Raw genomic sequence first — 576,716 nt, 5'->3', positions numbered from 1 at the left:
AAAGGAGCTGCTTTGGCAAGGGTTATGTTCCCCTCCACAAGTCAGGCCTCATCTAATGACCGGACCATATAGGCTTACAAAGACCTAGCTCTTGCCTCAACTTGAGATGGTTTGGAACACCTCTGGGGGTGTATTCTAGATCTAAGGCTCCCTGTTTTATCAGCTGAAGCCTCTGGTTGTGCCTGCATCTCAGTCACATTCTCCTTCTGTCCAATCCTCCTTCCTTCACTCCTTTATAGGTGTTTTTGTGATGCATCCTCCCTGCTAACCCTCCCACACAGGAATCTCAATCTCAGAGGCCATTTCCTTGGGGACACGGCATTGGAGAGCAGTATTTTGTGGTATTTTCACAATTGCTTGATTTGTTAATGTAAAATTAACAGTAATCTTTAAGAAGTGGATTTTAAATACAAAAATATGGAGACATAACTGGCTAAACCAATTCCCAAAGTAATGCAAACAGACTCTTATAACAAAACATAGATTTTATTGTATTACTTTTGGTTTTGGTTTCTGTTGTAAAAGCAAAGAGCCACAAGGTAGCTTTGATTTCCACCAGCCAATTTCTTATGAAGTAGAGAGTTTCTTTTGAGATGTAATTCTTCTGTGTTTTTTTTTTCTAATTTAGATTTTACCCCCAAATGCTAGCTATATAAAATGATATTAGCACAATAGAAGCAAGGAGAAAAGAAAACAAACCAAACTTTTGTTTATTTCTAAATACCCTATAGGAAGTTGTAAAAAGATTCATGCATAACAATAGAATGTAAATTTAGGTAATGATTTGGATCTTCTCCAATTGCAGCCTCAGCCTTGAAAACAACAGATTTCCTCAGAAATTCATTGTAGCTCAAACATAAAATTCTTGTTACACCATCGCTAATTGACATTGCACAAGCATATGTAACGAGTTTTCCAATAAAGAAATAAATACCTTTTGTGAACAGGGAGAAAAAAAGGCCAATATGGGAGAATATTTTCGTTAAATGAATCAAGATAGGGATTTGGATGTTTTAAGTCTTTTCATTTATACTTGCATTTATATCACTGATCCGTAAAAATTCCAAATGAAAAAGTGGCAGCACTCTGTGACAGAGGCATACTAGAGTAATTATGGGGAAAAAAATCCAAAAACCCTGAGGTCCCCATATTTAATTAGTATAAAAGCATTAGCCTTGCAAATTCACATAGTTTCCTTTCTTCTTTTGTTTTTGACTATGGGGAAAATAATAACTAACATATAATATAGATACAGGATAAGTTCAAAAGCACCACTTCCTTAGCTTATGTGATTCACTCAAATTGTTCTTTTAAACAATTTCTTGAAAATCTCCTAGTTTCTAGAAAAGATTTCAGATGGCTTAAAGATACGAAAGCAAGAAAAATAAGAGGGAAGGTAAGTAGAAATAAATCTGAACAAAGAACAAAAACAAAATGAGAGATGAGAAGCTAAACTGAGGTCCATGATTAGGGTAGCACACAATAACATGCTAATACCAAGCACCAAGCAGTAAATTTACTAGAGGACTGTAAATTGGGCTGAAACTTACTAGCAGCCAGCAAATAAGAGTGAATGATGATAGGAATTAGACTGACAATCTTTACAATGAGTAAAGAACCCAGTAGATTAAAGTAAGCACAATGATCTTTGTTGTTGATATCTGAAAGATATATCTCCTGAATCGTTCCAAAGATGCCACTATATTAGTTTAAAAAATCTTTAATTACATTTTGTATGAAAATTGTTGAAGAAGCAAAAGTTTCCCAAGGCTGTTTCCATAATGTCCTTCCATTTAAGCCAGTGAAACAGGGTTGAAAAGCAAGTCAGCAAGTAAGATTTAAATAAAGTTTACCCCAGATACGTACAATCTACTATCATTGAAGACTGCCAAGTTCTGTTCAAAAAAATGTTTGGTGAATGCTTGTACTTTAGCTCAGTATTAGCTGCATCTAAAACAATAGTCTGCAATGAAGCAAATATCCTGTCCAATACTTTGAGCTGAGAATAAAAAGAACAAAGTGAGAAATAATTATTACCTATTTCTCATGTTTTCATGCAAAGGAGCTTCTATTAGAGCAATGGTTCCCAAACTTTCTTTCTTTCTTTCTTTTTTTTTTTTTGAGACAGGGTTTCGTTCTGTTGCCTAGGATGAAGTGCAGTGGCACTATCTCAGCTCAGCGCAGCCACAACCTCCTGGGCTGCAGTGATCCTCCTACCTTAGCCTGCTGAGTAGCTGAGACTACAGGCGTGTACAACCATATTCTGCTAATTTTTCTATGTTTTTGTAGAGATGGGGTTTTGTCATGTTTCCCAGGCTGGTCTCAAACTCCTGTGTTCAAGCCATCCTCCTTCTTTGACCTCTCAAGGTGTTGGGATTACAGGCATGAGCCACTGTGCCCAGACTCAAACTTTATCACAGGACATCTTTACACTTTTACATGTTTCTGAGGACAACAAAGAGCTTTTGTTTATATGAGTTATATCTACTGTATAAGGAGCTGAGAAATTTTAAAAATGTTTACCTATTTTGATGGTTAATATTGAATGTCAACTTGATTGGACTGATGGATGCAAAGTACTGTTCTTGGGTGTGTCTGTGAGGGTGTTGCCAAAAGAGAGTAACATTTGAGTCAGTGGACTGGGAGAGGCAGACCCCCCTCAATCTGGGTGGACACCAAGTAGTCAACTGCCCCATTGAGGTTAGGATAAAAGCAGGCAGAGTAATGCTGAAAGCCTTGACTGGCTAAGTCTCTGGCCTCCATCTTTCTCCCATGTTGGATGCTTCCTGCTCCCAAACATCGGACTCCATGTTCTTCAGCTTTTGGACTCTTGGACTTACACCAGTGATTTCCCAGGGGGCTCTCCAGCCTTCAGCCACAGACTGAAGGCTGCACTATTGGCTTCCCTACTTTTGAGGTTTGGGTCCTCGGCCTGGCTTCCTGGCTCCTCAGCTTGCAGACAGCCTAGTGTGGGATTTCATGTTGTAATCCTGTGAGCTGATTCTCCTAATAAACTGCCCCTCATATATACGTCTATCCTATTAGTTCTGTCCCTTTAGAGAGCCCTAATACACCTATTAATTCATTTAAAGTAAAAATAATATACTTATTACATGCTATCATAAATATCATTTATGAAAAATATTCTGATTATATGTTACTATAAATGATATCATTTTATGAAAAATAACTATGTTGTTCTTACAAAAATTAGCAAAATGAGATGCCCTATTGTAATTTCCACAAATCTCTTTCATGTTTGACTTAATAAAAGACAGCAGGATCTTCAAATGTTTCTCCTTCACTGGGATGTACTGTATTGTTTTGATTGAAGTACAGAATGAGGATCCAGACTCATACAGGTAAGTGGTCAGAAAAAAGAGGGCCTCGCAGAGCCCAAAAATGTTTCTGGGGAGGCTGCAGGGATCCTCCACCCACACCTTCAGAACAACTCTTTTAAAGTAACTCTTGTAGTCTGTGTATTTCCATTCATTCCCTTCCAGGGGAATCATAAATTTCCTAATAGATGACTTGAAGAAGAAAATGGACTGTTCTTCATGACACAAATGTTATGTGGCAAGAACCCTCAGGAGAGATTTGTGATTGACCAGTGCAACCTCTGAGTGGGTGAATAAGTCTGCCTAATTTTAGTGTACTATGATCCATTTTCACATTTTCTATTGAGAATTTTCTAATAAGAATTTATCAGGAAAAGACAAAAATTAAAATATTTATCTCCATCTGCCCAACTGCTGTGCCTATCTCTCAACTGGTTTTGAACACAAGAGGAGAAGATATGAACATTATTTATTGACCCCCCTTAATTGCCCGCAAATGGAAGGCCATATGCTGGGCCAACCAAAACCATATTGCTTTGAAAATACAATGTCAGATACAGCAAGGAATTAAAGATTTTCTCATGGAGATGTTGAGTAACATTTTAATTTTAAGTAATATGTATAAATATGTGTGTCAATTATCTCAATTATAAATAAATAAAAATTTTAAAAAACTATAAAGAAGGCATATGCCCAAATAATCTTGAATAGTCTAGATTTATAAACTTATAGAATTGCTAATGAAAGGAGCATCTGTTCTTAAAGTACATAATTTTTTCTACAAATATTTTGCACCTAGGTAGAGTATTAGCTCAGAATGAGAACTACAAAGGAACAAATCCATTAATCCAACTTTGTTTTATATTATGCTTGTTAAACACCAAACATTATTCTACTGACATACTAAAGATAAATAAAATGAAAATAAGTTGTTGAAAATACTGTGAAAAGGACCCCAGCAAAAATGCTTGCTATTTTGAGCCTTCAAGACATTCAAAATGAAATGCTAAGAAAAAATGTTTATGAGCCAGGTGTGATGGCTCAAGCCTGTCATCCCAGCAATTTGGGAACTCAAGGCAGGCAGATCCCCTGAGGTCAGGAGTTCAAGACCAGCCTGGACAAAATGGTGAAACCCCATCTCTACGAAAAAAAAAAAATTAGCTGGGCAGGGTGGTGCATACCTGTAATCCCAGCTACTCGGAAGGTGAGGCACAAGAATCACTTGAACCCAGGAAGGGGAGGTTTCAGTGAGCCAAGATCACGCCACTGGAGCAAGACTGTCTCAAAAAAAAAAAAAAAAAAAAAAGAGCGAGAGAGAAGAAAAAAAAGAAAAAAGTTTATGTACAATTGGTGTGTTTTTGAATACTGAGGAAACCACAAAACATTTATCTCTGTCAAAAGATGGCATTTTATTGACATGACTCAAAATTAATGATAAAATCACATTGAATTATCATCTAAACTTACTCTAAGTGCTAATTAATTCATATTAAAAATCAGCCCCTTTTCTCACTTAACACTATGTTACAGCTTGAGGTTTCTCAACTCATGTAAATATAATTTCTTACCTAAGAAGTGTGGTAGCAAAATACATTCAATTAGACCACAAGACTCTTTAAAAAAGGAATTGCGTCATGTAAGTAAATATGGAGATTTTCAAATTCAAGTCAGTGTTTTGAATATTTAACATATTTTCTGCTTGAATGAATAAATGAATGCTCCTTTAATGTATGCTTTCTTGTTATCTACGTCATTATTTACAGCTTTTTCTAAGAACCCTCTGCAGTTAACATACTTCCTAAATTATCATGAATAGTTCTAATCCCATTATCTTCACTATTAATCATAATTGTCAGTCAGATTTCCTTGCTTTTTGATTAGGACCAGCATTAAATTGAGGTAAGTGTGGCATACAATTCAGGTGCAAAATATAAGGGGATGCCAATAAATTTAGTAATCAATATAAATGCCATTTTAATGTAATATTTTAGAATACACAAAAATGCATGATGAGCAAAATATCGAAAATTTAAATTAAGATAGGCTGTTGCTTGTTTTACCATTCTGTCTTATTGTGCAACAAAAACAGTCATCTACCAAGTAACCAGTATTTCCCAGGTTCCTGTTACCAGGGTGGGCAATGGTGTGTAAATAGACTGGGCAAGAGGGAGCTCTATATGTAGTCATTATTTTTTGTTGTAAAGCTTCTATTTTAACACTTGGTTCACAATACAGAAGGATATTTTGATGAGAGTATCCGGGTGTTCAGGTTTGCTTTTCCCTCAGTCCAATAAGCCTCCTCTGTGCACTGATAGACATCACAACTAAATGCATTCTTTCCTCATAACAAGGAAAAATACATTTCCTTTCATTGTTTTGAAAGATTACTCTGGCTATTCCTGTGTTCCTTGAGAGCAAAATCACTTTCTCTCTCTCCCCTTCTCCCACAGCCCAACTTCTTTTAAGTTGTTTTTACTTACTTTCTCCTTTTCCTCATTTCACACTTACTCTTCAACTTACTCTTCACTTTCATACCCATTACTCCCTGAGAAAGCCATGTACTAATGTCCTGAGTAAGAATCATATTGCTAAATCCAGTGGGCTTTTCAGACTTCATTTTGTTCAGCATCATTCAAAGTTGTGGACCACTATATCCTTCCAGAAACAATGTTTGTGGCAGCTCCTGTGACACTGTATCCTCCTTGCTTCCTTTCTACTTTTCTGGTTGCATCTTGTGTCCTTTGCCGGTTCTTCCTTTTCTACTTACCATGAAATGTTGGCATTTGTGATGTCATACATCTGCTGACATTTCCATTCCATCATCATTATTTGACAATTTTATCTATGTCTGTAAATTCATAGGTTCCTGTATACTCATGACATTGGTATGTACAGATCTCAGACTCAGGTTCAATTGCTTCTTCTGTGTATCCATTTGCATATCTCAAAATCATTTCACTCTCAATTTGTCCAAGAATAAACACAACTTTCTCCCCATCTTTGATCCATTTCTACTTAGTAACACACATTATAAATTAAGGAGCCTTCCTTTACACATCCCTTTCTTCCCCTATCACCACAACTGTCTCTTCCAAATCCACATTTGTGCAACTCTGAGGCTGCCTTTCTAATCACATCTGAAACATCAAATCAATTCTAGACTACACAATAAGGCCGCCTAGTCTCCTTGATCCACTCTTGTTCCCCTTTATTCAGTATCTCACTAAAGCTGGAGCTCTTTAAAGAAAAATATATTTCCCTTCTTTGTTTTGAAAGATTATTCTGGCTGTCATGTGGAAGATGTACTAGAAGGAGAAGATATTGGAGGCAAGAAGACCAATTAAGAGAATTCTGCAATAATTAAAGCAAGATACGATAAAAGCCTAGGAAAACTAAAAGATACAGATTCCAGCTATTTTTAATAAATAGAAGTTATAGCACATGGAGACTGACTGTAAGACATTAAGGAAGAATGAATAAAGAAGCTCAGCCTTGGAAACTTAAGTATCTTGCATATAATCATACAATTTGAGAATTGTAGAGTCATCTTCTGAGCTCAGGTGTGACAGATTCCACAGAAGAGCACTTTTAACACTACTTGAATTTTTACACATAAGTATGTGACAGTTAGTTTCTCTTAAAAATCTCTTCTTCAATCCTACATCCTTTTTCTGTTGTGGATTATCTATCAATTTAACCTCTAAGTCAGAGAGAGTCTTCCTCCTAACAGCTGTTGAATCTTCACCCACTTCTTCCAGTTGCCAATATGTTAACTCAGTTGATCATTATTTTCCATGTACCTACAGTTTCTCTCCCTTATTTTATTTCCCATGTTGCTGTCAAAACATATTTGTTATTAACTCCACCAATTGAGATCCTTTAATGCCACAAACCTTTTAAAATTGCATGCTAGGATTTATAAAACTTTCCATAATATGAACTTCTTTGTCTCCCCTCATTTTCCTCCTAAAACTTTCCAGTACTCCAATCCTTTTCTTTTAGGTTCATACTTTTGCAATAGATATTTTGCTCTTCTTGCCTAAAATATCCTTGCTACCTAATCTTCTGATGGCAAACTTCCACTCACTATTCAAATCTCATTTCTGTGTACCTCCTTCAGGAAGTCTTTCTGAAAAATCCCCCTCTGAACTAAGTACTCCCTCCAAATGCCTCTGTAGCACCCTATAAAATATATTTTTAATAAGATACTGTCATTTTTGTCTGCCTTCTACATTAATTTGAGCACTTTGACATCAGAAACTAATATTATATAATGAGGAAATATATAGCCTGGTAATGAACAGAGTAGGTTCTGGATTCAGACACCCTGAATTTAAATCCCCACCCTGATATTTTTAGCTGTGCATTTCTTTTATTATCTGAAAAAAGCCTGGTAATAGTAGTATCTACCTCAAAAGCATTTTGTGGAGATTAATATAAATAAAATATATAAAATTAGTACAGTGTTCAGCATATAATTGTGTTCAATAAAGTTTTGTGGAATAAGTGAACATATATATATATACATATTTTATTCCTCATATAGACAAGCTATTCTGTAACTTCATAAACATTATGAAGATTTTGCATAAATATTTTATTTTATCTATTAAGGTTTTCAGAGACAGGATCTTGCTCTGTGACCCAGGCTGGAGTGCAGTGACGCGATCATAGCTCACTGCAACCTTGAACTCCTAGGCTCAAGGATCCTACCATCTCAGCCTCCCAAGTAGCTGGGACTACAGGTGTATGCCAACACACACAGCTGTTTTTTTAAAATTTTTTGTAGAGACAGGGTCTCACTATGTTTCCCAGGCTGGTCTCGAATGCCTGGCTTCAGGTCCTCTGCCTACTTCAGCCTCCCAAAGCACTCGGATTACAGGTGTGAGCCACCATGCCCATCCTATTTCATTTTAAATGAATACAGGAGTGCATAACATAATAACTTTTCTGATATATGTTTGATTATGTCTGTCATATATTCAGTTAATGTTAAATCTCAAATGAGAACATTTCTAGATAAAAAACTGATCCACTGCATGACACTATTTCCAGGAATATGTTAGAGAAAAGTGGTTACTATCTCCATTGTGATACACAGAATTATAAACTATAATGATTAAGACTATAATCATAATCTTGAATCTTGTACACTTTTTTCTCATTTTTATCATTAGTCTTTTCAGTTCTTTGAATTACTTTGCATGTCTAGGATGCCAAGGATTTTTTTTTTTTTTTTTTAGTGTATCACTGCTGTACTTCTTCTCATTTCTATATTAAGTGGTATAGTCCTCTTAAAAGCCACTTGAAACTCACTCCTCCTTCAAAAAGCATTAAGGCTACAAGATATAATGTGAAAGTTAATCTGAAATTAATTAGACCTGGTTTATTAAAGTCCAATAAGCAAAAGGGATGTTGATCCCTGGTAAAGGGGAATGTACTGAGTTGTTTTGTAACTGTGGGTCTGAGGCAAGTTATACTCCAGCCCCACTGGCCTTCTTATTGTCCTTAAACTCACTGATACGGTTTGGCTGTGTCCCCACCCAAATCTCATCTTGAATTGTAGTTAGTTCTCATAATCCCCATGTGTCATGGAAGGGGCCAGGTGGAGATAATTGAATCACGGGGGCAATTTGCCTCATCCTGTTCTTGTGATAGTGAGTTCTCATGAGATCTGATGGTTTTATAAGGGGCTTTCCCCTTCACTGGGGACTCATTTCTCTCTCCTGCTGCCATGTAAAGAAGGATGTGTTTGCTTCCCTTTTGGCCATTTTTGTTAAGTTTCCTGAGGCCTCTGCAGCCCTGCAGAACTGTGAGTCAATTAAACCTCTTTCCTTTATAAATTCCCAATCTCAGGCAGTTCTTTTTTTTTTTTTTTTTTTTTTTTTTGAGACGGAGTCTCGCTCTGTGGCCCAGGCGGGAGTGCAGTGGCGCAATCTCGGCTCACTGCAAGCTCCGCCTCCCGGGTTCACGCCATTCTCCTGCCTCAGCCTCCCGAGTAGCTGGGACTACAGGCGCCCGCCATCACGCCCGGCTAATTTTTTTGTATTTTTAGTAGAGACGGGGTTTCACCGTGTTAGCCAGGATGGTCTCGATCTCCTGACCTCGTGATCCGCCCGCCTCGGCCTCCCAAAGTGCTGGGATTACAAGCGTGAGCCACCGCGCCCCGCCCTCAGGCAGTTCTTTATAGCAGCATGGGAATGCACTAATACACTTACCGAATTTAAGACCATGGTCTGGGCATTTCTGAGGTCCTACCAGAAGTCTACTGAATTAGCTACACACACATCCCAATCACTGTCTATACCATTGTTTTATTTTCTTGTTCATGTAGCACTTACTATATCTGAAATTATCTTATTTGTGTGTCTGCACCCCCACCCAGAAGTGTAAACTTATTATTGTCAAATCTTAAAATACACATACGCTTCCCCTTTCCTGCTTTAGCTACTCAGTTCTATGTGTATATATAGGGGCAAATGGTAACAACCCAAGGAAGCTCTACCATGCTAAATTCTGTGTGGGTAGAAGACCTGGGAATGTGAGAAAGGGAGAAGAAAGCACTAATGTTCTTCCCTAAGTACTGTAGCAATACAATTGTCATAAAAATAGAATAAAATGAAGTTAAAAGTGCACAAAGAAGAAAGAAGAAATTTCAGGGGGCAAGGCCCTCTCATTCAATTGACTTTGTGCCTCATATTCCTATAATCCTGGTGCACTAAATCTGAGTCACTTTGCCAAGAGTCAAGGAAATCTTTGTATCCTACACTCTAGTAGCACTAAGACCTCTCTCACCTACTGAGAACCAGTGGGCAGCTTGGCCAAGGGAAATCCTTTTTTAAGGCAGCCACAGTAGGACCTGGTATGACTTCCACTGCCACCACATAAACCAAGCAGGTCAAAGTAAAACTCTCAAGTCTTCATATTGCCACCACAGCCCACAAAAGTGGACCAGAACCTCTATGTTTAACCTAGTGTGACTGCTGCTACCCATACAAGATTTAAGTAAGACTCGGAGTCTTATACCATAATACACAAAATGCCTAGGAGGCAATTAAAAATCACTTGTAATAGTAAGAAGAAGAAAAATCACAACTTTAGAAAATAAAATCAATGGAAACAAACACTGAGATGGATCAAATGTTGCAATTATTTGACAAAAATTTTAAAGCCATCATCATAATATGCTTCAATAATTAATTACAAATTCTTTTAAAATAAATGAAAAAATAGAAAATCTCAGCAAAGAAAAAGAATTCATAAAAATAATGAAGTGGAGACTGTATAACTGAAAATAATGATAATAGAAATTAAATAAAAATATCTAACTGATGTACTTGATAGTAGGGTGGAGATAATACAGTGTAAAATTAATGAAATCAAGGAAAAATCAATAGAATTTACCTAAAATGATCAAGTAAGTGAAAATAGAAAATATATGAACAGAACTTGTGGAACAATAACAAAAGTCCTAATATTCATACATTGATATCCAAAAGAAAAAAAAATGAAGATTAAAAAATATCTGAAGAAATTATGCCTAAAATTTCCAAATTTGGTGAAATACATAAATCTAAAAAACTGAGTGAATTGCAAATAGAAAAAATTCAAACAAATTCATGCTAGTACAGATAATAATTAAACCTCTGAAAATTAAAAATAAAGAAAAAATCTTGAATGGAGCCAACTTGAAACAACCCATTATGTATGGGGAACACCAGCTTGAATTAACATCTTGAGTTAATATCTCATCTGAAGCCATTAAGGCCAGAAGTAAATTGCACAATGTGTTGAAGTGCTAAAAGAAAAGAACTATCATTTATGAATTCTAAATCTGGTAAAACTATCTTCCTAAAATGAAAGTGAAATAAAGACATTTTCAGAAAACAGAAAACTAATAATTTTTTGTTAGTCATTCTACCCTTAAAAAATGACTATGAAATGTTCTTTGAACAGAAAAAAATGAAAAGAGAAGAAATTTTGAGCATCAGAAAGAAAAAGAAACAAGAAACAAGAAAGAGGGAGAAATATGAGTACATACAATAGAATATCCTTCTCATTAATTTCAGAAACAATATTTCATAATTAAAACAAATATTATTGATATTTAAAAGTGAGTAAAGCAATCACAATGGAAGTAAGGTTCCCACGTTTCAGTTGAAGTGGAAAATATCAATACCAATAAATTGTGAAAAGTCAGACTTGAATATTGTAATATCCAGAACAACCACTCAAAATCTATACAAAGTAATTTAAAAATGCTGTAACTAAATCAAGTTGGAATTCTAAAAAATACTTAAGCAACAAAAAGGCAAGAAAAGGGAGCCACAGGAAAAAGAGTAAGAAACAAAAGGAAGACAATAAAATGTCAGAATTAAGATCTAACATATCAACAATTACTTTAAATATAAACGGGCTAATTTTACCAATCACAAGACCGAGTTTGGCAGTGTGGATTTAAACAACAACAATAGCAACACGATTCAACTATTGGCTATTTTTTTTACCAAAAAAAAATCACTTTAAATTCAAAAGACAGGTAGATTGAAAGAAAAAGGATGGAAAAATATACCATGCAGTCATAACAAAAAGGAAGTTTGGCTATATTGATATCTGATATAGTAGACTTCTAAGCAAAGAATATTACTAGACAAAAAAGGGATATATTTAATAATAAAAGAATCAATCTACAAGAAATACATAATAGTCTGAAATGTGTATGTTCCAAAGAACAGAGCCTCAAAATGCATGAAGCAAAAACTGATAGAACTTAAAGGAGAAACAGACAAGTCCACAATTATAGTTAGACACTTCTACATTGCCCTTTCAGCAACTAATTGAACTAATAGAATATCAGCTAAGATATAGAAGATATGAATAATACAATTAATTAACAGAATCTAATTCAAATATATTGAATTCAAATATATAGCTTCACTGAACAACATCAGAATAAGCATTGTTTTCAAATACCCAAGAAACATTCATCAAAATATATTGTATTCTGAGTCGTAAAATAAACATAAGTGAATTTAAACACTGAAATTCTAAAGAACATGTTCCCTTACCATAGGAGAATAAAGGAGAAATCAGAAAGACAGTAGGACATCTCCAAAGACTTGAAAGTTAACACACTTAAATAATCCATGGATTGAAAAGGAACTCTCAAAGGAAATTATAAAGTACACAGACACAAATGAAAATGAAAATACAACATATTAAAATATGAAGAATGCAGCTAAAATAGTTCTAAGAGGGAAACATAGCACAGAACGTCTACATTAGAAATGATCAAGTGACTCACATAAATAATCTAGGTTCCTACCTTTAGCAATTGGAAAAAGAAGAGCAAAATAAAACCAAAGCTAGCAGGAGAAAAGAAACAATAAAGATAAGCCCAGAAACCATTGATACTAAAACTAGCAAAACCCATTGAAAAACAACAAAATAAAAAGCTGGTTCTTAAAAAATAAACAAAATTGATAAACTTTTAGCAAGTCTGGCAAAAATTTAAACAGAAAGAAGAAACAAATCATCGGTATCAGGAAAGGGATAGAGGATACCACTGCAGATCCTGCAAACAATAAAAGGCTAGGGCAACATGACAATTTTAGACTCATAAGTTAGATAATTTAGAAGAAATGTATCTGGCCAGGCATGGTGGCTCACACCTGTAATCCTAGCATTTTGGGAGGGCATGGTGGGTGGATAATTGAGTCAAGAGGTTTAAGACCAGGCTGTGCAAGATGGCAAGACACTCTCCCTACAAAAAATTTAAAAAATTAGCTGGTGTGGTGACGTTCACCTGTAGTCCCAGCTACTGGGGAGGCTGAGGTGGATCACCTGAGCCTAGAGGCAGAGGTTGCACTGAGCCAAGATTGCCCCAGTGCACTCCAATTTGGGCGATACAGCAAGACCCTGTCTTAAAAAATTTTTTTTAATGTTAAAAAAAGAAATCCATAATTTACTTGACAATTAGAAACTACCAAAACTCAACAAAATAAAATTAACAATCTGAATAATAATTAAGAAATTGAATTCATAATTTAAAAGCTCCTGAAAAAGAAATTGGCAAGTACAGCTATTCTCAATGGATAATTCTATAAAATATTTAAAGAAGAATCAACACCAGTTCTCCACACTCTCCTCTAGAAGAAGAGGAGGATGGAATACCTTCCCCCTTAATTTATGAGGCCAATATTACCCTGATGCCAAATCCAGACAAAGATATTGTCCCCCAAAATAAAACTAACGATCATAGATAAATACCTCTTATAAATTTAGATGCAAAATCTTAAGCAAAATATATTAGCAAAATGAATTCAACAATGAATAAAACATATTATACACCAAGTGGAATTTATTCTAGCTATGCAAGACTAGCTTGACATTTGAAAATTGATTAATGTAATCTACCATGTCAATACACTAAAAATAAAAAATAGTATAATAGTATCAATTAGCACACACACAAAAAAGCATTTAACAAAATTCAATACCCATTCATAATGAAAAAAAAAAAAACAAAAAACAACTTCTCACTCCTTTAGGAAGGGGAGAAATTCTTCAACCTGAAAAAGAACATTTAACAAAATCTCACAGCTCACATCATATTTAATGATGAAAGACTGAATGAATGATAGCCCTTTAAGATCAGAAACAAGTCAAGGATGTCCACTCTCATCACTGTTATTCAACATAGCACTTGTTATGAGTTGAATTGTGTCTGCCTAAAATTCATGTGTTTGAAGCCCTAGTTCCTAGTACTTTAGAATGTGACTGTGTTTTGAGACAGGGTGTTCAAAGAGGTAATTAAGTAACAACGAGGCTGTCAGGGCAGGCCCTAACCTAATTTGACTGATGGTCCTTATACAAAGAGAAAATTTGGACACACAGACACCAGGATTGTGCACACACACAAGAAAGACCATGTGAGAACACGGTAAGGAGGCAGCCATTGGCAAGACAAAGAAGCCTCAGAAAACACCAAACCTGCCACTACCTTGATCTTGAACTTCAAGCCTCCAGAACTGTCATAAAATAAAATTATATTGTTTAAGACACTCGGTCTATGATATTTGTTATGAAGTTCCAGCAAACTGAACAGTACTGGAAGTTCTAGTCCTATCAATATGGCAAGATCAAAACAAAACAATAAAAGGGCATATAGATCAAAATGGAAGAAATAAAATTGTTTCTATTTGGAGATTACATGACTGCTAAGCAGAACATTTTTAGAAATATCAATTTTTAAAAAGAGTACTCTCAGAACTAATAAAGAAGTTCAGCAAGGTAAAAAGATATAAGATGAATGCATAAAAATCAAGTACATTTCTATGTATTAACAATGACAATGCAGAAACCAAAATTAAAAGTAAAACACCATTTATAATAGCTTCACATAAAATGAAATACTTAGATATCTACTTGTCAAAATATATACAAGATGTTTATTCTGAAAATTACAAAATTACAATAAAAATATTTAAATAAATGGAGAGACATACCATATTCATGGATTAGAAGATTCAAGGTATTACATATATATCAATATCAATTCTTCACAAATTAACCTATGGGTTTAATTCAATCCCTATAAAAACCCAGTGAGATTTGTGGAGACACAGACAAGCTTAATTTAAAATTTTAATGAAAATGCACAAGGCCTAGAATAGCTAAAACTCTCTTTATAAAAAATAATCAAGTGGGAGGAATGATTCAATGAAATATTATGACTTACTGTATAGTTGTAGTAATAAAGAGTAGGTGGTATAGGTGGAGAGATAGACATATGGATTAATGAAACAAGATAGAGAGCCCAGAAATAGAGTCACATAAATATGCACAATTGATTTTTTGCAAAGGTGCAAAATCAGTTCAATCCAGAAAAGATAGCCTTTTCAACAAATAATGCTGGAGTAATTGAATATCCCTAGGCAAGAAAAAAGATATTTGATCTAGACCTCACTCTCACACAAAAATTAATTCAAACTTAATTAATGAACTCAAATGTATAACATAAAGCTATAAAACTTTTAGAAAAGTAAGGTAGGAGAAAATAATATTCAGGATCTAGAGTTACACAAATAATTATTATAATTGATGCCAAAATGCAGAATCCATAAGAGAAGAATTGAGAAATTGAACCCATCAAAACGTAAAATTTTTGTTATGTGTAAGGTCAGGTGAAGAGGAGGAAAAGATAAGCTCCAGACTGAGAGAAAATATTTTCAAAATGCATATCTGAAAAAGGGCTAGAATCTAAAATATAAAGACTTCTCAAAACTCAACATTAAAAAAAACAAGCAGTTAGAAAATAAGCAAGAACATGAAGAGACATTTCACCTAACAGGATATACAAATAACAAGTACATTAAGAGATATTCTCCTCCACTCACCGTTAGGGAGATGCAAATTAAAACCACAATGAGATATCACTACACATATATCAGACAGACTAAAATAAAAAACAGCAACAAAACCAAATGCTGGATACAAAAAACTGGATCATTTCCACATTGTTGATGGGAATGTAAGGTAGTGCACCAAATCTGGAAAAGTATGGTAGTTTAATAAAAGTATGCAATTATAATATGACCAGGTATTGGGCTCTTGTGCTCTTCTTCTTGGTAATAAAAACTTATATTTATAAGAAAATCCGGTATGCTAATATTCCTAGAAGCTTCATTCAAAATAGGCAAAAACTGGAAACAGATCTCAGTGGGTGAATGGTTACACATATATACTAAGCAATAATGTTGAATGAACTCTTGATACACACAACTTTGATGAATCTCCAGGAAATCATGCCAAGTAAAAAAATTCAATTCCCAAAGTTAGCACGCTGTATGATTCCATCTATGTAACATTTTTGAGATGACATTTTAGAAATGAAGAACCATTTACTAGCTACCAGGGGTTAGGGATAGTTATAAAAGAACAATACACGGAAACCTTGTGATGGAACTATTCTGTGTCTTAACTCTGGTGGTGGATGCATGAATCTGTACATCACAAAATTGTATAGAACTGAATACACACACACACACAACCACAAATGAGTGTAACAAGTAAAACTTCCAATTCTGGACAAGATTGATGAATTATACCAATGTCAATATCCTGGTGTGCTGTTGTACTATAGTTTTGCAAGATGTTACAATATGGGGAAACTGCATTTGACTACAATGATCTGAATAAAAATCTAAATTTTTTTTTCTCAAAAAAAAAAAAAGAAGGCCAGGAGTGGTGGCTCAGGCCTGTAATCCCAGCACTTTGGGAGGCCGAGGTGGGCGGATCCTGAGGTCAGGAAATTGAGACCATCACGAGGTCAGGAGATCGAGACCATCCTGGCTAACACGGTGAAACCCCATCTCTACTAAAAATACAAAAAAATTAGCCAAGCATGGTGGCGGGTGCCTGTAGTCCCAGCTACTTGGGAGGCTGAGGCAGGAGAATGGCGTGAACCTGGGAGGCGGAGCTTGCAGTCAGCCCAGATCGCGCCACTGCACTCCAGCCTGGGCGACAGCTAGAGACTCTGTCTCAAAAAAAAAAAGAAAAAAGAAAACATATTATCTGAAGGAATCCTTGGATACCTTTTTGCCTTAATGTGCAAGAAAATCTTTACAATGTAAGTGTTGATTTTGAAGACAAGTGAAGAGTAAGAAGGCTGTTCCTCATTAATGTCTCTAACTCTTCCTTTTTCTAGATGCCCCATGTTGTCTTCTGGTCTTCTATCTTCCTGATTGATTCTTTTTTCTCAAACTCTTCTGTGATATCACCTTTTTTCTCTTCCTGTAGATTCAGATGGTCTTTAAGACTTCATATTCAGATTCTGTGCACCCACAGTCATTCTCTATACTGTCTCCCATAGCTTAAAGTTTCCAAAATGTATGTCTCCAGGCCTGAATCCTCTCCAGATCCCCGGATTTTCAGCTCTAGCTGCCTTCCTGACATGGCCATTTGGATATCCAATCGTCTTCCTCTCATGATAGTCAACCTTCTTCCCTAAACCTGCTCCTCGTCAAGTGTTTCCAACTTATGGAATTGCATCATTAATCTCAGTCCAAAAGTACCATCTTTGACTTATACTTTTCTCTCTTTTACATTTCTCTCACTTATTTAAGCAATGAATCCTTTTGACTCAACTTTCAAAATGTATTCTACACCAGACTAATTTTTGCTGACTTCCTGTCTTAATCAACTTCAATTGCTCTAACAAAATACCATAGAATGGGTGAATTAACCACTTTTATTTCTCACAGTTCTGGAGGCTGAAAAGTCCAAGATCAAGGTGCCAGCACATTTGGTGCCTGGTTAGGGTCCTTTTCCTGGATGGCAGATGACCATCTTCTGGCTGTATCCTAATATGGCAGGGACTGGGGAGACAGAGGCAGGAATAAAGAGAGAGAGAGGGAGAGAGAGAGAGAAGCACACTCTGGTCTCGCCCTCTTCTTATAAGGACGCCAATTCCATCATAAGTTCCTCAGGACCTCATCTAAACGGAATTACCTCTCAAAAGCCCTGCCTCCCAAATGCCATTACCTTGGGGTTTAGGGTTTCAACATATGGGGGGACACTAACAAAACACTCCCCTACTACTAACCTACTCTGAACCATCTTCATCCCTCCCTGGTCTCACTATGAATCATCTGACTGGTCCCTTATATTCCACTCTTGCTCCTCTAGAGCTTCTGTCAACAGCCAGCGTAATGGTTGGCTTTAAAATGTAAGTCAGATTATGCCACTCCAACTGCTTAAAACCCTCCAGTGATATCTGTCACATATAGAATGAAATCAGACTCCACATCATGGTCAGAATGATTCTATTTACATGATTATCAATATTGGATGCATACATTATATGTGGAGCTGACGCCAAGGACTGTTATAGCACTGGAAGAACCATGTACAAGAAATCCCTCTGTTTTGGGCAAACTGGGACAGTTGGTAACCATAGGGCAGGCCACACCCCAGACCAAATAAATCAGAATCTGTTGGTGTCCAATTCAGGTGTAAATATACATATATTTAAAAATCTCCAGTTGATTATAATGTGCTGCCAAATTTCAGAACCATTGCTTCAAAACAGTGGCCTACAAACTACAGCTCAAAGGACCAAATCATGTCTGTCTTCCGGTTTCAGAGTTTATCTAAAATATATGCACCCCAATTTGTTTATGTGTAGTTTATGACTGTTTTCTAGTTACTGAGGCAAAATTGAGCTGTTGCCCACAAAGCTAAAGTATTTGCTATCTGGCTCTTAACAGGATAAGTTTGCTCTAAATGATCTAGCCATTGGCTAGTTCCCCAACTTATGTGATTAAGTAATTTTCCACACAGACCTCTCTTGACCACCATGCATAAAATAAAATAAAATCTTTCCAAATGCATGCTCTGCGTTATTTTTTATTAGCAACTAAATTTAAATTATAGTTTTATTAAATTTGTTTTTCTCTATCTCCCCCACTAGAATGTAAACTCTGAGGATAGCCTATTTCTTTTTGCTTTTTAAAAATTGATGTATCATAGTTGTATATATTTTGGGGGTATATGTGATATTCTAATAAATGTGTAATGTGTAATGATCAAATAAGGGTATTTGGGATTGGGATATCCATCATCTCAAATATTTATCTTTTCTTTGTATTGAAAATATTACAATTCTTCTCTGCTAGCTATTTTGAAATATACAATAAATTATTTTTAACTATAATTTCTCTACTGTTCTATTAAACACAGGAATTTATGTTCACTGTTGTCTCTCCAGTTCCTAGTACAAACATTGGTACCTTTCAGATGTTATATGGACAAGTATTATACAAATGAATGAATGTCTCTATACTTATGAAAATGGCTTTGCATGAACATGGCTTCCTTTCCTTATCTGTCTGGGAAACACGTTCCTTCCTTTAATAATCTACTGACATAGGGTGTCATCTGTGACCTTTCTCTGACTCACATTTTTGTCCTAACCCCTCCATTCCTGTTCTCATCTCGTACGTGTGCATGTACCAATTTTCCCTCCTAGATCCACTAGCATTTTTGTCTTGGATGATCAATGAGCTCCTTATATGTAAATTGTCAAGGCTTTCATATGCTTATTCCTTCACATATTTGTATTCCACTTAGCTATTCCAGTAACTGCCACATTTTTGACACTACTACAATGTTTGAGAAAGAAAGGAAGGAGGTATGTTGGATGGAAGGAAGAAGAGAAAGAAGAAAAGAAAAGGAAAAACGGAAAGGTATAGCTATGATATAACCTTTATTTTTCTAAGACTCCTAATATTTTCTATTATAATAAAATAATAAAAATTTTTGTTATTGTTCTGTCCATCTTCACAATATGTGTGTTTCCTCTCTTAACTTTTAGATTTCAATATTTCTTTCTGTTATATCAATTGATTCAAGGATGTTACTTAAAAGAGTCGACTTGCATAGCTTAGGAATGTGGGCTCTAGATCTATTAATACTTTGATTCCTATCTTGGTCATTTGCTGGCTACCTGACTTTGACCAAGCAACAACATTCTGAGCCTCAATTTCTTCATCAATAAAACAAAACTCATAAAGTTGCTGTCAGGATCAAATGTAATTATATCTAGTACATAGTATTCCTTAAATAAATGTCAACTATAATTGCTATTATTCATGATTAACTCATAACTTGTCAGAGTAAGAGATAATTCTACATGGAACTTATTTCTTAGATTTTTTTCTCTGCCAATGGCATTCAAATAAAAGGATAAGAGTAAGATTCAAGCTAAACTTGTTTTGTACCGGAAATAAAAAATTAAACAAGCATTTTAATGTTTTCTGAATCTATGTTTTTCCAAAATATTTACTTAGAAAATAATTTGTTCTGCTAGATTTTGCTATTAGTTGCATCGTGGCACTAATCTTTCTGGCTCTTTCATTTTTAAAGCTCATTTTTATTATTCTTTCAGCTCATACATTTCTTATCATCCATAAAATTTTCTGTTTCAAAACAGTGCAAAAATTTTACTTAGTCATTACTGAATTAGGCTCCAAAATGCAAAAGAAACCCAAGATTAATTTTACTGCTTATGGAAAAGTATTACTTTTGAAAGGATCTGGTGGTTAAATAAGTATCAGATTCTATCCTCCATATGTCAGAAAAAAATATTTTATACCTCTTCCTCTATCCCCACAACCAGTCTTGATAAATTTTCTTGATTCTCCCAGAAAAAAAAAGTGTACACAATTTTTTTGTTGGTGAACATAACTGACCAGAAAAATCACACTGCTCATGCCCTGAGCTGTTTCCATAGCTATTTAATAAGATGACTCTGGCAAACAATGAAAATCCTGTTTCACAGTCATCACTGGAGTTTATGTACACACCCATCTTGTGTCTCAGCTGGGTCTCTAAGAACCTGTGAAAAAGCCACAAAGAATATTTACAATTCTATCAATTAACATCTGACCTATATATTTTGGCTACCTTATTTTAAAATTAATTGTCATTCTTTTTTTTCAGCTTCTTTTTCTCCACAAGACAGTTATTGATCTCAATTTACTTTTTTTGTTTTTGTTTTATGTCTCTCCCTATTAGGAATATAAGTACCAGAAAGGCAGGAAATTTTTATGTTTTGTCCATTGCAGTTTCCTCGAAATCTAGAATAATGCCTGGTACATAGTAGGCACTTCACATATTTTTGTAAATTGAGTAAGTAATTTGTTGTTGTTGTTGTTGTTGAGATGGAGTTTCAATCTTGTTGCCCAGGCTGGAGTGCAATGGTACGATCTTGGCTCTCCGCCTCCAGGGTTCAAGTGATTCTACTGCCTCAGTAGCTGGAATTACAGGCATGCGTCACCATGCCGGCTAATTTTGTATTTTTGGTAGAGATGGGGTTTCACCATGTTGGTCAGGCTGGTCTAGAACTCCGGACCTCAGGTGATCCGCCCACCTCAGCCTCCCAAAATGCTGGGATTACAGGCGTGAGCCACCATGCCCAGCCGACATTACCTTACTTTAAATGCTATAAACTTAAATACTGTTTTTATCTTTAAAAACTAGATGTATAATTCACTTAGATATTGCTTCTGTATAAAAACAACGAAAAAAACACTGATTATATATTCTTTTCAGCTGATTGGCCATCTATGATATTTTGCCAGTAGAACCTTGGATATTAAAAAGACAACTTAAAAAATACGCACACACACACACGCACGCACACACACACACACACACACACACACACACATCTATCTATCTATCAAGTTTCTTGACCTAAGGGAGTCCATATGAATGGTAATATAAGCAATAGCTGATACATATTTATGATATTAAAATTAAAATACATAGCTTTTAAAATTTATAGTAGTATGATATTGATTTCCCATCTTAAATGTGTGTGTATATATATATATATCATAATGATACTGTTAGTTCTTATATTCTTTTTTTATTACCAATTTTTGAAATGAATACATGTGGAAAGTGTTCCTGAAAATAACCAACAATAGAAAGAATACATTTAAACACTTCGTGGAACAACAATGAAAAACCTTGTTAGTCATCTATTTTACAGCCAAGAAGAACACAAGTTGAAAACAGTTCAAAGACAGAATTTACAGATAATGCTGACTCCCCTGAGAGTTTATAAGAACAGGAAAGCTCTTCCTATTTGTGTGGCATTATATCAATATTTAGTATAATTTAGTGTGACACAAATACAGATCTTCATATTTTCCCTTTCTGAAAAGCTTCTATATTGTTTAAATATCATGTTGAACTAGACTGTAGAACTCTCTAAATTGGCTAAGTGGTTCTACAATAGTGCAACTGAATCTAGGCTGCCAAGCAAGTGCCAACTCAGCATGATTTCTGAATAGTTGGTAAATGAAGCTTCAACATTCTGGGGTTTTAAATGAAAGCACTCTCTTAACAGAAATTATCTCAGAATTACATGTCTGTTACAATAACAATTTTAGAAAAAAATACTTTCATATTGAAAGAGAAAAAAACAAATATTGATTAATTGATGAAAAGGTAATAATTGGTTGTTTTCAGTAAATGTAACATTCGCTATGTTACCTGCTACGGGAAATATAGAAGAAGAATATACTAAAAGCAGATACCATAGATCCCCTTTCCTTAATGGTATTTTAAAAAATAAACAAGACATGGCGAGACCAAATGGCATTGCCAGGAAAGACAAGGCTAAATCGCATCATTCTTGTTCTCTTGTGGTGTCAGGTTCTTTCAGGGGAAGCTCTAAGATTTCTCCTATCTAGAAAGGAAGGGATCTGATCAATTCACTCACAGTAAGAATTTCTCTCTGATAATTTTTATTTTTAAAACTAGGAGAAATGATTAAATCATGACAATGAATCTCTAGTGATAAAAGCCCTAGAACTCAGGAACTCAGGAGTAGAGGGTGTGTCTGACCTACGTGCTTTAGTAGCTCCAACCATCACTCTTTCCTAGCCATCAGTGGCTAGCTGTGGAGAGGGCGTTATCATGGACAGGGAGAACCAGAAGCAGAACTTCTGCTATCACAACTTTACATATGGAAGTCCCAGGAGGGGAAAAATGTAACTGTCTGAATCATGACAGAAAATAAAATATAATTTATAAATACACAGCGAATGGTGAAATACGCAATAGAACTGTCTTTTCTGAAAGTGTAAACATGCAGATCTTTCATCTAGAGAGAAACCCAGAAAACGAGGATCAACTATCAACATCTTCTCCTGAAGGGAATCCTCTACTGTCACATCAGTGTATGCCTTTCCAACCATGATACCTCTACATGGCCTCTCTGTGTGTATCTCTGTGCATGGCATCCCAGGTGTGGGATAAATTGCGTGCAATTTATTTAAATGTTACTATTCATGATTTGAATCCACAGATGACACCCGATTAAGTGCCTTCTTGGTGCAAATGGGGAAGGTCAGTTATTTATGTCCAATACTCCATGCCCAGCAAAGCTTAAGGGACTGAATTAGTTTGATAAACAAGTATATATTTCAGGCAATGTGCTAGGAAATCCAAAGATGAATATGATAGGATTACTGTGTTGTTTGACATTCTCAAATTCTTTCTGAGGATAGACACAACAGGAAAAACAATATGAAACAGATACTAAGAAAGATTTACTAAACATATATTTATTGAAAAAAATATTAATTTGCTTAGAGAAGTCAGGAATACTTAACAGAGGAGGTGATTTTGAAAACTCTTACAGGAAAAATGTAACTATTTAATGCATACTATATTTTTGTAGTAATTTGGATGTTGCTTGTTTTCAGCATTCTATGAAAGTCTTCTTCCTTCCAACTACATTATTTATACTCAAGAAGGATATCATTTTTCTTTTGAAACTGTCTCAATTGCTAACATACTTGGCATTTTCCAATTGAACACTTGGAGTTTCTATTTCTGTGACTAGTAGAAGGCCTGTGATATGTACTCATTTGTGATTTTGATGAGGCACAACTTTGAATCATAGCTTTGTAAGATTGGTGTGTGGGAATGAGTCATGTAGCTGATGCGTGATTCTGTTGACCTCTCGCTTTCCACAGCCAGACATGGATCTGTTGCTCTGTATTATTTCTTTAATCAGCAATAACTCTTGTGCCATGAAAACAAATTGACAACTTTAGATACACTAATCATATAATGAGGTACTTAATAGAGCATGTTCTATTTTAGTAGTGAAATTAACATTCATAACTTTATAATTTCTATCCTATATTTATTTAGTGACTTACATATTGGAAGTCATTCCTTAACACATTTAGTTATATTTGACTTTTTTATAGGGAATTGTATCTATTAAAATATCATTAGCAAATTTGAGGAGTCACAATAGTCTGTTATTTTCTCAGACAATGTCAAGTGACTTCCCAAACCATAAGGGCTCAATGTATTCTTGCTAAATGGGCACGATAAAAGCAGAAACCTTTTCATGTTAATTATTTCTTTTTAAAGAATCTTCATAATTTAAATAATTGCAATAATGAATATAGATTGTACGTGTATAAACAACTGAAAATTTTTTTAAAAAGCTAAATGGCAAACTACTTATAATAATGACAAATTGCTCATTTGGGGGTTTTAATTTTTATATGTCAGTGAGGACCAATATGTAAAATGTCTCATAGACTTTGGCGCTTAATAACTATCTAGCATATTCCTTCATTAATGATAAGACAATGATAGAACTATCAAAGGTAAAGTACTTATTACATAAGCACTGAAAAGAGTTTCTATTTGCAATTATTTCACTGTTACAATTCAAAGGATTTTGAATCTTTGTACCCATTTTGAGTTATAAAAATGTACTACTATTATGCATGTTGCTATAATTTAATTTTATAAAAATGTTTAATATAAGTAAAAAGACACGATATTTTGTTCTAATATCTTAATTTTCTTCTTAAATATGGCCAAAATTATTATGCTGCTTGGATATATGCACATAGAGTCACAAGCAGAGAGTAAACAGATATCCTCAAACGAAGGCTCCATAAATTTTCCCTGGCAGGACACTTTGAAGGGTGGCTATTTTTACTAGTGTCCTGGTCTTTTAATGTCAAGGAATATACTGCAGAGTGAAAAACTGTTAGATGCATGTAATTGTTATTGTCAATTTAAATTTAAAATTCCAAATAACATGAAAATTCTAGTCTTAAAGATTTATTGAAGTTATTTTCATTAGCTATGTCCACTAGAGTCATAAGCCAGCAGTTCCCCTGGTTTGCCTACTGCCACTAAGTGCTTTTCTTTCTCTGTCAGAAACACTTTCTGTGTATATGCATATATGTGTACACATTTGTGTGTGTGTATATATATATATATATATATATATATTAGAGATGGAGTCTCACTATGTTGCCCAGCCTTGGCTCAAACTCTTGGACTCAAGCAATCCTCCTACCTTAGCCTTCCAAGTAACTGGGGCTACAGGCCCATGCCATAATGCTCAGCTTATTTTTCCATAGTAGACTTTTATAGGATTGGGATGAGCTGGAGGCTGCTTTTGTTCGTGTTTTCTTGGCTTTTAAAAAATGTGGACACCAACTTCAATTCTTCCTAGTTTATGCACACACACACACGCAAAATGTCAACTTGTGACCATTTCTTCATGGGTAAGGTTACTTCTGTAGGCGTTTGTTAGATAATAGTTTTATGTATTCTAACATGCTTCCTTCCTCTCTATTTTGCTAATCATATGAAAAGTTAATTTCCTAACCCTCTGAAACTGTGCAATGCTACACTTCCCTTTACTTTTTCCTAATCTTTAAAAGGACTACTGTAATCAGACTGAAAATTCCTTTTAACATATAAACACTAACTCCATAGGTTTTTCAATAGTGAAAGGAAAAAAGAATAAAGTACCTGCTTCTGCCAGTCTCCAAATACATAAATAAAATAATATATTCCACATTTTACATGTGAAAATATATATTTAATTTATGGAAAGGGCAGGTATAGGTAAGAGATGGGTGAGTCCACTCTTAAGGCTCTTAAGTATAACATGCAATTTGAGCAAACATTGTTTTATCTCCCAGTTGGCCAGGTAACAAGGGATATGAATTGTACATTCAAGTCCATAATGACCATGAGTTCTAATGGCCCCTAGATTTAGAATCAGAAAAAAATACCTGAGTTCCACTTCTGCCTTTTGATGGTTATGTAACATTGGCATTACTTGACTTCTTTGAACCTCCATTTTTGGTACAATACATCGGGAATAAAAATATTTCAGATCAGCAGTGTACTGTAGCATCATTTGTTTAAGAGGATGCCTCTTTGAATTTGATTTCTGGCTGTGCCCTACACTATGTGATGTTGGGCAAATTATAACACTGCATTGTTCTATGCCTTGATTTGATCATCCACAAAACAAAGATAATAACAGTAACCTACTCCTTAGTATTATTGTAAGGATTGAGTGAGTTAGTGTATGTAGAATACTGTCTGTTACACAGTAAATTCTCGATAAACGTACTATCTTTATTTTTGATATTATTTTTATTTGGAAGGCTCTTGTAAAAATTAATCAAAAACAGATAATATTCTGTAAGCAGAAAACATCACACAAAGTAGTAGTACACAGCAAAGGAATTTTGACATAGCTGTTCTACGTCTATTTTTAAGAATTTTGTTATTGGGCTTCTTTATAACACTTCAATATCACACACTAATCCCTTAGCAACTTGTTACATTCTGCATTTAATTTTTGCTTAGCCCCAAAGTGTTAAAACAGCTTTTCAAAGCACTAACTTTCTGATTTTGGCACAATTTATCAAAACTTATTATTAATTCACAAAAGTTGGCATCTGACCATGAACTTCTTCAGAAATAATTACAAAGCAAGAGCATTCAGCTGCCTCAAAATTAAATTCAGCTTTCTTTCTAAGGGGGGAGGATTTTAAAATAAAATGCTTTTATCTTTAAATTGATTTGGAGACATTATAAATTCTGTTTTTTAAGAATCAATCAAACATAATCTATACACAGAAATTCCAACAAACAGGAATAAGCTTTTTAAAAATTACCATGTTGGTCACTGCAAAAAAAGAACCTCCACAGAATTAGATATGCCCCTGCACAATATTATAGGTTTAAATATACAACTCATATTCCAGAGCTATTATTATGGTCTCAAAGTCTGAGACTGAAACTGAAAGATGCACTTCAGCTGCAAATATGTAGCAATTATCATGAAATGAACTTCATTCCACATTCTTGCTAATCACCATGGTAACCTACATTCAATGGATTCTTTCTGGGAAATATTCCAGACTTGATCAGACATTTTTAGTTTAGAAGTTTAGAATATTTTTACTTACTTGGTTGCTTATATTGTTGTTTTTAGCAATATCTAATGACATTATAAAAAGAGTGTTCTAGAATATTGAACTAGTTTGAAAATTCCAACCAAGGAGCATATAATAATAACGTTCTTAGGTTCAAAAGGCATGAAGAATAATTGACTAATTACATTTACTAATAATATTTCATAAATATGTTAATGAACCCGTGAGCTTATAACATATAAACTATAATATAAATGATCTAAATTCAATATTTGACTACCAAAAATATATATAATCAAATAAATGTATATACTTCATTTATGTACCTTCAATTTTTAATATTAAATGTATTGGATATGAGATTGAAACCTATCCACCAAATGATACTAACAACAATTTGTCACTTAGCCATTGCAAATAAAAATGTCAATTTTGTCAATTAAGTGTTTTGAGAAATGTGTTGTCTTAGGATAAACATCAGAAGGTTGATGAGTTTTAGTACTAATAAATATCATTTTCTCAGGCCTATTTATATGGCTTGGGAGATAACTTACACATCAGAATCAGAGAACAAGGACATCTGCTAGCTCCTTAAGGAGATGGTCACCAAGTCTGGCCATGCTGGCAGGGTCACTGGGAGAGAATTCACAATGAACAGCTTGCTTTTGGATTGAAAGAAAACCAGGATAAAGTAACATTGAGATTGATGACCAGGTATCTAAAACATACAGCTATAAGCCCCAGGGAGCAAGAAGTATGTCCCCCAAGTGGTATATCCGTGGCACAGACACTTACCCTGGAGATAAATTGAAGTAGGCATCCTTTTTCCTACCACAATTGTTGGTATTTCCTAAAAATGTTCCTGCTCAAGTTCTGAGGCCTTTTGCCGGAACCCTAGAACTTGGAATTTAATAAATAACATATCAAGAGAGTTTTATAACCTGAGTTTTGTAAGTAACTCAGAGGGGGAGACAATGGTATTTTTTGGGCCTAAATCTACATAAATGGAATTTGATTAGAAGATTATAGGTACACAGACACACACACACAGACACACACACACACACACACACACACACACAGAGACAGAAAATCTAGACATGGACTTTAGACTTGACACAAAAATTATTCAAAATTGATCATGGACCTAGATGTAAAATGGGAAATTATAAAAGTTTTTGAAGGAGGCATAAGGAAAATCTACATTCCCTTGTATTTAGTAATAAGTTTTTAAACGTACCACCAAATGAATGCATGATCTATGAATGAATAATTGATATACTGGACTTCACTAAAACTTCTACTTTGTAAAAGACACTGTTAAAGAGATAAAAATATAAGCTAAGGACAGGGAAAAATATTAAACACATAGGTAATAAAAGACATGTATCCAAAATATACAAATGATTCTTAAAATTGATTAATAAGAAAACAAATAAATTATAAAATGGGTAAAATATCTGAGCAGATACCTCATCAAAGATGTTATACAGATAACACTTAAGTATATGAATAGATGCTCAACCTCATTTGTCTTTAAGGAATTGCTAATTAAAACTTTGAGTTACCATGACGCAATGATCAGAATGACTAAACTTCAATATATACAAATAAATAAACAAACCAAAACAAAAAATGCTGACAATACCAGTTGCTGGTGAAGATATAGAGCAATAAAAACTCTCATTCAGTGTTGGTGGGGATGTATAGCCACTTTGGAAGACAACGACAATTTCAAACTGTCAAAAATAAACACAATCTTACTCTAAGATCCAGAAGTGAGTTCCTAAGTATTTACTCAAATGACTTTAAAACTTATGTTCACATAAAAACCTGCATATGAATACTTACATTAGCTTTATTTGTAATTGCCCAAAATCAAAAACAATCAAGATATTCTTTAAAAAGTAAATGGATAAACTATGGTACATCCATATAATAAGACATTATTCAGAACATAGGAGAAAGAAAGAAAAAGAAATAAGTTATTAAACCACAAAACACGTGGATGAATCTTAAATGCATATTGCTAAGTGAAGAGAGCCAGTGTGAAAAGCTGCATACTGTTTAAGTACAGTTGTATAACATTCAGGAAAAGCCAAAACTATAGAGATGATAAACATAAATGGCTGCCAGGGGTACAACAGGGAATAGGGTATGGTTAAAAATTGAAGCAACATAATTTTGAGGCAGTCAAACTATTCTGTATGATACTGTAAAGGAGAGGGCAAGATATTAGGTTGGTGCAAAAGTAACTGCGGTTTTTGCCATTGAACATAATGGCAAAAAACTCAATAACTTTTGCACTTACCTAATATAAGACCTGCAGTCTCAGAATATACAGACCTTTAAAGCATAAAAAGTAAACATTTATGTATCAAAATATTTAAAAAGTCATTTAGGAAGTTGAAGGATCTCAAAATGAAATACACAACGTGAAAAAAATAATCTAACTATATTACAGATGTATAAAACAATCTCATTGAAGGGACTGGGGGAGGAAAAAGTTGACCTAAGTAACTTTGGAAGGGAGTGGAGTCTATGAGGCTAAAGGCAAAGAGAGCTCTACATAAAACTACACTCTACTTGATAAAGTTGTTTCCCATGGGTGTATGGGTTAACAATTCTGAAACCATTACATATACTGTACATACAGAGGAATTGGACAATTGAGTAAATGAACAGTAGATGGTGAGAACCAGGTTTCTCACTGTTAGAGTGGAATGATACAGATAAGCAAGGGAGAAGGCTGAAATGATCCATCTGGTAATCAATTAGAGTTGGAGATATCAAAATGAACTTATTAGCTTAATATAGATAGATATTGTTGCTTATATATTTATAAACATATGTACATATTTATGGCTAAGTATATATGTATACAGATTATAACATATTAATATGTCTCATTGCTCTGTCACCTGAGAAAGCCTAGAAGCAATGACACCCCAGTAGCAATGAGCAAACCTGGTACCTGTATCTTGTTTCTAACACCATCCTCCAATTTAGAAAAGTAACTCTTTGCAGAGTTGGCTGGTTCTAGGATGGGACACAAAATATACAAGATGTCTGGAGCATCTTCTGGTGCTAGAAAGTAAGGAAGTGCTTGGAAAAATCCCTACATTGGTGGGGGTATATTCAAAACACACAGAAGTCAACTGAAAGACTTCCCAATGGCCATAGCTGGAAAATTTTAGCAACAAAATAAAGTAGTATTGGATTGCCTTAGCTCAGGCTGCTATAACAAAATGTCATAAACTGGATGGCTTATAAACAACATAAATTTATTTCTTAAAGTTCTGGAGGCTGGGAAGTCCAAGATAAAGGTGCCAATAGATTTTTCTAAATTTTTTTATACTGAGATTTTCTTATTCGGAAGTAGGATCATTGGAGTCATTCTTCTTCTTTTTCTTTTTTTTAATCTTCTCTCTCATTTTTCATCTCTTTATCTTTTTGCTATATTTGCTGCAACAATGCCGCAACTTCATCTTTCAATGTTTTTATTTAGTTTTTGTTTATTTCTGTTATTATAATCTTAATGTCCAGGCATATTTTTCTTTTTTTCTCTGAATGTGCCTCTTTTGTAGCATGCTCTTTTGTCACTGAGGCAATATCTCTTATTATCCCTGAACAGTCTTTGTTTCCTACAAGGTGTTTGTCTTAGTCTGTTTGGGCTGCTGTAACAAAATACTGTAAACTGGGTAGCTTACAAACAATGGAAATTTATTGCTCACAGTTCTGAAGGTTAGGAAGTCAAGATCAAGGCACTGGCTGATTTGGTGTCTGGTAAGGACCTGCTTCCTTGTTTGTGGATGACTGTCATCATGCTGTGTCCTCACATGGCAGAACTACTGACTGAGGGAGTCTTCTGGGATCTCTTGTATAAGGTCATTAATCCCATTTCATGAATGGGCAGAGCCCTCATGACCTAATCACCTCCAAAAGGCTCTAACTCCTTATTTTAATTACATTGTGGGATTTCAGTATATACATTTGGGAAGGACACAAACATTTACTCTATAGCATGGATTATAACCCAAAGTGTGAAATAAATATCTATGAGTGTATAATGATTTTAATTAATTAATAGAGGAGAATAGACAAATCTCCCCTGGATAATAATTCCAAATAATTTGTGTAGATGTGCTACTTTTAAGGAGGTAGAACATAACCCACTCTTTAAGGTGTGAGCTGTGCATAGTGACTTTCTTCTAAAGGGAGAAAAAAAGGAGTAAATCAATGGTGGAGAAACCTGACAAACTGTACCTCAGCCAGCTATCAAGTTTAACTTCAACAGTGATTAAGTCATGTTGATAATAAGACTCCTTGATATAAAATGATGATAATGGCATTTGACCTCTGTGGTCTTCCTCCTAAAAACCCACAACCACGTTCTAATCACAAGAAAAACATCAGGTAAATACCAACTGGAGGACCTTCTACAAGATCCCTGACCAGTAATCCATAAGACTACCAAAAATCATCAAGTTAAAAGTAGAAAAGTCTAAGAAATTGTTACAACCAAAAAACAGCCTAAAAGACATGATGACTAATGTAATGGGGTATTTTGGATGGAATACTGAAACAGAAAAAGGACATTAGGGTAAGGCTGAAGAACTCTTAATAAAGTCTGAAGTTGAGCTGGTGATAACATATCAATTCTGGTTTATAATTATGACAAATGGACCAGGCGCAGTGGATCGTGCCTGTAATCCCAGCACTTTGGGAGGTCAAGGCAGGTGAATCACTTGTGGTCAGGAGTTTGAGACCAGCCTGGCCAACATGGCGAAACTCTGTCTCTACTAAAAGTATAAAAATTAGCTGGGCATGGTGGTGCGCGCCTAAAATTCCAGATGCTTGGGGGGGCAAAGGCATGAGAATCGTTTGAACCTGGGAGGCGGAGGTTGCAGTGAGCCGAGATCGTGCCACTGCACTGCAGCCTGGGTGACAGAGTGAACTTTGCCTCAAAAAAAAAAAAATTATGACCTAGGAATTATATTAATGTAAGATGATAGGAAAAATTGGGTGCAGCATATACGGGAACTCCTTATACATCTTTAAAACAATTCTGTAAATATAATTTCTAAAATAAAAGGTTATTTAAAAGTTTATTAGATTTTTCACACGGGTAATTTTTTCCAGTTTTCTTTTTTCCCCCTGCATGAAACCACCATATATTACCAATAAAATTATGCGTTCCATCTCTATCTGATCTCCATTCCTCTCTGCTAGAGGTAATTATTACCTTCCTTTAAAAATTAATCATAAAATTAGGTTTACACATATTTCTAGCTGCATAAAATATATTTTGTCCAGTTGCGCTTGTTCTTAGGCCTTATGAACATGAATAATCTCTTCACTCATCTGGGAAGTGCTTTTTCTTGTCAACATTGTTTCTAAGACACATTGTTTCTGTCCTACAAGTGAGACCCTTCCCTCCTCAGTCTGTAAGTTAAACATTCAGAAGGAATACAAACCGTGTGACTCATTTCAAATATATATTATGTCCCCTTTCAGCTATGTATTGTTCTTGTTTATCGTGGTGGCTCATATGGCTTTCAAAATGTAAAAATTCATATATTCCTATGAATTTCAATATTCCTACATACACTTTTTTTATGTGTATATTTTCTTTGTTATTGTGACTCTCCCCTCATCAAGATGTATAATCAATTTTTAACATTAATTTTGTTTATTTGTAAATAAATAAATCCCTGTGCATTCAAAAATATTTCTGAAAAAGTGCCTGGGGGGTGTGCGTGTGTGTGTGTGTGTGTGTGTGTGTGTATCTGTTAGGGGTTGGGAAGTTGACTTACATGTGTATGTAAAAGAGAGGATGTAAAACTGCTTTGTTAAACCTTAGGTGAAATAGGTGAGGATTTTTGGCTAATGGAGGCTTCCTTCATAAACATTTCTGTTTTTTTTTTCTGTATAAATGTAAGGGGTACAAGTGTGGTTTTGTTACGTGGATATTTTGCATAGTGGTGAAGTCTGGGCTTTTAGTGTAACCATTATTGTGCCTATCAAGTAATTTCTCATCCCTGATCTCTCTCCCCCATCCCACCTTTTGGAGTCTCCAATCTCTATTATTCCACTCTGTATGTCCACGTTTACAAGTTGCTTAGCTTCCACTTGTAAATGGGAACATGTGGTATTTGACTTTCTTAACTGAGTTGCTTCCTTAAGACAAGGTTATCCAGTTCCAACCAGGTTGCTGCAAAAGATTTTATTCTTTTTCCATGGCTAAATAGTATTTCATTGTATAGATATACTACATTTTCTTTATCCAGTCATCCACTGATAGACATTTAGGTTGATTATCCATCTTTGCTATTGTGAATAGTGTTGTGATAAACATGAGTGCAGTTATCTTTTCTATATAATAATTTATTTTCCTTTAAGTAGATACCTAGCACTGAGATACCTAGATTGAACTGTAGTTCTATAAGAAATATCCATACTATTTTCCACAGACGTTGTACTAATTTATATTCCCACCAACAGTGTATAATTGTTCCCTTTTCTCCACATCCTTGCCAACATCTGTTAATTTTGGACTTTTTAATAATAGCCATTCTGACTATTGTAAGATGATATCTCATTATGATTATAATTTGTATTTATCTGATAATTAGTGATGTTGAGCCTTTTTTATATGCTTGTTGGTCATTTGTGTGTCTTCTTTTGAAAAATATCTATTCATGTCCTCTGCCTACTTTTTAATGGTGTTATTTGTTATTGTTGTTGTTTTTTATTGTCTGTGTTCCTTGAAAATTCTGGACATCAGTCCCCTATTGTATGCATAGCTTGCAAATGTTTTCTCCCATTCTGCAGGTTGTTCACTCTGTTGATGACTTCTTTTGCTGTACAGAGCTTTTTAGTGTAATTAAGTCCCATTTGTCTATTTTTTTGTTGACTGTGCTTTTGAGGTCTTAGTCATTAATTATTTGCCTAGAACAATATTGAGATTAATTTTCTCTAGGTTTTCTTCTAGTACTTTTATAGTTTCAGGGCTCACATTTAAGTTTTTAGTCCATCTTGAACTGACTTTTGTATATGGTGAGAGATAGGGGTTCAGTTGCATTCTTGTGTATATGGCAATCCAATTTTCCCAGCACAATTTATTGAAAAGGGTGTTCTTTTGCAGGTGTAAGTTTTCGTCAACTTTGTCAAAGATCAATTGGCTGTAGATATGTGGCTTTATTTTTGGGTTGACATTACTTTGTAAGGCTGATATTCATTCACCTTATGACTAGAAATTCCACATCCAGGTATATGCTGTAGGAAACACTTGCTAATATGCATCAGGGTTTGTATTAGTCTGTTCTCACATTGTTAATAAAGACATACCTGAGACTGAGTAATTTATAAAGGAAAGAGGTTTAATTTACTCACAGTTCCACATGGCTGGGGAGGCCTTACAATCATGGTGGAAAGAGAAGATGGAGCAAAGCCACATCTTACATGGCGGCAGGCAAGAGAGCTTGTGCAGGGGAAATCCCATTTATAAAACCGTCAGATCTCATGAGACTTATTCACTATCATGAGAACAGCTTGGGAAAGACCTTCTCCCATGATTCAATTACCTCCCATGATAGGTGGGAATTATGGGAACCACAATTCAAGATGTGATTTGGGTGGGGACACAGCCAAGCCTTATCATGGTCCATGCACAAGAATATTGACACAAACACAATTAAAACAAATTTTTTTTTTAATTTTTGAGACCTAGTCTCACTCTGTCACCCAGGCTGGAATTCAGTGGCACAGTCTCGGCTCACCGCAACCTCTGCCTCCTGGGTTCAAGTGATTCTCCTGCCTCAGCCTCCTGAGTCACTGGGAGTACAGGCATGCACCACCATGACTAGCTAATTTTTTGTATTTTTAGTAGAGATGGTGTTTCACTATGTTGGCCAGGCTGGTCTTGAACTCCTGACCTCAGGTGATCTGCCCGCCTCGGCCACCCAGAGTGCTATGATTATAGGCATGAGCCACCACACCGGACCACAAACACAATTTGTAATATTCATTTAAGAACTAGTAACTAGGGTTATATCCGTTTAAGATAAACAAGTAATATCTATTTACAAACAGAGTTCTTAAATAACAAAAATAATATTTCATCTAAATACTCATTAAATTTTATTTTCATTGTTGAATAATATTTCATTGTGGGACTAAACCTAATGTTATTTAAACTAGTATAATATATGTAGGCATTACATCTAGTTTGTCGACATTATAATTTGTGCTTCTCTGAACATTCTTGTCCATGAACTCTGATGCATGTGAGCAAGTGTTTCCCATGGCACATATCTAGACGTAGAATTTCTGGTTATTAGGTGAATGAATATCAATCTTACAAAGTAATGTTAACTTGTTTCCCACAGTGGTTGTTTAAACTCACTCGTTTACTAGCCATGTCACTATTGATCCATACCTTCTAAAGTAGTTGATATTGTCAAAGTTTCTATTTATTGCTGGTAAAAATTAAACTGAAGCATGATACAATTTTAAAGCATTTATGTGAGCAAATGGCAATTCATGAATCAGTGCAGCTGCAAACCAGAAGTGTTTGGGAGGCTTCACTAAGGAAACACAAGGGAAGGCTTTCATAGGGCAAATGTGGAATTAAAGTAAAGAAAATATTGGATGAGTTACAGTTATACACTTGTTTCACTTGGTCTATCCTGCTGTAAGTTCCTAGTTATACAACTATAAGTTAGTAGCTTCTGATTTGTTAATCTTGTTTCATTTTTCTTTCATATAGGCATTCATCAGTAATAGCTCAAGTTTCACTTACGTTTGCAAATTAAGCAAGGTTAAGGTCAATTATGAGGCCTAACTGGCTTTGTTTGCTCAGCGACTCTTCGGGCCTGGTTTCCATTTTAATCCACTTTAACATTGTTTATGTACTAGGTTTAAAAAGGTATCTTGGTATGATATTAATCTGCATTTACCTGATCACTAGGGCAGTTGAACCTCACTCCGTGTTTATTGACCACATATGTTTTCATTATCTGAAATGCCTTTATATCTTTTGTACATATTTATATTAGATTGTCTCTTATTTGTAGAAGTTCCTTAAATAATTAATAAACACTGGTTGACTTATAGGTGTTCCAGATATTTTTTGGCCAGTTTATGGCTTTGCTTTTTTCATTTTTAATGGTATCTATTTATTTAAATGTTAAAAGATAAAAATTCTCAATTTTAATGTGATCCAACTGGGTATTTTTTTCTTATGGTAATCACTTTTTTCACAATGTCAAAGTCAGAAATATTTTATTTTTTTATAAAAAATTAAAAGTCTTGTAATTACCTTTGAATCAAAAATTTATCTTGGATTGGTAGTGTTCTATGGTGCAAGTTAGAGATCTGATTTTTCTTCCTTCTTCTTCCTTCCTTCCTTTTTTTTCTTCCCTTCCCACCTTCCCCTTCTCCCTCCATCCCTCCCTCCCTCCCTTCCTTCCTCCCTCCCTCCCTTCCTTCCTTCTTTCCTTCCTTTCTTCTTTCCTTTTCTTACTCCCTCTCTTTCTTCCTTTTTCCTTCTTTTCTTTTCTTTTTGGATTATTGTTGTTTTAGCATATGATTGTCTGTTATTTCTTCATTGATACATAATGCTATATTTGTCATACGTTGTTGTTTCTAATTTGCATTAGTGTTTCTGGGCTTTCTACTCATCTTACTATTTTCTCTAACTCTGTGCAATTATCACAATTTTAAATTATTAAAGACTCATAATTAGCCCTGACAGGGGCATCTGAAGGGCAATACCTTCCCTCCAAAATACCACTGCCATTTTTCATTTTAAGAGTCATGGCTATTCTTAGCTCTTTGCTCTCACATATAAAATTCACAATTATTTTGTTAAGCTTTATGAAAATGGGATATTGAGTCAAATTTATTTGAATCTAGAGATAAAATCTGTGGAATATTGACATCATCACAATATTGATTCTTCTAATCTATAAATATAGGATACATCTCCATTTATGTACATTTCTTCAGATTTTTAAACAGTTTTATAAGTTTATTTAACAAGCTCTTCCATATTTTGTTAAATACAATAATGTAACAGATTTCTTATAGTTTTTGAGGCTATTGTCAACATTGTCTTTTAAAAAATTACATTTTATGTTTACTGCTGATTTAAACAAATGCAATTTTTTGGTGTATTGATTTTATAGACTAAAAGTCTTCTTTCCTCCACTCTCTCAATCAAAATGTTAAATTGATATTTAACATTATCAATTGCAATGCAGGCATACTACTGGGGACTTTAAAGAATGCAAAGATAAGACACATAAACTGACAGGAAATTTATAACATATTTAGAAACAATCTAACCCGGATTTGGAATGTTTTGTTATTTTCATAATTCGCCATTATCCAAAGTCACTACTGAAAAATCATATTTATTTACATATTATTTTGCCTTATTATTACATGATTTAATCTGTTAGTCCTATTTGTGAACTTTTCTGAGTAAAGTCACCTTGTATTTTTTTAAACCTAGACTTTATTAGAAGAATAATAGAATATAAGCACTTGTTAGGCTATTAAGACACTATCAATGGATTAAGAAAATGCCACTGACCCAAGAAAAGATGAGAGGTCCTTGAGTTATTTGTACAGTTATGGGTATTGGTTTTAGCTGAGCCATTCCCATACCAAATATCTGCTAGGCTCTTTTTAAATCACTCATACTTTTATAATTGCAACAAGGCTGCCTGGGTTGAAGGCTGTGCTTTAGAATTATTGCTAATAACAGTAGGCCAAACATGAGCCCATGATGTGACCTCATAAAATTACTTCTATATGTTTAAACAGTTTTAGATTTGACTTTTCTCATTATAGTATATTAATTAAGTGCAGAAGATTTTGATTAGAGTTTTGCTCTGATTTCATCTTTGTAACTTCCTACTGGTTTTAAACTAACATTCTTGCAGCTGCATAACTACTTTCTTATGGTCGTTATGTTTGAAGGTTAACTACTTGGCAGGATATAAAATCCTTGATTCATATTTTCTTTTTTCTTTTCTTTTCTTTTCTTTTTTTTGAGGTAGAGTCTTGCTCTGTTGCCCAGGGTGGAGTTCAGTAGCACAGTCTCGGCTTACAACCTCCGCCTCCTAGGTTCAAGCAATTCTCCTGCCTCAGCCTCCCAAGTAGCTGGGATTACAGGCAGCCACCACCACTCCCAGCTTTTTTGTATTTTTAGTAGAGACAGGGTTTCACCATGTTGGCCAGCCCATTCTGGAACTCTTGACCTCAGGTGATCCACCCTCTTTGGCCTCTCAAAGTGCTGGGATCACAGGTGTGAGCCACCATGCCTGGCCGATTCATATTTTCTTCCCTTCGAGTATCACAAATATGTTGCACCAACTTGCCAGCCGTGTGATAAACCTTAGAAGTGGAAGCTCCAGTCCTGTTAAAATTTCAGATGACTGCAGTACTAGGTAACATCTTGAATTGCAACCTGATGAGAGACCTGGACCAGAGCCACCTAATGAAGCCACACCTGAATTCCTGAGCCATAGATATAATATGAGATAATAAACCTTTGTTTATTTAAGTCACTACATTTTGGGATAATATGTTACCAATAGCAAGTTTTCTAGGAAAAGACCATACCAGCAAGAGGGAGCATTTTCCACAAAGGTCTTGAGGCAAAAGCATGCACAATTTTTCTAGAAACAGCAAGGAAATCAGTATTGTTGAAGTAGAGTGGGCCATGAGGTTAGAGAGATGACTACACAGGTCTTATAGGCTATGGCCATAATTTTGGCCCTAATTTTAATGAGATGGGAAGCCTCTGGAGGATCTGGGACATGATTTCATTTGTGTCATTTTATTTATGACACTGGTCGCTTTGTGGATAATAGACTATAGAACAGACTACAGTGGGGGAATGATGGAAAGTGTGACACTAAAAACAGTAGACTTGTTTCTTGACTTTTCTTGTCCCTAGTTATATCTGAGTTTTAATTCCACAATTTGCTTTTGGATTACATAAAGTAACTTTTATTCTTATTTTTTTCTTAAGTTAGTTTGAGTTAGTTTGGGTTTGTAACTATGCAATCAAACAATCAATCATGAATGAAGTGTAATAAATTTCTGTTTATTTAAATAGATCATTAAAAAAGTTAAATGGCCTGCACAGTGGCTGATGCCTGTAATCCCAGAATTTTAGGAAGCCGAGGCGGACGGATCACTTGAGGCCAGGAATTCTTGAGTAGCCAGGCCCAGCATGGCAAAACCCCATCTCTACTAAAAATACAAAAATTAGCCTGGGTGGTGGCGGGTGCCTATAATCCCAGATACTTGGGAGGCCGAGGCAGGAGAATCGCTTGAACCTGGGAGGTGGAGGTTGCAGTGAGCCAAGATCGTGCCATTGCACTCCAGCCTGGGCGACAAGAGCGAAACTGTATCTCGAAATAATAAATAAGATAAAAGAAAAGTTAAATTTAATTTTGGGAAGAGATTAAGTGATAATCTCCAAAAGAGGCAATGTAGACGCTGGGGTCCACAAATACCAATTAACGTTTGGATTGGCAATGAATGCATAGAATACATATTTTGCTTTTAAGTTTTGGTGACACATATTTTAAAATGCGATTTTTCTTTTTGGAGTGCTATCATACACGTTGACATCAATTCTACTGGTTGATGTTTACATTGTTGGCTTTTATGGGTTTGACTTCCTTTTTTGTTTGATTTGAAACTCAATTTCATATAAATATTCTTTTTTTTTTCTTGAGACGGAGTCTCGCTCTGTCACCCAGGCTGGAGTGCAGTGGCGCGATCTCCGCTCACTGCAAGCTCCGCCTCCCGGGTTCACGCCATTCTCCTGCCTCAGCCTCTTGAGTAGCTGGGACTACAGGCGCTCGCCACCTCGCCCGGCTAATTTTTTGTATTTTTAGTAGAGATGGGGTTTCACCGTGTTAGCCAGGATGGTCTCGATCTCCTGACCTAGTGATCCGCACTCCTCGGCCTACCAAAGTGCTGAGATTACAGGCGTGAGCCATGGCGCCCGGCTTATATAAATAATTCTTAATTTGATTGATCAAACCACAGCATAATATTATTTTAATAAGTCAACTATGTAGACTACTATTCTTTCTAAAGAATAACTGACAATTAATGGGTGGTGAGGATTAAAATCTATTGTCACTTAAAATATTAACAGATCTAAATTTTTTTTTTTTTTTTTGAGACGGAGTCTCGCTCTGTCGCCCAGGCTGGAGTGCAGTGGTGCCATCTGGGCTCACTGCAAGCTCCGCCTCCCGGGTTCATGCCATTCTCCTGCCTCAGCCTCCCGAGTAGCTGGGACTACAGGCGCCCGCCACCACGCCTGGCTAATTCTTTTTAATTATTATTTTTACGAGAGGCGGGGTTTCACCTTGTTAGCCAGGATGGTCTCGATCTCCTGACCTCATGATCGGCCCACCTCAGCCTCCCAAAGTGTTGGGATTACAGGCGTGAGCCACCGCGCCCGGCCCTAACAGGTTTAAAATTTTAAGAAGAAATATACATTTTGTTTGCATATAAGTATTGATGTGTTGGTCAATATATGTGCTTAACCTGCCTATTAATTTTTCTACCATCTCTCTACATTTATTATGTGCATAAAATCTTTGACTTTTTAGTAATGTTATTAATGTAGAGTGTTTAAAATACCCTCCTGTACCTTGCTGGCATTTACTTTATGTTCACTTGCATTTACTGATGCTAAAATATTTTAGTAGACGATTCAGCAATCACAAATCTGCAAAGGTCAGAGAAAGCACAAAGAATTTTTCAATGGGATTGAACTCTCACATGTCACAGGGAGAAATTTGAATTATACAACTGTTTGCATTAAGATGGGTGTCTTTAGGATTATTATATTTGTGCCACAGGAAACTGTGTGAGACTATATATATGTGTATGTATGTGTATGCATATATATACACACACGTGTATATATGTGTATGTATATATATACATACACATATATGTCTCTCTTTATATATATGTGTACATATATGTATGATTCCACACACACTATATATGTAATATTTATATATATTTATAAAATGACATTTTAAGAAAGAAAGAAAAAAATCTTTACCCATGAAGAAGGACAGAGGAACTTACTTTTTTTTAAAATAGTGAGTTCTCTTCTTTATAATTTTTGTTGAAATATATTTTAATGAGTATCAAGGATAAAATAGCTAAAGAAAAGAATGAGATAATCAGGCAGGGTTTAATGTGGGAAACAAAAACTACTCTAGATATTTCAGCAAGATATTACTAACACAGGAGTTTAAATACTTTGCAAAATTGTTGAATGGGGTAAATCAGCAGTTTCCAGGCAGGGTTCTTGGAATGACTCTAATAATAATATAAAGCTGACAAACTAAGGGAACTATCATGTTTGATGTCACTACCCAAGTTGTACCAGTCTAGGTCTAAAGTTTTGGTCGCTTTGACACAGTCTGAACACAGGGAAATTAGAGCATGGGCACACAAAGGTGCAAACCAGGTATCAGAGCATATTCCTGAAAATGAATACTGGAACCTATTACAGAGAAACCATGACCTTCCACACTAGTGGTGACAGCCCAGAATCACAGGATTGCCTCTGCCTCATTTCCACTTTCCCATTTTTGTGGAAGTACATTAAATTAGTGAAATGAGCTACTTGAAAGTGCAGAAAATGTTAAGTTTTAGCTTTCCAACCTCTTCACGTACAAGGTGGATGAAATACAGGCTTAGTAAGCCAATGTAAGTATCAACCCCTGAGATTAAAACAATATTTTATTAATAGGACAAAATGCAAAAAAACACCAAAATACATCCTCAAAGTTATTTTAAATAAAGTCGAGCCAAAAACTGCAGAATGTAATTCTGACATACAGTAACTTAACTGGCATATAATAGAAGGTTAACACACATTTCTGGAATAATTTAATTCATTTATAAGTTATTAGAGAAATGAGGAGCAAAATGTCATAGATAAAAGGATAGCTCATTTTTAACATTCAATTTTAATATTTTGGTGATTTTAGAAAACTCTTATGGTTCTTGAAGTAGAGGGTAAGAAATATTTTTAAAGTTTTAAGACAATAGATGCTAAAGAAATAATTTCAAATGGAAATACAAAAATTTAATGTCAAAATGACATTACAAAACTAAAGCAGAAATTTTGGTCAACATGCTTTCATCATAGATGTATTTTTCCCAAGATATTAAGGAAATGGAGAATGGTTGACAATAAAATTGAGAGAAATCTAAGGATGTATAAAAAATAAAAATAAAACTGATAATTTCTCTGTGATTTTGTTATATTTTCTTACAGTTGTTCTTTTCCACAAGCATTTTTTTACTTTGAAATATCTTGTATTATAGCTTTGCATCCTGCATTTTCACATCGCAAAATGTTTAAGCATTTTTATAGTATTAATATTACACAAAATCAACAATACAGTAGCTGCATAGTAATTCTATTATGTACAAAATATAATTTATTTTGCTATTACTCTTGTCAACCTAAATAACAAGTAAAGAGGGGAGACTGTCTAAAAGAAAATGATATTTACTTGAGAATAAGCATTAGAATGGGACTATACAAGCCATAGTAAATTATGTGTGTATTTAAGAAGGTGAAGGAAGACAAAGATTTTTAAAGAAAAATGAGGAGGACTACATATTGTTTTGAGATAATAATTCTTGGCTTCAAGGATCAATAACAAGGGTGGTACCTGTTCAAGGTTGGACAGGATGTTGCTGGGCAGATGTCCTCTTCAACATATTTTGTGTGTGTGTGTGTGTGTAAGGTTGTGATGGCCTTTGTTGAGCAGAGTCTTTTGTAATAGCTCTCATCAGGAGTTTGTACATGAGAACCCTTTCTTCATGACCATCTCCAGCACCATTTTTCAATATTTTAACATGATTCTGTTTTGATTCTGACAATTTGCACACTCTTTTGACATCTATTTAGGTTTGTTGCAATTTTTTACCATTATAAAAATTCTCTCACAGTTTAATAAACTTTAATTTTATCTAAATCTGCAATTAGTGTAATATCTTTACAAATTCCCTTTCAAAGATTTCTTCCTAATATTTTTAAAGACTATGCTTTGTAAAACTTCATACCAAAACCAGACAAGGACACAACAACAACAACAAAAAGCAAGTCCAGGCATGGTGGCTCATGCCTGTAATCCCAATAATTTGGAGGCTGAGGTGGAGGGAGCACCTGAGGCCACGAATTTGAGACCAGACTGGGCCATACAGCAAGACCCCATCTCTGCAAAAACGGTTTTTAAACATTAATCAGGCGTGGTGTTGTGCACCTGTAGTCCCAGCTACTCAGGAGGCTGAGGCAGGTGGATTGCTTGAGCCCAGAAGGTTGAGACTGCAGGGAATCAAGATCATAGCACTGCACTCCAGCCTAGGTGATAGAGCAAAACTCTGTGAAAGACAGACAGACAGACAGACAGACAGAAAGAAAGAAAGAAAGAGCGAGAGAGAAAGAAAGAAGGAAAGAAAGAAAGAGAAAGAAAGAAAGAAAGAAAGAAAGAAAGAAAGAAAGAGGAAGGAAGGAAGGAAGGCAGAGAGGCAGAAAGGCGGGTGATATGTTAAAAGGATCACTAACCACGATCAAGTGGAATTCATCCCAGCAATGCAAGGATGGTTCAACATATACAAATCAATAAACAAATGTGATACAATTACATTAACAGAATCAAGAACAAAAGCCACATGATTTTTCAAGAGACCTCTTAATATTTTAATTAAAAAGTCAACAAAATTAAACATGCCTTTATGATAAGAACTCTCAACAAACTGGGCATAGAAGGAACATACCTCAAAACAAGAAAGGCCACAAACCTCCAGTTAACATCATACTGCATAGAGAAAAAATTGAAAGCCAGATTTCTCTAAGATCTGGAACAAGACAAAGATGTCCACTTTTATCATTTTGTTCATCATAATACTGGAAGTTTTAGCCAGAACAATTAGGCAAGAGAAAGAAGTAAATGGCATCCAAATTGGGAAGGAAGACGTCACATTTTCCTTGTTTGCAGACATGATGCTATATTTAGAAAAACACAAAGACTACCAAAAACCAGAACGGATGAACAAATTCAGTAAATTTGCAGGATACAAAATCAACATATAAAAATCAATAACAGCATTTATAAATGCAAACAGTGAACAAACTGGAAAAGGAATCAAGAAAGCAATCCCATTTACAATAACTGCAAAAATATGTAACATACCTAGCAGTAAATTCAACAGCAGAGGTGAAAGATCTCTACATGTAACACTATAAAATACTGATGAAAGAAATTGAAGAGGACACAAGTAAATGGAAAGATATGCTCACAGATTGGAATAATTAATATTGTTAGAATGTCAATACCATCTAAAGCAATCTACAAATTCAATGCAATCCATATCAAAATAACAATGATATTCTTCACAGAAATAGAAAAAAAAAAACCCTAAAATCTGTATAGAGCCACAGATGACCCCGAATACATAAAACAATACTGAGCAAAAAGAACAAATCTGGAGGCATCACACTAGCTGACTTCAAAATATGCTACAAAGCCATAGTAAACAAAGAGCATGATACTTTCATAAAAACAGACACATGGATCAATTGAATAGAATAAAGAATTCAGAAATGAAAATATGCATTTATAGCCAACTAATTTTCAACAAAGGTGCCAAGATCACACATTGAAGAAAGGACAATCTCTTTAATAAATGATGCTGGAAAATCTGGATAAGTATATGTAGATGAATGAAGCTACAACTGTATCTCTTTCCATATAAAAAATCAAATCAAAATGGATTAAAGACTTAAATCTAAAACTTACAATGTGTTGATCAGATCATCAATATCCCATATCACTAAAAGCTATTTATTTAAATTTGTCATAAGAAAGGAAAAAAATGGAATGTAAAGAGATATGCTGATCCAAGGTCCAAAGTAAAAGAAGTCAGAGATGTTATATTTTGGAACCTGAATATAAAATATATATATTTGAAGACTTGTTAAAGTGTTTTATGAAAACGAGAATACATTTTTCTAGGAGAAGTAGAACTGATATGGGATTATTGGTAGATAGTTTAAAACATTGATTCTACAGACAAATGCTAAATTCAGTCTTTGATTTTGACTTATGTAGAACTAAATTTCTTATATCAGGTAGTGACTTCAAACTTTCAAATGGTAAATTTACTCTCATTTTTCCTTTGTACTAACATATGGAAATTATTACCTTTTGTAATAATATTATATCTTTCACATATATTTTGGAAATGTGAAAAAAGCTAGCATTTATGAATGTGTGTAGGGGATGTTATAATGGCATTTGCATCTGCTCAGTTTTTCAAGATTAAATATGACTTTATATGGTTCTATATTTAAGTAGAAACCACATAATCATAACCCCTTGAATAATAATTTAAGATTGAAGATTTACAAACAGCTTTTCAATCATTACTCTCTTAATCTTTACAACTTGCTCTGAGGGCTTAATGTGGTAACTGTTAGCATTTCTGATTTATAGATGGAGAAAATGAAATAGGCAGGTGAGATTATTTATTTGTAATGGATATTGACTGAGCTGGGAATGAAGCCAGAACTCTTGCTCATTCTCCAGACCTGTAGCTTGGTTATGGAATCTAATTATTCATTATTTTAATTGAGTTACAATAACATAGCAAATTATCTGACACCTGACATTCTGTTAATTGGAACCACACATCTAAAGTTCTGTAGTCAATGAAGTTAACAATAGCATCTTTAACATAGTTTAAATCGAGGGCTTTATGAATCTAAACTAAATCCATTAATGTAAAACACTAAATGGTAATAATGCCATTATGCATATTTTACTTTATTATAATGGAAATTTGATAATCTTAGAATGCTTTATGGAAAAAATCTATCAAATTCATCTTTTCATTATATAGAATACTATGATCCATAGATACCACAAATCTATGTTGAATAATAGCTAGCTAGCTGTACTTGTGTTTTACTTAACATGCAACTTTAATTGTGATATAATATAAAAACCAAGTAATGGAAAGCTGTTATATGGGGTCTATAAGAGAACACCAGACATAGTGATATTTATCAGGGTATAGCATAGAACAAATATTGGGTATTGGCCAGTAGACAAGGCCTCTTGTGTCTAAAAAGCAGATAAAGACTTGCAGTATGGAGTAAAACAAAACTGATTCAAAATATAGATTGCAATCAGTCTTTGGAGGAACAGACAGCAAAACCCGTCTCTACAAAAAATATAAAAATTAGCCAGGCATGATGGTGCATGTCTGTAGTCCCAGCTACTTGGGAGGCTGAGGTGGGAGGATGGCTTGAGCCCGGGAGGCAGAGGTTGCAGTGAGCTGAGATTGTGCCACTGCACTTCAGCCTGGGCACAAGAGCCAGAACCTGTCTCAAAAAAAAAAAAAAATGAATTCATAAAATTCTAGATTTACAGATTTTCTATATATTTATTAGCATATTTATTGAAGATGCATGGGAAAGATCGAGCATTTCTCTTTGTAAGAAATACACATGTGAGAACCAAAGAAATTGCGAACCAAAGAAATTGTGATGATCTCTGAGCTGTATTTGGACACCAGGAGAGGTTGCTCTGATAAGATTTCTCAACAGCATTCTGAATACAATGAAGGTATCCATATTACTTTTACAGTAGTTTGTTTCTATGATTGTAGTTCACTTATTTCTTCAGTAATTTTTGTATATATTTGTAGGACTGATATATATGTATTAGAGTTAGTGCCACTGGATATATATATATACACATACATCAAACCCATAAAAAAAGTGCAAAATAAAGGAAATTTCCTTCTTGTTTGCCTACATTTGCCTTTGGTTTCACACTTAGTCTCCTGTGTTGATTTGGTTCCAAAGACTTTCAGGTTGCATTTCCTAAAACTTGGTACAGAGATTCTTCCTCATGCGTTTATTGTGGGAATGCTCTTGGGAGAGAGTGAAGGAAGCAGGATATGGTAGGGGAAGAATAATTTGGTCTTAGGGGTGTCTAGTCTCAACCCACAATGAAATTTGGAGGGAAATGTACAATAGATTTAGTAAACTAGAGGCAAGTGGAACATTCAATTCAGTCTTTGGCGAAGTTCGACTCCAGGGGCCTGGAGAGGAGTAAGGTTAGCTACCCAGTCAGATTGGCATTCATTTAGCTGAGGGAAGTTATTTAGACAGGGGAGTAGGTGGGAGTTATCAGCCAACACTTTAGCTGGGGAATAGGTACTGCTCACCTTAATGAGTATTTGGGCAGACATCAATAGTACCACTACAATCCTCTCCCTGCTCTACTCAGATCCACCTGCTGGTCACATTATGTTCTCTACATCCAGACACAGCTTCTCTAGTATTCTCATTTGTCAAAATTTCTGAGAAAACTGTTAAGAGCAGCATTAAATTACAGTTGCCATAGCTTCAGTTGATTTCAAGATAATAATTAATACTTAATATATCACTCTTCCATTAGATTCTTCCTCCCTTTGGCTAGCTTTTATACTGGTTTATATGTCTTGCCTAGGAGGCTAAATAAGACCCTTACCCATAAGTTGTCTGGTTCCTGGTTACTATGTCCTTTCAAGCCTTAGTAGCTGCATTTCTGCTTTTATAGCTATAACTGTGCATGCAAGTTATCAAGAGCCACCCAACTGATTGCTAAATATATTTCTCCCTGTCCCTATTATGTAGCAGCAGCCCTAAATCCTCATGAAGACCAGAATCAATTACCCCTGCTAGTATGGGAGCTCATTTATCTGCTCATGCTCTAACTGCATGAGGGGTACAAAATGACCAGGCAGCAGACATATTTTTATATCTAGAGGGACTGTAACTATGTATCCTTGCATAATAATACATGCTCTGGGAAACAGAAACTCTAGACTGGCAAAGCCTAAACCTGTGGGGACAGGAAACAAAAATTCCCTAAGTAAGTCTTTAGGAATAAGTGATGATGACCAGGACCACTCCTACATCCCCCTTTGATTACTAAACCCATGTTCTCTACCTATTGTGGATCAACGCCATAAAATGACAATTGGTATAAAATATATACCACATGGGGAGTGGTAGCACCCCATGCTTGTAGGGGATAGCATCTCCAAGCTGGCACCTCAGCTGTATCTATAAGAGGCTATTTCATTGCTCTCTTAGGCTGGTGGTTTCCAACTGTGCATTATGTGGTAGGACTAATTGATTTGATGGTTATATTTCTTTTTTAAGGTGAAGTTGATCCCTTGGTCTGAGGTGATAGTATTATGTAGGATATTAATATGTAGGATATTATATTAGGAGATGAAAACTCTGTGAAACCTTGGTAGTAGTGCTTGCTGAATCACTGTGAGGAAGAAAGGTGAACACATATCCAGAAGGTATATTAATTTTGATCACAAAAAAATGTTGCCCTTTTGAGGGTAGAAGGGGTTCAATGTCATCATTTATCCACCAAATGTCTGATTAGTTTCCTTGTGGGTGGGTACTATACTGGGGACTTAGCATTGGTCTCTCTCTGTTCCTGACAGGTTGGACATATTAACAGGAGGAAAAGTAGATTAGCCTTAGTGAGGGGGAGCCTATGCTGGTGGGCTCGTGCATAGCTTCACTCTCTATCACCATGGCTACTCCATTCATGACCCAAATGCCAAAGCCCTAAGGTGGCTACAGTGACTGGATGTTTAATTCTGTTGGTATAGGGGCTTCTTTCTGGTGTATATTAATGTGTTTTATACAAATATCTCACTTTTGCAGCTACTCCTGCAGCTTCATCCCCATGCCTCTAATCCTTAACTTGATTTTGCAGTTTTACGGAAGGAATTTCCTGAAATTCCTTCCAGGATTTGACTAACTCGGATTAGTCAGAAAAAAAAAATAAAAATAAAAATAAATAAATTACTTGAAAGACACAAACTACCAAAGCTTACTCAAGAAGAAAGGGATAACTCAAATAGTCCTACATTTACTAAATAAGTAAATTTTTTAGTTAGAAAACCTGTCAAAAAAAGCTCTAGGCATAAGTGGCTTCTCTTGTGAATTAGGCCAAATGTTTAAGAGAGAAAACATACCAATTTTACTAAAAACTCTTCCAGAAAATTGAAGAAGAAAGAATACTTTCCAACTTATTCTATGAAGTCAGTATTTCCCTGAGACCAAAACTGGACAAAAATATTACAAAATAAAATTTCAAATTACTGTCATTCAGGGACATAGATAGAAATATTCTAAACAATATTTTAGCAAATATAATTTAACTATGCAGAAAATAAAGTTTATGATCAAGTGTGTTTATCATAGGAATGTGAAGTGTTTAAAATAAAAAAATATCAGTGTAATTTGCTACATTTAAAAACTAAAACGAAACAAAATAAAAGCCCAATAGATAGTGACAATTCATTCCATAAAATCAAACAGTCATTCCAGGGGAAAACCCTCAGCAAACTAAGTGTAGAAGATAAATTCCTCAACCTGTTAAGGAATATTTACAAAAATCTTACAATGAACGTCACACATAATAGTGAAAAACGGAATGCTTACTCTCAAAATCAGAAAGAAAGATGAGGAGTTCCACACTCAACACTTTGGCTCAATATTGTACTAGAAGTAATGGCCAATGCAATTAGTTAAAAAAAGAGAAAGAGAGATAAAAGGCATCTAGTCTGAACAAGAATCTAACAAAAGTCTTTATTTACAAACGACATAATTGAAGCAGGATATTTCCCTGACCTTTCGTGGGACTTGTGACAGGGGTGACTTGTTTACCCAGCCTGCAGTTTTCAATTCCTTGCGGGAGGGAGTACACAAGTGAACGGGGCAGGAGCTGGAGTGTGGGAATTTTGGAAGCAGCCAGCCACTATGGCAGGGGCAAACTCCACTCACCTGCACCTGATGCATTCCACCACTTGCAGGAGGGAGTGTGCAGGTGAGCAGGTGCAGGAGCTGAGGAGAGCACTTTTGGGTGCAAGCAGGAGCAAAACTCCATGCGGACCCACAACCTCTGAAGCCACAGAAGAAGTGTTACAGTGCTCTTTTAGCTCTGCCATTCTGCTGATGACTTAAGTGTTAACTTAAGTGTTAAGTGGGCCTCTGTCTTTTATATTGGCACTTGTGACTTCCAAGCTTTTGTCCGGTGTCCAGGAGAAATAAGGTTGGATGAACAAATTGAAGGATGGTAAATGTGGGGGATTTTATTTCTGATGAAAGTGGCTAATAGCCAGAAGGAGAGCTGACAAGGAGATGGGGTGAGAAGGTAATCTTCTCCTGAATTCCAGCCATCTCCGGCTGGGTTCTTCTCCGAAGTTACACCATCATGCTGGCCCTCTGAGATCAAGCTGCTTCTCTCTGACATCCAGCCATAGTCTCTGATGTCAAGCTACTTCTCCTCTCTCTGCCTGCTGAGTATAGGGTTTTCATAGCCACAGGATGGGGCGGGGTGGGGCCAGGGCCATGGGTAGTTTTGGAAAAAGCAATATTTGGGTGGGAAAACAGGGAATAAGTTCCCATTTCAGGCCATGGTTTCAGGCTTGAGGGTGGGGTTTTGCCAGGGACCCACCGCTGTCTGCCTAGAATTTCTCTACCTCCTGTCCTGATCATAATTGTCTATGTGGAAATCTAATGAATGTGTTAAAATGCTACTAGAATTAGTAAATGAATTTAACAAAATTGTACAATATAGGATCAATATATAAATGTTAAATGTATTTCTACAAACTAGCAATAAAAATTGATAATTAAAATTTATAACACAAGACCATTTGTAATATCATCAAATACATAAAATTCTTAGAAATATTTGAAAAGAAATTTGAAACACCTATTCACTGAAAACCACAAAAAGTTGAGAAAAATTAAAGGGAACCTAAATAAATGGATACATAAACTATATTCATGGATTTGAAGGCTCAATATTACCAACATGTTAATTTCCTTCAATTTAATTTACAGATTCAATGTGTTCCCTACAAAAATATAAGCAGCCTTTTCCAGGGAAATAAATTGACAAGCTGATCCTAAGATTCAGATAGAAATACAAAGAATCTAGACTTGCCAAAATAAATTTGAAAAAAAAAAAATGAGTTACAGGATTTATGATAACTGACTTCAAGACCTGTGCTATGTTTTGAATTTTTTTCCCTTTCAAAACTCATATATTGGAAATTCAATCCCCAATGTGTTATTATTGGGTGGTTGGGCCTTTGGGGGAAATGTTTAGGTCATGAAGGCTCTCCTTTGAAGAAAGGATGAATATCACTTTATAAAATAGGCTTGTGGGAGTGGATTCCCCTTTCCTGCTCTTTTGCCATTTGAGGATACAACATTTCTCCTCCTGGAAGAGGCAGCACAGAGACCAAATCTGCTAGAACCTTGACTTTGGACTTCACAGCCTCCAGAACCATAAGATATTCTGTTACAGCAGCACAAAACAGGCTAGGACAACCTACTGTAAAGCTACAGTATCAAGACAGTGTGAAATTTGCCTAAAGATAGGCAGGTGGGTCAACAAACTGGCTAGAAAGCTTAGAAATAGGTCTATACACCCATAGTCAATTGATATTTGGCAGAAGTACAAAGACAACTCTGTGGAAAAAGAGACAGCTTTTTAACAAATAATGTTAGAACAACTATTCATATGCAAGAAATTGAATATTGATCCACATCTTGCATAATGTACAAAAATTAACTCAAAATGTATCATAGAACTAAATGTAAAACACAATGACATTAATCTTCCAGAAGAAAGCTAATAGAAAATCTTTCTAATTTTGGGTTTGGCAAATACTTCCTAGATACAATATTAAAAGCATGAACCATACAAGAAAATATTTACGAATTAGACTATCAAAATTGAGGACTTCTGATTTTGAAAGACATTGCTAAAAGAATGAAACAAAAAAGCCAGAGACTGAGATAAGTGTTTATAGATTACATATCTGATAAAAGACTTGTAACCAGGGCATATGAAGAACTCTCACAACTAAAATTTAAAAAAATAAAATAAAAGGGCGTATTGTCTAACGTCCACTTTCTAGGCAACTGAACTCCATAAGTTTATAAATTTCTGGTATGGTAATAATTAGCAATCTAGGCAAAATGGGAATATTATGCTAAAAGCCCCATGGATCAGAAATTTAGCTATTTTTCAGATAGTAAATGCCATTAGAACATATACAAGGCTGTCTGTCCAAGGCAAAATTGACTTAAGACCTGATTTCTCAATCTTTTTGTCATTACTACCCATCTACAGAAACTTTTTATACATTTTTTCTAAACGTAACCCATGAAATTTTTATGCCGCAATTTTTATTATCTTGTATACTATTTGTACTTTATACATAAGAAGTAAGATTTTTTTTTGCCCTAAGAATTTATCCCTTCCCCAGTTGAGAATCTGATGGTTTGAATACCTCTGAGGAGATAGTTTCAGACCTCCTGTGAAATCTGTCCTTCCCAGGCCATCCTCTGACCTGCATCCGTTTCTCCTTGCTTCATGTTTCTCAGGAATCTCTTTTTAAAGTCTTACAAAAATTTCTGCAGTTTTTAACACAAATATATAAATCTATGACTATCCCAATAATTACCAGAATGTGAATCATCAATAGAGAGTTGAAATTATCTTTATAATATATGTTAATTATGACCATATCCCCCGTTGATACTCTCTTCCTAGTTTTCAGTCATCAAAAGTGATTTGAACTTCTTTATATGTACCTATTAAAGTGTGTGTATAATTTTTTACACATTTATTTCCTTTTCACCAAGTCATTTTTCAGAGGTATTCTATCAGTGGCAGGCTTCAAATCAGTATTTTGTGTCCTGGGGATTACCAACTGATTTTCAGTTAATTCTATTAGTAAAAACAAAAACCACTTGACTGCATCAGAGGGATTAACATAATGTTTGACATAATATGCAGCTGTTTGGAGTAAGACTTTCAGGTTGTCCGGAGACAACACAGTATAGAGTCTTTCATTGGTTCAGTTCTGACGCCAGTGACTCACTCTTGAGCAACAGAATGTGGTAGATGTAAAACTCTGTGATTCCTAAGGCTATTTCATAAGAAGCCTTGAAGCTTTCACCTGAAATGCTCACACTGGGGAAAGTCAACCTCATGTATAATGTCTGACTATCTTGAGACCATCATGCTATGAGAGAGCCTGAGTTAGCTACGTATAGCTATCCTGCAGAGAGAGACCCCCAGATAGCTCCTATCTATTCTATCCATCCCAGCTAAGGTGCTAGCTACGGTAGTAAAATTTTTTCTTAAGCATGCAGCCCCATCTAGTCTTCAAAAGACACCAGCCTCAGCCACCAATTGATTATAACCACCTACGAGACCCACATTAGAACTTCATAGCTGAGCCCAGTCAGCCCTCAGAACCACTGGAGATAAGCATTGATGTTGAAGTGCCTGTGTTTTGGGGTGGTTTATTATGCAGTAATAGATAACTGAAACACTGGGAGAGATGATAAGTCCTCACTTAGTACTGATAACGGGTATGGTGTTCTGTTAGCTTGATTATACTTCTATCCCACTCACAAATCACTTCATTTTCTTTCCACATTTACTATTGGCCTCCTTGTAATGCAGTATGAATTTGTATTAGCAGCTCTTTTTATCACAATAATGAGCCTTCAGAAAGGATATTTTTGCCGGACCCGGTTATCAGTGACCACTTTCTAATATTCCCATGTCATGTCTGGCTAGATGGGGATGCATGCTGATTGGGCCACCATATATGTTGTTACTCTCAGGCATTTGTAGCATGGGCACAATTTAGGTACATAATAAACGCCCAAAATATTGGGTGTTTCATAAAACTTCAAATGGGCATGTTGTTCTATGGTATATAACTATGTTATTCCTATTTCTCATTCTCCTCAGGGCTCTCTTGGTTCTATTTCTACTTTCCCGAAAGTTATTCAGTCTACATTCACATTTGATATGGTCAGAAGGGAAAAGCTAGCTCTGGCACACGAGGCAGCCAAGAGCAATGTGCTTCTTATAATTCCCAGGCAACTCCTTTAGCAGTGTGCTGCCATCTTGATTAACTGACACACGGTGCGCAGATGCTAAACTGTTCATGAACCCATGCTTTGTGTAATTCACAGGCAATTTAGTTCTCTGGTTATCTGAAAAAGAACCAAGTAGTAAATACAGTCTATAAATAGTAAAATGGTAGCTACAATTAATTAGCAGTTCTAATTGGCTATTGGTCAGTTGAGTCACCAGGGGGCACTGTATTACATCTTTTTCGAAATTATTCAGGTGGAGTCCAAACAAGAGCTAGTAAATAAGCATGAATTTTATTTTTCTTCTCTGCAGAAAACAGATCAGGTGATTTCTCCCAGCATTGGCCATTCATCAAAATATAATCTGACAGAAATGGCTGAGAGTATTATTCTCTTGTTCCAAGATGCTCTTGTGGGAATAATATTATCACTTCCTTTCCTGGAGTTTTGATTCATTTGTGCCTCCTTTCTACTTGCCATAATCTTTATTGCTTCCCGTTATTACCCATTTTATCCTAAACCTTCTTCCCTGGTGGGATAATTTGATTCAACAGTACCACTTACTCAAAAATCAGACTGTAACATCTGCTATGCCAAGGCCTCTTCACGGCACTGTTGAACAAAAGGAGTCATTTCTCAAAAGGTATATCAGATAGGGGCCAAAGACTTTGGCTCCTTCAAGCTTTGCTGAGAATTACTCATATGAGGCAGATTGATTAATAGGAGGAAAGGTATACAAATTAATTTAATGTCTATACACAGAATGATATCTTCAGAATGAAGACACAAAGACACAGGGGAAATGGCCCATTTTAATGCTTAGCTTCAACAAAGTATAGACAGCCATGTAGAAATATGATTGGACAAAAAGATATGCTCTAATGCTAACAGATTGAGTGAGGGAAGCCCAGTGAGGCTTGTCAGTCTAGAATCTTCTTGACCTCTGTGAGCATGCATTCCTTCCTTCCGGGTGTGGGGCAGGACTTCTCTGGAATGGGGGTCTTATGACCCACAGTCAAAAAAGATAGGTCAGATCATCTTTTTATGGCCAAGTTTTACATAGATAGGACAGAGGGAAAGGTAGAGTAATATTTTTAGGTTTTATGACTGGCTTTGGGGTAAAAGAGGTTCTTGTTTCTATGACCCACCTTCTGGAAGAGGGATTCTAGTTTCTATCGCTAGCCTCAGGGAGAATGGGACTGAGAGAGAGGGGAACAGGAGAAGGTCAGGGAAATACTCTTGTTTCTGAGGTGGCTACTGAGGCCTTCATTTTGGGGTATTGCTTTCTGAGCCCCAATGTAATCTCCCTCTGAAGATGTCAAGTCCTTCTTGGGAACTCCAGTGGTCTGAATTTGGATTCTCCCACTGAGATTTAATATAAATTCCTCATGTTGTACCTTTCCCATTAATATATTCTAATACCTTAGGGTCTTCTGGATGTATTGCCCAAGGGCAGGGCTGCTTGTTCTGCAGCCTGGACTTACTGCAGGGACCTTTCCTGCTCTAGGGTAAATTGAAAGCCAACATCTTTTTGTATCATTGGGATATGAGACAGAGCCATCAGAAGTTCAAGACCAGCCTGGTCAAGATGGTGAAACCCTATCTCTACTAAAAACTACAAAAAAATTAGCCGGGTGTGGTGGCAGGCACCTGTAATCCCAGCTACTCAGGAGGCTGAGGCAGAAGAATTGCTTGAACCTGGGCGGCAGAGGTTGCAGTGAGCTGAGATCACACCACTGCACTCCAGCCTGGGTGACAGAGTGAGACTCCATCTCAAAAAAAAAAAAAAAAAAAAAGAATATGTTATCCCCAAAATGCAAAGACACCTGTAGGGTATTGTACTATCTTCTTCATTGCGAGTAAGACAAGATTAAATAACTTAACTGTTACCTTGGATGAGATATACCTGCTTGTTTCTAAACACCAGTCCTTGGAAAGTTTTATTCATATGGTGGACCCCTGAATCTTTATGGGATTTATCTCACTCCCTCTGAAGCATGACTGTCCTACCAAGGCCTCTCATATGCTCCTCTGGCCCAATTAGCATGATGTTATTTATGTACATCATGGATGTGATGGTTTCCGAAATGTTCTGATGATCCAGATCTCTTTATGCTGTCTTTCAACAGAAGCTAGGAGAGTTTACATAGCTATGGGGCAACTATAAACATATAATTTTATTTATTCCATGTTCATGTGAATTATGTATGATCCTCTTTTATAACAGGTAAAGGGAAGAATGCATCTGCCAAATCCAGGGTTGCATGTCACATACTGGAGACCATATTACTTTGCTCCGGTAAGAGCACTCTATCTCTCAAGGTGGCTGAAATCGGCACTACTATACCTGTGAGTTCGTGGTAGTCTACTGTGACTCCGCTGCATCTGTCTGATTTCAGGAGCCAGGCTGGTGAATTAAATTGAGATATGATGAAGATTACTGCCCTTGTACCCTTTAGAACAGGGTTTGGTAAACTTTTTTTGAAAAGGCACATATAACAAATAGTTTAAGCATTTCAGGTTATATTATCTCTATTGCAACAATTCATCTCTGCTGTTGTCATGTGAAAGCAGCTATAACATATAACACGTAAACAGATGGACTCCAGTAAAACTTTACTTACAAAAAACAGATGGTGAGATGGATTTAGCATATGGGTCATAGTTTGCCAACTCTTGTTTTAGATCCTTAAAGGTGGTACTATTTTCCACTATCCACTCAGGATGCAATATTGTTTTTGTCATTCTCTTGGCTTATTCGTATAAAGATGTTTCAGTGTTATCTGCTTAGCCTTCTCCATCTGATAACCCATACCCCTCGGGACAAGGACCTAATGTGAAGTTTCAGCTCACAGCCAAATATATCTATCCAAATTATATATTAGAGACTTGGAAAATAACTAAATGAGTGAGTCTGTCGGCACAGTGATCTATTTGGGACTCAGACTCCTTTTCAATTAATGGCTTTCAGATCTAACAGCTTGTTCAAGGGATCATGACATGTTATTGGGCGCCCTCAGCTTTCTGATCATTCATTCCTGGTTTATTCTGATGATACAAATTAAATAGTTTTTGGTTGCCCGTGTTTCTAGTTTGTCCCTAAAAACATTGTGTTTATTAATTTTCTGCACAACTATTTGCAGGTCAGATCTCGCCTGCTTTTCCTACCTTGCTTTACTGGGAAAATTGGATCCACATTTCCTCTACTGTTTTATTTTTTTATTTTATTTTTTAATACTTTAAGTTTTAGGGTATATGTGCACAACGTGCAGGTTTGTTGCATGTGTATACATGTGCCATGTTAGTTAGTATCCTACCATTGCCTTTATTATTAGAGATACTAGTTCTATAGAGGTTTGCTTCTCCCATTGACAGCCCTGACCTAGGAAAGAGAGCCCACACTGAACTTAGTGATGCTGGTCCTCCTCTAGTCTGGATATTGTTAAAATTTTAGTAAATGGCATATACTCTGGACCTTGCAGTGGAACATAATTATTTGGTGATTCTTCCAGCCTAAGATAGACGACCAACTCCAGCAGGACCATTTCTCTGTGCCCTTTAATCCTTTCCTACGTCATTGCCTCTGCACTTCTGACATCTCAACCTCATTTAGCAAGGGCTATCTCTTTTTCCATAACTCTAGGAACCTTCCTGCTAGGGACTTCTCACCATATCTTATGGGTGTTCTTGCTAGGATGTTGAATTCTGATACTTCAGGAGGTTGCGCCCAAATCAAAAAACTCTCCTTACTCAATCTTGTTTTCCCTCTCCTTTGATCAGTAATTCTCAGAATCTGCTCCATTTATATTCTCTTGGGTTCTTGCTGGTACAGGTTAGGTAGGTCTTTCACCTGGGTTCTGCTGTGACGTAAGCTTTTATTATAAGCCTAGTGTTTAGCAGGGGAGATAAGCGATGATATCAAAAGGAGAGGGGGCTGCACAAGAAGGAAGTGCTTGTTGTGAAGATGGAGGAGTTGGCAACTTCTGCAGGCTCAGACAGTCTGGAGATTAGTGGGTCTGGTCCTCAGTTTTCTATTTTATCTTCCTTGTTCGTACGCTACCAGGAAGGCTCTCTGGCTTTCACATTTGGCTTTCAATTACATGTTAATCACTCTAAGTTTTTTCATGATGTTTTCTGAAAATGTCAATAGAGTGGGCACTATCCATACAAATCCTTTAGTTACAATTTCCCTCACATGTGTCAATACCTGATAAATGTCAACTATGAATTTCTTTACTCAAGTATACAATTCCAATTCACTATTGACAAAAGACTTATCGATTAGATTGCCATCAGTCTACTAATTTGTTCTCCACCTACAATTAGTGATTAGGGCCTAATTACTAACTAGGTTATCACAGATGATTGATGCTCCTGCAAAGCTCCTCTTCTGATATGATCATAGGTAGCATTCTCTGATAAGCAGATTCTGGATGGATTTTACCACTTATTGCATTTATTAGGGAATGTCCTTGGGATCAATATCTATGGAAAGAAGAGGAAGGAAGCAGAATTGGTCATAATGAGAAGTCAAGCTGTGATACAAGACAAGAATACATTTGGCCAACCTCACAGTGACCTGTGCAACTAAACTGGACTGTCAGAATTTACCAAATTGGGCCAAAATGACCAGACATTCATATGCCAGCCTTGATCACTCATTGCTTGTGGGCCTCCCTGGGAAGTGTGACGCTATTACTGAGGCAGCTCTTTATAGCTGAGGCAATTCCTGCAGATAACACTTCAGTAGATGTGTGGCACATCCAGCACAGGAGTCAATCTCCTTTAACATAAACTTATACACCCCTGGGGTTACCCATAAGGGTCTGATATGGTCCACTTGCAAGGTTTGTTTAGACCTTTGTCCTCAGGGACCTCTTCAGTGAACTAAGCAGCCTTTTTTTACCTTGGTTGGGATAGAATCAGAATTCAGACTGCAGAGTGATGGGAATAGCTAAAACCTCAGTGACTTCTATCATCGGCAATGAAGCAACATGTTTATTCACATCAGCCCTGTTGCAAGTTCTTAAATGTACCATTTGTATTTTAACAATGGGCTCTGTTCTTCTCTTTGTTTCTTTTTTTTCTAATTTTTAAAATTTGTTTAACGATGGGGTCTTGCTCTGTCACCCAGGATGCAATGCAATCACAGCTTGCTGCTGCATCAAACTCTGCCTCCCAAGTAGCTGGGACTACAGATGTGTGCCACCAGGCTGGGCTAATTTATTTTTATTTTTGTAAAGATGGAGGTCTCACTATATTGCCCAGGCTGGTCTTGAACTCCTGACTTCAAGCAATCCTCTAGCCTTGGCCTCCCAAACTGTTGAGATTACAGGTGTGAATTACCATACCTGGCCTCTCTGTTTCTATACTGTTTCTCTGATGTTATTCAAGACTTGATAGGTCATTTTAACCTCAGGATTGTCTGATGTCCTTCTACAGTGGGAGCAGTCCTAACAAAACCCAGCTAGCTATGCTCCTTCATAAGGACTATATGAAGAACCTCGATCAGGTTGCTTTTGAATCCAAAACTCCAGCAATTTCCAATGAAGACCAGTATTCAGTTTCTGCCATGTGTTCCAAATGTCATGTGATGTATTTGCAGACACTTTAAAAATCAACTGAGCATTGATGTAAAAGATTTGAGGAATAATGCCTGGGACACAAGCATTTGTAAATTTTTTAACGTATTTTTCTTCTCAGGGTTTCATCCAAGGGGGATTTCTTAATTTAATCTCTGCTAGCTAGCCTACTGTCAGACCCCATGTTGGTCCCAAGACTGCCTTGTTTGTAGGTCAGATGGGACTGTTTAAAAAGGAGTTAAAGGAAATTCATACTCTAGTTTCAGTAATTTCCATATTTAAAGTAGTAATTTCTTGCTGCCCTCCTAGAGTTCTATAGTGCTTGATATTTATTACCAAGGAGGGCTCAAGCAATACCAAGTTTCTCCATCGGTTAAATTGGACCAATGCCCAATTTAAACCTGGTAAACGGCAGACTTTGATATATCTTATTTGATAAGGCATATCTAGCATTCCTATTCTGAATGGAATAAGCAGATCTAAATTTTTCCAAGCCAGGATATATAAAGTAAATCTGGTAGGGCTCTTTTGAGGCATAAGAGTCAAGGATAGATTTGAAGATGCTTTCTTAGCTCCCAAGGGTTGATAATGTGTTATGAATCCTCTAGTAAGAATCCTTTCAATTTCCCGCTTTTTCTTTCCGTTCTTCAACAGCCTTCTAAAAAGCCCACCCAGTTAAGCTGATTTTTGTTCTCTTTTTCCTCTTTCACCCCATGCTTAGTATCACCTTTACTTTGGGTAGGACAAGTCTTCCCATCACTAAGTTCCTTTAGTGAAATCAGGTCTAATAAATCATATTCTGTCATCTGAATAATTTCCTGGCCTCCAAGAACATGCCTATATAAGATATCTGGGACTGGAGAATTTTCTTTCACAGCTAGTATTATAATCAGTTACCAGCATTAAATTAGGTTTCCACTTTTGATCATCATGCAACCAACCTAAGAACACCTGTACTCACATATTCCTGTGCTTTGGAAGGAGTGTTCTATGTCTTAGTCAGGGAAGGAGTGGGTCTATATGGTGTTATATTCTCAAAGTAAGTCTTCCCAACTTTACCCACTGCATCAAGTTAGTTGTCAAACCATCATGATGGGGCTGGTCACAAATGTGTGCAGACCATTGCTTATCTGTGGTAAACCCAAGTAATTTCTTCTATTCAGCAGAATCTAGAATTATTGGTGCGGTCCCCTAGTCATTTATTCTGGGGATCTACGTAACCAAGTTTCATTAGTCTTCTGCAGAACTTCTCCATGAAGTAGCCTAGCTCTTTATTTAATAGACAGCCTACCCTGTGGATGTCCCTGACATCTGGCCATGGCCCTTGACTCCCACTGTAGTCTTTTTTGGTGATCAATGATAATAAGCAAATTACTTTGTAGATGAATATAATATCTAACCAGGTAGCCATAGTAACATGAAAATGCTTTTCGGGTAACTAGGGAAAAAATGGTTTAATTTCTTTCTGTTCCACATTTCTAGTTAACCCTTTAGAGATTTCATTTTCATCAGTGATGCCAGTAGTAGCTTAGAGTTCTCTCTCTAATCCACTTAGCTAATTTCCCTAGGGCTATTTCCACCAATGCCAGTTGGTAAGACTTGTCCCAAGAATCTTCTACAAGGCTCTTGGCCCTTCTTCTCAAGGATTTGTTGGGAGCCATCTTGACCCCAAATTCTCATGAAATGTTTCTTTCCCTTCTATTTTCATAAATATGTCCTGGGTTTGAAAGATAATCTAGACACTGCTACAAATTTTTGCCATACATGTTGAATTGCCAAAGCAGAGATATGAATCAAAAATCTTGGTCAACACCAAAGTTTCTAATATTTTGCAAATTATACAAGCAAGTTACAAGAGCCATGTGGAGAAAATGAGTTACGGACTTGCTGTTCTTTTCTTCTACTAGGCTATTGTTCTGTTCCACCTCAGTCTACTTCCTTTAGGTAGCTCTTGAGATCCAGACCTATGACAAAGTCAGCCTTTCCCCAGATCCTGTACTAGCAGCTGCCCTCACACTCCTCACTGTGTCCTGAGGATTCTCATGTATTTCATGGGGATTGGCTACTTTCCGATTAAGTCGCGCATATAAATTCTCTGTCTGAGGCCACTCTTATTTAGCATTGCTATAGGACCTCAGCATCTATTTTCCTGATTCCTGACTTTGGATCTTGTTCATCAGGATTCATGGCAGAGAAAAGAAATCACTCAATGTTTTCAAGCAGAAAATAATTCAATACCAGAATTAAGGTGCTTGCAAAATTGTGTTAGAGGATAAGTCAGCGGTCAAAAAATGCTACTGCCATCCAGTGATCAGGAAAGTTCTGCTGTAATAGTTACCACCACTACCAACCTCACAGCAGCCTCTCACCTACATTTATTTTCAAAGAAGCTGGGCCCAGCAGATAGAATAGCTGCTGTGTCCTGCTTATTTGCCTGCTCCAATAAAATAATGAAGAATAACTCCTACCCTTTCTATTTTCCAAACTTGAATGAGTACATCTCAATGGTAGGAGCTAATCTCATCCAGACAACTAATCACAAGGGCATCTGGAAATGAGTTTTTAGCCATATTGTCTGCATAAAATATGAAGGGGGTAGAACATTCCATTGAGTGACAGATAGCAATACCTAAAACAAATTTGTTAACTTTCCCAGTTAAAAAAGCTCATCTTACAGTGTCACATTCTGAGTCCACACATCTGAAATAATGAGTTCCTTCTGCCTCCTCTCAGCATTTCCTTGTCATTTCTTTTCAGTAATTCATGGCCTTTAAGAAGTAGCAGCTAGCTATTTATAATTTTAAAAATTAATGATAATAGATTAATATTTTCACTACTGGTGAAAAAATAATTTGCATTATTACCGAGGCCTTCTGGAATCGTTAGCTTAACTTTAACAATGACTCTATTGGGAGTTTCAGGTTCCATGCCAGCTGACATGGGAAACATGTTCATTTAGCGAGATTTTGGAGCCTCTCAGCTTAGGCCACCCATAAAGCTTGCCCTTTTTGCCTCTGTCCCTAGAGCTGGCCCTAATCTATTATAATGCAGTATAAATCAATTTATTTTATGATCATGAAATTATGAGCAATATTTTTCTATTCTGAAAATAACAATGTGCCAAATAAAATAAATTAAAATTTTCAGTATTTCTGGAGGACTAGAGTGGATTATTATTTTTAAGAATGATTATAAAAATATCCATTTCAAAAGTGACAAAAACATTTCAAATACTTTGAAGTCGATCTTCAGGAACCTTTTGTCTTGGCCTTTTCTGTATTTTAGTCGGTATAAACAATCTCAAAATTGCATCCATTCAAAATCCCAAACTGGTAATTGAGAAAATGGCTTAAAATTCCATTTTTGGAATTTGCTATTTATATGCTAAGTTTGAACTATAATGTGGAATCAAAATTCTTTGAACAATGTTCCCAACATTGTATATCTCGTGATAATTACATTCTTGATTCTCTTATTGTTTGTTCCCTTGCTCATTCTTTTATATTTCTTCCCCTGACTCTCTTTACTTGGCTCACTTTTTTATTATAAAGATTTAAGATTTTGACTATTTTTTTCTTCAACATATATTTCATTGTTTAAAGGAAAATTTTCATTGCCCAACTAGTCTATTTTTTTCAGTAAACTAAACATTGCTACAAAGCTGATATTTTTGAGAAGCATAGAGCCTGGACTGTGATTGTACAGAACACCATGGTAGGAACAGTACTCAGAACAAAATATTCAAGACATTGTGACAGAACAAAAGAAGACACCAAAGAAAGAATATAATGTTTTTCTGCCTCTAGGAAAGGAAAATTTGGTGTTCCTACTGACAGTACCGATTTTTCATTGAGATGCATTATTCACTATTTTTTAAAACAAATTCTACATGCTAATGAATGTCAGGTAGTGTAAACCACAGAGGCTATATCATGAACAGTTTTAATCAGCCATAGAAACCAAATACTGTAAAAACACCCCAGATTTGTACAGAAAGTGTCAGGAAGATGAATACCTGTTTGCTTTACTAGATATCAAAATATGAGTAATACCTAGATGCAAATTTAAGGCAAAAAAATGACAATACGTATGTACACCTATTAAGAACTAGTTGAAAAGGGTGCTACTTACTAAGCTACAAGTAATATATTAAAATGACGAGATAATGCACTGTTTTTGTAATTTTCCCTGAAAAAAGAACTAATGCTGTCATTTCAGTACCAATAAGTTTAAATGTTAAGTGGTAATGTTTAAGTTATTTGTGTAAGAAAGGAGCCACTGTGACATGTTTTATGGGCTGAGTTTAAAAGAGGAGCAAAAGAACATAGGGTCAGCTCCAAATGTGTTAAACCCCATCTAATTCATGCCCATGCTTAGTGCTATGCATGGCACAAACTGGTCCCCCATTATTGTGTGTTAAATTAATAACTGATGCTTCAAAAATAGTGTTTAAAATGTATAGCTTATCACTTATCATTGGATAAGATTTGGATAAAGATTCAATATTTATCTGATCCCACCTTTTTCCAAGTTTTCCATTAATCTCTTTTACATGTATTATTTCGTTTGCTTCTTACAACAATCTGAGTGTGCATTGGGAGGAGGAAACAGTTATAGTTCACTCCAAAGTGATTTCATGGCACTAAGATTCAAATCAAAAAGTTGTCAAAAACATATTACAAAAGTAATACTTGTTATTGCATCAGAAACTGTTGCCTCATCTAGCAAGAAGCAATAGATCCTGACTAGAGAGATGCTGTGCCATTAGAAGGGTACCATTGACGTACATGTTATGGCTGCTGCCAGGGCCCTTTGGACTCCTTGTTCCCACAGACCAGCAGGTAAGAAGAGGAGTTGCCATACCAGCATGCAAAATTGATGCTGATCCCTAGGAAGAGGTAGGGTTGCTCTTACACAGTGGCGTCAGGGAAGCATATGTATAGAACCCAGGTGATCCACTGGGCACCTCTTGCTGCTCCCTTGGTCCATCGTAACTGTGAATAAACATGTGCAGCAACCCTAATCTAAGAAGTGTGTGATTGTCAAGAGTTTAACGCCCTTTGAAATGAAGGTTTGGGTCATATCACCATGTAAGCACCATTACCTGCCAATGTGAGAGCCAATGACAAATGAGGGGGGATTTGAAACAAATAGTGGAAGAAGGAGAGATAAGAAACAATGGCAACCCCCAAATGAGCTACAGCAACTGGGACTATATAGGTCATCCTACACCCTCTGCCTTGCCTATTTGCAATTTCTCTTAGAAAGAGAGGCCCATGGGATCGATAGAGGAGTGTGTCTTATATCAGAATAGGGGAGGTGGATGCTGTGGCCATGAGGCTGTACCTCTCAGGTCTCGGACCATGAGGAGCAGAATTCTCTGAGACCCCCAGTTGCTGTGATCGGACATTGTTGCCACATGTTAATTAGTGGATGCCACATTTCCCATAGACTGCTCTCACCAATGAGTGAGTGTGGCAGGGATTTAAAGGCAGGCCAGGTCCTGGGAGAATCATGTCCCTTCTGACAGCAATTTTGTCTTTCCAATGGTCTTGCTGAAGTTTCCTCTGAACTTCAGTGAATCCTGCTTCCTTCCTTTCCTTTCTCCTTCACTCAGGGTCAGATTAAATTGTGATCTGATGGCTCCCCTCCCCTAGCTTGGGTCTCCCAATTTTGTCTCATAGCTTGCTTCAAGAAGGACCCTGACACAGATGCTTACTAGGTGAAACCTGCCTACTTTTTCACTGGGTAGCTTTTTACTTGTGTTGCATAATGAGCTGACAGCACAACAATCTTACCTTACAAGGCTCACAAGCCTCATATCTGTCAGGAGTTAATCACATTTTCAGGCCTGGGGAAGAGACCTTTCCAGTTTTTGCTGTTCCTGCAGATAACTATCGTAAGACTTTGCTCATTTCCTTTGTTCATTTCAATGTGATGTTGGGAGGAAGAAGTAGGTAACAGCATTTGGTGGGGAAAAAAGAGATACAAGTTGAAAATCCCTTACCTGAAATGCTTGGAACGAGAATTGTTTTGGAATTCCAGTTTTTTTGATTTTGGAATATTTGCAGATATGTAATAAAATAACTTGGGGACAGGACCCAAATCTAAATCCAAAACTTGTTTACATTTCATATACATCTAGCCTAAAGGTAATTTTATGTAATATTTTAAGTAATTTTGTGCCTGAAATAAAATTCATGTTAAGTGCTTATGTGAGCAATTTTCCACTTCTGGCATCATGTGGGCACTCAAAAACTTTTGGATTTTGGACCATTTTGGATTTTCACATTAGGGACGCTCAACCTGTACTGACATGTTGAAATCGAACACCCCCCCTTGAAATCTTTAACAGTAGTTCTAGTAATAAGCTAAACATTGCTCAGTTTTAGTTGTCTCCCTTCCTGCCTTCCCATAGACATGTTAATACATACTTCTCTTTTTTTATATTAACTAATATATTTGTCTATTAATCTCAGCATTATTCCTCCCGCAATTTGGAGTCTGCTCCTTCTTTCAAATGCTTCCACTATGTGGAAACACAAGTACTTCTTTCAAATGTTTGTGTTTACTACTTATGTCAATTTCAATGTATGTGTCCCTCCAAAATTTATAGGTTGAACTTAAACCCCATTGCCATAGAAGTAAAGGGTAGGGCCTTCAAGAAGTGATCAAATCATGAGGGAAGAACCCTCATGTATGGGATTACTGCCCTTATGAAAGGGCTGGAGGGAAATAGCAAAGCCCCTTTTCTCTTCTACCTTCTGCTATGTAAAGACACAGCTTTCCTCCCCTCTAGAGGACTCAGCAACAAAAGGCCATCTTGGAAGCAGAGAGACCAGACACTCCATAGACACCGAACCTGCTGGTGCCTCAATCTTGGACTTCTCAGTGTCCAGAATTGCAAAAGTAAGTTTCTATTATTTATGAATTACTCCGTCTCAGGTATTGTGTTATAGTACAAATGGACTAAGACAACCAGTCATTCATTTAACCACGTGGACTGAAAATCAACTCAATTCCAGGCAAAGAATTGGCATGATGATATGAATATAACATGAATTTATCCCCTGGAAAAATTCATGTTATAATCACTTCCAAGTGTATTAAAAATTGTATTAAATCCAAAAGATATTAGAGCTTTTTAATAGCTAGAAGATACTTAAGGGGAATAGATTTGCTCATTCTTAGACACAATTCTTATTCTGCCCTTTATTGTTCACGTTGTGAGTTATACAGGTCCTTCTCTATTTGGACAAGGACTTATAACCAAATAAAAGTGTAGAAAGCTAAAAATTGTGTATATTATGAATAAAAAGTGAAGAAAATTTTTGTCACTGCTACAGAGAGGTTGCTATAGTAAGCATATTTACCCAATCATAACTTTTTTTTTTGTAATCATGGAAAACTGCTTATTGTGAGCACTTATTACCCAATTGAAATGATTTCTTTTAAGGATAGAGTGTGATTGAGTCTTTTCCAACTGGAAGCTTATTATGAAGCATGATTGCATGTCTTAATGCATTATATACAATCAGAAAATATATGTTAATTAAGTAAATTCTGTGCAAGTATGTTTATGAAATGCTGGGTTTAAAAGACCTTGCATTCAAAATTGACAAAGACATACTCGCAGGGCCAAGGTCTAAGAAAGTCTAAAGCCAAAAAAACCCAAAAAAGTAATGACAGTAATGAGTATTTCTGTGGACTGTGGACTACTCTTGCCTTTGCCTTTATTGGCTTTAAACCCAGACTTCATGTTGGAATCTGAGTTTCGCATTAATCTTATGATAACTTCTTTTGCCTACTAATTACTTGGTATCTGAATTCAGTCTGTTTTTCAATTTTATTTTTTTGAGACAAGGTCTCTGTTACCCAGGCTGGAGTGTAGAGGCGCAATCGTGGCTCACTGTAGGTTTAACCTTCTGGGCTCCAGTGATCCTCCTGCCTCAATCTCCTGAGTAGCTGGGACTACCAGCACATGCCACCATGCCCAGCTATTTATTTATATCTTTTGTAGAGATAGAGTCTTGCTATGTTGTCCAGGCTGGTCTTAATCACCTGGGCTCAAGTGATCCTCTGGTCTTGGCCTCCCAAAGTGCTGGGATTACAGGCATGAGCCACCATGCCTGCCCAGTATATTATATTTTATTACGCTACATTTTATTATAACTCCCCTGAGCTCCCAACCTTAATAGGGCCGGGGCTTTTTTCCTTACAAAATTTAAGCATAACAAAGTTTGAATGTAAATTTCTACCAATAAGATACTAAAATTAATATTTACTACACTGGATTTGCCACACACTTGTCTCTCTGTCCATCCAACAATTCACCTTATCTTTGGATTCATTTCAAAGTTATTTACAGATGTAACATCTCAGCATGCATATCATTAACTAAAGTTTAATATTTCTTTATTGCCCTAATTTCTTCTTTTGAGGTAAAATTTACATACAAGGAAATACTCAGATCATAAGTGTTCCATTTCAGGAAAATTTTGACAAATACTTGACCTGCATAACACAAATTCCAACTAGGAAATACTTCTTTCTTCATTAAACATTTAGTAGCTAACAGCTTGTAACTTACAGACACATTGACATGTGACTGCGTTTAGCTAGGGCAAGAAAAACCTTATCAGAAAAGAAACTTGGGCCAGGCGTGGTGGCTCAGGTCTGTAATCCCAGCACTTTGGGAGGCCGAGGTGGGTAAATCACCTAAGGTCGGGAGTTCAAGACCAGCCTGTCCCACATGGTGAAACCCTGTCTCTACTAAAAATACAAAAATTAGCCAGGCATGGTGGTGCATGCCTGTAGGCCCAGCTACCGGGGAGGCTGAGGCAGGAGAATCACTTGAACCTGGGAAGCAGAGATTTCAGTTAGCCTAGATCATGCCATTGCACTCCAGCCTGGGGCACAGAGCCAGACTCCATCTCAAAAAAAAAAAAAAAAAAAAAAGAAACTTGGTTTATAATCAAAATCACCTAATGACATCTTGATGGCTAGGATTAACTATATGTTACTATTTATATTACTATGTACTTTGCCCTTCAACGTGGCAGTCAACTAGTCAACTCCCCTTATCCCAGACTTATCCCTCTTATCCCAGACTATGTGATCAACATTGGCAGAAGCAATCTCATCTTTAATTCCTAACACTTAAAAGGATAGAAACGAATATTTTACCCTTTAATGAATAAACAAAAATTGCATATAGATCTATACAAGATATATGCCCCCAAACGAAAATGTATACAAGCATACTTTGCCTTCCAGATAGATTTAGTTCCTAAAATCAGATCGCAAGAGTTTGGGCCACTATACATATTTCAGAGATTTTAAAGTCTATATGCTCCTTAATTCCAGAATACATATTCTGCCATCCAAATACTTAATTCTTTTTTTTTTTTTTTTTGCCTATTTTGACCTCAAATATAGAACAGAAAATCAAAGACCCATCCAGGGAAGGGTATCTGCATGGTATTAGCTTACAGTGGCTTGCCAGACTAACAACTACATGTAAGAGAATCTGACATGAGTAAATGATCCTATCTTTTCCCATTGAAGGACATCAAGGCTGTTACAGAATAAAAATGCAATTCCAAATTTCTGTGGACTGTGGTTTATTTGACAGAAAAGGATAAAATGATGATAAAAAGAACCGAATCTTGATATGTCTAGGAGTTCCCATGAAAGCTATTCCTTCATCCCAGAAAACGCTTTTCTTGGCACATTCTTAGCAGAAGTATCACTGGGAGTAACATTCCCTGGCAGTCACTTATGGACCTTATTGATTGTTGAGGTCATGTGCACTAACATAATTATTTCATATTTATAGAACCACTTATGTCACAATAACTCAGGTCCTGGATGTGCTCTGTATCTTTGCTACGTTACATCCTCACTCTTGCTCTGGTTTGCACCTGCATCATAGTGCTGTGTCATGTTCCCGGATGACCCATCCACACCTAACTTCTGTCCTGGCAGTAAACTTCTCTCAGCCTCCAAATATTCAGAAACATAAAATAAGATCATGTCAAGAAAAGGAAATAATGGTGAAGGCAGATCTGGGCACTATAAAAGTAAAGATAAAAAACAACCAGGGCCAGGTGCCGTGGCTCACACCTATAATCCCAGCACTTTGGGAGGCCAAGGCAGGTGGATCACCTATGGTCAGGAGTTTGAGACCAGCCTGACCAACATGGTGAAACCCCGTCTCTACTGAAAATACAAAAATTAGCCAGGCATGGTGGCACGCACCTGTAGTCCCAGCTACTTAGGAGGCTGAGACTGGAGAATTGCTTGAACCTGGGAGGCGGAGGTTGCAGTGAGCTGAGATCATGTCACTGCACTCCAGCCTGGGTGACAGAGTGAGACTCCGTTTCAAAAAAAAAAAAAAAAAAAAAAAAAAGAGGCAAAGCAGATTGTCAAAAGTCTAAGTTAACCAAGTCTAACTTAGACCAAGTTAACAAAGCTAGTAAGTCTGGGAGTCTGAGTTACTCAGCAGGCCTAAGGGAACGGACTCCCACAAGGCCTTTTTGGAGCCTGATTTTGATGTCCTGGATTCTGTTTTGGTGCTTATAGTTATCTGTTATTGGTCTTTACTTCCACCTGCTGCGACATCTGCCACTTACACGATCACTAATCTATCATTTACCTTCCTGGACCACTGGCCACCTGCAGATTCTTACTGCCAAGAGTAGCAAGTCCTATTTTACTGATTGACTTCATACATCCTGGTAGTCCAGACCACCTTTTTACAATGCCTCCTTAGTTTTGGTATTTTAATAGTCATCAGCTGTGATGGTTAGTTTTAAGTGTCAATTTGACTGGGTAAGAGATACCAAGATAGCTGGTAAAGCATTATTTCTGGGTATGTCTCTGAGAGTGTTTCTGAAAGAGATTGGTATTTGAATCAGTGGACTGTGTAAGAAAGATCTGCCCAAACCTTATGTTGGTGGGCACCATCTAATCCAATGACTGCCTGGATACAACAAAAAGGCAGAGGAAAGGTGAATTTGCTCTCTCTTCCTGAGTTGGAGTTCCTATCTTCCCCTATACTTGAACATTAGAACTCTCGGTTCTTCAGCCTTTGAACTCCAGGACTTGCACCAATGGTCCCTCAAGTTCCTGGGCCTTCAGCTTCAGATTGAGAGTTATACCATCACCTTCCCTGTTTCTCAGGCCTTCACACTTGGACTGGATTACAGCCATTAAGATAGTTAAGATGTGCTTAAATGGAGCCAATATTGGAGGAAGAGGATGTACTCAAATAAATATGATTGGATTTCACACCAGTGAAGTAAGAGGTGCACTTAAAATTAACCAGTGGATTTTTCCAAGCACAGACAACAGAGGAAAGCCCAAGAAGGAGTATTACACAGGTAGAGGAATTCACAACAAGCTCTTTCCCACACGTATTTACCCTTCTCATTCAATATTGTGATGTATCCAGCAAAAAGATTACATGTGGGAAAATTAAATTATATGGAGTAGTGGTATGTTTCTCCAAAATATGTACTAATTTTTAATTTAGCTTTTAATTATATTTTTAGCTTTATGAAAATTTTTAAAAAGTCAGAAAACAGAACAATAGCATATGCATCATAATTTATAGAGCTCATTTAATATACTTTCATTTTATTACACTTTAAAGTTACAAACACTCTCTCTTCAGAATGTTAGGCTGTGTAATACAGGAAAGGGAGATGGTGGAGACCAGAAAAAATGTTTTGACCTAGGGTAAAGGGGTGTGGATGTGTGTGTGGTGTGCACACACATGCCATTATTTCATTGTATTAAAGAGTGTGATTAATTTAGAATTAAAATTTTGCTCTGGGAAAGTCATTTCAGGTTGACTTGTTTAGAGGAGTTGATTTTTCAGTATTGAGGAGTCGATGTTTGTCCTCAGTATCATATGAGTGAATTTAAAATGAGTCTTCTTACCTTCCTACATAAAGAAAATAAGTTGACTTATCTGAATTTACGGCTTCTCCTAACTGCATTTTTTTTCTAAAAATGAGGTTTTCTTATCTTCCAGAGTTTTTTTGATGTGGATTTTCAGGATTACTTGTACATTTGCTGACATTTTATGTTCAATAAACAACCAATTTAGGTACATCCTTATTGTTGAAACAAAAGATAGCCTCCACATTTGGGTAACATCCTTTCCGCGTGCCCAAACAAAAGTCTCTAAACACTGTTTATTCTGGCAATGCAAACCTTTCCATTTGTCTTCTTTTGTTTTGTTTCTGATTATGCTTAATATAAACCTCCTATGACCTGCCTAAAGCCCTCTGGGGCTCAATACTGTTGACAGTAATTTTTCTTATTATTAATTTTGCTTTTGACATTGGTTAAGTTGCCCCTATCTATTCTGAGCTTCAAGATTATTTCAAACTTTTCATCTGTCTGTCACTTCCCTCTCACTCTTTGCGTAGGCATTCATAAAAATAAAAATATCTCTTGCTACACCTTTTACTCTTTCTCTGGGTCTTACTCAGAAAAGAGGAGTTGCCTCTAATCTCTCCCCCCTTTTTTGTTGGAGTATGAAGCATTTAAATGTTCCTTGTAACTCACCTGTTTCTAATTTGTCTAAAATATTTACCCTCAATTCAACTTAAACTTCACTTATTTTTTAGCAGGTATTGAGGAAGGTCTGTTTGTTTTCATTGATTTCTCTCTTTATAATTACCCAGTTTCAGGTAGTATTCTTTATAGCAGTGTGAGAACAGACTAATAAAAAGTGTTTTTATTTTTTCTGGCGCTAACACGTATGTGATTTGCAAATAGTATTGAGAATCTTCACCCAAATAGGTATGACACTTATTAATTACATCATATTTCCAGTCACTTAAAGAGGGCTAGGTAAGGCAGGGAAAGTGGAGGAGGAAATGAAGCAAAGAAGTTAAATAAGTAGTGTGAGGAGTGGGCTAAGAGACACAGAGAAATTAAAGAGAGAGGAGGAAAGTGTTCCTCAAAGTGATGAAATTACCTAGGGATGCTTGTTACATATGAAGATTCCTGTATGTTGCTAACCAACTGGATCAGAGATTCTGCAGGGGGAAGGGGCAAGTTGGTGCTGGGCACCTCGAATCATTTTTGAGATAATCCTATGCCTCCTGAAGTTTGAGAACAACAACACTGGCCAACAAAAGAATTAACAAGTCTCACTGGAAGTTATCATTCCTTCTCTTTAAACACTTATAGCTTTCAGTTTATACCACTAGGAAACAGTGAACATGGGAAAGGTTTATGAAAGGTGGTTTGCAGTAAAGCATAAATGCTTTGTGTGTAGGTGTGTAGGGGCAGGTGAATGAGTATGCTTGTGGTTGTGCATAGTTCCATATTCTGTAGTATTTCCCATATGTGTAAGATTACAGAATTACCTGGCTTACTTCTTCAAGATTTTCATTTTCAAGTCCCTCAATGGGCTTAAAATGAAGATTTTGATTCAGTAGGTCTGGAGTGGGATTCAGGAATGTGTATGTGTTTGCGTGTGTGTGTGTGTGTGTGTGTGTGTGTTTCCCTACATGTTCCGTAGGTGATTACTATTGTTAAATAAAATTTCTGGGGGATCATTGTTTTGAACCAAGGTTCAGCACTAGCCCTAATAGACCAGAACAAACCCATGCTAAGTGCCACATAATCAAACTGAGCTTCGAAATGGACCAGTTTTCCAAGAAACAGGAAATTGACAGCAGACAGTCAGAAGGGGCCTAGTTTTCCTGAGCCAGCATAAGAAAGTCCCCTCTGTTTTACCCTAAAAGGAAAGTAACTTTGAAACAACCAGTCCTCTTGGTGTTTCCTGTTTCTGCTTTCTTCAGCTATTTTCTGCCTATAAAGCCCATCACCTCCACTCGACTTATCAGATCATCCATTTTCCTTTATAGAATGGGATGTTGCTTTATTCTAGAATCACCAGTATAAGCTGATTAGAACTTTACATTAACTTTGTTGTAATTTTGTCTTTTCACACTGTAGGAAAAATATAGAAGACACTGATCTTGCATGATTTTAGAGAAACTAGGATAATCCTTCCATCAAAAAGCCTGTTTTATTTACAGAAATTATTTTATAAAGGGTCATTTATTCAAAAGTTAGATATAAAGTATAAGTAGCTGATATCAGATTATTTTATGAATGATTTAGTTTAAAGCAAACTAAAATGGCAGAGTACCAACATATAAATAATGCAAAGACATGTTTTACTCTCTTTAGACTTTTGCTATGGCTAAATGCAGCTGAAGTAGCCAGAGTGCTGTTCTGGATGAAGAACTGATTGTGGGCTTTGTATAGTTCGATGGAAAATGTGGACCAGCCAACTTCACTTTCAGGAGGCTGAGCCTGTAATAAGTAGAAAAGTTGACAACCTCCCACTTCTTCAGCTTGAAGATCTAAGGTAGTTCCCTCCCTGGACATCCAACATTCTGCCAAGCTCTCCTCTGCTTCTCTCCCAGCCCCTTAACGTCTTCTAAGAAGGCATCCCTAGGCAGGGGTTTCACTTTCTTAGAGAGTGGTTTCAATTTTTTATCCTGGGGATGAATGCAACTCCTAATAGCTAGTGTTCCAGGTATGAGGAAAGAGAAAGAACCTTGCTTGGCTTACCAGTTATGCTGTGAGTAATGCAGTTCATTAACTGCCCTAATGATTGTGTTTGGAAGCCAGTTATCTTCCATTTGTACACTTACATCTATGAACATCTTTGGAACTGTTCTTAGTCTGAATCTTTCCAGTAGTTTCCTCATGTGCATATTTTAAGCTTATGGGGTTCTCTATTCACGTCAAACCAATGCCATCTATTTTCTACCTTCTAAGAGTTTCTCCCAAATTCCTTGGATGCTGGATCACATACTTAACTGCATTCTGTAATTTTAAAGAATTTGGAGGAGAGAAAGGGCAGATAAAATAAGACCAAAATTGATCAAACATTGTATTAGTAAGAAAAAGGGGGGAACTCTTCTCATTAACTTAAGATGAAGTGGAATCTGTTGAAAGGATAGTAGCAAGCTCTGAGAATTTCTCTAAATCTTGCAGAACCAGCTTTAGAAATCTCCAATGCACCTATGTTCTGGAATCAAGAGTCTGAGAAAATGAAAATCTGATACTTTGAGCTTTGATAATGGCAGGGAGGCAGCCAGACATTTTCAAACTCTTAGTCTATGAGTCACCTTCTAGCTTCACCTGCCCCTCTGCCAACATGGCCCCACTTTCCAGTGATGTACTCATTACCACCTTTAAAAACCCTTGCATATTTAACCTTGCATAGTGTCAACTTGCCAATCTTCAACAGTGAATCACTCTACCTTCTGTTTTGCAGGTTGTATTCCCAGGTTGCTGGACTTTGCTGGATAAACTCTCAAAATTATGCTGACTGAAAATTCATGCTAACATAATTCTGAGTCATAAATTTGTCCATGGTTTTTCCTTGACCTTCCTTTCTTTTTTCTCTTTATTCTTTGTTCCAGATGAGCTGTTGCATAAATGAAGGAGCAGGAAACGTGGAATCAGAAAACCTGATCTTAACTCTTGATTCTGTTTCTTGTAGTTGAAGAAGGGCTTTTCATTTCACTCTGCCCTATTTTTGTCTGTGACATAGGGATAATACTTAAATTAAAGGATGCTTGTGACAATTAAGAGAGGAATATAAAATAAGCTTTGGTCTACATTATGCTCACATATGGTAGCTATGTTATATTCTAAGTGTGAAGCAATCCAAAATCTTTATTCAAAATATTTCCTTGCTGATTTTTTTTCTTCTAAGGAAGTTCATTTCCAAATTTCCTCTCTTTCTGAACATACAATTTGAAATTTCCACTGACACTTCAAACTAAAATGTGTATAACAAGCTGCCTCATTTTCTACCAAAACTTCTCTGACTTAGGGCAATTCTGGTTAATTAAGAGAGATCCTTCAGTATTATATGGCATTGTTCGTTTCATCCCCATCACACATGTAACATCACATTTTAAAACATCTTTCTCTCTAACACATTTTGACCAAGGGCATAATGTTCTGTTCTGCCAGTTTGGTGCTGCTAATGAGAAGCTAGAAAAACATTGTTTCATATACTAATTCACCACCTCAAATATGATAGAATCCCTGGGATAAGAAGAAAAATCTAAGCAATCCAGCTACCTAATCACTTTATTTCCTTTTAATTCCAGTAAATGCCACAATCCAATTTACAAGCCTATTAAATATTGCATTTGCCTAACAAAAATTATTTCCATCTGAAAGCAGATCATATATAATTTTCTTTGGATTTTCCTCATATAGTTAATAGACTACCCCTCTCATATTGGTTCATTTTAATAACTGTATCTCAAGTTATGGGGTCATTATCATTGAGGGTCTCTCTGCTGCCTGGTCCTGTTATCAGTGTGCATTTGCAGAAGACCCTCTCCAGCCCCTTGGTAACCTTGCTTCTGGGTGCAAAATTATATTGTCTGATCCTTTCTTCCTGAAACCCTCTCATTAAAATCAGAAAGAATGCTGTTTATAAACCAACTACAGAAGCAGGATTTGCTTTTTCTGTGTTCACAATTGAGAGGTAAAAATTCTGCTGCAATGTAATGTTTAGACTTCTCTCTTGTGAGAGTGCAGATGGAAGATACAGCTGCTTTTCTCCAAATCAATTTCCTCCCATTGGTCTTCTGTTATCCTTTTTTTCCTGGAGAAATTTCTTGTTTTCTAAGAGTGTACTTTCCCACACAATCTGAATTATTTTTATACAGTCAATTCTTGAGGTTTAATTTGACTCTTCGATGATATCCTAACTTGTCTTAATTTCACCTGAAATTAGTAAGTAACTGTATTATTCAACTTTAAACAGAGAGTCTGAGATTTTCTGGGTATATGTTGGTCATTTGGTAGTAATAAGAATGTGGAATATAATTAGTAATTTATAAAAATAATAGATCTATTTGTCAGAGATTCAGATCTATAAATTTTAAATAAAGGATGCAAATATCTAGTGGCTCTTAATGGGTTAGAAAGACTGTTTTGAGCCAGGCACAATAGTACACTCCTGTAGTCTACTTGGGAGGTTGAGGTAGGAGGATCCCTTAAGGCCAGGAATTCGAGGCTGTAATGTGCCATGATCATGCCTGTGAATAGCCACTGCACTCCACCCTGGGCAGCATGGGAAGACTTCACCTCTTTAAAAACAAGAAAACAAACAAAACAAAACTCCTTTAGATGTTAAGTAACTAAAAATATTTTTATAAGGCTGGGCACAGTGGCTCATGACTGTAATCCCAGCACTTTGGGAGGCCGAGGTGGGTGAATCACGAGAGTTCATGAGTTTGAGACCAGCCTGGGAAATACAGTGAAACCCCATTTCTCCCAAAAATAACAAAAAAAAATTAGCCAGGCATGGTGGTGCACACCTGTGATCCCAGTTACTCAGGAGGCTGAGGTGGGAGTATTGCTTCAATCCAAATCATGCCACTGCATTCCAGCCGGGGCAACAATGAGACTCTGTCTCAAATAAAATGAAAAAAAAAAATTCTATGAAAGAGGATTGACACAATTTTGTCTTTGCATAGGGTTTACTTCAGAAGAATGGCCCAGTAATATAGTCACTGGTTATGTGTCCGTGTATGCTGTAAGTTGAAGTGGAATTTTATAATTTGAATATACATACCTGTATCTGTGTGTGTGTGTGTACTGCCTCAACAGTTTGACAATTTCAAGAGAAAGATACATACACACATGCGACACACACACACACACACACACACACCATATATACATATATATATAATATATGGTGTGTGTGTATATATATCTATAGGCATAAAATAAAAATTTTTTTTAGTTCTACATATATATGTAAAACTATGTGTGTATATGTAAAACTATGTACATATATGCGCATATATGCACATATATGCGCATATATGTACATATATATATAAAACTAAAAAAAAATTTCATTTTATGCTTAGCTTTGCCTGGGTAGATACAGCAAACAGATATGGTTTTTATTGATAAAGAGACAATAAAATATTTTGGGAAAAATTTAATTACCATATAAACATTCCCTTTGTAATCTCTGAAAATAGATTTGACTTACAGGTATGTTTCAATGTGATGTTTCATGCCCCTGTCATAAGCCTTAGTCAAGAATAGGGGTAACTAGTAGGTCAGGGATACAGAAACGTTGGGATCCATCTGATTTGTGTTACAGTTTTTTGTATAATTTTTAAGAGAGTACATACTTTTAAAATTTATCTCCTTACAAGTGACACAAGATTCATTTTAAAAGTAATTATTAGGTTCTAAAATGATGTCTAAGAGTGGAAGAGCCAGTGGCCGGGTGCGGTGGCTCACGCCTGTAATCCTAGCACTTTGGGAGGCCGAGGCGGGTGGATCACGAGGTCAGGAGATCGAGACCATCCTGGCTATCATGGTGAAACCCCGTCTCTACTGAAAATACAAAAAATTAGCCGGGTGTGCTGGCGGGCGCCTGTAGTCCCAGCTACTCGGGAGGCTGAGGTAGGGGAATGGCGTGAACCCGGGAGGCGGATCGCGCCATTGCACTGCAGCCTGGGTGACAGAGCCGAGACTCCGTTTCAAAAAAAAAAAGGGTGGAAGAGCCAGTAAAGCCCAGAGGAGCCTGGCCAGCAATGATGTAATAGTTCTAACCTTGAGAGGTGGCCATTCCCAGGCTCCTGGTACCTGGCTATGAGTAAGTCAAGCTACAAATAGCTATTGTTTTCAGGTGTTGGGGATACAGGACTAAAGCAGACTGGCCCTCTTTCCAAGCAGCTTGACTAGTTGAAGGGGACAGAAGGTGAACCTGAAAATAAATAAGATGATTTCAGGTACAGAGAAGTATTATGAAGAAGATAAAAATAGTAGGGAAAGACACTTTGGGTAGGATGGTTAGAAAAATCCTCTCTGACAAGGTGCCTTTCAACAAAGATCTAAATAATGAGACACGGGCAGTTGCATGACAAGTCTGGGAGAGACTGTTAGAAGTAAGAAGACCAGCAAGTGCAAAAGCCCTCACTCAGGAAACAGAATTTCACAGTTTAGATTTTTATTCTGTAACTGGCAGCCACTGGAGCTTTTACAAGGGTGATTAGGTGATCTAATGTACACTTGAGACAGATCATTCAGGCTGCTGTGTGGCAATACACTCTGGGGTCAAGAATAGACAGGAAGAATAGCTCAGTGGAGCTACTGAAGTCCACAGGATTATACAAAAATAGGACCACAGATGCAATTAACAAAGACAATGAGAAGGTGCAAATTTGGAATATATTTGGAGGAAGAGCTGACAGAACATACTGATGGGTAGAAAATAGAGTGTACAAAAGAAGAATCACAACTAGTCGCCTCACTCCTTCCTCACCTTTTACCCCCAGAAATATTGTTTTGTTAAATATAGAGAGGCAGCTTTTCCCTCCCTTCTCCCCACTTTTCAATTGCTCTCAAACTAGTACCCATGGCCTTTTCTATTACTTTATTTCTGAACATCACAAAACTAAAAAACAAGCAAACAAATTATAATAATTTCCACATTACCATGGCAAAATAGTATTTGTGTTCATCAACATGTTTTCCCTTTGAAAGTCTATTTTGCTTCTCCTCTTCCCCAATGAATGAATAATGAAGCTTGAGGGCAGAGAGTTGCACACTTAGTATCCCCTCTCTACATCAATGTTTCTAATATCAAGAATGGAAACAGGATATTAGATTCCTTTTTCAAGTGAAAGCTAATTGTTGGCTTGAGGGTAAGAAATCTACAAGAGAAATAATAATAGCAATTATTTTTTGAGTACTTGCTTAGTGCCTGGCATTGTTCTTCATATGTTAACAAATTTAACCCAAAAATAATCTTACGTATTTTAGAGATGAGAAACTAAGTCACTGAGAAAATCGCCCAAGGTCACAGAGTTAATACATGGTATAGCTGGTTTCAGTTCCAGGAGGCTGACTTTAGAGGCTGAGCATTTTACCACTAGGAGTATCTGTATATTTCTTATCATCTTGGTGCAGTTTTAAAAATAGCAGAAGAATATCTATGTCTACCTTTCTAATTATGAAGAGAGAAGCAACATAGCCACTTAATCTCTGAGACAAGAGAAAAGAACACAAATGTTCATTGATGTCTGATGATGAATGATAGAGGTAACTACACATGCTGGTCTTTCTATTGTCTCTAAAAATGAATTTATTCTAATTCTCCAGCATAAAAATTCCTCAACAAATATTTTAAAAACAAAAATCTGAATTCTGGATGTAAGAGAAGGCAACACCTGGCGTAATTTTTATATATTATCCCTTTAAAATTTCACAAATCTCCTAATATAAGTATTAATATCCCAGTATTGTGAATGAGATTCAAAAAAAATAATGAGCTTGCCCACGATCACACAGACAATGAAATTTAGAGTTAAAATGATCACTTTTGTGTACATCTAAATCCCCATGCATTTTTCAAAACAATGTTCTGTCATTAGTGAATTTGAGTGGTCAACAGCACATTAGCCCAGTTTTGGAAACCATATTTAAGTGATACTATATTTAATTGAAGTAAAATAACACTTCAACTATGCTTCAAAGCCAATAGAATTTTGATGTAAACATAACTATGAGAATAGGATTATTCCTTTGTTTTGTATTTTCATTTATATTAGCTTTTGTGATAAGAAACTTCTAATGGTTCTTTTAAAACAAACCCATAGTAACATAAAATAAAATAAAAGTATGAAATTATTGTTCTGAAGAGGTAAAACCACAGAAACAATACATTCTACCTTTATTCAAGGTTTGTTACTCAAGAGTTCTAATTTCAAATTTTTTTCACCCACTGCGATGTGTATATTTCTTTCTGGATGACTGGTGTCTTTTTATGTTTCATCCCATCAGTTTGTTCTACAGAACTTCCTTAGGTGGATTTGTGTGTGTGTTTGTATATACGTGTGTGCTTGTGTGTTTTCATTGCAAAGATAGAAACCTTCAGGAATAATAAACTAATAAGCATAAGTTAATCCTACTGAAAATAGAATCTTCCAAGTTCTTAAACAAAATAACTTTAACCCAGAAGAGTGAGTGCTCTGTAGCTAAAAAGGTGGAACAATTGTTCAGTGGTGAAATGTGAGCTGAAATAGAACTAGACAGGAGTAAGTCTACATCAGACAGGAATCTTCAAGGTGTGCTGCTTACTTGGTTAGGCCATTTGGACCATTGGATTCTTAATTTCAATTGGCCAGTTGAATAAGTCTGTCTGATCCAGATGTCTACCTAAATCAGTAGTTTATGAAGATAGCAGAAATAGCAACTAGAAGGAATTAAAGTAACACTACAGGTTGAAAACCTATATATAGTTTCATTTTCTTTTTTTAACTTTTAAGTTCAGGGTTACAAGTGCAGGTTTGTTATATAGGTAAACTTGTGTTATGGGGGTTTGTTGTACAAATTATTTCATCATCCAGGTATTAAGTTTAGTATCCGTTAGTTGTTTTTCCTGATCCTCTCCCTCTTCCCACCCTTCACCCACTGAAAGGCCCCACTGTGAGTTATTTCCCTCTGAGTCCATGTGTTTTCATCATTTAGCTTCTACTTATAAGAGAACATGCAGTATTTGGTTTTCTGTTCCTGTATTGAAAAACTATTTATAGTTTTATATAATTTATCTAAAATGTATATAGTTTTATATAATTTATTTTAAATATTAATTCAATAGGTGACCCCTCTGTTCTAAGTTTAGAATACTCCTAGATTTTCCCAGTTTGGTCCTAATACACGAGAATTTAAACTTTCTCTTCCACCACCCTGATATCTGCCCAATAATTCCTAGAGCATCTGTAAGCATCCTGGGATATGATAGGAATATGACTTCTGGAGGTAGCCCAGCAATTTGACTTGTTTGACCCAGAGAATCAATCAGGTAGTGATCTACTCACACCATAGCAGGGTGAAGTTTTGAGGCTCAGGTGTTGTGATGGTTCTACCCACGTGATGAGCAGTCTGGTCAGACCAGTTGTTCCCTTGCTTTGGGGTCTATGTTGGTTATTTGGGTGCATTCCCAGCCACTTGAATATTGACTCATCACAGAGTTCTTCTAAGCTATGAGATCTGGCACTCTTTGGGCCACAGACTGAATTTTGGATGACTGTCAGAGATGGGGCCAAAGTCTCACAATACTCCAATTTTTTTTTCCTATTGTCTTTACCTGAATATCTTTTGGATTCACACTCACTTCTCTTCCTAGTCTTCTCACAATGCACTGTTCTAGTTTTCTCTGCAAAAACGGATTGTCAATGCATCCTTAGAGAGCTATCTTAAATCATATCATTCCCTCCTATTCTACTCCAACCCCCTAGCCCTGAACCAGCCTCTTCAAGAGCCATTTTTATATCTTGGAGAAGAAAGGGAAAAACCTCCATCAGGCTTTCTGCTTTATATACATGCACTACCAGTTTTAGTAGTTTTATTCTTAACTTCTACTTTACCATCAGAAGGAGGCAGTAAAACATGGGCAAAATTTTTCTAAAGTTTTTTTTTTTTTACAAATGTATGGAAGTAGAACTGATGTACAGGAAACTTAACATATTTAAGGTATATAATTTCATGAGTTTTGACATACATATGCACCTATGAATTCATTACTACAATCAATAAGGGAATATTTTGGCTAAACCCCCACCTGCAATTTTTCTCTACAACAACTATACTTCTGTCACTATAGATAGTTTACATTTTCTAGAGGCTTATGTAAATGTTATCATGCAGTGTGTACTGCTTTTTATCTGGTTACTTTAACTTAACATAATAATTTTGGGATTCATCCACATTGTTACATCTATGAACAGTTATTTCTTTTAGTTTTTAAGCAGTAGTGCATTGAATCAATATATTACAATTTGTTTATCCATATACCTATTGATGGACATTTGAAACACTTCCAGTTTTGGACTATTTCAAATAAAACCACAATGGTCATGGTTATACAAGTCTTTGTATGGAGAATTATTTATATAGGTTTTTTTTTTTAACTTTTTAAGAAACTGAAAAACTGTTTTGCAAAGTGCCTAGGCCACTTTACATTCTGCCCAACAATACGTGAGAGTTCCCGTTTCTTCATATTTTTGCCAGCACTTGGTATGGTCAGTTCTTTTGCCATTGTAATAGTCATGTAATGATATTTTATTGTAGTTTTAATTTGAATTTCTGTGATGACTAATAGTTTTGAAGATGTTTTTATGTGCTTATTGTACATCTTCTGTTGTAAATTCTGTGCTTAGTTTTTTTTGACCATTATTTAGGTTTTTTTTTTGTCATATTATTGAGTTACAAGGGTTCTTTATTCTGCATTCAGGTACTTTGTGTGACATATGTATTATGAATATTTTCTTCCAGTGTGCATTATTTTCTTAATGGTGTCTTTTGAAGAGCAATAGTTTTAAATTTTGATAAAAATTCAATATATTATTATTTTATGGCTTATGCTTTTTTGTTGTTGTTCTAAAAAAATATGTTTTCTTCTAGAAATTTTTTTTCAACTTTAGGTATGATGTGAAGTTGGAGTGATGTTCTTTCTAAATTATACATAGACATATAGTTGATCCAGCACCATTTGTTGAAAAGATATTCCTTTTCCCCATTGAATCACCTGATATTTTGTCATAATATAATTGACCACAGATGTATGAATCTATTTCTGCACTCTATTCTGTTTCATTGCAATATAGCTACCTTTTCACCAGTAGAAAATTATCTTGATTACTCTAGTTTTATATTAAATACCGAATCCAAGACTAGCTAGTCCTTCTATTTCATTCTCCTTTGGACATATATTTTGCACTAGTTTTTTATGTGCCTTAGGTCTGCGTTCCATGTTTTCCTTGCTAGATGGTTGGTACTCCTTGCTAGATGGTGATATACTATAGAGTGGTCATTATTCATAATGGCAGAACTCAAACTATTTCAAACCATATATCGGAGGAGGTTTTTCTCTCTTCTAGTGTGATCTGCATTTGGGGAGTAAACAGTTTTTGTCTTCCTCGGGTACTCTTAAATTGAGCTTTTACAGTAAGAGGTCTTAATCATCCTTGTATTTTTAAAAACATACTTGAAGCTCTTCTGGTTAGGGGTGGTGAGTGTAATAGATAGAGAGGCTTGCTAAGCATTAGAACACCTGGAAAGCCAGATTGGGGTCTTTGCTATCAGAATTCTTAAGAGACTTTGGGAGAAAAAAATGGGCAAAAATGTACAACTAGAGTTGATTTGGAAGCCAAGATCAGAAGCTAAATGTGCCGTCCCAGAAGATGGAAGCAGGATAAGAGAGTCTGAGAACCTAGAAGCAAGATGATCAAGGAGCTGCTGAGGCTGTCTGACTTTGTATTATTTGCTATCGCATCTTCTTTACTGACTTGTAGAGGCAGGACTACCTACAGTAAGCACCAGAAGTGAATTTATCAAAAAGCCAATAACACTTAAGGGTCAGGACCCTCAACTGCATGGACACCTTTCAAAGCTCTAAAGTTGTATTTATTTTGTGTTCTTTTTCTTATAAGTAACCTCTTATAAATAGAGAGAGGATAAACACAGAACCATCCAAAGCAAATACCTGGAATGTTGATCATATAACTGCATTTTACTTGTTTATTTTAGGGTAGTTTATGGAAAGAACAATATATTTAAAGTAGCAAAATAGACAGTAGAGCTTATAATTATTGAGTGTTCAGCCCTGTGTCAGGTACTGCTGTAAACACATCACATACATTTACTGATTTGACCTTCGAACAACTCAGTGAGGTCCATTTGTTATAAGATTCATTTTAGAGATTAAAGAAACCTGCTCACAAGCAGACATTAAATAACTTCCTCAATTTGCATAAGTAGTAAAGAGTGAGGGATCTTGAGAGTGGTGGGGTCCAGATTTGAACTTAGATAGTCTCGTTCCAAAGCCTTGTGCTGCCATCAACCTTTCTATCCCTCTAGAATAAAAGGAAACGGGCCTCATGCTGAGTTTCTCTTTAGATTTACTGGTATCTCTTTTCGTTGACCAATATTTCAATAATTTCTTGATGGAAGTCTATGTATACAAAAATTTAATCAAACTTCAGAAATAAGGTTAATTTGTATACAGAAACAAGTCACATAAATTGGAAAGCTTTAAATCATTTTAACCTATAGATTTCAAGATGAATTTATGACTGTTTGTTATAACAGATACTTATAAGTATCCCAGACTTTGTGAAAGCCTCTACACTTCACAAATCTCACTCTTTCTTTCCTAATAGGTCATATAATCTTACAAGCATATAGGGTATTTACTTTTGGTCTATTTGACAATCAATATTGAAGTTTGAGAATGCAAAATTCCTTAGTGGATTTGAACTGGGCAAGGTGTTTTTATTATACCGCAGCCAGATACATTCTCATACTTTCTTTGCATCAATCTCAAGATGGAGAAATCTTAAAATTTTAATATTTTTACAATTTTAAATATTTTGTGCCAATTTTCTAAGCAAGCATATTTAGGACTATAGCTATTTCCCTTAATGGAACAAAAATGTTGAAGAAGTGCCGTGGACCTCACTGAAATTTATGAATACACAGAGATTCAAGAAGACCTCCTCAGTGGTAGTGCAGTATTTGAATTTTCTCTAAGCATGTCTATAACCATATATTTTTTGTATGTGGAATTGGCCTTGGTTCTTGAATTGAGAATGTAAATTAGCATTTGCTACTATACTCTCTAGGGTTTAGTTCTTTTTGGAAACTATACATCAACAAGAAAGAACGCGAAAATAACCATATCATTATCATTTCTCTTCAAAGTTTTAGATATTTTCAGAAGATCCACTTCTACTCTGAGTTTGAAGATAGTAGAGTGTTATATAGTAGTTAGGAGCATGCACTTTGCCACCTAACAAATTTGGGATGGAATCTGCTTTTACGCATTGTCTATATCTGATGGTGGTCAAATTACATAATTTGTTTTACTTGTTAATAAAACGATGATTAAAAACTATTAATAGGGCCAGATGTGGTGGCTCACACCTGTAATCTCAGCACTTTGGAAGGCCGAGGCAGGTGGATCACCTGAGATCAGAAGTTCAAGACCAGCCTGGCCAGCGAGGGTAAAACCCCTTCCCCACTAAAAATACAAAGATTGGCCAGGCATGGTGGCGGGTGCCTGTAATCTCAGCTACTCGGGAGGCTGAGAGAGGAGAATTGCTTGAACCCTGGAGGCAGAGGTGACAGTGAGCCAAGATTGCGCCACTGAACTCCAGCCTGGGCAACAGAGCGAGATTCCATCTCAAAAACAAAACAAAATCTATTAATAATAATAATAACAATGATGAAATTTACTTATCACTCACTTTATAATTTTTTTTCAATCTAACCACAGCATAGTTACCCACAAATCATTATCCTCACTTTGAAATAAGGAAATTAGGCTCAAAGAGGAAAATAAAAGAAAGAATGAAACTTGCCCAAATTGAGATACTGCGTGGAATAGAGTCAGGATTTGGACTGAGGCTGTCTTACTTTGTATCATTTGCTACAGCATCTTCTTCACTGACTAGTAGAAATAGTACTGTACATATAGTAAGCACCAGAAGTGAATTTACTAAAAAGCTAACAACACTTAAGCGTCAGGACCCTCAACTGCATGGACACCTTTCAAAGCTCTAAAATTGTGTTTGTATTTTTGTGTTTTTTTTTTCTTGCAAATAGCCCCACAAATCATGTGAATTTTAGGGCTCACTAAACCTGGGTCTGCCTCAGATAGGCCGTCAATAAATATCTCCTATTATTGTTAGCACCCATTTACTATTGCTAATTATAATATTTATAGAGTTTGTGCTGAGGTAGCAACTTCCCTGCCACACCATCTCTTCTCTGCTTTGTTAGCTCCATGTAACTTTTGTTGATTTTTTGTTGTTGTTTACCCAATCTTCTCAGTAAGGCTAGCCTAGTTATATGCTAACTTAAACAGAGATATGTATACAAAAGACTTCGTCAAGTATGAATTTTTATTACCACTATGATTAGGCACATACTTTTGAGAAGCGAGGAGACATTCTAGAAAGACAAGCTCTCCAGTTTCTGTTTCCATCTCACCTCTCACTCCCTCTACAGTTTACCATTTGTGATACTCAATAAAATACTAAGTGCTCTATAAATGTAGCATGACCTTGAAATCTATCTTAAGGCAATTATAAAAACATTAAAAATTATTAGCATTATGGCAATAATTATAGGAGAACTAATTACTAATGTACTCCTAGGCTAAATGTGTAACCTATATTATGCTATTAATAATTAGTAAACTTTCTGAGGTTGGAATTTGATCCCTAATTTACAGATAAGAAAAGAAAGTCTTGGAGAGATTAAATGACTTATCCAAGGTTACACAGTAGGTATGGGGCCAAATTTAAAACTCAGATCTGTGACTCCAAAGCCCCTTATTTAACATCCACACTTTCCAACCTTCTTCAGCATTTCTCAGACCACCACCATCTTGATTTAGCTACCTTAAGTATTGGTATAAATAGTAAATTGATTCAGGGGGAGAAAACCTCGAAAAACTAAACTCTTTATGTCTGAAGTGTTCAGAGAAATCATGGTGTTAATTGTATATTCTAAAATTATGCAAATGATCTTTTTAGTTGTGAATTAATCAGTGTTAATCACTTGAAAAATAGCTTTTAGGTTCTTTTTTTTTCTTAGAGATGTGTCAGGGTGGTTGAAATTCTCCTAGTAAGCTTCCTCTTTAAGAATTCAACTTTTTTTCCCCCTGGCAGATGAAGACTACTTGAGTTATTTTGGTGTTGAGCAACAGTCACAGTAGGTGATTAAATTAGAGGCAGGTGTAAAACCCTTAAGTTACCAGGGCTCTGCTCACTGAGGATTACAGATCAGCAGTAATCCTCATGTGACATATGAAAGCCTATCTTTACACATCTGACATGTGAAAGCCTATCTTTTGTGGAGGGAAAAGAGACACTAATGTGACTTGCTATTTAAAAAGAGACATCAATATCAATAAAGAAATAGAATGACTATCAGATGGGGAAGATATGGTTCACCTGCCTATTTGAATTCGGAAGCAACATATTCTCAGCTGTGGTTATCTCAAGTCTACCATCAAGAAAAATACAAGTAGAACAAATGAAGTTGCAATCCCCTTTTCTTATTAGCAAACAGTGAGCCTCATAACTCTACTTTCATTTTAAAAAGAACTTACTCTACTGATGTTAATCAAAATTTCTGAAGATCCTCTGATGATTAATGCTGATTCCAGTTTGTTATTGACCTTGATAATTTTGGAAAAACAACAGAAAATTATCATTGTAACATAAAGAAATGCTCTTTAATCAATTACAAAAGGGTAATTTTTCTCCTGAGTTTCTGGATATCTCTGTTATTATTTATGGTTAGAGATGTATTTCGAATCTATATTTTGCACCAAGAATATATATATATATATATAAATATATATATATATATAAAAATATATATTTCCTCCAAAATAGTATATCAAAGAACCTGAGAGATTTGAGTACTCCAAACTATTTTTTATCGTGAACATTTTAAAAATTTACTGACCTTGGGCATATGGTGGTTTTTGGTACATCTGTGATTTTTCCTCTCAACTTCCAAACACTGCACCAATGCTTTTCTTTTTGTAAAAGAAAAATACATTTATATATGTGTGTGTGTGTGTGTGTGTATTCTTAAGTGTAAATCTTTGTTTACTTTGAAGGTTCATACCTTCTATGGTTCTCAAGTTTACCTTTATTTGGTTTAAAGGCAGATTAAGTGTTAATCAGAAATGGTTTCAGTTTTTTTTTTTCCACTGAGTTTTCTAACTAGGGTATGACTCTTCCTGGAGCTGAGTGAATAGCACTGATGGACCTGCAAATTAAGTTTTATACCCAGAACCTTACAAACTTACAATATAATGGAATTCTCTTTTTCCAGACCGGTCAAAGACTGAAAGATTAATGGCTCTAGGAAGGACTGTGCAAATATGTTTGTTTTTCAGAATAAAATCCTACATAAATGTTTTAAATAATTTATTGGTATATTAATACTTCAGAATATCTTATATCTTGCAGACATGTGTGTCTGAAAAACCCAGTGCATTTAGGTCACAGATAAATACTTGATAAAATATAATTCACATTTATAAGGGAAAAACTAATAAAAAGACTAAAAACAAGTGGCAAAATGCACATTTTCAAGTACTCAAAATAATAGTTACAAATACTGTTTACAAAATCTTGAAATGTTGGCACTGTGTTTCATGGTAACCTTTAGAAAGGAGAATTATACCTTATTGAATATTTTGTCTTATCAAAATACATTGTAAAATAACATTTAATAACATCTGAGTGTGTCTCAATTTAAAACGATGTACACATTACAGAAATTACATATAAATGCCCAATAAATCTTTACTGTCTGAGGCTTGCTGACAAGAGGTTTAGTCAGTAACCTAAGAAATCAAACTTCATCATTTTTAGGGCACATAGAAGAACCATGCCAATGAGGACGGAGATGGGTTCTATATTTTCCCAAAGCTAGTTAGAATAATTTTTTTTTTTGGTAATTCTAAAGGTTTACTGATCATTTAACTTTGTTTCAGATGACTTAAAAAATTATCCTAAAACAAAGAGGAAGAACATGAACTGTTTAAAGTCTTACTTCACCTCTCATTTATTGTTGTCATTTCACTTTTATTATGTATAGATTTAATTCCTGTTTTGTTGACAGCTTATTATAAAAATAAGTGGATACAAGGAATCGAGAAGCTGGGACTGAGAAAATAAGATGGTTTATAACTGCTTTGAAATTACTTAAATATTTGGCAAGATAGAAACAAAAGGAACCCATGAATGGAATCCCTTTGCATGGAGGTATTTACTGAGATTTCCCTGGCCCTTAGCGAATGAGATTTATGTTTCACAAATGGCTCCATTATTAAACCCTCTGACTCCATTCCCATGCCTACACAGAACACCCAGCTAGATTCATTCTCCACCATCCAACAGGCAAAACTCTGCCATGTTTTTTGCTTCCACTAAGAATCTAGTCATACCAAGGAGGAAGAAGTAAACACTAGCCTAATTGTCTTGGAGTTGATTTGCCCAAAACTATCCCAGTTTTAAAATGGAAAATCCTAGGTCCTGAGGGCAAACCAGAATGGTTGGTGTTACTAGAATCTCTCATTGCCTGACCCTAATTTTGGGACAAGGGAAAGAGATTTTCTCAGAGAAGAGGCATATTTCAAGATAGATATTCAGTCACAAGTCAAAGTTCAGCATAGTGACGGAGACTGTAGGTTGAGCACCTGATCATTACCTGTTTTCCTGGGCGCACAGATAGTACATACTTTCCAACCTGTCTTGTGGTTAAATGTAGTCATGTGACCGAGTGCCAATAGAATGTGAATGAAAGTGATGTTACTTCCACAGCTGGATCATAATAACATTCATGTGCCATACTTCTTATTCCTTCCATTCTCTGGCTTGAAAATGAATACAGCCACCTTGATCTGAATGCTGAAGATTGCAGAACCACAGGATCAAAGGAGCATGAGAAGGAAAGCTGTCTTGAAACAAGAAAACTCATACTACATTTGATATGAGTGAGAAATAAATTTCTATTATTTCAAGCTAATAAACTTTTGCATTTTGTCTATATAGCACCTAGTATTACCTTATATAATATACACAGTGATTACAGGAAGATTCTAGACCTAGAAACTCAGAGTTCAAGTCTTAGCTATTCTACTTGCTAAGCAAATATATATGCTTAGCATCCATATGTATGTTCTTAACAAATATCTGTATGTTCTATATATTCTTAGGAAATATCTTAACCCTTCTGAGCCTTAGTTCCCACATCAATAAAGTGGAAATAATGATGGTATCTAATTCACAGCATTGCTGTGAGGATTAAATAATTTATTACATACAAAGCATTTAGAATAGTCTGGCATAAAATAAGTACTATATAAGTGTTATTATTATTTCATATGTTTCTATGGTAATTTTTTTCCTATGTATTTATCCTACAGCACTTTTTTCTCATTGGCCTTAATTTTTTAATGTTATTACATTTTATTTTCTTTGAAAGTTACTTAATGCATAGTTCAAGGCTTTAAGTCTACACATACTACTGCCAGATCCTGCAACTTGCTAGTAATGGTCATTGCTTCTTCACTTTTAAAAAGTGTGTTAAGATATAATTCATATACCATATGATTTAGTCATCTAAAAATGAACACTTCAATGGCTTTTAGATTATTCAGAGTTGTCTGTTGACCACCATAATCTTTTTTTTTTTTTCCTTTTCTGAGAGCTACCTTTAATATTTTAGGAGTTTGTTACAAGTATGACTCTCAATCCTACATTCTCAGGTCTCTGGCACTGAATTCCCTGCTAGGATTCCTATGAATTTTTAGCTCTGAAAAATTGTCCCAGCAGCCAGCTACACTTTGGCTTTTCAGCCCCAAGGGACCACTGTTTTATCAGGTGAAGTGTGACAGAGATCATTATAAGTCCAAAAATCATCATCTGCCACAATGAACTAATTTTCCCCTTCCAGAAAAGACTCTAATTTCTTAAGGAAGTTCATGTCAGTGAAGGATGGATTGAAATCCAAACTCCAGCCTGAAATTTTCTAGTTGATGTACTCACTTCAGAAGTCATACAGTAAACTTTCTTACTTCTCTGAATCACTTAATCTAAAATATTTCATCCGCCAAAGGCTGTAATTCTATAATACTCTCAGAATAATTCCAACAACTTTGTTGACTACTAAGTGGTATTCCAAGGACTATACATTAAACAAAGAGGTGGGTGAACTCTTGATATAGTTCTAAATTGGTTATTTTAATTCCTAATTCTGGTAGTTTTTTCAAAAATCCTTACACCAAGTGTAAGCCAGAGGTAGAACGGTTTCTTCTTGTAGCAGGCTGACGGAGTGCTGAGTCAGGGCACATGGCTTCTTGCTGAATTTAGTCCCTACACATACCTAGGCCATGTGCCATTTCACAGGCACCAACAGCAAAGGGTATGTGAGAGCTCACTTTAAGTTCACCCATTTCATCTTACTTCCTCAGCTCCCCAGTTATCTCCGTCCCTGAGCTTAAATAGACTGACCTGGATCCTGCCTTTTACTGACCTCATCAGAAACTCTGTCTCGAACACATTGTGATTTTAGTGATTTAACTGAATATCTGCAAGATGAGGTAACAGATGGAGTAACTTACAAAGTGTATTGATTCACTCCTCTAGTTGACTTCCAACTTTGCTTTTTCTCTTTATTGTGGCTTGTCTCTTCATCATATTCATAACCATATAAAAGCCCCACTCCTGGTATGGAAACTTCCTTGCTATACATAATATTAGAATTTATCGTCAAGCTTGTGCACTGCAATTAATTCCCAGTAGGGATAACCTTGCAGCCAGAGGGACTTTTCAACTGTCCACACTCTCTACCCACCTCCAGGGAATTCTAAGTGAATAAACTTTTCTCTACAAAATAAATAACCATCAAACATGTTTTCTTAGAAAAGTGAGAGTTTTCAGATATTTTGAATAGACGTTATATATCATAGATATCTAGCAACAGAGAAACAATGAACAAGACACACACAATGTAATGTGATTTAAAAACTTAATAAGTCTTTTGATTTATGTCAAAATACATTGCATGTCAAAAAACCAGTTTCTGGATTGTGTTACTTTTATCACGATGAAAAATGCCATTAGATTTGTCATTGGAAATTAAGTAATGAAATGATTTGACATGTGAAAGAAAATTTTTAAAACAGAAGTTTTTCTTCCAGTTGTCACAACTCATTTAGGTACCAATTGTCTGCAATTACAAATACCTGAATCGAAATGTCAGCAAATGGCTGTCTTTGGTGGGGAAAATATCTCTGAGGTGAATTTAAATATTAACTGCCAGAAAAATGCCATGTTTTTTTTCTTTCATAAGTATTAAACAAATGCACAGACATTGAAGAACTTGGCAGAATTAAAGACCCAAATTCAAAGCATTCTCAAGAACATTCTAAGTCTGATGCTATTCCGAAAGTTTGTTCATTTACCCAAGTATTGCATCACCTGTTCTCCACAAATCTTCCCTACACACTTCTTGAGACACTTGCAATATTTTTGAAAGAATAGAAAAGTTAGAAAAGGAATAATCACTTGTTTGCATTGCTCTGTCTTTGTCAGTATGTCATAGTCTTTATATGTCACAAACAGGCTATTATGTACTTTAATTATCATTTTCTTTTCTTTTTGGAGTAGTTTTTATAGAAGAAAACTACTGAAGTGTTTGAGAATCGTCCTGATAACTCTTAATAAATTATTTTTTAACTTGTGGGTTACAGAGATACCCACAGGATGGACTTTTGAGACTGGTGTACTTGAATTTATTATAATTTTTGTTTAAAACTACAGCTTTATTAAATAAGGATATGGAGATTATTACATACATATGCAAAAAAGATAAACATTCATAAGCCACTTAAAAACAATAAAATTGAAAAAATATGAGATTGCATAATAGAAACAGATTAAGCTAGTTTAAAACTTTTATTATTTTACAATATAAAATAGTTGAATACTTAGACAAAAGTAGTTTGCTGCTATTTTCAAGTGCTCCAAAATGCAAAAATATGTATGGCATTGTTGCATTTGATCATGTTTTGTGGGACTTGTTTTTGGTTGTGGTGTATGAATTAAAAATTCACATTTGGTAGAACAAAAACAATAATCGAGGTGAAGATATGGATAATACCAAGATAAGAATCAAATATGATAATTATAGAAAGAGGTCATAAATATACCATACAGTTTAGCTAAGGGCATGAGCCACTAAACATATAGGTGATATGGTTTGGCTCTGTGTCCCCAACCAAATCTCATCTTGAACTGTACTCCCATAATTCTTACATATTGTGGAAGAGACCCAGTGAAAGATAATTGAATCATGGGGGCAGTTTCTCCCATACTGTTCTCGTGGTAGTGAATTCGTCTCATGAGTTCTGATGGTTTGATAAGGAAAGACCCATTTCACTTGGCTCACATTCTCTTCTCTTGTCAGCCACCATGTAAGATGTGCCTTTCACCTTCTGCCATGATTGTGAGGCCTCCCCAACCATGTGGAACTGTAAGTCCAATAAACCTCTTTCTTTTGTAAATTGCCTAGTCTTTGGTATGTCTTTATCAACAGCATGAAAACAGACTAATACTGGAAATTGGTACTAGTAGAGTGGGGTGCTGCTGAAAAGATACCCAAAAATGTGAAAGTGACTTTGGAACTGGGTAACAGGCAGAGGTTGGAATAGTTTGAACGGCTCAGAAGAAGACAGGAAAATGTGGGAAAGTTTGGAACTTCCTAGAGACTTGTTGAATGGCTTTGACCAAAATGCTGATAGTGATATGAACAATAAGGTCCAGGCTGAGGTCGTCTCAGATGGAGAAGAGGAACTTGGGAACTGAAGCAAAAGTGACTCTTGTTGTGTTTTAGCAAAAAGACTGGAAGCATTTTGTCCCACCCTAGAGATTTGTGGAACTTTGAACTTGAGAGAGATGATATAGGGTATCTAGCAAAAAAAAAAAAATTCTAAGCAGCAAAGCATTTATAAGAGATGACTTGGGTGCTGTTAAAGGCATGGAGTTTTAAAACGGAAATGGAGCATAAAAGTTTGGAAAATTTGCAGCCTAACAATGTGATAGAAAAGAAAATCCCATTTTCTGAGGAGAAATTCAAGCCAGCTGCAGAAATTTGCATAAGTAACGAGGAGCCAAATGTTAATCACCAAGACAATGAGGAAAATGTCTTCAGGGCATGTCAGAGACCTTTGTGGCAGTCCCTCCCATCACAGGCCTGGAGTTTTAGGAGTAAAAAATGGTTTTGTGGGCCATTCCAGGGTACCTCTGCTGTATGCAGTCTAGGGACTTGGTGCTCTGTGTCCCAGCCACTCTAGCCATGACTGTAAGGGGCCAACGTATGGCTTGGGCTGTTGCTTCTGAGGGTGGAAGCCCCAAGCCTTGGCAGCTTCCACATGGTGTTGAGCCTGCCAGTGCACAGAAATCAAGAACTGAGGTTTGGAAACCTCCACCTAGATTTCAGAGGATGAATGGAAATGCCTGGATGTCCAGGCAGAAGTTTGCAGCAGGGGTGGGACTCCCATGGAGAATTTCTGATAGGGGAGTGTGGAAGGGAAAGGTAGGGTTGAAACCCCCAACACAAAGTCCCTACTGGGACACTGCCTAGTGGAGCTGTGAGAAGAGGGCCAGTGTCCTCCAGACCCCAGAATGGTAGATCCACTGACAGCTTGCACTGTGTGCCTGGAAAAGCCACAGATACTCAACAGAAGCCCATGAAAACAGCGAGGAGGGGGGCTATACCCTGCAAAGCCACAGGGGTGGAGCTGCCCAAGGCCGTGGGAGCCCACCTTTTGCATCATCGTGACCTGAATCTGAGACATGGAGTCAAAAGAGATCCTTTTGGAGCTTTAAGGTTTGACTGTCCTGCTGGATTTTGGACTTGCATGGGGCTTGTAGCCCCTTTGTATCAGCCAATTTCTCCTATTTGGAATGGCTGTATGTACCCAATACTTGTACCCCCATTGTATCTAGGAAGTAATTAAACTTGCTTTTGATTTTACTGGCTCATAGGCAGAACGGACTTGCCTTGTCTCAGATGAGACTTTGGACTGTGGACTTTTGAGTTAATGCTGAAATAAGTTAAGACTTTAGGGAACTATTGGGAAGGCATGATTGGTTCTGAAATGTGAGGACATGAGATTTGGGAGGGGTCAGGGGTGGAATGATATGGTTTGGCTCTGTGTCCCCACCCAAATTTCATCTTGAATTGTACTCCCATAATTCCTATATGTTGTGGGAGGGACCCAGTGGGAGATAATTGAATCATGGGAGTGGTTTCTCCCACACTGTTCTCATGGTAGTGAACAAGTTTCATGAGATCTGATGGTTTGATAAGGGAAAACCTGTTCTGCTTGGCTCTCATTCTCTTCTCTTGTCTGCTGCCATGTGAGATGTGACTTTCACCTTCTGCCATGTTTGTGAGGCCTCCCATGCCACATGGAACTGTAAGTCCAATAAACCTCTTTCTTTTGTAAATTGCCCATTCTTTGGTATGTCTATATCAACAGCATGAAAATGGACTAATACAGTAGGTAAAAAAACAGCCCTCAAATATGCCTACACTTGAATCCTCATGTCTGTGAAAATTACCTTTATGGAAAAAGGGATGTTATAGATGTGATTAAATGAAGGATCTTGAGAGGGAAGATTATTCTGTATTAGGTAGGTTGACCAACATAACAAGAGAGGTCATTATAAGAAAGATGCAAGAGGAGTGAGAGTTAGAGATGAAGGCTATATATGATGACAGAAACAGTAGTTAGAACAATGTCCTCTGAAGATGGAGGAAAGGCCACAAGTCAAGGAACGTGGATAGCCACTAGAAGCTGAAAAAAGGCAAGGAAACAATTTTCCCCTCAGACCCTCCAGAAGGAACAAACTCTACCAACATCTTGACTTTAGCCTTATAAAACTGATTTTGGACTTCTGTCCTCTAGAACCTTAAGATAACAAGTTTGTGTTGTTTTAAGCCATCAAGTTTGTAGTAGGTTTCAAAAGACCTGTAGACAACTGGTCCTTTGCATGGCAAACATTGTTTCATTCAATGTTGTTATATTATAATGTTGATGAGGAAAAAATATATATAATATAATGTTGATGAAGAAAAAGTCAATTCCTGGCCAGAGCCACTGTCTGTGTGGAGTTGGCATATTCTCTCCATGTCTGAGGAAATTTCCTCCAGGTATTCCAGTTTCCTCTCATATCACAAAGATGTGCACATTCAGTGAATCTTTGTGTCTATGTGGTCCCAGCCTGAGTGAGTGTGGGTGTGTTCATGAGTGTATCCTGACCCTATCATGAATGGTGTCCTGACCAGGGCTGGTTTCTGCCTTGGCCCCTGAGCTGTTCTGAACTGAAATAATTGAGTAAATAATTATCTTATTTTTTTCTACTAATTTTTCTTACATGTATGTATACTTCACATTTATTTCAATGTTTAATATGAGAAATGTTTTGGTCTTTATTTAGAAGTTTGGTGATGTTTTTGTGACCAGAAATATGCTGCAAGAACTCAACTCTTATTTATATCAATTAGCCTATGGTGAAATTCATTTTGTTACACTTGTGTTCCTTAAAGAAGCACCTTCCAAGAATCTATGGATGCTGTTAAGTGAGAACTTAATTTGTTATAGAAACAAAGAAAAACTAATACAACATATATAGATTATATATATATATATAAATTATATCAGTGAAATCATTAATATGAAGATTTCTACTCTTCTAATCAATTTTTTCCCTCACACAGAAATATCATAGGATGATTGAGTATGCATAAAATTCATATTTCTGCAAGGGATAATATTTAAAAGAGGTAATTAGTGTTGTGATTTAGAAATATATATATGTGCATATATATATGATGACATATATATGTTGACTGAGCAGGTCAGGAAGTGGGTAGGCTATAGAGAAATATTGTCTGTGTAAGTGCTTGTAGAACCTCTGAGAATGCGAACAAGCTAAGTCTTGTAGCTAAAGTGCTCTTTTAGACTTTATGGCTTAGGTGTTAAATAACTGTTATAGGTGTATAAATATTTTCTTTTTATTGTTTTTTTAAAGATGATTGTGTTTGCAATCTATTTCTAAGATTTCTAGCCTGGAAATCTGGGTTAACAATTCTTAAATAAGTTTAGTTCAATTATTATTACTTTTCTAGAGACAGGATCTCAATATGTTGCTCAGACTAGACTCGAACTTCTGGGCTCAAGCTATCCTACTGCCTCAGCCTCGTGAGTAATAGAAATATTTTTATTACTTCCGTGACTTCAAACCAGCCATGACAGCCTAGAAAGTGTCTTGGTTTTAAATGATTCATAATTTGGACTATTTACCAAGCCATAAAAATATGATTATAAAGTGATTATGTCAATCATTGTTTTATGTTATTAAATCTTTATTTAGCATTAAATGTAAAAGCAAGAGGCAAGTGAAAAAGCAAAACTATTTGTATAAATGATTGCAACTAATTTATAAATATGGATAGATTTAAAGACTAAATAGAAAATTTAACAGTAATTTCCTCTGAGGGATGAGATTATCAGTGATCTGCTCTGCTACTTAATTATATATTATTTTCCAAATTATCTAAAATTAGTATATATTTTATAGTCAGAAATTATGAAAAGTAAGGCATTTAATTTAGTGATATTTGTGCTGCATATATATTTTCTTTATAATTAATATTTATATCAGATAGCAGTTAATTACAAAGTTTATATTATTAAACAACTTCATATAATCAAATTTATGGCCACAAACAATTTTAATAGTCCATGTCTAAAGAAACTCGAGGGCTTGGTCATCTGAAAACAAAGCATACAACAAATTTTAATAATTAAAATACATTACATTTCTATGTGGCAGATGCTAAGTCTAAGCATTTCGTATAGCAACTTCTTTAATCCTCAGGACAACCCTGAGCCTATTATTATTCTCATTTAGCAGATGGAGAAATTGAAGGGCAGAGAAATTGGGTGATGTATGGAAAGCTTGTACCTAATAAATGGTCAGGATTCAAACTCAGGCAGTTTAACTCCAGAGTTGTACTTTAATCCCCCTTGTTTCCTAACTCTAAAATTTTTACAAGTACAATTTTAGAGTGAAAATTTAGAAAATCAGTTTTATTGTCTTTAATTATGAATTTTTGGGGTTTATATTTTTGGTGTTTTTGTTTGTATATAAGACATATAAGTATTATTGATGAGTTGGCCTTATTCTTGCCAAGAGTAAATTATATGAACTATTATACACACATACATGCACACATACACGAACACATTATACATTTATCGTACCTGCTTTTACCCACTGGTCATCATTTTATAGCATATGGTCATGCTTACGGAAGTATTCTGCATGTCTGCAAGCACTACCCATTTTGTTGAAAAACTACTTTCACACTGGGATATGTCTCTGGGATAGGCTTAATCATGCTATGCAAATCAGCTTCTTAGCACAAGAATTTAGGATTGGGACTCAGTATACAGGAGAATTTAAAATCTACAAATGTGTCAGGCCATTTGAGGCCATTGTACTTTGACAAACAGATACCATAAATCAGCTGAAGGAGAAAGAAACGAGAGGTAGATGCTCAGAGAGAGCCTGTGAGTAAAGGCTTTCAGGACGCAAATGGGCTGTGGGTTCTACACTTCCATTTCCCAACACTGGCCTCTGATTTCTGCTCTAGATTCTCAGAAAGTGGTTGGAATCCTTGAGATAAATACCTCTTTTTTGAGCTGTGTGGTATTCTTATTGCTTGAATTGAAATAATCCTAGATTGAAACAATTATATTTTGGAGAAGAAATGTTTCTTTCAAAGAACTATGAAAAGAATTTTAAAATAATTTCCTCTTGCCAACAATCTTGAGAAATTCTACATTCTGTTTTAAACTTTTTAAATAAAAAAACTAAATAATCTGTTTAATGACACCCTGGGGGTTTGTCTGTTGACTAGTTCTCAGTAGGGAAAGTAAGAGATACATTTTTTTTAAATAAATTATATCCTTTATACAGATACTGAATAGTATTCTCACCGAGGTTTTGGGGAGGAAGGGGAAAGAATTATAAGTGCTAACGTTGATACTATTTACAAGTGTAATGAACTGCTTTGTGTCATAAGGAAAGTCTAATTTGATGTAAAAAGTATGACTTTTAAAGACTATTTAAAAGGTAACTTTAATACATTTTATTGAACTCTGTATAAACCTCAATATATAGGTAAAACACTTAGGAATCAAAATTGACATGATTTCTTTGCTTTATAATGTTCTCTGTAGTTTTCTTTTCATATCAGCAACGTATGATCATTATAGAAAACTAACAAAATAGTAGAAATTAAATGAAAGTCATTTATATCCTCTTCATAGAGAGATACATATTTTAAATCAGTAATGTATTTTCCATCAGCTTTTGTTTCTATGTGAATGTGTATATTCATTTGAAAAATATTCGCATTGTAGAAATAATTTTAATCATGATTTGACACAATATATTTGTGAATATTCTTTTTTTTTTTTTTTTTTTGAGACAGAGCCTTGTACTGTCACCCAGGCTGGAGTGCAGCAGCACAATCTTGGCTCACAGCAACCTCCATCTCCGGGTTCAAGCAATTCTCATGTCTCAGCCACTCGAATAGCTGTGATTAGAGGTGTGCACTACCATGTCTGGCTAATATGTATATTTTAATTTTTAGTAGAGATGAGATTTCACCATGTTGGCCAGGCTGGTTTTGAACTCCTGGTCTCAAGTGATCCACCTGCCTTGGCCTCCCAAAGTGCTGGGATTACAGGCGTGAGCCACCGTGCCCGGCCTTCTTTTATTCTTATATTATAAGTATTATTTCTAAACAGTAGATATTTTAAAGATTATGTTCTGCAAATGCCACTGATACTGGAATTTATCTAATCTTGAGTGTTAATGTCAGAGGTGTTGGAACCAGAATGATTCCATCTTGAATAGAGGCCAGGTAAAATAAGGCTGAGATCTACTGAGCTGCATTCCCAAGAGGTTAGGCTTTCTTAGTCACAGGATGAAACAGGAGGCCAGAGGAACTGGTATCACAAGACACAGGACATGGAGACCCTGTTGATAAAACAGGATGCAGTAAAGAAGCTGGCCAAAACCAAGATGGCAAGAAAAGTGACGGCTAGTGGTCCTCACTGCTCAGTATATGATAATTATAATGCATTAGCATGCTGAAAGACACTACCACCAGCACCATGACTGTATATAGGTGCCATGGCAACGTCCAGCAGTTACCCTATATGGTCTAAAAGGAAAAAGAACTCTCAGTTCCAGGAAATCCCCGCCCCTTTCCTGGAAAACTCATGAATAATCCACCTCATATTTAGGATATAATCAAGAAATAACCTTGAAAGTAGCCATCCAGCAGCCTCAGAGCTGCTGTGTCTGTGGAGTAGCCATTGTTTTTGTTTTATTGCTTTACTTTCTTAATAAATGTGCTTTCATTTTCCTCTGTGAACTTGCCCAGAATTCTTTCTTGCCTGAGATACAAGAACCCTCTCTTGGGTCTGGATCCAGTCTTCTTTCCTGTAATATTAATGCTGCAATAAACATCAATGTATGTTAAAAATCATCAACAAAAGATGTTTTGTTTTAACTACTTCCACTATAGTTTTGTTTTGTTTTAGGAAGGTTTTGATTTGATAAAAATTGGAAATATGTGTATCAGAATTCTTTGTGTTATATCATCTAATCCTAGCATTAATTTATATCTATTTTAGATCATTATTATGTTGAATATTTTCTTACAAGCCACACCATGCTGAACATATGCAAAATTTGGCATGGGTTTCCATTTCACAAATTTAGTTTAAAGACCTCAATTAGCTTTATTTTCAAATCTAGAATTAGGTAACACTTCATTCTATAAAACAGAATAAGTGTTCCAATGAACTACTGAGCAGAAAGAGTTGGCTTTGTATTATTTTATGATTTGTAACTAAGAGTTATTAGTTCTTTAAAGTTATTTTTCTTATAAGGTGGGGACAGGGAGATAAATTAATAGGAAAGTGACTAAATAGTTAACACCAGGTTACTTCAGGCTACCTCTTTGTGTAAGAATTAAAGCAGGGGAAATCTCATTATCATGCTGATTAAAGATTGAGGCTGGGGCGGTGTCTCATGCCTGTAATCCCAGCACTTTGGGAAGCCAAGGCATGCAGATCACTTGTGGTCAGGAGTTGGAGACCGCCGTGGCCAACATGGAGAAGCCCCATCTCTACTAAAAATACAAGATTTAGTTAGGCAGTGGGCTCCCGTAATCCCAGCTACTTGGGAGTCTGAGACAGGAGAATTGCTTGAACCCGGGAGGCAGAGGTTGCAGTAAGCCAAGATCGTGCCACTGCACTCCAGCCTGGGTGACAGAGCGAGACTCCATCTCAAAAAAAAAAAAAAAAAGATTAAAACTGGATGGTTTGGGAAATTGGATGTTAGTATCTTTCTCAGAAGATCAGATAACAATTTAGATTGGGTTTGGTGACCTGAAACTTTAACACGGGAGACTTCATATTGATTTTTAGCTTGTTCTGTTGGGCCTAGTACAGAAACAGCTCAAAACAATGACCTCGTATAATTTTCATTTGACGCCAGTAAGTTTCAAATGCTGTCATGTGCTACAATTTCCAGGTAGGCTCTAAGAGCTTACTGAATAGAAACCCTAATATTTGCAAAGTAAAAGAATAAGTTAAACCATGTGCTATAATTTAAGTGATTTTTTTGTCAGTATCAGATTCCTTAAAAAGTAGGTTAAAACATATGGCAAATCACACTACAGCTGATCCAGCCAGTTACAATATGTACATGAAACTTTGAGATTGTATATCTATGATATTGTGATTTAGAATAAGAAATATATATTTGGTCTTCATTCCCATTCTTGGCACAGATCTTCCAAAATCCTTGAAATTTCCTAAAGGATAAGATCCATAAAGGTGAAAGGAGGTTCTTTTGCTAATCCTAACAAACGCTTTTCAGCCACACTTGAGTTGTAATGAGATGACTTTTGGAAAGCCCCTAAGGATAGGGGCTGGTTTCCAGGGGAACTAACTATGTGATTAAAGGCTTAGAACTGGCTGGGTGTGGTGGCTCATACCTGTAATCCCAGCACTTTGGGAGGCTGAGGTGGGCAGATCACGAGGTCTAGAGATTGAGACCATCCTGGTCAACATGGTGAAACCCCGTCTCTACTAAAAATACAAAAATTAGCTGGGTGTGGTGGCGTGTGCCTGTAATCCCAGCTACTCGGGAGGCTGAGGCAGGAGAATCGCTTGAACCCAGGAGGCAGATGTTGCAGTGAGCCGAGATTGCACCACTGCACTCCATCCTGGAGAAAGAGCAAGACTCTGTCTCAGACAAAAAAAAAAAAAAGGCTTGGAGTTTTGAGTGGCATCCCTGGCTCTGGGGAGGGAAGAAAAGCTGAAGGTCAAGCAAATCACCAGTGGCTAATGATTTAATCAATCATGCCTATATAATGAAACTTCCATAAAAACCAAAAAGGAAAAAGTTAGGATAGGTTCCGGGTTGGTGAACAACAAGACATGCATTTGTCAGGAGGGTGGTGCACTCAACTCTATGAGGCAGAAACTTCTGCACTTGGTACCCTTCTAAACTGTAGCCTCTATGTAAGTATCTGTATCTGGCTGTTTATTTGTATCCTTTACAATATCCTTGCAATAAATCAGCAATAGTAACCAAACTGTTTTTCTGGGTTCTATGAACCACTCTTGCAAATCATTGAACCTGAGAAGCGGATTGTGGGAACCTCAGACCTGTAGCCACATGGGACAGAAGTTGTGGTAACCTGAGGACTTAATACTTGTGCTTGACTTCTGAAGTGGGAGGCAGTCTTGTAAAACTGAGCTCTTAATCTGTAGGATCTGAGGTTATCTCTAGGTAGATAGTGTCAGAATTGAGTTAAATTGTAGCACACCCAGTTCTTGTTCACTGAGCATTGGGGAACTGCTTGGTGATACGGTTTGGCTGTGTCCCCATCCAAATCTCATCTTGTATTGTAGCTCCCATAATCCCCACATGTCATGGGAGGGACCTAGTGGGAGGAAATTGAATCATGGGGGTGGGTTTTTCCCTGTGCTGTTCTCATGACAGTGAATACGTCTCACAAGATCTGATGGTTTTATAAAGGGCAGTTCCCCTGCACATGCTCTTGCCTGCTGACATGTACGATGTGCCTTTGCTCCTCCTTCACCTTCACCATGATTGTGAGGCCTCCCCAGCCATGTGGAACTGTGTGAGTCCATTAAACCTCTTTTTATTTATAAATTACCCAGTCTTGGGTATTTCTTCATAGCAGTATGAAAATGGGCTAATACACTTGGTATGGGTAAAATCATCCAATGTTTTGGTGGCCAGTGTGAGAATATTGAAAATGGTGTGAGTATAAAAGGAAAAACTGTTTCTTTATTTTTTCCAACCCCATATGATAAAATAAACTTATACTTAGAAAATTAAATTGATTTAGATTTCTAATGCCTAAATATGTCTTATACCTTACCTTTCTTCTTGTGTCTGAGAAAAAAATGATATTATAAAATGTGTTATCATGTACTTACAAACTGAATGTCTTGAATTTAATTGCTATGTAGTTGATTTTGACAGGCTTATTAACTGTCAAAAGGAATGTTGAAGGACAAAGTTGGAAAGAATCTGAGAAATGCCCAACATATCTTTATATTTTAGTTCATTAAATAGTTTTTGATAATAGACTATTAATATGACATTCAAAATTGGGAAAGGATTAATTAGCTAATATTACTGGTAAGTACTACGATCAGGTACTATCATCAGTGATATAATTCATATTGGTTGAAATTAATTAACCAGCATTACTGGTAAGCACTATTAATGGAATTATTTATTGGAAGTACTATACCATTGCCAAACAATGCATTTACTTTTAAACCTGCAACTCAGGTGGAAGTGAATATTGTACTAAAAAAAGAGTTTGAAATGCTTTATTCATACTACCCAAGATGAATTATTGACCATTGGTTGCTCAGGCTGGAGAGAAAGACAGAGCTGTGGCATCACGGTTTCATTCCTGATGGGAAATAAAACAAGTGCCTAGCAATTTATGAGAGAACAGAAAAAAAGGAAAGCTTTTCTTGCACTTCTACTCATAAAGACCCAGTATTTAAAATAAACTGAGTAAAAGACTGTGAACTTAGTAACTGGGCTCAGAGTACAATTATATCCTATTGCAAAGCAGAAGCAGGGTTGGGGTGGGGTCAATGCTAGGGATTCGCTAAGCAAGAGCATCGGACCAAGGTAAAGAAAAGAGACAAAAAGCCCAAATTGAATCAGAAGAGAAAACTCTGATCTGTCTGTCTAAGAACTATTAATATTATCCTGTTATCTCTGAAGAAGAATTTAAGTGTATATCAGAGCTCCATTAAAGAATATTTATAGTGATTTATAGGATTTATATCAACTTATAGATGAATAATTTTATAAAAATTTATATATAGAATCATATTTATGTATATGCATGTAATGCACCCAATGTACACACAGAACTCCATAGTTTCCTTTGCTTATAATAAAAGTGTATTAGTCTGTTCTCACATTGCTAATAAAGACATACTCAAGACTGGGTAATTTATAAGGAAAGAGGTTTAATTGACTCACAGTTCTGAAGGCGTGGGTGGCCTCAGGAAACTTACAGTTATGGCGGAAGGAGAAACAAACAAGTCCTCCTTCACATGGCAGCAGCAAGAATTATGAGAGCTGAGCCAAAGGGAAAAGCCGCTTATAAAATCATTGGATCTCCTGAGAACTCACTCACTATAACAAGAACAGCAGCATGGGGGTAACCGCCCCACAGTTCAATTACCTTCCACCAGGCCCCTCCCACAACACATGGGGATTATGAGAATTTACAATTCAAAATGAGATTTGGGTGGGAAAACAGCCAAACCATATCAAAAAGTAAATTGTATAAAGCCAGAGTTTTATTTCACTCTTTCTTAAGAAATTTTTTATCTTCATAAAAACCTCAAGAAAATATTTTATGCCTCGTTGTATCTGAGAGTTGAACTGCTTTTGCCCACTTTAAAAAGAAAATCAAGATTCTGATGACCAAATAGTAAGTAAAACCTGACAAACTGCATCCCTTAAAGAATGATTGTTATGGATATTTATTCCTTAATCAGGACTGCGAGTTTCATGAGAATGATAGATATTCATTGCTTTTGGTCATTCATTTCTTCTTTCAGTAGCAGCATACCCACTGCATTTTGGGGACTTTTCTCTATTTTATTACGTGTAGTCTGTGCCTTGTTTTCTCCCAGCATGGTTGATACCTGACCAAAACTTGGACAGTTGGCACTTCTGTTCTGTTACTTCAACTCTTGATGAGAGAGACAGAAACATGAAAAAAGGGTGAGAGCTCATTCATTCTAACCACAGCCAGAATTTGGAATTTCCTGAGCCCTGTACCATTAGAGCTACTCTGGTTCCTGCCCTTTTAAAGAGCTTGATCCTTTAGCTGATTTTCTACCCATAGTAAGCAAGCCTAAATAAAGTACATTTCTTTTCTGACCAACTTACCCAGTTTAGTTTCAATTGCTTGCAACCAACTACCTTAAATTATACATTACATAAACTACTTATTTCTCATAATGTGTTTGAGACAAAATTCTAAACATATTTGGAATACTTGTGTTTCATCAACAAAATAAGACATCATTTTTCTCCCATTGCAATATATTGAAGGCAATATATTGAAACCCAGCATAATCAGATTCCTGAGTGCTGAATCTTGGAATAAACACTCTTATCAGCTTCCAATGTATGCAATCTGCTTTCAGTAGCACTGGCATAAAAATGTTAGGGAGTTACTGTTGGGATTAATAGACTTTGCATCACTCCAATGCTAAGCATGTATTCATTGCCTGACCATTAATTAGATAGCCTTCAGGAAATGAAGCATTCTAAGAAGAAAATAGTGACATCACAGAAAAATGGAGAAATAATTAACAAATCCCAAGTTTACAGACATTTAAAAATGTTAAATGTTACTTGCCAATTGACATTTTAGTTCAAGAACACTGGAAGACCATTATGCAAACAGATGTTCTGAGGTGCTATCTTTTTAAAAAGTTACTTACTACATAGGAAGAGGAAGTCTTTCTCAACTCAAATTACTTGTTAAATATTAATAGATGAATTCAAATAATTTTAGTACTACACTTAGTTTCAAGTGCCCCCTTTCTCTCATAAAAGAATGTCCTTACTCATCTGTTATGTTGCTTTCTACCTGTGGTGACTTTAATAATTTGACATTTTTTCCCTGTCTATTCACATTGCAAAGTTATTATATCCAATTCTCTTTTAAAGGGACCTAAGAAATGCAGAATATGATTGTTTGACATTTTGATGGATGTCAGGGGTGCGGGGAGCGGGGAGAGATTTATCTGTTTAGGCAGCACAGGCTTCGCTCACACTGTTTTTTCTGTCATATGATCTATGGACCTAGAAGTGTTTCACCTCTGAAATATCAAATCCAAAATGGAAATTGCTGACTTCAGCCATGTAACATTCCATTTCATTCATTTGTTTAATTCCAGCAGATTTTTTCCCACTTTATCATGACATTTAGTATCTGGCTTCCTCTTCCTTCTTATTCATTCAATCACAACTATCTATTGAATGCCTCCTCTGTACCGAACCAGGTTCTAGGCACCGGGAATAATGTGCTAAATAAGACATACAGGACATTTTCTCAGAGACATTAATATTTTAGAGAGGGAGAAAAACTAAAGAAGCATATTTTAATGTTGGGTAGGAATGAATGATATCAAAAATTTAGCTGAAAAAGAATAAAAAGTGATGGAATATATATGGCTCTTTTAAAAAGAGTGTAATAATTAGCTCTTGACACAATATTGCTGCAAAATAAAGTAACTTCAAAATTTCAGTACAACACACCTATCTGCAGGCTGGCTAAAGTTTGATTTAGGCTGGGCTTCCCTTGACTTGGCTCCATGCTACAGGTTGAGTTCAATTCCTTTCCACCTGTTTCTTCAGCCCATTTAAGTCAGTAGCCACTCATGCATGTTCTTTTCATGGCAAAAGATCAGAATAAGAGGGAAAGACAAATTGGGTAATCACATTTTGAGCCTTGGTTTTGTCAGGTCTGCTAATACCCGATTGGTTAAAGCAAGTCACAGACAGGGCTTGGCCCCAAATCAAGGGTCAGAGAAATACATGCCACCTACATGTGCATAAGGCCATGAAAGGTTGGATTTATATAAAACTAATGCAGAAGAGTGAAGAGTTGTGACCAATTATTCAATCTATCATTTTGAGTGAAAGGGGGAAATTCATTGACATTTAAGATCTGAATAAGGGATTAAAGAAATTATATTAATAACTGAGAACAGAACATACCAGGTAGTGGAAACAACAAGTGTAAAGACTTAAAAGTAGAGACAAGTTAGAGAAATAACAGTTTGTTTGGTACAGTAAACATGGGGTGAATGAAGGAAGAGCAGTCGTGGAAGATAAAGTCAATAGGTGTTTAATGATAAAATTTTAGTAGATCTTTAAATCCATGAAATTTGGATTTTTAAATAAGTACATCGGAAGCCTTTGAAATACTCTGAGCAGGAAATATATGTAATCAAATTTCTGTTTCTAAAAGATCACAGCAGCCGGGCACGGTGGCTCATGCCTGTAATCCTAGCACTTTGGGAAGCTGAGGTGAGTGGACTGCCTGAGCTCAGGAGTTCCAGAAAAGCCTGGGCAACATGGTGAAACCCTATCACTACTAAAATACAAAAAATTAGCTGGGTGTGGCAGCATGCACCTATAGTCCCAGCCACCTGGGAGGCTAAGGCAGGAGAATTGCTTGAACCTGGGAGGCAGAGGTTGCAGTGAGCTGAGATTGTGACACTGCACTCCAGCCTGGGTGACAGAGCAAGACACTGTCTCTATAAAAAACAAACAAACAAACAAAAATCACAAGCAGCTATGTAGAGAAATGACTGTAAGGGGGACAAAAATGAAAGAGAGCAATCACTTAAGAGGTTTTTTGGGCAATACTAGGGAGAGAAAGATCATGACTCATACTAGGATATTAATAGTGGAGGTGGTGAGAAGTAGAATTCTGGATACAGATCCAGGTTATTGGCAAGACCATATTAATATGGGAGGGGGGCAGGGAAGTGCTGGGTAGAGAAGGGTGGGATCCATGGTGAGGGCTCCACCCTCGGGCCTGTGGCCACAGACCTAAGTGAGAATGGGCACTCCTGTTTTCACACCTAAATGGTGCATTTTTCCAAGACCACTCTGGCTTGCCACACCCCTCATCTTGTGCCCATAAAAACCTGTGACCTAGCAGGCGCAGACACAAGCAGATGGATGTTGAGAGGAACAGACCAGCAGACACTGGCAGAACATCAATGACAGAATGATGTGGATGCCAAGGTGAGTTTGACCAGGAATGGGTGGAGGAGAGTCCAGCCTCTGGGTGGCCAGACTCCAGAACAAGACCACTTTCCCACTTCATCTCCCTTCTTGTTCCCCATCCATCTCACTGGGAGCCACCTCCACCACTCAATAAAACCTTGCACTCATCCTCCAAGCCCACGTGTGATCTGATTTTTCCAGTACGCTGGACAAGAACTTGGGATACAGAAAGCCCTCTGCCCTTGTAATAGGAAGAGCGTCCAATTGAGCTAACACGAGCCATCTGCAGACAGCCAAGCTGAAAGAGCACACTGTAACACATGCCCACTTGGGCTTCGGGAGTTGTAAACACTCAGCCCTAGACACCTAAAAGCTGTCCCCATGACCTCTGCACCCACCCATCTGCATGCTTCCCCTAGGGGTTTGAGCAGCGGGCAGCCACACCTCTGTTGCACACCATGTGAGGGGGATAAGGGAACTCTCCCATTTCAATATTATATGATGATGGCTTAGATATAAGAAGTGAGAGAAGGAGAGGAATCAAAGGTGACTGCTAAGTTTTTAGTCAGAATAACTTGGTAATTGGCATGACATTTATTAAGTGGAAACAATTGAAGGAAGAATGGGGTTGGTGGTAAGAATGAAAAATTTGTTTTACATAATTGAAGTGTGAGCTGTTTTTTGGACATCCAAATGGAGATGTTAAGTGGTGGGAGAGTAGGAACAGAAGAGATTGATGTTGAAGCTATCAGAAAATAGATGATATTTAAAGCCTTGAAGTTGGATGAGATCACTTAGGGAATAAGGAAAAAGGCTCAATGATTCAGTGCTAGGTGCTTCCAAAATTATGATTCAGAAAGAGGAGATAGAACAGGAGAGCAAGACCAAGGAGTGGCTTGGAAGGTAGGAGTAAATCGAAGATAAATGGTTGTCAGGAACCCAAGTAAAGAAAAAGTTTCAAGAAAGGAAGTGATCCCCTGTCTCTTCTTGATCTTGCTACTGAGGGTCAAGGAAGATGAAGATTGAGAATTCTTCATTGGTATGTGGCATGATGGAAATTATGAATACTCTTCACAGGTACCATTTCTATGGTGTGTTTGAGACAAAGTCTTATTGGAATCAGTTAAAAAGAGAATGAGAGGAAAATATGTCAGAATATTCAGCTCTTAGGAATTCTACCAGCTGGGCTGTGAACACCTCTTATCTTTATTTCCTGTTCATATTAGATCATATGTTCACAGTTTCAAAACAGCTTAACTCTATTGCTATATTACTTTTTCACTTGAATACCCAACAGCCCCCCAAATCTTGACCAATATAACTACCACCTTTTCATTTCTATAATTGAGCAGTTGAGCACTGCTGAAGGAAATCACAGACTTACTGTGCCTTGAAAAATTCTTATCATCAATACCATCTGTCATTCTCCCTGCATTTTCCTTGTTATTTGTCTCTCCTATTCCACATATACATAATTTACTTGTTCTACATATATTCTTCCTATTATAATCCTCTCATGGGAAGAAGTGTCCCTTCTTATAATTTATCTATCTCAGTCTTATACAATCATTCCTCCTACTTCCTCAGCAATCTTGCTCATTAATTATCTCTTGTTTTTCTTGTAGTTTCATGACCACCCTCCTTATTGGCTCTTTCCCGTCTTCATTTATGCATTCTCCATTACTTTCAATCATAACCTCAATATTTCCTCACCTCTCTGCTCCAATCTTTCATTATTCTCCCACCAGTGGCTACATTTCTTTAAAATGTATCTCCAATCATTATGACCATATCTCGCCTTCCATTTCCTGTTTAGATTTCTGCAATCTGAAACCCACCTTCACCACCACTGCAATAAAAGCTTCTTGTGATTGTAATCAGAAACTTCACTAAATCTCATGGGCATGTTGGAAACCTAATCTAATTTGATTTTTTTCCCCTAGTACTTGACACTGTTGAATTGTTATTCTTACTGAAATGTTCTCTTTTGTTTGTTCTGGTTGCTTTCACACTTAGTTTTTCTCCTATCTTTCTGGCTGCTCTAAGTAAATGTGATAGCTGGTTTCTTTTTATGTGTTACAAATTGGTGTTTCACAGGGTTTCAGCTGAGGTTTTATTTTCTTCTCCCTTTGTGTTCTATTACTGCCTGACCTCATTCACTCCCATGACTTGTCATCTATATCCTGATGATGCACAAATGTATCCTCCTAGGCATGTATTTCCAACAGCCTCCTGGATATTTCCACCTAGCTGCTCCTCTAATAACTTAAGCTCAATAAGAACATCATCTCGTCCACTGAAACCTGAAATCTCCTCCAAAATCATCTATGTCATTGACTGGAGACACCATGCATCTAAATGCCTAATAAGGAAAATTAGATAAAAAAATACACCCTTTATTTATGCCCCCAACTAATTAGCCAAGTCTTGTTGAGTCTATATCATGTCTCAGTCTTTTTATTTATCCAATTCCATTCTTCCCCTGTGGATCTACTCAAGTTTAAGAACACCATCACCTCTCTCTCCTGGATTTCTTTAGCAGCTCTCTAATTCAGTTCCCTGGTTTTAGTCTCAACTTATTTATTTATCTATAATACAAATATGTTAGTGTTACTTTCATTTCACACTTTTCAAAGTCTCTCCTTTTTTTTTCTTTTTTTGAGATGAAGTCTCACTCTTGTTACCCAGGCTGGAGTGCAATGGTGCGATCTTGGCTTACTGCAATCTCTGCCTCCCAGGTTCAAGTGATTCTCCAGCCTCAGCCTCCTGAATGACTGGGATTACAGGCGCCTGCCACCATGCCCAGCTAATTTTTGTATTTTTAGTACAGATGAGGTTTCACCATGTTGGCAAGGCTGGTCTTGAACTCCTGACCTCAGGTGATCCGCCTGCCTCGGCCTCCCAAAGTGCTGGGATTACAGGTGTGAGCCACTGCACCTGGCCTAGTTTTTTTTTTTTTTGGTAGAGTTTAAACCTCTTTGGGTTTTGATTTTTTGAACACCTTTATCCATTCATCTCCCATTCTTCTAGAAACTAGCTATATCCTATTATCCTTGAGCTCTCTGCTCAAATATCACTACTTCCTGGGTATTTCTTCCCTCTCAAATTCTGACTTATTTCCTTTATAGCACTTATATTGAAATGCATATATCTTATACGAATAGTTTCTGTAGTCTGTACATACAAATTAACTTCATATTGACAGTAATGCACATTTTCTGTTTTTGCCCACATCTTGTACCCACGAAACTCTATTGCCCATTCTCCCATGAATATTTCTGAAAATCTTTGAAACAAGTCAGTGCATCAGTCAGCAAATATTTTTTTGAGGACCTATTATGATGCCAGGCAATACTTTAGATTCTAGGAATAGGGAGATGAAAACGTTGGAAGGCCTACAGGATTATAAGACATTCAGTAAACACACAAACACATACATAATTTGAGACTGCAGGTAAATGCTAAAAACAGTCAAACAAGAAACTCTGGCAGATTAACTAAGTTGAGGGGCTGAAGGGGAGAAAGGGGCAAGAAGAGGTCACTGTTTTGGCAATTGTGAATTGACCTGAATGGTGAGAAGACAGCCATGCAATCATCTGCAGGTAGATAATTTCAAGCCAAAGGAACATACTAATGTCTTGACTTGAGATCAAGCTTGGCACAGGCAGAAACGAGGGTCTTGTCATAGCAGCATTAGTTGTAGAGATAAAAAGGAGATCAGAGAGGTATTCAGGGCCATGTCGTGCAAGGCCTTATAGGCATAGCAGGAGATTGGATATTATTCTGGTTGTAGTGGGAAGTCATGGAGAGTTTGAACAGGACAGTGATCTAGTTTGATCACTGGTTCATTTGTTTTGGTGAGATGAGGGGACTCACGTGTTCTCACAAACAAACATCTCCCATATAGTCAATGCATGGGTGATGCACAGGGTCTTTCAGAACCTTAAAAATGAAATAGCTAAAACACAAAGCTTGCAATTTCTGGTTGCCTTTCAAAAATGGACTCTGCTGCATCATTATGTTAATAGACTCCCTGTCTTCTAGGGGCAAACAAGGGTAGTGGCATTGGAAACCTCACTTTGTTTCCCCAGTGTTAGTCTGGTTCTCCTTACTTGTCCATAATCTTTTTAGAGCTACGGTTGTAACTTGTTCACTATTACATCCCCAGGTGCACAGTACCTGAGTAGGACTCAATTACTGTTTGTTGAAGGAAGGAAAATTTATGGAGGTAGAATGGAGAATTTTAATGTTCTCTCTACACAATTATTAACTCTTCATAGGGTCAATTTATATTCCCCAGTGTCCATCATTCATTTCCCTGAAAGAGTGGTGCACAGCTCACTGCAATATTCTGACATTTGGGACAAATAATCAGATCTTCTTGGAACATTTGAGCTTTCATTCCTCTAACCCTGACTGACTAGACGAAAACTCTGTATTGCTTATGTTTACTCAGATCCTTATGCAGAAAACATACAAACAACAACAAACCCTTTATTAAAGTAAACTTGAAGAAGTTCACTTGGATTGAAAAGGCATGTATTTTTTCATTTACATTTGGAAATTCAAATGACAGGATCTAGAGTTCTAGGATAGAGTGGTGATTGACAGTAATGAGCAACAATTCAGAAAAGAGAAACATATTGCAAGAGTCACAAAACCTCTAATGCCCCAAACATTTTCCCTTTTTTAAAAATTGGTCCTTTTTGCATTATCTTTTTTTTTTTTTTTTTTTGTCAGAAGAGTTGTAGCTGCCATTCTAAGTTCAGTTTCTTTTGCATTCATGCTCACTAAAAAACAAAACTGCAAAATACAAGAGCTCTACATTTATGTTCAGATGAAAGGCTGAAATCCCAAACACAGAGAATATTGACAGCTCTGACAGATCCATCTCTGACATTAACAGTCAAAGATGGTTGCATGGAAACACTAACAGTCAAAAATAACTCCTTTTGTTATAAAAAATAATGAGAAGGAGATGAATTGAAAGGCTTTGAGACTCGACTGAGTATCACAAAGATTATTCTAAAGTTTTGGGCCTGACATTTTGTCTACTACTAGTTTTCATTCTAAAATTTTCAAAATGAGCCTCAGAGAAATTTACTTCACAGGTTGCTAATTGAAGCTTAGAAGGGAAAACTGTAACTTTCTCACAATGGCACTTTAAAACATTTAGTTCTAAGTTTTCCTACTGTGATCGATACTCTGGGTCTTACCTTAACTCATTCACCATCTTCCTCAGGGCACTAGAGTTGTATTTCCACTTTTTGGTTTCACTTTCTCAGTTCTGTTACAATCGTTGTCTACAGAGCTTTCCTGAAACAGAATTCTCATTTTTAAAAAGTGATATTTTATGCCACAGTTTGACAAAAAGACAGAAATTAAGAAGGGGAAAAACTTAAAGACAGTTTTTAAGATTCAGGAAATACACTAAGAGTTATATAGTTCTGTGAAACCATCAAGGTAGCTATTTAGGAAAGATTTTAAAAAGCGGTTGTTTAATGGGATTTTTCACCTTCTAGTGAGATATATCGGCAGCCTATAGCAAGCCCTGTTTCTGAAAAGTTCGACTTGTTTGAAGAAAATGGACATTTTCATAGTTTAAGAAGGACTGAAATTCAGCTGAACTCATTTCGTATATCTATAAATAACTGTTTATTGAAATTTACCTTCTCACAAATTCTATTTCGTTTCTACACACAAAACTCTGCCTGAAAAGCGCCTCTCATTAATATGTATTGGAATTATTTAGTTCCCTAATTTTCCCCCCTGTTTCTTTCTGTGTTCTCCAAGCATACTGTTTCACCTTGGGGAAATTAAGAGCCATTCATTTTTGAGCCACCTTTGAAATTTAAGCTGCTTTTTGCATTTTTATCAAACTGATTCTCTGACTTTTTTTTCTGGCCTAAACTGAGCTTATTTTAACAGAAGACAAGAGATTAATGATGTTGTTTGATTAATAACTTGGTATATCCGAAGGTAGGTTAAACTGAGGCTACGTACTCTCTTCCCAGGCCCTCATCCTTATTAAAAAAGCCATCAAATTTTTCATAGTTTTCTATGCTGCTTTTAAAATACACCAATACACTGTGGTATAGTTTTCAAATTAATAGCTATACATTTGTACTTTTTGTTCACCTATATTTTTCAAATATTACCTTTTCTGAACAACTCTTACAGGGGTCCTAGGGCAGCAGGACTTGGAGAACTCTAAGAGATGCTCTTGGCTGCTTGCCATATCTCACACCATGGGAATCAGACTTACTCAAGACAAGAGAGGCTTCATAAAGATTTCCTTCAATTTTTTCTCACCTCCCAACACAATAATCTATTGCAAATATTAGTATATGATTTGGACAGAATGAGAGAAATATTAAAGGAGACTACTGGCTGTTACGACCTGACTGCATTGGGTACTCTTGCAAATGGGTAGGTGGATTGTCGTGCGTAAGAGCATGGTCTCTGGATTCAATGGCTTGGGTCTGCACTGAGGCTTTGCCATGGACCAGCTGGGTGACCTTGAGACACTAACTGCTTTCCTTTGTGCCACAGGTTCTTTATTAGCAAAATGGGGAATAATGAACCCTACCTCATAGGGTTCTCACAAAGATTAAATCAATTAATACATGTAAATCACTTAAAACATGCCTGGTCTATATTAATCCTGTCTTCATATTTGTGCTTTGTTACTGATCCTTTTGAATTTTGTTTATTGTAATATTTTAAAATATTCCATTAAAATATTATTTTGTCTGATTACTGAGTTTTTTGTCTCTCCCTTACATTTTACACCAGAGGTAAGTGTCTTGCTCCTTTCATACTAATCCTTGCCCTATTTCCTATATTATTACAATTACTGGCTTTCTTGATGTTCCTGGTCAAATTTGAAAACAAAAAAGTGTTTTTTTTTTGTTCTGATCATTTCAACTGTAAAATAGATAGGGCATGTAGAAAATAGATTTTAATAAAGGTATACATCTTGAAGTTTTAATACAAAGCAAGTAAATGCACGTGTAACCACCACCTAGATCAAGAAAGAAACATTGCCAGCATCTCATGCACCCTCCCAATAAAGATCCATTTCTCCTTCTGAAAGGTTGACTTGTATCCTAACATTTCTGGTAATTGTTCCCACGACTTATTTGATTGCTGTCTATCTAAGTATGTGTTCTCAAATATTATCTTACCTGGTCTATTTAAAAAAATGATACAAATAGAGAGATGCACATACAATATGTATTCTTTTATGTCTCTTTATTTTATTTAAAATTAGGTTGTGAGATTTACATAAGTTGTTATAGCTGTAGTTCATTTAATTTCCTTGCTGAATAGTAATTCAGTGTATCAATACACCACAACTTATTCATTCTACCATTGATTAATTTTGAATTTGTTTTCAATGTTTGGCTATTATTAGCAATACTACTAGGACCACTCTTGAATAAGTCTCTCGGGCACGTGTGGTATATGTGCTTGCATTTATATTAGGTACGTGCTTGAGAGTGGAATTAGTATTAGTGCTGGTTTTCTGAAAATGTTTTATCAGCTTTTACCTGTTAAACTAATTTTTTAAATTTAATAGTGTATCAGGAAATTACTTTGTATTTTCTATATACATAATCATGTCAACTGTATTTGTGACATTTGGATTTCTTCCTTTCAAATCTTTCGACATATTATTATTTCCTTATTACAATAAGACCATCATCTTCACGACATGTTGGTTAGAAAAGTCTGTTATGTTCCCAGGTTCACAAGGAAAGCTTTTGACATTTAATAATCAGATGAGTTCTTTGCTATAACATTGGTGTAAGGGCCATTTGTCAGATTAAGAAAGGTCCTTAATGTTTTTAAACATGCATACATACATCAAATAATATTTTCTTATATCAAAAAATTTTTGTACATTTGTTGAGATGGTCATATGAGTTTTCTCCCTTATTTGGTTAATATGATAAATTATATTAATGATTTTCTAATGTTAAGCCAAACATATGCCTGGGGTAAACCCAAATTAGACATGGATGCAGCATCTTATTATATATTCTGGGGTAGTTTTCTATTTTTTTTTTTTTTGCTTAGGACTTCTGCATCTATACGTATAAAGAGGCTGGCTGACTTGCAATTTTTTTCTTGTGATTATTATTTCTAGTTTTTTATTGAGGTTATTATGAACTGTTAAAACATATTTTAGAGTAATGATTTGTTATCTAGTCTCTAGAAGATTTTGTGTTAAAACTTGCATTCATTTTTTCTTAAATATTTAGTAGGATTTACAAGTGAAGGTATCTGGGTCTGGAGTTTTTTCTTTGAGAAAATTTAAAATTATGGATTTAAATTTATTTTTTCCAGATATCTATAGTTTCTAGATCTTCTTTTGTTAGCTTTTATAATTTATATTTTTCTAAAGTTTTGTGTACTAGTTTGTTCTTGCATTGTTATAAGAAGTACCTGAGACTGGGTAATTTATAAAGAAAAGAGGTTTAATTGGCTCATGATCCTGTAGGCTATACAAATGTGGTACTAGTGTCTGCTTGGTTTCTGGGGAGACCTCGGGAGGCTTTTACTCATGGCAGAAGGTGAAGTGGAAGCAGGCACATCACAAGGTGAAAGCAGGAGCAAGAGAGAAAAAGTTGGGGGTGGGGTTTGCCACACAATTTTAAATGACCAGATCTCATGAGAACTCACTCAGTATCATGAACACAGCACCAAGGGGATGGTACTCAGCCATTCAAGGGAAATCCACCCCTATGATCTCATCACCTCCCACCAGGCCCCACTTCCAATACTGGGGATAACAATTCAACATGAGACTTGGTGTGGTCATATACGTAAACTGTATTGATTTCTAGTTATCTTTTGCTGTTGCTAACTTAACTGTTTAGTGACCAGATAATATATTCTGTATTGTTTTAGTACTCTGAAATATTTTGAGATTTGTTTTATATATAGTTTCGCATATAATCAATTTTTAATATTATGTCTCATTTTAAAAAGAATGTTTCTTCTGTAGCTTTGAGTAGACTGTAGGGTACATATCCAATTATGGTGTTTATGGTGTTCAAATATTTTATATTGCTGTATCTTTCTGATTCTATTTTGTCCTTTTATTTGATCAGCTAGTGAGAGATGTGTGGGTTTACCTATTTTTCCCATAAAGTTGTTTAGATTGTGGCTTTATATTCTTCAAACTATGTTATTAGGTGCATACAAATTTAATATTGTAGCTTCCGGGTTCATTTTAACTTTTTTCCACTATGAAGTGCCCTTTTTTATTTTTAGCCATGCTTTCTGCCTCAGAGCTGTCTTTGATATTAACATAGTCACATCTGCCTTATTTGGTTAATAGTACAAAGTATAACTTCTTCATCTGTTAACTTTTCATATTTCTGTATCATATTTCAGATGAGGGCTTTATAAAGAGTATATAGTTGAGTTTTGTATTTTTAATTCTGTTTTTATCTTTGAAACAGAGTATTTAGTTATTTTTATGTTTAATGTAATTTAATTTAATGTAATTACCAATATCTTTTAGCTTCGCCATCTTACTCAGCCATTTCTATTTGTCCTTCCTGTTTTGGGTTTTCTCTCCCATCTGGCCTTCTTTTAGATTGAGTTTTTAAATATTTCTTTTCATCTCCTATTAGCTTGGATGATATGCAGTCTTAAGATTCTTGTACTGTTCGCCAGAGAAAACTTCATTCTTCACTTACCAAAGTCTCATACTAATTGTTATTTTCACCCTGATCCTGAACAACTCAAGGAACTTGGAACACTTTAACTATGTCATTGTTTTATGTAATTTAATTATGTTCTATATTTTGAAGGCCACAAGGCATCACTGTTACTGTTTTATATGATCAGTATCACTGAGATATTCTCAAATGTTTACCTTTTTTGTTGCTTCTTAATTCTTTTTCAAAGTGTTCTCTTTATATGCAATTAAACAGTGACTTTTAGAATTTTTTTTCATTATAGGCAGGCTCATGATTAAGTCTTCACATTTTATATTCCTGAAAAGGTCTTAATTTTACCTGCATTTTTTAAAGATATTCATAGTTGGGAATAGAATTCTAAGTTATCAGTTTTCTTTCAGCATTCTAAAGAAGTAATTTTATTTTTGTCTGGCTTACATTTTCCTGCTTAAAAGTCAGTTTTAAATCTAACTGATGCTCCTTCTAAGATAACTTTTCTTGTTTTCTCTTGCAGTATTTACATTTTTTTTTTTGTCCTTGGTGTTCAGTGGTTTTACTGATATGTCTGTGAGAAGTTTTTTTGTATTCATTCTGTACAGTTTCTCATACTTCATGAATCTGTAACTTACTTGATGACCTTCTTCAGTGTTAGAAAGTTATTAGTCATTATATTTTAAAATATCACCTGTCTCCAATTTTATATCTAATACACATTCTCTCGATCAGCTTTGTCTTGCATCCCATCATCTGTATTTTCCAGCTGATTCTCTCAGCTTTAGTCTGGAGATATATATAGTTACTTATCTATGGCAGAGCCTAATCTGCTATTAAAACTATCCAATGAATCCTTTATTTGAGTTATTGACTTTTTCAGTTCTAGGATTCCCTTTAATTCTGTAGTTTTAAAAATTCTCCCTCAAAATTCTCCCTCTTGTCTTTTATCTCCTTGAACACAGTTAAGTATAATTATTTTAAAATCAATATTTGATATCTCCAATATCAGAGGCTTTTAGAGACTTCTTCCACTGTTATTTCTGCTTCTGTGTGTTCATGCTATCTTGCGTCTCTATTGCCTGAGTATTTTTAAACTGTGTCTTTGAACAGTATTTGCAAGCATTTGGTAAAAATAAACTCTGGCATAGAATATTATCTTCCTCCAGAGAGGATTTATATTTTATTATTATTATTGCTTTGGCCAGGTATCTTAGGGAAACAGCTTTTCGAAATTATCCTAATACAATTTCTGGATTAAATATTACGTGAGTTTGAGCTGCCATCCTTGTAGGACCCTATTTTCTTTTCTTTTTTCTTTTTTTTGGTTTGGTAACTTTTTATTGTATATATATTTTTAAGGTGTACAACATGGTATTTTCATGTACTTAGCTTGGTATACATAGTGATTATTAAAGTCAAGTAAATTAACATACCCATCATCTCATATAATTAGCTTTCTTTTTTTTCTTGTGCTAAGACTACCTAACATCTCCTAGCAAATTATCAGTATATTATACAATATTATTAATTGCAGTTCTCATATTGTACATTAGAACTCCAGACTTATGTATCCTATAAAAGTGCAGTTTTATACCCTTGGACCTACAACTACGCATCCCTTCCTACCCTCTGCATTACTGCTGTTTTACTATTTCTCTGTATTCAGTATGTATTTTTTTTTTTAAGATTACACTTGAAAGTGAGACTATGCATTATTTTCTTTCTTCATTCATCTGGCTTATTTTACTTAACATAATGTCTTCTAAGTTCATCCATGTTGTAGCAAATGGCAGGCTCTCCTTCTTTTTAGGGATGAATAATATTTCATTTTATATTTATGTAATATATAACAAATCACACACACATACACACACAACACACCACAAATTTCTTTATCCATTCATTAATCTATTAAGGGGTGCTTAGATTGTTTCTATATCTCTGGAGCCTGTCTGTTTTTGATTCAACTTTACTCCTAGGGTACAACTTTACTCCTAGCCTTTCAGTGAGAGAAGTTCAGAAGTTCCATTCTCTTTTGTGAGGACCTGTACTCCAAATCCTTGTTCTCATGCATGAACACTGTCAAAAGTACCACTCATTGTCTCAACTTTCATCTGTTCCTTCTGAAATAAGAAAGAACCCCACAGGAAGACAAGCTCATAACTTGGGCTTCCTTTGTCACTGGATTACTGCCAATTAATCATTGTTTCACTAGTTCTAAAATACAGGTGTTAAAATATATGTTTTCCTGGTTATCCAAGATTTTCTTGTCTTTGGTGGGAGAATTGGTGCAAATTACCTCATCTGGCATTACTAGAAGTGGAATTACTTTTCCTATATAAACCCATTATGCCAGATAAGCAAAAATATCTACACAGTTTAAAGCCACTGAAACTGAATCCAATTTCTTGAGGCCTTGTTTGTTTAACAGAAAAACTCTAACTTAATTAGGAAAGCCTTTTTACAAACACAAAACCATCCAAAACTATCCAGTCTTAAAGGGTTCAGGCAAATATTGGAAAAGAGATGTCATCTGAAGGTTTTTCTCCAAGTTCAATTTCAGTTCTATTTAAATATTTGTATTGTTACTATTATAACTCATACCAAGGTCATGGAACTATGCTAGTTATAGAGATACAATGTGGCTGTGTGAACAAAATAGACAAAGCTGTTGATCTAAAGAAGTTTAGAGAGACATGATGAAAACATCTAGGACTAAATGAGATAATTGGTAAAAAGTTATTGGTAATTAAATGGATAACTGGTAAAAAAGCACAGTTCTAGGCATATAGTATGTACTCAAACACTGTTTTTATGTATCAGTATACACAGCCATTTCCAAAGAGCTGACAATACCTAGGCCCTTGTGGACCTGTGTCCCTACTGAGTAATTTATGGGAATGAGCAACAATGTGCAAACAGATTAGGCAATGGGAGGGCTCTCTGTAGTCATGTGTTTTGATTGTGAACTTTTATTAACTTTTCTACTTGGTTCAAAATACATGCTATGGTCTGAATGTTTGTGCCTTGCCCAAGTTCATGTGTTGAAATCCTGACCCCTCCAAGGTGATATTGAGGACCTTTGGGAGGTGATTGCGTCATAACATGGCAGAATCCTTCAGAATAGGATTAGTGCCTTATAAAAGCTGCTCCAGAAAGCTGTCTTGCCCCTTCCACCATGTGAAGACATAGTGAGACAAGATTACCTATGAACCAGGAAAGAGGGATCTTGGACTTCTCACACTTGCTCCAGAACTAGGAGAAATAAATTTCTGTTGTTTATAAGCTACCTACTCTATAGCATTTTGTTATAGCAGCCTGGATAGACTAAAACAATATGGGAAGATGTTTTTATAGGTACATAGAGCAGCACATTTTTATTTTGCCTCAAGCTCCAATATGGCTCTGTATAGCACTTACTTGACTGTCTGATGAAAACAGAAATGGAGGAGACATTGATGGGTGCTAACATTTCCAATGAATGAGAGGGTTTGCTGGGACATAGATGGCAGTGACAAGATGGAGTATGTATAGTAAATACATGAATTTTGAAGAAGAGGGAGAAACCTTTCTAAAAAGATAATGAGAAGTAAGACAGACCCCACAAAATATCTCTAGGTGTTAAGGTACAAGATAAAATATTGCTTGCTTGACAGACTGCATGAGAAAAGGTATCCTCAAGGAATGGTCAGTCCTTGATGAAAGTGTAATGGGAAAGAGAACACAAAAATGATGAGACTTTTGTGGAGGACAGACTATGTGACATGGTTTGGCCATGTCCCCACCCAAATCTCATCTTGAATTTTAACTCACATAATCTGCATGTCATGGGAGGGAGCCAGTGGGAGGTAATTAAATCATGTGTGCAGTTTTCTGTGCTGTACTTGTAATAGTGAATAAGTCTCATGAGCTCTGATGGTTTCATAAAGGGCAGTTCTCCTGCACATGCTGCCTTGCCTGCCACCATGTAAGATGTGCCTTTGCTCCTCCTTTGCCTTCCACTATGATTGCGAGGTCTCCCCAGCCATGTAAAACAGTGAGTCTATGAAACCTCTTTTTCTTTATAAATTACTCAGTCTCAGATATGCTTTTATTAGCAATGTGAGAACAAACTAATACACTATGGTTTTAAGATGGTACTGTGGCATCTTTCATGTGTAGTTTTTGAGGAAAGTGAAAACAATTAGTTCTTGCTTCTTTTCAAAGTATGTATGACATTCTGAACCAGGGATAACTACATGTTACTTTTTTTCTTCATTTTTAAAGAGATTATTCTCTCCACCATTGTATATTAAATGACTATAGATTGATTAAATGTATCATTTAACTCTAGGTTCAGGGTTATAAAAATAAAAACATCTAGACCAGATCAAGAGCTTTGTCCATTATCCAGAGATGAATTAACTGATATGACTTTGTGTTTCAGCCCTTTGGTGAGGAGGTTAAATGCGTCCTACTTGTATGTGGGATAGTTGTATTGGAAGGATGGGACATTTCACATATATATGACTGAAAAATGTACACACGATTGTATGTGTGTGTTTTCTCATATATGCAATAAAGAGGGAACATCTGTTTTGTTGGCTTAGTACAGTTGATCCTTGAACAACATGGGTTTGAACTGTGTGGGTCCATGTATATGCGGGCTTTCTTCCACCTCTGTCACCCCTGAGACAGTGAGATCAACCAACCCCTCTTCATCCTTTTCCTCAGCACACTCAACATGAAGACAATGAAGACCTTTTTGATGATCCACTTTCACGTAATAAATAGTAAATATCTTTATGATTTTCTTAGTAACATTTTTTTTTTTTTTGAGATGGAGTCTCACTCTGTTGCCGAGGCTGGAGTGCAGTGGTGTGATCTCGGCTCACTGCAAGCTCCGCCTCCCAGGTTCAAGCAATTCTCCTGCCTCAGCCTCCCAAGTAACTGGGATTACTGGTGTCCACCACCATGCCTGGCTAGTTTTTTTTTGTATTTTTAGTAGAGACAGGGTTTCACCATTTGGCCAGGCTGGTCTTCATCCCCTGACCTTGTGATCCACTCTCCTCGGCCTCCCAAAGCACTGGGATTACAGGTGTGAGCCATCGTGCCTAGCCAATATTTTCTTTTCTCTAGCTTATTTTATTGTAGAATACAGGATATAATACACAGAACAGACAAATTGTGTGCTAATCAACTGTATGTTATCGGGAGGGCTTCTGGTCAACAGTAAGCTATTAGTAGTTGGGTTTTGGGAAGACAAAGTTACATGCAGATTTTCGACTGTATAGGGGTCGGTGCACCTAAACTTCAGGTTGTTCAAGGGTCACTATCTTCTGGCAATAACATCTCCTCCTTGGGCCGCTGCTCTTCCCTCATACCCCTATCCTGGACACTTCTGAGAGGCTGCCAATCATTGCACTGAGCCCACGGGCCATAAGATTTGGTTAGCTTGGGCCTATCAAAGTGTTCCATTCTCCTGGTCAAGATATTGATCAGGAAATGTACATATATTTTAAGCCAGACCATCACTAAGGGCCCATTTTTATAATTTTTATATACAGAGATTTGGAAAAGATAATCATCTCTTTCTTCTGAGATAATAATCTTTATTGATCTGAATGAACCTGGGGCTATCTGTAGTCATGCCCATAACTTGCCCCATCACATGGAAAATGTCTTTAAAAAATGTGAATGGAGCAAATATATAGATAGAAACAGAGCTGAAAAATGGAGAAAGAACTGGTGATATTATTCACATCCTTTATTTCAATGATATGTAAGACCACCCACCTCTTTTTAGGATTCAGAGTAGACCAAAGGGGATTTATATTTATGATAAATGGGATTCTTGTTCAAATCCAGAAAGGCTGGATAAGGGGGTAAGAAACCCAGCAAGGAGTAATGTAAAGATCACTGGGCTGAGATTCTAGTTTAGGCTCTTTAATAATTTATATACATGTGGGTAAATTAACACCTTTCCAAGTGTTAATTCTTTCCCCTGTAAAATGCCAACATTAGCTTTAACTATTTCTAATATCCTTAAAACTGTAAATGTGCATATTCTAAACATCTGTAAACTAATCATACTTTGAAATAAGTGCCACCTGTGAGTAGGTAGAAACTTAATAATTTTTTGATAAGAATATTTTATTTTTTCTTTTAATTTCCTTTGCTTTTAAGCTTTCTGTTAAAAAAAATAGGATGCTGCTAGATTAATCTAGTGGAATGTAAATGCAATCAGTGACTAAATCAAACGTGTCTGTAGTCCACAACATTTCCAAAGCAAAAACAAAATTATAGATCTTTCTAATTTGAACCAGCTGAAATAACTGCTGATTTTTATAGTTGGAATGATATAGTGAATTGTCAGAATTGTCTCTGCAGATTATAATGCTGAGCACGTATGTACGTAAAGACACAGCAGCCCCTACCCTAATTTAGAGGTTTGTGAGGTTTGGCATTGGCTATGCCCCTGTTTGTCCCTTCAGTGAGATCTCAACCTTCTCAATCAGTCCCTCTGACTCCCTTTTCAAGCTCATGGCACTGCGATTCATCATAAGAACCAACAGGTAAGCTGTAGTGGCTGCATGGACTGTGATGTTGGACAGGGTTTCAAGACAGTATCCAGACTCTTGAGAGAGGATGCTACAATAAATAAACAATATCTGTAAAGGGCACAAGCCTGAAAACCAGGGCTTGTATGGCAGGATATGCCATACAGTTGCTAACTTAATTTTGTATTCCAAATGTTATTCCCGTTTTGATTGAAAATAGCTTTCAAATTTAATTTTTAAATTACAGGACAGACTCTTTGATTTGTATACAACAGGCTTCTCTACTGGGTGACACATTTTGGGACAAGGGCGCTTTCTACATTATTCTTCATATCCAACCATCTATTCTACTTACTGACCATCCAGGACAGCATGGATTTATATCCCTAGTGTCGTTCACAACTCTAATTTGTTCCCAGTGTGAAATATCACTCATATTGGTTTGAAATTATATTCTAAACTTAAAGCCCACGATTTCTGTGTGGGATGTAAAGTTGACAAAACACGTACATTTTTCCTAATGCAAATCCTACATGCGTTGACTTTGAGGTAGTCAGGCTGACACTGTTGGGGGCGTGTAAGACAGAAAATAACTCCTGTTAAATAAAAGCATAAGAAGTGAGGAAAGAGAAGCAGATCTGTTTTGTTAAATGGAATTTTTAGAGACAGAGTAAATGGTTCTGGTTTGTTTTGAAGGAGATTAAGAATAAAAATGAAGTATTTAAAATGAGAGTGAATACATGTTAAGAGGTCAAGGAAAGCTGACAATCTGCCAGTTGTGACAACACTTAATAATATTCAAATTAATTGTAATATTGAAAATGAAAAATTCTGACTGCAAATGAATAATGAATAACAAAACCAGACACGGCTCTTAGGTGAAATGTGATTTTCATGAGGATGGGAACATTTAACATTTATACAGCAGTTCATATTCTCAAAGTCATATATCAGTGACAACTGTAAAATACATCTTTAATTTGAATTGATGAAACACTCTGCAGGGGTACGTTCAGGTGGTCGTCCACTCCCCTCTCCAAATAAAATGAGAGAAAGAGAGAAGAGATTTGAATAAAGAAATACTTAAAAACTACTTATAAAAATGGAAGTCATATGCCCTGATATCCAATCATAGAAATGATTTCATTCTTGGTAGGTACGTCTTTGTTCTTCATTCACATGAATATTCATAAGCTGCCACAGCTCTTCATGTATTTAGAAGTACAAGGGTAATCCTCATTCTGAATGCAAAAGGATTGATTTATAAATATGCACTGTAATCCTTAGATACTACTTTAAATAAAGGCCCTTTAGATTATGTATCTTCTCCCAAACTCTCATATCTGTACTGTTCTTCCCATTTCCTTGCCTCGGTTGAACTTTAGCTAAAATTTTCTTGAAGGCCAAACTTTCTAAAGATTTTGTTTCAACCATCTAATGATCTGTTCTCATGCTCAATCTACTATCACAGCTACGGAGAACCCCAAAACAGTGGGGTGGTGGATACTTCATTCCTAGTAACAGGGTTTTAATAGGATGTCACTGCCATCCCACAATTCTACCCACTTACAGTTAAGTATGACCAAGAATCAAATTTTCCGCATGGACTGGAGCAGTAGCAATTCATGTCACTTCCAGGCTTGATTCACATGCCCTTTCTCATGGCCTTTCTTCTGGCTGGAGTGTTAATGTCCAGAGCAATTTGGGAAGTCACATAATTGATTGCAGAAGTGCCAATATCCTGTATCTCTAAATGCCCCTATAGAGAATAGCTGCCCTCGAACCTGGAATACCTCCTTGGACTTCTGTAATGACTGTGAAATACATCTTTAGTTTGAATTGATGCAACATTCTGCAGGGGTACATTCAGGTGGTAGTCCACTCCCCTCTCCAAATAAAATGAGAGAAAGAGAGAAGAGATTTGAATTAAGAAATGCTTAAAAATTACTTTTAAAAATGGAAGTCAAATACCCTGATATCCAATCATAGAAATGGTTTCATTCTTGGTAGATTGAGTGTCAACAGGAGACGGAAGTAAGTTTTATTTTATTTTTGAGGCGTATTTAAAGGTCTTCTTGGTTTTTCCACTTGACTTACCCTAATTAATACAAGTCTGGATTTGTTACTACAAATGTATGGTCTCTAAGCCCAGTGGCCTCTCACTAGCATTGTGCAGCCATTATGGAGCTGCTTCTTGCTTTACCTCTGCAGCTTTTTGAAACTTTCAGAACTCTCTTCAAGGTATCCTTCCATTTTCACCCTTTGTTTCTCAGCAGATTACATTGACTTACAGAGAAAATAATGCCACAAGGCATGAATTCCTTTAATTCTCTCCTTTCACAACTAAAAAATTATCCATGTTTGTGCCAAATCTTACTTCTTTTCTTTTAGATTTATGAAGAATTTTATTTCTCTTTAAAAGTATTCTCCATATGAGCTCTAATTTTACCCTTCCATCTGCTTCAAACTCCTTCTCTATTTCTTATAGTTTCTCTCTCTGATATTATAAATCTCTCCTCCCTCATTCCTGTATTTTTTCCCTTAAAGGATAATCATGATCAAGACTCTTTGATCTTTAAAAATTTAGACCGTATCCTAAATTATCCCTAATTTAGCCTGTATCCCCATCTAATTCTTAATCCATTTCACTTCCCTGCTTTTCAAAAAAGCTTCCTTAAAGTGTATTTTAGTTTCATTCTTCATTGTGTGGTCTCTCATTTGCCCTTCATTCTGCAATTTGACTTCTGTATCTAAGGCTGCGTTGAAGTTGTCTTAAGGAAAGTATGATGACCATTTTATTGCTGTATCCAGTCCTTTTAAAAGGTAAATGTGATCACTTCATGTTCTTGCTTAAAAACACTTTATTGTCATCCTAAATCAGAGTTAAGACCAAACACCTTAGTATGACTTATGAGATACTTTAGTATCCATCCCTTTTTTATTCCCTTATTTCCTTATCTGTAGTTTCCTTACAAGTACCTTGTGACCAAATGTTACTGAACTATTTAAAGTTCATGATGCTTAGGTCTCTCTAATTTTTCCTGAGTTGTTTCCTCTACTTAGAAATTACGTCCTCAATCAACCATGTGTTTAAGTAGCTTCTTACACTTCAAGACTCAACTCCAGTATTTCCTTTCTCTTAAAGTTTTTCCTGGACTGTTACAACTTCTTTTCTGCCCCAAAAATGCATAGAGTTTATTCTAGAATTTAACACACTGCATTATAATGTTTAACTCTCTTACTAGACTATAAACTCCTTGAAGAAAAAAAAAATCCCTGTCTTAATTTTTGTTTCACTAGAACCTAGCCTAGTGCCCAGAGCAAATAGCTAATATAGATTTATTGAAGAAGGGGACTAATAAGTTGCATCATTATTAATAAGTAAGCTCACAAAATTGGTGACTCTTGGAGGTATTTAGTAATGATACACCAGATGCAGCAGATCACATTGTTGATAATGTGAAATAGCAAAATGCCAAGAACAAGATGACATTATAATTTTTTTCAAAATTAGAAATAGAAATATCCATTTAAATTATTTAAAAGAAAAAAATTTGTATCTAAGAATTGGTTATCAGATATTTTATTTTTTATAAGAAAAGCATTTGTGATTTTATAAGAAATAGAAAAAGTATAAATGATAAATTGCTTCTGAACAGCAACCAGGAACACAGACTGAAGGTCATATGTGATCGACTGCAGAATAGAAAGCAGTAATCTGAATTATGGACTCCACAGGGACCAACTACTGCAGGATACTGCAGATCTTCTTAAACAGGATAATGGTAGTGGACAGACGCCAGCTCTTCAGAGAATGGAATCTCTAAGAAGGAAGGGGCAACAAAGGCGATGGCCTTTGTTAACTAAAAACCAGATTGACAGAAAAATTTCTAAGAGAATGTTTGACAATGTCAAATGTGTGTGAGGAAAGAAGCCTGATATTGGAGACTCAGCTACTCATGAGTCAGAGTTAAAGAGAGGAAGGTTTTTAATTGCACTGGAATGCCTTCTGTCATTTGAAACGATCTGGATTACACAGTTTCTAAATAATCAGATGGTAAGCCAAACCTATGGAATGACTTTCAACCTTGATTAAAGAAATGAGCACAGGCCATTTAGAGATAGTAATGAGGGCAGAACGATATTTTCCGTGACACAAATAGAATACAAAACAATTTAAAACGAAGTGAACAACAGTGCTGAGATGAAGTAAGATTAATGAAATAATAGTTCAATAGAGGCTTTGCTTGTGATTCTGAATTCTAAGTTTATTAAATGTAAGCGTCAGAGAAATTTCTAGGTTATTTAATGTTATCTCAAGGTCAAATGAAGGCAAATAGTCTCACATTCACTTCCACTATTCCTAGTTTCTTCCATATTTCTTCATTTCAAGGGTTAAAAAGCCAACATTTATTCTTTACAAATTTAAATTGTGTTTGCCAGTTTTTCTTTACCTACAAAGCTGAAAGTAAACTTCTGTCTATTTTCCCTTGTGAGCTACTTCAACTGAGGCACTAAAACAGTAGCTTATATTTTGTTTGCTCTTAATTATGGAAGTTTTTTGCATCATGATACTCTGCCCTCTCCTTCTCTTTGTTGAAATCATTCCAGTTGGTTATTTTTGTCTCCTATTAAAATGAACCTGAAACCTTAGGTTTATGTGGAAGTTATGGCAATTATTATTTTAAAATCCAAGTAAATAGCTCTTTCTCTCCCAATTGTACATCCTACACATTTATTTGCACTCTGTTTAGACATGCTATATTGTACAAAGTGTGTTTCCATTATTTCCACTTACCACCAATTTGTGGGTAGGTTAGCAAAGTGTATAAGCCACTTGTGTCTGTAAATTAAGAAACAGAAAGCCTTGACAATAAACTCTAAAATTTACTTTCTCTCAAATATCCCCAGTCTCTGAGAAAATAAGTGAGTAATGGTAAATACCAATCTACACCCAACTATGTCTCTTTTTGCACATCATAGAGAAAACAAATCAGCACTGAAAGAGGTAATGCAGTATGGTTTGACTTTTTTTAAAAAATTAATTTTATTTTATTATGGTGGAAACAAATCAACAAAACTTCTCTGATTGCCTCCCAAATATTTTGCCATTTTGAAACTTGGTGTGGATGACAGTATTTTGCTCATAGCTAAATAGAATACATGTCTTATTGAGTGTTTATGATAATAGCAGACACAGGAGCAAGGTTTAAAAATTTCTCTAAGGGAGAATATTTTTATCTACTAACTTGAGTATTTAGAATAACTAGTGAATATTACAAGGGGTAATGATCAGTATAATCAGGTTGGAGATGCCCCTTGACCTAAATGCGACATTAATAGGAGAACAAATTTTCACAGTTTATCATTTACTTATATAGACTAGCTCAGTTATTAATGTCCTAATTTTATAAATATCCCTGTATGCAAAACTATGACAAGTCTACCTGTGCTGATTGTGCAGAAGTGGGATGTGAGAGTTATTCCAGGAGCTATTGCTGAGAAGAGAGAAATATCACTTTTGGGTCCTTTTGAAAGAGCTCAATGAACTGGTAACATCTCTTTAAAAATGAAGACCCTTTAAAAATAAAGAAGGGCAAATGAATCGTTTGTAATGTTTTATTCTTTGAGTTCCCTGAAGAGTAGGTGTACACACTTGTAAGAATGTCAGTTGCTTGGTTTCAGAAAGCTTGGCAGGGTTCCATTTGGAATTCAAAGACATACCTCATGAATGGAGTTTCAGATAAATTGAAAGAGTCCTAATAACTTTTCAAAATGAGAACCATGCCAATTTCTCACTGCCTAATGACATTCATCAACTCATCTCACAGAAAGGTTTGAAAAAGCTATTATCTTCAAAACATGTTTATTGTCTAGAATATGTTTTCTTTTATTTTTCCTTCCAGTATGTTTAACATGAAAATAGTGATTGGGAACTTAAGACTAACATCAATACTAGGAATTTAGTATTTCTTTTCTAGAGTCTTATTTTAACTTTTTATTGAGTAAAACTAGTTTGAAAAGTTGAGTTTTTTCCTGTTCCAGAGCCTAATTTTATTTAGGATCTGACCCATGAAAATTCTTAATGAGTTACATAAGATGTCATTCCTTCAGTTAACTACAATGAAAGATTATGAAAGTAACTGATGAATGGAGATATGAAGTGCTACGTTTTTCAAAACAATTGGAACTGCTGTGGCACTATTGACTGGAGATTCTTTGTGGGGGGCAATGTAAGGAGGGCTTTTCTCTTAGGATACCTCCTTAGACCAACCCAGAGCTCTGGGAAGCTGCTCTTGAGGATTTTGTATCTTTTCATCCCGCTAGTGGGCCTAATTTGCAGTGACCCCCTTTACCTTAAGTCATAGTATCTGCAACAAGGCCTCATTTCTTGGGGAAGATAGCAAACTTGTAGTTAAAAGGCTCTAGGCCCAGTCCTAGATATAGGAATTGAATAAAATCATGAATGTAATCATGTAATCATTTCCTCCTTGTAAATTAAGATTTGTTACTAATTTATGTATTCAGCTGGTAAATGAGCAACTTTCTATTGTGTCAGGAATGGGGGCAGTAGATTAAGACAGAACCACTAACAGGGAGGAGGTCATTGCCTATGGAAATAGCTGTTGCAGCACTCTTCTGAGCCTGAATTTTAAAAATAACAAACATGGCTTTGCTTCATGATCTATGAAGTACCATAGGAATTCGGGAGGTCTGAAAACGAAAAGTATCAAGTTCAAGCTAAAAGATTAAACTACAAGCATTTATTAGGTTGAATATGAGAATAAAATAAAAGTGTAGTCAACCCTTGATTATTCACAGATTGGCTAGAGTTTATGATTATCAATGCCCTTCGATTCTCCTTTTGCTTCCAACTACCAACTATTGAATATTTTTTTGCTCATTAACACCTGTCTAGGAGTGGGAAGGTGAAATGCTAATCAGCCAATTTGGTTAATTGTTAGTGGCTGCTATAATCCTTTTTTTTTTAAGTTGAGATAAGGAAATACTTTACTTAAATATTGGCTGTGGACTACTAAACTTTATGTCACCTTCCCTTCCTTTTTACTGCATGGATAAATGCAGGTATTTAGTTCTTAGTAAGGTAGTAGAGAGAATTAAAAAGATAGTAATTCATCAATCCAATGTTTTTCAAGTATCACACTATAAATTCACATTACATAATTCTTATTGGCCAGTGTTCAGAAAATATTAATCTTCTACAATATGACTACTTTAAAAGAAAGCTTCAAGATTTAATAGTTGCAATTTTAAGTGTAGCCCTATATAAATAACTGCACTTGCTAAGTGGATTTGTATCAACAGGAACATAACTTCTAGAAAATTACTCAAGACTACCCTCCCTTTTGCCTGTGATAGACATTTGGGACCCTCCCCAAACCAAATAAGGGAAAGAAGAATGTTCTGAGCATTAAGAGCACTAAGAATAAATCTGAGCTCTCACGGATAAGATTACTTTCAACTCTTTATTTCATGTTTTCTGACATAGACCCCAGGATCTGTAATTATCTTAGAGAAACTGCGGGGGCTTAGATGGTACTTTGTAGTTCATTTGGTTTTTTTTGTTTGTTTGTTTGTTTTTTGCCTTTCTCTCTTTGGGGCTGAAGAGCTGGTGTGTCTGTGTGTGTGTTCCTCTAGAGTGCCAAAAAAGAAAAAAAAAAGTGCTGAAGAGTCCTAGGGAGATGAGGCTATTTTTGTTTGAAGCTGATACTTCTAGCTGAGCCACAAGTGCTGCTTGGAAAGGGCTTAGGTTGTTTCCAGGGGGAGAACTCTGCAGAGGAGAGGCAAAGTTCAACAGGACAACAAAGAAGCAGCAGAAACAGCCAGGAAAACGAAGAGCCCCCAGGTTTTGACACAGAACCCTCCACCAGAGTTCTCAAATCCCCAAATACTCTGCAAAGTGCAACTTGACGGGAACTTTTCAACTGACTTTTACTTTTGACGACCACCATGACTGAGATCACTGCTGAAGGTATTGCTACCATTTTCCGATAGTATCAAGTAAGGAAAAAAAATATGCAAATCGACAGCCACATTAACTGTCGATGTGTCCATTTAAAATGTTGCTTTAAGGTAATTGCCTTGGTCAATGATTCTATACAGGATCTGAGAAGTGGATTTAGGAGCTGAGAGGCTGCCAGATCTGTATATTGGGGGAGCAAAAAGAGATTTCTCTTAAATTTTGCATGTGGAAACTGTTCTCTGCTATACCAAAGGCCCCACTAGTTAACAGTTGTTACTCACACCTCTATAAATAGCTATGGTCATGTAACATGATGGCCGATATCTTATCCAGCAAAAATTACAAAGTTTTCAAGGATGGAGACCATGATGAACTTAAAATATTACACTAATGCTTACTTAAAATATTACACTAATGCTTACTTAAACTTAAAAAGTAATTTGAAGCATTTCTGCTTTATGATATTTTTAAATGGAGACCTTAAATTTGTTTTTCCTTTCCTACTAGGGTATGTAAAACACACATACATATATATGATTTATATACAATTTAAGACATAAGTGTTCCCATAAAATTTGTATTTATTTGACCATTAATGGAAATTCAGAGATAAAGACTGGAATTCCACAAACTTACTGTGAATCAGTATGATTTTTAAAATAAAGCAATTAAGTGTTAGAATTCTGGTTCTTTTTGTAAATTCATTCTTCATTTTCCTCTAAATGGTAAATTCTATCTTTATGTTACAATAAATATTTTCTGTTTCAATGCTTTACTGAAAGCTACATACTATAATACATATCTTCTATTTGATGGTTGCTAGTTATATATATTTATATTTCATATATACTTCATATATATATGTACGTATTTCTTAGAATGAAGGAAACCTTCAAAACTAAATTACTTTGAATACAGACACAGTCTGGTTCTAGTTGAGGTAAAACTTTTGGAGGTGGATCTAAAATTTGCTTCTGACAGCTGTAAGAAAATCAGACAGGTGGTGCTCTTAACAACTTCCAAGTTAAATGCTGTGCTGGTTTGCTTTGAATAATACAACTGAAAAATAGAATATTTGTTTTTATTTTTGAGGGTAGAAATTAGTATGGACACACAGTAATTTCTGTTGGAGATTTTTAGTCAATATTTATAAGAAGTGCCTTATTTGTACCTTGCACTGAGAAATTCAGTCTGACACCTCGTATTAATAACAATTACTGAGAGATTTCTATGTGTTAGGTATTTTGCTCAGAACGTTATGTGTGTTTACTTATTTAAAACTGACACAATTCAATTAAGTAGGCATTATTATCTCAGTTTGGCAGAAAAAGGAACTGTAACTAAAATGTTATGTGACTTGCTCAAGACCAGCATTACCAACATTTAAACCCAGCCCCTTTAAATCTTGTTTGTGTGTGTGTGTGTGTGTGTGTGTGTGTTTTCTTTTCTGTGAGAGGATATCAGGTTTACTCTTTACCAATTTTAGTTCAGAATTTGCTAACTAAATATAAATAGCATTTTTCCTATTCCTTAGATATTCTGTGTCATGTTGCTTTTAGTTTGCCTTAAAGAAAGCTATGTATAAAAACTTCTTGTTTAGCTCTGCACAAGTTATTAAGATAGCTACGAGCGTCTTAATCTTCTGTTTCTCTACCTCTGTTCAGGGTTTGGGCTCCCAGGTGATTCAGGAGGTCAGTTGACTAAACCATCTTGGGCTTGCTTGTGGATTATGTTTTGTAGAACTTGCATTTGATTCAAAAGACTTTTTACAGGAAAATTCTTGATTATGAAATAGAGCTTTTGTTTCTGCCTTTGCTCTGCGGGGGTTTAAAAGGGCCTTGGAAGACCTTCTGGAGTTACCCATAAAAATAATTACATTAGTAATAAAATTAAAAAGTAGAAATACCATCTAATTCTTGGGTGATGGTCATTTTCCACTTCCGGGCCTTAACAGTTCATAGGATCTATGTTATCTGAACATCAATTATGCATTTTTTTTTGTTTTCTGGAATGATTTATTAATAATATTTCTCAAATGAAAATTAGACTGCCAACTCAAATGAACTCATCTTTTAAGGAAGCACAGTCATTCTTTGATGATATCCAAAGTTTTTTCACACTTTGTTACTACACAGTTTCATGTTATCTTTGCAATTCTCACCTTTTGTGCCCTAGCTACAATTGTCTTCCTCCAGTCTTTTATAAAAGGTATACCTTTGTACAGTGCCTTGGTACAGGCTATTTTCTGAGCCTGAAATAGTCTTATTTTATCTCATCTGCTATATTTTTTTCAACCATTTATTTATTTATTTTATTTTTTTTAGAGCAGAATTTTTCTCTGTCACCCATATTGGAATGCAGTGGCATGATCATAGCTCACTGCAGTCTCAAACTCCTGGGTTCCAGCAATCTTTCTACCTCAGCATCAGAAGTAGTTAGGACTACAGGTGTGCACCACCATGCCTGGCTAATTTTTTTTTTATTATTATTTTTGTAAAGACACGACCTCCTTATGTTGACCAGGCTGTACTTAACTACTGGCCTCAAGCCAAGATTCTCTTGCCTCTGCCTCCCAAAACATTGGGAATACAGGCAAGAACCATCACGCCTGGGGCTTGCAATCACTTTTGGACACATTACTGAAATGTAAGCACTCTATCAGTAGACCTATGCCACCTATCAATCAATTACCTTTTCCATCCATTTATCACGCACACACACAAAACAGTTTGTGGCACTTAAGAATATAAGAGATAACTCATTACCTTAGAAAGCTCTAGTTAACTGTTCTCATCTCAAGTTTTGGGAAGACAAGGCTCATACAGATTATATGACTGTCTCATGGTCATGGGAAATTAGGAGAGATCTGAGGATAAATTTCATGCCTCCCATGGCTCATCCCAGTGCTTATTCAACTACAGTGCATGTCGTGCCTATAACCTCACCTAGTTGCTCACATCAATTTCCACTGCAGGTTCCAAGCTGGCTTACTTCATCCAGTGGAAGAAAGGAAATAATGCTAAATACAGAATTGTGTTTCAGGTACAGAGTAATAGATAAATTAGAAATAGGACAAAGTTGAACTCCAAAGGATTTTAGGGTAATAACACCTTTGATTCTGGCAAAATAAATTAATAAAGATAATTATAACAGCAATGATAACATATTTATTCTGAAGACATAAGATGTCAAGCACTGTATTAAGCTTGATAAATATTCATTTAATCTTCAGGGCCACCAAATGAGAATAAAGGCTAATATTATTGCTGTTTAGAGAATAGGAAGCTGAAGTTGAGAGAGTTTAAAGAATGTGCTAGAATTCACACAACTGTATGTGATATAGCTAGGATTCATACCCATGCCTGACCACAGAGTCATATTGGATATGTCTTCTTACTGTGTGAGACTGTTAGGTTGGTCAATTAGGTTGTTATTGGAGCCTACACTAGGACCATGTTACATTTAGGTAGGTTGAATCAGGCCCAGACTGGATTACACTCAAACAGCACACAGGTTTAGGGCTATAAACAGTCCTTTATCTTCCTTGCAATGTAATGTATCCAAGTTGCTGGGAATCCCATATATAATTAACTTAGTATTTACTAGAACGCTTAGTTCAAGAAAGCTTTTTATTTAAAATGTTAGAAGAGCTTATATCCAACTCTCAACTTATAAACTATTACATAACCTCAGGCTTCAGGAGAAGAATTATTGCACTATGTGTGGAATTCTTTCCTTACCATTAGCCGAATCACGTTTCACTGCTTCTGTAACAATCAAACCTATGAGAAGATTTGATATTCAAAATTTAGAGCAAAAATGGTCATTTATATTCTACACACTGCATTACTCCCATAGAGTCTGCAGCACAAGATTACTCACTATTGCTCTCAAGAAAAAAAAAAAATCAAGAATTCACAGCCAGACTACTTAACAACTAGGCAAACAAGTTATATCATCTAGCATGACAGATGGTGAAATTATGAGGCGATCCAACCTATGTTTCTGCATTTACCTCATCAAAGCAAAGGGCAGCTGCCCTGGCTTAAGCGGGGATGAGCTGGGGGTACAAAGGGATGTAGCACTAGTTTCAAGCCCTGGTCACTTCCAGGAGATGTTCTTGATTTTCCTGATAAAGCAACATACCACATATATTATTTTTAGTCTTATAAGTACATTTTAAAACTGACATTAGAAAGCTAGCCTATTCAAAAGAGGAGTACCACGATGGTGAAAGGCACAGTTAAATGAAAAGATTTGTGCATGGTTTGTTTAAGTAGAAGACTGGATTTTTTCATTATGTAGCACTTGAGGGCAATGCACAGACCCATGGATAAAAGTCTGGAAGTCACAAAAAAGGCACACTATTGGCAAAATACAAGGCAAAACCCAACCAACCATTAAAATGATAGCTAGAACTGACTCTTCTGACTAGAAAGAAAGAAAAGAGAAAGCAAGAAAGGAGGGAAGGAAAAGGAAATACACAGCCTCCAATTTTTAAGAAATAGAGGGATGAGGAATATGCCAAAATCTACACCATAGTAGGCAGTAGGCTCTGGGAACCTCTACAGTACAAACAACCCAGTTACTTCAAATAAGTTCCTGGGAACAAGAACAAGAAAATCTGGAGAACAGATGAAAAGAAATGTAAAAAGTTAGCAACCCATCACAATGTATGGAATGGTTGGATCATGATTCAAACAAACAACCTTAAAAAATTCTGATGAAACAAGTGAAAATTTAATATACTCTGGATGTTAGATAACCTTAATGAATAATTATATTTTTAGTGGGATAACCGTATTGTGGTTGTCTTTTAAAATTACTTATTATTTGGAGATACACATTCAAATATTTATGAAGGAGGTGATGTGATATTTGAAATTTGCTTCTAAATAATATGCCCAAGAAGAAAGTAGTTGGGGTGTGGGTGGGGTAGGATTGGCCATTAGTTGATTATGTTGAGGCTGATAATGGGTACATTAAGTTTCATTATAATATTGTCTACTTTTGGGATTATTTAAGCTTCTTCACAATAAAGAGTTAAGAAAAAAAACAGAGTTGATGTTGTTAGTAGAGTAAATCTTTTAATAAGAATTTAATTTTCATAACATATATGGGTCAGTGAATTCTCTGGTCACCAAATTTATTCGTAAGTGCAAATTACTCTCTAAATTGAACAGTGTCTGTTGTTACTGAAATGAAAACCAAATATGCTCATATTAAGCAGAGTAGTCTGGAAATATACTTATGTTTGTAAAAGCAGACAAGGAAGTAATCATTTTTAATATCTATTATAATATGGGAATCTGGAGGTTAGTTTCATATTATTGGTAACATTAATTAGAGACATTAATTAGAAATAGTTTGTTTTTGAGATAGGTCATGGGAAAACCTGAGAACAATTTGAAAGCCTAAGAAGTCAACATGATGCAAGAAAAAATAGTTCTAAAAAGTGCTATGGCTTGGAACATTGCATTTATTGACAGGGTATTAAGTATGAAGCTTTTGTATGACTATCTCTTTGAAATATCACAAAAACTGTGAAAGGCAGGTATCACATAAACCTGATTAGTCTGACTCTGAAACTTCTTGTTATTCTTTACTGCTCAAGTTCACTTTAGGAAAATAGAAAAAAAAAAAAAAGCAGATTGTGAAAACCAGGAGAGTATAGTTCACTGAAAATCAGAGAGAAAATATAGTGCAGAGCTGGGAGAAAGAAGCATTAAGAAAAGAGAGTGTGATAGAGTAGTAAGTGCATGGAGTTTTACTTAAGTCAGAAATTGGGGTTCAGGCACTATCTCCACTACTCAACCACTCTTGGTCTGGGGAGGATGGGGCCTCAAAAGAAGGGTCATGAACTTGGTTAATTAAAAATAATATGGCCAGAGGAATTTTTAAAAATTTTACAAGATCATGCTATTTGGCAAATTAAGTTTATGTTTTTTAAATTGTTCAAATCATCCATGATACAAAATTTGCAGTGACAATGAGCAGAAAATATAGCTGTGTAGTGTCAGCCCTTGTTAGGTTCCGTTAAGAAGCTTTTTCTTGTAGTTTTTATTATTATTTGTAATAGGAACTATTTTTCTCCCCACCCCATAAGCACATAGTATCCATGAAAATGTTCCGTTTATGAGCTTAAATGTTTCTTATTTTTTTTCCTATTTATTTTTGGTTATCATTATGACTGTAATTTAAAATTCATGCTACTTTTACAATGCAAAAATGAATTGAGGCTATTCAGTTATTATACTAAAGGCTTAGGAATCCATAGAGACTTAAGGCCTCCAATACTGTTGGCATTAATTTTTAATCAGTTAACAATATTTAATATGAGAGAAACATAAAACAGTGCAACTAAGCAATTTTAAAATCATCTACATTGACCTTTGTGTTGAATATATCAATTTGAAAAGAAAATGGTTAAGATTTTCCAGTAAAGCTTTTGGTTTTATAGTTATGCTTAGTTGGAGCTTAAAGATAGTATTAAAACATTATTCTTTTCTTCTTTCAAACAAAAAGAAACCCGTTGGGGACATGTTTAATGTATTTTTAAAAAATACATATTATCTAATGTAACATATTTAAAAAGAACAAAGCAGGGGAAAAATCTTCATCTGGCAACTATGCATTAACATCATACAATAATGTCGACTTTACGGAGTTCAGGCTCCATTTTACTTAAAGTTCTAGGAAGATTTGTCAAGGTTAAGTTTTTGCTGTCTCCAGTTCCCACCTGCCCTGGATAATACGAATGACAGGCTTGGTTTTTTACAGAGAATACTTATTTGATTGTCATGTAAATATATATTACCCCTAGTGAGGGTTATGCAGAGACAGATGAACTTCCTGGTCCAAACAGATAGTAATTTTTATCTTCAAAGGAAACCAAAAAGAGTATCCTTGGCAAATGTGCAATGAATAAAGTCTTGCTCTGCTCTATACAAGTTAATGCTCTCTAAACATCAAACATCTCCACATCTCCATGCCTGAAGTGAAGCTGTCAAAGACACACAGAATTTACAATTGTGAGAGATTCTTTGGTATGTAAATGAGCTGTTTCCTCATAAACTGCAGACTCTATCTCACTTACAATGTACTTTAAATATTACATTTAAATATATGTGGTTTAGATATTTTCTAATTTGTTATCTGTGCCAGAAGCTAGGGCATGTGGTTTTCACCCAAACAAGTTAAAGACATGATATTTTGACCTATAAGAACAAAGATAATTTAAATGGAGCAACCTGTTCTTTATAGGGGAAACTTGGTTTCATTTAGACAGCATGAAGCTGGAACTCATTGTGACAAACCAGTTTTATCTTTGCTACGCATTTGCTGCATCATTCTCCCCTCCCTGACACAGGTTACTGAAGTGTTGAGAAAAACAAAAGAAGGAAAAACTCTTAGTATTTCAAACTTAGTTTTAATATGGTCTAGGGCATTAGTGAGCTCGTGGATGTGAGAGATTCAGTTTCCATTTATACAGACGTTCAAAATACATATTTAGCAAACTTTCCTTGGAAAATTGTCTGTTGCCTTTGAAAATAAAATTATCATGTGATTAGGGGAATTTTCTGTTTGAGGAAGACATTTAATATAATGTCAAGACAAAAATAAGAGATATGAAGTGGCACTTCTCTGACATTCACTGCTGGAGCTATTATTTTTGCCCATGGTTATTCTGATTTAACCTATATATTATTGACTAGGGGAAAAAGCGTACTGTAAAATCTGAAAGTTACTACAGTATAGTAAAATGCCAAGTTTGTGAATTTAAATCTGCAGAAATATTAGGCATTGCATTTAGAAAAAGGCAAGTTACCTCCATCTGAAATATAACAAAATTTTAGATTCTATGGTATTAATTATCATCCTAGATGTAGATTTATGAAGCAGTATGTCATGCCAGAGGTTTGGTTTTATTCAATATTTTAATACCTATTACGTACCAAATTGAATGCCTGACAATGTGGACACAAAAATGAATGATAAAAGGTCCCTGCTACATTGCAAAACAAAAAGAAAAGAGCAAAAAATAACAGTGAGAATAAAGACTGGACAGATTATAAAACATTTGATTCCAATTTGAATTGCAGCCATGTCTCTTTTTATTGCACTTTGCTTTATTGCATGCCACAGATATTGCATTTTTCAAAGAAAATGAATAAAGCTATCACCACCATTTTTCCAACAGCATGCGTTCATTTCCTGTCTCTGTGTCACATTTTGGTAATTCTCACAGTATTTCAAATGTTTTCGTTATTGGTATGTCTGTTTCGGTGATCTGTGACCATTGTTCTTTGATATCAATATTGTAATTGTTTTAGGTCACCACAAGCTGCCCCTATATAAGATGGTGAATTTCATCAATAAATATGTGTGTTCTGACTGCTCCAACAACTAGACATTCCCACTATCTCTCCTTCTCCTCAGGCTTTTCTGTTCCCCGAGACACAACAATATTGAGATTAGGAAAATTAATAACCTACAACAGCCTCTAAGAATTCAAGTGAAAGGAAGAGTTGCATATCTTTACTTTCAATCAAAAGCTGAAAATAATTAAGCTTACTGAGGAAGGCATGCCAAAAGCCAAGATAGGCTGAAAGCTAGGCCTCTTGCACCAAACAGCCAAGTTGTGAATGCAAAGGAAAAGTTCTTGAAGGAAATTAAAAGTGCTACTGAACACATGAATGATAAGAAAGTGAAACAAACTTATTGCTGATGTGGAGAAAGTTTTAGTGGTCTGGATAGAAGATCCAACCAGCCAGAATTCTCTTTCAGCCAAAGCCTAATCCAGACCAAGGCCCTAAATCTCTTCAATTCTGTGAAGATGTGGAGAGGTAAGGAAGCTGCAGAAGAAAAGTTGGAAGCTAGCAGAGGTTGGTTCATGAGGTTTAAGAAAAGAAGCCATCTCCACAACATAAAAGTGCAAGGTGGAAGCAGCAAGGATTGATGTAGAAGCTGCAGCAAGTTATCCAGAAGATCTAGCTAAGATCATTGATGAAGGTGGCTACGCTAAACAACACATTTTCAATGTAGACTAAACAGTCCTCTATTAGAAGAAGATGCCATCCAGGACTTTCAGAGCTAGATAGGAGAAGTCAATGCCTGGCTCCAAAGCTTCAAAGTTTAGGCTGACTCTTGTTAGGGAATAATGCAGCTGGTGACTTCAAGTTGAAGCCAATGCTGGTTTACCATTATGACAATTCCAGGGCTCTAAAGAATTACAATAAATTTACTTTGCCTGTGCTCTATCAATGAGATAATAAAGCCTGCATGACAGCACATCTGTTTACAACATAGTTTACTGAATATTTTAAGCCCACTGTTGAGATTTACTACTCAAAAAAAAAATTCTTCCAAAGTATTTCTGCTTATTGACAATGCACCTGGTCACCCAAGAGCTCTGATGGTGATATACAAAAAGATTAATGTTGTTTTCGTGCCTAACAGAAGATCATTTTTGCAGCTCATGGCTCAAGAAGTAATTTTGATTTTCAAGACATTTTTTAAGAAATACATTTTGTGGGCCAGGCTCGGTGGCTCATGCCTATAATCCCAGCAATTTGGAGGCCAAGGTGGGTGGATCACCTGAGGTCAGGAGTTCAAGACCAGCCTGGCCAATGTGGTGAAACCCTGCCTGTACTAAAAATACAAAAAATCAGCTGGGCGTGGTGGCAGGCACCTGTAATCCCAGTTACTTGGGAGGCTGAGGCAGGAGAATTACTTGAACCCGGGTGGTGGAGGCTGCAGTGAGCCGAGATCGTGCCACTGCACTCCAGCCTGGGGAACAAGAGCAAAACTCTGTCTCAAAAAATAAAATAAAATAAAATAAAATAAAATAATAAAAAATTAAAAAAAACATTTTATAAGGCTATAGGTGACATAGGGAGAAATACCTCTTATGGATCCAAGCAAACTATATTGACAACTTTCTCAAGAATTCACCATTCTAGATGCCATTAAAAAATATAATTTTTACATTACAAATTTTTTTATTTTTATTGTTATTATTATACTTTAAGTTCTAGGGTACATGGGGAATTGAACAATAAAAAATATTTTTGATTCATGGCAGGAGGTCAAAATATCACCATTATGTAAAAAGTTGATTCCAACCCTCATGATGACTTTGAGGGGCTCAAGACATCAGTGGAGGAAGCAACTGCAGATGCAGTGGAAACAGCAAGAGATCTAGAATTAGAAGTGGAAGCTGAAGATGCTGTAATCTCATGATTAAACTTGAATGGATGAAGAGTGACTTTTTTGTTGTTGTTTTTTTTTCTTTTGAGCCAGTGTCTAGTTCGGCATGCACTGGCACAGTCTTGGCTCACTGCAACCTCTGCCTCCTGGGTTCAAGTGATTCTCGTGCCTCACCCACTGAGTAGTGGGATTATAGGTGTGCATCACACTGCCAGGCTAATTTTTGTATGTTTTTGTAGAGACGGGGTTTCACCATGTTGGCCAAGGTGGTCTTGAACTCCTGGTCTCAAGGGATCCACCCACCTTGGCCTCCCAACGTGCTGGGATTACAGGCATGAGCCACCATGCCTGGCCTAGGAGGTGCTTTCTATGAATGAGCAAAGAGAGTGGTTTCTTGAGATGGAAGCTACTCTACTCTTAATGGAGATGCTGTGAACTTTGTTGAAATGACTACAAAGGATTTAGAATATAACATAGAGTAGAAGATAAAGCAATGGCTGGGTTTAAGAGGATTAACTCTGATTTCAAAAGAAATTCTCCTATGGGTAAAATCCTATCAAACAGTGAATGTCACATACTACAGAGACATCTTTCATGAAATGTGGAGTCCATCGATGTGGCCAACTTCACTCTTGTCTTATTTTAAGTAATTGCTTCAGCCACTCCAACCTTTAGCAACCATCACCCTGATCAGTCAGCAGCCATAAATATTAAGGCAAGACCTTCAATTAGCAAAAAGATTATGACTCACTGAAGGCTCACATGATTGTTAGTATTTTTTAGCAATAAAGTATTTTTTATTTTCAATCTTGTTGGCTCAGAGTAGGTGTATATATTTATGGGATGCATGAAATATTTTTATACAGGCATACAATGAGTAATAATCACATCAGGATAAGCGGGGTATCCATGACCTCAAGCATTTATCCTTTCTTTGTGTTAGAAACAGTCCAGTTATACTCTTTTAGTTATTTTTAAATGTACAATGAATTACTGTTGACTGTAGTCACTATTGTGCTATCAAATGCTAGATATTATTCTTTCTAACTATATTTCTGTACCCATTAACCATCCCCACCAACAAAGTATTTTTAAATTAAGGTCTTACACTGCTTTTTAAGACATAATGTTATTGCACATTTAATAGACTAGAATACAGTGCAGACATAACTTTTATATACACTAGGATACAGAAAAAAAAATGTGTGATTTGCTTTCTTGCAATTATTTGCTTTATTGCATGGTATCTCCAAGGTGTGCCTTATGGTGTTTGATGTAAAGAATGTCATATTATTGTTCATAAATCTTATGATTATTTCACTTTGAAACTTGCTGAAAATAATTTAGTATAACTAAAGAATGTCCTATTCTTAACACTGGTAATTCGCAGTGCACATGACATTATTGTGAAGGTGTAATGATTTTTCAAGGAGTAAGGAGATCAAGAGTACATTTGATCAATGCAGAAATGACAAAAAAAAAAAAAAGAGACAGGAAGTAGGTGAGAATTAGTAGTCTGTGGGATGTAGCCCTGGGATGACTGGGATACCAACTTACCTTGCCAAGAAATTGGGTAAAATTCCTGATTTAAATACTAAATTTTCGGTCAGGCACACTGTTGCTATAATACTATAAAAGCTGGATGTTTCATGTTTCTGATTCGTTTTTAACAGTTATTATGTTTCCTAGTTCCCTGTCATCCCATCTGAGTGTTCTCCCATTATTTGAACCTCTATTGCTGATTTCCATCCCCACATACGCTACTTTGAGCTTACTTTGTATGTATAGAGACCATTTCCAGTTCATGAAGAAATAAAAAAAAATACCAACTGTCAGAAAGGTAATCATTAAACGAGTTTCTTCTGGCTTACAAAGAAGAATCAGTTGCTACAGTAAAACCAAATCTGTTGGCAGAGTTGTTCTAAATACTATGAGAACTAGTGGTCAGGCCAGTGGTCTTGTCAAGAGTTGCTGTAAAAGCATGACAGGGTCCATAGACCAAGCCTCTGAAAATGTGAGCAGAAAGTACTTAGGGTAGCAGTAATGACTAGATTAAGGCAATAAGTCAGCAGAATTCTCTAGGGCCTTTGTTCATAGTGACTGAGAGTTATATTAGAAATAATAGTTCTGACAGTTTCCGGAAAATTTTGGCTACCTCTTGAATTAAGTAGACCAGATTTCACTGCTCAGTTTCTGCCCAGTCCCTCAGGATTTGAAGTGTCTTGTTGGTCTGGCTAGAATGATGTGCTATACTATCGTGGTATGGGTCTCTGTTTTTGAGGGACGTGAGCTCTCAATACCCAGGTGCTTTGAGACATAGTATTTTATCTTCTTCCTATCACTCTGTCATTTACCTGTGGATGGAGAGGAATGAAAAGTCTGACCCCCTGAGTGATAAGCATGCACCTAACAAACATCACTTGTATATATTTTTGGTATCTACTTTTGCCAGGTACTGTTTTAATTCTAAGGATGAAATGTAAAATATACAGAAATCTAGTCCTCAAGAAATGATGAGATAATTGTATATGTAACTCTCTGACACTGGGCTGCCAGTTCAAAGTTTCTTGAAAGAAGTATGTATAAAGTTATATACAAAAATTGTGAGATAGGTTTCTTGGTTTCTTGTCAAATTTAAAATAGACAATGTTTACATGTATAAAGCTATTAGGGAATGAATCAATATAAAACAAATAAGCAAATCAACTGATGAGATATTAATATTGGGAAAATCTAAGAAGCTAGGAGAATGGATGGATTTGGTTGGTCAGGGACTGACATAAAGGAGGAGAACTTATGTTAACATTTGAAGAATGTTTCTAAATTAAAGGACAGGAACACAGAAGAAAGAGCAAAGAATTAAGTTTTTAACAACATCCCTAGATCCTAAAAATTCCAGGTTAATTCATTTTAGAAACAAGTATTTGATTTCTTAAACTAAATTAATAAATATGGTGATCTTGGGTTCAGTGAACCAAGCTGAAGGAGACACACTTTATTGGCATTCAGGGTGGAAAAATTTGTTGCAACGATCTTCCCTAAAGATTGCAAAATAATTAGTACCCAGTAGCACCTCTCACCATAATTTTGACTCCATAAACACCCCCAAAATTTTCCTATCAGAGATGATAAACTACACCACAGTTAACAAGAACATAAAGATGAGTATAGATGCTAGTGGTAGCTTCAAAGGAGATGGGATTGAAATCCTCAACTATGAGAAACTCTAAGCTTAGTTATCTTTCAATTTTATATATAAGATTCTTTTTATGTCAATAGAGGGGATTTGGATTGGTGAGAAGGTCATTTTGCTTCTCCAATCAGTTATTTGTTTGCCTCAATTTGCTACTTATAATTCTATAATAGAAAGGGAAAAAAAAAGACAATAACCTCAGGGAAATACAGGGCAAAAAGATTCACAAACTAAATGGAATGACATACTTCCCTCTTGAGAAAAATCAGTGAAAGGTGATGACTTATTTTCTGTGTCCTTGAGCTAACTAATGAGTTGCAAAGTGACAGCATAATTTGAGGAGAGGCACAGGTGGAAGCAGTTCTGATGGGTAAAGTGAAAGAGAGTGCTTTGCAAAATTGCCCGATAGAGTTTTACACAAGCTAAATAGCAAACCTCAAGGTGGATTACATTTCTTTTACTTGAGAGTCACCCAATATTTTGTCATAGTGAACTCTACATGTGCTTAGAGTACCTCCAGTGTTTCTTTAATCCTTTGCAATACTATCATGATGACAAATGTATTTTCAAATCATATAAAAACTTGCTTAAAATTAAGTTGTTAGGTAATACTGAGCTAGAGGCCAAAATGCGCAAGAACTCTATATACAAGTGTAAAAAGAATTAGGACACTGTGGTGATTACTGAATAATGCTGTCCCGCTTAGTTTTCAAGAGAACAGCCGTCTCCTCAGTTCAGTGTTTAAAAACATACTATGAGTCATCATAATTTTTAAAATATTTTTCTTAAAAATTCATTTTAGTAAAATACAGACTCTGAAAGTTTCATAACTCACATATGCGGTTGACTCTTGAACAACACAAGGGTAAGGACACCGACTTACCAGTCGAAAATTCACATATAACTTTGACTCCTCCCAAAACTTTATTAATAGCCTACTGTTGACCAGAGGCTTTACCAAAAACATTGTTGATTAACACATATTTTGTATGTTATATGTGTGTGCGTGTGCCTGTGTGTGTGTGTGTGTGTGTGTGTGTGTCTGTATATATATATAGAGAGAGAGAGATAATTACAATGAAGTAAGCTAGGGAAAGGAAAATGTTTTTTAAGAAAATCATAAAGAAGATAAAATATATTTAGTATCCATTTAGTGGAACTGGATCATCATAAAGACCTTCAATTTCATCATCTTCACATTGAGTAGACTGAGGAGGAGGAAAAAGAGGAAGGATTGGTTTGCTGTCCCAGTGGTGGCAGAAGCAGAAGAGGTTAAGGAGTTGGAAGGGGAGGCCAGAGAGCCAGGCATATGCACTATAACTTTCATTTAAAAAGATTCTCACGTAAGTGGAACTACACAGTTAAAACCCATGTTGTTCAAGAGTCAACTGTCTTTATATATCATTTACTAAGGAGTAATGGAGTTGATATCCACATAACCAACACCCAGATCAGGGAACTATTTCCAGCACATGGGAAGCCCATATTCATCTATCCATACTTTGACTCTCACTTTGGTGTCGCTTCCCAATTAAGGCTCCTCTTTCTTTGAACTTTCCTCTCCAGGGAACCAGCTTTTTTGGTAATGGTTTTCTTTCTTTGCTTTATAGTTTTATGACCTCAACATCGATAAACAACATAGTTATGCTAAGTTTGTTCTTTATATAAATGGAGCACCATGGCATGTATTGTTCTGTGTTTTGCTGCATTAATTCCTCATTTTGTTTATAAGAGTCATCTATGTTGTTGTATGTAGCTAGAGTTTGTTATTTTTCTTTCTGTACAGTGTTTCATTGCATAAAAGTCACTGTTTATCCAATAGATTTTTGTTTCAATTGGGGGAGGCTATGATGAATGATATTTTTATGTTCTTTTTTTAGTTTTAATATCTATTATTCTATTATCAATGTATGTTTATTTCATGGCACTATGTTCTATGGTGAAAAGTTGAATTCAGCATGAAGAAGACACCTTGCTCACTCAAACTGGATTGTTTAAATCTAATTGGAAAATGTGGAGAAAGGGTGACCTTGTGGGTGTCTCCTAGAAACGTCCTGTTTTTTAGAAGAAATTGATCTAGTCTCACAAGATATATAAAATGGATGTTTGGAGGAGCAGAGAGAAAATGAATAGAATCCTAAGGACTTCTCAGAGTTTTGTCTCTGAGATAGTAATCCTCACCGTATAGCAACCCCTTTTTGAGACTGTATGGGCAGCAATGTAAAAATTGACATGTAGAGTGAGGCATTCAACTAATATTGATTGAATGTCATGTCCTCATTGCCAAGCATTTTACTTGGAGCTGGACCAATAGCAGTGGACAAAAAAGGTCCCTATTTTCCTGCTTCTGTCAGAACACTCCATGACTAGAATCTCCATTGTCACTAGGTTCTGCACCTTGCTGTCCTGGGCACTGGTGAGAGCAACTGAGTTTTTGCTTGTTGAGGCTCCTCCTTCTAGGATCCTTGGTACACTTTTATCCAATGGACATCATCTTTAATTTGACTTGCTGGCTTTATTAGAATATTGCTATTGTTAACATTCAGGCAAAACTTAGGTTTCCACTTCTATTCTTCCTGCTTTTAGATGAAGATTGCCCATCTTTAAAAGGTGACAACTTCAGGCAGTTAATTTTGTCCACTTTAGTTTAGTTTGCTAGCTTAAGCTCTCAGAAATTATTCAATATTCAATTTAACGGAAGGAGGTTTTACTGAGGTGGAAAGCCTAACTCTGCCTCAGTGTGTGAGAAAAGAAGGATTAAAAGATAATCTATCTCCATTTATCTATATTGTATTACCTCCAAAAACGAAAAAAAAATTCTATTTGTAAAACTCTGTGAAGAGCATGGGTATACTAGGCATTCTTTCCTGTTTTTTGATTTGGGTCAAAATGTATGAATGCATGTGAGCTATATGGACATAACAACTTTGAGAAAATTCCGAATAAGTTTTATTCTCCCAGATCAGAGTTTGTCAGTGTGTAGTCCCCAGACCAGCAGTGTCAACATCACCTGGGCACTTATTGGAAAGGGACATTACTGGGATACATCTCAGACTTTTGGGATCATAAACTGTAAGAGGAGAGTATGGCCTAGTGATCTGTGTTCTAACAAACCTTTTAGATCATTCTGACACACGTTGAAGTTTTAAAGCCGCAACCCTAGTTAACTACATATAGACTTTAAAAACAAATTCCCTACTAATTCCAATTAATTAGGGATAAAGATCCAAATCAATCATGTAGTATAGTGGCTTAAAACTCACAATAACAGAGGATTCTTTTCATGATAAATTTGTGATCATGCACAAGAAGATTCTTTTCATGGGCAATGGAAATCTGAAGAATGGAGATGGAGGAAAAGAAATCAAAGAGAGAAACTATTTGCCTGGAAGAGAGCAAAAGTGTGTGGAGGTCAAGAGCCCAACATGTGCACACTGAAACTCATGAAATTTTCCCCATAATCAGCTATTTCTCTGGACCTGCAGGGTTCTGTTTTTTTATCTGTATGCACAGTCTCTAAACTTTGGAGTCCTCATTTCTTGTATTCACCTTTTCCTTTTTCTTCTCATTTAAACTTCAGTTATTTTTTAAATTAGAACTCCTGTTCTAATTTAAACTCCTGTTATTTCATATATGGATGTCTGTATGTGACAGATTGTATTTTTCAAAAGTGGCTGCAGCAAGATTTCCCATCTCATGTGTTCTTCTTATACTGTGATCTTGACTCTTCTTCTCTTGAGAGGTGAGGTCTACTTTTCCTCCCGTTAAACACAAACAGACTTGTATAACAGCTTCAACAAAGAACATACAGTGAAAATGACTTCCAAGGTTAGATCATAAAAATACCAGACATATCCAGGTTGCTGGTTTGGGATACCTGCTTTTGAAACTATGCTGTGAAAAAATTAAAGCAGCCTGGAGGCAGGCCCATAATGAAAGAGACCAAGACCTTGACCTGCAAACCCAGCCAAGCTTCCAGCCAACAGCCAGCACCAACTTTCCAGCAATGTGAATGAGTCATCTTGATAATGGATCCTCTAGTCCCCAGTAGAGCCACCACATGTGACAACTGTGGAGCAGAGGCAGGCCATACCTGCTGAACTCTAACCAAATTACAAATTTCTGGGCAAAATAAATGATTACAGTTGTTTTAGGCCACTAAACTTTGGAATCTTTTATTATGCAGCTACAGATAATACATTATATTAGCATTTTTGTAATCTCCTCACTTCTAATGTATCTTGCAATCTTGCACACTAAGTTCATAATACTACATTACCCAATGAATAATGGTAACTTATTTAGTGTACAGTTGTTTCAGCCAAATTCAACATGACGCTAGGCAATTTTATAATTGTTATACTTCTTCAGTTTCATCATTGATTTATTTACACATTTATTCCTTTAGTAAAATATATTTAATAAATGTTGATTATTATAATAAAATGTTTGAGTTACTGGAGAGAAATTCATAAAAAAGAACAAGGAAGAAGAGGAGGAGAGAGGGGAGAAGAAGGAAGAGGATGAGAAAGAGGAGGAGGAGAGAAAAAAGCAGATTCTCAACTAAGGTTGTCACACAACTTGACAATTTTGCAAATGTGAATGGGCATTTTTTAAATTAGAATGCCCAAAAGATACACGGTTGTGAGCCATGGATTTTGAGCAATACTTAATTTCACTGAGCAGGCCTAAACAAACTGTGCATAAGAGAGTGCTCACACAATGTCTACTGATGAAGAGTAGTGAGAATATTGGTTGTGGTATACAGAATAATTGTCCCCCAAAATATTCATGTCCTAATCCCCAGAATCTGTAAATATGTTACCTTACCTGGAAAAGAGAATTTGCAGATGTGGTTTTATTAAGAACCTCGAGCGGGAGAGAGGACCCTGAATTATCTGGGTGGGCCCAATAAAATCACGGAAGTCCTCAAAATTGGAGAACTTTTTCTGTTGGTGGCCAGCGGGAGATGCAATCAGCCAGCACTGGCTTTGAAGATAGAGGAAGAAGCTATGAGCCAAGTTATGTGGCAACCTGTAGAAGGTAGAAAGTACAAGGAGATGGATTCTCTCTAGAGGCCCCAGAAAGGAATGTAGCCCTGAAGACACTTTGATTTTAGCTCCTTGAGACCCATGTTGGACTTCCAAGTACAGAATTGTAAGATAAATTTGTGTTAAATTTGTGGTACTATGTTATGGTGCAGTAGAAAACTAATATACCAGTGTGTATCTGATTACTATAACTCTCTCTTACTCACTGGAAGACAAATTTTTAGAGGGCTCATATAAAATTAGCATAGGAGAATGGCAAATTTATTTTTCCTGGGCCCAGTGCAGTGGCTCATTCTTGTAATCACAGCACTTTGGGAGGCCGAGATGGGCGGATCACCTGAGGTCAGGAGTTTGAGACCAGCCTGGCCAACATGGCGAAACCCATCTCTACTAAAAATACAAAAATTAGCCGGGTGTGTTGGCGGGCACCTGTCATCCCAGCTACTTGGAGGCTGAGGCAGGAGAATCACTAGGACCCGGGAGACAGAGGTTGCAGTGAACCAACATCGCACCACTTCACTCCAGCCTGGGTGACAAGAGCAAAACTCCGTCTCAAAAAACAAACAAACAAATTTATTTTTCATGAAATATTTTTACATAAATCTTTTTAAAAATAAATAGTCTCCCTTTTATATTAGCAATCTGAAACTAAAAAGGAGTTCCTTTATCAAGGTCACAGAGCTCATGATTGTGACAACTAATGATACATTGACGAACAAGATTATTCTTTCTGTAGCAATGACTTTCAAGCCAAGAAATGAAGTTATCTAGCAAGTAACATTTTCCAGCTAATAATCAGCAAAATTAGAGAGGCACTTTATTTTTTTTTCCACTAATATATATTTGAAAACCTTAGGAGAGAGACTGTAGCTTGTGCAATATTTATTTCTTCTTAATATTGCTACATTGAACCTGCTTCCATTCAACTCAACAGGCATTTCTGAAATACAAACTGTGACTTGTTCTATAATCAATGGTGTTTGTATATATATTCAGCCACCTACATGCAATATATAATACATATTATCTGCATTTTAAACTGAACTTTTAAAAACGACCCCTCTGGTTCTTCGACCAGGACACCTTGCCCTACTTTGGAATGGGTATCCTTCACGTTCCTGGGCTGGCACACATCAGGAAGCTATGTACATTTTCAGCTGGATAAGAGCCTATTAATAGAAAGCTGACACTGCTGTGGTTAAAAAAAATCAGGTCAGAGATTAATTTCATGAAACCCATAGTCATGTCAGCTAAATATGATCTGTTTGAGGTAGGTGAAGGATGTGTGATCACTCTGTTGTTCAAACTCAAATAAATATGTCTTTCTTTTATATTTGCACCATGAAATATTTTTTCATTTGTCTAGGAATTCTAATCCTTGCATAAAATCATGCAGATTTTAAACTTCTGAAACAATCTTTGTGCTTAAACATCTTCCAAATAAGACTACTTAGAGAAAAAAAAATGGGGATCAGAATGTGGGATACAAGAAGATATGACAAGGTGATTAACTGAATTTGTTGTAAAAATAAAAGTTAGAAATAGAAATTTGGAATAAGCATAAAGTTAGGTTTGCAGGAAAGCAAGTTGTATCAGTTTGACCTGGAAATACTGGATGTTATTTAAAGGGCAGAATGTAGACATACCTTTGATGAGGAGTATTAAAAGAAAATATTCAGGAAGGAAAACAACAATAACAACAGAGCAAAATTGTAAGTGGTAAGAAATCATACATACATGTTTATACAGCATTTACACAGTATAAATGCATATGAATAAATATGAAGTATACATATATTTGATTTGTGATGTACAGAATAAAATGTAAAATTAAAGATTTTAATAAATATTGAGTTCCTACAACATATCAGACACTGCATGAAGCACTAAAAGAAAACATTTGATTTTTTTTTTTTTGCAAACCTGCTTTATAAATAATGTAAAGTATAACGTATATTATGGATATAATTTTCGTTTTTGAGATGGGGCCTCACTCTGTTATCCAGGCTGGAGTCCAGTGGCATGATCATAGCTCACTGCATCTCAAACTCCTGGGCTCAAGGGATCCTTCCAAGTCGCTGCAAGCACAGGCACATGCCACGACACCCAGCTAATTTTTTTTGTAGAGACAGGATCTTACTGTGTTGCCAAGGCTGGTCTCAAATTCCTAGCCTCAAGTGATCCTCCTGCCTCGGCATACCAAAGTGCTAGGATTATAGGCTTCAGCCACTGCCCCCAGCCTAATTTTTATAGGTCTTTTTTGCTTTATTATATATTTTTAACTGACACATATATATGAGTTACATGTGATATTTCCACACTTACATACAATGTATAATGATCAAATCAGGGTAATTAGCATGTTCATCACATCAAATATTTATCATTTCTTTTTGTTGGGAATATTCAAAATCCATTATTCTAGCTATTAAAAATATGCAAAAAATTGTTGTTAATTATAGTCACTTTACAATGCTGTAGGACAGTAGAACTTATTCCTCCTATCTAGCTGGAGTTTTATATCCATTAACCAACCTTTGGCTATCCTCACATCCCCACACTTTCTAGCCTCTAGTAACCACTATTCTACTCTCTACGTCTATGAGATCAACTTTTATAGCTTCCACATATGAGTGAGAACAAATAATATTTGTCTTTTTGTGTCTAGCCTATCTCACTTGACATAGCTCATCCACGTTGCTGTGAATGACAGGATTTCATTCTTTTTTAGGGACAAATAATATTCCATTGTGTGTGTGTGTGTGTGTGTGTATATACATGTTTTTCAAACGTGAATGGGCATTATATATATACACACACACACATACACACACACATTCCATTATTCATATATACACACACAGACGCATACACCACATTTGCTTTCTTCATTCATCTGTGGATGGATACTTAGGTTGATTACATATCTTGGTTATCATGAATAGTGCCACACTAAACCTGGGAGTGCAGTTATCTCTTCAACATACTGATTTCAATTCGTTTGGATATATACCAAGTAGTAGGATTCCTGGATCAATGGTAGTTATATTTTCAGTTTTTTGAGGAAGCCCCATACTATTTTTCATAATGGCTGCACTAATTTACATTCCCACCAACAGTGTGTGAGAGTTCCCTTCTCCATGTCCTTGCCATTATTTATTATCTTTTGTCTTTTTGATAATAGACATTCTAACTGGAGTGAGATATCTCATTATGGTGTTCATTTACATTTCACTGATGATTCGTGGTGTTGAGTATTTTTTTCATACACCTGTTGGCCATTTGTATGTATCTTTTGAGCGATGTCTATTCAGTTCATTTGCCAGGTTTTTAATCACACTATTTGTTTATTATTTGTTTTTGCTATTGTTTGAGTTTCTTGTATATTCTGGACATTAATATCTTATAAAACAAATAGTTTGCAAATCTTTTATTCTTTTCTGTTGGTTATTTCTTTACTATGTTGATTGTTTCCTTTGCTGTGCAGAATCTTTTTAGTTTGATATAATCCCATTTGTCTATTTTTGCTTTTGTTTCCTGTGCTTTTGTGGTCTTTTCCATAAAATGTTTTCCCAGACCATTGCCTTAAAGGAATTCCCCTAAATTTTCCTGTAGTTTCATGGTTTCAGGCCTTACATTTAAGTCTTTAATCCATTTTGAGTTAATTTTTGCATAAATTTTAATTTAAAATTAAACTTTAATTTAAAATAAATTTAGATTAAAATTTTAAATACACTTACGTTTTTCAAAAATATTTGACCATTCTGCAGTTATAATATTGATATAAATATCTTCAATAAGTGTAATTAAAAATAATTTTCTAAAATTGTATTTTTATATATAATAGTGTAATAGTATAACAGTAGCTTAAAGTCAGTAGCTAGTTTTAATATTTCTATTCTAGAATAACATTGCAAGTATGTTTTATTTTCTAAATTTACATTTTGTATATCTTTGAATTCATATTAAAATGGTCAATTTGAGGGTTTTTTTTGTTTTTTTTTTTTTTGTTTTTTTTTTTAATGAAGCACTTTCCCACGGTAACATTCTTATGTTAATCATATGGTGGGGAGTTTAAAGCAGGAAGTGATTTATACATACCTACAGCCATGCCTCCCAAACCTTAACATGTATATGAATCACTTGAGGATCTTGTCAAAAGGCAGGTTCTGATTTAGTAGTTCTGGGATGGAGCCTGAGAACCTGCATTCCTAACAAGCCCCCCAGGTACTGAGGAGGTGCTGGTCTTAGAGCACAGTTTGAGTAGCAATATCCTAGAGCATCTTAAAGGGTGACTAGAAAATAACTCTGCTTTAGCTTCCAGTCTCTAGGTTTCAACTGAAATGAATAAACCAATGGATATCCTGTGAGAAAGGACCAGAGGAAGAAGATTTTCTTTTATCATTTATCTTTTATGTGACTTTTGAAAGAATGTATATGAGCCTTTTTAAGAAGGAAAGTTCACAATACTGGTTATTTGTGTGCCATCCAACTCATATTCATTGTTATGTGGCATCAAATAGTTTCAATCCTGCCAAATCTAAAAACAATTTTTTCACCTTTCAATGATACTTTTATGATGGCTTTGGAAGGCTTAGATGTTTTAAATGGATATTAATTGTAAGACATTTTATTTTGATGCTTTTTAACACAAATATTATCAATTACTATCAATTTATATTTACTGAATATCATCTGGTGTCTTGTATTAGGTTTGACACTTCTGAACACATTTCTCTCTACAAGGCACTGCAAGCTGTCTCCATGCTTAATTTAAAAAAAAAGTTTCAACTAAGCTCTGAATAATTGAGTTCATTGAGCAGAATAAAATAGTGGATTAATTAATAGTGTTACCTTTAATGGATTAGTGTTGAAAAATATGCTCATCTCTCTTTCTGTTAAGAGTGATAAATTTTTAATTCCTTGTAATAATTAGGAAACATAAAACGTGCAAATATATGCTGAAATGTATTTATTCATTAAACTGATACCAAATCATTACGTTTATTTTAATTGAAATTGGAAATGTTTCCCAGTTTTAATGTAAGTTGGGATTTTGCTCATGGAAAGTTTGGCATTAGCTGACCATTCCCAAATCATGAGTCTGTTTTCTAGGATACTGTTGGCACACAATATGAGCCTCAGATTTGTTCAATGCATAAAATTTCCCAATGCTTTGGTAAGTGAAGGATGATGCAGTCGTCCTTTGTACTTATTTTAGGTCATTAACCAAATGTACTACTTTTCCTTGTTATTTGATACATCTAATTTTATGCTGTATTCAGTTATTGATTTTATTTCTATGATGAGAAAGAAATGTCATGATGATAAGTAGGTGGAATTATAGAAAAATAGAGTTGGAATGAATTGAAGACCACCTCAAGCAGTTTCATATAAGACACAAGTGTTATTCATGTTAAAAAATTATGTGCCTGGAGACTACTTCTAGTCTGTCTACTGTCCCTAGGCAGGAATATGCTTAAACTGTGAGAAAGTCAAAGAAAATTAATATCTACCCTATAGTTAAATATTTCCACGCACTGGTACTCAATATTTTCCTTAGAAAACTACTTGTGCCTAACCATACTTATGTCAAGATGTCTTCATCTTGACGCACAGTGGTGCGTGCCTGTAGTCCCAGCTATTTGGGAGCCTGACGTGGAAGGATCCCTTGAGGCCAGGAGTTCAAAGCTGTGATACATGATGATCAGGCATGTGAACAGCCACTGCACTTAAAAGATGTCCTCTCCTAAATCTCTCCTGTTAAGATTTAACACAAGTGATTCTCCTTACTCAGCCTCCCGAGTAGCTGGGATTACAGGCGCCCGCCACCACCATGCCCAGATAATTTTTTTTTTTGGATTGCTGTTCTTATTTCCTTTTTTTAAAATTTTATTATTATTAAACTTTAAATTTTAGGGTACATGTGCACAACGTGCAGGTTTGTTACATATGTATACATGTGCCATGTTGGTGTGCTGCACCCATTAACTCATCATTTAGCATTAGGTATATCTCCTAATGCTATCCCTCCCCCCTCCCCCCACCCCAGATAACTTTTTTTTTTCTGTATTTTTAGTAGAGACCGGGTTTCACCATGTTGGCCAGGCTGGTCTCGAACTCCTGTGACCTCTCAGGCGATACACCCACCTCAGCCTCCCAAAGTGCTGGGATTACAGGTGTGAGCCATTGCGCCCGGCCCCCTCTTCTATTTTCGAACTTGAAAATGGCAGATCACCACTGTCTTTATAGAGACTCTTTGTTTTGTAGAACACTAATCTTGAACATCGTTCTTAGCTTTTGACTTAAGTTGAAAGGTTTGAACCAAGAAAAACTTTTCTTCATATGCTGTATATTATTTCCAGACTTTTAGTCATATTAACTTCTTATGTGCAAATCTCAATAGTGTATTTTGGGAATGTGTAGATGTGATATTTCAAACTTTATTATCAGATAAAGCAAAGGTTCTGACTGATCCAAAAATCTCCACCAAACTAATTAGATGGAATGCCAGCCTTGATTCTGTGCTTGTGCTTACTGACTAAATATCAGCTCTGTGTATCAAGAATATTTGGTGAAAAAATTGTATGAAGAGTCAGACAATCATAGATCTAAAATCCTGTACTCACAATGTGACTTATCCATGTTTTCTTTCTGAAATGCAGCTTTTTTGATCTATGATAGAACGATTACAATGACAGTTCATATACTATATATATGAAAGTACCAGCACTGTCTTATACATAATAGGACATCATAAATATGAATTTATTTCTTTTATCTTATGTTGATCAAACATTATGGGAGCGCTAAAGAATTATAAATCTACATAGGTGTATGCATGAATCATACATACATAAAATGGATAATACATAAAAATTATTTCATTTTTATTTATTCATAATAGTAAAGATTATAATGTCCCTCTAACTTAAGCAGACTACAGTGTGGGCAACTGTTACATTGTTCTTTTTTGCCCTCTCATATCTTGTGAATATAGCGTAATTTTTGTTCTACTCAATTCAGTTCTCTTGGTTATTCCAAAAGTATTCGCATTTGCATTTATCAGATTTAGAATTTAAAGTAAAACCTTATTTTTATACATTGAGGTTTTACTTTTCAATTTTCATTTGCATACTAATCACATTTTAGTATTTTACAGGAATTATGAAGTTCCTAAGTAAATTACTTCTTTCAGCTCTAAGAATGCTCACAAATGACTAAGGTAAATAGTCTTCTCAGAGTTGATTCAGCTTATTGGGCCCTTGTGTTATTTTTCTATTGTTGTGCTACAGTGTTATCACACTCAGCAGCTTAAAGTAGCAGTCTTGATTATCCCACAGTTTCTCTGTGTCAGGAGTCTGGGTGTGACTTAATTGGGTCTTCTACTTTGGGGCCTCTCAAATCTGTGGCACATTTTTAGGATCTGATCTGCTCTCCTAGATGTATTTAGACTCTAGGAGTCCCACTTTGGTGCTCAAATAAACTTAATGCAGTTTTTTTCTTTTGTTAAATGTTATGAAAAACATGAGGGACCACATTCATTTAACTTTGTTTCCAGAGAGTCCCCATACTTAAAAGAAAAAGAGGAGGCATTTGGTGTCTGGTCTTGCATTAACTTCTACTCATAGTCCAACTGTCGCTGTTTAAAATGAAGGTACATTATAGGCTCTCATAGCATGGATATGTCTCATTTGTAGCATTTGTCACAGATACAATTGTTCATTTATATGATTATTTAATAGATATCTCTGTCACTTACTCTTGGCCCAGTAAAGACAGCGACTATGAAAAAAATTGCTTACCTTTTGTACCCAAGCACCTGGCAGAGTGCTTGGTACATAGAAGGCATTCAGTAAATCATTGCAGAGTGAATGAACACATAGCGACATGGAATGAGAGTCATCAGTAACTCAAAGCTCTTCCTGGGCAACATAAGTGATGTTATCAAGCATCAGGAAGCAATAGAGGCTGCATTGATTTGAAGCTGGGACCTGTTTTAAGGGAAGAAAGAAATTCACAGTGAGAATGGTGCATTACTATGGCTGAGCCATGTTGTTCTTTGGTATATTCATTTTTATCTCTATTTTCTCTAACATTTTTAATACCCTGGCATTTACTGAGGCATCATTAGACATGGCACTTGTGAAACTTCAGTATATTTTGGAGACTCTTAATAGCTATTGCATGCAAGAAATCATTCCGTTCACTTGTGAAGTCAACTGGACAGGTGAAAATTAAAGCTATTTTTGAAATCACTTGTGGTTGTTCCATATAAAATTATTCTCCAGTTGTAACTTTAGTTTATTGAAAAAGCTTATTTCAGGACTTCTAGTATAAATTTACTTCTAATTATTTGGAAAGTTTCTTATATATCATCCATCCACTGAACAATCATATACCGAGTGCCTCCTTTTTTAGCTAGATACAGTAGAAGGAGCTAGGAATAGAGACTGGTAGGGTGGAAAGACAGGAATTTTAATGTAATATATCTATAAACTTTATATGAGAACAATTATGATTCATGCACGCAATATCATGATAGCACATAAGTAGGATACCAGCCCATAGGCTAGGGACAAAAGTGGGAACATTCTCAGGAATAAATTCTATTTAGAGGAGATACGTGAGTGAAGTCTTTAAGAACCAATTCAAGTCAGTTTGGAGAAGAACAAAGAGAGAAGTGATTAATTCCCTAATTTTGTTCCATCTGTGTTTTGCCAACTTATATTTAATTCTCTCATGTAATTAATAAACAAGTGTTTATCAAGCAGTTTGAGATTGGCAAGATGGATTTCTTTTTTTATAAATACACAAATAACATATGCTTGAGTTATAAAAGTAAGAAAGTACAGAAAATAGAAAAAAGATACACTCATCATTATAACTATATTATACTCCTCTAATTTCTTTTCACATGTATGTTATAATTATATATTTTTACAAAAATGGGGTTATGCTGACTAATGTTTTATGATGAGTTCTCTAATAAAAATTTCTTGAATTTTTTCCTATCAGTAAATATAAGTTTTACTCCACATATATATGCATGGATATATTGTATTTCATTATATTGTTTACTTAGCTGATCCTTTTTTGTTGAATACTGCTTCCATTCTTTTTGTTTTTGTTTTTTTGAGATGGAGTCTCCCTCTGTCACCCAGACTGGAGTGCAGTGTCACAACCTCGGCTCACTCCAACCTCCGCCTCCTGGGTTCAAGTGATTCTCCTGCCTCAGACTCTCAAGTAGCTGGGATTACAGGCGCACACCACCATGCCCTGCTAATTTTTGTATTTTTAGTAGAGACGGGGTTTCACCATGTTGGCCAGGCTGGTCATGACCTCCTGACCTCAAGTGATCTGCCTGCCTCGGCTTCCCAAAGTGCTGAGATTACAGGTGTGAGCCACCGAGCCCAGCCTGCTTCCATTTTTTTTTCATGAGTATAAACAATACAGAAATGATCATATTTTTGCTCAGTGATTCATTCCTTTGTAAAACTTTAAAATGCTGATTCAAAGACATATGATTTTAAGCATTTGACATAATGATAAATTTTCCCCAGAAAACGTATCCCAGTTTTAACAACCATATTCAATATGTTAATCTTCATTTCTTCATACCTTTTCCAATACTGTGAATGTACTTTTGAATGTTTTCTGATGATATAAGAAAAAACATATCATTTTTAAAGTTGCATAATGAGATTGAGGTTTACCATTTATTGTTCAATATTGTTTCTTTTGTGAAATGCCTACACATTTCAGGATAAATTTTGCCAAATTCAAATGAGTTATAACCATATATTTGAAATATATAGCCCTTTACTAAGTTGCTTTCAATTCTCACTGATTTAGTCATTTTTTCACTAAGATATTTATGATAAACACAACTCTCGTGAAAATGTTTTAAGAAGGCTAAAGTGAAATTGGCAAGAAGATAACACTTTTGAAGACCGTGCTGGGATCAGGATAGAATTGCAAGTGACTGACAAGTATTTTTTAAATTAAATTATCATAGCTGCCCTAGAAGATAGAGCATATTAATAATGAAACTTAAAGATAAGGAACTTAAAGTACAGAGATACTAAATAATTTACCCAATCAATCAGTTAGTAAGATGTACAGAAAGGAATTGAGCCCATGTTGTCTGAGTTCATATATGATATATGTATATAAGGTTGCCCATTTGAAGTATCACATTTATCTCAGGCTCCTAAGTTCAATATCATTATTTTCACTTGCAGTTAGTAAATTTTGGAGTATAGTTGACACCTTATTGGCACTTCTTCATAGTAAAAGCTATTTTGAAAGTATAAGTCTGGGCTGGGCTTGGAGGCTCATGCCTATAATCCAGGCACTTTGGGAGGCCGAGGTGGAAGAATTGCCTGAGGCCAAGAGTTCAAGACCAGGCTGGGCAACATAAAAGGCCCCATCTCTAATTAAAAAAAAAAAAAAAAAGACTAAAAGAGAAAGCATAAATCTGAATGTGCCATTAATAAAGTTACATGTCTAGAACATAGTAGACTGTGAAGCCATGAAATAGCTTAACAGTAAAGGAAAGAGGCTTTAATATTTTCCTTACAAATGAAAGTATCTTCAGGTTGTAAATCAGAATTTATGAATATGGCAAATAAACATAATCTGCAAGTTGTATAATTTCTATATGGAGAGCATCTGACGATTAAAAACAAAATCTTGCTGCAGCAACACAAATGACATGTTTGTAAATTCAAACACAAGCCATGTGCGGAGAGACTACAACCTTTATCCAAACGCTTGTTTGATACAGCAGAGGGCCATGTGCTGAAAATACAATCTCCACATGTTAAGGCCCAGTAATCTTCTAAATTAATGTAATCTGTATATATAGAGAAAGTATATGATCACAGTTTCTGAATCTCTTTTGAGGTTTCTTCTGAGTTTCTTCATAGGCATATATCAACATTAATAACCTATTTTATTTTTTACCAACAATAGTGAGTTTATGTCCTTCCAGCACAATGCTGCTTTTATAAGTCCCATTGAGTTTAGTCTACGAAGCATATTTACTTTCACATTTCCAAATTAGCAGAATTAAAATGTTAAAGACCATGTACCTCATAATGGAAGCAGAAATTCATTAAGAAATAATTTATGAAAATGAATCAATAAAGTAATCCCTAATTAATACAATAATCCAGTACTGTAATTGAATTCAGTTTCTTTTTGAGAACCACTTGTGACTGTGTCTGAAAGCTTTGCAGTGTTTTCAAATTGTTTTGTAAGAAGAGAACCCTCAAGATTCTTTCAGTGGAGGCAAAGGCAAAAACTCAGGCTTATCAATGTGTGGGGGGACTCCCAGAGGCAACAAGTTCCCAGGGGACCTCAGTATCTAGATTAGTGCTTGCCAACATGTAACATGTGCCACTAATGGTAAAGATGATTGTATATAGTATAAAGATGAGCATTTCTATTTTAATAGTCATACATTTCTTTGAATACTTATTAGAAGCAATATAACTAGCACATCTAACCCATAATTTATAACTGTAGCTAGATGAAGCTATATTTTTTGAAAATTGCTACATAATAAAAGTTTTTAAAATATTGTAGATTTATACATAACAAAGAATATTTGGCTTATGATTAAAAATGGGTTATTAAATAAATACTGCATGGACACATTTATATATCAGGAAGAAAATCAGTGAACCTCTGTTTCTACCATATATGAGTAACTACTGAAAGAATAACATCTTAAATATAAAAATAAAACAATAAAAGTGTTGACTAAACTAGAAAATTATATGTAAAGCCTAATGATGAGGAACTTCCTGAGAATGAAAATTTAAGATATACTTTTTAATAAGATGGACATATTCATATGTCCATCACACACATACACACACAAAATCTATGGTACAACAAATTATGGCATAAAAAAAGCAAATAGGAAACAAAGGGAAAAAAACCATGCTTGTTCAATAGAAGTCTATATTTGGTCAGATGTATTTATGCACTTATATAAAATGTATGTATATGTATGTATGGATTAAATCATTAAAATATTTTTCAGATTATATTAAAAATAATATGAGTGATACTTGATTATGTTAGAAATAATAAAGTTGATACTTAAACTACTGAAAAATCTCCTTACGGTCTTTCTCATTCTACTAAATTATTTAATTTTGTTCTTTATAATTTCATTAAATGTCATTTTTATCTTGCTTGCACTATAAATATATTTAGCAAATTCTTTATTCACAGGAAACTAGGAGATAAACTTCAGTTTGGTAACATTGAATGAGCACACATTTGAAAGGATTGATTTTCCAATAATGATCATTGGCTTGGCTTCCTCTTTCACAGAGATAATGAGGCCAGTCTCTGCCCATGCCACTGAAACTTAAACTTGAAAATTTTACTCAGTGATGCTAACCATCAAAAACAAAATAGGAGGCTTAATAGGCATAAAAGTTAATTAAACTATGGTTATAAATTTTACAAATATTAATTTCTTCAGGAATGCAATCTTTTATTATTAAAAAGCTTTTGTTTTTGTTTTTGAGACAGTCTTGTTTTGTTACCCAGGCTAGAGTACAGTGGCACAATCTCGGCTCACTGTAACCTCCGCCTCCCAGGTTCAAGCAATTCTCCTGCCTCAGTCTCCTGAGTAGCTGGGTTATAAGTCTATACAACCACACTTGGCTAATATTTTTTTTTTTTTTTTGTAGAGAGGGTTTCGCCATATTGCCCAGGCTGGTCTCGAACACTAGGCCTCCCAAAATGCTGGAGTTACAGGCATGAGCCACCACGCCTGGCCCAAAAACATCTTTATTTGTTGTTGGCTGCCATCACTAAACCGTCTTGAATCATATGAATCATCTTACACATCTGATGTGTTATGTCAATTATTTCAGGCTTTCTTCTAAAATATCTGCTTATTTCTCTCCAATATGTTCAGAGGAGTTTTGCCTAGCCCTAGAAAGAGTTAATGTATATTTTATACATATATGTTTATATATATGTGTGTGTTTATATGTATTATATATAAATATATATTTATATATAAATAATTATTTGATGGAAATAATAATTATTAAATAATTATTAAAATATTTATTTTGACAATGTATCATTTAGAATAAAATGAGGATAGAAGGCAACATACCACCTGGCTACTTTGTTACAAGAGTCACAATGATGACAGCTTACCTCTCAAATTAAAATCTTATTTTGTAAACAAATATATCTACATGCATCTAGTCAACAATGATATGCAAATCACATCTGCTTGTGCACACAATGAGATATGTGTGAGTGTTTACGTGTTTGGCATATTTGTCAATAATATAAAATATTAAGAACTAAGAAATGACCATTATTTTTCCCATCTAGGTACTAATCTATTCTAGTGACTATAAATTCATAATTTTCCCCAGCAAACTTACTTGTTTTCCTTGATTTCCCGTAGTGGTGAATGACACCACTGTCTGTTTATTTACCTACTTTCTAGAAATAGAACACTAATAATCAAATCATTGACCTTCCCCACCCTCGATTTATCATATCATTACCCCTCCCAACACAAACACTCTCTAATCATCAAACAATTTAAGTCCTGCAGACACTGTTTCCTGGATATTTTAAAATTCCATCTCTTTCTCTCTATTCTTCGTGTCATTCTGAGAGTTTGGCCTCTTATCACAAAAACCCTAGATTTCTGCAAAATCTTCTAATTTAGCTTCTGAGTCTTACCCCAACTACTGTGCCCAGCTGTTTAAATAAGCTTTCCAAAATACAAATATGATTAAGATCCTTCTGTAATATTTAGCTCTGGCTTGCTGTGTTGTTTGTTATGAAGTCCAGCCTCTTCATTTCAGCACTCGCAGGCATTGTAAATGTATTTTCTGCCTACCTATCTCTTTATCCTTTTCCCTCTCCATTTTGCTACAAGTGTCTTTGCCTCCGGCAATGTGAATAGACCTGCAATGTCATGAATGTAGGCTTCTTTCATTCTTTAAGCTTTTACACATGCTGCCCCTTTCCCTGGCTTAGTTGTCCTCCTCACAGTATGTTCCCACAGCAGCCTGTGCGTGACAGGGTCACACGATTAACAGTGCTGTGATTATGGCTCACTTCTCTGTCTGCCTCAGCAGTCTCTAAGACCCTTGAGGGAAGGATCAGATCTTGTTTTTCTGTGTCCAACACTGTCGCGGTAAGCACTCAATATTCATTTGTCAAATGATAAAAGGGGACAAATTCAGTAGTTGAGTTAGTTGTAGCAATCTTTCGGTAACTCATCTGTTTATTCCAGATAGGTATAATGTTATTCCTTTTGATAAAAATATTAACTCTAATTACATTTTCTAAACAACATATAGGAAAATATCAGTAGGGGTGAGTACATTATTGGAACTGATGCATTTGAGAAAAGTAGATTATTAGATGCATGTGAATTGCTAATTTCAGTTTATGCCCAATGATATCTTCAGAAATGCATGCTGTGAGGTAAAAATTTCTGGAAAGATCTAACTTTTACGAAGTGATTGCAAAGTAGATATCCAAGGGAATTTCCAGTTGTCATTATCAGCAAAGGGTTCAGAATCTATGGAACATGGACAATGGCAGTAAGCAAAGTATAAAGAATCTCAAATCTTTAAAAATTAAGGAGTATAGAGTCTAGGTCCGTCTTTTTCATTATCATAACATGAAACAATGTCTGGAACATAGTAAGTGCTTAGTAAACATCTGATAAATGAATGTATGAAAGAATAAATGCATGAATGTTGGAGGGATAATTGAATAAATAAGTAAATAAATTGATCCCATTTTATAATATTTAGCTATGGTATAAAAACAAAACAAATACCAAAATAAAGTGTCTTGAAAAATCATCACAGACCTCAATACAGAAAAAAAAAGAGTAAAACAGGTATATATGTAAATAAAAGAAGTTTTGAGAGGAAGGGAGATAACTCTGAACATAATTTATAGTACTAAAGTTTCAGTAAAGGATAAGATATGCATTGGGTTTGATTAGAAAGATAAAAATCAAGTGTTGACATTTTTCCTGTGGCCTCTGAGATAAGACTAAGACTAAATCAGCCTGTTCATTTCTAGTTCTAATTGTGTGTCTGTGATCTTAGTTTAGATTATGTGTACACAGAAAAAAGTAAAAATAAATACTATTATGGTTGTGACTGGATTTCAGTAGTTCTTTGATTTATCCATTTGTTATACATTAGTCCTTGGAATAACAAAGGTCTGAGTTCTGAATATCTGAAATTTAAGTGAGAACTAATGTTAGATTAAATAATACATCCAACATTAAAATTCAGTTTAGTGCTGCTGCATAATCTCATAAATCTAAATCACATACTGATTTTTTTTTAAATAACTGTCCTTTGGCTGAAGTAATAGCATGAAGTCGTTGATGTGTATGAATAACACAGTAATTAAGTTGTTTTTACTTTGTTGCTGGTTTGAGATTTTGTCCTGGGCTGTGAGTGCTAGTCCACTGACATATGGAAATAACAAGAGCTTCCTTTTAAAAGGTGCTCTTTCCACCATAAGTGCAGGGAGAGGGAAGTTTATCCTAAGTAGTATGATTTTCATGGAGTTCAGTTTCTCTGTGTTGTCAGCAGTACCCTTCACATGGAAGGAAATACATTGAGATAGGGTAACTCCTGGAGTCAGCTGAGTTGGGGTACCCCTCTTTGCTCTTCAAACTCATTTTTTAGTTTTATTTCAATAATTGTTGGGGTACAGGTGGTTTTTGGTTGCACAGATAAGTTCTTTAGTAGTTGTTTTTGAGATTTTGGTGAACTCATCACCTGAGCAGGGTACACTGTACCCAATATGTAGTCTTTTATCCCTCGTTCCCCCCTACAACCCTTCCCTCTGTGTCCTCAAAGTCCATTGTATCATTCTAATGCCTTTGCATTTTCATAGCTTAGCTCTCACTTATAAGTGAGAACATATGATATTTGGTTTTCCATTCTTGTGTTACTTCACTTAGAATAATGCCCCCAGCTCCATCCAAGTTGCTGGAATGGCCATTACGTGATTCTGTTTTATGGCTGAGTGGTATTCCATGGGGTATGTATGCCACATTTTATCATTTGTTGGTTGATGGGCATTTAGGTTGGTTATATATTTTTATTCAAACTTATTTTTTAAAAAACAGATTCAAATGCAACTTCTCCTCACTAGAATGTAAACGTCATGAGAGCAGGGACTATATTGCCAGTGTTTAGAATGGTGCCTGACATATAGTTACCATTCATTAGGTATTTACAATTATTCTTGATACCTTAGTTCCAGCTAATAGAATTGATAAAGTCTAGCTCTCTGAGTTCTAGTCTTGATACCACCATTTTCCAGTACTTATCACATAATGTTTCTGAGCCTCAGTTTCCTCTTTCTAAAGTGAGAATGAGACTAGCTGCCAACCAACCTCAAGTAGATCAGTTGATATGATGTATGTGAATTGTGTAACAAACTGAAGTGTTGCACAAATGTATTAATATAATATTGTTAACCTAACAAACAAGTAAAAACTTTTGAAGTGGTCTTTTGTTACCTGCCAGCTTAGAGTTCCCCAGTTCATGTAGATCAAAACTGGGATTGCCACAGGTTGCAGAAGGATGCCTGGACAAAGAAGTGAGAATGTGTGCAAATCTGACATGTTCTCTCTGCAAGAAACACTGAGCTCTGGTGTAGCAGCCCTGACTGCTTAGAGGAGGGAACTCCTTTTACCAATTAGCACCAATGGGGCATGTGGAGTAACTGGAGCCATGGCAAAGATCACCATTGATTCTCCATTATATTCGATTTAGTGTTAAAAAATATAGTCCCTGTTATGATGAAACCTGCTATTCAATGTACAGAAAGGGCTGCAACTTTGTCCTTCTTAAATCCTATGGGTATGCATACCACAGGGGTGAACAAAAGGTGTTGATGACAACATATCACTCTGAGTTTCTTTAACCTGTTGTAAGGTAAAGCATTATGCTGTTCATAGAAAGTTGATAAATTTTGGTCCTCAAAAGTCAGACTTGTCAATGCAGGACATTTTGTTACCTACTTAAATTCTATCTCTGCTGTGCATCCAGAAAAATATAAAACTTTAATACTGATATCTTTATTAAAAATGGATATGCATATATTTAATAGTCATCATCACAAAATTGATTATGGTATACTTTAAATAGCCTTTCTTGGCCAGCCTTTTATAATAACACAGATAAATTGTCTACTTTTTCTGGTGAGAGAGTGGGGAAAAAATAAGGAATTAGGTAGATACAACATGTATGTTTTTCCAAGTATTTTCATATTTGCAACTTTTCAGTTATGTTCAGTATTTAACTGATAAGTACATATAAATAATAATTTTTTTGTTTTTAAAACAATTTGCTAACAGCCAAAAGTGCATATAATACTATTCAATAGATGTAATTGTGCTAAACAAAGGCAGAATTCTTTTCTCTAGAGTTTAAATGTGGGAAGCAAAAACTGGACAGTAGAATTATCCCTGTACTTATGAACGTCTCTCAACAATACTTATAGTTATTTGTGATTTTGAATGATGAATGTTCTACTGCCTCTCCAACTGCTGTATAACCAGAGCGGTCAATATTTTTGGACACAAAACTGAATGCACTTCATATCCCCGTGTGTCTCTACCAGAACAAAACTTCAGGGCCCAGAAAAACTGAGAACAGCTACCACTATTTCTGTTCCCTCAGATTATGTCCCCATCCCTTTCCCATAATAAAGCTTCCTGCCCTTTTTTCAGGCCCCCACTGCCAGGACTCCACCCATTTTCTCCATTGTCCACTGCACAGCGCCATCATCATTGTCCGAAGCTAAATCTTTCCCCTTTACACACCCAACCCGGGTTCCATTCTGAGGAGGGCATTCCTCCTTTCTCAGCTCCTACTCCTGGAGATTCTATTGCAGTGGCTAAGATTCAATGGTGTTCTACATGCAGACCCTCTGGGGGCTTAGCTTAAGGGAAGGGAGAGCACTCTGCTTATTCACATTAATAAGTCTTCAGATACCGTGAGGATCTGGTGATACAGGTTCAGATACAAAACATGCTCCTGGAATAAATGCCTGGGAACGGTAACACAAAAGGGCACAAAGGGGTTCATTTCTAATACAGTACACATTTTTGGAGCATCTATTCCATAAAAGGCATCATGTGGCATTCAGTATTCAACTCTGCACACCAATTCAATAACATTTGCTTAGTGCCAGTCATTGTGCTGGGCACCAGAGGTATACAAATGAATATGAGAAGCTTCTAGGAGCTTATGTTCTAATGGGAGATCTGGAAACATAAACAGGCAATTGCAATATAATATGCCAATATGTGCAAAAAGGGTATTCTGGAAACATCCAGGAAGGACATTTATCTCATCTCGGAGGCATATATCCATGGCTTCCTGAAAGAACTGAAGCTTGAGCTGACTAGCACTTGCTCCACACTAGATAAAATGCAAACATATTTAAAAGTGTGAGGATGTCTAGAGTTTTATTTGTGTAACAATTCAGCTGCATAATACTAAAAAGATTTTGGTAGGTTGCATAATATTAAAAAGGTTTTGATACTGAGACCATAACCAACCCTCATACATTCTTTAATCAAAATGGGGAAATACATTTGTGCTCCAAATAACCACCTTACAGAAATCTTTCAGGACATAATGCTTATTTAGAAAAAAAAAATAGCACCAAATTATGAAAGGGATTAACAAAAAAATGGCAATAATGTGCTTTTTTGCAATTGGTAGTGAATGCATTAAAAACAGTATGATTTTTACATGAATGAAAATGCATAGTTTTACCTATTATGCATTCTGAACATTGGTTGAAGAAATAAATTTCTGAATTATTTACATCTCATGGCTTTATTGCAATGGTAGTTATGAATGAGTTTAGCATCAGTTGTGTACTTTGCAATGTAAAGGCTCTTCAAATAAATGAAACTCTAAGCCTCCAGGGCTTATATTCTCAGTTATATAACCCCAATGATCATATCCACGAAAAAGCAGTTTAATCTCAGAATTTTAGAATTTCATGTACAGAGCAAAGAATAAATGGATAGAGCTGAAGTAATTTCCCCTCAGAGAGACATTGTAGAAAGCCATATTTATATGTAAGAATATTTATCATTGTTATCAATTAATAGTTAGGGAGTTTGTCATTAAAGGGAAGAGTTAACAGCTATTGTGCCTGACATATTGCTAAGTACTGCAACTATTTTTTATGATCATCCTATGAGGTAGTTTTAATGATCTGTTTTATAGAGAACACCGAGGTGCAGATGCTAGTACAAAGTTAGGATTCAAACCCAGCACTGTCCCATCCTAGCACTACTTTTATTTCCTGTGCCATATGCCTCTCCTATGCCTGATTCATATTTATGAAATGCTGGCTTAAATTATTACTACCAAATTTAAAAAACATGTAATACTTTTTAAAGTTTTTACTATGTCAGTTACTTTTCTAGATTAAAAGAGCAGAAATTGGCGAACTCTTTTTGTAAAGGGCCTGTTAGTAAATGTTTTAGGTTTTGTGGGCTGTATGGTCTATATCACTCTTGCTCAACTCTGCCACTGTGGGAGGAACGCATAGACAATAGACAAAATGCAATATGAAAATGAATGGGTGTGGCTATGTTCCAATAAACTTGAGTCCTGCAAAGGGAGTAGGTAGCAAGGTAGACAATCAGGTGAATTTATTTCAGATTTAAGATGCAGAATACTCAAATTCATAAGAACTGAGAGATCACTGTGAGTCCCAGGATTCACACAGGTTTTGGGTTTGCTGGAGTATACAACTAGAAGGGATGAGTAATGGGAGCTAGGGTTTCTTAAACGTAGTGTGCAATCTTTGATACTTCATGTTTTTTTTGTAATGTTGAGACTATATACAGGGCCTTAAATATGGAAGTGGAAAATATACATACAATACGATCTGTTATTTTTGCTTCAACCTCACGATAGCGTGTCTATTGCACTTAGGATTTTGCTATAGGGTACATTCCCTTAAGGGCACTTACTGAGTACTGCTATTTACCTTGAATATTACATGCTTTCACTTTCCATTGATCTTGGTCACTGTAGAAGGGAGGGTCAGTCCCTGATTTACATTTGCAGAAAATGACTAGTTTTTAGACAAATGAAGTGATACCTCTAGGGTCCCCAGCAAACTCTTCTTCCAGCACCCAGTTTGCTGCTCCATCCACAACCTTTTGCTGTGGAGCCATGGCATATTCTTAATGCCTTATTAAAATAATCTGATAAGATCTTTTCTAATTATTCTTTATTTTCATAGGAACTAAAGTCATCTTCAAAGGAAAAAATAATACAGGAATACCTTGAAGATACTTCAGATTTAGGTCCAGATCACTGCAATAAAGCCATTATCTCATTAAAACAAATCACACTAATTCTTTGGTATCCCAGTACATATAAAAGTTATATCTACACTATAGAGTAGTCTATTATGTATATAATTACATTATGTCTAAAAATATATACACACTTTAATTTAAAAATACTTTATTTCTAAAAACTGCTAACAAACATCAAAGCCTTCAGCAAGTCATAATCTTTTTGCTGGTAAAGTGTCTTGCCTTGATGTTGATGTCTGCTGACCAATCATGGTGGTGGTTGCTAAAGGTTGGGGTGGCTGTGGCAATTTCTTAACAAAAGACAACAATGAAGTTTGCTGCATCGATGGACTCTGACTTTCAGAAAAGATTTCTCAATAGCCTGCAACATTGTTTGATAGCATTTTACTCACAGGAGAACTTCTTTCAATATTGGAGATAATCCTCTACAACTAGGCCAGTTTTTTAATTTACTAAGTTTATAAAATATTCTAAATCCTTTGTTGTCATTTCAACAGTGTTCACAGCATCTTTACCAGCAGTAGATTCCATTTCAAGAAATCACTTTCTTTGCTCATCCATAAGAAAGCATCTCCTCACCTGTTCAAGTTTAATCATGAGATTGCGGCAGTTCAGTTCCATCTTCAGGCTCCACTTCTAATTCTAGATCTCTTCCTATTTCTATTACATCTGCAGTTGTTTCCTCCACGGAAGTCTTGAACCCCTTAAAGTGATCATGAGGGTTGGAATCAACTGTTAAGGAAATCCTGATAATGTTGATATTTTGACCTCCTACTTTGAATCCCAAATGTTTTTGATGGCATATAGAATGGTGAATCCTCCAGAAGATTGTAAATTTGCTTCATTTAGATCCAAGAAAAGAGTCGCTAGCTATAGCTTTACAAAAACGTATTTCTTAAAAAATAACTCTAGAAATAAAAATTACTCTTTGATCCATGGGCCACAGAAAAGATTTTTGTGTTAGGGGGCATCAAAAACAACATTAATCTCCTTAAACATCTCTATCAGAGCTCTTGAGTGACCAAGTACATTCTCAATAAGCAGAAATATTTTGAAAGAAATATATACATATATTTTTTCTGAGTAATAGGTCTCAACATTGGGCTCGAAATATTCAGTAAACAGACGTGCTGTCATGCAGGATTTGTCATTCCACTGATAGATTAAAAAACTGTTGTTCCACTGATAGAGCATAGACAAGGTAGATTTAGTATAATTCTTCAGAGCCTTGGGTTTGTCAGAATGGTAAATGAGCATTGGATTCAACTTAAAGTCACCAGCTGCATTAGCTCCTAATGATAGAGTTAGCCTGTCCTTTGAAGCTTTGAAGCCAAGCATTGACTTCTCTCTAGGAGTCAATTGATTTATAAAAATCCTAAATGGCATCTTCTTTCAATATAAGGCTGTTTCATCCACATTGAAAGTTTGTTGTTTAGTGTAGCCATTTTCATCCATCATCTTAGCTAGATCTTCTGGACACCTCGCAGCATATATCCTCTACATTAGCATTTGTTGCTTCACCTTGCACTTCTATCTTATGGAGATGGCTTATTTCACTAAATCTCATAAACCAACCTCTGCTACCTTCCAACTTTTCTTCTGCAGCTTCCTTACTTCTCTAAGCCTTCACAGAATTGAAGAGAGTTAGTGCCTTGGTCTGGATTAGGCTTTGGCTGAAGGGAGTGTTTTGGTTGGTTTGATCTATTCAGAACACTTGAATTTTCTTCAGATCAGCATTAAGGCTGTTTTGCTTTTTTATCATTTATGTCCTCACCAGGGTAGCACTTTTTAATTTCTTTCAATAACTTTTCCTTTGCACTCACAACTTAGCTGTTTGGTGCAAAAGGCCTAGCTTTTGGCCTAGCTCAGCTTTGAACATGGCTTCCTCACTAAGCTTAATCATTGTAGCTTTTGATTTAAAAGAAGAGATGTGTAACTCTTCCTCCCATTTGAACATTTAGAGGCCATTGTAGGGTTATTAACTGGCCTAATTTTGATTGTGTCTCAGGGAATAGGGACGTCTGAGGAGAGGGAGAGAGAGTAGAGATGGCCAGTTAATGGAACAGTCAGAACACACACAACATTTATCAATCAAGTTCACCTTCTTGAATGGGTGGGATTCATGGAGCCTGTAAACAATTAATGGGTGCAAACAAATACAACAGTAACGTCAGAAATCACTGATCACAGATCACTGTAACAGATGTAATAATAATGGAGTAGTTTGAAATATTGTGAGAATTACCAAAATGTGACACAGAGGCATGAAGCAAGCACATGCTATGGGAAAAATGATGCCAATGGACTTGCTGGACGCAGGGTTGCTACAACCCTCAATTTGTAAAAGTGCAGGATCTGCAATGTGATAAAGTGAAGCACAATAAAAGGTAGTATGCCTTTACTTGTATGCTTTTAATTTCTCACTTCGATTTCCAAATCTCTTTATGGTAAGTTCACTTAGTAACTAGTCAGTCTTTCATCAGGATCCACTGCAGGGCAAATTGGCTTTGTCCCATTTACCAAGAGCTTGCTTTAGATCGTACAGTCTGAGAAGGATATGACTGCAGAAAGTGTCATATAAAAAATAATAAAATCCTGTTTCATAGGGAACACTACTAGAATGATGAGGTTTGTAAAAGACTTTTATTCAAAAGAACTATGAGAAGTACAAATGAACAATGGAATAAATTAATAAGTGATTTCATTAAAATGTTCTGCTTTACATAATTAAGACTTAGATGTTATAGATTATTCTCAGTTTAAATTTCATGAGAAATAATTTGCAGGACACCAGGAAATGTTGCTATTTTGCTATAACACACATTTTAACATTATTATGAATTCCAAAGACTCAAAAATGTTCATTATTTTCTGTATAAGGAACTGTGAGTCTCAAGATGGCACAACTTAACGCTATTTGCATACCACAGAGGCATATTCTGGGTGGAGCCATGTTCTAGAATTTTTTTTTTTCACTTGCTTGTTTGCTTTTCGTTTCAAATATCAGGCCTTCTTGCTAGAGAATGGGGTTTGATCCTTTCACAACTTAGAATTTCTCAGGATTAATTGATAAATTTAATAAGCTTGATGTTTTAAAACTAAAGTCATGCTACCTAAATAATACTAAAAATATATTAAAATGCATTTTTTTGGCATTTCATACTATAAATTTTCAGTTGTTTATTAATCCTAAAATGATCCCTGTATTTTAGGTTCTGAGGGTAGTGGATTTTGTTGAATAAATTATTGTAGAATCATTTAACAAACATAACCAGAATTTCATTCTGTTTGGTAACATTCATGCTTTGGACATTTTTAAATCATTAGATAAAAATTTTCTTTTTCTGGGATAAGTGAAGAAAGTGGGTTTCCTTTGGAGAAACATTTTATTGTAAATATTTTAATTTAACAATTTTTAAAATGACATGATGTAATTAAATTATATAAAAGCTACAACCTATAGTAGAGCTTTCTCTGAAAGCTCTATCCTTCACAGAATTGAAGAGAGTTAGTGCCTTGGTCTGGATTAGTCTGGATTAGGCATCCACAAATATTGATTTTTGATGAAAGAATAAAATATGTGGTCTTTTACAGTTATAGATTCATAAGGTAAAAATAATAGGGTTATTTGAATGTTAAAATCTTATTTAAAGAATCTAATATTTCAATTTATTGAAAAAATGAATAATTTGGACAAATAGCTGCATTTAATTTCTGGTCAAATTGTAGTTACTCTGAATTCTGACATTATCATTTCATTAAAATATGTTGATGGCATATGCCTCACTGACCTATGGTGTTTGCATGTATGTGCACACATGCATACATCTTTTAAAATATACACTTTTCTACATGCAAATATTTTTTAATCCAGCTAACCTAATTATGACCAGAAGCCATCCCTTGGATGATTTCAGTTTTCAGCTACATCTGGAATTTGAGAAGGAATCAATTTCCTCTACAATTTAATCAAAATTTTATTTTACACAACTCATTAATAGTAATGCCTTAGGTGTACATTTAACTTAAACTTTTAAAAGATAATTTTATTGTATGGTGAGGAGACCATATAACATTTGTCATAGGTTGAATTGTATCTTCCCACAACCTTATGTTGAAGTTCTAATTCCCAGAAACTCAGAGTATGATCTTAATTGGTCATAGTGTCTTTACAGAGGTAATCAAGTTAAAATTAGGTCATTAAGGTGTGATCCAATCCATTATAACTGGTATCCTTATGGAAAGGGGAAATTTGGAGACAGAAACACATAGAGGAAGAATGCCATGTTAACATGAAGCCAGCCATCTACAAGCCAAAGAGAGAAGCTTAAACAGATTCTTCCCTCACAGGCCTCAGAAAGAACCCTATCAATACTTTGATTTCAGACTTCCGCTTCCTCCAGAACTGTGTGGCAACACATTTGTGTTGTGTGTAAGTCACCCAGTTTGTGGTATGTTGTTATGTCAGCCCTAGCAAACTAACATAGCATTTATTTTTTTGCCAAATGACAAGTCAGCTTTCACCCATGGTTAAGTTTTGTTAAGCCCTACTCATAAGATGGCCTCATTTTATTACCGAAGTGCTCTTTGAGCCATTGTGGCTTCTGAAATGATGGAATATTTCTCAGAAAGTCATATATACCTCCAGAAATCTGGCTTGTGTGATGATTTTCAGTTTCACTGGTGCAGAGATGTTATATAAACCTATAGCAATGTAATTGTGATCAATTTTGGGGCTAGCATATTAACTATTGTAGTTTTCTTATGAAAACTGCCTTAGCAAAACTCTTTAATGATCTGGCTCTTTTTATGATTTGTAGAGTATTTGAAAGAAGACATGTTTAATTAGAAGTAACATGGGTAAAATAATTGATGCTATTTTTGAAGAACTTCCTCTAACACTGAACCAATGAGTTTAATATCCAAATTTGAATATATAATGTGTATCCCTGTTGTTATCAGATTAAAAAAGAAAGTGATTTTTATGCAAGAAAAAAATGATTCCTAAACTGTTTTTCATTTTTCTTATTTTTTTCTAAGATAGAAGCAGACAGTGAATGGCAGATATCTTGCAGAGCATAACCCTAGATCAATACTATTCAAGGGAGGCTGCTTAGTAGGTTCCAAAAACATGAGCTCTAAAGCAACCACAATTTTATAAAGCCTATTTTACTGAATCAGCTATGGCTTGCTGACACTAATGCAGTTGTAATGCTTGAATAAGCTTAGTCAAATAAAGCTTATGAAGCTCACTCCACAGAAATTACTGCTTTGAGTGATTTAAATGTCAGAAATATGGGCTTGTCATTTTTTTCCCAGTAAAATCCTATTCAGATAAGCTATTTGAAATGATCCGATAGGGAATTCACTGTTCCTTGTAATACTGACAGTCCCAATGCCTAGAGTCCACCCTGCATTGACCCCAAGGAAAGTGACGTCCTGCCTGTCTCTAGCAGTAATACAAGGTTGAGTCCCCCGACAGTAAATATCAAATTGGTTCTTAGAGGACAAGGGTCTCATTTTTCATTTATTTTTTAACCTCCTTTAGATGCTGAGGATGTAATTTTATCTTGGGAATGCTTAATAAAATGACTGCTCTCCTGCTTAGTAAAAACTGAAATGTTAAGCAGTGTGAAGGGGCCAGATAGAAAAAGTCCATTCATTATTTTATTTATATCTTTGCTTTTAAAAGTCAGTTTCTATCAGCAATGCAATTGCCCAGAGAAAAAGCCTTTTATTAGTTGCCAATGAGTGGCATTTCTTCCTCACAAAAATTTTAAGACCCCCATCTTAGGTCTATTTGGACGAGCAGGATGAGAATGTTGAAGACTAAGCAATACACAGTACTTTGAAAACTCTGATAATGAGTAGACTTCAGAAAATTGGTTCTTTTTAACTCTTCTTTTTCAGTTTCCTTTCATATCAAAGAGGAAAAGAATACTTGTCCCCACTCTCTAGGTGGGTGCAGCTTTATCGGCCTGTTTCTAAAACTGTGTGAGCTTTTTAGAAGAAAGGTGTTGTATAAAGTATTATTTGTGTTTACCTAATTGCTTGCTCTTTTGAAATATGGGCATGAATACCTTAATGTTCTTTTCAGAAGCACATAAAGGAGCTTCAAGCTCATTTAAAAGTCCTTTGAAAGGCACAGGAAGCTGCTGGTTTTTTTCTTCATAGATTAAATGATAAAAACAAAACACATAGGAAACCTTATCTCTCTAAATTTTCAGGCTGCATTTTCTTCTTAAAATACGTGTATTTCCTTCGTGAGATGTGTATACTCAGTCCAGAAAGATAGAGGTTTGGGCAAAACTATCATGATCTGTTCTAAACCTTTTAAATAACTTAATAAAGATTTGGGACTGGACATGGTGGCTCATGCCTATAATCCCAGCACTTTGAGAGGCTGAGACAGGTGGATCATCTGAGGTCAGGAGTTCGAGACCAGCCTGGCCAACATGGTGAAACCCCATCTGTACTAAAAATACAAAAATTAGCTGGGCGTGGTGGGGCATGCCTGTAATCCCAGCTACTCAGGAGGCTGAGGCAGGAGAATTGCTTGAACCCAGGAGGTGGAGGTTGCAGTGAGCCAAGATCGTGCCACTGCACCCCAGCCTGGGCAACAAGAGTGAAATTCCATCTCAAAGAAAAAAAAATATTTGGGTTCAGGTAAAACAAATATAATGATATGTTAATACAATGGTGTCCATATTTAAATATATATTTTTTCTCACAAAATTCTTAAATATTTTACTATATGAGAGAGAAAAATACTCTATGGATTTGTTTTCTACACAATTGTGGTAATAGCATTAATTCTGGAGTCACTAAAGAAAGTGCCAATTTATATTACTGACAAATTTATATTACTGATAATTAAAGATGCATGAAAGTAGACATATTTTATTATAATTTTTTATATCAAAGCGCTTGGGCTACTCAATAAATTCAGTCCTTTCCCTGTTTACTGATTATATATTTTAAAACAGTGGTTTCCATTCTTTTTGGCACCAGAGACCAGTTTTGTGGAAGACAATTTTTCCACAGGCCAGGGCAGGGGACATGGTTTCAGGATGAGTTAAGCACATTATATTTATCGTGCACTTTATTTCTATTATTACTACTATCATTATTATTTTTTTTGAGACAGAGTCTCACTCTTTCGCCCAGGCTGGAGTAGAATGGGCACGGTCTTGGCTCACTGCAACCTCTGCTTCCAGAGTTCAAGCAATTCTCCTGCCTCAGCCTCCCAAGTAGTTGGGACTATAGGCATGTGCCACACACCCGGCTAATTTTTGTATTTTTAGTAGAGACGGGGTTTCACTATGTTGGCCAGGCTGGTCTCAAACTCCTGACCTCATGATCTGCCTGCCTCGGCCTCCCAAAGTGCTGGGATTACAGGTGTGAGCCACAGCGACTGGCCCTGTTTCTATTATTATTACATTGTAATATATAATAAAATAATTATACAACTCACCATAATGTAGAATTGGTAGAAACTCTGAAGTGTGTTCCCTGTAACTGGACAGTCCCACCTGGGGGCGATTGGAGACAGTGACAGATCATCAGGCATTAGATTCTCATAAGGAACCAACAACCTAGATTCCTCCCATGCACAATTCACTATAGGGTTCATGATCCTATGAGAATCTAATGCCGCTGCTGATCTGACAGGAGATGGAGCTCAGGCGGTAATGCAAGCCCTGGAGAGTGGCTGTAAATACAGATAAAGTGTTGCCTGCCCACCCGCTGCTCACCTCCTGCTGTGTGACCTGGTTCCTAATGGGTCCGTGGCCTGGGGGTTGGGGACTCCAGCTGTAACATATCTCTAGTCATATACACATACATATTAAAAATTGTAATTGTTAAATTATCACTACTTTTCCAACAAATGGATGGAAATTTCCTTATAAGTAGAAAATATAGGACTACTATCATTTATATTTAAATATATTTTTAAAAAACAGGTTGCTTCATCACATTTGCCTGAATACTGAAAAAAGTAAAATTTAAAAAAGAAACTTGGGTCTTAGTTCTTGCACTTCCATAAATTTCCTGAAAGTAGCTATTGGCAATATGAGGAATCTACAATTTTCTGCCTACAGTCTTAAGCAGAAGCTTTATATGAAGTATTTATCATTACTAGTGAATACATCTGCATGAACTTATGGTTACCTTGTGTGCCTTTGAAGGAGGGGGACTGTCATACTCTCTTACAGGTAATAAAATAGAATCTACTGTGACACAATAGTGTGATTATGACTCCATGTGGGGTAAAGCAGCAGGAAATGATTAATTCTTAAGGAAGAGCTGATTTCCATGAAAATATCTTTAGGAAAGAGAAAGTAAAAAACGCACATTAGAGTCAACAAATCATGAAAAGCTCATGATTCTGAAGCATTCAGCTTAGTATTTTTTTCCAAATTGAAATGGCATGTCATTACTCAAGGCTTTTCTGTTTCAGTGGGTTTGCAATTCAATGACAATGGGACAATTTAGTAGGAGGAATGCTGGGGCTAGGTAAAGTTTTATTTGTGCAAATTTGGCCCAGGAAGAAAATGTGTCAGCACAAACATAAAATACTAGAAAATTAATTTCCCAAATGAACTGAGTATAGTTCATGGATCTTATGTTTATCTTATTCAAATGATATTTGCTAAGAACCAGAGCCTTGCTACTATATCCGTGAGATTGAACCCACATAATTTGGGAGATTTTCTGCAGATTCTTTCCGCAAACTTCTAATTCACAAAGTTGGGCAAATCCTGGAATGGCTTATCTTACTGCATGAGACTTCCTGGGTTCATGAGAGGAAGATGAATAATTTTTCTACAATGAAACTGATTCAACCTGTCAAATTTATTTTCGTAAAAGGTCTTTTCATGGGTCCTGTTAATTTTTATCCCTAATCTGTCCCACTGTACATAGTGCCCTCTGACATTTTGATTTAGGCTACTTGGGCATGTAGTGGTAATAAGGAATCCTGGCCATGATTTCTGTTATTTTAACATGAAAGATATTTATTCTATTAAAATAGCCAAGCTTATCAAGTTTAACATATACTAATAGTCTTTTACAGCATTTCTTTAAACATTCCCAGAAAAAGATACATGCTATGGACTGGTTTGCATTCAGCCCTGCCCGATAAAACTTTCATGTTGAAATCCTTACCCTTAATGTAATGGTATTTATAGATAGGGGCCTTCAAGAGGTAATTAGTTTAGAATAGCCTTCAGACTCTCAGAAGTAAATGTCTCCTGTTTAAGCACACTAGGGATAGTATTTTGTTATGGCAGCCCAAGCAGACTGAGATCATAAATCATCACACATTTGTAAATTGATGATCAGGATTTTTATTCATTTTGTAAAGTAAAAATAAAACTCTAAATCCCCAACTTACTGAATGGCTCCTTCCTCTCTGCCCAGGGAACTCCAAAGTAAACCTGAAAAACTAGTTCAGGCCATGATGGGAAGGAGGTGTCAGACATGTCTCCTTATATCTCCTTCCCTTTGGAATTCAGGTGCAACTTGCCAGCATTAACATTAAAACAGAGATTTTTAAGAGTTGCGAAACAGACTCTTTGTAGCAATAAGATACCAGATTCCAACTTGACTAGTATAGCATCATGTGACAGATAGCAGACCCTACAAGAAATAAAAATATTGTACCCCAAAATATATTTGACATATTTTGAAATGGCCTTATTAGGCTGTCTCTTGCGGAAAATCTACATTCTGTAGAGAATTTCCCTCCCTTTCCAGATCTTGTCCTGATGCAGGAGAGAGTAACTGAGAGTCTAGCACCTTTTGGGGTCTGATAAGAGACATTTGCCATCTATTCTCTCTGAAGCCTGCTACCTGAAGGCTTCACTTACATAATAAGAAACTTGATCTCCATTGTCAGGCCTCTGAGCCCAAGCTAAGCCATCATATCCCCTGTGACCTGCACGTACACATCCAGATCGACAGTTCCTGCCTTAACTGATAACATTCCACCACAAAAGAAGTGAAAATGGCCTGTTCCTGCCTTAACTGATGACATTGTCTTGTGAAATTCCTTCTCCTGGCTCATCCTGGCTCAAAAGCTCCCCCACTGAGTACCTTGTGACCCCCACTCCTGCCTGCCAGAGAACAACCCCCCCTTTTGCTTTACCTACCCAAATCCTATAAAACAGCTCCACCCCTATCTCCCTTCACTGACTCTCTTTTTGGACTCAGCCCACCTGCACCCAGGTGAAATAAACAGCTTTATTGCTCACACAAAGCCTGTTGGTGGTCTCTTCACACGGACGCACATGAAATTTGGTGCCGCGACTCAGATCAGGGGACCTCCCTTGGGAGATCAATCCCCTGTCCTCCTGTTCTTTGCTCCGTGAGAAAGATCCACTTACGACCTCAGGTCCTCAGACCGACCAGCCCAAGGAACATCTCACCAATTTTAAATCGGGTAAGCAGACTCTTCTTACTCTCTTCTCCAACCTCTCTCACTGTCCCTCAACCACTTTCTCCTTTCCACTCTTCAATCTCTTCCTTCTCTTAATTTCAATTCCTTTCATTTTCTGGTAGAGACAAAGGAGACACGTTTTATCCGTGGACCCAAAACTCTGGCGCCAGTCATGGACTAGGGAAGGCAGCCTTCCCTTGGTGTTTAATCATTGGAGGGACACCTCTCTGATTATTCGTCCAGGTTTCAGAGGTGTCAGACCACGCAGGGACGCCTGCCTTGGTCCTTCATCCTTAGTGGCAAGTCCCGCTTTTCTGGGGAAGGGGCAAGTACCCCAACCCCTTCTCTCTGTGTCTCTACCTCTTTTCCACCTTTCTGGGGGGCAAGAAACCCCCAACCCCTTTTCCTTCACCCTGAGCAGCAAGTCCCGCTTTTCTAGAGGAGGGGCAAGTACCCCAACCTCATATCTCTGTGCCCCCATCCCTTATTTCCGTGCCCCAACCTCTTATATCGCTGTACCCCAATCCATTATTTCTGTGCCCTAACCTCTTATATCTCTGCACCCCAATCCCTTATTTCCATGCCCTGACCTTGTATCTCTGTGCCCCGACCCCTTTCCCGCTTTTCTGGAGGGTAAGAACCCCCAAACCCCTTCCCTCCATGTCTCTACTCTCTCTTTTCTCTGGGTTTGTCTCCTTCACTATGGGCAACCTTCCACCCTCCATTCCTCCTTCTTCTCCCTTAGTCTGTGTTCTTAAGAACTTAAAACCTCTTCAACTCTCATCTAACCTAAAATCTAAGTGTCTTATTTTCTTCTGCAATGCCGCTTGACCCCAATACAAACTCGACAGTAGTTCCAAATAGCCAGAAAACGGCACTTTCAATTTTTCCATCCTTCAAGATCTAAATAATTCTTGTTGTAAAATGGGCAAATGGTCTGAGGTGCCTGACATCCAGGCATTCTTTTACACATCAGTCCCTCTATAGTCTCTGTTCCCAATGCAACTCATCCCAAATCTTCCTCCTTTCCCTCCCACCTGTCCCCTCAGTCCCAACCCCAAGCATCACTGAGTCTTTCTACTCTTCCTTTTCTACAGACACATCTGACCTCTCCCCTCCTCGCCAGGCCGAGCTAGGTCCCAATTCTTCCTCAGCCTCCGGTCCTCCACCCTATAATCCTTTTATCATCTCCCCTCCTCACACCCGGTCCGGCTTACAGTTTCATTCCGTGACTAGCCCTCACCTGCCCAGCAATTTACTCTTAAAAAGGTGGCTGAAGCTAAAGGCATAGTCAAGGTTAATGCTCCTTTTTCTTTATCAGACCTCTCCCAAATCAGTGAGCATTTAGACTCTTTCATCAAATATGAAAAACCCAGCCCAGTTCATGACTCGTTTGGCAGCAACCCTGAGACACTTTACAGCCCTAGACCCTAAAAGGTCAAAAGGCCGTCTTATTCTCAAAATACATTTTATTACCCAATCTGCTCCCGACATTAAATAAAACTCCAAAAATTAAATTCTGGCCCTCAAACCCCACAACAGGATTTAATCAACCTCGCCTTCAAGGTGTACAATAATAGAAAAAAGTTGCAATTCCTTGCCTCCACTGTGAGACAAACCCCAGCCACATCTCCAGCACACAAGAACTTCCAAATGCCTGAACCACAGCGGGCAGGCGTTCCTCCAGAACCTCCTCCCCCAGGAGCTTGCTACAAGTGCCAGAAATCTGGCCACCAGGCCAAGGAATGCCTGCAGCCCAGGATTCCTCCTAAGCCACGTCCCATCTGTACGGAACCCCACTGGAAATCGGACTGTCCAACTCACCCGGCAGCCACTCCCAGAGCCCCTGGAACTCTGGCCCAAGGCTCTCAGACTCCTTCCCAGATCTTCTTGGCTTAGCGGCTGAAGACTGACGCTGCCCAATCGCCTCGGAAGCCCCCTAGACCATCATGGATGCCGAGCTTCGGGTAACTCTAACAGTGAAGGATAAGTCTGTCCCCATCTTAATCAATACCAAGGCTACTCACTCCACATTACCTTCTTTTCAAGGGCCTGTTTCCCTTGCCTCCATAACTGTTGTGGGTATTGATGGCCAGGCTTCTAAACCTCTTAAAAGTCCCCAACTCTGGTGCCAAATTAGACAATACTCTTTTAAGCACTCCTTTTAATTATCCCCACCTGCCCAGTTCCCTATTAGGCCGAGACACTTTAACTAAATTATCTGCTTCCCTGACTATTCCTGGATTACAGCTACATCTCATTGCTGCCCTTCTTCCCAATCCAAAGCCTCCTTTGCGTGCTCCTCTTGTATTCCCCCACCTTAACCCACAAGTATAAGATACCTCTACTCCCTCCTTGGCAACCGATCATGCACCCCTTACCATCTCATTAAAACCTAATCACCCTTACTCCAATCAATGCCAATATCCCATCCCACAGCATGCTTTGAAAGGATTAAAGCCTGTTATCACTTGCCTGCTACAGCATGGCCATTTAAAGCCTATAAACTCTCCTTACAATTCCCCCATTTTACCTGTCCTAAAACCAGACAAGCCTTACAAGTTAGTTCAGGATCTGCGCCTTATCAACCAAATTGTTTTGCCTATCCACCCCGTGGTTCCAAATCCATATACTCTCCTATCCTCAATACCTCCCTCCACAATCCATTATTCTGTTCTGGATCTCAAACATGCTTTCTTTACTATTCCTTTCCACCCTTCATCCCAGCCTCTCTTGGCTTTCACTTGGACTGACCCTGACACCCACTAGGCTCAGCAAATTACCTAGGCTGTACTGCCGCAAGGCTTCACAGACAGCCCCCATTACTTCAGTCAAGCCCAAATTTCATCCTCATCTGTTACCTATCTCGGCATAATCTCATAAAAACACACGTGCGTTCCCTGCTGATCGTGTCCGATTAATCTCCCAAACCTCAATCCCTTACAAAACAACAACTCCTTTCCTTCCTAGGCATGGTTAGTGCGGTCAGAATTCTTACACAAGAGCCAGGACCGCACCCTGTAGCCTTTCTGTCCAAACAACTTGACCTTACTGTTTTAGCCTAGGCATCATGTCTCCGTGCAGCGGCTGCTGCCACCCTAATACTTTTAGAGGCCGTCAAAATCACAAACTATGCTCAACTTACTCTCTACATTTCTCATAACTTCCAAAATCTATTTTCTTCCTCATATCTGACGCATATACTTTCTGCTCCCCGGCTCCTTCAGCTGTACTCACTCTTTGTTAAGTCCCACAATTACCATTGTTCCTGGCCCGGACTTCAATCCAGCCTCCCACATTATTCCTGATACCACACCCGACCTCCATGACTGTATCTGTCTGATCCTCCTGACATTCACCCCATTTCCCCATATTTCCTTCTTTCCTGTTCCTCACCCTGATCACGCTTGATTTATTGATGGCAGTTCCACTAGGCCTAATCGCCACACACCAGCAAAGGCAGGCTATGCTATAGTACAAGCCACTATCCCGCCTCTTTGAACCTCTCATTTCCTTTCCATCGTGGAAATCTATCCTCAAGGAAATAACTTCTCAGTGTTCCATCTACTATTCTACCACTCCTCAGGGATTATTCAGGCCCCCTCCCTTCCCTACACATCAAGCTTGAGGATTTGGCCCCACCCAGGACTGGCAAATTAGCTTTACTCAACATGCCCGGAGTCAGATAACTAAAATACCTGTTAGTCTAGGTAGACACTTTCACTGGATAGGTAGAGTCCTTTCCTACAGGGTCTGAGAAGGCCACCACAGTCATTTTTTCCCTTCTGTCAGACATAATTCCTCAGTTTAGCCTTCCTACCTCAATACAGTCTGATAACAGACAAGCTTTTATTAGTCAAATCAGCCAAGCAGTTTTTCAGGCTCCTAGTATTCAGTGAAACCTTTATATCCCTTACGGTCCTCCATCTTCAGGAAAAGTAGAACAGACTAAAGGTCTTTTAAAAACACACCTCACCAAGCTCAGCCACCAACTTAAAAAGGACTGGATAATACTTTTATGACTTTCCCTTCTCAGAAGTCAGACCTGTCCTCAGAATACTACAAGGTACAGCCCATTTGAGCTCCTGTATAGACGTTCCTTTTTATTAGGCCCCAGTCTCATTCCAGACACCAGAACTTAGACTGTGCCCCCCAAAAACTTGTCATCCCTACTATCTTCTGTCTAGTCATACTCCTATTCACCGTTCTCAACTACTCATACATGCCCTGCTATTGTTTACACTGCCGGTTTACAGTTTCTCCAAGCCATCACAGCTGATATCTCCTGGTGCCATCCCCAAACTGCCACTCTTAACTCTTGAAGTAAATAAATAATCTTTGCTGGCAGGACTATGCTGATCTCCTTAGGCACTCTCTAAGCAGATGTCCTGAGTCATCCCAATTCTTAGACCTTTTATACCTGTTTTTCTCCTTCTCTTATTCCGTTTAGTTTTTCAATTCATACAAAACTGTTATCCAGGCCATCACCAATACTTCTAAATTACAACTATTCCTTCTAACAACCCCACAATATCACCCCTTACCACAAAATCTTCCTTCAGCTTAATCTCTCCCACTCTAGGTTCCCACGCCCCCCCAATCCCACTCAAAGCAGCCCTGAGAAACATCGCCCATTATCTCTCCATACCATCCCCCAAAATTTTTGCTGTCCCAAGACTTTACCACTATTTCATTTTATTTTTCTTATTAATATAAGAAGACAGGAATGTCAGGCCTCTGAGCCCAAGCTAAGCCATCATATCCCGTGACCTGCACGTACACATCCAGATCGCGGGTTCCTGCCTTAACTGATAACATTCCACCATAAAAGAAGTGAAAATGGCCTGTTCCTGCCTTAACTGATGACATTGTTTTGTGAAATTCCTTCTCCTGGCTCATCCTGGCTCAAAAGCGCCCCCACTGAGTACCTGTGCCCCCCACTCCTGCCTGCCAGAGAACAACCCCCCTTTTTCCTTTACCTACCCAAATCCTATAAAACGGCCCCACCCCTATCTCCCTTCACTGACTCTCTTTTTGGACTCAGCCCACCTGCACCCAGGTGAAATAAACAGCTTTATTGCTCACACAAAGCCTGTTTGGTGGTCTCTTCACACGGACGCGCATGAAATCCATAACTCCTTATCTTAACCCAGACACACCTGTCTATTGATTCTGGGTTGTTAGATAATAAACTAACTCTTACTTAACTTTTTCAACCAGCCGTCAATCAGAAAATCTTTGAATCTGCCTATGATCTGCCCCTCAGTTCGAGTGGAAATGCCCCCCATTTCGAGTTGTCTCACTCTTCTGAACTGAACCAATGTATAGGGTACATGTATTGATTATTGGTTTTGCCTGTAACTTTTGTCCCCCTAAAATGTGTAAAATCAAGCTGTAACCCATTCACCTTTGGCATATGTTCTTGGGACCTCTTGAGATGTGCCTTGGGCCTTGGTCACTTATATTTGGCTCAGAATAAATCCATTCATTTATTTTACAGAGTTTGATTCTTTTTGATTGGCTATCTACCCATTTAATCTCTTCAATCTGGTTTTGGAAACCTCTCCCAGATGTTGCCACTTGGAAATTTAAAAGGTTTAATAACATCTGAAATTGTCTCCTTACAAAAAGTTTTCTCTGTTTGATGATTGGCATTATTTACTGAATATATGCTTTCTTTCTGTCATTTTTTTCTAAAACATTAGTCTTTCCTCCACTGTTGTAGCCTTCTTTGGACCAGCAAAACTTTGCAGTTCTTATGAGATTCTCTTGAACAGACATGTTTTTACTTCTACCACTAGCATACCTCTCATCTCAACGTTTTCTCATATCATGAAAATGTTTTCTTTGCTACTTATTTATTTCTTGGATTAGAGGTCACTATATACCGCATAACCTTCTATATGCAGAAATATTGAGGTTATTTAACATGACACTTTTTAAAGCTGATTTCCTGTAGCAACACTTCTAATATTTCTCATATTTAATAACTATTGGGGCCTTAACTGTGCAAAATGTGCTATGCTAAGTGCTATGAAAGGATAGATGACTTGATCCCTACCTAGGGCCTTGTTGAAGAACAAAGATCTATAAAAAAAGTCAGAATAATTTTGTTCACATCACAGTATTCATCAAAAAATGCTATGGTATTACAAGTAAGAAGAGTAGAGTTCAGGTCAAAAGATTAAGGAAATATTGTCAAGGAGTTGACATCTGAGGTAAATCTTGGAAGAGGAGTTAGATTTAAACAGTGGGAATTTAATAAGATTGTTTTAAAAAAATAAATACAGATTCATCAGGAACTTTTGGCCACTTTAAATTAGTAAAATGCAATGGGCTTCACCTGTAATGTCTCAGGAATTCAATATCTCTGGCTTCAAAAAATGAATTCTAGCCAAGTGTGGCAGCTCTTCCTTGTAGTCTCAGATGCCTGGGAGGCTGTTGGGAAAGGATCACTTGAGGCTGGGGTTTGAGACCAGCCTAGGCAATACAGCGAGACCCTGTCTCTAGAAATAATAAAAAATTAAATTAAGAAATGAATTCTAGTTTTCAACCTAAAATAATTAAAAGTATCATAATCTAATAATTTAAAGAGAGTTTCTTCAAGTGCAAACTGTGAGGATGGACCACTTGGAAACACCAACTACAAAGGAATGAAGTCAGTGTTCCAAAGTAGAGAGGTTGAGGCTTTATTTACATAGAGAAGAACTCTAAGCAGTTTTCCAACATTATTTATACAAGGTTGTTGCATAGTTACAGCTATTTGATTGGTGATAGGCAGGGTCTCTTTTTGACAGGGTACATTTAATATATATTTTATAAAGGGTATAATAATCATGGTTTTCTGTCATCTGTTCTAAGCAAACCAGGACAACAAAGAGGAAGTTAATCTATAACAATGTCATTAGAAGGCAAGAGGTTTTCCCTGATGTCATTTAATTCTGTCTAGCCATTGCAGAGAACAAGAAAAATATGCAGGTGAGTTAATCTATAATCTGAGAAGTTGTAACTCTAGGTAACTCAGATCACAGTCCCATCTTTCTCAAGGCTTAAAGTGTTTTTTGGGGGTTCTAAATTTTAAATTTTAGCTTTTAAATTTTACTAGCCTTTAAATTCCAGCTTTTAAATTTTACTGATTTTACATAGTTATGCTCTCATCATTGCTTTTCACCTTTAAATTCAATTTACTGTTTGTAGAAAAAATAGTGTTCTGAATGGTGAGGACCTGCTAAATTGAAAATGTAAAGTCAAAGACCAATAACGAGCTCTGAAATGGACTGAAATGGTCAGTAACAAGTACCCTACTGACCAAAAAAAGCCTGGGACCAGATAGATTCACAGCTGAATTCTATTATTAATTGATATACAAAGAAGAGCTGGTACCATTCCTTCTAAAATTGTGTATTAGTTCCTTTTCATACTGCTATAAAGAACTGCCTGAGACTGTGTAATTTATAAAGGAAAGAGGTTTAATTGACTCACAGTTCAGCATAGCTGGGGAGGCCTCAGGAAAGTTACAATCATGGTGGAAGGTGAAAGGAAAGTAAGGCACCTTCTTTTCAGGGTAGCAAGAAGGAGAAGTGCTGAGTGAGGGAGGGGGCAGAGCCCCTTATAAAACTATCAGGTCTTGTGAGAACTCACTCGTCACAAGAACAGCCTGGGGGAAACTGCCCCCGTGATTCAATTAATTCCACCTGGTCTCTCTCTTGACATGTGGGGATTATAGGGATTACAATTTAAGATGAGATTTGGGTAGGGACATTGAGCCTAACCACATCAGAGGCACTCCTCTCCAACTCATTATATGAGGCCAGCATCATCCTCATACCAAAACTTGGCAGAGGCACAACAACAAAAAAAGAAAATGGCATGCCAATGTTATTGATAAACATTGATGCAAAAATCCTCAACAAAATCTTGCAAACCAAATCCGTCAGCACATCAAAAAGCTAATCGATCACTATCAAGTAGTCTTCATCCCTGTGATGCCAGGTTGGTTCAACATATGCAAATCAATAAATTTGATTCATCAAATAAATGGAACCAAAGATAAAAACCACATGATTATCTCAATAGATGAAGAAAAAGGTTCTGATAAAATTCAACATTCCTTTATGTTAAAAATTCTCAATAAACTAGGTATTGAAGGAACATACCTCAAAATAATAAGAGCCATCTGTGATAAACCCACAGCCAACGTCATACTGATGGGGCAAAATCTGGAAGCATTTCCCTTGAAAACCAGCACAAGAAAATGATGCTCTCTCCTACCACTCTTCTTCAACATAGTATTGGTAATCCTGTCCAGGCAAGAGAAAGAAATAAAGGGCATCCAAATAGGAAGATAGAAAGTCAAACTATTTCTATTTGCAGATGACATGATTCTATATTTAAAAATATCAATAGTCTTGGCCTGAAAGCTCCTTAAGCTGATAAACAACTTCAGCAAAATGTCAGAATACAAAGTAATGTACAAAAATCAGTAGCATTCCTATACACCAACAACAGCCAAGCTGACAGCCAAATCAGGAAGGCAATTACATTCACAATTGCCACACACACGAAAAAACCACCTAGGAGTACATGTAACCAGGGAGGTAAAAGATCTCTACAATGAGAATTACAGAACACTGCTCAAAGGAAACAGAGAAGGCAAAACAAACAGAAAAACATCCCATGCTCACGGATAAAAATAATATCATTAAAATGGCCATACTGCCCAAGGCAATTTATAGATTCAGTGCTGTTTCTATCAAACTACCAGTGACATTCTTCACAGAACTAGAAGAATATTTTAAAATATGTATAAAACCAAAATAAGGGCCCAAATAGCCAAGACAATCCTAAGCAAAAAGGAAAAAGATGGAGGCATTACATTACTCAACTTCAAACCATACTACAGGGCTACAGTGAGCGAAATAGCATGGTACTCATACAAAAACAGTCACATAGACCAATGGAACAGAATATAGGGCACAAAAATAAGGCCCCATACCTACGACCCTCTGATCTTCGACAAAGCTGACAAAAACAAGCAATGGGGAAGTTATATGTAAACTCATGTCACATGACTCCCTACTCAATAAATGATGCTGGGATAACTGGCTAGCCATATGCAGAAGATTGAAACTGGACAACTTCCTTACACCTTATACAAAAATCAACTCAAGATGGATTAAAGACTTAAATGTAAAACCCAAAACTACAAAAAATCTGGAAAACAACCTAGGCAATATCATCCTGGACATAGGAATGGGCAAAGATTTCATGACAAAGATACCAAAAGCAATAGCAACAAAGGTAAAAATTGACAAACAAGATCTAATTAAACTTTAGAGCTTCTGCACGGCAAAGGAAACTATCACCAGAATGAACAGACAACATACAGAATGGAAGAAAATTTTTGCAAACTATGTATCTGACAAAGGTCCAATATCCAGCATCTATAAATAACTTAAATTTACAAGAGGACAACAAACAACTCCATTAAGAAGTGGGCAAAGGACATGAAAAGACACTTTTCAAAAGGAGATATACATGCAGCCAACAAGCACATGAAGAAAGCTCAATATCACTGATCTTTAGAGAAATGCAAATGAAAACTACAATGAGATACTATCTCACACCAGTCAGAATGGCTATCATTAAAAAGTCAAAAAATAACAGATGTGAGGCCGCAAAGAAAAGGGAACACTTATACACTGTTGGTGGAAGTATAAATTTGTTCAACTATTGTGGAAAGCAGTATGGTGATTCCTCAAAGAACTAAAAACAGAACTCATTCAACCCAGCAATCCCATACTGGGTCTATGCTTAGAGAAATAGAAATTATTCTACCTTAAAGACACATGCATGCAAATGTTTTGCAGCATTATCAAATAGCAAAGACATGAAATCAACCTAAATGCCCACCAATGACGGATTAAATAAAGAAAATGTGGTACATATACACCATGGAATACTATGCAGCCATAAAAAGAACAAGATCATGTCTTTTGTGGGAACATGGATGGAGCTGCAGGCTATTATCTTTAGGAAACTAATGCAGGAACAGAAAATGAAATATCGCATGTTCTCACTTATAAGTGGGAACTAAATGATGACAACTCATGAATGCAAAGAAGGGAACAACAGACACTGGGGCCTACTTGAGGGTGGAGGGTGGCAGGAGGGACAGGAGCAGAAAAAAAATAATTGTTGGGTAACGAAGCTTAGTACTGGGGTGATGAAATAACCTGTACAACAAACCCCCGTGAAATGAAATCTGCCTTGACCTTGCAATTTCCAAGCCACTAGAACTGTAAGAAATAAATGTTTCTTGTTGATAGCTACCTAGTTTATAGTATTTTGTCAAAGCAGCCTGAGCAAATGAAGGCACTTGCTGTGATTTGATAGCCTACTTCTCAACAGTGCTAATGTTCCTTCTTATTTTAACTCCTGTAAATTCACTTTCCCCCTACCTTATGAAGTTGGCATTTTCTTTTTTTTTTATTTTATTTTAAGTTTGGCAGTACATGTGCAGGTGAGTTATATGTAAACTGATGTCACATGTCTCCTGACACTTTTCATGAAAGCCCTAAATTGCCACCCACTCCATCCACTGTTCCATTAAGTGAATTTCACTCAATCCACTGTTCCATTAAGTGAATTTCTTTTTCTAGTGGTGGGACTAGAAATGGAACCAGCCCTTGTTTCCCAGACCTCCCTTTCCTGGCAGTAGACCTTCATTGCTATGGTCTGAATGTTTGTGTCTCTCCAAAATACACATTGAAATCCTCATTCCTAAGGTGATGGCATTAGGAGTTGGGGCCACTGGGGAGTGATTAGGGCAGGAAGGTGGAGCCCATGAATGGAATTAGTGACCTTATAAAAGCGGCCTGGGAGAGACTCCTCATCCGTTCCACTCAATGGAAGAGTGAATGGAGTGGGTAGGTAGGAAGGAGTGCCAGATAATGTTAAAATAAATAGATAAATAAAATAAAAATAAAAATAAATTAAAAAAGAAAAACCATACATATGTCAACCTCAGCAGACAGACTAAGTGGCAAAAACACCCTCTGAAATTGCATTATGATAATCATATCCCAAAAACCTGGGAGAAAAGGTGGCAATTTAGGGCATTCATTAAAAGTGTCCAGAGACTAGTTTACATTTTGTAAACACTAGAATTGGTAAAAAACATTTTAAGTTAAATAATGAATTTATTATGTTTGAGCTTTATCTGCCCAAATGTCTTTCCACTTGAATTTCTATGAAGTTCTTATTTACATGCATGTATTTTGGAACACAAACAATATAGCAAGAGTCACTTTTTCATGTGATTGGGAATTATGTTCTTAAAGTAATTTGGGAATAACACATATAATGCCATCAGTAGTATATACTTCCTTTCTCTCATTTGCTCTACACATCTTGAAAGAGAGATACAGTGTAAGAGTACTACACAAACCACATCACAGGGTGAAATGCAAAATCATAATTAATGCTTTTATGTAATGAGAATGCAATGTTTCATTTATACCATTCTAGAATGTAGGTGTCTTCCTTGAGCATCCTGAAAGAGATTGTATTGTCAGCGTCCCACAGGAAAAATAAAGAATAATAATATGGAAGTGCACTTGGCAGTTTCTTCATCTGATCGATAAGGCATCATGAGGTTAAGTGACTTCTATCAGGAGGCTTATGGCTTATTCTTCTGCATATAACCTGACTCTAGAGCCAGTCTTTAGATCCATTATATAAGCAATCCCTCCTTTTACTCTATAGGAAAGAGTCGCATGGCCATTAAGTGAGATCCCTACTTCTTTTGAGGCTGATTCTGTCTGACAATCAAAATTTTGTATGAAATCAAAATGAATAGAATTAAAAAGCAGGCCTGGAAAGTGCTTTACATATCCTAGCTGCTCTGCTCCAATTCTGAGATACCAACTTTCAAGAGGCATAGCCCATGTCAAATTGCTCGGTAATATTTACCTCTCATTTTTTCTGCCATATCAATAACTAGCTCTTGTCATCTTTAAAGTGCTTCTCAAACATTAAATAATCTCAGATCACATACTCTGTTCTTTGCATTTATCTTGACCAGCTGTCAGAGAAGGCAATTTATTCCCTCTCAATTTTATTCCTCTTGGCTCTGTGTGGCTTCTGCAGTAATTTTGAATGGAAATTGAAAGGTACAACTTAATGTGTTTCATAACAAGGGCAACACATAATTTTCTTTAAGAAGGATGACCTTCAGATTACTTTCAAATTGCTTATAGCTTTGGGGTTGTATACTCAGAACATATTTTCAGTATCTTTGAGTCATGATTAATTCTTAAGTGGAAATTTTGAGGGTGTGAAGATTAAAAAAAGGACAATGAAAAACATAACAGTATTAATTTATCATTTTCATCTATTTAAAAATTGTACCATAATTGGATTGGAAGGATCATTAAGTGAATACAAATTTAGAATTCATATTATGTCAGTTGTTTAGAAAACGTAAAATTCATTTTTAACTCAGAGCTTGCATTTCTGAATATTTATACTTTCTCAATTTTTTGATCAAAGAAAGGAAAATGTGTGTATATATATATATATATATATATATATATATATATATGTATATATAAATTCATGTTCTGTTTTAAATGTTTAGCCTTTTTACAATGTGACCAGGATTCAACTCATTCATATCAAATCTCAGTAAAATTACTCCTTGAGTTTCGGTATACAAAGCAGGTATGTGTAATACTGTTTACAGAAATAGTCTCTAATATACAACTCAATACAGTGAATCTGAAGTGCAAAAGCAAATTCTTGTGTTCTCTGCTTAGTGGTAGTAGGAAGGCTTCCAGTGGTTAAAAAACTGCAGATTACAACATATCAACTTTCAGGTGGGCCAGTCCTAAACACTCATAATTGGTTTACTTTGCTGCAAATCATTATTCCAAAGGTTTGATTCACTTGTAGCCCCACTTGGGTCTTAAATTGCATTTCAAAGCACTCCTATCATTCATCCATTTTCAGAACTACCATTAGGAGTGATGTGAATTTGGCACAATAATCAATGAGAAGATATTATATGAGTCCTTTTAAAATTTTCCTTCTTGAGCACCACCTCAAGTGCAGTTTGTGAAATCTGGGTTTTAGAAGTATTTTTTTTATCTTGCTATCATTTTCACTAAGTTAAGTTCAAGAACTTCGGATATGTATTCCACAGTTTTTTTTCCGAAAAGAGATTTGTTGTCACTATTGTTAATTTCTACCTAAAGCCATTTAAACATCTTAATTAAATTATTTTGCTCCGATGTTCCTTATCAGCTTTTGAATTTTTTGAAAATATGGGGCTAAATTTATCACTGTTATCTAAAAAATAACTAAAAAACTAATTTTGTTTGGTTACCACCTGTTAGTATGTGCTCTTGAATGCATTTGATTTTCTTTCCTGATTAGTCATAGAATTTCATGTTATTTATCTCATTTTTGTAAAGAGAAGGATAGTATTATTTTATGACTAAAGAAACCAGAAGAGTAAGACTTTATTAACTAAAGTATTTAATTTTGCTGGCAGTGTTATTTCTTTCTCCAATACTTAAAAATTATCTTATAAACTGCACTTATACTACAAGCATCCTGTGTACATAGCTGTTTGAAGGGTTCAAATATTATTTTTCTAATTTAAGGAATTCAGTTATAGTGATAATGTTTGTACCATGATGAAATAACTCTATTTGCCATAGATCATCTTTTCTAATTTTGCTAATGGGATAAAACAGCCTCTACTTGTACGGATAAATTATACTGTATGTTCCTCTTTGCCTGTATTACAAGCAGTCAATTAATTGATTGGAAAGGATACCAAGGAAGTCAGAGAATCCTTTTTTGAGTCCCTGAAAATATCTTAGCCTAATGTATGTGCTTATTAAATGGAAACAAATGCCTGCATTTATTGAAGAGTTGGTGCTTCCACCTTTGTTTCCGAGGTTAATCCTGCCTTTCTAGCCTTTTCTTAGAGTGATATTTGTAGTTGTAGTGAGAGTCATAGTTGTGCTGGTAGCAATGAAGGTGATGTAATAAATGAAAATAGTGGTGATGATAATAATGATTATGATATAGCTCAGTAGTTGTTGTATTGTCATTTATTAAATGACTACCATGTACCAGGAAATGTGTCAAACAATTTGCATGAGTTATTTCTCCACCATCACACACCTGCAAATTGAGTCTTACCAATCTCATTCATCAGATCTAGATGCTTCTCACTCAGAGATGTAGTGTAATAGCGACCTTCTAGCCATTTGGGTAATGCAGAGAGAAGCCAGGAGTTAATTCCAATCTCTTATCTATGAAGCCCAAAGCATAACTTTTTTGCTTGACTGTTTCCATGGAAAAGCTAGACATACCTGAAAGGAAGAGTTGTGATGGTAGAGCAAGAGACTGATGGAAAGAAGCACTTTAATTCCACCCTGTCTTCAAAGAGCACAAAGGCTAAAATCTTTCAATTATTATTGGACACATTCTAAAAGAAACTACAGCTACTCTTTCCAGTTGGGTAAAACTGACTTTGTGAAAAATGTTAAAGAAATTTGAGAATTTAGATTTTCTTATGTATCCATCACATAGAGATGTTGCAATTTTGAGATAAATAGTAAAATTGAAACAATGTAATCATGTATTTTATATTGAATCAAAGTTTTCTTTCTTGGCATGTAATTCTTAAATTATTATAGACAATATGGTCTGTATTTTAATACACAAAAATGTTTTTTAACTTTGCTTTTGGCAAAAATATTTGGATTGGTAGAGTTTTATTTTCCCTTAAGTATTCAATTACTTACTTCACATCTGTATAATTTGGGATTTAAAGTGCTATGAACATGATTTTAATTTTCTAGTAGGTCTGCAATTGTTCTTAAATGTAACATGAAATAGTTGTTCCAGATGATCTCTCAGTTACTTCTAGATTTAACTTTCTACGAGTCAAGTGTAGCCCAGATAATGAGACATGTTTTCTCTCCATCCAGGAGGCTTTCTAGCCATACAGTAGTATCAATTTTATAGAAGAAGAATGAGTTACACCATTGTTAGATGTACGTTCTGTATATTAAAATAGCATTAAAAGAAAAGGTAAAGAGTCACCAAAAAAAGGCAACATAAAGGTTAAAGTGTTATTATCTTACATATGTGTGTATGTATGCAATTTTAGAAACCACCAAAAGGAGGTTTACAGAAAAATGGAGGAAAAATCCACAAGAAAAGAAATACCAAGGAAAAACGAACATACAAACAGCTCATTTCTAGTAATCAAATATTGCAAATAAAATTCAAATCTTCTCTTATTGCAAAAATTTTAAACATCACTGATAGTATTGTCAAGGATAAGGTAACAAAACTACTGGCATGCACAATTTTTAAAAGATACTAACTTTCAAATACGTGCATGTATTCTCAAAGCTATAAAAGTGATTATGTTATTTGTCCCAGGAATTCTATATTTAGGACTTTCTCCTAAAGAAATAAATAATAATATGTGCTGAGAAAATTTCTGCCCTATCCCAAGGTAGAAAAGTTTTTGATTAAATTACGCACAGCCATAAAATTACATGTCATGAAGCCACTTAAATGGTATTTTGAGAAATACAGAATGGCAATAAAACACACTTCTGATATATTGCCTAGTAAAAAAAAGTAAAAGACAATGTGCTAATGACTTGTCAAAACCAGATAAACCATATTTATATATTTATATGTATGTACAGAAATATACGTGCAAAATATTAACAGTGGTTATTTCTGGGTGGTGAGATTAAAACTATCTGCTTATCTATTTATTTTATTTTTATATTTTTTGAATTTTCTCTCATGAACATGTGGACTCTTAAAATCAGGAATAAAAGAGGTACTGGATATAGTAAGACTTTCTAACATCATTATCTTAGATCTTCTGTGCCCCTACAAACAAACAAACAAACAAACAAACAAACAAAACATGAATGACCTCATTAGATGACCTCACTAGATGGGTCAATTATACAATTAAGTTAAAATATTCAGAAGAAGTTTTATCCATTTGAACCATTTTATCACTTGTGTTGATTCTCCCTCAGAGGACTTAGGAGATGAGAAACACTGATTATATGAGCGCACGAGTTTTAGGGAGAATAGTAAATGCTGAGGAAAAGATAATGTGCTAGTGGGCAGGGAGGCTTTGTCCTGCCACTAAGGAGTTGTGCTGCTCTAGAAAGCAGTATAAACAGGTTCAGCACTCATATAGTCAGTGTTTCTCATCATCAATATTTACCATGAATCTCTAAATTATATTTTCCTTTCTGAATGTTTGATTAGGAAATGCATCTACAACCACAACTGTGATAGACAGCAAAAATGGATCTGTGCCCAAATCCCCCGGAAAAGTGCTGAAGAGGACAGTCACAGAAGACATAGTGACGACGTTCAGCTCCCCTGCAGCCTGGCTTCTGGTCATTGCCCTGATAATCACGTGGTCAGCTGTTGCCATCGTTATGTTTGATTTAGTGGATTACAAAAACTTTTCAGGTAAGTTCCATAAAATTTGGCTTTAAAATTAAAATTAATTCAAATGGAAAGAAACAGTGTCCCCTCCAGTTCCTGCTTGGTTTCTGTTTCATCTTAGTGTGAGGAAGAAACACCCCACAAATGTGCTTGAGGATCACTGAAATCTGTTTCATTCTTCCCTTTTTCCTCCTATTCTCTTTCTTTGTCGGTGGTACTTATTGATTTCCAATGAAATTGATATCCTTATTTGCAAGAGCTGAACAAAGCCTGAATGTTGCAGTTCATAAAGATAATAGTTAAAAAGCTTGGGTGAAGATTTCGTTTGGAACTGGTACTTTATCAAGCATTAATAAGGAATAATTTGTAGGTTTTACACTTGGCAATATAAAACCAAACCAATCAAAACACTTTTGGACAAATGGAAAATATTTTAAAGTATTTTTAAGCCCTGCTGTCATCTGGTCCTAAGTGTCCTTGCCAGACAAACTCTTTGCTTCTGCCACCGGCCATCCTATTTTGAGTTCCTGAAAATAAAGAGAGTTTTTCACAAAATTACATATAATTGTTCATTTTTTGTTCAATGATATTTTACATATTTTAAACTGTATTTATTTATTTTGACATATGACACCCTCTATTGACTGTGAGCTCCCTAAGGAAAGGAATCAGCCAAGTGCTGAGTAAATGTTACATGACTAGATGAGTGAATTTATTCTTATCACTTTTTTACCATAAGCGAAACATTTCATTAATCTTTTAATGTGTTCTCTCATATGTACTCTCCCCTCCCCTTTTTTCTTTCTCCAACAGGAGTAGAATCAGTAGGACCCAGACACTATAAATACTAGTAATTGCATTCTACATATTCAGGGTTCTCCTATTTCTCATTATGGAATTTTACTCATTCAGCAATCAAATGTGTATTCTTTGTGTCAGGAGATGGCTATGCCACAGACCTCAAGAAGAAATACAATATAAAATTATGAAAATAGAACTCTGTTGTTTGGGTTTATTGGCATAAAGGTGTGATATAGTTTGGATATGTGTTCCCTCTAATCTCATGATGAATTATAATCCCCAGTGTTGGACATGGGCCTAGCAGGAGGTGACTGGATCACAGGGATGCATTTTTTAGTGAGTGGTTTGGCACTGTCCCCTTGGTGCTGTCCTCACAATAGTGAGTTCTCATGAGATCTGGTTGTTTAAGTGTGTGGCACCTCCCTGCTCCACTCTCTCCCTCTTCTCTGGCCATGTGACATGCCTGCTCCTCTCTCCTCCTTCTACCATTATTGCAAGCTTCCTGAAGCCCTCCCAGAATCCAAGAAGACACCAGCATCATGATTCCTGTACAACCTGTATAACTGTGAGCCTATTAAACCTATTTTGTTTATAAATTACCCAGTCTTAAGTATTTCTTTATAGCAATGCAAGAGCTTTATAGCAATGCAAGAGCTTAATACAGAAAATTGGCACCAGTAGTGGGGTATTGCTATAAGGATACCAGAAAATGTGGAAGCAACTTGGGAACTGGGTAATGGGCAGAAGTTCAAAGAGTTTGGATTGCTCAGAAGAAGATAGGAAGAGGAAGGAAAGATTGAAACTTCTTAGTGACTGGTTAAATGGTTGAGACCAAAATGCTGATACTGATATGAACAGTGAAGTCCAAGCTGATGAGGTCTCAGATGGAAATGAGGAATGTATTGGAGACTGGATCAAAGGTGATGCATGTTATGCCTTAGCAAAGATCTTGGCTGCATTCTTTTCATGCCCTAGGGATCTGTAGAAGTACGGACCTGAGAGTAATGATGTAGTGTATCTGCTGGAAGAAATATCTAAGCAGTAAAACATTCAAGATGTAGCCTGGCTGCCTCTACCAACCTATTCAAAGATGTGGGAACAAAAAAATGACTTAAAGTGGAACTTATCTTTAAAGGGGATGCAGAGTATAAAAATTTGGAAAATTTGCAGCCTAGCCATGTGACAAAGAAAGAAACAGCTTTTTTGAGAGAGGAATTCAAGCAGGCTGTGGAGAAACCACTTGCTAGAGAAATTTGCGTAACTAAAAAGAAGCTACGTGCTGATAGCCAAGAAAATGGGAAAAAGGTCTTGAAGGCATTTCAGAGACCCTTGCAACAGTCTTTCCCATCATAGGCCCAGATGTCTAGGAGTTAAGAAGGGTTTCCTGGGTCAGGCTCAGGGCCCCACTGCCCTGGCCAGCCTCAGAAGAGTGCTGCCTATATTTTGGCTGCTCTGGGTCCAGCTGTGGCTTAAAAGGCCACAGGTGCAGATCAGGCTCCCACTCCAGAGGGCACAAGCCATAAGCCTTGGTGCCTTTCATGTGATGTTAAGCCTGCAGCCATGCAGAGTGCAAGAGTTAAAGAGGCTTGGCAGCCTCCACCTAGATTTCAGAGAATGTATGGGAAATTCTGGGTGCCCAGGCAGAAGCTTGTTGCAGTGGCAGAGCCCAAACAGAGAACCTCTATTAGGGCAGTGCAGAGGGGAAATGTGTGTTTGGAGGACCCACCCACACAGATTCCTCACTGGGGCATTGCCTAGTGGAGCTGTGGGAAGGAGGCCACTGTCCTCCAGACCCCAAAATGATAGATCCACTGGCAGCTTCCACCCTGCACCTAGAAAAGCTGCAGGCACTCAACAATGTGTGAGAGCAGCCTCCAGGGCTGAACCCTGCAAAACCACAACGGTAGAGCTGCCCAATTCCTTGGGACCCCACCCCTCATATCAGTGTTCCCAGGTTATGGGACACAGAGTGAAAGATTATTTTGGAACCTTAAGATTTAATGACTGCCCTGTGGGGTTTTCAACTTACATGGGGCCTTAGCTCCTTTCCTTTGGCTGATTTCTCCCTTTTGGAACAGTAATGTTTACCCAATGCCTATACCCTCATTGTGTCTTGGAAGTAAATAACTTCTTTTGATTTTACAGGCTCATAGGTGGAAGGAATTTATTTCCAGATGAGACTGTGGACTTTGGACTTTGGAGTTAATGCTAGAATGAGTTAAGGCTTTGGGAGACTATTGGTCGGGGATGATTGTATTTTGCAGTGAGAGAAGAAAATGAGATTTGAGGGGCCAGAGATAAAATTATATAGTTTGGATATGTGTCCCATATAATCTCATGTCAAATTGTAATCCCCAGTGTTCGACGTGGGGCCTCTTGGAAGATTATTGTTTAATAGAGATGGATTTTTGAAGAATGGTTTAGCCAATTCCCTTGGTACTTTCCTCACAATAGTGAATGAGATCTTGTGAGATATGATTTTTTAAGTGTGTGGCACCTCCCCCGCCCCCCACTCTCTCTCTTGCTCCTCCTCTAGCCATCCATCCATGTGACCTGCCTGCTACCCCTTCCCTTCAACTTCCACCATGATTGTAAACACCCTGAAGCCTTACCAGAAGCTGAGTAGATGCCAGCACCATGCTTCTGTACAGACTGCAGAAGTGTGAGCCAAATGAACTTCTTTTCTTTATAAATGACCCAGTCTCAGGTATTTCTTTATAGCAATGCCGGAACAACCTAATACAAGGTGTGATTGAGTTGACTCTGCCAGCATACCATTGGTAGCTGGACTACCAATGAGTTAGATTCTCATCTAACAAGTAGAGAAAAGTCCCGTGATATCAAAGAAAGCAAAAGGGCTATTTATCCAGAGTCATAAATGTCTAATGTAAATAGGCAATACATAGTTTATTGTATAATAGAGGCTTTTAAAATATACACAGTTGTAATGTCTATAATGTAAATTATGACCTAGAGTTTTAAGTAAAAGACACTTGGTTACCTTACTCTACAAAATTTCATTTCCCTTGAGCTTGCATTGACTGAAGTATTTCCCTATCAGATGAAATGCCAGTAACATAGGCATTGCCCATAGAAATTAATTGCAGCTCTCCAATGGAAGCTCTACTGTGAACTATAAGTATGCCTTATTTTAAGTAATCTAATCTAAAAATCTAATTATAGGTAGCTGTGCATTTTATAAAATAAGAACAAATTCCTTTCAATGATAATTTCTGTAGTACACTTGTACATTGTTAACTTTACAAATATTTGATTTATATGCAATTCTTGAAATATGTGTATTATAAAAATGAAAGAACTATATAAATTATGGCTTCAATAACAGTTTCAAAATGTAAATTATACTCACATATTTAATGTTAATTTTGATAGACACAATTCAAACTTTTGCTAGGGATTAGTATTATCATGATGAATCTTTTGTACCATGTGATAATCTTTGAAATATATAATTGTTAGTATTTACAAAACAAGGCTAGTGGTAAAAGAAATAAACTGGAAATGATTTGGAAGGCCAGAAAGTCAGGGCAACTGTCAGTTACTCTCTGGAAGTTTAGAAAAGTAGGTAAATGCCGTGAAGCCATGAAAAGGTTGTTCATAGAGAAATGAAAATCTGTTTTTATAAGCTCATACTGTACTGGATTGAGAAGAATAATTCTCTTCTGGGCAACCTTTACAATTCCCCCTATTTTCAGAATTCTGTCTGATTTATGCATATATTTGCTACTAGTTGGGGACATGCAGAATTGGCTTTTATTTGTGGTTCATTTAGATGATTTGGGTTCGTTATTCAGCTCTATGAACCTACAAGCTAACATGACTAGGAACTTATCTTTTCTTGTCTGTGAAATGGGGATAACATCTTGCTTTCTATTCTGCAAAATTTTTGACTTTGATTCTTCTTATCAAATGAGACAAATTTTAAGGCACCAAATAAACAGACTGGAAAAGATATTTCACCTACACCACACTTCTTACTTAATGTAACATCCAAATAATATTCAAACAATACTATGCCTATCTGTCAATGTTTGACACAATAGCTGAAAGCAACTCTGAATTACATAGAATAAGGGTTTATTATATCGTTTATGAATTCATGGTAGCTGATTAATCTATGTAAGGCTGTTGCAATGCATCTGGTGTTGAGTGGAAAGTAGTCAGGGTGGAAATTGGGAAGGGAAGATGGATAGAATGGGAGGGACTTGGGACAAACTGAAACTGACAAGAACAAAGTGGAAGACTTGTTTGTCTCTCACCACCACAAATTACAATTATGCGGATGAGCTGCAGGATAAATTGACGCCTTTCCCCCACGGAACTGCACGCGCACCTGGCCAGGATTTGGAGACGCTGAAGAAGCCAGCCCAGTGTGCGCTGGAGATGTGGCGGCTGTTGCCACACAACAAGGGCAGCTAGACTCTCTGGGATCATGAGCGTGAGCTGCAAAAGCACCTGCCCTACACCAACCTTCAGACAATAAATAATGGCTTCATTATTGCCACATTCGTGCCTTCCAAAACTTGCAAAAATGTCTTGTTTCCAACTGTTACCTGAAAACATACATATAAGGGATTTCTGGGAAGACAGTTCCAGCTTAGTGCTTTGACAGTGTGCAAAGTCTTCATATAGGACAACAATATCATCTAACAGCTGAAACAGGATACTTGTGAGAGTGAAATGGGGAGCAATTAAGATTTACCTCAGGACATCAGACACAAACCAAGGTGTATGATCGCTCTGTTATCCACATTGACTTTAGTTCTCTCCTCAAAGAAGAATGATTTTGGAAACCCTAAGTGGGGGATGGGAGGACAGAGAAACGTTGCTCTCTTAGTAATTGAGGCTAGAGGCTTAGAAAGGCTGCCGGAGATCTTCCCTTCAAGCTTCTGCAGACTCAGCCAGAAAGACCTCCCTCTCAGAAAATGAAGGGGTGCCTTGATTATGTATTCTGATCTTTTGGGGCCAGAATTTGTAGGCTTTGGTTGAAATTTCTTACAAATTTCTTTTGCTTTATTTATGAAGTGACAACTTTCTCGCTAAACAATCAGAAGTGCAAACAAATAGGATTTATAAAGAAATGACTACAAACTAAGGCATTAGTGGATGTTGATGATTTTCTTCTAGGTCAGAATGTACAGCAATAGAATGTGGTAACTCTTTTCCTTCCTAAGAACAAGGATCATCATTCATTAGCATCCTCATCCATTAGAGGAAAACATCATTACATGGTTGTACCAGCGTGTCTCAAAGCACACTTGGTAATTTTTGCAAGCATTCCACAAAATATACTTATTTCAAACCAATTTTGTAAGAATTAAATACAATAATCTATGTAAAACCTACATGCCTGGCACATAGGAGGGACTCATTAAATGTAACTTGAATTTGAATCTTATTACCAGGAAGTAAGATCTGTAATCTGAGAAGAGAGCCAGCAAAGACATAATAGTAGGAAGCATCAATTTCTTATGAAAAGTCTTGCAGACATCTCCTGATGTGCCTTTTAAATAGATTTTCTAATGAGGTGTGCCATTTATCTGCTGCTCTTGGAAATTAATTTTCCTGACTTTTTTTCTTTTCTTGGCGCTTAGCCCAGTTAAGCAGGTGCACGGTTTGTCAGGCTATGAATTTAGCAGAGTAAAATCATTTAGGGAAGGCCCAAAGTCAGTCAGAAAGTACAAATTTAACATTTAATTTTACACTCATATACACACACACACACGAATATGTTATTACTTTTTAGGAAACATGGAAGACTGAAACACTAAATGCAACATTTAGGACTCTATCAACTCTCATGTGTACTGAGTTTTCAAGGAGCACATTTTGTGTGTTTCTTACTCTGATTCAAGTCTTATCTCAAATTCCATATTTTCTGCTCACTACCCCAGGCCTATTTGGTCCTCTTGGTCATTACACCTAAAAAGATGCATTTTACTACCCAACTTCAGTCTGTCTATGAGTACCTGAAGGAAGCAAAGAGTTCTATAATTCAATATTTCCCAGACTCTAATAAAAAGTGTATCAATTCTTCATGAAATGAGGAAAAAGATAAAGAAAAAAAGTATTCATTTTTAAGAAGTGTTCTTAATTCTTAGATTATATTGTTCCTACATTTTTAGTCTTAAAATTCTCTTTTGAAATTGTGGTAAAACCGGATATTGTTTTTATTGTTGTTTTAATAAAGGCAAGAGCCTGAGGTGGGAGAATCACTTGAGCCCAGCAGGCGGATGTTGTACTGAGTTGAGCTTGCGCCACTGCACTCCAGCCTGGGTGACAGAGTGAGACCCTATCTTAAAAACAAAAACAAAAACAAAAACAAACAAAAAAGTAAAGCTTCCAAAACTAAACCTCAACTTCATTAAACAAATATGTATTAAATAATTAGTCAGAATATGTTAATTGCTGTATTATCTCTTCTCCACTAATCTGTTAAATTTATAATATGGTGATCCAAGTAAATCATCCAACTGGAGTAGTATAATATTTTGACTTTTATGCCACCAGAAAATTATTTCTGTTGAATCGTAGCTTGGAAACAAATTTATGGAAATCTATAAACCTACAAAAAACCATGTGTTCCCATTTCTTATTATACGCATAGATTCAAATCTTGTTTATATTTAACATGGGCTTTTTTTAAGAAGAGAAAAGCAAATTCAATAGTCACACCTTTTATACATATTTATTAATAAAAGTACAATATGATGCCCTAATTTTCATCTGGATACTTGACAGGGATAAAAGAAGCCAGAAGTAGTTTTTTATTTTGCTTTGAAATATAAAGTGCCCGTTATTTGACATAGGTCTAGCTCCAGTTAGCTGGAAGTATTCCAGGTTTAAACATCTGTCGCACAATTTTGCTGGTAAAGAATTGGTTGATTAGGGTCATATTGAGTAAGAGAGGTGAAATATACATCTATTTGCATTCAGTAATGTTCCTTTTGCCTCAAGAAGTAATAGTTGAGTATCAGTAAACTTAGTTTTACATTGCCATAAACAATTATATACTGAAATAACCACATAATTGTAAGTAGGGATGTTTGTGTTTAATTTCATTAGGTCCCACACAAGTGCACATTTCTAAACTACTGAAGTAAGTTAATAGTAAAGATGAGTGTGGAAAAATTTCAGTTGAGAAAGTTTTTTAAAGCAGAGGGAAAATGCCCATGCCTCAGATATTGAAAAGCAAGGATTGGAGCTACAATATGACTATTCAAATGTAGATTAGCAAAGTGACAGTCATTTCCTTCTGCAGTCAATAAAACAATTAGCTCACCAAAAGTGCTTTTAAATCAGGATCCTAGTTTTTCCTTTGGTTTAAAAGCATCTAAATATCCAACAATACTTGCAGATGCAAGTATTTTATTTTTTCAAAATTGCAAATCAAATGGATTTTATCTTTTAGAATCCAATGTACTTCAGGAGTTTTGCATCCTACCCTTTATTTTATTTTATTTTTTGCATGTGTCTCACTCTCTTAGTCTCTTTTGGCTGATATAACAAAATACCATAAACTGGATAGCTTATAAACAGACATTATTTCTCACAATTCTGGAGGCTGGGAAATTCCAGATCAAGTTGCCAGCAGTTTTGGTATCTGTGAGAACCTACTCTGTAGCTCATAGGCTTCTTGCTGTGTTCTCACATCATGGAAGGGGTGAACTCTCTTAGGCCTCTTTTATAAGGGCACTAATTCTGTTTGTGAGGGCTCTGCCCTCAGGACCTAATTGCCTCCAAAGGCCACAACTCCAAATACTATCTTTCACATTTTACTCATGTCCATGTGAAGAGACCACCAAACATGCTTTGTGTGAGCAACAAGGCTGTTTATTTCACCTGGGTGCAGGCGGGCTGAGTCTGAAAAGAGAGTCAGCGAAGGGAGATAGGGATGCGGCCATTTTATAAGATTCGGGTAGGTAAAGGAAAATTACAGTCAAAGGGGGGTTATTCTCTGGCGGGCAGGGGCAGGGGTCACGAGGTGCTCAGTGGGGGAGCTTTTGAGCCAGGATGAGCCAGGAGAAGGAATTTCACAAGGTAATGTCATCAGTTAAGGCAGGGACCGGACATTTTCACTTCTTTTGTGGTGGAATGTCATCAGTTAAGGCAGGAACTGGCTATCTGGATGTGTACATGCAGGTCACAGGGGATATGATGGCTTAGCTTGGGCTCAGAGGTCTGACATTCCTGTCTTCTTATATTAATAAGAAAAATAACATAGTGGTAAAGTGTTGGGGCGACGAAAATTTTTTGGGGGGTGGTATGGAAAGATAATGAGCGATGTTTCACAGGGCTGCTTCGAGAGGGATTGGGGCGGCATGGGAACCTAGAGTGGGAGAGATTAAGCTGAAGGAAGATCCTGTGGTAAGGGGTGATATTGTGGGGTTGTTAGAAGAAACATTTGTCATATAGAATTATTGGTGATGGCCTGGATACGGTTTTGTATGAATTGAAAAACTAAATGGAATAAGAGAAGGAGAAAAACAGGTATTAAAGGACTGAAAATTGGGAGGACCCAGGACATCCAATTAGAGAGTGCTCAAGGGGGTTGAGCATAATTACTTGCTTGGTTGGTGAGCTTTTAGGCTCTATCCAAGTTTTTGGGGTGCAGTTCAAGTTGGGCTGGTGTCTGGAATGAGACTGGGGCCTAATAAAAAGGAGTGTCCATGCAGGAGCTCAAATGGGCTGTACCCTGTAGCATTCCGAGGACAGACCCGCCTGAATGCTGAGAAGGGCAAGTGGTAAAAGTATTGTCCAGTCCTTTTTAAGTTGGTGGCTGAGCTTGGTGAGGTGTGTTTTTAAAAGACCATTAGTCCGTTCTACCATTCCTGAAGATTGAGGATTGTAAGGTATATAAATGTTTCACTGAATACCAAGAGCCTGAAAAACTGCTTGGGTGATTTGGCTAATAAAGACCAGTCCACTATCGGACTGTATAGATATGGGAAGGCCAAACCGAGGAATTATGTCTCACAGAAGGGAAGAAATGACCACAGTGGCCTTCTCAGACCCTGTGGGAAAGGCCTCTACCCATCCAGTGAAAGTGTCTACCTAGACCAAGAGTTATTTTAGTTTTCTGACTCGGGGCATGTGAGTAAAGTCAATTTGCCAGTCCTGGGCAGGGGCAAATCCCTGAGCTTGATGTGTAGGAAAGGGAGGAGGCCTGAACAATCCCTGAGGAGTAGTAGAATAGCAGATGGAACACTGAGAAGTTATTTCCTTGAGGATAGATTTCCACGATGGAAAGGAAATGAGAGGTTCTAAAAGGCGGACTAGTGGCTTGTAACCTACATGGAAGAGGTTATGAAATGATGACAGAATAGAATGGGCCTGTGAGGCTGGAAGGGGATATTTTCTTTGGTCCAAGAACCATTTGCCTTGTGTGGGAAGAGATTGATAGATGGAAGTTTCAGTGAGGGAGTGGGTGAGAGTGGCCAGATGAGAAGGAGAAAATCTGCACGAGGGATAGAAGTTGGAATGCTAGCTGCTTTTTTAATTACCTTATCAGCATAAGCATTGTCCTGAGCGATGGGATCTGAGCCCTTTTGATGGCTGCTTTTTTAGCTACCTTATCAGGATAAGCGTTGTCCTGAGTGATGGGATCTGATGCCTTTTGATGGCCTTTGCAGTGAATGACTCCAGCTTCCTTTGGAAGTAAAGTGGCTTTGAGAAGCATTTTTATTAAAGAGGCATTAATGATGGAGGACCCTTGCATAGTGAGGAAATTTCTTTCACCTATAAAACAGCTTGGTGGTGCAGGATATGGAAGGCATATTTAGAGTCAGTATAAATATTGATGTGTAGCCCCTTTGTAAGAGTGAGGGCCCGAGTTAAGGCAATGAGTTTGGCTTGCTGAGAGGTAGTGGAGGGGGCAGAAAGTATATGCGTCCGGTGTGAGAAAGAAAATAGATTTTGGAAGTTATGAGAACTGTAGAGAGTGAGTTGAGCATAGTTTGTGATTTTGAGGGTCTCTAAAAGTATTTAAGCAGCGGCAGCCGCCGCACGCAGACATAAGGGCTAGGCTAAAACAGTAAGGTCAAGTTGTTTGGACAGAAAGGCTACAGGGTGCAGTCCTGGCTCTTGTGTAAGAATTCTGACTAGACTGAAGTCATGGGGTCTGTCTGTGAAGCCTTGTGGCAGTACAGCCCAGGTAATTCGCTGAGCCTGATGGGTGTCAGGGTCAGTCTAAGGGAAAGCAGAGAGGCTGGGATGAAGGGTGCAAAGGAATAGTAAAGAAAGCATGTTTGAGATCCAGAACAGAATAATGGATTGTGGAGGGAGGTATTGAGGATAGGAGAGTATATGGGTTTGGAACCACAGGGTGGATAGGCAAAACAATTTGGTTGATAAGGCGCAGATCCTGAACTAACTTGTAAGGCTTGTCTGGTTTTAGGACAGGTAAAACGGGGGAATTGTAAGGAGAGTTTATAGGCTTTAAAAGCCATGCTGTAGCAGGCGAGAGATAACAGGCTTTAATCCTTTCAAAGCATGCTGTGGGATGGGATATTGGCATTGATTGGGGTAAGGGTGATTAGGTTTTAATGAGATGGTAAGGGGTGCATGATCGGTTGCCAAGGAGGGAGTAGAGGTATCTTATTCTTGTGGGTTAAGTGGGGGGAATACAAGAGGAGCACGCAAAGGAGGCTTTGGATTGGGAAGAAGGGCAGCAATGAGATGTAGCTGTAATCCAGGAATAGTCAGGGAAGCAGATAATTTAGTTAAAGTGTCTCGGCCTAATAGGGAACTGGGCAGGTGGGGATAATTAAAAGGAGTGCTTAAAAGAGTATTGTCTAATTTGGCACCAGAGCTGGGGAGTTTTAAGAGGTTTAGAAGCCTGGCCATCAATACCCACAACAGTTATGGAGGCAAGGGAAACAGGCCCTTGAAAAGAAGGTAATGTGGAGTGGGTGGCTTTCATTTTGATTAAGAAGGGGACAGACTCACCCTCCACTGTGAGAGTTACCCAAAGCATCTGTGATGGTCCAGGAGCCTTTTGAGGTGATCGGGCAGTGTCAGTCTTCAGCCGCTAAGCCAAGAAGATCTGGGAAGGAGTCAGTCAGAGAGCCTTGGGCCAGAGTTCCAGGGGCTCTGGGAGTGGCTGCCGGGTGAGTCCGATTTCCAGTGGGGTCCTGCACAGATGGCACACTGCTTAGGAGGAATCCTGGGCTATGGGCATTTGTTGGCCCAGTGGCCGGATTTCCGGCACTTGTGGCAAGGTCCTGGGGGAGGAGGTTCTGGAGGAATCCCTGGCAGCTGCAGTTCAGGCGTTTGGAGTTCTTGTGTGCTGGAGATGTGGCTGGGGTTTGTCTCACAGTGGAGGCAAGGAATTGCAACTCAGAAATACATTGCTACTTGGCTGCCTCTACTCTATCATTGTACACCTTGAAGGTGAGGTTAATTAAGTCCTGTTGTGGGGTTTGAGGGCTGGAATTTAATTTTTGGAGTCTTATTTAATGTCGGGAGCAGATTGGGTAATAAAATGTATATTGAGAATAAGATGGCCTTTTGACATTTTAGGGTATAGGGCTGTAAAGCATCTCAAGGTTGCTGCCAAACAAGCCATGAACTGGGCTGGGTTTTTCATATTTGATGAAAAAGAGTGTAAATGCTGACTGATTTGGGATAAAGAAAAAGGAGCATTAACCTTGACTATGCTTTTAGCTCCAGCCACCTTTTTAAGAGGAAATTGCTGGGCAGGTGGGGGAGGGCTAGTCACAGAATGCAACTGTAAGCCGGACCGGGTGTGAGGAGGGGAGGTGATAAAAGGATTATAGGGTGCGGGAGTGGAGGCTGAGGAAGAATTGAGACCTAGCTCAGCCTGGCGATGAGCAGCCTGGGGAGGAGGGGAGAGGTCATTGGGTCTGTAGAAAAGGAAGATTGGAAAGAGGAAAGACTCAGTGATGCTTGGGGTTGGGACTGAGGGGACAGGCGGGAGGGAAAGAAGGAAGTTTGGGACAAGCTGCATTGGGAACAGAGACTAGGGAGGGACCGATGTGTAAAAGAATGCCTGGACGTCAGGCACCTCAGACCGTTTGCCCATTTTAGGACAAGAATTTTTTAGGTCTTGTAGGGTGGAAAAGTCGAAAGTGCTGTTTTCTGGCTATTTGGAACCACTGTCCAGTTTGTATTGGGGTCAAGTGGCAGTACAGAAGAAAATAAGGCATTTAGATTTTAGGTCAGGTGTGAGTTGAAGAGGTCTTTGAGAACACAGGCTAAGGGAGAAGAGGGAGGAATGGAGGGTGGAAGGTTGTCCATAGTGAAGGAGCTAAGTCCAGAGAAAAGAGAGGGTAGAGACATGGAGAGAAGGGGTGGGGGGGGTGCTTGCCCCCCAGGAAAGTGGAGAAGGGGTAGAGACATGGAGGGAAGGGGTTGGAGGTGCTTGCCCCCCAGAAAAGCGGTGCTTGCTGCTAAGGGTGAAGGACCAAGACAGGCGTTCCCACGTGGTCACACACCTCTGAAACGTGGGTGAATAATCAGGCAGTTGTCCCCGCGTGATTAAACACCAAGGGAAGACTGTTTTCCCGAGTCCGTGACCGGCTCCGGAGTTTTGGGTTCATGGATAAAATGCGTCTCCTTTGTCTCTACCAGAAAAGGAAAGGAACTGAAATTAAGAGAAGGGAGAGATTGAAGTGTGGCGCCAAGATTGAAAGGAGAAAGAGGTTGAAGGATAGTGAGAGAGGTTGGAGAAGAGAGTAGAAAGAGGCTGCTTACCCGATTTAAAATTGGTGAGGTGTTCCTTGGGCTGGTTAGTCTGAGGACCAGAGGTTGCAGGTGGATCTTTGTCACAGAGCAAAGAGTAGGAGGACAGAAGATTGATCTCCCAAGGGAGGTCCCCCGATCCGAGTCACGGCACCAAATTTCACATTTCACTCATGTCTGTGTGAAGAGACCACCAAACAGGCTTTGAGTGAGCAACAAGGCTGTTTATTTCACCTGGGTGCAGGCGGGCTGAGTCTGAAAAGAGAGTCAGTGAAGGGAGATGGGGTGCGGCCGTTTTATAAGATTTGGGTAGGTAAAGGAAAATTACAGTCAAAGGGGGGTTATTCTCTGGCGGGCAGGGGTGGGGGGGTCACAAGGTGCTCAGTGGGGGAGCTTTTGAGCTAGGATGAGCCAGGAGAAGGAATTTCACAAGGTAATGTCATCAGTTAAGGCAGGGACCGGCCACTTTCACTTCTTTTGTGGTGGAATGTCATCAGTTAAGGTGGGAACTGGCCATCTGGATGTGTACATGCAGGTCACAGGGGATATGATGGCTTAGCTTGGCTCAGAGGCCTGACACTATCGCTTTGGGATTTGGATGTCAACATATGAATTTTGTGAGGGCGTAGACATTTAGACCATAGAACTCTCTAGAGGAGAGGGACAGACTGGTCATTTTAGTCTAATATTGGTATTATCCAGAAGTCATAAGGAGAGAGAGTGAGTGAGATTTAGAGACAGTGAGAGAGAAAAGAAGAAGAAGAGGAAGAGGAAGAAGAAGAAGAGGAAGAGGAATAGGAGGAAGAGGAAGAAGAAGGAGGAGGAGGAAGAAGAGAAAGAGGAGGAAATAGAGAAAGAGAGACTGAACAGGAAAAAAGAACAGGAAAAAATTATATTGCAATTAGAATTTTTGTAAAATCAATCCTCCAAGTGAAGTTAATATTAGAAGCACCATGGGAATTTTATTAACCCAACTTTTAATGTCATCATGCTTTGAGGAGTGTTCATTGAGCTAAAGATAAGAGACTCCAGAAAATTTCAACCTATGTATATGGTCTCTATGTTAAAAATCTCATTGAATGAAAATCTATTCAGACACTTAGTTTTGAAGTTAAATCACTTATATAATTTTGATTTATTGTTCAAGTGATTGTATACAACTATTTAAATGTTCTATTTTTAAAATAGAACATTTATTCCTAAGTATGGCAATAGCAAAGTATTCACTCATTTGTAAAGTAAGGCATTTAAATATATGAAAATGTGGTTTCCTCATACTCTTCTCTTTACAAAAGCATCTGAAAGGTGCTCTATAGAAGCATCTCATGATTTATTTTACAATCTGATTACTCAGTCTGAAATCTAATTATTCAATATTTGTATATCCTGCTAAAGTGTTAAATAAAAATTTATTTTATCCTACATATTTAGTTTCAAGAAAATTTTACAGCATAGCTTTTATTCCACATTTCTGTCCATGTGAGGATCCTTGAAATACTCTTTTATACTGTAAACAAAATTATCAAATGCAAAGATTATAGCACAGTAGCTGGATTCAATTTTCATTGGCCTCCACCTCTGCATTTCATTATTATTTTTACCTTTGTTCCTCTCAAATTGCTATCAGTTAGTCAGTTCTTCCCCAATTATTATTTTAGCATAAATAATTTTAAAGGATCAATATAAGTGAATATAAAAAGAGGATCTCAAAAAATGAGCCTCTCTTAAAATGCTTCTGTGTGGAAAATCTATTTTTGGAACATGGTTTTAGGACTATAAATTATTACTATTTTGGTTACAACAAAAGTGGCTTATCAGATGCCAAAATATCAAGTGTTGCTTCTGGAACTGAAGCAATATATACAAATATAGCCATCCTTCCTGCATTTTTCAAGAAAAAATAATAAGAAAATATGTAATTCCAGTACTATACATTTAGAAACGTCCACTGGCAGGATATAAACTCATCTTAGGGGTTAAATACAGAGGAATAAAGGTGTTGCAATAAACATTTTTTGAATGCTTGACTTCCTTGGATGTTTTACTTATGTCTCTAATTTTGTCTTTACTTTCAATTTGAAATAAAACAGAAAATAAGAACGCAATAAATTCATGGGAGAAAAAAAGGCATTTGGCTCTAAGAGGTTGAAATCTCTTCCACCGTGATGACAAAATTAAAAACGGCAGTTCTAACATCAGTGAAGTCAACCAAACATACCCAGGACAAGTGGCCCAACTTATGAGAAACTGTTTGGACTTAAAAAGCTTTAAAGTATAATGTCTTCAGTAAACATCAGGTCAATGAAGACACCAAATTTCACTGTGAATGTATAAGCACATATTTTTGTTTATTCGTAAACACCTGTGCCTAGTATTGTTGATGCTGAAAACTCCAGGACCCAAAGTCTCAGAAGACTATTAAATTCACTGTGCAAGCTTCTTGTTTCCAATGGATTCTGCTTAGAAATAAATTAAATTAGCATTTCTACCCTATAACCTTAAGAAATATTTGACTATTAACAAATAATGCCAGACCTTGAGCCCAAACTGTTTCATAAGTCTTTGTATTCTCTCAGCTACATTTCTGAGTCTAAGAAACCTATTGACTTAGTGGAAAGAGCATTGTTTTATGCATATACTGACCCACCACTTCAGATTTTAAAAACATTTTTGTTTTGTTTTTCCTATCTGTTTTTTCTTTCTTCCCAACTTAGGCGGTGGGATGGGAATGAGGAAACACATCTGAAGTTTCATTTGGCATTGGGAAAGTTCTAAAGAAATTTGTTTACCTTCAAGACAAAGACTAAGTAATTTCACAGTAATTTAAGCAAAAATTGACATGTAACTCAGGGCATATTAAATGACACATAATTTGCTAAAATTTTTCTTAACTTGATAAAATTTTCACCAACAGAAGCAAAAATATTCATATACATATTTACAGAAAGGGAGAAAAACTGGTCACTTAAAATTATTTCTTTAGGTCTAGAAAATTATCTCTATGTATTTTGAAATAACTTTCCTCACATACCAAAATTAGAACCACCTAGATATCAATTATATATTACACTTAGAATATTGTACATAATCAGTGCTCAATAATTGTTGTAAAAGAGAAATCTCTGCTTTGCTTAGCCAAGCTCATATTGAGTACTACCATACAGAAGGTACATACAGCAACATATACCAAGTTTAATTGTTCCTGGTTTGGGTAGCATTCATGACATTAAAAAAAAACCTTTACCTCAATTTAGTTCCAAATATTTGGATCTGAATATTTTCTGGGAGGTCAGGGGCAAACATTAGTTGTTTCATGAGTTCCAATGAAAACAGTCTTTGGATTTCATGGACCTTACCAAGGTTCGCTATGAGGGCGTGGTGACTAAGTGATCTCATGCTAATATTTATAGCAGCCTGCATTTATGGAGCATTGTATGTTTGAGGTAAATGGTCATGAAAATTAAACTGATAATTATCTAACATTTATTAAACCATATTATCTGCCCTCTATGCTGATATGGTTTGATAGTGTCCCCACCCAAATATCATCTTGAATTAGAGCTCCCATGATTCCCACATGTTGTGGGAGGGCCCCAGTGGGAGATAATTGAATCAATGGGGACAGTTTCTCGCATACTGTTCTTGTGGTAGTGAATAAGTCTCCTGAGATCTGATGGTTTTATAAGGGGTTTCCCTTTTCACTTGGCTCTCATTTTCTTTTGCTGGCCACCATGTAAGACATGCCTTTCACCTTCCATCATGATTGTGAGGCTTCTTCAGCAAAGTGGAACTGTGAATCCATTATACCTCTTTTTCTTTATAAATTACCCAGTCTCAGGTGTGTCTTTATCAGCAGTATGGAAACGGACTAATACACATGCTTTACACCAAAAAGTTTACGTACACTGTGCTTGAGTGAACACCAGTAAGTGTCGTCTGGTGCAGGCAGAGTCATGGGCAGAAGGGCAGAAGATTCCTGGGACCCCTGTTTTCTTGCCTTCCTGTGGAGTGGATCAGACAGATGCAGATGGGCAAATCTAGAGACTCCACCTCTTAGTTGTTCTTTCCTTGGAAGGAAAGCATAAGGGTAGCATTAAGGTTGGGGTTAATCATTTGGGTTTGAGCGCTATGCAGTCAGAGTTTAGGTGCTAAGTGCATCAGGGAATGCTGGAAACACCAGTTGTGTAGCACTTGAAGAGTTTGGGAGAAACTGAGATCATACACAGGCCTCCTGTTGAGGGGAGGGGAAGCTATTAGTTCTGGCTAGCAAGCTGAAAAGAACATTTTGGTCATTCAACAGACAATCTTGCTTATTTCTTCACGTTGATGTTTACTAATTAGCAGGCATCGTACCATTTGATTTGTCTATATTATCTCATGTATTACGCATAAGATCCTTATGCAGTCTTATTGTCATTTTATGGTTCAGCAAATGGAAGCACAGAGTACTTTATCCTTTTTCCCACTAACTGAATATGTTCTAAATTGGAGTACAGAGAGTTTGAATAGAGGAATAACAGGCACTGGAAAGTTGAGGTCTTGATTTGGAATAGTGACTTTGGGAAAGCAAGGCATTGATAAATTTTATAGACATGGCAAAAGTTAATCTTCTCAATATCATAGAGCTAATAGGTTGGGGAAGTACCAGGACTAGAGAAAAGTGAGTTAAGTACCATGGGTGCAAAATTGGAGTCCTCCAAAACACTCAAAAATTGAAACAAATAATATTTTCAGGCAGAGTTTAAATTTTCAAAATTAATGCAAAAATATATGATGAAGAAAATATCAACATTTTAAACAAAGGCAGAATGATTATTACTGTTTCTCCTTTTGTTTCAATATAGTTGGCACAGCGCTGGGTAGGAAGCTTGAACTTGAATGCTATCAGTCTGAACTCAGAACCCAAGCTTGTAACCATTGTGTGCCAATGTTTCTCAGGATATGAAAAATAAAGAAGGGTCAAATATTACCTACACACTCTAAGACTGATGGCCAAAGATAACAGTGAAACTATGGTCTTGATTTTTTAGAAGGGAAGCAGAGAAAATGATTATTTTTCTTGTATAGTCCCATTTAGAAACTTAAGTACACGCATAGTTTAGCTTCAAAACCAGAGGACAAATAAAAATCTTACTTAAACTTTTCTTGGCCTCTCTTGTCTCTCTTGGCACTCTTTCATCAGTGCCAAGAATCCAATTACTGACCACAAGTAACCTAAAGCAGTTTTCCCGGCATTCAGTGGTATATTTTTCTGGAAGAAACCTTGGATACAATTAAGAATGACTTGAACACTGAGAAACATTTCTTATCTCATATAACAGAAGTGCTGAAGGTAGAGTGATTTCAACATTGGATACTTCAAGGCCTTAGCAATGTCATCGTGGACTCATTTTTTTTTCCAGTTTTAATCCTTGCCTTTCTCAGAGAGCCAGCTACTGTTCTCATGGTTACAAGATGACTGAAGCAGCTGCAAGCTTTTTTATTCCCATGCAGTAAAGTCTTTGTTCTTCCTTTTAAGAGCAAGAAAACCCCTTCTAAAATCTCCCCACCCAAAACGAGACCTTAGAATCAATTGTGAATTTATGTTTTTTGTTTGACAGCATATAGCACAATAGTTAAGAATCTTGTTTTGATGGCCTAAAATGGGTGTAAAACGTGGCTCCATCACTTACTATGTAACCTGAGGCATCTTATTTAAATTATCTGTGCCTTAGTTTTCCTATGTTTTTAAAAAAGGTATAAAATAATATACCTATGTCATTGGGTTATTGAGAAGAAAATGTGAATTAATACCTGTAAAGTTTTTATAATGGTGTCTGACTGTTATTTTTAAGATGATTCTCACAGTCATGTATATAATTAAACTTAGGGAAACATGAAAGCTAAGAAAATACAATTACCTAAGTATCTTCTTAAAAAAAGACATCAATAAAAGTTTTAGTTTGCGTTGAATAATATTTTTTCCATTGATATGATCTGGATTTGGATGTGAGGTCTGAAAGACAGAATAAGAATCAACTTCAGGACTACTGTCTTATTTAAGTGTGTGTGTGTGTGTGTGTGTGTGTGTGTGTGTGTGTATTTAGGTTTTGGAAGAAGTGGTCCACATGGCTGAAAATCAGAAAATCAGAAGCTGATCTCAAGCTAGCAATGATAACTTCATAAAAATAGCCTGCTTTGGCAATTTTAGAACCAGGCAATATATATATATATATATATCTGCAAAATACATACAGTGCATTTAAGCATAAGGATAATTAAACTGATCCCAATTTTGTTGGATTTTATTGTTAAGCTCTTCAGTTAACACTTAGAAAGAAGGGAAATGGAGAAATAGTCTCAATCTATTCTCATCATAAAAATCTCATTTGCAGATTTTTCCATTAGGTATAAAATATACCACTGCTAAAAATGCCTTTAATGGTGCCAGAACAATCCAGTTCCTTACATATGATTCTTTTAAAATCCTCAATTGCAATTATAAAATTCCATTTCATTTCCTTTGTCTAAGGTTTAATCTCACCATTCAAACGGCCATTTCTTGCTCACATGAAACTCTCTGGAGTGTAGTAAAATGGGGTGCAAAGAGTGAAAGTACATTATCAATGAATCATGGAGACAGGCTTCCCAGAAAGCAGCATTTTATTCCTGGGGTCACTGAATGGTCTGTGTGCTCCACGAATCCCTCAGAATGGAATATAAAATTAAAAATTTCCCCAGAAATCCTCTCGTTCATATAATTTTTCCGCTCTCTATGAGATCTTCCCATCAGTATAAACCATGGGATATTCTTCCTATTTGAACAATGGTAAAAACAGAAAAACTCACTATGATCCTAGTTCCTCTTCTAGTATTACTCAATCTCTGTCATATGCATAAAAATATACTCACTGCCTCCAAATTTTTCTATTTTGTCTTGAATGCACTCCACTGAAATTGCTCTTTGAAGGTCATGAGTGACATCCTCGTCATCCAATCCAAAGGTCCATTCTCAGTCTTCAACTTTCTTGACCTATCCATAGCATTTTCCAGTTGATCACTCTGTCCTCCTCAAAAACAATGTATTAACCTGATATCTGGTGCATTACACTTTCTTGGTTCCTTCTCCCTCTCTCTTTCTTGCTCACTCCTGCTCTGCCTGTCACTCTCTCTGTCATCTCCCCTCTGAATCCATTGTTGGCTCCTCCCTATCTCTCTGACTTATCTCCCTGACATTTGTTAAAGTGTCTCTGGGTCAACTTCCTTGGTGATCTCACTCATTGTTATGGCTTTGATACCTTCTGTCTTCCGTTGGATTCTGAAGTTTCTGTTTTCAGTTAGAGCTTCTCTTTTGTAAATCATGTTGCATTACACAAATGTCTACATCTTGATGTAAGTATCTAATAGGCAACCCAAATTTTGAAAGTCTAAAACTCAGCTACTTTTCTACTCCCAACCCCACCCACACCCAGCAAGAATCTTGTTTCTCTCCAGTCCTCCCCCAGCTCAGAGCATTTCCTTCCTTCATTCTAGTTTCTCACACCAAAAACTTAGAAGTTATCCTGGAATTCTGTCTTTCTCTCACATCACAGCCACACTGGAAGCTTCTACTATTAATTCTGTCATTGAAATACATTCAGAATCTGATTGCATCTCACCACACACACTGTTACCACCCTGATAGAAATCATGATCATCTTTCTCTTGGATGATTTCAGTTGGCTTCATACTCATCTCCCTGTTCCCAGCCTGGCACCCTTTCAAACTTCAACACAGTAAAGGAAGTCAAATCACTTCATCTTTCTGCTCAAATCTTCCAATGACTTACTATGTTAGTCACAGTAAAAGCCTAATTAGATGTACTTAACCTTTAGGTAGTATAATACATTGATATAATTCTCATCTCTTAAATATATCAAAGAGAGAAAAATCTCTGAAAAGCTAAAATAGTTTTTAAAATTAAGGAAAACACAGCTCTAAAATTTAATTACAGCTTGATAAAAAATCAGATGCAATTTATACCATATTTCTAGATAGATCACCTCTGTAATCACATCCTAAAGGCTATGCTTGCCTCTTCAGAGCAGTTTTCATATGATTGGAAGAATAAAATTTTGGAAATCCCTAATATATTTGTTTGCATTTTTTTATGATTCAATCTTTCATTTAGCAAACATTTTATATCTCCTAGGACATAGAAAAGGGAAGACTTATAGATTCTATCCATTGAAGTTACTAGCAGTTCAAATACTTTTTTATTTCATGTACAGGGATGACTAAGATAAATCCAACCTATTCCAACTAGAGCTTGATATGATCACTAACTTGACTATTCCAGATTCTTCCTGTGGTATCACAAATTAGAATAAATGGGCCTATCAGTCTTAATTTAGCCACAACTACCTTAGTCAACTTGCAGAACTTGTTATTTGTCTGAAAACTTACAGAGTCATCTTTTCTATAATGCTGTCCCATACAATATGTGCTGAAATTATTTCTTCCATTCCTGAACATCCATAACATAGGGTTTATTTGCACTCTGGGTAACATAAATACACATTATTTTAATTCATTCCTAATTTTTTTTCCAGTGCTAACTCTTATTTGGATTATAAACTTCCCAAGGGCATTTTCTTTCTTGGCATGCATGCATATTATAGCAAGATGAAGTTTCTATTTCTGCGCAAAAAATTGTAGCCAGGAGATATTTAGAATGTTGAAATTGACATATTCTTTTTGTCAAAACAACAAATCAGTAAAAACAGCTTTTCTTAAGTTATTTGGAAATGATCACAAACTTTTTCTTTTTTTTTTTTTTTAATTACTTTTAGCAAGCTCTATTGCCAAGATTGGCTCAGATCCTTTAAAACTGGTACGTGATGCTATGGAGGAAACCACGGACTGGATCTATGGCTTCTTTTCTTTGTTATCTGACATCATCTCATCTGAAGATGAAGAAGATGATGATGGTGACGAAGATACTGATAAAGGTACAAAGAACATAGAGATATATCTAACTGCTAGGAGCAACATTAAATATGTATTATAGTGGCTTGCCTCAGTTTAAATTCAAATGAGCACTTGGGTCAAGCTAAACCAAAATGAATACACTTCTGACTGCTAAAAGCATATCAACAGGCTGCCAAACACAGTAAATTGTTCTTTATTTAATTTTCATCTTATAGCTTATCTACCATTATGGCAAAGATGTCAAAATTAAATGTTAATATTAATGTAGCATTACAGCAAAGGGAGTCTCATTATGCTCTGCTATAAAACCACAATACAAACTCACATTTATATGCTTCTTTGGAAAAAATAGTTATTTTTCAAGTTTATCTCTAGGAAGATTAAAATAAAAACAGTAAAACTAAAAATACATATAAGTGTTTTATACACATATGTCATATTTATAGTCAAATAGCAGAAAGCAATCTTACTAAAAGTACAATCAAAAGAGTAAATTTATTGGACCAAATGGTGGTGTAGAATAGAAGGACACATTCTAAATGTCCTAACAATTATGCAACTAACCTATGTGCTCTCTCATATATATTAATGAATAAAAGGAAATAGCCATCTCAAACCACATAAAAGCTGCCATTGAATGAGTATGAAAAGAACAAAGCACTGTGATTCCATCTATTAGATAACACTTTTTAGGGTCAGTCTTAGTCATCAGAAATCATGTATTCAGCCTTGACTACCAGGAAAGCTTTTATTATTAGAGTATTTTTATAACTTTTCCTGAAATTATATTTGTTTTGGCCCCAGTAAGAGTTCAACATGAACAATAGAGAGTTGAAATTAATATGATATATAACCTATAATGTATAATTTGGATCACTGCCACAATTTTATTGAATTCATAAAAATGAAACAATCTTATATAAATGTATATAAACAAACTTTATACTTAAAAACTGGAATTTGGGAAGCAAAGTAATGTAAAGACTATGATTGTTAAAACTAATAGATTTTTTTAAATAAACAAAAGGGGAAAATAATGATGTCATATTATTCTATGCTAAAATATTTTCTAACTTTGTTTTTCTTTTAATCTTGGTCTAGGAGAAATAGATGAGCCTCCCTTGAGAAAAAAAGGTTAGTTGTTTTCACCTTTGATAATAATTATTTTTCTCTTATGGTAATATTGGTTTTCAGCATGGTTCAAATATATTTTACTTATTTTAATATAAAGGTTTTGTTTAATAATTAGGTCAAGATTTATAGTCAGAAAAAAAATACTCAATTTCTTTTCCAATGAAGGTGATCTCACTACTTTTCTGTTGATTATTTTTTAAATGCCTTATTCAGTAGATTTGTATGGATTCATTTATACACAGACCAATATGAGCTGGAATTTGAGGAATGAGGGGAGAATTCTGTAGCCTTAGAAATGGCCCAGAAAATGACACCCATGATTTATTCTCACCATGGTCAGATTTATTGATTTTAAATGTTTATTCTTATTCTTTTCCTTTTATTTTTTTTGCCATCATTATTTTGCATGTTAGGTGATGACTATGGGCCAGGACAACAAGACGGTGAGGGACATAACAGCCTAGGAGGCAAAGGCATATCCAGTTGGTATGTGTGATGTGTCACTGTCATGGAGTGGAGTTACCTGGATGTGCCTGGATGTGCTGTAGAGGAATTACTTGCAGGAATAGATAAGGTGACTGAGTGAAGTGGTCACAACCTGAATGATAAGAACGATAAACCTAGGACAAAGGAGGACAGCAATGGGGCAGGAATTTCAGAAGACAGAGATTTTGACAGGAAGGGGTAGGAACTGCATCTGGAAGGGGCACTGGGGAGCAGGTAGTACCATCTTGAGGTACATTTGTTGTGAGAAAACAGCCAACATTCAAGCCAGACTTAAAACAATTGCAGTGTTTTAGTTACTGCTACACATGGGCAGGCTGTTGAGGGTTTACCCAGGAAGATAACCCTGGCTTCTGTTGCTCTCTCCTAATACCTACTGTGGATTCAAACAATGGGATCCAAACTTACAGTTTCAGCCTTCCCTGAGAAAATGATGACTACCCCACACTATCTGGGGTAAAATCCACTTAGTGTATGTTAAATTAGAAACTTTGGATTTGTAACTTACACAGCAAAAAAGAGCTAAGCCAGTCAAACTCAACTATGGCAAAGGCATCCAGAAATGAAAGTGTTTATAAAGCTCTGTGAGGAGAAAGGAAGGGTTTATACACCTGCAAATCCAGAATGAGAACTCAAGTACTCAAGACAGACTTCAGCCATCAAATCCAGGTTTAGAGATTCTAGATTTGTCTATAAACTTCAAGAGATTTATAGCTGATTTCCCATAGAGAGTGAACATAGTCAAGCTTTAAGTGAGTTATTAGTCATTATCTGGAAATAACAGCTTATGCACGTTTATTTTCATTGGAAATGGAAGAAGGGAAAACAGATAAATAATGTTTGCTCATTTATACTTATAAACTGAATTCCATAAGACTATTATAAAGCCATGTTTTTCATAAATTGATATTTACTATTTAATAAAAAATCTTTTCTTTTGATTTAAATTTTTCTTTGAAATTATTTTAAAATTAAGCTTCATATAGTAATTAGTATAAACTGCAAATTCATACAAAGCTGTTTTACTATTGTTTCTTAAATTATTTCCTTGATTCAGCAAATCAAATTTTTGCCAGAAAAACTATTAAATAGTTGTTTAGGGTACTTTTAAAAAATGTTAGAAATGTTTATTAGTCAAAAATAGTCTAAGGGATATATGTCCTTCAACACATGTGCACTAATGTCCTTAAAGATTACATACTCAGAATTAGGAGAATTGACTTTAAATCACCTGAATATATTTTCTTAATAGTATTATTCACACAGTTACATGAAAAAAATTGACATTTAAGTAAAAATCTCAGATGCTCTATCTTGGGTACAGAGGCTATGTAATAATAAACCTTAGTTGAAAGTGAATTCAAGAAGATCTATTTCATTGTAATTATTATTTTTTATGTGTAAGCTTTTCTTTCATGGAAGTATAGAGGCAATGAGAGCTTTAAAGCAGTAGGTAATATTTTATAAAACATTTATAATACATATTCTACATTTTAAGTATACTTTTAACATTATTATTGGGGAGAAATTCTATAAATTATTCTTGTCTTATAAGTTATTTTACTCATGTTTACATTTACAAATGTTGGTTTAAGAAGGAATTTGGGGGCAATGTAGAATGATAGTCTTTTAAAACATTTGATTTTTACACATCTAAATGACTCTTCATTAATACCCTTCTCAATTCATATATATTCAATAATATTTAGTCATTTTTTATTGCCTAAATTATCAGGCTGTAGCATTTTTTTATTCAACTGCCCTATATCTACCTAAAACATTTTATTTGAATACACTTAGTTTTATTTGTTGAGTTACTGCTATTCTTAACAAAATAAAAATTCAGCCAGTTTGTTATTTATGGTTGAAGTTTGCAGTTTTTAATTTGGTATGGAATAATGGTGTAGTCGACTAATCTCAGGGTTGCAGTATTGATTATTAAACAGATTATTAATATGGATGAAATATTTGATTCTGCTAGCCTGTGGAATCTGTTGTTATATATAAATATAGCTTCAGGGTATTACATGTAGTACCTAGTGTCTTTATATTCTTCATGCATATTTTTCAACTTGTCAAAATTTTAAAATACTAAGTTCTATTACTAAACACTTCATGATGAGACCCCAAGGCACTGAATCTTTAGAAAATACTATATTTTATTACATAGTTGTCTAAAAATTATAAGTATGAAAACCAAATACTGTTATAAATCACATTTTCGGAAAAAATTATTTGTTGTGTATAGTGGTATACTTTGCACATCTGGAAGTGTGCTTTTAAGCAATATTTTTCACACCAGGGTATACATCATGGATCTGTTAGCACCTCACTTTCTAAGGGGTATAAAACTGCAGAGAGATTTAAAGGAATTGAATGTCATTTGAATGTTTTCCTAAAATTGATCTGCTTGAGAGCATGCCCGGTTTATAACCGTACTATTTCCACTTCAAATATAAATAAATCTGTTGTTGGTTCTTTGTGGTATTCAACGTTACTTGGAAGGAGACAAAAAAATTAAGTAACATTGCCCCAATAAGACTGTGTGTGTGTGTGTGTGTGTGTGTGTGTGTGTGTGTGTGTGTGTGTATGTACAGATGTGCATAAGGCTTCTCAATACTTGTATCTTTAAAAGTAAAATATAGGGTTAGATTTATTGATGAACGCTGTCTCATTCTAACTGTAAAATACATTAATCCACAGATAGGTGATTTTAAAGCTCCATTCATTCGATGGCATTCTAAAAAAAATTCATTTTTCAGGTTTAATAATAACTTATGAAGATTTGCAATATATTAACCTTTAGATTCTTAGATTCTTATAGTCTAAAGGTTAATATATTACAGGATGTGAAATCACAGAATATGGAGGAAATTTAAAATTTTCAATATGTACACTTTTTTCCTTAGAGAATCATAATGTAGCTCTTGGGTAAAATTTTCGTGAGAGAGGTGGAATGAAAATATGAATTCAAAGAGAAAAGAGAAAGATGAAAACCTTCCAAATGTTAAGAAATAATTTTTTGATAAATATTTTAAGTTGATAATGACATCTAAAAATATTATAGTGTTTGGAGTCCATCAACTCAGTTTTTAAAAGGGATATGGCAACTTTATTTTTAAATGTCAACATTTACAATAATCTATAAATTATATCACTTGTAATCCTTCAACTTATGATGAAAAATTTTAGAACTTGTAGGAAGGGATGCAGAGTTTTGCAAAATTTCTAAGAAATATAAAAGGGAAAAAATTGAGCATGATTGTAATAGAAAATAAACATTTTGCTTTCTGGGTAACTCCTAGGTTTCTGAGTGAGAGCAAAGCACAGAGGTCTAAGATTCACGACGGTACAATGTATATCCTTAGCTAATCACTAATACAGAATTCGGACATGTTTTATGCCTTCTGGGATTAAACTCAATCAACAAATGTATTTTTTTCAATTAATCTTTTTCAAGTGTTTTCTATGAGCCAAGCAATGAGCTGGTGGAAGAGAACATGTACTATTTGCTTACCACATTCCCAAAGACTAATGATGAACATTTATTAAATAAAATAGTAAATGACAGTAATGGAGTTTTGATGTGGTATTGCTAGCATCAGGATCAATGCAACATGTTATTTTATAGCTTACGTAATTGCAAAGGTGTAAAAGATCACCTTACTTAGTAAAATGTCCTGCAAATACCACAGTTAAAAATTTAATGAATACATGATCAAATAAGGCAGTAAATAAGCTAGAATAGTTGGGGCATTGTATATTTGATAAAGAAGAGGGTAAATCTTTATATGATGTTATTAATAAATTGAACTGAAAGCATATGAAAATGTGAATAATAGTAATGATATCTATTTTTTAGAAATATAAATTTTAATTCCCTTAATTATTCATAAAGACCCAAAGTTAAAGTTAAAACCAGGGCCAGACGCAGTGACAGACAGACAGACACACACACACACACACACACACACACGCAAACATGCACACACTCAGAGAGAAAGAAAAAGGGAGGGAGAGAAAGAGAGAGAGCGAAAACCCAAAAGTCTTAAAGCAAAGTTAAAAAATATATGTTTTTTTCAGCATAGGTATCTTAGTGTTTTTCTCTATTTATGTTCAAAGATAAAATACTGGTTTATGACTGGTTTATTTTACTAATAAAATACTGGTATTAACACTTTTAAGTGCAACTTAACAGATACACCTATCTCTATCTCCTTTTTACAGTTTATTCTCACTTAAACCTCCATCTATAATATATCTGTATATAAGAATAATAATTACAGCATTTATATCCTTTGGAATATGTAATTTTAGAAGATAATAATAGGCTCCTAACAAGGAATTAGGTTTTGTAATGTCTTTTCCTGACATCTAGCTTTAAAGTTAAGAAAGAATAATCGTAGTCATTCAGAGTTATGCATATTTAGTTTTTTGGACAGGAGAAACTGATCTTTAATTTTAGGACCATGGTGGCCTTATGGGCTATAGGTTTATCTCTTGCCTTAGAGGAAAACACCAGAAGCCAATCTACATTATGTTTAATTTCCTTTCTTGCTAACTACTTTCTCTTTGAAATAAGAAATTGTCCTTAAGGATAAGCTAGACCCAATATAGAGGATGATGTTCTATGAGATTGTACTTGATGCATGTCAATGGCAGAGGAAGAGATTCCTCACTTACAGCAAAACAAATTACAATTCCCCCTATAGTCGCATGTTTAAATTTCCCTAAAGCTCTGCAAGTTGAAAAGAGCTGCCTGGTAAATTTTAACTCAGTTCTTTCGTTGTGTATTTTTCTTACTTTATTACAATCCACAATAGCTCTTGCAGTCTGAGCGAATGAGAAAGAGCCAGAAAATTTAAGCATCATAAATATTCAAGACTTTAGGATTAGGCCATTCAGAAGGTTGTATCATGTCATCGGGAGTAAGATGGATAGACGTATGTGTGTGTCAGAGCTTTCATTGCATCCATCTTTGCCAGCAGATTCAGTGGTTTACACCAGGCTGAACATTAAGTGTCTGAAAAATACGGTGCATGAAAAAAGGAAGGAGAATGGAAAGATGACTAAACTTGTTAAAATTCATAGCCTCAGAATATTGGTTACTAGGTAGCCCTAGTAACATTGTTAAGTATACATTTATCTTTGGATGTCTCCTCTAAATAAATCTAGATCAAAGCTCATCTCCATAACTGCACCATCGCATATCGCTCTCAGGCTGCATGAGGAGCTTAGAGCTTTATCTTCTACCTGTCTTTCCCAAGCATGGAGCAGACCTGTGATGGGGGTGAGAGGGGGACAAAGCCCAGAGAGAATAGACAGTAGGTATGGAGGTTGGCTCAAAATGAAAAAGGCTGAGGAGGGCGAGATCAAAGGAGATTTAGGATCCAGTCACTTCTCCAGGTAGTTGCTAAGAAGTAAACTCTGAGCCCACTGACTCAGGCAGCTGTAGTACTTCGTGCTACTAAAAGAGCTCATCTTTGTCAAGGCACGCAAAGTGACCCAGGATGAAACAAATAATGGTGGGTCAAACCAGAGCCTGAATTAATAGGCCAAGGAAAGCAAGAGATCAGGTTTTGGTGCCAACATCAGAAGGAATTAAAAGAGTCTCTGAGGCAACTCAACTCAGGCCCAACCATTTTATGTAGTTCTTCTGGAGCAAGAATAATTTCATTGGTGTTATATTTCTACCTGTACCTAAGATGAGTAATAGAGAAAAGGATGTGAGGGGGAAGCTGCTAGGTCTAATGTATTTCAGAATCTTCTCTCTGCAGTTCTGTATGTTTCCTGTTTCAAATTCAAGAGAAACTAATGTGCTAGTTGACTGCAGATGGCTTAAAGTTTTACCTATTTTAAATTATAGATTTTCATTTAGAAAGGGTCTGTTGAAAAATAAAATAAACAACAACAAAAAAAGCATAACAGAAAGCTTACCAATGGTTCTCAACTTTGTGTGTCAGATTCAAGTGATGTCTTAATTAGAACTCTTTTGCTCATGAGAGACCAAAATCCAACTCACATTGGCGGTGGCTCATGCCTGTAATCCTAGCACTTTGGGAGGCCGAGGCGGGCAGATCACGAGGTCAGGAAATGGAGGCCATCCTGGCTAACAAGGTGAAACACCGTCTTCACCAAAAATACAAAAAATTAGCCAGGCGTCGTGGCGGGCGCTTGTAGTCCCAGCTACTCGGAGGCTGAGGCGGGAGAATGGCGTGAAGCCAGGAGGCGGAGCCTGCGGTGAGCCCAGGTGGCGCCACTGCACTCCAGTCTGGGTGACAGAGCGAGACTCAAACAAACAAACAAGCAAACAAAAAAACACTTTTTCTGTTCAAGTGATTAAAAGGCATAAATAGAGTTGGCTTCTGAAATGACTTGATATAGTTTTTTTTTTTTAATCATGTTATTAGTAAATCCTCTTTCTTCACTTCTGGAACCTGCTTTCCTTCCTCTGTTTCATTTGTTTCAGTCTCAGGCAGGCTTTTCTCTCCTAGCAGCTAGTATGGGACCAGAAAGTTGAGGCCAAAATTATCTTACCTTAGCAACTCAGTAGAAGAGCCTGTTCTCTTCCTCAATGCCTCTGCGAAAGCATCTGGTTCACTCCCATTAATCTGGATTTAGTAGCATATCCCTGTTGGAGCCAATCAGTTGGACAGAGAGAAGAAATATGCACTTTATCAAGGCCTATGAAATGGGCCCCCGCCCTTGGAAATGAAGGGTGGGTTAGCATGGGGAAAAAAGTGGTTCCCAAAATTAAGAGGAATATTATCAGGAATACTGGATTCTAGCAGGAATGCCACAAATGTCTACATCATCTAATTTTTGTTTCTAATTCAGAATTCTAGATTACCTCCCATCTCCGATTTGCTAAATAACAATCTGTAGGGGTCAAGCCTTAAATAGTTGAATTTGTAACATCTCCACAATGGTATTCTAACTCACAATCAGAGTGAGAGCCATTGCAACCCAAAAGAGTAATGCTATAAATAGGGAATTTTATGCATCCTGAGGCCAGTGAGTTAGACAGTCAAAGATAAATGAATAACTGCATAATTTGTTTACACACAATGGCTAATGTATATAAATCTACTGTTAACAAAATCCCAAAACATGAATGATAGGATGCAAACTAAGTTAATATATATATCACTGTCGCATTGACCTAAGCCATTGGAATAACTATTGATAGTTGATGCTCATCATCTGAACATATCAAAATTTTAAACATGACAGATAAGCTTGAATGAATGCAACAAGGAGGTATTGGTATTGTTTCCCTTTCTGCTGTTAACCAGCTATGGTCAAGTCACTTCAGTGGCTCTCAGTTCTCACACCTGTAAAACAAAACTGCCAGATTTACTGATGTCCAGGTCTTTTCTAGCTATGATATTTTACGATTCTATGATTAAACTGTGATGCCATACATTGATAATTTTATCAAGAGTTTCATCTGGACTAGAGCTTTGAAATTCAAAGCATGGCCCATGGACCAGCAATGTTAGCATCATATGGGACCTATTTAGAAATGCAGAATCTAGGCTCCATCTAGACATAATGAATTAAAATCTGCCTTTTAAGATCCCTAATGACTCTTATGCACATTAAAATTTGAGAAACATTGATCAAGACAGTAGTTTCACTTTGGACTGTGGTTCTGAAATTACCTGAGAGTTTATTTAAATTGTAGATCTCTAAAAATTTCCTTGTCATGAGAGACAAATTAATAACATTTGAGTAGTAGCTCAGGAATATGTTTTAAAATCTCCCCAGATAATTCTCATGTACAGACACATCAGTCTTATCTAGCACATCATCAAATATGAAACACGCTAACACAGCCAAAATCTTACTCAAATCTCCAAATCTGCAAACTTCACCATTGATAATCTATAAAAGGTATTATTTGCAATCATTTGTACTTCTGTCTGGTTTATGTACACATGGGAAATGATATCTCATTTATAGATGGAGAAAATAAAATTCGAAGAGAAAAAATGAATTAACCTGAGATAACAAATTTAATGGCAAAAATGAGATTAGGTAGATATCATCTTAGTATATTTATTTTGAAAATTTTTAAGGATCATTAGTATACAGTGTTGAATCTATTATTTTTTCTGGAAAAAGTTCAGCTTATCTTACCAAGTAATCAAACACGATAAAATAAAGATCCAAAATAATTTACATTTATGGGCTTCAACATCTCTGAAAGAAACTGTTCTTAATATCTTCTTATCACTGTATCTGGAGTGGTTGCCCATTAAGTCATACACATACTAGGTGCTTCAAGGGGGAGAGAGTATTCCTTTTTATAGTCTTCATTAATGGTGAGTAGTACGCTTTCCCCAGAAATATTTGTTTACCAATCAAACATAAAAAGTTTTAGAAAATCAAAGAATATACAGATATTTACGGATAATCTGGAATATTTATCTAAAATATTAATAATTCAGCAAACAGCTGTGTTTGGCATTATTTAATTAGCCACTAAATAGATAACAAGATTTGCTTGTTCATCTGTTACAATTAATCTGTTGTGCTCTAATAACAATTGGCAGATTCTTATAAAGATTCTATGTTTAAGTGAATAAATAATTTGTTTTTTTAATATTAAAATGGGAAATAATGTAAGAAGGCATTTTATTTTATCTGGTGCTTGTGAGGTATCTAGAGAAAACATAATGAGAGGCATTCTTTGAAATACACAACCCTTATAATAATTTAATAAAGAGAATTGTCATCTTAAAAGAATCAGGATGATTGCCTTGATGACAGAGATTATTCTTTTAACTTCCTGAATCTGCCATTTGAAAATCTTCAATTGATAACATTTTGAATTTATTAACAGTTTGCCATATTAATAGAGAAAAATTGCATGCTTTAAACTGGCCATGTAAGTCTTAGACAAAATTACAAACTATCTGTCTACTCAACAGCAAGCTTTGGTATGATCATAAGTAGATAAAAACGATCATAAGCAAAACACATGTAATATAACAAAACAATTTAGAAATACGTCACTACAAAATCAGCTCATTCACAGGAATCACTGATACAATCTATTTTCACTGATTTTTGTTCCATTGGTTGCTGCTACTACCAGCCTTCTCATTTTGAATGCCTGTGGCCTTTCTTCCCAGTTACATATGGAAGTTGAGCTCAGAGAGTCTGGGGAAAATGTATTGGCCTGATGATTACCATTGGCACTGTGGTAGACATAGACCTTATGTAAACATTTTGACAGAATTAAACGGCCTCATGAGGAGGAAGAAAAACTAATGAAGTGAATCTTCACTTGGAGTTTGGTGAAGTTTTAGAGATTACACCCTTTGAGTAATTGTATGTTCCTATGGGACATTCAGCACACGTCATGAGAACAAGAAAATTCTCCATTATACTTGAAAACTCTAACTTGGACTACCAAGAGGATCATTAAAATCTATCCTTGTCCTCTCAAATGTCCAGCATAAATATATTTAGTAAATGGCTAAATTTTGTAATTTCTGCATGTAGAATACCATAAATATAGAGACAAGTGTTATAAGACAAAATAGAATGTAGATTATCCTACCCTAATCATTAATAAGGAATGCTAGAGAAATGTAATAATATTAAATCTGCAGAACAAAGGGAATAGAAATTTAAAGTTCCTTCCTTTAAGCTCGGTTTTAAATCTTGCTCTCAATTTTTTTCTGTTGAAATAGTTATATTTTATTAACATTTTATTATAGGCATAATATACTTACTTATAGTTTATCTAGTTTTTGTATGAGCATCTATAAATTTTGAAATAAAGCAATGTTAAAAACATGCTTAATGTCCTTAATATAATTACAATTTAGCTTTTCAGTGCTCTAGAAAAAACAGTACATGAAAAAATTTCTGAAATATAAAAAACTTTCAATTGTTGCAGTTGTTTTTCTGTTTTCTCTTTTATTGTTCTATTTATTTTGAGACAGGGTCTTACTCTGCTGCCCAGGCGGAAATGCAGTGTCACCATCATGGCTCACTGCAGCCTCAACCTCCTGGGCTCAAGGGATCCTCCTGTCTCAGCCTCCCAAGTAGCTGGACTACAGTTGTGCACCACCACACCCAGCTCATTTTTATTTATTTATTTATTTATTTATTTATTTATTTATTTATTTATTGTAGAGATGGAGTTTCACCCTGTTGCCCAGGTTGGTCTTGAATTCCTGGATTCAAGCAATCTGCCCAACTCAGCTTTCCAAATTGCTGGAATTACAGGTGTGAGATACTGCACCTGGCCAATCGTTGCAGTTTATAAGTACCTTTGGCATATCTTATTTCCATAAGTAGTAAAATCTTGCAACTTTCCCTTGTATTTCTAACAGAAATTTAAAATATTTAGAAATAAAATATTTTTTCAAATTTTCAAGTATAATCATTTTAGTAGTTAAATAGTATTTTGAAAGTTGTATCATAAAAAACAAGTAAAATATGATCCATCACCACCTTCTAAAATATGCAAGAATTGATAACTCATAATCATGGTTGAATATTTTTTCAAGTAGTATGCATTTCTCAAGTGGCTAGTATATTCCAGTCATCATGTTAGGCATTGAAAATTTAATGTGGAACAAAATAGACATAATTCTTGCCCTCATCAAATTTAGTTATTTAGTGAGAGAGACAAATAATAATAATAGATGGCATTCACATGATGCTTACTTGACACAAATGATGCTCTAAATGTTTTACATTTTAACATATTTTAATCCCCATATAATCCTATCTGGTAGACACTACTGTTAATCTTATTTTATGGATGAGGAAATGAAGTTCACACAGCTAGTAAGTATGGAAATCAGATTTGAATTGAGCAGATTGACTCCCGTGTTAATTATCTTCAACATTAAGCTGTATTTTAATGGATGTCAGAGATGCACATATTTTTGTATAGATCTTTTAATAGTTTTATCTATGTCTACATTTTCCTATCAAAATGCATGATATTTTAATTATATTAGTATACTATAGATTTATAACATCTTTCATATGAGGATTATTAAAATAATTAAAATAATTCTTTACAGATCATCGGAATCCTGAAATAAAGAATAATCTAAAAATGTGACTAGTTTTTATTTATTCTCAACACCATAATAAATTATTATAACTCCTCCTCTGTTTGGCATTGTACTTTGGAAAAACAGTCTGTGTGAGGAAGATATATTTCATTGCTATCGCCATTGAATGATAAACCATGAAAGTCAGAGTTTAAATTCTCTGAGTTCCTTAATGAAAGAAAGTTGTAAATGCATTTAAAGCCCAGTATGATAATGTTTTCTTTGGATTTCAAAAGCTTTTAGTCTTGGAGTGAGAGATGAATAGCGATAAGGATCTAAGAGGAGATACTACTTTTTCCTCCCTTATCTTCACTCATACCTCCCTACCAGCCACCAGAAAAGTGTTAGGGGAAAGTCAGGAGTAGTAAAAGAAGTAGAAATACACTTCCTACATTCTTTGAAATTAATTTGCCCTTCTCTTAAATCCTTCAGTGCCCTTGAAACCATTACTGACACCGGCAACTTTAGTGGAGTGCTAATTCTTTCTTATTAGGCAAAGCTACCAGTGACTCAGTAGAATAAAGGGATTTCCCTTTGTTGCCTCCTAACACATTAAGATAATTGTAACTTTTTTTCCGTGTCTTTTTCCCTTCTTCCCTTCTCAAAATTCAAATAGAAACTCATACCTTTAAGAATTTATGGGCAGACTCACACGTGGATTAAGATACTTTGACCTCTGTGCTTTCTAAGACACAAAACAATTTTTAAGATTTACCGGTTACAAATATGGCTTATGATTCCAACTAGCATCTGGTGCTGAGACTTAACACCTTTTCAGAGACATTGGACATCCACCTAATTGCAAAGGACATATATGTGGAGGTAAATAATGACTGCCTTGCCTTTCTTCTAAGTCTCTTGTATCCAGGTTTGGTTCAGGTTTAAGTAAAGTGATCCTCAAAAGGTGTCATGATGTTTAAGTAAAATTTTATGCTATTATACATTATTTCATGTTATATTAAGTGGAGACATTCACCTATCTTTGCAAATTATTAAATAACCAGAAGCTAGTATTAACATAATATAGAAAACTTAATTTTATTTGAAGATTGTTGGACAATAAATTTCTACCTTTAATGACTCGAATCTTTTAAATTTGATTTTGCAATTTATACAAATATAGCCTTAGCTGGAAAGAGCAATCAAAGGTAACAAATCAGGCATTGCCTCCCTATGAGAAAAATACCTTTCCAAAGTCTAAATTAGTAACATGTTACTGAATTGGACAGGAGCTTGAATAGCATCATTTCCTGGCTAAAGTGTAAGGAGACAGAACTGGCACGCCATGTGGAGGCTTTACTGGATTCTCCTGACAACAGATATCAACAGTCAGTGACACCAGTGATGGAATCCAGTCCCCAAAGAGAACGCAAAGTTGCAATAAAACATGCAAAGAAACATTTAATTTCTCCTTAAGTCTGAATCATCAGAAATAATTTTTTGTCTTCCTGAGCAAATAAATGTAGGTGTGTGTATGTCTTTACTAGTTCTGCTGTGTTTTGCCATGCTTGCCTCTGTAGAAATATTAATATTTCAGTTAAAAATAGTTGATAATGTACCTGTAAAACAAAAATCTGCCTATGTAAGTTTGTATACTTTATTGTGAGCTCTAGAGACTTTACTGTGTGTGTATCTTTTTAAAAATGGTTGACCTCTGCTTGCAAAACAACTGCCTGCATCTGCCCACAGCAGTGAGGTTGTCTTAGTTTGTTCTAAGGCTGAAGTGCAGAATCAGGAAAATAAAAAATGAGGCTTTCCCTGTGAGACTGATCTAAGTTGTAGAACTGGGTTGCATCTACTCTGCTTACCATAGAGTAAAAAATAACTGCTCTGAAATAAATTGCCATTTTTTAGTCTAATTTTCCTTTATTTATTTTTATTTTTGCTTAAGTAAAACTTATTATGAAGCATATCCAACATGCAAGTACTTACCTTTCACTTTAGAGTTACCTCCCTTTCATGTATTTGGGAAAGGGAGATAATACATTTACCCTAGCATTTCCCTTCTCCTGAGTGGTGGTCTTGACCCTAGTCTTTGAGATTTGTCTTTATTTCTTTTTTTCAGGATGGTCCCTTGCTCATTTCAGTTACTGCTACTACCTAGCACTCATTTCCTTTGTCAGGATATGTCTGAGTACACAAGAGCTAAGAGGAGCAAGGTAGCTCCTGCTAGTACTTCTTTCATCTGTTTTCTGATGTGCAAACTTACACCTACCTTGCAGGAAACCCTACTATGATCAACAAGGACCGTCTTTCTAGTCCCCAAAACCACCACAACTCTGTCCAGTCTTTTCTGCAAAATCTAAGTTAGAGTAGGAGGCTCTGACAGGATTTTTTCAGGCAAGATGGCCTTCAGCACTGGATTCTATGGAAGAGTCTAACCCACGTCTTATTCTCCCGTGTGAGCTCCAGAATCCCTTCTTTATTCTTTTGAATGGTCAGCTGGTATCTGTGGAAGACATACATGTATATATACACACATATGCACACACCCCTACCTCTAAAAAAAATATTATTCTAAATGACAATTTTAAGGCCTCCCCATTACATGGTGAATGTAGCATTCCATGCAATTTTTCAATTTTAAAAATTTCATGCCATCTCTATATTCCAATTAATACCTACTAGGAGTAAGGAATGATCTCTTAAAGGCAACTCCCTTAGTACGTCCAAAGACCAGTCTAAATCTTTGATATTTTACTTGCTTTATGGACCTGAATTAAACAAATCACCAATCTTCTTCACAGCATCTGTTGGCTTGGAGACGAGGGAGCAAGCAAAACAGTATTGACAGGAGAGAATATCAAGTTTGTTTTTTCAGTTCATTTGAAATCAGTTTGTCTCTGTGGATGACCTAAAGTTTTGTAAAGGTCCTTTGCTCCCCCTGGGATTAGACGTGCCTTAGACCTGTCTAGTAGTAATATAATAGGAGTCACATATGTAATTTAAGATTTTCTAGTAGCCACATTTAAAATAGTAAAAAGAAAAATATAAAACTAATTTTAATCATATATCTTATTGAATTCAATGTATCAGTCAGGGATTAAACAGAGAAGTAGAACCAGTAGAAGATTATGGAGATACTTTTATACTTTTAAAAAATTATTACAAGGAATTGGATTATGCGATTGTGGGAACTGGCCAGGCATTTTTGAACCCATATGACAGGAAGTCAGGAAGGGAGGATCACAGGCAAGTTGAGCCTAGAAGCTGTCAACCAAAGTTGTCATTCACAGGCAGAATTTCTCCTTTTGCCCTGGGCAATCTCAGGCCTGTTTTTAAGGCTTTCCAAAGAAATCAGAGAAGCCCATCCAAATTATACAAAATCTGCAAAATCATCTTACTTAAAGTCAACTAATTAGTGATTTTAATTACATCTGCAATATACCTGCAAGCGACTCTAGGTTAGTATTCGATAAAATAACTTGGGATAATAGCCTAGCCAAACTGAGCCAATAATAAAACTATCACACCCAATATGACCAAAATATCATTTCAAAATGTAATTCATATAAAAATTATTAATGAGGTATTTTACTTATATTTTATTCTAAGTTTTTGTAATCTAGTGTATATTTTATACTTACAGCACATCTCAATTTGGATTAACCATATATCATGTCCTTAATATGCACAAATGTCTAGTGGCTACTGCATTGGATAGTATAGGTCTAGACAGTGATAGTGATTACTCTGGTTATCATGTAAGTTTAGAGCAGTGGTTCTCAACTAGGATTCATTTTGCCCTGTAGGAGACATTTGGCAAAGTCTCTGGACATGTTTCATTGTCAAGATTGGGAGGTGGATATGGGGGCTACTGGCATCTAAAAGGTAGAGGCTAGGAATGCTGCTGAATATCCTAAAATGCACAAAATAGCCCCTCCCCAAAATAATGCTTCACCCAATTCAGAATGTCAAAAGTGCTAATGTAAGAAACCCTGCTGTAGAGTAAAATTTGGAGACTAGAGAAGAAATAAACAAAATGGTGAGAGAGACAGGAAGATGGGCATTTCCTATGTCATTTGGAGATATTTCCTTACATTTTGGAGAATTGTTTTCAGGGACAAGAATGAGTGCCTTACCTGTTCATATCTTCATCACCATATTCAAAGTCACAGTTGAGATAAGAGTAGATTAGTGACCCTGTAAATAGTAAGATAACTGATTAATGAGAAAAATTAGGAAGAAAACCTTCACAATGGTGGTTACCTCCTTAACAGGTGAATGAAAGCTAGTAGCTGTCTTTTCTGAAGATATTTAGGGTGTTGCCATGGTTGATCTTAATTTAGTAGACTTTTGGAAAAACTACAAAAATGCAAATGCAGATTTACAAATGGAGAATTTAAAATGTGTACAGTAATTAACACCATCTCAGACCATCTGTGGAATAAAGTTGTGATAAATAAATAAGTAAACCTCATTAGCATTTTTCTAAGAAAAAACACTATATTTAAGATTAAGTCACTTTTCAAAGGTAGCAATCATATTTGTAAACTCTAATCTCAAATTCACTTCTATCCAAATTAACTGTAAATTCAGAATTAACTCCATTTTCTTAGCCTTGGTAATGTATGTATACTGAAGCTAGCAGAAAATTGAATATATTTGCTAAAACCTGATGTTTAGAAAAAAAGTACAACTAACTTATTCTATGAAATGTGTCATATCTGCTTGCAGTAATTATTGGTTAAATGTAATGCCAAATGCTGATTATAAACATAGCTTAGAGTCAATACTTCTGAAATATATTTCCTATTAGATAGTTGTTACAGTTCATTTCACAAATTCTTAATTTAATATGTAAAAACTAAATCTTCCTAAATCTAAATGACATTCTTATTAAGGATTCTTAATTTGTATTGAGAGTAATTGAAATAAAAATAATTATAGTTTGTGACCAATTTTAGCACTGAAAATGGTGACAACATAGCTCTGTCTATTAAATGTTTAAGCTTTTCCAAATAACTCTAATTTTGAGATAACTCCAATTTTTCCCTTATTTCAATAAATAAGTGATTTGTTTAGCAATATGTTACAAAGACTCTTTTAGACTCCAATAAACTTGTTAGTAACTGTATAATAATTTAAACTTTGTGGTAGGTTTATAAAGTTTAGGTCATAGCTATGGCTTAAATTTTATACATTTTCAGAGTTTTAAAATTATAAATTCTATTTTTTCTTAGAAATACACAAAGATAAGACTGAAAAACAAGAGAAACCTGAAAGGAAAATACAAACTAAAGGTAAACATTTCATTTTATGTTTATTCTTCATTTAGATATACATTTTTGTGTATTCATATGCGAGAAAAAATTTCATGTTTAGTGTTTTTGTAACATTTTTGATATTAAATAACTAAATTTACTCCTCAGTTAATTTCAGTTATAAATGTATATCAGTTAATTTCAGTTATAAATGTATAAATAACATAAATAATATTTAATAGATGGAATCAAAGTAACTTCAAAATGTGTAATAATTTTTAAATTATTTACAATTACTAAGAGAGTAGCTCAAATACATATTGATTTACTGAGGAAATAATTTTTTTTCTTTTAAGAAGTTAGTGTAACAAGTCAGAGTTTATTTTTTTTTAACCTGAATTCCTTCTGTCATGCAATATCTTTACAATCTTTGGTGTAGAAATGCAGAGTCATTATATGACCTCATGGCAGAGGTCATGTAAGAAAGCCCCACGGCTCTCCTGCACAGCCTCAAGAGGTAGATGGACAGTGACAGCATGATGATTAATATCACTTTCAGCTGAACTGAATCCAGTAATGGCAATCTTGCAGCAGAAGCAAATTAAGAAAGGCCAGCATTGTCTTGCTTATCTTATAAGAATAACTTTTCTGTGGGTGACAGAGATAGTCATAAAACTTTAAAGAAACTAATAGGAAGCAAGACATTCAAAAATATATTCTTCTAAGCGTGCCCAGGTTTTCCCAATGGTCAGTTTCACATGATTTTGAATGAGCCAGGGCAAAAATAAAGATCTCATAATAACTATATTTGTATAATGCAGACAGAAAATGAGATAATTTATTTCTGAGATAAAAATGGAATTTTATCCAGTATTTACTATGTCATAAACCAGCTAATGCAAAATTATCTGTAGTAAATACCACAGTTGCAGCTAGTAAATTTTCAAATAATAAAAGTATCAATTAAATTATACTAGCACGTGAATTTATATTAATACAATGCCATGTTGTTGCTGTTGTTTTTAAAATATACTTCATGTGCTTTCTTTTTGGGAAGGGCTCAAATCATTCTACAGATATTATGTCTTTAATCCTAATGTTTGAATTCATTCTAGATTGGTCAGCCAATTCTTCAACAATCAGAACATTGAAGCTCACTCAGTTGAAACCTATTTATATTTGTACTTAGGAAACTAATGTCTCCTTACTGTTCTCTTTCCTTTTTTCGGTTCTTAATTCCTTTGATCACAGAAGTTGGACACAGCTCTTGAGTACGGATTGACTAAGCGAACCATGACTGAACTGGCTCTGTGTTTCTATCTGCTGAAGGTTAAACAGAAACTCAACTGGTTCCACACCATTTGGGTCCCTGCTGTTTTTTTCTTGCAGACTGTGCTATTAATTTAATAACAGTGCTGCTGGAGTGGCGGTAGTAATGTAGATGGCACCATTTGCATTTTGGACCTGGCTATATTAGAATTCTGATGTCAAAGACCGAGCAGTGGGCTGTAGAGTAGGTTTATTAAACTAGCAAGTCTTCCATAATTAAGACAGTGAATTTGGCTGAAGTCTAAAATAAATTTCTCAAAGACTGAGCTGGAGATTATCAACCTGAATATATTTCTTGAGTAGACCAAATATGTTTTGTAAAAGTAACTATTTCTTAAGAAAGTGAAAGTAGAGCTTCAGTTGCTCCACACTGAGCTGGAAATCAGAGAGAGCTTATGTTTTCCACAGTTTTTCTGTGTGAATATGAACAAAAGATTTCACTTTATTGCTTAGTTTCCCGTCTGTAAATGGGGTAGACTAATGCCTGCTCTTTATTCTCAAATAGTTCAGTGAAAATAAATGTTTTGCTTTACAACTGCTCTTGTATGTGGATAAATACTGTTTTCTGTATGCCATGTTCCATGTCAGTTATGGTTGTATGTGATGGATAGTTAGGAATTTAAGTTATTATCAAAGCATTTTGAACCCTTAGAAGAAAAGATACAGTATTTGAAAGGTAGTAGTAGTCTGTGATGATTATAAATGAGTCAATAAATATCTGAGACCAAAAAGATTCATTATGCTCAAGCTGGTGTGTTTTGTGGGATGACAAAAGATATTCGTTATGGTGGAAGCTAGATCACATTCTATTTCTCTATAGTTTTTTTCCCCTTCAAGGGACAATATGATATTCTGAAAGGTTTTAGAAGCATGGAACTCATCGGGAGAGCCTTGGGAGTCTACACCTATATAATTGACCCATCAAGAAGGATGCAAAAAAAAAATCACACAGAATATGTAATCCCACAGGATATATATTTCTAAAACAATTCTATATTAATATTCTAACTAATTGATTTTATAGTGTCAAATAATGAGTTTCAATTCTGACTCTTTTTCTTAAGAAATTAGATACTTTTATAGGCAACCACATTAAATAATTTTACTTTATCATATCAAGCTAACTTTTATTTCTACTTTGTCCCTCTGTTTATTTTGTTCGATATTTTCCTCAGGGAAGAATGCAGCAGTTTATGGAGCTAAAGAATATGCCTTTTAAATGATAACCAGGCAATGAATACTTATTATGTTTTTAGGACACAAGCTCTGACATGTTAGTTAAGGTTTACCTTAAACTAAGTTAACCTTGGATTTTTTCCCATAAAAGAGGTAGAAATTTATTTTATTTTATAAATATAATCAGAATACTGTATGTGACCTTGTATTGGTCACATACAGTACCTCATAAAAGAGGTAGAAATTTATTTTATTTTATAAATATAATCAGAATACTGTATGTGACCTTGTTCTGAATTTATATAGTAATATAGCGGAACATTACATTTGCTTAGAAAAAACTTCCAACCATAATTTAACATTTTTTGGGTTACCACATATCATTAACTAAATTGTGACTCATATAAATGGCCCCTGGGGAACAGGCAGAATGAGTTAACCACAATGGAGTAGTTTTGAGTACCAAGCAGAGTGCTCTAGTACAAGTTACCTCCAAGAACGCTGATTCCACATTAGGGTGATGGTTTCAAATTAAAGTTTTTATAGGTCAAAATGATCTTGCGGAATATAATCATATTTAAAACTATATCCAACAATGGATACCCATGGTCCACATGTTGAATGATAAGAAATGTTAACCAGTCTTCTCTAGCAGTCAACAGTCTGAGTTTCCTTTGTAATCATAAATAACTCTGCCCACAGATGTTTTAAATAAAAAGATATATACAGACTAACTTCAAAGAATTAAAGAGAATGTTATTTGTCATAAATAAAAGGTCCAAGTCATGATTATTAAAGAACATTTCCTTTACCCGTGGTAAATACTCAGATATTCTAATTAATAAATAAACTAAAGCATGGTGTGTGATTTTCATAAAGGGTGATGTTACCATAACCTTTTTCTACTTTTAGAAAGGTCTTTAATTAAATTATCTGGGTTAGAATCCAAATTTGGTAACTTCTGGCTATGTGTCCTTGGGCAAGATAATTAATCTTTCTTTGCCTTTATTTCATCATCTGTAAAATGGGGATAATAGAGTTGTCATAAGAATTAAATAATTATGAAATGTACTTGTAAAATTCTTAAAATAATTATTGACTAATTTTAAACAGTAACTATCAGTTAATTAATTAATCATCTTAACCACCTCTAACTGGATGAGAGTCCCTTACAGTTTTCTTATCTGAATTCCTTTTTTCTCTATCTTTAGTATCATTTGATATCTGTCTCATCATAGGCTGAACAAATATAAGATGTGTCATCCCAAGTTCCTGTAACAACCCTAAACTACTTTTACTGCCTTGTCAGTTCTATATTTGTGTTTCCCTTCTTAAAAATTTAATATTGTATGAGTGTTTATCTACTATGGATGAAATACTGTATATAATTTTTTATGTCTAATATTTCACTTAATCTTCATAGAACAATCTAACACAGTAGATATAATTCCATTTAAACTAAGAATACGTAGGTTTACCTGGATTCAATCATTGTGTCAAGTTTAGTAATTTGTAGAGCCACATTTTTGCCTGTTATCTCTAACGTAAGAACATGTGGCTTTTCCAGTATATCCTATATCCAATTTTCTTTCTTCTTTTTGTTCTTTGGTGCCTGCTGAGTCTGTAGCACCAGAATTTGCTCATAGCCATAGGATCTAGAATTTGTCTCTGAAACCCTGTGGTTAGAACCTTGCTTCCTGCTGGTTGACCTCACTGATCTGCTTGCATTTGTACATATCTATCAGTTCCTAGATACCATCTCTGTTCTCTTCCCATCAGTCTGTGTGCCACGTAGCCTGATGTGGGCTTACCTAATTCTAATAGCTTACCTGTATAGTAGACACCATATAAAGATGCATAGACTGTATGCATCTTTAAATCCCCTTTCTACTATTTTCAGTCTTAACACAACTGAGAAATGAGATGTGGCAGTACTTATCTTGGTAGATGTGTCAGATGGCTTGTCATAGGTGTACTAGTTTTCTGTGGCTGCTGTAACAAATTACCACAAACTGGGCCCACCTGAATAATCCAAGATAATCTCACCATCTCAAGATCCTTGACTTAATCACATTGCAAAGTCCATATATATATGTAACATTCGCAGATTCCAGAGACTAGGATATAGTTATACTTTAGAGGGCCATTATTTGGCCTATTCCACTGTCTTTTCAATAAATAAACTTCAAATCACCAGATCTAATTACTTAAACAGCATCGTGGAGTCAAAGGATTACTTAAAGGCCCCATTTAGAAAGAAGTCTTGACAAGCATGCATGCCAGTCAGTCAGAGTTTAGAGGGACTGATAATTAAATATAAAAATACAAGTTTTTTTTAAAAAACTTTTAGATTCAAGGGATACATGTGCATGTTTGTTACTTGGGTATGTTTCATAATGATGGGGATTGAGCTCTTCTAGTGTGTCCATCACCCAAATATTCAACATAATACTCAATAGGTAATTTTTCAAGCCTCAGTTCCCATTCCAATCTCCCCATTTTTTGAGATCCCTAGTGTCTGTTATTTCCGTCTTTATGTCTATGTGTAGCAATTGTAAGTGAGAACATGCAATATTTGATTTTCTATTTCTGAGTTAGTTCACTTAGGATAATGGCCTCCCGCTCTATCCATGTTGCTGCAGAGGACATAATTCCATTCTTTTTTATGACTGAATAGTATTCCATGGTGTATATATACCACATTTTCTTTACCCAATCAGCCACTGATGGACACTTATGTTTGGTTCCATGACTTTGCCACTGCGAATAGTGCTGTGATGAACATGTGAGTGCAGGTGTCTTTTTTATATAATGATTTTTTTTCATTTGAGCAGATACCTCATAGTGGCATTGCTGGGTCAAATGGTAGTTTTATTTTTACTTCTTTAAGATATCCCCATACTGTTTTCCATAGAGGTCGAATGAATTTACATCTCCATTAACAGTGTATAAGTGTTCTCTATTTTATGCATCCATGACATCTGTTGTTTTTGACTTTTTAATAGTAACCATTCTGAATGATGTAAGATGATATCTCAATGTGGTTGTGAGTTGCATTTCTCTGATGGTTACTGATGTTAAGCAATTTTTCATGTTTGTGAATAGAAAGATAAAAGTATTTAAAGATAGAAACCACAAAATGGCAAATATTACCAAGTTTACAGTTCATGGTAGAAAAATAGCAGCATTATCACAAAGACTTTTGTATATCTTCAGGTATCAGCATAGCAAAAGTAAGATGTAAAGTTACTATGCTTATGGAACTCAGGTTTATGAACATTTCTGAAATTTCAAAATTTCATTATTTGAGAGATCAGAACAAATCAGAATAACTACTATTTTTGCTTTTTCCTTAGGCAGCAAGATGAGTTCTTTTGTTTTTTGGTGGTATTAAAATTTTGTTTTGTTTTTGTTTTGCTTTTCTTACTATATGTGAAGAGCTTAGTCACCTTGACAATAGGACACAGTTTGTGTATGGCCAATGTAGTGCCATCATTCCCTTAAGATATAAATTCCTCATTAAAAATGCATCTTTAATGTGCACATATCTTAAATAAAATCTTAAGAATGTCATGAATATCCTGAGTATTTTCTTAATTGGATAATCCCTTAGCATTCTATTTAAGCCATCAACTAATTTAGGAGCCCAAGTGGTTAATTAATTTTGATATTTGAAAAGGCTGAAAGTATAGAATATAAAGTCTCTGAGCCTTCTTATAAAATTCCCACCTGACTTTACACAGGTAACTAACAGACTTCTTTCATCTAATGTATTCAAGCCCATATTAACATCTATTGCAGAAAATGTCTGCACCTGTCTGTATTCTTTGTCCTAATGACTGACATCACTGTCCACCCAAATTATTCATGCTAAACATCTAGAAGCCATTGTTGCCAGGGGTGGTACTCAACCCTGACTGCACTTTAGATCACCAGGATAGCTTTTAAATATGTATCTATGTGCGTACTCCAGCCTGGAGCCATTAATGTTTGAGAAGTAATGCCAGGGTTTGGGCCTAGCTGCCCTAATGATTCAAATGAGTAGCCAGGGTTAGAATCACTGTCTGTTGAACTCATGGCTTAGAGTTCAAATATATCCCACAGTGGTTTCTTTTGACGAGCCAGTGTTTTAGATAATGAGTAACTGGATGCCTTTAAGTGGGGCCTGCACCCTCTGTTTACGACAGTCTCCACCACTCCCTCTTTCACCACTGGGGTACCTGTTAATTTACCTGTCTCATCTATGAAGGCATTTGAATTTTAGTTCCTGCCATAGACTTCTTGTTCTCTTTCAACACCAAAGCTTGTCCCTGCCATAGACCTTTTTGTCTCTTTCAGCAGTAGAGCTCAACCCTACTTAGCTCCTCCGTACTATAATTTAGTCTACTTTCTCTCTTCTCCAACTGCTATCTTCTCCACAATCATCTCTCAATTAAATTGTGACAGTCACTTCTTAACTGATTTCCCAGCATTAACCCCTCAGGTCCATGCTAATCCAGTCACTTACGGGCTTAAATCCATTTGTTGGTGCCCCAGTGCTAAGAGATAAAAGTGACATTTTCCAACCTGGCATATGATCACTGCTACCCCTACAGCGTTCCAGCTTCGTAGTTTATCATGTCTTCCCTGTTCTGCTACCTCCTTACCAAGCTTTCTCACAGATACAGCCTCCTCCTCCCTGCCACCCTTAGCACTCCAGACCCCACTGATGCCCCCTGTACTGCAGGCAGGCTGAGCTGTTGAGTAGTCCCTGAACAGGCATTGTCACTGTCTCATAACTGTGCACTTTTTTTGTATGCTCTCTTCTCTCCAGCCATCAAGCCCTTCCTGTGTAGTCCCTTGGCAAAAGCCTGCTTATTTCTTTGATTCTCATACGGAGTGTCAGTTCCTTTAAGAAGTCCCCACTGCTGTTCTTCACTGGGGGCATTTAAGCACTTTGTCCATGCTGTTCCACCCCAGCTTTTGCTCTTCCAAGCACTTTGACAACATATTTTAATTGTGGGTATATGTCGATCTAACTAACTGAGGGAGGGAACTATGTTTGTCTTCATGTATGTTCTAGGGCAGCCTTGCCACTCCCTTTTATGATTCTGTTTTGTTATCCATGAACAAAGGGATATGGGCTCATAGTCTTCTCAGGTTTTCACCAGCTCTGAATTTGTATGCTTATATCAAATTAAAAATCATTCTAACATCTAACAGTACCCAACACACTCAATAAATACTGAAATAACGATTTAATTTGTGAACGAAGTATTCTTCTGTTTTGTTAATCTCTACTGGATTCCTACAGACAACTTTGCATTTGACATTCCTACAGACAACTTTCCATTTAGCTTTAATTAAGCCACTGTAATTTAAGTCAAATGTCTGTGGTTAGTGGCAACAAACAATTTCATACTAAAACAAAAACTTTCTGTAATATGTAATCTGAAAACACCCACACTGAAACAACTAAAATTATAATAGTACAGATAAATATGGATGATTTGGAAAATGCAAAAAAAAAAAAAAAAAAAAAAGAGGAACCGCACCCCCACAATCCAATTAACTGGAGAAAAATAGTAATGTATTTCTAATTTTCCTCTGGCTTTCCCCCCCCATGTAGTTGTTTGTTTATTGTATATTGCCTTATTTTTTTGCAATTGTGAATTTTATTGGTGATATTAGATAAGATTTCGGCTTCTATTTAACTAATAGACATGTCAATTTACTTGTAGAACAGAACAAATCAGAAAAGACAGGAACCCAGTGGTAAATATATAACTAAATATGTGAACTTTTTCCAAGAAGGCTCCTAGACAATAGGATGGCCCGGTAGGCGGCAGAACAGTAGGTTTCTGCTACATCCACCTGTATTGTCAGGTGGTTGGGTGAAAAAGTGACCTCAGAAATGGAGAAGTTTACTTAACAGAAATGTATACTGGAGAGACAGCATATGGTCAGCTTCAGAGTGGGCTAGACAGCGGGAATAGGGTGTATTCTGGCAGGCAGATAGTGTAAATGGAAAAAGTGGTCACAGCCACTAGGTGATAATACACATTCACTTATTCACAGTACCTACTTTGTGCCAAACACCATACTGGGCACTACAAATTCCATGATGAATAAGATCCAGTTAATGATAAATTTGAAAAAGTAAATACACAATTATACCACGTGTAGTAAGTACTTCACAGAGATGTCCTCGAGGAGAGATGTAGTTTGGGGTTTGGCAACCTCAGTTGTTGAGTAAGTCTGTCTGCAGTTTTCTGGAAGGACCTCAGAGGAATTAGTGGTTTTTGGTTCAGGTGTGGACTCTGAAGCTTAACAGGGAAGACACAAAAGCTAAGCTGACATCAGTCCTCAGGGAACCAGGTGGGAACTTGGTTCAAGGGCTGCAACAGAAGTCTAATTATTACTATTATTCTTAACATTAGCCTTAATATTACCTTATTGAGGCTGGAAGTCCAAAGTCAAGGTTTCCACAGGATGAGTTTTTTTCTGAGGGCTGTGACGAAGAATCTGTTCCATGCCTCTCTCCTGGCCTCTGGAGGTTTGCGGGCAAGCTTTGGGGCCTTGTAGATGAAGTTCTCCAATTCCTGCCTTCATCTTCAAATGATGCTCTCCCTGTGTCTCTGTCTTTTCACAGGATATGCATTCCCTCTGTGCATATCCTTCTCTGGACCCAAATTTCTCTTTTTATAAGGACATCAGTCCTATTGGATTAGGGACTAGCCTCATGACTTAAACTTGGATTGTCTCTGTAAAAACCTTATTTCCAAATAAAGTCACATTCTTAGGCTCTGGGGCTAATGACTTCAACATATATTTTTGGGGAGACACAATTCAACCCATAACAATATCATATGCACAAAAAACAAAGGATTGTTTTTAAAAAGGGTGATTCAGAATAATAACACTGATTTGTCTAGAACTCCTTCAGTTTTTGGGAAACAATTGCAGGATTGGAGTCATAGGCTGACAAGGGATTTAGCTGATGGTGAGGCTCAAAAGTCAAAATGCAATCAAATACATTAAAATATATTTAAATATCCTGAAGCCCTTTATAAAAATGCTCTTAAAGCCCACAAATTCATTTAGTCTTCCTGTACTGTATAAACTTTTATTTTTGTCTTCTCTTAGCTGCACTTCATTAACTCCTTAAAGTACAAAATATATTTTCTTTCCCTCTCTGGCAATCATGAAAAATAAACCTGGACAAGGAAACCAGAAGAGTGTGCACAAAGCTATGCATCACAGTGTCCATAGTGAATGTTCACTTATGAGAAAGCGATTACAGTTCTTACTATGGCTATGTAGCCCCAGGAGAAGGGGAAATTGTCCATACATTTAAATTGAATTTGAAAATAAAACTAATATTTTAGAATTATAAAATATCTTTTGTGATTTAACGCGTAAGTATCAGATTAGCTTTACAACTTTGGGTAATTTGCCTGATCTTCACTTTAATAGGTAAATGAAAGTACTTTTATTATGAAAAAGAAGTATGTGCATTATTGGAAGGTAGATCACAGATAATGTGCTTGGAGAATTCGGTCAGCACATTTTGGCTTATGAGAACAAGTTTATAGTCTGCACAGAACCTGGAACAGACATGGCTGCGTAGTTTTGAAGGAGAGTCCTGGTTTAGCAATTAGATAACTACATTCTTTTCCTGGTCTGTCACGGACTCTTATGAGCATATTTTCTTATCCACAGACAAAGAAGTTCAGGGTAGTTACTTCTTATATTCCTATCAGCTCTGAAATTGCATGCTTATATTAAAGTTAAAATAATAAATTCTTCCTTTAGGAAAAATGGATAATATAATATTTAAGAAGATTTTTAACTCAATATTGCATTTCTATTAAGTTCATGATTTTCTCTTAAAAAGCATAGAGATCATCTTGCCTTACCACAGAACTGAACTTCTACAAATTAGCTACCAAAAATAAAAAAGAAACATACACACAAAGACATACACACTAACCAAGAGATCTGGCCTTATTGTTTAATGGTGGCTGAAACAGAATTTTTTTAAGGGTTTAAAATGAATGTGTATCATGCTCTTTCATAAAACATTACAAATTAAAATATAGATATATATGAATTTTATGAAGCTGTTTGAAATGTTCACCTACTTAAAGTCTATAGAGTATTTTAGCACTAATACCTAACAAAAAAGCACAAGAAATGTGAAAATGAGAGGAATTAGTTAAAAGAAAAATCAGTAAAATTTATTACAGGTAATGATGCTCCTCAAAGATTTTTTCTGTTAATAATGAAAAGATATAATGCTTACCTGATTATCCATCTGATTTTTTTTTTTTGGTTGGGTACTCAAGATTAGTCCTATGCAGTAGTCTAAAGTCAAGTATGTTCTAGAGTTTGGTTGAATTGATTTGCTAGCCATCAATTGAAGAATGTAGTAGCCTATACAAATCAGTACTTTACAAATTTTGGCATTACAATTTTTGATTTTCAACCTAAGAACAGGACGATTAAGTAAAGAACTCTGATAACCTGGCTCCCATGATTTGACCCCAAGGGAGTGTTTTCCCTGTTTAAAAAAAAAAAAAAAAAACCACAGGGTCAGGCAGATTATGAGCTCTGATATACTTGAGAAAAAGACATAGTCTGCCTGGTGACTGCCAGGGTCAAAAACAAAAACACAGAGCACAGCTTGGGGAGGGCTGGAAAGGGGCCAGATGGGAGGGTGAGAGATGTGCTTGGGTCCAGTTGAGCTGAATGTTCTGGTCAGGGAAAGGTCAGAGTCTGGGCAAGGGCAGGAACAGCAGGCCCATGCCAACTCAGATGCCAGACATCAGGGCCATTCCAACTGGTGGATTCCATTTGTTTTTAATTATCAGCATACCGAAGGGACTTTTGTTTCTTGTAAATAAGGATGACAAACAAATTAAACTCTAGCAGGTGCAAGAAGCTTATTCTGTCCTGAGCTAAAAACTGTCCTGGCTAAGATATAACTTGCCAAATAGGGCTGGTGACAAGGAGGTACTCTTCTTCCATATGAAAACTCCTGGTTGTGGGCTCTAAGCAGAGACGCTCAAGCGAATGCAGCTGCTCTATAGGTGATTTTTATTTTAGAGTGATTACCAAGGCAGTTGCTGATTGTTGCATTGCTGTGTTGAAAGTCATTTCAAAACTTGGTATTTGAGCACAGTCTTGCCAAAGTTTGAAGTTTCTGTCCAAGGAGCTTCAGTGGCTGTCTGCCATTATGAACAGCTCCCTAGGGCCCAAGGGTCCAGCTGCTTCACTAAGAAGTGTTGTGATGCCATTTCTGAGGGGGATAATAAAATGCTAGCATACAGTACAGGGTCTGTAAATCAACACTTCAACTGGGAGGAACTGGATTTCTCCCTAGGGTAACAGGAATGAGGCATTAATATGCTAATTTCAGTCCGAATTCAGTCCCTTTGCTCTTTTGATTTTGTGTTAATTCTCCCATTTATGCCTTTGCACACGTCAATCTGAAAATCCTTTAGTGGAATGGACAACCAGCTGTCCAAGGTGGGTGAGTCCTCATTCCTTACAGAGACAGAGACACAGATTAGGTGTTCCCCTGTGGGTCTTTCCAATCAGGGCTCTGAAAGCACAGCTTATCTCACACAAACTTGGTTCCCCCTCAGAGAAACTTTAAAAGACGCTTTGTTTTTGCCAAGATTTTCTCTTGGTTTTCTGCTTAATTAATAGGGATTCAAAGGAACCAAAATAAACCATTTGTGGTCAGTATGAATAGTGATTTCCTTGCCTTATTTTGTGAGCTATTTATATTGAACTGAGTAGCGAATAAACAACTAAAAGAACCATTAAATGTGGAAAAAAATAATATCTCAATGTTTTAAGGTGAGTTTTTTTCTCCTTTTTCTCATTAGGTTTTGATTATTTGAGAAATTTCAATAAATTGTCAAAAGTTTCACATAATTGGAAGCAAGCAGTGTCTATTATAGCTCTACCACATCATCATCCATAAATAGAATTTAACTAGACGATAAAACTAGCTCTTAACATATTTTAGAATTTCACTTATTCAAAAATATTACAGAGTCCACTATGTGACTGAGACCTTGTGATGACTTGGAAATGTAAAAAAATAAAATAAATATGATGTAGCCCCTAAGGATTTCATTTACTGAGTAGAGATATTAACAATATCAATATTATTATTGAATTGCTGAAATATAATTATGTACATGGTGCAATTGGTGAATGGAATAAATAGAGATCAAAGAAAATGTTACAGAGAAGGAGGCATTTGAACCAAGAGGAAAGAGTGCATGGAATAGGGAAAGGAAAACGAATGAATGTGGGTGTGGTAATTCTAGGTGGAAGACACATACAGGCAGAGACATAAAGGCATCATGAGGGCATGTGGTGTGCTTGTGGAGCTACTAGCATTTAGTTATAATGAGAATATAAAGTTCAAGGAGAAATTCTTTGTAGATGACATTGGGTTGGTAAACATGGGGTTGGTAAGAAAATGTCAGATCACTAGAGCAGTAAAATATTTTTATTTTGATATAGCACCCACTATGTGACAGATACCATACTAAGCAGTGAGGAGGCACTAATATTTGTAACAGAGGAGTCAATGATATCGAATTTTCATGTTAGAAAGGTTAATATGAGACATAAAAATATAAAATCTAAAGGTTCAAAAGAGAAGTCAGGGTATTATAATATTATGATAGGTATAATAATATGCCCAAAAGAGACATCCTGCTTCAACTTCTGAACTGGAAATTGGTCTCTTCCCCTTTTCCCTCCTAATCTCTTACTAGGCTAATTTCTTCTCATTTCTCATACTCTTAAATGTCATTTCTGCCAAGGGCTCTTCCCCTAACAAACAGATTAGATTAGGTCATTTCATACATCAACATTCCACCTTACATATTTTCTTCATAGCAGTTCGACTCCCTGCAGTTACCCACCTTTGTAATTATTTGCTTAGCATCCACTAGTCATTAGCTTATTGACATCATGGCGACAGGAATGAACTCTATCTTGTTGAGGAGAGTCTTTAGCACATAGCAAGTGTTCTTTCTATATTCTTGTATAAATAAATGATAGTTAGGGAAAATAATATTGGATAAAAGAAAATGAGGAAGAGGAATATCAAAAAGACATGATTGAAAGAGCGTGGTGAATGAATGAAAAGGAAAAATATAAGAGAAAGACAAATTGGGATGAGTCTCATGTTTCTAGCATGGATAATGAATAAGAATTATGACTAAGGTATGGGGTAAGATTATGACTTAAATTTTAGTCCTGTTGTAATAATTGATGAGATCACTGCTCATATTAAATTAAATTTTATTTTTGTTGGAAAGATTTGGTATTTTATAGTCTTATTCCAGTATATTTTTTAAAACATTTAGTGTAGAATGTTTCTGTAGACGATTAACACATACTGTTTAAGTTGATAGTTCTTTGCTTCAAGATCAGAAAATTATGTCTCTATATTTTCATCCTCATATTTCAAGCATTCATCCAATATCAAAGCCGGGCTCCTTTGGCATATGGCATAATAATTTTTTAAAATTTTCCAATTATTTCAATTAAAGATTTGGAAAAGCTGACGGGGGTATTCTTATCTTTGCAATCAGACTTGGTTTGGGTACTAGTTTGTGCTTGGATATGAAATAAAATAGAAATAGGAAATAAATCTGTAATTATCTTGAAGTTTAAACCTCTAACTACATAAAATCTGAATCCAGTTAAAGAAAGATTTCTAAAAACAGAAGATAAATTTTGACATCAAAGACTGCCGTGCAAACATCTCCTCATTTATTCCTGTTATTTAAATGAAAACTATTTATCTGTTTCTTTTCAGTTACACACAAAGAAAAAGAAAAAGGAAAAGAAAAAGTAAGAGAAAAAGAAAAACCTGAAAAGAAAGGTATGAAGTTACTTTTATTACTGTTTAACACACTGAGTCCTTTCCCATTGACTTCCTACTCTTTACATTCAGATTTTAGATGACCACGCAGTTTTACAAATTAGATTAGGATTATTTTCTCAGAATAGAATCTGAAAAAAGGAATTTCTGGATTGAGAGAAATAAAATACTTCAGACTGTTAAGAACTGTTGAACTGGAAAGTGGTAACTTTCCAGAAATGTTGCGTCAGTTTTTCCTCTGGCAGTTTTGAGACTGCCTTAGCCAGCAGTGAGGATATTATATCAGAAATACTTGTCAGTTTGATAGGTAAGAAAGTAGATCTCATTATTATAACTTGCATATTTTGATTATCTATTAGATTGCTTTAATTTCTAATTGTTATTTATTTATGTAGAATAGATAATAAGTTCTAATTGCTCAACACATAAAGATACTTTGTGAAAACCTTCCTCTCACCTTGCTCCCAGCCTACTGGCTCCCATTTCATGCCAAACCCACATACAGTAGACCACTCATGTGAATTTTACATGCATCCTTCCAGAGCTTTATTGTATGTTTTCCAGATAATCCATGTTATTTTCCTCCCTATTTTTACACAAAATCTAGTATGTCCTATAATCTGACTTTTACAATTTAACAATATATCCTGAAATCTTCTCATATCACTAAATATTGTCCTCATTCTCTTTAAAAAGCTGCATAGTGTTTAAATGAGAATGTTCTTCCACTGTATTTTTTCCTGATAATCTAGTTAATTGTTAAAGTTAATTTAATTTTTATTTTATTCATTAAGTTCTTCATTTCTAGGATTTCTGTTTGGGTCTTTCTTATGATATCTATCTCTTTACTGAATTTCACATTCAGATCATGAATTATTTTTCTCCTTCCTTTGTATTTTTTATTTGTGTTCTCTTTTTTTCTCTCTGAGTTTCCTTAAGATTATTATTTTGAAAGGCATTTCATAGATTTCCCTTTTTTGGAGGCCTGTTACTGGCGTGTTATTGTGTTCCTTTGAAGGTGTCATGTTTTCTTAGTTTTTCTTTCTTTTTTTTAAATTTTACTTTAAGTTCTGGGATACATGTCCAGGTTTGTTACATAGGTATACATGTGCCATGGTGGTTTGCTGCACCTATCAACCTGTCATCTAGGTTTTAAGCCTTGCGTGCATTAGGTATTTGTCCTAATGCTCTCCCTCCCCTTGCCCCCAAACCCCTGACAAGCCCCAGTGTGTGATGTTACCCCCGAGTCCATGTGTTCTCATTGTTCACTCCCACTTATGAGTGAGAACATGCAGTGTTTGGTTTTCTGTTCCTGTGTTAGTTTGCTGAGAATGATGGCTTCCAGCTTCATCCATGTCTCTGCAAAGTATTTTTAACTGCTTACTATTTATAAGTTGAAAGATTCAAATATGGTTTTTAGCAATGTATATATCATGTGTAACTGTTCACACTCACTGCCCATTTCTCCTAATGATATGTGTGTGTGTGTGTGTGTGTGTGTGTGTGTGTTTTGGGTATGTATACCCTTCATCTATAACTTATTTTCAAATATTTTTCTGAATTTGTTTCACAGTTAATATTATGCTTTCTGTCTTTGTGAACGGACATGTGTGAGTTCATGTATGTATGTATGCATGTGTGCATATGTTTAGATTCTTGAATTTTTAGGTGGTTAGATATGCTGACATTTTCTTGTGGTCTTTCTGGCTTTGAATCTTCATTCAAGAATTAATTCAATAGCCACCAATATTTTCCTCAAGTTTAAAAAAGATTGTTTTTTTGTTTTGAGACAGAGTCTCACTCTGCCACCCAGACTGAAGTGCAGTGGTGCAATCTTGGCTCACTGCAACCTCTGCCTCTGGGGTTCAAGAGATTCTCATGCCTCAGCATGAGAACTACAGACATGTGCCACCACACCCAGCTAATTTTTGTGTTTTTAGTAGAGATGGGTTTTTGCCATGTTGGCCAGGCTGGTCTCATACTCCTGAACTCAAGTGATCTGCTCACCTCAGCCTCCCAAAGTGCTGGGATTACAGGTGTGAGCCACAGCACCCATCCAAAAAAGATTGTTTCACATTTTAAATTTAACTTTAATTCCTCAAAAATCCATCTCAGTGTATGATACGAAGTAAGATTCTAACTTAATTTTTGCCATTGTTTTAGGGTGGATTGTGTCTAGGATAGCTGGGCCAGATTTCAGCTGATTTATGCATCCAGAGTATGCATAGTCTGCTGAAGTTTTTTGTTTTGTTAAACACTCCAGTTAGGTAGAACACATTATGACATTTAGGAATCAGATAAGTTGAAATATGCTTCAATATTTTTTATGGTATATTTACACTTGAAAATACCAAAATCTCACCAATCACCACTAAAAAGCTTACTCATGTAACCAAATACCACCTGGACCCCAATAACCTACAGAAAAAAAAGAAAATTTCAGTTAAATAATTGTTATTTTCTTCATGTTTATTTTCTTATTTTCTTATCTTATTTTCTTCATGTTCAATTTCCATGAACTTCAATATAGCCATCTCCTTTCTCTGTTCTAGAAATAGGTAACCATTTCTTGTCTGATATTGGGTTAAGCAGAATTATTAGCACTAGGCTCTGTGTATTCTGACTCAATGAAATAATCTGCTATTTCTTGTGATTTTTTTTCCAAACTTTACAGTAGCTAAATGTTTTCTGTTAAAAAAAAAGTTAGGAATTTTTGCCCTTAAATTATAAGTGCTGCAGAAAAAAATGTATTCAAATTGAAAAGCAGAAATAAAATGCTGCATTGTAAGTGCTCTTTTATTTACCTTATGCCAATTAAAGGATGTTTGCTTTTTAGGAGATATGTTATTATAATGTAGTCCTGTGACCTTGTTTGAATAGTGCCTTGCTTAGCCTAGCATAATGCTCCTTTTGTTAACATTGTCTAATCTATTACCCATAATCCCAAGTGGTAGTGGAGGTACCTGTGGGCAGGCCTGAGTGGTGGAGAGGCTGAAACTCTGGAGGAGGAGGCACCTGGTCTCTCAGCAGCTCTGCATGTGTTAGGGACACTTGCTCTTCAACTGAATATTAGGCTTTCTGAGGCTTAAATCATCTCTCCAAGATTCTGGAGGACACTGTTTATCAACTGTATTTAAAAATAATGGATTTTTAAATACATATTTTAAGCATTTCTTAATGATGTAAGTAAAGCTGATGTACATTATTACTATTCTTGTTGGAAGTAGGAGAAATGGAAATATGTGGAACTAATTTTTTCCTCTAACAAATCAGTGCATACACTTTGTTAACTGCCCAATTAAATCTCATATTTTACTACTTAATTTTCGTAGTTTAATTACCATTGTTATTCTTGAAAAAATAGTATGTAAATATTGAAAAATGTATGATGATTTGGGAAACTACCAAACAACACAATTTAATATAATTCAAATTTAAAAATACACATAATGACATATTTTTTGACAAATTCTTATAGAAAATTTTCCCTTTCAGTTTGTCTTCCCTGAAAGCTTTACCTGTTTGAAATAATGACTTGAGAAAGAGTAGATCTGATTTTCAACAAGCTTGCTAAGTCTTAATGCCTAGACTTTAACATTGAATTCAATACAACTGTTATTACACTGGTAACTCTTTATTTCTGAATTAGACTTATTAATGTCATACATTTTCAAAATATTACAGATTAGGTTTTAGCACTTATGAAACTGAGGTCAAAAGAAAGCTTGGTTTTGAAATCTATTAAAAATGTGTACTAATGTAAAATTTTCTGTTTAAGCAACTCACAAGGAAAAAATTGAGAAAAAAGAAAAACCAGAAACAAAGACACTGGCGAAAGGTAACTTTTCAATTTATTATTTCCATAACTAAATTCTTTTTACTCTGAAAGATTAATTTTTGGGTAACAGATAGTTGGATATTTGTAAACTTTTATCATTTATATTAAAAAGTTAATTTGGTCTTACCTTTAAAATTTAATATCTAAAAGAATAATTAAACTGAACACTTAATAGAGAATCTCATAATGTGAGAGGAAAATGAAGAGCTCCATCATATGTGGTAGACAGAATTTTGAGCCCCATAACCCTCATTCACCCCTTGGTGTCATCCCTATGGCTATGTTATATTACATGGCAAAAAAAAAAAAAAAATTGCAGAGGCAGTGAAGATTGTTCTAAAATAGGGAGGTTATCCTGGATTATCCAGGTGGGCTCAATGTAATATCATGAGTCTTTAAATGTAGACAGATTCAGCAGAGAACAAAGAGATTTGAAGTATGAGTACTTTTGCCCATTGGCTGTCTTGAAAACGTGAGAAGAATATGAATTCTGCCTCCAAGTTCAATAAGCATTAAAGCCAATTCTTTCCTCTAGCCTCTAGTAAAACACAAAGCCTAGGTGACAACTTGATTTCAGCCTCGTGGGCCCTAAGCAGAGAATTCAGTAGAGCCATGCTGAGCCAACACTTTGGAATCATAAAAACTGGAAGATAATAAATGGGTGTTATTTTAAGTGGCTAAGTTTGTTTTAATTTGTTACCACAGCAATAAAAAAACTAAAATAACATATTTGGTTCACAATTTTTGACCAGTATTATACCTTGAATTTGATTTTAAAATCTCAAATTCAGAATTTTCTTTTTAAAAAATTATTTATTTTCAATATTTATAGGTACATAGTTGTTGTACATATTTATGGGGTACATGTGATGTTTTGATACAAGCATATAATATATAATGATCAAATCAGGGTAATTGGGATGTCCATCACCTCAAACATTTATTATTTCTTTGCATTGGGAACATTCCAAATTCACTCTCTAGTTATTTTAAAATATACAATAAATTATTGTTAACTATAGTCATTCTATTTTGCTACTGAGCACCAATAACATATATTGAGGAAAGGACAGTCTCTTCAATAAATTTTACTAGGAAAACTGTATATGTAGAAGAATGAAACTAGACCTCTATCTCTCACCATATACAAAAATCAAATCAAACTGAATTAAAGACTTAAACGTAAGACCTGAAACTATGAAACTACTTGAAGAAAACATTGGGGAAACACTTTAGGACATTGGTATGGACAAAGATTTCTTGAGTAAGACCTCAAAAGCATAGGTAACCAAAGCAAAAATAGACAAATAGACAACTTCTGCACCATAAATGATTTTCTTGCATCAAAAAGAAATAATTGGCTGGGCACAGTGGCTCACCTCTGTAATACCAGCACTCTGGGAGGCCGAGGCCGGTGAATCACTTGAGGTCAGGAATTCAAAACCAGCCTGGACAACATGGTGAAATCCTGTCTCTAGTAAAAATTAAAAAATTAGCCAGGTGTGGTGGCACACACTTGTAATCCCAGCTACTCAGAAGGCTGAGACAGGAGAATACCTTGAAACCTGGACGCAGAGGTTGCAGTGAGCTGAGATTGCGCCACTGCACTCCGGCCTGGGCAACAGAGTGAGACTGTCTAAATAAAAAAAAAAAAAAAAAAGTGGTCATGCATAAATCTTGATCAATATTTTTACTTTAAAAGTTTGAGAACTGAAAGTACCATAATAATATGCCAAATATATTTATTAGTATATCACTTTAATATTAGATATTTTGGCATATTGAATAACAAAGTTTTTCTGTATTAAATTTATCTGCCAATTACTAGAAAAAATGGATTTTATTTGGTAATTTAATCTTATTCCCTACATTTAAATTTCTTCCTTATCTTTTAAAATATACATTTTAGGCAATTAGCTAGAAGCCTCAATTCAGTATTTTTAAGAAACTACCCATTTAGGTAAAACTCAGAAGCATTTTTAAGATTTAGTTTAGCTACTAAATGTAAAATAATGAGATATTTGAAGCAGATATATTTTCAATAAATCTTCCGTTAGATAACCAAATATCATTTTATTAAAGTTAATATGGATGAATTGTAAACTGAAACATTTTTAGAAGATAACATGAATTTACTTTCAAGATTAAATTAAAATAAATAAATGTAATTTTATTTTGTTTCTCCTGTTTCATAAATGCAAGTGAAAATAAATTTTGTATATATATAAAATTTGTTTTCATTACATATACATGAAATCATATGTGATAGATGTATGAAATCTAGTGGACATTTTAAAGATCATCTAAATTAATTACCTCGTTTAACAGATGAAGAAAGTGACCTCTAGAGAGAGAGAAAAACATTTTTGCCAGGTCATAAAACTGGTATATGATTTGGTTAAGACTAAAAACCCAGGTGCAGTCAGTATACATTGAGTATTCTTCACAAAAATAATTAAATACAGGTCTTCAAGCATCTTTTTTTTTTCAAAAAATTTGTTGAATACTGCATTAGTTACTTATTGCTTTGTAAAGCATTACCACAAAATCTGAGGCTTAAATCAATGCACATTTATTATCTCACAGTTTCTGTGGATCAAGAATCTGGGCATGGCTTAGCTCAGGCCTCTGTTTCACAATCTTACAAGGTGGCAAACAAAGTGTTAACTAGGACTTCAGTCTCATCTTTAGTTTCAACTGAGGAAGCACCATTTGCAAGTTCACTATATGGTTGTTGGTGAGATTCAGTTCCTCAAGGACTACTAGCCAATCAGTTCCTGGCTGGCTGTTGGCTATGGACCATCTTCAGTTCCTTGACACATGAGTCTCATCAACATGACAGCTGGCTTCATTAAACCTATTGAGAGAGAAACAGGAAGACAGAAATTACAATCTTATCTAGACTAATCATGGAAGTCATATTCAATCACCTTTAGTATACACTATGGGTTAGCTGCAAATTCCTAGGGCAACCCATATTGAAGGGAAGATGATTGCACAAGGATATGAATGCCACAAGTTGGGAGTCACTGGGAGCCATCTTGAGTCTGCTTGCCATAAATACTTTCCATTTAAATATTTACGTCATTCTTCTGGGGGAGGTGCACACACACACATACACATACACACACAAACATACATATATATGTGTGTATATATATGTATGCATAAGTATATATGTGCCTGTTTAAAACATATATATGTGTGTATATATGTATGCATATGTATATATGTGTCTGTTTAAAACATATATATGTATGTGTATATGTGTATACATGTTTGTATACAGTATATGCTTTTTATTTTTATTTTATATGTGTATGTATTATGTTATTATAAGAAATTAATAGAAAGTGTTCTTTATGTAATAGGTGGTTTCTGGTAAAACAAAATAAGATAAAAAGTCATAAGCCTTCTATGTGACATTAAAGATAGAAAATATCATAAAGTATCTTTGAAAGGTGTGACCAGTTAAAGTAGAATCTCCCTTTGAAGAGCTGTGATTTCTGGAGGCACTTGCATAGAACACAGCATGTTTCTTGCTCTGTTGCATACTGCTTGCTGAAAGGCAGCCATTGGTTAGAACACTTCAGGGATTCCTCCTGGGGAAGAGTAGACCTTTAATGTCTACCTTGATACATATGTAGGACCCCATATCCACTGAGAAATCTAGCCTATTTCTGTAGTTCATTAAAAACAACAGAGACAAGGTAGAAGAAAAAGAAGAAAACAATGATGAAAAGAGAAGTTGAGTGAGGTGAGCCAAGTTTGGGCCAGGCTGTCTAATTGATGTGGATGTCAGTGTGACCTTCAGATGTCTGTGTGTTTGATGATGTGGCAGAGGTTATTGCTGCCTTGGTCACTTTCAGGAAGACATTTTATCGCTTTCACATGGTTCATGTATATTTATATCTGCCCTTATATGTCTTAAAATACAGTTTTTGTATCATCTTTTTAGGTTAATATTAATACGTGTGCAATTCACTGTGATTAGAAATTGGGTTAGTCATTCTGATTCTACTCTTTCTACTCCTAACTCATTTAGTTGCACCATCTTTGATAAATGGCTTTTTGATACTTAGATTTTTCAAATGTAAAATAATAATGAAATAGTAATTCCTGCTGTACATTAAACTGTGGATAAGTTCTAGGGAAACTCCAAGAGCTCTAGACATGCAGATTATGCAGATATAATATTAGAAATGTTTACATACTTATTTTGCAGAATTCAAAGTTATTTTGCTCAGTGTTACTCATCTCCACAGCTTCCATAGAGGAAGAGGCAGTTACAGTGGCGATTCTTTTTTTTTAACGCAAAGAAACTGAAGCAGAGAAAAAAGTTAAGCAGTTTGCAGTTCTTTATGGAATGAGAGAGAAAATTTGTTATTTTCTAACTCCCAACATGTGTAGTATGTTTCTTGAGGGATACTATTCTATTTAATACTTTGGCATCAGACATTCTGAATCTGATGCAGTAGCTAATGGATCACGCTAATTCCAAGATTGAATCAAATATGCTGATGTCATTTTTTTTGATTAGGCCATTTTGTTTTCCATTTGACAAAAGTCATGAATAAAATGCCTTCCTAAATAAAACTGGGTGATTTGAATACCCATGGCAATACTTTTTGTTTTTTTCATTCCTTAATAAATTTCGTCACTTAAATTATTTTAGGGAAAAATCAGGAAAAATATTTTGGCACAAAATTGAAGAATGTGTACTCAAAAGTAAATAGAAGTTGGGTGTTGCTTTAGTTTCATGATATTTTCTTTATTATAGCCACATCATTGTTTAGTTGTCACTCATTTTTTTCTACTATGAGGCAAAGTTATCTATTTCCAGAGTGAATGTGATTGAAGAGTGTCTAAAATAGTAGAAAATATTTTATTATTTTTATACTTAAAGTCAATGATTATAATGAGTTGGCTATATATGTGGTTCTACCTCTTAGAAAATAATCATTGCCCACTTATAAATTATAATGGCATTAAAAAGAAATCTGAATTTCACACATCTATAGTTCCATACTATAAAGTTAAGGTTAAATCAACTGTAACTTACAAGGAGTAGATAGCTGTCATTTAGAGTAAGCAAATATAACAATTTCATACAAATTAGTATAAACAAAAAAAAAAGTTGGCAAGTTTAACAGGTTTAGACAAGTTTATTTCTAAACACATATTTACATAATGCAGTCTCTATATCACTATATTATACATATGATCTGAGTATAGTGGAATATTTACTCTCTCCATCAAAATTGCTAATCCAGTATACATTTATCCTCTGTTTTCTCTGAAAGAAGCATTGTGCTAGACACTATGGTGATACAAAAATAATAATAGAATTCCTGCCCCTAAGCACTGTCTGTCTGGTAGGGAAGACAGATAGATCAAACTATCTATATTTCAAGATATATAATAAAGAATAAAATGTATAATTTAATAAAAATTCAGAAAAATGGAAGCTCATGGGAAGACATTATTAATTCAAATGGGAGAGCCATTTTTTTGCATGTGAATTGACCATGAAGAAATTTAATCCCAGCACTTTGGGAGGCCGAGGCGGGTGGATCGCCTGAGGTCAGGAGTTCAAGACCAGCCTGGCCAACATGGTGAAACCCCATCTCTACTAAAAATACAAAAATTAGCTGATGTTGGTGGTGCACACCTGAAATCCCAGCTACTCGGGAGGCTGATGCAGGAGAATTGCTTGAACCCGGGAGGCAGAGGTTGCAGTGAGCCAAGATTGCACCATTGCACTCCAGCCTGGCAACAGAGCCAAGAGTCTATCTAAACAAAAAAACAAAAAGACAAAAATAAATAAAAAAGAAATAAAGAAATTTAAATATGTGGAAAAATATAGAAAATATAGAGAATGCAGTCTGACAACAGTTGACACATGGAAAAATACATAAAATATTCAAAAGAAAGAAAGCAGTCCAGTAGAGGAATAAATTTTTGGAAAAGTGCTGTAACATGGGAGATAGGAGGAAGCCAGATATTGCACGGTTTTAATTTTGCTGTGCTAAAATTTATTCAGGTAGTTTTATTATTATGCTGATTTTTAGAGCTCCAGCAACTAGCTGTGAGCCCAGGTCAACATAGACTCTCTAGAAGTGTTTTTTAGGTGAATGAGTTGCATGAGATTGAGGTGCTGTTGACCACTCCAGTGAAACTTTCTTTCCAGACAGACACTAATAAACATTCCAGTGTGGAATTCTGGAATGATTTCAATTTAAAGTCATCCGCAGAAAGCTGCTGGTTTCAGTCACAGAAACATATGAGTTTACTGCAGGAAAGAGCAGAAACCAGCAAAGGAGGTTTAGAAATGATTTATAGGAAGAAGAAAATCCCCTGAGTGTAGTTACAGAAGCCACAAAGATGTTGAAAGTTTATGGACATGTGAAACCCCATCTCTACTAACAATACAAAATTAACTGGGCTTGGTGATAGGCGCGTGTAATCCCAGCTACTTGGGAGGCTGAGGCAGGAGAATTCCTTGAAACTGAGAGGCAGAGGTTGCAGTGAGCCGAGATCGTGCCACTGCACTACAGCCTGGATGACAAAGCAAGACTTCATCTCAAAAAAAAAAAAAAGTTTATAGAGTAATTGAGTAATATTTGTATGAGAATTTTATGATTAAACAATATTGAATAATGTGTGTATCATAATTCCCCTTCTTAAAAATTCTCAATACACTTCAGCTTTGAGAAAGTCCAAGCTAAATGACCAGGTTAGCTTATTGTTGCCAAATGAATTTGGCCATGAGAATATTCTCCAATACCTAATACAGTATCAACATCTTCCTGTAAATATCTGAAGTATCTGAGAAACAGTGTTTTGGGAAGTGCTGGCGTAGTCAATTAAGTGCGATACCACAGATGATTTTTGGTTTGCAAGCTAACCAGCATCTGGCATTATCATTTTCATTCTCTCAATGGGACCTTCTGATATTATCTTGGCTTAGCCTGAAATCATCATTTAGGGTACCAAAGTCAAGAAACTTGATTACATTTTTTCATTAAATTCTTTTTTTTTTTTTTTTTTTTTTTTTTGAGACAGAGTTTTGCTCTTGTTGCCCAAGTTGTGGTGCAATGGCGCAATCTCGGCTCACTGCAACCTCCGCTTCCCTGGTTCAAATGATTCTCCTGCCTCAGCCTCCTGAGTAGCTGGGATTACAGGCATGCACCACCACGCCCAGCTAATTTTTGCATTTTTAGTAGAGATGGGGTTTCACCCTGTTAGCCAGGATGGTCTTGATCTGCTGACCTCATGACCCGCCCGCCTTGGTCTCCCAAAGTGCTGGGATTACAGGCATGAGCCGCCATGCCCGGCCTTCATCAAATTCTTTAACATGAGTGACAATAAAGGCTACACAGTGCATTAGCAAATGACATAGAGGATTCCAACATTGCAGTAGAGTTGCTGTGGTGTATAGTGGTTATGTGTAGTCACATACAAAAAGGAATGTCCAATATTCAGCATCTATTATGAACAATTTTCCACAAATTATGTGCTACATTATTACTGCTTTTTAAAAGATGCTTGAATGATCCACAGACTAGTTATTTGCATCACAGTTCCCTCTTCCAAAATACGGATAATATCAAATTAAGAATATATGTGTGTAATATATATATGTTCTAATTTATATATCTATTCATATATATTTTTATTTATAGCCCTTTGAATTTCCCATGATATGTTTAAGGGCTTTAAAAACTAGTAGAATTATCGCTGACTTAAGATAAACAGGAGCCAATATCTGAATTTCTTCACTTTCAGTTTTTCTAAGGCCAAATCATTAGACTATAGGTCTTTCAGTTATCTTCTAATGGATTTCATTGTTTTATTTCTGTTAGTCAACACCAATGCGATAATTTTACACTTGCATTACTAATTGTTGTCTTTAAAAAAGACTTTGTTGGCATTTCAGTTTCTTGAATGACCCTTAAGATCTTTCAGTTATCAAGCAAAATGATCATGTGCTTATAAAAGGAGACTACTTCACTGGGCTGTTTGGTATGGAAATTGTCTTTCACAGAAATTCCTGTACATCCATCCCCTGCATGCTACAAATGCCTCCTTGTTGACATGCTAAGTTACTATTGCCTTAAAAAATAGTGTTTTCATGTACAAATTAAAAGCCATAACACTTTTAGTAGTCTATCTAATATAGCACTTCATAAACTGTATAAAACTCTGGTAAGTCACAAGTGTTTATGTTAAGAACAGTATTTTTCATTGTTTTCCTGAAAAATACTGTTCTTAACATAAACACTTGTGACTTACCTTTCTTCCCTCTTTCTTTTCCAATTTTCCTTAATGACATAGTACAGATGAAACATTATGTTTGTAAATAAACAAAAGTATTTCAACATCTTTTAACTTTATACAGAACAGAAGAAAGCTAAGACTGCAGAAAAGAGTGAAGAAAAGACTAAAAAGGAAGTGAAAGGTGGAAAACAGGAGAAAGTGAAGCAAACAGCTGCAAAAGTAAAAGAAGTACAGAAAACACCATCAAAACCCAAAGAAAAGGAGGACAAAGAGAAAGCAGCTGTGTCAAAGCATGAACAGAAAGGTAAACATTCAGAGCAGGAGGCTGCCGGAGGTTCTAAGAGAATATTGGGCAAGAAGCACATGCAGTGAAATTAAAAGTTGAAAAAGACCAAAATCAGACTTCAAATGGGGGTAAAAGACATTAAAGTAAATATATCAGAAAAGAAATACAGTAAATTGGGAATTAATATTTATTTATAAAAATACTAAAATGTGTTCACAGATCTAAAGGGGCATTTTGAAGTATTTTTAAAAGGGGTTTGGAGGTAGCATCCGAAATCATATAAAGATTGGGGATAAATGTTGAATTTTTGAGATATGGAATGTCTATTAAGAGGTGGAATAAAGATTGTATGTGTCATACTCTTTGGAGGAAAGTGGTCCCCCAAAATGACAGCAATTCCTAAGGAGTTTGTGAAGGGGTACATGTTGGAATCATATAGAGTAAATATCATAAAAACTATCCATACATTACTGTTGCATTGGCAAGAGCACATCATTTAGAATATACATCCAATTATTAAATTTATTTAATAGGCAAGATGTTATAGAGAAGACAGTTCTCAAGTTTCTTTTTCAGTTTCCATTGACTAAATTTCTAACTTTAGAAAGCTCTGAATGTGACATATTTCGCCATTCTTCAGCAAGAGTGATGTCAAACTTACATCCCCACTTTGCAAAAATATATCACTTCAATGGAGGTGGCATATAAACCTGAATTTTTATTTTATGGAAGGTTGCTATGTGAATATACAGAGCTGAAGGTTTAGGAGGGCAACTAAGGGTCTTATCGTACCACATCTCTGGCCCTTATTGAATGTTTCTTTTCCTAAGTCCATTCCTGACTCCAGTTTGCTGTATAATCCTGAGACTCCTTTACAGAATACGGGGATCTAACATGTAGAGACTATTCCTGTAATTGGTGTTTCTTGGAGACATTGCAAAACCAAATTTTTCTTTACTTTGTAGCACTTTTGACTAATGTTATCTAAGGACTGTATCAAAGAATTGGTTTCTATTAGATTTTAGTTTAAGAAATCTTACAATTTTATTACAGAGCAGGCTATTTGGAGGATGAAACTGAAATTAATTTTTCCTCATAAGGCACAAGAAATGAAATTTGCAATGCACTCGTACTGTATTTTCATCTTTTTTCTCTTGAATTTGCATTTGTAAACTTTGATTCACATGTAGTATTTGTCAACTCTGATTTATATGACAAAAGATACATATTTTAAAAATATATATTTTAAAAAGGAAAGATTTTTTCTTTTTTTAGTGATCTACAAACCTTTAAATTTAGATAATTTTAATTTATTATTTTAAGATATAAGTCATATTAAAACTTAGGAGCTCTAAAACTTTTTCCAATTTTCAAGGTGATTATATCACCATGAAAAAAATTTAAAAGTTAATTATTACTTCCATCAAAATTATGTCATTAATGAAATATTTTGGTAGACAAAAAGGATGAAGTAAGTAAAGAGAAAATACGTTGAATATAATATTTTACTGTGGTAAAAAAACAGCAGAAATAATCTTTGGATTCACTGGTATGATTACTTAGATCCTGAAATCCTTTACACTTTAGATTGCTGTTCAAAAAGAAAAATAATCACATGAAATCAGTGAAAACCTACAAAGTACATTCTAATTTTTAACCATAAATACAGAGTGTAAAAATTGATGCCAGTTATATTTGGAAATGTCAAAATACTTATCTAACAACTAGGAATGTGAATGTATTTTTTGATGTTAATTTTTCATATCTTTGGGGATTTGGGAGCCACATTTTATTGATAAAAACTCATCACCGGAACACTTTAAAATAATGTTTATTTTCCAGGCCACAAATATTGTATTTCATTTCTATCAGTAATCAGATTTATTAAAGACAGCATTATATTACCATATCCCTTTTCAGTCTACTATTTTTATTTCTACACAAAGAGTTATTTATCTATTAAAAGGACATTCAAATATCATTTAGAGTTTAAAACAAAAGCACAAATGTGATTTTATCAGCTAAACAATTGCAATTGCTAAAGCAAGTCTCAGTATTGAGAACAATTGCCATCAATTATATAAATGTATCATTAGGTAAGTATTCAAAACTTAACCTCTAATGGCAGATCAGACATATAAATATGTCATTTTATTTTTCATTTTTTGTTACTAAGCAAAGATTTAATTAAGAGCATTTTTAAATTAAAGAAAACTAATTACATTATGATTTTAGCTAAGCAAGATAAAGATATAGTTTTTTTTAATTTCTGAGGCTTTGGTTTTGAAAATTTTATATGATGACTTAGTTGAGTTAGCTCAACTAAGCTAACTGTTGAGTTAGCTTTTTGGGCAAGAGAATACTCATTCACATAGTTAAGTTAGACCTAATATGTTTGAGGCATTCTTTTCATATAGATTTCTAAATACTTCTTTTTAAAGAAATAAGGCTCATAGGTCCTTTACTCACTTGGAAACAGATTTTCACATGGGACACATATTTATTAGTAATTATTTAATTACATAGTATACATATGAATATATTCAATGTAGTTACTCTCAATATTGTATATGGAAATAATACATCTCTTTTTCTGCTTAAAGCATTAGGGATAAGATGCATATGTATATACACACCTACCATAAACACACACACACACACAGACACACACACACACCCATCAAATAATCTAGTTTTTATGAACCCATCTAAATCTGTTTGTAGAGTAGGAAGAGTTGGCATAGTCAGACATTGCTCCCTAGTTTTCTGATGACCTCTAGGAGGTCTGTGGGGAAGGAGAAACGAATTTTCCAGCTGCCACACACTTTGCTCCTTCACTCATTCTTTCTTTTAAAACAACTATTTGATATTTGTGGCAGGCAGAGAAAGTATAGCTAATGTGAATCTGTTATAGAGTACTGGACCACATGTGCCCCATCCTCATTACAGGTTTCTTAAAAATTTTTTGTTGTTCTTGACATTCTGCACCCAGAATGTATTTTCCCTTTGTTACTATTCCACAGGGAACACCAACTAGGTATCATTTGAATGACATCTATCACTGCTTCCTGAGAATCAAGAAGGAGAGAAATGGACAGCATGTGTTATTCCAAGAAGGATGTTTATTTGGGGAAAAAGTACTTACAATGATGAGCAAATTAACATTATATAAATTATTATCTCAGAACTATGAAAGTTAGAATGGCAGGACAATTTAGATTTTCTTTGTGAAAAATTTTCTGCTATAATATTTAAGTTGGGTTTAAAGAAACATTTTTAGAACACAAATCTTTCAAAATCAGGAAGGCTTGGTTTTTCTGTATTCTTAGATAGGTTAAGCAGATAAACTGGAGACTTCCCAACACATACCTACCTAGAATTCTTATACGTTGTTAAGGTCATTGCCAAGGACAGGTGGAAATGGGCATCCTAACTTAAAATATTTGAAAATTCCTATCAGCTTTGATAGGAATAAAAACATCTTTCTCATATTCCTATTGATATATTGGTGCCATTAGAATACAAGATCACAGCACTATTTACATATAACAAAACCTTCTAAGTGTTGTAACAAATAATTTTCTAAGTTAAAAAACATCCTCTGAATTCATAAGAAATTTCCTTTTTGCAATTAGAAGTTCATTGGGCTGTTGGTGTATTAATTAAATGAATGATTTTTGGATCTAGGAAATATAAGAAATATAAGTAAGGTACAGTTGTCCCACAGTATCTGTGGGGGATAGGTTTCAGGATTCCCTGCAGGTACCAAAATCCACAGATGTTCAAGTCTTTTATATAAAAGGGACTAATATTTGCATATAACCTATACACATCCTCTTGTATACATTAAATCATCTCTAGATTACCAATACTACCTAATGTATTTAATAAATGCTTTGTAAATACTGGTTATACTGTATTGTTTAGTAAATAATGATAAGGAAAAAAAGTCTGTATATGTTCAGTACAGACCCAACCATGGTAGCTGTAACTATATATATATATATATATATATATTTTTTTTTTTTTTTTTGAGCCAGAATCTCACTATGTTGCCCAGGCTGGAGTGCAGTGGCACAATCTCAGCTCACTGCAACCTCTGCCTCCCGGGTTCAAGCAGTTCTCCTGCCTCAGCCTCCGGAGTAGCTGGGATTACAGGTGCCCTCCACCATGCCCAGCTAATTTTTGTAGTTTTAGTAGAGATGGGGTTTCACTATGCTGGCTAGGCTGGCCTTGAACTCCTGACCTCAAATGATCCTCCCGCCTCAGCCTCCGAAAGTTCTGGGATTACAGGCGTGTGGTTTGTTGAATGCTCCAATGTGGAACCCAGGGAAATGGAGGGCTGACTGTACTTTGATAATATTTCAACATACAAGCTGAAAAGTTTCATTACATTGTCAGCATTCAGCTAAAGAAGACTCTCTGAAGCGTGAAGATTTTAATTAATTCAGTACACTCTTCAACATGTTATGTATATAACTATCCCATCACAACATGGGGCAGATAATATTTCATTTGGAGGGGATGTTATATTAAAAATACTCCCTGCATTCTAAACTTCCAACATACATAAAAACAAACACTCTTATTTGCTGTCATGGGAGTCTATAGTGCCTCTAAGAGTAATTATTTTGGGAAAAAGGAATGAAAGGTTTTAGATCAGTGATTCTGTAAATGCAGTCTAATTAGATTCATCTAAGGAGTTTGTATAAAATGCATATTCCTAGGGTCCAGATCCATGGCATTTTAATTTTTTTTGGATGATGGAGCCCAAAAATCTGTATTTTGACAACTCCTCTCTCTTTCTCGTGTTTAAGTTGCCCTTTGAGAACTACTCCTAGAGTATAGGCAGAACAAATCTAAAAAGAGTACAGTCACTTAAGGTACTGAAATAAAGGGAACATACTGCCGATTTCAGAAAGTCCACACTGGTCTGACTTCAAACTTTTCATTTAAGGGAAATGTACTTTTTCATCTTGCTTTGTCTTAGAGTCAAATTGCCAGTTCTACAGTTTTGTTCAGGAAAACAATCTCATGTCTAGAAAAGAGAAAATACCTTCTACCTTAACCTTATGTCTTTCCCAATCATAGGGTTCCCAGGTCCTGGGATCAGAAACTCCAGCTATTACTGCCAGTACATCAAAGGGCAAATCAATGCATGGAATGACCTGAGGACTAGCCTCCTTCCCATTCCCTACCTCTCCTGTGGGAAAATGTGCTCCAATTTCAACAACTAAAATACATCTAAATTTTTGGAACTTTATGAGTTTTGGCCTGCCCTTATTTAGGTATTAATGAAAAAGATTATATTTTTATATCTTCTTCAATAACTATATTTATTTTTTAAAGACCTAACAGAATTTCATAATAAAATGGATTCCTCTAAAAATGCTGTTACTACTCTAAAAAGAACGAGATTTACAAAAATCCTTAGAGGTGTATCTGTTTAGTAACAAGCTTTGTTATTTCATATGTTTGATATGCATAATTTGGAGCAATTAAGAATGTAACATGTTGCTTAAATTCAATAAACTCTCTTGGTCCTAAAGCTGCCTTCGGATTTGGTGGATTAATAAAATGCATATTTCAGGAATATTGAAATGTAAATTATTTCATAATATGTATGCTTTAAAGCAGATACGGTAAAGATTCATCAATTGAGCTTTGAGTTGGATTGACCTCAGGAGAATCTAAAGTTCTGTGAGGATTTAAAGTTAAGTGCAATGTCTTTAATCTAGAGGGAATAGAAAAAAAACCAACTCCTGAAGACCAGGTCTGCCCAAAATGATGTTTACATACTATGTTTTTTTTGTTTGTTTGTTTACTTTCACCATAGGCCATAAACTAGTCAAGATCATAAGATGATCTTAAGAAGATTACTCATTTGATTAGTTTAACAACAATATCATTTGGTTCTGTTACTCTGTTCTTGATTTACTCTCCCAATTAAAGAGCATTTTTATTCAGAGGCCACCTAACAGGTTGCAAAGAGGTTAGTTCTCCTGATAGTCTTTTGGAAAAGACATTCTGCTGCTCCATAGAGACAATTAGCAGAAGGGCTGGAACTGAGTATTTGATAAAACACTCCAAGTTGGAAACAATTTCCTCTTGTGAAACTTCTGTTTCATTATTGAAAGTTTATAAAATGACAAATGGGAAAAATTGCTTTAATATGATGACTTTTGTAATCAATTATTTGACAAAATAGGTTTTTATTTTGAAAACAACCACTATAAGATTACCCTGAACTAGTCCTTTTCAATTTTTGAGGTTATTTTTGTATGGAAGAAATGAAGCATTATATTTGTCGTCTTTCTTTCCTTCTGTATTTTCATATAAGTGCAAATTATTTTTTTTACAGAAAATATTGTAGTAACCAAAATAGAATTGTGCTATTTTGTTTGCTTTGTTAAATTATTTCTCTGTAGAAAAATGAAGTGTTGATGACATTTTTTCATTGCTCTTTTTCTTTCTACTCTGTCAGATCAGTATGCATTCTGTCGATATATGATTGACATATTTGTCCATGGGGATTTAAAACCAGGTATTCCAAGCAATTCTTGTACTTGTCTGTTTTAATAGTCTTTGTTTCTAAGATTGTGGGCTTTTTATGTACCTAACTGTATTTTCATTTTTTAAAAATTGCATAATGCATGTGTAGATCTAGAATAAAACCAATAAAAAGCGGTAATAACTGGCATTAAGGTCTTAATTTTACTTTCAGTCACTGCATGGCCTATTGCAAATGAAGTCAGTTGAAATGTAAAATATGTGCTAATATCTCTCCATATAAGGAATGCTAAAATCTTTAATAATGTCTTGAAGTGAAGCAGTGAATCATCTTATTTTATTCTTGGTAAACTTAGAAGAAAAGACCCACGACAATGAAAATATCTTTCTTTTCTTAGTAGTGAACACAATTCATATTAAAATCATCACATTTCAAATATTTATACTTTGTTTTCCAAAACTTTAAAATTTTCTCCCTTATACATGAACTTGGTTTAGCCACTCCAAAGAACTATTGATGGAGATAGATAATCTTGGAATTAATATTCAAAACAATGGGGAAGGATTTTGAGTTAAAGGAATATATCTACCTTGTCTTGTATCTTTAATTGTTGCCCAGAGTATAAAAAGGTATTTTTTACTAACATCTGAACTAAGCATGAGTAACTTGATTGCTTGTACTATGCCTTTTGCAGATTTAAAAACTGACAGAACTATGTTCATGTTTGGGAAAACTTTTCCAAGAAGACAGTATTGTTAAGGAAGGAGCTCATTTATATTAGAATAAATGAAGCTAATTGCTTAAAGACAGCTATATTTTTATTTTCTTAACTATTTTTGTGAAAGCCTTTCAAAAATATATAATTATAATTTATGTGTATGTCATCAAAGAGACATCTCATTTCTAAAACAAATAGGTAACACATCTAGGCTCTAGAAAACTAGACAATGAGAACCTTTGCACTCCGGAAAATGTTGTTGATCCCAGTAATTTATTCTAGTTAAATAATTTCCTCCTCCTCCCCTTTTCCTTCTTCTACATTTTCAGTAAGAAATTTAAATGAGGGGGAAAGTCACTAAATATATATTATAATTTATAAATATATATTATATATAATAATTATATATATTATATATTAATATATTATATTAATATTAATAATATTAATGATATATATTATTAATAATATATTAATAATATCGATGTTTGTGTATAGTATCATAGCATAATTGGAAATAAACCTTCAGGAAGGTAGTGTGATATGGTGGAAAGACAAGGCTTTGGACAGAAATACAGTGATAATTCTTAACTCCATCCTTTTCTAGTATTAGGTCTTGAGCAAATAATTGAACTCTACCTCATTTTTAGTGTTCTTACATTTAAAATAAAGATCACAGTCACAACCTTGCATTGTTGACAAATCATCTAGTGACTACAAACAAAATGTTATAACTTTAATTTGTTCATTTCACCACTGCCTGCCTGGTGAGTTCCCTACATGAAGAGAACCTCTCAACACTTACAAGTTTCAGTCTATATATATCAAAAATTCAATGTTAGGGCTGGGTGTGGTGGCTTATACCTGTCATCACAGCACTTTAGGAAGCTGAGGCAGGAGGATCACTTCAGCCCAGGAGTTTGAGACCAGCCTGGGCAACATATGGAGACCACATCTGTACAAATTTTTTATTTTTTTTATTTTTTTTGAGACAGAGCCTCACTCTCGTCACTCAGGCTGGAGTGCAATGGTGTGATCTCGGCTCACTGCAACCTCTGCCTCCTGGGTTCAAGCGATTCTCCTGCCTCAGCCTCCTGAGTAGCTGGGATTACAGGCCCCTGCCAACATACTCGGCTAATTTTTGTATTTTTAGTAGAGACGGGGTTTCACCATGTTAGCCAGGCTGGTCTCAAACTCCTGACCTTAGGTTATCTGCCCGACTCGGCCTCCCAAGGTGCTGGGATTACAGGCATGAGCCACTGCAACTGGCAAAAAAAATTATAAAAATTATCTGGGCATGGCGGTATGCACCCATTGTCCCAGCTACTTGGTAGGGTGAGGTGGGAGGACTGCTTGGGCCCAGGAGGTTGGGGCTGCAGGGGTGTGTGAGCTATGATGGCACTATCACATTCCATTCTGGGCTACAGGGTGAGACCCTGTCTCAAAATAAATAAATAATTTAAAAGTTCAATCTGGCCGGGCCAGGTGGGTCATGCCTATAATGCAAGCATTTTGGGAGGCTGAGGCGGGCGGATCACCTGAGGTCAGGAGTTTGAGACCAGCCTGGCCAACATGGTGAAACCCCGTCTCTACTAAAAATACAAAAATTAGCCAGGTTTGGTGGTGGGTGCCTGTAATCCCAGCCACTTGGGAGGCTGAGGCAGGAGAATTGCTTGAACCTGGGAGAGAGAATTTGCAGTGAGCCGAGATCTCGCCACTGTACTCCAGCCTGGGCCACAGAGCAAGACTCCATCTCAAAAAAACAAAAAGTTCAATTTTAGGTCAAAGGAGTGCTAACCATTTGTTCACCTGTGTTGGTTCAAGAAATTCATACTCTACACATAATTTTTGTAAAGTCAACTAGGTGTTTACTTACATATGAGATGAGACGAATCTATGTTGTTGATGAGCATGAATTAATAAATGACTAACATGCATTATTTTCTTCATATTCTATTAGTTTTAAAATTTCTTTACTTGAAGAAAATTATCTGTTTTCTGTCCCACTGAAATCATTCATAGTAGTTATTTGTTGATCATAAAATATAATTCCTAAGAAAGTCTCAAGACACAGAGAACCATGCACTAAGAAATTCAGCGAGGGATGCTAGTAGTTTAATAGTCGCAATACCAATCATTTCTTTCTGAAAAATCTAACAACAGAGTAAGGTTAGAAGGAATAATAAAATCATCTATGCATGAATTAAAGATGATTTTGTTAACGACCGCACAGAGAGAGCCCTTCTAAAGGCATATGCAAACATACTCTAAAAAGTCCTAAGTTCAGACCTACAACATTATAGAGTATTCCAACCCCTGAAGATAATTCCTAGTTCTATAGGATTAGATTTCTTTGTACCATTAATTGACTTACTAATTGAATTCTTAATTTATTTCATCTACCTACATTCATTATTTTGAAGGTTTAAGAAATGAAAGAAATACTTGAAAAGCGAGTATTTCTTGTCCAGGAGTTGAAAAGGAAGAAGGGAGAGAAGGAAAGCCTATGTAATATGCCTGTTGTTTCATTTAATAAACTATATGATGTTATGTAAATGTACCTAAACAAAATTCAGGAATATTATCTTTGTCAGTGTGGCAATACAAAACATGGAGTGAGAAAGCATTAAATATGACTTGCATTTTTGAAAATAAGGAATGAGAAACACAGATTTAATCTGGGCATATTAATTTAGAGACAATGTAAGTGGTGAGACATTGACTCTGACTGGCAATTATAGAATAAGACAATTCTTGCCAAGTTTATTGCTCTGCATGTATCCACTACTTATAAAACATTTGCGCTTCCATCTGTTTCTGTTTGGGATTAGTGTAACACCTGTATTGTTTAGCTAGAGTTCACTATTAATTATTGGTAATGAGTTTTTAAAACTATAATTTGATTTTTCCCTCTGGGATTCAGTTTTTCCTTTGTACTGTCACACCCTCAAAAGTAACCCAAATTGCAGTTCTAATTTGAAAACGCTTGCTGATGAAATGTGCTGACACTATGACATAAGTCCCAAGTTTTGCCTTTTATCCCATCAAATAAAATGCTTCTAAGATATTCTTAAAATTTTTAGCTAAGATTTCGTCTATAAACCTGAAGATTAATTGAATTGCTCTTTCTGATTTTCTGTTGTGAATGGTGAATATGCACTATCCTAGGGTCAGGGATAATCCTCACTTCAATTATAGGGACCATCTTAATAAACCAGTATAAATTATAAAGATCTGCTCATTTGGTTGTATTGAATCAAAATTCTCTTGTACTGACTTACTCTATATTAAGTTGAAACATGAAGAAAATTATATTTAAATCTAGGAAGTGAATGCATGCTATCAACACTGGTCCTATGGGCAACTGGCATAGACCTGTATGTACATTTTGTAATTTTAGGTATATTATGAACACCGAAGATCTCCCCTCTCCAGAGATACTTTCTCCATTTAATGAACTAACATCTTCATATTGAGATCTTTGGTTGTGCCGATGGTCAGCGTTATACAGGATGTGTTTTAATAACTCATAACCTGCCTTAGGGAAGACAGAGAGAGGAGAGTCGGGGAGAGATTGAGACAGAAAGAAAGAGATTGATTCGTCTTATGGTAGCTGTCTTGAAACTGATTAACCTCCACTTTTTTTCCTAGGGCTTAAAGTAGTCTACTTGTCACTTACTCATAAGAGAACTATTAAAACTGGTCAAGACAGACATTATTTGCAACATCAAAACACAATTTATGGGTTTTTTTCTTTTTCTTTTTTTGGAAATTGATAGTACGGATGGTCAAGGTATATTCCGCCAGATTTATTTATCTTTATCAACCTTCCAGTAATTCCAATTTCCTTTTCAATTTTGTGTGGCTTAGCACATTTTTCTTAAGTGACAGCTATACTGATAATTTTATTCATTTAGGTAGACTATTTTTAAGAAAACACATCAGGATCTTGCTTGGCATTTTCATATTCCTTCTTCACCAACTTCTATCTGGGCTTAATAAATTGCATGGGTTTCTGGGCAGAGTCACCCAAGTTAAAGAGACAAATTTCTGTAAGGAAGAAATCACATGGTTCACAGACCTCTTTATATTCACTAAAGATAAAGAAACCAATTTAAATGTCCACTACAAGTACCAGGGCTAGTGTGCTTGTGCTTAGTAATTTTAATAATTTTTTTTAGCTTTCATCTCTGTAACTATTATGATTAAAGTTTAATACAAGTTAAAGTTTATCCCTTAGAAGTTATTCCACTATTAAAATTTCAGCTACTGTCTGACTTTTACTTGAGCCAAGAATTATGTCACGGTAATTTATTCTGCTTTTTGTGTCATTTGTTTTCTTTAAATTGAGGGTACTCACCTATCAGAATCTTCTCTGATTGTAATAAGGCATTCTTTGGCAGCCTGCATTCCAATTCAATGGGTTTTAAGTCCATAGCTAGAAAGAGCCTCAAGGAATAAGTTAGTACTCTCATTTTATTAAGATCCTTTTCTTGAACTTTAGTGGTGCTTAACTATATTTTTGGTTAAATCTCGCTGAGAAGAGGTCAAATGTAATTGCATTATAGTCACTGTTATTTAATGGTTTAATGTATTTCAGAGCTCACTGCTTGTATTAGACAAGACTAGGTACCATTTAGCTTTGCTTTAGACTTCTGAAAAAAATCCTGCTCCAAGGTAGGCATAGTTCCATAAAAACATATTCACTCTAATTCCAATCATTTAATTATTTTCACACAACAAAAGTTTCGGGAATTTTAATGTTTATTCAGTAAGTAGTTGTTGAATCCTCTCAGCAAGCTGGTGGTCCAGAAAAGAGGTAAGCTAAGACATAAATAATTGTATTAAAAAGGATAACTTGATAAGTATACAATGAAGACATAGAAAATATACATTCTAATCTCAGTATACCAGGAATGAGTAATTTTCTCTATCAACCTCTTGGAGTTTTAATTATTAAAAAAAATTATTTAGTTTTTCTAATAGTTTACAGGAGTAGAAATAAAGGGAAAGTGAAAGTTTTGATAAGAATTTAAATATAGTAAAACAAAATGTTTCTATCTTATATTCCCTGTTTTCAAAGATGTATATACTTCAAATGGGAAATATCTTCAGAAAGAAACAAACAGCTCATCAGTTATCATCTATGAGCCTTCAGTGTATTCATCTTGCAGATACCAATTTCAAATTTTGAATATATCTTTAATAAGTTCTATTATATATTATCACTTCTGGTTTTTCTAGAATGTGCATCATCAAAATGTAGTACTTTAATTTTTATAAACCTTGATGGTCCATAATTTTGTTGAAAAGAAAATGTCATCTTCATTTCATAATAAAACATTTCCTTCCTTCCTTCCTTCCTTCCTTCCTTCTTTCGTTCCTTCTTTATTTTTTTTTTTTGAGATGTAGTCTCACTCTGTCGCCAGGCTGGAGTGCAGTGGTGCCATCTCGGCTCACTGCAACCTCTGCCTCCCGGGTTCAAGCAATTCTCCTGCCTCAGCCTTGCGAGTAGCTGGGACTACAGGTGCACGCCACCGTGCCCATCTAATTTTTTTTCTATTTTTAGTAGAGACGGGATTTCACCATGTTGGCCAGGATGGCCTTGATCTCTTGACCTCGTGATCCGCCCACCTCGGCCTCTCAAAGTGCTGGGATTACAGGCGTGAGCCACTGTGCCTGGGCAGGTTTTCATTTTTGTATTTACAAACATAGATTACAATAATGCATTCAATTATTTTTAAATTCACATTGTCCATTTCTTTTGGATGCCTGCCTTTCTCTTTCTTTAGCATTTGTGCAGTTAGAAACCACAGATTTTGGCACATGAATTTTATAAAGAAAGAGTACTGTGACATGCTCTTTTAGCAAAATGAAATGGTTCAGGTTCTTGTCACAAAATATAACAGGATAAATTCCTTCCTGTTAAAGGGCTAACTAGATGAGAATACAGTCGTGTCCTCTTATCCATGATTTTGCTATTTGCAGTTTCAGTAACCCACAGTCAACCACAGTCTGAAAATATCAAATGGAAAATTCCTGAAATAAACAACTCACAAGTTTTAAATTGGACACCATTCTGAGTAGCATGTCATGTTATCACGCTCTATTCCACCAAGTATGTGAATCATCCCTTTGTCCGATGTATCCACGCTCTCTAAGCTACCTGTCTGTGAGACACTTATTAGGTATCTCGGTTTTCAGATCAAGAAAACACAGCATACATAGAATTCAGCATTATTCATTGTTTCAGGTATCTACTGGATATCTTGGAATACATTTTTTATGGATAAGAGGGAACTACTATAGTATATTTCCTTTTTTCTCTTTGAAATGCATTGTTCACTCATTGATTCTATAGTTTAAGAAAATTCATTGTCTTATGAAGACTCATAGTCTGAGATTTCACTTGTATAATCAATTTCAATTTTACCCTAATCATTAGAGTCTAGCTTACTGCTCTCTGTCTTTCTGCATTCATCTTCTGATTCATTTAATAATTTTGAAATATCTTCCTCTGTCACTTTTCTTCTATTTGAAGTTATGGATGGAAAAAATAATTCTGAATTATAAACTGTGTTCAGTGAAACAAAGTAGGCTGTAAAAATGGTGTCTCAAAAAAAAAAAGATGTCTCCAGGCTTCTTTTATATCTTCTTGAATGATGATGTAATACTTCAGTCAACACTATAAACAATCATAGTGATGATGGGGCAATAATGATATATTTTACAGTTGCATCATCTTTCTAGGCAATTTCATTATTCTGCTTCTTCATTGTTTTAGTTTTAAGCATTGTTAGGAACGATTGATGAGTAATGATGAAACAGTTCCTATGTTGATGAAATAGAAAATGCTTAATATAAGAAAAAAAAGATCATGAAGTTTCCATAAAGTGCCTTACATGTTTAAAATTGTCCAATGCTGTCACATGGTAATTACAAGATATAATGGGTTTTGTTCTGTTTAAGAAATAGGTAAATTTCCTTTTGTTTCTTGGAAGACCTATAAGAAAACAAATAAGTCAAGAAATATTAATTTTTATAAACAGAACTGCTTAACAAAAGAAACTAAAAAAACTCTGATTGACTCCAGTGGACCCTGATAGTGTAATGAGAACCAATGGGAAAAATATAAACTCGGTGGTCACGCAAGCCAAGATTTAAATCCTTCACTTGTGTTTTTTGTTTTTTTGAATCTCAGTTTATTTATAAGATTTATTACTTAAGATTGTTTAAATGATTAAAAGATATATATGTACATGTTCTCCCAAATCCCTTTTTTGCTTTCTCTTTTATTATGAATATTTATTGCAAAAAAAATAGTACTCGTAGTGTGAAAGACCAAAGAAGATGGTATGGAAGACATAACAATTGAAATAGACCTTGAGATATTGGTAGGATATGTCTGTGTGAAATTTAGAATAAAAATATACAAGGCTAAGGTGATAATATTAAAGCACAGAATCACAAAATGTTAAGTGATTTCTGTGAGTACCAGTTGCTAAATATTTACTCTCCACCAGGCTATGGAAATCTTATATAATCCTAATACAAACTTAAAAGGAGTATATTATCATCCATGTTTTACAGATGAAAGAATTGAGACACAAAGAGCTTAAGTGGTTTGCCAAGGTGGCACAAAGCAGCAGACAGGAGATTCAAATCCAAGACTGCCGAATTCCACAGTCTTCAGTATTATCTTTATACCAAATCTATCTGTTTCCCAGACATAGATAGGGAATTGCAAATGAGGTCACTTTGGTTAGTACTCAGGAAATCTAGAAAAAAAAAAAAAAAACAAGATTGGAAATGTTGTACAAGATCGTTTGGAGAGAATGAAATTAAAAAGATCAACAAGGAAAAGTCCAACGAAAGGAAATAAAGCCTGATCATAGAATATGTGATGGAGAAAATTAAGATACTTTTAGAGCTATCACAGAGATAGAGTCATGGGATTTATAGATATCAAAAGATAGGAAAGTAAAAGATTATTTAGAAGCTGTTGGTCTGTAAAAACTAAAAGGATACCTTAAGAAGGGAGTATAGGAATACAGTGGGGTCAATGCTCACTGGACTGGACAGGGCCGGGAGAAGTGGGAGACTTTGAACTCACCACATATTATTCAAGCCACAGATGGTATCTAGCTGCAAAAGGGAAGTATGTGAAGATTCTAGTCCAAATATCATTTGTTTAGCATCTGCCAAATACCAAGGGTCATTACCATTTTTTTGCATACTTATCTCATTAATTCTCACAGCAAACTGTGACATCTATATAGTGCAATGATAATTCACAGCACTTCTAACTGAAGTAAGCAGCTAGATAATCAAGTGTGGAGTTTTGGAGAAAGGTCAGAGGTGAAGAAGGGGTCACTAGGACAGTGAGTAAAATAAGTTAGAGTATAAATATTAAATATCTTCTGCATGCTCAGCAGTCCCAGGCTCAGCATAGTAGAGGATATAAGAATACTAAAAGGTGATCCCTGACTGGAGCAAGTGAAATGAGTAATTATTTAAAAGAGAAAAAATAAATAGTAGAATAAGTTTAGACTTAGGCATTAGATTGTATAATACGAACTCTAAATGTTTTAAGATTCAGAGGAGAAACATCTGTGATTCCTGCTGTCAAAAAAGATGGAGTGGATCTAGAACTTGAAAGATGGATAATATTTGACTAAGTGCTGAGAAATATATTGGGATTGCTTTGTTTGTATGTGAATGAAGGAGAAAATGAATGCGAACATTATAGTGCATGTGAAATTGATGTGTTTATAAGACAATGAGGATATCAGACTGAAAAGAGGATAAACTAAAATTGGCAAACATCAGACAATAATACGTTGTATATGTTTTGATGACAGATTATAGAACACTTGGTCAATCAGAAAGAGGTGATATTTGGCATAAAGGGAAGTCTTTGAAGGACTTTAAGCAGAACAATGAAGGAAAGCAGCATTTCATGAAGCATGATGGGTAGTAGTCTGTTTATGGGATCGGAAATGAGAAAAAAATTGTAGAATATGGCCAAAACTGGTGTGTCTAAAGCATAGAATTGAAGGAAGGAAGGGTAAACTTTAGGAAGCCATTATTCATGGGTGGTGATGAGCACTATGTGTGACTTAAGAAATTAATGTTGCAACTCAAAATTCTACAAAGTATCCTGACAATTTTATTTCACATATGTGGTGGATACTTAAATGAGATCTAGACTTAAAGGAGGACCAACAGTGACATGTGCATGACTATCCACTAAAAATATAATGCAGTAAGGAAGCTGCTAGAACTTGACCTGTTTATAACCTGAAATGGAGCAATATATCTTTCTTTCCTCCTTTGGCTGAGTCCTTTTTTTTTGTATTTCTGGTCAAAGTGCATTTACAGCACATGGCTCTCTGAGTGTTGGCTCTTATTTACTGCTTGAGCACATATATAATGACTATTACAAGTAGAATTTTGATAATGACAGAAAAATATTTTTTCAGAACCACATCAACAAATAACATACCAGACTCATTTTGCCCATAGTAGCCATCTGATGTCTCCTAGCCTTTGTTCTACTATCTACTGCATAACATGGGTAATAATATTACATAATTTGTAGTGTTATGAGGATCATATGGACAAATTCTGTAGTCCCTGCAGAATTTAGGCAAATGTGGTTTGTCTTCTGAATTCTAGGAACAGTACTAGTAAGTTCCTAGTAGATGTAGATATAGCAATAAACAAAATATGTATGGTACCTGCCCTCATGAAGCCAAGGTAGAATTTATGTAGAACTTATTGCTAGCCATCAAGCATACACAAACATCCAGAAAAAAATTATTATTATTAAAGTAGAGGAATGATTAATATGATTAATGCCTATAGTTGTAGATCTGCTTATATTTTTGATAAGGTTATGTAATTGGCCCTATTAAATATGATAAAAATAAAATGCTCTATTTGGTTTATACAAACTTGAAATGTGATTCTGTGAGACAGAACATTATGCCAAGTGCTTCAGGTAATGTTTACAACATTAACTCTTTTAGTTGAAGGATCAACGGGAATACAATAAAAGTGTCTTATTATAATTGAATTAAAATTATCAGCTAAACGGCAACTTCTATAGTATAATGAATTTATTGAATAAGACTGCAAAAATAGATTGGCATCTTTACACAGAGGAGATATTCTAGATCTCCAAATTGAGGGAAAATACCCGATAAGCCTATCATCAATCTTACTATTCAACAGTGGTTAAAAAAAAAAAAAGAAGTTACACCAAGAGAACCCAAAACCCAAGATGTTATAAGACGTTTAGATATACAACATTTTTCTAAGAGTAAAATCTTTCAGAAAATATGTTTGGATCCATTTCATTTACCGTAATTTAAGTCATCTTATGCCTCTGTTGGAACTGCACTTGTATGCCCTTTAAATTTAATAATGGAAGATTTTGACTATTTATTAGACTCACTACAGTCTGGAAAAATGGAGCTTCTTCTTAATTTGCTATGAATGAAAGCCCAGGTCCTTGGGTTCCTCAGTTACCTGATAACAAAACCACTAGTGATACAACATTCACAGAATGAGCTGCACAAGGATTTCAGGAGCAAATAAAAGAGAAAATGGTTGAAGCCATGGAATGAATAGGAGAGAAAAAAATTAAATAGAATAATTAGTGTCATAAAAAGAATTAATTATATAAGAAAAACTTCAAATGAACATGGGCAAGTTACTTAACTTTCTGAGCCTCTTTCCTCATCTATAAAATGAGATAACTTTATAGGGTTAATGTATATTTTAAGCAATGAGCATATACATACACATAAAACCCTCTTGACTATAATAACCATAATAAGCATTATTTAAGTGTTTGGTGTGGATGGTGGTTCCCATATATAGCAGAATTGTGATTTTCTACCCATTTCTAATAGCTTTCTGATTTAATATTCACGTAGCATTATTATTCTCTCCCTAGAACATCTTTTTCTGCTGCTTATATATACCTTCAATAAATATTTGTCTTTAAATCTCCACTGCCTCATACCTTGCCAGAAACCTGATATGTTTGTTGAATTAAGTTCAGGGTGTAGAATATTTATTTCAATGAAAAAAAATTTGATGATCATCCCAGAGCAGCAATTTTTATTCATTTGTAGAAATAATCTTGTTATTTTAAAAGATGACAGATTTCTAAACATTGCAAATAGACCTGTGTAAAGATTTCTTAAAGGAGTTATTGGTTATATCTCTAGAGACAGAAGCTCAGAATTAACAAAGACAGGTTTGCTGCATGCATGAGTAGACTGCAGGCAGCATACAGAATTAGGCTACAATGAGAGAAGAAATGAGAGCGAGCCTAGGCTTAATTATGGAAGCACACAGTTCCTGGACTTGCCATACCCTCATGAGAGTTGCTTTCTGATTATATGAAGTCTATGGAAGCTATTCAAGATAAATGTATCAGATTGTCATATTTGTCAAAATCAATCCATTAAACATTCTAGTCACTGTAAGTAACTGGAATACACACAGAAATAGATCCATGTACTTCTGAGTGGAGGTTTCCTCTGAAGCTGTTACCACTCTCTCAGTCAGTTTCATTGTGATAAAATGCTTCAGGTTTTTGGAGAAGGCTAGTGAATAAGACTACTTTGCCCTTAATACAGTGTTCATATTACTTTACATCCTCTATGTCCAGAAAAGAAAACAAAATGAAGGCTTAAGCTTTTTCATTTTTCTTACAATTTTAGAATTTTGTCTCCTAGTCTTGCGAAAGAGGAGGCAGGTTCTGTAGGTATATCTTTGCTTTGAGAGAACTTTCCTTAAAGTGGCTTTTTTGGTCTAGCTTTGTCACTATTAATGGCATGGACTTGCTGTCAGACAAGAATAAATTCCTTCTCAGGTAACCCACTGGGACTATTAAAAGCATGTTCTAATATAGTCTGAAAAGGAAGAAATAATACAGAGTAATTTGAATTGCTGCATGAGAAACAAGGAAAATTAAGGTTTAATCAAAGAATTATTGAAATAATTATGTGTTATTTATTAATGCACCATGTATTTTAATAATCTTATCTGTTAGTTTATATGCACAAGTGAAGATTGAAAAAGAACTCTAGAAAATTACATGAATATATTCTTCCAGTGCTGTTCTAAGGTTTATTTGTGTGGCCTAGTGGATACAAAATAGAGAATAGGACTCTTTCTAACCATTTCCATAAATGCATAGTTCTTACCCCTTTTCTTAAGCGGACATATTTTTAAATATGGAAATAATAAATATGCCCATACCTAAAATTTTGATATAAATAATTGGCTATTTTCAGAGAGAGCTATTTGATAAACAATATCTCTTTTCTATAGCTTTTTTTTTCTGCAGAGGATGCTTTTGTATTTGCAAAAGATGAAGACAAAAATGAATTTTGCAATATTAACATTAACGTTACTGATTGTAGCATTGATGATTATACTGATTGTACTGATTATAGACTATTCAACCCGTTGCTCAACAGTTTTTAGTCAATTCTATGACTTTTATTCTAGCTTAGTATATCTCATATTTTGGTTTCTAAAGTATCATACATTAAGACATAATAATACTGTTATTCTTGCATAGCACTAATAATTGTTCCACAATTGAAAGACAGTATATTTTTCTGTTTACATCTTCATCAACATCTGAGTTGCTATGCTCAAAGTTGTTCTATTAATCAATCTCAGCAGTTATTGAATCTCTAGTATGTACTTAATGCTAGCAGTCATAACAAGAGTTTCAAACCAGAAGGAGATAACAATCCAGTCAGAGATTATGAATAAAACAATGAATAATATAAGGCAGCTGTGGGAGAAAAATAGAAGAAGGTGCTAATTAAGCACTAAATCATATGATGCAGATTATATTCTCTACAAAATTCCAGAGAGAGGGCCACAGTGGTTAGAACAGGCCTTATCAAGGCGTGTTTTATCAATGCTTATCTTCAGCTTTATTGTGGTTGTTATTATTAATTGCTTGCAATGAGTTTAGTATTGTTTCCTATTTATTTGGCCATTTTTTTCATCCCAAATAGGGGAGGAAGTGGTAATAAAATTAGATGTAGTTTTTAAAAATTAATAATACTGGCCGGGCGCAGTGGCTCACGCCTGTAATCTCAGCGCCTTGGGAAGACAAGGCGGGTGGATCACAAGGTCAGGAGACCGAGACCATCCTGGCTAACACGGTGAAACCCCGTCTCTACTAAAAATACAAAAAATTAGCCTGGCATGGTGGCACACGCCTGTAGTCCCAGCTACTAGGAAGGCTGAGGCAGGAGAATGGCGTGAACCTGGGAGGCGGAGCTTGTAGTGAGCCGAGATCGTGCCACTTCACTCCAGTCTGGGCGACAGGGCGAGACTCGGTCTCAAATAATAATAATAATAATAATAATAATAATAATAATAATAATAATAATAATAAATGAGAAATCAATCCAGGGTAAAAACTGAACAAAACATTGCACCATATAGATGTGATCTGTACCACTGTGTTCTCTTCCAAATTAGACCATTCATACTTGTGTCTGTCCTTAGTTATTCACACGTGATTATTGATATTCTGTCTTACAAATGCCCACTGCCCTATTTGATTCTGTATTTCTGCTTTGTGATTAACATGCTGCTTTCCTGAGGGAAAAAGTGTCACCTATAAACCACTTTCTATTGTAACCATCCACAGTGTTTGGGTAATGAGCTCTTGTTTAGTAGAAAAGACTTGTTTGCACAATTCCAATTCCAATTTCTTATAGGAAGTGAGTGCAAATAGATATGAAAAAAGTACAATATTGTCATATTGAAACTCCCTGTTAGAAACAAATTGATGATTTAATATTCTCTTATATATTGGTTGCATTAAGATGTAGACCTTTTCCATTTTCTATAATTCATGACAATGTTTACATTAATAATGATTTTCTCCCAAAGGAATATTATTTTTATGTGATTATAAATAGCCTCTTGGCAGACACTGGATAAGCAGTGTGTACTGTTTTAAATGACAACATAGTATCAATTATACACAATATAAAGCAGGAAGAGAGATTGGATGACTTCCAAATGTGTCATTCAAGTGAGAATATATTTGTGAATTTAATTGTTGTGTTAAGCCTATTAAATAACAATTATTAACATGCTTCCATTTTATCCTCTATCTACAAAATATTTCAGTTTATGTTACATGCCTGTAGTTGAAAATGTGTGAAGTTTTCTCATCTTTATTAAAGCACCCTGTAGAAAATTTTCTGCTAAAGTAAAACCTCAAGTTCTTTTTTCTCCTTCTGAGGTAAACTCCAAAACCAGATTTCTTTTTAATTGGCTGTATAGCTCTGCTTTACGCTTTTCATGTCTCTTTGAATTTCTTGTGAACACAGAATATTTGAATGTGTAGGAGCCAAAAAACAGAAAAAAACGAAAGACATTTTCCCACAGGTGGAAACAAAGCGGAAGGGAGGTATTACAGTTGCAACATTCCTTCCTTTTGCCAAATATCAAGTAGTATGGAAATAGTTTAACAGAGTGATTAAAAAGTGCCAAATTGATTTTATTTTCTAGGAATTAGATCTCTAAATAACAGAGAAGCAACCCTTTTTCACATGCCATGTGATAGCTTTTAAAAATTATCCCCTTGCATTTAAGGATAATGAGAAAGGAAATTTACAAAGAGCCTGGCCTAGCGTGCTAAGTGGAATTGGAGGAAAACTCAGGTAGTTCTCAAGATATTGTTCTGCTTCTACTCTTTAAGGATTTTTGAAGTTTTGGAGATTGTTTGTCAGAGATGATCACGATGACAACATGAGGACAATAAAAGTAGATGTAACACGTGTGGTACTGAGTGCTAATGGTATGTCAGGTACTGTGCTAAGTTCTAGGTATGGATCATCTTATGTATTTCTCACAAAGCCCTGTGAAGTGGGTTATAACCTCTTCAACTCAGAAATTAGGAAATTGAACCAGGGGAAATTATAGAATTTTTTCAAATGGCTATATATTTTCTCCAGGACTTAGGGAGGATTACAAATATGTTTTCAAAAACAGAGGGTCCCTGCCACTTAGGTTTTTTTTTTTTTTTTCCTTTTTCTTCACTCTGTTTCCTAAGTACTATAATTTAAGACAAATATATAATCACTGTTTCCCTTATAATTTAAATATGACATACACACCCAAACCTTGTCAATATAATTGACAAAGCAGATAATTGGCTGATAGCTTTTAGCTGCCTTTGTTGGTTGGTGAGTGAAAGGAATCTGGCATAGAAACCACAAGCAGAGTTGTCTGTGATCTCATACTTCACAGCACAAATGGTTTATCACCAAAATTGTTGAGAGAGTCTTGGATATGGTTTACTTTTAAATTTCGTGAGTATCCATTAAGCTGACTGTAAGGCCTGATAAAATATCATCCAGTTCCATGATTAGATTTTTAAGTGTAAATTGTATTCTTAATGGTTAGAGTGACAACAAATTGAGATGAAAGAGAACACAGAGTAAATTTATCTCTGGAGTTGTTGGTGGGTCTTAAGGTTGTTTAAAATGAAAACAACAGATTCTAGGAGTCTGGGAATTGATTTAGCAATCAACTATGCCAGCTGCTCTCTGTCAATAACCTTTTTAGTAGAATCCTAAAATCAAACAACCAGCAAAGATAGGAGATAGGAGGCATTATTTATTTTCTATGTTTAGGTAGTTTACAAAAATGTCAAGCCTCCTATCTCTTGAGAAGCAAATTTGTTACTCTATTTATAAATTATTTTAATACATTTTGTAAATGTAATCATTTTACCTCTGGGAACCATTTTTCCTCTTATTTCTTCTCCTTTCTGGTTGCCCCTCACATTCCCAAAAATCAATAATTAAATGTGACTCGATTTTCAGTCTTTTAGTGAGTCATTAATACATGTTGGATCTCTGGAAAGTAATACTGAATATAAAACCTAAACTATTACATTTTAACTTGAGAGGCTATGACGTATTCAATGTACCCATATTCAGGAATATGCATTGTGAAAACTTCGTTGGTAAACAACCGCCTTATGAGAACTGATATCTCTTCTGTATTCATAGCAGGGATCGATTAAATTAAATGAATAAAGTTATTATTTATTTATTAGTGAGTCAGTATGTTAACATGTGAGAGGTGAAGGGCATGCCGAGGGATATAAATTAAGCGTGAGATTTTAGCTTGAAGTTTTACTTAAAGTTTTGTGTTTTTTCTTGAAAGTCATTCTTTTTTTTTTTTTTTTGGAAACGGAGTGTCACTCTGTTATGAAAGTCAGTCATTTTTAATGATATTTAATTATGGACCTAAACAATTTATACATAAATCTAATATTTTAAATATTTGCCATAAAGAAAAATGGATTTCTAATGAAATGAATGATATTTATTCTATAGCCACTTCTACCATTCAACACCTCAGAGAATAGGCATCTCTATTTTGATAAAAAATGTTAAATATTTTTGACATTGAAAAAAGATATCTCAGAAACTTGAGTTCATTATAACTTTGAATATTGCGTTACCATAACTGATGGTTGAAAATATGTGTTCTTTGTATTTTAAGTTATCCTCAAATAAAACAAGGGTTAAAATGCCCCTCAATAATGTCTTCCTACTGTACTATGGAATATTACATTTAAATTGTTTTCTTTATTATTCTAAAATTATATAAACTAGAATTCTGAAACATAATATGGCAATATAATATCTATCTGTAATTAATTGAAATTGTTTTGCACTTTTCTAAAATTGTATCTTATGTTTTGTTCATTCCCTGTCCCCTATGCTCTTTTGAAAATGCCTGCAAATGCAAGCTCAAAGACAGGATACTGTTGTATAAGAGCACTGCACTGGGACTCCGCATACTTGGGTCCTAGTTGTAAGTCAGTTGGATGAATTTGGCAAGTCATCCATTTTGTTTGTGTTTCAATGTTCTCAGTGAACTCTGCTGGCGCTAAAACACTCTTCAAGTTTAATATGTGAGTGCAGAATTCATTAGGCTGAAAGATAACACAATAGATAATTGACATAGTCTTTCCACTTGTGGGGAATTATAGATATTCAGAATATATTACAAGTGCTATATGTTAGTAGAGCTGTTTAAATAATGAAGCTATCTTTCTTCATCTTGAAGCTTTAGTTCACTTTTTCCCACTAATCATGGAAAAATGTATAACTTTCTTTGAAAGATTAGTGTTCTACTCATAAATTAGTAAACTTCCCCCAGAAAGAAAATAAATACTTTGGTCTAGAACTATAAATGATTGGGGAAAAAAACCACAAATATATAAGTTAAAGTTTTGTTGTATATCTTTGGTACTATTTCACATTTTACCAAGCACTCTAAAAATACTATAATTCAGTCTGTTCACATTAAAACACTCCAGAAGCAGTAAAACAGAGTGACATTTAGAATTATTCATTTGTTTACTCACTCATTTAAGCAATAATTTTCACTTTTAATAATGCTCTTTCCTTTACTAAATATGTATTGCCTAATATGGTCCATATTTTGGCTTTAAGTTGTTTATTGTCTACTGAAGATTTAAAAAAACAAACAAACTTGTAAATAAACAAATGTATTGAGAACCACAGAAGCAGTGGATAAAGCATACACTGGGTCCTCTGAGAGCATAAAGTGTTTTCAGGGGAATGGGTAGAGGGGAGTCCAAGAAGGGCTAAAAGAGCTAAGCTTTGAGGATTGACTGAAATTAGCCAAGTTCTAGGCAGTTTTATCACTGAAAATTTGAAATCCCATGTATTGAACATTTCACTGGATGATTCCATGGCAAGTTAGGACATTGCATGCTGGGTACATTAAATAGATTTATTATTTTTATTTGAGAATTTAATCCATCCACTTTGCCTCATTAATCTCTTTCCCTATCAGCTTTGGTCTTTGTACTAAAATAAAAACGCAATTCGTATTTACCTATTTACCTATATCTTCTGTCTTCACCATCTCCCATTTTCCTTACCTATACGCAAATATGATTTTCTGTGGAGTTGATAGAAATATTGTTCAGATAACTAAAAGAAATTATTTTTAAAAAATGAAGACTTAGTAATTCTGAAAGTTTAAAAAATATCCCAGTTGGTACTCTATCTAGAACTGCAGAAATTGGTCAGCTAACATGGAGACTGGTCTTTAAGTACTGGGCCTCTTCTGTGGGATATATCAAGTCCATTCAACGTCTAACTAAGGTTAAACAGAAAATGACCATGTAAAAAATGTGTGATTTTTCTTTCCCTTAGGAAGTGAATACCTATAGATTTGTCAATGGTTATGAGTCATTTATGGTAACAGGTAAAATAATTGGCATTTATCTTGACTGTCCAAATAGTTGATTAAATAGGAAAATAAAATGGAGGTAAAAAATTTAATCTTATATTAGGTTTTTTTTTTTTTGGTGAACATTTTTCTTTTTTTTTATTATTATACTTTAAGTTTTAGGGTACATGTGCACATTGTGCAGGTTAGTTACATACGTATACATGTGCATGCTGGTGCGCTGCACCCACTAACTCGTCATCTCGCGTTAGGTATATCTCCCAATGCTATCCCTTCCCCCTCCCCCGACCCCACAACAGTCCCCAGAGTGTGATATTCCCCTTCCTGTGTCCATGTGATCTCATCGTTCAATTCCCACCTATGAGTGAGAATATGCGGTGTTTGGTTTTTTGTTCTTGCGATAGTTTACTGAGAATGATGATTTCCAATTTCATCCATGTCCCTACAAAGGACATGAACTCATCATTTTTTATGGTGCATAGTATTCCATGGTGTATATGTGCCACATTTTCTTAATCCAGTCTATCATTGTTGGACATTTGGGTTGGTTCCAAGTCTTTGCTACTGTGAATAATGCCACAATAAACATACGTGTGCATGTGTCTTTATAGCAGCATGATTTATAGTCCTTTGGGTATATACCCAGTAATGGGATGGCTGGGTCAAATGGTATTTCCAGTTCTAGATCCCTGAGGAATCGCCACACTGACTTCCACAATGGTTGAACTAGTTTACAGTCCCACCAACAGTGTAAAAGTGTTCCTATTTCTCCACATCCTCCCCAGCACCTGTTGTTTCCTGACTTTTTAATGATTGCCATTCTAACTGGTGTGAGATGGTATCTCATTGTGGTTTTGATTTGTATTTCTCTGATGGCCAGTGATGGTGAGCATTTTTTCATGTGTTTTTTGGCTGCATAAATGTCTTCTTTTGAGAAGTGTCTGTTCATGTCCTTTGCCCACTTTTTGATGGGGTTGTTTGTTTTTTTCTTGTAAATTTGTTTGAGTTCATTGTAGATTCTGGATATTAGCCCTTTGTCAGATGAGTAGGTTGCGAAAATTTTCTCCCATTTTGTAGTTGCCTGTTCACTCTGATGGTAGTTTCTTTTGCTGTGCAGAAGCTCTTTAGTTTAATTAGATCCCATTTGTCAATTTTGTCTTTTGTTGCCATTGCTTTTGGTGTTTTAGACATGAAGTCCTTGCCCATGCCTATGTCCTGAATGGTAATGCCTAGGTTTTCTTCTAGGGTTTTTATGGTTTTAGGTCTAACGTTTAAGTCTTTAATCCATCTTGAATTGATTTTTGTATAAGTTGTAAGGAAGGCATCCAGTTTCAGCTTTCTACATATGGCTAGCCAGTTTTCCCAGCACCATTTATTAAATAGGGAATCCTTTCCCCATTGCTTGTTTTTCTCAGGTTTGTCAAAGATCAGATAGTTATAGATATGCGGCGTTATTTCTGAGGGCTCTGTTCTGTTCCATTGATCTATATCTCTGTTTTGGTACCAGTACCATGCTGTTTTGGTTACTGTAGCCTTGTAGTATAGTTTGAAGTCAGGTAGTGTGATGCCTCCAGCTTTGTTCTTTTGGCTTAGGATTGACTTGGCGATGTAGGCTCTTTTTTGGTTCCATATGAACTTTAAAGTAGTTTTTTCCAATTCTGTGAAGAAAGTCATTGGTAGCTTGATGGGGATGGCATTGAATCTGTAAATTACCTTGGGTAGTATGGCCATTTTCAGGATATTGATTCTTCCTACCCATGAGCATGGAATGTTCTTCCATTTGTTTGTATCCTCTTTTATTTCATTGAGCAGTGGTTTGTAGTTCTCCTTGAAGAGGTCCTTCACATCCCTTGTAAGTTGGATTCCTAGGTATTTTATTCTCTTTGAAGCAATTGTGAATGGGAGTTCACTCATGATTTGGCTCTCTGTTTGTCTGTTGTTGGTGTATAAGAATGCTTGTGATTTTTGTACATTGATTTTGTATCCTGAGACTTTGCTGAAGTTGCTTATCAGCTTAAGGAGATTTTGGTCTGAGACAATGGGGTTTTCTAGATATACAATCATGTCATCTGCAAACAGGGACAATTTCACTTCCTCTTTTCCTAATTGAATACCATTTATTTCCTTCTCCTGCCTAATTGCCCTGGCCAGAACTTCCAACACTATGTTGAATAGGAGTGGTGAGAGAGGGCATCCCTGTCTTGTGCCAGTTTTCAAAGGGAATGCTTCCAGTTTTTGCCCATTCAGTATGATATTGGCTGTGGGTTTGTCATAGATAGCTCTTATTATTTTGAAATACGGCCCATCAATACCTAATTTATTGAGAGTTTTTAGCATGACGGGTTGCTGAATTTCGTTGAAGGCTTTTTCTGCATCTATTGAGATAATCATGTGGTTTTTGTCTTTGGCTCTGTTTATATGCTGGATTACATTTATTGATTTGCGTATATTGAACCAGCCTTGCATCCCAGGGATGAAGCCCACTTGATCATGGTGGATAAGCTTTTTGATGTGCTGCTGGATTCGTTTTGCCAGTATTTTATTGAGGATTTTTGCATCAATGTTCATCAAGGATATTGGTCTAAAATTCTCTTTTTTGGTTGTGTCTCTGCCTGGCTTTGGTATCAGAATGATGCTGGCCTCATAAAATGAGTTAGGGAGGATTCCCTCTTTTTCTATTGATTGGAATAGTTTCAGAAGGAATGGTACCAGTTCCTCCTTGTACCTCTGGTAGAATTCGGCTGTGAATCCATCTGGTCCTGGACTCTTTTTGGTTGGTAAGCTATTGATTATTGCCACAATTTCAGATCCTGTTATTGGTCTATTCAGAGATTCAACTTCTTCCTGGTTTAGTCTTGGGAGAGTGTATGTGTTGAGGAATTTATCCATTTCTTCTAGATTTTCTAGTTTATTTGTGTAGAGGTGTTTGTAGTATTCTCTGATGGTAGTTTGTATTTCTGTGGGATCGGTGGTGATATCCCCTTTATCATTTTTTATTGCGTCTATTTGATTCTTCTCTCTTTTTTTCTTTATTAGTCTTGCTAGTGGTCTATCAATTTTGTTGATCCTTTCAAAAAACCAGCTCCTGGATTCATTAATTTTTTGAAGGGTTTTTTGTATCTCTATTTCCTTCAGTTCTGCTCTGATTTTAGTTATTTCTTGCCTTCTGCTAGCTTTTGAATATGTTTGCTCTTGCTTTTCTAGTTCTTTTAATTGTGATGTTAGGGTGTCAATTTTGGATCTTTCCTGCTTTCTCTTAAATTTCCCTCTACACACTGCTTTGAATGCGTCCCAGAGATTCTGGTATGTTGTGTCTTTGTTCTCGTTGGTTTCAAAGAACATCTTTATTACTGCCTTCATTTCGTTATGTACCCAGTAGTCATTCAGGAGCAGGTTGTTCAGTTTCCATGTAGTTGAGCGGTTTTGAGTGAGATTCTTAATCCTGAGTTCTAGTTTGATTGTACTGTGGTCTGAGAGATAGTTTGTTATAATTTCTGTTCTTTTACATTTGCTGAGGAGAGCTTTACTTCCAAGTATGTGGTCAATTTTGGAATAGGTGTGGTGTGGTGCTGAAAAAAATGTATATTCTGTTGATTTGGGGTGGAGAGTTCTTTAGATGTCTATTAGGTCGGCTTGGTGCAGAGCTGAGTTCAATTCCTGGGTATCCTTGTTGACTTTCTGTCTGTTGATCTGTCTAATGTTGACAGTGGGGTGTTAAAGTCTCCCATTATTAATGTGTGGGAGTCTAAGTCTCTTTGTAGGTCACTCAGGACTTGCTTTATGAATCTTGGTACTCCTGTATTGGGTGCATATATATTTAGGATAGTTAGCTCCCTTTACCATTATGTAATGGCCTTCTTTGTCTCTTTTGATCTTTGTTGGTTTAAAGTCTGTTTTATCAGAGACTAGGATTGCAATCCCTGCCTTTTTTTGTTTTCCATTTGCTTGGTAGATCTTCCTCCATCCTTTTATTTTGAGCCTATGTGTGTCTCTGCATATGAGATGGGTTTCCTGAATACAGCACACTGATGGGTCTTGACTCTATCCAATTTGCCAGTCTGTGTCTTTTAATTGGAGCATTTAGTCCATTGACATTTAAAGTTAATATTGTTATGTGTGAATTTGATCCTATCATTATGATGTTAGCTGGTTATTTTGCTCGTTAGTTGATGCAGTTTCTTCCTAGTCTCGATGGTCTTTACGTTTTGGCATGATTTTGCAGTGGCTGGTACTGGTTGTTCCTTTCCATATTTAGCTCTTCCTTCAGGAGCTCTTTTAGGGCAGGCCTGGTGGTGACAAAATCTCTCAGCATCTGCTTGTCTGTAAAGTATTTTATTTCTCGTTCGCTTATGAAGCTTAGTTTGGCTGGATATGAAATTCTGGGTTGAAAATTCTTTTCTTTAAGAATGTTGAATATTGGCCCCTACTCTCTTCTGGCTTGTAGGGTTTCTGCCGAGAGATCCGCTGTTAGTCTGATGGGCTTCCCTTTGAGGGTAACCCGACCTTTCTCTCTGGCTGCCCTTAACATTTTTTCCTTCATTTCAACTTTGGTGAATCTGACAATTATGTGTCTTGGAGTTGCTCTTCTCGAGGAGTATCTTTGTGGCCTTCTCTGTATTTCCTGAATCTGAACGTTGGCCTGCCTTGCTAGATTGGGGAAGTTCTCCTGGATAATATCCTGCAGTGTGTTTTCCAACTTGGTTCCATTCTCCCCATCACTTTCAGGTACACCAATCAGACGTAGATTTGGTCTTTTCACATAGTCCCATATTTCTTGGAGGCTTTGCTCACTTCTTTTTATTCTTTTTTCTCTAAACTTCCCTTCTCGCTTCATTTCATTCATTTCATCTTCCATTGCTGATACCCTTTCTTCCAGTTGATCGCATCGGCTCCTGAGGCTTCTGCATTCTTCATGTAGTTCTCAAGCCTTGGTTTTCAGCTCCATCAGCTCCTTTAAGCACTTCTCTGTATTGGTTATTCTAGTTATACATTCTTCTAAATTTTTTTCAAAGTTTTCAACTTCTTTGCGTTTGGTTTGAATGTCCTCCTGTAGCTCAGAGTAATTTGATCGTCTGAAGCCTTCTTCTCTCAGCTTGTCAAAGTCATTCTCCATCCAGCTTTGTTCCATTGCTGGTGAGGAACTGCGTTCCTTTGGAGGAGGAGAGGCGCTCTGGTTTTTAGAGTTTCCAGTTTTTCTGTTCTGTTTTTTCCCCATCTTTGTGGTTTTATCTACTGTTGGTCTTTGATGATGGTGATGTACAGATGGGTTTTTGGTGTGGATGTCCTTTCTGTTTGTTAGTTTTCCTTCTAACAGACAGGACCCTCAGCTGCAGGTCTGTTGGAATACCCTGCCGTGTGAGGTGTCAGTGTGCCCCTGCTGGGGGGTTGCCTCCCAGTTAGGCTGCTCGGGGGTCAGGGGTCAGGGACCCACTTGAGAAGGCAGTCTGCCCGTTCTCTGCCCGTTCTCAGATCTCCAGCTGCGTGCTGGGAGAGCCACTGCTCTCTTCAAAGCTGTCAGACAGGGACATTTAAGTCTGCAGAGGTTACTGCTGTCTTTTTGTTTGTCTGTGCCCTGCCCCCAGAGGTGGAGCCTACAGAGGCAGTCAGGCCTCCTTGAGCTGTGGTGGGCTCCACCCAGTTCGAGCTTCCCGGCTGCTTTGTTTTCCTAAGAAAGCCTGGGCAATGGCGGGCGCCCCTCCCCCAGCCTTGCTGCCGCCTTACAGTTTGATCTCAGACTGCTGTGCTAGCAATCAGCGAGATTCCGTGGGCGTAGGACCCTCCGAGCCAGGTGTGGGATATAATCTTGTGGTGCGCCGTTTTTTAAGCCTGTCGGAAAAGCGCAGTATTCGGGTGGGAGTGACCCGATTTTCCAGGTGCTGTCCGTCACCCCTTTCTTTGACTCGGAAGGGGAACTCCCTGACCCCTTGCACTTCCCGACTGAGGCAATGCCTCCCCCTGCTTTGGCTTGCGCACGGTGCGCGCACCCACTGACCTGCGCCCACTGTCTGGCATTCCCTAGTGAGATGAACCCGGTACCTCAGATGGAAATGCAGAAATCACCCGTCTTCTGCGTCGCTCACGCTGGGAGCTGTAGACTGGAGCTGTTCCTATTCGGCCATCTTGGCTCATATTAGGTTTGTTCTCAATGCATGACCTTTGTTAGACTATTTATCCTTCCGGAGACCATTTTTTGTCTATCTTAAAAATTAGGGTATTAGAATGGCTGATTTCAAAAGTCTTTTACATTCTTAAACTCTATGATTCTATGCATCTATTTTTGTTATATCCCAAACATCAGGTATTCTGTCACAGACAGGGTACAAGGATAAATGGAACAATGATATGATCTGAATTTATCATATTTCTTTTCTTTAGTTGGCCATTCCATGGAAAATTATTTCCACTTCATAAATTGGAGGTGAGAAAGAAAAAAACACTAATATTACCTTTATCATTTTTAATCAAAAGAATGCATGAAATATGTATTTGGCTGCTATTCTTGCTTTCCATCAAAGTGAATACGAAAATATGTAATAACACGTGGAAATATATTAGGGAAGCTTTTAATCAGGAAGCAAAGAAACCGTTCCAGTGGAAACATTTTGGCCTGGAGGATGTCCTTTGATCTAAGAAGTTTAAGCTGTTGGTGTTTTAAACACCTTATAGTAGGGTCACATAGCCAATTCATGTTAAATAATTCATTTGCTTAAACCTTTTCTAAAATTGTGAAAAAAAACCCTTGAGAGTTAATTAACAATAAGATGTATTATTGGGATGACCAAATAAACCATCTCTGGCTTCTTCACTGGTGATCTTCTATACAAGTACTCCAGCAAAGTGAAAACTACATAATGCAAGAGGCAATAAAGACTAAGCAAATGAGTTCATAAGTTGCTGAGTGAATGGAAAATTTTCTGCCCTTATTATGGCACTGTACTTGTTTGTTCCCAGATACTCAAGTCAAATTATAAAAGTCATCATCCTTGATGTATTTTTCTCACTTGCCACATCAAATTCATTAAGTCTTATTAGGTCTACTTTAAAACGTACTGTGAATTTATCCACTTCTCTACAACTTCTGATTTTCATTGACCATACATTTAAGATCACTACCCATTACTCCGAAAGTCATTCCTTATAACATTTCCCTGATAAACTTTTATAGGGTACTCAATTCCTTTTAACTTATTTAGTTGCTATTTTTTTGTCTCTGCTCACTGGAGTCTCCATGAATTCGGGGATTTTTTTCTATATTGTTCACTGCTATAACTCCATGTCCTAGAAAAGGGTCTGGTACTGAGTAGGCACTCAGTAAGTATTTCTTGCATGAATGAATGAGTTTACACTACTCCTATGTAGTCCAAGCCAGCTTGGGTTATTTCAGTAGTCTCCAGCTGATCTGATACAGCTAATATCCTTTTCTTTACAACATTATTTTTGTTCACACAGCAGCCAGTGATCTTTTAAAATCCTATCATGCTAAAGCAGTTCAAAGGCTTACTATTGCCCTTAGGACAAATCCAAAGTCACATGAGCAGCCTAAAATGTTCTACGTGTGTTCATGTGATTTGCACAAAACTCCATATAGTTTAGTGGGGTCCTGCTCTTCCTTTACTATCCAGTTTAACATAGTCTCTTTCTCCAGTCATTCTCTGCCTCACTGCTCTATGCTTGCCATTCATTTACGAAATCTGAAATATTGACTTGCTTTTGTATCTCCCATCTCCTTCCATCACTAGTGTAAGCTCCATGATATGGCCCTATCTTCACCATTGTCCCTCAGTAATTTCATTTGTACTATTATCTCCACAAACACTCACAACATCCCAGCCAACACAGATGTTATTATTCTTATTTTACCTTGAAACAACAGACCTAAGTTAGGTGATAATTGCCTGTTTCCTGTCTGTCCCCTCACAAGACCAAGTCTCTTCAAGGCACTTTTACGTATCTTGTCCATCATATACATTATTGTATCCTCAGAGGAAGTCCTATATATGTTGTATGTTAATGACTCAAGAAATACATACTAATAAAAGAAGAGAAAATAGAAAAAAATACACACTAAAAGATTTAATAAATAAAAGAATAAGGGTACGGAATAGACATCTGAAATCCCAGTCCCTAGACCTGTGCAACATACCATATCCAGAACAAAAGGCTTAGCATCATAAATTTTAAAAGTGCCTCTCTAATATTAAAGATGAACCTTTGTCGTTAAGCCTTTGCCACTAACTGAAAGAGCAAATTATTAGTTGTAGAAAATTGAGAGTCTGAAAAAGTACTGAGCTCATACTGTTCTGGAACAGAACAAGGCAGAAGTTGTAGTGCTGAGAACGTTTTTGTTTTCTTTCTTTCTTCCTTCCTTATTTTCTCATTGAATCTCTGTCTCTCTACGCATCTGCCTTCTCTGTCTGTGTTTTCCATTCTCTGCCTTTCTCTCTTGTCCTCTGGCTCTGGCTCTGGCTCACTGGCTCTGTCTTTGTTTTTTCATCCAGGCCTCTTTCACACTGCTGTATCTTTCTTTGTATAGGACTTTATGGTTGCCTTGGGGTTGAGAAGCCCCTGGAAGGAAGAAAAGAAACGCAAAGTACAGTGGTGACATTTAGCAACACACAAATGGAAGGTATAAGGATGTCTGTTTGAAGTAAAAACATCCTGTGCCTGCCCACCTCACACAAACTCCTGAACTTCTTCAGATTATTCCCAGTTGGAGAGGTCTTTGTTTAATAGGCAAATTTGAACATCTCTGATTATTATATGAGTGGCAATTCAATTATTTTTAATAGATGGGGTTGGGAAAGGGAGGAGTGGTTAGCACCCCATATCTCTAGGGTCTCCTCTTTCCATCCCTAAGTGGTCCAAAAGTACAAGACAGAAGCAAGTGATAGTAAGGAAGCATGAAGGTCAAGGTGTCCCTATTAACACACAACCTTAGCACAATCACATGTCTCAGCCTAAAATATAAAACCATCTTTTCATTTAATTTTAGTATTTGTTAAATTCCAAACTTTCAAAATATTCCACATCTTACAAAAGTAGTCTAGGAAACTTATACCAATACATAAGTAATATTATTGCTTTAATAAACTTGACTATCATTTCCTTATTAAACTCACATCTTCTCACTTTACTTTTAGTCATAGATTTACAAATGCCTTCTATGAACCTGAAAGAACAAATTGACACAGGGATTTGTAATGATTTCATATATTGTGTGTTTTTAATGTAAAGGAATTTTAACTCAATGGTTACTTGGAGGTCCTCATACCTTTCCAGTCCCAGGATTTATTGCCATTCATTGTTTGCAGGATTGGGGTCCTTCCAAAATGTTCAGAGTTCTCTGGATGTAACTCTCCGTACTTCCAGGAAAATCCAATGAGGGTCTATGACATAAAATCTCTATTAGATGGTAGAGAAAAAAACAGCCTTAACATTTGTTACAAGACAGAGGGAGTAGGCTTCAGTTGTTCAGAAATGGTTTTCAATCAGGGAATCTCGTTCATAAAGAAACTAGATAGATTAAACTTCAGTGTAGTGAATTGCTTTTTTCCATCATGCAATCATAATTCAGCTCATAGCCTCCTACCTTGACAAGATTTTTAGTAATCTCATTCATCATTTCTAGGAAAGTAAAGAAAACATCAGTAACTTAGATCATTAGAATGAATGCACACTGTACACTAGCCCCAAAAGAATTTGACTAAATCAAAAACAACCAAATTGACTTGTATGGAAAAGAACTCAGAACAATAAAGTATTAGCAATTTGCCAACCTACCATTCAGGTATTATGGAAATAAGCCAGCCCAAATCACTCAAGGAACAGAAATGAAGCCAACTTACTGTGTTTGAATGTCAGAGGGATTTTCAGGTAATAGCTTGTAAAATGAAGGGCACCTTTAGAGTTCGAATGTAAATTTCAACAGCCTAAATCTTTCCTTCAGAGAATAACAATCTTCAGGAATTCCAAAAGAATATATTCCTAATAAAATTATAAGCCTCTTTTCTACAAATGAGTTCTGCTATTTCTGTCATGTTCAATTTTCTTTGTTTTTGTTTTTCTTCAAAAGTCAGCTTCAAATCTTCTTGTGAAATTAGATGGGATTTAAATTGTAAATACATTATCGGGAAAAGAATTAATATTTTGAGTATCTGCCATGCACTGGGTGCTTCATCACTTAATCTCTATAACACCCCTACAACTATCCACATTTTATAAACACCTTAACTGAAGCTTGGAGATGTTATGAGATTTTCAAATGTACACAGCTTCTAAGTGACAGATCTGAAGCTATCGCTTAATACCCATGTGACTCCTAAGCATGCAGTCTTTATACTAAACAACTCTGATTTTGTTGTAGAGCTGTATTATAAATATAATATCACATTTAATATAATTCATTATGTATTATTATATATGTTATATAATGTATTCATTCACCTAACAAAACGATTTGTGATTTCAATAAGATTCTCTGACATTACTGATTATATGAGTCAGGACCAAAGTCGTGTGTCATGTTCAAGTATGACCCATCTGATTTGTTTTGGTGCACCCTATCACAACAAAAACTTGTCCTGAGTTAGTAATTCCCTGCCAGGGCTAGTATCACTGTCACCATGGAGACAGGCAGCCAGCTGGCTTCTCCTTTCTTTTTTTAATTTTTTTTTGCTTGTGGTCCTACTTTCCCATTGTTACCCATTGTGTCCACTGCCTTACAACCATGCCATCAGCCATGTTAGAGAGCAGAATAAAAAGAGCATTATAGTTGTGCAGAATTTCTGATATCAACTGCATATTGCACTTTATGCCGCAGAAGCACCAGTTTGTGTGTTCTAATAAATATATATATATTGGCATCCAGGCTTTTTTTTTTTTTTAATTTACCACATACCTTCCACCTGGAATCCCTCCGTCTTCCCCATCCTTCCTTACCTGGCAGGCTCCTTTTAGGCTGTTAACCTACTCTCTTTCAAGACTCTTTCTGCAGTATATCCTTAGTATATACGATTTTCCTTCAACACACTATCATGTAATGATCTGTCTAGAGGTCTGTTTCAGCCAGTATGTTGGGAACTTCTTGAAGGCAGGGTTGGGGTTTAATAATTCTTTGGTGCTGGTATATAATAAGTATGCAATAAAGTTGTTTTAAATAAAGTAATAACTTTATATTTCCTTCAGATAAATCTAAATATAGGTAATAGTGTAAATTATGTGAAATTTACAGGGAAATAATTTTATATATAGTATAATAAGTTCCTCAATAACTCAAGACTATAAAAGACTATAATTATACACCCACTACTATTCACCGAGGTATATGACAGGGTAGAAAGCAGCTGAGACTCAACAGGCACCATTCTATGAAGATATCGATCTATCTTAGTATTTAGAAACAATTGATGTATATTTATGGACACTCATATTTTAAAAGTTTGGTCATTTAACTGACTCCTTCTTTGTCCTTGTAGCTTATTTTCAAAGCTACAAAATACCACCGTACCTTAAAATTATTTTTTCAAGAATGGCCCTCAAACAAGGTTGGGGAATAGATCTTTCCAAGTATATATCCCTTTGACCCACCGAGAAAGTAGAAACCTAGAGTAGAGGCTTCACTCCTCTGTCCCTCGTCAGCTATAGTCATGGACTCCTGATAGATGACCCTTCTGTTAAGCATAGGCAATCTGAGAGGAACTTTAAGAATTGCAACTTGGGAACCTGCATTGAAATCCAATTCCACTTATTAGCAGCTGAGAAGCCTAAACTCTGGTTAACCTCAGTTTTAAAAACTATAAAATGAGACTAATATGCACATCCCAAAGAGCTTGTGAAGATTAAATGACTTAATGCAGGAAAACCATTTGGATCATTCTTGGCACATAGTAAACACTATGTAATTGTTAGCTAGGGAAAGAAAGATAATGTGGATCAACCTTCTTTTTAGTGTTCCCAGCCTTATTTTTTCTTTGCTAATGAAAAAATAAACTTCCATGTTATATTATGTTTAAGTCAATCTTTACTTCCATAATGAAAGAAATTAACAATATTATGAATGGATATTTTTCTAGACATACGGCCTGTAAGTTATGAAACAGTATGTTTGGCTTCTATACATACTTAAACATGCTCAGTAATCAACCTGTATGGGTGTAACAGCTACAAGAACCATATATGATGAACAGAGCTCCATGTGGCATGAGGGCCTAGGCCCGAAATGTGGTGTTTGTGCAACTCTAATTACTTTGCTTGCTAAACCATATTACACCATAGATAACTAATTTTGGTGAATTCTAAAAAAGGAAAACTTTCAGTAAGGCAGGTCTGCTGACATTTGATAATATCTAGTTGTCAGTGAGATTTTAGAAGTTACACATGCCCATGTTGCATGTTGATTTCTGGATAAAAAACACACAGCAGAAGTTTATGGAATGAAAAGTAGTGATAAAATGTTTTGCAAGCAATTTATATGGGATCATATGATAGCTAATGTTGAGAGTTCATGGCCTGGATGGTATTGGTTAATTAAAGAAATCACTTGGGATAAAGAAGTACTTGGAAATGATTGTGGGTTTTCTTTCTTTCTCTCTCTCTCTCTTTTTTTTTTTTTTTTTTTTTTGCAGTTCATAATAAGCTCAGACAGAGACTTGAGAGAAGCTTTCAAAGTTCTATAAAACTGAATATATTTTCTCTTTGGCTCATTATTTACTTAACTACAGGTCATTTATTATGGTAGGGAAAAATGTATCTGTTCAATATCAAAGGCCTATGAATTTCAACCTTCTTTTATTGCCTATATTATATCATTTGAGAATTTTTAGTTAAATGGAAAAAATAGTGATTAATTTTATATTAAGATTCCCCCTCAGCTTCTGAGATTTTAGTTTCCATAACTTAGTGTGTATATTAAAAATAAATTGCTTAATTTGAGTACATGTACATTTTCCATTAATGAAGTCCAGTAGATATATTTAACATTGCATATCCATCTATGGAAAATAATATATTCAGAAATGGCTCTGAAGATAACTGAATCCGCGAAGGTGTCTTCTTAAAGATCTCCCTTAATAATAGCTTTCTTTTTTGCATAATAATATGATTTATACTTGGCTTGGTATTATGAATTATGCATGTAGGGGACAGATCTAGCTTTTTAGTTGTGGATATTAGATTTGTTAATACTTTTTTTTTTCCAATTCCTACTTCTACATTGTGTAGGACAAAGCCCAGCCATTCCACCTCCCTTACCGACAGAACAAGCTTCCAGACCCACTCCGGCATCACCTGCCCTTGAAGGCAAGTACTTTTTTTTTTCTTAAAGATCTCTATTGTAGATAAAATAGAATGTAGAGGAACAGCAACAACAAAAATAGTCACAAAGAAACAGCAAAATCCAATATTTTCTTAAATACTTTTAGTATGTCTAAACTATACTTTTCCTAAAATTGCAATTTGCTTCTTTTAGAAAACCAAAAATGTCCCCTTAAGATTCTATATTGGTGACCCTCAGCTTCCAGAAGGATGCCCACTCTAGCACTTTGGGAATCAAGCAAAAAAATATAGGGACAAATAGATAAGGCTATGCCTTGCAACTCTGGGAGTTTTACCACAACTTGATCAATTTAGTCTCTGAAGAGGCTGGTGCCAGATTTGCTGGGTTTGAATCTGAGCTCCACCTTTTCCTAGCTTTGTAAATTTGGAAAGTTATTTAAATTAACTCTTCATGAGTTTTGCCATCTCTAAGATGATATAAGCAGAGCACTGATCTCCTAGCGTTATTGTGAGGATTGAAATATATATATACACACACACTCACACACACACAAATACTGTTTTATGTATATGTATAGTTTATAAGTACTATATACAACTGGTGGTTAATACTACTAATAATTCTTGAAAATATGATGTCTCAAGATCAGCTTTGTAATAAATTTTGCTGGAACGTTAAAGTCATTTCTTTAAGTCTTCATTCATTTCTTAAACTTTTATTAAATCCCAAACATGGGATCATTTCAGATATTGTCCAAAATACTGGGGATTCAGAGATGAATAGAAAACAGTTCCTTCTCTGTCAAGACTCAATTTGCCTATATAAAACACCAGTAATTAAAGCTAAATCATTAATTTTTTACAACAGTACAAATGGAGGTCTTCCTCAGATCACAGCCACCCTAGAAAGGGGTAGAAACACCTAGCTCAGTCCCAAATTGGAAAAGATCTTCTGTGTGCAATGTGGACACTCCAGCCTGCTTGTTCAAGATCTTCCCACTCAGCTCAACAACTGCCCGTTGGCTTTGGCCATCCCTTGAGCCTAAGTGATGACACTCATGAGGATTCATCCAGGAAGAGGTTACTATTGTATATCACTTACCTAGAGAGTAAACAAGTGATTTACAAACAACCAGTCCAAAAAAAAAAAAACAGAAAGAAAATAGACCAAAAAAATCAGAATTACATTTATTTTGGCATTTGGACTATAATAGTTCACATGACTTAAGAGAATTTGACACAAAACTATCTCACTCGCCAAAATGTTCATTGGACAAGACAACCCCTATAAATAATAGCGTTGCCTTAATTTTTCATGGGATTCTAATTCTGTTGTTGTTTCCAGATGGACATAAAGCAACGAATTCAGATTTCCCAACTTGAGGGAGACTTTGATAGTCAGATTATTCAAGTGTTTGATGCCAAGTTATCTCCTAGCAGAGGCTCATAAAACACCAAGTAGCAAATATTTTGCTTAGCAATCTGTCACTTGGAAAAGGATGTGTCATTTGTTAAGTAGGACGCTTAGGTTCTGTTATTGTATTTATTTATTTATTTATTTATTTATTTATTATTTATTTTTTTTTTTTCTTGAGACGGAGTCTTGCTCTGCTGCCCAGGCTGGAAGTGCAGTGGCACCATCTCGGCTCACTGCAAGCTCCGCCTCCCGGGTTCACGCCATTCTCCTGCCTCAGCCTCCCGAGTAGCTGGGACTACAGGCGCCCGCCACCATGCCTGGCTAATTTTTTGTATTTTTAGTAGAGACGGGGTTTCACCGTGTTAGCCAGGATGGTCTCAATCTCCTGACCTCGTGATCCACCCTCCTTGGCCTCCCAAAGTGCTGGGATTACAGGCATGAGCTCCTGTTATTTTATTTAAAGAGCAATGTAATTTGACAGTTCATCCCAGAACCTAGTAATAGGCTGTGGTGAATAAAATAACAAGGTTTGAGGATCACAAGCCTTTGTCAGTGTCTTCTCTGAAAGCTTGAAGGCTGCTAACCCTGAGCAGCTCGGGGAGTCTATATTATCAGGCAATGCTGAGATCATGGGCTTTGTCAGGGCTTGCAGATGTGCTGCCTATGACTTCGTTAACATAATTGATTAGGAGCTAGGACATATTTAGTATTAATCAGGCTGTTTTTAGTGAGGCTGATTATGCCAGTCCTCTTGATGCACTATTTTAGTCTGGAACTTCCTTAGAACCAAGCTGCAAAAAGAAAAAAAAAATAAAGGCTTTATGTAAAAAGGAGGAACTTTCATGTGGCACTAAAGTATGCTGTTATATTTGAGGAATACAATTATATCAGGTCAAAATGTAGGAGAATGTACATATTTCAATTTTAATGTTTTTTAAAAGTAGAGCTCATATAGAGACTAGATTATTAAATTTGTTCACAGGAGACTAGAAACAAATAAAACTTCATTAGTAGAAATCTAAAAAAAATGTGGCTCTGTATGGGTAAAAGAATACTACAAATCTGTAAAGCCAATACTACACGTCTTTAAAGCCCATAAAAGCCTTCTTTGTGCTTTCATAGCATTTAAGAAACAAAACTTGCACAGTACTTACTTTGTTCTGGGAAGTATCTGTGTACTTCTTGTCTCAGTCCACTTATTTAGTGCCTTGAAATTGGTCTTGCCTTTCTTGGATTTCTGTGTTGTCCCCACATTGCGTGCTTTGTCTGCCATAATGAAGCTTTTATTACTTTGAATTTTTTGATACAAAGGGACTAATTATATATTAAATCATTTATTTCCTTTGACTCTTATTTTATGTTTTAGAATTTGTTTGGCCAGGAAAAATTGGCTACAATAGGTTTTGAAAAGATCTTGTACAATAACCACTTCACATCATCATTGTGGTCATTGTTGTAAATTTGTATTTAATTATGGATATAACTGAAACTAATTTAAAATGAACCTAATGTAAATATAATATTAATTCTCATCTTTTAAGCAATTTTGAATTCCCGTGTCTATTGGGAGCTCTTACTAGGGCTGAAACGCCTACAAGTTCAAAGGGACACTGTAGTTATCCATTTCTTTCAAAAATTGGGCTGACTTATGTGAGGTTTTTCCTCAAATCAAATAGTATCTTATAATATTAACATTATAGGTGATTTTAGCTCTTAGCATGAAAGGTCCTTTATCATCAAATGTTTTTCAGCATCTCTGCTAACCTGTTACCTCAAGAACTGTATTTCTCAGAATCCTCAGCGGTTAAACAGAACAACTTCAGGCAATGTTGCCCGCCCTCTTCCCGATTACCAAGGAAGGCAGAAAAGTTGTTTCATAAAATCCTTGTATAAGCAAAATTACCATATATGATTCCATTCATCTTTAATCAACAATACCAGATAATTTCTTTCCCACTACTTTCACCCACATGTAATTATTGGGCATTTAGTATAAAATTACCAGGACTCCTCTGTTGTGGCAAAGATGTGGAAGGAAGAAGTTAAGTTATACTTAAATTACTTTTAATATTTCATTAAACAGCTGCAATTTACATGAATGAAGTCGAATAGAGAAAGGTGAATTACTATCAAGTACCCTATATCTTGTTGAATAAATATATAACTAGTACTTAGTCTTGCAATTATAAATAATATTATAAATGCTAACACTTGTATGTGAACAAGAGAACTCTAGAGAGAAGACCAGAGTCCTGCCCAATCTCAGCTTTGATACTAATGAGTTGCATGGTCTTTGACAAATCAATTGACTTCTTAGGGCCTCAATTTCTTCACCTATGAACCAAACTTAAATAGTCTCTAAAGTCCCTCTATGCTTTTATACCCAAAGATTTCACACCTGTATTTTTCAGGCTGGTAGATTGGTAATAAACTGCCAGAAGAACAGAGTGAACCCTACATAGCTTTGCCCAGTGGTTAAATAGCAACTGTAGATATGATAGAGATGTTAAAGTTGTTGGGACAATGGATAATACTATGAAGCATTATTTACTGAAACACAAAAATAAGTTACATAAATCATAAAGGCTGTAAAAGGAGGAAGATGAGATATAAATGAGGCAAGGTTATCAAGTGAAACCTCAAGTCTTTCATTGAGCCATAAAGAGTAAGTTAGTTGAATTTGTATAGATACAGAGGAGAAAAGAACATTATATAAAATTTATTATAGGATAATTTTTTACCATAGGATGCATCTGAAGACAATATTCTACAGGAGCTAGTAAGGTTTTATTTACAATTCTATTAAACCAAGAACTTTATTACCTTAGCTCCTCAGTGAGATATATCCTGAGAAGTAAAAAAATAAAATAAAATAATAAAATAGAAATTTGGCCTCAATTTTTATTTCATTAACTCCATGACACAATAGATTTTATTGAACTTCAGGTCAATATAATATTTTTCTTTGTTTTGTGGAGAAATAAAGTCATATCTTTTGGTGATTTTTAATAGGATTGCCCTTTAGTTACAAATTATGATAAAATATATAAACCAAACTACTTTTACCACCTATTTAACTTAAAGAGTTGCTAATAACAATATAGCACATTTTCTAGCACAGTTAGATACTCAACCATTGGTTGCTGTTAATATTTTTTACATCAGGAAATTTCTTATACATATAAAAACCATTAATTTTATGGTAGCTCTTTATTGGTATCCACAGAAGCTAGTAAGGTGATTGCTTTCATGACATTGGTCAGTATACATAAAACTCTAATATAATTTTTCAATACAGGACTGGAACCATATCTTGGAATGTTTTGTATACACAGCTAAAGCTTTTACATGTCCTGATAGACTGTGTGGTACTGCTTAAGCAATTGAGCAGAGAGTAGTATGATTAACTTTGTTTTCAAGATTATGTGTCAACTATAGAAAGGATGAATTGGTGAGTGGTGAGCTTAAGAGTTGGGAGTATAAGACAAATTTAGGAGAATACTGCCCATGGGAAAACTTATGCTACTTTTCTTTTAAACAATCACATTTTACTCTCAAAACAACTACAAGTAGTGAATATGATTTATGTCATTTTAAAGAGAAGATCGGAGAAATCAAGTAAATTGCCTAAGATAACACAGCTCTAAAAATGGTATAACTGGAATTGAAAGCCAGGTGTCTCCTACCAAGGCTCAGTCTATTTCCATTATCCTAAAATGGCAATTAAGTGTTAGAGCTGAGTATAATTGCTAAAGTTCTTATCTGATTTGGTTAATTGAATGGCATTAAGAATAAGAACAGGTTTTGAGAGATAATAATGAGTTACATTTGGGGCTTGCTGGGTGTATTGGGGTCCCTGGAACACTTGCATGAGTGATTAAAAGAGTTTAATGAATATAGTACTTTTAAAGGTTTGCAGGGTTATGGTGGAGCCCCAAGAGCTAGCCAAAGTAGGAAGCCTTTATCACTCCTATGCCTGAAGAGGCAAGAGAATAGAATGGTTTAGACATCCAGAAAGCCTTATAGCTTTAGGGAAGAGATGTCCAATCAGAACATCTGAAGGTCATGTCCTTCAGTAGGGGACCACAACCACCAACCAACACTCTGTAAAATGATGTATGTAAAATTCTCAGTGAGCCTGGGAGGAAACTAGAGAATAGATGCCCAGATCTCTCTCTTTGTCTTACTGTATTATCTCTGGATGTTGCTCTTATAGGCCAAAACAGCCCACATTCAGAGGACATGGGGCTTGATTAATGTAACCCATAAGGGTCGGGGTGGAGAGGGACCTGGAGAGAACATGGAGACCACATGTCAGGCAGGATGCTGAGCTTGATCCACATAAGTGGTAATCTGCAGTGGACAACTGAATATATGAGTCAGGAGTTTACAAATGAGGGAGATATAGATATTGAAGTCATAAGTTAGCCCTGGCACAGCATTTCTTGGAATATGTTATGAGAAACTCTAGTTCTATGATATTATTTGTTAAAAACAGTTTTCATGACAAAACACTTTTGGGCAGCTTAATATATTATATTTTTTCTTTTGCATTTACAATGCACACACACATATATCAAAGGATCCAAAAATTCTGTATGTTAAGGAAATCTGTTTAACTTTTTTAAACCAGTGTTCCCCTTTTTTTTTAATCACAGAAATATTTCTATTTCTGATAATACTCATCAATTTCCTAAAGAGCAAATGATCTCAAAAACACTGTCATACAAAGGTTAGCTTCAAACATAACTAAAGAGCAGGTCAGCCATGAATCTGAGGCTGTTTAGAACACAGCATAGACCCAAGAAAGGAAATGTAGAACACATTGATTTAGTCAGCATTCTCCAGAGAAACAAAACCAGTAGGAGACATCTATCTCTCTATCTATTTATTGAGAAAATATTATTTATGTTAAAGGATTGGCTGATGCAGCTGCAGGGGCTAGTAAGTCCAAAATCTGCAGGGCATGCAGGCAGTCTGAGGGCCCAGGGAATAGTTTGTTTTGCAGTCTTGAGTCTGAAGGCAGTCTGAAAGAAGACTTCCTTCCTCCTTGGGGGACTTCAGTCTTTTCTCTTTAAGGCCTTCAACTGATTAGACAAGGCCCATCCCACATTACAGAGGGTAATCTGCTTTATTCAAAGTCTATGATTTAAATGTGAATTACATCTAAAAACTACCTTTGTAGAAACATCTAGACTTATCTTTGATCAAATAAGTGTTACCAAAGCCTACCCGAATTGATGCATAAAATTAGCTATCACAAATATCATTAGAATACAAACTGATAAAGCCAAAGATGAGAGAATATGAAAGAGAAAAGGGTATAACAGGCCCCAGTGCTCCAGAGAGATGGATAACACAAAGACTGGCCAGGAAAATTTACATTTGTCAATTAGAAAATTATGCTCATCTACTCTTGACTCTAAATTTTCTCTCTGCTACATATAAATGAGGATGCAGTAGTCATGAGTTTGAACTAAAGGATCAACTGTAAGATTTTTATTAGTTCCCTTAATCTCTGAAAGACTGGGTTTCCTCATCTGCCAGATGATATTTACTAGTAGGATTTAGTAGTGCTTTCGGAAGAAAAAAGAATTTTGGAGAGAAAGCTGTGATGGCGGAGGCTTGGGAAACTAGATTACGAATGGAATCTTTAGAATATTTTGTTTTGGATCATATGATGTTGACTATTTGAGATATTTCAATAAAGATTTAAACATATTTTCAATTTTTTCTTAGAATTTTAGACTCTTGTTTTTTATTTTTTTAACTGAAACACTGTACTAGGGCTTGGCCTGAGGTAACATAGGTATCTTTCAGTTAATATGTTAAAACAAGTATAATTCAGCTTAGTGTCATGGAAAAGTAGGTAAGTATTAATAACTGTTGAGTAAATTTTCTTAAAAACACAAAAACAAATAGGTGACAAAGCATCAAAAGAAAAAAAAAGGAAAATGAAAAGGGAAAGAAATGAGAGTTCCCCATGAATTATGAGCTATAAATATATTTTAATAGACAAGAAACTTGTATCTCTAAACTTACAACTTTCTTCTTTTGTTATATTGGTTTTGATTTCCTGTTATTGATTATTAAAAAGACCTTTTGTGAAAACAATTAACTTTTTCTCACTGTCCTATCCATAAGAGGAAGCAGTTTTGTTTTTCTTACCCTCTACAGCTGCCAAGATAGATAGGGGCATCTGTCTGTCTTGACTGTTCAGTATCAAGAGGTATTTACTCTGAAGACCAGGAATGTTCCCCCATGATGCGGGAAACAGGAAAAGGGCCTTCTGTTGAGATCAGGGCCAGTTTCCTGCTTCACAGCCCTTTCCTAACTGTTAATGCTAGTATAAAAGAAATGGTTTTTTACTTGCATTTTGACTTGTAAAAGACCAAAGAAGAAGGATGACACAGTTTGTGAATTTGAGCGAATTTGATCTAATCTCTTTCTTGTTATGGAATTCTAAGTGAAACTTCCTTGTGTCAGCAAATTTTCTCATAAAACATTTTATAAAAAAGAATGTTTCCTCCAATGCTCTTGCTTACAAGTACCAATTTTTCCTTATAAAACATTTGTTTGCGATCTGGTCTGTTTGACATAAATATTTCTTCCTATTATACCAGCTTGTTACAATTCCAAATGGCGTCATCCTTTCCCTCTCTAGAATGAGTGAGAAAAGTGGCTGCATCTTCAAGACCAAGTGTATTTTACATAGATGGAGTAAACAGTCTTGGAAATTGCTCATTTAATAAAGGATAAGGAATGCTGTAATCCCCAACACTTTGGGAGGCCAAGGTGGGTGGATCGCTTCAGCTCAGGAGTTAGAGACCAGCCTGGGCAACATGGCGAAACCCTATCTCTACAAAAAATATAAAAATTAGCCGGGCATGGAGGCATATGCCTGTAGTCCCAGCTACTCAGGAAGATGAGGTGGGAGGATCACTTGAGCCTGGGAAACAGAGGTTGCAGTGAGCCGAGATCCCACGACTGCACTCTAGCCTGGGTAACAAAGTGAGGCCCTGTCTCAAAAAAAGAAAAAAAAAATGCCTGCTTCAATTAAATGAGAATTTTATATAAAAACATTTGTAATTTACTAGAATAAAACTTATATTAAGAAGTAGAAGACATAATGTGTTACTAGTTTGTTTTAATCCATAAGAGACGGTAAAATCTCTCATGTAGTGCATCAGTTCAAATAAGCCTGAACTCAGCATATTGAAATGATTACAACTTAAAAAGTTGTGGTCTTTATATGGGCACTTGCTTCTATTTTAAGAATGGATATCCATTAGGCAAATTTAAAAAATTGAAAGGCTTCATTTGAAAATCAGACTTACACATGTGTCCCATATACTAGTAATTTTTTATTTTAAAGTCAAATCATATTTTAAAATAGCTATTGGGTCTTATTAATTTATTTAATAAATCAAGTCCAAAACTGTTATAAAAATAGCAGTATCTTTGAAATAGTACTTTAAGGTAATGTATGTTTTGGTTTTGAGTTGCAACCAACTTTTTCTTGTACTGATAATTTAGTCATGAAAAGAAAAAGCTCAATTTTCTAACGTTTCTAGGCATCCTTGACATTTTAAATGTAATGAAATATTCTTGCAATCCATTTCCAATTACAGAAAAATGTAGAAAAACATATAGATAAAATATGGAAACAGTAATTTTATGTAAGTAACATGATATTGTAAATGAAAAGTTGTTAGAAAAGAAACTTATATTTATGTTTTCTTTACTATTTCTACAAGACACTTTAGGAAAGCTTACAATAAAACATCTTGAGTAAGCAATGATTCTGCATAAAAATTTAAAAGAGTTTTTTAGGAATTTCCAAAAGTCAGCAACACCAAACAAACAAACAAAAGCATTTGTAATTTATGGAGTTATCTAAAGAGATAAGTGCATGTGAATTGAGCTTCTCCTCTGAGTCCAAGTCAGTAAACTTTGAGCATTTGCCTTCTGAAATGCAAAAGCACTGAGTGGAAAAATAAAATATAGCATCTCCTTTTCCTTCTCCCGTCTCGCTCCTCTTTTCTTCTCTCTTTGTTTCTCTAACACACACAGACACACACACACACACACACACACACACACACAGTGGTTGCCTTTTTTGTTTCACTCTATATAGAAAGTGAGAAAGAACAGACATGGCACCCCTCAGCTATATAAACACAACCCATTTTAAATAAATGCAATCACTCATGTAAAAAGCTTTATCATTTTCAAAAGGTTTGGGAGAAATCTACCTTATCCATTTTAAATGCTAAGTTTAATTAACATAGAAACATTTTTGCAATTTGAAATGTATTGAATAATCTTTCTCGTTACCTTTCCTTTTGCATACTAAATTCAGAAATATGAAAAAAAAATCGTGAAGTCAAATAACTTTGGTTGTGAGACAGTTGAAAGATAAGTTTGGCATTGATGAAGTAAAAGGTGGCACTTCTTTTCTGCCCATGACTCAATCAGCTTGAAAGTTTTTCACAGAGTATATCTATCTCAAGCTTCATTATCCATGTTGCAGGAGAGAAACAGGGTTTGTGATCATCTTTAGATTTAAATTTTGTTCTGTCACTTACATCAGCATTCCTCAACCTTTTTGGCACCAGGAACCTGGTTCCTGGAAGACAATTTTCCCGGGGACAGGGGTGAGAGGAGGGATGGTTTCAGGATGAAACTGTTCCACTTCAGATCATCAGGCATTAGATTCTCATAAGGAGCATGCAACCTAGATCCCTTGCATGTGCAGTTCACAAGAGGGTTTGCTCTCCTATGAGAATCTAATGCAGCTGCTGATCCGACAGGAGGCGGAGCTCAGGCAGTAATGCTCATTTGCACTCTGCTCACCTCCTGCTGTGCACCCTAGTTCCTAACAGGGCACTGACCAATACTGGCTTGCAGCACAGGGGTTGGGGACCCTGACTCATATGACCTGTGAAGTTGGCCACATTCGTCATCTTTCCTGAGCCCATTTCCTCACAGGTTATAAGATGTGTAGACTTTTACCTGAGAATGAAGTATATTCTAGTGCATACAAGCTCATGTGCTTTATTCTAATAGTATAATTTCTTATTGTCTTGAAATTACTGTGGTTCCAACCCAAACTAAAACATATTTTTTTACCTTGTTTGACCATGTAAAATAAAGTGATTATTAAAATCCTTTCATCACACCTTTCGGAGGCTCAAAGGGAAAAAGGTAGTATGATATCATTTTTTAACATTTTTCCGTCAGTTATTGAGTACAGGTGGTATTTGGTTACATGAGTAAATTTTTTAGTGGTGATTTGTGAGATTTTGGTGCACCCATCATCCGAGAAGTATACACTGCACCGTATTTGTAGTCTTTTGTCCCTCGTCCCCCTCCCACTCTTCCCCCAAGTCCGCAAAGTTCATTGTATCATTCTTATGTCTTTGTGTCCTTATAGCTTAGCTCCCACAAATTAGTGAGAACACCCGATGTTTGGTTTTCCATTCCTGAGTTACTTCACTTAGAATAATAGTCTCCAATCTCATCCAGGTCACTGCAAATGCTGTTAATTCATTCCTTTTTATGGCTGAGTTGTATTCCATCATGTATATATATACATACACACACACACACACACACACACCACAGTTTCTTTATCCACTCATTGACTGATGGGCATTTGGTTTGGTTTCACAATTTTGTAATTGTGAATTGTGCTGCTATAAACATGCGTGTTCAATCTTTTTCAAATAATGGCTTCTTTTCCTTTGGGTAGATACTCAGTAGTGGGATTGCTGGATCAAATGGTAGTTCTACTTTTAGTTCTTCAAAGAATCTCCACACTGTTTTCCATAGTGGCTGTACTAGTTTACATCCCCACCAGCAGTGTAGAAGTGTTCCCTAATCACCACATACATGCCACTACTGTTTTTTTATTTTTTTTATTATGGCCATTCTTGCAGGAGTAAGGTGGTGTTTCATTGTGGTTTTGATTTGCATTTCCTTGATCATTAGTGATGTTGAGCATTTTTTCATATTTTTGTTGGCCATTTGTATATCTTCTTTTGAGAATTGTCTATTCATGTCCTTAGCCCACTTTTTGATGAGATTGTCTGTTTTTTTTCTTACTGTCTTGTTTGAGTTTGTTGTAGATTCTGGATATTAGTCCTTTGTCAGATGTATAGATTGTGAAGATTTTCTCCCACTCTGTGGGTTGTCTGTTTACTCTGCCAACTGTTCCTTTTGCTGTGCAAAAGCTCTTTAGTTTAATTAGGTCCCAGCTATTTATCTTTGTTTTTATTGCATTTGCTTTTGGGTTATTGGTCATGAAATCTTTGCCTAAGGCAATGAATGTCTAGAAGGGTTTTTCCAATGTTATCTTCTAGAATTTTTATAGTTTCATGTCTTAGGTTTAAATCCTTTATCCATCTTGGGTTGATTTCTGTATAAGGTGAGAGATGAAGATCCAGTTTCATTCTCCTACATGTGGCTAGCCAATTATCCCAGCACCATTTGTTGAAAAGGGTGTCCTTTCCCTACTTTATGTTTTTGTTTGCTTTTTCGAAGATCAGTTGGCTGTAAGTATTCGGGTTTATTTATGGGTTCTCTATTTTGTTCCATTGATCTATGTGCCTATTTTTATAACAGTACCATGATATTTTGGTGACTATGGCCTTATAGTATAGTTGGAAATCAGGTAGTGTGATGCGTCCAGATTTGTACTTTTTGCTTAGTCTTGTTTTGGTTATGTGGGCTCTTTTGTGGTTCCATATGAATTTTAGAATTGTTTTTTCTAACTCTGCGAAGAATTACGGTGGTATTTTGTTGGGGATTGCATTGAATTTGCAGATTGCTTTTGGCAGTATGGTCATTTTCCCAAGATTGATTATATCCATCCATAAGCGTGGGATGTGTTTCCATTTGTTTGTGTTGTCTATAATTGCTTTCAGCAGTGTTTTGTAGTTTTCCTTGTAGAGGTCTTTCGACTCCTTGGTTAGGCATATTCCTAACTATCTTACGTTTTTTTTTTGCAACTATTGTAAAAGGAATTGAGCTCTTGATTTAATTTTCTGCTTGGTTGTTGCTGATGTATAGAAGAACTGCTGATATGTGTACATTAATCTTGTATCTGGAAACTGTGCTGAATTATTTTATCAGTTCTAGGAGCTTTCTAGAGGAGTCTTTAGGTTTTTCAAGGTAAAAGATCATATCGTCAGCAAATAGTGACAGTTTGACTTCCTCTTTCCCGATCTGAATGCTCTTTATTTCTTTCTCTTGTCTAATTGCTCTGGCTAGGACTTCTAGTACTATGTTGAAGAGAAGTGGTGAGAGTGGACATCCTTGTCTTGTTCCAGCTCTCAGAGGGAATGCTTTCAACTTTTACCCATTCAATATATGTTGGCTGTGGGTTTTTCATGGAAAGCTTTTATTACATTAAGGTATGTCCCTTGAATGCTGATTTTGCTGAGAGTTTTAATCACAAAGTGATGCTGGATTTTGTCTCATGCTTTTTCTGCATCAATTGAGATGATCATATGATTTTCGTTTTTAATTCTGTTTATGTGGTGTATTGAATTTATTGACTTGCATATGTTAAACCATCCCTTCATCCCTGGTATGAAACCCACTTGATCATGGTGGATTATCTTTTTGATATGTTATTGGATTCCGTTAGCTAGTATTTTGTTAAGGATTTTAACATTTATGTTCATCAAGGATATTGGTCTGTAGTTTTCATTTTTCATTATGTCCTTTCCTGATTTTGGTATTCAGGTAATACTGACTTCATAAAATGAATTGGGGAGAATTCCTTATTTCTCTATCTTGTGGAATAGTGTCAAAAGTATTGGCACCAATTCTTCTTGGAATGTCTGGTAGAATTCTGTGAATCCAACTGGTCCTGGACTTTTTTTTGTTGGTAATTTTTAAATTATGATTTCAGTCTTGCTGCTTGTTATTGGTCTGCTTAGGGTATCTAATTCTTCCTGATTTAAACTAGGAGGGATGTATTTTTCTAGGAATTTATCCATCTCTTCTAGGTTTTTAGTTTATGTGGGTAAAGGTGTTCATAATAGCCTTGAGTGATCTTTTTTATTTCAGTGGTGTCAATTGTAATGTCTCCTGTTTCATTTCTTAGTGAAGTTATTTGTATTTTCTCTCTTCTCTTCTTGGTTAATCTTGCTAATGGTCTATCAATTTTATTTATCTTTTCAAAGAACCAGCTTTTTATTTCATTTATCTTTTGTATTTTTTTGTTGTTGTTTCAATTTTATTTATTTCTGCTCTGATCTTGGTTATTTCTTTCTTCTGCTGGGTTTGGGTTTGGTTTGCTCTTGTTTCTCTAGTTCTATGAGGTGTGACCTTAGAAGTCAATTTTTGCTTTTTTAGTCTTTTTGATGTAGGCATTTAGGGCCATGAACTTTCCTCTCAGCACTGCCTTTGCTGAATCCCAGAGGTTTTGGTAGGTTGGTTATTATTGTCATTCAGTTCAAATAATTTTTAAATTTCCTTCTTGATTTTGTTTTTGAGCCAGTGCTCATTTGGGAGCAGGTTATTTAATTTCCATGTATTTGCATGGTTTTGAAGATTCCTTTTGCAGTTGATTTCCAGTTTTATTCCACTGTGGTCTGAGAGAGTGCTTGATATAATTTCAGTTTTCTTAAATTTATTGAGGCTCATTTTATGGCCTACCATATGATCTATCTTGGAGAAAGTTCCGTGCACTATTGAATAGAATGTGTATTCTGTGGTTGTTGGATGAAATGTTCTGTATATATCTGTTAAGTCCAGTTGTTCCAAGATATAGTTTAAATCCATTGTTTCTTTGTTGATTTTCTGTCTTGATGATCAGTTTAGTGCTGTCAGTGGAGTATTAAAGTCCCCCACTATTTTTGTGTTGCTATCTATCTAATTTCTTAGGTCTGTTAGTAATTGTTTTATAACTTTGGGAGCTCCAGTGTTAGGTGCATATATATTTAGGATTGCAATATTTTCCTGTTGGACAAGACCTTTTACCATTATATAATGTCCCTCTTTGTCTCTTTTTACTGCTGTTGGTTTAAGGTTTTTCTTGTCTGTTTTTCTTGTCTGATATAAGAATAGCTACCTCTGCTTGCTTTTGGTGTCTGTTTGCATGAAATGCCTTTTTCTACCCCTTTCCTTTAAGTTTATGTGTGTCCTTAAGTCTTAGGTGAGTCTCCTAAAGGCAGCAGATAGTTGGTTGGTGATTTCTTAGCCATTCTGTGGTTCTGTATCTTTTAAGTGGAGCATTTAGGCCGTTTACATTCAATGTTAGTATTGAAATGGGAGGCACCATTGCATTCATTGTGCTCTTTGTTGCCTGTGTACTTTGGTTATTTTGTTTTTGCTTTTCAACTTCTATTTTTGTCTTATAGGGCCTATGTGATTTATGCTTTAAAGAGGTTCTGTTTTGATGTGTTTCCAGGATTTGTTTCAAGATTTAGAGCTCCTTTTAGCAGTTCTTGTACTGGTGGCTTGGTAATGGCGAATTCTCTCAGTATTTGTTTGTCTGAAAAAGACTTCATCTTTCCTTCATATATGATGCTTAGTTTCACTGGATACAAAATTCTTGGCTGATGATTGTTCTGTTTGAGGAGGCTGAAGATAGGGCCCCAATCCCTTCTGGCTTGTAAGGTTTCTGCTCAGAAATCTGTTGTTAATCTGATAGGTTTTTCCTTTAGAGGTTACCTGGTGCTTCTCTCACAGCTCTTAAGATTGTTTCCTTCATCTTAACTTTGGATAACCTGATGACAATGTGCCTAGGTGATGATCTTTTTGCAATGAATTTCCCAGGTGTTCTTTGTGCTTCTTGTATTTGGATGTCTAAGTCTCTAGCAAGGCTGGAGTAGTTTTCCTTGATTATTCCCCCAAATATGTTTTACAAGATTTTAGAATTCTCTTATTCCTCAGGAAAACCGATTATTCTTAGATTTGGTCATTTAACATAATCCCAGACTTCTTGGAAGCTTTGTTCATATTTTCTTATTCACTGTTCTTTGTCTTTATTGGATTGGGTTAATTCAAAGACCTTGTCTTAGAGCTCTGAATTTCTTTCTTTTAATTGTTCGATTCTATTGCTGAGATTTTCCAGAGCATTTCACATTTCTAAAAGTGTGTCCAAAGTTTCCTGAATTGTTGATTTTTTTTAATCGATCTATTTCCTTGAATATTTCTCCCTTCACTTCTTGTATTGTTTTTTGGATTTCCTTGCACTGGGCTTCACCTTTCTCTGGTGCCTCCCTGATTAGCTTAATAACCTAACTCCTGAATTCTTTTTCAGGTAAATCAGAGATTTCTTCTTGGTTTGAATCCTTTGCTGGTGAACTAGTATGATTTTTGGGGTGTGCTGAGAAGCCTTGTTTTGTCATATTACCAGCGTTGGTTTTCTGGTTCCTTCTCATTTGGGTAGGCTCTGTCAGAGTGAAGGTCTAGGGCTGAAGGCTGTTGTTCAGATTCTTTTGTCCCCTAGGGTGTTCTCTTGATGTAGTACTCTCCCCCTTTTCCTATGGATGTGGCTTCCTGTGAGCCAAACTGCAGTGATTGTTGTCTCTCTTCTGGGTCTAGCCACCCAGCGCGTCTACCCGGCTCTGGGCTGGTACTGGGGTTGTCTGCACAGAGTCCTGTTATGTGAACCATCTGTGGGTCTCTCAGCCACGAATACCAGTGCCTATTCTGGTGGAGGTGGCAGGGGAGTGCAATGGACTCTGTGAGGGTTCTTAGCTTTTGTGGTTTAATGCTCTATTATTGTGCTGGTTGGCCTCCTGCACCAAAGTGCAGGAGGTGGTGCTTTCCAGAGAGCATCAGCTGCAGTAGTATGGAGAGGGACCAGTAGTGGGCGTGGCCTTTTGTCTTCTGCTACCTGGGTGGGTAGGGAAGGACCATCAAACGGGGGCAGGGCTAGGAATGTCTGGGCTCAGACTCTCCTTGGGTGGGTCTTGCTGTAGCTGCTGTGGGGGATGGGGGTGAGATTCCCAGGTCACTGGAGTTGTGTAAGTAGGAGGATTATGGCTGTCTCTGCTGAGTCATGCAGGTTGACAGGGAAGTCGGGGAAAGCCAGCAGTCACAGGCCTCACCCAGCTCCCAAGCTAACCAAAGGGCCAGTCTCACTCCCACCATGTCCCCCGCCAACAGCCCAAGTCTGTTTCCAGGTGGAGGGCGAGATGGGCTTGAAAACTTGCCCGAGGCTACCCACCTTCCAGCTGCAAAAGAAAAGGGCTTGGTTCTTCCCCTGCCTGTGGAGTCTGCACACCAGATTTGCACCCTCCCCGGAGTTCTGGCCAGGAGGCTTCTCACCCCATTCAAATTGTTACAAAGTTCAGCTAGAGATTTTCTTCTCCCTGTGGTTTTACCCCCTGCTCTTCTGACCACCCTCCTGATGAATCCCTGTGGTGCCAGGCAGGAATGGCCTGCTAGGGGACCCAGCGAGCTCTCAGTGTCTTTCTGCTGCTTCCTCTGCCCCTGCATTTTGCTCAACTCTCCAAATTGACTCAGCTCCTGATAAAGTTGGAAATTTCTCCTGCAAACAGCCCATCATTTTCTACAGTGGGGGTGTGTATTCGGGAGAAGAGGGTCTCCCTTTCCCACTTCCACAGTTGGGGCACTCTCGGTATTTGAGGTGACTCCCAGGTCCTGCAGAAGCAGTCTGCTTCCTTCAGAGGGTCTGTGGGTCCTCTTGGGATTGCTGATTTGTTCTTGCAGTTGATCTGGAGCTAACATTCACAACGACCTTTTTTTTTTTTTTTTGAAACTGATCTCACTCTGTGGCCCAGACTAGAGTGCAGTGGCCACAATCTTGGGTCACTGCCTGTAGTATGGTATCTTGAAGAAGTTTGAATTTAAACAGATAAGACCTAGAGTCCTTTACAACATTTATTTCATGAATGATATAGCTTCACTGAGTTCTCAACTGCATCTGCAAGACATGAGCTATGACTGTACCTCAGTTCCTTCAGCTGGCATTTATAATAACACGTGCTATCCAGAGTTCATGCTGGGCCCCACAGGCCCTTTTAGATTCAGTCTGAGGTTACAACCCCCAGGAGTAGCTTTCCACTCCACTCAGCCATGGGGAGTTGCATGTCTCTCTTGATTCCCACATGCTTCACGTCTACTGTTTCTCAAAGTCCTTATTGTAATTATGAACTTTCTTACTTACTGCTGTCACACCTAGTATTACTGGAAGGAGGTTTTTAAAACTCCAAACACAGGCAAAGGGTTTTGGCATAAGACTAGATAAGCATTTGTTGATTTATGTGAATAAATTGTATGACTAAAGGTCTCGGGTAGTCACTGGAAAGTGCTGTAGAATTGCTGCTTGTTAGTTGTTTGTTGTTAACAGTTGATAATGAGAAGAGCAGACTTCTGAGAATAATTCAGCTATCACTAAAGAAAAGTCAAGGCAAAAAAAAAAATGGATTCAGAGCCTGAAAGGCCAGCTTAGTTATGCCACATAACTCAAGTGAAGTCCTTAATTTAAAAAGCTTTTCTGTCATAGCAACCTAATTACAATGTGAAGGGAGGTACTCTTACCATGTTGCTATAAAGTTGCGTGCCTTCCAGAGTCCCAAATAAAATTCCGAGGAAATTTTTGGAAAAAAAAAATAGAAGAAGAATATTTGTTCTGAATTATTTTTTTCCCTAAGTCTTCTCCCTTTCAATTTGATCACAAAATCCAATGAGACACTTGACCACCTAGCAACAGCCAAAGTTTTTCTTAAACCATCACTCAGAATTGTATAACTTCTCTGCTTAAACCTCTCACTGGCTTCCTATGTTACTCACAGGGAAATGGAAAATTCATACCAGTAAAAAGATTCTAGGAGATCTGCCCTACTACATCTTGGCTGCAGCACTCAACACTCCCCTCCTGAGTCCTCTACTCTGGCCTCACTAGGCCTAGCTCTTCTTTTTTTTTTTTTTTTTTTTTTTTTGAGATGGAATCTGGCTCTGTTGCCCAGACTGGAGTGCAGTGGCACAATCTCAGCTCACTGCAAGCTCCACCTCCTGGGTTCACGCCGTTCTTCTGCTTCAGCCTCCGGAGCAGCTGGGGCTACAGGTGCCCACCACCACGCCACCTGGCTAATTTTTTCTTTTTAGGTAATTCATTTATTTATTTATTTTCTTTTATTATTATACTTTAAGTTTTAGGGTACACGTGCACATTGTGCAGGTTAGTTACATATGTACACATGTGCCACGCTGGTGCGCTGCACCCACTAACTTGTCATCTAGCATTAGGTATATCTCCCAATGCTATCCCTCCCCACTCCCCCCACCCCACAACAGTCCCCAGAGTGTGATATTCCCCTTCCTGTGTCCATGTGATCTCATTGTTCAATTCCCACCTATGAGTGAGAATATGCGGTGTTTGGTTTTTTGTTCTTGTGATAGTTTACTGAGAATGATGATTTCCAATTTCATCCATGTCCCTACAAAGAACATGAACTCATCATTTTTTATGGCTTCATAGTATTCCATGGAGTATATGTGCCACATTTTCTTAATCCGGTCTATCATTGTTGGACATTTGGGTTGGTTCCAAGTCTTTGCTATCGTGAATAATGCCGCAATAAACATACGTGTGCATGTGTCTTTATAGCAGCATGATTTATAGTCCTTTGGGTATATATCCAGTAATGGGATGGCTGGGTCAAATGGTATTTCTAGTTCTAGATCCCTGAGGAATCGCCACACTGACTTCCACAATGGTTGAACTAGTTTACAGTCCCACCAACAGTGTAAAAGTGTTCCTATTTCTCCACATCCTCTCCAGCACCTGTTGTTTCCTGACTTTTTAATGATTGCCATTCTAACTGGTGTGAGATGGTATCTCATTGTGGTTTTGATTTGCATTTCTCTGATGGCCAGTGATGGTGAGCATTTTTTCATGTGTTTTTTGGCTGCATAAATGTCTTCTTTTGAGAAGTGTCTGTTCATGTCCTTTGCCCACTTTTTGATGGGGTTGTTTGTTTTTTTCTTGTAAATTTGTTTGAGTTCATTGTAGATTCTGGATATTAGCCCTTTGTCAGATGAGTAGGTTGCGAAAATTTTCTCCCATTTTGTAGTTGCCTGTTCACTCTGATGGTAGTTTCTTTTGCTGTGCAGAAGCTCTTTAGTTTAATTAGATCCCATTTGTCAATTTTGTCTTTTGTTGCCATTGCTTTTGGTGTTTTAGACATGAAGTCCTTGCCCATGCCTATGTCCTGAATGGTAATGCCTAGGTTTTCTTCTAGGGTTTTTATGGTTTTAGGTCTAACATACACTCTCCCAAGACTAAACCAGGAAGAAGTTGAATCTCTGAATAGACCAATAACAGGATCTGAAATTGTGGCAGTAATCAATAGCTTACCAACCAAAAAGAGTCCAGGACCAGATGGATTCACAGCCAAATTCTACCAGAGGTACAAGGAGGAACTGGTACCATTCCTTCTGAAACTATTCCAATCAATAGAAAAAGAGGGAATCCTCCCCAACTCATTTTATGAGGCCAGCATCATTCTGATACCAAAGCCTGGCAGAGACACAACCAAAAAAGAGAATTTTAGACCAATATCCTTGATGAACATTGATGGAAAAATCCTCAATAAAATACTGGCAAAACAAATCCATCAGCACATCAAAAAGCTTATCCACCATGATCAAGTGGGCTTCATCCCTGGAATGCAAGGCTGGTTCAACATACGCAAATCAATAAATGTAATCCAGCATATAAACAGAGCCAAAGACAAAAACCACATAATTATCTCAATAGATGCAGAAAAGGCCTTTGACAAATTCAACAACCCTTCTTGCTAAAAACTCTCAATAAATTAGGTATTGATGGGCCGTATTTCAAAATAATAAGAGCTATCTATGACAAACCCACAGCCAATATCATACTGAATGGGCAAAAACTGGAAGCATTCCCTTTGAAAACTGGCACAAGACAGGGATGCCCTCTCTCACCACTCCTATTCAACATAGTGTTGGAAGTTCTGGCCAGGGCAATTAGGCAGGAGAAGGAAATAAATGGTATTCAATTAGGAAAAGAGGAAGTCAAATTGTCCCTCTTTGCAGACGACATGATTGTATATCTAGAAAACCCCATTGTCTCAGCCCAAAATCTCCTTAAGCTGATAAGCAACTTCAGCAAAGTCTCAGGATACAAAATCAATGTACAAAAATCACAAGCATTCTTATACACCAACAACAGACAAACAGAGAGCCAAATCATGAGTGAACTCCCATTCACAATTGCTTCAAAGAGAATAAAATACCTAGGAATCCAACTTACAAGGGATGTGAAGGACCTCTTCAAGGAGAACTACAAACCACTGCTCAATGAAATAAAAGAGGATACAAACAAATGGAAGAACATTCCATGCTCATGGGCAGGAAGAATCAATATCATGAAAATGGCCATACTGCCCAAGGTAATTTACAGATTCAATGCCATCCCCATCAAGCTACCAATGACTTTCTTCACAGAATTGGAAAAAACTACTTTAAAGTTCATATGGGACCAAAAAAGAGCCTACATCGCCAAGTCAATCCTAAGCCAAAAGAACAAAGCTGGAGGCATCACACTACCTGACTTCAAACTATACTACAAGGCTACAGTAACCAAAACAGCATGGTACTGGTACCAAAACAGAGATATAGATCAATAGAACAGAACAGAGCCCTCAGAAATAACGCCGCATATCTATAACTATCTGATCTTTGACAAACCTGAGAAAAACAAGCAATGGGGAAAGGATTCCCTATTTAATAAATGGTGCTGGGAAAACTGGCTAGCCATATGTAGAAAGCTGAAACTAGATGCCTTCCTTACACCTTATACAAAAATCAATTCAAGATGGATTAAAGACTTAAACGTTTGACCCCTGGCTAATTTTTTGTATTTTTAGTCGTGACGGGATTTCCCCTTGTTAGCCAGGATGGTCTCGATCTCCTGACCTCGTGATCCACCTGCCTCAGCCTCCCAAAGTGCTGAGATTACAGGTGTGAGCCACCGTGCCCAGCCAGGCCTGGCTCTTCTTTGAATTTATCTAGCCTGCTGTCATTTCAGGATCTCTGCAGGTATTTTTCCTCTGCTGAAAAGTCTTCTCCCTAATAGCCCAAAGCTCTTCCACTTTTTTCAATAATCTTTCCAATTGCCCATTCAGAAAGGTTTACCCTGATCCACCTTTTAAAAACCAAGCCACCTCCTATGGTCTCAGGCTTTAATTTTCAAAACAAAGCTTTCTTTTTTTTTTTCCTAATCTTTATCATCACTTGTCCAAAAAAATATATATAATATGTATATGTATATATATATTATATACATACATATTCATTTTAAGCCTCTAAAATGGACTTTTCTCTTGCTTTAAACAATTTTAAGCCATATCAAAACCAGACAACATGCCATCGATATTTGCAACTCTTTTTAGGTTACCCATTCCCAGGAAAATTAGAAAATAAATGCAAGATGATGCATATTTCACTTGGTAAATAAGGAATAAACAGGTGAAAGGGGACTCAAACACATTCTACTCATTTCTCTGCCTTTTATGGTTGAAGACAGAAGATACAACATTCATCTATAGTTGCATAAGGTAATGACTACTAATTATAGCAAAATTGAGACTTGAATCCACTTCATTGCAGTACAGTACCCTTCATAACATGTTTCTGTCTTGCTTATGGGTATTTTTTTCCCTTTAGTTTCTTAATACAAAATATTCTAGACATACCCTCCCTGGATATAGAAAAATAAGAATAAAGTTGCATTTACTCAAAGAGATCAGTAAATGTCACACCTAAAAAATTACCTAAAAAGATTATATGTGGTCAGATTTTTATTATTTGTAAAATATAGTAATAGCTTGTCATTATTATCATTATTTTTCTACATCTACTCTGTTCCAGGCATTTTAGCCCAGTTATCTCCATTTCTCACAAGTAAGCAAGGTAGACTTTTTTTTTTTTTCTTTTTTTTTTTTTTTTGAGACGGAGTCTCGCTCTGTGGCCCAGGCGGGAGTGCAGTGGCGCAATCTCGGCTCACTGCAAGCTCCGCCTCCAGGGTTCACGCCATTCTCCTGCCTCAGCCTCCCGAGTAGCTGGGACTACAGGCGCCCACCATCACGCCCGGCTAATTTTTTTTTGTATTTTTAGTAGAGACGGGGTTTCACCGTGTTAGCCAGGATGGTCTCGATCCCCTGACCTCGTGATCCGCCCGCCTCGGCCTCCCAAAGTGCTGGGATTACAAGCGTGAGGTAGATTTTATTAGCTCCACTTTTCAAATGAGGAAAATGAAATTCGGTGTGCCATAGCACATTGCCCAAGGTCACACAACTAGGAAGAGTCATGGACAGAATTCAGCCCAAGGTCATCAGTGCCAGCACCTGTGCTTTCTCTCGTGCTCCACACCCCTCTGTAGATAACAATGGGACAACTCTAATAATCACTCGTGTAATTGAACTTATCTTCAGCTTATGTAAAATTTTCCATGGTCATATTGTGAGCTGGGTTCCAGGCCAATCTCTGCCACTCTAAGAAAACAAGGTGACAGTGATGAGGTATGTTGGAATGCATTGTTATTAAAGAAACAAGTTCTTATTTACTTAACTGGAACCAGGAATACATCAGTTCTGGCCACAGTGTTAGAATAAAAGCACTCATCTGATACACAGAATTAGGATAATCTCTACACTAGAAGGGCAAAGAGGGGAGGAACAAAACATAAGACAAAAATAAAACATTTTGCATTTGTTTCCTCGTGGAAACAGCATCTTAGAAAGCTTTGCAATTGTAATTAAATATTGTGTATTGTCTGGCTTTGAGATGGCATAAAAAACATTTAAAAGCAAGAGAAAAGCCCATTGTGAGGGCTTAGAAAGTAAGAAGTAAGTCGTTTAATTTTTCTTTCATCTGATGTTAATTTATGCAGAAGCTAATAACATATTTGTGGCTCAGAGCTGCTCATTGTAGGGAAGATTTCTTTCCCAACCACACTCTTCTGTGATCCCTGCCAGAATACAGCCATCATTTCAGGGCTTATTATACTTTTGTCAGGGAAAGGTAATATTCTGATACTTTCACATCCTGTAGATACATTTAATTTTTAATCTTCTGAACATCAATGGGCTTAAATGCTCTAATTCTTCTCTAGCTGTTACAAACAAAATGGCAAACCAATGAGAAAGAGATGGAAGAGGAAATTTTTTATGTGTGTTCAAAGTCAGGTAGACAGAAAGGGAAGAGTACTCTTGGCTGTTGAGGAAGAAAAAGTCAGGGGCAAGGAAGTTTTCATAAAAGAAACATGGGTTATTTTTATATCCAAGTAGGATATAATCAAATTGTTATGTTTTTATAAGTGAAAAATTTAATTCCATTGCTACCAAATCACCTATATAACAGAGACAATAGTGCTTGAGGAAATGTAGAATCTTGAGAAGTTGACATTTTAAATGAAATTCAGCATGAATAAAGTAAGTCTCATAATGACAGCTTAAAGGTCTAATTCATAAAAATGTTATTAAAGGACATTAATCTGCATTTTGTGGACTTCTGCTCTTATTCATGACTCTCACAGTGTATGACTGTAATCACAAGCAGAGTGTATAATAGGAGCATTAATTCAATTTGGACGAAGACAAGAATACTGTATCACCACAATAAAATTCCAGCTATATTAATTTGAAGGGTAGAATTTGTTGCACAAGAGCATTGTCTAAAAGAAAATTGAAAAATAAATGAATGCCTTCCATATTCTGGGTTCAAATATCTACTTTCTTTGTGAAGTTCGGTGTAAGATTGACTAATTGGCACAAGCTTTTTAATGAAATATTTATTCATCAACCTTATGAAACTTGGAGACTTGGATACTGAGTTCTGATCTTATGGTTAGTATGGCATTAGTGTTTAGCTTGAGCTTAGAAATATTTACAAGTCATTTGTATTTTAATTAACCCCTTTGCTGATACATGACATCAGAGGTGATGCTTAGCAAATGGCTATTCAATTGTCTGGCATATACATTTATTTAGAGAAGATGTAAAATTCACTACTACATAAAATTTCTCCCAGAGAAGCTGAAAGTAGTGATACTTGAAAGTATCTTCATTCAGAATTTTAAATATGATCTACATGTTTAATATGCATAAACCTTTAGAAAAGAAGAAGTGGAAATCAATTGGTTTATTTCTATCTCTGAAACTATCAAAATTTGACTTCTTGACTTTCTACTTCTGATTGGATGAGCTGTAATAGTATGCTGTAGACACTTTTAGACAAAGTGTGAATACATTTTTCCCTGAGACATTAGATTATCTCTAGAAATCATGAAAGGGGTTCTTTATAAATTATATGTCTAACATTGAAAGAAAGTGTTGTCTTTGATCTTGTAGGTAAAAAAGCTCTATACCTATGGGAATGAGTTAATTCCTCTATTTAATAAGATGCAGTCATTAGTAGACAACTTAAGGATTCATTCTAGAACTACATATTGAATTTCTTTAGCATAATAATGATCTTATAATAGTTCTGGGTAACGGAAGTCTTTGAATGTACCTGTACCTGAGATGAGAGACAACTGACAAAGAGAAAGGAATTTCAAATATAAGGTAAATAGCACTGCTAATTGAAGATAAAAATCAGTACATTTACAACATTAACCGTAGCTATTATTGTCCCAAATCTAAAACCACTGAACATTCAATTTCAACAACTATGTATTAGTACAGGACTTTGTTATCTAAAATGATTATGCTTACCAGAAAAGTGTCCAGGGATGTCCACCTGCTATGTGGCTATGCCTGGGCAGCACGTGAATTCTCTGTCTTTGCTCCCTCAGACCAAGGCTGTCTCAGATTTATGAAACAGGGCTCTTCCACGAAGTTTAGAAGTACCACAAACAGTTTGATGTGGCATCCAGACTTACTGCAACCTCTGGGTGCAAAGATTGAACAGCTTTGTTGATACAACCACTCAGAAAGGACCGTGGAAGTTATGTTTCCAACACACTGCCAGACACTTGTCATCAGGCTTAAATGCCTGTTGGCAAGAGCCAGATATGAAAAACAGCTACATCAAAAGATACCTTTTTAATGGTCTAATATATTATTTCTAATGAAATTAAATGTATAAAAGAAAACAAATATTAATTCTTCTAGTTTATCTGCAGTATATTTTCCAAGAAATATATTTTAATTTTATATATCAATACTTTTAGGCACTAGATAAACAATTGTTTGGTTCAGAAAGTTCAAACTATCACATTCATTATTTGTAAACAGTATTAGCAGTCTACAACGTTACACATTTACTGTGAGCCAGGCACTTTACACAGTGTTTTGTAAACATTAACTTTGAGGGAGGTATTATTATTTGATAAATGAGGAAAATAAGACTTAGTGGGATTAAATTACTTGCTCAGTCACAAAGCTAGCTGGAGGCAGAACTGACTTAACAAAAATCCTTCATTTCAACCTTGGTTTTGCTTTCATACTAAATTTCCCTAAAGGAAATATTTTAAATGTATTCTCTAGAAAAAGAAGGGGAAAAGAAGAAGGCTGAGAAGAAAGTTACTTCTGAAACAAAAAAGAAAGGTAGGAAATTTAAAAGCCATGTACCACATAAATCAATTAGTGTCCATGCATAATACTACTGGTAAATCTATTATTTTCTAGGAAAGAAATTCCCTTAATAAATGCATTGTCATTGTTATTAGTGAACACTCTTAACATGTCTAGATATTCCAAATAAAATTAAAATTGTCAATTTTTAAAAAGAGAATTCAATCCTAAACACTTTTTGAAAATTACTACTGTGATTATTTTTTCTTTCTTAAGAGCAGCTGCTTAATTCTCTCTAATTCACTACTTTACTTTAACTATATATGTGAATATGATGGTTACTATTTAACTAATTCAGTCTAATTTTAAAAGTCATTTTATGTAGAGGGCAGAAAATACTTGATTGGTTTGTTTTACACATATATATATATTTTAATTGGTTGTTTTCAAATAATTTATCTGATGTCCCAAGTGAACTTCAGAGATTTCAGAACTTTTGACATGGTTCTGGTGACCTCATAGCTCAGAGAACATTCAATATATTCTTTTCAATATATGTTAGGAAAGCTGTTAAATAATACCATAATTAATAATGCCATTTAATGTTTTCACTGTTATTAAATAATTTTTGCCTTTGGCAAAAAAAAAAAAGTTCTGTTTCCTGAAGAGAAATTATACCTAAGCCACTAGTCTGTTATGAAGGTGCTACCTTATTCATATTTGACATGACTTATGGCTGATTTAAGATTTCTCTATACAAGATAAATTAGATGCCTCACTGGTAGTCATGCATGCCCTGAAATATTTGCAAGTTAAACAGGTAAAGGCTTATAACTTTCTTATTTTACCAGCAGAAAAAGAAGATATCAAAAAGAAAAGTGAGAAGGAAACTGCCATTGATGTGGAAAAAAAAGGTATTGCACTTTCTTTGTTTCCTTAGATGGATTACGTTCAGGATGTTTGCTTCATGAAAGACTCCTCATGCAACATACACAAATTGCACACAGTTACTTATATCTACCCAAGACGTGAAGGTCAAAGCAAAACTTGCACTAGACAAAGTTAAACAGGCAAAGAAGACTTTATTCAAGGCTATTGCAATAGGACAGAGAGACTGGAATTGAGTCTGAACTCAATTCCCCCCCAAAAAAACGCAGGAATGTTTGTAATGGCTGGTATGGGGAATCACAGGACATCTGTTTTTGCATATTGGCTTTTCCCCCTCAAAACGTAAACTTTCAGTCTTATATCTGCATGGTAAGAAGTAGTTTCACAATGTGGAGCGAGGAGTCCAAGGAAGTTAGGCTCCTACTCTTCCACAGAAACTTAGAGATGGGGCACTATCTTTCTTGATGATTACATTTCAAAGGGATGGCTCTCAGTTCCTTGAGAAAGGCTTTATGGGTTGTGAAACTGAAAAGTGGCTTGTAAATGTCCCAGCTACTAGAGTGGCCAAGACAGGAGCATTGCTTGAGCCCAGGAGGTTGAGGCTGTAGTGAGCACCATAATTGCACTACTGCACTCCAGCCTGGGTAGCAGAGGAAGACCCTGTCTCCTCATCCCCCTACAAAAAAAAAAAAAAAAAAAAAAAAAAATCTGTATCTCAATAAAGTAGAGAAAGAATTTACAGTGACAAGTTTTCCAGTTTTCTGAAGTAAATGCTCTAAGAAAAGGGAGATTAGGAGCTGCTGAAGGTCAGAAAGAAACCTATTAAAGTTTAATCAAGGTGAGGACCACCTTGGTCAAGATACAATGAACTTGAGAAGAGATACATAGTAATAACAATACCACATTGCAAAGATAAGAAGCTGAGAAAGAATAATGCACCCTATTAAGAAATAAGGTTATTCAACTATTTGACAGTTTCGATTTTTGCTTTAAATTTTGTTCTGTTTCTATTCTTGTTCAAACATGAATATTGGCTTCGATTCAGGTTAGGCTTAAGTTTACATGGAAAAGACAATCATCTCAAGTATTATGGTTTGGTGATAAGCATTCTCACCTGAAAGATTTCCTCCACTGATGTCAGTGATGCTTAAAATTCTACCATTAGAACCATTCCATTCCTTTGAGTTATGAAGGAATCGTCCCCTATTAAAATGCAGATCTTCTAGGGCTTGTGTATATGGGGTAAAAACCTAATTCCTCTCAGCTATTAAGAACTTAAAGTAAATGAGATTTCCAGATCTTTCCTGTGTAATAGTAAGCTAAAAATTGTACCCCAGAACATGAGGTGGTAGGTAAGCTTAAACGAAGAAGATTGAAAACTTCAGGGTGGGGAACCGTCTGGGGAGGGCAGGCTGGGTTAGACGGCATTTTAGTGAAAATCTTTCCTTTTCTAAGTAGTAATAATGTATGTGGAAAAAATGATGGTGGTGAGGACCCTAAAAAGAAGAGCATACATAGGATGTCAACTATATAAAGATTATGATTAGCAAGCAGCAAATAGAAATGCGTAGAAATATCTGGCATCATGCTATAAATGGGGTAGAAAAAATGTAAAATATTAAGAATTGCATGATTATGTGGCCCATGAAATGAGCAAGAAGGATCAGCCAGACATTCTGTGTGTCCAAGAGTTGATTGCCCATTCCTTTGCATCCAAATTTCCATTATTAAGGCTGTATTATTGTAGTCTATTGTTCTATTAAATATTCACTCATTTTCTTTTAAAACTTTCTTATTTTCTGATGAAATATGTATTTTATCATAAGAAGGGAAAAACAGTTCTGACTCTATGAATCTGAGAAACTGCTTGCTTAGAGCAGTGGATTTGTGAAAATTACATGATTGAGGGGTAAAGATAAACCAAGATACTTCTTCCTTGCCATCAATTTTACTAAAAGAGTTGCAGAAGAAAATTTTGAGTTGTAATTTTCAAGCATTTTTCATATGCACGCAAATGCAAAATCTGAAAACGTGTTTTTGGCAAAACTCAATGGTTTTGTGTGTGTTTGTGTGTGCTCATGCGTATGTGTGTGTGCATGTGTGTTTGGCTTGGTTTTAGCTTTTTGAGGGAAATGATGAAACTTGTTTATGTGCAATGGTTCATGGGAAAATCTGATACTCCCCTGCCACTGGGAGACCTGTGTTATTAGCCCAGCAGTCATGTCAAAGTGAGGTTGTGCACCACTGGCAAGAGAACGGATTATGCCCATATCACTTCCTACAAGGACAGTGCTCAGCCACCGAAGCAGAGACCAAACTGAGTAATTGCTCAGCACATCTAGGCAGGACTATTCAGCTAGTGTTGTCTTTCTTGGAGCCAGTTTTCTGTTTGTATGCTTGTCATTTTTACTTTTGATTACACAAAATTCCATTGATTTTTCCAAATCAGTTCAACTTCCTGATAAAAGATAGGCAGAGTTTATTTGTTTACAATCCCTCAACCCCCAAATACTCAAAACAGTGTGTGCATGTGTGTGTGTGTGTGTTTGTGTTTGTGTGTGTCTGTGTCAGAGAGAGAGAGAGAGAGAGAGACAGAGAGATTGAGTTTCAGTTAGTGCTAGTTTTTAACTCGTTTCTTTTTAGGGTTTAATAATTCTTTATATTTTCATGTGACAGCAATATGGTTTACAAACAGCAGGTTTCAAGCTTATTATGAAAGTAGTAAAATTTTACAGAGATAATGAGAGAAATTGAGAATAACCTGAAATCTTGAAGAGCTGGGGGACAAAGGTCATTTCTTCCTAAAGTAGAGGAACATGGCAGAGCATATGATCTCACTACTGTAGCCCCAAATAGCAAATTTATAAGGCATAAGATATGCCTACATGCTTATTTAATATATGAGTGTTATTGTGATATTTTATTATATTTATGTTAATGTTAATATTATTTATATTATAAAATATATGCATTTAGTTATATGTTATATGTTATATTATTATTTTATTTTATTCCCTTATATTGTATTATTATGCCGACATGACAAACCTAAGGCTTAAACTCTATTCAGTGATAAATGGGCTTCTACCGTATGACACTGGTAAATCACACTTTGCCAGTGATCTCTGGGGAAGTTGTAGGTGGATGGGCTTTATATGATACAAAATTGCCAACCCATTAATTAATAGGGGTTGAAACTGAGCAATTGGTATATTGGGGTTAATTATAACACTCCTTTATTTAGTGTATATTTGAAATCATCCATGGCAAAAAATTAAATAAATACCTGCCAATTAAAAACATTATGTAAAATTAAAAAAAAATCATCTTGGTATTTTTGCAATGTTATAAGGTACATTTTTACTTGAAGAAATACCATGAAAAAAGCAATCAACAAAAGAAATAAAGACTTTAAAAACATCTCTCTAGGTTTGTATTAGACTTCAGTGCTAGAAACACTAAACACTGTAGTTGGCACTGCTAGAAGACATTCTATACAGGGAACTGAGTACCTACAATGTTATTGAAGGACTAAAATAACTGAAATCAAATAATCAAAATTTGGATTATTAAGCATCAGGGCAGATCAACAGGTTAGGAGACTGCTTTGTTCACCAGCACTGTCTTCTCACAACCACAAAGACTAGATCCTGGAAATGTTGAGGCAAGCCTCAGCAGATTACTAACATCTTCATTTGCCAAATCATTCATCTGCTCTGCCAAACCATTTCTGCTTTCAGTCTGGTGGAACTTGATATGTCTCCAGAACTCTGGCTGCAAGTGAGTCTGTAAGATGCATTCCAATTTTCTCAAGTGAAAGTGGAGTGAAATGGAAGTTGAAAGAGGCTATCAATAGTATCTATAAAAATGATACTTTCAGGAATGTCCAAGATGATAAAATTCATACAATAAGAGATGGTTTTTGAACACCTACACTTTATAGTGATGAAACCTATCTTTGAGTTCCCCCAAAAGATGAAAAGGATGACACAACTAAGCAATATGATCAAATTTGGCAATTCCAAGTGTTCACAAGGCACACTTACCTGAAGTTTATGTTGCTCTTCACCTTCACTGTAGATAAAAGAAGCATGGATATTCTTTCTCTCTTCCACCACAAGGTGATATTTTTGAAGAAATAACGTTTCACCTACTTGATTAGATTATAATATTTGAACAATTAACAAGTTGACTTGTCTCATAACAAAACAATTATAACCTGGGCAAAATATATAGACACACAAGAGAAACAGGCCAAAGCTAAGATGACCCATTGCTCTTGGGTTGGCCTTTTCATAGTTACAATTGTAAACTTTTAGGAGTTAAATTTGTCATCATCTTATATGTTTATAAACTTATTAACTGTGAAAATAATTTTGACAAAATAACTATTGATAATGGTATAAAATCATATTTAATTATCACACTTTCCAATAGGATTTTTTTTTCAGGAATTATCTGTATAGAACTATAAATTACAAGAAGGATATTAAAACCACATAGCTTTTCTGAAATAAGCTACTAGAAAAAAATGAATGTGTTCATTCATTCATGCATGCATGCATCTTGAAGGAAATATTTAAAAAATGCCTACTATATGCCAAGCTTTGTACTAGGTGCTGAGTACACAGAAGTGGATAAACAGACAAGATCTGCCCTAATGGAGCTTACAGTTTGACAAGGGAGGCACACAGTGAATAAAGACAAAATGTCCACAAGTTCAACTCTGAGTAAGGGCAGTGGAGAAAATAAACTTAAGGCAATGATAGAATATAATGCGTTGGGGTGGGAAGTTATTTAAATAGATAAGATTATTAGAGCAGGCCTCTCTGAGAGACAGCATTTAAATTGAGATCTGATGTATTGAAAGGACTCAGCCATTGATTGCTGGATCATTGTGTGATGTATATATATATATATATATATTATATATATATATATATATTTATGATGTGTGGGGGAAGGGGAGTGTGGTTTGTACTAGGAGTCAGAATATGCAGGAACATGTATAGGTGTTTGGACTTTATTAAAAGTGTAATGGAAGAGATTGAGCTGAAGTTTTAAATATGGGAATCTTTATAGATTATAGTTGATGCTCTTGGAATAGATGAGACTAAAAAGAGACAGTGTGTCAAAAGAAAAAGGGAATACAGTCCAGGATCAAGACCTGGGGAAGTCCAACACCTACAAATTCAATGGTGGAAAATAAAGCAAGAGAGGCTGAAAGAAATTGCCAGAGATATTAAAGGAAAAGTTAAGAGCTTGGTATTATAGATGTTTCAGAAATAGATGTTTCAAGAAGCAAAAGTTATCAACTTTGTGAATGTCACTTACAAGTTTGTTTTACGAGGGCAGAAGACACAAGGGCAGTCAGTGGAGTGAAAGATAAAGTCAGGTTGGAATGGGAGGTGCAAAAATGGAGACTAAAGTGTAGATTTTGCGGGGAAGGGGGAAGGATTACGGCTGTAGGAGGAGTAAAGTCTTTTGTGTTTTGTCTAGTTTTGCTTTAATAGTTCAATCTAGTGCCCGATGTACATAAACAGAATGTAGGAGATTGATGCTCAGAGGGACAGAATATATAAGCAGAAATCGAAAAGATAATTGAGAAATTATAGTTTGATGAGTATTTGGTGAAAACTACTCTTTTTTTTTTTTGGAGATAATACCACAGGTGCTGTGATATTTAAAAAGTTGATGTTTTCAAATTATGACTAGGATTCTATGCAGATTGCCTTAAAAGAGAGGCATGCATTTGTAAGATATACAATATATGATTAGGTGGCTCTGGTGATAAAACTAAAACTCCAATAATAAATACATTCTGAGATAAAAGCCTCAATTTTAGAAAAAGATATATCCAAAATGTCTTTTGTGCTCACTGAGGAAAGTTTGTGAAATGTATTTTAACAAAGCTCTTTAAGGATCATTCATTTACAATACCCCATTAGAGCTTTACACTGAAACATCTTTGTGGTGGTGAATTGGTCAGGTAAGATTTGTCTAGTATAGAACTCATAAAGAATTTGTGCTGTTTAAGGGATACATTCGTATCTATTTCCATCAAATTTTTTCAATTACTGTATGTGGCAAATAATATTCTGCACAAACTAAAACCTTTGGCTATTTGCTTTCTCTCTACAAAATCTGCTTTTCTCATTGAGAAATTGCAAAGAGTCCTTTACAGAAGCTTATTGCTTTGAATATACCATTAAATATTATTGTCTACCAGGCATTAGAATATTATGTATTTTACTTTTGAATCTTTTGTAACAAGTTGTTCTAGCTCAAAATAATATATATGGCAGACTACAGATCACTTAAATTTCTACATTTACATGTAACTAAAAGAAACCTATTTTAAATATTTATGTGTACATTTATAATTGGACAAAATAACATATAGTATCTTTCATATGTATTCATGTTAAGTTTTAGTTTAAAAGAACATCCTTCCATTTTCTAGACTTGTATATTGAGAAGATTATAGCTTTTTTTCTGATCACCCACATCTTTCTCCTTATTTGAAAAGCACTTGGTTTTAGAAAGTTATCTTTTTTCTGGAGTTTTGCAAATATGTATTTGGGCAAGATTTAACAAATGCATCCAATTGGTATTGTTAGACATTGAAATCTAGATAAATTTTTTCAGGATATTTGATAGTAATCCAGGAGTTACTATCAAGTTATAAATGTAGATAATTCATACACTTTTGAGTGATATTGGGGCAGTTGTATTATTTTATATTCCAGATAAAATTTTTTAAAATTCATTCAGATAAGTAAAAAATGGAAAATCTAGTACACATTAGACCTGGTTTAATCAGTATTTCCCAGCCTTGACTTAGTGAGGCTCCACAATTACAAGGCAATAGTAGATTCCTTTCAAGTTAGCCTTTTGTTCCACAACAGATTAGGTTGTAAATCTGCGTTCAGATGACAGCGTCTTGACTGTGTTAAAAACACTGGCTATGCTCGAAGGGCTTTGAAGGAAAGAGAGTATATTTTCAAGTGTTTTATAATCATGGAACTTAGGTAAGACAATAGTTGTTTAAACATTTGAGAATAAGAGATTTTCCAACAGTGGAAAGTCTTCTGACTTGTTACTTACTATGATATCTTGTTACTTACTATGATATTAGCTCTGGAAGCTAATCTGTTTTAGAGAAAGTAAGATGGAGTTACCACTATAACTTATTGTGGGAATATCTGAGATAACTTTTCACATATTCACTTTTGGTTTGAACAATACAAAAGTGAGCTTGGGCTGAATGCAAAAATGAGGTAAGGACATGGGCATTTTAAAATAAATATTAGAAACTCAGAAGGAGCGAAGGTTCATGTTAAAAATATTTAGGCCTGAAAAGAGGACTAGTATACATGCGACTATTTTTAATCTTTTTAATGCTTATTTTGGGGACTTGGGGCTACCCTCTCTGAGGACAAAAACAAGATCACCTCTGAACTTGAGAGGTGTGTTATATTATATTATTATATTATATTTATTTTTTTGAGACAGAGTCTTGCTCTGTCACCAGGCTGGAGTGCAGTGGCGCGATCTCGGCTTACTGCAACCTCCGCCTCCCGTGTTCATGCAGTTCTCCTGCCTCGGCCTCCCTAGTAGCTGGGACTACAGGCACATGCCACCATGCTTGGCTAATTTTTTGTAGTTTTAGTAGAGACGGGGTTTCACCGTGTTAGCCAGGGTGGTCTCAATCTCCTGACCTTGTGATGTGCGCGCCTCGGCCTCCCAAAGTGCTGGGATTACACGTATGAGCCACTGCGCCCAGTCTGTTTTATTGTTATTATTATTATTATATTTTGAGACAGGGTCTTGTTCTGTCTACCTGGCTTTAATGCAGTAGTGTAATCTCGCCTCACTGCTGCCTCAACCTCCTGGGATCAAGAGATACTCTCACCTCAGCCTCCTGTGTAGCTGGGACCATGGGCACGTGCCACCATGCCTGGCTAATTTTGTTTATTTTTGTAGAGGTGAGGTCTCACTGTGATGCCCAGGCTAGTCTCAAACTGCTGGACTAAAGTGATCTTCCTGCCTGCATCTCCCAAAGTGCTGGGATTACAGGCATGAGTCACTGCACCCAGCCTTGTATTATCTTTTATTAAGTTCTTTCAACAGGGAGAATTGAAATGCATATAAAGAAGAATCAGTAAATATCAGTAAATAGACCACATATTTCTTCTCTGTACGCATTGATATATCAAGAATTTTTAGCAGGTCTTGCACACGTTAGATAAATTATTTTAAATTCCAGTTCATATTTATTAATAGGATAAATTATTTTCTGAAAAAAGTTAAATAAAATAATGTAATTATACAGTAGTCTCTTGCAAATATCATAAATTTTCCTGGGAAAATGACACAGAGTGGCATAAGAAATGGAATGTCAGTTAGACACCAGTTATTTTTTAATCTGTTAATCTCAATTTAAAAATATGGAGAGATTTTGATCAATTTGTTAGACAATAATGTGACAGTGTGGCCTGAGTTTTCCTTGTGACTTGAGATACATATTTAATAATGCAGATGTGAAATATCCAGGCAAATTTTGTCGTTATATATCCTAAAAGTCTATAAGATTTTCCTTTCAGTGCAAGTAAAGCTTTAAAAACATCAAAGTGATATCTCCCTCAACTGCAGCCTCTCTAGGGATCCCAAAAGCGTATTTTTGAAACAACAGCAAATTCTGCCAGTATAGATTCATTTTATCAGCAGCATTTTAAAGTAATCATAACAACAGTTATTAAATCTGTTTTCTCATTTAATCATAACAACTCTGTAAGGTAACCATTATAATCCACTTTTTATAGAAAGAGAAACCCAGCATTGGAATAGGTAAATTACTTGCCCATCATCACCAGTAAGTAGAGTGAAGTCAGTATGAAAGTCACCAAATAAAGCTTCACTGTCTTTTGGGACCCAAAAGCACTTTGTCTTCTAATTCTAGGAAACAATGGTGGTAGACTGCTTTAGTGTCTTTTTTTTTCCTCCCTCTTTTTCTTTTTTGCTAATTTCCTTCAGATGATATTGCAGACAGTGGTAAACATGTAGGAAAAAATGCAGAAGAGATCCTGTAGGTCTGACTCTTACTTTTCTTGTAGAAATTATGCTTTCCTTCATTCATTCACTCAAAAAATATTTAATAATCCCATAATACATGCAAGGAAATCTGCTTAATGTTGGACATAGATCAGTGTAATAGACATAGATCTTGTCTCCAAGGACTTCAGCAAACAAATAAGTAAAAATTATACCATGAGCACTATAATAGGGTAAATACAAGGCCTCACGCAAAAATCAAGGCAGAAGTATAGAAATTACTTCTCTTTTGTGGTAGGTGAGTGACTATTAGAGATCTAGAACAGGGACACCACCGACCTATGTAATTAGGTATTTGACCAAGACACATATAATATTTATTTTTAATCAGGATAGAGACTGGAACACATACACTTTTAACAGTGGTGTATCACTGAAGATACTTGATCTTGCAAGTGGCAGATGATCTCAAAGAAGGAATTTATTAGTTTATCCAACTACTATTCTGGAGTAAACTGGCTTTGAGTTTAGCTTGATGCAGAGGTCACACAATATCATCAGGAGATTTACCTCTCTCTGCTTTTGGACTCTACTCCCTTGGGATTGGCCTATGTAGCTGTAAATTGGCCATAGGTGCTGCCCTATATCCTCTCTTGTTCATGTCCTGCTAGGGACTTGGGAAAGCGGGTAGGGGTGGAATAGATCAGTGTCCTGAAAGGTCAAATAAAAACTTGAGCAGTATCAGTCTTCATAGGCCCATTCCTGAACTAACCTTTGTGGTGTGGGTGAAAGAATAATCTGATTGGTTTATTTTAGGCCACGGGTCCTATCCTTCCAGCAGAGAAATTACATAAACTTTGTCCAAAACATTCGAGCTGAAATTGGATTGGGTGATGATTCCCTAGATTAGGTTTAAAAAATGATGAGATGGACTAGATACAACATTGAAAAAGAAATATAAGTACTCTCTTCAAGAAGTCATTTCTAGATGGTGAAAATCTAGGTGATATGATTTCTTTATTTTTATTTAGAGAATAACACAAGGGAGAAATTTTAGTGTCATCTATGGAGGGGATACTTAAGTATTTTAGAAAACCAACCCAACATAGAATAAAGCAGTGTGATCAACAAAAGCAAGCAAAATTGCAGGTTTCATTCACTAAAATATTATGTGTAGTAAAGAATTAAATCCTTCCCCTCTACTTTGTAGTTTTAGAATTACACTTGGATAATAGTCTTTAATTTTAATAAAGATATTTTAAAATAAACCAGATTATATTCAGGAGAGAGTAGCTCAGAAATGTGGATGTGTAATATGGAAATCAGGAAACAGAGAACATCAAAGCCATGTTTCTAACTTTGATCTACTCTCCTATTTAGGTGTAGACTTACTTTTTATTATCCCTAAGAATGAGGACTCCATGGTGGAAGTTAGAAGTAGACAATGTGGGATGTTTAAGATTATATGGGGAATCTTTTAAGTCAGTGAACACTGCCATTTGAAGTTTTCAAACAGAGAAAGAGTGGGTATCTTTCTTGAATTTGTGGAGGTAATCCTGTAAGAAGAAGGATTACATTACATTTAAGAAGACTTACAAGATGCTATTTTTTCAAAATTAAACATCTAGCTAAATGAAACTAATGTCTAGATTATTTAAATTTTGAAGTGAAGTTATTATTATTATTGTTATCATTGTATTAAATTTAGCCACTTGTCTTACTCTTCTAGAAGGTTAGTTATTAAAAAAAAAAAACAAAAGGCGTGGTCAAGAGTTTATTCCAGGAAGTGAGGCCATAGTAAATGTTCACTATATATAACCTGAGCTGACACCATCTCTTCTGACTGCCTATTCCAGCAAAAAACATCACTGTGAATCTTATCATAGAATGTTTTATTGATATCTGCATAAACCAAGGGCACTAAAAAAATAAAATTTATTACACATGTGGAATAATGATTAATTGTCCTCAGGGCAAAGAAATATCTTGAGACATCTCAGTAGAAAAACCCCAAAGACAATAAGCCTAAGGTAGGAAAGAAAGTTTAATAATTATTTATAATGCAAAAAATAGGGAAAAATGGTTTCTAGACCATAAAATAAGAATTGTGGTTATTTTTTAGAAAGTTTGTTTGTTGTAAGTAGTTAAAGGAGCCTTGAGGAGCACATGTAATAAATTACCTCTGCAATTAAGAACAGTATTTTTCAAAAAATAATTAATGTCAGTATAAACAATTAAGTAATTTTGTTAGTCACTTGCACATATCCGGTTAGCTATATTAATTTTGGAATATAAGGTCAAAAATGATGAAGTAGCTAATGCTAACAGATGAAGTAGTTAATGCTAAAATACACCAGAAGGAAAGGCATATAAAATAATTGCCTTGAAAGATACCATGCTGATGTAGAGGTGAAAATATATGTTATACAAATCTGAGGAGAAAGAAGAAAATACACCATGGCTTGAACATGTGATATAAGCCTATCAGCGGAATGTGGTAAACCACTTGGGCTGTCTTCCCTCTAAAAATATGTATAGACACTAACATTCCCAGGAATTTGTACTACTTACTATTGCTCCACTATTCCACACATGCAGCAGGGGCTCAGTGGACGTTTGTGAAATCAATCCTAAGTTAGCTTTTGAAAGAATGCCTGGTGATTCCATTATGTTTTAGAAATAGAATCCTAATAGTTCACTCTCTCTTTTCTGAGACTACTCTCTCCAAACTGTTCCTTTTTTAAAACTCCTTTACCTTTTTACCCTTCTTCTCTATCAGCCAAATTATTTGCTTCCTTTTTTTCTCAGAAAATAAAAATTAGAAGAGATCTCTCACAAGCTCTGACCATCAAATCCAACCATGTACTTCATCTGTCTCATCTGTCTCCTTACATTCTCTGCCTTCTTGGCAGAAGACAATGCAATACAGTGGTTTCAATGTTCATACTTCTATGAAAAATCCTTCCACTGGTGCACAGTATGCCTTCCCCACCTGCTAACTAAGGAGCATCACTCCTGCAATTCTCTCCTCTGCAAATTCATTTTGATTTCTAAGGTCATTCTCAGCAGCATAAAATGTGCTATGTCATATGTGTGCATATGTATCTGTGTGTGTGTAGATAGATGATAGATAGATAGATAGATAGATGATAGATAGATAGATATGTATATTATATAAATATCCTGTTATTGACAGCACATCCTTCTCAGGTTGCTGCCTGATTTCTCAGATCCCCTTTACAGCTAAACTCCTCATAAGCATTGTCTACATTCTCCTTCCGGTCTCTCATCCCCGCTGTACTTAGGCTTTCAACTCCACCACAGTTCTTGTCAACTCTCCACATTACCATGTCCAAAGGTGAACTCCTTCTCAAGAGCATTTCACAGCCTATCTCTTTCTTCACTCACCCTCTTAGACAACATTCTTTCCTTTTAAGTTCTCTGGTCACTCTCTTGTTTTCTTTTGCTGGCTTCCTCCCTTTCTTTCTGGAATCCCAAATTGGAAGCACTCTAGGGCTCAATTCTCTCTTTCTCTATCCTCACTACCTTGGTGATCTCATAGTTTCATAAATTTAAAACCATTCTTATAATAATGACTCTCAAATGTATGTCTCCAACTGGGGCCTCTCACTGAACTCCAAAATCACACCTTCATCTATCCAATTGCCTATTCACCATCTCCATTTAAATATCCAGTAGACTTCTTGAAGTTAATATGTTTTTTTGAACAAACAACAACACCCCTCATCTACACATACACACACACACACACACACACACACACACACACACACACACACACCTCTACCTCTGAATGTGGCTCTATGCTCAGTATTTTCCTCTTATTAGAAGATTACTACACCCTTTTTTCCCCAGGCTTAAATCTCTCTAGCCACTGCTGACTCCATTATTTCTCTTCCTTAATTCATTATTAAATCCTCTCACTTTCACCTTTGAAATATGTTTAGTAGCTGAACTTTCCTCACTACCTTTATGAACCACCTCAGTTCTGGTACCATAGCCTCTTACCTCTAAAGTCAAGTTCATAGTGTAACAACAATATGAAAACCCCTGAAAATTTCAGCAGCTTTGAAAAATGAGAACGTTTTTTCTTCTTCATGCACAAGTTGGGAAACCTGCTGTACTCATCATAGCCACTTAGGCACCCAGGTTGATGGATGCTCTGCCTTCATCTGTTTCCACCTTTACAGAGGCTTCCACTTCACTCAGAATAAAATCTAAAGTCTCCACAAAGGTGTAAAAGGCTATTCATCAACTGAAGGGCGACGATAACACCTGGGCAGCTTTTCTCATGCAGCAAAGCCATTAACTGAGGTCCTAATCACACATGCTTGCCATTTGTAATCATTTGTTATTTGACGAAATTTCTTCCATTTCCAATAGAACTCACGGTTTCAGCATTTAGATTTCAAAAGTATATGCACAATTTAATTTCCTATTGCAACTGAATTTTAGCTTCACTCAAATTTTATCAAAATGACAAGACCAATTAGCGTATGAAATATTTAACTAGCAAGTTAAAAAAAAAACGCAGACAGAAAGCTAATTGATGCATGAGTTGTTTTTTCTTGTTTATAGAGGGCCTATGAAAACATAATGCATATGAAAAGAGCCGTGACTTCAACTTTGCTGTAAAATGGTCTCTATAGAAAGGATTTAGCCTTGATGAGAAGGCATGGATGTGTGAATGTCATTGTGGAAGAAGTAGGCCAGAATAACCAATTAGGGACAGAAAAGGGCAGTTAGGCAGGAAGGAGTTAAAGACTGCAGGTTAGAAAACAGTTTTTTATTCAGTTTGATGCCTTGGTAACATGAGGCATAAAGTTTCCATATGTGCCTTCGAATGTGGCCAGGTAGGGTATATAAATACGATGATTAAAAACTCATAGTCTTGCCTACTGAAAGACTGAATCAACAAAAAATGACAATGGACAGTTATAATTTTCCTCTGGCATTTCTCTTTCCTTCTTATTCTGCTCATTTGGTGAATGGCCCTTCCCCTAAACTCTAACCATGTAGGCTCAAATGGGGTTTCAAGTTACTGTCATTGTTCCACCTGTCACTTTCCCCATGAGTGTGGGCCCATGACCCAAGTTAGGCCAGAGTGCTGTCCATAGTCTTTAAGTAAAAAGGAAAAAAGGAAGATGATTTATTTTTATAGATGGTAATTTGAGTGAGTGCAAGAAATGCTATTGGCCGTATTTACATCCTTGACGTGGTAGCTAATCTTGAAAATAATGCTGCCCCATAAAATAAGACAAAAAAACATATTAAGGTAGAAGTTTAAAGGTATTTCAAGACTATGATTCATGTATCCCTGGAAAGTACTATTCCCCTGACCTCCTGACATTACATTACATGATTTAATTAATTCCTCATTTTGTCTAAGTTAGTTTATGTTTGTATTTTGTAATTTTCAAACTAAATGTTTATTACTCAAATAAACATCCATACAGATTTAGAATAGTTATAGCAACTTTAAAACTCTTGAATAATGAGAGTGAGATAACAAACTAAATAAAACATTTTATGTTTGATATAACTCACCTTGCTGCACGACTTCTTATAGGAGGAAAATAACTTCTCTGATAAATGTTTAAATATACCTATTTTGGTAGCTGGTTTAGAGAGTGAATAAATATGTATTTATTTAATGAGACTTAGGAAGAAAAATATATTTGTCAATTCAGCATTTACTTGCCAGAAAACATTATGTTAATGTAAATTTCAAAATTTTTATAACTAAAAGCAGGGGTAACTTTCATTGGTTTTATCTTATGAATAAAATAGGAAACAAAATTCAAATGCTTCTTTTAATTTTATTCTGAGCTTTAACTTCTGTTTTTTAAAATGTTTAATGTGAAAAGATGGCATTTTATAGCTGGAGTATAAAATTAACAACATGTTTATTCCTCCAAACTATTAATAAACACAGCGAGACAGCCCAAGACAAATTAGACACAGCTACCCATAACGCTGTTACATTTATCTGCTTTGCTAGTAATTATAGTTAGAAAAAATCCACTATCCTTTGTGCTACATAGTAATCCATAATTTATTCCTGTTACACCTTTTTACTAATTTTTTCCTAATAGCCCCTTGAAGGAAACACACAACCTTATTATTATTATCTGTATCTACAGCAGATTTAGGAGGTTTTAAAACCTGTTATAGTTGTCATTGAGGATAAGTAGAGGGGTTTGCAATCTAGAATTTAACCTTAGGTAATAAGTACTGAAGACTTTTTTTGTTAGGCCTAAGTCTTGTTACATAAACTTGCCCCATTTTATTTAACCACTTTGACCTAAATTACTACTTGTATAAATTGTGAGCAGCAATGATTCCATTCAATAATTTTTTAAATGTGTGGAATTCCCACTATTTTGTAGGGGAACTTTTATGTGTTTGATTCATCATGATTAATTTAGTCCAAATTAGTTTTTAAAATATGTATTAGATTGCTTTTCTTGGAATTCCAATGGGAGGAATGTTGGATTCAGAGTTATGAAGGGTATTATCATGGCTCTCTCTCTGAATCTCTCTTTTCCCATCTCCCATAACTTTTCCCATCTCCCTTAACTAAGCTTTCCTGCTTAGTTAAAGTTTTGGATAAAAACTCTATACCTTGTAACAAGATTGCTTCTGTAAATGTCAGGCTTACAAAGTCATTAAATGCTGAACCCCAAGGAAAAAACATGCTGAACTCAAAATTCTAAGGAAATTTTCTGATTGGCCAAACTTGGGTAACATGTTAGATGTGTGGGCAGAACTGAATACAGTTACGTCCCAGCGACTGGTTCCAAGATGCCTCAGGAATACCAAAATCCAAGGATGTTCAGGTCTCTTATAAAAAATGAGATAATATTTGCATATAACCTACGCACATCCTCCCAAATGTTTTAAATTATCTTTAGATTACCTACAATATATAATACAAAATATATGTTATGTAAATAGTTGTTATTCTGTATTGGTTTTTAATTTATGTATATATTTTTATTGTTGTGTTATTTTTATTGTTTTCTTGGAAATATTTCTTTTTTTTGAGATGTGACCTTTCTCTGTAGGCTGAAGTGCAGTGGTGCTATTATGGCTCACTACAACTTCAAACCCCTAGGCTCAAGCAGTCCTCCTGGCTCAGTCCCCTGAGTTGCTGGGACTAGAGGAGTGGGCCGCCACACTGGGCCAATTTTTTTTTTTTTTTTTTTGTAGAGAAAGGGTCTCACTCTGTTGACCAGGCTGGTATCAAACTCCTAAACTTAAGCAGGTCTCCTGCCTACACCTTCCAAAGTTCTAGGATTATAGGTAGGAGCCACTGCACCTGGCCCCAAATATTCCTGATCTGCAAAAAATGGTGGCGCTCACCTATGCAAAGCCTATTGATGCAGAGTTGGCCATCTGTATATAATTACTTCTATGGCTGAGTCCTCCTGAAAAAGTCAAAAGAGGTTAGGTGGGAAGAGGATGAGGAAAAGTTCAGGTCGAGTATGAAGAGAGAACAGCAGAGACAGTGGGAAATGAAATTGGGAAGAAAGATCCTGATATTCCTATCAGGTAGCTGATATAATTAAGTTTGTGGGCACAACTGGATAATTTACACTTCATTTGACAGGTAAATGTGTAAAGGAAACAGATTGACAAAATCATATCTTTGCCTAAAAAGTATTAATCTGCCAATATACTGTCAAAGGCAAGAGACCAAGAGAAATAGTAGTTAGAAAGTTATATCAATAAATATTACAGAGCTCAAGTCAATTACAACAATGCTGGTGACAGGTAAGGAGGGCCTAATCCAACGTGGCAGATTGAGAGGAGAGAGCCACGGAAAGCATTATAAAGGAAATTCACCCAGTATATAGCAACTGAGCTTCTAAGGAAGGAAAAGAAAACATGTATCAGTATTTATTTAAATGGCTTTTTAGCAGATAAATTTCCTCAGAGAATTTTGTGATCTCTGCTGTTTCCTCTCTTTTAACTGGAAGAAGAATGTTGTTAGAAAAAAGAAAGAATCAGAGGGAAATAGATACCGTTCTGTCATGATGACTTTTTAAAAACATACTGTTTTCATATGAGCACTTCAGTTGGCTGGTTCAGTTGTTGTTAAACAATATTTTGGGGAACCCAAAAACCATTTTCCTTTTGGCATTTAACAACAATTAAAAATTTTTTCCATTAATTTATAATGTGGTTCCTTTGTTACTTAAGTAATCTTTAGGCTAGAGAAAAAAAAGTGAGTCCATTCTGTTTTTTTCGACACTGAGTATCTAGCACCTAGTATAATGCCAGTATGAAGCAGATGCTGAATCCACCCATTGAATAAACAAAGGAAGCATCTTCCATCACATGAGATGTATTTTTAGTTTTATATCCTTCAAAAAGGATTTGCCTCCCATCTGTGAATTTCTGCATTTACTTTGTCTTTATTCACTTTTGCTCACTGTGGTCATGTAGAGAAAAACTAAATATTGTATTCCCAGTCTCCTCTGCTGTATGTGGAGTCTTAATTAGCTTTTCAAACACATTGCAGATAAAACCTATTAATCCTCTGACCTTCACTGAATTCAAAAGTTTTTGTGTTAATTGTTTTGAGAGAATAATAGACAGTTTTGCTGTTTTTTTTTTAAAAAAATCCTTGCATCTCTGCCAGGAAAACAGTAGAACCAGAAAGAGCATTTGAAAGGCTGCTTGTATTTCAGCTGCCATCTTTTACCACTAGTGCATGTCAGAGGACAGTCATTTCTAAACTTTATGAAAGTCATTTGTTTTCTTACAGCTTTATAAAATAAGCTTTTAAAATGATTTCTATCCAAAAATAGCAAAAATAGCAATTAGATCATTTAAGATGATTGTAATTTTGTTTATTAAAGCCCTAAGTGGAAAAGGAACTTACATTTATTGTCCACCTATTAAATTACGAGCACTTTGCTTGCATTAACTCCTTAAAACTTCAGGATCCCCTTTTTCCTGTGGTTTGACCATTTGTGTCAATATTCACTTTTGTTTACAAGGTTTCAATCACTCCACTGGGTACTGACGAAAAACTGATGAAAATTGTCACCCTCATTTCACAGAAGTGCACACATTCATTTGTTTTCGAGAGTAAAAATTTCTACTGCTGATGTAGGAAGGAATTAGGACTTGAAATCTGTTTTCTCTGATTCTAAAACGATTGTCAAAGTTTCAATGACCATTAGCACTTGGGAGGCAGGAGGTACTCAGTAGTATCACCCAAGGTTAAGGTGACATACACACCAGTTTTCTCCTGTAGCATTGACATAATTATTCATCACACTTTCTTTTATTCTCAGAGATGTCCAGTGTGGATGATTGTGCTCCATCTCAGAAGCTTTTAAAATTATGTATTTGCGAGTGCTGTGGGAGACCAAGGTGAAAAGATCACTTGAGACTAGGAGTTTGAGACCAGCCTGGGCAACATAGTGAGACCCGCCCCCTGTCTATAAACAATTAAAAAATTAACCTGGGGCTGTGGCACATGCCTGTAGTCCTAGCTACTTTGGAGGCTGAGGCAGGGGCATCATTTGAACCCAGGAAATAGAGGCTGCAGTAAGTTATCACACCACTGTACTCCAGCCTAGGTGCCAGAGTGAGACCCTGTCTCTAAAACAAAAAATAAATTTTAAAAAATTATGCATGTGTAAAGGCTAAAGCAACTCCATCATGGAAACTAATTCACTATGCTGACTTCTGCTTAACCCCAGTTCCTCTCAGATTTCTATTTTCAAGTACTTACCATAAATCCTGCTTATAGGCAAATTCCTTCTGAAACATCTATACCCTTTCTCTATGGTATAGAAGCCCTGGCTCTGGGGGTTAACAGTGCGGGGATCCACCACCTCTCAGCTACCCGAGACATGGCTTCTGCTTGTAAATCCCTAGGAAATGCTTCTTTCAGAGAAACTGGATCTATCAGTTTCTTTTTTTAGCCTCTCAGCTCCCATGGCCTTTGGGAGTAGGTTCACATAGATAGACCTGCTCATCTTGAAACAGCATCTCTAGAGGTTTAGAATACCAGAATCTCTCTTCCCATCAGCGATTATGATTCAGTCGTCCTGGTGCAAGGATAAGAAAGACAACTGTATTTTAAAAATGATCCTTGGGTGATTCTCTTCTGCCAGGTAAGCAAAACACTCATCAAGGCTCATAAAAAAAGCAGCCATGAGCAGTGAAACAGAATGCTTTGCTGGGAGTCGGGAGCTTGGACCTGAGGTCTAACCCTGCCACTGGATGCACAACCCTCATCGTTTCAGGCTTCTGCTTTTTCTTTATAAACCGAGAAGATGGAATGGAGTCAGTGGCTTTATGTTGGGGTTGGGGGTTGAGTGTAGAGGAAAGAGTACCTTGCAAAGTCTCAAAGTATGAGACTTTGTCAAACTATAACAAGATTCTGAGATTCTTGTAGCCACCTACCTCCATGGGAGCTGAGGGTGAGTGAAGAGGTACTTGTTCTTTTGGAAAATCACTGCTTTTAGGGTGCCAGTGTTTGGGATGAAAGTATGTTGTATGGTATCATTGCCTATGTTGGAGCAGGAAAAAAGAAAGAATGGAAACTTAGGTAGATGGTCCTGAATTTTTATTTCTAAATCAAAACATTAAAAAAAGTTTGGATTTAGCAACTACTTGATTCAGTAACTTGCTTTTCAGCTGCTTAGTTTAACCACACACACACACACATACACACACACACAGCATGAAACAACAGCTGAAGACGTATTTGATGATGTGAGCACAAATGGATTTTTTTAGTCTTTTTCCTACTGAGTTGCTGGAGGGCAACAGTGCGAACATCCACCCTTCCTTGCCAGCTGGTGTGTATTCCTAAACCAGGGAAATAACGGTCACACTTACCCTACCTATTATGACAAGCTACCTCTGGGTCAAAATTATTACAGCATGTTCTTATTAGTGTCTGAATCCCACTTTCATTTGTGTGTTATACTTACCCAGTCCTGGATGAGTAATTTTAATTGTGAGAGCCAAATAAGCAAAATGTGGAGTTAGCCCTTGACAAAAATAGCCACTGTTACAAACGTGATTTAAGGGCTGAAATGGTTCAGATCATCATCCCTGGTGTCTTTGCTTAACAAAAGCAGCTAGGAGGGGTTATTGGTCTCAGAGGTGGAATATAGCTGCTCTGCTCTGTCAGAAGGAAAGTGCTCCTTTGGCTACTTCTTCTTTGTCCACAGGGCAAATACTGTGATATGAGAAACCGGAGAGATGGGATGTATCATTGGCAGCTTGGCCCTGAAGGCTTTAGGGCAGTATTTTTCTCTTTCTGCCCCTAGCCAGCTGTCTTTTTGCACAGGTTGAATGCATGTGCTCTGCCTTTGACATTGTGCATTTAAATGCCAGCTTGTGCAATTTACAGTACAAAAGGGCAAGGATACGTGGGGGAATGAGGAAAAAAGAAACCTCTTTTCTCTTCTCATTGGCTGACCTTTGTGATTTCGCTTTATAAAGGCATTGAAAGAGCCCCTTTGACCATATTTCTGATCTTCAAAACAATCACAGAAATAGCCCTTTATAATGTTATTTATATACATTGCTACCAGTCTTCCTGCATTAGAATATAAAGAATAATTTGTATCCCTGGAACTGAACACGGAAAGCCATTCCTATCTCAGTTAGCTGAAAGTAAAACCAAATTGCACTCTGTGATTTTGGTAATAGGGATCAAAAAATTTTATATTGTAGGATTTTAGGCCAATAATACCTGAATCTGAAAGGTAGACTTAATATGCTTCCCTCAAATTAATTTAGAAAATTTCAAATTTGGAGAGATCATAACATAATAATTTTATGAGACAGATATAAAGGGAGATGCAGGACTGAGAGTGACCTTGGTGGTATGCAAATCCTCATTCTTGAGAAATGATTTGTATAGACTTAATGATTCTCTTATTCTCCTTAGGTATTCCTTCATTAATTCATTTGTTCACTTATTGAGTCCTTTCATTAGAAAGATGCTTTTCTGGGTACTAAAGAATAATGGTGGCTGGGCGTGGTGGCTCACGCCTGTAATCCCACAACTTTGGGAGACGGAGGCAGGTGGATCACCTAAGGTCAGGAGCTCAAGTCCAGCCTGGCCAATATGGTGAAGCCCCATCTCTATTAAAAATACAAAAAATTAGCTAGGCTTGGTGGCAGATGCCTGTAATCCTAGCTACTTGAGAAACTGAGGCGAGAGAATCGCTTGGACCCGGGAGACGGAGGTTTCAGCGAGCTGAGATTATGCCGCTGCACTCCAGCCTGAGTGCAACAGAGCAAGACTCTGTCAACTAAAAAAAAAGAAAAAAAGAGGAAAAGAATAATGGTGACAAGGAGACAAAGTTTTTGCATTTATAGAACTTCATAGTCCAGTGAAGGAGACAAATCATAAAGGGCATGTAGTATGATATCCGAGAATGATACTTGCTATGAAGAATTGAGAGGGCAAGTGGATAGAGAATATGGAAGGTGCTGTGTTTTCACTGGGTGGTCTGGGAAGGGCTGTCTAAGGAGATGCTATCTGAACAGAGACTTGGATGAAGAAAGGAGTGAGCTGCACACACATTTGTGAAAATAGTTTCATACAGTAAAAATGCAACCTTCACACAGAAGAAATGCAAAAACCCCAATGATCAGGGAACAGGAAAAGAAGCAGTGGAATAGAATAGCATGAGTGAGGAGCAGGTGGTAGGAGGTGAAGTTAACCGAGTTGTGGAGATCTGGATCACAAAAGATATTATCCTGAGTGAGGTCTGATGCTTTCAAAGGGCCTGAGTACAGATCATTTTAAGCAATTATAAAAGTGAAAACAATTAGAATTAACATAAACACATTTCTCGTGTGTTTTGTTGGCTGGAAAATTTGTTTAGTTGCCTCTTGCTCTGTCCCCTTAACTTTAGTGACACTGCTGTCACTGAATTTTGCATATGAAATTCTCTTCAGAAAAGGATAAGACTAGTGCCATCTGGTGGTCGTAGTTGTGAACGTCATACTCCATCCTGGAGTATTTGCAAAACCAAAAACATTTAGGCCCAGCAGTGCTAAAACTTTCAATAATACTTATCCTCCTAGGTAAATATGTCTATTGAGCACATATAAAACTAGAATATGGAAACTCGACTAAAGTATTCGCTGATGTTGTTCTGTGCTTTGAGGAATCTTTTAGTTTAGCCCAGTAGTTATTTTTGTCTATACAGTATATGCAATGCAGTTCACATAGTAGGGAATAAATAAATTGCTATTAAATTGAAATTAGCCTAATGTCTACTTATCACTGAGGTACCATTGACCTTTATTAGGTCTTCTTTCTTAGGTCTCTACAACAGTAGTATTCTTGAATCCAGAGAGAGACCACATCATTTTCTTTTTATTGTGATATTTGTGGTTATGATTATTTGGCTAGTACACTTACTATTTTTATATAGTGTTTGCCTAATAAATATAAATTTACATATGGGATAGAAAGAACTATGTTTTAACATTACATGGGTGTTTATCTTAAGGGCTACCTGCTTAGACTGTCTGGCTTTGAGCCTTGCCTCAGTCACCTGCAAGTTCTATGGATGAGCCTTAGTTTCCTTCTCTGGAAAGACTCTAATGGTTCTAACGTTACAGCGATCTTGTCAAGGTTAAATGAGAAAATCTAGGTAAGCTGTCTAGCCCAGTACTTGGAATATTACAAGTATCCAATACATGGTAAATATTTTTATAATTTGTATGTGTTTGGTATGTAGCATTTGATAAGCTAAAGGTCAAATCATGTCTCATGGGAAAATTAAATATAAATAAGTAACTAGTTTGTAAGGATAGTTCAGCCTGATCACTCAATAAGCATTTAGTTGAATTCCTTATTTGTAGTAAGCACTGTTCTGAAATATCCATCATACATTTATATTACCAAGAAGTATGCAAAGCTACAAAAGGACAAGCCTCTGAGTGTTTAATAATTGTGTTCACAGAGCCTAGAGTGGCATCTGGCACAGAGTAGATGCTCAATTAATATTTGCTGAATGAATGAATTAGAAAGGACTCCTTAAATATAAATATTATCTAGTTTTACTTCTTATTCATGTAATTATTTAATAAAATTTGATATGTTAAAGTTTCTGTATATAGATGTAAGTAAAACTGAAACGATATTCAAAATTGTATTATCATTACATTTTTACCTAGGAGAATGAAATCAGTAATAATCCTAGGGTACTCATTTTCCAGCAATAATCAAAAGATTCTTATATTACTAATTGTGAGCAGAATACTTAAAGAGAGAAATTTTGGCAAAACTATTATGCGAATCACTAAATTTGCATATAGTGGTTTTTCCCCTAAAATGTAATGTGTGTTTTAAGACTTAACTCTCAGAATGGCAATTCCATTTTCCTGCTTCCAAGTTCTTGATTGGGAACTCTTTATTATTACACATATATTTTCTATTCAGCTAAAACCTCCACAACATACAGAATAAAAGATTTGATTTTTCCTGACTGAAAGAAAAGCTGATATTTGTATATATGCATTTGTTATTTATCAAATGAACTCTAGGACAATGTCAACTGCTTACTAATATCCAATATATTCCATGGACAGCCTCCCTCAAGCAATGAATCTCAGAATATCATGGCAATGTGAAAATTCCTATAACTCACATATTTCTATATATCCTATGGAGTACGTTCTCGTTAAACATGAGGTAACACTTATTCTGTGTTTTAATGACATTTCAGTGGTTTCTAGAATTTTTTTAAAAAAATCTCAATAGAAAGGATTTAGTAACCTTAAGGTTAACCTTGATCAATATTTCGGAAAGTATTATTAATTGGAACTTAAAGGAATGCTAAATGCAAAGATGTGGCATAGGTTCATCAAAATTAAAGAAGTCATGTAAAATTAACCTTAATTCTTCATCAGATAGCGAACTTGAAGATCAGAGAAATTGTGCAGGCTTGATGCATGTGTAGCAAAGCATTTGAAAAGGTGCCTTCTGATGTGTGATTAAAAGGTAAGAAAATGGGCTGAATGCAAGAGAAAACTAGTTACCCCTTGAACCTTTACTAACCAACACTTAGTAATGGATAACTCTTAATCTGGTAGAGATGTCTAATGGTGAGTAGGGGGCTTCATCCTCTTCTGAGAGTCTCTGGATTTAGTCATTACTAAAAAGATTTTGCATTTGACACTGTTGACTATCTCTTTATCTGTAAGAAGCCTATTCATGATTTGTCAATGGTTTTTGACATGTCTGTTATAATAGGCAAGCACATCTTCAAAGCCAATGAAATTTGTTACAATTTTATGTGAAAAAATACCTTCAAGAATGCCTTTTGGGAAACTATATTCACTTGCCAACTGGCTGTATTAAACACCACTCTTTCTCTTGTCAAGTGCTTTTTCTTACAATGCCCTATTTATTCCTGGAGAATTCACTTTTATCAGGCTATGAAGTCATCAATTCAAGCTCACTATAAAGAACCAAAGCTTCACCTTAAGTGCTTAAAATACTCCTAAGTAATTTTGAGTAATGGTCAATTCTACACCCTTTAGAAACACCATTTTAATTATTTTTTATAACCAGTACTTTCTGGTATTTCACCAAGGTGTGATTTCAGATGTAATTCTAATTAAAGTAACAATTTGATTGTTTGATGCCAGAAAGTCCAGACATATAAAAGTCTCTGAAATTGAAGTGTTTTTGATAATTGTTTTGGGAGCAATCACAGGACATTGAGTCCAAGATTCAGACTGAGAGACTGAGATGCTGATGTCATTGGCATTACTGCTACTGTTGCCCCAACACTGGGAATTTGTTGAGAACAGAAAGATGAAACCATTAAATGACCTTTTCACAGAATCACATTACATGGATTCCAAACTTTCTAAAGAGTGTTAACTTTTCAAATCAAGAAGTACTATGATATCTTGATTTCTTATATTGCTTTTCCCTCGTTTTCTCCATGCTATTTTCTTTTTAATGTGATTTTTTCATTGTCCACCACATTCCTCCTTAAGTAATCATGTTTAGTTCTATGTTTGAACACAGAGAATTATTGAACATTTTAGATATTTTTTGGGGATTCCAATCTGCTGGAAGCTGTCAAGGTCTAAATTAGCTAGTTACTAATGAACCGAACATAATTTTTCTTTATTTTTTTCTTATGATTTTATCACATGATGAGAATTATTCTGGTCGTTTTAGGATTTACCATTATTATTTAGAATTTTTTTAAAAATTGATATTGTTTTAGTTAATTTTTAAACTTTTTACCACAAAATATTTATTCATAGAAGTTACTAAAAGCTACATATCCGAGTTTGGTAAGTTCCCAGCTGAGCCTACAGTCTGTTGATAAAGAGATGTAACCAATGATGATCAGGCATCTTGCTTACAGAACATTAAGAGACCCAGAAGAGTATTCATAATCTCACCAGGCAGCTATACCACAATGAAATTCTAAATCTAGGAAGAAAAATAGGACATTTCTTAAAATGTGATGATGGTCTTCCAGCACTATCCAATTAAACTTCCTATATTGGTAGAAATATCTTATGTCTGTACTGTTGCATGTGGCAGCCACTAGCCACAGGTGGCTCTTTAGCTGTTGAAATATGACTAGTTATTGAGAAGTCAAATTTTCAGTTTTATTTAACTTTAAATTATTTAATTTTGCATTTAAACAGCTTAATACAGTTATTGGCTGCCATATTGGACAGCACTGCCTAATCTTTAAATTTACCATGTTCTCCCCAGCTCCCACCCATTTCCCTTGTTTTCCAATAATATAGACTTGGGAAGTAAATTGTGGTTTTAGTTAAGGCAAGGTTCAGGTCCTGTGTTCGTCTAATAACTACATAAGATTCCATGGTGTGCTGGTTAGCTATATTTTGGGGAGATAAAAATAGTACTGCGTTATAGTGTTTGCTGATTTCCGTGGTGTACGTAATTCCACCAAGGCCAATTTGAAGCTAACAACATGAAATTAACCAGCCAGAAGGATTTCTGAAAATTTAACTATCTGGTCTCATAAGCTGGTAAAAACTGTCTCTAATATACCTATACTCTTTAAAAGTCCCAAATCCTTCCCATGTTTTCTTAAATGTTGCTAAGGTTTACATGCCCTAGATCACTTCTCTCTGTGAGTTCTGCTCTTACTTACTTGGTTCAGCTCATGGACTGGCTTCTTAATTCTCTGTATGCTGGCCTTTTGTTTTTTTCCATAAAAGCACTTTTCTTTAGTTTCCATAAAATCCATTTTCAGAAACCAGTTGTGCAAAGCATAGAATTTTTTTAAAAAGATACCTGCAGATGGTAGAGGGGATGGGGAAAGTTCTTACTATGTGGCAATATTAATAAATACAGATTAAGTATTGGGTATCTTTGCTATTTAATATCCTCAGGCTACTCTTCACTGCCCTTTCCCAGGTTCCCTCCCACTGCACGTCATCTCTCTGACTCCTCTTTGGTGCCTTCCTTCTGCCATAGCTTGTTCTCACATCCTGAGTTTTGGATTTCCCCCAGAAATTCCAAACTTTCCAACTAGGTCATACAAAGCAATTCAGTTCTCTTCAGCCTCTATTCGCAAACTCTCCTTTTGATATTCACACTCATCCTGTTGCTTGAAGGACCCTTTATTTGCCATAATCAATCTTCCTTAGAAAGTAGTTATTCAGGCTGGGTGCGGTGGCTCATGCTTCTAATCCCAGCATTTTGGGAAGCCGAGGCAGGCGGATCATGAGGTCAGGAGTTCGAGACCCGCCCTGCCAACACGGAGAAAGCTCGTCTCTACTAAAAATACAAAAATTAGCTGGGCGTGGTGGCGGGCACCTGTAACCCCAGCTACTCGTGAGGCTGAGGTTGGATAATCGCTTGAACCCAGGAGGTGGAGGTTGCAGTGAGCCGATATCCCACCACTGCACTCCAGCCTGGGCAACAGAGCGAGACTCTGACTCAAAAAAAAAAAAAAAGAAAGAAAGTTATTCATACATGTAACAAAACTTATTGAATAACAGCTACACACCAGGCACTCTTCTGCTTGTAAATATCAAATTTGGCCGTTCATTATATTAGTATTGGGTATAATAATTTTCAAAATGCCTAGCACACTGCTGATGTATGTTGGCAATCAATAGGTGTCATTTTGTTATGTATTTGTGAAGCAAAATTTAGAAATATATTAACACACTAAGGGACAGAAATAAAGGCTACAACCTTTGGAAAGATTCAGACTTTCATCTCTGTCTTCCTTTTAATTACACATTCTATTTCACCCTCAAAGCTGACTCTTAAATACTAATATTTGTGATGTCCAGATATGTATAAACAGTGATGTAATCCACTATCATTTTAGTAAAACTGTGTATAAATCACTGTACATTTAATTAATACCACATGTATTTTCACTGACCCTATGTTTATTTGTTGCTGTTGCTGTCATAAATTCCCTAGTCACTTATTGTGGATACACAATAAATATATACTTAAAATACTTTTAGTTTCAATAAGTGAAGAGAAAATACAATAAATGTTATAGAAATGATTAACATTACATTTTGGTTCATTTTGTTTCTTCGTTGATCACTTTTTGTTTTGCTGTAAACTATTTGGTAATTTTTGTGAGTGCAGTGAGTAATATTTTATTGTCCTGATGCTAGGTGCTTGCAAAAGGGGAGAAAATGCATGGTGTTCTGTTTTACTTTATGTGATTGGGCATAGAAATGTCTTACCAATTTGATCTCTTATATCTGCCCACAGCTCTTGGACTCCGCAGCCTTTGTCTTAGTTCAGGTCATCATTACTCTAGTCTGGAGCAGTACTGTATCCTCCTTCACAATATGTACTTTACACCAAATATTCTGCATCAATGATTTCACTGACGGCATGTCTGATTATTTCACTCTCCACTTAAACCTGCCAAAGCTTTACTTTGTCCCTAGGATAAAGTCTTAATTGAAGAGTTTCAATGTCTTTCCTGATCTTTCTCTGGCTTCATCTCTTGATAACTCTTTCATCGCCCTTTGCTCCATCCATATAAAAGTCCATCCAATTGTTTAAAGTCAACCCACTCTCTCTTACAATTATGATTATTTCAGAGCCTTCTTTGTTCAAATCCTTATCCTCCTCTCTCCACCTCCCCTTTGTTTGAATACCAGTTGTTACTTTCATAAAATATCACCCCTTACTGGTCTTCTGGATGGACAGGTGTCTTGTTTCAATGAATTTCATAAAATCTCTATCCCTTATAATAGCACATGGCATACAATACTGAGTATTTGTTTCTCACTAGACTCTGAGTTTTGGGTGTGTGTGTGTGTGTGTGTGTGTGTAAATTACATTATCTGTTTTAACTGACAGAGCAAGGCACATTTTGTGAAGTGAATGTCATGCTTGTGTTCAAAATTAAGGAGAATTAATAACTGCAATACATAAGCAGAAGAATCTGTTTCTTTGCTAACATTCAAAAGTAGGAAGAATGAATACCTTTGCAAGTGGCTATTATGTTCAAAGTATTATGGTTGGTACTTTACATATGTCACCTCATTTAATCCTCACAGCAATATGAGCCTTTGAAAACTTAAGCATGCTCAAGGAAAATATGAAATGGCAAAGCCAAGATTCAAAGCGTGACCTTTCTGACTGCAATATTTATGTTCTTTTCACTAATCCATATTGCTTTTGAGAATCTGTGAAAGCTGTGTTGCTGACTACTACCCATTTTGTGGGCTAAATTGAAGAATATATGTCAAAGAGCCTTGTAAACTGTAAATATTCTACATAAGTACTGTGAACTTTATAGGTTTTCAAGACACATCTGTTAAATAAATCACTAAGTGACTATATGATATTATTATTGTAGTTAGTGTGAAAGAGAAGCAAGGAATACTTATTATTTCCATTTCCAGGAGTAACATCACCCAGTCTATGTTCCTCATTAATGAGTGTTGCATTAAAGAAAAGTTCTATCATCACATATGTTTAGGAATCAGTGCCCTAACTTAGATTGGTTTCTCTACTGCAGAATTTCAGTCTGGTATATGTTAAGTATATTGTAAAGTCTTAGGAGGGTAACATTTTGTATGCAGTGCTCTCCAGTGTTATTTGACCCTGAGCTGCTTTTGTGGAGAAGAGCATCTATCTGGACTAGTATTCTATGGGTTCCACTTTAAAGTGCTATATATCACTCGTAAAATGATTTTTCTTGTCAGAGATTATTACTCTTAAAGATATGCTCTTCCATGTAAATTTAAACAAGGAATTCGAATGGGTACTTCTGGGACGGTCGAGTATGGAAATTAATTTATATACGTATGTTGCCAAACAATTCTTTTTTTTTTTTTTGAGAAAAAGTCTCACTCTTGTCCCCCAGGCTGGAGTGCAATGGCGCGATCTCTGCTCACTGCAACCTCTGCGTCCTGGGTTCAAGCAATTCTCCTGCCTCAGCCTCCTGAGTAGCTGGGATTACAGGTGCCCGCCACCTTGCCCAGCTAATTTTTGTATTTTTAGTAGAGACAGGGTTTCTCCATGTTGACCAGGCTGGTCTCAAACTCCTGACCTCAGGTGATCCACCCACCTCGGCCTCCCAAAGTGTTGGGATTACAGGCATGAGCCACCGTGCCTGGCCCAAAACAATTATTGTCAAGTTACTTCTCTAAGACATAGGTATGAGAATTTTGTACTTTATATTAGAAAATATAAAATATGACCTTATTCAAGTGCTTAATTAGTACCATGTATAGTGAGATGCTTCAATGAAATTCAGAGATTTTGATGATGAAGTATTGTGAGCACAGTGTTGGGATGAACAAGATAAATAGCACTAAACACATGGTATTGAATACTTACTATTTGCCAGGACCTCCTATAAGCATTTTCAATGCATTCATTCATTGTATTTCAATGTACTGATTAGTACCAGCATAAAACCAGGTACCATTGTTAATACATTTTAAAGCCATATTTGGGAAACTGAGGAAGAGAGCTGTTGAATGATTCACCAATGCCACACAATTAGAAATTGGTGGAGCAAGATTTAAACCCAGACCAGGCACCTCTAGGACTTATGCTCTTAATGTGTTTACAATATTGCTACTTCCTAGGTGGTTTATTGTGGTGAGGTCTTTGTGGAAAAATAATTTCTTATTACAAAAGTGTTTCATGTTTTGCTATAATTTTCAAGGTTTATAACAATTTTGAATCAAGCAATTATAAAAGGCAGAGACCTTACTTTTACCTTCCTTAAGATTAATTTTTACAAAAAAAAATATTGCCATGCTTTTTTCCCTTGCTGTTTGATCCTTCAAAATAATAAACATTTTTTATTCAAGGGACTTATTCCTTTAGTTCATTATTTATACAAAAAAAAGAGAAAGAGTATGTATTGTCCATAGTCACAGAGAGGGTGCCATGAGCCAAAAGAAAAAAACAAGATGCATATGGGAATTTTATGGGAGTGTGCAGCTTAGGAGGAGAGATAGAAACATGTCTCTGAACAGCAAAAGCAAGCATAGAAAGGGACAGATGCCTTAAGAAAGTCCTGGTGAAGCACTATGTTGGCCCCAAGGAGGGAGAAAACAATTGCACTACGAGGATCAGAAAAGTTTCCAAGAAATGATAGTATTTACTTTGGAGGGTAAAAAGTGGTTGACTGTGAAGAAAAAGAGAAAAGTAGAACAAGACAAGTAAGGGCATGGGGAAGAGCCCTGACTCTGTTTCTGTATGCACAGAGTTAATAAAACATGTTTCGTTCGGTTTGGTTGGTATAAGCAGAAAGCAACTTTATTCTTTCTGTAACTACCAATGCAAACCCACTCTGTAGACTTGCTTCTCTTCACCCCTTGGGTGAAATCAGGAACAGACACTATAGCTTGCCCGGTCATGCTCAACTCAGATAATAAAACAATGGTGTCTTTTTTCAAGACATCCAATCCAGTATATTATCAAAGCTCCCAACTTTCATTCAAATAAAAATTTCCCCCACCCCACCCCCACCTAAGCTTGGGCCCTCTCAGCAAGCACCCTGAGCTTGGAGCCTGAAGGTGGGAAGGTATTGTGGGTTTCTTTTCTCTTTTTCCTACTCTACTGAAGCCCCTGAAATTGATTACCCTACCAGCCAACCCACCAGGCTTGGAGCAAGGGGAGAGCACAGAGATAAAGACGACAATTTTTGTTTTTGAATCAGTAAACCTTGAAACCCTTCTATGTTGGACTTCCTGTTATGTGAAATAATACTTTCTCTTCTTAAGTAAAACAATATAGGATTTTCTATAAATTTGCTGTATAGAAATTAGCTGTTATAATTGCCATTGTTGTTATTTTATTTTAAAGGCAGAGACATTTATGTAAAAGATTTTCCTATGTTTATATATGGCTATCACAATGAGTCACAGCAAAACCTTTTAGAAATTATATTGGCTTTTCATTTTATATACATGCATATGACGGAAAATAAAATTTAATATTATATATTACATAATATAAAGTTTTAAGCTTTATATTAAAATTTATAGTTTAAAATTGCAAGGAAAAATGGCATTATTTTGAAGAGAAGTGGTAATTCTTGTTATATTGACAACATGCTGGGCTAGGGTCAGAATGCTTGCAGTTTAGTCCAGGCCTAGTGGCCTATCTTACAAAGTAATGATACAGATCAAGTGCAGTAATTAATGCAAAGACTTTTTAAACACTGTGTTTAAAAATTTAACTTTTTATTCAAATAATAGTGTAGAGTGAGCTTTTCAGTATATTGGAGATACTTTCTGAATTTAATGTGGTATACAATCTTGATGTTTGTGAAATTTATTTTTGTTGAAAATAACATTCAGAATATTTATAGGTTTTAGTTTTCTTTGGTCCTACATCATTCTATTTTGGCTTTTACTTGGCTTAAAAATGTTTCTGACTAAAATTTTAATCTGTGCATTTGTGCTTATCTGGTTTTCTAGAAAATTCAACAAATGAAGGATGAAGAATCAATGCAGTTTTTTAGAAATTTGAGTAGACATATTTTAGCTATTACTTGGAGTCAAATATGGTCTCAAGATAAATTAAATATGAACTATAAAACATTATAGCACAAAATACTGAGGGACTATCGTTAAGCTTCCATTTGCTTTTCAAGAGATGGGAGATTTTTCTTAGTGTAAGTAATCTAATGAGTGTTCTCTGCTTGTAGTACTTGAAGTATTGGATTAGGTACCCATGAGGATTACAATTAGTATGGGGCCATTGGTGAAAGGTATATTCCTCCTTTGATTAAAAAAAATTTGCAGTTATTTGTTTTTTAAATTAAATTGACTTTTTAAATTTTACATCATAATGTGAGCCTGGTTGAAAGATGAGAATTACTAAACTTTTTGGTCTGAGAATTTATCACGGTAACCTCTACTGCACCCTTCCTTTAGCCATTTCCGGCCTCGTCATGTAATACAGAAACCAATTGTGTTTGCCTCTGAGATTTCTTGTTGATGCTAAAGTCTTCAAAAATGTAATCCACAGAAGAATACATTGTAACATTTTATTCTTAAATGAATTTTCCAAACTCTTTAATTTTAAAACTCAGCGTATAGTTCATATTTATAAAAATTTCTACTGCCTTCAGATGGGTTAGTTGGAATTCAGACCATCTTGAGATGATGGAGATGGGCTAACTGGAAAGCCTAGTAGCTGTAAAAGTAGATTTCAGTTGAGCCATTTGTTAGAAGACCAATAACTTGCCTTTTACCACAGTATGTGGGAAATTGTTTTTTTGTACTAGCATTTACTCACTTGCTCTCAAACACTTCTATGCACATTGCTCCAGCATTTGAATATTGACTCAATATGGTATTTGTGCATATAAGCATGGATTTTGAATATTCAATGGTTAAAGGCAACCTCTAGGTTGACTGCTAAAGAAACACATTATGCTTTACAGAATAGTTCTCCAGAGAAAGTGATACATTTGCTGCAATACGTGAAGATGTGGGCTCCAGAAGCAATGTCAATATTCAGTAACCTTAGCTTGTATTAATATTATGAGAACCACTAGGCTGCCAGCTAAATACCAATTTAAGTTTAGATCTGCATGCCTAACATTGGGGACTACTGTTCCTCAGAGCTGTGCATAATTCCTTTTAACACTGATAAAGGAGAGAATGAAGTGGTGAAATTCCCTTTTAGGGAAGCCAATATTGAGAAGCCCATTTATTTATCTAGAGCATTAGCATGTGAGCTGACAGTTAAAGCATTTGAACTCTTAGAACCATGACACAAACGTGAACTAAAGAACAGTCCATGGGAGGCGCAGTGGCTCACGCCTGTAATCCCAGCGCTTTGGGAAGCTGAGGCGAGTGGATCACCTGAGGTCAAGAGTTCGAAACAAACCTGGCCAACGTGGCAGAAACCCCATCTCTATTTAATAGAATTAGCCAGGTGTGGTGGTGCACGCCTGTAATCCCAGCTACTTGGGAGGCTGAGGCAGAAGAATTACTTGTACTTGGGAAGTGGAGGTTGCAGTTACCTGAGATCTCATCACTGCACTCCCGCCTGGGTGACAGAAACTTCTCAAAACACAAAAAAACAAAAAATAGTTCACCACACATTACAAAAAGTCCACAGTCTCTAAAATTAAAAAAGGTTAAAAATAGATTGTAATCTAAATGGCTCAGTAATTCAGTGATATTACATCTCAAATACTAACTGCATATTTTCCCACACATCTTAGAGATAACAAACAACATATTTCCATGTTTACAGAAATGAATATTTTTATATATTAGGTTGGAAAGGACATCAAGTATGTGGCATCTATCACAGTACATAGCTTCAAAATTAATTGTCCTTTCATCCAAATTTTTGCTTTGCTTTTAATGAATGTTTATGAAAGTCCAAGGAGAAGATTGAGAGTCCAATATCAGAAAGAAGGAAATAATCAAGTGTGGCTTATCTGTCTTTGTTAGAGATTTCTTAACTATTTATTAAGTGGTTCTTTTTGGTCTGAGAAGGAAAAGCTGCCCTATAACCTTAATATATTAGAATATTCACCAATAACATGTAGTATCCCAATTATATACATTATAAAACCTGAATCATTTCAATAATAATTTGAATATCAAATATCTTGTCCCATTTTCCTCCCTTCAACTGCTATCTTTTATCTCACTATTTTCTATTTGTATTACTTACATTTTTTCAATTCCTCTTTTCTCCTGTATTTTTTTATTTCTGATTTTGATTCGCAAAACTTTTCTTTATTTAGTAAAATTCTATTTTCAGTTATGTTGAGTTTTTTAAATTTGGACCTCTTCCTTGTGCTCTGCAAGGTGTCATCATTGATCAGAGTACTGTCCTTCTAGGAAACAGCTGTGTATTCCTGCTATTTTAATAGGGGAATTTTGATTTCCAGACTAAGATGTACTTTATCTCCCTAGGCAGATACTTATACCTATGCTTTTTTCTTATTTCTTCCCACACATTCTGGGATCTTGCTACCCTAATTGTCTTCCCATTTCCCAGACTTTTCCATATTTTTCTCTCCATTTGGTGTTTCTTTATTCTCCTCAAACAAAACAGGAAAAAAGCCTTTGCTTGATCTTCCTGCCATCTTCAAGCCCCTTTGTAGTTTCTTTTTTTCCTATGGCCTCTGCCACATTTGTCACAGGAATGGATTCCACTCACTTCTATTTTGTTACTGTCCACCTTACAGCTCTAAAGGTAGGCTTCCTTCTATGCTCTTTTCCATTCCAAAACCATATCCACAATGGTTTCCAGGGATCTCTTAGATATAAAATTTTATTTCTTTTTATTTAACCCTGAACTTTATTGCCTCATTTAAAAAAATGTCTTTTCCCTGGCCTTGTTGAAATCAACATTTGGATTTTTCTTATAGATTATTAACTAATATATTTCTTGATAGGATGGTAGTCTGAAGCCTTCTGTTCATCTGTCTCTGGGAAAAATTGTTCACGCTCTTAATTTCAGTTTACACTTCGATGTGCATGACTTTAGAATCTCCATATCTTTTCAAGGACCCTCCTTTCTTCAAATGTCTACTCAATATTTTCATTTAAATTTGTACCATCGCTTCAAACTTAAAATGTGTTAAAAGCTTTAGTTAAATTATGTTAAAACCTATTCTGTTTATCAAGTCCAAAATCTGTCTTATTTGAACAAACAGCCTTCTTTCCTTCTCTGTATATGTCAAACAAATCTCAAAATTGTATTAGATTCTTCTTTTAAATATCTAGCTTATTTTTTTTCCATTTCCATTAACATTTGCTTAGTCTAAGGTATTATCACCTTACACAGAGTATTCCAGTGACATTGTACCTGGCTTCTATGCTAAAGGGACAGAAGCCCTTTCCCAGACAATCATGGACACTTTTATCTCTTCAAAACACTGCCGTGTAACTTTCCTGCCCAAAAATGCAGTAGCGCTCAATGTACTAAGACAAAAGTCTATCTTATTTGCTGAGATTTCAGGGTCAATTATTTTGACCATAATTTACTTTTAAACAAACTTTAACATTTGGTTTATTAAAATAAAACCTTTAAACAAATTAAATTTAACAATTTACTTGAGCAAAAAATGATGCATAAACCTGGCACGATTCAAAACTAAAGTGTTTCAGAGAGCTCTGCTCAGGTGGACAGTGTGCTGTTATAGCCCAAACTGAAGGGAAGTACAGAAATAGCTTGATTGGTTAAATCTAGACATTTGCCTTATTTGGACGTGGTCTGATCAGTTGGCTGCCTGTGACTGGCTGAAGCTCAGCTGTTTGTGATTGACTGAGACTGTTTTCTGTTACAAAAAACATACTCTTAAGTAAGGTTTCAGTTTGTTTACATACTGAGTTAGGTTGCAGTTCATTATGTAGGAACTCACAATGTGAAGACAGCCTCAGGCCAATGGCCTTCTGCTTATTTCATGTGTTTTACTTCTCATTAACATCAAACAAGACTCTTCTGCTCCAGCTGGATTGATTCATAATTCCAGGAGGATACATTGTCATTCACTCTGCAGCTTTCTTTCCCTTTCCCCTTTGTGGCTCTACACCTTATCTCTCCTTTAGTTTTTTTTTTTTTTTTCTTTTTGAGTTGGAGTCTCGCTCCGTTACCCAGGCTGGAGTGCAGTGGCGTGATCTTGGCTCACTGCAACCTCCACCTCCCGGGTTCAAGCAATTCTCCTGCCTCAGCCTTCCTAGTAGCTGGAATTACAGGTGAGCACCCCCACACCCAGCTAATTTTTGTATTTTTAGTAGAGATGGGGTTTCACCATGTTGGCCAGTAGGCTGTCTCGAACTCCTGACCTCAGGTGATCCACCTACCTTGGTGTCCCAAAGTGCTGGGATTATAGGCATGAGGCACTACACCCGGCCTCCTTTAAATCTTGTCTATATCCTGCCTCCTTAAAAATTGCCAATCTCTAAAACTCAGAGTACCATACACTTTATTTAGCATTTTTTCACACAGCATTCCTAAGCAAACTGTGGGTGGAACTAATTCTTATGTTTAGGTAATATAGATGCCTTATTCCCAGTAAGCACTCATGCAATAAATACAGAAGAGTAAGTGACAAACCTCAGTAATTATTTGGAGACGTGTTTTCTCATTTAAAATCAAATTGCATAATGTTCAACCCCTAACCCCCTGTTTAATCTGAGGACTAAGTGTACCAGAAAGCGTTTGCTTAGAAATAGCCTCTGAATTCTTCCTTGGGCTGCTTGATTTAGAATTCTCCATTCAGGATGTCTACCCTTTGGAAATCATGGTAATTTATCAATGTAATCTGCATTTTACAAACCTAGCCATTTTTACAAAAAACTTAAATTCTCTTTGAATATGATTATAACATCTTTAGATTTTGACATCTATAGAACTGTAGAGGAAAAAAAGGGCTCAAGAAGTCTGCGTAATTTTGTGAGGATAATTGCCACATATTTGGTTTAGAATTGTCAGGCATATAATATGGGCTTTTCAAACACCTTGTCTCCCAATCATTATTCACTTTTTCACGCAATAACATTTCGGGATGGCTGCTCAGTACCAAGAACTGTGTTAGAGATACAAGGTACACAAAAGCCAGTCTTTGCCCTTAGTTTTTCTTTCCACTATTCTTATTACGTTATATTTTCAGAGGACTACATTCACACAATTCTGTTTGTTTATAACATTTCCAAATTGGGTAAGGAGATAAAAGTGGTGTGTGTGTTTCTTATTTTCTAGGAAAGGAAAAACAGAATGGTGATATTCACATATACTGCTTACTAATATTAGAAAAAAGGGGCTGGTTTTTTAAGTGCTATATTTAGATCATACTGTTCTATGACACCCTTTAATGAGGAAAGCACTCTCTCTACCTTATATGTAAAGTGGGCATTAGAGCACGGGTCCCCAAACCCTGGTACTGGTCTGTGGCCTGATAGGAACCAGGCTGCACAGCAGAGGGTGAGCAGCCAGGAAAGGAGCATTACAGCCTGAGCTCCATCTCCTGTCAGATCAGCGGGGGCTTTAGATTCTCATAGGAGCTTGAACCCTATTGTCAATTGCTCATGCTAGGGATCTAGGTTGTGTGCTCCCTATGAGGATCTAACTAATGCCTGACGATCTGAGGTGAAACAGTTTCATCTCAAAACCATCCCCCATTACCCCCATCCCCCACTGTCCCTGTGAGCATAAACTGTCTTCCACAAAACCAGGCCCTGGTGCCAAAAATGTTGGGGACTGTCAAAATTAGAGGCCCTGTCAACTAGACCTTATTTAATTTTTAAAATTGAAATTTTAACTGAAGAATATGGCTAAATCAGAAATTTTGTTTCCTTTATATGTTTGTATATGTGTATGTGTGTGTTTATATATATATATATATATATACACATACATATTCTTTATGTCAAATAAAATGGCTTATTTTCTAAAATAAGCTCTTGACTTTTAAAATCATTACTATATTTTTCTTAGAGTCTGAATCAATCCTAGCCCAATAAATTAATCACTCATATGGAGAATGCAATAGTTTTTCCAAATCATAACATTTATTTCACTAAAGTGTCAAATTTCTACTTGAAATTCTAAGTAGAATTCACATTTGTGTTTGAGTCCTAACTGTTCTAGAAAGTGTATTCTTCTCCTAAGGAAATCATTCCAATTTGTTGGTCAGAATGCTTGCTTTTAAAATATTATCAATGCAAAAGGAATGCTTATTTTATAGTAGTGGAGGACTACCAGGATAAGTCTTAATAATACAAATGAATAAATAATCAAGAAATTTGCCATCAAAAATGATGTAGGCAAATTCTTCTAATACTTTTATCTGTGTTCATAATCACTGATTTTAGAAAGTTGCTATAGAAGGTAGAAAGGAACCTTGAGTGACCAGCTGGTACTGTCTCTTTGCTTTAGGCAAAAACATCTAGGACCCCTCTAAGACAGGTATTTCTTTCTCTGGCATCTCAAGAAATGGGACTTCATATCTTCCATGGTATTGCATTCTGTTGTTTTATTAGATACATGGAATAAACCTTTTCCTTAGTCTAAATGTAATCTGCCCTTAATATGGCAAATATTTTGAAGAGTAAAAGGCCAAATGATCTGTATCTTGCACATAACTTTCCTTTATGTTAAAAAAAGTTTCTTCTGCTAATCATTTAAATTAATTGATACCTTGGTCTTCAACCCTAAATTGTTGATTACTTAAGAAACTTGTCATTCTCACACATTCTATCCAGACAGCTAGATAATGCCATGAGGGGGAAATGCTCATTATTCTGATTGATGTTTCCCAATCATTTTCTGTTTTCCTATGCTTAATTTTTGGAAAAAGCTGATTTTATGTGTAACATCTATAGGTAGATTTTGACCTACATGTAGTAAAAGCATCCAAATTCTTTCTTTTTTCAAATTAAGAAATACTTAGATGAGTTAAATGGAAGCGATAGTCTTTTTTAGATTAAAATATAGATTATTTTAGTAGCCGTGAAATAATCAAATTTTTTCTGAATTAAACACTATAATGCTAAGTTATTAAGGTAAAAGCTACTTAGATTCCAAAACAAAAATACATGGCTTGATGAGGTGAAGATTTTCTGGGGGAAAAAATCTAGCAAAATTATGTTAACTATTGTAAATCATTTTGCCAACTTATTTAGATTTTTAACCTCTAGCAATAACAGATTATTTTGATACATTATTCATATTTCTGCATTGTGCACCTTTTGCAATTTGCATATCTGGCTGCAAATAGGCCCTTCTTTCAGGCTTCAGTCCCCTTGGTCACACAGGATGGCCAAAGGCTGCTTCATGATTAATTTCATCTCAATAGGGTAATTATCATACTGAAATGAAGCAATGCCCATGAAATATGCTTTCCTGGAGTTATAAGTACAAGAGGCTTAGCCTAGAGCTTTCAAGTATGTAGCAACTTTTAGCTTAAATGTTAACCTTTCTCTATTTTGGTACTATCTATATCTAAAAATAATACTGGATTTTATAAGAATAGAAAACAATAACTTAGAATTTGATTTAGCAGCTCTTTGGACTGCAAGATAATTTGTCATTAGTTTCCACTATCTTATGCAAAAAATAAAGGATGTATATATTTTGAGGGGTCAAGGTTTTATAATGCTGGGTCAAATTTTAGCTGCTGAATTAATAAACATGAATTTAACTCCTGATCTGTGGAAAAGCCATTCAACTTTTCTATATTTAGTTTTCTTACCTAAGAAAATAAGAACGGTCGGCCAGGCACGGTGGCTCACACCTGTAATCCTAGCACTTTGGGAGGCCGAGGCAGGTGAATCACGAGGTCAGCAGTTCGAGACCAGCCTGACCAACATGGTGAAACCCTGACTTTACTGAAAATAGAAAAAAATTAGCTGGGCGCAGTGGCGGACGCCTGTAATCCCGGCTACTCAGGAGGCTGAGGCAGGAGAATTGCCTGAACTCCGGAGGCGGAGGTTGCAGTGAGCCAAGATCGTGCCACTGCACGCCAGCCTGGGCGACGGAGTGAGACACCATTTCAAAAAGAAATAAAAGAAAATAAGAACAGTCTAAGTTCCTTGTAATATTGATGAAGTAGCAAGAGACAGCTTTAAAGCTGTTTTCATTTCTTTGGAAGATTAATAAAATAAATTTGATTCATAATTTGAATCCTGAAAAAATGTTTATCTCAAACATGCTCTTAAGTAGAATTCCAATATTTTCATTTTTTGTTGTTTGTTTCTCCTCCTATTCTTTTAACAAAATCCATGCAAATTAATTAAAAATTTGCAAATTTGTCTAAATTAGTTAATTTTACAAAATTCCCAATTGCAATGTGGGTTACCATATATTCTACTAAAAATCTAGTTCTAAAATTTAGAGTTAATACACTTTCTGAATAACACATAATCAGTGATCAAAGAGAAAAAGAGATTTTGCGTCATCTTAAAAGTGAAATAGATCCCTGAGCTTAATGTTCCATTTCAAAGCAGTCAATTGGATTTTTTTTCATTTTTATAGTTAGATATTCTGTGCCATTTCTTACTGTTTCATAGAGACAATTTTTCCAGCAGTTTGTTGGGTCTGGAGTTATAAAGTTGAATAAGTGACAATCAATCAGTGATCTCAGAGAATTTATAGGGTAGTAGGAAGGGAAGTTGTACGAGTAAATAATTATATGATTTCACATTGAAATGGAAATCTGTACTGTGGAGGTCAGTGGGCTGGGTATTGTCAATAACCAGGATAAAGTCTGTGTGGTAGGAGCCCACTACCTGCTTTACCATCTGCTGCTACTCATTCTCCTGCCCCTGTCAGTTCCTCTCTCTAATGGCCAGCCACTTCACTGCAGATGGGGGGAGTCTTTCTTATTTATTTTGTTGTTACTATAAGTAAGAGACTTACATGTTATTCAGGTATTTGAATAACATTGTTTATTGTCTCTTTTGAAGTAATAATTGATCTCTACCAACTTATTCTAAAATTAAAACATAATAAATACACTGTTTTTTTTTTCAGAGATGGGAGAATGCTCAAAAACATGTAAGATGTGGGTAGGTTTCTCAGCAATACTATTATTCTTTACCTGCTGTCCATTAGCCAAAGACCAATTCTGGCTGCTGACAGTGTAGCAGTCCATTTGCCACTAAAGTTATGTGAAACCTATTTTTGAAAATGTAATGGATTTGCACTTTACATTAAATGAAGTCAAAATATAAACAGTGTCCTAGAAATGAAAAGTTAATCGTATTAAACTAATATTTAAATCTCTGTGCAAAAATTGGCTCTTTAACAAAATGTTTGCAGACTAATGATATCTTTTCAGTTTTGTAAATCAGGTTGTTCCATATCTGTGGAATCAGAAGACATTGAAACATTTGGCTCATCTGATTCATGACAATTTGTTTATATAAATACCGCATGTTTCAGGGATCTACAAATACTAACTTCTCTGATAATTTCCTGAAAAAACACCCCCAAGTGAATTATGCTGACATTTTAATCTAGGTCCATCCTGTCTCTGATTTAAAAGTCCAAAATACTATTTATCAATTTCAGAATTACTATAATCTTTAGTTGAATATTGTTATGGTCATCTGTTTTTTATTTAAGTCATTGTACTTTATTTCCAAAAACACAGCTATAAACAAAACTATGACAAGATAAAATCATTTGATATGATGAAATTTTCATTAGAATATGTGTAGTGGAGGCAGTACAGATGAAATACTGTAGTAGGTGTTGGAAACGGTGGGCTCATTATCCTGTCTTTTTTATTTTTGTATAGGTTTAGAATTTTCCCTAACAAAAATGTAGTTTCTTTTGTAGTTGGCAGAAATCAAAAGGAGACAGAAAAATTATTTATAATGAAAATTTGTCTGTCTGGATTAATGTGTTTTCAGTAGTACAATATTTGGTGCAGCCTTCTTGTGTTGTACATGTATGGACTCAGGGTCGATTCCTCCCCTAATGTCATGCAATTTTGAAAATGGAAATGCTGTGCAAGAGCAGATGTCAAATCTGATCTTCTTTGCATGTGTCCTCAATAGTTTCAAGGATGATATTTTTGTTGGTTGGATGCAAGCTGGCAGACTTACTGAAAAGGCATTTGGTTTTAAACTGTTAATTTCTATTGAGATGTAGATCATGTAGTAGTTTGTGAACTAATATTTTAGACGGGTGAAAACGCAATTGAGGTTCGTGCAACTGCAATTGCATTTGCACCAACCTCATAAATGAACTTTAAAGCTTAAAATCAGAGAAGGAATAGATGGAGTTATGAGGGACAAACATGATACTGCTATGATCCCGAGATTTTCCTCCATTGAAATCTTTCTTTTGCAGGTAGACATTGTAGAATGACCTCTTTAAAATACACTTTTACCTGGAAACAGTATCTTCAATGCATCAGTGTGCATTTGTGGACTGTTTTCTTTGGCATGTGTTGGACGCGGGACAATGAGGGGCAGGGAAGGCTTAGGGAGGGAACTAAGTCTTAGTAGAAAGAAGAGCCCATAGATAAGGAACCCTAAAACATGCCCAATCTATGTGCACACAGCCCAACCCAGGACAGGCTAAGGTTATTAAAGAGGTAAACCCCATTGAGAGATGACCAGCCTGTTGGGACACTCAAATGGGAAAACTCAGCACTCAGGGGCATGTTTCTGAACCTGACCGCTGAGGGAGAAAGCAGCTGACAGAGAAACCAAACAGTCTGTGGGAGAAGTGATAAGGCCCTAGGAAAAGCACTACATAATTTGCAGGTGTGTGTGACCTCCGTGCTCTAATAGAATCTTAGGTGTGATGAGGTTGTTTAGGATCAGTGATTTAAGAGGATATAAAGAAAAAGGAGAAGATAAGAGGAAAATTGGCTGCAAATTTTTGCAAATATTTCTACAAATTCTAAGGTACTTTACATACTGATATTTTAAAATCTTTTTCTTTAAAATTTAATTACAAATTGCAGTATAATTTTCTAATATTTTGAGATCTCCAAGAAGTAAAACATCTGAGCAGAATGGTGCTCATTTGTTGAAATTTTTGGGCATATTATTTTCTTCTTTTCTTCCATTTGTTTTAGTCAACAATTATTTAATACTTGTCTACTAAATGTCAGTTATATATAATTACTAATTGAGACCATTTAGTCTAGGTTTGACAAAGATGGTACTAGCATGCATGCAGTTTTCCTCCAGAAAAAAAATTAATTATGTAAATATCAAGGGTAGACTGAATTCAGTTTTGGCAAAAGATATTTTCTCTGAATAAATAGCTATAGTAATTAGAATTATTTATGAATCAAGTAATATTTATTTTATGTAACAACAAATAAAATTAGCATTTTTATAATCATGTTTATATATAAATGAATAATTATCTTACCAACAAGAGGTAAAGCATGAATTAGAAATCAAATCAACATTAAACAAGTTATAATCAACATTTGACAATAATTAAATGAAAGATTGAATATATATGTGAATCAACTACTACATATCCACCTAACTTCGTGTCCACACATAATTATTGCTAAACATGTGATGGATGAATGAATGAAAGTGAATATCTAAAACAAATGACCCAATCTTACTTTCCATTATTAAATAATAATTCAATAATTGAAAACAGTAAAGACAATCAGAAACCATACTAAGTCAAATGTGAAGTGAGCCGTTATTTTTTGAAATTTTTATTTACCCATTATTTCCCATTCTGATTAAGTATATTTAAATGTTTATCATATAAGTTTTTTTTTAATAAATCCTTTTTCTTTAAAGGAAAAATTCTGAACAAAGGAGAAAAACATAGCAAAAAAAACTTAGAACAAGAGGGAAGAAAGATTCATAATGAAGCTTGCTCATTCTCTCGGATATATTTTGCCCAGGGCCACACTAATAGTGATTGGTGCCACTGCAGTTTAGGGAAGGGCATTTTAGAGTCAAAGGCTTGAACTTGGGATTGGTTGTTTCAGGCTTTATTCTCACATTAGTCACTAAGGGACCTTCAGTAAGTCATCTTATTTGGTTCTACATGTGCCATCGATTTCAAAGGGCTGATAATACAGACATAATTTAAATAGAATTCTGAGATTTTCAAATTCAGATGCTCAACAAATGCAAAGTGATATTCCATGGCCAGTTAACAGTGAGGCAAAACAGTGTTTGGAATCTTTATCTTATGATTTAAATTGCTTCAGTCATGTTTTTCTTTCAGTAAGCTCCATTCTCAGCAATTCCTCTAATAAGTTTATGTCTTAACAAAAATTCTTCGTGTCAAAAGCAACACTTTTTATGCTCGTTTGTGTTTGTGCTCCCCTGTCCCTTTTTTATTTATATATTTTTCCAAAATCATACTTCATGGTAATTTATGTTTTTTTCATTCCAAGAGCCGGGAAAAGCTTCTGAAACCAAACAAGGGACTGTAAAAATTGCAGCACAAGGTAAGCAATAAAACACTTTAAAAAGCATTGCCTTTTTTTAAACATCTATAGCACTTTATTGACAAAAGCAAAAGCTGTTTATTGCAGAATAGCACCATCTGCTGGGATATTGCAAAAAAAATATTGTTGAATGAAAATACACAGTTCAAGTATTTATTTAGTAATTGGAGCAAGCATGACTGAGAGTAATGCCAAATTTGCAGAGGAACTGCTGAAGGACCCAAGAACTAGTCTTGGCTCCAAGTTTCAGTATTTGAGCTTTATGTATATTTTTAAAAATAATCCATTGATGTGCATAAAGAAATACAAATACAGATATAAAATAATGTACACTTTTCTATAATTTTCAGTATACCTTGTAATTTATGTTACATGAGAAGATCAGAATGTTATTAAAGCAATATTACTTCATAAACATCAAAACTGTAAAAATGGGGTTCCAGATATGGCTACAAAATAATTATCCTATTTTTATGAGCCATCTAAGAAAATTAATTTCACCATTTACAAATATCTTCAGGATAACTAAAGTGGTTTCGTCTCACACCATGAGGATTAATTTGATGAAAGCATGAGGGAAGGGTTCAAGTGTTCTGCCTTTGTTATGTGGCAAAACTTTATGGAACACACTTAGAAAATAAAAGATACAATGTTTACTGGAGAAGATCTTTATCATCTCTTCTATGCTAGATTATATAATATCAAGCAATAAAGGAGATGCACATAGGTGGTGGTACAATTTTCAGGGGTAGAAGGCTCTCATAGCAGACTTCTTAGCACATCACATGATGTATGACCGAATGTATTACATCTGAGCAAAATTTTTCTCTTGTATTTAATCTTGGACCCAGCAACATGCAGAATCACCCCCGAAAATATTGGTAACATGGGTTTGTTAAATGCCATTTGACTCGAGGATGTTGTCTGTGAGCAAAATAAGCTAGAATGATTAAAAGCTATGATACCAGTTTTTAGTTTTCACATTGAAAAACTTGTTTTTCTTTAGGAAAGTTCTGATAGGGAATATAGTAAATATTATGAACGATAGAAAGGCAGGACAAATATTATTACCTTTGGTTTTTTAATACATGAAAATGCAGGTCAGGGTGAGTTCCTCAAGCCAATGACTACCAGTTTAAGAAATCATTGCTATTAGTGTATATATGTTTTCATAGAAAACCACAATCACCTTAGGCTCATTCTGTTTGACTGAGACTTCTGAGGACCATAGTGTAGATGTGGAACTACGACTTGAGGCAAGAATTTTGTGTTAGTTACTTCAGCCTCATGTTAGAGGCATTCATGAGGAGGAAAATGAAGAGATATCTGAAAATTTGATTCATATTTGAGCTTGAGGCCATGGGCTCTTTAAACTACATTTAACCATTCAAGATTTAAACTACATTGGACAAGTCAACCTTAGAGCTTATCATTTTGGAATAAAATATTTATTTTTGAGGAAATAGTAACCAAGAGTTTCAAAGTCTTGTTAGAATTATCCTTGGAAGGAAATTGGATGAAAAGATTGATGAAGCACAGTGAACAAGGCAAGAGTGAGGTATTCTGTGTATGCGTTTACTAAAATAAAAATGACACACCAATGCAGGGACACATCAAAGCAGAACTGCATATCATTCGCGTCTTTGCAAATCCTCCATAGATCTTTCTTAGATATGTTTATTTTAATGCCATAGGCATATAATTAAATTATGCATATAAATAATTAATATTTGCAAGTACTTCACGTGGAGACAAAACTTAAAATTGGCAATAATCCTATAGTAGACTGATTTTTTGAAGTATAAAGTGACAAAATTGATCATGATCTTTGTGGCATGGTAAAAGGCTAGATTAGATCTGTTCATTTATTTATTTTTAACTTTTACAACAAAGGACATATTAAAAATCTGGCTTTCCATACATATGTATGTATATATGTTCATATTTATTTATAACTATTATTAAGATTTAGCATATATTCTTTGGAATTTTAAAATAATTTAAGGAAATTATTTTAACAAAGTTTTGAGACACTGAGGAGGCAACAAAATAAATATCTCACTACTACAGGAAATTCCAATTTGGAGATCTAAGAAATTTAGGTAGATATAAGGAATGGCTTTTGTTTCTATTAAGACATGAGACAATAACCTCAACTAGGATGGTGGCAATGACATAAGAAAAAAAGCACAAATGTCATTAACATTTTGAAGAACTAATATCTGATAGAGTATATCAAAAGAAACAAAGGAAAGAATAAAAATGATACTGAGCTTTGGAAACTGGGTAATTAGGAGATGGTAATTGTTAAAAATATTAAGTTTCAGGGGAAGAAACTAGCTGAAGGGAAAAAACTAGCTGAAGGGAAAAGATGATTCATTCTTCAGTGGATGAATGTTGAGCAAAAGTAAAATAATTGGACAATAATTTTTTTGGAGCCAATTAGAATTTAGATGGGGGATCAATCTAGTTCACAGGTATTACATAAAAAATTGTTGGAAGAAATTGATATAGACCCAAATTGGAAAGGAAGGAGAGAGATGGGGAATTATTTTTTTAATCAGTTAGGTGCAATGATGAGGTAGACACCTAGTGATATTAAAATGCCAAAGAGAGAACACATGCCGTAATGGAACTCGGCTTAAAAGATGGGGTATGTGCACTCTGTGTTAGTGTATTTCCACTGGCTTTTTTCTTCTGGATTCCTGAAGCAAACATTAAGAATCTCCTGGATACTATAGGAAGAACACAGAAAGAGAACAACATCAACAAAACTAGAATGTTAGCCATTCCAGTCTTTTTACAATGTGAAAACCAAAAACCCAGTTATTGAGAACCATGTCTACTCAGTAAATTCAGGAGTCATCCAATCCCATAACAGAGTTAAGTAGATTAGAACCAGGCAAGCTGAATTTGAGGACCAGAAGTAGGACACGTGGAACACAAGCTACAAAACCGTTCTAGAAACAATTGAATCCCGAGACCCTGGCTTTGATTAGCTTGTGGGCCTGGAATCCAGCTTGGTAGATAACATGGCTTTCCAGTTGGCAATAAATAAAAGCCATGCACCTTCAAGGGATCCAGGGCAACAACAGAAACCAGAATCAGTTATGATGGAATAGGTCAAATTCCTTCATTCAACTATCTCCATTGTCGCTGAAAACTGGAAACTGAAACTATCAAATATATAAGAATGGGAAAAAAGAAGATACATGTGCATACATGCATGCTTGCATCTCTATATGCATATGTACAGATTGTTTTTCATGTATTATTTTAGAAATCCAAAAATTTGTTGTAATTTAACAAGATTTTACTAATCTTGAAGGAATTTAAGTTTCAGAGGCTTTCTTGTCTGTAGAATTTGTAAGAAACTACAGTTTTGCTAAATGTATTCACATTCTGAGCCCTCTTTTTGGCGTTGGTCAAGGCCTTTGTCAGGTTGCCCTTTAGATGTGTGTTTATGGTTAAATTGATGAAGTTTAGCGTTCAGAGCAATTCATTGACCAGAGCTCCTTCGAGGGGGTAATTTTATGTTGTTTCATTTTGTCTTTCTTTAGAGAGTTCCCCATACCCATCCATCCAAATCATGATTGGATGATTTTGAAAATTGTAAAATTTTTTGAAGGAAATTCTTATTTTCAATGTAAAGAATCAACAACAAAGTCTGTTGAGTCAAACTCAGAGACTTACTAAAATTAAACCTCATGGCTTTGAAATTCATCAGGCCATGTCCATATCATTTAATTCATTTTCGGTGTTATCTTTGTTTTTATCCTTATTATATCATTGGAATAAACAATTTCTTAACTTAAAAACATTGTAAATATAAATCTGCTATACATTTTGTGTATTATTAGTTAAAACCACATCAAAAAGAAACAAATGTCCCAAAGTAGAATTAACTTATTTGTAAATTCACTTTTCTACTACAAAAGTAATAGCACGTCAATAACATTTAGAAAATAGAGAAAAATAACCTGTGGTAAATTAAAATACATTTTCTTCCTGTCTTTTATTCCTGATTTTTAGAGCCAATTCTGCTGCTTATACTCTGCAAATTATTTTAATGTTTCAGAGGCTTCATTTTCTGCTCTGGGCTGCCTTTTATAACAAGGTCAGGATGAAGACCCAATAAGAGGATGTACCTGAAAGAGCTTTGGCAATTGTAGCACAGAGCAAATGTCCATAGCAGTTGTTTCTAAGTGTTTTCTAAGTGTTGTTTCTAAGTGATCCCCAACATTCTATCCCGCTGAGGTGAGATTACCATACTGGAATATGCACAATCTCAAATTCAACTAATGTGGCCTAAGATACCCCTGAATGATTTTGGCTCCTGGATAAACATTACACAGAACCAGGGGTCATATTGCTTGGAGCAATTCTAAGCCTGTTGAGCACCTCTCCCAAATATTTCTGGTAATACCCATAAGCAACAACGTGGATCCAGATTTAGATTCATGGTCCAGAATTGGATAAATATCAGCACAGAGGAAGCCAGAATTCAAAGGTGATTAAAGTGTTCTGTACCTTTTTCTCTATGTAAAAGAAGGCATAAGTTTGCTAAAAGGAGGGTAGGATATTTATTTTCCCTTCCTGAAATTGGGCATTTTATACATGGTTATTATAAGTGCAAATGTAGACTGCAGACTAGTATATAATTCCTCAGTAGCTAAGCATAGATAATTTTTGGAATATCACTTCCACTTTTTTTGATTAATCCAGTCACAGCCTATATTTTACGACCTTCTAGAAGAGATTGTGGTTTCCTCAGATATAAAATTTAAAATCTAAAATGAATTTACACTAAGCATATACATATAAATTTGACTTCTTGTCTACGTAACTCCATATATTTTTTTCTTCTTTTGCTAATGCTTATTTCTGAGTTTACAAATATCTTTATATGAAGTAATATTTTCTGCTTACACTCCTATCATAGATTTGGATGAATTGATTAGTGTATAGGTGACCACTGAATTTATGAATATGTGGAATACATTCTCATATTCTGGGGAGTATTCTGAGGAATGGTCATTTCATATGCCTTAACGCTATTTTCATTACTTCAGCAGCAGCTAAGAAGGATGAAAAGAAGGAAGGTATGTTTTATGCAAAATCCCACTGAGCCTTTTGTGAGTACAATTTACCAATATCCTGAGTTGGGTTTTGACTGCTATTCTGTCTATATTCCCCTTGGATAACTGGATCTATTATGTGCATACATTTTGCATGAATGTGCTTTTTCTACTTCACCTCACACAGAAGGGTGAGCTACTTTTTGAAAGTAATTTTAATCTAGTCTTTCTCAAGATATAAGGAATAAAACATAGCTTCTCAAAATCCTAGGGCTCCTACTCTGTTGACAGTTTTATCAAATTTCAGAACTATGTAAAATACAGACTCATTCTCATCGGCATTCAAATCAAAGTCTTCTAAGCCTTTGGGGTATATAAAACAGTAGTCAAGTTTCAATTTCACAGCTTTAAGCTTTTTATCTGTTTTTTTTTTTCTCCCATTGCTCTGCCTCTCGGATTTTTTTGTTCTATTTTTTCTGGCTTATATACCGCTTTTCATTTTTTCTCCTTTTGAAACATTGTCCATAATCAATATGCAATATTGGAGGAGCTTGGGATGAGCTGTGCTTTTGTAGATTCAAGAGATCCAGTGTCCATGACCAGCTAAAAAACATATAAAACACTCCTTGTAGGCAGCAAGACTGAAATATTGGTATCAGCTTCAACCCCATTTTTTTCTTTTTCCCCTGACATTTAGTCCTCCAGAATTTTCACTTTTCCTGAGCTATCCTTTTGTTTAATTCTTCCTATAATAATTAGAACAACTAATCATCATTCACAGGATCCAGTTCTTTATTTGTGATCTCACATTGCCATTTGTGACCTCATGTTGGTCTTACTAACTTCTCATGTAAACTAGATCAATAATCTCCAAAATCAGTGGTCAAGGACTCCTGTGGGTCTCTGAGATCTTTTCAGTGGTTCTATAAGGTTAAAATTATTTTTATAAATGATAGGAAGTTTTCATTTGCCTTTCTCACTGTCGTTCTCACTTGAGTGAGACTTCTAGAGGATAAACAATGGTAATAATACAACACAGTAAACGCCCAAGCAGATGTGCAAATCCTATTGCTTTCTCATTAAACCAGACATTAATAATAGTCACAAAAGTAATAAAAAAGTCACTCATTTCACCATATTTTTGTATTGGGAAGTGTATCGATCATAAAAATATGTTATTTATGTTAACATTTAATAGGTTTATTATTTTTAATAAATGCATAAATAATACCATATTTTAAAAATTTCCTCAGCTTTAATTTTTTTAAAATGATAAGCATCAATAGAAAGAAGCTACGTAAATAAAAGCTGTTTGGGAGTTTTAATAGTTAAGATTTTAAAGGAGTCCTGAGGTGAAAATGAAAAACTTTGACAAAAATAATTAATTTGCCTCTAATATTACCTCTTTCCAAAATAGTCAACAGATTTCATTCAACTTTTCATGTCATAACCTATTTAAAATATTGAGTGGCTTTACAATGACTCTGTAGAGTACACTGAATGTACTCTACAAGTGTTAACCTTCAATTAAAGTTTTTAAATTCTTTTTCTGAATCGTCTTTCCTAACTGCCTATTAAGCGTACATCAAGGCAAGGTCATGACCAAGGCCTAAACAATTCCAACAGTAAAGATGCAATGATCCCTTTTTGAGATTGAGACAATTTATTACTTTCATAGCAAATGTAAGAGTAGCCAGAGGTTCCAGCTCTCCAAGGTTGTTGCCCCACACACCAAAAAGGATGAAGCCCAAACAAAAGGGGCCAGATAATGCAACACAAGTTGGGGACACGTCATTGCTGAGGAGCTAATCCAGACTACAGCAAAATGATTTTGTGGTCTGCAGCTCCATTCCAGGCAGCTTTAGGCGGAATCAGGAGGTGATGAGAAGCTGCCTCTTGACATCCTCCTGGGAGAGATAGGGAGCCATGTGGGAGGTGGTCTCACAGCAGGTCTTTACAAGCCTCCCGTCTTTCTGTGTTCTGGGAGAATCACAAAGCATCCTACCAAAACTTAAATTAACTGTGGTTCAAAACTTTACCTGCATGGCCTGTATGGATATGTGCAAAGTTGCCAGGACATCATGGTGAGCTGTTATCTGATATTCTCACCCAGTTCTTCCTTTATCATCTTCATCTGTACCAAGTCATTCTCTATTTTACATATACAATGTGGCATCTTGCCTTTGTTCTTGCTGTTATCCTAACAGAGCTTATCCTTTTTCCTTCTATGAACATTCATACATTTTCCTGTCTCTGAGAAGTTGGTCTGATACTACCAATTAAAAATACTTTCCTGCATGTATAATCTTCCATTTGTATCTCTCTACTATTATTTATTTCTTGCCACCTTGTACTTCATGTTACTTGTGTTTATTTTCCTATTACTCTAATTGACTTAAGCCTTTTGTCTTAAGGGACCATGTCCAATTAACTTTTATCCCTTATGGAGGATGAGCACATTTCCTTGGTTTGCACATTTCTGAACAAATATATATTCTATGCACGCACCAGTAATATTCAGGACTCAAGATAAATATAATACCCAGAAGAAATATGAATAGGTACCTGTTTTCTCACACCACAGGCAAGGAATGATTTTTTTTTAACTACTAGGAGGTATATTCCAGTGAGCTTTTTAGGTTTGGGAAGTTATAATCAGCTATTGACTGTCCTTCTTAGGTGTGTGTAATCACTAGCTGCTCCTTGAATTCTACGAGCAGATCCAGGTAGATTTTATTCATCTAAACTCAGATTGAGTGATGAATTCCTAGCAACCGGAATTCTAGGAATTCCAGGTTATCTTCTGAAAGATAGAAATCCACTGAGAACCAGCCATATGAGATTTATTTTTTACTATAAATAGAGAAAATAGAGCTGAATACATGTGAGAATTAGTCGCTAGTTCTATGGCTTCCAGATTCAGACCCGAAGATAAATCATGCTGAAAAACAAAGCAAAATTCCTAGTATTATAGTTGACTAAAGTTGTCAATCAGGCAGGTTCCACAAAGGAGATAGGATACTTCAGTACTAGCACTAGTAGGCTATCAGAAAATTAACTTTTCCCTTCAATATAAATTGGTATTTCATTTTCTTTCTGTTTTTTTTTTTCTTTTTTTTTTTGAGATGGAGTCTCGCTCTGTCGCCCAGGCTGGAGTGGGCACAATCTCTGCTCACTGCGAGCTCCACCTCCCGGGTTCATGCCACTCTCCTGCCTCAGTCTCCCGAGTAGTTGGTACTACAGGCGGCTGCTACCACACCCGGCTAATTTTTTTGTATTTTTAGTAGAGACGGGGTTTCACAGTGTTAGCCAGGATGGTCTCGATCTCCTGACCTAGTGATCCGCACTCCTCAGCCTACCAAAGTGCTGGGATTACAGGCATGAGCCACCGCGCCCAGCTGGTATTTCATTTTCATCTGGCATCACTTATGAACATAATAGGCCTTACTTGAGACACTGCTACAGATGAGTGAATGACGGATTGAACAGATGGCAAACACATCACTGCTTTTAAATCACAGGTGCTGGGAGCCTCAATGTTCTTAAAAGACTACTGCCCAGATTATTGGGCAGGGAAGTATATTGACCAAGTAAGCCTTTGTAATGTTTTAAGCTGTTTGAGCCAAGAATGCTGAAAGGGCATAATGAAGTTTAATAGCATGAATATTACCAGCTAGTATTAATAGCTCTTCAGGGTCAGTATGTGATCTTTGGACTCCAAGCACTATATTTTTAAGTTCCTCTATTACTTTAGTTCTACATTTCTGTTGCACTATTGACTCCAAAAGAAAATACATAACTTTATCATGACATTTTGAGTTTCATTTGCCTGACCCTGGACTTCATATCGTGTTTTATTCTTTCATTTTAATACAATTGATATCTGATAAAATATATTATTGATTCTTATTATTAGGAAATAGAAAGGCAGATTAAAATTTTAGATATTCTATAGTTACATTTATTATATTGAACTTTCTGTACATATTCCATTCCAGTATCTGGTCAGAGAATATAGGGATTGGAAATAATCTTGTTCTAATATGCCATGTTTCATCTTCTCTGTGTTCCCACATTTCCCCCAAACTTTAGGTTGAATTTATTCCTACATGACCATGTTCTCTTCATAATCCTCCTGTGCTTTTCCTGTTGGCTGTATTCTGGACTCAAGAGATTGTTCAGTGAGGAACACAGAACTGCTTGGGCAGGCAGAAATCCTATTTCAGTATAGTGGAGTCAAACTAACTGACAACTTAAAACGGACATTGAACTATCAAGTTCATACCTTAAGCTGTTGTGTTATAAGATTCTTATGTTTCAAGTAGAAGTGGCCACTGCATATTGTTAATATAAAACTGTATTATGTCATATTTTTTCTGTGTATTTGAATTGCTTGCTTATCCAATTAAAATAATTATTCAGGAAGAAAATGAATAGGAAAATGTTTGCAAAGCACATATGTTTCAGATAGCAAATGTAGCCTACTAATTTAAAATTCCTGATGACAAACTAAATAGCAAGAATATTTTTCACATTGGTTTTCAGAGCTGGGGTTAATTAAGAAAAATCTATTCTAAAATTATTTTCATTGTAGTGTGCTGGACACAACAGTGTTTAACAAATGATGACTAAGCAAATGTTTTGTCTCAGGAATCGATTATTTTTTAAAATCAAGAGTTTTTTCCCCTTACAAATAAAACATATTCGTGTTACAGAAAAATTTGAAATTCAGAAAGAGAGGTAATAAAATCTTGCCTAATTATTTAATCTGTCCACAACTACCATTAGTATGTTGGCATATTTTCTTCTAATCTTTCTTCATACACACTCACATGCACACATAAAGTCATTTTATATTATGTTTTTATTTTTATTTTGCATTATTTAATTTATCTTATTTAGTTAATATTTTCCACATTGTGGCATAATTAGCAAAACATCATTTGAATAATTGTGTATTTTTCTATTGTATGAATATACCACAAATTCATCAACACTCTCTTATTGTTCAGAGGGTAGTGTTTAATATGCCCATTACTGAGAGACACAAAGCAATATCCTGAGAAAAGCATTTCCCTAAATATTTATTTTTATGATAATATTGCTTTTTTTCTCTATGGATTTCTAGAAATGGAATTACCACATCAAAAAGCATGTTAATTTTTATGATTTTCTGGATTCTTTTCTTAGTTTGTTTCCTAAAATATGTTTCTAGCTTATACATCTACGGAAGTGGGACATTACCTTCACCACAATGTTACTGGCACTGATTATTATTGTTACATAAAACAATTTTGTTGACCATCTAACTGCCTTTTGTGAAGAGACAATGAGTCCATTGTCATATCCAAACATTTTAGTTCCCTTTCTTCATCATGGAAGTGAAGTCGTGATACCACCACACCTCTGTAAGGCACAGAAATCCATTAACTTGCAAACTATTAGTGAATGTCTACTGTTCTAGGTTCCAAGCCAGATAATTATAAGCCAGAAAACAATTTAGCTACCTTTTGCAGGTATCAATTCATAGTTCATTATTATGATTCTAATTTCAGTAATAGAGAATTTAAAAGTTCTTACAGAAACAGTAAAAGGACAAAGAAGATTAAAAAATAAAATATTCTAAGCAAAAATTCAAGCTCAGGTGCTTCAATCTTAAAACAAATGAGCTTAAAAACCTCTTGTTTTCATTTTCAAGTGGTGGGAGCAGAAAGTTTCATGGCCTAAATAATAGAAAATAATAAATTTATCAGATCTAGGCTGAATGCCCGTCTACTATAAATGAAATCGATGTCTTTTGACCACGAAATAGACATTACTACATAACAGTTATAAATATAGTGATGTATTCATCAGTAACCCATGAGTCAACAGTAATCTATTTCTTTTCCATTACCATAAGAATGTCTGAATATCTATATTGGAAGTGTATTGATTATTCAAAGACAGTGCAACATAATTCACCTGGACTGACTTAGATTGAACAAATGAAAGTTTCAAGTTAACTTCATGAACTCCTAAGCATCTTTATGGAAACAGAGCATATATTTACTCAGTTTGATGTTCTATTAACAGGTTACTAACTTACATAGGCAAAACAAAATTTCTTTATAAATTATATGTGGGTATATTTTCCTTTATATTTTTCAATGTTTTATATTCTTTATAAAATATTATTAATATAAGATATTTTATAAAGAGTTTCTCACTCCTGCTTCACTCTAATACTTATTCCCACAAAACAGAACAGTTTCTAAGTCTCATATTCTAGAAATATACAAATGATCAATTTGTTGAATAATCAATTTTATTTGATTGTTTATAGAAATTTGTTGTGAGCTGATCAGCTGTTGATTTATTGTATCTGTTTTATTAATAATTTATCTTTGTGTTTTCAGATTCCAAGAAAACAAAAAAACCTGCAGAAGGTACTGGACATATTTCTTTTTTTCTGCCTTATGTTTGATGAACCATGAAACAGCATACCTTCTTAAAGGATTGATGTAGAAGAAAGAATTATGTGTGGGATAGAGGAGAAGAAAAAATGATTGAGATTGAGAGAGAGAGAGAGAGAGAGAGAGAGAGAGAGCGCCAAATCTATTCTGACAATACTGCTATGAGAAGTATTTCGCAGTAATGGAAATAAATACTGCATATCCTTTCACAGTAATTGTTTCCAAAGAAATGTTTACTTAACAAGAAATTGAAAAATTTTCAGTATCAAACATTTATTTTACTAGAAAGCACACACTAAATTACTTTTTGATAGACTGGCATCAATTAGGAACTGATTTCTTCCTTTCGGTCTTGAATAATTCATTTGGCAAGTATACCTGTGCCTCCTAGACTTGTTCACATGTGTTTTTATGTGTTTAAGAGACTATTACATATCAGGTGTAAATAATTTAAAATGGTTAAACAGTATAATCCTGGGTTAATTTATTGTCAAATAATATTTGCCAATCAAATTATGGAAGCACCTACAGTAATTAACAATACCTCAGAGCCTCACTGTGAAATTTCACCTCATTGTGAAATTTAAGGAGAGAAAATTGGAAGGAGGGGTGGGAAAAATTACAGTCTAATCAATATGTAGGGTAGTACGTTTTATCTTTAAAGTTTTAAGAGCAATGATTTTGTTTGTATTTCTTTCAGTAGAACAACCCAAGGGAAAAAGTAAGGAAATGCATGCAGTGTATTTGTGTACTTTTTTTTTTACTACTATTATTTGCCTGCTGCTGTATTTAGACCTGCAATTTTGAATCCGCTTTTCCTATGTTTTATGCATGTGAACTCTGTTGTTTTTTGTCCAAGTGAAAAAATACACAGTCTGGGGGTTAGAGTGGACTGAGAAGCATAGTAATCATTTTTAGAACTCTTTCTCAAGCTCATGCAATCATCTAACAATACTCTTGACGGGCTTGTAATCAAAAGTAAAACTGCATTCCATTAACCCAAACTGACTTATGTTTTTGTAAATTTAGTCCTAATCTGGTTAGTTGTCAGTCCTTTGAAAATTGACTAGAAGTTCTTTTACAGGCTAGTTTTACAACTTTTTTCCTATCTTTCTTTTTGTAATCTGTAGATATTTTGGCATGCCCATGTGATATATGACATTTTTCCCATAACATAATTTCCCCCCTACACTCACTATGAGCTCTGTCTAATAGGGTTGCTATTCAGCCTCATCCACTGTTGCTTTAACACTATTAAGACTGTGTGCTAACAATTCAGTCAAGCTCAATAACTTAATGTATGTCTTTCACAAATATAGGTTCTCCTCTGAAGAAAATAAGATATATTTAACAAAAGAAAGCAAAAAAAAAAAAAACCCTTGAACTTATTCAATACACTATTAAAAATTAGCACATTACCAGCAATATAGATTTTAAGATTCTAGTGATATCAAAAATGTTTTAAAATATATACCAATTAAAATATATTTATGTGTTTTGGCCCTACAAAAAGCAAGGATGCTGAGACATTCAACGTTGTAAAAATGCTCTAAAATGCCCTGTGGAGACACTCGTGAAATTATACTACAACTCAGCCAGGGGGAGCAATCCATCTACAGAGAGTTCTCTCAGTTCCAGATTTACGTGTGTGCAGAGCTACTGATGAGTACTGGCACAGAGATACAGAAAGCACTCTATAAACGCTGCACCAGCAGGAAAATGGAGAACAACTGGAGATTCGAAAAATAGTATTAAAGTACATATAGAGATAGCCTTAAGGCCCTTTATTACAGTTTATAAGATTTAAAAGTTCCTGCACACACTGCAGCTCCTTGGCAATCTTCAGGGCACTGATGCACTTAATAAATAAACATGCCTTTTCACGCATTCATTCACAACCCAACTGTTTCCCTCCTTGAGAAGGTCCTCAGATTGTGACTCGGGCAGCAATAAGGAGAAGAAATAGTTTTCTTCAAAACACCTATCAGTTCTTTTCAAATTCACTCATTTGCTATGGTTTATCATCTAGACTTGCTTTTATTATTGTTAGTGTTGTATCTTTGAATTTCTTTGATTTGGATTTTTTATCTTGAGGGTTGCTTTACTCGATGGTACACCCCAATTTTATATTTTATTTTGCTTCTACTTTTCTAATAATCACAACTTAAAGGTTGTTCACTTTTCAGATATTTTTAATTATGGTTAAGGGAAACAGGATGAAAAGTACAAGAGACCATCCTGTACATTTTGTAAATGTTTGTGAGCTATAATTTTTTTCAAAATAAAAAGTAAAAGAAAGAGACCTCAAAAATCAACCATAAACATGAGTTTGCAGTCCCTGTAGAGTTAAAGGGTAAATCAATGTATATTTACTAAGGTAATTCAATAATTACACCATGAGCTATCCTATATAATGAACAAATTAGCACAGCTATTTTTCAGCTTTCTGATAAGATTGAGGGGACTTTATTTTAACTTTTAATCTTATGTATAGCTGGTATTCGATTCTGATGCATGTCCAAATCTGCTTCCAGTACTTTTTTGACTGTTATCACTGTTTGTGACTGTCATCACAAATTTCTTGGAAATGTTTTATAATTAGAGCTTCAGTTAAGCAATAAATTAAACAATGTATTTAATTGCTCTTCATTTGCCAGACAACATTTGATAATGTTCTCATTTTGTTTAATTTTAGCTAAATCGTCATAGCTTCTTCTTTTTGACCTGCAACACTTGGCCAAGCCATTTGTTTCATTTTTTTGTTTTGCTGCTTAAAGGCTGTCTTAAAAGAGGATAAGTTGCTCATTATACCACACTTATTTAATTAGAAGCCTGACTAACAAAATTGTATACTTGGGAAATTGATGTGATGACCGTAGCATTCTATGACACTCTATATTTTTAAAATATAGTTTGTAGAGTTCTTTCAGTATGAACATATTCTAGTCTTCAAAATCTATTCATTAAATAAAACTTTAAGAATCTTTCCATTCTTCTTTAAAATATCAGATAAAAATGTGGGTATGTTAAAGTATTTCTTGAAAATCTTCTTTTACATTAATTTGACAAGGTTGTCAAGGCAAAATAAATAAGAATAGAAATGTAGATGATAGCACTTCATGTAAAATTAGTGCTTGCAATTCTTATAAAATTAGTACTTATTATAATGTAAATGTCAGCTTAATCTTGAGAACAAAATAATGCTTTGTCTCATACAATATTGACAAAAGTAGATTCCTGAAAAGAAACGCTATATAAAGAGGACTCCAAAAGGAGCATTTGTCCTAAAAGCAAGGCAAATGTTTTACCCTGAAACTTCTTTTTCTATTTTAGTGTCTTAAATATGCCTCACAAAGCCTTTGTCTTAGCTTAACAGCTATTTCTTCCATGTAAGAAGATTCTTAGAAGAGGCAGTCCACGTGAAATGTGCTAATCTTCATCTTTCTGAGAATTATTTTAAAATAACTGCAATAAGCTGCGGTGCTGTGGCTCATGCCTGTAATCCTAGCACTTTGAGAGGCTGAGGTGGGTGGACCTCTTGAGCCCAGAAGTTTGAGACCAGCCTGGGCAACATGGTGAGACTTTGTCTCCACACACACACACACACACACACACACACACACACACACACACACACTACAAATCTGGCTACACATGGTGGTGTGTGCCTGTAATCCCAGCTACCTGGGAGGCCGAGGTTGGAGGATCAATTAAGCCCAGGAAGTGGAGGCTGCAGTGAACTAGAATTATAACACTGCACTACAACTTGGGCAACAGAACAAGACCCTGTCTCAGAAAAACTAAGCAATTTCTTAAAAAGCTGTAATAATTATCTTTTGTACTTACTATTTTGACTCAAATTTATTTCATATTGATCTAATATAATAGCAAATTTAATTTTTTTCACCCTTTATGGATTCTATTTTATTTTTCTGGTTTATCATCTGTAAAAAATTCAAATTCCTCTAATATTCAGAATATTTTGATGCTGCCCCATAAGGAAACTCCCAAGATAAATGGAAAAAAGAATTATTTTAAGTATATAATCTTAGCCTTTTTATGTAAGCCATTATTAGTTGCTGCAATCTGGCATCAGCACATGCATGTTTCTTTGTGTTAAAACAATTAAGTTGGGATTCATAAACTTTAGAATAATAACGATAATAATAATAACAATAATAATATGTTTCAGAACAGGAAAAGAAAGAAAAACATGTGGAACCAGGTAACTGTTTTTAAATTCCTCTGTTCTCACAATTTCATAATATTATTTGATTTGCAATTGAATACTGAATTACAATTGAATGACATAGAATGCTGATTTTTTTTTCTTTCCTTTTTGATACAGCAAAGTCACCAAAGAAAGAACACTCAGGTGAGTAAGACCACTGTTGCTGGATTCCGAATACTCATGTCCAGTGTTTATTAATGCTGTAGCCTCAAACAGGTGGTAAGGCAGCGCCAGTAAAGGGTGGGGAATGCTTCCATCTCACAGTGTTTTTTCCAAGTTCTTGACATGGACATAACATCAATGCAGTTTTAGAAAATGAAAGCCAAATGTTACACTCTTGCTCCTCAATGTGTGTTCTGTGAACTAGCAGCATCAGAATCACCCAAAATGTTATTAGAAATGAAGGATTTTTGGCCCCACTCAAGACCTACTGAATCAGAGTCTGCAACTTCACAAGACCCTCAGTGAATTCATCTGTGCAGTATTTGCGAAGTACTCTTTCACAGTTTAGTGTAAAAGCAAAACAAAACAAGAACAAAACACTTTTTGTAAATGCATTATACATCGCTTTGTTTTTAAAATATGGAATAATCACTTCCAGCAAATATTATCTCCTTATTCATAATCTTACTTAATAACATTTCCTGAGTGCTCAGGGGAGTTGCAGTGAGAGCAAAAGTAGATTTTGCCCAAAATATATTTACATTCTGATGAGAAAAAAACTGATTGAGAGTCAAACAACTAGACAAGACAAATAAACCTATCAACAAAAACTAAAAGTGCAGTTGCTGTGGATACCAAATTATTGTCTTGAAGTTTTCTAGCATTTAACCTGCCCAATTAATCATTTCAAATGAAAATTTCTGAAACCATTTATATTTCCCTCATTTAAAACTATCACCTCTTGATTTTGCCTGGCTAACTCCTACTGAAGGAGCTTCACTGAGTTATTTAGTATTGTGTGTGTGTGTGTGTATGGGTGATCATAACCTTATGTAATACCTATCAGTCATTCTTCCCATTTCATTTTATTTAAATGGAAATAGCATCTGCTCAATCTTATTTAAAAAACCACGCAAAGGGGCCCAACTGTAGTCTCACCCTACCACAAACCACGGAAAACTACAGGTTTGAATCCACATTTATTATTCATTTTTAAAGATTATAAAATATCCTGAGACAGCCCAAATCTGTTTTAAGTGTCTGTCCAATTACTTCCCATAGTATCATTTTCTTACTTTTATAATATTTCATATGCTGTTAAAATCGTATTATCTTTTCCCTTTTCTACCTTATATAGTCAGAAATTGGAAGAAGCCGACTGTTTTTTCTCTTTATTCCCAGAGCACCTATTGTAATGCCAGGACACATTGGGCGCTTGATGATGGCTTATTGAGTGAAGGAAGAAACACCAAATAGAACAATTACATTTTTATAAATTTAAAAACAGAAGACTTTAAAATAATTTACAAGATGCAATAATTGCACATTTCAGCATTTCATATTTTCACAGTATTTGACCTTTGGGAAGAAATGTTTTGTCTACTTTACAGAGAACACCCTGTTGGTTCAGAGTTGCATTTCCTCAAGCATAACACATCTTCTCACTTACGCATGTAAGAAGAACCTAAGATAGTGTGTGCATTATAGAAAGACAGAGAGACATACAGAATGACTATTGGTGTAGCCAGTTTTAAAAGTTTTAATAGTTAAATATTACTGTCTAATATTGAACCTGACAAAATACAATAAATTGCTTGAAATTATTATCTATTTTTTTCAGTGTGTGATTACAATGCAGCAACTTAGCAGTAACTAGCTGTAGTTCAAAAATTAAAACCATCAATTTGAATAATTTATGAAGTGAACTCATTCTTTTCACACTATTTTATAGACTTTGAGGAAAATGCATTTGCCTGTATATAAAAAAATGAGATCCTTGGATAATTAAAAATGGAGAGCAAGATGATTGATTTGTAAATGAATATTCTGTGTTGGGAGAAGTATGAATAACAAACAATAAAATTCTATAATTCATGGAATATATTTGGATTATATCAGAAAAATGGCACAGTATTATATTTTCCTTTTCTCAGATCTTATTTTTCTTTAGCTTCCAATATTATACACACAATCTTTAAACAATTAAGATAACCTTACAATTATTTTGGAAAGAGATAAGCAGATTTGTAATTACTGTTGACCTTATTATTTCTTGTCATTAACAGTTCCAAGTGACAAACAAGTAAAAGCAAGTATGTTGAACAAAATTTTTAAAGAAGAGCATATTTGGGCAGCTTACTCATTTGAATTTTCTGCTATAGACTATGCTAATGCTAATTTTGAGAATGGCTTACCAGCTTTTTGGTATGATTATTTGTTGTGCTGAATATGCAATATTACTTATCCCTGTCTTTTCCGTGAATTCATTCTTATTAAAATTTATCTATAGAGCTTTCATTTGTTAATTTGGCCACATCATAACCCCTTTGTGAAGTGTTACATTTTTATTTCTCATTTTGCAGTATAATAAGTGAACTCTTCAGTACACATCAGACTGAATTATCCTAAAGATTAATCAGTTGATCAAACCAGTAGGCAACCTAATTTGTCTACTATGAATATCCTGTCTCTAATGAAAGGTAGCCCCTCAACATTTTCTTAACCATTGCTCTTGGAATGTGACAATTCCCTTTTAAGGTTTCTATTCTTGGATTATGAAGTATTAACTGATAACCATAACATACTGTGGCATTTGCAGCAATGGTAACTTTGACAATATGCTTAGGAAAAAATGCTGAGAAATTGTTGATATTTCTTAGTTTGATGAAGTAACTGACTGTTATTAATAAAAGTTATTTTAAGCATAATGGAAAATATTTTGCCTTAGGAAGAAATACATAAGCTTTGTATATAGGATTTAAGTCAGTCCTCAGTTCTATGCGTGACATCAATGTGCTTATATATTTTTTGAGAGGTTAGAGGTAAACAAGTACTGGTGATGCTACTAATACATAAAACAAATGCCTGTTATTTAGTGCTGAGGTTTTTTTTTGTTTGTTTTTTTGTTTTTGTTTTTGTTTTTTTTGATGGAGTCTTTCTCTGTCACCAGGCTGGAGTGCAGCGGCGTGATCTTGGCTCACTGCACCTCCGCCTCCTGGGTTCAAGTGATTCTCCTGCCTAAGCCTCCCAAGTAGTTTTTGAGACATATTATGTCAGTAGATACATCAGATAAAAATTGAAAAATATATTGAGTAGCTTGATAGGAATGTCTTTTTTTAAAAAAAGTTACAGTTTGAAGTATACACATAGACATTGAGAACTTTACAAGAGAGGTTTAACATGAATCTAAAATTCCATTTATATTTCCATGAAAATTTTTAGTTAAATGTAAAGCTGATTGGAACTCTATATTATGGAGTCTTTGCTATGCTGATACTTAGTCTGTAGAAATGCTTAATCAAGAAAATATATCAAACAAATCTGATAATTTTGTAGCACTGGGAGAGAGCTTTAGATTGAAGATTGCTCTGAAAATGAAAATCTTCTTCCTAGAAAAATGTGACATATAGATAAAAATATTCATTTGCAATAAAAAAAAATCTGTAAGTTCTGCTATCTATGAAACAGACTATCCAATCAGGTTTTGAAGAGATCAGCATATTTTGCAGGAAATTAGCAAATTAGCTTGCCAAATCATCTTAAACACAATATAAGTTTCATAAGAGTTAATATTCTACTCCCTATATGGTTGAGAGATTTGCACTTGACATGGCCATTATCCTTCAACACAAAAATTAATTTGATATAATTCACAAACTGCTTAAATTATCTGATAACAAGGTGACCAGCCATTTTCCCAACTAAAAATGTATTTTGGCATTGAAGTCATACAGCAGGAGAATTTTTACTCAGCTGCTACATACAGCAGGCTACTTATAAAGTTAATGCCTAAAATGAAAATTACATATCATTATAGATACCATTGAAAAGCCTTTAAATTATCCATATAGTATGGTGCACATAGTTTTCTGTATATAACCTGCACATTTGAGATATGATTTTACAGTATGTTAAGTTGTGAGGTCAAATGAGAATGATAGAGATAGATAATTTAACATAAACTATGTATTTATGTGATGCAATTCCATAATGTTGAATTTAAAGGGATAGATGAGATTGACAGGGTTAAAGTCAGTCCAAGAAAAAAGTAAAAGGGGATTTGTCATTAAGACTGGATTAAAGGCCATAACTGGAAAGTGGATTGAGTTTGTAGTATGGGATTGTTTACTCTAGGTCCTGAGGAAACACCCGAAATCACTGTAGGAAAAATACTGGAGGACATGGACAAGCTTGGGACGTACATCACCTTCAGAATAGAGCATATATTAGTCCCTTTTCATGCTGCTGATAAAGACATATCCCACACTGGGCAATTTACCAAAGAAAGAGGTTTAATGAACTGACAGCCCCACATGGCCAGGGAGGCCTCACAATAATAGTGTAAGGCAAGGAGGAGCAAGTCACATCTTACATGGATGGTTGCAGGCAAAAAGAGAGCTTGTGTGAGAGAACTCCCATTTTTAAAACCATCAGCTCTTGTGAGACTTATTCACTATCACGAGAACAGCATAGGGAAGACTTGCCCCCATGATTCAATTACCTCCCACTGGGTCCCTTCCACAACGTGTGGGAATTGAAGATGAGATTCAGGTGGGGACACAGCCAAACCATATCATAGAGTCTCATAGTAACATGAGCTTCAAGAAAATGAAAACCTTTCAGATTACTGGTGCGATGCTAAAGAAGAGCACTCCATGCTTCCACATCGAAAGTTATGTGTCAGGGTGTGGTGTGGATGAAGAAAGTGTACCTTGGGCTAGGCAGGGATGCTGAAACTAGACTGACAATTTCTGCAAGTCAGCAAAGACTCCTTTATTTATCATAGTGTGAGCAAAAATACCTCAACACACCCACCTCCCCTACCTACATTCCCCTGCATGTGCCTCTCCACACATTGGATAGCAACACAGAGGTTGACAATAAAATTAGTCATTTCCAAGCATGGAGAGGACACAACAAGTAGATGTGTAGACTGTAGAGTGCTTCATGGCTTTAACACTGTATATATGGTGAATCTTCAAGAAGAAATATAGTAGACATTGTTTACCAAATATATGTGACCACATCACCCCTTTCTCTTTCAATGATCACATCAAGGATCACTATTTTTCAGAACCTTGGGTAGCACTGTCCCAGGTCACTTTATTCCACCTCAAGGACCTTAGGGCTGGGATCATGTATTCCATATGCATGGTCAGCCAGCCAGTAGTCAGTTTGAATTTTGAGGAAAATAGCCACCAAAGCCCAGGATAAAGCCAAAATATAGTCATTTTTAGCTCTGGATCTAATAATCAGGCATTTTTCACCCCTTGATTTTAGCATTGCACAGATTGGGTGTTATGTTCAGCCACCGAGCCTGACTATATTCATCTCCTTAACCACACTTCAGTGCCTAAATGTGAGTCAGATATCTATCATCTAATCTACTAATATATGTCAAGATCATTTAGGAGACATCTGTATGCAGAATTTAAAAGTAAAGTCCCATTGAATTTATTCAGCTATGTATGTTAGAAGAATATTTGGAGACAACTGCTCTTAATAAAATTGCATGGTTTTTTTTTTGACTCAGTTTAAATACTCTGGCATGGAAATGGCAGAAGTCTCCGGGAAGATCTATAGGCCTGAACCAGCATGCTTGATATAAAATGAGTTGTCTCTAGACCACACACTGCATGCCAAATATAATCTTGGTTGATCTATGTATGATCTTAGTCAGTTAGAACAGTCTTGGTGTACTATATTGTCCCAGAATAATTATTACTTGCACCTCTTTTCACTTGCTCGATTTTGTATAATATATTATATAATTACTAATAGTATCACAGCTGGTGCTGCCAGAATATATTCAAAACAGCACTCATACAGCACTAGAGTGATGATTTTATGAGGTTTAAGTACCAGGAAAGGTAAGATGTGAGAGACCTGGGACTGCCTTAGGTGGTAGGGTAAGGCATGCTTCTTGTTTAAAACTATGTGTAAAGATGAGGTTGGTGTCCTGAGTGCCAGCCCCAAACTGAAAATGCCATGGTTCAGAGTCCAAGAATGTTCATCAAGGTTGACACAAAGAGCTAGACTGATGAATACTGACAGAAGTAAAATCTAGGTTCAGTTAAGACATGAAGAGGTAGGGGAAAAAGGGACAGGATTTCAAATGGGAAACCAGAAATAAATTTTAGTATTTAAAAGTGACATAATGAACACAGCAACATGGCACTATAAAGCATGGCTATTGAGATCAGGACTATGTGTCCTAAGTGTTAGTAATAAAGCAGTCCCCAGATATTGTATTATAAAGGGTAGAATGGTATTGGTGTAGATATAAACAAATTTCCCAATAGGACGGAAAAAAAGAGACTTAAAATACATCACACTTGAGCAAAAATCTGACATAAGAAAAAGCAGCCATTTCAGAAAGTCAGAGTGTGGATAGATTATTTTTAAATGTTGCTGATATAGCTGGTATTCAATACAAAAATATAATTTATTCTTATTTCATACAGTTCTAAAATATCAGTTCCAAATGGTTCAAGAACTTAAATACTAAAGGCAAAACATGGCATAGTTTCTTTTAACCTAGGAAAATATACAGTTTCTTGAAATATGGGAGGATTTGAAAAACTAGATGTTCAAAATTCTAGTCATACATTTAATAGCTGACATTTTATTGTATTAAAATTATGATCTTCAATTTATCAATAAATGCAATAAAGAAAGATAATGGACAAGCCACAAACTTGTAAAAATACTTGTAATATATTTAAATAGCAAGAGATTAATAGCAAAAAATAGATGAACAACTCCAAAAATTAAAAAAAAAAAAGACAAAGACCTTGATAGACAATGGGCAGAAAAAAAAATGGGCACTAGATATAAGACTGCATTAAAAAAAGAAAAAATGCAAATGTTCTATAAACGTATCAAAAGATGTTCAACCTCTAAGTAATAACGGAATTGTACTTAAAAGTACAAGATAGTATTTTACATGAGACTAAATTTTCAAAATTAGGGAATAGGCTTATTCTGGTGATGGTAGTGATACGGAGCAAAAGAAACTCTCACGTATGCTGCTGATGTGAATGCAGAATTTAGGGAGAAAAATGTGTCATTTATCTAGGGTACATGCCTAGCAATTTCACTTCTATGAAAATTATTGCACATGTGCAAAAGGAGACACATGTGCAGGAATGTTCATAGCAGAATTATTTAGAAAACACAAAACTGGTTGTGACCTAGTGTCCACTGGCAGGAGAATAAATCCATAGTTTGTAGACCAAACATTGGAATGCTAGACAGCAGTTAAAGTTAATCAACTACAGCTACTCATATCAACATAGTTATATCTCAAAAAATCACACAAATTAAATAATACAGTTTAATTTATATAACACTAAATATTATAATGTAATTTAATTTATATAAAATTATCTTACCTTTATTTAGAGACAAATACATGTAATAAAAACCCATATAGAAAAATAAGGAAATAATTATTACAAAATATAGAACAACTGTAACTTTGAGATAGAGAAGCGTGCAGTGCTAGTAGGAAAAGTAAGAAGTTTCAAAGGCCTTGGCGATATTCTATTTCTTAGGTGTGCAGGAGGTTACAAAGGTGAACATTCTTTATTGCTATTCATTAGAATGTGCACAAATGTTATATGCCTTCTGTTTATATGATATCTTTCACAATAAAACAGGTTTGAAAAACAGAGAGTGAGAGGATAGAAGTGGTGACATTGAGTGTAGCAGCTCTATGCAGAGAGATGAGGTAGCTGAAAATGTCATATAGAATTGAAGGATGTGGTTGTCTGTGTCTCTAAAGAGTGACATGAGACATTGTGAAAGCATCAGTGAAGGAGAAAACTGATGAGGGAGCAGATCGAAGCAATACTGGCAAGAACAAAGGCCTTGACTTGGCAAAAGGAGATGGGATCCAGAAAAAAATATGGAAGGATTGGTACTAAAAAGGGGCAGGAACTGATCACCTTTTGGAACTGGAAAGAAAAATGGATGAGTATGTGCTGGTGTGGTAGTGGAACAGTGATGTAATTTAGTCTGCCCCTATTTTCTCTATGAATTTCTCAACAGCAGCTTACTTTTATGTTGTAGGATGTTTAAGGAGGGAAGAGAATATTTTCAACTTTTGTTAAGAGTATGAGAAAGCAACTTTATTGGGTCTGTGGTAATATTACTGGCCAGTGCTAAGTGATCTCATAAATGTGATCCACATTTGAAGTGAGGTCTGCTGCAGGGTGGGGGTCTTCCTTCAGCTTCGATGACTGCTCAGGTGGTAGGCATAAAGTACATTTGGTGTTTTGGCAGACATAGTGGGTTGATTCGTGCCTCCCACCAAAAGATATGTTGAAGCTCTACCCTGGTACCTATGAATGTGACCGATTTTGAAATAGGGTCTTCATAGATATACTCAAGTTAAGATGAGGTCATGCTGGATTAGGGTGGGCCCTCAATCTGATGACTGGTATCCTTAAAAGAAGAGGAAATTTGGGACACACAGATGCATACAGAAGACTGCCACATGAACATAAAAGCAGAAATTGCAGCAACGCAGCTTCAAGCCAAGGAATGCCAAGGGTTCCTGGCAACTAGCAGACTCTAGGAGGAGGCAAGGAAGGATTCTTCCCAAGATCCTTTAGAGGGAGATTTCTAGGGTCCTGCCAATGCCTGAATTTTGGACTTCCAGCCTCTAGAACTGTGGAAAAATGTATTTGTTTTGTATTTATCTACCCAATAGTTTTAAGGCAGTCCTAGGAAATTAATACAGCAGATGACTATAACAACAGAAAATACGTGAGTGATTTAACTATGGCTCATTTATGCATAAGCTTGGTAAGAAGTAAAGTGAGGATATGAGGAAAATCTTGAAAAATGAGAAAGTGGCAAGAACAAGGAATGGAAGTATTAATGGGATCAGATACCGTATAATGGGAGTTCTTGTGTAAGTGAGCTCTAAAGAGAAAAAAATGGTGCCAAAGAATATAATTTTTAAAATCAAAATTCTGGCAGTAAAGGAAAATTCTGAGGGTACAAATATAGTTGGAAATTGCCAGAGAAGTGGAGTTTCTAGTTTTCTGAATTGAGGAGGCCAAGGAGGTCAGAGATCATGTAATTGTATGAGTTGTGTATATCAGTGACTCCCAACCCTGGCAAAATATTAGAGTATCCTGGAAATCTTAAAAATATACCAATACTCAGGGCTCACGCCAGACTCATTAACTTAGAATCTCAAAGCTCTGTTGCCCACTCCAGATATCTGAATATCATAGGCTTAGAAAAACTCCCCAGCTTATTCTAAGGTGCAGACAGGGTTAAGAATGATTCTTAATAATATTCATAGTAGTAGTAGAGCAGATGATAACTGTGTGCAAAAATAGTCAATGAATGTCAGGAAAGGCCACAAGACTGGTTGATGACAACAATGAAGAGGAGTAGAGAGTGGTGCAACCTGATAGCATGTACTTCAAAAGAACTGGGGTTTGGAGGAAGCAAGGAGATAATCTATGAAGAGTAATGAGAAACAAAGAGGATATAAATATGCATTACTTCTATACACCTTGGTATGTGGAGGATGGAAAAACAAGCATTCTCCATTTTAGAAGACTACCATCAGGAGGGGATACAGTGGCCTTAGTGAGCTAGGATTTGATTAAAGGAAGAAAGTAAAATGAACATTCTGAGAAGAGGCTGAAGATACAGGAGTGAATGCTGCTGATGGACAGAGGACACAGAGGAAGGGATTTGGAAGTATGTCAGCTTCTAGGAGAAATACAGAGCCATATGGACTCTGTTTTCTGCTAGAAGGCTGAAACTCATGGTAGTAACTGAGGTAAGTAGGGAGGGGGACTCACAGTAGGAATAGTCTTGACTGATTCATAGGGGAAATTTGGTTATCAGTTTCCAAAGTGCGGTCCAAATCAGGAGCCTAAGCATCCCCTGGGAACTGGTTAGAAATGCAGGTTCTCAGAATATGCCTCCGACATACTGAATCAGACCTTTTGCGCTCAGCATCTGTTTCAATAGCCCTCCAGCGTGAACCTGATGCATGCTTAAGTTTAAGAGCCATTGATCTAAAGTCTTTACCTGGAAGGTATAAAACAGCCAGGAGTCTGTTCAGTCTTGAAGCCCAGGGTATTGAGATAGCTCGAAGAAGAGGTTATGTATGTCACTTCTTGCCTGGGTTTAAATTGTGACTCTTGGGGCATCTATCATTGTGGAATTAAAACCTGAAAGTGACATGAAGATCTCCTTCTGATGTCTGATGTCTTTCAAAAGCCGGGTTTTGTGGCACAGAGAGGATGAGGGGTGTAAAGGCTCGCCTTGTTTGATTTGGTTGTTCTCAGAGCATCAGTGCTGAGCATATATGGGTGAAGGGTGATACAAACAAATACCAATAAGAATAAAAATAAGAATATATATGACCAAGGGGAACAACCTCAACTAATCAAAAGTTATAAAATGAGGAAATAAGACTTCGTGAAAATTCACGAGCTTATTATTATTATTATTATTATTTTATTTTCCTGTGGACTAGAGAAAACTTTGACTTTAACTAGCTTTGATTTGTGATCCAATACTCTGTCCTAGCCCCAACAGTTCAGATTATGACTTCAGGGCAGCTCTCCTGTCTTCCACTCTAAGTATTTAGAGAAACCAAAAGGCCACTTTTTGTCATTTTATTCTCTTTGTCTCTCTTGAAGAAACATTCAAATGAAATTTTCTATGATATTACAGCTAATCTTTTACAGTGTAAAACTAATTCATTGAGGTCAAATATTGTTTGCTTGCAATCAGTATTAAACAACTTTTAGCAGACTCAACCATGATTAAAAGCTAAACAAAGAAGCCCTTTTAAATGCTCTTCTCTATAATTCATATGTAACTTAAAATTTGTAGACTATGGCCGGGCGTGGTGGCTCATGCCTGTAATCCCAGCACTTTGGGAGGCTGAGGCGGGCGGATCACCTGAGGTCAGGAGTTCAAGACCAGCCTGGCCAACATGGTGAAACCCCGTCTCTACTAAAAATACAAAAATTAGCTGGGCATGGTGGCGGGCGGTTGTAGTCCCAGCTACTCGGGAGGCTGGGGCAGGGGAATTGCTTGAACCTGGGAGGGAGAGGTTGCAGTGAGTCGAGATTGCGCCACTGCATTCCAGCCTGGGCAACAAGAGCCAATCTCCGTTTAAAAAAAAAAATTGTAGACTAATAAATTAGTATCCCATTGTATTGAATGTGGCCTTAATTTTAAGAACTATTGATCTAAAGTCTATGGAATAGGCCACCTTCTTTTATGGTCACTACCTACATTTTTAAGATAATAGAGTTGCACCTTGGAAGAGAATTTCTTTATTGCTATTTAAGGAAGTTTATTAATTGAAAAAATCATATAAGCACTTTGTATTTTGGCTTTCTCTACAGCTTGCTTTGCTCTCATGTGCAACATACATTTTATCTTTAATTTTATTCTCAATAGTATAAGATGTGAATTTGGCATCACTAATATCCACTTCTCATTCCTTTAATATCTGAACTTGCAGAAACTGAACGAGCCAAAGAGGAGATTGGTGCGGTTTCAATTAAAAAAGGTAAATGCAGCTTAAAGATAAAGATGTCATAACTATAAGTTATTTCTGCTAAGGTTTCTAACAATGTATTGTTTTGTGCTTAGAAAAGAGCTCTATTTATTGATTTTACTAGTTCGTTGATATAGAAACAAACCTATTTTGCACAAGATTTTATCATTACTGTTCTAAAGCCTATAGTTTTATTCCTTTAGGACCATAAATTAAAGCTAGTTATGCTAGTCAAATTGCAAGTTAATTTTGAAAAATTATAGAAATGTAACTGTTTAAACTCCATAGGATCCCCATCATCTGGAGAGCATTCTAGTGCAACATACTGCCTTAAGAGATTAGGAATCGAACAAATGAAACTTTAACTAAAAGTACTCACATGAACAAGATTCACTTTGTTCAAGAATAGTATAAAATTATGAAATGTATTAGGTGAGATGCTGACTTGGAGACATTTTGCTTTAAGAAATATATTGGGAAGTCTGAAATGAAGTCAATAATGTAGCCAATGTCTTTGGAAGTATATCAAGAGACAATTTAATAAGCCTATCCTCAACATACACTGATGCATACACACACGCAAACCTGCACACATACCCTTACACACATACTCCACTAAAACCACTTCTCCTAAAAGACTAATTTATTGCACATGCTTTATAAAGAAAACATATAACAGGATTGTAGGTAGATAGAAAATATATATGACACATATTCACATACTCAATCCCAAACAATGTATACATATGAATATAAATGAATACAGGAATGTAACTTAATATCTAATATAAATTTATGTTTATTGATACAGTATAAATTAATGTTAGCTACTCTATAAATTAATTTATTGATTATTTTATATATACATATATCTCTAAGGGAAAGCAACAAAAATTAGTGAATTCTTTAAGAAAAATATGAACTGTATTTGCAGGCAATAATTAGAAGCAATTAAGTTATTGAAATTAATAGATGCTCTCTTTCAAATACAGCTCTATTATTCTGAATTTACAGTAGATAGGGCTAAAATCTATTTCCTAGTCATTTCTTTTTCTTATAATCTAATATTTGTGATGTCAGTTTTTAGCTAGGTGATCATGATACATCTTTCATTGACATCATTTGTACTATAAATGGCAGAGTAATTCATTTATCAGAAGTTATTGTTAATGCGGTGTCATATTCTGGAATTGACATTGCTCATTAGTATTAAGTGAAATGTGGGTTAAACTTGTTTGCTTCAAAATGAGTAATTGTATTAACAAGAAAAAACTGAGTCTTAATATAGTGTCAGAGAAAATCACTAACATAGACATAGATACAGAGTTCATGGGCCCAGTAAGTGGACTTAAGGCCAAGGCACTGATTTATGTTGAAAGGACAAAAGTGTGGCCAACTTATGTTCAAAAATTAGACAAAGCTAAAAGCAACAAGATGTCCAAATAGCAGAAGATAGGTTTCTTTTGGAGTGAGATTTTATTTTTATTATTTTTTAATTTTTTGAGACAGTCTTTCTCTGTCACCAGGCTGGAGTGCAGTGGCACGATCTCGGCTCACTGCAACCTCCGCCTCCCAGGTTCAAGCAATTCTCAAGCAATTCTCTTGCCTCAGCTTCCTGAGTAGCTGGGACTACAGGCACGCACCATCACGCCCAGCTAATTTTTGTATTTTTAGTACAGACAGGGTTTCACCATGTTGGCCAGGGTGGTCTCAATCTCTTGACGTTGTGATCTGCCCGCCTCAGCCTCTCAAAGTGTTGGAATTACAGGCGTGAGCCACCACGCCCGACTGGAATTAGATTTTATATACAGAGCCTTAGTGAATCCATGTTTGTGGAAGACAGTCTTGAGACACAGTTAAGAAGCAAAGGTTGAACTCCTGGTAGCTGATCCATAGACTCTGCGCTCTGCATCAATGGGAGCCTGGATATTGTTAGAAGAAAACCTTGGCCAAATTATATTTAACACAGTTTAACTGAGCAAAAAATGATTCATGAATTGGGCAGCTTCCTGAGCCAGAGTAGGCTCAGAGAAACTTCAGCAAAGCCTCGTGGTGGAAGGATTTATGGACAGAACAAGGAACATGACATACAGAAAAAGAAAGTGAGATACAGAAACAGCTAGATTGGTTACAGCTTGACCTTTGCCTCTTTTGGACACAGTTTGAACAGCTGGTTCCCTTTGGTTGGCCAAAATTTGGTAATTAGCACAAGAGTAGATTACAGCCTGTTTCTACCTCCATTTGGGTTCACTATGTACAGAGAAACCTCTACGCCAAACTCAAAATATGTAAGGAGGCAACTTCAGGCTAGGCTTGATTGAACAGTATTTAGGGTAGAAATATAAGCTCACATAGTATGGGGTTGAATCAGGACAAATTGGAGTTAGCACATAGACAGAATTGAAATTGAACCATCAATTAGTGAACTCACCAGAGTCCTCAACTAAGAATGGTCACTGAGTTTATAGAGTATGGCCAAACATTTTGGTTGGGGTTACGTAGACTTGCTTGTCAGGCTTAGAGGGAAGTGAAAGGAAATAAATTATCTATCTATTCGCATGCATTATTGACATCAACTACTTTGCTTCTAGTTGGTCATAGATCTCATACCCCAATTCTCAATTTAAATATAATTCTACATATTGAGTTTATTTGCAACTACAGCACGAACAGAAATAAGTGTCCTTTTCAAAGCAACCATAGCTGTTTTGAAACTCATGAAGGGTTTTACCAATTTGACAAATTACAAACAAAAATCAAAGGATACTTTTCTCATTTGTCAAGTAACTTGTTCATCTCCTACCTCTCACTGACAATCAGCCGTGCATGAAAAAATATATTGTTCTCATCATGTATTTACTACCCAATCCCCAAATTCCACAATACTTAGCATACTTTACAACTGGTCCACCTCTAGCCTTTCACATGTGAGTAGAATAAGCAAGTATTTTTTTTTGTTTTTAAGATATTACAAAATTGTTCTAAATTGAGGCTTAAACTAGGAACTGTGTGCAATGTTAAGTGGAAATTACTAATTTTGTAATTGTTTTAAAGTTTTTGAAGATGAATAATAATTTAACATTTTAAGGTGTTCACTGTAATGTGTCAATTTATCTGCAGCATAAATTGTCTTATCTTAAGCCTACTTTTAAGTCATATTTTATTTGGAGATACATAGTATTTAGTCATTAATATGATAGCAGCTTGCTAATTTATATCTGATTTTCACCTTGCAGTTTTCTAATCATTTTCATATTTACTCACCATATATTTGTGGATTATATATTATATGAAAAATCGAGAAAAATTTTAAATGTTAATATTGTTCTTGAGCAATTTAAAATACTAAAAATAGGTGAAACTTTATTAAGTCACTAAGCTGGCCTGAAGTTTTACTGTCAATGAAAGTTTTTTGTATTACCATATTTCAAGGTTGAAAGCCATCAGGGTAGAGATATAAATACAGGTAAAGTTCTACGGAAGTTTGAAAATTAATCTTACCTGGGGAAAAGACAATGTTTACGGCAGAAGATGACTTTAGAGTTAAGCCTTAAATAAGAGATGGGGTTTTGCTATGTAAATGAGTTAGAAAAAAATATCCTGGGCATAGATTTCAGAGCAAGGCAAAGTGATACAAATTTGTAGTATGTATATGAGGAACAGTAATTATCTCAAGACCATTGTAGGAATTAATATAAACTGGGCTAATAATGCCATAAAAGGCCTTGTTTTAAAATTGGACTTTATTCCATGGGCAATTAGGGAGGTGATGAAAAATTGTAAGTATATAAATAACACTCAAACATATGCTTTAGGGAGAGTAACTAATAAAGGAAAATTTTGAAATAGGCAGATTAGAAAGATTCTCAACAATGTAGTGAAAAGTGTTAGGACCTGGACTAGGGCATTAGTTATGAGATTGGAAGAGAGAGAGATTATGTTAGCACTAATAAAGAAGTATATTCAGTGGAATTTCACAACTGATGATAAGCTTTGGGAGGGAAGAAAAGAAAAATAATTTAATGACAATAGCGTTCTTCAGACTGGCTGCCAGAAGAATATTGTTAATATTCTTAATAACAATGAAAAAGAAAAGCTAAAGACTTTGGAGAGAAAAGGCAAGATTAATTTTACATAAATTTAAGTCAAAGTGCTAGTAGCACATGAAGGTAGCATCACATAGGTGGTTCTAGAAATAAAACTAGAGCTCCAGACAATGATAGGCTGGAGATGTATACATTGGTGCCCTTTGCATGGAGGTAATTGAGCTTGTCTGGTCATGATGAGATAAGGTAACATTTACATTTGCATTTGTTTGGGGAAAGAACAAGGAAAATCAAAGATAAAAGCAGACTAAAATAACTTCAGTAACTGCAGAAAAAAAAACTTCCAATAGGAAGGTGATGGTCATGGGATTTGTCAGGTACATAATATATTAATAATTTTCAATACAGAATTTTCAGGGGAGTGACATCCAAAAACCCTAAAGGGTGACAAATTGAATGAGGAAAGAGGGAGTGAAGTATATGAGAAATGATGATGAAGATAGTTGGCTGGGAATAAAAAATAGTATAGTAGCTGGTGTTTTTATTTAACCCATATCCATCTCTCTCTCTCTCTTTTTTTTTATTATACTTTAAGTTCTGGGGTACATGTGCAAAACGTGTTTTGTTACATGGGTATACACATGCCATGGTGGTTTGCTGAACCCATCAACCCATCATCTACATTAGGTATTTCTCCTAATGCTATCCCTCCCTTTGCCCCCCACCCACCGACAGGCCCCAGTGTGTGATGTTCCCCTCCCTGTTCTCATTGTTCCACTCCCACTTATGTGTGAGAACATGCAATGTTGGTTTTCTGTTCTTGTGTTAGTTTGCTGAGAATGATGGTTTCCACTTTCATCCATGTCCCTGCAAAGGACATGAACTCATCGTTTTTTTATGGCTGCATAGTATTCTATGGTGTTCAACCATTGTGGAAGACAGTGTGGCAATTCCTCAAGGATCTAGAACCAGAAATACTGTTTGACACGGCAATCCTATTACTGGGTATATATACCTAAAGGATTATAAATCATTCTACTATAAAGACACATGCACACGTATGTTTATTGCGGCACTATTCACAATAGCAAAGACTTGGAACCAACCCAAATGCCCATCAATGATAGACTGGATAAAGAAAATGTGGCACATATCCATCTATCTTTTAATCTCAGAGGTAGTGTTTCTCCTTCTCTTCAGGACCAGTTTCTCCAGTTTTTCCTTCAAATCAGTCATCCATACCATTTTGTGGCGTCCTCCTCTTTCTTGTTACTGGCATTGTTCCTCATCTTGGAAATGTTTTTTCTCTGATTAAAATTACTTCTTTTCCTTGATTTACACCTCTCTCTCTCTCCCTGTCTCTCTCTCTCTCTCTCTCTCCGTCTCTCTCTCTCTCTTTCTCTCTGTCTCTCTACCACTTTATCTCCTTCCCATGTCAGCCAGCTTTCTGAATGCTGGAATCCTAGCACTGCCTCTGGCCTTCCACAAAGACTAAGCTCCTGTCCCTACCATGCCACTGAAGCTCCAGCCAATGCTGATGACATCATCATTGCTAAGCCAACAGAATGCTTCCATCCTTATGTTACTAGATTTCTCAGTTGCATTTATCACTTTGTCTCTTCTCCAAACTTCTCTGTTGTTGGGCTACCATGACAATATAGTCCCCTGGTTCTCTCCATATGACTGGCCTTTATTTCTGGCTTCTTTGTGTTTTTTCTTTCATCTGTTGCCTCGTGATTGTTGGTGTTCCTCATAATTCATTATTAATCCTCTGAACTTCTCATTCTGTACCATTTCCTTTTGAGATATATCTGCTCTCAAAGTTGAAACTCTGCCCTATATCATGAAGTTTTTTCAATCCTGTGTCCCCATCTCAGAATTTTTTAATGAATTTCAGGCTTGTATGTTCAACTGCCCAATAAATATCTTCAAATTCAGCTTCACAATAGCTAATGCATGCTGGGCTTAATACCTAGGTGATAGGTTGATAAGGTACAGCAAACCACCATGGCACACGTTTACCTATGTAACAAACCTGCGCTTCCTGCACTTGTACCCCGGAACTTAAAATAATAAAAAATAAATTAAAAAAAAATTCCCCTTCACGGCCAGGCGCAGTGGCTCATGCCTGTAATCCCAGCACTTTGGGAGGCCGAGATGGGTGGATCATGAGGTCAGGAGATCGAGACCATCCTGGCTAACACGGTGAAATCCCGTCTCTACTAAAAATACGAAAAATTAGCCAGGCGTGGTGGCAGGTGCCTGTAATCCCAGCTACTCGGGAGGCTGAGGCAGGAGAATGGCGTGAACCCAGGAGGCGGAGCTTGCGGTGAGCCGAGATCCGGCCACTGCACTCCAGCCTGGGCGACAGAGCGAGGCTCTGTCTCAAACAAACAAACAAACAAACAAACAAATCCCCTTCACATTCAATCTTTCTTAACCTAAAGTCCTCATTTTCTCTTTCCAACTTACTGTTTCTGTTTCTTGAGCATATTTTCTCTTATTTGTAGCCATTACTGCCATACTAATTCAAGCCTTCATTGTCTTCTACCAGAACCACTGAAATAACCTCATGCTGCCCTCATGTTTTTATTTTTATTCCACTAATATTCATCTAGTAGAACATCCCAATGGCCACAATAATTTAGTAAGACCACAAAACTGAATAAGCCACTTAAAATTTAATATTCTGTTCCCCTGTTTTCCATAAGATAAAAATCCAAGCTTGTTAAAATGGCATATAGAGTGCCCCAAGAACTGGCTCCTATATCCTTTTCCAACTTCATCTTTAGACATGCCTTGTTTTCTATGCTACAACAATCCTATAATGCTATGTTCATAATTCCGACTATGTTAGAAGACTGTAGGAAGATTGGAGCAGGAAGTGATAGCCTTGTGAACAGATTAAGTAGTTAGCATCACCTGAGAATTGACGAGAAACCTCTGTTTCCACTTTCCACCATAATATGTATCTGGAGACTAAACTGATGCAATATTTTTTCTTTCATAATTAGTGATTTATTCCAATGTTTCAGTCAATGACCTCTCGGGGCAGTACCTGTAAAATCTGAATAGATCATGGACAGTTCTTATATTTCTGGCAGTATCTTATATTTTTGGAAATAATAGCATTCTATCTTTGGAAATAATAGTTTATCATGCTATGGCTGTAGGTCTACCTCTCCGAAGTAATATGTGTCATATGAGGGACACTTCAAACGGCACAATATTTTCTTACCACTCCTCACTTCCTCACCACTATTCTAGCATACTTCTCCTCCAGGTAAGTCTCACTTCTCCATTTAAACGTACCTACTAGGCTGGGCGCGGTGGCTCACGCCTGTAATCCCAGTGCTTTGGGAGGCCGAGGCAGGTGAATCACCTGAGGTCAGGAGTTCGAGACCAGCCTGACCAACATGGTGAAACCCTGTCTCTACTAAAACAAACAAAACAAAACAATACAAAAAAATTAGCCAGGCATGGTGGCGGGTGCCTGTAATCCCAGCTACTCGGGAGGCTAAGGCAGGAGAATCGCTTGAACCCAGAAGGCAGAGGTTGCAGTGAGCCAAGATTGCACCATTACACTCCAGCCTGGGCGACAAATGCAAAACTCCATAAAAAAAAAAAAGTACCTGCTAATACTGCTAATAAAGGGCATACATCAGAGCCCCCATGGGTGATACGGAGAAAAAAGGGAGGGATGTCAATTGTATTGGAGAATTGGGTGCTGAAGGAAAATTGTAGGGAAGAATAGTGAAATAAAAGCCTAAAACATAAAATCAACGTCCCAGCTCCCAGTTTAGCTAAAGAATAGCCCTAATCTGGGCATTACATACCAAGTGTGTTAGCTGCTTTGTCTCCTTTACATTAGTTTTGATTTCTGAAGTAGTGAAATAAGAATCTATTTTTTTTTCTAAAATACGCTTCTACAAAAGTAGAAAAAAGAGAATTTCTTCACTCAGCACTAAAGGATATTCCAGATATCTTGTGGTATAGAAAGAGAAACTGATGACGGTCTTCTTTTGACTCCAAGAAGTTAAAAAATTCACTTACTTAGATGAGCTGTTTATTTCTAATGTTTGCTCTTCATAGAATTAGAATTGATGAATTTTACATTAGAACCAGAAAAGAAAGGATCAACATTTTATGTGAAATGTTATCTTTTCTGTATAGATAATCAGCATTTCCAGTGACCTTTTCTGAGCAACAAAAAACATAGCACTTTAAGGGACTAGCCTTCTCTATTTAATATGTGTGCCAGAAATTATGAACCCATCGTTGAAAAGAAAACTTGGTCTTTATATGTAAGTCACACTTCAGTTGTTTTCTGAGACATTTACCCTTCAGGGGATTCAATTAAAATAACTAAAAAATATGTATTTCCTAAACATACTTATAATGATTATTCTGAATAAAAGAATTATGAATAAGAATACCTACCTGTGTGGCTCTATTATAGTTACAAATTGTCAGTGTTTCATTTCCATGTTGATTTGAGACAGAACATTCATAGAATAGACTCAGGCACTACACATCTTACTAGCCTCTTATAGCGTACATTGTAAAGTGTAGCTCTAATTTGGCTTTCAAAGGTTTCTGCATTTGGTCCTATTCTCTATTTTTAGACTATCCCTTATCTCCTCTCTGGAAATCCTCTGCTCAAACTACACTTCCTCTAGGAACATCTAAGTCTTTCCCACTCCTTTGTCTTTCCTCATATATCATTGGCTATACCTAAAATCTCCTTTTCCTGGAAAACCACTAACATTGAAACTGATCTCTTTTCTCTTTCAACTGAAAATATTTATTATCAAGACATATCTTTTGTCAAGTGATACATTTAATTACAAAACAAGTCTATATTAATTAATTACTATGTTAGGAACAATTCTAGATGCTATGGTAAATGTAAGTAATACATTTCTAAGTATTCTATAAGTCAAAGAAAAAAGTGGGATTTTGGAGATCTAATGAACAAATGTATGATAAAATTTATATGCTTTTAGAAACATTCATCAGAAAAGAAAAAAGGCGGAATAAAAGATAGCTAAGAAGTCAATATTTTTTAATTCATAAAATTAAACCCAAGGAAAGTAGAAGGAAGAGAAATAAATGAAAGAGCCAAAGCTATTTATTTAGAAATCAAGTAGTACAACAGGAAAAGTCAAAATATTATTATCAATAAAATACAATAAAAATTATGAATGCTTATGAAAATATATTAAGAAAAAACAGAGAAGGTACAAAATATCAATATCAGAAATAAAAAGGGATCATCACTACAGATTCTATAGATAATAAGCAAATAAAAAGATTTTCCAATAAACTAAAACATTTTAATAAAATTAAAATTTTAAATTTATAATTGTAATTCTATTCCCCTCCCTCAATTTTAGCCAGATGGTTTCACTGGTGAATTATTTCAAACATTTAAGAAAAAATTAGCACCAATCTTACATCAAATTTTCCAGAGAATAGAAAAAGAGGTAATATTCTCTCATTATATGGGGTTAGAATTACTGTAATACCAAAACTTAAGTAGAGCAACAACTATATATATATATATATATATATATATATATATATATATATATATAAACTTCTTGTAAACCTAGAGGCATAGGTCTAAACAAAATATTAGCAGATTAAGTCTGCTAGTACGTATGAAAGATAAAATGCAGTCAGGTTGGTTTAATTTCAGAAATGCAAGCTCAAAAAATTAAAATACATACAAATTGATGTAATTAGCCAGAATAAAAGGAAACTATATTCATCATAGTAGATACATTTGATATAATTCATCACAAGAATAGAAACTTACTTAATCTGATAAAACATCTGCAAAAACCATTAGCAAACATCATACTTAATGGAGGAAATTAAAGGTTTTCCCCCTGCTAATCAAAACAAAATAAGGATGTTTGCGATCACCAGTTCTATCACACACCATAGTGGGTTTTCCATCCAGTGCAGTAAAATGAGAAAAAGAAATCATAAATATGCAAATAGAGAAGTAAGAAATAAAACACGTTATTCACAAATGATATGATTATCTACTTAAAAAATTCAAAACAATCTATAGAGGAAAATTGCTACAACTGAGTGACTAGCAAGTTTTCTGCATAAAATGTCAAATGAAACATAACTGCTTTAGAAATCAAGAGCAAAACTTTGGAAAATAAAGTGAAAGATGACTACAATGCTGTTCTAATATAATAGCATCAAATCCATAAAATATCTTGAAATAAATGTAACAAATTATGCATAATGTTCTTGAAGATCTCTTACATTTTAACATATTTGAGAAATTAAGGAACACAAAACTCAATGGAGGGATATTTTATGTTCACCAATCAGATGACTTGATTTTGTAAAGATATCAATTCTCAAAATGATCTATTAATTCATCATAATCCCAGTCAAAATCCTAGCAGATTTCTTGTTGTTGCTATTGTTTTATTTAAATTGATAAGCTGACTCGATTTTCATATGAAAAAGCAAATGTCTAAGAATAGCCAAGACAATCCTGAACAAGATCAAACTGGAAGGTTTGTAGTAGTAGATATCAAGAATTATCTTAAACCTACAGGAGTAATCAAGACTGAGTGGTATCCATTAGGAAAAAAGTGAAATTTTATCTCACACCTTACACAAATAATAATTCAGTGGATTGTACTGCTAAATTTAAATGATTAAAAATTATAATGCTACCAGGAAAAAATGTGGAAAATTTAGAATATCTTATAACCGTGGTGGAGGCAAATCTTTTTAAATAGAATACAAAAAGCATTAGTTACAAAGGAAAGATTGATACATTGAATTTAATTATCATTGAAACTCCTGTTAACGTAAACCAGAGAGAAAAAAATGTAAGTGGAAGAAGACATTTACAGTATATGTATATATGTGTGTATGTGTATATATATATTTAAAAAGACTCATTTAGAATATTACAGATGCATACAAATCAATGTAAAAAACATTAAAAAATTAGGCAAAAATCTAAAGAGGCACTCCACAGAAGAGGTTATCTAAATGCTGATAAGTATATGAAAAGCATGTGGCATTATTAGGTATCAGGAAAGACTGAAATTAAAGCCAAAATGTGATACTACTGCATAGAAAGACTGATATTTTTCTAAGAGACAGTAGTAGGATTTGTGCAATTTAAAAGAAAATAGTTATTTTATTTATTTTATTTTATTGTTACAATGTAAGGGAAATATATTAATTAAATTAGGCCATCCTTTCCCTACTTAGATTTCTTGTGCTTCCAGAGTCCTATTGCTGGTGCCTGAAATTCTGGAGAAGTTCTAGCTATTATCTCTTCAAATATCACTTCTTCCTCACACTGTCTAATCTTTTATTTTATAAGTTCAATTAGATGTATGTTAAGATGAATTCTATCTTCTATGTCTGTTAACCTCTTGTATATTTTCCATCTTTTTGTTTCTCTGGGATGAATTCCAGGCTATTTCTTCAGATATGTATTTCTACATTGCCCTTTACTCCTTACTTACATCTAACTAATCTATGAACAATTTTAATGTTATTTTTATAGAAATTTTCTTTATTTTTCAGATTTAATTTGCCTTTTAAAGAAAATGTATTACAGCCCTAAAATAAGATTGGATGAATAAACAGGAGTTTGCCTGTGAAAGTGAGATGATTGTGTTTTAGGCAAAGGTTAATAAAATAATAACAGCTTCTATTTAATGAGTTATGTGGCTGCCACTGGGCTGATTTCCTTAAATTGTTTTCACTTAGACCTTAAAACAGCCCTTGTAGCATTATCTGCATTTTTAACAAAAAGAATAAGGCTCAAGGTAAAATAATGTGCACTCATTTTTGCAGAAATTCAGTGGCAAAACTGGACTGTGCACTCTAAAACATTCATTGCTTCTTCTTCTAGGACACATAATCCCTTAGAATAACCAGAATTGTGGTTGCCCTTCAAGGGAATTTGATAATTTCAGGCTAAACTGCACAGTTCTTTTCTGGTAATAAATCAGTTCTGGAAAGTCACCTCAGGAATATCTTGGGACTTGTGCCTTTATTTCAGCATTGAAGGCCAACTTGCCTACCCCTTCCCACTGTCCTAACCCTAATATTGACTATAATCTAACAAAAACAGCAAAATAAAGAGCATAGCATTCATTGGTATTTACCCTATAATATCTTGTGTTATGTAAGATTTATCTACAGGTGTGATCTGTGAGGTTCATACATATTTATTTGCTTTTAGTTTAACATCTCCCTTGCTTCACAGTCACATGGTTTGCTCTATTTTGGGGTCATAATTGGGTAAAATAATAGGTTACTTTCCTGGAAATATAGGGAATTTTTTTCTAACCAGTGCATATTCAAATTTTTGGATATCTGTTTTTTTCAACAGATATAATTAAAGGTGAAATTCACCTCCTTTTTTTCCCTCCCTCCCTCCTTCCTTCTTCCCTTCTTAATTACACTGTCTTTTTACAAAGATCAGGACCAGTTACCTTATAGACATTTTTGATTGGTCTAATTATTTCTTCACAATATGGTTTAAAATGTTCTATACATCCTGTATTTGATGAAACTGAAAGCTAAATCTGGCTTAGCTAAATTTCAGTTGGATACCTTGGAAATAATACTTTAGAGATGATACTGTATATGCTACACGGCATCTCATCAGGAAGCAAAAGATGTCTGGATGTCCTGATATGAATGAATGTTTCTAAGTTTCATCAGTGGGTTAAGTTGGCTACAGACACATTTCTTCATTTTAAAGTTGTATTTTTTCTTCTTTCAGTTTTATGTGGGGTGATATTTGGGTGCAATAGCAATAATCAGTTCCTCATCAATCTTTCATTTAATGGTTGCTAATGAACTCTGAAGATTTTCTTGAATCAATTCTTTCAATGGAGTGCACTGATTCCAAATGAATCATTTGTACTGTTCTACTTTTGGACTGTCAACTACTGTAAATAGGTAAACAGTGAATACTTCACTGAGAGCAAAACATCTTAGAGAAAGGGGTACAGCACCCAAATAATCCCCTTTTGGTTACTGATGATTTGGGATGGTTTCATTTAATATTTAAATGAATCTCAGGCATGACTACACTATTGTTTCAGCTGATTAAGCTATGTTAAGCACGAATATAAAGGAGCATCTAGTTGACATTTACAAGACACTAAATGACTCCAGCAATAACCTGGAATGCAAGTAGATTAATCATAGTCCTGTCAAGTGGAATTCTATGTAGAGCTTGTTTATCAAAGCGGAGTGTAAAGGAATAAAACAGATACAATTGTAGAAATGTAGGCAGAAGATTATCACTTTTTTCTTTAATTCTTTAGATATAAAATCTGGTTTCAATTGCGTTATAGAGAAATGAGAAATGTTTAAGAAGCTTCAAAATAACTTGTGTAAAAGAAAGATTTAGCATTGAAAGAACTCCAAAATGCTTTTTTTGAGCAGAAGCAGTATTTCTGTCTGGAACTCTTCTTTAAACCTTATCTTTGTTTTGCAGCTGTACCTGGAAAGAAGGAAGAGAAAACAACCAAGACAGTGGAGCAAGGTAAAAAAAAATGAAGGAGGTTGACATTATCTTCTTTAGAAAGACAACAACATGCGGAGGAAAGCACTGGATTCAGACAGGCGGAAGACAATAACCTTTAAGTCTATTACTCTTTATCACTGTCCTTGCATGTTTTTCTGTGCCAGGGAGAATGTGAGACAGCAATCTGGGTTGGTCTTTCTTTTGTGTAACTGAACTTTGAATATCAGTTCCGAACAGGGAAACTCCCCAAACTGTTTAATTACATCAGGGGACATGCTGAAGATTGCTGGGAATAAGACAATGATCCAGGGTAACTGGTAGACATATTCCTATTTGATTTGTGGTTTTAACACCACCTTACTGATTATAATTTGAAAAATAAAGATGGCCCAATCCTATACATGCAAAAACTATTTCTGTTGCTTGAAAAAAAATATGTAAAAGTTAAAATGAAGAAAATAACAGCAAAAATAGAGTATATTATGATATATACTATATTATGACTTCAACCATTCTCCCAAGAGGTCTGAAATTTCAGTGTTATAAATCATAATGGTATAAAATAGTTAATGCATTTTATTTGTATTTATGTAGTTATATCATAAATAGATCACTCCAGACTCTGCTTGAGAAAAATGCTACAGTACACTAAACTTAAAACATTTAAAGTGATGTGGCTTCTCTTAGAGCTCAAGTGTGCTAATAATTTTAATTGTCGTTCCCTCATGTCATTGCTCTTATATAATAATACTATATTTATTGTAATAAATTAAATTAGAACTTGCAATAATTTTATCAAGAACAAAGTCTAAATGATTTCTCCTTCAAATTTGAGATGCAATTAAATGTATGAAATCCTAATATCAGAAGTTAAGATCTTTTGACATAAATATATCAAGAAAATCCTTCAATCCCTCACATGTCAAATAAGTAAACTAAGGTTAAGAATTCAGTTAAGTAAAAAGATTGGTTAAGAATTTATTTCCTTGGGCTTTTCAAAATAAAATCCCTTTATAATTGCATGGAAAATGTTTTCCAATTTATTCTGGCTTCTGGGGACTCTGAAATTTTACAGTTCAGTAGATGTTTCTGTTGGTTTCTTTTTGAAGAAGAGTGGAATTTTAGTTTCTGAAATATAAAGTGGGAGCACTGGATCCTAATTTCAGTGTGTTCATTTATGCGTGTTCCTGAGTCTAAATTTATTTTTTTAAAAAATAAAGGTAATTATCCCTGATCTGCCCATCTGAGAAGATGTTGTATAGGGCAAACATGAAAACATATGTGAAAGGATATGAAAATGTGTAAACTTCTAGATAAGCATGTAACAGATACTTAGGCATTTTTTCTTATAAAATCAATTTCAACACAGATGACATAAATTATCAAATTACTTTGATTTCATTGAGTTTTATAGCTTTCCCCCTCTAGTATAAAAGTGCTGATTACTCATGATATTCATAGGTTGTTTTCATAGCCACAGTATATCAAAAGAAGATTGACTAGATATAAAACACCCACACTAATAATAGTACCAAACAGACAATTGATTTGAAAACATTGTTTCTTTCTTCTGATCATCACATTGGTGTCAGTTTCATTAATTTTATAATGTCTCCTCTAGTGGACAAGAGACTGGAAATGGTTCTTAGAGATAGGATCTTACTCCTTCAGATGATTTTATAATTTTGTTTACTAAAATCTTCTTTTATCTTATTAAAGCTTAGGCTCTTGGATTGTGTGAAAAAAATGAGGTTCTTTCAATGGCTATTTTTATATTGACTTGGTAAATCATTTCAATTTTAAATATTGTATGACAATGGCCTCATATTTTTCAATCATAACAATCATAGGAAATAATATATTTGGATATTTTGCATATTTTTATGATAGTATATCTATTACTAATAACTGATACAAAAAATAGATATTTTGTGCTTTTAATAAAGTAATATGAGAAGTAATAATGACATTCTATAAATTGTCCCATATTCTAATAGTTATGCATAATGCTTTAAGACTTGTATACTTTGCTTTCTTACATAGTTTTTAGTTATCTTCAGAAGTATAAATAATCTATTAGTTTATAATTCATTGAAATATAGTTAAATTCTCTTTAAATATTTATTTTATTTATTTGTTTAAACATGTGGACTTTATTTAGAAAAATTATATGATTTTTGTTACTCTTAATAGAGTTTAAGTACACTTTGTGATCTGAGTATAATTGTGCATATTGAATCTCTGGACTTAAATACTATGGATATTCCAGTATCTCAAAATTAAGTTGAAAGTTTTATTACAGAATAATGTAGTATTCAGTTCTCTTAAGAATTAAAAATCACTTCGACAGTCAGTTAAGAAGAAACACGACAAAAATATTTTTAGGTAATTAAATAAGATTTGTCTACTAACCATCAAGAATAAATTTTAACACAGTTAGTAAACATTTTATTAAGTATAAAGTTGGAGCCTGTTGATCATAAATGTATCAGAGTTCACTATAATAAAATATTCAACTTTGCCTTAAATTAAGGAATGTTTCAAAATTCATAAATGGGCTAATTTGTGTCCACTTGAAGAGTTTCTTTCTTTGCTTTTGATGCTATTCTGTAAACAATGGTTCCCTACATAATTGTAATAGTGTTTTACGTTGTCACAACACCAGGCAAAACCCAAGTGCTATTGCAAGCTTTGTAAATCTATCACTGTCCTCATCCACCTTATCAGATTCTTCTCTTCTTTGTGTATGCACTGGTCTTTTTAAAATCTGTGATGTGTACTGATTGTAGATTTATTCCATACTTTCAAGTGAATGCTAATAATATCTAAGAGTAATGATTTCCCTGAGAAAACTTTATCCATTTGAATATAATGAATGTTCATATTTCTTGGTGTACCAAAGTTATAAAAAAAGACAGAAACAATTTTACATTTAAAATCAATGAAGTAAAACAGAAGATTTAGTTAACACAATTGTATTTAATTATTTGCTTAATATGTATTTTTAAAATAACTTATTTGCATATGTTGACTAAGTCATGCTGTTGACCCTCAATAAATGTTAAATTATGATAATATTATAGATTCCTGTGAATTCTAAACTTTTTGACAATACTTCGTGCTTTGGTTGTTTAATATTTATTGAGCGCCCACAACTGGCCAGGCGCTGGGGAATGGGTGTGAGGGGCATAGCATGGGCTTCGGAGAGAAGATGGTCTATATTGAAGGCAATGCATGAAAACGAGGATACTCTCCTTGTTTATGTAGTTTATATATTTTCAAGAGAACCATTAGCAACTCAATTCTCCACTCCACTGCCTCACTTACTCACATAATACATTTTACTTCTTCTTACTCTTATTTTACTTAATATTATGAAAACAATTTATTCTTATATTTTATCTCATTAATGGGAAATTACTTTCTAGTCCCTTCTTTTCTAACTCTTTCTTTCCACTAACACTATTCCTTTAATAAGAGAAAGATCTAAATCCTACTTATCACAGCAGAATAATACGTACTCAATGGAAGTTCATATTGTTAACATTAATTTCTCATAGAGGTCTGCTTTCTGCCATGCAATATTTGATTCATGTGATTCAGACATTGATGGGATTGCTATTCAACATTAAAGAGAATTTCACCCCAAAAAATGGGCAATGTGTGTCAATTATGTCTGTGAGGAAATAACCAACTTTATGTATCCCTTTGACATTCTAGACAAGATTATATAAAAGAAATCAGAAGTTCATTATAATGTTCACCATGCAACATTATGAGTTTAAGATTATTGAGCTGCTAATTTCATTTTTTATCGATTAATATTTACCTTCACTCCTGCTATTATGCTGAAGCCACAGTAGGTTGTATCTCTTTTTCCCTTAAGAATCTTTAATAGAAAGTATATTACAAGCTGCTACATTACAAAGCTGAGTGGTCAGAGCAAAGATTGTTTCCTGAGAAATTTTGTTTCCTTTTTATTTATTTTCTTCTTTTATTTACAGATTAGCTTTCCACTACAGGCCTAATTATGAAAAGACAAATGAATTGGTTTTCACTATCTTAAATACAGTTCCTTATCATCAATTACTTTTCCAGTTCCTGGACCAAATTAATGAAATTTAAGTTTCATACTCTAAAATTAAATCACAGAAATAATCTGAAACCATCAGCCCTATGTAAAAATGCATTGTTACTGTATTCTCATTGTAAATTAAGTTACACATTTCAGGTCAAGTAATTTTAGTAATGAAAATCAACACTTTATCAATATTCTACACAACATTTACCTGCATCTTAGTGACTATTATTGTCCCAATTTTTATAGACCAATGATATATTACAAGCTAGTTGTAAAGCAATGCTTTAAGAGTCAAAATTTAACTCAGATCTTGGAATGTCAAAGTAGTAGTTAAAAGTTTTTCATCATTATGACCTGTAAAGTCTGGGTTTTACTTCACTTGATTTTTATACAGAAAAAAAAGGAAAAATTATTTCCCAGACAGAGAATCTGCATTCTCATTTCAAGACTTTACATTGCATTCCATGATCAAAAATTCTTAACTTGGAGTTAGCGCTTACAACTTTGGTCTTCAAAGAAGAAATAATTGATGATAGCCAGTGGCAATTATAAAATGTTAACCTGCTTGAACAATAGAGCACAGAGCTATCTCCAAATAAAACTTTGGGCTTAGTTTAGCTCTATCAATCATTTGTTCTGTGACTGGGCTACTTATTTGCCTTGCACTGCCTTTTTTAAATAAGCAAATATTATTGTATTAAGCTATCTCTAAAGGACCTTCCATCTCTAATATTGTTCAATTCTCACTTGTAAGACATGTTTTCCATGCTCAAGACATTTCCACATTGCCCCCAATGCTGAAGAACAAGCTGTCTTCTGATTGCAAGTACAATCAATCAACAGGAAAGTCCAATTTAGATTATAAAATGAAAATACCTTAAAATATTATTTAAATCTACTAAATGGAATGACAATATTTAAAGTTTTGCTGATACTTTACATTACACTTAAATTTCAAAAATATCTCAGGAATAAGGCATGCTATTGGGTACCAAATTAAATGACATAAAATGCTTTAAGTAAGGTTGTAAGCATGAGAATTAGTAATAATGGCACACAGGATATAGAAAGTATGCCCTTGATACACACAGAAAAAAAACTATAAAAAATGGGGCAGAAGAACTTAATGTCTCTGGAGATAAGATAATGTAGATAACAACTGTGTGTGACGGGTGGTTTCTGATTATTTTTACAACATGGCAATAATGACTTTGTACTGTCAGTTTTTCAGTACGTACTATATTCTCTTAGCAAAATTTTGCAAATTCATTGGTACAATGGCAGGAACAAGTTTGGCTTTAGGATCTTTAAATCCTTATCACTGGAAGCATATACATTTAAATTCCTTAGAGGGTAACACAAGTTCCTTTTGCTACCAAGCCTCAGTGTGACTTTCCAGCCAAGGTTCACTGTTTCTACCCCACGTTCTCCATTCAAGAATCCACATGAACTTTCACACTCCATGGTATTCTTATGTTTTTTTTTTATGTTTGAAATGCCTTTCTAATTCTTCTTTCATTCCAAATTTTATCAGTTTTTGAATCCATCACAAATGCCAGTGTTTCTGTGAAGTCTTCTTTCATTTTCTCAGGTCGAGTTTGCCAGTCTTTCTGCTATGCACCCAGAGTTCTGAGCCCTTTATCATCGTATTTAATCTGTCTATGTGGTTGCATCACAACACAGTTCGAACTCCACACAATCTTCCTTATTTTTCCAGCTCTCAGTAGAAAAGAGACACTCAACAAATATCTATTAAATATAATATGGTTTATCTTTTAAAACACAAACTTGTGTCCTCCTTTTATAATATCATTTTCAAGAGAAAGGATTCTAGGGGTCCTGGACTTCTTTATCCACAGGAGAGACACTCTGTCATTCTGGTAAGCACAACACAAAGAACAGTTTCTGGTTTGTTGAAATAGCATCGGCTTTTATTTTACTCCAACCAAACCCTTTTTGAGAGTCTTGGACCTCAATTTTCTTTCTGTGTACATATCCATCACAAAGATTACAATACAGTTAGTGTGGAAATTTTTTAAAAATTTAATAAAAATCTAAAATATAAAAAATCAAATTCAACAATACATAAAAAGAATTATACGTATTCCAGATATGCAAGTCTAGTTTGACATTTGAAAAGTGTTTAAGTAATCAATAACATCAACAGGCTAAAGAAGAAAAAAACACATGACCCTATGAATAGTAATGGTAAAAGCATTTGAGAAAATCTAACACCCATTGATGGTTAAAAACTCTCAGCAAACTAGGAATAGACAGAAAATTCTTAAACTTGGTAAATAATTTTTACAAAAATCCTACAGCTAACATTCTATTTAATGGTGCGAAGTTAAAAGCTCTCTTGCTGAGGTCAGGAACACGGCAAGGATGTTCGCTTTCACGCCCCTTCATCAACATCATACTGAAAGTTTTAGCGAATGCAACAATATAAGAAAAGGAAATAAATGGTGTACAAGTTGGGAAAAAAATAAAACTGTATTTGTTCAAATATGACTTATTTATGTAGAAAATTCCAAAAACTTCCTGGAACTAATCACAGAATATAACAAGGTTTCAGGGCGCAAAGTTAATATGCAAAAGTCAGTTACTCTGTTATATCAGTAATGAAAAATTTGAATGAACAAGATTAAAAACACAACGATCACTTATATTGGCACCAAAAACATAAACACTTAGGTATATTTTTTAAATTATGTATAAGACCTGTTGGAGGGAAACCACGTAAAAGAAATAAACAGAAACTAAATAAATTGAGAGATACTCCATATTCATTGATACAATGACTTAGTATTGTCAAGCTGCCAATTCTTCCTAAATTGAGCTACAGATTTAACACAATTCCAAAAACAATTCTAGCAAGTTATCTTGTGGCTATTGACAAACTAATTCTAAAGTTTATATGAAAAGGCAAAAGACCCAGAAGAGCCAACACAGCACTGGAAAATGAGAATTAAGTGGCAAACTGACACTACTGAACTTCACAACTTACTGTAAAAATACAGTAATCAGGACAGTATGATATTAGTGAAAGAATAGACAAATAAATCAATGAAAGAGAATAGAGAACTCAGAAATGCACTCACAAAAATATAATCAGCTGATCTTTGACAAAGGAGAAAAAACAATTTGCTGGAGAAAGGATAGACTTTTGAACAAATTGGTGTTGCAACAACTGGACATCCATAAACAAAAATAAAAAAGAAAACAAAAAACCCTCAAAAATAGTCTTTACGTCCTCCACAAGAAAATTAACTCAAAGTGGATCATAGACCTAAATGTAAAACATAAAACTATAAAATTCCTGGGAAATAACATAGAAGATTTAGGTGTCCTTGGGTTTGACAATTACATTTTAAATAAAACACAAAAGACAAAGTCCATGAAAGAAAAAAAATATATAAGTTGGGCTTATAAGATATAAAGATGGGAATAAGCATATGAAAAGATGTTCAACATAACATGTCATTAGATTAAAACAATGAGATACCACTACACACCTATTAAAATAGCTAAAATCCAAAACACTAACAATACAAAATGCTGGGGAGGGTGTAGAGCAACAGAAACTCTCATTCTTTGCTTGTGGAAATGCAAAAAGACAATTTGGCAGCTTCTTAGAAAACTAACCTTACTCTCACGATGCAATCCAGCAATTACGCTCCTTGGTATTTATCCAAATAAGCTGAAAACTTATGTATATGCAAAAACCTGCACACAAATGTTTATATCAGCTTTATTCGTATTTCCTAAAACTAGGAAGCAACCAAGATGTCCTTCAATAGGTGAACAGATAAATAAATTCTGGTACATTAATATAATGAGATTTTTATTCAGTGTGGAAAATACATGAGCTGTCAAGCCATAAAAATACATAGAAGAACCTTAAATTATATTTCTAAGTGAAATATGCCAATGTGAAGAGTCAACATGTTGTATAATTACAACTGTATGACATTCTGGAAAAGGCAAAAGTATGGAGAAAGTTAAAAACTCAGTGGTTACTAGGGTTTGGGGAGGAGAGAAGGGTGAATAGGTGGAGCATAGAGAATTTTTAGGGTAATGAAATTATTCTGAATGAAACTACAATGGCAGATACGTGTCATTATACTTTTGTCAAAATCTATAAGATGTATAAAACTAAGATTGAACCCTAATGTAAACTATGGACTTTGGTTGATAAAGATGTATCAATATTGCTTCTTGGATGGTAATAAATGTACCACACTCTTGAGGGATACTGATAGTGATGGAGCCTGAGTGTGCTTGAAGAGGGTGTATTAGTTTGGGCTGCTATAACAAACTGCCATTGACTGGGTGGCTTATAAACAACAAAACTTTATTTCTCACAGATCTGGAGGCTGGAAGCCTAAAATCAGGCTGCTAGAATGGTGATGTGCTGTGACAGCCCTCTTCTGGATTGCAAACTGCTGTCTTTTTGTATCCTGACATGCAGAAAGAGGGCAAGAGAGCTCTCTGGGGTTCCTTTTATTTTTCTAAGACCACTAATTTGATTAATGAGGGTTCCATGCTGATGACCTAATTATCTGCCAGAGGTGCCATACCATAACATTGGGAGTAGGATTTCAACATATGAATTTTGAAGGGACACGTTCAGTCTGTTACAGAAAGAATGTACAGGAACTCCGCACTTTCTGATTAGTTTTGCTGTAATCATAAATCTACTCTAAAAATTAAGGTCTATTAATTTTTTTTATTATTATACTTTAAGTTTCAGGGTACATGTGCACAATGTGCAGGTTAGTTACATATGTATACATGTGCCTTGGTGGTGTGCTGCACCACTAACTCGAGTGCACGGAAATCTCGAAGAATTAGTCCAGTTCACTAAGTTAATTTTGAAGTATATTTTGAAATTTTATACCATGAGTAGCAGAAAGATATATTAAAAGCCTCCTTTATTTTGATTATATTAATAATTATTCAGTTAACATTTTTTCTTATATTCAATTATATTTCTTCAATTTTTCAATATATATCATCTTATAAATTAAGTTTCAATTTGAACAGTTACACTATAATGAGAATGATTCTTGAGATCCCACATAAATGTGTTTTAGGACAGGATTTCCATTTTAAAAAGTTCAAAAGACAATATAGAATATAATGAATAACATTGTTATAGAAATAAAGAATGTATTATATCTTAAATGAATGGATAATCAGAAGTTATTATAAAAAATAAATGGGCATAAAAGTGTAATATATGTGTGTGAGATTACTGAACTTTGGAAAGTCACTCAAAATTTCTTAGATAACAAAAAAAATAAAATGTGAGGTAAACATTGGATTTAAATATACGTAATTTTCTTTTTTGTCCAGGAAGACTATCAGATATTGGCCATTTCATTTTACTTGACACTTTTGCCACACAAAGATTACAAATTGGAAAATGGCTAATCATGAAAGATGTTTATAATGATGATCAGGTTACTGTGTAAAGATTTGACAATAAGTTTCCTGATAAAATGTGATCAGCACAAAATTTGACAAATTTATTAACTCATTCAACAGATAGTTGTGGAATTTCGAGTATGTGTTAGGCTACCTAGTCCCTGCTTCAGACATATGATTTGCAAGGCTGTGGCAGGCTGGCAGTTATGAAGAACATTGATGTTATTTGGTGATTCAGATAGGCACCCTGTTCACTTTTAGGAACAATTTGTGGTGATATCTACTTTATAATCCAGGATGCTCCCAGAGGTATAGTGTAGAAATTTAACCCTAACTTTGTCATCTCATAACCTGGGTTCAAATTTTCCATTCCAATTTACTAGCTGTAACCTTGGGCAAGTTACTTATCTCTTAGCTTCAGATATCACATCTATAAAATTATGGATAATACCTACCTCTTTGGAGACAGGTGAGAAGTTAAAGCGATCTTATGTTAAAAAATGCCTAACTACACAAAATAATGCTTTATCATTATACGTGGATACAGGAATTTCCTTGAGCCCTGCCCTCAAGGAAATTACAGTATTGTAATAAAGTTATTATCTTAATTTAAACATGGAAGCTTTGACATCTTAAATTGATGGGACTACACTAGAAAAATTTCATGACTAATAAAATTTTCTTTGAAAGAGTATTCTTTAGTGGTTCAGTAGCCAACCCTGTCCCTAAGATATCCTAGTTCATCTCATCTCCCCAACATTAAAATAGAAGTTAATAGAATGCATATCTAATTTCTTATCAAATAAAGGAGGGCTAATTTTATGTTTTTATATCTTTAAATATTCCTGATCTTTCTGAAAGAGCTAGACAGAGATGAACTAAAGTGCACCCTACTAATTTTGATTAGTAGTCAGATTATTAAGGCGCATAAGGATAAGAATATCAAAGTGTGTATATATGAATACTCCAATGCTTGCAGCCGAGGCACACAGCCTCAAAACCTAGTAATTATGAAATTGAACCAGAATTTAGTCAAAGGAAAAGGTTATTTAGATTGTTTCAAGAGAAGCCCCTCAGCTAAGGTAATTTGAAGAACTATACTACTATAAGGAAGAGCTTATCAAAAAGACTAGAATACTGACACTACTGCATAAGGCTGTTATTTCACATTCTTATGCCTTTGTATATGTCACTGTTTTAACATGCCAATACAGCCCAGCTTGTCTAGAATATACAAGTGTAATTTAAGGAAGCTCTTCAAAGAAGTATTTACAAAGTGTTATATAGTATTTTCTAGTTGATGCTTTTGGAATTCACTTATTCTCCATCCCCTAAATATGTTAAATATATAACTAAAATCTGAGAGAATAGTCTAATTTCCCTTATTTACAATTTCTTGAGGAATATCTTCCCACAGTCTTCACGTACTGACAACATTGTTCAGATGTCATTCAAGAAAATTTTATATTATGCTTTTTAATTGGGTTGTCCAGTTAGAGATAGAGGATTACACAGGTTGCAAAATTTTATTCTTTTTAAATAAAATATAAAGACTATGAAATAAATAAAAGTCCCAAGTTTAAAAAGATAGCAATGCATAGATATAATTCAACTGGAAACACTGTAAAGATTTTAAAACATATATTCAGGAAAAAAATGTAAAATGTTAAAAAACTATATTTACCAAGTTCTTTAGCCCAATAGAATACAAAACAGTTAAATGTATCATTATGACAAAGAGAAAGTTAAAGACAGTGTCCTGACCAAGTTATATTTAATTACAAAGTTAATGAAGTGTCTACAGTAAAATTAGTCTGTTATATCTTTCAGAAGAATTCAAATTTACTGTTACATAAAGCATCAATATATTATTATTTCCTTCATGATAATTGTAAACACAATATTTTAAATCATTTAGGCAACTTGAAAATTCTGTCTCTGTATTTACTTATAAATTTTATATGTTGGAGTTTGTAGTAGATTGAAAATATTATAAAATATATTTTTAAAAATATCCTGGATTATCAAAATTGCATTCGAATTAAAATAAAACAAAGAGACATTCATGTAAGGGATTCACATATTAACTATTAAAACAATTATGCAATTAATCACTATTAAATAACTTTAGGAACAGTGCAGTATCATATTAGGAAGCAACCACAAGATGTTGTGAGACAATTTTATTTTCTTTTTTGATGCTGTGTGATGATGTGCGTTATAAGTTACACTCTGGGAAATTATCAGATATCGTTTCACTTTCAGATAAAGCTTGCCAGGTGGTTCTTTACAATTATTCTTTCCATCAGAAGAAAAGTCCAAAAAGTTTGGTATGTTGGTATTATTCATTATGTTCGTGAAAAAATATCTCAGATCAGCAAGCATCTTATAACTACAAAAGAGAAAGAGAGAGAGAGTTTTTGAAGTTATATTTCTGAGCACTTCAGTAGAGCAAGCTGGGTAAGAAAGATTAAGAATTTTGAATTTGGTTCTTTATAGAACCAAGGGATCTTAACTGCCTGATAATTTTGTTAGAATCCTTTACACTTTCCAATTTCACTTTCTTTTTTTGTTCTAGCTATGTTCAATGTTGACACCAAGCCAGAAAGCTCCAACAAAATATTTGTATTAACATTCTCACTAAATGTCACTAATGATAAAACTGAATTTATACTTGATCATTCAGAGCAATGAATAATAAATAATAGGCAGATCAATGGTATTAATAATTACTGCTGTTTCCTTTAAACAGATGAATACTTGTAGTTTGGATTCAAAATGTTTATGCTTGTGTCAGGAAAGAACTCTAGGGCTGATATCCTCTGTTATAAGACTTTCCACTATTTCAGTCTTTTGTCTTGTCTTTTTCATGAGCCTCTTTTTTCAAAGAATTCTTGTGGAAGGAAAAGGAAACACTATTGCCATATATACCTTTTATATTCTACAATACAATTAAAAGTAAAAGCTCTTTGCTATTTATTTTTGGTTAAATATACTCAGGCCCATAACTTAAACTGGAAAATTCCTGGATGCATTTCTATTGAGTATTATTTTCAAAATGAATAGTTTTTATCTCAGATTATTTAAAACTCGACTTCTATAGCTATTTTGATCATAATCTGTATTTTAAATTTTTAAAGGTCTGGCAATAGCACATCAAAATGTATAAAGTTAAGGCCATCACTACCAATATATAAATGATATGTCAATACAGACAAATTATATGAGATTGGATTTGAAACATGCCGGTAAAAAGAACAGCTGAGAACACTAGTCTTAGTGTGTGGGTGTGTTTTCACCAGTCACATATTATTAAGAAAATAATTGTTCACTTTCTGGTTTATTTTGCTTTTGTATAATTGGTTTACTTAATAAGTCAAGTCAGTCTGTGTGAACAAAGCAAATAAGATTAATTTGAGGCCTTTGAAAAAACAAGCTACTAGTTATATTGATAGTTTTCATTTATAAGGAATACTGTAGGTTGCTTTGCAGCACCTGTAAATGATCTGCACTTCACCTGTTTTTTCCAACTGCTTGCTGGATGTTTCCTTTTTGGGCGTCCTGTTGACATATGAAACACAATACTTTCAAAACAGAAATAATGTCTTCCTCCAAAGACCTCTCCTTTTTACATTTTGTATCTCAGGTGAGGGAAAATTATCCTACTGTAAGCCAAGTAAGAACTCTAAGAACCATTCTCAGCTTAAAAAACAAAAACAAAAACAAAAAAACCTAATACATGGCCGGGCATGGTGGCTCACGCCTGTAATCCCAGCACTTTGGGAGACCGAGTTCAGCAGATCACTTGAGGTCAGGAGTTCGAGACCAGCCTGGCTAGTATGGTGAAAACCTGTCTCTACTAAAAATACAAAAATTAGCCGGGCATGCTGGTGGGTGCCTGTAATCCCAGCTACTTGGGAGGCTGAGGCAGGAGAATCACTTGAACCTGGGATTTCAGTGAGCCAAGATCGCGCCACTGCACTCCAGCCTGGCAACAAAGCAAGACAAAAAAAACAAAAACAAAAACAAAAAAAAACCCCTAATACATCTACTTACAGTTATGCAATTAAAATGGCATTTCCTGGCCAATGAAATTCCACCCAATTTATAAGCCTAAATCTAAATGGCGTACTCTCAGTGAAAACCTTCCCCAATTTTAAAATTAGAATTAATAAATTCTTTCCCTATTATCTATATAACTTTACTGGAGTACTTTTCACAGGGTCAAATATTTTGCTCTTTGTTGATTAACTACCTTTTCACAACTATTTCTACATACAGGCCATTTCAAAACTTAGTGGTGTAAAACAACAGCTGATTTCATGTTGTTCATCATTTAGTAGGTCAGGACTTCAGGAGGATACAGTAGGCTGTTTTCACTTGATTATCTCATGTGATTGCAGTCAGATGTCTGGCTGGGCTGCAGTCTTGTAAAATCACTGACTCCTGGATGTGAAGGATGGCTCTCTCAGAGGGCTGGCAGTTGATACTAGCTGTTGGCTGGGAGCTCAGCTGGGGCTGTTAGTTGGACTGCCTAGATGTAGCCTCTCCAGCATGGTGGTGTTAATTAGATTACTCACATGGCAGCTGCATTTCCCAAAGCAGGTGTCACTAGATTAGCAGGTGAATACTGCATGACCTTTTTTGATTTCGCCTTGGAAGTCACACAGCATCACCTCCACTTCTGTTGGTTGTAAATGGCCTACGGAGCAAAACTGATAGATCTGCCCTGTCCAGGCCTCCCATTCTCTCTCTGTTTCTCTAAAATGTGTCTTTCTTTCCATTTCATGTTTGTGGGTCTAATTTCTTTCCCTTGTCAAGTTCTGCCTCAGTACTACATACTTTCTTACATCCTTCACTGAGCCCATTATGCAACTACTGGAGCCAGTACTTATGTGCTTGAGAGCATAGATATAGTGGTTCAAATCCAAGGTCTCCTATTTAAAGATCTTGGAAAGTTATTTAATCAATTTATGTGAAAAGTAGAAATAATAACAGAACCTATATACCTCATGGAGTTGTGAGCACTGAATGAGAAAATGGTAGAGAATATTGCCTGACACGTAGTAAGTAGACAATGTTAGCTATCATTCTTATATCTTTCTTCTTCAAAGCCCATGTTAGTTTACATGTACCTTTTTTTGTATATATGGCATAGTCTGTACTAGTGATAGAAATTCATGGGCTTATTTTCTATTGTTTACATATTTAGTCCAATGTCTTATAGACAACATATGCCTGGAGACATTTGTATTGTGAATATCAACTCAGATGCCCTGTGATCTTAAGCCTCAGTATACAAAACACATGAAGAGACTTGCATTTTTTTCCTCTCTTATTCCTTGTAACTTTTTCTTCCCATGATCTCTCTTGCAGAAATTAGAAAAGAAAAATCTGGGAAGACTTCTTCAATTCTGAAAGATAAAGGTAACAGAGTTAATTTAATATAATATTACAAATTTATTAGGAAATATATATTATTGAGAACACAGTACATTAGCTGCATCCCCTTTGCAAATATGTAAACCAGAACTGCAGAGGTCACACACATATTTTTAAAAACTTGTGTTTATTTGTTTGTCTCTAAAATTATTTCTTCTCATTATTACCAAGAAAGTGCTCTGATTACAATTCCCAAAAATCCCAAAGAGAAAAGAAAGAAAAATGAAAAAAGGTTTTTTTAATGAAAAAGATAAAAAATATAGAAGGGAAGTAAAGAATATTAAGAAGCACTTGTCCCCAAATTCTCTGATTCTCTCCTTTCTATTCCTAAAATATATATTTAGTGCATAATATATCCCAAGCACTTGGTAAACATTGGAGATGATGATGACAACAAAAATGGCAAAGCTACAAATAGGAAGTAATATTTGGTAATTAGAACTCTGCATTCTGATATTTTCAAATGCTCTGAGGCATATTCTGCCTGCGTTAGTCTTGTCACACTCTATATTGCTATGAAAAAGCATGAAATTCTTAATTAAATTTTGTAACTTCCATCTCCTGAATGGACTAACTGCCTTTCCTCTTTGCCTATGTAAATATTTAAACTGATCCTAAGAATAATGTCCACATACAGCATCAAGCCTTCTCTACCTATTTCAGCCTTCAATGAGTCCCCTCTCTTCTGAATTAACACACTTGTAATATTTATAATTTATTCTGTAGTACGTATATATGTGTTATATATATGTACTATAACATATAATTTATTATATAAGTGTGTGTAATATATGTATATATAATAAATTAACTAAAATTCATCTATTTAAATCTCAAGGTCTGATATTATTCACCTTAATTTTTTGTGTGGACTGATCAGTGCTATATTCAACAATTATTTATTCTGCATCTAATATGATGTAATTAATTCAGATACTAGACACAAAGGATGCAAAAAAAGCATAGACTATAATCTCTGAGAAGTTACAGTATTAATAACATAATTAAAATTATAATAATCATAAAGGAGGTACACAGGATGCTATGAGAGGGTGTAATAGGAGATTTTGATCAATTTTGTGTGACCAGGAAGTTTTTTCCTGGAGAAATAATATGAAATGTAAATGAGAAGGTGAAGAGTTTGCCTTTAAAGGTGTGGTAATTGTTTGGAGGAAGTCCAAAAGTGGTGCATCTACTCTTTGCCAGGCACCTTGATACCTACTTTACATATTTGTTTCAGCAAAATGTGCTAGCTACCTCTATTTTTGTGAACAAGGAATGTGAGGTCTAGCAATATAAGTTACTCAGTGTCACACTGTGGGTAATAGGGAAAGGTAAGAGTCAAAGTCATCTCTGCCCTACTTTAAATTCCATTTTTTCACTTTAACACAGACACTGCCTTTGTCTTAGAATAGGGGTCTTATATTTGTATTCACAAAAGCACTTTTGCTTTGAGTGTAGACCTTATAAAAACAAAAAAAAATCTATTTGGCATAGATGCATTGGACATACACTATGAAAAATAGTCTAAGTTCTTTTGCTATTGGGGTAACTACACTTAATTCTCACAGATGGGCTTAATCTATTTTTCTTTAGTGATTACCTGTATTTTGCGACAGTTCCATTCCCAGCCTCCACTCTCATGTAATATGAAAGTCAATAAAAACAGCGTCCTTGATTTTGTGAAAATCAAAATTGTCATGAAAACATACTATCAGGAAAAGATATACATACATAATTTGGAGTTCACAATTTGTAAAATCTAAATATTTCCTTCTTCCATTGTCATATGGAAGACATTTGGGGACATTAATGTCTTTATTTTAGTCTGCACTTATATCACAGGAATACTTGAACCACATGTTATTGTTCACTATGAAAGCAGCTCAAAAGAAAGGTTGGGGCTTAACTCCAAAGCTACACTTTGGGCAATGATAATTATCAAAACTTTTAACTATTACTTAAAATCTTCACATGTACCAAAGCTTAAACTAGTTGGAGGAATAATTGTTAAAATCTGTCCTGGAAAACATTATCTGGAGGAAATAAATCCACACTGACCACTTCATTAAGTAGGCTTTTGTAATTTCTAATATTGTTGCAATTGTATATTTTACATCATCCTAAATCAATAATCACATGCTGCAAACCTTATATACGTAATTTTCCAGTGATTGAAAATGTTAGAGAAAATAGTAGATAATTTTACAATTGACATTCCTTACTGAAAAGTTTTTGCTCAATGTAAAATTATCTACTATTTTCTCTAGAATTTCAATCACTAGAAAATTACATATATAAAGGTTTGCAGCATATGATTATTGATTTAGGATGATATAAATATATCTACTTTTTAATTCAAACTGCATTAATGCCCCCAAAATGCCTTTATTATATATAAGTCGAATACTGTTTTAGAAGAATTTCATTTTTCCTGAATATAATTTATCATTACTAAGTATCAAAGACAAAATTTTAATATTACCTATAAGATTTTAGGGACTTCAAAAGCCTCTGCAGTGTTATTGTTTTTGGAGAGTCTCTTTGAAGCCTGCTGCTAAGCTGTGGCAGAATCAGAATGCAGCAATTTCACTTGCTAAAAATTCACTTATTTTATTAGCGTTGTATTTTGTCAGTTACTTCTATTAAACCACTAAGAGATTACCTACATTTGCCTGTTACTCATACATTCCGCCTGCATGTGTACATCCAAATTCATTTTAAAATGATGCTTCAAGTTTAAAACCAGCATTATTACAAGGAAATCATTTGGAGCTGCATTTATCAGAGTTGTGATAACCATGAGTCACTGGGGGCATTCAGAGATACATTATTAGGCTTTTGCCTTTAAGTAAGGACATATAGAGTTCTAGGGATGACCGTTGCAAAGAAAAAAAAAATCAGGAGAATGATATGTCTTGCCAACTTTTGTTGCTGGTTCAGTTATTGACTTTCCTGGACCAGTGGACTCACTTAAGCCTTTTCAACACACCCACAGGGACATAGTCCTGCTTTTGAGGTCTTGACCATCCAGAAAACAGAAAATCCTGTTAGTGACCCATGATATTGGTTATCTTCCTTGTGGCATTCAACCCTATCCCTGATAACTTGTTTCTAACTCCTGGTCTGACATATCTGAGTATGGAAGATTCACCTACGGACTGAGAAACAGCAAACTGAATCCAAAGAGGCAACACAGTAGTTAAGTAATTTCTCCTCCTCTGAGAACAAAATAATAGCACTTTTAGGTTTCTCTGTTATTGGAGTAATACAATTGGACATCAAAATTATTGACTAGTTTTGCCCCCCACGTCTGTGTATGTTTGGATATAATGGCAGAGGAATCTTGACAGAACTGATCTTCTTTTACTGATGCTCAGGACTGTGCAACTTATGATCCCCCAACTTCCATTTGTCCTCAACATGTTTTTCTTGGCCATTTCCACTCAACAATTCAAAGCTAGAATTAAGGTTGGGGTAAGTTGTCTGAAGACTTCGAAACTCCTCCCCAGCCATGCTGTACTTCATCATGGATACTAACCCAGTTCCTCGTTACTGCCTTTGTCTCTGGGGGTAGTGTAAGGCAGTGGAAAATCTGAAACCATTTTCCTATCCCTTAGGGAATTATTTTTCCATAACAATGTTCGTGCCTCAATAATTTTGACAGAGTTCCACTTTATATCCCAGCACCATTAAACACTTTATAGGCCCTGATAATCAAGAACCATAAATCATCCTATAGACTCTTGGACAAACACAAAGAAACTACTATATTTTAAAAAATGTTTTCCAATATTCTGCTTTTGACAAACAAGATAGATAAGCTGAAAAGTGTCATAAGAGTTGACTCAAACCACTGATGTATCTCTCCTTCCTAATGCAGAAGTGCAGAGTTTCCATGTAATAATCTCTTCACTTTTTTGTCAGATTTAATATCCTCCTCACTTCCTTGGGTAGTTAGAGATTCCTCAGAGAAGTCTGTGGACTTCCTAAACTGGGACAAAAGCCCCTGAGGACAAAGTGGATGCTGAGAATCAATGATCTGTAGGAAAGTCAGTGCAAGTGATGACTCAGCCTAGGAACCGAAGGCATCTTGCCAGTAGCAAACTTGGAAATAGAAATCACTTTTATTTTCTGAGATCATTCTCCAAAGCTTACGGTATTGGGTTTACAATCTTTGAATGTCCTATAAAAGTGTATCTGTTATTCCACCCTTTCCTTCTCTCTCCACTAAAATCAATGTAGTTCTGTGGGCTCTCATTCTAGGTCCTGTATTTTATAAATACTAAACCCTCACACAAACATACACACTCACCCATTTAGATCAACATGCTGAATCTTGAATTCTGAGACTCGAAGCATTGCACTCTCCTGCCCCACTGGGAGTCTGTTCCCACCACCACTCCTCATTTCACAACACATTAATCCTTTTGGCTTAGCCAGGAAGTGCAAGAGCAGTAAATTACCCCCATCAGCTTGAAAAACAGTTAATGAAGCTTTCCAGTGTGTTTGTTCAATTCATGACTCTTGATTTCATCTTCATATGCTGAAGTATGGAAAAATAGCACTATTTATACACAACACCATAAATAGCAACATGGGCATTTATTTGTCACCAAAGACATTAAAAAAAATTCTACATGCTTATGGATATCTAAAGCTACAGCTTACCCGACAAGAAAATTTTGCTTTGAAAGATGCAGTTCTTTTAATAAAACCTCAAAATCAATTCTTAATACATCCAAAACTATCTGGACTCAGTTAATTCTAAGTGTTTACTAGAGTGGCATCTCCATTTACAAGCACCACCATCACAGTCTCTGTATTTTCACCCAAATAATATGGTGGGAATAGAAAAAGGGGCTGAAAGGATAGATCTCTTTCTTTCCCTTATAATTGCATTAAAAGTCATTTTCATCCATAAAATCTTTATTGAGCATTAATGTTGCAGAGGAAGCATAAAATGTGTTAATGTTTTATTTTTTATTAGGCTGTTGAATATAATGATGTTAAAGACATTGACCATATATGTGTCTGGAGCCCATGATATGGTCTGAATTACACTGAAGATGTGTTTGGAAGGTGGTAGAATAAGTAAAGTTTTATTTGAGTTACTTCAACCAAGGCCTTCATTTTGAAGACTTTAAAAGTTTATAGGTAAAATTGTCTCCTAGCTGAAATTGTCTCTCAAATTTTATTTTGGTCTTATTCTCAAGTTTGAGTCTGAAGACTAAAACACCGCTACATACATGATATGTGCAGGATTTTCTATTTGGTTGTTTATTTTTTGACAAAATGTGGGCTAAAAGAAATAAACTGGCTTTGTGCTGATTAAACAGTTTTGGAAGACTTCTGCATGCTGAAGTCATGCGATTTTTAAAAATTACACATAAATAAGGTCCTATCCATCCAAATACTCATTCTCTTAAACAAGTAGATTATAACTTGTTGAACAACTTATGTTTGTGCCAAGGAAAAATGATCAGTTTATGGCTTATTGTATTCTATACTGTTGTTTCTTTGTCCCTATATGAGTAAAACCATTTTTAAAGTGCATTATAAAGTTTCCACTTACTTTCAGCTTACTGATACTTTCAGCTTACTGACTTCATTTATAGGTATCTGAAAATCTCTTTGTCTTGGCTTCAAATAAATGTCCGATGTTTCTTTTCAGAACCTATTAAAGGGAAAGAAGAGAAAGTTCCAGCTTCCCTAAAGGAAAAAGGTAATATTATACAATGAAATGTGAAGCCACATTGATCTGCCTTTTGCATATTCAGTTATTTGCAACAAAGTAATGAATCATTTCATTTTCAGGCTCTCAAAACCATAGCCTTCATATGTTTTTAAGCAAAAGAAAAAAGATTTATATTCCATCATTAAATTCTAAATTGTACTATGAAACAAAAAAGGAAAGTGTAGCTGCATCAGAAATACTGCAAAAATTTTAAAAAGTCTTATGCTATTCTGATTCCATGGGTCTGTAGTGAAATGGAGGAATCTACATTTTATAAATATCCAAAGAGCGAATCTTAGGAATAGCCATGGAAACCAAAGATTTAAGATAAAATGAAATAGTAAAAATTTCTCAGTGAAATCTTTTGATTCTGTAAGTTCATATATAATAGAATCCTAAACATATTGTATAGCTAGGAGGAACTTAGAAACTGTAGTCCAATCCTCTTGTCTTACAGACAAATGAAGCCCAAATAGTCAAGACCTTTTTCAAAGTTACAGTTTGTAGTGGAGACAGCATTAGAACTTCAATCTCCTAAATCAAGCACTGTTCTTTTTCTAATGTGCCATGTTGCATCTCTAGCCTTTCCATTGTGATAGGCTTGAAGTAAGGTGGATTCTGATATGCCATACATCAAATTATGTTCCCTAAAACACAAATAAACTTGCCAAATTCAACGTAAAACATAAAATTTCTAACTAATCCAAGTATATTCTGTGGACATGGCATTGTGCTCAGAGTTGTCTAATATTTCCTGGTGTCAAAGTAAATATTAAAAATTTTCCATTGTGCCCATATTAATGAGTCACTGAAATTATAAAAACCAAGTAATGTACTTACTATTGTGAATGTTAGAAGAAGAGCCTGTTTCCCTGTAAAATATTGACCACACTTAGTAGAGGGACTTAGCTGTACAACTTTCATCTTACTGGGATTTTTTTATTGATAAGAGAAGGATTTCTGGTGAGCTTACATAAGCATGGATTGGGGTTGGAAGTGGTATGGAGATCAGCGGGAGAGGAAAGCTGACAGAAAGATGAGTAAGAGGAATGAAGGATGCATGGAGAGCCACCATTAGTGAGTGTAGCAATGTATAAAACTATAGCCTTAAGTCATACTTTCCTAATTTTGCAACTAATGTTAAAATAAACATAATTGTTATTTAATGAAATGTAAGAACACAACATGATTTTTTTTCTCAGCCCCATATGTATCTAATCAAAAAAAATTAAAGCAACATAGCTTCAAACCTATTAAGGAACTTATGCCTTCTTTTAGAAATGTGTTATTATAACTAAAACTTTCTTTTCATCGGCTTTTATGAGAGAGTTAGTTTATTGCTGCACACTATTTTGTTATTTTGACACGATATGTAAATTAGTATATTTTGCCTTGCAAGAGGATTCATATATGTTATGTTAAATGTCCAACAGGCAGATAAATCGTGCTACATTTTAGTATTCAAAGTTTAAATTAATTGAGAAAGGTAAGAAAAATATCCTGGACTTACCAAAACATTAATTCATCTTAAATAAATTCTAGGTTTCTTTAACATGATCTTACTGTTGGTTGACTTGGATATAACAATGTAAGTTGAAATGGTTAGATACCATTAAGTAATTTAATCACACAATGATGCTATATTTCTTTTGCCAATATAAGGTGGAAATATTTTTAAAAGGTGCAGACAGGAATATTATATATATCAATATTTTTATTTTAAAAGTTTAGTTTTTGTTTATTTTAGTCTCTGATGTCTGGAAATATATTCTCAAAGAATCTTCTTCTACTCTTCCAAGTATCTTCTTTCCATAATCCCATACCAGGTGGTTGGATCTAGCACCAGCCATTTCATCGTTAGAGATATTAGTGATGGGGACAGGGGCAACATATATCATGTTGAAGAAGATGCATTAGCTAAATCCTCAGTTTTACTTCATTGTACCATTTTCTTCCTAATTTTTAGTAAGGGCTATGACTAGACAGTGATTTGTACAAAAAGACAATTAAATGTAATCACCAGAATAATTATTTTAAATCCCATTTTATTATTATTATTATTTTAGAAATTCAGCCCTTAAATTACTGTCAGGATTTTAATTAGTCATTTTTATTTTTCCCACTTAGAGTGACAGTGATGTCTCCTAGAAATTTGCCAGAATATTAATGGTGCTTTAAAATTTTATGCATTGAAATTCTTCTTCTTTTTTGTTCCAAACAACCAGCCAAAATTCAGACCTATGATGCTGAATGTAAATGACAACTCCTGGAGATTTTATCAGCAAAGTGTAATCATATCATGCAAAGTGACTTTAACTTTCACCTGTAGGAGGTGTTGTCTCATTAGGCTTTCTCTTTCATTAAAGGGGATCACCACCATCTCACACATATTGGAACAGTCACATCTCAAATAAATCTTTAGTAACAGGAATTAACTTTAAAAGAAAATTTTCTAGGTTAAAGTTTTAACACTTCTTTTAGTAATTAGAGAGCTCCTTAAAAGGTTTCATTAAAGGAGCATCAGACATAATATGGCAATATCATACACAATTAAATGAGAAATTAATCTGTTATGTGTTAATCTTATAATACTTAAATAGCCACAGCATATTCTTCTTTGAGTAAAGGTAGAACCATGTTCTAATTTATTCTCTTAAATCTGGTTATGCACTAAACTCTCCTATTGAATTAAAATAAAAATGTCGTTCAGGACTCATGACCAAAGATTCTGATTCAGTAATCATGTAGTGGAGACAAGGACTCTGGCTTTTTAACTCTCATTTTCCAGGAATATGGAAGTGCATTTTCAAGATTTGAAGGCTCTTCTCATCTTCATTCCTTAAAATGAAAGATAAATTATAGATGGATAAATTTTAAAAGCCGTAACCATATGCAATCAAGAGGGAAACATTTACTTGGTTGAAAAACAGAGTGAAAACAAGGTAGTAAGCCAAAAAGAAGCTGCGGGGGTGCTGGGCTCTGGATCCTTAAACAGAATTGCTGACCAGGATCACATAAGGCAATAACGTTCATTGGAATAAGCAGGGATTTTACACAAGTCTCAATGCAATTAACCAGATACTGAAGTGGAACCCCCATTCAAGAAAAGAAGGTGAAAAACAGTTGCCGTAAATAGTTCTCTGGTGCTACAGTTAATAGGAAAGTGCAGACCCAGGAAAGTGGAGAAAATAAACTCAGCCCCTCATCTAGGACCTGAAGCAAGTCATGTATTGAAATAGAGACTTGTTCAGGAATATCCCTACTAACACTATGAGGCAAGTTTTGGAGCCATCAAAGTGTACTTGGGACTAGAGGCCCAGTGAAAGATTGGTGCGAGAGGAAGGAATCACACAATCGCAATTCATAGGAAAAAAAGAAACAAAAACGGCAACAACCACAATAATACAGTTCTCAGGCTGAAATATAACCTGAAATTCCAAATCATATGAAAAAATTAATAATAAGATAGGTTTGCAGGTGGTGTTGGTGTTGGTTGGGGGTGTGTGGTCATTTGGGGCGGCCTCTGCCATCTTCAGTACATGGTTCCAAGTTCTGCCTATGCATTGGCATTGCAGCCAGCACAAAGGAGGAGGAAGTGTGAGGGCATGCGTGCCAGGTGGCATGCATCAGTCCCATCCCCTTGCCACCAGGGAAGATTTAGATTCTTGATACATTTAACTGCGAGGGATTCTGGGTGAGAGAAGGAATGAAGAACAAGTTGTGTTGGCTAGTCAGGATTTTCTGCCATTACATGCCTTTCCATATGTTTGAAGATTATTATAACAGTATGGAGAAAATGTGGAAAATATGGAGTGATTTAGACTAGGTTGATAATATGGCTTATGGGAGAGATACAAGCATTTTAAAATGATTTTGACTAAACAAAACAACGCAAAAATCAATGTGCATGAATATGTGTAATATGATCACATATATGCATTTATATAGCATTACAAATTATACATATGTACTTATGTTTAAATATTAAATATAAAACACACTAAAAATGTCATCTTGATTTCAACATTGTATCAGATATAGTACCAATGGAGAAAAGGTATAAGAATTGAAAAGGGATAATCAAAGTTGTATTTGCAGAAAAGCCATCTTCATAAATATTCCAAATTTACCCACAAACAAAATATTAGTATGAATAAGAGAAATTAGCAAAACTTCTGGATACAAGATCATCCTATGAAAATTAATGTTTAGCATTCCTAAACATAAGTGATGAATAATTCAAAAATTTATTCGTTCAGGGTACCCTATTCACAATGGAAACAAACTCTGTTACAAAGAATAAATGTATCTAAATATTGATGACATTTTCATGTAAAAATTATGAAAAAAATTTTGAAATCCATTTTTAAAGGCTTGAATAAGTGAAGCAATATTTCCTTTTCCTATCTGGAAGTGATCATTTCCCTTTAAAGTAATGTATAGATTCATATAAAAAATATCAACGGTATTTTTAGAGTAGAAAAAAGTTTTCTTAAATGTCTTTAAACTTGAAAGGACAAAAATAAGAAAATATTTTTTGAAAAATAATAAGGTGGAATTGCCTGACCAAATATAGTTATTTTTTATAGAATTGCTTTAATTAAAATGATATGGAAATAGTACGGGTATAGGAACGCACACTGAGAGAACATAACAGCGAGCCCAGAAATGAAGCCCTAAATGTAGGAAAATACATTAGATGACAGATGTATCATTGAGAAAATAAATGGAAAACCACACTTGTTTCTCATGTAGGAAAAAATTTAAATTCCGCTCTCATATTTGCGCAAAAAGAAATTTAAGACATCTTCAAGACTTGATGCTAGAAGACAAACTTCAAACATTCAGGAAAATAGAGAAGAATATATATAGCTTTTGGTTACAGTAGAATTTCTTAAGACACAAAGAGAGCAAATCCAGAAGAGGAAGATTAGCCACACATTAGAAAAATATATTGCAATGCATATAATGAACAAAGAAAAATAACTGATATTTTAAAAATCTGCAGATTTTATTTTTAAAATGAAAGCAAGCACTTGAAATTTAAAATTTGCCAGTTTCTATTTATTTTAAAAATAGCTAATTGAGCAAATGACCAAATAATAAATTTATGATCACTGAAAAATGTGGGTGATATTTGTAATCAGTACTTCTTGGTTAATTTATAATGTGGACTAACAATTTATTTCTATGACACAGTTCAATTCAAATAGATGATAGAGAAACAATAGCTGAAATCTATCTAAACTACATGAAGTTTTGTATAGGACATTCATGTAAACCAAACATTAATAGTAGGTGTATGTCTATAAGAAAATTTGGGTGACTTTAAGAGAAATATTAATATACTCAGAATTCAATGTCATGGACCTGATAATATTTTAAAAAGTAGAAATACATTTCAAAATTGCTTCAACATGTTAGAAGCCAGATTCAATCAAAATGAGATGCTACACTGAAGTGAGATGGGACTTTGAGATGGGATACTAGAAAAGGACATGCTTAGAATATAAGACTCTATATCTCTTTTACACCATGCTGAATTTGAGGTATTTTTAGGACATTCTAGTAGAAATCTAGAGCTGGAAGCTGGCTATTTGGGTGTGAGTATCAGAAAAAATATTTGGGTTGGAGATACACTTGTGAACCTGTATTCTGAATTTGAAGATGTTGGCATGCCATGCATGGGTGCGATTTCTTATGGAAAGAGCCAAGAGTAAGAGAAATAATGTTAGGAGAGGATAAAGTTAAGTCTCAAAATTGAGGAACCCTAAACCTTCTTCTTAACATGAGTACTACCAACAAACTTGAAGTCCAATACTAGTAATCACTCTCTCTGCTATTTATTTTACAGAAATTGGTAATTTTGCATGTTCAGTTGTCACTAGTTTTTGTGTCTCATTGCAAAGGTACAATGTTGTTTCTATAAGCACTATTTTAATATTGATTAATTCAGATACAAACCTGCAGGGGAAAGCTCAATGATTTATTGAAGGAGTATGTGTTGTGTAGTCTGCTTTTATAAGAAAGAATCAAGACAGTTGGTCTCAGAGACTTATCCCAAAAGGCACCTTTCAGAATAAGTTAATTCAACATATGCCATAGTAAACTTAACCAGTGTTTTTGTCTTGCTACATCTAGAGACCATAAATATTCCAGTGTCCAGTGATTAACATAAAAAGGTGGAGTTTTGTCCCCAAAGTTCCAGTTTTAAAGTTATTTAGTGTTCTGATTCTGTTTAAACTGATATAACAGGGATTTATTTTGTCTTTTGAAACTGATAACTCTAAGAAGATTCAATTAATCTATATATTTTATTCACTACTCTAAATTTTTAAAATGTTCCAATAGTATTGCAATTCACATATGTCATCTTCACTCATGTCATTGTCCTCCTCTACGAAATATTAGAACTTTCAGTAAAATATTTTCATAGTCTAATACTGGGTCTAGAATATTTGGTTTAGTAATCAACATTAGTATTTTAATTTTTCTGTACTTTTTCTGAGTTTCTTGGTGCCTAGTCTCTAATATAAATTCTTAGCATGATTTAATTCTGCCCTGAAGTATTTTAAGGAGAAATACTACAACTGTCATGTTAACAGTGAAGAAATTGATGCCCAAAGATTAAATGATTAGCCAAGATTTTTATGCTGAATTAGCTACTTAGTATCAGACTTAATAACCACTAAAAATAATCTTATTTTTCTTTTTTTCAATATTGGAATATATTAGCAAAACTTATCCTAACACATAGTCAAAATTTTTGTCTTTGTAATAATTTTATTGTGTTTGCTAGGCATGAAGGAAGATTACAGATAATCTGTTGATTAATAAAAAAGACCAATCAGGATTCTAAAGAATAAAATCTTAGAAGATGCCTTTAAAATCCATGATTACTCATTTTCTGAAGAATTGTTAAAGTGAAAGTTGGACCCATAACAGTAGCACTTTCACTTTAAGCAGCAATTTACAGCCTAACACATTTCTTGTTATGTCCATTATGCCAAAATGTCAAGTTGATAGGATGGAAAGAGGTCATGTATTATTTTCAAAAGTAGTTGAGGGGGCCAGGATTTTCTCTGCAAGCATTAGCTATACAAAAGTATTGTATCCAAGCACTGAGAATTTTTATAATCTTCATCCAAAATGTTAATATACAGCAACATGTGTACAGCTGTATGTAGGTGAAATACACGTGCAACTCTAAGTGTAGAGCTCCAATATTCATTCCTTGGTATTTTTTAAATATCAGCCCTCATTCAAAAGGCAGAATTGAATGAAAGAATGGGTCACAATCTCACTGCAACCTGTCTTATCACTCCAAGCTATTTTATGCATATGTTCTAATATGCTTCTCTCCTTGAAGGTTTTTTTGTTTTATTTTGTTTCGTTTTGTTTTTTGTTTTTTCTTTTCAGAGATGAGGTCTTGCTCTGTTGCTCAGGCTGGCCTCAAACTCCTGGGCTCAAGAGCTCCTCCTGCCTCAGCCTCCTGAGTACCTGGAATTATAAGCATGCACCACACACCTGGCTTCTGTCCATTAACATTTTAAAAAATATATTATTTCTACTGTAAGTCTTCTATTATTTTTACATTTTTGAACAAGATATAAGATGATTCATACTTAAACCTATGACATTTTATCTACTTAATTGATTATTCTTACTTCAAATTCAAGAAAATCGATACTGGTACCCAGAAAAACAAGCAAGAGTCTAGTGACTTCCCCTCAGTAAAGGAAAACTAAGGAATGCCTGCTTGTTTACCTTGGTAAGTGGCCTTTGCACAACTTTCTGAACTCATTGAATGGTTTAAAGTCAGCAGGCTCATTAGCTGAAATATTTCCAACTCGCCATCTGCCATCTTCAAATAACATCACAGGGCCTGATTCTGACAATTTCTGCAGGACCTACAAATGCATGCAGCCACCTCCAATTATATCTCACCTATTTTAAATGCACACTCTTCACACTGGGAAGCTTCAGGGAAGGAAAGAATAATGAGGAGCATATAAGTAGGCATAAAAGAAAGAACAGATAAAAGCAGAGTGACACTATCAGAAGTGTGGTACATTGCATTTAGCATATACAAAAGACAAAAGACCATGAAAATGAAATGATGACAGAATAAGGCAGGGACAATGTATGCATTTATTCTGTGCTGAAAAGAGAGAATGCCCTGTGGCCCATTTTATGTGTTTAATGTCCACTCAGCAAAGTTTTTCTGTAAGCATCAAACTCCATTGGGAATTTTGCCAAGGAAGGATTGCAGAATCAGGACTTAGGCATAAAGCATTGAGTCATGACTTAAGCGCCTGCATTACAAACTGGAGCCATTTTAGAACTACACCTACAGAAACTTATCAACCATAATTGTTTTTGTTTTGTTTCTGTTGTTGACTTAATGGGTTTGAGAGGTGTGTAAGAGGGACAGAGACAGAGACAGAGAACATGTGTGTGTGGAGGTGTGCTTGTGTGTGTGTCTATGTGTTATGGGAAAAGCAGTGATGTCAGTAGTTTGAGGCTCTTGCTTCCTGAAATAACTAACAATAAACAAATTAGTTCGTGTAGCCACTCTGAATAATTTTACTAGACAGACAAATTAAATATAAATATCTGAAGATAATGCACACCAGGGTTCAACGTCTAGTGAGTCAGTTCTAATGTGTTTTTCCATACATGTAAGGGTTTTGGATAGTGAGACAGGGATTCTGCTTCATATTTTGGTTTAAACACCCTAAAAATGAAGTTAGCATTTTGATTTTCCTGTCATTTTGAAACAGCATTTTAATTTTGTTATATATCCGTAACAATTTTTGAGTGTTCACATAATGTTCTGTGGCTATTCTAGGCAGTGAGGCTCCAAAGATGAAAAGACATATTCCCTGTCCTCAAAGATCTCACAAGACAGTGAAAAAAGGTGGGACAGGCCAAGCGCGGTGGCTTATGCCTATAATCCCAGCACTTTGGGAGGCTGAGGCAGGTGGATCACGAGGTCAGGAGATCAACACCATCCTGGCTAATATGGTGAAACCCCGTCTCTACTAAAAATACAAAAATTAGCTGGGCGTGGTGGTAGGCACCTATAGTCCCAGCTGCTGGGGAGGCTGAGGCAGGAGAATGGCATGAATCCAGGAGGTGGAGGTTGCAGTGAGCCGAGATTGCGCCACTGCACTCCAGCCTGGGTGACAGTGAGACTCCGTCTCAAAAATAATAATAATAATAATAATAATAATAATAATAATAATAATAAATTTTAAAAAAAGAGCTGGGACAGGGGAAAAGTGAAGTGTTCGCCAATGCTCCCTTCAATAAGGCAGACCAAATTGTCATCTAATCAATGGAGATCTGTTATTTCAATATTAGTACTTGAATACTCAGGAAATATTTGTTAAATCATTTAGTCTAATTCTAGCCACAAATTCCTGAGATAATTATAATGTTTCCATTTCAAAAGATTAGAAAATGGAAATTTGGAGAGTTTCAGAGATCACATATTAGATTATTTGGTTAAAAAGGAAATAAATTTCAAACTGAGGAATTGTTTGCTTGCTTAGCTTTTGCCTGTTTGTTTGTTTTTCTTCAACTGCAGTGGCAAAAATGATCTCTGCAACTCCTTGACATGAATGAAGTTGAACTATCACTTGAGAATATCATCACCTTGCTTCTTCATTATGCATGGAAGGATTCCTCAGTTCATGAGCAAAGATGATACTAATTCAGAAAGATAATCAGGGAAAATGGGAGCATAGAGAATGCATGAAGTGTCAAGACCATATGGATGTGGCTAAATAAGAGAAAGGAAAATGTTAAACAGTCAGTAAAATATTGAAGTAAAGAAATGTACAGCCAGATAAGATGAAAAGCTATGTAGTAGCAGATGCTGGGTGTTGGTTCACTGTGTGACCTCACCCAAAGTTAGAACAATTTCTTCTTTTGGCAATCTATGAACTGAAGAAGTTCAAAATCAAACTCAAAGGCAGTGAAATCTTGTCTTTTTCACAGTTATATTTATCCGGACCACAAAGCATTGTGTCTGCAGCAGAAGAAATCAGATACCATCTAGTATAGCAGACTGAATCTTTGCAAAATAAGCATTCCTCTTAAGACTTATTTAGGGAGGCTTATCTCATATCTGAAACATTGAAGTCAAGCTATTTGGAGTGACAGTATTTCTATATTCCATGCAGTACTTCCTCATGCAGAAAACAGAATGTGGAAGAGTGTGAGTGTGTGTGTGTGCAGGCACATGCAAAGTGCATCACATTTTCTTTTAAATAATAATATAGTTAGGACCACAACAAAGTTGTGAAATTGCGTGTCTTTGTGTGTAGTAGTGGTAATAGTAGTAATAGCAAGTAGTAGCAACAGGTTTTCATCAAAGTCCAAATATTCAGGAGATCCTGAATAAAAAAAGGTCCAAATGATGGAAAAACCATGGGTTTGGAATAAATGTATGAATGTTGCTTATAACAAATAAAATGTTTTTTTTAATTTTAAAATACGTATTGTATTTAAAATTGGGTTAGAAAAGTGCGAGAAAAGTAGTTTAAAATATCAGTGAAATGATTGACCTCCACCGTTTGCTTTGTACCTGGCACCATTCGAAGTACTTCACGTGTAGTGTTTAATTTTCACAGCAATCCTGTTTGCATTAACGTGAAAATGGAAGCACTGAGAGTTACTTGCCCAGGTCACACAATTGCCTGATGTGGATCCAGAACTGGTGTCTGGCAGTCTGATTTTAGACCTATGTCCTCAGCCACCACGTTTTCCAGACCCCCTCATACTGAAATTCACCTATGGTTGACCAGAGATAACACTGCTAATGTTCCTTTATATATTTTACAGGAGTAGGTTTTGTGACCCGCTTTTAAATATAACAACTTCCCATGTCATTAAATATTGAATACTACTCCAGGAGTGTGTGAGAGAGTTATTCATTTTCTATTAATGCTCAGACTGCTTAGTTTTACCAGCTCAACGTAGGAAACTATATAATACGATTCATGATTTAAAGACTGGCTTGAAAAAAAATAGAAACCTCTGTGATTATACTGTATATGTTAATTATAATCCTAATGACTATTAGTAGTTTGTGTAGATAATACAACATAGATAATATAGACAGACCACTTATAAGAAGTAGAATGTGGTGTGCTATACAGTTTTTATGTATTAAATGCTTCAAAGCTTTTAATTCTATCAGTAGCAACTTTAGTTATAGAAGTGTGTTGAAGTGCTTAAAACTTTGGAAACGGAATTCAAATCCCAGTTTTGCCACTTACTAGGGAGTATATATTTAAACATATTATTAAGTCTCAGTATTGCTATCTGTAAATTGAGTCTAATAATAACATTTACCACATAGGAGTGGTATGTAAGGATTATGTAATTTGTCCATTTTTTCAACAAATATTTGTTGATCTCTCTTCTGTGCAAAGAACAGTCTAAGCACTATCATGTATTAGGGAAAATAAAAAAATCATCCCAGGACTCATGAAGTTTATATGCTACTAGGGTTAGAGAGCTAATAAACAAATGAATATTTAATATTATATCAATAAAATATAGATAACATATATAATATACTTACCTTAGAGACTACCATGTGGCAAATACAAAGTGTCATTGGTGCAAAATAATAATAATGATTATTATTTTATTTTATTCCACATGTGAGATATCTATGTGCTAAAGAAACAACCGTGATAATAACAAAATAAATTGAGAAAAAAATCTATGATATTTAGCTTTTGCCTTGCAAAGTACTTAAAATAGAGGCATTCTGAAAATAATGCAGATTATTGGGATTTATATATTGAATAAATTTATTTCTTTTCTTTTTATGAAGACAAAGCAGAGACTCCTAAACAGAGTTTGTCTCCACTGCTGCCCTTCTGACTTAAGCACTTGCATGCTGAAGTTTTGGTCTGCTTATTCTACTTGAAAACACTATTGATGACATTGAAAAATCACTAATGAAGCTCCCTTCCCCAGGCCCATCAGCAATTTACATTTCACAAATGAAATCAACAGCCTGGAAAAGTCAGTGCTGCATAGGAAATGGCAGGCTGCCTGCCTCAACAACTTAGCATGGGGACTTTTTGGTTCCATATTTCCCCAATGCTTGTACGTGTAGCCCAAAACGAAGGGCTTCAGTGGCAAATGTTTACAGAAATTAGATATTGTATTATTATACAAGAATAATTGTGGTAGAAAACAATTAAACAGTGAAGACAGAATGAAAAATAAATGCTCGCCTGCTGTCTCTCTGGCCTCCCAGTCCCAATGGCCAGTATTAACTAACAACTGTCCTTGGTTTCCTGAAGCATCTCATTATAACTTTTCATTAAGCTTCATATATAAAGTTTATATATATACACACATATGTAAATATATATATAGTTGTTTTTATATGGCTTGAAATAAATCCTAGTTAGAAACTGTAATCTCATATGGCTCAAAAAATACTTTACTGTCAGTAGAAATATCATCTACAAAATGAGTGCACTGAGTTCTTAAAAATCAAGTAGCCTAATAAAAGAGCTGCTCAACTTAGAAAATCCGTTGCCACTTTCTCACATATCAATTCCTGCCTTGAGTATTCAAGGGTAAAATCCCAATTCTGTTTAAAAAAAAAAGAGAAAATTACTTTGAAAGATCATGCAATTTAAGTTTATGAGCATAATTTAAAAATAGCTAAGCTCTTTATATACATCACTTCTAATTCTCACATCAATTTTACATTATTTTCTCCATTTTAGCAATGACAGAATGAAGACTTGAGGTTTTAAGTAATGCCCAAGGTCACAAAACTTAGGAAATGAGCTTGCTTTTAAAGTCAGATTATAAAACCCAAAAACCGACTCTTCATACACCAAAAGAACTTGTCCTAAGGTCATCTTTAGCATTACTGTTCACATAACACTAAAGCCAGTAGTTCTATTCTAGTAAGAGGGCCCACAGCCACACGTTAGATAATACCTTTTCATAGGAGTGCTTACAAAATTCTGTGTACAAGATCGAAGTTGGTTCTGGTTGTATTGTACCCATAGTTGGTATAAATATTCTCCACAATTTTTATTTTTTCCAAAAGATCGTTTGACAAACATTAAGGCTGAGAAGATTTCATTTCAAGATTACAATATGATTGACAGGAGTGAAAGCCGTGTGCAGAGTGGGAAGCAAGGCTGTTTCAAATAGATACCTATTATTGATGAGCAAAATGCTAATGAACTGTGTCCTAGGAAGAAAAGATTTAAATTTGTGGGAATTCATTTCTAAGAAATCCAAATATTCAAATTAGCCATACTTCGGAAACAGAACTAAGAAGGAGACCAAGATCATTCTATCCAGACCTTGGGATATGACCCGGGTGAAGGGAAATAGGTTGGGAAAATGGAATCTTGGTTCTGCCACTTAGCAGCTGAATGAGGTTCCGCAAACTAACTTCCGTAAGTTTCAGTCACTTCATCTACCAAATGGGGATTAAAATAGCATGTACTTCATAAAATAATGGAATAATGCAAGTCAATAATTGACCAGCACTTGAGCCATAAGTACTCCAGAAAAAATAATTCTCATCACTAGAATTGTGCTAATTTGCTTGAAAGTTTAAACTGTACTGTTGACCTAGCATAGATTCAATAAAGAAAGAACTATTAGAGAAAAGAAAAAGTTGTTTCCTTTCCAGTGAAGCCAAAATCTCATCAGAACTCACCATCAAAAGAGAGAATTGTGTATTGTAGACTAAGTAATTAGATAGGAATTAACTTTAGCCTAAACTGACTGAGACAAAACATAGCACCAGGAAACCCAATAATTGAAGGTATCATTGAATTGTTGCAGGCCATATTTGCTATCATTGGACACATAAAGACATCACTTATTTTTTTAAGTTTCTAAAATAAAATATAAATGCAACAGCTATGTGACATTGAATTTTTATCTCTAGTTGCAGAGTCATAAGATGAATCAACTTCTTCTAGGACTTCAGATACCCAACAGGGAGCCTTTAGTCATTCTATATATTCCATTTATTTCACTCATTCATTCCTTCAACAATATTTGTTGATCATATACCACATATCAGATATTTCACCCAGTGCTGATATTTGAGTAATAAACAAAACACAGTTCTTGCACTAATGGAGCTTAAAATCTAAAGAGTGATTACAGACAATAACAAAATTTTCTATAATACTGTGGCACATAGAAAACATTAAAATAGGGTGTATCTACCAAGCTAAGTGAATGTGTCAAAAAGGGGGAGAAATATGTGCCAAAGAGTGTCAGAGTGCATTAATAGCACTGATACTACTTTTTACAGAAGGTGCACTCAAGTATTATCGGAAGTAGTGTGTAAAAGTCTATGACATTCTTTATTATATAAAATTCTGCAGTTAAACAAATTAGTTTTTAAAATTATAACTACAGAAAATGAGACACTGCTAGACTAAAACCCAAATAAAGCTGGTAGCATTATCCCTTATACATAGTTTATGCTCAGTAGGTATTCCAACTATGAAGTCAGTTTTTTCTGCTGTTTGGAGGGAGGAAAACTGTAATGTACCTGGACTCTTCCATTAATCAAAAGAAGACTCTATACCAAGAACAGATAATTATAAAGCCTAGGAAAGTTGGTTAGATAAAAGGATAGACTGGAAACATGAAAATATAGTCAACTATCTTATTGATTAGGGTTGTGCTATGAGTATTACTTGAATAGTTTAAAAAAGGTATGAATTTATTCTATACTGGTGTTTTTAGAATGCAGAATTTCTGGACAAAAGACATTGTCCTAGGACAATAAGAGAACAAGATACTTTATGTCACAATTGTCTATATTATTATATTAAATTTAGGTAAAATTGATTTATTTTATAAAATTGATACTAACGGAAATACTAGGAAAACAATAATTATATTAACCACTAGGTGGAGCCCCATGAATTAAATGTATGGTAGTCAAAGACAAAATTGCTTAAGTTGGTCAAATTAGGAAAATTTATGACGTTTTTCTTCTGAGCAATTTTTATTAATTTTTTAATTTGCAATATTTTCAGAATGCATAAATTATAAGTCCTGGCTTTTATTAAAGACAAGAAGCCAAATTACTTGATTAGCATGAAACTTTTTTGCAAACTGGATTTTAAAATCAAAGTATTTTTGCTTAAGTTACTTTATAATTTACCAAAGATACATATTCCATTAATATTTTGATAACAGTATATAACTATAATTGAAATTGAAAACAGACAAGAAAAATCAGTGAAGCCTACCTATTAATCCACTTTGTACTGACTATTTTTCAAATGTTATTTTTTTCCCTTTTGTTTGTACGTGTTTATGTGTACGTTTTGCCCCAGAACCTGAAACTAAAAAAGATGAAAAGATGTCCAAAGCAGGTAAGGATATTTTGTAAGATTTACATACAAGGAGATGTTCTGTTTGGTTGGAAGAAAGCTAGTTTTACAGTTTTACAATCCTGGCTGGATAAAATATTTAGACATCCAAAACATTAAAAAAATACTGATGCTATGTGCCATATATTTTACAAGTAATAAGCAATAAAACTAAATGTATGCTAAAGTTAACAAAAATTCCTTGCTTTCTGGTAGCAGATTTTGGGTAAGTTTATCAAAGCACTAGAACCATTAGCACATACGCTGCTCTTTGTTTATTTACTGGGCAATTGAACACTGTTTATGAAATGCTAAGAGGGCACCTTAAATGTCAGAGGCTCCATACAGAGCATGTCAAATGCCTAAAATTTATTATTATCATGGATTGAGTTTTATGAACCTGTATTTACCTACTTTCAACCATTTTGATCTCCAAAAAAGGAGTCCCACATGGTTCAACCTAACAGATTAAACACTTTTCTTTCACACAATTAAATGTGCAAATATTTTATGGAGAAGTAATCCATTGACCTATTGGCCATTAATTTGAAAGCTGAAATACTTTTAAAATAGACTTTCTAAAAACAGGTTTTGCAAGGGAAGAAGTCAAGAGATTAGCTGGGCACTCAAGGCTAGTGATGAAGGTTGAGTGGATGAATATCATAGAATATGGGAAAATGTAGAAAAGGAAGACACTAAATCCTAAGGAAAATTTCAATTATAGTCTTTCTATGGCTTATCCTAATTCAAGTATTTTGTATCTTTATAAGGAGATTTATATGTTTATATCTATCCAAAAGAAAGTTGTATCTATATCTATATCTCTCTGTAGAGTGAAAGTGATACTACAAAAAAGCAGACATTCATGATGTTGGTCTAAAAATTTTTGCATATATTCATTTGCACAAATTTTAATCTATATTTAAGCAGTTATTACAAATCACCCTTCTATGTATATGTTAAATATTAAATTATTAAAGTCATTTCTCTTAAGAGCATTGCCATCAGATCAAAATAAATTGTTTATTTTCTTATTTTTAGTGAATAAGCATGCCCATTTAAAGTAATTTTATATAATTTTAAAACATGCATTCTTTGGAAGATCAATGAAAAGTTGAACAATTTTAAACTGCAGAAAAAAAGCATAATAGAGATAAAATGTTATATTGAGTGTTTACATCAAAAGTTACAAATAAACTTTAGATATATCTTCAGAAAAGGAAAAACTGCGTACAAAAAATTGCTTTATTATTGTTAGCATTTTTACTGGAGTAGTGAAAACTCACTAATCAGATAAAAGGTGCATTATGTTGTCCTTTCCTCTTTGCATAACATTGTATTTTATGCTTTATTTTACTGATGATATATAATAGAAAAAGTAACATGCACTAACAATTTCCTATTATTAGTTTACATTAAGTATTTATGTCTATTTTATTATTGTTACTTAAATTTTATTTTAAGTTCAGGTGTACATGTGCAGGATGTGCAGGTTTGTTACACGGGCAAAGATGTGTCATGGGGTTTGTTGTACCAATTATTTCATCGCCCAGGTATTAAGCCTAATATCCATTAGTTATTTTTTCTGATCATCTCCCTCCTCCCACCCTCCACCCTCCAATTGGCCCCAGTGTGTGTTATTCTTCTTTATGTGTTCACATGTTCCCATGATTTAGCTCCCGCTTACAAGTGAGAACATGCGGTATTTGGTTTTCTGTCCCTGCATTAGTTTCCTAAGGATAATGGCCCTTGTTCCATCTGTGTCACTGCAAAGGACATGATCTTGTTCTTTTTCATGACTGCATAATATTCCATGGTATATATGTACCACATTTTATTTATCCAGTCTATCATTGATGAGCATTTGGCTTGATTCTTTGTCTTTGCTATTGTGGATAGTGCTGCAATGAACATATGTGTGCATGTGTCTTTATAACAGAAGGATTTATTTTCCTCTGGGTATATACCTAGTGATGAGATTGTTGTGTTAAATGGTATGCCACACTGGTCTTTGATGAATCGCCACACTGTTTTCCACAATGGTCGAACTAATTTACAGTCCCACCAACATTGTATATGCGTTCCTTTTTCTCCACAACCTCATCGGTATCTGTTACTTTTAGACTTTAATAATAGCTATTCTGGCTGGTGTGAGATGGTCTCATTGGGGTTTTGATTTGCATTTCTCTAATAATCAGTGATATTAAGCCTTTTTTTCATATGCTTATTGGCTGCATGTATGTCTTGTATTGAAAAGTGTCTGTTCATGTATTTTGCCCACTTTTTAATGAGGTTGTTTATTTGTTTCTTGTAAATTTGTTTAAATTCCTTATAGATGCTGGATGTTAGACTTGCGTCAGACACATAGTTTGCAAAAATTTTCTTCCATTCTGTAGGTTGTCTGTTTACTCTGTTGATAGTTTCTTTTGCTATGCAGAAGCTCGTTGGTTTAATTAGATCCCATTTGTCAATTTTTGCTTTTGTTGCAATTGCTTTTGGCATCCTCATCATGAAATCTTTGCCAGTGCCTATGTCCTGAATGGTATTGCCTCTGTTGTCTTCCAGGCTTTTTCTAGTTTTAAGTTTTACATTTAAGTATTTAATCCATCTTGAGATAATTTTTGTATATGGTCTAAAGAAGGGGTCCAGTTTCAATTTTCTGCATATGGCTAGCCAGTTATCCCAGCACCATTTATTGAATAGGGAATCCTGTCAGTTTTGTCAAAGATCAGATAGTTGTAGGTGTGGAGTCTTATTTCTGGGTTCTCTAATCTGTTCTATCGGTCTATGTCTCTGTTCTTGTACTCTGGGGCACAGCTCCCAGAGGAAGGGCTGCCATTTTTGCCGTTTTGTGGTCTTCACTGGTGATATCTCCAGGTACCGGAAAATTTGAGGTGACTAGGGATTGGAGTGGACACCCAGCAAACTACAGAAGCCCTATGGAAAGGAGGCCAGACTTTTAAAAGAAAAACAAAAACAAACAAACAAACAAAAATCTCCATTCAAAGGGCAGCAACCTCAAAGATTGAAGGTAAATAAGCCCACAAAGATGAGAAAGAATCAGTGCAAGAAGGCTGAAAACTCAAAAAGTCAGAGTACCATCTTCCCTTAAAATGACTATATCACCTCTCCAGCAAGTGATCAGAACTGAGCAGAGTCTGAGATGGCTGAAATGACAGAAGTAGACTTCAGAATGTGGATAAAATTGATCTTCACTAAGCTAAAGGAGCACATTCTAATGCAATGCAAGGAAGCTAAAAATTATGGTAAAACATTGTAGGAGCTGACAGACAAAATAGCTAGCATAGAGAATAACATAAGTGACCTGATAGAGCTGAAAAACACAATACAAGAATCTAAAAATGCAATCACAAGTATTAATAGCAGAATAAACCAAGTGGAGGAAAGAATATGTCTATTTTTATATGGTATTTGCTTTTAATTTCCTATTATGAAAGATAAATCAGCATTAAGGCATTTTTTATTATACAATATGATCAATCAACAACTTATTGAAAACATATATTATGCTAATGTCACTACCATATGTCCAGAGTTGTGCTTAGTGATATAAAATTTACAAACAAGTGGTAAGATATTATTTCCATTCTCAAAGAGTGTAATCAGGGACATAGACATGAGCTATCGAAAGATGGCTACAAGGAAATGATATTAGTGAAGGGTTCCCTAGGAAGTTAGAGAGAGGAGCCATTCCTATAGCCATTCCTAAGTAGCAGTAAGCGAAAACTTAATGGAGATAATATATTTAAGCTAGAAATTCAGGAATATACAGTTGACTCTTGAACAATGTGGTAGTTAGGTTCATTAACCCCCATGCAGTTGAAAATCCAGATGTAACTTTTGACTTATCCAAAACTTAACTACTAATAGCCTCCTGTTAACTATAAGCCTTCCTGGTAATATAAACTGGATGCACAACTATTTGGTATGTTATATGTATTATATGCTGTATTCCTACAACAAAGTGAACTAGAGAACAGAAAATATTATTTAAAATATCATAAGATAAAATATATTTACTATGATGATACTTATGTATCATCATAAAGGTCTTCATCTACGTCTTCATGTTGAGTAGGCTGAGGAGGAGGAGGAAAAGGACGGGTTGCTCTTGCTCTCTCAGGAGTGGCAGAAGTCGAAGAGGCGGAATAAATGCAAATGGGTCAGAAGCATAACTTTACAGAATGCATGGTAATTTCTGTCTAACTTTTTTGCTTTTTCATGTCTCCAAAAATGTTTCTAGATAGTACCAATCCTTCTTCCAGCATTTACTTTACTGAAGCAATGCTTCATGTAAGGGTCCCTGTTGTAAAATAAGTTAAAGCAGTCTTGAGTAACTGGAACCCCTCTGTCAGATTCTCTAATGCCAATGTGTTTCTGGTACTACTTCTTCCAAATCTGCTACCTCTTTGTCTGGTACTCATTCAGAAGTACTCATCTTCATTAAATTATCTTCTATTAATTCCTCTGGCATGGTGTGTATTAGTGCTTTAATTTCTCCAAGACCTGAATGTTGAAATCCTTCACCTCCCACCTTTTTTGCCATATCTACTGTCTATTTCATGATTTTTTTGATTGACGCTGTCATACATCCTGTGAAGTCATGCACAACATCTAAATACAGTTTCCTCCAACAGAAACATTCTGATTCAAGCTTGATGGCTTTCATGGCTTTTTCCTCTAACAAAGATGACATCTTCAATAATACAATTCTTCCAGACTTTCATGATATTCTCTCTGTCAAAAGTCTCTTCTATAGCAGACAATCCTTTCCATAAAGAACCATGTTTAACGACCCTTAAAAGTTCTTATGGCCTACTGATCTAGAGACTGAATTAGAGACATTTTGTTTGGGGGCAAGTAGACCACTTCAACACCTTAGGTGTAGAACTCAAGAGAGTTGTGGGTGGCCAATGGCATTATTCAATTATTAAGAGAATGTTAAAAGTCAACCGTTTACTGGCAAGGTACTTCCTCACTGCAGGGACAAAGCATTGATGGAGCCACTCCATAAAAATGTTTCTGAAATGGCTTGGCTCTGTATCCCCAGCCAAATCTCATCTCAAATTGTAATCCCCATAATCCTCATGTGTTGAGGGATGGACTGGGATGGAGGTGATTGGATCATGGGGGCGATTTCCCCCATGCTATTCTCATGATAGTAAGTTCTCATGGGATCTGATGGTTTTATAAGTGTCTGGCAGTTCTTTTTTCACACTTGCTCCCTCTTGTCTGCTGCCACGTAAAATGTTCCTGCTTCCCTTTCTGCCATGATTGTAAGTTTCCTGAGGTCTCCCCAGCCATGCGAACTATGAGTCAATTAAGCCTCTTTTCTTTATAAAATTACCCAGTCTTCGGTATTTATTTTAGCAGTATGAAACAGACTAATACAGGTTCTCATTGTCCAGGTCTTCTTGTATAATCAAAAGATTTGAAGCTGGTGTTTATGCTTTCCCTTCAGTCCTTGGGGGTTAGTATATTTCTAGATAAAGTCAGTCCTGGTCATAAACCCAATTGCATTTGCACAGAACAGTAGAGTTAACTTGTCCCTTCCTGCTTTAAATTCTGGGGCTCAATTCTCTTTCTTACTAATGAATGTCCTTTGTAGTATTATTTTTTTCCAAAATGGGTCACTTTCCTTTGCATTAAAAACCTGTTCAGGCAGAAATCCTTTCTTCTCAATGATTTTCTTAATGGTGTCTGAGAACTTTTCTGCTGCCTTCTCTTGGTTGGCTGAACCTTCTTCTCCTATTGTTGTGACATTTTAAAAAAAGCCAAATCTCTTTCTAAAATTATCAAGCCATCCGTTTCTGGTATTAAATTCTCCAGCTTTACATCCTTCACCTTTCTTTTTCTTTAAGTTGTCATATAATGACTTCATTTTTTCTTCAATTATGATAAAGTCTATAGGAACAACTTTGTTATAGCAATCCTGCACCCACATAAAAGCTACATTATCAAAATGAGATAAAAAAGTATTTTGCAATAAGTACAAGGTTTTCACTCCTGCTGGTATAGCTGCAATGAAAATTTCACAAATTTCCTTTTCTTTTTGAATAATTATCCTTATGCTGGATTTATATATCTTGAAATGGTGGGCAACCACAGCTGCAGACCTCAATCTATAGTACCTATCAAGCAATTCAAATTTTTCCATTAATGTTATGACTTTTTTATGCTTCTTTGGAGCATTCTCAGCATCACTAGTGGCACTTCATATTGGTCCCATCATTTTAGTCAAGGTTTATGATATTGCACTAAAAATGATAAATAAGAACTACAAAAAAATCACCTTTTACTGAAATATGCGATTTACTGGACAGATGAACTGCTTATGCAGAGATTAATGTCACACAGCATTTTAAGCAGCTACCCACAAAACTTCAGTTCATCACAATAGTAGCAAGAGAGGCTACAAAATCACTACAGTAGTACCATATGTACTATAGTTAATTTCATTCAGTTATCCTTTAATATTGCATCTTTACATTTGTTTACCTTTCTCTTGACTGTGCATGGCACCTTGTATGATCTGGAAGTGTTTATAGTGGAAGTTTAGACAAATTTTATCTTTTTATAATCGATTTATATATTTGTATATTTTATGGTAACAAATGACAAAACAGACTAGTACCTACATATATTTTATGCAGTTATGATATACCTCTTTATTTTTTTATATTTTTACACAACACAGTTCATGTGTGTTTTTTCAAATTGTTGCAAACCTCCCCAAAATTTTCAATGTATTTATTGAAAAAAAACTATGTATAGGTGAACCTGACCAGTTCAAACCTGTGTTGTTCAAGAGTCAACTGTGTAAGAGCAGCTGAGACAAGGAAATTACTATAAAGTATGATGGAACCAGTGTTGGCTTTATACTAGCGATACATGAATTTTACTCCCTTTGCCCCTTGTTCAGGGGTGTAACTTTACTTAAATTACTTAATGTTTCTGAACATTAATTTTCTTATCTATTGGGTGAAGCTCATCATACTCACCTAGCATATTTGTTACATGAAACAGAAATGATGCTTTCTACTTGGCCCAGTTTCAGTATGGTAGCTATATTTAGGAGCTAGCCTAGAGACAGGAATGAGCACAACAGTGGTGGGAGAGGTGAGGAGAGGACTAAGGACATTCCAGGAGTCACATGGCTAGCAGAAGATGGCAAAGTTGCAGTAGTAGGATACAGCCATAAGAAGATGGCTGTTTAAATCCAGGAATGGGGGCTTAGAAGACTAAAGTGAAATTTGGATTCTTGAGGCCATAATCGAGAAGAAGGTGGAATTGTTAGTCATAATGGCATGTAGAGTGAAATTCTATAGAAATAAATTAGAATCAGGAGTTTGAACCAAAATCTTTTATAACAATCTAGGTATTATAAAATAAAAGTAGGAGCAACATAAAGGTTGCATAAAGAGAAAGTAATGACCTTGGAATATTTACATTAAATTAATTAACATTGATTACTTTCAAAATTATTTAGAGCCATGACTAATGTTCAGTAAATGATTTTTTAAGTTTTAAAAAATCACTCAGCTTTGAAACCTATTGAAAACTACTAATGACATTTTGTTACATATTCCTTCAGGCCTGTGAGTACTTGTGCTTTAAACAGACTATCATTCTCTCTGTACTGTGTTATAATGGCTTTTGTAATCATCAAACTGTTTCATATGAAAATAATAGGTGTTGATGACATTAGTTCTGTATAACTACAAGGTCTGAAGCATGGGAAGATGAAGGTGATTAACTAGAAGTTGCAAAGGGAATTCAAGTGGGGTGAGTGCTTGTGGAGACTCTACATAGAGATTTTCTATAGACACTTGTAATTTGGGAACATTCACTTTGAATCCTCAGGCTGGGTTTTGTATTTATGAGGCGAGAGGTCCAGAGTAGAAGACAAAGGAAAGAGAGTTCTTCAAACCTGAGAAAAAGGAATACTTATATATTGTTGATGGGAATGTAAATTAGCTCAGACACTGTGGAAACTAGTTTAGAAATTTCTGAAAGAACTTGAAACAGAACTACCATTCAATCCAGCAATCCAATTACTGGGTATTTATGCAAAAGCTTTCTACCAAAAAAAAAAAAAAACACACACGTGCACTCATATGTTCATCACAGCACTACTCACAATAACAAAGACATGGAATCAAGCTAGGTGCCCATCCATGGTGGATTGGATAAAGAAAATATGGTACAACTACATGATGGAATACTATGCAGCCATAAAAAGAATAAAATCATGTCCTTTGAAGCAAAATTGATGCAGCTGGAAGTCGTTATCCTAAGTGAATCAGTGCAGGAACAGAAAAGCAAATACTGCAAGTTCTCAGTTATAACTGGGAGCTAAACATTAGATACTCATGGACATAAAGATGGCAAAAATAGACACTTAGGACTACTAGAGATGGGAGAAAGAGAGGGGACAAAGGGTTGAGAAACTAACTATTGGGTGATATGCTCACTACCTTGCTGATGGGATCATTTGTACCCCAAACCACAGTATCACACGATATACCCAGGTAACAACCCTGCACATGTACCTTTTAAATCTAAAATAAAAGTTGAAATTATTTTTTAAAAATGAGCATAAGAAAAAAGAAAAGAACCGAGAACAACTTCTTGGAAAAGCAAAATAACTAGTGAAGAGAAAAAAAGTGTTACCAGAAAGATCAGGGACTACAGTGTGCCAGCCTCCCAAAGTGGAAACACTTTCAGGAAAAAGTGGGAATGTCAGGAGTCAGTATCAATGTCTCAGAAAGGTCATGGGGGTAAGATGAGTGAGACAAAGCCAATACATATTACCAAAAACCCTGTCATCCTGTGAATGTTTGGAGAGCATTTTCAGTAGAGTGGTGGAAACAGAAATTAGTTTATAGGAATTAAAAAAATGCATCAATCATAAGTGAAGAAAATGCACAAACTACTTTTGTGAGGAGTTTGTTGTCAAAGGGAGGCCAAAAATGATATTCTTGTATGTAGAATCAAAGACATATTTTTACTGTCTTCATGTTTATGATAGGGTGAAGTATTCCATGAAGAGGAGGAGCAAGGAACCAGCACAGAGAGATATTAATTAAGAAAGAACTGTCCCAGATATAAGAAGTGTTGGAATACATACTCTAGATGGAGGAAATTTTTTTAATTAAGAGGAAGAAAAAATTTCCCCAGAGTTTTGTGGGAATAATGAAAAGATAAATTAAATTAAACCTGAGTATTTATGAAGAAGTACTGCTTGGTAATCTTTTCTTCTAAATCCTCTCCTATAAAGGTGACCAATAACATTTATTGCCAAATCCGGAGGATGGTTTTCTTGCTTATTATGACCCCTCAGCAATATTAGACAATGTTTTCCACCTCTTATTTCTCAGAAAAAGAAAAAATCCTCTCTTTAGCAAAGCTAAATCATTTAACCAGCAACGGTTAAAAATAAAACAACAAAAAATGACTATGCTTTTAAATACTGGAGCAACAGTATAACAATTATTTATTTTTAGCATAGCATATTGTTGGACACTAAATTTCTTTTTTTTTCTTTACCCCTTTATAAAAATGGTGGCAAACATGACATGCATTTGAAGTAAAAATAAAGATATAAAGACAATTTTCTAAATTTCATGTTTTATTTGGGAAGAAAGAATAGCAATTCATGACATACCTGCAGACTGGGTGGTCTTTGATTATGTCTAAAGAACAAAGACAAGATTAGAGGATTTATTAAGAAAGGATAGATTTTATGTATTGTTTTTCGAGAAAGTTTAGCCAGCTCCCATTGGTGAGTGACAGAGGTGGACAAAATTAGTCCTAGAGTTGCAGCAAGTTATCTCGGAAGCTATAGATAAAACTGGTTTCAGGTTACAACAAGCAATTCCAGCAGTCAAGTATGTGCAGAGAATTACATTCTTGGAGCCCTGTTTTGTGCCCTGAGTGTTTTCTCCCCCTGGCTTTTCTAGACTTTGTTTTAGTTGAGTATGACAAGAATGACCCAATTTAGATTATCAGCTTTCACATTTCCCCCCTTTTGATCAACATCCTTATCTGAAAGCATCACTAATCAATCATTTTACAGTTAGGCTTAATTATCCCTTCATGCCAAGATGAACCTGTCCTAGTTGTCTCTGTCCCATGTCTGGGGAAATGTTTGGGGTCATCAGAGACTTAGGCCACATTTAAGTAACAAATGGGCCAGAAAGAAAAATGTTCTCAGGGCAGATTTGGCTGGATCCCAGCATCAAATTCCATTTTATCTGTCCCTGGGCAGACATCAGCAATCATCTTGAGGTATTGAACTAATATTATCCTGTTGGAAGAGTTGGCTTTACAAAGATTAGACAGGCAATAGAAACAAAGCTTAAAAATTATCATACAAAAAACCGTCAGTAAACATATAATAAATCCAGTTTGAATAACTAGTTTGAAAGCTTAAACCTAATTCTGAAGGTAACCAACAAAACATATCTAAAAGTCTAGACATATTCTGCTGAGACTTGTTATAGCCACTGAGTAGTAGTTTATGACTGGGTTGAATTAAAGCAGAGAATACCAGCTTTACCAAAAGGATTACCAGTACAATTTGAACAAAAAGTTGTGATAGGGATATTGTCAGAGCTGCTCACAGTACAGATAAAAGGGATTTCTTAGGTCAAGATATGTCAAGTTACCAACAGAAGCTACTGACTGAAATTTTAATTATGCCATTATCCAGTCAATGAAAAAGGCAGCCTTGAGGGGTGTAAGAGTCTCATAATAATAAGGAATCTTGTTCCAACATCTCAAGGAAAGTTGTTTCATGTGGAAAACAGAAACTTTTTGTCCTAGTTTGTAGTTTGAATGTCTTTGGTCGTGGCATCAGGCGGTTTTGTGAACTTTCTGTGTTTCATATACCAGACATGAGAATTGTTCTTTAGAACTTGCCTAGCATTACCTTATAGGGCTTTAAGGACAGAGCAGTTCTCATTTTACCACTTTTATGGAAGAAAGTTGAATTGGAGGAACCTAAAACAATTTAAGACCTAGTCTAGCCTATAGATAGATAACAATAACTAAAAATGATATATAGAGTTACAATCTAATAACAGGTGTATTATAGCTTTTCTTTGTAAACATGTTTTTAATTGATCATATAGAAACCCTAGATTTAAAAAACTCTTGAAGCTAGGAAGCCAAACCAAGGCAGACTTTAGAATTTGCTTACTGTCTTAAGGTTCCTGGGCCTTCCAGGAAATGACAGTTTTTATTTACTTATTGTAAGAATGGGAACTCTTGAAGTCAGAAATTTTGGACATATTGTAAAATGTGACATTTTAATTGAAGCCTTGGCACCTTGGTAGTATAAGCAATGTTTTCAATTGTATTTTGCTGTAAAGAGAGAGCAGATTTTATTGGACTTTTGTAAATAACCATATTGCCATAAAAATATTTGCAAATAGTTTTTAAATTTTTGGAGAAATTAAATAAGAAGAAAAATGTTTTTATCTTTGTTTACACAACTATATTTTACCAAATTGCTTAAGAAAGACTTTTTTTGAAATCTGGAAAACAAAGCATTTAAGTAAAGGATCAATAATATTTTAAATAACAGTCATAAAAACATTATCTTTATCAGTTATTTAATGTTATATAATCAGCTTATTTTCAGCTTGATCTCTATTAGCAGTTTCATGGATCCATCAGTTTCTTTATGTACAATTTTATTTGGTCCATTGATTTAAAATTATCAGAAACCTGTGTTTAATGCTGTGCACCGAAAACACAGTTTTTTGTCAGACAATCTTCAAATAAACTAAATAAGTTAACACAAGAGAAAAAACATGTTTATAAAAAAAACTTGCATAAGTAATATGCAATCACTTATCTTACTTTTATATTAAGAAAATTAAGCCGGGCGCAGTGTCTCACGCCTTTAATCCCAGCACTTTGGGAGGCCGAGGCTGGCGGATCATGAGGTCAGGAGATCCAGACCATCCTGGCCAACATGGTGAAACTGCATCTGTACTAAAATACAAAAAAATTAGCCGGGCATGATGGAGCATGCCTGTAGTCCCAGCTACTTGGGAGGCTGAGGCAGGGGAATCCCTTGAACCAAGGAGGCGGAGGTTGCAGTGAGCTGAGATGGCGCCACTGCACTCCAGTCTGGCAACAGAGCAAGACTCCGTCTCAAAAAAAAAAAAAAAAAAAGAAAATAAAAGAAAATTAATATTCATATACAAAATTTTCACAGTTCTGTAACTGCATTTCTAACTGCTAATCAACTTCTTCTTTATATGGTTATTCTGTCTGCAAAACATTTTCCTTAAAATTGAACTCAACATCTCTTCCATTGTCCTTTTTTCTTTTGCTCTTATCTCATGGAAGTCATGACTTGCCATTCAGTTACATTGGCTTAAACTTCTGAGTCATTTACAACTCTTCTTTCTGTTTCAGAACCCAGCATCCAAGTAGGCACGAAGTTATGTGTCTCCCAAATTTATTCTCTCCATTTTTTTAATTCTTCTGGGTAAAACCTGTTTTTTTCTGATTCTTATTATCTCTTCCCTGAATAAATATACAAAATCATTAACTTATTATCTTGTTTACATTTTCTCTTTAAAGATCTACCACAAGCCTATGCTACTTATCTTTACAAAATGGACATCTGTAGGGAACAGTGCTAGGTTACTGTCATTCATTGTCATACTGCCCTCAACATATTTATTTCCATAGTTTCTACTTGTTTAATCCACCACAACCATCACCAGAAGCCCACACAGACATTTAAAAACCATTACCAGTTCTGTGAATTTTTCTCTTCTCAATGTCTTTTGAATCTTCCCCTTTCACTCAGTCCCTCACTGAAAACATCCTATTTATTCATCTAACCTCGAATTTCATCAACAAACTATCCCACCTGCCCATGACTTTCTAGCGGTAAACATGTCTTTATCCTTGGTCTGTTTGCACATGTTTTCTTCTAATGTATCATGTGGTATTCATGTCGTTTGTTGCATAGATTTATTCTAACCTTGTGTCTTAGCTCCTATATTATCTGTTCTGTGAGTTATGTCTTTAATATCTAAGGCAGAAAAAAATATTTCAAAAGCCACTATAGCCACAGTAGGTCCAACAACATTATCTTTATGGAAAGGAAATCATTGGTTAATAATTTTTTTAAAATCTGTTTTTGACATGTTTCTTGACTTTATGATATATACCACATGCACAGGCAGTTTTCTGTGTGTAAAAGGCCAATGAAGACAGAAAGATGTAGAGGAAGGAGCTCTGGGACAATTGATATGGAGTGGTTTACATCATCATTTAACTTCTAAGTGATTTGACATCATGATTTAACTTCTAAGTCTCAGCTTCTTTAAAATGGAATTACTGACAGTATATTCCATGCCAGTCTATCAAATTTATTGTAAAAATTTAGCAATGTAATGCATATCTAAATGTGACATAATGAAAATGCCTAAAAAACTATAAACATATAAAATATATCAATAAAGTAAGTGAAAAATATAAAAGGTTATAATCTATACAGTTACTATTTAAAGTGTGGTCCAAAGAACAACATCAGCATCACCTAGCTGCTTGTTAGAAATATAGAATCTTAGGGCCCATCAAGAACTGATGAATAAGAACTTGCATTTTAACAAGAGTCCTAAGTCATTTATATGCACATTAAAATTTGAGATGCCTTGTTCAAAAATTTATAGACATTCAGTACTGCCCTTATCTCCAGAAAGAAAAACATCAAGCTTCTCTCTTGCCACAAACTTGGCTAATTCAAAATGGATGTGTTTGGTCCTATTTTTTTGACTTTTCAGTGTTTTATTCACTTATTCCATTATCCCTATCTGTTGAATGACTATGCACCAAGTTACTGTATCAATGCTTGCTAACTAACGGTGAGGTCTTCGCCATTCCTGAGCACTGGTTGGCATCATCCACCCACTCACTTGATGGGTGATTTCTGGACTTTGGTCATCCTAAAAATGACTAAAGAAGACAACTGTCCCTTTATTCTGACACTGAATATGCAAAGGATCAATGGCTTACCTGTGTGTTTATTTGAGCTTAAAAGAAATAAATAAACCCATATTTAGCTAGAAGAACATGTATATCAAGGGTAAACTGCCTTTATATTTTACCAGTTGGCTAAAAATTTTACATAATGGGTGAATGACTTACTCAAAGAAAAACAGTATGCATCGATACTCATCAGTCACCAGAGTCTCTTTGGCTCATATCACTTAAGAAACTTCTAATTGATTACTCTATTTAGTTTATATCTGTCATCAGTAGAATAAATATAATATCTATTTAAAAGTTCCCATAGTGATCCTGCAAGAGAAACATATATATATAAAATATAATATGTAGAATTATACATATACATATTATATGTAAAATTGAATTTTTTATCATGCATTAGGCCTTGCTAGCCTTTGAGGATGTATAGGTGAATAACCTAAACACTCAAGAAATGTATCAATGCAAAGATCATTAAACGGTTAATATCTGTGATGACTGATAAGAAATATTACATAAATATACACGCAGACCGCCATATGAATTTTTCATTTATGAGTTGGCAGTTGAATCAGTATTTCTATCACTGACAAAATGGTTTATTGAATAACCACCAGATATTTTCATTTATGTATATATATATATATATGTATATATATATATATATGTATATATATACATACATACATACATATATGTACTGGGAGGTTGGTTTATTACAAGAAAACGTACAATAAATTGAGAAAGTTCTAATGGTTTTAACCATGTTAGTTCAAGGACATTTATTGAGTACTTACTAAGCCAGATCCTGGAAAATTTAAAAATAACTAATATTGGTGGAGCAATCAATCAATTAATTAAGAGGATTCATTCACATACATGTATAAATTGATTTCATAATGTAAAATCATAAACTGACATTAAGTTTCATTATTTTGCCCAAGCTACAGGCAGGGAAGTGGACTCACAAAGATCAATTGGATGTTCAGGTTACAAAGTTGATAGATGACCTGGCTTCTTTCAACTTATCAATGACCTTACTCACATGGCCAACTTGATTTCAAGGACGTGAAAGAAAGATTTACAGTGTCACAGATAGTTATCTTTTACTTCAATTTAACCTTTAAAGCAGTGTATATTCCTCTTGTCAACATATCCTCCATATTATTTTGCTACAAAACATAGAACTTGAAAAATACCACTACAATTCTATTCTCAATATAAACAGAGATGAATGGGGTAGGAGGAAAGGTGGAAAATTTGAAATTGTGCGCTATTTTGAATTGGAAACCTAAAGTAAAGCTAAGATAATAAATGTAGATGCTGTCAGGACAATAGACTCCATATTCCTTAGAGTAGAAATTTTTGTAGGTTCATTTCATGTGTTTCTTGTGCTAGGAACAGTTCCTGGCACACAATAAGAGCCCAGTTAATGTATTTGAATGATCAAGTGCAATAAGATATGTAAGTTATGTAGTAAAATGGACCTGGAAGCCTGTTTCTTAATTCGTTAAAAGGGGAAACTGACTTCATGGACATAATGGTAAGATATTTCTTTTAAAATGCTTGGAATGGTTCTGGACACAAACTAAATATCTAATATTTTAGTTATATATTATACTAGTAAGTACATGAGACAGCAACTTTCCAGAATTAAATGTTGCTACATCTTTCAAAATCTGAATAGAACACTATTATTGGCCATTTAGCTTACAAAACTAAAATTAATTTTTATTTCATGTGACTTGAGTGCTATAGTCTTGAATCTTCTTCTGATTGAATTTATCTTCAGGAGCTTAGAAGAACTATTTCTTAGCCAATTTAGTCAATCAAGTATAGTGTCATTAATAGCTTCCGAACCAGTCTATGACAGGTACAATTTTTCTCAGCTGATTTAAAATCTCAGAGAAATTCATTCTCTGTGGATCCTCAGGAAATATACACATCCTTTCTTCCAAGAGAAAAAAGACAGAATGATGATAACTTCATTAAAATTACTAAAGATTACTTATGCATATACTGTAAACAGTGTTGACCACTATTCAGATAGTTAATCTTGTTAATCTTCAATTGGCTGTATTTGAGACTCCTCCAAAAGCCATAATTTGAACTTTTTGAGCTTTCTTCAGACTGATTTTCTTGCTTATGTACTTTATGGGAATTTAAAAATAATGCTCTTTTCTTTCCTTTTAAAAAATAAATTACTGAAAATCTTCCTTCCCAATTTCAACCCAAACTAAACTTTAACTCAGGAAGGTGGTAGTAATGAAATTTAAACTGCATCTTTCAGAGTGGTACAAGCCATTCACTAGATAAGTCCTTATTACTTACCACATAGGAAGCAGATGCTGTGGTTCTTCTAAATTAAAAGAAAAACTTGGAAGCTTCTTAAACACTTGACTGTTAAGAAGTCAACTGTATTAGAAAGGATTCTGTTTCTAAGCTAATTTGTAAGTTACTCTGACAGAATGTTCAGAAATTTAAAAGAAACAAGTTTTCTCCATGTGAACATATTGCTTAGTTTATATCTTCTTTGCTATTCTAAAATATATTAGTTTTTCATTATTTGAACCTATTCTCAATCTCCTTTTTTCATTCTCTCATCCAACTATGCTTATATACTATTTTTAATGCTCAATGTATTAACTAGTTTTTAAAACAATGCTCTTAGCTCATTTTTTTTCTACTTTCCCATTTAGTGGATTAATATAATAGAATTTATGTATGAATAATTTTCTCAAGTCTATCATGAAGTACTTCACATTGGTGAGATACTTAAAAGAGGCTTGATACTTAATAATTAAATTATATTCCAGAGGAAGGTGTTTCAGAAGCCTCTTGTGGGCACCTGTATGACGTCTTCCCTTTTCTTTTACTTGCTGCTCAAATTTGACACTCAATAACCCAAAACATCTTAAGAAAGAAAAACAGGACTATTTATTTGAGTGTAGTGGGCAAGTAAAGACATAATAACTACCCATCTCTTCTATTCTCATTTCCTTGGTTTCAGAACAAAATATTCTCAAGCCCAGGTGCTGATATGGATGTGACAAATAGCAAACCTGAGACAAATAATGGTTCCTTTAAGGGCCATGCTTGACTACTTTAGCCATGTCCATCAAGATTCAGACATTTTACTGTGCTCTCCTTCTCACAAACCCTTCACCCCCTTCCCATGCCCTAACCAATATCCTGACATTCCAAACAAGAACAGGATCTCCCAGGTCTTATATCATAGTAGGGGCCCATTTCTTATTGTCTCATTTTTTTCCCTAAGACCCACCTAAAGGATCAGGGTATGATGGGGAGGTGATTAGGATGACAGAGTTTAATAAATCTTAACAATTAAAGCATGCTGTGCCAGAGGGTACTAATCAATAGAAAATTATCTCCAATGCATTTTCTATTCCAGACCAAAACTATCCAATAGTCACACCTAAACATGGCATAATTTTCTCCGTTTGTTAGGTGAAGTAATTATAACCAACATTAATGATAAATCTCATATATAAACTTATACATGTTTTGTTTTCACATATCCCAAAGCTAGATGACCATGATATAATTTTGAAAAATCTCCTATGTGGAGAGAAAAAGTGGTATTTCCTTTAATGGCATGTTTCAGTAAAGGGCTGCAGAGTAATTCTCTTTTTTGCAACTCCCTCCCCAATATTTTAGCAGTATTTTGATGAATTGTTAGCAGAAGTGTATTTGGAGTGTAAATTTCTCAATAAATAAATTCCCCATTTTATATGGTGTTGTCACTTGTTTATTAAAGACAATTATGGTTTATCATGTGTGACAATGCACAAGTGCTAAGAATACAAAGATGATAGCTGCAGTCCCTTGCCTAGTGAATTTCTTACTCTATCTGGGGAGACAAATGAGTAAATGATTACAGATCATTGCAATTAGAATGTAAAGGGATGGCGACTTACATAAGATGTTGAGAGTACAAATTATCTCTAACCCTTGGTGGAAGGAGGTCAGGAAAGGCTTCCAGAGAAAGATGAAGAGTGAGCTGAGTCTTAGTAAATGGGCATGGTATGTTGAAATGTAGCAAAAAAGAGAAAGGACATCTAAAAGGAAAAATGATATATTTGAGGCTACAATGAAGGCAGAAATGGAGGAAGAAATAAACAAGTGGGGTCATACTCGAGATATCTTTACAAAATAGAATCAACAGGACTCTATGGACAATAGAGATGGCTAGTTTCATTATTAGAACCTAGTCCCAATCCCCGGTTTTTCTTTCTTTTAACTAACCATGCTTATGTACTATTTGTAATGCTCAATATATTATCTGGTTTTTAAAACAATGCTCTTAGCTCAAATTTGTTTTTTTGTTTTTTAATTTCATGGATTAATGTAATGTTTATGTATAAAAATATTTTTCAAGCCTATGATGAAGTTATTCACACTTGTGAGTATGGAGAGGAATCTTAGAAGACTTCTAACCTTCTGGTTGGAAGAGTAGGTGAAGTATGGTATCATTTACTAATATAGGAAATGTGTGGATGATGAAATAGTATATCATGAATTCAATTTTGGATTTAAGTTTGAATTTCCTGAGGTATATCCACTTTGTTTCAGAAGGTTAGATATGTGACTCAGTAGTGGAAAAGGTCCATTTATCCCTTGATATTCTATTCTTCTCCATATTTTCAAGAGAAATTTGTGATGTCTGGAATGGATGCGCCCTTTGCATGGCCTTTGAAGGAAGTATACCTAGCACTACATTTCAACCAAATCTTATTTCTGTGGCTATGATCAGAATTAAACTCATCCATAAGAATTCAGTTTCAATTGATAGGTAAGCCTGATTGGCCAAAAATTCTTGGGAGACTGAAGTGCTTAGCACATACTAAATGTTTACTGAATGAATGATTGGATAATTAAATAATCATTGTATAATGTCAGTATTATACAAAGATCCACATAAAAAAAAACTTCGAAGTAGTGTTTCTGATTAATCATATCTACTTCTCTATTGGTTCTCTATTAACTTCCTCTAATCTTTCATGCTCGATCATGGTGCAAACAAAAATTTGCTACTAAACAGTCTCTTCAACATCACTTTAATCACCTTTGAACATCAAGAGGCAGAACACAAAGGGTTTCTCACTACTCATTTGAGGCAAAATATCAGATAACTGTCTGAGATGAAAAGTGAGAACAGAATGGTCAACAGTAAGATGCTTGAATAACAACTAAAAATATTTCATAGAAATTATTGTAGTGCAGCCTCAAAAAAAACTTTAAAAATAATGGGTGCCTCGAAAACTTAGCATAATATATAGCCAATGCATACCAACTAGGATGAAAAAGGCATATCAACCACAGACCCTGTTACAGATAATCTTGTTTAAAGGACTTTCCAAACACTCTCTTATCTTGCCCATTATTGCTGCTTTTAAAAATAAAAAACACCATAAATAATATTTCTACTTCTTATCTATCAGGTCACTTTTCTATCTATCCTGACATGAAGCAAAATTTTTTCCAGAAATTTGTTCTAATTGTCAGAGACAATTCTTGTTTACCAAATGGCCTTTAAAAGACTAAAGGGAAATTTTCAAAGCATTTACCATTTCTTTCCCTGATGTTCAGCATTGTGTAAATAATATTAACACACATCATTATCTATGAAATCCCTAAGAACATATTTCCAAAATTATATACATAAAACTATATTATTTTATTCAAGTAACTTTTTACAGCACATTTGATAAATGAGACTGCCTTATATGAGAATACCTCTATAAGTAAGGAAGAAAAAAGAACGTTTGTGAACTCTAATTCATACACAGCTCAGAAGGCATTTTCTCTTAGAGTCTTATATTATATTTTATATATTTAACATTTATATTTCCATTTTAATCTTGATAATTAAAAGTTTCATGAATCTCAGAAAACATGTCTCCGAATCATAATGGCTTCAAGTAAAATGTAGTAACATTTCTAAACTGATTGAAGCATCCCATTAAAGTCCTTATGATATTTTCTTGCATCCCCCTAATGGTCTTCTTATTGAATATATGTGGTAGAAAGTTTAGATATTAATCTTCAAGTCAATTTAAATGGTAAAATGCCTGTCGGATGGTTCTTTCTGGCTAAGATGTATATCTACAGCAAAGTCAACCTCTGCTCTGTTCTAAGTAGTGGTAGGCATAGATATATCTGCATCAGAATCACTGGTCTTAAAAACAAGATTTGTTAATACGCCCTTAAAGTTAAACATGCTCTGATAGATTAAAGCAGAAAATCTATCACGAGTTGAGTAAATAGATGTCTTAAAGAGCAGTAAACCCAGGAGAAAATAATGCTGCAACATTTCAGGTTGATTTTTATCTGAACTGCATTTCCCCATTAAGCAATTTACTCTTGAGATTTAAATTAATAAAATTTTAAAAGTTTTAATTTGCCATTCATTCATCTTTTTTTTTTTTCTGTTTGAGACACAGTCTTACTCCATCACCCAGGCTGGAATGCAGTGGCGCCATCTCATTTCACTGTAACCTCCACCTCCTGGGTTCAAGCGATTCTCGTGTTTCAGTCTCCTGAGTAGCTGGGATTATAGGCATATGCCACTACACTTGGCTAACTTTTTGTATTTTTAGTATAGATGGGGTTTCGCTGTGTTGGCCAGGTCGGTCTCAAACTCCTGGTCTCGAGTGATCCACCTGCCTCGGTCTTCCAAAGTGCTGGGATTACAGGCATGAGCTACCACGTTAATTGATAAATAATAATTGTGTATATATATGAGGTACAATGTGATGTTCTGATTTATGGATGCATTGTAGAAAGAGTCAATCAACTTAATTAAGATACCTATCACCTCACCAATTTTTCATTGTTTTGTAATAAGAATATAAAAAATATTTTCTTTTGGCAATTTTAAAATATATAATACATTATAGATGCAGGGCAGGTGAGCCCCAAAGTGAAGCTTAGCCTGCAAGTGTTCTTGGCTTTGCCTAGGAAAGAATTCAAGGGCAAGCCAAAGGTACATAAAAATAGCCTTATTGAAGAGGCAGCATTACAGCTCTGGGGATGTTAAGCTCTGTGACTGCTCCTGCAGAGCAGCGCTAGTCCATAGGCAAAGAGTAGCATCTCAGGACAGTTTTGTAGTCATATTTATACCCACTTTTAATTGCATGCATATTAAGGAGCAGTCTATGCAGACATTTCTAGGGGAGGAGTAGTCATCACTGAGTCACATGGAAGGGGGCAGTAACTCCTGGGTGTTGTCATGGCAAGGGTTAATTGACATGGCACACTGGTGGGCATGTCTGATTGAAAGCTGCTTTTGCCCTGGCCCTGTTTTAGCTAGTCCTCAATCTGGTCCACTGTCTGAACTCTGCCTCTGGAGTCAAGTCCTGCCTCCTTCCTCATTTCCTGCCCCCTCAAAGATTAGATACTCCTCCTTAATCTTAACGGACTGCAGAAGGGTAAGATTCATTTTCTGTAACTGCTTCTTGCTGAGTTTATGGGAGTAGGCCCTGCCTAGCACTGGAGGAGTAAAAATCTCTAGATACCTGCTGTAAGGGGCCAGAAGCAGGACACTTCCATTCTCCAGGTCAGTAGATGGAATTGCTTGGAAGCCTTGTGCCAGCACTGTTTTTACTTGGTAAAATCGTGGTAATCTAAAACAGGGGTCCCCAAAACAGGGATTCCCAACCCCCAGGCCATTGACTGTTATTAGTCTGTGGCCTGTTAGGCCTGCACAGAAGGATGTGAGCGATGGACAAGCCAGTGAGCATTATTGTCTGATCTACACTTCCTGTTAGATTAACAGCAGCATTAAATCTCATATGAGTGCAAACCCTATTGTTAACTGCGTGTGCAAGGGATCTACGTTGCATGCTCATTATGAGAATCTAATGCCTGATGATCTGAGGTGGAACAGTTTCATCCTGAAACCATCACCCCTATCCACACCCCCGACCCCAGGCTGTGGAAAAATTGTCTTCCATGAAACCAGTCCCTGGTGTCAAAAAGGTTGGGGACCACCAATGTTGAAGACACAAACTTTACTAGGAGGTTAAATAAGCAAGGGCCAATATTAGTAACAAGATAGCAACCAAGTTCCTAGGAGAGGTAAAAACCAGGTAAGACTTGGGAAGGCACTTTTGATAGTTGGCCAGATATAGCTGGGGTCAGTGCCCTGGTTATATCTATGTAACCAGGTAGCTTTCTCATAGACCTTTTGAATGTTAATCTCAACTTGTCCACGGTTGTTAATATATGTGTAGCATGTTTTATTATTAACTTTACAGAATCCACTGTGTTCAGCCGGTAAATAATCCAACACTAGTCTATTATCAAAAACTACATTTGCCAAATGGTCTAAGGACACTTGAATTCCCTTTAATGCCTGACCTGTGTTGGTAGCTAAGGTTTCTAGGGTTTGAGTCAAGCTCCTTAGGATTGACTTATGGTAGACAAAGCCTCCCCAAGGTGCTGCTAGTCCCATCACTGCCTTGATTCCTGCCGGAATCAACCCTATTGCTAGCTTACTTCTGGTATTCGTGGGTCTTATGAAATAATGGACAGTGACCCCTGGGGGACAACGCTGGCCAATGTACATTCATCTCTGTTCCAAGTTTTTGATGTACAGGGGAAAGCTACTCCTAAGACAACAGGTGACTCCCTAGGGAGTTCCTAAAGGTTACAGTGTTTGACTTCTTCCCATTCATGACCAGAAACAAAAATGAGCCCAGAGGGGGCACAAACAGAAGCCCTACAGGGTGTGATGTTTATCCTTTGCTTCCAAGTTGTGTCTATAGAGATATTTTTTCCCTGTTCCAATGGGGGTGGCAGGACAATCTTTATTTTTCAGAAGGGGGGTACTCCTACCTTTCCAGACTAGGCAGTGATTTTTCCCTTGTATGTTGTGATCTGGAAGAATGCACCATATATGGTCTCCTAACTTACAAGTGGAATCCCATTTACTTTACTGCAGCCTTGGGAACTTGCCAACTGTAGTTGAATCAAAGAATCACAGGGAAACTTCTGCTGTTGTGTCATTAACACAACAGTGGGTGCAAATGATAAACTCATTTGTGCACTGGAGATATAGATACACAATTTTTCAGGTCCAAGTAATAGTGGCAGGAGGATTCAGGTATAATCCGTTAAGTGGGGAGAGTTCTATTTACCAAGCAGGGGTTTGAATATTTCAGCATCACTATGGTTAGTTAGGTCTGGGGTAAAAACCAGGTAAGATGTGGGAAGTGAGACTTGTAGTGAGTGATTTTCCAAGTAAGCCATAAGATAGACCTCTCTAGCCTGGGAATGTTGATGAAAAATCCAGCAACTGTGAAGATGATTTCCTGATGCAATAATTGTTGAAATATTTACTATAGAGTTATGTTCCCACCCATACTGGATCATAGTAACTAGGGGAGCAAACAGGATGAACAGTGACATCGTGATTCAGCTGGGCCTTAACGTGGTCTCTATGCCCAACAAAGACAAAAGAGATGTTTCCCAAGGGATTGGCTAAAGTGATACAAAGGAAGTATTACAATCAGGAAGAAGAGAAAAACTGTAGCTCCCATTCCCACCCACAGCATCATGTTACTACTTCTGGCTGAGATGTTGATTCTTTAAATAGCAGAGGTCCCCCAAAGGTTCACAGATGTAGGTGTTGGTGTCCCCCTTTTGTAGCTGTGACTCGTAAGACATAGGTTAACCCTGGACAGATGTACTCAGCTAGGTATTCCCTGAAGTTTAACAGCAGAGGGGGTACTCAATGACACCTGATAAGGGCCCTTCCATTTTGGTTGTAGTTGATCTTCAGGGGATTCTTCTTTCCAAGTTTTAGCAAAAGTAAGTCTCCTGGCTAAACAGGGGAGCTATTTTTCCTCTCTGAAGAAGAGTAATATTTTATTTTTATAGTGGAAAGCCTTTTGAACCTGACCTAAATTCCAAAAGGGAAAAGGGAAGTTTGTATAGCTAATTACTATAAGCTAAGACCACAGCAGCTAAACTTGTCCACAGACAAGTAATTTTTATAAATACATTTCCTGGCTCCTAGTCTCTGGCTCCCACACTGCTAAAAAGGGGTTCAAGGGCCAATAAGTGTCCACCCACTTCCGCTCTGATCCAGGCCAGAACATCCAACTGGCTACAAGTCCCCTGGCTCCAAATGCCCCAGCCATGGGGGTCCCACTGAGGGACATTATGGACCCAGGGCAGGCAGCACATGACCTTGTCATCAGCATAGGACAAAATAAAACATGGCCATTGATGCTGCCTCTAGCACACCATGACAAAAAGAGGTAATACAAAACAAAAATCAAGATCCATGGGCCGAAGGGAATGGAGTTGAGCAGGTACCCACTAGCCCCAAAATTCCTTCTAAGCAACTTAAGAATCAAAAACCAAAAGCCAAAATGAGATTACCCATTGAGGAAAACCAACAGCATAGAATTAAGCTGTATTTGGAGGAAACACTGCTCCCACAGATCTCTAGGACAAAACACTTTACCATCAGACCACAACAGCAGTCATAAACAGAGGAGAAAAATTAACAGGAGCTGACAAAAAAGCTGAAGGAGAGAGTTACATGGATCTGCATAGCTTTCAAAAGAAATATATTGCAGAATTGAAAATAAAATTTTCTGGTAATTTAGCAAATTAATACCTTTAGAAAATTTGATTTTGATATTTAGGCCATTTGTAAAAAGTTTTTTTACAAATAATTTTCTTTAATCATAGCAAGTTTTTAATTTTACACAAAGTTCCCTTTATAAATTCCCCATTTATGAATCTTATCACAAATTACACAGACTATCTAAAACTTGCTTGAAATTTCTGACTTGTCCTATACTACCTCTTTCTTTTTTGTGTGACGGAGTCTCACTCTGTCGCCCAGGTTGGAGTGCAGTGGTGTGATCTCGGCTCACTGCAAGCTCTGCCTCCCGGGTTCATGCCATTCTCCTGCCTCAGCCTCCTGATTAGCTGGGACTACAGGTGCCCGCCACCACTCCAGGCTAATTTTTTGTATTTTTTAGTAGAGACAGGGTTTCACCGTGTTAGCCAGGATGGTCCCAATCACCTGACCTCCTGATCCACCTGCCTCGGCCTTCCAAAGTGCTGGGCTTACAGGCGTGATCCACCGCACCCAGCCTATACTACCTCTTTCTTAAATAACCAGTCATGTTACTCTAGGACAAAATATGACTATACAAGATCCCTCTTCATATAAAATTACTCTTTTATTATATGCTTTCTTGGAAAAGAAAATACATTTTTTTTGACAGAGTCTCACTCCACCACCCAGACAAGAGTGCAGTTGTGCAGTCTCGGCTCACTGAAACCTCTGCCTCTTGGGTTCAAATGATTATGCTGCCTCAGTCCCCCAAGTAGCTGGAATTACAGATATGTGCCACCATGTCTGGCTAATTTTTGTATTTTTAATAGAAACAGAGTTTCACCATGTTGGCCAGGCTGGTCTCCAACTCCTGACCTTAAGTGATCTGCCTGCCTCAGCCTACCAAAGTGCTGAGATTACAGTTGTGATCCACTGCACCCAGCCAGAAAGTACTTTTTCTTTCCATAACATTCTTTACATCTCTCTTTTTCACTCACTGGTTCCCTCATATTTTGAAACTCCCTTTTAATAACTTCCAAATTAGACAAAAATTATTTTTTCCAAATAAAGGATATATTTCTTTGGCACATTTTATATAAACCTAGAAAGGAAGAAATCCTGAACTGCCCAGCAGACATTGACATTCTATAGGTGAGGATTATTCTATCATTTTAAGACTTTAAACCACACAATAAGTTCATTATTTAAGCATCGATTCCGTTCTTTCACTTTTAACAGTTTTATCTAGACCACTTCTAAGAAACAAGATACCATGCAAAACATGTCACCATTTAAAGCCATTTTAACCATTTTAAAGCCAATGAACATCAGTGATTTACTTAGATAAAAATTCTGTTAAATTTTAGAAGACATAATATTCTCTTCAAACTAGTAAGCTTTGACTAGTCTTATTTAATTTATGAGTGCTCTTTTATTTATAAGCCAATTTCAAAGCATGCTAGACACAACACATATCACAATGCCTGTAGATAGAGCTAAAGAAACACACTAGATAAAATGACCTATACAAGACAACTGGATTCAAGTTATTTACAAAATTGGGACCCAGCTGCCTGACTAAATTTTGTTTGCCTCAATAGGTGTGGAAAATAGAAAGAGACAGGGAAGGGGATTCCATAGCATCAAATAAAGAAGGGAAGGAGTGAACTGCATTACTCAAGGGACTATCCCGGAGTCCCTAAGGCACCAGAGAGCTCACCCAGTAGTGGAGACACTAAAGAAAAATGTTCAGGCAGCTGTTTATCTGCCACTGTGGGAAACTTTCCACTGGGTCTTGGGTCCAAGACTCCCAGTAAACTTACCTGAGCAAGACAGCTTGCATCTTACTGGGGACAGTGAAAGAGTTAGCTCTGGAGTTGGTGGAGAACTTTTTTTCTGTCTCTCACCAGGGATAGTCAAAACATTCTTATTGTCAATGGCCCTCTTGCTCATAGCAGGCACACTGATTCTGGCTCTGGGGCCCCCAAGTTGATAGCTCTTGTCTGGGCATCCTAGACACTGGCTTCACTACATTGACTCAAGATGGGTAACTCTGAGGGAAAAGAGACTACCCCATAGGCAGAGAGTAGCAGCTCAGGGCAGTTTTGCAGTCATATTTATACCCACTTTCAATTGCATGAAGATTAAGGTGAAGATTATGCAGACATTTCTATGAAAGGGGTTGTAATCACTAGGACATTGCCATGGAAAGGGGCAGTAACTCCTGAGTGTTGTCATGGCAATGGTAAATTGACATGGCACGCTAGTGGAAGTGTCTGATTGAAAGCTGCTTTCACTGAGGCCCTGTTTTAGCTAGGCCTCAATCTGGTCCAGTGTCTGAGTGCCACCTCCAGAGTTGAGTTCTGCCCCCTACCTCATTATTATTGACTGTGATCGCCATGAGAACAATAGATTACTAAAACTTATTCCTCCAGTTTAACTGAAACTTTGCACCCTTTTATCAGCATCATCGCTTTTCCCATCTCTCCCTCTATTCTCTACCCTCTGGTAACCACCTTCCTATTCTCTGTTTCTATGAGATTGACTTATTTAGATTCCACATATAATCATGCAGTATCCACTGATGTTGCAAATGACAGAATTTTCTTCTTTTTTTTAAGGCTGTATAGTATCCTATTTTGTGTGTGTACGTGTGTGTATATATTATATATAATATATATAACATATTTTATATATATACACTATACATACATACTATATATAGTGTATATATATATACACTATACATACATACTATATATATATAGTGTATATATATATACACACACACACACACACACACCCCCCACATTTTTAAATCCATATATTTGTTGATGGACACTTAGTATCTTGCCTACTGTGAATAATGCTGAAATGAACATGGGAGTTCAAATATCTCTCTGACATCCTGATTTCAATTCCTTTGGATATAACAGACGTGAAATTGCTGTAAACTAGCTGAAAATTGCTGAATATGGTAATTCTAGTTTTTTTGAGGAGCCTTCATGCTATTCTCCAAAGTGCCTGTACTAATTTATGTTTTCACCAGCAGTGTACAAGGGATTCCTTTTCTCCTCATTCTCATCAACACTTATCATTCATCTTTTTGATAATACTCATTCAGACAGGTGTGAGGTGTTATCTTATTGTAGTTTAATTTATATTTCCCACATGATTAGAAATGTCAAACATCTTTTCACATATCTGTTGGCCTTTCATATATTTTCTTTTGAGAAGTGTCTGTTCACATGCTTTGCCCATTTTAAAATAAGGTGTTTGTTTTCTGTTATTGAAATGTTTGAGTCCTCAAATCTCTTTGCTTTTAGCCCTTTATCAGAAGTATGATTTACCAATATTACCTCCCATTCCATAGGTTGTCTCTTCATTTTTATTGTTCCGTTTGCTGTGCAGAGGCTTTTTAGTTTCACTCAATCCCATTAGTTTATTTTTGATTTTGTTGCCTGTACTTTTGGAGTCCTACCTGAGAAATAACTACTCTGACCAGTGGAGTTCTTCCGGTGTTTTCTTTTAGTAGCTTTACAATTTCAGGTCTTATATTAAGTCTTCTATCAATTTTGAGTTGATTTTATGTATACACTGTGAAATAAGAGCCCAATTTCTTTCTCTGCATGTGAATATCCAGTTTTCCTGGCACTGTTTATTAAAGAGATTGTTCTTTTCCTATTGTGTGTTTTTGGAACACTTGATTTTTCCTTTTTAATTCCTTTGCTAATTCATTGAATGTGACCTTTATATTTTTATTTTAAAAATTAATCTATGCATAATAGGGTATAAATGGAAACATGCCATTGACATTTTGTTTGCTTTTAATGCAATTAAAGAAATTTGGAAAATATAGAAAATATAATAACTATAATAAAAAATAAGGCTAAAGTCCCTATCATTACAATAAACATATATGGGTGTGTGTGTCTACTCTTATATTGCTACTCACTATTTGAAACATATTCCATCATACACAGCCAATTATTACCTCCATTAGAACATCAAGTCTATTATTTGATTTTGTTTGTTAAAATATTTTTTCTTATATAAATTTGATTTCATATCATATATTTTATAGACCTCAATCACAAATGTCTAATTTGAATATTACTGTCATTGGGATTGAAAAGTTGACATACCATGATCAACACAAGCATGCTCTGTTTTTAGCTTTATCTATTGATGTCTCAGTAGACTGAAAACTTTCTCTCTGACTCTAATTAAGCCTTATTTGCTGAAACATAATATATACAATTACGTGGGACTCAGAATTGTGACAAACAGCCATTCCTTTGTGTTACATGAATGCTCTTAAAAAAAGCAACTACGGTTATCAAACAGTGGTTCTCAAATTTCAACATGCATCAGGTACACCTGGAAGATTAAATTTACATTTCTAATAAGTTCTTATGTGATATTGTTGTTTGAGAACCACTGCCTTACAGAATTCTCCCCCAGTAATCTACTCTTGGGCTTACTATTGCTGCCTAAATATAGACCTTAGGGAGTACGTAGGCTTAGACCATGGATAGACAGACATATACAGACACTGTATTCATTAATATATTTGGATATGTGCTTAACTGTGAAATGTCTTCAGATTTGAAATGGGTCCAGTATCTTAACTGAATATACGAATTCATGAAACTGGAAATGTAAAAGAATTAAAAGATGTTTATATTTTATTGGTGAGATTTCATCATTAAGACCTCTTTGCACTCTTTCTGTGCTTCTTATCTGTTGATTAACAAATTCTAATAAATTATCCTTTTATGCACTATATGTGGTGAATGATGATTTTATCCCTTCAGAGCAATAATTTGTACATCTAAGTGGCCATCAGGATCATTTGAGAAGGATGTTAAGTGACAAATTCCTGGGCCCCACCTCCAGAGTTTCTGATTTGATAGGTCTGGAATGGAGTCCAAGTAGCTACATTTCTAGCAACTCCCCAGGTGCTGCTGCTGCTGCTGCTGCTCTGGAAAGTACACTTTGAGGACCATTGCACTAGAACCTAGACTGACAAGGACTTCTCAGTGGGAAAACACAGACACACAACACTCCCCCACATGCTGAAGAGTTTGTGAAACCTGATGTGTGTGTGTGTTTTTTTAATTCCTCGTATTTTATTTTATTTTTTCATAGGTTTTGGGGGAACGGGTGGTATTTGGTTACATGAGTAAGTTCTTCAGTTGTGATTTGTGAGATTTTGGTGCACTTATCACCCGAGCAGTATACACTGAACCCAATTTGTAGTCTTTTATCCCTCACCCCACTCCCTCCCTTTCAAACTGGTCCCCAAAATGCATTGTTTCATTCTTATGCCATTGCATCCTCATAGCTTATCTCTCACTCATGAGTGAGAACATACAATGTTTGGCTTTCCAATCCAGAGTTACTTCATTTAGAATAATAGTCTCCAGTTCCATCCAGGTTGCTGTGAATGTCATTAATTCGTTCCTTTTTATGTCTGAGTAGTATTCCACCATGCCCGACCTATACTACAATTTCTTCATCAACTCATTGGTTGATGAGCATTTGGGGTGATTCCATGTTTTTGCAATTGTGAATTCTGCTGCTATAACCATGTCTGTGCAAGTATCCTTGTAGTATAATAATTTCTTTTCCTCTGGATAGATACCCAGTGGTGGAATTGAAGGATCAAATGATAGTTCTACTTTTAGTTCTTTAAGAAATCTCCAAACTGTTTTCCAAAGTGGTTATAAAGCTTACATTCCCACCAGCAGTGTAGAAGTGTTCTCTTTTCACTGCATCCATGACAACATCTATTATTTTTTAATTTTTTGATTATGGCCATTCTTGCAGGAGTAAGGTGGTATCATATTGTGGTTTTGATTTGTGTTTCCCTGATTATTAGTGATGTTGAACATTTTTTCACATTTTCGCTGGCCATTTATGTATCTTCTTTTGAGAATTATTTGTTCATGTCCTTAGCCCACTTTTTGATGGGATTTTTTAATTTGTTTGAGTTCCTTGTAGATTCTGGATATTATTTCTTTGTCAGATGTATAGATTGTGAAGATTTTCTCCCACTCTGTAGGTTGTCTGTTTACTCTGCTGACTGTTCCTTTTGCTGTGCAGAAGTTCTTTAGTTTAATTAAGTCCCACCGATTTATCATAGTTTTTGTTCCATTTGCTTTTGGATTCTTGTTCATGAAGTCTTTTCCTAAGCCAATGTCTAGAAGGGTTTTTCTGATTTTATCTTCTAGAATTGTTATAGTTTCAGGTCTTAGTTTTAAGCCCTTGATGCATCTTGAGTTGATTTCTGTATAAGGTAAGAAATGAGGATCCAGTTTCATTCTCCTACATGTGGCTTGCCAATTGTCCCAGCACCATTTGTTGAATAGGGTGTCCTTTCCCCACTTTACGTTTTACTTTGCTTTGTCAAAAGCAATCTGTAAGTATTTGGCTTTATTTTGGGGTTCTCTATTCTTTCCCATTGGTCTTTGTGCCTATTTTTATACCAGTACCACACTGTTTTGGTGACTGTGGCCTTATAATATAGTTTGAAATCATGTAATGTGATGCCTCCAGATTTGTTCTTTTTGCTTAGTCTTGCTTTGGCTCTGTGGCTCTTTTCTGGTTCCATATGAATTCTAGGATTTTTTTTTCTAGTTCTGTGAAGAATAATGATGGTATTTTGATGGGAATTGAACTGAATTTGTAGATTGCTTTGGGCAATGTGGTCATTTTCACATATTGATTCTACCCTGGTCATTTTCACAATACTGATTCTATCCATCCATGAGCATGTGATATGTTTCCATTTGTTTGTATTGTCTGTGATTGCTTTCAGCACTGTTTTGTAGTTTTCCTTGTAGAGGTGTTTCACTTCCTTGGTTAGGTATATTTCTAAGTATTTTAATTTTTTTGCAGCTATTGTAAAAGAGGTCAAGTTCTTGATTCGAGTCTCAGCTTGGTCACTGCTGGTATATAGCAGAGCTACTGATGTGTGTACATTAATTTTGTATCCTCAAACTTTGCTGAATTCATTTATCAGTTCTAGGGGCTTTTGGGAGAAGTCTAGGGTTTTCTGGGCGTATAATTATATCCTCAGCAAACAGCGACAGTTTGACTTCCTCTTTACTGATTTGAATGCCCTTTATTTCTCTCTCTTGTTTGATTGATCTGGCTAGAATTTCCAGTACTATGTTGAACAGAAGTGGTGGGAGTGGGCATCCTTGTCCTGTTCTAGTTTTCAGAGGGAATGCTTTCAACTTTTTCCCATTCAGTGTTACGCTGGCTGTGGGTTTGTGGTAGATGGCTTTTATTACATTTAGGGGTTTCCCCTGTATGCCAATTTTGCTGAGGGTTTTAATCATAAAGTGATGCTGGATTTTATCAAATGCTTTTTCTGTGTCTATTCAGATGATCATGTGATTTTTGTTTTTAATTCTCTTTATGTGGTATATCATATTTATTGACTTGTATATGTTAAACCATCCCTGCATCCCTAGTATGAAACACACGTGATCATGATGGATTGTCTTTTTGATATGCTGCTGGATTTGGTTAGCTAGTATTTTGGTAAGGAGTTTTTGCATCTATGTTAATCAAGAATATTGATCTGTAGTTTTCTTTTTTGTTATGTCCCTTTCTTGTTTGTATTAGGGTAATGCTGGCTTCATACAATGATTTAGGGTGGATTCCTTCTTTCTCTGTCTTGTCGAATAATGTCAACAGAATTGGTACCAATTTTTGGGGGGGGGGCAAGAGTTAGTGCATTTTATTTATTTTTTATTATACTTTAAGTTTTAGGGTACATGTGCACAATGTGCAGGTTTGTTACATATATATATATATATATGTGCCATGTTGGTGTGCTGCACCTATTAACTCATCATTTAGAGACTGAAATGGTAATAAAAAATTACCAATGAAAAAAAATTCCAGGACCAGAAATATTCACAGCAGAATTCTATCAGACATTTAAAGAATTGGGTATATCCACCCAATTCCTGGAATTTTTTTTCATTGGTAATTTTTTATTATCATTTCAGTCTCGCTGCTTGTTATTGATCTGTTGGGGGTTTCTAATTCTTCCTGATTTAAGCTAGGAGGGTTACATATTTCCAGGAATTTATCCATCTCATCTAGGTTTTCTAGCTTGTGTGTGTAAAGGTGTTCATAGTAGCCTTGAATAATCTTCCATATTTTTGTGGTGTCAGTTGTAATATCTCCCATTTTTGTATCTAATTGAGCTTATTTGGATCTTCTCTCTTGTTTCCTTGGTTAATCTTATTTATCTTTTCAAAGAACCATCTTTTTGTTTCATTTATCTTTTATATATTTTTTGTTTGTTTCAATTTCATTTATTTCTGTTCTGATCTTAGTTATTTCTTTTCTTCTGCTGGGTTTGGGTTTGGTTTGTTCTTGTTTGTCTAGTTCCTTGAGGTGTGACCTTAGATTGTCTATTTGTGCTCTTTTAGACTTTTTGATGTAGGCATTTAAGGCTATGAATTTTCCTCTTAGCACCACCTTTGCTGTGTCACAGACTTTTTGATAGCTTGTTTCACTATTATCATTGAGTTCAAAGAATTTTTAAATGTCCATCTTGATTTCATTGTTGACCCAATGATCGTTCAGAAGCATGTTATTTAATTTCCATGTATTTTTATAGTTTTGAAGGTTCCTTTTAGAATTGAATTCTAATTTTATTCCACTGTGGTCTGAAAGAGTACTTGTTATCATTTCAATTTTCTGAAATTTTTAAGGACTTGTTTTGTGGCCCATTAAAAAAGCTATTCCGATGATTTCCAGGATCTTTTCAGTTTTAAAATTCTTTCCTTTTGCATTATAAAATTTATAATGTCCTACTGCTCTTATACCAAATTATTATCTTGTATTAAACTTTAATGGACTTACTTAATGAGTCTTTATAAGATCACCTAAATAAAAGTTTTTCCAGTGAAGATCTTTATATGTGTTATATGCCCCAAATAATATTACACTTACAAATTTTACAAAAGTCAAATTTTATGATAATGACTTATATTGTCTTGACAAAGTTAAAATATAATAAATCTCTGTTGAGGAACAGGACTAATTTCCTCATTTGATCTAATAGAGCAGTTTCTGTGACATAATTAAGCAAATTATGAATTTTGTGAATAAATTCATGAAAGTTCAGTTTGTTACTTGTATTTGGAAAGTTTACTTTTTTCTACTTTTACAATGAAAATTCTAAACCACATAATATATAGGCTTTAGCGCACTCTAGATTGGTTTTTGATATGTTTATCTCACATTGTAGATGTAGTTATACAGTTTAATATAAATATAACAGAAAGTTTCTTTATGAATGAATTAATATAGTAATTTGACAAATATCTGTTAAAATATGTTAAATCTATTTACAGATATGTGGATCAGAAAGATTATTAAATGATATTATTTCACTGTTGATCACTGTTGATTAATCATCTTAGGAAGAAATTTGGTATAAAACAGATTATGTACAAGCCTTTATTGACATTATTCAATAATGACTGTGGAGCTAGAATTGTTAACAGGCTAAACTATATAGACTTATAGAATGTATATATAGAACTTATATATGTAGAACTATATATAGTTCATTGTAGACCTCTGACTATTGATACATATATAAATTCTGAAGCTGAGCCTGTAGATGCATCACTCCCATCCTCCAGTCTCTGCCTCTGTTGTCACACAGTATTCTCTCTGTGTGTCTTCATATTACATTCCCTCTATGTTTGTCCATCTCTGTATCTCTTTTCCTCTTTTGATCATAACGCTAGTCATATTGGATTAGGGCCCAGGATAATGATCTCATCTTAACTTAATTATAACTGCAAAAACTCTATTTCCACACAAGGCACATTCATAAGGTACTGGGCGTCTGGACTTCCACATGTATTTTGGGAGACAGAAGTCAGCTTCTAATGGATAGATAGTATAAAGAGAAAGCTGAATAACTAGAGAGATGTTATGTGAATGCTGATGAGGTTGATATAGGACATGGCATGTAGACAACTAACTCGGAAACCAAATTTTATAATTGGACAGCTTTGTGGGAATAGGCAGGTGTCCTGTGTTTATCACAACTTGGTTTTATAAATAGCAGAACTATTAAGTCAACATTTTCTTAATCTAGTTGGGCTTTAAGAGCACAACTGAACACACATATTTTCACACAATTGTATGTGTATTTTAGGGTTTTTTGGTGTTTCCATTCATGTTTCTTAGAGGATTGTGTCAATACATGTGTTAGATTCTCAGAAAGAAATATGACTATGTATTATCCTTTCCTACCACTGGAGAGAATCTCCATAACCTTGATTTTATCCTTACATTTAGCCAGAGCACATAGCTATGTCCCTAAATCACATTTATTGGGCCAAAAGTGACTTTCCTCTTATTGAACTGTGCTTTGTATTGTATCTCTGGTGCATGTTAAGAGCAGTAGGTGGGGTTCTGTAAAAGCCATCACACATTTAGGGTAAAAATATTGCTGAGGCTGTTATTTACATTAACAAAAGGTTATTTACATTAACAAAAGGTTCTCAGCCTTTTGTTCTGAGAACCCAGGAAACAAATTTATCTCAGTTATCATTGCCAGTGATTACTCTGCTTCTCTTAAACAGAGTAAGTATTTACATCTTAAGAACACTGTAAATGGTTTAACATTTGTGCTTTTTTTTCCGCCTGAATATCAGAAAGATGAGAGGTAAATTTGCAACCCAAGTCAAAGAAACTATGCAGTAACTGTAACATGTATTTTGTGTTTAATACAATTCCTAAATTTATATATTTTTCTACATTCATTTTTGCTCAATTTCTCAATTTTTTACCTTATTTGTTTTACTTATTTATCTAATGAGCAAAAAAAGAATGAGAGCCTATCTTATCACCATGTATTAGGAATCGCACCAATTCCCTGCATTCAATGATAGATACACATGACCACTGTCCCCAAATATCTCACAATGTAGAAAAGAAGGCATTCACTTAAGTTGATACTTGCAATAGATTATGACTAACATAATGATAAAGAGATCTACCAAGTAGTATTAGCACATAAAAGGAGTAAGCAATTCCGCTGCATCAGAAAAAGGCTTCTGAGAAAGAGACAGCTAAACTAGGCCTTAAGCAGAGGTTAGCCAAAAAAAAAAAAAAAGAAAGAAAAGAAGAGGAACAAAAAGAAAATAGTGAGGGGACTAAACCCTGATGATGAAAAAAGTCAAAGAACATCTAGATAGAGAGATACTATATGTAGATAGGAAGATTCAAAATTATGAAGGTGTCAATTCTTTCCAAATTGACCTATAGAGTCAATGCAATTATGGAAAATTCCCAGAAAATTATTTTGTGTGTGTTGACAAACTGAATATAAAGTTTACGTGGAATGGAAAAAGATCCAGAATAGCAAACACGGTACCGAAGACAAAGAACAAAGTTGGAAGATTGACGCTATTGAACTTCAAAGCTTATTATAAAGTTTTAAAATTCTTTCCATTTTTTCTTTCCTTGGCCTCAAGTAGTTTATTTGTGTGTATATGCTGTTCAGTGCTCTTCTGATGACTTAATGTCACCTTCCACACATCTCCAGAACTCCCTTCCTCTTCTCTGCTGCTCTCTGCTCTACCTTACTCTGATCTGTGATAACTGACTGTCTTGGCCTTTCCAGACTACCAGCTCCATCTTATAAGCTCCGTGATTTGCTAGGCAACTCATTGCTGCACTAAGGCCTTGTAACTTTCTCCAAGCACTAAGCGGAAGCAATCACAGGGTACATCTCATTTGTTTCCCATCACTAAAGTATCACTGTTCTTTGTTGTCTGATGTTCAATATCTTTAAAACCATTGTTTTATGTATTTTGTCTGTTTTCCTTAATTTCCAGTATGAGGAGTAATTAGACCCCTGTTATGTTATCTTTGCTAAAAGAAAAAGTTACTAGGATAGTTTTGAAATTAAAAGAAGGCAGTATTAATATTTATCTCATTACAGTAGAGCATACATATTATGTTTACCTTTCCCAAAAGCCAAGTGAACAGGAACTTAAAAAGAAAGGGAAAGTGATCAATATGGTCAAATATGTTCATTAGTCTTGGAAAGTAATGGGAAATTGGTGACCAGAGAGACTAATCCATAGAATGGTGGAGCTAGAAACTAGATTACAGTGAATTAATGATGAAGTGGGAGTGAGAAGTAGAAAAAACAAGTAAAGATGATATTCCTTAAAAAGTTGAGTTGAACAGTGACAGACAGGTACTAGATGGCATTTGTAAGAAAACAGAATCAGAGAAAAGTGTTGACTATTCAAATATTTGTTGATGCAAAAAAGAGAGAAAATTAAAACTGACTATGAATAGAGCAGAGGCTGACAAAATGGCCCACAGACTGGCCACTAGTTTTTATAAAGTTTTATTGGAACACAGTCAGTCATATTTATTTACATTATTATCTATGGCTACTTCTATATTCACACAAATGAAGAATTGTGAGAGACTATATGGCCTAAAACCTGAAAATATACACTATCTGACAGTTACAGAAAAAGTTTGCCAATCTTGCACTAAAGAACTTAGCCATAAGTTACACATTCTATAGAATTTCAACAAAAAAGGATAGGTGGGGTCTACATTGTTTCATTTTTATTTTCAAATATATTATATCATATTCAATAATGTTAATTTAATAAGAATTGTATGACTCAGCCTTTAATAATTTTTTTACTTTTTTCTAGGCAAAGAAGTCAAGCCTAAACCTCCACGTATGTTATATGCATGCTCAATAAACAAACACGTACATATGTACATACATACATAAAACAAATCTTAAATGCATGCTGTTATTTATCTTGATTTCATGTTGAATATTTTGCTTAAAGTCAAAGGCTTGTTTTGTGTAGACAATGTACTCATTTTCTTACATGTATTTCTGAGAAAATGCTATACCAAAATTTTCCTTTATCTTTTATTCACTGGAAGCATCTTTCCTTACCTTGTCATTAAAAATCTCAGCTCAGATTTCCATTATTTTCTCAAAAAAAATTTTTTTGAGACAGAGTCTCACTCTGTTGCCCAGGCAGTGGGCAGTGGTGTGATCTCTGCTCACTGCAACCTCTGCCTACCAGCCTCAAGTGATTCTTGTGCCTCAGCCTCCCCAGTAGCTGGGATTACAGGCACGCACCAACACACCTGGCTGGCCTTCCAAAGTGCTAAGATTACAGGCATGAGCCACCATGCCTGGCTCTCAAAATATTTCTTACTGGAATAATAGTGAGGAATCTGTTGTTACGTACTAGTTTGCCACAATCATAAGAATATGGTTAATATGACATGAACTTTTCGAAGTTAATAGGAGATTGAAACCAATGAATAACATAGAAAATAATTATATAAAAATAAATATGCACAAGTATATAGGAAATGAATATCTTTCTATAATCATTGTTACTAATGTTCATCTATATTTTTAGAACTACAAGGAAAAAAGGAAGAGAAGCCAGGTATGTATATTTTATTTATACACATATATGATTTCCATGTTTAGAATAAATAGCACAATATCTCTTTGCAAATGTCATGTCCTAGTACAAATATTTTATCAAATTTTATCCTTGACCAACTTAAAAAAAAACTAACAAAATATATATTTCTCTATGCTACCCATTTCTAGAAAAACCTCTATTTGCATAGGTGAAATATCTGAGAAATTTACATGGTTCAGAAGAAGTAACTAAGTAATTGAATTGATTCCCACAAAACCAAGATTTTCTCTGATTATTGTAGGACACAGACATTCAATCAGCAAAACATCTGCTCTCATCCTTCTCTCTTTTGAGGCTTCTGAGTCAGATGAACATTTCTGAAGGCTACAGTAGGCAGTAGAAACTTTTTCAAAAGAACACTCAACTGTCTGGTTCTGAACACAGTTAAAATTTTGTTTAATGTTTCATAATTGTATTATTGTTGTAGGGCTACTGTAGTAAAATTCCACAAACTGGGTGGCTTAAATTCCACAAACTGGGTGGCTTAAAACAACAGAAATTTATTGTCTCACAGTTCTGGAGAGTAGATGTCCAAAATGAAGGTGTCACAAGGGACATGCTTTCCATGAAATCTGTAGAGAGAAATCCTTCCTTGCATCTTCTGGTGTTTTCCAGCAATCCTTGGTGTTCCTTGGCTTGTAGATGCATCACTTTCAAACTCTGCCTCCATCATCACATGGAAACCTTCTCCCTTTGTGTCTCTAGCTCTGTAAACCCTTCTCCTCTAATAAGTACACCAGTCATATTGGATTAAATACCCACCCTACTGCCCCATGACCACATCTTAACTAATTACATCTGCAATAACCCTATTTACAAACAAGTTCCTATTTTAAGGTACTGGAGGTTAGGATGTAAGCATACCTTTTGGAGAGATGCAATTAAATCCATAACAGTCCATTCTCTGGCTGGCCCAAAATTTATGTCCTCCATAGGTGCAAAATATGTTCACCCCATCCCAACATTTCTAAAAGTCCTAACCATTCTAGCATGGTTCTAAGTCCAAAATTTCATCTAACTATCAATCAATAGTTCAAAATCTCATTATCTAAATCATCTAAATCAGTTACATATAAAACTTGGAGTATGATTCTTCCTTCAGCAAAATTCCTCTTCTCTTTTTGAACCTGTGAAAACATGAAACAAATTATTTACTCCCAAAATAAAATGATGAGATACGTATAGGATGGACATTCCCCTTTTAAAGGGAAGAAATTGCAATAAAATAAAAAGAGGTCCTGAGTCCTAAGCAAATCCAAAACCTAGCATATTTCAAAGCCTGAGAATATTCTTTCTGGCTCAGTGCTCTGTACTCTGGGACTGGTGGAACAGTGGCCCTGTCCTCTTAGCTCAGTGTGCTGACAGCCCTGCCTTCTCCACCACAGGAGGTCCCATTAACCCAGGCGTTTGAATTCATGGCTTTTCTCTGGAGTCATTATCCCTTCATTTTATCATGTCTCTGTCCCTTTTTTGTCCAGGCTGGCATTGTTTTTGCTTCTTTAAAATTCTCGAAAACCTGACTAGTGTCACATTCAATTCATGGGGCGTCTAAGCCATTAGATAAGAGGGTCCTCCACAGATGTTTCCTGGATAACCACATCTCTATTTCTGTCTTCTGCTGAAGTGGCTCCATGAGTCATACATCTAACCTCTTTAGCAAAAGTTTGTCCAACCACAACCTTGGCTCTATCTCCATGGCACACTGTCTAGATAGGCTGAGAATTTTCAAATCAGTAAGTGCCAGTTCTTATTCGATTAACGGTATCTTCTTCAATTTATGTGTATCTTTCTTTTCACATTTTATTATAAACAACAAGGAGAAATCAGTTTGCACCTTCCATACTTTGCTTGAAAATGTTCTTAGCTAAATTTTTAAGTATTCACTTACTATTTCCATCTTCCACCTAACAGAAGAACACAATTAAGCTAAGTTTTTTGCCACTTTATAAAAAATATTACCTTTCCTTTAGTGGCCAATAACATGTTCCTCATTTTCTTGAGACCTCATCTTTAAAACTCATATTTCTAGCAACATTCTACTTCTACTTACAATAATATATATCTATATGATTTGAATGTGTTTTCTCAAAATTTATGTGTTACCTGTGTAATAAATAGTATTGACAGCTGGAGCCTTGAAGAGGTGATTAGGCCATAAGAGCTCCTCTTTTGTGAATGGGAACAAGGCCATTATAAAAGAGGCTCCGTGCAGTGTTCAGCTAGCCTGCTGTCTTCCCCTTTTGGCTTTGCCCTGTAAGGACACAGCATTCCTTCTCTCTGAAGGACACAGTAACAAGGCATTATCTCCAAACCAGAGACCAAACCTGCTAATACCTTAATCCCAAACTTCACGGTCTCTAGAAGTATAAGAAATACATTTCTGTTCTATGTAAATTACCCAGTCTGTGATATTCTATTATAGCAGCACAAAATGGACTAAGTCACAAATGTATCATTTAAAATGACAAGAGCTTTCTCTATAGCTCTCTTGAGTTCTTTCTGAGCCCTCATCAGAATAACCTTTAATGTCAATATTTCTGCCAATAATCTCTTCAAAGCAATCTAGGCTTTCTATATTAAGTGTCTCAAAATTATTCTAGACTCTACCCATTACCCAATTTCAAAACCACTTTTACATGTACAGGTATTTGTTTCAGCAGCACCTATGTTCCTAAACCAAAATTGATTAGTTTCCTTGGATGGCTACAATAAAATATCACAAATTGTGTTGCTTAAAACTGGAGAAATTTTTCTCTCTCACAATTTTGGAAGTTAAAAGTCCAAAATCAAGGTGTTGACAAAGCAACACTTCTTTTTAAAACCGTAGAGGAGAATATTTGTTTGCTTCTCCTAGCTTCTGGTGTTTTCTGGCAATCTTCGGTGTTTCTTGGTGTGAAGATATATGACTTCAATCTCTGCCTCTATTATCGCGTGGTCATCTTCTCTATTTGTGTCTCTTTTCCTCTTCTTATAAGGACAATAGTCATATTGGATTAAAAACCTACCCTTCTCTAGCATGACTTCATCTTACCTTAACTAATTACATCAGTAGCAACCCTATTTCCAAATAAGGTTACATTCTTAGGTACTGGGGGTTAGGACTCAACAGATTGTTTGGGAGAACACATTTGAGCCATAACATTATTTGTCTCAATTCCTAAATCACGTAAGTACCCAATTAGATCTATTTCAAAGAGTCTCTTCCAACTCTTGTTGTTAAAATAATTTATCTTATGTTGACTTTGGAACTATTTTCTGCAATAATCATCTTAGAAAAAAGTAGAAAATTTAGATTTAAAAGAATGAGCTATAGCAACAATTTCACAGACAAGTGCAAAGCATGTTTCTGTTTCATGTTTAATAGTCCATCATTGGCAAACCAGTGTAAAACTGGTTTTTTTTTGAAACGGAGTCTCGCTCTGTCACCTAAGCTGGAGTGCAGTGGCATGATCTCAGCTCACTGAAACCTCTGCCTCCTGGGTTCAAGCAATTCTCCTGCCTCATCCTCCCAATTATGATAACCAAATAAAATTATTTCTAAAAATTAATTTTCATTCTAGTTTATTTTTTCAGGTTTTAAATTTTCTGCCTTTTCTCTCCCTCAGAGCCCCAAATTAAAAAAGAAGCAAAACCAGGTAACATGAGCTTTATTTTATATAGATTCAGAGTTGACATTATCTTTATTTTATTAAGTACTAAAAGAGGCTTACATCTCACTAGGGAGACATGCACATAGTCTCCAAGTTCCTCATTATTTTGTCAACTCCATTGCTCAACATGATTTTATAGCACTGGATTAGGTGAGAATGGGAATATTCCCTAGACTAAAACACCTAGAAAATGGCCTTAAATAAATCTCAACAGAGACTCTAGGTTTCTGGAGACATTTCTAAGGTTTTTATGAAATTAATAATAATCATGCTTAACTTATGGCTTTATTTTCATAATTCTGGTGGCTTTGTTTTTATAATTCTGAAGTATTTCCAGTAATATACCAGAATTATAAAATCATAAAGTTATAGACTATTGTGGTTTGAAGGGAATGAGAGCAAGAATTTATTAAGCATCTATTGTGAGCTAAGGACTAGCATAGGATTTTTACTTTCATCATATCATTATGAGAAACAGACAGCATGGCCATTATTACCTATACTTAATATCTGAAGAAGCAGTTCAATAGATCAAGTTCAGAAAATAAGTTATTATTCCAGGATTTTCAAGTTAATCAATGTTGAAGCTAGGGGTCTGCCCCGTGTCTGATTTGCACCAAACCCTGGGTACCCCCATTAAGAGATTGTCCCTAAAATGCTATCATTTTATTAGAAGGTAGCATTGACCTAAAAAAAAGTATGACCTTTCCAAGTCTACATTGTTTTTTAGTGTTTAAGTCATACCTCTGGTACCAACTAGCAATTGACCTGAGGCAAGTTCAAAAAAACCCTCAGGCTCTATGGTAGCTATTTCTTCATTATAAAAGATTACTTAGCAAGATTCTTCAATATCAACAAATCAAGAATACAAATCTAGACACATATTCAGTAGTACCTCAGCCCCTGAATTCTCACCAGAACTTACCTGGCAACTGATCATAAGCTTGAATATAGTTGCTCTTGTGATATATTTACAATATATTAAGGATCATAACAGCCTTGTTACATTACAAATATTATTATGATTTATTAGTATTTTATTATTTATTTTCCTGATTATATTTATCTGCTGTAGGTGGATATGTTTTACCAGATATAAGCATTTTGTATTTTTGCCAGTTTTACTTTTCTTTAACCAGAAACCCAGTACTATTTAAAGCTAGTTATGCCTAGTTCTATTTACAATAACCAGTTGTATTTGTTATTGTTAAATACTCCATTTTGCAGGTAATTTAATCTAATATGTTATTTATTTATTTTAGCTATATCTGAAAAAGTGCAAATACACAGTATGTATTAATTTTATCTTTTATGCTTAGACTTTCTTACGAAAAAATATTGAAACGTTTTCAAAATCATGTATTTTCAACCTGTGCTTTTATATTTATGTTTTATTACAGCCTGTGTTTTGAAAACTATAGTTTCAAAAATTTTGTAAATAAGAATTCTTGGCATATTGTTTTCATGAACTAAAACCTTTAAGTTTTACATAGAAACAAGGATGATATGAAGATTTCAGAATATTTTTTCTCTATGGGCACATTTGCTAAAATCTGCTAGCTATTTTCCCAGCTTCTAAATACCTAAAAAAGATTTTCTTTTTATTATTTTCAGAACAAGACATAGTGAAACCAGAAAAGACTGTTTCTCATGGTAAACCAGGTATTTTGCAGGTGGTATTTGTAGTCTCAAATAACCTCTCAATGTTCTAATTTTAGCAGAAGGAAGAGTTTAGAGTCAAGTCTAAAGTTATTTGGGACAATTCATGTCTTAAGTCATAAGCTTCTAGACCATCTCCAATTTTAGTCATCTTCAGAATTTTTTTTTGTGCTGAGAACTTAACCAGTGAGATGTAACTAGACAACTAGTCTTCCCTTCCCACCAGAGAGTTAGCTTTGCACAAAAACCATAGTCACCCAGCACTTAGATGAATGGGCTCTATACTTTCTGTTTTATTCTGATTTGGGCAAGGCATTCTGAGCAAACTTGTAATTCAGATTGGCTTATTAAAATATGATCATTTTAGACTCTCCAAGTCCCAAAAATGCTGAAGAAATCAACATTTCTCCATGCTTCTTTTCCTGACTCTTTATTTTCTTCACCCTTCCTTCCCTTTCTTATTTTCTTTTTATTCCTGGTCTTGCATTTTGTAGAAAGTAGAAGTAAGCTAATATGTTCTGCTTGTAAAAAAAAGATACATAATTTATCAAAACAAGGTTATGAATTAATTTTTATTTAAGAATAAAAACAAGTTTTTATTTCAGCTAATTAAATATGAATTTAATTTTGAGGCTACCCAAGCCCTGATTATTCTGTAGAATATTATTTTTCATTCCAGGCTGAAATATGTACCCAATTTGTGAATATAGTTAGGCCAGAATCTTTGAAAAGTGAAAAACATACTTGCTCTAAACAAATCTTAGGAAATCCTTTGCTTACTTTTATAAATTGTACTTCAGAAAATCTGTATACAATGGGTTTTAGTCTGTGTGATTTGTTTTGCATATGCTTTTAAAAAAACTGTGATACACCAACAACAGAAAATATAGGAATAAGGAAAGCAGGGCTGGAGTGTGGAGAGGTGAGAAGAGCTGTCTGTATTGACAAAAGCAGAACCTTAGAAACAACTTTCAGAAGCTCCTCATTAAATGAAACATTGTTATTTTCTTATGTCCCAAATATTAGCCAACTTGAGGTGAAATAAAGAGAAGTGACAGACTTTAGTCTCTGAGCGTACATCAAATGCATTGTCTTGTAGGAACAACTCTTTTACTTCAGTTACACCACCATGCTCTTTAAATTCTCTGTTATCCAGTGAAACTTTCTACTTAGGATATTTGATCAGTTGATTCATACCCAGTGTGAAATGCTTGAGAAGTTTAATTTCATGTAGTATCAGGGCAATAATCTCTTTACTTTGACCCAAACATCTTTGACTATGAAAAATCACTGAGAACAAAGGACATCCCACAAAGGCATCAACTTTGTTCTTCCCCAGCTTCACACTGTAAGAAATTTGGGTTCTCCACCTATTCCTGGGTTCCCAGGGAGGTATCAGTACAAGAAGATAAAAAATTGCTCCTTCCTATTCTAATTTAATAATAGTAAGGGAACATATATTTTATAAAGCAGTACCTCTGGGCAGATAAATACACTGAAATACAGTGAAGGCAAAAAATAGGGCTCATATTGGCATGTTAGGGAACAATTTAAGTTAGGAAAACTTCTATAGCAAGATAGCTGCAAAGGACATTTCAGCTGGACAGATTTTCTTTGTGCTTTCATCCAATTTGAATAGAAGATGTTTTTGCTGTTTTATTGAGGCAACAAGTTTTTCTTGGCATTGGCACTATTTCAAAAGAATACAAAAATCATGGTTGAAATATGTCACTGATGTATTCAAATTTCCTACTTGTGTTAACATTTTTTCCTATCACAGAAGAAAAAGTTCTCAAGCAGGTAAAAGCTGTCACAATAGAAAAAACAGGTAAATAAGGTATTTTATATTTTTTTCTATGTCTCATTATATGTTATGTGGTGCACTCATATGTGTGCATGCAGACACACACACACACACACACACACAGCCCTTCACTGAAGTGTGTAGGCTTTCAGTACCATAACTTCTAACATTCTGAATTCTTGTGAATAACTAAAAATATGTTCAATATAATTTTTGTTAAAAAATAATAGCTAGAGTAGCATAACTTTAAGTGTGATTGAGCTAAGCTTATGTGTAATTCATGAGAAAATCTATATAATGCATTGATTACCATGTATACTTAGGTGTTTAATCTTATTTTTAAACCACATTTCCTCAAATCTTAAAATTACAGAAGTCTGAAACTTTCTACTATTTATAAATTAGCTGGAATAATTTACTTTCATGGAAGCTCCATAGAGAGGGATATGGTTATATAACTTTAAAGTCTGCCTTAGAGAATGATCAACAGAACATAAAATATTAAAGTAAAAACACTCCATCTATCATTAGTTCATATGAGAAAGAAAAGATACATACTCTTGCAATTCAGAAGTTTTTCCTGTAAGGAAAAAGAAAACTTATGAGTCTTGAAATCAATTCACATCTGAGTCACTGAACTTCCTCTGTTTGATTCCAAGACAGAAATCCTACCCACCTCAGCCATTAAGAGAATCCCATCTCTTACTAATAATCATTCCAAAAGAAAAACTCTGTGAAACATGTTTTTCCCTGAGATAATCAGATAATAAGGATTTAAATAGTTTCTTGGAGGAAAAAATATAATAGAATTCAGGAGAGATCCAATTATTCCTAGAAATTATAGACTAGTTTATAAGTAGAAAGAAAGAAATCTCATAAGGCCGTTTTCACATTACTTCATATGACCATTATACTTTCTTCCGACCACTGCCTAAGTTTATAATTTTAGTAAATGTTCCTTTAATTTGCACCCTAAGGTATTAATATGGCCACCTGAGTATCTCATTCAGTTGTATGGATGTTTGGGAATTATGAAGAAGCTAGCTCAATGTATTTGTGACTCAAATATATAGATTGTTTTAAATTTTATGTGCGTAGCATGTGTCTTACTAGTTTTTTGCAGTTTGATTAATGTATTTGCTGACAGTAAAATATTAGTGGTCAAAGAAAACAGGTTAAGTTTAAGCTAAGGAGGTGACCTAAAACTAAGAATAAGTAAATACAAATACTAAACAGTTATTTTTTCCATGGTTTGTACTCATCAATATGCCATGTGCTTGCCTCCATTCTCCACAGCCAAGCCCAAACCAACAAGTAAGAGATGAATAGAATAACACCTGAGAAATATCGCTTGACCATTTCAGCTTTAACAATTTTGCTTAGTTTTTTTAAGAAAAATGTTATTTTCAGTGTTGTCTGTGTCTAAATAACTGTTAATAATAAATTAATGTTATTGCTATTTAATTGTTAGTGATAAATTAATGTTATTGCTATGGCATTGATTTAACATTCTTGTTAAATCAATCTACCAATTAATGATTAATAATTAATGATTAATTAAATCACTACTAATTAATGATTATAACTATACAAAAGAAATATCCAGAAGTCTGTCACTGTGGTTAATATTAAAAGAGGGAATCCATATAGGCTATAAAATACCACTCACAGTAAGTTAAGGTAGGTTGGAAATCTTTTAAACATACGTAATGAATAACAGAAAATGAAATGATATACAATTGTCAGTGTTATGAACCATATACTGTTTTTAATTTGTTTGCTTTAAGCTGCATTAATTAAACTGTAGGTAACTTTGGCATTTAGAAATCCATTTAATTATAAACATTTTGCCATTTGTCCATTACAATGATGAAATGTCCTTATGAATGTGGACTTTGAAGATCCTTCATTTCACTGTACAGGTGTGACACAGAGAGTATAGTGATGAAGAGTTTAAAGATGACTTTTGGACTCAGGAAGGCATAAATATTTACCCACTGTGGTAGCAAATATATTCAATATTGTGTCAAAATTGTGATGTTGGTCGTTGAATGGTGTACATTTGTGAAACACAAGCTTAGACAAATGCATGAATGGCTGTTGGTCAAATATATTCTGGCTCTTGCATGCAAAATAGCTTCACAAGACCCAAAGGTGAACGTGTGACACAGCTTAGGAATACATATAAGTGGTTTAGGCTATATAGCACAAATGAATGACTCTAATCAGAACACATTCACATCCTAGAATCTGTGAATTGTATTTTGAATATATATTTTATATTATTATTATTCCCTTGATTTATTATTAATGCTGTTATAACAGTTTAATACCTTGAATATTGGCTGCATTTTCTTTTATTTTGAATGCTTATTTACTATAACATTTATGCAAATTCAGTTCATGGAAGTTTATTCTTGAATGCTATCAGTTCCTAATGTACGAATATCTGTTTAGTCTGATGACACCTGGAGTCCCACATCTTCCCACCTACTTCAGTGTTGGTGCATAATTTGGGGGAAAAGTAGTAAGTTTAGAGAAACTCCAAATTCAAGAGTGAGGGAAAGAAAGGACAAGTAAACATCAAGAACAGCTCAGAAGAACTGACCATAGAGGTCATTAGAGGTAACACTTGGTCTGTTCCAGAGTCCTACTCAATTGACAGATATTCTCAATCCCATTCAAGATATCCCACATATATGGTTGACTTTAAATTCCACTTTTGATGAAAGAGAATGATCTCTTTAAAATTTTTAATTCAAATATTTTTCAGAGAACTAAGAGGGATGTCAATTACTCATACATTTTTATTTCTTTTTGTCATATCCTAGAATAGTTGAGATTCAGCTATGAGAGTTTTAAGAAAACCTGGAAAGGGAGGGTGGTACAGGTCAATAAAAATACAAAATGTGGCACTCTCTGGAATACAGCAGATTTAGTTTAAATTTTCAATAAGAAACTAGTGTTCAGCAGTGCATTGCTTCTAACTGGCAAGAAGGTTACTAGGATTCAAAGAGGAAAAAAGAGGAGTTGATAAAATGTCAAAGACAAATACCATCCACTAAAAATGTCCCCAAAGAATGATTCAACTTTCAGCAAATAAAACAATATTCTTATTCTCCTTTTTGCCATATTCTATCCTCTTATACAACACAGCCCCCAAAGGGATAAAACCCTAATACTGTCTTTCAGCCAAATGTAGAAAAAAGCCTTTTCCTGGGTGTCCTGAGAAAGAACCTAACCCTGTTTATAATTTTTTTATGGCAATATGCTTTCTTTGTTTCAAATTACATGAAAATGACTTTGGGGCATGCCTCTTGGGTAAACTGAGGATCACTTGCAAATATATAAATAAGAAATATTTGCCAAAGAATCCACAGATTGCCAGTGAATTTTGATTTCTTTCTCTAGAAAAAGCTGAACATCGAGAAAGAGAACCTCCATCTATAAAAACAGGTATTTTACCATTTTTGGTTTATATTCTGTCTTATGTTCACTATTTTTATTATATTCAAAAATTAAAGTAATGCATACAAGTCATTTTCACTGTGTTTCCTGGTAATGTGTTGTCCTGTGGTTTTGTAGTGTAATCTAGTTTATCTGACCTAAGGGCAATATTGTTGTCAATCAAACATAGATTGCCAAACATGCAATTATGATAGAGCAAAATTAACAAATTAGATTTGATTTTATGATTCACAAGTTCCTTCCAAAATATTCAGTATTTCACTGTTGTCAGTATTAATATAATTTATCATACAGATTAAGTTGATAGTTTTAAAATATCTTGTCAAATTACACAGGTTAAATTTCACAAATTGTGAATTTCAGCTTGATATATCCTCTTAAAAGAGAAGTTACCCCATTCTAAAAGTTAGCTTAATTCTTTTAAAATGTCATTCAATTTTTACAATATGTAATATTTCACATGGTTCAAACACTGAGGCATATAGGAAGCTAACTGCAAAAATCTCTCTCTTTTGGTAAATTCTACCAGTTCTCATTTCAAAAATATGTGATGATATCCAGAGGTAATCACTGTTACTTCTTTTTTTTTTTTTGAGACAAAATCTCTCTCTCCAGGCTGGAGTGCAGTGGCTCCATCTCAGCTCACTGCAAGCTCCACCTCCCGGGTTCACACCATTCTCCTACCTCAGCCTCCCGAGTAGCTGGGACTACAGGCTCCTGCCACCATGCCCAGCTAATTTTTTGTATTTTTAGTAGAGAAGGGATTCACTGTGTTAGCCAGGATGGTCTCGATCTCCTGACCTCGTGATCCACCCACCTCGGCCTCCCAAATCACTGTTATTTCTTAAAGTATCCTTCTAGCATTATCTATCTACCAGTACAAATATATATATATTATAATATATAACATATATAATATATCATATATATTATATATAATACATATTATAATATATTACATATATAATATATCATATATATTATATATAATACATATTATAATATATTACATATATATTATAATATATACATATTATACATATTATTATAATATAATACATATTATAATATATATTATATATAATACATATTATAATATATATATTATATATAATACATATTATAATATATATATTATATATAATACATATTATAATATATATATTATATATAATACATATTATAATATATATATTATATATAATACATATTATAATATATATATTATATATAATACATATCATAATCTATATATTATATATAATACATATCATAATCTATATATTATATATAATACATATCATAATATATATATTATATATAATACATATCATAATATATATATTATATATAATACATATCATAATATATAATACATATTACATATAATTATATATAATACATATTACATATAATATATATTACTATATATAATATATAATATATATTATAATATATATAATATATAATACATATTATAATATATATAATATATAATACATATTATAATATATATAATATATAATACATATTATAATATATATAATATATAATACATATTATAATATATATAATATATAATACATATGATATATAATATATATAATATATATAAACACAAAATGTATCTACAAAAAAAGTATCAATTTGTATTCCCTCTGTTAGCTATTAGTTATTTTACTTAATTTTAGATGATTCAATCCTGCAATCATAGCTAAATCTTTTCTACTTTTTATGAAGAAATAGAACTTTAGATGTACGATGACACAGTTAACGTTTTTAGTTAATATATTTTAGAAGACATGTTATATTGGAAAAAAATAGAATGTCTTTACGATTTTTTTTACCTACCACCCATTCATTCTTGAGATTTTATAAAGGAACCTTATTGTTCAACATACGGGATTGGGAGAGTTAGTATAAATTAATATTAATAATTAATATTATTAGTATAAATTAATATTAATAATTAATATTATTAGTATAAATTAATATTAATATGTATTCCAAAAGGACTGTGGCAGAATATATATTTTATGCTATTTCAGAAACAGTAAGAAGTTCAGATTTTTGTGAGCATTGATTAATATTGTATCAAATCAAATATGAGGTTTACAGGAATAAAAAAGAGACCAAAAAAGATTCCATACTTTCAGGCTTTACTGCTCCATGAGAAACTCATTGGGAGTATGATATGAAAATTATTAAAAACACATTTCCTACTGTTCATTGTTGATATAAGTTTAGTCTTATTTTTACAATAAAAAGCAAAAATAGGAAATATAAAGGGCTGATATGTCACCCATAGATAGAAAATTATCACTCATTTTCTTTTTTTTTCTTTTTTCCTTTTTAGACAAACCAAAACCAACTCCAAGTAAGTGTACCATTTTAGAATTTTAAAATTGTCCTATTTCATTGTTTTAATTTCACAATTTCTTTGAGTTATAACTGAAGTTAAATAGTATGGTCTGTTTGTTAATGTAATAGCCATTATACTATTACCATATAAGTGAGTCTGGTTGACAAAGGATATTGTGTGCACAGGCATACCTTGGAGACAAAAAGCACAACTAAAAGAAAATGGGTAGAGCAAGAAGCCCTAGACCAATAAGCACATGAAGAGATGTTTAGTGATTCAAAAAATGCAATTCAAGGAAAATTAGATGTCATTGTCCTGGCATACCTCGGGGGTATTGCAGGTTTCATTCAGACCACCACAATAAATCACACCATTTTTTGTTTTCCCAGTGCACATAAAGATTATGTTTGCACTATAGTCTATTAAGTGTGCAAGAGGATTATGTCTAAAAAATGTACATAGCTTAATTTAAAAGTATTTTGCTGCTAAAAATGTTAGTGATCATCTGAAACCAGCAAGTTGTAATACTTTTGCTGGTAAAAGTATTGTCTCGATGTTGATGGGTGCTAACTGATGAAGGTGGTGGTTTCTGAAGGTTAGAAATTTGTGGTGATTCTGAAAATAAGACAACAATAAAGTTTGGTACATTGATTGACTGACAAAAGATTTCTCTGTAGTTCGTATGGCTATTTGACAGCATTTTACTCGCAGTAGAACTTCTTTCAAAATTGGAGTCAGTCATCTCAAACTTGGCTTCTGCTTTATCAACTAAGTTTATGGAATGTTCTAAATCCTTTGTTGTGATTTTGACGATGTTCACAACATCTTCACCAGAAGTAGATTCCATCTCAAGTATCCACTTTCTTTTCTCATCCATGAGAAATAACTCCTCGTCTGTTCAAGTTTGATCATGACATTGAAGCAATTCAGCCACCACTTCTAATTCTTTTGTTGCTTCCACCACATCTGCAGTTACTTCTTCTACTGAATCCTTAAACCTCTCGAAGTCATCCGTAAGAGTCAAAATCAATTTCTTTCAAACTCCTGTTGATACTGACATTTGGACTCCCTCTCATGAGTCAAAAATGTTCTTAATAGCATCTAGAGAGGTGATTCCATTCCAGAAGACTTTCAATTTACTTTGCACGGATCTATCAGATGAGTCACTATATATGACACCTACAGCCTTATGAAATGTACTTATTAAGTAATAAGACTTGAATGTCAAAATTACTCTTTAGTCCCACGGGCTGCAGAATGTATGTTGTGTTCACAGGCATGAAAGCAATATTAATCTCCTCGTACAGCTCCATTAGAGCTCTTGAGTGACCAGGTGCATTGTCAATGAGCCATAATATTTGAAAGGAGTCTTTTTTCTTAGCAGTAGGTCTCAACAGTGGGCTTAAAACAGTCAGTAAATCATGCTGCAGACAGATGTGCTGTCATCTAGATTTTGTTATTCCAGTTATAGAACACAGGCAGAGTAGATTTGGCATAATTCTTAAGGGACCTAAAATTTTCAGAATGGTCAATAAGCATTGGCTTCAACTTCAAGTCACCAGCTTCACTAGCCTCCAACAAGAGACTCAGCCTGTCTTTTGAAGCTTTGAAGCCAGATATTGACTTTTCTCTCTAGCTATGAAAGTTCTAGATGACGTCTTCTTTTAATAGAAGGCTATTTGTTAAGTTGTTGTTGTTCTTTTAAAGACAGGGTCTCACTCTGTCACCAGGCTGGAGTACAGCTTGGGGATCATAGCTCACTACAGCCTCAAACTCCTGGGCTCAAGTGATCCTCCCTAGAAGGCTATTTTGTCTACATTGAAAGCTTATTGTTTATTGTAGTCACCTTGGTCAATTATCTTAGCTAGATCTGGATAACTTTCTGCAGCTTCTGTATCGGCATTTGATGCTTCATCTTATACTTTTACGTTACGCAGGTGGCTTCATTCCTTAAATTTCATGAACCAACCTCTGGTAGCTTCCAACTTTTCTTCTGCAGTTTCCTCACTTCTCTCAGCCTTCATAGAATTGAAGGGAGTTAGGGCCTTGCTGTAGATTAGGTTTTGGCTTAGGGAACGTTGTAGCTGCTTTGATCTTCTATTCAGTCCACTAAATCTTTCTTTGTCTCAGCAATAAGGCTGTTTCCCTTTCTTAGCATTTATGTGGTCACTGGAGTAACACTTTTAATTTCCTTCAAGAACTTTTCCTTTGCATTTACAACTTGGCTAACTCTTTGGTACGTGAGGCCTAACTTTCAGCCTATCCCAGCTTTCAACATGCCTTTCTCACTAAACTTAATCATTTCTAGTTTTTGGTTTAAAGTGAGCCATGTGCAAGTCTTTCTTTCTTGTGAATACTAAGAGGCCATTTTAGGTTACTAACTGGTCTAATTTCAAAACCATCGAGTCTCAGGAAATAGGACTAGAGGAAAGGGAGAGGGCTTGGTGAATGAGAGTCTCAATACACACATTCATTAAGTTTTACCACCTTATATGGGTGTGGTGTGTGGAACACCAAAATAATTACAGTAGTAATATCAAAGATCACTGATCACAGACCACCATAACAGATGTAATAATAATGAAAAATTTGAAATATTGTGAGAATCACCAAAATGAGACACAGAAATGTGAAGGAAGCAAACGCCATTGGAAAAATTACACCAATAGGCTTAATCATACAGGGTTGCTACAAACTGTCAACTTGTAAAAAATGTGATACCTGAGAATTGCAATTAAGCGAAGCACAATAAAATGAGTATGCCTGTATTACATTTATTAATCCTTGAACATGTATTTATTGAGCACCTCTTAGGTCTATGACACTGGACCAGGATGTATGAGGGAATGCCTATCATGTTTTCTGTTGATATACCTGGTTTGCTAACACATTTACCATGATAACTAATACCTGTGCAAATAAACAAACAAACAACAACAAAAGAAAACCAAAACAAAACAAAAACAAAAGACACAGTAATTGTGTCTCTCTCTTATCTACTTTCAATTGTTTGTTTAGATGTATTGAATAAACACAGTATGGAGATCTTCTAACAGTTATTGTGTGGGTTGAGAAAAATTAAGAGCACATAATATATGTCCTCAATTTATTTAATTTTAACACATTAGCTTTTTATTTTCTAATTTTTTTAAAGCCCTGAGGTACATTTTATTTTGTAATTCAAAATCACGGGGCTTTCCTGGACATCTTAAACAATAGTAAATATGCAACAATAAACAGTGAAGCTGTTTATTTAATCCTGTTAGAATACTCAGACTGTAACCTGGATTAAAAATTGAGCATTTCAATCCAAAGTGTATCTGGATGTTGTATTTATATGTTTTAATACCCAGAACTAACCTGTTTTCTTAACAGCACATGACAGATTCGTTAATAATGCAGCTACAGGCTACTTCATAATGGATTCAATGCCAATTTTAAACATTAAGTACAGCCTTTAGGCTGGAGATATTCTCTAGTATAGTTTGTAATACTGCTACTAATATGAACACTATTGCCAAAATTAAGGGTTGGAAGTCAAAACTAGAATGCTAATATGAAACATCATTATAAAGCCATTTTAAAGTACTATATTTTTATGAAACATTATTTATTGTATACCTTCATTGTCATAAAATATTTTAATTTTTTTTTGAATTTTGAAAATAGCTACTCAAAATAGTTATGTAAGACTGATAAAACTGATACCACGTTTGTAGAAAACATTGATATTTTATGAGAGATATTTCTTAAACTACCAGAGAATTTTTATTTTCTGGAAATGTTATTATTTGAAATTATTTGTGACACAAAGTTTTTTTTAAAAAAAACTTTCCAGGTTATACTTAGAAATATTAATCTGTAAGTTTACTGAAGGAACAAGAAGAAAGCATGGTTCTGTATGAGCATAGGCAAAAGGCAAATATAATTTTATGTCTTCTATCACTTATCAGACTGTAGTCAATATGAACTGAGTTTGTTTTTATTAACTTTTAATCTCATCCCATGACCACACTCAATTGCATTTCTGACAGCATCTTATAAATGAAGCTACTTTAATAAATATTATATGAATGAATGTTTGCATGCATCAATGAAGATTAAAAATGTAACAGATTTATAATTTGTAACTAAGAAAACCAATTTTGAATTTAGAATTCATTAATTATATCGTATGTTTTTTAATTTTTTACATTTCATTTTATTTTATTTTTAACTTGGTAGGTACTTAGTAGTTGTATATATTTATGGGTACATGAGATATTTTGATATAGGCAAGTAAATGGGGTATCCATCACATCAGCATTTATCATATTTTTTGTGTTATAAAAATTCTAATATTTTAGTTATTTTAAAATGCACACACTAAATTAATGATAACTGTAATCAGCCTGTTGTTCTATCAAGTACTAGATCTTGTTTATTCTATCTAACCTATTCTATAATATTTAAATATACCATTTTAGATTAATTGAATATTTGTTCTATTTTCAAAATAGATGTCTAGTTACAGCTATCAGAAATATTAATCATCAGTACATTTCTTTGCCATTTTGAGTATGTGTGCCTATTGTAATTTAGGAAGAAATATCAGAAGATAAGTTTCAATTGTTTGCTACTGAATAAAAAACTATACTTTTTCTTTTTATTTTTTTTCCTTTCTTTCTACATTCTTTTTTTTTTTTTTTCTAAAGAAGGAACATCAGAAGTCACAGAATCAGGTAAATATTTACTTTTTCAGAGGAGATAAGATACAGTTGTGGAAACAGTATGTAAATTTAAGTTTCTAGATGTATAACATTTAGAAAATCCCTTAGCTGCTCAAATTCCAGATATTCTGTTCTACAGAACAGGCATAATGACTTCCCAAAAGGCTTGTTATAAGGAGTAAATGATGCAATGTGTCCATTCTTACCGCATACAAACTTATAAGTCACCCATTAAATATTGTTTTTCTTCTCACTTTTGTCTAAAAAGTGTAGCAAGAAAATTATTATTTACCAAGACTGCTTTGAAAACTGGATCCACATTTTGCTTAGAAATATTATGTTACATTTTTATTGCTTTAATTCATTAGTTTACTTATGAATCCATCATGCCAGGCAAATTCTTATTTCCTAAAGGTAAAAATGTAACATGTAGTTTTTTTTCCTATTGTTTCTAGTTTAAACTTGTTAACAAAGGCATGGCTTATCCTAGCTTGTCTTCAAAGCATAAAAGAAAAGGGGAGGAAGTGGGTAGCAGGGTCATGCCTGTAAGTAAACCAGGCTACTCAGGAGGGTGAGGAGGGAGGATCCCTTGAGACCAGGAATTTGAGGGCATATAGAAAGACCCTATCTCAAAAAAAGAAGATAAATAGGAGGAGGAAAAAAAGAAGTAGGAGGAGGAAGAGGAGGAGGAAAAAAAGAAGTAGGAGGAGGAAAAGAAGAAGGAAGAGGAGTAAAAGACTTAGAGGAGGAAGAGGAGGCCAAAGAGGAGGAGGAGGAGAAATTTTGACCCTATAGGTGACTACATAAACAGAATGACCAAGCATAACAAAAATGAAATGAGAGAGCCCTGACTCCCTCCACTCATAAGATTAAGTCTCATCTCCAACTGTTTACTCCAAGAATGAGTAAGAAAGTCATGTTTTTTAAAATGATGGTTTCTTGTTGTTTTTCTTTCCCCTAGGAAAGAAGAAAACTGAAATATCTGAAAAAGAAAGTAAAGGTAAAAATGACATTTTAAGACATATACATCAAATTAGCCACAAAAACAGAGGAACAAAAAACAAATTTATACAAATTATATGATTTAAAAACAGTTGATGAAAATGAAGACACTGATTTTATAGCACATATCATAATTATAGTACATTACAGTTCATCATGCAAAACATATAGTTATTGCATTTTTATTAAATATCTAAAAGGATCAGGAATTTAGAACTGAAAGCAGACTCTACCTGTTACTACTAAATTAAAACTACAGACTTCTTTTCATATTACTACTGAACTGTGAATATTGCCTACATAAAATTCAATTCCTCACCTTAAGAAGACTTGTTAATAAATATATTACTCTGATACAGAGAAAGTGGGAAAGATCTAAAATCAACACCCTAACATCACAATGAAAAGAACTACAGAAGCAAGAACAAACAAATTCGAAAGCTAGCAGAAGACAAGAAATAACTAAGATCAGAGCAGAACTGAAGGAGTGAGAGACACAAAAAAACCCTTAAAAAAATCAGTGAATCCAAGAGCTGTTTTTTTGAAAAGATTAACAAAATAGATAAACCATTAGTCAGACTAATAAAGAAGAAAAGAGAGAAGAATCAAATAGACACAATAAAAAATAACAAAGGGGATATCACCACTGATTCCACAGAAATACAAACTACCATCAGAGAATACTATAAACACCTCTATGTAAATAAACTAGAAAATCTAGAAGAAATGGATAAATTTCTGGATACACACACCCTCCCAAGACTGAACCAGAAGAAGTTGAATCCCTGACTAGACCAATAACAAGTTCTGGAATTGAGGCAGTAATTAATAGCCTGCCAACCAAAACAAAAGCCCAGGACCAGACGGATTCACAGACGAATTCTACCAGAGGTACAAAGAGGAGCTGGTACCATTCCTTCTAAAATGACTCCAAACAATACAAAAAGAGGGAATCCTCCCTAACTCATTTTGTGAGGCCAGCGTCAACCTTACACCAAAACCTGGCAGAGACATAACAAAAAAAAGAAAATTTCAGGCCAATATTCCTGATGAATATCGATGCGAAAATCCTCAATAAAACACTGGCAATCCGAATCCAGCAGCACATTAAAAAGCTTATCCACCACAATCAAGTCAGCTTCATCCCTGGGATGCAAGGCTGGTTCAACCTACACATATCAATAAATGTAATCCATCACATAAACAGAACCAATGACAAAAAACACATGATTATTTCAATAGATAAAGAAAAGGCCTTTGACAAAATTCAACACCTCTTCATGCTAAAAACACTCAATAAACTAGGTATTGATGGAAATTTTCTCAAAATAAGAAGAGCTTTTTATGATAAACCCACAGTCAATAGCATACTGAAAGTGCAAAAGCTGGAAGCATTCCCTTTGAAAGCCGACAAAAGACAAGGATGCCCTCTTTCACCACTCCTATTCAACATAGTATTGGAAGTTCTGGCCAGAGCAATCAGGCAAGAGAAATAAATAAAGGGTACTGAAATAGGAAGAGAGGAAGTCAAATTGTTACTGTTTGCAGATGACATGATTGTATATTTAGAAAACCCCATCGTCACAGCCCCAAAACTCCTTGAGCTGGTAAGTAACTTCAGCAAAGTCTCAAGATACAAAATCAATGTGCAAAAATCACAAGCGATCCTATACACCAATAATAGACAAGCAAAGAGCCAAATCATGAGTGAACTCCCATTCACAATTGCTTCAAAGATAATAAAATACCTAGGAATACAACTTACAAGGGATGTGAAGGACCTCTTCAATGAAAACTACAAACCACTGCTCAAGGAAATAAAAGAGGACACAAACAAATGGAAAACCTTCCATGCTCATGGACAGGAAGAATCAATATTGTGAAGATGGCCATACTGCCTAAAGTAATTTATAAATTCAATGCTATTTCCATAAAGCTACTAATTCACAGAATTAGAAAAAACTACTTTAAATTTCATATGGAACCAAAAAGGAGTCCTTATAGCCAAGACAATCCTAAGCAAACAGAACAAAGCTGGAGGCATCACACTACCTGACTCCAAACTATACTACAAAGCTACAGTAACCAAAACAGCATGGTACTGGTACCAAAACAGAAATATAGACCAAAGGAACAGAATAGAGGCCTCAGAAATAACACCACACATCTACAACCATCTGATCTTTGACAAACCTGACAAAAACAAGCAATGGGGAAAGTGAGGATTCACTATTTAATAAATGGTGTTGGGAAAATTGGCTTGCCATATGCAGAAAACAGAAACTGGACACCTTCCTTATGCCTTATACAAAAATTAACTCAAGATGGATTAAAGATTTAAACATGCCGGGCGTGGTTGCTCATGCCTGAAATCCCAGCACTTTGGGAGGCTGATGTGGGCGGATCACGAGGTCAAGAGATCGAGACCACCCTGGCCAACATGGTGAAACTCTGTCTCTACTAAAAATACAAAAATTAGCCTGGCATGGTGGCACACACCAGTGGTCCAGCTACTCAGGAGGCTGAGGCAGGAGAATCACTTGAACCTGAGAGGCAGAGGTTGCAGTGAGCCAAGATCATGCCACTGCACTCTAGCTTGGTGCCAGAGTGAGACTCTGTCTAAAAAAAAAAAAAGAAAGAAAAGAAAAGAAAAAGATTTAAATGTGAGACCTAAAACCATAAAAACCCTAGAAGAAAACCTAGGGAATACCATTCAGGACATAGACATGGACAAAGACTTCATGACTAAAACAGCTAAAGCATTTGCAGCAAAAGCCAAGATTGACAAATGGGATCTAATTAAAGTAAAGAGCTTCTGCACAGCAAAAGGAACTATCATCAGAGTGAACAGGCAACCTACAGAATGAGAGAAAATTTTTGTAATCTATTTATATGACAAAGGGATAATATCCAGAATCTAATAGGAACTTAAACAAACTTACAAGAAAAAAAAAACACACAACCCCATCAAAAAGTGGTTGAAGGATATGAACAGACACTTCTCAAAAGAAGGCAAACATATTTTAAAAAGCTCATCATCACCAGTCACTAGAGAAATGCAAATCAAAACCACTGAGATACCATCTCACACCAGTTAGAATGACAATCATTAAAAAGTCAGGAAACAACAGATGCTGGAGATGATGTGGAGATATAGGAATGCTTTTACAATGTTGGTGGGAATTAGTTCAACTGTTGCAGAAGACAGTGTGGCGATTCCTCAAGGATCTAGAACCAGAAATAGCATGTGACTGAGACTTGGAACCAACCCACATGCCCATCAATGATAGACTGCATAAAGAAAATGTGGCACATATACACCATGGAATACTATGAAGCCGTAAAAATGAATGAGTTCATGTCCTTTGCAGGGACATGGATGAAGCCGGAAACCATCGTCTCAGCAAACTAACACCGGAACAGAAAACCACACACTGCATTTTCTCACTCAAACGTGGGAGTTGAGCAATGAGAACACATGGGCACAGGGATGGGAACATCACACATTGGGGCCTCTCTGAGGGTGGGGGTTAAGGGGAGGGATAGCATTAGGAAAAATACCTAATGTAGATGATGGGTTGACGGGTGCAGCAAACCACCATGACACATGTATACCTATGTAACAAACCTGCATGTTCTGCACATGTATCCCAGAACTTAAAGTATAATTAAAAATAAATAAAAAAATAAATTACCCTGTTACTGTTTCTTCTATACAGAAAAAGCAGACATGAAGCATCTTAGAGAAGAAAAAGGTAATTTTTTAAAAGAATAAAAAATAGAATGCAAAGCCCTGAAGCTAAAATATTTTAAGTCAAAATGTATTTATATCATATGAAAAAAAACTTTTCTAAATGTATGTGATGAGTGTTAGCCTGAGTAAAAGAAGAAATATGGTAAGTAAAAAACACAATAAAAATGATTGTGTAGTAACGGCAGTGTCAAAGAAGCAATGGATGGTAAGCCAACCCATGCAAATAAGCATCAGTTTGTTCTGCCATTGATGAGCAAAGTATAAACTGAATCAAAATGCTGCCGTTTTTCTTAACATTGGGTTTATTTATTTGGCAAACTACACCATATAAGATGACAATTACTGATTTGAGTATAATTATCATAAAGCTTACAAAGGTCTTAATTATCAAATAGTTTATTGGAGCAGGAGGAAAGCATTCTTAGACATATCAGAATTATTGTCAATAACAAAATAACTCTTTTTTGTTTATCTCCAAATCCAGTTAATCAGAATGACCCATTTTTCATACATTCTAGTTAATTTTGTTCCTACATTCATGTTATACCTCTGTTTATAAAACAATGTCTAGTGCTAACATTTATTTTTGTTAGGTACCAGTTGGATAGAAAAATTTTTGAAAACCAACTTGAGAAAATATTTATAACACTTAAATTATCCTCATTCGTTGATGTGAGACAAAATTTTGATGGAAATTTACTTTAAAAATTTATATTTTAATTTACATTTTCCTTATTAACAGTCTCAACAAGAAAAGAAAGTCTTCAATTACACAATGTGACAAAAGGTAATCTTGAATTACGTAACTACTATGTTTGTATGAAAACATATGAATTATGTTGTTGCTTAATATTAATATTAAATTATTTTGGAACAAAGAAATCTAGAAGATGCAAACTTCTCTTAATAGCAGAGGAAGTGGACAGGTAGAAAATCTAGCAGAAAGCTTATATTTCAATAGAAAATAAGAAAACATGAAGAAATCAGAACTATTAGCAACATTAACATGAACAAATATTCTGTTACACATCAGAAGAAAAATTATCAATTACAAAGACTTTTTTAGCATGAATAATGTCAAAAGTAATATGGTAGTAAAAATAAATATTACTGGGATTTATTTTTATCTATCACTAAATAACATATAGTTAAGATCATGAATATATTTTTTATTGCTTATAAATTAGACCTTTAAATTAATTCAACCTAGACACAAAATAGGCAAATGCCAGCATGCACAATGCAGACATTTTTTTCTTAAAAAGAGAATGATCTATTTTGCTGATATTATCATAAAACTGTAAATAACGTTTATACTAAATTATGTAGCCTTGGCAACATAATTTTAGGGAAATTCAATTACTTTAAAAAAGTGCTTTAAATTCGAAGGTGCTAGGTAAACATATCATAACTAAGACAACTATTTTCATTCATAGCAAATACATAAATCTCTAGTAGGGAGAGAAAAAGCTTTGTTTTTCACTGACTCCCTTTTACTGCTCACTGAAATGTGTATCCCTGAAATGACTAGACATATCTAGACATACCTTTCACACGTAAAATTATTAATGTATTCATAATTATCACTAATATTAAGAGGTAAAACTTTCAATTGAAGGGCAATTACATTTGTAGAATAATATAGGGGCACAATTTTTATATTGAAACATTCTTTTAAATATTGTTTAATATCCTTTGAGATAATCAGCCAGAAGGATGAGAAAAAAATAAATTAATTAGAAAATGTATGGTTATACCTTTTCCTATTGTTTACTTGATTCTTAGTAAGGCCCAATTATCATGCCCAGTTTAAAGATGAAATAAGTGCAATAAGAGAAAATCTAACATCTCAAGAGTATTTATATGGTACAGACAAGATTTGGCTCCAAGTTTGTATGTTTTCAAACACTATAATGGTTAAGGCCATCTATTCGTACTTCAGTATTCTATTACGCTGCTGCAAATACAAGAGAAAGTTTTCTGCCAATCACAGCAGCCCAAGGATAGAGTATATCCCAATTTGCCCCCAAGGGAGTGATCTACTAGAGAGATGATTTGAGGAAACCTCTGTAACTCAGCTGTACAAGAGATTCAGACTTCTGATTCAGACTTCTCACTCTGTTCTGTGAATCTATCGTTTTAAAGTCTTCATCTTGGGAAAACAGTGGAGAAAAATGATTATGTACGAAAGCACAAGTCCAACTCAGAGATAATTGAGAGCAGGCATATTCTTATTCATTCCTTCATTTATATCAGTGAAAGTCTATTTTTCCCCTAAATTTCTGTCTTCCTAACCAATGCTAGTATTTTTAAAGAAAAAAATAATAACATGTTAGTCTTAGTGAAAGAGTTTTCCAAATTATTTATTTCATAATTTTATGCATGAAGCATAGTACTCTAACAATACTGAAAACATGTATCCAAGCTGAAAATGTTTTTTAATAGGAATAACCTAATTTTTATAAAATTTTAATCTTTAGGTTTATGTTAGAAACTCTACAAATCTCAAAATAAACCATGTAATACAGGTAGCTTAAAAATCATATTTTCTAGTCTGGCTCTTTAAATGAGACTAATGTTAGAATGGAACTGTTACTAGTCTTTTTCAAGAAATTAGAATGTCTGCTCTAGTGTTTGGGACAATAATTTCACCTTAGTTATTTTGTCCTAAATACAGCTTAATAAGAAAGCACATTTCTTTGAAGAATAATAACCTCTCATTAGAATAAATAAATTATTATGAAAAAGTAAACTTACTTTGCATGTTGTTTTTTAAGATGTATTTTATAGTCTGGTAATTATTTATTTTATCTATCTTTGAAAGAAAAATAATTCTAAATGATATATTTTATAAAGTCTTGGAATTTTAAAGAAAATATTTAGCTGTTACATAATGCAAAGTAATTTTATTCAAGCTAAGTATAATAATAGTTGAGCCAAAACTCTTAATTTAACAAAGATCTTGATTTTAGTAAGAGTATTTTAAAAGCATAAATATTTTGTGACACTTTGATGAATAGCTTTTTTGATAGCTGACATATTTTCTTAGATAAAATAGATTAACCAAGATATTCAAAGAATCAGCCAGGCATAGTAACTCACACCTGTAATACCAGCTACTCGGGAGGCAGAGGAGGGAGGATTGCTTGAGCACAGGAATTTGAGGCTGCAGTGAGCTGTGGCTGTGATTGTACCACTTCATGTCATCTTGGGCAACTGAGACCCCATCTCTAAATAAAAATTTTAAAAAATTAAAAATTATAACAAAACAAAGACTTATGTTGACAGGCAACAGATGACTGTATTTCTTCATTGATTCTTAAATAATAAGCAAGAAACAAAATAATTAGATATTTTTATAAAGTCCACTGATTTATAATTTCCTTGCATTTTATCTCAGTTAAACAAAACTTATTTATTTTCTCTTTTTAGCAGAAAAACCTGCAAGAGTATCAAGTAAGTACGGTTTGTATTAATGACAAGTTCTCTTTGATACATAGTATCAATTTTAAGATGAAATTCATAAAATATTTTTATTTTTGAAGTGTTCAGTATAGTTTATTCTAAACTGAATCCTCTGACAGGAATTTATTAGCTTTTATTGTTACTTACGTTGAAACTTAAAAAAAAAACTATGTTATTTGAAATTACAACTTGTAACAGAAATATCTTATTATTTTCTCAAGCCTGAAAATAAAAATGACTTGCATTTAAATAAATAAATGTTTTCAGTGATTAAATTCAAGTGAAATAAAATAATTCTGTATCTGCCTTTAACTGTCAATCACTAGAAATTTGTTAAAGACCACATATGGTCGAACAGTGATGCTTTTGCTGCTGTTTTCTAGTGTTCGTTAACCTAAATAAAATTGTGTATCTAAGAAACCTAAATTGTAATTTAATTGTATAGCTATAATTTAATTGTAAACCTAAATTGTAATATAATTGTATATCTAAGAAACCTAAATATAATTGTGTATATAAGAAAAACAGCATAGTTAGGAATGGATGTATCTCCTATAGTATAAACCACAGCTCCCAGAATAGATTCTCTAGAATATCAGGATCCAGGTACAGATAGAAATTCTATGTATATAGGATATAACTGTAAATATTCTTACAAGTTCCTAAGATTCAAGGAAATAACAATTTATCCTTTTTTATTTCCATATTTATGAAAAAATATTCTAAATAAGTACCACCCAATACAAATATAAAATGTGACATATATGTAATTTTAATTTTAATTACATATATGTAATTTTAATTTCATATGTGTAATTTTAATTTTAATATGTTATTTTAATTTTCTAGTTGACACATTAAAAGACAAAACAAAACAAGTGGAAATAATTTTAGTAATATTTTATTTTATGTAACTTATTTTATACAAATGTTATTTCAATATATAATCAATATAGAAAAGTATTTATCCCTACATTCTTTTTTTGTATTGAGATTTTGAAATCTTATGTGTATTTTACACTTACACTACATTTTATCTTGTGCTAGTCACATTTCAATTTCCCAAATCCCCATGTAGTCAGTGGCTACAGCATTGGATAGAGAAGGTCCTACTGTACCCAATGTTAATATTGAAGACAATAAAAAGGAACCATTAAAATATGATACCACATGTCATTCAAAGGTCTTTGATTACAGGTGATCATAGACTTGCTTCAGGAATTTAAAAAAAGGAAAGATATTGTAAGGACACAAAATTGTCCCACTGATGGCAAGGACAAAATGTATAGATAAAAGGAAAGGCCCTTGGAAGCTGCCCTATTCCACACCATTCCCCTACAGCCAAAGGTAATGAGAGCTGACTACATAAGGAGGTAATGCCAAGATTTTTGCCTTGAAGAATGGTTAGGATTTGGATAGCTGGAGAAAAGGATAGAAATGACTGACAAAGAAAGATAGCATCAGAAGTATTGGTTGAAGTTGAGGTGTAGTGTTGGAAAGAAGTGGGAAGTAAGCACATTTCGGGTGAAACTGTCAGGTAGAGAATATTCAAGGCCAAAATATTTTAGAATGTGCCACAGAAAGCTATGGTTTACTTCCTCCTAGAAGGAAGTAAAAAGTCAAGGAATTATTGGGACACCTAACTTCATAGTAATAGCAGTAGTAGTAGTAAGAGTAAGATTATGAGCAGTAACTGAAAAGAAAAATATATCAGAAAGAAAAATATATCATTTAAAATATATCATTTCTGTGATCCATATTAAAATAAATGATCAGAGACATCATGGAATGATTGTTTAATAAGGTGGTTTTCTGAGTATATGAAGCTTATTTCCTCTATAGCACATATTATTGTTTTTATTATGCTTTTTTAGGAGCAATCATCAAAAAACTGTCTTAGGTATTTATAAAGAAGAGCATACTATATATATTTGAAACTAAACAAGTATCATTCTTTTTCCGAATCCTTTTACAGCATTATGTATATGTATATTTTGCTAGTGGTGGTGGTAGGAGTGGGTTTTGGGGCTCAGACTTTTTTTTCAGTCATTTGTTTCTCTTTAACTAAAGGAGCTTCATGAAATAGCTGTGCTTTGTGGCCATCACTCTCTTCCCCTAACTCCACTCTAGTGCCTGCACCTCTTGTCTAGCAGGGACCAGGTCCTCCAACTTTTACAGCCATGAGCAAGTCATGTCTTTTGTTTGTGTTCTCGTCAATTTCTTTAATCAGTGTTTGTAGTTTTCCTTGTAGAGATCTTTCTTTTTCTTGATTAGATTTATTCCTAGGTATTTTTCTTATAGCTGTTATAAATGCAATTACCTTCTTGATTTCTTCTTCAGCTAGTTCATTATTGGTGTATGGAAATGCTACTCATTTTTATGTTGATTTTGTATTCTGCAACTTTACTAAATTTATTTATCAAATCTAGAAGTTTTTTTGGTGGAGTCCTTAGGTTTTTCTAGATATAAGATCGTATCATCAGCAAAGTGGGATAGTTTGAATTATTTTCCAATGTGGATGCCTTTTATTTCTTTATCCTGTTTCATTGTTCTGGCTGGGACATTCTATTTATTTCTTTCTCTTGTTTTGATTGTTCCGGCTAGGACATTCTATTCTTCCCCCTTTTGAAATCATCATGTCTATTATTTCCATCTTTATGTCCATGTGTACACATCATTTAGCTCCCACTTGTAAGTGATAATGCATGATAAATTTGATTTTCTGTTTCAGTTATTTCACGTATGATGATGGGCTTCAACTCCATCCATGTTGCTGCAAAATACATGATTTTACTGTTTTTTATGGCTTCATAGTATTCTGTGGTGTATAAATACTACATGTTCTTTATCTAATTATCCCTTAATGGGCACTTAGGTTGATTCCATGACTTTGCTATTGTGAATAGTGCTGCAATAAACATAGAAGTACAGGTATCTTTTTAATATAATTATTTATTTTCCTTTGGGTAGATATGCAGTAGTGGGATTACTGGGTCAAATGTTAGTTCTAATTTAGTTCTTTGAGAACTCTCCATAATGTTTTCCATAGGAATTGAACCAATTTACATTCCAACCAACAGTGTATAAGCCTTCCTTTTCTCCACATCCTCGTCAACATATTTTTTTTGACTTTTTAATAATAGCCATTCTGACTGGTGTAAGATAGTATCTTATTATGGTTTTAATTTCTGTCATAATTAGTAATGCTCAGCATGTTTTCATATGTTTGTTGGCTGATTGTATGTATTCTTTTGCGAGATGTCTGTTCATTTGCCCACTTTTCAAATGGGTTGTCCTTCAATCTGTTGATGTGATGTATCAGGTTTATTGATTTGCACATGTTGAGCCATCCTTGCATCCCTGGGATGAATCCTACTTGGTCATGGTGTAGTATCTTTTCAAAATGATGTTGGATTCATTTTGCTAGTATTTTGTTGAGGATTTTTGCATCTATATTCAACAGAGATATTGGTTGGGAGTTTTATTTCTTTGTGTGTCCTTGTCTGGTTTTGGTATCAGGGTAATGCTGACCTTGTAGATTGAGTTATGGAGGGTTCTCACCTCATTAATTTCTTGGAATAGTTTTAAAACTGGTATTAAGTTTTTCTTTCTATGTTTCATAGAATTTGACTGTGAATCCATCCAGTCCTGGAATTTTCTTTGATGAGAGATTGTTTTATTACTGACTAAATTTTGCTACAGTTGGTCTGTTCAGGTCCTATTTCTTCTTGATTCGATCTTGGTGAGTTTTATGTTTTCAGGAGTTTATCAGTATCCAATATTTTTTCCAGTTAATTAGCATGTAGTTGTGCATATAAGTCTCTGATTTTTATTTTTATTTTTTTTGAGATGGAGTCTCACTCTGTTACCCAGGCTGGAGTGCAGTGGCGTGATCTCAGCTCAGTGCAACTTCTGCCTCCTGGGTTCAAGCAATTCTTCTGCCTCAGCCTCTGGAGTAGCTGGGATTACAGGTGCCCACCACCACACCTGGCTAATTTTTGTATGTTCAGTAGAGACAGGGTCTCACCATGTTGGCCAGTCTGGTCTCGAACTCCTGACCTCAGGTGATCCACACGCCTCAGCCTCCCAAAGTGCTGGGATTACAGGCTTGAGCCACTGTACCCAGCTTGATCTTTTGTATTTCTGTGGTATCTGTTATACTGTCTCCTTTTTCCTCTGAGTTTATTTGGATCTTATTTCTTATATTCCTGCTTAGGCTAGCTGGCTGTTTTGATTTTATTATTTCAACGCACAATTTTATTGATCTTTTGTTTAATTTTATTTCAGTCTTTAATCCATCTTCAGTTAATTTTTTGTATAAGGTGTAAGGAAGGGGTCCAGTTTCAGTTTTCTGCATATGACTAGCCAGTTTTCCCAACACTATTTATTAAATAGAGAATCCTTTTCCCATTGTTTGTTTTTGTCAGGTCTGTCAAAGATCAGGTGGTTGTAGATGTGTGGTGTTATTTCTGTGGCCTTTGTTCTGTCCCATTGGTCTATATATCTGTTTTGGTACCAGTACCATGCTGTTTTGTTTACTGTAGCTTTGTAGTATAGTTTGAGGTCAGGTAGCATGATGCCTCAAGCTTTGTTCCTTTTGCTTAGGATTGTCTTGACTATACAGGCTCTTTTCTGGTTCCATATGAAATCTAAAGTAGTTTTTCTAATTCTGTGAAGAAAGTCTGTGGTAGCTTGACCAGAATAGCTTTGAATCCATAAATTACTTTAGGTAGTAGGGTCATTTTAACGATATTGATTCTTCCCCTCCATAATCATGGAATGTTTATCCATTTGTTTGTTTCCTCTCTTATTTTCTTAAGCAATGGTTTGTAGTTCTCCTTGAAGAGGTCCTTCACATTCCTTGTTAGTTGTATTCCTAGATATTTTATTCTCTTTGTAGCAATTGTGAATGGGAGTTCACTCATGATTTGGCTCTCTGTTTGTCTATTATTGGTGTATAGGAATTCTTGTGATTTTTGCACATTGATTTTGTATCCTGAGACTTTGCAGAAGTTGCTTATTAGCTAAATGAGTTTTTGGGCTGAGACAATGGGGTTTTCTAAATATGCAATCATATCATCTGCAAACAGAGACAATTTGACTTCTTCTCTTCCTATTAAAATATGCTTTCTTTCTCTTGCCTGATTGCCCTGGTTAGAACTTCCAACACTATGTTAAATAGGAGTGGTGAGAGAGCACATACTTGTCTTGTGCCAGTTTTCAAAGGGAATGCTTCCAGCTTTTGCCCATTCAGTATGCTATTGACTGTGGGTTTGTCATAAATAGCTCTTATTATTTTGAGATACATTCCATCAATACCTAGTTTATTGAGTGTTTTTAGCATGAAGGAGTGTTGAATTTAATCAAAGGACTTTTCCGCATCTATTGAGATAATCATGTGGTTTTTGTCATTGATTCTGTTTATGTGATGGATTATGTTTATTAATTTGCACATGTTGAACCAACCTTGCATCCCAGGGATGAAGCCAACTTGATCGTGGTGGATAAACTTTTTGATGTGCTGCTGGATTCGGTTTGTCAGTATTTTATTGAGGACTTTTGCATCAATGTTCATCAGGGATATTGGCCTGAAATTTTCTTTTTTTTTTTTTCTGTTATGTCTCTGCCAGATTTTGGTATCAGGATGATGCTGGCCTTATACCTTATAAAATGAGCTAGGGAAGAGTCCTTCTTATTCTATTGTTTGGAATAGTTTCAGAAGGTATGGTACTAACTCCTCTTTGTACCTCTGGTAGAACTTGGCTGTGAATCCATCTGCTCGTGGGCCTTTTTTTTTTGGTTGATAGGCTATTAATTAGTGCCTCAATTTCAGAACGTTTTATTGGTCTATTCAGGGATTTGACTTCTTCCTGGTTTGGTCTTGGGAGGGTGTATGTGTCCTGGAATTTATCCATTTCTTCTAGATTTCATAGTTTATTTGCATAGAAGTGTTTATAGTATTCTCTGATGGTAGTTTGCAATTCTGTGGAATCAGTGGTGATATCCCCTTTATCATTTTTTATTGTGTCTATTTGATTCTTCTTTCTTTTCTTCTGTATTAGTCTGGCTAGTGGTCTATTTTGCTAATCATTTCAAAAAACAGCTCCTAGATTCATTGATTTTTAGAAGGGATTTTTGTGTCTCTATCTCCTTCAGTTCTCCTCAGATCTTGGTTATTTCTTGTCTTCTGCTAGATTTTGAATTTGTTTGCTCTTGTTTCTCTAGTTCTTTTAATTGTGATGTTAGTGTGTCAATTTTGAATTTTTCCCGCTTTCTCATGTGGGCATTTAGTGCTATAAATTTCCCTCTAAACACTGCTTTATCTGTGTTCCAGAGATTCTGGTACATTGTGTCTTCATTCTCACTGCTGCCAAAGAACTCATTTATTTCTGCCTTCATTTCTTTATGTACCCAGTAGTCATTCAGGAGCAGGTTGTTCAGTTTCCATGTAGTTTTGCGGTTTTGAGGGAGTTTCTTAATCCTGAGTTATAATTTGATTGCACTGTGATCTGAGTGACTGTTATGATTTACATTCTTTTGCATTTGCTGAGGAGTGCTTTACTTCCAACTATGTGGTCAATCTTGGAATAAGTGCTATGTGGTGCTGAAAAGAATGTATATTTTGCTGATTTGGTTGGAGAGTTCTGTAGATGTCTGTTAGGTCCGCTTGGGTCAGAGCTGAGTTCAAGTCCTGAATATCCTTGTTAATGTTCTGTCTTGTTGTTCTGTCTAGTATTGAAAGTGGGATGTTAAAGTTTCCCACTATTATTGTGTGGGTGTCTAAGTCTCTTTGTAGGTTTCTAAGAACTTGCTTTATCAATCCGGGTGCTCCTGTATTGGGTGCATCATATATTTAAAATAGCACTTCTTGTTGCATTGATCCCTTTACCATTATGTAATGCCCTCCTTTGTCTCTTTTCATCTTTGTTGGTGTAAAGTCTATTTTATCAGAGACTAGGATTTGCTACCCCTGCTTTTTTTTTCTTTCCATTTGCTTGGTAAATCTTCCTCCATCCCTTTATTTTGAGCCTATGTGTGTATTTGCATGTGTGACGTGTCTCCTGAATACAGCACACTGATGAGTCTTGACTCTATCCAATTTACCAGTCTGTGTTTTTTAATTGGGGCATTTAGCCCATTTACATTTAAGGTTAACATTGTTATGTGTGAATTTGATCCTGTCATTATGATGCCAGCTGGCTATTTTGCATATTAGTTGATGCGGTTTCTTCATGGTGTTGATAGTCTTCACATTTTGGTATGTTTTTGCAGTGACTGGTAACAGTTTTTCTTTTCCATATTTAGTGCTTGCTTCAGGAGCTCTTGTAAGGCAGGCCTGGTGGTGACAAAATCCCTCAGCATTTGCTTGTCTGTAAAGGATTTTATTTCTCCTTTGCTTATGAAGCTTAGTTTGGTTGGATATGCAATTCTGGGTTGAAAATTGTTTTCTTTAAGAATGTTGAATATTGGCCCCCACTCTCTTATGGCTTATAGGGTTTCTGCAGAGAGATCTGCTGTTAGTCTGATGGGCTTCCCTTTGTGGGTGACCTGACCTTTCTCTCTAGCTGCCCTTAACATTTTTTCTTTCATTTCAACCTTGGTGAATCTGATGGCTATGTGTCTTGGAGTTACTCTTCTTGAGGAGTATCTTTGTGGTGTTCTCTGTATTTCCTGAATTTGAAAGTTGGTGTGTCTTACTAGGTTGGGGAAGTTCTCCTGGATAATATCATGAAGTGTGTTTTCCAACTTGGTTCCATTCTCCCCGTCACTTTAAATACCGCAATTAAACATAGGTTTGGTCTTTTCACATAGTCCTATGTTTCTTGGAGGCTTTGTTCGTTCTTCTTTATTCTTTTTTTCTCTAATCTTGAATTCACATTTTATTTCATTAAGTTGATCTTTAGTCTCTGTTACCTTTTCTTCTTCTGATCAGTTTGGCTATTGATACTTGTGTATGCTTCAGGAAATTCTCGTGCTGTGTTTTTCGGCTCCATCAGTCATTTATGTTCTTCTCTAAACTGGTTATTCTAGTTAGCAGCTCCTGTAATCTTTTCTCATGGCTCTTAGCTTCCTTGCATTTGGTCAGAACATGCTCCTTTAGCTTGGAAGAGTTTGTTATTACCCACCTTCTGAAGCCTACTTCTGTCAATTCGTCAAACTCCTTTTCTGTCCAGTTTTGTTCCCTTGCTGGCGAGGAGTTGTGATCCTTTGGAGGAGAAGAGGCATTCTAGTTTTTGGAATTTTCAGCATTTTTGCACTAGCTTTTTCTCATCTTCGTGGATTTATCTAACTTTGATCTTTGTTGTTGGTGACCTTTGGATGGGGTTTTTGCATGGATGTCCTTTTTGTTGATGTTGATGTTATTGCTTTCTGTTAGTTTTCTTTCTAACTGGAGAAACTTGTATATTCTGTAGTTGTTGACAAAATGTTCTATAAATTCCTGTTAGTTTTCTCCTGTGACTGGATGTCCAAGTGTCTTGCTAGACTTGAGGTGTTTTCATCCATTATTTCGTTAAATAGATTTTCTAACCCTTTCCAACCCTCTTTGCTCCTGGGGACATTGATAATTTCAATATTCTGTCACTTTATGTCATCCTAACTGTAACAAAAAAAAATTGCTCATCATTAAGTTATTTTTCTTTATTTGTGACTTACCGGTTTATTTCCAAAGACCTGTTTTCAAGTTCTGAGATTCTTTCTTTTACTTGATTTTTCTTTCTTTTACTTGATTTTCTTTTACTTGATAAAGGTTTCCAATGTGTTTTGTATTTTATCAATGAATTCCTCAGTTTCAGAATTTCAATTTGGTTCTATTTTAAAATAGCTATCTCTTTTTTAAATTTCCGATTCATATCCTAAATTGTTTTCCTGACTTCTCTGTATTGTTTTTCAGAATTCTCTTGTATCTCACTGAACTTCTTTGAAATCAGTATTTTGATTGTTTTTGTGGGATTTTGTGATTTTCTTTTCCATTGGGATCTATTGCTAGACAATTATTGTATTTCTTTGTAGGTATCATATTTTCTTGTTTTGTTTTCCATATCCTTATGTTGCTATCTATGCATCTGGTGTAACAGTTGTTGCTTTGATTTTGGCTGTGTGAAAATGGCCTGCCTTCCCTCTCCCTCCTTAGTGACCATGGTGATGTTAGCCCCAGGGCAGAACACAGTCCTTTGGGCCTGTGCTATCAGACTGGTGACAGCTGTGGGCCTGCCACTAAGGATGATGGGACCACTCTCAATAGAGTGGCATAGGCAGGCAACTAGGGACACGTAGTTTTCTTGCACCTTGGTTCTGTAGCAACCTTCAGCAGCAACAGTGGAATTTGTCTTCGGGGCACATCATGAAAGTGCCAGGCCTTCCTTCTCCCTCCTTGACCTTGTCAAGGTGGCAGTGGCAGCATTGACTCCAGGGCAGGACACAGTCCTTTTGGAGCTGAGCTCTCAGAATGATGTCATGCTATAGCTGCTCAGGGCTCAGAAGCCTGTGGGGCTCAATATGAGTTCCTTCTTTGGAGCAATGCCTTTGCATAATCTTCAGGCAGCTCTCCATGTTAATCTTGAGGCCTGCAAGAGTTGAGGAACTCTCCCATATCTAGTATTGTTAGTCTGTGGCTGAAATGTGGGGCCCTGGGAAACACTTACTTACACTTTCCCCATATTCCAGAGCTTCTCCTGGCTGCCAGCCCATCACAGCCAGACAGACTGCTACACTTTCTTTTCTTTCTTTGCTTTTGGTGCTTCCTATCACTTCTCTGTTGAATTCCAGTGTAATCTCTTAGACCATCTATTCAAAGTCTGACTATCTACTTGATACTTTTGTTTCTTTCCATGGAAGAGGCTCGTATTAGCTGAATCTAAACAGCCATCTTGCTCCCAGCCTCTTGCTTTCTAATTTCTAAATATTCATTTGATTTTTATTCTGTATCTTTATTTTTGTATATATGGTAAATATATGATAAATAATGTGCTTCTCATGGAGTTTGGAGGAAGACATTGGGAGGAGGATGTGTGAGATTTTATTATATTTAGTACTTATTATTTTAAAAATTAAAAGCAAAAAAATCCCACATTCTTAAAATTTAAATAACACCACAATCTATTCCTGATATTAACATTTTAAATTTTTTGAAAACTTTTTCTCTAAAAAAGCAAAAATACATCCTAAAATATTATTTTCCAGGAACTTGCCCAAAGGCAAAATGTGAAATAAAACCAAGGGATGATAAAATACATTCTTAAAAGGCAAACAATGCTGCGGGAAGGTTTTTCAACCGGAAGAGTCATAAGGCTCTAGACAGGGGGATGGCCCTGGCAAGATATTTATCCCAATGGATGTTGGTATATCAAAGAAAAAGATTTTATAGGTGTGCATAGTTATTTTGTTGCTGTAGTCTGGGAGTCAACATTTATATAAAGTTAGGTTTGTTAGATCCTCAAAATGAGTATTTCAAATGAAATAGTGTAGTAGGAACATTTCTTGAGATTATTGTATGCGGAGGTTTAACTTTGCCATGTTTCCTGTAATTTTTTTTTTCTTGAATAGGGGAGCATTTTTGCCATTAGCACTTCATCAAAATTACCTGAATGCACCAAGTTGTGAGATCATTATAAACTTTGAGATACAATTTTGATATTAGTCCAAGATAATAAATTTAACTTTGACATCTCCATAATAATAAATTTAGTCTTTTCTAGAAGTTTACTACTTTATAATGAAGTTTCAACCAAGCCTGCTAGAAAAGTAGTTAGGATTTCCATGTTTTTAAACAACTTTCTTTCTATCTTACTTTTGTGATTTTTCAAAAGCTTTCTAACTTTTAATATTCTGATCTAGTATTTTGGTTCTGCATTTTTTTCCTTCCTTTATAAATATGCTAAGTAAATAAGGTAGTTCTTTCAATATTAGAGTATAATAGATATTTTAGATGTCAGAATTAAGCACTTTGAAAATTAGTCTGAAATTTAAGCATAAGATAAAATTAAATACAGATTTCATAGATATAAAAGTTTATATTCTTTTTCTGAATTTACATGTTTAGTGTATCTTACGTCTGAAAAGAAAACTGTGAAATGAATATCTAGTAAAGATTCTTTTAATGACTATAATTAACCATAACTAAAGCATCATATTTGTCCTTATAATATATAATGATGAATAAATAAAAGTATAACCTATTTTTATTGATTATATTTTCCCAAATTGAAAATTTTCAGTAATTTCAGAAAACTAGAATTTCCCAATAAGTATGTCATTCCCATTTGAAGTAATATTTCAATTTGTCAAATAATAATGTTACTATTAATGAGTAAGTAAATTATAAAATGATAATTCAGTGGCAGAAAACAACTAATCTTCTTAAACACAGAAATTCTTAAACACAAACAGAATATACTTCATTTTATGTTGATAGCATCTTTGCTTTCCTTTTTTACATAATTAAATTAATGATACTTTCTAGCATAACCAAATTCAACCTAAAAGCTACTTCAGAGTAAATTCACCTCAAAAATCAAGTAACTTCTGTTATCTTAGACTAAGTTGTTGATAAAAATAATATGCAATGATTAATGATGACACATCAATATTTTGACTTTTAAATAAATTAATCAATTTTATCACTTTACAACATATGCCAGTCCCATATCTAGCACTGCACAAGAAAATTTAATAGTCTAATTCGGATGTAGTTATAGAACAAGTCTTTAAACATTGTTTGCTTAACTTTACAAAATGAGTTTGAATAATGTTATTCATGCCCAATTATGTTTTGAATTCATTTGTCTAAAATTAGATCTAAATGTTTCCAAAAAATAAACTGAATTGCTGAAACTAAAATGACTATTAAGTCTCTTTTACTACTTTGTTAATATTGTTTGTGAAAAAAAATCCATTGCTATAAATATATAACTGTTATTTATGGCTTTTTTTTTACGTTGTTTCAGCAAGTAAGATTGATTATATACTGAAATCAAAAACAGAAAGAGAAAAAAAGACCTTCCCATTTCTAAAATAATTTATTGGAAAATGAAGTTTTGGGAGAGAGATCATAATTTTTTTTCATAGCTTTCATTTATATACAAATTAATATCAAAAATGTGAATTTCCTATCCCTCTTACTAATATAAATTATTCCAGTCTATTTTGTTCTTTAAAAATACTTTATTATGTAGTTTCTGATACATACAAAGTAACATATATTTGAAAACTGGATAATACAAATACTGTAACTTCACTATTCCAACCCTTGATTTCTATCAGAAGTAACTACTACAATGAGTTTCATTTTACAATTGATTCCCTTGATTACTTTTTTCTAATTTTATGACATGTATTGGTCTCTCATCTCTGTGTGTGTGTAGCACATTGTAGAACATACTCTGAAATTTTTTACTTAATGTTATGCTTCTCAGATTTATCAGTATTTTTGAGTAGTTATATTTTACTTATTTTCACTGCCATATATAGTATATTACTTTGTGAACATACACATTTAATCAGTTCTACTCTTGATGGACATTTGCAATGCTTCCCATTTATTTGAGGTTTTTCTGTTTCCTTTATAAATATCAAATATGTATGCTTATTTTATTAATCTATTTCCTTTCTACTTTTACATATGTATGTAACAGCAATAAATTTTCCTTTAAGCACTATTTCAGCAGCATCCCACAAACTTTTATATGTAGTATTTTCATTACAATTCAATGTTAAGCATATTTAATTTCCACTATAATTAATTTTAACTAGTGTATTAGATTTTATTTATAGAGTATATTTTAAAATTTCTAAACCTATGAGAATTACTGACGTTATTCTTATTTAACCGAACTCCAATTTAATTGTGTAGTAATCACAGGAAAAGTGTTTTCTTTGAAATGTGTTCAGTGTTTATCTTGTGAACTAATATATTAGTTTCAGTAAATACTGTATATATGATTGAGAAGATTGTGTCTTTGCTAATGGTTGAAAGCACAATTCTATAGCCGTTAAATCAAGCTTAATTGTCTTTTTAATTACCCTGTATCTTCTTTGACTTTTTGTATATTTGAAGTATCAATAACTGAATAAACTATATTGACATCTCCTCCTATGATGAGAAATTATCAGTTTATCCCTGTAGTTTAATCAATTTTTATATCAGGTGCTATTTCATGTTATACGTAAGTTTATATCAATTTTGTGTCTTTCTGATATATTGAACATTTATCTTTATATGATGACTTCTATATCCCTTACAAAGCTCTTTTTAAAAAGAGTATATGGCTGGGCATAGTGGCTCACGCCTGTAATCCCAGCACTTTGGAAGGCCGAGGTGGGCAGATCATGAGGTCAGGAGATCAAGACCATCCTGGCCTACATGGTGAAACCCTGTCTCTACTAAAATACAAAAAATTAGCGTGGCGTGGTGGTGTGTGCCTGTAGTTCCAGCTACTTGGGAGGCTGAGGCAGGAGAATCGCTTGAACCCAGGAGGTGGAGTTTGCAGTGAGCAGAGATTGTGCCACTGCACTCCAGCCTGGCCAAAGAGTGAGACTCCGTGTCAAAAACAAAACAAAATAAAACAAAAAAGAGTATTATGCAGTATGTCTGATATTAATATAATTATTCCAGCTTTCTTTTGGTTAATATTTTATCTGAATCTATTTTCAATTAAACCTTTACTTTATGTCCTTTCATAACATGATGTTTTATATATGTGTCTATCAAACAATATTGAGCTAAATTTTATTTTACGTTGTATACTAAAATGATCTTTAGTTTTAATCTGATGGACGTAGACTATTTACATTTATCATGATTATTAATATCTTAGGTCTGGTTCTCACTGTCTTGTTGCTTTCTCTTTCTCATGCTCTCTCAATGCTTCTTCATCATCTTTCTTGACTTCTATAAATTGAGGGTTTTTTCCTTTTATATGTTTTTATTATTCCATTTTGCAGAGACCATACCTTATTTCTATTACTTTAGTGATTATCCTTACATTTTAACCATACCCACCTAACAAAGTATAAAATTGCTACTTGAAAACCCCTTCTAAACAAGAGAGGAATATGAAAACATCTAAATTCCAACACATCTAATCTTGACTTACATGGTAATTTTGTTCAAAAACCTGAATATGTGAATTTTATTAGTATTATTTGTTTAATCAGTATGTGCCTATCTGTACTTATATGTTTGCCAGTTTAATAGTTTACCATTTCTTTTGCATTTTTGACTTTCTTTTGATAGCATACTTTTCCTAGTAGTGCCTTCTATGAAATTGCCTTGGGTAGAGTTCTGTTAGTAGAAAACATTCTCAGTTTTTACTTACTTGACAGCTTTTCTATATCATTTCATTCCCGAAAGCCTTTTATTTTTTCTGTCACATAATCTAGGCTTCCAATTATACACTTTTAAGCATCTTTTAATGTATTATTCAACTCTATTGTTTTCTTTTCTACTGATAGAATAGGGGAATGCTGTTATCAATTTAATTGTCATTTCTTCCTGTGTAATATATCTTTTCTCTCTGCCTTCTTCAAGTATGTTCTCTTAGCCTTTGTTCTGCTGCAGTGTTACTATAGTTTGTTGGGATGAGGATTTCTTCTTATTGTGACATACTTTCAGGGCACAGGAATTTATCGTTTTCTTGTACCTACTTGAGGAATCCATAACCATTGTTTATTCAAAATATTGTCTTTTCCATTTTTTCTCCTTTATGCCACTGCAAAAAAGCAAGAAAAAAATTAACACATTTGGAAAGGAAAAAACAAAACCACCCCTATTCACATGATTGTCTATGTAGCAAATCTAAAACCTGTATAAACACAAAAACTGGAATTAGTAAGTGAGTTTCAAAAGGTAGTAGGGTGTCAGGGCGCAGTGGCTCACGCCTGTAATCCCAGCAGTTTGGGAGGCTGAGGCGGGCAGTTCATGAGGTCAGGAGTTCGAGACCAGCCCGGCCAAGATGGTGAAACTCTGTCTCTGCTAAAAATACAAAAATTAGCCGGGCATGGTGGCACTTACCTGTAGTCCCAGCCACTCGGGAAGCTGAGAGAGGAAAATCCCTTGAACCAGCGAGGCAGAGTTTGCAGTGAGCCAAGATTGTGCCACTGCACTCCAGCCTGGGCGACAGAGCGAGACTCCATCTCAAAAAAAAACAAAGTAGTAGGGTATAAAGTTAATACAGAAAACTCATTATTTCCCACATGCAACATGCAATTGGAAACAAAATTTAAAAAAAATTAGTTCGTGTTACCTAATATGAAATACTTATGTATAAATTATGTATAAATCAAAATGCATATATGATCTATATGTTGAAAACCACAAGGTGATGATAAAAATTATTAAAGAAAATCTAAAATAAGTAGAGCTATACCATATTCATAAATTGGAAGATTCAACATAGCAAAGAGGTCAGTTCTCCCCAAATCGATCTATAATTTAATGCAATTACAATCAAAATCTCAGACAGAATTTCTTAATATATAAAATCTCTTTTACAATAGCTAAAACATTTTTTAAAAGAACAAATTTGGAATAATCATATTACCTAATTTTAAATGTTACTGTACACTTACAGTAATCACAAGAGTATGGGATTTGCAAAGATATAGCCACATAGATCAATGTAGTGTTAAAAATCCAAGAAATAGACCCACATAACATAACCATTTGATTTGTAATAAAAGTTCCGAAGCAATTTAGTGGAGAATAAGTAGACTTTTTAACCAATGGCACTCAAACAATTGGACATCTATGTATTTTTTGAAAATAAACTGCTATCTTAACCTCACATAGTGTGCAAAAATTAATCAAAAATAGATATCTCTAAATGTAAAACATGAAATTATCAAACTTTTAGGAGAAAACATCTTTGAGACCTAACATTAGACAAAGAGTTACAAGACATGACACCAAAAGGACTATTTGTAAAAGAAAAAATAATAAATTGTATACCATCTCAAAATTAAAAATGTGTGCTCTGTGGAAAAGACTACATATCCAACAAAGGCCTTGTGTTTTTTACAAATTGGGTGAAATAAAATGTTAGTTAAAATTAATTTTAAAAAGTAAACAAAAGATTTTAACACATAGTTCACCAAAGAGGATGTATGAATAGCAAATAAGAGCCAGAAAAGATATTTGACATTATTAGCTGTTAGAGAATTGCAAGCTAAGCCACCATTATATAACAGCACACATTTATTAGGATAAGTAACTTTTTAAAACATGGAAAAACAAAAACAAGTGCTGGCAAGCATTTGAAACAACCAGAACTTTCATACATTGCTGTCGGGAAGGCAAAATGGTACTGGCACTATAGAAAACTGAGAGTTGCTTATGTTGTGACCCAACCATCTCACTCCTGAAGGATGAGAGAAATAAAAATTTATGTTTGCCCAAAAATGTGAACATAAATGTTTATTGCAGCTATATTCACAATCGCCAAATCTGGAAATAACCCAAATGTCCTTCAACAGGCAAATGGATATAGAAGCTGTAGTACATCCACACAACAGAATATTTCTCAGGAATAAAAATTCATATGTGCAGCAGTTATATGAATTCAAATACGTTATTTCTTCTGAAGCTAAGCTCCAAAGGTTCCATACGGGAAGTTTTCATGCATATGAGATTCTTCCATTGGGTTACAGCTCAGTAGTTGCTCAAGGTTAGGGACAGAGGGGGAGTGTCACTATAAAGGAGGAGAACAAAGGTATTTTTTGGAGGTGATTTTGGTTGTAGTCACACACATCTATACGTGTCTTAAAATTCATATACATGTCTTAAAATTCATAGAAGTTTGCACTGAAAAACTCAATTTACTGTGTGATTATTTTAAAAAATAAACCTTAAAAAATAAAATTAATAACGTACAAAACTTGTGAAAGATAGCTTTTTGAGATTTCCTAGCTGGGTTGCTTTTTCTCACTTACCTGACCTTATCTTTTTCTTTGTCTTTACTGACCCTGTCTTGCTCAACTTTTATTCCACTCCCAGCAGTTCCTTACCATTTGTGGGAATCCATCCTGAAAGTGAGCCCTGGCTTGTCAGTTTCCCAAGGTCACAGGGTATCTGAAGGTTCCAGCACCTTCAGCTCTCAATGCTTACCTGCTATTGGACTTGACAAAGTCCCTCATAACTTTAGCTGATGATCTCATCAGTCTAACTTCCTTTGGGAAATACCTATTGGCTATCTGAGAGACTGATCCCCATCTCTCAGACTCCCCATGGTTTCCCTCTGCTTCCTCTTCCACAGACTTTGATTCCTTGTAGATTTTTGACTATTCATTTGTCTCAATATGTAGCTATCTTAGGGTTCATCTAATTGGTTATAAATATTGTTCATGGTTTTTGCTGTCTACCTATTCTATCCATTTTGGGGGGAGAAATATGAAGGAAATTTAAGATCTCTACTGCTATTATGTTCTCACAGTCCCCTAGGACAATTTTATCATTGTCCCACCCTCCCTGGCTTAACAAACGATCCTAGCCTCTACACCCCCATTTTGCTCCTTGCACACTTAATTACTGAATTTCAGTTTTAATATAAGCACTTGTCCTAATGTGACCCCACTTTTCATGTATCAGCAGGGTTAGTTTTTTATTTTAATTTCCCTGGGACAGAAGGGTCAATTCTATTTGAAGATTTCCTTTACTTCCTCTAAACCCAGTCCTTCAACAAAAGGTATTAGTTTTTGTTGCTGTGAATGAGCACTTTAGTGTATTCAGTCTATCATATTTTCAGAAGTATTAGTGTCCAATAGTTTTTAAGATTTTATCCACAAGTCTTATTTTAACCAAGATTATTGCCTTTCTTTTTCTAAATTAAAAAACAAGATATCTTACGTCCCAGTTCTAGACAATTGTGTAAAACTAATTATGTCATTAAAAATTTAGCGAGTGCTTCATCACAGAATCCTAAATTTAATCTTTATTAAAGCAAAACCATTCTCAACTAATACAGATATGTACAAACTGAAATAAAGTCTTCTTATAATGAATGGATGAAAGCTTATTTCTGGCTACACATGGGTGTATATATATTTAATATATGTGTGTTTATAAACATATATACACATACCTATACATAAATGCACACACATATATATGATATGAAAGTGATTGTTTTTATAAAATGACTTCTGTTTTGTTAGAGGTCACATGCTGAAATGGAATGGCAACATTACTGTAGTTTTTGCTAAACAAATTAGCACTAAATTCATAATAGACATATGTATACAGATGGTATCATAGGGTAGTAGTCGATACCAGGGAAACTAGCGTCAGAAGTACTGGTTCCCATCATGACTTAAAAAGCTGAATAACTTGGAAAAATTACTTAACATTTTTGTGCTTCAATAGCTTTATTTTTAAATTTTGAATAATAATATTCATCTCATAGAAATTTTGGGTAGATTAAGATAAAATAGTAGAGTGCATGAATAGGGATTGGTATATGATAAGTGATTATTAATTGGTAACTATAAGAATGAGGATGATGATGATTATGTAATGACAATGGGTTACTCCCCTAGCAAGGGACAGATTTCAATTATTAAACTTTTGTGTCAAAATGGATACAATTATTAAATAAAAAAATAAAGAGAAAACATCTGTCTCTTATTTTTGCTTGGATTTAAAACAATCTCACTTTTTAAAGCAAGGGTGATTAAATTCATGATGATTTTGTTTTAGGAGAAAAAATTGGCTGAAGTCTCCTTAATATGTGCCAGTGATCATACTCACCACTCTGATCACCCCTTTTGCTAAACTCCAGAGAAAGGTTGTGTATAAGGCGCATTTGGTGAAACGTTTGTCACTGTTCATTATTAGACTTTGGGTCCCAGCACTGTGGCCTCATTCATTTAAGGGTGATGTTAAGTTGTTCTGACATTGCCCTCAAGAGAGCCGTGTTTATCCTGGGAGTGATGGGACAGACACTAAGAAAGGGTCGCATACATTCATTGAACACTCCTGGCTTCACTGTGTGCTGCCTACAAAATCCCAAATGTGAAATTTCCCTGCATAGTTTATTATTCCCTAGAGTCAATTTTAAGAATCTTCAGTGAGTTCTCAGTGTAGCAGTTCATTTTCTTTAAAACTCGTTATTACTTTAAATAATAGCACATATTGAAGGAGCTTCTCACACCTGAGAGCTAAAATAAACTGGCTGTCAAATGTTGCTTTGAACTACCGTGGGTTTTTAAGATTTCTTAGGAAAATGTGAACTCTTAGAAAGTAATATTCTGTTAAACCGGTTACACACAATTTGGCCAGTTAGTTGAGAAAATAATTTGGAGCTTTGGGTATCTCTGCAGAAACAGAGAGAGGCAGCGAATTTGATAAAGGAAGAGGGCTGAGGAAGAATACAAATATTCATGCTAAGCTTTTTTTGCATCTATGACTAAGGATTCCACATGTTTACTTACGAGGATTTCTTGAAACTGCACAAATCAAAATAGACTGCTGGTAGAGATGAACATAGAGTAACTGAGCTGGTACATATACGTGCATTATTTAGGGGGCTTTGATTTATTTATAGTGTTTGCTAAGAGCATATAGAGCAGACTGGACACTACACAGAAAAATTTTATGTTTAAAACTGAGAAAAACAAAATTAATCCATGCCATAAATGTGGGTTCTTCAAAGTTTGCCTTCTCCCCAAATTACAATCTCTTTTTACTCTTTTGTATATTCCCTATCATCAGCCTCCCATTCTCATATCAAGAAGCATTGCTTCTCCTAAGATTTACATTCTGTATTCCTTTTTGATTCCATCCTCTCTTGCTTTCTCCCTCAATCATGCCTCTGCAGTTCTTACCATAAGAGTTTCTCCTACCTCTGCCTACAAATATTCCTTTGTACAAAATTTTCCTTGCCCTTTCTGCTTCTCAGAGCTGTTGTCTTTTTGCTCTGCTTGCATTTGCAGCCACTTCTGAACTAGATCTCCTAGCAATTTCTCTCTACTCTTTCAGTTTAATTCCATGCAGCTTGGATATCTGCCCCCATTTCTGCCCCAACAGTCTCCCCAAATAGCTAACCTCAAGTTCAACACAGCGTTCCAAATTGTAAAGCTGAATTACCTTTTGCTCACTTCTCCCCTATTGTTAACCTCTCTAATGCCTTCCACATTGTGGGTCGCCTGCCCTTTTTGAAATGTTTTCCTCTCTTGGCTTTCATAATATAGGATTTTTTTTTTTCAGTCTATTTGCTCAGTACTGGGCTTCTGCTGTTTTTCCCCAGAGGTTGAATTCTTCCAACCTCAGCTCTCTTTCCTACTCTTCTGTGCTATTCCTCAGTGGGGCCATCCAGTTTTGTTTTCTACATTATCTACTTCTTTGTGGATAAGACCCAAAATTCTTCTGAAGCTTAACCTATTTTTTCAGCTCCAGTCACATTCAATTCCTAACTTCGCCCTTTGTCTGCACAAGTTTACAACTGATCTTCATATCATAAACTTCTTCTTGCCCTTATCCTTCTACCCTCTCCATATCCCAAGAGGGGATTCTACTCTTGCCATCTGACTTCCACTCTTTAGTCACTTAGACATAAAACTTTGAATTCTACTTTGACCAATCAGTATTACTTGTCCCGGACCCTAATTTTGTTTTAAGTCATGTAGGCTTTTACTGTTTCTCCTCTAAACCATTGCATTCACTCCCCAGCAGGCCCTTTTCTGACTTGTCATTCTTCCTTTTTATGTCCACTGACATTAAATTTTCCAAACTTTAAAATGATTGGGCCATATATGTGAGAAACACTGACTATTTCTTCATTGTAAATTTGGAATAAATTCTACATTTCTAAGCCCAGGAGTCTAGGGCCTCTATAATCCAGGTATAAACTACATTAAAATTTTTTGTGTGTGTGATCATTTTCTATACCTATTGTAGGTGCTAGCCCAATTGAACATTCTATATTCCTAATACTGCTGCCTCCTAGATTTGATCCCATCATTCTCTTTTCCTGAACAATTCTTTGTACCTCTAACAATGCAATTCATTACGATTGTTCAAAGTCCATCACCAGTGGAAGAGTGTCCATAAAAAACTTCTTTGATCTACGTAAGAGGAATTGACCATTTCAATCTTGAAACTACCTCGCAGTTATACTATCAATTGTCATATACTATCTCATACTTCAGAGTCCCTTCTATTTGGTTGGGTACTTTTTCATTTTCTCTATATGGGTTTGTAAATTACTTCTAAGTAGCATCCTATTTCCTTTTGGTTCCTCCAGGGCACAGAGCAAAGTGCTTTGCAAGTAAAGATAGAATAGTTTAGAGGAAAGAGTGAGGGTCTTGATGTTGAGGAAAGTTAGCTTCATGCCTTCTTTCAACACTTTTTAAAATGTGTTGCTGCAGGGAAGTTCTTTTCAAATACTTTGGGGCTCAAAGTTCTCTTGTAAAATCAGATATTTTCCCCATAATTCATAAGGGTATTGGTGAGACTTAGGTTAAAACACATGTGTAAAATCTAGTACCTAGTAGCATACCTGGCACAGAAAAATATCTCATTGTAGTTCTCATAGTTGTTGCTGGAAAAGTAACTTTATCTTAAATGAATAAATCATAGGAAACCTTCAAGGTAATATTCACTTTGACTGTAAAGCTAGACTGAAATTTTTAAAAATCTGTTTATGATTTTACTTTTATAACATAAACACACAGCCTACATCACAAAATATACATTATGAATTAATCTTTTGTATGAAGAAGAAACTGAGATTCCAACCATCTATGAAAAATGCTATGAATATGTTTCTAGTAAATTGTTTTGCAAATATATGATAAGGGTGTTGAATATATTCCAATTATCCAAATTTAGAAGTGGTGGTTTTATCATTTTTCTTTTTATTATTATTATTATTATTATTATACTTTAAGTTCTAGGGTATATGTGCACAATGTGCAGGTTTGTTACATATGTAAACATGTGCCATGTTGGTGTGCTGCACCCACTAACTCGTCATTTACATTAGGCATATCTCCTAATACTATCCCTCCCCCCTCCTCCCACCGCAAGACAGGCCCCGGTGTGTGATGTTCCCCTTCCTATGTCCAAGTGTTCTTATTGTTCAATTCCCACCTATGAGTGAGAACATGTGGTGTTTGGTTTTTTGTCCCTGCGATAGTTTGCTGAGAATGATGGTTTCCAGGTTCATCCATGTCCCTACAAACGACATGAAATCATCCTTTTTTTATGGCTGCATAGTATTACATGGTGTATATGTGCTGCATTTTCTTATTCCAGTCTATCACTGATGAACATTTGGGTTGGTTCCAAGTCTTTGCTATTGTGAATAGTGCCGCTGTAAACATACGTGTGCATGTGTCTTTATAGCAGCTTTAATTTCAATTATGGTAACTATTGATAGATATAATTCATAAAAAATATTTTGGGGTCTTTAATATTTTAAGATGATAAAGGAATTCTGTGAAGAAAAAAGTGAAAGCCACCGCTCTAGAGAATAAAATGTAGAACCAAGATAAGATTGCTTGCTGAGAATGAGAAATCTGCATTTTAGTATAAAATTTGCGAATTCACTTATCAAACCTACATAATTAAGAATAAACATAATTATATACCATACCTACCATTGGTGCTGAGGCTGGACTTTACATTTTCTCATATACTTGGAATTTTTATCAGCCAATTGTAATTAGAGTCCATATTTATTAGAGTCCATACACACGCAGTCTCCTAAATACCAACAGATCAAGTCTTTAAATCATCTGTGTCTTCAACCTCATAGAACCAAGTCCACCCTTGACTCCAAAGAGATGAAGACTTAACACCTGAACCCTGTTAAAAATCCCATTGGCCATGAAACTTTTTTGACCCATGGCTGCAGAACAGTATTGGAGATAAGTAAAAACTTTCAGGCAGAGAACAGAGGTAATTTCTTACTTTTTCAGGCATTCCACTTGATCACAGAATAACACTTTTCTTAAGTGTAGAAACAGACAGTTATGTGAAATGAAGCAAGTCATGGATTTAGGACAAAGGAGAAAGTCCTTCAGTTAACCAGAAAATACAAGGACTACTTGACCAAACAAAATCCAGGACTTTCTATTGTAAATTTATTGATTTTTAATAAACTGATAGCTATTTAAGAACCCTTGTGTCAGTAGGCCCAATTAAATAAGTATTGAAGAGTTATACAAAACCTAGTCCTTGATTAAAATGACAGCCATACAGACAAGATGGCCCATTTTTTCATGACTCTATTATAGTGCAGACAACTGCTTGGATAGGAGGATGGATTCACTGCTATCTCTGATTCCTCTGGAATCTGTTTCTATGTAAGCGAAGAATGAACTCTAGAATTTGAAAGTCAAGATAGTACAATTTTATTCTTCAATGTTAGAAATAACTGTAGCTTACACTACTTATAATGTTTAGGCAAACAGAAAAAATATTATGCTTACCTCTTCATTGTCTTTATTTTCAAAGACAACTAAGTAACTTTTCATCGCCACTGAGGGAGAGTAGATTGTTAGAAGTGCAGAGGGACACATTTAGCACCCCCTCTCATTTTAAGGGGGTTAGTGGAATGCCTTCTCCTTCATTTCTGTTCTGCACAAGTGTGTGTGTGGCTCATGCATAACTTGACTCTGTCAGAGCCTGCCAGCAGGTATGTTAGGCAACATAATGCATGGGTACTAGAATCAGAGAGAAGTGGGTTTAGAAGTTCATCCTCCAGAGGCAGTGATATGGTTTGGCTGTGTCCCCACCCAAATCTCATCTTGAACTATATTTCCATATCCCCACATGTTGTGGGAGGGACCTGGTGGGAGGTAATTGAATCAAGGGAGCAGTCCCTCCATGCTATTCTCACAATAGTGAGTACGTTCTCAGGAGATCTGAGGGTTTTATAAAGGGTTTGTCCCCTTTGCTCAGTTCTCATTCTTCTTCTCCCTACCACCATGTGAAGAAGGACACGTTGACTTCTGTTTCTGCCGTGATGTAAGTTTCCTGAGGCCTCTTCAGCCAGGCTGAAATGTGAGTCAATTAAATCTCTTTCCTTTATAAATTACCCATCTTGGGCAGTTCTTTATGGCAGTATGAAAACAAACTAATGCAGGCAGAATGGCTTAGTGATTAACAGCACCATCTCTGGAACCAGAATGCCATAGTCTTAAAAACCAGTTCTTTCACTTCTTATAGCTCTGAGACATTGAATCTCTCTGATTTTTAATTGTCCCACCTATAAAATAGGAACAATAAGAGTATATTCCTCACAGATATTCTGAGGAGGTGAAAAGTGTTAACATTTATAAAGTGCTTAGAACAGTGGCTGGCACATAGCAGGTGTACTATTCATGGGATAAATTTCAACACTCTTTCAAGAGGCCCTGATATAGGAGATTTGGATTATGTTTAGAACAGTGGCTGGCACATAGCAGGTGTACTATTCATGGGATAAATTTCAACACTCTTTCAAGAGGCCCTGATATAGGAGATTTGGATTATGTTCTTGTTCTGTCTCTGCCACTCATGAGTTTTGTGACCTTGGGCAGGACCTCTCTCTCCTCTATTTGTACAGTAGATTCAGTATAAAAGTCCTCACCTCGGAGGTTGCAGTGAGCCAGGATGGCGTCATTGCACTCCACCCTGGGTGACAGAGTGAGATCTTATCTCAAAAAACAAACAAAAACAAACAAACAAACAAACAAACAAACAAAAAAGTCCTTGCCTCATATGGTTGTTGTTCAGGATCAAACGTGTTAACACATATGAAATAACTTAATAGGGCCTAGCATGTAGAAAATCTTAAGAAATATTAACTATTTTGCAAAAATTAAAAGTGATGATCTCACAATTTACTGAGTTTTGCCCATTAACTTGATGCATATCACTTCTAACCTTTTCAGACATCTTGCCAGCTCTGTCTTGTTTCCTACTAAGCATTTGCAACTGCATGACTGGCCTAGCACCACAGTTCAACCCATAGAGAATTGAACTTTTCATTATCCCCAGCAAATATCAGTGTCCCCTAGGGACTTCATTGTAGTTGGGAGTGGCACCACTGTCTTTCTCCAAACTCAAATAACATATCGTTATTTTCCTTATAGTACCAATCTCTTGTTCTTACTTGTATTTAGTTCTATTTCATTCTTTTGGCAAAGCCTTTTTTTGTATTTAACTCCTTCAGTGACTCCTACTTGGAGAATGTACTATTTCTGTGCTATTAGAACACTTGCCAAATTGCATTCTCTGCATTCATTTTCTCATGCTCTAGTCTTATTTATTTCTACCAAGTACATCTCTAAAACATTATTTGTCTCTTGAGCAACCTTGACTAGCTATGAAATTTAGTTGAGGGTACTTAGCCTGATGTATAAGATGTTCCACATGATAATCTTATCCAAGTTTTCCAGAACGTCTCCTCTACTCCCTGAATATCTCTGTCCTTCGCTGTCTCTAGCCTTTTTTCATATTGTTGCCCTCACTTTAATTTTGGCATCTCCTTCTTGAAAATATTATAAGTCCCATTTCAAATTTTACTTCCTTCATTAAACATTTTCCTGACAGTCCGACAAAGCAGGTCACTCTTTAAAATTTCATTGGCACATTTTGACACTCCTTTCACTGCCATGATTCTACCTTCTCAGAGTCAAATATTTGTTTTATCAAAACTACCACTCACTCAACGTGCAAGTTGTAAGAATAAGTAGACAGTAAGTGCCTTATTCCTTTCTTGAATTTTATTCCTAGTTCTGTAAATGTTTGCTGCTAAGTCTCTTCCACAGAAAATGCATCTCTATAGCAACTGTCCTAGGTTTGCCGTTTACTTTCTTGTGCTTCTGTCTCCTGAGCGATTGACATGTGACTCAGCTCTTGCCAGCTTTTGTCACTTATAGCCAGTTGATGCTGGATCAGAATATAGAATCTGAAGACACTGAGGTCTTTATTCCTTCCATTTGTATTTATTTTTCTAGTGGTAATAAATGGATCCAAAGAATAAGTTTCAAGTGTGCTATAATCTACAAAAATAAAATATATGTTCCTTTTGGACACGGACTTTGCCTCATTTTATTTTTGTACAGAACTTTCATAGGAATTAATAGGACCTTATTACACAATTAAGATATTATTTGATTTGTTTAGGAACTGACATCATTTTTAAAATATAGATATTAAGTTATTTCACAACATCATATAACAGTTTGTACTGTTTCATTATTTATAGCAGTTGATTAAGCAGTTCAAGACCATGGTCATTTTATCCAGTATTTAATTGAGTTAAACCTATGTTTAAATATTATTTACAACTGACCAGATCAAAAGTTTAATAATATATAGTAAAAAAAATTCTAGTAATTTTGTTTCTTTTTCTGTTGTGTTCTTCTACATAATAGCATTTTTCTATAAAGGTCACATTGCTTTCCTGTTAGACGAAATTTGCATACTGACCCTATCTTACCCCTTTTTCATTTATTAGTGAACAGTTAGTATGCAAAATCTAAATAAATAAGACAAAACTGACCTTCTTTCAGATAATTTCAAATGTTAAAAATTAAAGCATCATTCCGTTATATTGCATTAGAATTGCCTCAGACTTAAAATTACTTCCACATTATTCCAATATGTGCTTGTAAGTTGAATGCAGAAAAGACCAAGTGATTTACACAATACAACTTAAGAGTCATTGTGTATGTATTTGAGCTTTAGTTCAAATGTAGTGTCTTCCTTTCCCCACTAATTTTATTGAGATATAAGTGAGAAATAAAAATTATATATATATTTGATATACAATGTGATATTTTGATATACATATACATTATGAAATGATTACCAAAATCAAGCTAATTAACATGGCCATCACCTCACGTAGTTACCACCATTCTGTGTGTGTGTATGTGTGTGTATGTGTGTGTGTGTGTGTGTGTCTGTGTGGTGAGAACATTTAAGATCTACTCTCTTAGAAAGTTTCAAGCATACAATATATTTGATAAATATTTGGATATATACCCAGAAGTGAAATTGCTGGATCATATGGTAGCTTCTTCTTAAATATGTTGAGGATGACTATTGTCTAGTGGTAAAATAAATAAATAAACAAACAAATTTTTGAGGAACCTCCATACTGCTTTCTATAATGGCAATACCAATTTACATTCCCATCAAAAGTGAACAAGAGTTCCCTTTTCTCTTAAATCCTCACCAGCACATCTCATTTGACTTTTTGATAATCACTAGTCTAACAGATGTGAGGTAATATCTCATTGTGGTTTTATTTCATTTCATGATAATTAATAATATAAGGCATCTTTCCACGTGCCTGTTGGTCATTTGTATGTCTTTGGAAAAGTGTCTGTTCAGATCCTTTGCCCATTTATTTGTTTTTTGTTATTGAGTTGTATCAATGTCTTATATATTTTAGGTATCAACCTCCTTTGGATATATGGCTTGCAAATATTTTCTCCCATTTCATAATTTGCCTTTTCATTTTGTTCATTGTTTCCTTTGCTGTACACAAACATTTTAGTGTGATATAGTTCCAATCGTTTATTTTTGCTTTTGTTGCCTATACTTTTAGTGTCAGATTCATAAAATCATTGCCAATACCAATGTTAAGAAGCTCTTCCCCAGTGCTTACTTTTAAAAGTGTTTCAGTTTTACATTTAAGTCTTTAAATCCATTTTGAATTGATTTTGGGGTGGTGGAAGATAAAGGTCCACTTTCATCCTTTTGCATATAGATATCCAGTTTTCCCAACAGTATATATTGAAGAGACTATCTTTCCCCCATTGTTTATTCTTGGTACCTTTTTCAAAGATTAGTTGACTCATGTATGTGCATGGGTTTATTTCTGGGCTTTTTAGAATTGTCAAAAAGGCTAAAATCTAATCAATCTGCTAATAAATTGTGTGGGTAGACACTGATCTCTTTATCTAGGCTGTATGCGTGAAACCATTTACCTTAACTTTCCTAAATTCTATAAATGATTATGATTTTTGAAAGGAGCTTTAGGAGTCAGAGGAGGAGGGAAACCTGGGGGTGGGTGTTGGAGGTCACCACAAGCCTTTTCCCTAAGTAACCTTTACCAGCCTGATTACCATAGTGCAGCACTCATCATTTTCTCCACATCCTCTCTCCAAGTCAGAGAAGTGCCTGTTTTGGTCAGACAGCTCTTATTTATGGAGACTGTAGATGCTGAGTTTGTAGATTCAGGGATCTTGTGACTCTTAAAAACCTTTAAATACAATACTTCCTCTGGGAAAACTGAAAAATTGACTGTGATTCTATGTGCCTTTTTTCTGTACTCTAGAAGATGTTGAAGATGTACCAGCTTCAAAGAAAGCTAAAGGTGAGTTTGCTGTCTTTGGATCATTTACAAGTTTTCTCTCAAAGCTATAAGGTTTTTGTCTGTCTTTTTTTTTTTTTTCCTAGCTATTCTTGATCTAGTCTTAAGCTTTTCTAGGCAACATTTACATGGTAGGCTTATTTTTAAAGCAAACAGCTTTTTAACATTATTTGGAAAATATACATCTTTTCACATATTAAAAACACTAGTTGGGTATTGATTTATTTACAATTGTCAGATGCATTTATTTGCCAATCTACAGGAATAATACTTCAAAATCACTATTCCATTAAGAATTACAAGAATGCCATGATTTTATTAAGAAGACTTGAGATGAGTCACCTATATTAGCAGCACCATCAGGAAGGAAGGAAGGAAGGAAGGAAGGAAGGAAGGAAGGAAGGAAGGAAGGAAGGAAGGAAGAAATGGAAGGCTGGACTCAACCCCTGCACTCTTCCAGCCCAAGCCAGAGGACAAACAGTCAGGAAAACCTGCGATCTCCAGATGTACGAACTTCATAAAGTATTTCCAGGACAAAATTTCTCCATCTGTAGAATGAGGGCTTCAGCTAACTTGATTTTTTTTCTGAAAGGTTCCTGGCTTTTTCATTAGGGCTGCTATAAAATAGGCATTATGTTAAAAAGAAATGAACTTTTACTTTAGGTTTAGGGGTACATGTGTATGTTTGTTATATAGGTAAACTCATGTCATGGGGGTTTGTTGTACAGATTATTTCATCACCCAGGTATTAATCCTGCCATCCATTAGTTATTTTTTCTGATCCTCTTTCTCCTTCCACTCTCAACCGTTGGGTAGGCCTCAGTGTCTGTTCCTCCCGTCTTTGTGTTCATGTTTTCTCATTATTTAGCTCCCACTTTAAGTGAGAACATGCTGTATATGGATTTCTGTTCCTGCATTAGTTTGCCAAGGATAATGACCTCCAGCTATATCCAGCAATGGGATTGCTGGGTTGAATGATAGTTCTGTTTTTAGCTCTTTGAGGAATCATCACACTGCTTTCCACAATAGTTGAACTAATTTGCACACCCACCAACAGTCTACAAGTGTTCTCTTCTCTCTGCAAGCTCCTCAACATATGTTATTTTTTGACTTTTTCATAATAGCCATGCTTACTGGTGTGAGATGTTATCTTATTGTGGTTTTGATTTGCATTTCTCTAATGAGTAGTGATGTTGAGCTTTTTTTCATACGCTTGTTGATTGAATGTATGTCTTCATTTGAAAAGTACCTGTTCATGTCCTTTGACCACTTTGTAATGAGGTTGTTTGCTTTTTTCTTGTAAATTTGTTTAAGTGCTTTATAGATCCTGGATATTAGACCTTTGCCAGGTACACAGTTTGCATATAAAAAAAAAGTATTTTCTCTTCCACTTCTAAATTTGTCTGCAGGCAATAAGTATTTGCCTAAGCATTGTTCTAGCCAACGAAGTATAAATTCTTTGCCAGTGCCCAAAATTAACCAACAATGTGGAAAATAGTGCTTTGAGAAAACACACACAGGTCAGGACCTTATCAAATAAAAGTTGAGATTTACACTTGTATTAAGACACCTTTCTGAATACTATATTTTATATATATATTTTTTAAATTGAATTAAGACTAGCCACCCTAATAGGTTTTTTACTCATAGACCAGTGCTTCTAAAACTTTAATGTTTATACAGATCAACTGTAGGTCTCCCTAGAATTAAATATCTGAGTTAGAACCTAAAAATCTGCATTTATATAAATAAATCAATTGATGCTGAAACTAGTGGTATATAGATTACACTCTGAGGGGAACCGCTCTAGAACCAATTGAAAAATTGATAAGATCTGTAAACCTAACTTTCTATGAAACACACACACTAACACACATGTACACACAAACACACACACACACTCTCTCACAACTTCTAATTATTTCAATGTTTTATAGAAAAACCCCCAAAACCCCATTCGTGGATACCAGTTAAGAACTTCTAATCGGAAGAAAGGGATTCAAAGAAATAGTTTCAAGCTATGCAACACTACATAAATTTGCGATGGATATTACTACAGCAAAAATAAATAAATAGTCAGTGAATCAGACGTGAAAAGGGAAGAATGCAGGATACTGGGCTGCTGCTCTACTTTCATGGCAAGGATGATCACGAAAAACATATGTCCCTCCAAATTTGGGATTATTTTGACTAAAATGTTCATCTTTAGCCAGATTTTACCCTTACCAAATTGTAATTCTGAGCATCAAAGATCCCTTCTCAGGAAAGGGATGCATGTCAACTATCCTCATTAATGAATATCTGACACATCAGGGCCAGTTTTCCTATTTAAACAATTGTTTGTAGCGTGACATTTTTTTCATGGGTTCCCTTTCTCTCTCTGGCTCTTGCCTATTAAATTTTACAGTGAAAATATGAATAGAATCTGTGTACAAATCTGGAGTATACTATAAAAAGGGTAACTCCTGTTTCTTTCATAGTGTGCTTCTGTTTAGACATTCTCAGTCCCATATATATTTATATAAAAGTTGTAAATGTACAAGTTATTTACTTTTATATTTTTTATCCACTAGAAGGAACTGAAGATGTGTCTCCCACAAAGCAGAAAAGTAAGTTTATAATGAGATTAAAAGTAATAAATCATTCTGTATTAAAGATGCTACATCTATGTAAAAATGTTAGACTCTCTTAAGACCAGTATTCGAAGAAAAAATTTTTTAGCATAGACATGAAGAATAACATTAAAGTAGGTCATTTATATTTTAAAAAGAAGCGTATCACTTTTGTGTTAGGCAAGAGGCAGATAGTTGGAAGAGTTACAAGTAATGGTTGAAGTGGCATTTATCGCAAATCCTTCTACATATTTCTGATCCTTAGTACTCTGGCTGAATCTATGCTTAAATGTGTCTTACTGCCTGCTTTATAATAGGACAGCTGAAGTAATATGCCAAATTTTTTTATATCAGGTAGAAAAAATGAAGAAATAGGTTTTAGCAATTCAATTGCTTGGAAACTCACTTCTAAGATTCAAGATTCTTTTTGATTTTGCTAGATGTATGGTAGGTTCTAAATATTCAAACTTTGGGATCATTTATTTTAGAATCCAATCAATATTCATGTGCAGTTACAAAATTCAATGCCCAAGTTTCTCATTATTTCGGTTCTTCCAAATTAGACATTTTTGTTCATATGGTAAAGCAATAAATTTTAAATCTGTATTTGCATTAAAGTCATTGCAGAACAGAATAAAGGAAGCAATTTTTGAAATAGGTATAACTGAAGTTTGTGTCACATAATGCTTTTAAAGTAAAGAGCTAGATATTTGTCTGAAGAAATGACGTCTCTTGATTCTCCAGTGCTTTTTGGATGTTTTTGTGCAGGAAATTACTAAAGTGCCCCTTACAATAGCAAATGCCTCCTACTCTGTATTAATAGGTGATTCATTAGACAGATACTGAATGCCTACTATGTTCCAAGTACTTCTTTGGATGCTGGAACTACTGCAGTAGATAAGACACTTATTATAATCCTTCATATAATAAGGTTGTGAGAAATATAGGGAAATAAGCAGAGTCTTATGATACTTTGAGTAATATTACAAAATCCATAAGAAAAAGAATTATAGGTCAATCTGGACATATTTTCATTTTATATAGCAACGCTTTCCCAATTATTAACCTACTGGTAATAATTTGTGGCTATGTCACATAAACATTTGAAATCTCATATATTTTAAATAACTATTAAAATATAATTCAATGAGACAGGTGAATTGTATCAATACCAGTTTCCTAGTTGGAATATTGTTCTATAGTTTTACAATATGTTACCATTGAAGGAAACTAGGTGAAGATATGTGGTATCTTTCTGTATTAACTCTTACAATTACATGTGAGTCTACAATTATTTCAAAGTAAAAATTTTAATTAAAAACAAAACGCAAATACTTTTAGTAAAATGGTGTCAAATATTCTAACCTCAGTTGGGGGATCTATTGCATCAAAATGATATTTGCTATCTTCGTCTTACAAGAAGGCAGTTCTATAGCCTGATATTCATGAGCCTTTAATTTAAGCTCTAATATTTGCAGTCATAATAATATTTTAATGAGTAGCTTATTCAACATCAATTAAATAAATGTGTCAAAACAGTGTCCACTTCTGATAAGCAGCTGGAAGGCAGCCTGTCATTGATGGGCCCTTCTACTTTTAGCAATGGATTTCCATTTCTCCTTGTGCAGGGCCGGCTTTACTACTGTCCCTCTTGTAGCCTGCCTAACCCCCAAGCTCCCATAACCTCCACAAACTTGAAGAGACGGAAGTTGTATTATTGCTTCGGTTTGAAGATAGAAGAAAAGAGAAATCATTCCAGATGAGATGCATTGGAAAAGATAACTAAATTCAAGATTCTTCAAACTATTGTCATCCCTGAAAACCCAGTGACCCATGGAAATGGAATCAGAATACTCCCTGGTTGCTTCTCCAGCTTCCTTTTTTCCTATCCTTTGCTTTATTCTACTTCATAAACCCCTAGTCTCATATGGATTTGGCCATCTTCTTTATCTCCCACACACCACTAGCTTTAACTATGATTTTTCTTTCCTGGCCTTCTGCAAAAATCTATGGCTGGTTGACAGAATGCAAATGGATAGGATAGAAAACACTGGAAGTTTGTAGGCACCCAAGATTGTGAGGAGATGCTAAACTCGCCATCTTTTACCAAAGCTGCTACCTGGGAGCACCGGCTTACTGAGTCCAGAGTCCTTACTTGCACCACACTCCCTTAACTTTCCTGTTTTGCTTTCTACTCAGAGCTGCTACCTGGCTGCTACCTTTGTTGCTCAAAGAGCAACCAAGCCACCTTAGGAAAGCTCTTGCCTCTAAAGTAAGGGCAAATAAAACTTCTAGATGTTGGCACCACCTCTCTGTGACATTATAAAACACACACACACAGTCTGTTGCTTTGCATATTGATAAGCTCATATTTTGAAACCTGTGACTATGTCTCTATGATTGCTATGCACATCAACAGATGTCTATATGATCAGAACTTTGACTTTCTCTGCCAGGCCATTTTTATTATCACTTATTAAAGGCTTATTACATACCAGGAAGAATTTTAAGAGCACATGTAACTCATGTAACTCATTTAACTGTCATAATATTTCTGTGCGGTTTTCGTTGTTTTGATGTTATACATAAAGACTCCAAGACACAGTGAAGTTTAGTAACTTGCCAACAGCTACGGAGGCTGCTGGCAGAATCTGTGACCTTATCTGCTGCACTGCACTGCCTCACTGTGCTTTTTTGCTCATGTTCTGCATGTTTTAACAAACTGTCATGCTCTGTTCCTTAGGTCCCATCAGTTTCTTCCAGTGTGTCTACTTGGATGGGTACAATGGCTATGGATTTCAGTTTCCTTTCACTCCTGCAGACCGCCCTGGAGAGAGCTCTGGTCAAGCAAATTCTCCAGGACAGAAGCAACAAGGACAGTAAACACACATGTATGACCCTTACAAGTGCTTTAAGATTTTAAAAATGTGATGTTTTGTCCACAGTAGTTCAGGCAATTAAGAATATGCAACCCAGAGAATTTCTGTGAAAACATTTTGCTCTTTGGCCTGGTGTGGACGGAAAGGGTGGCCAAATGGATTGAGTGATGAGCAGACATGTTTAAGGGTCTAAGTCTCAAGAATCTGTTATGTGTGTTTGCTGCGGTGGGAGGGGGTGCTTGTATTTATCTTATTTCCAGTCACTATAAGGTTGTACACAAACTAATTTAAAGTTTACTTAATAATGGTATCTTTAAAATAATTGACACAATTGCAAAATGAATTCCTGGCTTCAGTTAGCTATTATTTTTTTAATGACAACATAGACTGTGCTCTAAGTTTAAAAGATGGGGAAGCTTATATAAAAGTGACCCTTTTGCATCATATGGGTATCTAAACTTAATTTACCCAATAAGTTGATGCTTAATGATTTTATTTTATTTTTGTCTATTTCTATTTTAGTTGTGGCTTTGCTCTAAGAATGGGTAATAGTTGTACTACAGACTGCTATAAATTTCTTGTGATACTCTTTTAGAGCTCAAAATATCTCTGAGCTTTAGACATGGTAAGGTGGAGAGTAAATGCTTGATAAATCTTTAAGATATGTCTTGAATGATAATTAGGACATTCAGTCCAGTGGAAATACACCATTCAATTAGTCAGGTCTGGTGAATCGTTTGTTTAAAATATTAGCAAATGAGATGTGGAATTCTGAAATTTCTCCAGACTGTGTCTTAATAAAAATGTCACCTGGGTGAAATTTTAGATCAATCACTAAATTTGGGTGACAAATATAAAAATATTTTCATTTCACTTTAATACATTCTTTCTGTGAAGTAAAATGTTTTTCTTTCTCATAATGGCAAAATATGAATGCCATCAAAGTTTAAGGAATTCATTTTAGCCTTAAATGCCTTCGTGAGATGTCTTACTTGTATTTTAGGTAACTGGTCATCAGTGCCAATGACATGGATAACAATTTTTAATCTACTCGACAGTGCATCCCTGGGAATGACTGTTATGTTTTTGTCATATTCCTGGTAATATAAATACTCGTGTTCTTTACTACATTGTTTTTATCAACTCTAAAAGTCATGCCTCTGTGACCTTTATCATGTTTACAATTGCAACTGAACTTATGACAAATTAACTCAGGAAATAAATTGAGTTATCCTTTCTAGCATTGTAATTACCATCAGCAAGGCCTGAGATAGCCAGAGCCAATACTAGCCAAGTGATTTATTTTCAAGGATTGCCACTAACTACGGTTCTTTAGGACCAAGATATAAAACAGTCACTAAAAATCATTAGGCTAGGTATCAGTAATACATTCATTACTAATAATGCATTTTTGGAGACTTTTGTGAAAGAAGTTGGTCTCTGCCAAAAGCTGGTGGACCACATTCACACCACGAAAGCCAGTGTCACATGAACCAGATTAATGACTCTCTTTATGGGGTATGTGGGACATCCTGGAAGTGTATAATTTCAGGAATGACCAGACAATACCATCTTGCAAAGCCCCTTCAGGTGACAATCTAAACTTGTGGGTAGGAGAGTGCATAAAGTTTATTGCTCAACTGCTCCTCCAGCCTGCTGAATTTACTGAGTAAAGAAATAGCAAATATGATAGATGTTTTAGATTTCATAGAACAGAATGGTTTGTCCATTAATTCTTTCATTCAATGACTGTTTATTGAATACCTACTCTTTTAGGGCGCTGTGTTAGGTGCTGTATTGTACAAGAAAAATATAATAAATTAGATTCCCAGCGCTATTCTGACATAGTGAATGACCTTGAAAAATTTACTAAACATACTATGTTTGTTTCTCCATGAGTAAAATAGGGATATAGGGACAAACAGTCTAATATCTCATAGAAATACCATGGAGACAAATAAAATATTTTAATATAAATATGATATTAAAGTAAATTTCTGAAGTAATACTTTTGGGTATGGCACTAGTTTTTCCTCTGACTATTTTACTGTTTCTTTCACTCTCAATATAAAAACTATTTGATAAGATAAAACGATATATTTTATTGTAATTAGAATTTAGACAAATCAGCTATAATGTAAAAATGTTAATAATAATTACGTTTTATCTGATTAAAGTTACAATGATCATAGCACTTTAAAAATATTATCTGAACTGTCATTTGTTTATATATTACCGTCTAATAAAATAGTTATAGATCTTCCAAGTTTGATGCCTTACATTTTAAAAGGAAAAGATAAATGGTTGATTAAGAATCTTTGTCTTTAATGGTTCATTCATAATTCAAGTTATACTGGCCAGGAATATGTAAGCATTTCATAATTGTTTTAGTTATTTTGCACAATTGGTACACACTACTCCCATTACATCCCTGCGTTTACCCACCCTTCATCCCCTCTTAATAGATAAAGATCTGAAAATAAGAATCGATTTTTCCTTAGGTTTTTGATTTATATTTAGTTTTCCTAAAGCCTGATAAATCATTATTCAAATGGGGCAAGTGTTTTTTTGTTTCTTTTTTTTTTTTAATGAACCCTAGCAAAAGCACCTGTATGTTGACTCATTCTGGCATATCTTTTCAAAACCTTTTAACTTCTTGCAGAAATATTTTAGAAACTGGTATTGTGATACTGTGTATTTTAGAGATTTAACTTGTACCCTTGAGTAATTTTTCTGGAGAAAAAAGCAAAGGAGATAACAAATATTGCTGATAGAAAACTCAGTGACCATATAAGCCAAGTGGCACATACAGAAAATGAAACTAATCCTTAGAGAAACTTGAAAATTTGCCCAAAGTAACTGACTACTTCAAAACCAGGCCTAGAACCTTGATCAGCTAACTCCCAAATGTTCTTCAGTTTTCAGGGTGTTATTACAAATATTGACTTATTTTTCCAGTATCCTCAAATCCATCTTGCAAATTATACTTGGTGATAGACATGTAACCCTCTATGAAAAGACTTGTCTTTTTTCCTACTTGAAAGCTGAAAAGTGCCTTAAGAGTGTGTTGCATTCAATTGCTTTACAGTAAAGAAAATAAATGTCAGAGAGGTTAGGTGGCAGGCCTAGAGGCACATTGTTAGTAAGCAGCAGAACAAATGCGATTGAAAGCTCGAATCTTTTTCTAATCCTATTCATATCCTTCCTGCCCTTTGTAACTCCATATGATATCGTCACCATCATAAAAGCTTCCCTTTGTTACTTGCAAACTAATTAAGAAATAGAAACTCAGCACGACTTCCCAGTAGCTGGCCTCCTTGCAGCATTTTTTGCCCCACTCCTTTCAGGATTATATCAGCTCTATCCTGTACCTTTCCTTTCCCCCTCATTAATCATATATGTCCATGAAACATTTAGTTATTACTGTAGATGCTTTCCTTTGTGTGTAAAATAAAGACCTTTATTTTCCCAAACTATCCAACTATTGAAAAATCATTAGTCGTTAAAAAAAATGTGGCCCAAATAACAAGAAAGCAAAAACAACTTTTTTAAATTCAGCTTTTCCGAAGATTCAGGTTAATAAAATAAGAAAGACAAATAATTGTAAAACACACTTGAACTCTAAAGAAGAGCTCAGAATAATTGATGAAGTGAATTATTACATATTAGTATTTGAGTCATACAAGTTCCAGTAAGAAACACATGTTATCAAAGCAATGATAGCAAAAAGAAGGAAATTCTTAGTTTCTCATACAGCCACATCCAGCTCCAGGCCATTTGCCCTCTGCAATATCATCAATTCACTTATGTATGCTTCTTGTTGAACTATTAACATGAGTTAAGTACTCTAACTAAGTCATTAGAACTATTTTTTACCCACCACAGCTCAAATTCTCTTAAATAACAATGGTAGGTAGGTAGAACACTCCATGCCTCTGAATAGCTCTGTCAGGCCAGATGTCTTTTCAGAACAACCGTGCTGTGGTGGAGAGCCCACCGGATGAGGAGTCCACAAACCCAAGGTCAGACTTTAACTCTAGGAGTAACTCTGGTCATTTATCTTCTCTGTCCTTCAATACTTCATCTCCAAATGAAAATAAAAGTGCTACAGCAGCAAAAGGACTTTCATCTTTGGCAAGGAATATTATGGAAATGTACCTTGTAAAGTGATACTATTGCTAAGATCTTTCAAATTTCCTTCCAGTTTTGTTATTAAATGATCCAAATGCAACCTGCATTTTAGACCTAGTGTTGCCAAGTGGAATTAGCCAAAGCGGCGAATAAAAATCAGAGCTACACGAACCAAATACAAAAATGGGAACATTACACTGACAAAAACAATTTTGCACTTAAAAAATTTAGTTTTGTGTCATTTTCACAGAGTTGCTATAAATCAGTGACAGCAGAATATCCTTCAACCCACTGAATCAGAACACATGGACCATGTAAGAGGCCTGTGGAAAAGTGATACTCTGAATGAGAGCTGAGACGGAAAAGTGACTCATGTACCCCAAGACACCGCCAAGGGTTGAGCACTCACTAAAATGTCTGAAGGTATTCCAGCAATCTAAGTTAGTGAAGGTAGTGTTAAAATAAATACTAAAGGAAGCATCTCAAAACATTAAAACATTTAGTGTATGGTGTTTGCTTAGGAAAAAACATCTCTCCCTCTCTCTCTCTCTCACTCTGTGTGTGTGTGTGTGTGTGTCTCAGTGCACTCACACACACAACTCAGTGAGAAACCATTTAATATATTTGATGCAAACATGGGCACAGATGAACTTATCTAAATGGATGATCTGAATGGAAGGTGCATTCTTCGCAAAGGAAGCAATGCTTTATAGAAAAGGGAAACACAACTGCATTCTAGCAATTTTGAGGAACAATGTAGCTAGCAAACAAATTACTTTCATCTTTGGAACATACATGTATCAAAGAATATTTTTAAAATTAGGAATATATTAACTTTATTCAATATCAAAATGGTATTATAAGAGGACACGGAAAGTGTCCTTTCACCTCATCTCTGTTGCCTCACTTTCCCATTCACTCCTATACTTTCTACGGCTAAGCACATTTATAGGGTCTCATGAAAATACAAATGGAAACAAAAATATATTCTTATTGTTTATTTTTCTTACACAAATGTTACATATTACAAGCATTATTCAGTGCCTTCTTTTCTTAACCATGTATCCTAGATTATTTGTATACAGGTATATACAAAGTTTTCTCATTTCTACCAATAGACATAGATACAGATATAGACAGATCTCATACCCACAGTGTAGTGCACACATCTCAAGTGTAGAGCCAGATACATCTATGAAATCACAACTGAAATCAAAATGTGGGACATTAACGGCAACCCAGAAGCCTCATTCATGCTTCACATGGTCAATACCCTCAGGTGAACCACTGTTATGATTTCTATCATTGAAGAACTGTTTCAATTGTTTTGACTTTCATATGAATGAAATAGTAAATTACATCTTTTTTGTACCCAGTTTCTTTTCTCAATATTACACCTTTGAGACTCATTCATTTTGTTACATGTAGAAGTAATTTTTTTTCTTTTTCATTGTCTTATATTACCCATGTATGCATATACCAACAAATTTATTTATACATTCTACTATGTGTGGTAATTCACACTGTCTCAGGTTTTTGTCTATTAAAAATAACACTGCTTTAAACAGTCTGGTTAGTGCCTTTTACTGCGTTTATGTGTGTGCAGAGTAGGGGAGGACATTATACACATGAGTAGAATTACTGGCTTATCGAGTATGAGAATGTTCATCTTTAGTAGATAATATCAAACAATTTTCTAACTGCTTGATATGGTTTGGATGTTTTGTCCCCTCCAAATCTCATGTTGAAATGTGACCTCCAGTGTTGGAGGTGGGCTTAGTGGGAGGTGTTTGGGTCTTGGGGGTGGATCCCTTATGAATGGCTTGGTGCTGTCCTCACAATAATGAGTGAATTCTCACTCTTAGTTCACACTAGATCTGGTTGTTTAAAAGACCCCGGTGCCCCCTCCCTCCCTCTCTTGCTCACTCTGTCACCATGTGACACACCTGTTCCCCTTTGCCTTCCACCATGATTGGAAGCTTCCTGGGCCTCACCAGAAGCTAAGCAGATGCTGGTGCCATGCTTGTACAGCCTACAGAACTGTGAGCCAAATAAACCTATTTTCTTTATAAATTCCTCAGTCTCAGGTATTCCTTTATAGCAATGCAAATGGACTGATACATTGGTTGTACCAATGTATACTCTACTGACTGAGTATAAGTGTTCCAGCTGCTCCAGATCCTTGCCAACACTTGCTATTATAAGTTTTGTTGATTTTAACTTCTGATGGGTAGGAAGTGGAACATCATTGATCTTATAAATTGGATTTTCCTGATGACTAGTGATACTGAGACACTTGTGTTATGTTTATTGATTATTTGGATATCCTCTTTTATGTAGACTCTGATTAAGCTTTTTGGACTTCTGTTAATTAGATTTTTGTCTTTTTAAAAATACGGTCATGGGTCTTTAATGATGAGAATACATTCTAAGAAATGAGTCATTAGTTGATTGTGTCATTGTGTAAACATCACAGAATGTACTACTTACAGGAATCCAGATGGTATAGCCTACTATACACCTAGGCTATGTGATATGGCCTCTTTTTCCCAGGCTACAAACCTGAACAGCATATTACTGTACTGAATACTGTAGGCAATTGTAACACAATGGAAAGTATGTGATATGGTTTCGTTGTGTCCCCACCCAAATCTCATCTTGAATCGTAGCCCTATAATTCCCTCGTGTTGTGGGAAGGACCCAGTGGGAGATAATTGAATCATGGGGGTGGTTCCCCCCATACTATTCTCATGGTATAGAATAAGTCTCATGAGAACTGACGGTTTTATAAGGGGAAACCCCTTTCCCTTGGCACTCATTCTTTTCTCTTGTCTGCTGCCATGTGACACGTGTCTTTTCCCTTCCACCATGATTGTGAGGCCTCCCGAGCCATCTGGAACTGTGAGTCCATTAAAACTCTTTCTTTTGTAAATTGCCCAGTTCTCGAGTATGTCTTTATCAGCAGTGTGAAAATGAACCAACACAGTATGTATGTATCTAAACATATCTGAGCACAGACAAGGTATATTAAAATACACCATTACAATCTTATGGGACCACAATTGTATATGAAGTCTATCATTGACTAAAATATTGTTATGTGGTACATGACTGCATAGGGATTTTTAATATATTTTCATTACAAGTCTTTAATTAGCTATATGTGTTATAAATGTGTTCTCTTACTCTGTGGCTTGTAACTTTACTCTCTTAAATCCATCTTTATCAGAAACTTAAATTTTAAAGTAGCCCAATTTATCTTTTCCTTTATAAATAGTGCTTATTAAGCCCAACTTAAGAAATTCTTACTTATCTTAATGCCATAAAGATATTTTCCTCTATGAACTTACAGAAACTTTGTTTTACCTTTCACATTTAGGTCTACAATCTGGGTAGGATTCATCTTATGTATATAAGGTGAAGTAGAAAAAGTCGACTTTTTCTATATGAATATATAGATAATTCAGCACCATTTACTCAAAAGACAATTTTTTTCCACTATGTTGTAAGGGTTCCTTCATTGTAAAAGAGATAAATGTTATATGTGTGAGTCTGCTTCTCAATTTTCTTTTCAGTTCCATTGGTCTATTTGCCTATCCATGTGCCAATACCACATGGGTTAATTATGGTAACATAGCAAATGCTAATAACAGTAGTGTTACTCATCCCAATTTGGCTTCTTCATAATGGTTTTCATTGTCCTTTATTTTTTAATATTCTTTCTTGCACATTGTTTTTTACTTCATTGATATTTGCATTTATACGTATAAAAATAAACTTTGTCATTTTCCCTGCCTTCCTAAAATAAATGATTAGATTATTCATTCTTATTCTTAATTCTTTTTCAACATCTGCATTGAAGTGTATATGGTGTGTGTGTGTGTATATATATATATATATATAATATTTTACTCTAAAGTCTGCCTTAGCATTTAACACATTTTATGTCACATTTTGTTATCATAAAATTTAAAATATTTTCTCATTTTCATTGTTGTTTTTTTTTTTTTTGGTTCCATGGGTTACTTAAAGCATATTGCTGAATTACAAACAATTTTTAATTTGCTAGCTATTTTTTCTGTTTGACTTCTAGCTTAATTCCATTACATATTTTCAATTCTTTGAGATATGCTGATGCATTCTTTATGGCCCAGAATATGATTAATTTAAAAATAAGTGCTGTATACTCCTTGGCTGATTAATAAAATATCTGCATTACAAGGAATCTATTTCTATTATTTGGTTTTGATCCTTTTTCTTTCCTGCGTTTGGTCTTATTTCATACATTACTTTTTAAAATCCTGAAACATTGTAGAGGCCCTGGTTGCAGAATATTTAATTTTTTTCTGGCAGATAGATAGACCATGAGCAGATTGCTTTGATACAGTTGAGTTTGAGATTCTAGCTGTATTAGGGCTAGTTTATTTCCCAGCCTTAGAGCAGTTACTCCTAGGTTATTGCCTTTCTGTGTTCTCAATGAAAGCTGGGTTGTTGACCAGGTCATCTCCACTCTAATGAGACCTGAACTTCATTCTGTATTACTACAGATTGCTGAATGCTGTGCTCCAATCTTTAGCCTCCTAGATTATCCACTTTATTTGATTTCTTGTGTCTTACCCTACATATGGAAGATTGGGAGTAAGCAAATGCCTTTGAGAAAAAATTGCATGGCAAATGTGTTCTCCAGAGAATTGCATTCTCTGTAGTCTTGAACCCTTGAGTTTCAACCACTTTGGCTGCCAGAACTCCAACTTCTGTCTTGCCAGCCCATAGAGGCCACTGAAAGATTTAGCTTGGCCTCCATTCCTCATTACGTAACTTGTCAAATCCCTCCAATGTACAAAACAGATGAATATGGAACTCACCACAGTATATTTCCTTTCTTCTCTAGAATTTTGGACTCTTGATTCTTGGCTACTATACTTGATTTTTGATTCCTTGAAATGGATTCTTTTTTCCAACTAGCTTTAGTAATTGTTTTCAGCAAGAGGATTAGTTTGATAAAATTACTGCATCATGCTTGTAAGTAAAAATGGTTCTCATATTTTGTTTACAATTCTATAGGATTTCAATGTATGGATATACCATCATTTATTGAACTAGTCCTTAATTATACAGACTCTTAGGTCATTTTCAATTATTTTGCTATTATTGACAATGTTGCAGTGAATAACCTTGGACACTATCACATGTATATACACACACACACACACACACACACACACACAAATATATAAGGTCAAATTCATTGAAGGGGCATTTTCAATTAAAAAATATATGCATTTGTAATGTTATAAGCTGTGATCATTTGCCAATAGCATCCCCAGTTATTGCTCCTTTTAAGGGCCCAGAGTTGCTCACAACAGTCAGCATTCTGATGAGGTTTTCTCCCTCTGTGAATGAATGTTCACTGTTGGATTTTGAGATCTTCCAATCTAGGGTCCTGCCACATTCTGTAATTCTGAACACTGTTTGCGACTGCCCATGTAGGTTTCATTGGTATCATTTATTTTGGCTGCGAATATATATATATAGTTTTGACTCTATGTTTTGCTTCCAAGTTTTGGTGAAGATACATGCTTTTGGATCATTTTTTGTTTGTTTTGTTTTCTCTGTTGTTTCATGTAGTTTCCAGAAAGTGTCAACATTTAGAATTCCACAGCTGGCATATTTCCATTAAAGTGAGAAATACATTCATTTAAAAGATTAAATTGAATATTTTAATAACTGGAAATTTGACAACTATAAATGGCAGTAATACCAGTCTAGTGATAAGTTTTTGCATGACTGAAACAAAATATATTGCACAAGTTTTTATAAATATAAATGTTTGTTTCTTTTAAAATAAAGTTTTGATGTGGTTGAGGAAATTATCCTTTTTTGAAGAATATGGAAGAATTTTAATCTGTAATATTTACTTACAGAAATGTAAGACTACTAGGCAAAGATTTTCTAGTAGGTCATTTTGAATAACAGGAAATCTGATGTCTGCTTTCAGAGCTCTGGAAATAATGCTAATTTTTAATCTCATCACGAGCCCCATAAAACATACTTTAAAGAAATCAAAAGGTCATGATTCACACCATTAACACCCTCAGCTTTACAATTGTACCTTTGATGTGAAAGAGTCTTTAGTTCTTCTTAGTTCAAAAGAATCTTTGCCGAAAGTCTATAAAAATTTTCATTCACATCTCATTTTATTTAGTTTTGTTAGAGTTTGCAAGTCCTTGTCTAGTGAGGAGGAAATTTATCACATGCCTATGTAAAGTGACTTAGCTAGCGCCTAGGACAAGATGGCTCAATGCCTGTAATCCCAGCTCTTTGGCAGGCCAGGGCAGGAGGACTGCTTGAGCCAAGGAGTTGAAGACCAGCCTGGGCAACGTAGGGGAACTCCGTCTCTACAATCAATAAATAAATAAATAGCCAGGCACGGTGGCCCACCCTTGTGACCCAAGCTTCTCAGAAAGCTGTGGTGGGAGGATCGCTTGAGCTCAGGAGTTCAAGGCTGTAGTGAGCTATGATCGCACCACTGCACTCCAGCCTGAGCAACAGAACGAGAGTCTCAAAATAATAAAATAAAATAAAATAAAATAAAATAAATGACTTAGCTAAACTGCTTAGCTCTGCTAAAAGCTGTTAAATACAGAAAGACTTAAAATAACTTCAGTTCATGGTGTTGATATCCATTTTACTGAAATTTGCTTTTGGAAGCCCAGTTACAGAATTTTTTTTTTTCATCATTAACTACAAATCATTAGGTGGCTGAGGGGGAACTGGTGATTTCTGTTTGCCTCACTAGTGGTTTCCTATCACTTTTTACTATAGCATAATGCTAAAACTGAGTAAAAATAGAATATATGTAATGTTATAATTGTTACGAGCTCATTTTGAGGAATAGTATAGAAATTGTACTTTATATCTTGTGTGAAGTGGTCACAAATAACGTATTTAATGTGAAATAAACTTATCTACTACAGAAAATAGGACTGCAACAAAGTATGCTTTCTGTAATTTCAGTGGTACTACTTTTAGTCAAGAATTGGGCAGTTTGGGGAAATAGAGAAAATAATCTTGAAACACACTGAAAGATTTTTATTGTTCGGTTAGCAGAACAATTCCTAGATTTACAAAGATGTTCTTAAAATAAAACTCTAACCAGATTAGGATAAAGATGTCAGGATCTTTTGGTAGATTAACTACTAGGATACAGGCAGCCCTCAATTCATAACTTTTCAACTTTACAATGTGTGAAACCATCACAATCTTGATGCAATATACAGTATTCAATACATTACAATAATTCAATACATTACAAGCTGGGTTTGGTGAATGAAATTAATTTTAAAAATTAAAAAATTAAAGAAATTACATGACAGATTCAATATTTTATTATAAAATAGACTTTGTGTTAGATGGTTTTGCCCACTGTAGGCTAATGTGTCATGAGCACATGTTAGGTAAGCCATGATGTTCCGTAGGTCAGGTGTATTAAATACATTTTTGACTTATATTTACTGGGTTTACCAACATGCAAACCCACTGTAAATTGAGAAGCATCTGTATATTAGTAATCAAATTGATAATTAAAGCTCCCGACTAATAGTTAACAAGGAGAAAGATGCTGGTATTTATGGAACATCAATTTAATAAGTGGCAAAAATGAGTACCTTTTGTTTTCTTTCAGAAACAATTGGCCACATATCTTTAAAAAGAACATTTAAAAAATTATGTTTAGTATTTTATTATAAAATAATATCAATTTTTAAAAAATAGTTACTAGTGTAATATGAATAGCCTTAAATGCCTAGAGAAAAGCCTACACACGTAAGTAGAAAGCTTATACGTGTAATGGTAGAAATTTTGAACTTGAAGAGACAATCCTGCAATTTGACAAATAGGATAACTAAAGACCAGAGCACTTCACTGACTTACCCAAATCACAAACTTGTTAAAAGCAGAACTTATACATGATTTAGATAATATATAGACAGCAAAATAAAAACAAAATGTCATATCTAGTTTTACTTTCCATGACGATACGATTGAATAACATGATAATGGTGAAGGGCCATTTACTATATTTTAGGGAATTAGTTCATTAAAGCTGTATATTTATGCCATATTTAAGATGTCCACGGCTTTCTAAATTTTTTTCAATTTCTTTGACGTTTTCTAGTCTGTTTTATTCAATAATTTTCAATGGTGTGTTCTTTATTTTCACCTTTAAGACAGCAATTCCTTGATGTGTAGTATTTTTCTATTGACCTCAAGTTGTACATTTTTCTTTAATAATCTTTCAAACAGGGAACCTCAATCAAATGGTGTTTTCAGTAGAGGGAGTATGAGGACAATAGGGATGTTATAAATAAGTACTGCCATGCATTTTATTTTATTTTGTTTTTGGTTATTTTAGCCATTCTAATAGGTCTGTAGTGATATCTTATTGTGGTTTTGATCTGAATTTCTTTAATAATTAATGATGTTGAACATCTTTTCATATGCTTATTTGTTATTTATATATCTTCTTTAGTGAAATGTCTATTCAAATATGTTGCACATTTTTAAATGTTTTTATTTTCTTATTGATTCTTAAACATTCTGTACACATTATGTATTCAAGTACTTTACCAGGTAAGTGCTTTGCAAATATATTCTCCTTGTCTGTGGCTTGTCATTTATCTTCTTGATGGTGCTTTTCAAAGAGCATATATTTTGATGTAGTCCAATTTATCAATAATTTTTATAGATTGTGATTTTGTGGTCTTATCTAAAACACTCTTGCCTGACTCAAGACCATAAGATTATTCCATCATATTGTTCTCTAGAAGTTTTACAGTTTTGAGTTTTACATTTAGGTTTGTGATCTATTTTGAATTAATTCTTCATATGGTGCAAGGTATGGGTCAGAGTTCATATTCTTTTTGCAAATAAACACCAATTCTTCTACACCATTGGTTGAAATACTAAATTTTCCACATAGAATTGGTTGGTATAACATTTTCCAAAATCAGTTGGTCATATATATACATATATACATATATATATGTATGTATATGGGTCTATTTCAGAAACATTGTCTCTCTTCCACTGATATCTATATATCTATATTACATTAATACTATGCTGGATTTGATTTGCAAATATGTTGCCAAGAAACTTTTCGTGGCCAGGTGCAGTGGCTCACGCCTGTAATCCCTGCACTTTGGGAGGCCAAGGTGGGTGGATCACAAGGTCAGGAGATTGAGACCATCCTGGCTAACACGGTGAAAACCCATCTCTACTAAAAATACAAAAAAATTAGCCTGTCTCTTGTAGTCCCAGCTACTTGGGAGGCTGAGGAAGGAGAATGGCGTGAACCCGGGAGGTGGAGCTTGTAATGAGCCTAGATCGCACCACTGCACTCCAGCCTGGGTGACAGAGTGAGACTCCATCTCAAAAAAAAAAAAAGAAATTTTTCGTGTAAGTTGATGACAAATATTAAATTTTACTTTTCTTTTCCTGTAATGTTCTTGCTTGATTTTTGTCTTGGGGTAATACTGGCCTCACAATGTCAGTAGAGAGGTGAGTCCTTCTATTTTCTGGAAGACTTTTACAGAATTGGTAATATTTCTTCCTTCAATGTCTTGTAGAACTCAAAAATAAAGCCACTTAGGCTGGGGGCTTTTGTTATTAGTGTTGGAAGGCTTTTAACTACAAATTCACATTTCAGTGATATAGAACGATTTAGGTTATCAATTTCCTCTTGCATGACTTTAGTAGTTTGTATTTTCTAAGCATTTATCCATTGTATCTGAGTCATTAAATTTATGGACATAAAACTGTAACATTATCTCATTGTCCTTTTAATGATGGTATGATTAGTACTGATGATCCATCTTTTATTCCTAATACTGATAATTTGTATCCTGTCTCTGTCTCTCTCTTTCAGTCTGGCTAGAGTTTTATCTTCCCCCACCCCCCCCCGCCCCACAAAAAACAGCTTTGGGGCTTATCGATTTACTCTGTTGTTTTCAGTAATCATTTCTACTGTCACCTTGTCTTGGTCCATTCAGGCTGTTAACAAAATACCTTAGACTGGGTAATTTATGAACAATAGAAATTTTTTTTTCACAGTTCTTAAGGCTGGGAAGTCCAAGATCAAGGTGTCAAGGTGAGACTAACAAACTTGTCCCTCATTCTGAAGTAGAATTTTTTTCTTTTACATTTACCCCAACACAGTCTGTCTTCACCTTTGGCCTGGGAAAAGCAGCTTTCTGCCCTTCCTTCATTGTCTTAAAGCTTTTCCTCAGGGAAGACTTTGGAGCCCTATGCCTGTCCTGATTTCCCTGATCCAGGGCTGCCTTTCTGCACAAAGCTTTGTTTACTCTCCTGCTGTGCCTCAATGTTTTTCAAAAGCACCAAGTGAGGTCCATAAATAAGAAAGTGATGGGAGGAAGGTGAACTCTCCTTGTGTTTATGCTTGTGGCTTTTAGGTTTTAAATACTTTCATCTAGCCCATATTTATTTTTAAGGCATTAACGGAATTTTTTTTTCTTTCTTTCTGGTATTGAAACCATTTTTTCTCCTGCTTCTCTAGTAAGCCAAGAATTACATCTGGTCTTTACTTGGAGGTACCCATCTTTCCTGAGGTTGCATGCTAGTTTTCACAGGTAAGCTACAGCTCTTTGATGAGTATGAGAAAAGTTGTAATTCTGAAGGTGTTCTGATCTTTTTCTTATTGTTAGGGTCAGAGTAACATTTTTCTAGCTTTGTAGATCTTAATAGAAGACACAATTCTTCATACTTCATTTACATAATTGCTAATCCAGGTTATATATTAGAAGAAAGTAAATTAATTTTTCTGGAAAAAGATTCTGAAGTCTTTAGCTTGATAATGGAGTACAGTTGGAATTGTTATTGCCCTTAGATCAAGTTGTCAGAACTATTGAGAGTTAAATGATCCAGAAATTCTGTTTTTCAAATAAATGCATTTATAACAAATATCTCTGAAATATAAAGAAATTCTTATAACTATTCTTCTGTAAGTGTAAACCTTTCTCTAGTCCGTGAAATTATTCATGTGCATTCATATTGTGTCCGGAATTGGTGGGTTCTTGGTCTCACGGACTTCAAGAATGAAGCTGCAGACCCTCGTGGTGACTGCTACAGTTCTTAAAGATGGTCTGTCCAGAGTTTGCTCCTTCTGATATTTGGACGTGTTCAGAGTTTCTTCCTTCTCTCCCGGTGGGTTCATGGTCTCACTGGCTTCAGGAGTGAAGCTGCAGACCTTCATGTTGAGTGTTACAGCTCTTATGGTGGCGTGTCTGGAGTTGTTCGTTCCTCCCATCCAGAGTTGTTCGTTCCTCCCGGTGGGTTCATAGTCTTGCTGGCCTCAGGAGTGAAGCTGCAGACCTTCGGGGTGAGTGTTACAGCTTTTAAGGGCAGTGCAGACCCAAAGAGTGAGCAGCAGCAAGATTTATTGCAAAGAGTGAAAGAGCAGTGCTTCCACAGTGTGAAAGGGGACCTGAGCAGGTTGCCACTGCTGACTCAGAAAGCCTGCTTTTATTCTTTTATCTGACCCCACCCACATCCTGCTGATTGGTCCATTTTACAGAGGGCTGATTGGTCCGTTTTACAGAGAGCTGATTGGTCCGTTTTACAGAGAGCTAATTGATCCATTTTGACTGAGTGCTGATTGGTGCGTTTACAAACCTTGAGGTAGACACAGAATGCTCATTGGTGTGTTTACAATCCCTGAGCTAGACACAGAGTGCTGATTGGTGCATTTATAATCCTAGCTAGACATAAAAGTTCTCCAAGTCCCCACCAGATTAGCTAGACACTGAGCACTGATTGGTGCATTTACAAAACTTTAGCTAGACACAGAGTGCTGATTGGTGCATTTACAATCCTCTAGCTAGACATAAAAGTTCTCCAAGTCCCCACTAGATTAGCTAGACACAGAGCACTGATTGGTGCATTTACAAACCTTGAGCTAGACACAGGGTGCTGATTGGTGCATTTACAAACCTTTAACTAGACATAAAAGTTCTCCAAGACCCCACCTGACTCAGGAGCCCAGCTGGCTTCTCCTAGTAGATCCCACACCAGGGCTGCGGGCACAGCTGCCCACCAGTCCCACACCACATGCCTGCACTCCTCAGCCCTTGGGTGGTCAATGGTACTGGGTGCCGCGGAGCAGGGTGCGGCGCCCGTTGGGGAGGCTCGGGCTGCGCGGGAGCCCACCACGGTGGGGGCGGGGGGGGACTTTGGCATGGCAGGCTGCAGGTCCCAAGTCCTGCCTTGCTGGGAGGTGGCTGAGGCCCAGTGAGAATTCAAGTGTGGTGCAGGCGGGCTGGCAGTGCTGGGGGACCTGGTTCCCCTTCTGCAGCTGCTGGCCCAGGTGCTAAGCCCCTCATTGCTCAGGGCTGGCAGCGCCAGCTGGCCACTCTGAGTGCGGGGCCACTGAGTCTGCACCCACCTGGAACTCACACTGGAGCGCCAGGCACTGCCCTGGTTCCTGCCCGCGCTTCTCTCTCCACATCTTCCCACAAGGAGAGGGAGCCGGCTCCAGCCTCGGCCAGCCCAGAGAGGGGCTCCCACAGTGCAGTGGCAGGCTGAAGGGCTCCTCAAGCGTGGCCAGAGTGGACACAGAGGCCAAGGAGGCTCTGAGAGTGAGTGAGCGTTGCTAGCATGTTGTCATCTCTCAATATGAAGATGAAGATTATAGAAAATGGATTTGGATTTTGATATGGTTTGGCTGTGTGCCCACCCAAATTTCATCTTGAATTGTAGCTCCCATAATTCCCATGTGTTGTGAAAGGGACACAGTGGGGGATAGTTAAATCATGGGGGTGGTTTCCCCCATACTGTTCTCATGGTAGTGAATAAGTCTCATGAGATCTGATCGTTTTTTATGGGGAGACACCTTTTGCTTGGTTCTCATTCTCTCTTGTCTGCCACCATGTAAGATATGCCTTTCACCTTCCACCATGATTGTGAGGCCTCCCCAGTCACATGGAACTGTGATTCCATTAAACCTCTTTTTCTTTATAAATTACCCAGTCTCAGGTATGTCTTTATCAGCAGTGTGAAAACAGACTAATACAGACTTCCTTTAAAACCCCTTTATTCTCAGGTCTAAACTCTGCATGCCTGATCGCTATTTGTGTTGCCTGCTGGGGTGTTTCCTGTTTTTTTGTTTGTTTGTTTCATTTTCTTCCCACTTGCCTTTATTTGGTAATGTTTCTAATCTAGGAAAAAACTTTGCTTTCTCAATACATTATTAGCATAAAACTTGGTCCTTTATGTGCCTCTTGAGTCTCGCCTTTGGCATTGATTTTCTGCCCTCTTTTTGTCTCTCGTTATTTGAATGCAGTCACATACTCCAACTTTTTTATTTGTCCAAATGATCTTTGAAAATATGTCTTAATAATTTTACATGTAGATGTTACTTGAAGTGTACATCCAATGCTTTGGTAAAGAAGAATGTTATGCTTTTAAGAAGCATTATAAAGACATTATACTGCTATGCATTTGATGTTAACATTGTGTCCCTTGACAAGCTTATACAACCAAGGCAGAGCCCTAAGCAATATTGAGGAAGGAAAAAGTCTTTGTTTTGTCTCCATCTTTAAAAATGAAGGTCCTATTGGCTTCATATTATCTAGATATGATAGATATGCTAGATATGAGCTAGATATGCTAGATATGAGGCTAGCATAGATATGCTAGATATGAGGTTCATACCTCAGTGGTACAATTCATAATTAAAAATAATGAAGACTTCTGCCATTATTTACAATCCCCCTATGTGTCACCCTTTTCTCCACTCTCTCAAGCTACTCTAGAAAACTACTTTCTCCTATTTGGTCTAATGCAACTGGAAACATAACTAATTAGAAGTACATCACTAATTGAATGCTATAAATTAACTATGACACTGAGGACATCACTATTGCAGATGAAGTTTTATGGCCATTATCATTTTAAGCACAGTTTTGAATTCACAAATTTCTTTCTATTACTGTAGTTGATTTTGTCTTTTCAAGAAATTTATATACATAGAGTTATATGGTACATACTCTTTTGGCTATTTTTTTTCACTCAGAATAATGTTTTTGATCATTGTTCCAAAACTCTGCAGGGACACTGTGGAGAAATTCACAAGGACACCACATATTTTAGATTTTTGAGGGAAACATAGTCATTTCTGCCAAATGCTATGTGGACTCATAGCTTAAAGCAATATACAATTTCAGCATTAAATTGTGCTCCATTCCTTTTGATAACATGAAATCTTTGTGAAGCTGCATTTTCAGTAATTACTTCAATAAAAAGTAAGCAATACACAAAAATTAATGTGAAACAGAAAAGGATGGTGGTGGTAGTGTCCAATCTAATTCCTGTGTAGACAGTTATATGGTGCTCAATTGATACACAAATCCAAATGGAAATAAATGCTGTTTTTAAAAAATAAAATAAAAATTCTATTAAATATAAATATGTAATATCATTTTTCTTTCTATTAATATATATTACTTTTAAACAGCTACTGAATTGTTAATACGTAAATAATTATAAATTGTTTGGATTTAAATGCTTAATCAAATTAGGTAGCTTAATGTATTTCTTTTGGTCTAAGGCCTATAACAATATGACAAACACTACAGACTCTATGAACCAAGAAAGTTTGGGAAGCTTTGGTTTTTAAGATTCCTCCGTAATAACAGAAAACCAAACATTGCATGTGCTGATTCATAAGTGAGAGTTGAGCAATGAGAATGCATGAACACAGGGAGGGGAACATCACACACCGGGGCCTGTCAGGGGGTGGGGGGCAAGAAGAGGGAAAGGCTTAGGACAACTACCTAATGCATGCAGGGCTTAAAACTTAGATGACAGGTTGACAGGTGCAGCAAACCACCGTGGCACATGTATACCTATGTAACAAACCTGCATGTTCTGCACATGTATCCCAGAACTTAAAGTTAAAAAAAAAAAAGATTCCCCCATAATATTGTATCAGCAGTCCATTCCTTTTTATTGCTGAGTAATACTTCATTCCATAGTTTGGTTATACTGCAATTTGTTTGTCTAATCATCTTTGAGGTACAATTGGCATGTATAAAGTTTTTGGTTATTATGGATTAAGATGTTAGAAACATTCATGTTCAAGGCTTTGTGTGGACATGTTTTTATTTCTCTTGTGTTAACTCCTAAGGGTAGAATTCTTGGATCATAAGTGACGTGTCTGCTTATCTTTATAAAAAATAGCCAATGAGTTTCCATCTCTTTTTGTTTATTTTTCTTCTGAAGAACTTTAAGTGCAGTTTGGCTGGTGATATGGTTAGGTTTTGTGTACCCACCCAAATCTCATCTTGAATTGCCATCCCCAGGTCTTGAGAGAGAGAGACTTAGTGGGAGGTGATTGGATCATGGGGGCAGTTTTCCCCATGGTGCTCTCGTAATAGTGAGGGAGTTTATATTAACCTGTTCTCACACTGCTAATAAAGACATTCCCAAGATGGGGTAATTTATAAATAAAAAGAGGTTTAATGGGCTCAGAGTTCCATGTGGCTGGGGAGGCCTCACAATCATGGCAGAAGGCAAAGGAGGAGCAAAGTTGCATCTTATACGGCCACAGGGAAAGAGAGCTTGTGCAGGGAACTCCCATTTATAAAACCATCAGATCACATGAGACTTATTCACTATCAGTGGAACAGTATGGGGGAAACAACCCCCATGATTCAATTATCTCCACCTGACTCTGCCCTTGACACATGGGGATTATTACAATTCAAACTGAGATTTGGGTGGGGACACAGCCAAACCATATCAGAGTTCTCACAAGATCTGATGGTTTTATAAATGGCAGTTTCCCCTGACCAATACATACACTTCTCTCTCCTGCTGCCATGTGAAGAAGGTCCTTGCTTCCCCTTCACCTTTCACCACAATTGTAAGCTTCATGAGGCCTCCAGAGCCATGTGGAACTGTGAGTCAATTAAACCTTTTTCCTTTATAAATTAACGAGTCTTAGGTAATATCTTTATTGCAGTATGAAAATAGACTAATATAGCTGGCAACAAATTATTTCAGCTTATTTATGTCTCAAATATATTCTCGGCTTTGATTTATAAAGGATTTATTCACTGAATATAAAATTCCATTTGTTTTTTCTTTAAGTATTTTAAATATGTCATTTCATTGTCTTTTGACTTGTATTATTTCTAATGAGAAATCTTCAGATTTTCTAGTCTTTGGTTTTTGTATGTCATGTGACATTCCTGTATTTAAGATTTTCTTGCTAACATTTGTTTCAGCAATATGATTTTTATGTATCTTGGTGTGAATTTCTTTGTTTTTCTCTTGCTTCAGTTTTGTTGAGGATATTTATCTGTGGGTTTATAATTTTGGTTAATTTTTAAAACTTAGTCATTAGTTGTTCAAATATTTAATTGCCCTTCATCCTTTTTGGGCTTCAATTACATGTATATTATACTGTTGAACTCACTATGATTCTGCTCATATCTTTTAAGCCTTTTTTCTTACTATATTTCAGTTTGAAAATTTTACTTTTGTTATGATTACAAGCTCATGACCATTTCTTCTACACTGTGTAATCTGCTGATATGCAGACCCAGTTAATGTTTTATTTCAAATATTTCTTTTTATTTTATTTTATCTATTTTTACCTCGTTATGTTCATAATTTTTAAAAAAATAATTTAACATATTTATAATAGCTATTTTAAGGTTTTTCCTGCTAATTCCTTCATCACTGTCATTTCTGGACCTGTTTCTATTGACTGATATTCCTGATATGGGACACAGTTTTATGTTTCTTTGCATGTTTAGTAATATTTAATTAATGCTGAACATTTTTTACATGTTGGAATTTTTGTCTTCCTTTAAAGAGTGTTCAACTTCTTCTGGTAATAAGCCAAATATGAATCAACTTTTTTCTTTAAGCCTTATTTTTCACTTTTATTATCCGTTATTTAATCTTTTATTATCTGTGGTCTCCACTGAATGATCTGGGTTTTCAGTGAGAAGTCTCCACTTTGGTTGGTTAGAATGAACTGTGAGAACTCAGGGAATTATTCAGATGAAAATGCCCCATCATTATTTACCTTGCATCCTAGATTTTCACCCTAGGTAAGCATGGATTAGTATTCAGCATCTGACTCCATGTGTATTTCTGAAACCCTCTTTGTATCTCTCTCCTCTTCAATACTCAGCTGTACAAATTCCTGCCATCTGAGCCTGCCTGAATCTTCTCTTTTCCTACCTAATGCAGTGTGCCTGCCGTGTCCTGCTTGGGTTCCCCGTCTGTGCACCACAACTTGAAAAGTTTCTTCAGACAGAATTATGTGGCAATCATTGCTCCTATAGCTTTTGTCTTCTTCTTTCAAGAAATCCATGTTCTACTCTGCTTCTCATTCAATTTGTACAGACAATTTGTGCTATTTATATTCATCAGGTTTCTAATGGTTTATGGTGCAAGAACAAGTACTATATCAGTTATTCTATCATGGTTGGAAGTAAAAATCTCCACTCCCTTTCACATTTTTATAGAGAGTGTCAGCATCACCAGCTTTTTGGGGCTTAAATTTGTATTGTCATAGCCCTATAAAGCCATATCGGGAGAGAACTGACCGAGTGAACAGGGTCACAGAAAAAAAGTGGTATGAGTGTTGGGTGTAAGAAGACATAAGATTTAGGGAAGTGGCCAAGGTACCCTGTTGCTTTTAGGCTGAACCTTTGTAAACCATTAAAGCAGTGTAAACCATTATGCCATTAAAGCAGACAGTGAAAGGAGAAGTATAAATGGATTCTCATTCACACTATTCCCTAAAGTATTAATGCTCTGTAAAACTGAGGCTAAAAGCAAAAATTGAAGAAAACATATTAAAATATGTTTCACAGGAAACAAATCTAAATTTAGGAATAAAGTCATTTGTGGGTAGCTATTTGTGTCCTTACATAAATTTATTGTTCATTATAAGTATATTCACTTAATGGGAATAGCCTAATTATCAAGAGTGTATAACTATTAGAAGGCTAAAGAAAAGTAAAATGGCTTTTGTTATAATTTGATACATAATAAAAATTAAAATTAATTGGTTTGAATATAAAATTTTGTAGAAAAACTTTCTAATTGGTTATCTTTTTCAATGCATTCACTGCAATTTTAACTCAGAGATAATAAATTAAGCAATGAGACACTTTTACAGTTGCTCACTAAACAGAAGTTGCCCAGGGGGAAAATGATTTGATTAACTATTCAGAAGTGTGTGTCGGATCAGGATCCAAACATGACCATAGGTCAACAGCGCAGGCTGTAGAAGGCTGTGAATCTCAATACACAGGTTCTTCTGGAGTATATTAAGTGAAGACAACATTTAACATAATGCTGGCTTACGGCGAAGCACCAGCCTGAGCTCTCTGAGAAAAAATGCAGAAGGTAGTCCTTACTCAGCCAAAAAGACAGCAAATAACTGTCTTGACATTAGAACTCCTCCAGGTCCCATCACGGTTTCATTTGTTTGAGTTCTGAATATCAACTGCATTAACACTGAGCAAAGTCCTTCCTTATAAGACCTCTCTTCCAGAAATCACAAAACACATTTTATTCCTAAATGTATTCTCATTAGAATCATTAGCAATGATTGTATTAAATATAAAAATGAAGAGTTTCCCATATTTATATTTTGATATAAGTATTTCTGGATCCATATCTGGGATAAGCCTATATTTAAGTCTAATTTGGGGTCACTTTTAGGGAAAAATGGTCAGTTTTTTTTTTTAAGTAGGTTGTCTGTGTTTCTTTTACATCTTCCCCCTTCTCACTTGGTAAATGTCTTCATGCTGTTTTATCTCCTGCCAGCACCTGATCTAATGTATCATTGTTCATAGACCATAACTGGAAAAATCCGCTTACTCCTTTCTTTTCCTCTAGTGAAATGTGCCCATTTGTACCTGCAGGCCTGAGATGGGTTAAGCCCCATTGTTGGCTTTTTTCCCACTTGGAAATTTGTAGCCCAATTACTTCAGAAAACTTTATAATATAAATCATTTGGCTTTAAAGTCAGGCCAATTTAGGTTTGAATCCTGGTTCTGAATCTTATTTGCCTTTTGCCCTGGGAAAATTTACTTAACCTCTTTAAAAAGCAGTTTCCTTATATAAAACAGGTATATTAATAACAGTTATGCCTCACTGGGCAATTGGGAACTTAATTTATAAAATACATGGATGACTTATTCTAGGGACTCAATAAAGGATAGTTTCTTTTATTCCTACCTTTTATTTCTTCTTTTTGGTCTTAATTTCCTAGCATCCACCCTGCCTTGTTTTTCAGTGTCTAGGTCAATCGATTGTTATTTGATCCATTGATATTCTTTTGCCATATGATTCTTGAGGAGCACTCTGACTTTAGCCAGTCAATATCCAGTATCACCTTGCAGGTTCCCAGGGGTGCTGGCCAATGTCTATGTCTGCTGATTCCTCTGCTTTCACCATCCCATCTTTGTATTCTGAAGCCCACTTTCCTTTCCCGCCTCTGCCCTCCACAATTATTTTCTTCATTTTGAGGGACTTGGAAAAAAATGTTAAGGACATTTTCTCTCTTGGGGGTTATTTATTATTTTTGTTTTATTTTTTCCCCAAAGGTAAGAAATAAGAACGCCACCAAAAATCAACCTCAGGAAGAATAAATTGTTTTGATGAAGATAGCTTGCCCATGACCCAGAAATCATGCCGTCGAGGCTATGTCTGTGCCGCTTCCTCCCAAAGTGGCCTTTTCACTAGGAAACAAATCATGGAATCCAGCAACCACTTCCAACACAGTGCTCAGGAGAGTTTAAGCTTTGGAATAAGGGAGAGCCTCCTGATGTGAAAAAACAAGGAGATGTGGAAAGGGAGCAGCAAAGACACATCTTTACTAGACCTCATATATATTTTCCAAAAAAATATGTAATCCAAAATGTCTTCCTATAATGCTTTCTTACCTGGACTTTAACTTTCATAGTAGCATGTAGTAATCAACTTTTACTTAAGTTGGAGAACAATACTCCCAGTCTGCTCAAAACATGTCTGAGAATCAATTCATTCCCACCCATCTATCTTTCAGTCTTAGAGTTGCTGTACTTGTTCTTAACATTTCCTTTCCTTTAATTTCTGGAGATACTACATTCTCTTGTCTCTGCTGCCCTTTCTAACAGGCAGTTGCCACCACAAAGCATTTTACCTACTGATGTTTTTTTTTTTTTTTTTTTTTTTTTTTGAGACGGAGTCTCGCTGTCGCCCAGGCTGGAGTGCAGTGGCGCAATCTCGGCTCACTGCAGGCTCCGCCCCCTGGGGTTCACGCCATTCTCCTGCCTCAGCCTCCCGAGTAGCTGGGACTACAGGCGCCCGCCACCTCGCCCGGCTAATTTTTTTTGTATTTTTAGTAGAGACGGGGTTTCACCGTGTTAGCCAGGATGGTCTCGATCTCCTGACCTCGTGATCCGCCCGCCTCGGCCTCCCAAAGTGCTGGGATTACAGGCGTGAGCCACCGCGCCCGGCCCTGATGTTTTTTAAGAGAAGGTAATTTAATCAGCATGTGTAATTTTCTGCTCCCTTACAATCCATTGCCTCTGATGCCATCTTCTAAGAACACCTTTCTCCCTATTTAGTTCAATTTCTTCAGAGCTGTGGGGAAACTCTATTATGCTAATGATGAATCAGATAAGTGGTTTGCTTAAATTAAATTAGCAAATAATTACATCCAATTACTCTGCAACCATTCTGAACTTAACAAGAAAAATCATTATCAGCACAGAAGAGATAAGGTTTGCTCTTGCCCTTCTTGGGAGAATACCTCATCTGTACCAAAATTTCCCATCAAAAGGATTAATGGTTGACCAGTTAATGTTAACTTCCCTAAATTGAAAACTGGAATAATAAGAGAGCTAGTGACTAAGCCTGTCTCTCAATTAGAAGGCTATAAAGTTATAGTCCTAGCTGGGCAGCTTTAACTATGAGAATGATGTCCTAAAATAGCTACTCTGTCACATTTATTTGTAAAAGCCAAGCTTTGTCATTATTTTTAAAGATATCATTACACATTCTGAATATTATTTTTAAATTGCCAGTGAATATATTGCACAGATTATACAACATAATGTTGGTCTTCCAATAAGAATGCTAGGCAACAATCTCACACTAATTCATTTACAAACATTTGGTGATCATTAATTGCATGCCAGACCCATAGCACAGCCACTATGGGTTAAGGATACCACAATGAATAAGTTGTGGTTTTTGGCTCAGGCATGT

General features: G+C 35.3%; 1 protein-coding gene and 5 long non-coding RNA genes across 12 annotated transcripts, besides 5 other annotated features; 1 reads left to right on the top strand and 5 right to left on the bottom strand.

Moving 5' to 3' along the window:
- Positions 1-100,625: 100,625 nt before the first annotated feature.
- LOC105377981 (uncharacterized) lies at positions 100,626-159,571 on the bottom strand. The gene is made up of 3 exons (XR_942943.3): positions 159,386-159,571; positions 114,132-114,231; positions 100,626-101,030 (listed from the first exon to the last, which is right to left on the bottom strand). It is a non-coding gene; the product is annotated as an uncharacterized LOC105377981 (long non-coding RNA).
- Positions 129,059-129,259: a silencer, noted in NCBI's record as "peak6092 fragment used in MPRA reporter construct". NCBI's record gives its function as "represses an SCP1 promoter by STARR-seq MPRAs in K562 erythroleukemia cells {active_cell/tissue: K562}" and the evidence as "EXISTENCE:reporter gene assay evidence [ECO:0000049][PMID:32103011]".
- On the top strand, positions 132,940-553,551 carry TRDN (triadin). 6 transcript variants are annotated; one of them, NM_006073.4, is made up of 41 exons: positions 132,940-133,136; positions 198,758-198,967; positions 221,278-221,436; positions 222,518-222,550; positions 239,325-239,384; positions 253,684-253,749; positions 257,528-257,587; positions 265,989-266,171; positions 272,638-272,697; positions 304,907-304,984; positions 330,887-330,946; positions 331,768-331,827; positions 376,213-376,266; positions 381,339-381,368; positions 387,743-387,772; positions 388,500-388,520; positions 391,992-392,024; positions 392,148-392,174; positions 394,259-394,285; positions 403,708-403,755; positions 417,304-417,351; positions 432,221-432,271; positions 437,961-438,011; positions 453,395-453,433; positions 490,808-490,834; positions 491,543-491,572; positions 495,220-495,249; positions 496,527-496,553; positions 496,879-496,926; positions 498,704-498,751; positions 500,024-500,041; positions 502,139-502,183; positions 504,552-504,572; positions 509,252-509,278; positions 510,228-510,266; positions 513,988-514,023; positions 514,765-514,809; positions 517,455-517,478; positions 545,759-545,797; positions 548,368-548,403; positions 551,150-553,551. In NM_006073.4, exons 1-41 carry the CDS (start codon positions 133,115-133,117, stop codon positions 551,287-551,289), a joined length of 2,190 nt encoding a protein of 729 aa, NP_006064.2. In that variant the 5' UTR covers positions 132,940-133,114; the 3' UTR covers positions 551,290-553,551. The 6 variants fall into 6 exon arrangements, with proteins under 6 accessions (NP_006064.2, NP_001238916.1, NP_001394244.1 ...); NM_001251987.2 differs by lacking the exons at positions 432,221-432,271; positions 437,961-438,011; positions 453,395-453,433; ... (15 more) ...; positions 548,368-548,403; positions 551,150-553,551 and having other exon boundaries at positions 331,765-331,827; positions 417,304-420,410; NM_001407315.1 differs by lacking the exons at positions 272,638-272,697; positions 432,221-432,271; positions 437,961-438,011; ... (16 more) ...; positions 548,368-548,403; positions 551,150-553,551 and having other exon boundaries at positions 331,765-331,827; positions 417,304-420,410.
- Positions 158,819-159,019: a silencer, noted in NCBI's record as "peak6091 fragment used in MPRA reporter construct". NCBI's record gives its function as "represses an SCP1 promoter by STARR-seq MPRAs in K562 erythroleukemia cells {active_cell/tissue: K562}" and the evidence as "EXISTENCE:reporter gene assay evidence [ECO:0000049][PMID:32103011]".
- On the bottom strand, positions 199,409-250,471 carry LOC105377982 (uncharacterized). Of its 2 annotated transcripts, XR_001743833.2 has the most exons (6): positions 248,282-250,471; positions 238,224-238,284; positions 229,592-229,685; positions 216,372-216,534; positions 212,480-212,644; positions 199,409-199,470 (listed from the first exon to the last, which is right to left on the bottom strand). It is a non-coding gene; the product is annotated as an uncharacterized LOC105377982 (long non-coding RNA). The 2 variants fall into 2 exon arrangements; XR_001743831.2 differs by lacking the exons at positions 199,409-199,470; positions 238,224-238,284; positions 248,282-250,471 and having other exon boundaries at positions 212,453-212,644; positions 229,592-229,893.
- Positions 240,059-240,259: a silencer, noted in NCBI's record as "peak6087 fragment used in MPRA reporter construct". NCBI's record gives its function as "represses an SCP1 promoter by STARR-seq MPRAs in K562 erythroleukemia cells {active_cell/tissue: K562}" and the evidence as "EXISTENCE:reporter gene assay evidence [ECO:0000049][PMID:32103011]".
- TRDN-AS1 (TRDN antisense RNA 1) lies at positions 298,134-330,286 on the bottom strand. The gene is made up of 3 exons (NR_110844.1): positions 330,113-330,286; positions 300,960-301,074; positions 298,134-300,253 (listed from the first exon to the last, which is right to left on the bottom strand). It is a non-coding gene; the product is annotated as a TRDN antisense RNA 1 (long non-coding RNA).
- Positions 405,739-405,939: a silencer, noted in NCBI's record as "peak6085 fragment used in MPRA reporter construct". NCBI's record gives its function as "represses an SCP1 promoter by STARR-seq MPRAs in K562 erythroleukemia cells {active_cell/tissue: K562}" and the evidence as "EXISTENCE:reporter gene assay evidence [ECO:0000049][PMID:32103011]".
- Positions 432,174-436,744, bottom strand: LOC105377984 (uncharacterized). The gene is made up of 3 exons (XR_942947.3): positions 436,602-436,744; positions 433,890-433,959; positions 432,174-432,258 (listed from the first exon to the last, which is right to left on the bottom strand). It is a non-coding gene; the product is annotated as an uncharacterized LOC105377984 (long non-coding RNA).
- LOC124901393 (uncharacterized) lies at positions 436,752-460,533 on the bottom strand. Its single transcript, XR_007059734.1, has 3 exons — positions 460,453-460,533; positions 437,862-437,963; positions 436,752-436,832 (listed from the first exon to the last, which is right to left on the bottom strand). It is a non-coding gene; the product is annotated as an uncharacterized LOC124901393 (long non-coding RNA).
- Positions 492,726-493,261: an enhancer, noted in NCBI's record as "NANOG hESC enhancer chr6:123597774-123598309 (GRCh37/hg19 assembly coordinates)". NCBI's record gives its function as "activates a minimal SCP1, AML or CMV promoter by ChIP-STARR-seq in primed H9 embryonic stem cells {active_cell/tissue: H9 hESC(primed)}" and the evidence as "EXISTENCE:reporter gene assay evidence [ECO:0000049][PMID:30033119]".

Source organism: Homo sapiens, chromosome 6 (assembly GCF_000001405.40).
Source record: "Homo sapiens chromosome 6, GRCh38.p14 Primary Assembly".
Classification (NCBI taxonomy): domain Eukaryota; kingdom Metazoa; phylum Chordata; class Mammalia; order Primates; family Hominidae; genus Homo; species Homo sapiens.
The sequence above is the reverse complement of the archived record's forward strand: the minus strand, read 5'-3'. Positions and strand labels throughout refer to the sequence as shown.

Bases quoted from the DNA above. Each gene is read 5' to 3' on its own strand.
- TRDN (NM_006073.4), top strand. From the start codon at position 133,115: ATGACTGAGATCACTGCTGAAG. The intron at 417,352-432,220 runs GTAAAAAAAAAT...TCTCTCTTGCAG, and splicing joins AACCAAGACAGTGGAGCAAG to AAATTAGAAAAGAAAAATCT. The intron at 502,184-504,551 runs GTATTTTACCAT...TTTCCTTTTTAG, and splicing joins ACCTCCATCTATAAAAACAG to ACAAACCAAAACCAACTCCA.